The 534,830-nt window shown below is 37.6% G+C and overlaps 5 protein-coding genes across 8 annotated transcripts; 4 read left to right on the plus strand and 1 right to left on the minus strand.

Annotated features, from left to right (window-relative positions):
* Positions 1–19,929: 19,929 nt before the first annotated feature.
* Positions 19,930–439,447, plus strand: LOC5579909. Its single transcript, XM_021849664.1, has 6 exons — positions 19,930–20,642; positions 67,323–68,523; positions 386,732–386,812; positions 388,397–388,458; positions 428,505–428,734; positions 437,301–439,447. Exons 2-6 carry the CDS (start codon positions 67,633–67,635, stop codon positions 437,528–437,530), a joined length of 1,494 nt encoding a protein of 497 aa, XP_021705356.1. The 5' UTR covers positions 19,930–20,642; positions 67,323–67,632; the 3' UTR covers positions 437,531–439,447.
* Positions 439,448–455,697: 16,250 nt separating this feature from the next.
* Positions 455,698–471,623, plus strand: LOC5579907 (elongation factor-like GTPase 1). The gene is made up of 2 exons (XM_021854113.1): positions 455,698–458,591; positions 471,343–471,623. The coding sequence occupies exons 1-2, from the start codon at positions 455,844–455,846 to the stop codon at positions 471,529–471,531; spliced, it is 2,937 nt and encodes a 978-aa protein (XP_021709805.1). The 5' UTR covers positions 455,698–455,843; the 3' UTR covers positions 471,532–471,623.
* Positions 471,624–475,222: 3,599 nt separating this feature from the next.
* Positions 475,223–478,186, minus strand: LOC5579906 (pre-rRNA processing protein FTSJ3). Its single transcript, XM_001657837.2, has 3 exons — positions 477,972–478,186; positions 475,654–477,901; positions 475,223–475,592 (listed from the first exon to the last, which is right to left on the minus strand). The coding sequence occupies exons 1-3, from the start codon at positions 478,036–478,038 to the stop codon at positions 475,349–475,351; spliced, it is 2,559 nt and encodes an 852-aa protein (XP_001657887.1). The 5' UTR covers positions 478,039–478,186; the 3' UTR covers positions 475,223–475,348.
* Positions 478,187–490,763: 12,577 nt separating this feature from the next.
* Positions 490,764–514,091, plus strand: LOC5579904 (regucalcin). 3 transcript variants are annotated; one of them, XM_021855904.1, is made up of 5 exons: positions 490,764–491,231; positions 512,786–512,951; positions 513,011–513,578; positions 513,636–513,851; positions 513,920–514,091. In XM_021855904.1, the coding sequence occupies exons 1-4, from the start codon at positions 491,037–491,039 to the stop codon at positions 513,832–513,834; spliced, it is 1,128 nt and encodes a 375-aa protein (XP_021711596.1). In that variant the 5' UTR covers positions 490,764–491,036; the 3' UTR covers positions 513,835–513,851; positions 513,920–514,091. The 3 variants fall into 3 exon arrangements, with proteins under 3 accessions (XP_021711596.1, XP_021711597.1, XP_021711598.1); XM_021855905.1 differs by having other exon boundaries at positions 490,765–491,141; XM_021855906.1 differs by having other exon boundaries at positions 490,765–491,120.
* Positions 514,092–515,730: 1,639 nt separating this feature from the next.
* Positions 515,731–527,031, plus strand: LOC5579903 (regucalcin). Of its 2 annotated transcripts, none has more exons than XM_001657833.2 (4): positions 515,731–515,979; positions 525,867–526,032; positions 526,094–526,661; positions 526,722–527,031. In XM_001657833.2, exons 1-4 carry the CDS (start codon positions 515,905–515,907, stop codon positions 526,918–526,920), a joined length of 1,008 nt encoding a protein of 335 aa, XP_001657883.2. In that variant the 5' UTR covers positions 515,731–515,904; the 3' UTR covers positions 526,921–527,031. The 2 variants fall into 2 exon arrangements, with proteins under 2 accessions (XP_001657883.2, XP_001657884.2); XM_001657834.2 differs by lacking the exon at positions 515,731–515,979 and adding an exon at positions 516,136–516,287.
* Positions 527,032–534,830: the final 7,799 nt, after the last annotated feature.

Raw genomic sequence — 534,830 nt, forward strand, 5'->3', positions numbered from 1 at the left:
AGTTTGTTTGAACATTACATAAAATTAACGTTGTCATGAAAAACTATGTCATTATAAGCATGAAACGAGCTCACCAGTTGGTAATCCATCCTCGACTTAACACGGATATATTTTCGCACTCAAACAACGCAAACCATAAAATTTCTCGGCGTCCCGAAAACAAACTTTCTTGCTTGGGCTTTTTGAAGCACTAATCAAAAATCTTGTAACAAGAAATTCATCTTCCTAAATTGGTATGTAGGGTAAAAGCACCGGTTTTGGCCAGCCTAAGAGAAAATGTCAATAAAAACTGAACGGGAAGCCGTATTTATACAACAAATATGTCAAATGCAAGCTTTCAATCCATATTATATGTATAAAATATCAAAACTGAGCCAAAACCATTTTTTCGCTTTGAAAATCCCGTTGGTCAATATAGGCCAACGGAACCAGTTTTGGCCAGAGATTTAACTTCGGTTCCTAAATTGGCCAATTGAATTGATTTCACATGAGAGTGGCCAAATTAGGAGTGCCCTGGCCAAATAAGGTGTATGGGAGTTAAAATTATAAGGAAAATTAATTGTTTTTCTTATGTTTTGAATCAATTTATACAAGTAAATGAATGTAGCTCTATCATATTAATGTGATCTACTGCACACAAAAGGTTTCATGCTGATTGATTATGTAAAACGGTGTATAATCCACTATGGCTACAACTGGCGTATGGCCAAAACCGGTGCTTCTACCCTAACAAATATTTTCAGTTTCGTGAATAATGAAAAAATGTCAAAGTTGAAATAACTTTAAATCGGCCATTATACACCATTATTTTACAATTTCTGAGAAATTGTTGTGTTATGATTCATTACGCAACTCAAAACAGTTGCGTAATGAGAAAGCGTTGCGTAATGAATCATTACAGCACTGGTTTCAGTTGCACAATGACTATTCCCGCACATCATACTTCAGTGCAGGAAAGAAGGCCGTTTCATGTAATTTTGCAATTTCTCATCGTAATAGGCTGTTTTCCATCACGCCAACCTGTCATGAAACGGCCTACTTTCCTGCACTGGAGTACACAGTGCGGAAATAGTCATTACGCATCCCAAACCAGTGCTGTAATGACTCATTACGCAATGCTGTTTCATTACGCAACTGTTTTGAGTAACAGAGCAATTTTTCAGAAACTGTAAAAAAATTGTGAATGCATTCCGATATAATTTCTAATACCCTCAAGTGGTTTTCTATGAAATTGAAAAAAATGTTGTACGTAGCTCGTTGCAGAACTCGATTTTTACAGTACCGTAATCCGGGGGCAAATTGATCACTGGGGTGAATTTGATCAGGTCGGTACCGAATAGCATTTCCGCTCAAGGATGCTTAATGCTTCATTGCCATCACAGACATTCCATGTTTTCTAGTTTATAGAAGTCTTATGATGATTTTAAGCTTTTTTTCATTTTATTAAGGTCAGTTTTGCATAGAAATATTCACAGTTTTTGAAGGTGTTAGCAATACTGTTGGAAATGTCGATACTAAACAATCCGTTGGTGCTAAGCCAGCATGTAAACTTAAAGTGTTAAAAATGTTGTATAACCTTCAGTGTGTACTGCTGAACTCATTTTTGAAATCGTACAGCATTACAAAAATAGTTTTTTTTACTTATAAAACCGTTTATTGTTGACTAACATGCTTATCTCAAGGGAAATTGCATACATTTAGGCGTTTTATGCATTTTTTACAAAGTTTGATTTTGCAATAAAATCTATGATATACACGAGTTGTAATTTTGACATCATTTTCAGATTCAGGAGACCCAAATTTAGTAGATAGGAAAATTTTTGCATTCTAAAATATGCTTTATTATATAGTGATCAATTTCGCCCCAATGTGGCTTTTTTTAATTTTTGATATTAAAACTAATTTTATGAAATGTTAAATTTTATTTCATAAAAAGTTGAGTACATAATCTGATAGAGATCAATGAAGTACTGATTTTACCGAAATAAATTTGACAATTTTTGAATTCCAAAGGAAAACATGACAAAAAGTTGTGAAATAGTGATCAATTTGCCCCCGGATTACGGTACTCATCGTAATTATCCTACTCGGCAAGCCTCATAGGATAAACTTACGACTCGTGCTGTAAAAATCATCATTCTGCAACTTGTCCGTAAACTACTATTTTGTTACGCTGTGTTATTTGTTATGTTTATCGGTATATGAACCATGACCTCTTCTCTGTCTGTCTCTGAGTGGTCTTTTCATTGATAATTGACAGACAACTACAATTTAGAACGGCATGAAAGAGATCATCGATCTCTTGGTATGGGATATCGAAGCACAATACTGTACTGTACCTTAGATAGGTTCAACAGTATTTTCTCAACCGAACAATTCAGTCGATTAATTCCAGTGATCAATGCAAATTACCTTTATCGCAAGACGATACCAGACAATCTAAACATCATAAATCACCAAGTCACCAAACAACAACAGCATATCCCGTACCAATTGAACGAACAACGGATTCCAGAAATTCTCCAACATGTAAACTAGCATGAAGCATAAGCATAAATCTATCGAAAAACAAGAGAGAGAGCGCGCGCACATAGAGCATATCTAAGCGATCATCATCGTGCCTCTCTCTAATCGATCGAGATAGTCATCATCACCATCATCAGTGCCGTAATCGCTCTAACTAACTCCGCTCAACCGTCATTAAACACCTCTCACTAAATCTCCGACCCGACAAATCAAGCGACGAACCCCCTTTCGGTGTGCTGCTCTCGCGGAAAATTTTTCCCCGTCTCTTTCGGGCATTTCTCTTCGTTGCGCAGTCCGAGGCGAAGCGATGAAGCAGCTCTTTCTCCTCGACCATGGTCGAGGCTTTCTTCCGATCAAGTTCATTTTCCCACTCGACGGCGCGCGGTGTGTTCTGTATGTAACCATATCAAAAAAAAAATCAAGTCTCAAATTGAAATACATGATAGTCAAGACTTTTCCTTTTATTTTACATACATTTACTGGTGTTACATTGTTATTAGGGGAACATGGTCCAATACGCATTGATGGGGTAAAATGGCCCGACTCATTGGATCATTGCTAGAACGTTACAATTTGTTTTCTGTGCCAAGCTGCTATAACCCTTGAACATAAACTCATAGGTTTTCCTCTACTTTCCCGGTGAAGTTCAGCAATTTTTCACTCTTTTTTCTAAGTCGTAAGCTTTTCCGGTGGTTTTGATAACGAATAAGCGTTTCCATGTCACAAAGCAAACTCATGGAGAAGCCATACTAAAAGACCTTCTACCCCATCCATTCGGGCATTTTGAACCACCCCAACCAAGCATAAAAAAGCTCAAATTTGGGAAATGTCTTCATGGTGGTTGCTAGCAAATATTGTATAGTTGCTGTTAAGACTGGCCTTGTAATGTGGATCTTACTACAAGAAAACGACACAAATCCTTAATGTGACATTTTGGACCATTTTACCCTACAATAAAACCGCGTCAACAATGCTACATCCTCGGCTGCGGCCCACACTCGCTAGATCTTGTAGTACCTGGTCACAGTGCCCACTGTGCTCCTCACCTTCTTGTACCCACCGGATCGGAGGCAAACACCATTTATTCATTTACTGTTAATCCATTTTTGTAATTTACTGTTAAAATTAGAATAATTCATAGATAAACTTTGGTTTTCGGCTTTAAATTGTTGTTGTTTGAAATACTATTTTATATATCCCGTGAATCAAATGTGAGGTGAACTGATGAATCTGGTGATTTATACTAAAATTGAGCGAAACATTATTTTCAAAATTTCATAGATAATGCTGAAGACTTAAAAACTTAAAGACACACGATTGCCATCTTCTCGTCAACTTTCATCTTGTGTTTAAATTTGTATTACTTTCTCAACAAGGGCAACGGTCGTATTTTAGACCCTTTCACGAAGTGATTTTGGTTTTTTGTTCCAATTTATTAAGTGCACATCTTAAAGAAGTCAATGAATTTGCCAACATGTGGAGAAAAAACATCCTCTATGAGATAAAAATGCTAACATGGTCATATTAAGGTACCGTATTGATTCGATTTGCCCGGACGCATCGAATGCCGGACACCGGCCTAAATAAGCCGGATCCTATTCTTGTCACATTAGATTCACTTCGGGGAGATTCACAGTGAAAGCTATATATTTTGCCATAATTTGCGTTGTATTGAAGTGCTTCTTATTGCAAAATTTCAGACAATTCAGCTGAAATAAAAACTCATGCCAAAGTGAATCATGGAAGTGCTCAAGTAGCTCTTCACCCACACTCAACAATTATATTTTCGTCGATTTTGTAAAGAATGGTACACAAAATACGTCACGCTAAATTTCCTGATAATCATTTCTAGGTGACGATTTGAAGGTTGCCCAAAGACCATGTAAGCCATGTGCCTCTCGTGCAAAAGTTTGGGGTCACCCCCTATAAAACATATAAAAGTCCAGTTGATACTCTCTATGGCACATTCGAAAGGCAATAAGTCATTCTTACTTCGTATGTATTATTTCAAAAGTATGTTTAGATTATTGTATACTAAATTTTTACTTAAGATTGTAACTTTTTCAAAAAAAAAAACACCGAATTTCCTCATTATTGGATCGATTAAAATTTCACATCAATGTATCATTAGAAATGTAATCTTATATTCTTTGAAGAGCACTCATGAAGTTTTGGTGTAAGAACCTGAAAACTATTACAAATCAATGAAACAGTCATTCAAGTCGTCGTACAAACGTTTTAAGTCACCTAAGCCGCACGCAAATAATTGTTCAATATATCTGACCATTTTAACCGATTTCAATAGTTAATAGATTTTTCAAACGCAGTTAATGACACGTACATGATTGTTTTGAGATTTCACATATTTTTTTGTGTTTTAAGTAAGTTTAGGTGAGCTCAAACTTTTGCACGATGACCTAAATGACTGTTTCATTTATTTTGAATAGATTTCCGATTTTTCCGACTAAATTTCGTTAGTGCTCTTTAAAGAATATAATATTACAATTCTAATGATACATTTATTTGAAATTTTGGTCGATTCAGTGCTGAGGGAATTTGACATGTTTTTTCGATGTGTTTTTTTTTTTGTAGAACGTCTCAACTTTGAGTTAATACTTAGAATACAAAAACCAAAACATAGTTTTGGAAATATACATACGAAGTAAGAACGCCTCATTGCCTTTCGAATGTGCCATTGAGAATTTCAATTGGGCGTGTAATCACCGTTTGTGGTCATCCAAAAAAGACGTCCACCATTTGGGGGAGGAAGAGGTCTATGAAAGTGTGACAGTGCATGTAGAAGGTATTGTTAAAAGCGTGACTGAGCGGGGAGGAGGGGTCTAGAAATCCCGAAAAACGATGGACGTCATACCGTGGTAAATCAAAATCCAGACGGTACCAAAATCCGGACATTCTGATTGTAATTATTTAATTTAATATGAAATCAAATATTGAATATAGTTTTAAATTTTTATTCGTAGCTTTAAATATGTCTGGTCACGTTAATTCATTATTTCATCTAGTAATCCTTTGTAACGAATTATTAAAAATAAAAACAAATAGGCGACACAAGTTGAGCGTCATTCCTCCAGATAACCAAATCTCTTAGTGAATTTTTTGGCCAGAACGTCTGCTACTTTCAAGTTAAAATGAAGTTACAAAATAATACAATTTTAGTGCTTTGCGTATCTGTGAAGTGTGTGGAATAATAGTTTTCAAGTGTGTGCAGCAAAGAGAGAGTACAATTTGTTCAAATAATCATTTGTAGTGAGAAAACAGGATGCCTCAAACGCTGTCTGGATTTGCAGGCAAGTGATCGTTAACCCGAACATATCGTAAAAAACCTAATATTTAGTATATTTGGAAATGTTTTGATGTGAATTGATGTGAAACTGTATAATTATAAAACTAAGAATGTAATTTGTCGGCGGAGAACGGGTTTACGCAAGAAAAATGTTAATATTGAGGATCTTTTCTGTGAACATCAAATGCAGGTTGTCGACAAGGAGTGCAGGTGAAACAATTGTAATTTTATTCAAAGTTTTGACCTTTCCTATATTAATTAGTATATTTATGCTCGTTATTTTATTATATTGGAGATAGAGTATAGTGCCTTTTATTGTTTTTCATGTATATTTTCAACGCAAAACGCATCTGTCCGGATTTCGATTCAAAAGCGTCCGGCATTTTGATGCATGTGTCCGGATTTAAGAACACGACATGCTTCATTAAATTGACGTTTTACATGTTATAAATATATATTTTACTACAATTGTTATTCATGATACAAAGTTTTGAAGTATACCTGTGCGGAAAACAATAAAACTTATACTAGATGTGATAGAAACATGTTCAAAACAGCGTTTGAACTTTCGGCGTTACTTAAGTGTCCGGGTAATGATGCATCACGGTATATGAATCGTCCCTATCATCACCGATAGTACCGGTAAAATAACGGTACCGTGATGAATCAAAATCCGGACGGGACTAATATCCGGACACTCTGATGAAATTCAATTATTTGAATGTTAAATATCCTTTCAAAATGTAAGAATTTTATTCCTACGATTAATGTTAACTACTAATGACCATTGTAACGTGCATTGACATCAAGTTAGCCTTGTAAAAGAACGGTAAAGACAAAAACAAAAGTCAGTTCCACTCGGACGCGTTTATTTACACAATTAACGAAAAGCGAAAGAATTCTACTCAATGCGCCATCGCAATTCGACAATTAATTACGCGTTTTTTACGTGCTGCTCCCAACCAAGTCGATGTCCCATCATTTTCAAATCATGACATGATATTCGTTTCGCTCGATTTCGACACAACTCATACACCTAAAAAAATTGAATATCGCGATTACAAGTCCATTGATATCGATAGTCTCATTGATGATTTTGATTCTCTAGATTGGTTTAATTACTATCGTTCAAATGATGCAAATTTTCTTCTTAGTTTTTTCAACTCAAGTATTTTAGCATTACATGAGAAGTACGTTCCTATCCGTTCATTTGTTTCAAGGAACAACAAAAACGAATGGTTCAACAGTACAATCAGTAAAGCAATTGTGGATCGGGATCTTGCTTACAAAAGATGGAAAAACTCGAAAAGCCCCGATGACCTAAATCTATTCAAAATACTCCGCAATCAGGTAACCATGAAAGTTCGGCAATCTAAAAAGTCACATTATGAAAGAAAACTGGATACTAGTTTGCCTTCCAAAGAACTATGGAAAAGATTAAAAAATATTGGTGTAACTAAAACAGCAAAATCACCCACAACTCTGTTCAACTCAGACGAAATCAATGCCAACTTTGCTAATAACTTCACAGATAGTAGTGATGAATCTGAGGTTAACAGTATCTTCAACGAATCTTTCAGGAGAAATCGTTTTTACTTTGACCAAATCAATGAAATTGATGTTGTAAATGCTTTATATCACACAAAATCTAGATGAACTTCCAATTAAATTTCTGAAATCAATCAATCCATTGATAATTAGACCTATTGCGCATTTGTTTAATTGTATTATCGCCACGAGTATATTTCCGGATGAATGGAAAAAATCCAAAATAATACCATTCAAGAAAAAGGCTAATCTAAATTTTATACAAAATCTTCGTCCAATAAGTATATTGTCAGCGTTATCCAAAGTTTTTGAACGAATCATCAAGGAGCAAGTCTGTCTTTTTATCAATCTGGAGAATTTGTTGATTTCACACCAATCTGGCTATCGTGCCAAACATAGCACAAAAACTGCAATGCTGAAAGTCTTCGATGACATAGGTCTTGTCATAGATAATGGACGACCAGTCGTTTTATTGCTTCTTGACTTTTCGAAAGCTTTTGACACCATCTCACACCGAATTCTTTATCGCAAGTTAACAGAAAATTTTGGTTTTTCCAGCCACGCAATGAATCTTATAAAATCGTATTTAGTTGGACGAACCCAAACTGTTTTGAATGACGGGGTTTTCTCTAGTTATCTCCCTATTTCTTCCGGTGTACCCCAAGGTTCAATTCTGGGACCTATTCTCTTTTCTATATACATTAATGACCTTCTAAATGTTTTAAAATATTGCCAAATCCATATATTTGCAGACGACGTTCAATTGTATTTTGGATGTTGCGATGATTCTTCGTCAATAATATCAAGAAAAATCAACGAAGATCTTACAAGTATTGCTGAGTGGTCGATAAGGAATAAATTATTATTGAATGCGAATAAGACTTGTGCTATATTTCTAAGCAATTCTCGATCTAATAGTATCCTTAAACCAATTTTGAAAATAAACAACGCTGAAATTGAATTTGTAGATCAGGCAATCTGTTTGTGAATTACGATTCATTCCTGTTTTAAATTTGATAATTTCATGTTTGGTCAATGTGGTAAAATTTATGCTAGTCTACGAGTTGTCCGTGCGGTTTCTTCTTTTTTAAATGTCGATATAAAGCTCAAACTCTTCAAAAGTTTAATTCTTCCACATTTCATAGCCTGTGATTTTATTCTTTCGAAATCTTCAATGTACGCTGAATCTAGATTACGAATAGCTCTTAATGCTTGCATTAGGGTAGTATTCGCCCTTGATAAATATTCTAGTGTCTCCCATCTTCAGCATTACTTGTTAGGATGCCCATTCGACAAATTTGTTCCATTAAGATGCTGTTTATTTTTGTTTAAACTTGCGACACATAAAACTCCAGGTTATTTATACGAAAACTAAAGCCTTTGAGAAATTCCCGTGCAAAAAAATATGCTATTCCGCGACACAACACATCCTCTTATGGCAATTCCTTTTTCGTGAGAGGCATCTCCTATTGGAATTCATTACCCAATGATATAACCCTTGAGAGTTCTTTATTTGCGTTTAAGAGGAAATGTACGGAGTACTTTAATAGTTAGCTTGAAGTTATTTTTAAGATTGTATAAATTATTGAAATGTTTGAATTTTTATTTTGAATTAGTAATGGTAAACGACACACTTTTCTACGCATTCCTAACATTATGTAACAATTCAAAAAGACGCTTGTCTTATGTTACGAATTATTAATGAAATAAATAAATAAATAATCGTTTGTGATCGACGGATCGACATTATGTAATGATATGTTTGTAATTTTTTCTTGATAAATTCGATAGTTTTGAAGAATTTACTGAAAATACACATAATTTCGTGCTAGGAGAAGACTGTCCGGATACTTATACGTATGGTTTCTAATCCAGACACAGTGATTTTACATCAAGTTTTTCAAGGTTTAACAAAATATATTACATTATAATTGTTTGAAAACCTGGGAAACGTGTTCAAAAGTTATACCATTGTGATTTTGGACAATATAAACTGAAAATTAGTGTAAATTATGTTTGAATACTATTAGGAATAAAACACACATCACAGTAAATTTTGAAGACTTCAAAAACAACGTTTTATGATGTTTCAGGATCATTCAACAGTTCTCTGTTATGATTGTAAATATTATGTTTACAATTCTATCAACCTGTGTATCGTGATGTGAAGGTATGTTTAATATTTTTTAAGTTTTATGTGATAACAGCTGTTATTATTTGAATGTCCGGAATTTGATTCATCGATGTCCGGATTTCGATTCATGTGTCCGGATTTGTGGACACGCCATGGTGCAGAATTACCTTAATTTTTACGGTATTTCCATTAAATTCATTGTAAATATTGAAAAAATTATCAAGTTCTAACCTAATAGTTATCGTCTCAAAGTAATACATAATAAAATAAAGATTACCCATTTTTATTGATTATTTATTTCTATGAATTATAACACTTACAGAATATGATCTTGAAATGATAATGATTAAACCATTCTCACCTAATAACTCATGAAATACTTAAAAATATATGTTGAAATTCAAGTTTTATCTGACGTTCATTCAAATCTATCCCTTGACGGTCCATGCTCACCAAATTTTCGATCAGTCTTTCAGCAATGTCTTATGCTGAAACCAATTCAGGAATACACCATTTTACTGATATACAGCACTTCTGAAATTGTTTACTGGAATTCAGCAATTTAACTTGCTGGATAATTGTCAACACCATCAGGGTTACTGATTGTCAGTAATTTATATGACAGGTGATTGATAACCAGCAATCGATTAGAAATTTTGCCGTCAACCAGAAAACATAATTACTGAACTCCACAGTTATACTTGTGTACCGAAAAATTTAAAAAGGATAACAAAAATCCTCTACTTTCATTTGCAAATCAGCATGGAGGTTTGTGGGCATAAAAATACCTATTAGTCGCACTTTTTTTGTACATCTCGTAATATCTGAATAAGGGCCAATTTCTTCACCTTCGCTTAAGCCGTAAACCACGTTTACCCATACGATTAAACCAGGTTCAAGGCCTAAGCGGTGGTGAAGAAACCGCTTATAAGTGCAATATTGAATGAAATACAATTATTGATAAACATTTCAAGTGTTTATTTCTAGGATAACAATACCGTTACGGCCAACGGGGCTTTCTTCACTTCTCCCAAATGCGCAGAAAATTTTTGATTTTTTTTATTGTGAAAATAAATGTTTATAGCATGTAACGGAATAGCATTTTTTTATATATTTTTGGACGAACTTTTCATAAATTTTGCATCAATCGGAAACCTGCGGCCCAAAATTGCTTTGAAACAGCAAGAATTCTTAAAAAGAGTATCAAATTACCAAGTGCTGATTAATCAGGAAATAAAAATGTACTTTGTTGGATAGTCAGAATTTGATTTACTGAATGATCCTACTGGCACGTCGACGAATAAGAAGCTTTTCTCAGATTTTTTTTTTAGAAATTTTCACCCGAAGTCATGAAAAATGTAAGTAATGTGATATTACTTTGCCATTTCGATTTGTAAGACATCAATCGAAATTTCCAACCTGTACTAACGCTCTAATTTTACCTTATTTCATATAGAGCCGCCCTGTAGAAAATCATTCGAAAATTAACGAGATGTATCTACGCCCAGGAGCAATTTGACCTTATCTTATTTAGACAGGTGTATGTTGACGTCCTTTTGAACATCAGTTGAAAATTTCAGACTTTACCAACGTCCTGGAGTAATTCGACCTCATCTTACGTAGACCTTGTAAGACAGCAATTTAATATTAAGACATAAATTACCCCAGTTAACACAAACTCGTATAAGATAGCGCATAAGGGTATGAATGTGGAGGTGATATACGTACATGGGCCCAGTGATGAGAAAAGTACTGGAGCAAACATTTACCGCCTCTACATTTACATCTTTTTACACGACCATCAAAATCCAAAGCAAACCATGACCGTTCAAAACCAAAAAATGTCACGGCTCTTCAAAACTGTAATCTTCTTCTTCCTAACGTTTTTCAACCCCGAATGCGAAATGACTCGAGCACAGTGGTGACACGATTTTTGCGGTTTTCGGGGTTTTGCATTTTTGCTCGATAAAGGTAGCATGAAATTGAACTTGTTTATATGTATCGCAACGGAATGATTGTGCTCTTTCTGTTAGAGCTAATAGATTTCAATTAGTTGAAAATACTAGCGAAATATTAGCGATTGAATGATTTAACACTTTTTTCAATCATTCACCTTGGAATGGCTGCCCGAAAACGGTCATAGTGGAGAGACAAAAACAGTCAAGCAGTGTGTGAACCGTTGGCAGCGCAACGCCTGATGGTATTGATGCTGCTGCTGCTTTGTGTTTTGGTTGAATGGCAAAATCGATGAACTGTGGTGAATTGTGGTCACAGTTCCCAAGACTGCATGCGCCATAAGGCTGAATGCAAGATGTACGTATATCGCCTCCACATTTGTACTCTTATATCTCATCATATACGCTGGTGTGTTTACTGGGACCCTTGCGGTTAAAACGTCTATAATAGAAAAAAAAATGAATATTTCAAGATTTATCAACGCCATGGAGTGATTTGATCTACAACTTACCGCCCTATGGGACATCAGAAGAGATTGGCATGATGTATAAACGCCCTAGACTAATTTGACCTGGTTTACGTAGATTAGGTGCACCTTAATGCCCTGAATCGAAAAAAAAATTCAAGTTTATCGACGCCCTGTGATAATTTTAACTTGTTTCATATAGTTCAACTGCATCGTAATGCCCTGTTGTACATCATACATTTTAAAGTCAAGGTATATAAACGACCTGCATCAATTTGACCTCATTCTATGAGAATAACGTGCATCTTAACGCCCTGTATTGCACCAATAGAAACTCTAAGCTCTATCAACGCCCTGGAGTAATTTTACGTTTTCCTATGTAAATCCGTTACATCTTAACGCTCCGTAGGACAACAATTGGAAATTCAAGCTTTTCAACGTCCTGGAGTAGTTTGACCTCATCTGATGTAGAGCATTTGCGTCTTTAGACCCTGTAGGACATCAATTGCAAATTCTATGCTGTAATAACGCCTTGAAATGATTTGGCCTTGTCCCATGTAAATAAGGTGCTCTGTGGGACATCAACAAAGATTGGCAAGATTTATAAACACCCTAGACTAATTTGACAGTATCTTACCTGGATCAGGTGTCTCTAAGTGCCCCGATTAAAAATTCCAAGGTGTATCGACGCCCTGAAGCAACATGACCTAGTATCATATAGATCAGCTGCACGCCCTGTAAGCAATTGAAAGTTCTAAGCTGTATCAACGCCCTGAAATAATTTTACTTTTCCTTTACGTCTTAACGTTCTGTAGGACAACAATTGGGAATAAAATGCTTTATGAACGCCCTGGAGTAATTTGACTTTATCTCATGTAGATCAGGTGCATCTTAACGCCCTGTAAGGCATCCAAAAAAATCCAAGCTGGAGTAATATGACCTAATCCTATGTCGATCAGGTGCATATTAATGCCATGTAGGACATCAGTTGTAAATTCCAAGCTGTTTCAACGTTTCAACACCCTGAAGGAGTTTTACCTCATTCTATTTAGATCATGTACATCTCAACGCCCTGTAGAACATCAATTAAAATGTCCAAGCTTTAGCAACGGTCTGCAGTAATTTGGCTTTATTTCGCGTAGTTCAGAGATATCTTAACGATTTGTATGACATTAATCGATCAAATTTATCAACTTCCTGGAGTAATTTAATTTTTTTTCACATTGATCTTTGCGAAATCTCGAGCGTATTTACGCTCTGTTGAGAATTAATCGAAATTTCCAAGCTGTATCAAAGCTCTGCAATAATTTGACTTTATCCTATGCAAATCAGGTTATCTTAACGCTCTGCATGACATCAATAGCAAAAATCAATATGTATCAATATCCCTTGAGTAATTTGACATCGTCTCTCGTAGATCAGCTGCATCTTAACGCCCTGCTCGACATCAATGGAATATTCCCAGCTGTATCGATGACCTTGAGCAATTTCACTTTGTCTACGTAGAGCAGGTGTATCTTAGCGCCATGAAGGGTATCAATTGGCAATTCAAAGCTTTAACAACGCCTTGGATTAATTTGACCTCACCCTACGTCGATCAGGTGCAACTCAACGCTCTGTAGGGTATGCATCAGAAATTCCAAGCTGTATCAATGGAGACGTTTGACGTCATTTTACATTGAGCAGGTGCATCTTAACGTCCTGTATGCCATCAATCGTAAATGTCTAGCTGTTTTAATGCCCTGAAGTAATTGATCTTGTCTCATGTAGATCATCTTAACGCCTCGAAGAACATCAATTGCACATTCTGAGTCATATCAACGCCCTGTAGTAATTTGTCCTTATCCTATGTATATTTGGTACCTCTCAACGCCCTGTAAGATATTGAATGAAAATTCCAAGCTTCATCAACACTCTGCAGTGATTTAACCTTAGGCTATAGAGATGAAGTAGGTTAAGATCTACCCTGTAAAAAATCATAAAAACTAATTAAATAATGCAGTAATTTTCCCATGTTTCACGTAGATCATCGTTTTTGAGCATATCAAACTGAAAGTCATAACCTAGAATATTCAGAGTAAAATTTATATTATTTTCGACCATTTTTATAGCCAAGTCTCTCCTGGATCGGCACTTATCGGTAACTATACTCAGTATACTTTGTTTTTTAAAGACAGCGACAATTAGGGTGTGTAATACGCCCCAACGGGACAATACGCCCCTCTTCGTTTCCATGAGATTGAGGCTTCTTCTACAAGTAGATATGAACACATATCTTGAATATTCGTGAAAAAATGATGTTGTGCATATATGTTCTTTGAGAAGCATAAACAATCAATAGAAATACAAAAAAATATCGAAAAACAGGTTTTTGGTTGAAAAATTTGCTTTTGATAAGCAAGCCTCAGGGTGAATGAAGCCCATTCTTTACTATTGTACTTATTACAAAAACTTTTACCGGAAGTCGAATGCCAATGGACCCTTTCAAGCTTAGCAGGTGGTGGAATTCTCCTTGGAAATATTTCTACAATGCTGTGGACCTTTATTCTATGGGAGGGGCATATTGCCCGGGTTGTGTTGAAACGTAAACATTGGGACCGTTTACAAAAAACATCTTGTATACTTTTTGAAGCAACCTGGATAGAAAAAGTTGCAAGCATAGCATGGCCAACTAAATAAGGAACACCTTGGCATAAAAACTTTAGAAGTGATGCATTTGCTACTGCGATAGAGCAGTTTTCCTCATGGGGGGGGCGTATTACACTTTTTTCCTTCACACTTCCAGTTGACGATTTGTCCTTTGAAAGAAGCACCACAGTAGACAACGGACTAGCATGCCCAGTGAAACAATCGAAATGCCTTCCTGACGAAAATGTTTCATGACTAAAGCAAGAATCGAACCCACACTTCTTGACTCGATGCATCTAAATGCTCAGTAACAGCTACGATTCCCATTACTTCATTATATCAGCTAAAGTTTCATGGCAATAAAATAATCAGGTCTCACAGAGCACACCAATACACCTATTTTATGACAAGCTTGGTATTTTGACCTTAACTAGTTTGTTGACATTTTGTATGTTTACAGTACAATCAATAAACTTGGGATATTATACTAGAGTAATGTCCCGATTTTGTCAGCCCCATGCTGCATTTCGGGTTGACAAAATCGAGAAAGAGCTAAAATCTGGAAAAAAAATTTCGGCTACTTTTAAGTTTTATTTTTACTTAAGGACTTAATTTTATGATTTTGTTAATATGAACATTTGTTTTTACTTTCATTTTCTATGCCCCGTAACATTGATCAATTTCTTGGATAATTATTAAATATTTCAAATTTCAAAATGTTGGTCTTTAGATGATTGTATAGACGTGGCCAAAGTCACAATTAACTTGATGCACACAATATTTCCAGAAGAGACGTGCTTACTCTGATTAAAATAGATATTAATTGTAGGTTGACAAAATCGGGATAAAAGGATGCTAAAATCGGGGGTAGACAAAATCGGGTCAAAAAGAGTGCTAAAATCGGGGTAGACAAAATAGGGGGTTAACAAAATCGGGTCATTACTGTATTTATAATTTTCCGAAACTAAATAACTATGACAAATTATGCCATATTGCATCGAATAACATGTTGTTTTTTTTAAGTAAAAACCACTTTTGAGAATTTTCTAGGTAGGTTTCTCATCTATAAGCCATTTCGGACATAGGTTCACTTTTGCAGGCAAAACAACTTAATATTTGAAACATGGATTGTGATTAACAAGCAAAATATATTACTCTCTATTATTATTATTAGCTTTTTATCATAAAATACGCATTATGACTTGTACACGGATGCATGTTCACGTAAATAATATGGAACGGCAAAACGTCAACGAAAGAATTGTTCCATTGTGACCGAAGCCAAACTATCCTCGGCTACTACGATTTGATGCAAATATTTACCATTTTCAGTTTAACAAAGGTGTTGTTGATTTTAATGTTTAGTTATATCAAACTATGCAGAATATTCTAAGTTTTTAAAATGCATGTTGCAATGATTATGTTTTTGACTTTTTAGGAGCTTTATACGCGCAGAATTATACCAAAAACATAATTGGTCATTACCCGAAAACTGTTGCATCAATTTGCCTAAGTTTTTTACAATAAGCACAATCATTTTAAAAGCGAAATGCCGAATATGAGATAAAATTTGTAATTTGAGCTATTTAAGAGGATTATGACTATGCGTCAATGAAATGAATTTTGAAATATATTCGGAACAAGAAGATCAATTTTTAACTTTGGCACATATTCTAAAACCAGAAGATATTTCTGAGAACTTTTAAAAAATGGAACAAAAATATAGAAAAACAAAAGAAGTTACTTTTTGTGGTGGAAAATTATGTTAAAAGTAAATTGGAGTACCAAGAACCATTTAATTTAACCTGTATTCAATGCTTATCTTTAACATGTATTTTAAATTCGTTTAATTTCAAGATACAAATACTCATCATATGTTAATTATGCTTGTAAATGGTGAAGTCATGAAAACTTAAATGGCAAAATATCGTAATGATACTTGAATTAAAAAAAAATAGAAACGTGAATTCACGCGCTGTTTTGAGAACCATATTTTGTTTGTCATTTTGTGAAACGTCAAGTGTTAGGAGATTTATTCATAAAAATCGATTCCTGCATTTAAGAGACGGTCTAAAAATACATTATGATGATCAGTTCAAGTTATATTTAACAAAGCAAAGCAGCGACAATAATCTGAGTTAACACCGATCAGGTAGCAGCTTTTTAAAATGTATAAAAATTTAATACCATTAATTCAATTAAATTTGTGGTCAACAAATAGCGTTTCACAATTATTCCTTTGAAATTAAAAGATTGAAACTTGGCTCTGCTGTTACGTCACATGAAAGAGATCTTGTAGGCTTTTTAATTTTGTCTGTGGGATGATTCTAAACTATTTTAAAGATATTAAATCTAAGTACAGTATACAGTGAACTCCTGAGACGGTGCGTGTCCAGTGTAGTTCAGTTCTCAATGCGTTGCAGTTCAATATTATTTATTGAACCTCTTACATGAGGAATAATTCGTTAATTTATACTACATTCAATTGATTATTAAACTGAAATACTTCTTCTGAATGTCAGCATTGTCTATATAACATTGACACATTTAAAGAAGTCATACAAGTTGTGGGAAATTTACAGACCAAATTCAAATTGGTATTGGTTGTTTGGAATGTACATTAAAGTACTTGTGACATTTGTGGTTTTTATATATTAAAATATTTGTTATTAAAAATTTGTTGTTTTTTGGTTTTCTTTTCGCATTCATTTTTATTTTATTCACGCATACAGTGCTTTGCTACGGCGACCCAAGTCATCAGGATCATTCAAACTACCTCGAGCGTATAAAATTGTATTTGGACGGTTGATTGACTTGCAGAAAGGTTTCAAACGCAGAATTCGGTGAGTTTGTTTCAATATGAACCACTGCCAAAATATTATTCATAGGTGCCAGAACGTCTGCCAAACGTATTTTATGGCCTTTCCCATCCCATTAACATTCCACAATATCCCATAACACCTATGAGAGGTCGTAGAGTTCTCTGTATCTTTCTTAAGTAGTGTTCGATTAATCATTCCTTTCCATTCCTTAGCATTCGCAAGGACGTGGCCAGGATAGCTCTCAACTGTTGGAGGATGTGTCAATCTTGTCTAAGAGTCAAGAATTAGTCCCAAATCTTTGACTTCGGTAACGGACGGGGAGGAGGCAACCCTCATACAACGGTTTAGGACTGTACCACCTACGAATTTGTGCGAATTGCTTAACGCTAATGCTAATTAAAATATGTTTGATATTTCTTATGGGACAACATCATTTACGCCTGGGAGTAAAAGCGCCCTCTGGGCTATTGTATCGCCCTCATCTCAAGAAGGAACGACTAAGAAGTTCAAATTTTACGACGACAGGGCTGGATGTAAATCGAGATTTCATTCGCGTTATGTCTAGATTTATGTCCCACCATTACCATTACTTGTATTGTTTCCTTTGTGCTGGATTGAGGATCCTGGCCATCCAGCAGACGAATACCGACCCGAAATTGGTACCAACGCCATGAAACAAAAATCGAGCGATAACGATATACCTCTCGGATGAGCTGCAGAGAACCATATACCCGATTTCTACCATGTCCTTCTTTTAAAATTGTGGCCTCAAATAAACAAACTACTGTCGCCTCTCCACGTCTCGATATCGAAGAGACTATAGAGATAGGGAGAGATCGAGACAAAGAACATAAATAAAGAAGAAGAACACTAGATTGAAAATCACTCCGTTACTAGGAAAATAATAAACAAACAAACTTCATTTCCAAATTGTTTCCAGATTTTCCAATTTCCAATCCAAATCCAAGATTTGGAAGAGTTTCCAAATTGTTCTGAATCGCTTAAATCTAGTCTAGTAACCTTTGGTAATGTTCATATCGACATATAGAGAGAAAATTCGGAACAAAAAATCAATAGGAATACATCGAGATATGGAGATATCGAGATAAGGAGGATATCGAGATATAGAGAGGGAAATAGTATGCAGAATAAACGGACCGAAGCAATCATCGGCATAGTAAGAGATATCGAGATTCAGAACATCGAGATGTGGAGAGTTGACTGTAGTTGAAAAAAAAAGCATTGGAAATATGTGAAAATTCTTAATGATTTAGCCATCAATTAAGTTAGTGTCCCTTTAATACGTAACGCTAAAATCGATTATTTGCAACCCAGTACCCCCCCCCTACGGTCCCTTTTTCGCATAAAAAAAACTTTGTATGATCCGTTATGCTTGCGCCTATCCCTCAACCCCATTGAGCGTTACGTAATTTGTGGACGGCACCTTACGCTCATGGGCAGATATGTAAAGATAGGTCAAAACATAATTTTAAACATCATAGCATATGTTTGGGGCCTTCCTTAGCCGTGTGGTTAGAGTCCGCGGCTACAAAGCAAAGCCATGCTAAAGGTGTCTGGGTTCGATTCCCGGTCGATCCAGGATCTTTTCGTATGGAAATGTCCTTGACTTCCCTGGCCATAGAGCAGTGCTGTTAAATGTCAAAATTAAAAAAAATTTAAATGCTCATACAACTCTCCCAAGCGAAATATCGCATCGGCAAATATCGCCAACCGATAGTAATTTGGAAAAGGTCACCGGGAAATACATTTTCCGATGACTTTTTCCACGGGGAAGGATGATATTAGCAATATTCAATTGTCAAAGTCACATGATATTCATGACATTTAACAGCTCTGGCATAGAGTATCATCGTATCTGCCACACGATATTCGAAAATGGCAACTTAGGCAAAGAAAGCTCTCAGTTAATAACTGTGGAAGTGCTCTTATAGCACTACGCTGAGTAGCCGGCTCTGTCCCAGTGGGGACGTTAATGACAAGAAGAAGAAGAAGAATAAAAAGTATATGTTTGGGATAAGTGCATGTGCATCAGTATTTTAGTGGTATATTCCTTTAGATGTCAAAAGCCATAAACAAGAACTCTAGGAAAAGTAGTTTATTTGCAATAAATCATTAGAATACTTGAAAATAGCTTTTCAAATCGCTCGTTTTATGGTGTCCATGGACCCATATTATCATATACATTGTTATTTATGAGTAGTATCATACATTGGTAAATGGGGTGAGAATAGCTAAATTTAATTTATTTAAAGATCAATAACTACGCAACACACCGTGACAGACGACACGGACGACTATGAAGACTGCGAGCCCTACGCTTAGGAGCCCTGTTCATTCATAGTTTGCGCGCGCGCACTCAAAGCAACCCCCCTCGAAGAGAAAGAGACTCCCGAGCTTAGTGCCATCCATCAGCGTGCTGCGGGCGGCGGGATCATCATCGCGATCATCGTCATCGTCATCATCATCATCGTGGAATAGACCCCACCGGGGAGGAAGAGCGCTAGCGTGCGGAGAAAGATCCGCTAGATCACACGGGAGGATCGTAGCAGAAGCAGAAGCAGCAGTTGGCCTTGCATCCATCGTGCGATTCAGTTTTCCGCCTGTCGTTGAGCTGTTAGCATGCGCGTTTAGCTTTCCTCCCTCTCGAAGAAAAGTCCCTTGCGAGGTTTTGTGTTTTTTCTCTGTGGTTGGTCGTTTGGTGTCATTCGCGAGTTTGGCGACGATTTTTTTCTGGGGGTCTTTGCGTTTCCGGATTTTTTGGTGACAATTAGATGGTGTGCTGAAGTTGTCTAAGGATCTGTTAACTGAATTGTGAATTTTCCTGTGAAGACGGATTAAGAAGTTGGTTCTGTGTGAATTCGGTGTGGATTGTGAAATAAATTGTTGGAATTCCCTAGAAACAGGAAGTGCGTTCGAATCTTCGTCAAAAGTGCTTCGGAAAATCCAGCAGACCCAGAGTACTCAACAGAAGTGAATTAAAGAGCCTATCCAGAGTGCATTGCTGCCAAGTGTTCTATGCTAATTGGAATTCCTGTTCAAACATAGGAAAACGTTGTTCGATACAAGCCATTGAGCGTGGAGCTAGGGAAAAACGGAAAACAATAAAGTGTGAAGAATTTCCTAACAATCACCATCAACCACCGCAAAGTCAGCAGAAGTCTTCGGGAAAATCCAGCAGTTGTTCCGGCAGCGCAGAGCCCAGCCAGTGCAGCAGCCGTTGAGGAATCAGAATAAAAAGTGAGTGAAAAGAACCGAACCGGTACAGGAATCTTGTTGCTCAAACATCCGAGATGCGCGCAATTGGTTGGAATGAACATACGGGATTAATTAGTGCTTAATGGGGTATGGTCAGATGGCCATTAGAGCTGCAGGGATGGGTAACTAACAGAACGTGAAGATTCGGAGGGAAAATTCTCTTCCAAATTACGAGAATGGCAGAATATTGCGCTATGGCGAATATTTGTCATCGATCGTTGATCACCCATATTTAACAAAATTTCTATTAAGCATTCTTTCAATAACTTACTTAACGGAACCTAAACATATAACGCATTAATCGTGGCAATAGAAGATTGTAACGATTTTTGCCTGAAATTATTAATTATTTTATTTGACATTTGTTCCAATGTTTCAACATTGGATATTCTATGTAATACATTGGTACTATACCAGGGAGGAAGCTTAAGAATCATTTTCAAAATTTTATTTTGAATTCTCTGCAGAGTTTTCTTCCTGGTATTACAACAGCTAGTCCATATTGGTACAGCATGCACATGGCTGGCCTGAAAATTTGTTTGAATATCAAAAGCTTGTTCTTAAGATAAAATTTTAATTTTCTGTTAATAGATGGATACATACATTATATATATTTGTAACATTTGGCTTGAATGCCTTCAATGTGATTTTTGAAAGTTAAAAATTTTCCAGCATAAGCCCTAGATACTTACTTTTATTTGACCAATTTATTGGAATCCCTCTCTTTGTGACTACATTTCTACTCAAATAAAGAACTTTTGGTTTATCTGGGAATATTATTAGTTGAGTTTTAGAGAAAAGCATTAGGAGAAATCTTCCATTTTTGCAGGTTAAAAGTAAAAATATCCAAACCTTTTTGCAATCTACTACAGATGACACGCAGGCTTCGTCCTTTGGCGCAGATTTTTGACATCCCTGAGGTAACTCAGGTGAGTCAGATGTGATAATATTGGCCCCAAAATGCTGCCTTGAGAAACACTATCTTTTACAGGAAGTCTTTCGGACCTGGAGTTCTGATAATTAACCTGAAGTGTACTATTTGACAGACAACTTTGAATTATTCTAACAATGTATATTTAATAAATTTTTTTTAATTTAACAATCAAACCTTCATGCCAAACACTGTCGAATGCTTTTCCTATGTCTAGAAGAGCAAGACCAGTAGAATAGCCTGCAGATTTAGCAAAAAATGAATTTTCGTTGATGTGGACCATCATTCTGTTCAAAATTACCTTTTCAAAAGTTTACTGATGGAGGAAAGCAAACTGATTGGACGATAGCTCGTAGCAAGAAGCTTCTGCAGGATTTTTGTCTGGTTTTAAAATTGGTACAACCTTAGCATTTTTACAATTATCAGGAAAATATGCTAATTGAAAACATTTGGTAAATATATCAACTAAAAATGATAACCTACTTTCTGGAAGATTCTTGATTGGGATGTAGAAAATTCCATCATTACCAGGAGCTTTCATATTTTTGATTTTTTTAATAATAGTTCTCACTTCTTCCAAATCAATCTCCCAGGAATTTTCGAAAACGTTCTCTTGATTGGGAATGCTTTCGAAGTCTTGAGTAACTTGATTTTCAATTGGGCTAGTAAGTCCTAAATTAAAATTGTGTGCACTTTCAAACTGCATAGCAAGTTTTTGAGCTTTTTCGCAATTAGTAAGTAATAATTTGTTTTCCGCTTTCAATGCCGGTATTGGCTCCTGAGATTTTTTCGAAATTTAAGCTAATTAACAAAAGAGCTTAGAGTCAGGGTCCAATCGAGAAATTTTATTTTCCAAATTTTTGTTTCTTATTTGAGAAAAATCTTTTTTAATTTCATTCTGCAGTTCCTGTCATATATTTTTTACAACAGGATCGCCAGTGCGTTGAAATTACCTTTTCCTCACGTGTTTGGGAGTAAGGCAGGCAAAAACATACAAAAATTATAAAAATTCATCCGATCCCATATCACCCCAAGATCTCCCAAAAGGGGTAGTAAATTTCTCTTTTTCGAAGATAGCCGAGATTGTAGATTGCAGTATACTGTAGAGCGCGAACACTTCTCAGTGCGTAGAAAGGCCCGACGGAGTCCAGATGGACTAGCACGACTATGTGTTTTACGTGTTGTAACTGTTTGTAATTATTATTTAATATTGTAAATAAATGTGTAGTTATATTGTATAATAAAGTGGATTGACTCTTATTGTAAAACTGTGGATAATATATGGATTAATTAAACTGTGTGTGGATTATAATATGAAAGATAATCGAAATAACCGACCAAGGCAATGATGGATGGATATCTACCAGTCCGTTTGGCATTCCATTAACAATCGTGTTGGGCCCTGGAAAACGTTCACTACCGAAGGAATCATCAGGCCTAGGGTCCAACAGACGGATCTATAATCACGGATTCATTCCTTCACATTTTAGGTTTGGAATGCCCCTTGCTTCAACAATGGAATTTTTTAAAGTTTCAAGAGCATTGTCAACATCGAGTTTTGTTTGTAAAGAAATGTTAACATCAAGATTAGAGTGAATATATGTTTCATATATATTCTAGTCGGCTCGAAAATAATTGAAAGTGGAGCTGATAGGATTGAGAATCGCTTCATGGGATATTTGAAATGTAACAGGGACATGATCAGAATCAAAATCAGCATGAGTAACTAATTGGCTACAAAGGTGACTAGAGTCGGTTAAGCCCAAATCAATCGTAGATGGATTTCTAGAAGAGGAAAAACATGTAGGGCTATCAGGGTATTGAATTGAGAAATATCCTGAAGAGCACTCATCAAATAAAATTCTGCCGTTGGAATTACTTTGAGAATAATTCCATGACCGATGTTTGGCATTAAAGTCACCAATGACAAAAAAAAAGACTTATTGCGAGTCAATTTTTGCAAGTCAGTTTGGAGCAAATTAACTTGCTATCCAGAGCATTGAAAAGCTTTTAAAAGGCAAATAGGCAGCAATGAGAGCATATTAAGGGGACACGGGAGACCGTGTTATTTTCCCTATCTTTTGTCTCACTCTAACAATTATCATCAAAACTTTGCCGAAGCAAATCTCGAGTTTTAGTGAACCAATGAAGCTGAAAATTTGATCGATTGTGCACCACATATATAGAATATAGTGATAAATTTTTCACATCCATATATGGAGTGGTACTTGAGATCTGCTTCTTCAAATGGATAGGATGATTATAATGACGTCCCGTGCGGCCTTAACCGAGCTGTGTAAACTGAAACACCTAAAGTTTCAAAAACTTTAGCTTCAAATGACGAAAACAGTTGATGTTTTATACGCCTATGAATGATGATTGCAACTCCCCCACATGCCCCATCAAGTCGATCATTACCATAAACAAAAAAGTTTGGATCCATGTTTTAAATATGTTTCAGTAATAACTGCTATATGCACGTTATTAGCTGTAAGAAAATTAAACAGCTCGTCCTCTTAACCATTCAAGGAACGAGCATTCCAATACAAAATATTTAAATTATTATTTGGATTCATTAGAAAAGCGCAATCCAATAACAATTTGATTAGTAAGTGATGTAAAACTTGGACTTTTTCAGTCATAACTTTGAACATTGCATCAATCATTAGATTCAATTGTTCAGTTAGAAAAATAAAAACAGAGGCAGACATATCACTTGAAGTGGGTACATTTGATAATTTTCTGTTAGAATTTTCGGTAGACGAAGACGTGGAGTAGATGTTACCTGTGTTTTTTTCCATTTGATTTGAAACAAGTAGAATGGGTACTCATAGCACGAATAGGGGAAGATTTCAAATTACCTGAAAGGATTTTCCTTGGGTAGATACATTCGAAATTAAAAGATTTAAACGGCTACCCGACGGATTAAAATTAGTTTGTGAATGAGCATGATTATGATCTTCCTGATGGGTATGATTCCTAATCAAGCGATCGTTAACTGAAAAATGAGCATTGTCCGATACTCTACCAGCAAATTCCGGAAACGACTGTTATCGTAACGGATATTATCTCTCATATGCCTGGCACGAGCTTCGACGACTCACCCACGCGAAGGTCAAGCCCAAAAATTGGACTAATGATTGCCCTTGCAATTGGCGCATATGAATTCGAATTATCGATATCTTCCTTCACTAGACAGACGTCCTCGGCATGAGAAGAACCTCCGCAAATCATGCATTTAGCATCCATGCGGCAATTTTTTGCACCATAACCCCACTTTTGGCACCGATGGCGCTGAGTGGGATTCCGGAAATTTCCTCCAGGTTTCTGGAAATGTTCCCATGTCACACGGACATCGAATAAAAAAAAAAGCTTTATTATAATTTAGATCACTTTTGTTAAAGTGAACCAAATAATATTCTTGAGAACGCCCGACTCAATGCCAGATTGGGTTCTCTTTTCCATAATGATTACTTGGACTGGAGAAAATCCAAATAAATCATGTATTCCATTTTTGATCTCTCCAGGTGACTTATAGTCACTTGAGAGACCTTTCAATACGATCTTGAACAAATGCTCCGTTTTGTCGTCATAAATAAAAAAATGTGCTTTTTCTCTTGAAGATGTTTGAGAAAAATTGCGCGATCTTTAAAAGTTTCCGGCAAAACGCGACAGTCTCCTTTCTTTGCGATTTGGAAGGAAACCTTGATTCCCCTAATGGAGTTCAAGATCTCCTGCCTAAATCCACCAAATTCGTAACAACTGACCACGATAGGCGGCACTCTTTGCTTCCTCACTTGAATCAAAGAGCCAGCGCTAGAGGCTGCTTCGATTTGATGTTCGGAAATTTTGTCTAAAACATCGAACTGATTGCTCATTTCGATGCAATTATCAACATTATCCATTTCACCCTAGAAAGAAAGTTCGCATTCCGGAGAAACGTCATTTCTTCCATTCTTGCCACGTTTAGTGATAGTTTTACAACACTCTTTATGGAAGTAAGTTGTGAATTCAGAGATTCACCCTTCCTTTTGTTCATGATTGCAACCATTTTTAGTGAATAAACGAAAGAAGACCTGACCTTCGAGAGATTTTTCCCAAGATGGTGTCCAAGAAGGATTACCACCGCTAGCTTTCGCTAACCGGTCTACCAAAAAATCAAAGGAACGGGTCCAAACAAGGGTCTTATGAGAATCAAAAGCTTTTACCGAAACGTACTGTTTTTGCACTGGGGTCCATCATCCCAAGATCCATCAGCTTTTCATTATAACACAAATCACGGAAACTGATATAACCGCCCTACCAAGCCTCTACCAGTTCAATCAAGATCATTTTCGGAGAGCGAGAACACTCTTGGGGTGCTTGTCCCGATTAGACCAAACAAAGGTCTCGATCACTGCTTTCCTTCTTGCAGTCACCCAAAACCGCATTCAGTCAAGCTGACTCACGATTCACAAACTACAGTCAACTCTCCACAACTCGATATGGGAGGGACTATCTATTTAGGGAGGTATCGAGTTACAGAACACAAAAAAAAGGAAAATGTGATCAAAGGGACCATCGAGGCAGCCATGAAAACCAACGATATCGGAATACAAAATTTGACTGTTGACCTGTACCTCCAAAGTGGTCCTAAGCTGAAGGCACAAGACCCATTGAGGGGCAATTTTTCCTTCCCTCAACCATCGAAGAAGGTGGACTTTTTGGCCTTACACTGTTCCATTCTCTACACCAGCTCAGCGACAGATCGATGATCGTGAAATTTGCACGACTATCTACATACCTACTCTCGTTTGCCCCGTTTGGCACAGTAGCAGTAGCCACCATGACTGACTTAATTCGGTGGAAAATTTCAATGGATTTGACTCGCGTGTTGCAGGAGCGCTTTGTGCGACCGTATTTGGGCAGTTAATTTCTTCATTTGGGTGCAAAAAGGAAGTGAGATCGTCGGGGGTGACATTGAATGGGCTTTAATGGATTAGCATGTGGGATGGATGCGAGGGTTCGATTGTTTGGATTCAATCTAGAAAAAGTTTGCTTTGTGAATCGTTAGATGCTTGAGGATCTGTATTAACTACATATGAAAACACTCAAAACACCCCGTCATTTTTCTTGTTTGACACGAAAGCTCAAAACATCTTAGGAATTCCTAATAAGTTAGCACAGTTCAAGAAACTGTTTCAGAAGAATAGTTTTAACAAAAATCCAAACACGTCAAAATTCGAAGTGTTGTTAAGTGATCTTCCAGAGGGAGAATGGTTGTATATGATGAAATGGAATGAAAGTATGATTGTGAACTATAGGGATATTCAATCTCGTTCTTGTAAGTAAACGCTAAGATGCAAATGATACAGACCAACATATTGATAGTGACTTCTTTAGGTGAAGATGAATTGCAACAACACCCGAAATGTTCTAAGATACAAATCAATTTTGACAACCAGCAACTAATAGTCCAAATTTTGAATGAGGATAAATGCTTTTCAATATTCAAGGTGAACTTTGATTTTTCTTAACCTTATCTGTCGTGAATCGCAAATCAGTCCCATCTGCATTTTCGTCAAAATTGAGTTGAGTTCAGTTTTCAACATATAGGGAGTCGGATCCTATTCTTGGAACTTTTGATTCACTTCGGCAGTGGGGTTTTTTGAAACTTTCTTCTTCTTCTTTCTGGCGTTACGTCCCAACTGGGACAAAGCCTGCTCATCAGCTTAGTGTTCTTATGGGCACTTCCACAGCTTTCTTTGCCAATTGACCATTTTTGCATTTGTATATCGTGTGGCAGGTACGATGATACTCTATGCCCTGGGAGTTGAGAAAATTTCCAAGCCGAAAAGATCCTCGACCGGTGGGATTCGAACCCACGACCCTTTTGGTCTTGCTGAATAGTCCCTCTACAGATTTCCGTTTAACACAAAGAAGAACCTTGTTCTGATCATCTTTATATTTTTCTCGGATTTATATCATATGATATGGATATGTTCAAATCTCCGGGAATTTTTAAATATGAGCATGGAAAACTAGTTTGTAAACTTCTTAGTCGATTTTTTCAATGCCTACTTTTACAGATTGGACTGACTTGCAATTCACGGCAGTTATCTGCATGTCAATTTTCCGTTTTTGAAGAGAACAACACAAATGTTTGACCTTTCAAACAATGTTTTTAAAATATAAAAAAAAAATTCCTGGATCTCAAATATTACTTCCTCTTGCATTTGTATAATTTTCCAAACAATTCAAAAAACTACAGTGATTTATCAGACACCTTAAATGTTTATTCTGAAAGAGCCGTAGCGTGGTCTAATGCCCTTGGCAAACCTAAAATTTAGCGCCCCTTAGTCAAAGCTAATTAGAACAAATAAAATCTTTTAGTAATTCAAGGGCGACTTTTACAAGATTTTTTATGAAAATCTTCAAAAGGACATGAATGGCTAGAATATTCGCTCAAGCTTGAATCTTTGATTATTGGCATAATTCCGGTAACAATGTATGAGAATTCTTTTATTCCTTTTTTCTTTCAAATTAGAACTGCCTGAATTTTTTTTAATTTTATACGAAAGACGCTTTGGAAAATTTTCAAAAAATAACAGTTAATAAATAGACAGAATCTACTGGACGTTGTCCACCAAGCTTTCCATTGCTAATTAGGGTGGAATACACCATAAATTTTCTCAAACAACTATGAACCACTTGGTTTAAGGTTGAGGTTTCCGAAAAAAAAAACTCGAACGAAAGAATATTTGGGTTTACACCTAAATTTAAATTCGAAATCAATTGTAACTTCTTTGAAAATAAGGATGTCATATTAAAACTTTCACCATTACAGGCATTGTAAAGGAAAGATTGTTAATTCTTCAAGAAAAGATAGAGTGGTTTATATATTTCGTACATTAAGATATGTTACATTTTTCAGAAAATTCTCGGAGATAACAAACCAACATTATTTTTTTAGGAACATCCCATAAATTTAGTCAAGAGATTCTCTAGAATTTAAATTGCAAAATAGCAATTGCAATATGGACTAAATTACATATTTTGGCATCAAACAATAAAAAAATGCTTTGAAGTGTAACAAAAAATGTTCAATTAATTTCCAAGGATTTGTTCATACCGTTGCAATAAAAAGCAAAATATGGTAGTGTTTCCAAAAAAACATAAGTTTTTTATTTTTTATGAATATTATAAGAGAATAGAAGGTTCATGATAAATCTATTAAAAGTAATTTTGCCATACTTACACGACAATAACTAAAAAACATTCAATAGAGAATGCAAACTTCCAACCAGGCAAAACTTTTGTAGTCAATCATGAAATTAATGTTGAAGAGTTCGAAAACAGTTACATTCAACCCTTTTACTTTAAAAATTTTCGTAAAACCTAACGTGATTAACGTAGTATGGAACATTTAAAGAGTTCAAGAAAGTGTTATACAAATGTGACAATGTGCTAAAGTTTGATTTTTTTTTGGAAATTTTGAAACAGTAAAAAAACTGTAGAATATTTATCTATCTTTATAAATAAAAATGGAATGGTGTTTGTATGTCACTTAATGGACAATCTATTTAAAAAAATCTTCCATAGTTATGTTACTAAAGTGTTTGTGTATAAAAATTTACAGGGTATTAATCGGGAAAGTCGAAAAAGCGGAAGTGATCGGAATTGTCATTTTGTACTATTTATGGCGTTCTTCAACAGCCTACTAGATGGCTAGACCAAGTTTGCCGGGGCCAATAGTTTAGACCACTAGTAGGTCGGAGTTATCACAAAACCACAAAACGTTCTGTTATTATCACTCCTAATATTTCGGTTTCAAATGACTTATTTGTTTGATGAAAAGATTCTTATAGGCAAACATTTTTGTTACTTGCCGAAAGAAAAAAAAACAGTGGGCCATAGAAAATCGATCATTGAAAAATTAAGGTTCTAATACTGTTCTTGAAAAAAAAAAATAGATTTCCGTCAAAATTGAAGAAAATAACGACAACATTCCAAAATGGCCATTCAAATTTTAAAATTCCTGCAATATATGGCAACACTGCTTGATTGTTGTCAGAAGATCCAATTATGTAGGGGTGTTCTATGCTGAACCATTAAATTGTGAAGATAACTATATTCAATGCTCACCAAAGTTGAAGGAAATGTTGCAAGCAATACAAACTGGAGACGCACAAATGTTCGTGTAGCAGCGTGGAAAAAAAAAAAACAAATCAAATCAAAATACGTGACCAAATCAATAGGTTCATGGTTCGAGTCTCATTCTTGCACTTTTTATTTATTTTTTTACTTTGTCAATCTAGACAGATGCGCGACTCATGATTTTCAGCATATGACTCATGATTCCAATCGACATCAAAAAACATAACGCTTGTATTGCATTACGGAAATCTGACTCAAGATTGGAATAAACTTCAACAGTAATCCAATTTTTCATGTAGGGCTCAACATTATTTGATAGCTGCCTACAGTGCTGTAAAATCATTAAAATTCAAAGTTTTCAAACTTTCTGCTGTTTTTTTTAATCGAATCTTAAGCAATCTTTAAGTATGCATTAAGCGTTACTCTTTGCGTTCGGGAATGCCAAACGCAATCATTTATGACGCTGGTAACACTGCACTATTGGCCAGGCACGCAATCCGATGGGACAAAATTAATAATTCGGTAACGAAGCATTTCCGGTAGTTGGTGTCTTCGACAAAGTTTTTTGTAACAACGAGGACCATCTACTACATAACTGTATGTCGTCAACATAGGTAGCACCACAATTTAACTTTTTACTGTGACTTTCTGGAGACTTGGCATGTTCGACAAAGTCATACATTTTGAGATAATAAACAACTCTCTCGAAAACGTCAAAATTCCGCAGCTTACTGTTTTCTAATTAATGACAAAATTAAACCAAATAAGTGAAAAAATGTTTTTTTCGCCGAGTTTGACATTTTTCTTAAGAACCATGTTATATAATATTTTTTGTTGATAAAAAAATAAAAAAACACAAACTCTGGTGGAAAAATTTGAATATTACGACACATAAAAGTTGAGAAATAATGAAAAAACTTGAAAAATAGAGATATTTTTTAACCTGAAACCCTCTACCGGCAGCTTCATTTTTTACCGCCAAAAAATATTGAAATCGCGATAACTTTTTTGTTTATCGATATTTTTGCACCATTTTTTCACAAGATCTCAAAAAACTCTTCTTATTCAAGACGCCGTGTCAATATTAATCATTGCTGATTTGGATTTGACGATATTCCGATATTCCTTGGGGGACTGACATTTTCAATATAAAATGTCTTTGGCGGCCGTTTCCTTTTTGGTCAATTTATTGAAAAAAAAATGTGTACTATACAAAACCAGGTAATAAGGAGATACTCTGAAAAAATCATACAAATCTGTTCAGTTTTCTCAGAGAAATCTGAAAACTACGATATGAGGTTTTTCAGGGTTTTCAAGATCTTTACTTGTCCAGGGTGGTACCAGAAACATAAATGCTCATTACTCAAAGACGGCTGCATTAAATTGCTTCATTTTTTCACAACATACTCACATTAATGTATCATTTTGAGGAATGAATATCCGAATACGATAAAAATTCTGTAGCCTGAGATATTTACGTGGGTTATGGCTACGCGTCGGTCCCCCAAGGAATTTTGGAATATATCCGGATACATATGATCAATTATCAATATTGACTCAAATTCGATAACTAGAAGAGTTTTTCGAGAACTTGTGGAAGAATGGTGCAAAACTAACGAGAAACAAAAAAGTTATCGCGATTTGAATATTTTTTGAGCGGTAGAAAATGAAGCTGCCGGTAGAGAGGTTAATATCTCCAAAAGCGCAAAAAAGTGCGAGCTCAAATTTCCAGGCGACATAAAACAATACTGAAAGCTTGCCGACAGAACGTTTCTAATGTTTTTCTAGCTAATCAGAATTTCCAACCACAGGTACTTTACAACAGCAAATCAGCCGTAGGTATGTGTTGTACTCTAAAATAATCGTAGTTGCCCCTATTATCAACTAGATTGAGATCCACTGCCTTACTCAATATTCTAGCGGACTTTGGGGCAAGTGTGCCATAGGGGCAAGTGTGCCACCCCTGGTTTTTGTAAAACCTATAATATTTATTTTCTCTTTGAGCTTAACAATATGTTCCCTTATAGTTCACAATACAATGATCAAAATATGACGAAAATTGCTCTATTTTTCACGTATTTACATCGACTTGTGCAAAGACAACCAAATTTGAGTGATTTTTTATAAGATTTCGTTGTTTTAAAATAGCATGGTGGAGAGTAAATTATTACCAGACTTTTCTAACGTTCTGTACATCGTGAAACTATTCAAATGTGTAAGTTATTGTGGCATTTGAACGAAAAAAATTATTTAGTTTTACATACGAAATCCAGTTTGGTTGAAATGTATACTTATTGGGGCAAGTGTGCCACCTATTTGGTAAGCAAAAACTGTTGGAGTGAAATTTATAAAAATGTAAACGTCATCAACATAATCATAATAATAAACCAAAATGAGGCACCAATAGTAGTTTCTGAAGTATAGTAGGGGAATAACTGACATTTTTGCCCCTAAAGTGATTTTTTCTCAAAATATTTAATAATAACATGTTCTTCAGCTTATTAAGTACCGTTTTACATAACTTCATCAATATTTTACCGTTATTCAGTGCTGATCTAGTTTAATATTATACATATTCGCCGAAATATTAAGGTAATACATACATTGTATTAAATGGATACAAAAATAACCATTTTAGTTATTCGAATTGAGTAATAGGGAGTTGCGCATGTTTTGAACCTTGTTATAAAGCATCCCCTTATTACGGTAAACTTAAAATTATTTTTTAAACTATCGATTAGCGTCTGCTTTGTAAGTAATATTAATATGAAATAAAGAAAATTTCATTACAAGTAGAATTACATGCGATGTTCATTCGGTGGCCGTCTTGCCCCATATGGGTGGCACACTTGCCCCATAGTGTCGAAAAATAGGTTATTTCGGATAATGTTTGAGAAGCTCCAAAACTAATACTTTTTGAAATAATTTTCTTTTTAAATGGCATAGTGGTTATGAAAAGATGTGAAACTAACATCATGAGGCTAAATTGGTGGATTTTATAAGCTTTAGACAAAGTTAGAAATCAATTTGCTTAAGGTGGCACACTTGCCCCAAATTCCGCTATATCTCGATACTTTCTCGAACTCGATGCACAGAAAAAAAAACTTAATAAAAGGAAAGAAAACTTAATAACGCCCGAAGTATGTTTTGGCGGAGTATGTATTAATAAATGAACATAAGTGTATTCACATATTACATCCATTTTACAACAACATTCCGCTAAAATTGTCAAGAAACTCATGTTGAGTAGCAACAACTGAGAGCAGTTTCCTCAGCGTAGTGAGATACCCGGAGGGGTATCGGACACAGCATTCACTAGCTAGACCAGAATTCAAATCCAAGTCAAACTTTTTATTTTGCTAACTTTGGGTGTTGGGTCATTAGAGCTTAAGAACACTTGATCGAAAGACATTTGGTCGAATGATATTTGATCGAAAGTACAGATAATCGATGGAACATTTGTTCGAATGGAAATTTGGTCGAAAATCTTTAAATCTTTTCGTAGAATGCATTTGATCGAACGTAAATTTAGTCGATTTTAGCCTTATAATTGAAGAATCTTTTGATTCAAATACATATGGTGGTGCATAGTTTGAACTTTATAACATTTTATTTTCCAATTGGCGGAAAACATGCCTCTGAAGTTATGCCAAAATCTAGGATTTCGATGATTATTTAAATGAATTTTTAAAAAGTAGTTCTTTTTGCACATTGACTGAAATATTTATCTTTAGTAAATTCCTTTTTCTTACAAATTATCATCATTCTTTGAAGTTATTCATTTTCTCAACGATGTGGATATAATGATTTGTAGAATTTATTTTTCTTCAAATATGTTACGGTCATTCGTAATGAGCTGCTGAACTATATGGAAACATTCGGAGAGAGTGATATCTTTTTGAATTTCGAGTCTTGGAGCTTACGGACGTTGGAACGGTTTTGGAATACGGAAATCATACTTATTGAAAACGACAGGAAAAAAATGCCAAAATGATTCTTACGTTTAGGTAATAGGATACGTTTCTCTACTTATGATCAACTTGATTATTGGGACTTCCAGCTAAAAATCATTCCAGGATCAAGTATATGGCTTTGCTGGAGGTGATAATGATATCAGGTAAATAACAGACTTTGCGGTCGAACCATTCAATCACGATAAAGGCATCGAGAAATAGTTTGATATATAATGACAAAACAAGAAAATTGTGCTTATTCTGTATATCGTCAGGTAAGAAAGATTGACTGAGGTGATAAAAGCTCGGGTTGCTTCCATTTGAGCTACTGCTACTCTCGACGATAATAAGGCCAATCGTTAAACATTGTTTCCATACTATTTAGATTCGAGGAAATATCGACTCGGTCAAAAGTCTTAAGCTTTCTAATGAAATGAAACGTTTTTGACCAACTGTTCGTTCGACGATATGTCCATTCGACCAAACGTATTTTTGACTAAACATCATTTGACTAAATATCGTTGAATCAAATGTCTTTCAACCAAATATCATAAATTCGGATTGCCGAGGTAAGTTAGGCCGAATGGATTGTCAGGCCAAATTGCATGTTCCTGCTAATAGGGTCCTAAAGCCTTGTCCCAATTTTAGTGCCAAACGCATAAGTTTAGGCCAAAAATACATGTTTACTCAATTTTTTGATGTTTTTCGTTTGTTTGAGTCCAAAACAATTTTTTAATGTTTTTTATAGATTTTGTCAAACCCCTTTGCTTAAACTCAAATGTTTGGGTGTATTTTGTTTTCCGTGTCCCTTCTGAAATGTCAGATAGGAACAACCCCAGAGCTAAAACTAAAACCCCTGTGGTGTTTTTGTCGACTAAGCGAACGTCAAACATGATCTTAAGTGTCAAGGTTCATTTATGGACCCAATTTTTAAATTAAAGTTCAAATATGATAGAGCCCTTATTTGAGCGGGAAAATTAGCTAAAGTAGTTGCAGTAACACGCTTTTTTGTGTTATCAAATAAAAACAAGATTTCAATAAACATTTTAGGACCCTATTGGGTCATTAGGCCGAATAAAATAAAACCTAAAATCGAGGGTGGAAATATTCCTTCGAAAATCGATTTTTTAAAATGACTATCAGATCAAAATACCAGGGATGGTTAGTAGAAGCTTTACTGAACTATGAAACTATCGCAAGTTTTAAGATGTAAGAAGTAAATTTCTATGCCAATGTTTACTGAAAACAAGACAAATCGAAAGAACAGCATAGAATTAAATGCCGAAGCTCGTCTTTCTGAAATCGAGATCCGCACAGCCGACCGCTCGGCATTGATCTCGGTTTACTAGTTAAAACTGATAAACTCGGTTTGCGTTTCAATATTCAATTACGGATATAAGCTGATCCTCTCGGTATTTTCAAAACTGAAATGTCAGCAAAAAATCAAAACAATCTTTTCTGAGATACTGTAAGTATTCTAACGTATTATTCGTCTTCGGTTATTCAGAAGAAAGTAATCAATTATGTAGTTTCATAGACTTGAAATGATTCATTTACATTTTCGTATGCAATTGAATTGGCTATTCCGGATGCGACAGAAAAACAAGTTATTGTCATATTTGAGTACTGAAATAAAAGCAAAAAATGTACTTACGATTAAATTCGTGCGAGCCGCTTTGATTCAGGTTTAAGAATTTTTCTTGACCTTGCAACCAAATCACAATATTTTCACAAGATTGTATGATAAACATAAGACCGACAAATGTTAACGTTTGCAAGCAAAACAATATGGCGGTTGAACAAAATACTGAGAATCTCAGTAATCTTATTGATAAACCGATATTTCGGCATTTTCGATAACTGAATTCGGTGAAAACGTAGTGAACGTTGGTGCTCTACATGCGGAGATGCCGAGTTACGGTTTTAGAAATCACATTAACCGAGATATCAGTTTTTTAGATTCCCACGCCGAGATAAAAAAAAAGGAAAAAAAGGAACATTTCTTAGAAAATATGAGCAACGGAAAACTTCAATGGAAATGTAGATAACTTTATTTGCAAGCCATGCAGTTCACATTTAGCTTCTACGAGGAACAATCTTGGGAAGATTTGAGGCTTACCCCTTAGCCAAGGTTAGTCTACTAGTGCACCTGAGCATCCTTACCCAAAAGAACGTCCACTCCTCTCCATTTTCTATTTCTTCTGCACGGATCTGTCGAGGAGAATGAAATCTGTAGTGTGCTGGAGCCATTAAGAATCACCTGTTTTGAAAATTAAATAAAATGGAAATAACGAAAATTCTCTTTGAACACAAACCTAAAGTCCTAAAATACTGGAAAGAATCGTTGAAATTATGGTTCCTGTTTACAATTAAAGCTTTCGGTCTAAAAACCCATTCGGCCTAACAAAGATCGGCTCAACGTACTTAGGTCTAATGACTTGACACCATATTTTTGATGTTCCTCCAGAAACTGTCACCTAGAATTCTTTTTATACTTCAAGATTTTCAAATAAAAAAATAATAATAAGTTATAATAGGAACATTTTTTACTCAATATAATGAATAATATTAAACCTTTAAAAATATGTGATCAGTATAATATACAGCTGTATGCTCATTCTTTGATCTTATGCTTTATCTAATTAGATGGTCTCTTCAATATCGAGTAAGAGAAAACTTACTGCTGTATTCTAAGTTATATACAACTAAATGTTATGGCAGTTGGAAAAAATCCAAGAAACTACGAAACATATATTTGGCCTTGATTGGTTGAATGAGGTAAATGTAACACTTTTCTCGTTCAACACGAAGTGAAACCCGCGTAATTTGTTAAATTTCATTGAGGAAACGATTAATTTCATGTTTTAATCACATTGGCGTTATCTCATCGGTGGGAGTTTGAGTTCAGTGGTTCACAGGGATTCGGAACAAACGTTTACCCCAATTCGCTGTAATCAATAAAATTGATTCGCTTAGAGTTCTATACCGAAAATTGCCCACAATTTCAACTTTCCATCTCAAAATGCCTCAACCCAATTCGGCGCAGATTATTCCACTCGTTACATCCTCACGTCATGTTGCGGGCTGGACGTCAATGCCCTGAACGTGAAAAAATCCACCCGGAATTTTTAACGACATTGTCCGCGAATTCCTAACTGTACCCGGCGCGGATGAAACCAACCAAATTGTAACACTTGGACCGCGGAACAATGAAGACGTGCGTTCCAAATTTCGTTCTCGATTCTTCACTTTCCTTGCTCTGTACAGAGAACACTTGTCTGGCAGGGGTTTTACGTCATTCCCAACAAAAAAAAAAGCTCCTTGGGAGGTAAGAGGGGCCTAGAATCTTGGCACAGGTGGATCGTGACTTTTCGGGATAGGCAAATGGAACGGATTGACGGATCCGTTTGCTGGGTGATGATAATACAAGCTTGAGCCATAAAAAATCGATCATCTTGTAGAGTTGATTGGCGGAAAACAAATCATTGTTCGAACTTTCACGGTTACGTTAAAGTAGATATAATTTTTCTTCCTTTTCTATCATTTCAAACATTGTATTAATTTCTTGTATCTAGATAAGCAACACTATTATCCAAATTTGGTAAAACTATTTTAAGCTTTATTGACATTGTATTACATTTCATTTGCAGTAGCAGTTCAGAATTCATACTTAAGTATATGCTTATAAAAAAAAAAAGAAAACACGAATTCATTTAATAAACTTAACCTAACTTAACGCATTAATCGTGGCAATAGAACGCCAACCAGTAAAGATCATCGACTACTGAGATTCGTATCTACGACCCTGTGCTTGGTCTTGCAGAATAGCTACGCGTCTTTCGCTATGGAGATCTGGGCCCCAAGTCTCTTCAATTTTTACATTAAACCAATTGCAAAGTATATGTAATGTCTAGATTTCTGTCAGTTGCATAATTTTCCATTCGGTATTTTAGTAGCAAAAGCGATAAATCTATATAAAAAGTCAACGGAAACTGTTATGACGCCAATCTCATCAATTATTTTCTGTTTTTAGCATATTTAGCCATCAGGAACCCAAACGAGGAGTTCACCTACATAAACGATGTTTTTGTCCGCTCTTCATAGAGCTAACTCTGAAACCACGAACGTGAGGTCATGAGGTCATCTCCACCTTGCGAAAAAGTGAACGCATTACTGAGCCAGATAAAAACACTGACTTATCGATGAATCAAACAGTAGCAGCCTGCCGGGTGCTCAGCCAATCCATCAAGAAGTACGAAAAAAGAAATCAGGCTCCTCTCATTGGCCAATAATGTGTTCATCGGACGGGGGCTCGCATCTTTTGCCAGGGGGGTCGTCCCACACCTGCTGATTCGAAGCTTAATGATGGTAGCGCCTTAGATTGATTTTCTTGCGCGCTTATTTACGGATCGATAAAAAAAGCTTCCTTTTTCTTGCATCCGCATTTTGGCCGTTTACAAAAACGTGGAGGAAATCATTATGCTGCCGGCCGGGCAACTTTCCTCTCGAAATTTCTCCCGCATCGCAGGCAGTTTTCTTAATGAATGTTATAAGTGTTTTTTTGTGGATTCATAATTAACGCCTTCGCCGGTCGCAATGTTGGGAAGTTGCATAAAATCGGTGATCAAAAATTGAGTCAATTTTTTTTTTTATATCAGTCCTCCTAGTTCGATCGATGATATCATAAGGCACACGATCGTGTCTGTCCCAGTGTCAAAATTAATTTGCAACCATTAGCTTTCGATTTGCATAATCATAATGTTGAATGGTCGCCGATTGATTTTTTATTCACTTTTCCTTTCGTCTGGATGGCGGATTGTGTCTAATTTGAATCCGGCTGCTTTGGTTGCGGAGCTCAAACCGCGCAAGTTCGAAGGTTGATCGTGGAGATGATGGGGTGCTACCGCAATAAATCTGGCCGAAACGACAGATGGTCCAGCCAACTTTCGCCCGGACCTAGGCAAGAGAAATTATCTTAATCATACGGTGATTTGCACTCCGAGGTGATCGAAAAACACCTCGCTGTTTCCGGTGATTAGGCAGGTGCAGGCGGTTGTGGGGAACTCTGGCAATGTTTTCGATTTCTGGAAACAATGAATCGAATTTCGTACAGGCAGATAAACGGAACGTTTATCTTGCCCATAATTTTGTGAGTAGAATTAAAAACAATTCTCGTGGGTACCCGTTAGAGTTTTCCCAATTTAAATGAAGCTATCTATCCCTGCAGTTTTGATTTCATATCTTATCTATTGCACCAAATGATGGATGCTATGTTCAAAACCATAACTACGACTGAAGGAGTACAAGTAAGCGTGAAATTCACAAATTAAATAGACATTGGATATCATTTTTCTAATGGATTTAAAAAAAATATTTAGAAATTTCAATACGAATGTTCGTTCTTTGAATGATAGAGACGACAAACTGTTTAATTTTGGAAGTTACTAATGAAACTGATATAAAACCAGAGATCCAAACTTTTTTGTTTATTGTAATGATCGGTTAGATGAGCATGGGGTTGAGTTGCTATCATTATTCATTATACACTACAACATCAACTTTTTTCGTCATTTGAAACTAAAGTTTTTGAAACTTTAGGTGTTTCTGTTAAAACACAGTTTGGTAAACATACTGTTTTGATTCATATTACGGACACTTAAGGCCTTGATGAAGTATAACCAGGCTTCCGAATTCTCACCCACTCTCACGATAATGGATTTATCCCTCACAGCAATTTTCAGCGATTAGCTGCCTTGCGATTTTATCCGTCCACAAAACAAAGCGAAAATAGATAATTGCACATTTCCGCAGCTGTGAGAAGTTTGTTTTCTCTTTCTCCGATCCAAGGAGAACTTTTCCTGTATGCATCGCCACAAGCAGCAGTTGCTTTTATGCACCAAATTAACCACTCCTTTCGTCAAGTTGGTGTGGTAGCATGGATAGCGTGCACGCATCGCGGTTGTTTTTAGCAATGTTCTAGGTTCGAATCCCGTCGCCGGCACTAGTTTTTGTTTATCCACATAGGGTAGGTGTACCAGTTATGGCCATAGTGGTTCCCTATTTCGCCATACGTGATATCTTGAATGCCTTCACATTTTGAAAAATATTTTGTGTTCTAGCAGTAAAAAAAAGGATAAATCTTGATGTTAAAACATTCAAAAAGATTAAAAATGTAAAAGTTATCCAAATTTTGCATATGGCCAAATAGGGAACCACTATGGCGATAACTGGTACACTTTCCCTAGTGATAATTCTCGGGAGCAGTTGGTGAGCGAAAATATGATGGAGTGAAAAATATATTATCCCCGGAGTGGAGTGATTTTCGGTTATCCACCATCGTAGCTCCAGGGAAAATTAGTGTGAGCGATAAAAGATGTTCACGTGAGGAAGCGAAAAAAGCATTCTCCTTACGTGCGAAAAATCGTAGATTTCGCATCATTGATACGAAAATTCAGAACCCTGAGTATAACTCAGCATAGAGCGTACAAAGTAAATCATTCTGTATGATTTCTTAGCGTTATCGAGCGTCGGAAGAACTTAACTTTCGAAAGGTAGGTAAAGAATACGCTTCCGCAACTTGAATAATTTTAAATAAATCAAAATGTGTGGCCATTTCATGATTCTTATTCCGTATGAATCCTCACTTTTGACTCATATTCCGACAGTTTGATTCGAATTCCGGACAGCTCATGGAAATCATTGATAGAAAAGTCGGTTCCGAGTCATTTAGCCGAATGCCATTTGGCCGAATGCCGTTTGGCCGAATGCCATTTGGCCGAAAGGGTCATTTGGCCGAATGCCGTTTGGCCGAAATTGAAAACAAAAGTGAACCACAGTAAGTATGGATTTATGATGAATTCCAAAGAGCTCATTCACCTTTTTAATAAAAAAAAGATAAATCATCATTGATATACATAAGCTTTTTAGTGTTAGTTGAAGAAACAGTCAGTGCTGAAAGAAGAACATCCTAAATGTAAGCAGTTGTTCACTTCGAAGCTAGCGGTAATAGCCACCAGCAGTTGTTTTGGCATCGCGTTTGTAGTTAGCTTTTAACAGTAACTAAAACGGTTTAAAACTTTTTCGTTCTTCTGCTGGATCGGCTTGCTTCGATCCCTCGAACCGTACTAATTAATATATGTCATAGTTATGATCTGACATCAACAAGTCTTGGCTTCTGCTTTTCACAACGGAAGGAAAAATCTCTTATGAAATTTAAGCAGTATAATACATATAATCATTTCATCAGTACAACTACAAAGAACTTCCGATGATTTAAGAAGGAAAAATTTCCAATTAAAATATTAGCTAAACAATTGCCGATAGTAATGGAACCATAATAACTAAGCCTATGTTTAAAAGAAGAAAAAAAAATCTGATCTGATGAAATTATTACACCGTTCACAGCTTCATCCTGAATTAAAGGGTCGATGTTATCATTCTCTTGGAGCTAATATAGTGGCAAACATGACGTCTCATCACATCATAAATATCAACAAATTAATTAGCTTATCCGTTATTGGGTCACACTTATGAATCCTACACATCAGCGTTGTAGCCATTTGATTTTTTTGTTCATGATTCGGCCAAACGGCATTCGGCCAAATGACCCTTTCGGCCAAATGGCATTCGGCCAAATGACATTCGGTCAAATGGCGTTCGGCCAAACGGCATTCGGCCAAACGGCATTCGGCCAAACGGCGTTCGGCAAAATGGCCGGACACCGAAAAGTCAAACCATCAGTTGAAGTTATCAAGCCGCTAAAGAGACGTTTTAGGCAGTTGGACTTTATAAGTTTGCATAGATTTTTACGGAAAAAGTTTATTAAAACGAGCCTCGAAAGTGAGAACTTTTGAACAGCAAAAATTGAAAAATTTCGTGTGAAATGTTTCCCATACAGAGTAGAGTGTCCGGAATTTGAAGCTTTCCGTAATATGATTCAAAACGGTACTTTCCTGGCTGCCCATTTGACATTTCAAAGTACTGGGCACCAGGGTAATTTGTTTCAAACTGACTTGCGGAAATTGACTCGCAATAAGTCATTTTTTGTCATAAACATGCATCAAAATGCGACTGATTTGGAGCTGCCGAAGAGATTCACAAGCAGTTCTTATGGGAAAGTTGCCGAACAGAATGAGGCTGCCGACAATAGTCACACTGGCAAGAGATGTTCGCAGCGTTGTCAAAACGTTTCCAAAAGCATTTTGACAAGTCTGTCGGTGTGAATTGATAGAGGATTGAGCAAGACATAAATCTAAATAGACAAACACGGAATTTATCTGCTGATGTCCGAGAATATTACAAATGAGGCGCGGCATCGGCTTAGACTGCCGAGAATACGTAAGTTCCCCTTTTAGGATCGTCAGTATTCAAATTTGATTAAAATTGGCCCGTATGTAAACACTACTAAATTTTGTTGGAGAACGATTTGAAAGCTTTTGATAATCTGCTTGGTCCAGTTATTCCAGTTACTGGATCAGTTGTCGAAATTACTTTGGTAATACATTCAATGAGGTACTGGCTGAGACCCATTGGAAGCCCACACAATAAAAATCTCAGCCACCACAGTCGTTGGCGAGTGTAGTGTGCTATTTCAATACCTAAAAAATAATGCGCTCTCGGGCTAGGCATTGGATATTAATAGAAAGCGTTGTGTTTGGATGGGCATCTTATTCTTCCGAAAGAGGTGCACTTTGTAAAAAAGGGACCACGTGATTATTGAGCTGAAATCTAATTCAGATTAACTTCTGCGTCCATGAGTGGCGTAGGGGTAACGCGCCATAACTAGAGATCAGGGAGTCGTGAGTTCGATTCTCACTGAGAAGACGTGCAACTTTTTCGCAAATGTGTAATGTTTAGTTTTTCGGTAGTTGTCTTAGAAGTTAATTTTATTAAGAAAAATTAATCCGGAATACGATGGCTGGTCACTAGGGTGCGGCTTATTTTCCAAAAGTTCTCAAAACCAAAAATTCGTGCGCTCTACTGAATTAAAATCACATAAAAAGAGAAACCTCAAAATCTGGGCCAAAAACATTAACATTTAGAGGTGGCGTAAGCGTCTTGAAGGTGAATTTTTAGGTTATAAAAAGTGACCTTCAGTGAAGTACACATAATTTTGTTATTTTCCAACCGATTTTAAAATTGTTAGCATCAAGTGTCAAATTAAATGTATGAAAACTTTGTAGAACACCAAATTTGTCCAAAATCAAAACAACTTTTAATTAAAAGAAATTTATTCCAACTTTTTCATCATTTTACTAAAAATTTCAACTTTGTATGCTGTAACTTCATGATTACTCAAAAAATTCAATAATCCAACGAAATTTGATTTTTTCAATAAAAAAAATCATGTTTTTGGGTAGTTTTTGTTGAATAACTAAGTCAAAACCATTTTTTTAAAGAAATATGTTTTGTACGAACAGTTTGAAAACAACTAAATTTGAAGCAAACATGTAAAAATATTCGGAACCGATTGAGTATGTATGAAGTCAAAGGGGCCGTCCACAAATGACGTAGCATTTTTTCACTGATTTTTTACACCCCCCTCCCCTCTCGTAGCATTTCGTCACAAATGCTGATACTCCCTTTGAAAATACGTAGCATATCAAGCACCCCCTTCCCCCTTATATTTTTGAATTTGTTTTCCTAAGCGATTGGGCTAAAACGGAACACTAATTCCAGAAATTCAAATTTTGATATTAATTACTGACTGAAGCGTCAGGATTATCTCACGAATAGTACTGACTGAAACGTCAGGATTATCTGACGATAGTTTGATGTATCATTGCGCTCGAAAATCATTTGGAAAACAGATTAAACTAACTTATTTCCTGTTTAAGTTACATAATTTGGGTTAGCAGTTCTAATTTAATTTGGTTGAATTTAGATTAAATTTGATATTGTTGAAACCTAAAACAAGTTCGGATTGACAAATATAACAGCAATGAGTAAGGGTTCGAAACATTTTTAAATATATTAAACAAAAATTTTGTTACATTAGAGTTTTTTTTTTATTTTTCGTGCCTAAGATACAGATTTTAGTGAATATGATCAACAAAATACTTTAATTTGTTAAGGATCTCCGTAGTTATTCGCTCAATTCAGATTCATTCAGCAAAGTAGATAGAGAAAAAATAACAATTGTAATATTTGAAATTAGCGATTTTTATACAATCAACTTTACTGTACTTTTTCAATGAGTGCTTTGCGAAGACCCAAGCAGTCCAATTCATTTTCGCGCGCTCGGAGTGTTTTTCGGTGGCTTCGTTCGTTTGCCCAGTGCTTTGCGAAGACTCAAGCAGTCCGATTCATTTTTTGCGCGCTCGAAGTATTTTTGTTTTTCAGTTAACACTTCATTCGCACGCCATAGGAGTTATTTTACATTCCTGCTTATACGTGTTGACGCTGCGATTGTAACTGTTCAGTCGAGGATGGATTACCAATTGGTGAGCTCGTTTTATGCTTGTAATAACACATTTGTATCATAACATGTATTTTTTTATGAATTTGTTGAACAAACTATGAATAGTTCGTCACTTTAAGTGTTGACATAAGCGCCTAGTTCGATTTTTAAAATGTCGACGCATTGATAGATAATTTTTTAAACAGAGGTTACATGAATCGCATCACTTACCAAGGTGAATCCTGATCATGTAGCTTTGAAGCCCTCACACTAACACAACTCCTTCCCGTGGCAACCATGAAGATGCAGAGGTATACTCGGTCTTTAGTAGCAATGGATGTCACACTAACATTCCTTCCCTTCCCCGATGATCGTAAGGACGTGGCCGGCGCCGTTATTGACATTACTAATTTCAGAGTCCTCGAAAATGTACATTGAAGATGGTATGTTACTCCCAAGCTACATTTGTTGGTTCCCTGTACAATTTCGATGATTCTGGTCAATCACGGAGTAGCAACTACGAATTGTACGGTCATCAATACTCATGCTCATACTTATGCTCAATCAACTTTACTGTACTGTTTCAAATACACCATCCTTATTGGAAGAAATTGTTAAGAAACACTGGAATAAATTTGTGATGAACCACCAAAAAAAATATATAATGCTCAAATATACTGAAAAAATGGTGAAAGAGGACTCTGGTAGTCCTAGAAAGATTATCCAGATTATTATTGTCCAGGCTGTTCCATCAAGATGATTGATATATCAAAACGAAATGTTGAATTGACTGAACGGAGATCTCCTGTAACACTTTAATATCTTGATAATAACTTTAATATTTACCTAAATGAGCATATTATATTCTTTTGAGGAAATAAAACTCCAACAAAAAATGTGAGTTAAAAAAAACAGTTGATTTTATGTCTTGTTGATAAATTAAAAACAATATTTTCCAAGTCGATAAAGCATTGATTTTTACTCAACTTATTATACTTTTGATTTGTTAATTTATAAATGAAATAGTTTGGACACAAATTCAATATAAAAATTACATAACTATTTCAAGCTTCATAAAATCTGTTTAATTGACAGCAAAAATAAAACATTCTTAGAAATTTTTGAATTTTATAATACATATTGATGTTTTGAATGTTTGAATTTTTAACTTAAGTTTGAAAATTCAGACAAAGAAGTTTGATAGAATACTGTTTGTCAAATTTTTCTTCTCTTTTTAACGAAATTATTCAAAATGCTACGTCCACAAGTTGCGACCCCTCCCTCCCCCTCGTCACACATCGTCACAAATTCGAGAAGCTCCCCCTCCCCCCTGAAATGCTACGTCATGTATGGACGAACCCAAACAAAAATGATTTTTTTTTAGTAAAATGAGGAAAAGTTTGGATAAAATATTTTTAACTCAGACAAGTTTTGATTTTAAACAAATTCAATGTTCTCAAAAGTTTTCATAAATTAAATTTGAAAGATAAAAGTGCTAAAAGTTACAAAATCGGTTGAAAAACAACAATGTTATGTTTACTTCACTGAAGGTCATTTTTTAGAACTTTTATAATTCACCTTCTATTAGGTTTCTATTTTAATGTGGTTTTAATGCAGTAGAGCACACGAATTTTCGGTTTTGAGAACTTTTGAAAAACAAGCCGCACCCTACTGGTCACTTAGTGTGAAAGTCGAAAAAAAAGCTGTAAATAAATAATATTCAGCATTGATTGTTTCACGTTTATGGAACATAACATCAACATAATGTTGAATTTTATTTTTTAAATTCTATTCTTATTGAGTTTACTGGTATAATGAGCGGTTTCTTCACCACCGCTTAGGCCCTAAACCTGGTTTAATCGTATGGATAAACGTGGTTTACGGCTTAAGAGAAGGTGAAGAAATCGGCCCTAAGCCATGTAAAAACATACTTCAGCCACTCTGGTAAGTTAAGCCAGTTGTAAATATTTCAAATTATAACAATCATATACTAGTTGAGAACAGTTTGGCTATCTTTTTGTGCGTTTATGTAGGCTTTTTCTGTGCTATCGCGTAAAAAACTTTAAATCAATATTTTTCGAGTTCCTTCCAGAGATTGAAATGCCCAGAGATGGTTGTCCGACATTTCACGGTAAATCATTCCGTGGTCAATCAATTCGTGGTGTACCATTTCGAGGTGTGTGTGTTTTTTTTTTTTTTTTTTCCATGCAACTAGGAGTTTAAAAATCTTCATAGACTGGCCTGTATATGTTCATGCTCATGCCAGTGTAATTTTTGGCGCGGTGTGGGATCCACAAAGTGCTTTCCCCACTAAAAACACTCTCCTAGGTTTAGTACCATAACCCTCCGGAACCACCTTCCGGTATTACTTCGGAGGGGAGGCTAACGTGCTGAGCGCACCTCTTCAATTTGTTATTCTACATGCTGAGCCCTTCGGCTCCTGAGCCCTTCGGCTCCTGAGCCCTTCGGCTCCTGAGCCCTTCGGCTCCTGAGCCCTTTGGCTCCTGAGCCCTTCGGCTCCTGTTAGCAGTTTTAAAACCGTTCAACGTTGTGCCTCATGCTGAGCCCTTCGGCTCCTCCCGTTAGTAATTTGTTAGTACCTATTTTCGCCCATTGGCGACCCGTCAATTTGTTAGTACCTACATGCAACATTCTGAGCCCTTCGGCTCCAGTTTGTACACTACTCTGCACTCATTCAGAGCGCGTACTCACACAATTACGACGACCTTCTCCTTTTCTTTGTTCAGCTGGTAGGATGCCGGGGTCGGTCCAACGATTCCGGTTGAGCATAACTTCCGGTTCGTAGGCGCCTCGACTACCCATTACCAACGTCCCGACGCACTCTACTCGACTAGTCCCCGACGGTGGACCTAGTCTACACCGACGAAGAATTCCCCGGCGGTGAAAATTCTCCCGAGACCGATTCTTCTTTTTCTACGTTTCGAGCCGACCGGAAGGGTGCCGAAGTCAGTCCAGCGATTCCGGTGGAGCCTAGCTTCCGGTTCACTGGTGCCCCGACGACCCTAAAACCGGCGCTATGACACGTCTACTCAACTAGTCCCCGGCGGTGGACCTAGCCTACACCGACGAAGAATTCCCCGGCGATGGAAGTTCTTCCGAGACCGATTCTTCTTCTGCTGCTGCTACTGCTGCTCTTCAATTTTTTTTACGGGCCGACCGGTAGGGTGCCGGAGTCAGTCCAGCGATTCCGGTGGAGGCTAACTTCCGGTTCACTGGTGCTCCTACGACCCGGGACCGGTGCTACGTCGCGTCTACTCAGCTAGTCCCCGACGGTGGATCTAGCCTACTCCGGCGGAGAGTTCCCCGGCAAAGGAATATCTCCCGGAACCGAGCAGCCATTCTTCCCTTTCGTGCGTTCACTCTAGCTAGCAGATCGTTGGTCGCTACGCCACTTCCTCTGAAGCTCGGACATTATTCTCGATACCGTGCTATCGACAGCGTTCCAAATGCTTTCTTCTCGGCACATCTCTTCGACAACGTTATCGACAGTGACTCCTCGCATGTCCCTCCTCACTTCTTCGAACCTAGGACATTCGAAGACTACGTGCTCCGGTGTTTCCTCCACATTCTCGCAATCCGGGCAACAAGGTGAAGAAGCATGTCCGAACCGATGCAGATACTTCCGGAAACAGCCGTGTCCGGACAGAAACTGCGTCAGATGGAAGTTCACTTCTCCATGCTTCCTATTAACCCACAGTGACACATTTGGAATTAGACGGTAAGTCCACCTTCCCTTCTCCGCGTTGTTCCACTCTTGCTGCCACTTAGCCAACGAGTCCGTTCTAACGATCCTTCTCACATTTCTGGTGCCTCTTCGCTCATAACACTCCACGTCCTCGGCCAGGGTGATGCAGATGGGCATCATGCCAGCGATAACGCATACTGCCTCCGATGAAATCGTCCTATAGGCGCTCGCTACTCGTATGGCCATGAGACGGAATGTGCTGTTCAACATCCTCCGATTACGCTTGGTCTTTACCGCTGCGGCCCAGACTGGGACTCCATACCTGAGAATAGAGACCGCTACACTCGCTAGGAGACGCCTCTTACTACTTCTCGGTCCTCCGACGTTCGGCATGATCCTCGCTATCGTGTTGACCGCCTTCGACGCCTTTTCGCAGGCGTAGTCCACGTGAGCGTTGAAGTTTAGACGGTCATCTACCATCACCCCCAGATGCTTCAAAGCACGTTTTGATGAAATATCTTGCCTACCGATGTTGATTTCAACCCTCTGAACAGCTTTGAGGTTGCTAACCAGCACTAGCTCCGTCTTATGATGAGCCAGCTGCAGTTTTGCTCCAGTCATCCACGCTTCAATCGTGTCAATCGCTTCCGTCGTCAGCATTTTGACCTCTTCCAACGTCTCGCCAGTCACCGTTAGAACGACATCATCTGCGAATCCAACAATTTCCACTCCGTTAGGTAGCACCAGCATTAATACTCCATCGTACATCGCGTTCCAAAGCGTTGGACCAAGGATTGAGCCTTGTGGCACTCCTGCCGTGATCCTGATCGACTTTTGACCCAACTCCGTTTCATATACCAGGACTCTGTTTTGGAAATAGCTTTTTAGCATACTGCACAAGTAGCCAGGAACTCGCATTCTATGCAGTGCTAAGGCTATAGCCTCCCAGCTGGCGCTGTTGAAAGCATTTTTGACGTCAATCGTCACTACGGCGCAGAACCGATTGCCTCTCCTCCTCTGTTTGGATGCCTTCTCCGCATTCTGTACAACTGTCCGGATTGCATCCACCGTCGAGACCCCTTTCCGGAATCCGAATTGTCTCTTCGATAAGCCACTCTCGCTCTCTGTGCATTGTGTCAGCCTGTTAAGGATGATCCTTTCCAGGAGCTTACCAAGTGTGTCCAGCAAACATATAGGTCTATACGATGCTGGGTCCCCTGGTGGCTTCCCTGGTTTTGGCACCAACACCAGCTTCTGAACCTTCCAACTGTCTGGGAAACAGCCTTCATCCAAGAGTTTCTGCAGCGTCGTCCTGAACAAATCCGGGAACGCCAATATCGCGGTTTTTAGTGCTACATTGGGGATCCCATCAGGACCAGGAGCTTTCTTCACCTTCAGACCCTTCGCCACTGCTAGTAGCTCTTCATTAGAGATTCGCACACCTCCGGGTTCTTCTTCCTCGTCTTCGTATGGCGTAGGCGGCCACACTGTTGGGTCATGATGCGGAAACAGACCTTCCACGATAATCCTCAACTTGTCTGGACATGTTTCGACTGGTGTCACCGGACCCTTAAACTTCGCCATCACAATACGGTAGGCGTTGCCCCAAGGGTTTTCTTCGGCTTCTCGACATAGCTCCTTGTAACAGCTGGACTTGCTCCGCTTAATCTCTTGTTTGAAAGCAGCTCTAGCTTCACGGAAAGCGATTCTCCGTTCCTCTCTCTCTACTTCGGTTCTTGCTCTCTGGACGCGTCTTCTGGCTCGGAAGCATGCAGCACGGAGGGTACTAAGCGTCTCATTCCACCAGTACGCTGGGCGCCTTCGGTTCCTAGGCTCCAACTTTCTCGGCATCGATGCATCACAAGCCGTTGCTACCACTTCTGTCAACTCTTCTGCGTCAAGGTTCGCCCTGCTGTATGTTCGAAGCGCCTCAATAAACACCTCCTTGTCGAAGTCCTTTGTCTTCCACTTCCGCTCGTATGTCCTCATTCTCATCGGCGCTGGGGAGATTCGCCGGCCGATGCTGTAGAGAATCGCCTGATGATCACTGTGGGAATATTCCTCACTCACCCTCCAATTCATGTCATCCAACAACAATGGGCTACAGAACGTAACATCGATGATGGACTCCCGACCGTCTTTACGGAATGTACTGACAGCCCCTTCGTTGCACAGCCTCACATCTAGCTTCGCCAGAGCTTCGAGTAAGCTGTACCCCCTGGCGTTGGTCAATCTGCTGCCCCACTCTACGGCCCAGGCGTTGAAATCTCCTCCTATGACTACCGGCGTTCTTCCCACCAGCGTATCTGTGAGCAAATCCAACATACTATTGTACTCTTCGTCTGTCCATCTCGGAGGCACATAACAGCTGCATACGAAGACTCCGTTGACTTTGGCAATAACAAATCCGTCGTGTGAGCTATCGACTACTTCTTGAATGGGGAACCTGCCCATCACCTGTATTGCCACCATACCTGCTCTATCAGCCACCCAATTACCGTTTTCGAGGGGAACCCGATATGGCTCCGCAATTATTGCTACATCGCACTTGGTTTCTGTCGTGAACTGCCACAACAGTTGCTGTGCAGTGTCGCAATGATTGAGATTCACTTGCGTGATCTCCATCCTTATTGGCACGCCTTCGCTTTTTTATACGCCGGGCATTTGAAGCCTCCCGTCGGATGATCGTTTCCGTCCTCCGGCATGCATAGCAGGCACCTAGTCCGCTTTGTACAGTCCCGAGCAACGTGACCATTTCCGCCGCAATTCCAGCATAGGTCGGACCTGTCCGGGCCCTTACAGTTTCTTGACTGATGGCCGAATCCTCTGCATTTGAAGCATCTCTCCATTTGCTTGGCGACTCTAGGTACCAATCTCAGCGGGCACACCGACCAACCAACTTTGATCGTGCCTAGCGCCACCAGTTTGTTGGCAGCATCCACTGGCAACCGGATTGCCGCCGTCTGTGTGCCTCCATACGACTTCCTTAACCGCATAGACATCTGTCCTTCTAGGTTACACTGCTCGGCCAGTGCCCACTTCAGGTCTTCTTCCGTCGTGATCTCATCAAGATCTCTGCACTCGACCACTGCCTCCTGCGAAAGAGCTCTTACGTTGGCCTCGTCGCCCAAGGATTTGGCGATGAGCTCCTTGTACGCCGTGCTCTTGACAGAGGGGTCTTTCTTCAGAACGAAGATCATGTCGCCCTTCTGCGTGCGCCGCGTTTTGACAACGTTTTCGCCCAGTTCCTTTAGCTCCGGATCTTCCTTCACTCTTTTGAGGAGCGCAGCGTACGTTGTTTTGTCGTTCGCTTCCACGACCAGAGCATCACCCTTGTACCTCAGCCTAGGAGGTTGACGTGTTTCTTTCTTCTTCTGTTCCGGCTTCTTTCCTTCCTTCACTTTCCGGTTTTTCTTCTTCTTCTGCTGACTTCCGACGATACGCCATTCACCTTCACTTCCAGCATCTCTCTGGTTGTTGACGCCTTTCTTCTCGTTTTTGTGCTTCTTTGCATCCTCTTGTTCTCCAGGTGATTCCCTGAACCTTTTCTCCGAGCGGGTATTTTGGTGACTTCTCCTGAACATCCGTCGTAGGTCGTTCCGCTGCTTCCTTAAGAGCTTTCTCAGCCGTTTCCGCTCGCATTCTGAGCGCATTCTGCTCACGCTCAGCTGCTGATACGGCGGACCTAATGCTCGTCACCATGTGCTTAATTTTCAAGTGCACATTATTTCTCTCCTTCACGAACTCGTAGAGCTCGTTAACCTTCCTCCTAATGTCTGCCAAACTCGACTTCTCCAGTCGCGACTCGTTGTGGGTAGTGCTGCTACTCGAATTGGGTGTGAACACGCGGTTTAGCAACGTCCTCTCCTGCTGTGTTGCTTGTGGCTCACTATGTACTTGGCTAGTACTCGCTACGGTGTCCAGTGGTGTAACTGGTGATCTCGCAACCCTACCACTTCTTGCGAACGCGTTCGCGTCTTCTCCAACTGCCTTGGTGTCATCAATACTCTCCATTTTAGTGGGTCCCCCCTCCGAGCCGCTATCTTCATCCGTCGTACATAGTCGCCTTTGCGATCCCATGGTTATCTCATACCTATGAGCGTTGTAGGCAGTGAGGCCATGCGTGGGTTGACACGGACCCTTATGGGGGCCGGGTACAGTGCCAGATCGGCGTAGATCGGGGATGCTACATCCGAACCTATGTACTCATCACGCTTGATGAACAGACGTCGAACGTACTTGAAGGCCTGCCACGGTTTTAACGGGACGGGGGCAACCGCACTATTGGCCCACCCGCCGTTTCAGGGAAGTGTCACCCATCCTTACTAAGGGAGTAGAATAGTGCGGCTGTCAGCTCTGTAGCGTAGATATGTCGTGTTCCTTGTTCCAGTTCCTCAGTCCATGCCGCCAGTATGCCGTAATTAAGATCTTACTGGCGTCGATCCTAATGTGCCGGTTGGCACTCCAGATGATGGGCTAAGGCACTTTGAAAGCGGTACCAGGTCGCTTGTTCAGGGCTACTTGCAGATCTGTGGTTTTTTGTAGAGATTCACCAGAGCCCACTGATGAACCCCCGCCACATCCTAGGTAGACCATGCTTGAGCCCCTAGTCAGAAGGACCAGACGCTCGGCCACTTCCCAAGGGAAGTACTAAAGGTGGTATTCCATACGGCTTTATGTACTAGTTTCGCTTGGAAAAGGTAAGAATCCCAAGCTCCCACCTGGCACCCCCTCACTCTAGCTGATGTCAGAAGGACAACAGTGCCCAGGTTGCACTACCAGCTAAGTACGCAACCCTTAGCTGGCGGTCTTTGTCATCGTTAGACCCGTGGAAGCGTGAGGTAGGGGCTTGTGAGGACCAGAGCTATGTTGGTCGCTCCTTCCTAGTTGTCGACTCACCATTTTGCAACCCTCGAGGTGTGTGTGTGTGTGTGTGTGTGTGTGTGTGTGTGTGTGTGTGTGTGTGTGTGTGTGTGTGTGTGTGTGTGTGTGTGTATGTGTGTGTGTGTGTGTGTGTTTTTTTTTTTTTTTTTTTTTTTTTTTTTCCATGCAACTAGGAGTTTAAAAATCTTCATAGACTGGCCTGTATATGTTCATGCTCATGCCAGTGTAATTTTTGGCGCGGTGTGGGATCCACTTAGTGCCTTCCCCACTAAAAACACTCTCCTAGGTTTAGTACCATCACCATCACCCTCCGGAACTACCTTCCGGTATTACTTCGAAGGGGAGGACAACGTGCTGAGCGCACCACTTCAATTTGTTATTCTACATGCTGAGCCCTTCGGCTCCTGAGCCCTTTGGCTCTTGAGCCCTTTGGCTCCTGAGCCCTTCGACTCCTGTTAGCAGTTTTAAAACCGTTCAACGACGTGCCTCATGCTGAGCCCTTCGGCTCCACTCGTTAGTAATTTGTTAATACCTATTTTCGCCCTTTGGCGACCCGTCAATTTGTTAGTACCTACATGCAACATTCTGAGCCCTTCGGCTCCAGTTTGTGCACCACTCTGAGCTCATACAAAGCCCGCACTCGTACGGTTACGACGACCATCTCCTTTCCATAGTTCAGCTGGTAAAATGCCGAGGTCGGTCCAACGATTCCGGTTGAGCATAACTTCCGGTTCGTAGGCGCCCCGACTATTCAATACCAGCGTTCCGACGTATTCTACTCGACCAGTCCCCGACGGTGGACCTAATCTACACCGACGGAGAGTTCCCCGGCGGTGGAATTTCTCCCGACACCGATTCTTCTACTTCTACGATACGAGCCGACCGGAGGGGTGCCGAAGTCAGTCCAGCGATTCCGGTGGAGCCTAGCTTCCGGTTCACTGGTGCCCCGACGACCCTCAACCGTCGCTATGACACGTCTACTCAACTAGTCCCCGGCGGTGAACCTAGCCTACACCGACGAAGAATTCCCCGGCGATGGAAGTTCTTCCGATACCGATTCTTCTTCTGCTGCTGCTACTGCTGCTCTTCAATTTTTTACGGGCCGACCGGTAGGGTGCCGGAGTCAGTCCAGCGATTCCGGTGGAGGCTAACTTCCGGTTCACTGGTGCTCCTACGACCCGGGACCGGTGCTACGTCGCGTCTACTCAGCTAGTCCCCGGCGGTGGATCTAGCCTACTCCGGCGGAGAGTTCCCCGGCAAAGGAATATCTCCCGGAACCGAGCAGTATCACTTTCCCTTCGTCCGCTCTTTTAGAGTGTCGAAAACAGTCCGGCGCCCTTCTTCGTTCGGCAGGGCTGCCTACGTCATCTGACGCTGCTCCTCTCGCCATGTCCGCTGTAGTGTTGACATAATCTGAACAACAGATCGGTTCACCGCGTTCCACTTATCTTCATTACTACACATCTTTAGGACGATATTTTCCACGTTCACGTCGTCTCCGACGATGGCAGTCATTTCGCTTCGCTGCTGTGCAAACCGTGGGCAAGTAAAGACTACGTGCTCTGGTGTTTCTTCTATGTCTCGGCATTCAGGGCACAACGGTGACCTTGCGTGGCCGAACCTGTGCAAGTACTGCTTAAAGCAGCCATGACCAGACAGGAATTGCGTCAGCTGAAAATTAATCTCGCCGTGCGCTCTAGTGGTCCATATCGACACGTTTGGAATCAGTCGGTAAGTCCACCTGCCCTTCTCTGCGTTGTTCCATTGCTGCTGCCATTTACTAAGCGTGTTGGCTCTCGCTCTGTTCCGGCCTCTCCCTGTGGCTCGATCCCTGTAGCACTCGCTATCCTCCTCCAGTAGAAGGCAGATAGGAATCATTCCGGCTATTACGTGCACGGCGTGCGATGATATCGTTCGATACGCACTCGCTACACGCATTGCCATCAGCCTAAACGTACGGTTCAACTGGGCACGATTTCGTCCTGTCTTCAGTGCCGCCGACCACGCTGGAGCTGCATACCGGATGATCGACGTTGACACGCTCGCCAGTAGCCTCCTCTTACTACTGGTAATCGCAGAATTGTTAGGCATAATTCGGGATAAGGCCGATATCACCTTTGTCGCCTTATTGCAGACGTAGTCGACGTGACTGTTGAAATTCAAACGGTCGTCCAACATCACGCCCAGGTGTTTCACTTCTCGCTTCGAGTTTATGATGCACTCACCGACCATGATGCTCACATTTTGTACTGCCTTCCGGTTACTGATCATAACCAATTCAGTCTTTTGATGGGCCAACGCTAGCTTCTTCTCTCGCATCCAATTTTCCACGGCATCTATCGCCTCCGTTGCCAGTACCTCCACCTCTTCCCGTGATTCGCCGATCACTACAAGCACTACATCGTCCGCAAAACCGACAATCTTGACTCCTCTGGGCAGGTTCAGCTTCAGCACTTCATCGTACATGACATTCCAAAGGGTGGGACCCAAGATGGATCCCTGTGGAACGCCCGCCGTAACCAACAGATTTCTGATCCCGGCATCTGTTTCATATATCAGTGTCCGGTTCTGAAAATAGCTTTTCAGAATCTGACATAGATACTTAGGCACCCTCAACCTGTGCAACGAGTCGGCAATTGCTACCCAGCTGGCGCTGTTGAAAGCGTTTTTAACGTCAAGAGTGACAACCGCACAATATCGGTTCCCTCTCCTCTGCTGCTTCTGTGCCGTCTCCATGGTTTCCACTACCATTCGGATGGCATCTATCGTAGATCTACCTTTCCGGAATCCATACTGCATGTTCGATAGACCGTTCTCGTTCTCCGTATACTTCGTAAGCCTGTTAAGAATCACTCTCTCCAACAGTTTTCCGACAGTATCCAACAAGCATATCGGCCTATATGCAGAAGGATCGCCGGGCGGCTTACCTGGCTTTGGTAGCAGCACCAGCTTTTGTCGCTTCCAAATGTCGGGAAAGTTTCCGTCCTCCATACATTTTTGCAGTGTAGTCCTGAACATGTCTGGATTCTCCTGGATTGCCGTTTTAAGGGCCAAGTTTGGAATCCCGTCCGGACCCGGTGCCTTCTTCACTGGTAAGGCTTTCGATACCACGACCAGTTCCTCGTTCGTTACACGGGTCTCTTCGTCGTGTACATCCTGTTCATCGTACGGTGTAGGTGGCCAGACCGTAGGCTCGTGCGTCGGAAAAAGAGTTTCGATAATAACCTTCATTTTCTCCGGACATCTGTCGGGTGGTATTGCTGGACCTTTCATCTTTGCCATGGCCACTTTGTAGGCATTCCCCCACGGGTTTTCGTTGGCATTGCGGTAGAGCTCTTCCAGGCACGCTTTCTTGCTGAGCTTGATTGCCTTGTTGAGTGCGGCCCTTGCCGCCCTATAGGGCAATCTTCTTTCTTCTCTTTCGACGTTGTTGCTAGCCCTCTGCATCCTCCTCCTAGCTTGGAAGCAATGTGCGCGTAGGTCACCGATCGTCGAATTCCACCAGTAGGCTGGTCGTCGACAGTTTCTAGGTTTCCCCATCCTCGGCATAGTTGCATCGCACGCCCGCGATAGGGCTGCAGTCAACTCCTCTGCGCTTAGGTTTACTAAGTTATTCTCAAGCCTCATCGCTTCCACGAACACGTCCTTGTTAAAAATCTCTGTTTTCCACCTCCGCTCGTATATCTGGGCTCCACTCGATTCCATCTGCAAACAGCGCCCAAAGCGGTACCGAATCGCTTGGTGGTCGCTGTGGGTGTAATCCTCGCATACTCTCCAGTTCATATCACGTATCATTCCTGGGCTGCAGAAAGTGACATCGATGATAGACTCTCGACCATCCTTACGGTAGGTGGTGGTGGTACCGTCATTGGCGAGATCGACGTTCAACTTAGCTAGGGCCTCCAGAAGGCTGCTCCCCCTTGGGTTCGTGAGGCGGCTGCCCCATTCGACCGCCCAAGCATTGAAGTCTCCAGCTACTACCACTGGTCTTCGGTCGGTTAGCTCTTCCGTCAGTTTGTCCAACATCCGGTTGAACTGTTCGATCGTCCATCGTGGAGGTGCATAACAACTACAGATGAAGACACCGTTGATTTTGGCTATAACGAATCCTTCATCTGCGCAGTGCACCACTTCTTGAATGGGGTATTTTCCCACTGTCCATATCGCTGCAGTTTTGGTTCCGTCTGATATCCAGTTTCCATCTCCGGGTGGAATTTGGTATGGCTCCGAAATTATCGCAACATCGCATCTATGTTCCGCAACAGATTGCCGCAGAAGATGTTGTGCCGTATCACAGTGGTTGAGGTTGATTTGCACTACCTCCACTGGGACTTCGTTGCTCTCGCTCGTTTGGAGGCTGGGCATCTGCTACCATTGTGTGTGTGTGTGTGTGTGTGTGTGTGTGTTTTTTATACGAGTTGCACTGAAACTTGTTGGCATTATCACCAATAACATTTTCATCGGAGATTTACCCTTTTTTGAACACAGGAAAGACTGCCAATCAAAGAAAATTGCATTGTTAAGATAGATGAAAAATCTCAGTTCAAACCGCGAAATAAAAATCATTCTATGCTATCATTAGTGTCATTGAAGGCTTTAAAAGCGGGAAGTAGAACATTTTTCTACAATAATTTTGGGTTGCCCTTAGCAAACGGTATTTTGCTTTTTTCAAGGCTTTTTGCCTACAGCGATGGGCGTGAGTTTCACTGGGTTCGCTGACTGTGATTTGCTTTGCTTGACTACTGTAGAATGAATTGGAAGATTTTTCCTACCCTGACGATGACGAATTCTTGAACGTTGAACCAAAAATTTAAAATTTTCATTACTAATATACCTACAAAAGACTTTCTAAAACCATCATAGAGTCACAGCTAGCCATATTGGTGCTCTAAATCAACTAAAACATATCCGACAGTTAACTGCCCATAAAAGCATAACTGTCCCATATTGATTTTCGAGCCAATACCTTTTTTCATCGCAACATCCATGTTTTAGCATATATTTTACTAGACATATAAAAATTTACACACTTTGTTCGAAAAAGTTGTGGAAAAATATGAAGTTTATGCAGTCCCATATTGAAAAATAAAGGCATAACAGTCTCTATATGAACTTTGAATCCAAATAGTAACTGCTAAACGTCAATTCTGTTCAAGTTTATATTTTTTGCTGATCAACAGAATCAAAACGAGTTATCTGTGAGGTGGTGTTATATGAATGTGGCATGTATAAATGTACTAAAAAATTATGAACATTTGTATGAGAAGACAAACTTCAAACTTTGAGGGCTATTTTCTCAATGCCTACTTATTCCATATGGGACAGTTATGCCTTTATGGGCAGTTAAGTGCCTTTGTAATATCAGCTTTCTGCATTTACTTCCTCTGACAATCCCTCAGAAACAAACTACTGCCAAAAACCTTCCCAACAGCTTTACAAACTGTACATACTGAAGAATACAAGAAAACGTTCATGACTCTAACGCTCGCGACCTGCGCTTCTGACGTAAATCTCAATGAAAATGATCACCTGCTGCTTACACTAGGCATCCACTGGTGCTTCTTTGATATCTGCTAACCCCGCACCGAGATAAACTGCGGCGGGTCGTCAACGCAATTGTTAAGATGGATTTCTCTCTGTCATCAAGCAGCGAAGAATCGCGTTCACGGCATAGCATCATTAAAATTTTTACACACCGCACCGCAAATCGTCCCCCTCTTGGATCATTATGGGATAATTTTTCTCCCAGGCACTGTTGCTCCGCAATGCTTGTGGATAAACCGCCGGAAAAATGCTGAAAATTTACGATATGGCAATGCGACACTCCGACAAGGGCTCCAAGATGTCGCACAATGGGACCATTTTTGGAAGAAGACGATCAAAACCTCTGAGGGGTCTTAAACGAAATGTAAAGAATAGTTATTCTTCTTCATGTTTCCCAAGAAAGTTGTCATTAAGATATCAAAAAACTGTTGCTCAAAAAGTAACTTGATTATTTTGGGAGACTTCTCATTCATGATGCTTTTGAAGAAAAAAAACCCTTTTTTTTAAATGAACTATATGGATTGTCGTATTTTTCAATAAATTTATAATAATAAATTTAATCATTTATGTGGCTTTTTAATTATTACAACATCGTAAAATAGTAAGAAAAAAGCACTAGATTTCAACTTAAAAGAATTCTGTGTTGATTTACGGATTTTCATATAAAGTAGGCCAAAATCGTATGAATGAGTCAAAAATTAGTGCTTTGTCAACTTTACAAAATGAACAGTCCTTATAAAATTTGATCGCCTTTTCCTGGAATGATCCCATTGTGCATAAGTGTCTGCGAACCCCGAGCCATAGAGCCCCCACAGCTTGACGACTTTTCAACGAACTTCTGAGCGATGAGACATACTCACTGACCCAGATTAAGCTTAAGAGCAAACGATGACGATGCATTTCTCCAACGCCATCTCACCACTCGTAAGAAACTGGACTTTCTCGGAACATCTCCGAGAATTACGGTTCATAATTCATTTTGGGCTGCGCGAGATGCTAATACTGTACGAGGCCACACACACACACGAGCGGAATGACGCGGAGAGGGGGATCAGGCAGACCATTAACACCTGTCGAAATTGTTTCTTCCCGAAAATGCTGTACCGAGCATATGATGATTTATGAATAAGTAGCTGCTCTGTCTAATGGGGTGGGGGGATGGGTTCGCAAAGAGCAGCAGAAAAATACCCCGTTGCAATCCAATCAAATCTGGACGGTGGGGTATCCGTTTCCTCAAGTCCACTGAAGAAGCCTCAATAGATTCTGGACTTATGGAAGCTATTGTGATGAGCAATGGGCGATTGGTACTTACTGCGCTCTAGCATTTATGGATATGAACTGTGTTTTACCCATGCGTTCCATCCATTCAAATGGATGGCATTTCGTTTCCAATAGTTTGGCCCACTTTCGGTTTCGGATAATTTTTCATTTGAATCGGAGAGATTGATGGAAACCAATTTTGATCTTTGAGTGGTGTGAACGATTGCAGCGCTTTTGTTGATTTGTTTTTATCTGCAGCAAAATTTAGTTCATAGTTGCAGATTGCATGGCTGACGTAAATTGGATTTTTTTTTTTGTTTTCAGCAAAAAAAAGTTCCCATGGCTTTAATATTTCAATGATAAGAGGGCAGTAAATTTTCTATGCTATTCCTAAAAAAATGAATAGGATTGGTAAGATTTCTATCTTATAATGCGGTGAACTGGTTTTTCAAAGTGTTCCACATATGTCTGATCTGAAATCGGGTAAAGCGGTTTGATTTATGAGAAAAATTAATTAAAAAATTAAAAAAAACTTGTAGAAGATTTTTTAAGTGGCCCAAATAGCCGTAACGGTGAACGCGCAGCTTTTGAGCTGAGGGTCGTGGGTTCGAATCCCACTGGTTTAAGGATTTATTCGGGTGGGAAATTCTCTCAATTTCCCAGGAAAGAGAAAAAGGGTAATTTTATAATTATTGATGACAATGTTTTTTTCTATTTGTGGTGAAAATGGAGAAATTATCGGCCATTCTATGCAATCAGTTTATTCCAAAACAGTTAACTTCTTTCGAACAAGTATTGTTATTTGAACATCCAATACAGCGTAATAAAAATGACAATTTGGCGTATCTTGAAGATCAAATAGTGTGTATCTAGCAGATTTGAGGTTTGTGTTTCTGATGCCGTTCCAAGAAATGATCGAGCACGTTACAATTTTAAGCTACAGGTCGCCAAATTTGTATAAAACACTGTTTTCAATAATGTTTACATGAAATTAAAATATAGTATTGCGACTTTTGCACCCATTTAGACTTACCCCAAATTTCTTATTATCACAGTCGAATCTCGCATACAATTTCGCAGTGCAAATGTATACAAGCAAGGTCTGTCATAAGATAGGTTGTTTCAGTTTCGGTTCGAGATTTCTTACGCGCCATACACATTATTTTTGATTGTCTTACGCCCCTTTGGGTTCTTTCCCAAATTTCATAACACTGAAAATAACCATTTTTGACCTCCATCCACCCCCTAGTAAAGCATTTTGTATGTATATTTTTCAATTTTTGTATGAGCTGTCACATTTTTAGAACACCCACCAACTCGTTACAGCGTTATGAAATTTGTGAATGAACCCTTAGTATACAAGCTTATGCGGAAAAAAAGTGCTTTTGTAATGTTCCACTTTGCGCATAACTTCAACGTGGCATTTAGGGGAACTGGGTGTAAAATGCGCCGTTGGGGTAAAACGCGCCACCCTTGTTTTGAACGAACGACGTGCTTTGGGACGCTGTATTTCACCCGAGATAATGGAAAATGTATTAAAATGGTTCTTTAGATATATTTTTAAGTGTTTTCCTGGCATAAATCGTGAAAAACTGTTTCGCTGTTTTCGTTGTTATTTTGTGTTATTTTCTAGGCCATATTTCAGGCTGATAAACAACAAAACTTTTGAAACTATCACCGAGAATCGACTTGTGCACTCCCATAGTTTGTATTGCATGCGAAAAAAAAGTTGAATTCAACCTTAAAAAGCGTATTGAAGGACTTAAACTTTAATCAACTCGTGGGGCAAAACGGCCACACCTATTTCATAACACCGAAACAGCCGTTTGAATTCAAATTCCAAACGTAATGGCACGATGTAGTTACGTGCCAATTCGAACCTTACAAATGCACATTTTTCGAATCAGCAGGTATACTAAAATCGAACAATAACATCTGATCAAATGCCCTAATATATGCAACGTATTTGCAAGCATGATTGCGCATTAGTGTGGGACAAAATTTAGATTCTCGCTCCAGTCGACTTTCTGGATTGCATTTAGGTCCCATAACAACTGTGCAAAATTTCAGCTCGATCGGAGAAACTATATTTTAGCGCCAGCCGTTCAAAGTTTGTATGGGATTTACTATAGGAAAACTTACTTTTGCAAAGAAAAATCGCCAGAGGTCGCCCATTGACCTCTATAAAAATTCTGAACACAGACCTCGATAGGTATTTTTAAGATGAAGAATATTGCCGAAGACCGCGAAACAACCCAACACTTGTGAAAAAAGTTATTCAATGAAAACCAATTGGCAAGGCGACGTTGATTAACACGTAAAGGAATAACAATAATAACAAAATCGGGCAAAATTTCCGAATAGTCTATGCTTAATAACTTTTTTCACAAGCATCGGATTACTTTGCGGTCTTCGGCAATGTTGTTCATCGTAAAAATACCTATCGAGGTCTGTGTTCAGAATTTTTATAGAGGTCACTGGGCCACCTCTGTCGATTTTTCTTTGCAAAAGTAAGTTTTCCTATAGTAAATCCCATACAAACTTTGAACGGCTGGCGCTAAAATATAGTTTCTCCGATCGCGCTGAAATTTTGCACAGTTGTTATGGGACCTAAATGCAATCCAAAAAGTGGACTGGAGCGAGAATCTAAATTTTTCGTATAACCGTGTCCCAGGCTATTGCGCATGCGTGCGCTCGAACGACTAACGCCGAGATCAGGTGGTGCGTTTTACCCCGCAAAAAATAAAAATGCAGATAAGCAAGCATTTTGTAAAAATTGATTTATTAACTCCAGAAAAAAAAAATGGATGGCTGTTTCTACTATTTGATAGAAAACATGTTTGTTTATGAGATAATGAATAAAAATGGCTTATAATAATGTTTTTCATAGCTAAAAACGCTTCCTTCCTTAGAGGGCGCGTTTTACCCCCAGTTACCCTACGTTTGGTAGAATTTTAATTCAAACAGCTGTTCTGGTGTTAAGAAATAGGGTGGGCGTTTTGCCTCCACGAGTGGATTAAAGTTTAGTTCCTTCTATAAGCTTTTTAAGGACAATTTTAACACATTTTTTGCATGTAATACAAACGATGACAGTGCACAAATTGGTTCTTGGTGATAGTTTCAGAAATTTGGTTATTTATCGAGCAAAAAAATGACTTTGAAAATCGCACAAGATTACAACAAAAACAGCGAAAACGGTTTAAATACGTTTCCTACTATTTCTTCAGAAGGACCATGCATCGAACAAAGTATGGGCAGAATTACCCTCTAAATATGTGTTGTCAACGTTTTAATGAAGTGTACCACTTGTTTGACTTTAAATTGTCCAAAAATGTGTTAAGATTAAGAATTAGCGCATAAGCTCTAGTCTGTAGCATAGCTAGTTTTGTTGAAGACTTTTACAATAAATAAAACACATAAAAACATATTGAGAAAAGTTTTTTATCCATTTTCTATAATCAAGGGTAAAAAAAAAGAATTCTAAAACACATCGCTCGTTTATATCAAGGGTGGTGCGTTTTGCCCTCTATGGGCAAATTACCCTCGTTCCCCTAACAGATAACACTGAATCAACTTTTTTTTTTTTCATAGGCACTTTGTGCTCGTGGCCACTACTGTGCCGGACTCAGTTGATCTGTACCTTCTTTATCGATACAGATCTATTTTCAACTTATCTATATTTACATCTAGTTTCACTCTCTCCTACTCTTTTATTCTCACACCGAGCAGGTAGGAGAGAGCTCTGCTATTAGTGAGGCTAGCTGCCTGCGAAGAGGGTCAGTTTGTCTCAGTCACCATCTGATACTGACGGAGGATGGATGTGCTCCCCAAAGCACGGTCCTCCGTGAGGCGTCTTCTGGTGGCTGGACGGTTTTTTTGTGGAGGGGCTGGGAATCGAACCCATGACCTTCCGCTTATGAAGCGAAAGCGTAATCTCAAGGCTACAGACCCCCCAAATGACATTCATATCCGATTACAATCTAAGATCAGATTCTTTGGTTTTAGCCTTAAGCTTCCAGTACGTTTTTTGTTTCAATCTTGAAATATAATACGAGTTCTCAACATTCTTGCCTTGTTCTTATGATATCTCATCCGAACATTTGGTAAACTTTGATTAACGTTGCTGTCGAGCCCTTTTTAGCCCGCCCACGCAAACTAACACCATTATCAGTATGATTAATGTTAGCTCTTCCTGATAGTAGTATTGGTGGGCGTGATCGATTTGAATTGGGCTCAACAGTGTCGTACAAAGCCATTGTTTACCAATATCGATGTACCCTTTTCAAATGTGAGCACGTGCTATGGTCTAATCCACCTTTGTACTAAATTTACTCGGTCTGAGAATTGTGACACTTGAGCGGGACACGCTCTCGTTTGATCTCCAGGTGATCTAGACCCACTCTAGTGTCAAAATTCTTCAAACGAGTTGGTTCAGTACACCAGTGAATAAGACCATTGACTTATCTATCGGTATACTAAAATCTCGTGTACTAAGAACACGTGAGGAGCATGCGTGTCACAATTCTCGGAACGAGTGATTTTAGTACACCGATGGTAAGTCAATGGAGAGACTCGGAAAAAAGAAAAATATTAACGTCATATGCGGCCCAGATTCCGCTGTCACGAAACGTCAAATGCAGCCAACCGTTTTTATGACTGAAAATGTGAAAAATATTGTATTCAGAATAAACTGTTATTAAAAACCTCAGTCAGCGGAGCAGTTTTTCCAAAGATGTTGATAAATATGAATACAAGACTAGTTATTTCTAATGTGTGCTATGTTTGCTGGCACGAAATTTCACTTAAAAGGCTTCGGTGTGATGCAAACGCAATATTTTTTGCTGAGATATTCATGTTAGGGTTTGAACAACTTGCGCATGATTGATATTACCACAGCGTGGAATAAGGAAAAAATCAATATTCACAGAAAAAGGTCGGTCCCTTGCGAGTCTCGTCTTAGGCGAGACACATATTTTTAGACCTCATGTAGCAATGTACGATAACATCTGCACTGGTTCATGCGCCGTCTCATGAGAAAATCTCAATGTGACAACGCATTTGAGACTCGCATGCGAAAATTTCAGAAGCAAGTTTAAAAGAAACGACGCGGTTCTGATTCTTGGAGTTGAATTGAATAACTTGTGCTGGCCACCGAAGAAGCATAGGCATTGACCAGTGATCCTCAGCCCTGTTTTTTCAACAATTTTTATTTCTAATAATGGCTAGTTTTTGAGTTTGATGTTCTTAATATTTTATGGAGTAGAACAGTATTTCGAAGAAAAAAAAAATGCGGAACATACCAGATTTAAGAGATACAGCAATCAGGTTCGGCCCGCGACCCGCACTTTGGTGACAACTGGCATAAACCGAAGCCGTATGTTTCCTGTGGAGTTACTGTACTAGGCAAACATAACTGCATAAATGTACTCCTAGTAAGCGCATATGACGAGCCTCACGACAAGACTCATGAGACTCGCTCACTGAGATATATTTTGTACGTATCTGTATCTCGTGTCGTAATCTGTAAGTTGCGATATGAAATAACACTTTTCAAAAGAGTCACAATTCATGGAGTACCGAATTTTCTGAAAATGAGCCTTAAGATTAACCAGGAGTTATAATTTTGAGTAAGGCTTTCATAGCAAAGAAATACATCAAAGTAAAGGAAAACTCGATGTAACAAATTAAATGAAGTAATGTTGATGGTATGTGAACTCAAAAACAAGTTTAGTCATTTGTCACTAACATTTAGGTAATTTTACTTGCTTAAATATACCAGGCACATGTGAGGTAAGTTTAGTAAATAATAAATGTTTTTTTTTTTTAAGTGCGCAGACATAAATAAGTGATTGATGTAGCTATATGAAGTATCTCTCATTCAAAAACTGTTACATCTTTTGCTTCTTATGTGATGTACACTATTTTGTTATATTTTTTTTTTTTTTCAAATGAGTAACTGGATCGATCAAAAGATTTGATTCACTTTTGTGATTAAGTCATTTACGATAGGCTTTCGTAATTGGACCTTTTTACCCAACTATATCCTAAAAACACAAATCACTCTATCTTTTGATTCCACATATGAAATGTCATGAAATTCACAGAAAAGAATCATGTTTTTGCATGTTGAATGAAAATCTGATGGTTACTTGATTCACTTTTGAAGGCTCCACCCCATTACCCTGAATGCCACTACCCCGAATGGGTCACTATCCCGAATAGTATGAAATACGGTGCAGTAGCTTGTTATGCGTGCAAAAAATGTTGACGATACTATAATAAAAGATTAATCAATCATGCATGCGTTCCTAATGAAAACTGGTAAGGCGGCATCCACAAATTACGTAACGCTCTAGGGGGAGGTGGGAGTAGGTTTGAGCGTTACGGCTCATACAAAAATTTGAAATTTTTCATACAAAAAACAAAACGGAGGGGGGGGGGGAGGGGATCAAAAAATATCAATTTTAGCGTTACGTAATAAATGGACGCTGCCTAATTATCGGTAGGTAAAATTTGTCGGTAAAATTTCCATCGTATACTTTCCCCTCTCCCATAAGCCAGCTTTTCTTTCAAAAAAATCTTTTTCTTCTTTTTGGAACAGGGCCTGTTTTTCAGCTCAATGAGCACTTTCACAGTTATTTACCTATCTTTTTTGTCAATTTACCATTTTTGTACTTCTATATACATTCTGAAGCATTACTGAGCAACGTCTCAGAAATTTACACGTTTCGCTCGAACTGTGCAATAAAAGCTTAACTGTAAATTGTAAACCTTCAACCTATTGACAATAATTAAGCAGAACAAACTGGTGTCAGCGTGACTACCCATTTTTTGTTATTACAGTTTTAAAACTGATTGTCTTAAACAAACTTTTGCCCCACCAGTGGGGCAAGAATTCAAAACTTGTGTGAGGCAAAAGTTCGCTGACTTCAAACACAAAAAATAGATACTTTTATGACTGCCAAAACTGATGTTCATTTTGCTACAAATCCATTGACACATTGCATTTTTGCTAAAAAAAAAAAACCATTAAACACCGTTACAATAGGCCTAGCTACGTCTCAACATAAAAAATAGAATGAATAATTTCATTATTTTGTTCCATGTAAATAAAGTTTGACCGAAATATATAATTTATACGTACCAACAAATGGCAATAACTATTCCAAATCTCAATCGATTTCTATTATATTTGGAGTGAAAGTTTATTACTTGAACAGCATTGGAATTATCTTGACATTTATATTATTTGTTTTGAATTCAGCTACAAATCTAAAAAATAAACTTTTTCCCCACTTTACTCTACTTATGGTGTTCAGTTAAAAAAAGATTTTTCTTATTTGCAGTGTCCCAACCTCGTTGTGACGTGGAACGTTAAATAAACCTTTAATTACCGTTGAACAAAATCATACATTAGTAAGAAAACAGTCTTCAAAATAAAGGTAAAAAATATTATTTTGCCAACTTGTGGTACTGATGATTTGCGACAATCCCAGACTTTCAACATGACCTAGCAAAAAATTGCGATCAAAATCTAGACAAAATACAAATTTCTCCCGCTTTAATCCGTTTAACGACAATTCACACCCTTATCGTCGCCTCCAACATGAGTCCCCCGTCAGAGAAACACTGATTCATTATCCATCAAGCCTTTTAAACGCGACGAAAACAACAATCTTCGCACTTGACCGTGATTATTTCACATCGTATAACTCTCGGAGGGAACCGTCGTAAAGTCTCACGCGCCCATAAACGCGTTAATTAAATTCCCACCCGGGAGGAAAATACCTCCCCTCAACGAAGATTCCCCGCAAACCATTCATTTCTTTCGCCTTCTTCTCACTTTCAGACGCACTTCGCAACCCCCCTCGCAACGGATGGAGAAATGACCCGTAGTGTGATGAGCTAGTACATGATCACCTCTCCTACCCGTTTAGTGTCTTTCATTTTAAAAGCTACATTTTTAAAATAAAAGAGCCCTCTTGCATTCCACGTTTAATCTCGCCCTTAACGAGCACCACTCTCATCCCGGAATAAGTACTCCGAAAATCGTTAAAAACTTTCGTTACAACACAAAGGGCAATTGTTTTCTGCCTTCCATTCCGGAGAGTCGTCCAACCGAGGGGCTCAAAATTTGCAATTACAATTGCGCAACGGAGATGAATTGCAGCAGAATGCGGTTTCTAGTGGCGTCGATAGCTGTAGTGTGGCTGGCCGTCGTGGTCCATGCCGAAGATCAAACGGAACCTGCACCGGCGGCCTCGGAAGAGCAGAAGCCCATGGCTGCAGCCCTATATGGAGCCGATGCCGAACAGAAGGCTAATGACGATGGATACGACTTCTTTTCGATCGATCAACTCTTTCTGAACAATCCGCAGTACGCAAAGCTGCTTAGCGATCTTCAGGCGCATACCTTCGGGAGCAATTGGAGGCGGAAGAGGGACGTTGGAGACGAGGAACCTCCGGCGGAAACTCCCGTGGAAACCCCGGAAGAGACTAGCCCAACCTCGCCGATTGCCGAAATCACCGAGGTCACCAAGGACATGAGGGAGACTGCTAAGGAAACGAGCGAAGCGGTTGAAAACATTGAAGGTAGAACAACCCCACTTAAAGCATCCAGCTCGATCTCTACGACTACCACCAGCTCGTTCGGATTCTCCGGATCTACCGAGCGAGCGCACGAGGAACCCACCAGTGCGGCCCCCGTTCGCAGCAGTACTCCCCGACGGCTCGTCCACAAGGGCAACAAGAACAAGAACAAAAACGGCAACAACAAGAACGGCCCGAACAAGCAACAGCAGGACTTCGGTAGCACCCTGACCGCAACGAACGTCAACAAGTTCACGGTGACAAACTCTCCGTCGGCAACGTCTCCGCTGTCCTCTTCGCCACTGTCCTCGTCCTCCTCGTCGGCATCCACGTCCTCGTCGTCGGCAGCCATCACATCGACCTTGACCACCAATCCGGCCAGCAGTAGCAGCAATATGGCAGCCGCCGCAGCAGCAGTGGCCAACGCGACCAACGTGCCCGGAAGCAACAATAAAGATAAGGTAAGGGACCTTGGGAAGGTTATTTGTATATAGATTTGGGAAACTATATCAACTTCTGGATATTCTGGAGTAATGATCATCTGAATTCAAAGCTAACTTGGCTGACTTCTAGATCTAATGAAGTTCCTGGTATATTAAATTCTCCAAAATACACAGATGTGATTTTTCAGATAGAACTGGGATTTGATTTTCTGGCTAGAACTTATAATTGTTTGCTATGGGTTCTGAAAGAATTCCCAATAGATATTCAAAGATTTCCAATCTCAAATATCCACTCAAGTAGCCAAGTTTTGTACTTTGCACAACACCTTTGGTTTTTCATGTTCTACATGAAATACCGTTTTGTCTCAAATTCCGAACAGACTCATATTCCGAACACTCGGTTTTTGTATGGCGGTTTGGTTGAAATGTTTAATTGAAATATGTCATCAAATTACAAGAAAACAGCAGTCGATTGCAATTCAATTTTAACGGCTTCCAGTCGATTTTATACATCGGGAGTAGCTATGATTCTCTACTTGGAGACCAGCAGAACCAACTCAGATAAATTAACTTGCGAAATTTTTCTTTTGAAAACGATTTATTCGTGCTGTTCGGAATTGAGTCAAGGTGTTCGGAATATGAGACAGATTGAACACAGTTTTCGGCATTTGAATCACTCCCCGCATTTTTCCGACCTTGTAATACAAATTTTTATTTCATTTATTTTTTCTAAAAAAGCTTTTTGAATAAGCTTTCGGACAGTGTAAAAAGATCTGTACAAAATATTTCGGTTATGCAGAATATTGTATTGAATGTGTAACTTGTGTTTGCTCTGAGTTCGCCATTTTTCTTAAAAACTCTAACTTTGACATACTGTATCAAACAAAATATAAAATATCTTAATAGAAGTGTTTACTATGAAATGATGTACAAGAAAAACCTATCAGAACAAGTCATTTTTTATTATTGGTCATTTGATCGCCCATAGTGACCAGGGGGCGCTAGTGTGCATGTGAGTTTTGTTCTGCAAATATCTCAGGAGCCTGTCCACTTAGAAAGATGGTGTCTTCGCCAAAGTTGTTTAACCCTTTGGGGCCTGATTTTTTCCAAGAACTATTATACAGTTTTTTGAACGCCTTTCAATAGTTTTGGTGCTCAAAATGCTAAACATAACAAGAAATGATGACACATATTTTTTTGGGAGGTGCTAGGTCTTCCAAACTGCTCTTGAGTTCATAACTTGAAGTCTATGCTTGTAATAACAACCTTGTTCATCATACAAGGTGATGAACTGTAATCTACTGTAATTCTGAACCTTCTGAGTGATCAGCAAATATTATCAGATCATTTCGAATGTTCTAGATTATCTAACTTGTCGGGATGTTCAGTACATAAGATCTACAACGCGATGAGAGTCAGGATTTAGTGGTAATAAATTAATAACCACGAAACGAAGCACTTCCGAAACATGGTGTATTCGACAAAGTTTCCAGTCATAATTAGCGACATCTATTGGGAAGCATCCATATATTATGTCACGTAAAAATATACTATTTTCAACCCCCCTGCTTTTCACCTTTTTGTTTGAGAACAATTTGTGAAAACGTCAGTAGAGTCTAAATGCGTAAACGAGTAGAAACACGTTTTGAATATATGTGTTTGTCGACGAATCTTTTTTTTTTCTTGGCATATCGTTTCCACTAGGAGGAAGCTGGCTTCTCAGCTTAGTGTTAGTTTAGCACTTCCACATTTATTACCTGAGATCTTTCTCAGCTAATGACCTTTTTGCATGGATATATCGTATGGCAGGCATGCGCCCATACTCTGTGCCCAAGGAAGTCAAGACTCTTTCCTTTACGAAAAGATCCGGTAATCGTCATACAAATCTCTACTTCTTTTTTGCAATCGTGCAACATGACTATCCGTGTAGAGGCGTCACTACTGTACTGTCACAGACAAACAGACATAACACTCTTGAGAAGCTCATGTTACATCCGACCGGGAATCGAACCCGGAACCATCAGCATGGTCATGATGAATACCCGCGTCTTTACAGCTTCGGCTATGGGGGCCCTATATAACGTGGTAGATTATATAACGGAACTCTATTTAGCGAAAAAAAAAAAAACACTGCCACAAGGGCAGATTTGAAGTTCTGAGCTCCAGGATAGTTTGGAAAAGCTTTTGAGATTCTCAGAGGTCAATAGATTCCGTTTGAGTTGAAAATATTATTATTTGCGGCGTTGCCAGATCTACGGAAATTTCCGTAGATCTACGGAATTGAGCACTTTCTACGGATCCGTAAGATAATTCTACGGAAAATGTATATTTTCTACAGAAAGCTACGGAAATTCTCATTATTCTACGGAATAGCACTGCCGGGGATCTCTCACCCCGCATATCACTTTTCGTCTACGGAATGATTTCCAAAGAAATCTGGCATCGCTAATTATTTCTAGCGCAAGCAACTACTGCTGTAAATTTCGAGAATTGAGCTTCGGGATAGTCTGAACGTCGTAGAATATCCCAAGACATGAAAAGGCATGTGAAGCACCGTTTATCTTGACATAATAGGTATGTATTACCAAGTAGGAACATCAATTGTATTTACAAAAGGCATTTTAAGCTACTTTTATACAGATTATTCTATTTGTCAGACTTCTGCATGTTCAGGATGTTCTAGGTTGCCAAGTAGGACATTGAGGCATACACCTAAAATTTTTCCCTGACAGGGAAGTACATTTGCAAGGACTTTTCCGAAGACAGTAAATTTTATTCATTGGCTCTTTTTATACAGCCATTTTCCGACTGCGGTCATAAATGACCGTGCCGGACCCAAAGGGAAAACTTTGGTCACTTTAGCGAGAAAAGTTACTGGAACAAGGGTAGACCTGAAGTTCTGAAATCCAGGGTAAATTGGAGGGCCTGAAATATCACCAACGTTCCTTGAAATAGCCAATTGGTCTGTGAGAAGGTTCAGTGAACATGGTAGATTATATAACTTCACTCAGTTTAGAAGGAAATATTACTGGAAAAATAGTAGACCTGAAGTTCTGAAGGTCAGGGTAATTTGGAGCACCTATAATATCCCAAACGTTCCTAGAAACAGCCTATTGATGCATGAGAAGGTTTAGTGAACAGGAAAGATTTTATAAATTCACTCAGTTTAGCGAGATAAATTTCTGGAATAAGTGTAGCCCTAAAGATCTGAACTTCAGGGTAATTTGGAGGGCTCGGAATACTCCAAACGTTCTTTAAAACATCCTATTGATTCGTGCGAAAGTTCAGTGAACATGGTAGATTATATAACTTCACCCAGTTTAGCAAGAAATACTACTGGAACAAATGTAGACATGAAATTCAAATTTCCAGGGTAATTTGGAGGGCCTGGAATACCTCAAACGTTTCTTGAAGTAGCCTTTTGATCCGTGACAAGGTTAAGTAAACATTGTAGATTACATAACTTCATTCAGTTTAGCGAGAATAACTACTGGAACAAGTGTAGACCTGAAGTTCTGAACTCCTGGGTAATTTGGATGGCCTGGAATATCCCAAACGTTTCTTAAAATAGCTCTTGAGATTCTCAGAGGTTGGTAGATTCTATTTGAATTTGTAATGTTATTGTTTTTAACCCAAACAATTACTGTTACGGTTGTAGATTTCAAAGAGTGTGCTTCAGGACAGTTTGGACGTCCTAGAACATCCCAGGACATAGCAAAGCAAGTGAACTGGTGTTTTCGTTAAAAGAGTAATTCTGTATTATCTAGCCTGAACATCATTTATGTTCACAAACAGCATTTCATGCTTCGTATGTACTTATAGTTCAATTTTCCAAACTTCAGGATGTTCAGGATGTTCTAGGTTATCAATTAGGTCATAAAGGCATATACTTCATATTTTTCTCTGATAAAAGAGTATATTTGGGACAACTTTGCCCAAGACAGTATATACATTTGTTCATTGGTTCTTTTTTTACAGCCTTTTTTGTACTGCGGTCATATATGACCGCGCCGGCCTCCAAGGGGTAATAAGTCTAGGGTCATCTGTATTCAAGTCATGAGAATCAAGATGTTGCATCAGGTGGTGCTATTAAGCGTAAAATTTTTATTTTGCCGATATTTAAGAACCCTGACCACTTAGGAAGATGGCGCTTGTGAGCATTTTCAAGTAAAGTTTCTTACTCACTAGTGCCACCTATGGGGAAATTTTGGACCAACTTTGCCAAATACGCTATGTTTCTAAGTTGACAGGTTCTTAAGATATCTACAAAACATGGCCACTAGTGCCACCTAGCGGTCTAATTCCGAATTGAATAAAGTACCATCAGATAGCGCTCCAACTCTAGAACAACTTTACTGAAGATCCCAAGTTTCGAAGTCATCTGAATTTTGAGTTTTATCTGTTTCAAACTGTAATCTAATTGAACCGTACATAGTGCGTTAATTATTATACGACTTCTATATCAATTGAAGTTTTAACCGCATTATTCAGAGCCAAACTGTTAATAAAAACTGTCGAGTGTTGTTCTCAGGAAGATTCTTGAGGAATACATTTTGGTTTAGTTTCGATAGACATCTCTGTAGCAAATGATAGCAAATAAATCACATCTGTTGTACAAAGTACAACAGTGTGACAGCCCGAAGGTTAATAAGAATTTCGAGATTTTCAAGTCATAAAAAAGGTTATCAGAGACTTCCAAAAGACTACTAGGAATTCCCTGCCCTGTTCAGAATTCAGATGTTATCAAAAGATACCTGCATGTTCTCAGGAACTCCCAAAAACTTTAAAGAAATTTGCAAAGAGTTTTTGAGGATTCTTCACGGATTTTTAAGCTATTCTTCAAGGCTCTTAGTAGTTTGAGATGTGTCAGGAGCTTCAGTCAGCAGTTTCATATGGCTTTTCACGGAATTCTCAAAGATTTGAACCGGCATCCACATAATTCCCAAAGTGCCTTCAAGGATTCTCAAAAGCAGTGTTTGGAATTTGATCCGAATAAGCCGATCGAACCATATTCAGAAAATGTAACAGCTCGTGAACCATAACAGCTTGTGGCACGTTGCGATCAGAGAGCCCTATGAATGTTCATATTCACTCTCTCGTTTGGCAGCAACTCTCACAAACTATAACGGTATCGTGCCGTTCGGATGATTTATGTTATGCATAAAACTGGTAATAACATTCATATTTTCTGGTATTGCAGCCTTGATCAACTTAATAACTATCCATTTGTTCTTCAAACACCCTTTTGGTTGCAAACATAGTAAAGAAAATGGAAAACAATGCAATCTGTATTTTTACCAGAATAAGATTATGTTGTCGAATGTTATAAGTGGTGACACACAGTGATCAGCGCCATACAGTGACTGTTTTTTTCTTTCTTGGATCGTTATCTTCCTTGAACAATAAATGTCATAGGTGTTGCGAGAATGCAGGCGGATAAATGAAATAAAATTATGGCTCAAGGAAAAAATGATCGTTAAATTTTCTAAAAATCTAAAAAGATTATGAGAGGTTTCTCTTCGCTTCCCAAACTTGAGTTTTGCGACCACCAGCGTGTCGTCAGCTCGCTTACCATAGAACAGACGGAGCGAGGTGCTGACAGTCTGGAGAGATCTCAAGTTTGGGAAACGCTGCCTAGAGGTTAACAAGTAACTTTAAATGTTTCAAAACCATAAGAATACCTTTGAAAAGCGACTATGATCCTGAAAATCTGAAATCGAACAAATTTTGATCCAATATCTGGATCTGCTATTGGAAAGTTGTTTAAAAATTTGATGAAGAGGAAAGCTCAGTATCTGAAAATATCTACACGAGATTATAATTAGATTTTTCAATTGCAACAAAACACATTCATCTACAATATGGCGCGACCGAACAATGTGACTCTGAGACAACCTCTAAGAGCAACAAGTAATCCCAGAAGGTGAAGAACTTTGAGCTCTTATTTCCATTATCTTCCCGCAGTAAGACAAAGCGTGATGATAAGCTTCTTTTTTTAAGAATCTGATGCTCAATTCTTGTCACTAATTGACTTTAAAACAAAAAAATATGATCTAGTACAGCTTTTTGCACCTGCTTTGTTATGGGAACCTCTGATTGCTCGCTTTGATGTTCGGAGTGACCACAACTTGGAAATCTCTGACAATCTCAAGAAAACCATTGGGCACATCGAAAAACCCAGAAGAAATTCCTGTACACATTTTGAAAATAACAGTGTTCGTTTTGGGAACCTTGGAGAACTTAGGAGTTTTGATCTTCTGGCCTCCTGGGATTCTCTTACTAACCTCTAAAAAACGAGAAAACGAGGAACTTCTGGGATCTTTGTTTTTTTTTTTTTTTGTTCTTACCATTAGCCCTGAGAACTTCTTTTAAATATCTTTAAAACTCCAGAGAGCTTATATAAATGCTAAGGATCTGCTGGGAGATTTTTTAAGATATCCCGGAATATTGTCGAAACCTCTAGTGCACTGGAAATCTCTAGGAATCATTAGGAAACCCTTTACAAACCTTGGAGAATTTAAAAGACATCTTTGTGGTTCTTTGAAACCTCTTAAGAGGACCCTGGGAATGCATGGAACCTTTGTAGATTATCGTTCCTCAGCGTTATCAAGCTTTGAAAACACCTTACATTTAAATAGTGGATAAAGATGTTGCTTCCACCACTTGAATAATCTATATATAAAAGAAAATGGAATGGTGGTTGTATGTCACGAAATGGTTTGAAAACGAGCTATTGGATATTGAAAATTCTTCTATAGTTATATCCCTTAAGAGTTCCAACGTGTGTGTCTATATAAAAAGCACAGGATATTGAACGGGAAAGTGGTAAAAAAGGGGAGTGCATGGAACTGTCTTTTGTACGGGACGTTTCATGGCGTTTCTCAACAGACAACTTGATGACAAGACAGTTTTCCGGGACCACTAGTTTTAAATAAAAAAAATGGGTCTTCAAAAAAACGAATTCCGGACAGTTAATGAAAATCATAACTAGAATAGTCAAATCCTTAATTGAACTCACCAAACTAAGTCTAAGGAAATCAGGCATTCTAAAATTTCTTTGATATCTAGGAATATTTTTATTCAAATTTGCCTCCAAAAAGGGAGCTTTTGTCGGATAAATATTGAAACATTTCGTGTGAAATGTTTCCCATACAAAGCGGAGCGTCTGGAATTTGAATCAGAATGGATTTTGGGAATCTGGGAATCTATAGTGAATTTGTCTCATGGGCATCATGGGATGAATTTGTGAAAAAATTTTGACATACATCCGGACGAAAGGACAAACAAAAAAAGAAACAAAAGGTCGGAAATCTCTTTTTGAACCAAGTTAATCATTCTCGACGTTATGCCTTTCGAGTTTTTGTCCATAAACCTCCTGGGCAAAAGTTTTCTTTACACTGTTCATCCAACTAAACTCCATAAGTGATGGGATCAGTGACCTAAAGACTACCGTTTCTGCTTACTATGCAGAAGATCATGAGTTCAATCCCAGTACCTAGTCACGATTATTAGCCTTTGCCGATTATCGGTAATACTTTCACCGAGATCTCGGTAAATGTCTACTCATCAGTTTGACTTTATTTCCATATCTAATAGTTTTGAAATAACTTATACATAAATATTGCTGATTTGCAGATTGTTTAATATAAGATTATTTCTGAGCATTTTAAGCAAGTGGAGAGTGTGGTCTTCTAGAAGTATTTTATTAAAATTGGGTTTGGTTTTTTAATACGAAACTTGTACTACTTTCCACTATAGCATAAAATTACTATTTTGGCATTTAACTTTGCACAAGCGTTGAAGCAGAAGCATCTGATTTTGACTTTTCAGGAGAGCCGTATCTCAGAAAATCTTCTCACACAAATCAAAATTATCTTATAATGGATAGGATTAATGGCACTTGATTCACTTTCTTGATTCACATCATCACAGATCTTATGGTGAAATCCCTATTTTTACATAACCAAGTTGCAATCCGAACAATCATCTGAACTATGCTCCTAACAGTAATGCCAATTACCCCCAGCCAACTGATGATTGCATGTCCATAACGCAACGGAATTCTTATCTCACTGGCTCTCCCTGACTGGGTAGAACTGCTGACTGTATCATTCGGATCGTACGCTGCTGCTACCAGATAATTTTCATCGCCTTGACCAACAACCACCAAGCAAACCCTGCAAACAAACGAACCCCACGATGAATGGGTCAGTCAGCTAGTCCATCATCAAACAGAATCTGACTTAACGCAGGACATCACAGTCTTTATTTCCACTGTCAGCTATCCTCAGTTCTCATGGGCGTAGTCAGAGGGGGATAGTGATCCCCATTCCTGTAGAGCAAAAAATAAATCGTTTTGCTACTATTACAATTCTTCACAACTCTATCAACAGCATTTAATAAAAAAAGAACTGTTTTGTAAACTTCATCCTTCTAGTTAGTCCATAAAAAAATCAGATTTTTAAACAATAAATTATTCCGAAGTTTAATTATCAGGTTCTGATATGATTGTGCTGGTGCTTTTCCCCGAATGCCATTTCTCTGAAGTCTCCTTTCCCAAACAAAAATTTACATGAAAAAATATAAAAAAAATCTAGAAAACTAGAGAGGTTTATATTTTTTCTGAAAAGTTGTAATCTTACGCTTTCATTCCATAAAAAAGATTGGAAATCGGTTGAGCTGTTCAAAAGTTACGCTTTTTTTTTTAAATAAAAAATCTAACACGCTGAGACCTACGGTGTGTGTCGATAAAAAATTACTGATTTTTATTTTCAAAAAAAAAAAACAAACATCGCTTAAAATTTGACAGTAAACGTAAAATTTTCTGAATTATCAAGAAAAAATGAAAACAACAATAGCCCCTTTTTTCTCAAGGCCTTCAAAGTACGAAAAAACGGATTTGTTTAATTTTTTTTATGTAAAAAACCAATTTTAGGAAATTTTATATCTCTATTGAAAAGTCAAATGGTCACCATCACGTTATATCCAAGAAATCTTACAGAAATTATTTCAGAAATCATTCAAGTAAATACTTTCAATCTTTCCAGTGGGTTTTCTAGGATATTTTATTTTTAATCACTATTAAAATTTATCCAACATGTCTACGTTCAGGATTAAAGCAATTCTTGCAATGAACATTCTGCATTTTGTCTGAAGATTCTCTTAAATAGACCTACAGCAATTGTTCTCCATACTCCTAAATACATTTTCAGATATTTCCTTTCAAACTCTCATTAACGAATTTACATCCATGTTCAGGTGACATCAAAAATGCTTTTCAGAACTCATTTCAAGCAAATTTATATTTGCTTTTTCTTACTCTAATTTATTTATTTTTTCTAAGCTATCTTTAGTATTTCTTTAAAATGTTTCTGTCATTTTTGAACTGAATAGTCCTTCTAGGATCTAGCATAGATTTTATGAACATTCTCTCTGAAGATATCTTCTTCTCTGGAAATTAATGACGAAATGTAACCTGGGACCCAACAAAACATTAATCGTCAGGAACCTTTGAGAAATTTCTCTTACATTCGTTTCGGCAATTGTTTGGTGTTAAATAAGACTGAATTAAGTGTTTTTGTATGATTTAATGGAAACATACTTCCAGCATTCGGAATCACAACATATTAGCATTATTTGCCGTAATTGTATAGGAAAGACCTGAATTGTAGAAGCCCTTGACTAAGTTTTATAAGAACAAAAAATCATCTAGTTCAGTCATTCTGGACACTGATCAACTGTTCCATAAATAACTCTTACTTTTAGAGTTTTCTCAGCAATTTCATCGAAACGCTTACAATCATACTGGAAAATACAAGAAGTTTTAACTGGTTTATTTTTCTAGAATTAAGAAAAAATACCAGAATAGATATAACCAGCAATGCCTCAAAACAAATTATAGAAGGATTTCTTCAGGAATCATCAAGAAAAATCAAGGATTAGGATTTCAACTAAGGACGCCTTCAAGTAATGCGGCAGGATAACCAATTTTTTTCACGACCCCTTGAATTCCTCCAAAAATTATAACTAGTTTTTTCAGGTGTTACTTAGAATTTTAACAGAAAGTTGGCAAAAGAAACCAGATAATTGGAAATTTCCATCCATCCCTTCTAGAATTCTTCGATTTGGTTTCACCAGATATTCTTCCAAAAATTTTGTTCAAAAATTCTTAGTGGAGTTTCTAAAAATTCTTCCGAAAATTTTTAGCATTTTCAATAGTTGCTCCGGAACATTATCCATTTCACTATAAGTCTCTCTTCTTGAATTTACGAGTGTATTATATTATGATTTTCTATAGAGTGTTTTTTGATCCTTTGACCTTGACGCTTGCTGCTGGGCAGTGCGTCAAGAAAGCCAAGTTTTTTTTTCCTTTTCGGGTCACGCGCCTATTTTTTTCTGAGTGCTTTTATATAGCCGAGCAAACGAGTGAGGCTGAGAGTGGATTGTGGCTGCGCAGTGAAGGATAAAGGATCAATTGGTGAGCTCGTTTCAGAACAGAACACCCCTTTTTACCTTTATTTTTGCAATTAAAAAAAACTTTGAATGGTTCGTCACATCAAGTGTCGGCAAAATTTTCCACTACATAGAAATTGTTCATATCAAATGAAAATATTATATTTACATATAAGCATGTATATATCTCACAAATCATTATTTATCATGGTCTAATCGCTTATCAAAGTGAATCCTGTGACCCAACGATCCTTCCCATTAACAAACATCCCTCCCAGTAACCTTTGTGGAGATGCAGAGGCAAACACGGTCTCCAAATAGCAAAGGTTACACACTAACATTCCTTCCAGTAATCCCACCTGACTGCAAGGACGTGGCCAGCGCCGTTATTGACCCTGTATAATTAGAGGCACTGAATTATGCACATTGAAGAAGATTATGGCCAATCCCAGCCGAACTTCTAGTTGATTTTTTGTGCATTTTCACTGACTTCGGTCAATCACGGAATACCAACCATTGATATGTGTAGTCAGTCTAAGCTAAGCTAAGTATTATATTATGATTTTCGTGGGCTCAAGGCTCGAAAGTTAGAGATAGTAATAAAAATATTCGTCAAAAATCTCTTAGCAACTTCTTCAATAAACAGTCCATCAACTGGTCCATTAGTTACATTTGCTTTCAGAACTTTCTCATGAATTCCACCAAGATGCCTGGAAAGATACTTAAAAAAATCAAAGAATCAGAGTTGGTTTATTTGTCTGGAGAGAGACAATATAATTGAGTAAAAAGAAAATGCAATGTATATTCAAAAGACAACTCTTGGTTCGAAGAGTTTGGAAATTGTAGCAAAAATATCGTTTAGAGATAAACCATGCTTACAAAGATTCCAGATTCTTCCAAAAATATGGTTTGAAAATTCTTATTCGATTTTTTTATAGGCGATATCCCTTGGAAGAATAGGGTTCTAAAGCCCTGTCCAAATTTTAGTGCTAAACACTTAAATGTAGGCCAGAAAACATGTTTATTAAGTTTTTCAATGTTTTTTGTTTGTTTAAATCCAAAAAAACTTGTGTGATTTCGTCATACCTCTTGGTTTAAACTCAGATTTTGAGCGTATTCTGCTCACCGGGTTCTCTTCGAAATTTCAGATAGGTACAACCCCAAGTTGAAAAGTCTGAAATGAACAACCCCTGTGGCATTTTAGTGGACAAAGCAAACGTCAAACATGTTCAAAAATGTCAAGGTTCAAATTTGCACCAATTTTTAAAATTCTAGTTTAAATTTGGAATAGCCGTTTAAAGAGCGGAAAATTTGGCCAAAGTAGTAGCAAGAATACACTTTATCGTGTTATTAAATAAAAACAAGATTTTATCGAAAGTTTTAGGGCCCTAAGAAATTTCTCGCCGATTCCTTGCAGAAATTTCCTAGAGCGACTCCTGTTTGAACTGACGTTTCTTTTCAACTGTGTACTGTAATCATAAACAAACGCTTTCTTGATCGATTCCTTGCAGGAATTTACCATGTAACAAGCTAGGGCAAGAAATTACTTTTCAGCAGTGAATCAACATATTGGCTACAATTTTGCGTAAAAAACTTGTGTGAAAATATTAATTCATTTTAAATTAATAAATATTCCAAAATTGATTGTCCTCGGCGAACTTTTGGTCCACCGATTTGACAAAAGTTCAAAACTAATGTGATTTAAATGGTCGGTCACTTATCGAAACAGTGAGCATCGATACTTTTGTGACAGCAATATTGTCTACCTGAGAGAGTGCTTTGTGAAGCCCAAGCAGGACAGTTCGGTTTTGCGTCGTCCGATTGATTTAGCTGACGGATTCGCGCGTTTTCGTTGCCGGAGAATTTTTTTCCCCCTGTTTTGGAGCGTCTTGCTGGGTAGTGCTTTGTGAAGCCCAAGCAGGACAGTTCGGTTTTGCGTCGTCCGATTGATTTAGCTGACGGATTCGCGCGTTTTCGTTGCCGGAGAATTTTTTTCCCCCTGTTTTGGAGCGTCTTGCTGGGTAGTGCTTTGTGAAGCCCAAGCAGGACAGTTCGGTTTTGCGTCGTCCGATTGATTTAGCTGACGGATTCGCGCGTTTTCGTTGCCGGAGAATTTTTTTCCCCCTGTTTTGGAGCGTCTTGCTGGGTAGTGCTTTGTGAAGCCCAAGCAGGACAGTTCGGTTTTGCGTCGTCCGATTGATTTAGCTGACGGATTCGCGCGTTTTCGTTGCCGGAGAATTTTTTTCCCCCTGTTTTGGAGCGTCTTGCTGGGTAGTGCTTTGTGAAGCCCAAGCAGGACAGTTCGGTTTTGCGTCGTCCGATTGATTTAGCTGACGGATTCGCGCGTTTTCGTTGCCGGAGAATTTTTTTCCCCCTGTTTTGGAGCGTCTTGCTGGGTAGTGCTTTGTGAAGCCCAAGCAGGACAGTTCGGTTTTGCGTCGTCCGATTGATTTAGCTGACGGATTCGCGCGTTTTCGTTGCCGGAGAATTTTTTCCCCCTGTTTTGGAGCGTCTTGCTGGGTAGTGCTTTGTGAAGCCCAAGCAGGACAGTTCGGTTTTGCGTCGTCCGATTGATTTAGCTGACGGATTCGCGCGTTTTCGTTGCCGGAGAATTTTTTTCCCCCTGTTTTGGAGCGTCTTGCTGGGTAGTGCTTCGAGAAGCCCAAGCAGGACGGTTCGGTTTTGCGTCGTCCGATAGAGTTTGTTGACGGTTTCGCGCGTGTTTTCGTCGCCGGAGATTTTTTTTTATTTTTTTTTTTTTCCCTTTGTTTTGGAGCGTCTTGCTGGGTACGTATTTGGGAAGGCCCAAGCAAGACGGTTTATTTTCGGGACGCCAAGAAGTTTTGCTGTCAGTGTCAGTTTTGTGTTCAGTCGAGAATGGATGGCCAACTGGTGAGTTCGTTTCATGCTTATGATAACACATATTTTCTTGAAAGCGTAACTTTTATGTAATATTAAAACAAACTTTGTATGGTTTGTCACTATAGGTGTCGGCATTATGCTTTTTTCTTATACAATTTGAATATACATATATTTTTCTCTTTTTGACATTATTAAAAATTATCCTTTGAATTGTTCGACATTGTGAATGTTGACGTATTTTCTAAAACTTCTACCATATCGAGACAAAATGCACAGTAATACTCATATGTAATTTTCAAACAAACTATGTATGGTTCGTCACTACAAGTGTCGGCATTATTCCTGTTTCATATAAGTTAAAATATATACATGTAATTTTCAGTTTTCGTCATTAATAAAAACGTCTTTTGAATTGTTCGACATTATAGATGTTGACGTAATTTTTCCAAAAACTTCTCGAGACAAAAATACAAAACTAGCTTTAAATACAAGTCGTATATTTCCCCCTTGTCCATGGATCGCATCACCGACCAGAGGTGACTCCCAGATCTTTTCCTTCCTCACTAATAAACACCCTTCCCGTGGTGATTGTGGAGATGCAGAGGTATTCTCGGTCTCTAGAAGCAACAATCATTACACCCTAACATTCCTTCCCCATCCCAACTGACTGTAAGGACTTGGCCGGCGCCGTTATTGATCAATAATATTAGATCTGCTAAAATTGCACTTCGAGAGTAAGCGGAAACTCCCATCCCTTATTCATTTGGATCGTAGTGCAATTCTTACCAGTTCCGATCAATCACGGAGTAGCAACCATTGACATGTACAGTCAGTTTATGCTATGCTATGCTATGCTATGCAAAACACCCCTTTCTTTTTACCTTTATTTTTGTAATAAAAAAAACTTTGAATGGTTGGACACTACAAGTGTAGACTTCCGAAAGGTTCACTTTATTCAACAAACTTTGGATGGTTCGTCACTGTAAGTGTCGGCATAAGAATAGGAGTGTTAGGAATGTTTCATTTAGGTATTTGTTCAACAAACTTTGAATGGTTCGTCACCCCAAGTGTCGGCATAATCATGTTTATATCTCACAAATAATTATTTATCATGGTCTAATTGCTTATCAAAGTGAATCCTGTGACCCAACGATCCTCCCCATTAACAAACATCCCTCCCAGTAACCTTTGTGGAGATGCAGAGGCAAACACGGTCTCCAAATAGCAAAGGTTACACACTAACATTCCTTCCCTCAATCCCACCTGACTGCAAGGACGTGGCCGGCGCCGTTATTGACCCTGTATAAATAGAGGCACTGAATTATGCACACTGAAGAAGATTATGGCCAATCCCAGTCAAACTTCTAGTTGATTCTTTGTGCATTTTCACTGACTTCGGTCAATCACGGAATAGCAACCATTGATATGTGTAGTCAGTCTAAGCTAAGCTAAGCTAAGCAATATTGTCTACCTGAGAGGGAGAAACCGATACAAAATTTATGTACGTCACAGTGAGCCGAGATTCTGCTGTCACGAACTGTCACTGTGAGCCCAGATCTTCAAGAATGGACAAACATGAAAAAAGTGCGTAATTGATCAAAACATATTTTTGCATTTCAACAAAGTTGACAACAATCGGTTGAAAATTAATGCCTGCACACCCAAAAGCAATGCCACGATAGCACCTTCTAATTTGATCGAATATAAGGTATAAAAACACGCATTTTTTTACTTTTTTTTTCAATCAAAATTGAAATTATATGCACATCAAACTATGGCCCTTTTTCCAAATTCGTCCAGAAAGATCGAAGGTACACAATAATCAAAAATTAGCGATTTTTCCCAAGCCTGCCTTGATTGTCTTTGCTGAGCGGGAGTTATCTTGCAATTTGGAAAAGTGTTATTCAATATTTCGTGTGTAGTATCTGTGCCTCCCTCCCAGCTGTCAACCAGCCATAAAACTATGTTTTTTATAAAAATACACACTTAATTTTGATCAGAAATTCGCCCAAAACAGTGTTGATTGCAATACGTATACTAAATATTAGCAGTTTATCGCAAATTCAACAAACATCTTAAAATTTTGATTATTATTTTTGCATAATCATACATATTTCACTAAATAGAAGGTATGTAGGTTTAAGGCACTAGTTTTCAGTGATGTATGGCTCGTATTGTTGTCCCACTATGGGCTGCTTTCCAAAATTTATGTCCTTCAATTACGAAGGGGCTTTGAGAGGGCCGGGGGATTTGAGATTTCATACGCACCATACAAATTATTTTAGATTGTCATACAAAAAATCTTACCGTGGGAGGATGGGGGGTCTGAAAGCCATACAAATTGTTATTAATTAATGGACAGCCCCTTAAAGCTCATGCACCTGACAGCATTCTAACGTTAAGCCTGCCTACACCGTCACATAAGAAATCGAAAAAGATCTCATTTATATTACTCTTCATTCCACAGAAGTTCGAAAAAAATAACAATTTTCACGTCTAGAAAAAAACAAATAGCCTTAGTTTTGCCCCACCATACTCTACACGGAATAATGTTTTGTTAAAATCCTAGTTTTTGGAACAATGCTGGCTGCGAAGTCTTTAGAGAAATGAGAACTCTAGTTTTTTTAATTTTTCTCGACGTTTCGGCTCGTTTGGGACCTTTTTCAAGGGTCCAATCACTACAGTTTTCTAGTCAAGATGGCTTTGCTAGAAAACGATACAGATTGAACCCTTGGAAATGGACCGAAACGTCGGGGGAAAACCAAAAACTAGAGTTTTCAATTGCCTAAGGACTGCTCAGCCAACTTTGTTTCAATAACATAACCTCAGTCGAAGCTCACCTAAAAGGTAAATCCTAGAAAAGTAACCAGAACAATTTTCAAATTTAGGGAGTGTCTCAAGAAAATGAATGAATAAATTTTTGAAAAATAAAAACTTTAATTTGATTATTTTGAAAAGCTTTGAAAAAGAAAATCCTTCGACAGAATCCCCAAAATACGAGTTCAAATTTTGAAAAGAAAAAAAAGTTGTTAGGTTATACCTAAAGGAAATGAAACTGTGATCAAAAGAGAAATATATAAATATATAAATATATAAATACAGTACTGGACAGAATAAAGTACGCATTGGCCGTTTTTCCATACAAAATGGTCAAGTTTGGAGATCTGAATCTCAGCTTTTAGTGGTCCGATTGATCTGAAATTTTTTGATATTTTTCAAAGAATTATACTTGCATTCAGATCGTTATCTATCTGAAGTTATACAATATAAAAGAGGTAATATAATGTTCAACAGATGTTCTAAGAAAAATAATTCAATTTCTAAAGCGACAAGCAAAAAAGATCGTTAAGCGACATCAGCAATAGAGCCGACTCTCCACATCTCGATGTTCTACATCTCGATATCTCTCCCTATGTCGATAATTTTTTCGGTCCCTGCATTCTGCATACATATTCACTCTCCTTTTCTCGATATCCTTCTAATCTCGATATCTCCATATCTCGATGTGATTTTCGTTCCCAATTTTCCCTCCGTATGTCGATATGCCCATTATCAAAGGTTACTAGACTTGATTTCACAGATTCAAAACAATTTGTGAAGACGAAATGACGTCTGTTTGTTTTTAGTTTTCCTGGTAACAAAGTGATTTTCAATCTAGTAGGGGAACTGGGGGTAAAATGAACACCCTAAGCAATTTTCATGTTTTCTTGCTTATGAAGCTGTCAGATTCTTTTTCAATTGCTCAGAATTGAAGAAGGATGTTTATGCAATGCAACAAGTTGAAATATTGTGATGGAAATAGAATTTTATTAACATTATTATAATTCTGAAAATTTCTTTCCACAGAGTCAATGTTCCAAACATGTTGGTAAAATGAACATGCAACGGGGGTAAAATGAACACCATTCAAATTGAACGGGTTGTGACATGATTCTCGGCATCTGGTAAATGATCAATGCATATTTCTCAGACATTCCGGAATCGGTGGAACGTTTAGCCGCGACCATTTGGATGGTTGACAATGTCTGTCTTTGTATATACTCCGGAAAACTTTCGGCATCTGAAATAAACTCGCCCTGCCATGGTGTTCATATTACCCCCATTTCGGGTGGTTCATTTTACCTCCAAAGATTCAACATATTCAAATCATTTGTTCTAAGAATTTAGGAGATAAAAATACTTTAAATTTCCTTCTACTTATCATAAATACCTTAAAGATTTTAGTCATAAAAACCTTAAATTCCACGAGTAAAAACTTACATCATATGAAAAAACGGAGAGATGTACTTTGTTTTTGTTTACTTTTCCAGCTTTTGACAGTTCTGTGTTTTGTATAGATTTATAGGATAATTACCGTAAAACACAAACCTGTTCCCCAGTAAACACACCATCGTATAGGATGGGATATAAGAGTACAGATGTGAAGGCGATATACGTACATCTTGCACGCAGCCTTATGGCGCATGTACGTATATCGCCTCCACATTTGTACTCTTATGCGCTATCGTATACGAGTTTGTGTTTACTGGGTCATTTTACCCCCCCCCCCCTGTTCATTTTACCCACAATTCCCCTATTCGTTAAAAATTTGTTCTATGTCTCGATCTCTCCCTATCTTGATGGTCCCTTCGATATCGAGATGTGGAGAGGCGACTGTACCTTCAAAGATTATTTAAAAAATCCCACAGGAATCATAAAAAAAAAGCAAGGATTACTACCCCGTTTCTTTCAGTTATTTATTTTAAGTAGTTTGCAGGTATTACTCAGATTTTCTCCAGGAAGTTGACAGAATAAATCAGATAATTCTAATCTCCACTCATACATTCTTGAATTCTTTCACAAATTACTCCAGCGGTTTGACCACATATTGTTCAAAATATTTAGTTCAAAAACTATTACTGAAGTTCTTTAAAGAATTCGTTCATGAACTTATATTTATATTCTTCCGAAGATTTCCGGTAATTACAATATTTCTTTCGGAACATAATACATTTCATATAAAGTTTCTCTTCAGAAATTTTCCAAAGTTCAATATATTCATTTTTCCTGATCTCCAATGAAGTTTGTTTACGAGGTTAAAGATTTCTCCAATGTTTAGAAGGATTCCTCCTAAGATTTGAACCAGAAGTTCCGCTAATAATACACTAGAAATCATTTAAATGAATTTTCATCGAATTCATACGTTGCTTTAGGGGCCCATATAGCCGTAGCGGTAAACGCGCAGCTATTCAGCATGACCATACTGAGGGTCGTGGGTTCGAATCCCGCTGATCGAGGATCTTTTCGTACAGGAAATTTTCTCGATTCCCAGGGCATAGAGTAAGAAGATGTCTGTTAAAAATACATATTTTTAAAAGAATATCAAATTCGCTAAAACTAAAAATTTTATTTAAATGAAATGCTAAATATTTGCATAACTTCAAATCGCAAACAATTAGACGTATTAAATTTAATAATATGACTACGTAAGACGACCCGGTTTTTCATCCAATAAGAGTTGATAATTGAGATAGTTCAAAACAAATCATCATTGCAAAAACGTCACTAAACGTAGCAATAATTAATGCATAAGGCTACTCATTAATGTGATAAAATGTCAGTTAACGTAAAATAAACTTTTGATCAAATGTTGTATAGCCACAAAGAACGGCCACATGTTATTCAAAGGAAACCAGTTCAAAATAGGCTTTCTGTTCGACCAAACATTGATCAAATGTCATTGAAAATGTTTTAGAGACTTTCGACTAAAAGTCCCTTCAACTGAATGTACTTTCATTCGACCAAGTGTCCTTTAGCCTTTTGAGTCGTTTTTTTTTTAAGCTAGAGTTGATGGTTTTATGATTCAATTTTTACTGTAGCTTCTGGAGATTCAAATGAATAAATATGAGGAGTGTAATTTAAGATTTTCACGCCTAGATTTTTTTTTCAAATAAAATTGGGCCACCACACACTCTACATGAGTTCTTAGATTAATTCCTGGGGGAATTTCTATCGGATTTCTGGGAAAACCTTTTCGAGGAGTAATTATGGATTTAACCTGAAAGACACGCTGAAGAAATTTTGCTTAAAAAATACTTAGAGAAGCTGTATCCTGAAGTAAATTCTTAAAAATAAAGAGTCATAAACCATAAGAAACATATATTGATCCCGTGTCCCTAACAGGCCGGGTCATAAGAATCTTTGGATTTTTTGTCAACGGACCAAGCAGTTACCTGAAATTCAGCTTAGGAATACTTCAAAATTACGATCTAAGTCCACTTTGTACAAAAATGTATGCATGTTTAAATGACAAATGCAACAAATAATGAAAAAATCTCCGCAGTCAAGTTTTAAATTTCCATCTTTAGCAAATGCAACTACAGTCGACTCTCTACATCTCGATATCTCTCCCTACGTCGATGATTTTTTCGGTCCCTTCATGCTGCATACATTCTCACTTTCCATGTCTCGATATCTCCCTATATCGAGGTCATTTTCGTTCTCAATTTTCTAACCGTATGTCGATATGCTCATTATCAAAGGTTACTAGACTAGATTTTGGAGATTCAAACCAATTTGCGAAGACGAAATGACATCTGTTTGTTTCTAATTTCCCTGATAACGGAGGGATTTTTAATCTAGTATTCTTTAAAAAGTTGTTCTATGTATCGATATGTGGAGAGGCGACTGTATTATTTAACTGAAATCATCAACAGATTCAAGAATACAGACGAAAGCGCATTTTTTTAGCATCGATTGTGCTGGAGGTTAGGAGACCATGCAAACATGCGCAGTAGAGTGACGCAAATTTTGAAATTTTGGCTCCCCTATGCTTAGACGATTTTAAATATGGTAAATTGCATCCTCCAGAAATTTGAAATCATTCGGAAGAAACTTTACTGTACACACGCTATTTAAAGGAAACGCCAATCTTTTGTGTTCAGCTCTCTATTCTTTGTCATCATGATGTATTTTAATAAAGTGAACAAACTCTTTTGATGTGAAATCTTCTCAGCTACAACATTGCCGAAGACCACATTTTGACTGGACGTCAGGGAAAATTGTTATTCATCATCATAAAGTGGATTTGCATGTATCATGCTTCACCAACTGTTCAGTAGGCTACAGTGGTGCTCCTGGAGGGAAGAATGGATCAAAGTAATCCAGGCTACTATGTTCTACAGCAAAAAAAACAGTGTTGTTCTGAAAGTTATTAAATGATTTAATGATTTAATGATTTAATGATTCAATGTTTTAATCATCTCAGCATGATTTGATTTTGTTATCAATAATAACGAATTACCCTTACGTCTCCGAATTGTGTCAAAACGTGGTCTTCGGCAAAGTTGTAGCTGGGAAGATATCACATAAAAAGAGTTTATTCACTTTTTTAAAATACATTATAATGAAGAGTTTATTGATTTTTCTACCGATTATTATGACGAGCAGTTAGAGGACTGTGCAGTTCTGGAGTCACTCGATCCCCCAGACGGAACTCCTGGCTACGCCCACGAATCCCATATTATTAGTGGTTCCACGAATGACCACCTTCGCCAGTGACGACTCTCGTTGCTGGGTGGGTGATGATGACGGCATCGAGAACCGTTATCACATCTCGGTGGCCAACCGGCGTTACCGAGATGATCAAATTATCACTTGCCCAGATCTGCGCACTGTTTCGCAAATCACCTCGAACGGTTCGAGATCCGGTGAAAAAATGAAACGAATCTAATAACAGTGCCTCTTGCAACTTGAGTCCAGCCGGAGGAGGATCACAGATGTCTACTTACGTTTTGTTCTGGAGTGCGGACGGATACCACCTTACGAAAGGTGTCAGTTTGCCTAACCACGGAATTTGCTGCTCTGGCTGGCGATGATTAAGGGTTTCGCTTCTCGGCTACCTACTTGGGCCGAATTCCATAAGTTTCTTTCGCCTCCTAAGGAAAAGAAGTGCCATTGAAAATTGGTTTTGAGCAGGTATCCACCAAATTGTTGGACCCCGCATTCAAGCGTCCGTTAAAAGAATGGGCCAATAAATTGAGGCAGGGCTCCATTGATTCTCTAAAAGGAGGCTATTAGTGTGACCCAGTTCCATTGGACCCACGATACACGAGGGCGACTGTGTTTGGAATGTGTCTAAGAATTGGGATCTGTGAAGCTTCGGAATTTTCAATAGCCAGGAAAAGGGCGGCAGGTTCGAGTTTCGGTCAGTAGTTGACTGACTTTTCAATCGGGAAACGGAACTCATTAGTGGAATAAGTTTTTTTAGGAAAGGCTCGGGATGGCGTTGATCAATATTGACATGTTTCAGCTGTAGAACGGGCAACGTTTAGCGTAAAGAGACCAGATTTAAAATACTCCAAATCGGGACAAAATTCCATATTTATCGCGACTACAAAGCAAAACCATGCTGGAGGTGTCTGGGTTCGATTCCCGGTCGGTCCAGAATCTTTACGTAATGGAAATTTTCTTGACTTCCCTGGGTATAGAGTATCATCGTACCTGCCACACGATATACAAATGCAAAAATGGCAACTTTGGAAAAGAAAGCTCTCAGTTAATAACTGTGGAAGTGCTCATAAGAACACTAAGCTGAGAAGCAGGCTCTGTCCTAGTGAGGACGTAAAATGCCAAGAAGAAGACTCATCTCTGGAATTGAGTTGCAACCCCTCAGATTTGACTAAAACTGCAGTACCACTAGGTTAGGACAAGTTACACCGGCTGTATGCCCTGTAGGCAATTTCACAATTTGCAACCGGATAGAAGATAGTGATATCATTATGAAAACTAACATCCAGAATGGTGCTGACATAAATGACACAGATGTGCCAGATTTCACCACATGCAATCTTAATCATCTTTCATATCATATTTCCTCTTTTGAAGAGACTCTCTCGCCCGTAGGCATTCATTTCTAGACATTTTCCTATTAATCTACCATAATCACCAGTATCATCGGACTGACAGCCGACAACCAGCCGGCCCCACAGAACCCGTAATCACCGCAATCAGCACCATCATCAAACGCCAAAATTACAGTTTATGAATGTTTTTCCTCCATTTACACTTTCGCACCGCTAGCAGTTGTTTGTTGAAACAGAATAATTCTATTCACGCACAAACACACAGTAAATGACTGTTGGCCCACTACCCGACCAGTGGATTACAACAAAACTGAATCACAATTATATCGAAGTTTGTTACTAATAACAAATTTTACTAGGATCAGCTCAGAAATCAGTTACTTTTGCAAAATTTGTTCGAAAAGTATTTCACATTATAACATAAACTCTCGATTACTTTTTCAAATCGACGTAAGTAACTTCCATACGGTTTTGAGAAAATTAATTCAAAACAATAGCAACCTGTCTTTTAAAACTGTTTTGAATGAATCACCATTTTAACATTTTTTTCGAGGTGTACACTGCTTAAATTTTGCATACAATGAGCTCGCGTTCAAAAACTATGGAGTTCTTATTATTTCACACAAGAATTTTATGACAAAATTATAAGCCGTTTTATTCAGTTACTTGCGACGTTTTTCTACCAGTGTAAAATCGACTCAAGTAGTGTTTTGTTTTGATTCGTGGTTAAGTCACTTTGTCTCTCCATACAGAGCGGGGCGGCGAAAGTAGTGGTTAGGTTGCGAAAGTTTAAAATCTTACTTTCGTCGTTTTGTAAATCCGGAAATTGAACATTCTAAAAGTGAAAAATCGAGTTGGTTCGGAGCGAAACGTGTGGAATTTCGTCTGCGAAACACGTAGGATCGATAAAGTAAGTTTGTATACTTTTTTGACTTGAGTCTGTATGAATAAGTTTTCGAGAATTGTTATAAAGGATCTGAGAGCAATTCCTTGTGGAAATTTTCTTCATGTAAAGATATTTATTAATTTTGTTATAATTCAGTCGTGGGGAATATTACAGTGAGCTCTATTTTAATTCGATTTGAAAAAGAGAGATGTATTTTCATTACAACTATAACATATTTTGTTTCAATTATGTTTAATGAGGAGAAAGTTTTGTTAGCGGCCTTGTTATTGAAAAAGCTCAAAATTGTATCATATTTTGTTGGAGAAACAAAAGCTGCGGCAGTTCTTTTGTAATCCACTGATCGTGTAATTACCGTAGGTATTCCGGTGGCGCTGCCGACCGACTAATTATTTCTTCTAAAGCCATTTTTAAATTCCGACTTCCCAAACAAAGCAAGCGATTTGTGTGGCCACTAATGCTGCTGCGATTCGCTCTAGTTCGCTACCAACTTGATTTTGTTTAGGCGCGCGATGTTTAGAAATTCGGGTGGTTGGGGGCGGATCCCCAGAAACAAATTAGTCCATAGTGATAGGCGTTTTCGCCAATGGGAAGCATTTAATAAAAATGGAAATCGTCCGCTAATTGTTTTGGCATTTTGTTCCAGAATTGTATGGACGATAATTACCTGCGCGTTGAATACGAGTGAAAGTTTTGTTTGCTACTGGGTGAACGAAAAAATTGCTATTTATTATCATAGTAACGATCGGATGTCTTCTTTTTCTCCTTCTTCTTGACATTACGTTCTAATGGAGACATAGTTTGCTCCCCAGTGGGCCGCAAGTAACAATTCTGTACAAACATTAGAGAAGGGCTTAAGATCCTACAAACCCAAACTAATACCACTATCATGAAGATAAGTGGTAGCTCTTCCTGATAGTGGTATTGGTGAGTTGAATTGGGCTCAACAGCGTCTTGCAAAGCCATTTTTTACCAAAGTCGATATGCCCTTTTCAATTTTTTGCCCAGAATTGAAATGCAATTCCGTTTAATTTGATAATGGTTTTATTGCAGTCAAAGGAATCATTTAGTTTTATTACGGTTGTATATGAAATTACCAAAAGTAGGTTTTGAAGCACATTTAGAATAATCTACAAAACCGATTTTTTTTTAAATTAACAAATTTGTAAACCTATTTGTTTAATGAAAGGTTGTTGCATTCAAGTGCATCCTACAATCAATATTTGTAATCATTTAAAAACCTGTAAGAGAACTGGGGGTAAAATGAAACAATGTTCATGTTTTCTTGCTTATGAAGCTAAAAAATTCTTTCTAATTTGTTTTTAATCTAAGACTTGGGGAAGGATGTTTATGTCATGTTACAAGTTTAAATATTGTGATTGAAATATAATGTTATCATTGAAAATATCCTTCCACTTAGTCAATGTTTCCAACATTTGGGTAAAGTAAACATGTAAAGAACGTAAAATTAACACGCAGGGGGGGGGGGTTAAATTGACACCATTCAAATTGAACGAGTTTTGGTATGATTCTTGGAAGCTAGTATATGATCAATGCAGATCTCATAGACATTCCGCAATCGATGGAACGTTCAGCCGCGGTCATTTGTATCCCACATAAAGCAATAATAGCAAACTCATTTATGAATGTCTATAGTTGTCGAGATAGTTCCTTAGTATAAGAATTAAGGATGATGCTATGTTTTGCATCGATTTTTAACATAATTACCGTGAAACACAAACCATTTAATTTTATTAACAAAAATTGATATATTTTGAAATCATTACGAAGACGTTCGTTTCCGTTAAATTCAAATATTTTGCACATCTTATGCAGAGTTGTAGCGTGGTATCATGGCGCCCTTGGCGAACCTCCATTTTAGCGCCCCTAAATCAAAGCTCATCAAAAATTATTTTTGAAACACTTTGAGCGATTTCTACAAGAATTTTTATGAAAATCATCAAAAGTTTCATAATTAGTTAACATATTTTTTTAAGTTCAAAACGCATTACACTATTGACTAAAATCCGCCAAGAAAATATGTTTATTCTTTTATTTGTCCAATGAAAATTTTCTGAAAACTTTTGAATGTTATCTGAAAGATGCTCTGAAAAATTCCGAAAAAAATTATAGTTCATATGGTTAGATGTTTCAGGCAAAATTTTCAAATTATGGTGAAATACAATTTTTTGAAGAAATCCTCCCAAACATCCATCTGTTTTTAGGCAGAGTTTTGAAATTTTTTGCCCTGAAGAACTAGAAAGAATTTAGGAGCTTATGCCCGAAATAGAATTCGAATAGAAAAAAAATCAAATATATTTCATTTTTTCAAGATATTCCTACAGAAACCGAAGAAAATCGTTTTAGATTTGAAAAGAACTTTTTTTATAAATTTTGCGTAGATTTAGTCAAGTTTTCCTCTAGAAGTGTTATTGCAAAACAGCAATGTGGAAATCACAAATTTTGTAATTAATCAATAGTAAATTACTTGAAATACATCAAAGAGTAGCCCCTCAATTATGTATTCAAATGATAATCGATAAACCCATTGTCTTTGAAAGCTGTTTTCACTGTAAGATACCAAATAAAAAGGAAGTATTTACAAAAATTTTTAAGAACTTTTTAGTTGAAATCCACGATGGATGAGAAGGTTAATCGAGGATCTATTAGAAGAAAGTTAACTATATATACCTTCGATGAAAAAAACATTAAATGAACAAGAAAAATCTCAATCACTGCCAGGTCAAATCTTAATAAAAAATATCAAAGAGATGTAAAAAGTAACATTCAACCATTCTACTACAATCTTTTATGGAACAACAAACGAGTTTCAGCTTGTATAGAACATTCTTTAGGTTATTAAAAATGTATTATACATTCTAAAATTATGTCTGCTGTGGGAATTTTCAAGCAGTAAAAAATCAAATGAAGATTTAAAAATTACTCAACATTTTTTCAGAATGACACTTGAAATTATGTGTAAGACCGATCAAGACGAAGCGAGAGCTTTGCTTAGAATCCTGTCCTTGATTTTGAGAGAATCTTGACCAATTTTCTGTTGAAATTCTGCCCTGAGTTTCGTGGATCCCGCTCAGGATTATATTAGATTCATGCACATTAGGGTGCGGCTTTTTTTTTAAGTTTTCAAAACCAAAAATTCATGTGCTCTTCTGGATTTGAATTTCGTGAAAAGGGAAACCTCAAATATGATCCAAAATTATTAAGATTTAGAGGTAGTGCAAGTGACTTTCATATTTTTTTATATTATGTCCAATAATTCTTTTGAAATCATTACTGATAAGATTTTTTCAATATTCAATATTCTTTAATTTAATATCTTCAAAATAAATACCAAGTGCTTCACGCATTTTGGCGCCCCCTGTAGGCTGGCGCCCTTGGCGGGTGCCAACCTGGCCAACCGCACGCTACGGCACTGATCTTATGACAGATAGGCCTATTTTATCTGTGACTTCTAGGCCTACTTTGTCCAAGACTTCTTCAGCGCCGAGTGTTCAATGCAGGTGATTGTCTTTATCGCCGGAGTTTATTTTTTTTTAGATTTTTCTTTTAGATATTTTTTTTTCTTTAGAAAAAAACAAACTAAATCTCTTCAGAGCAACTTTTTGTAGGTTGAAATCGAAAATATGCCAGGATTGTTTCATCCTCTCCATTTCTTACGAAGAAAAAGACACAATCTTGTGATTGATCACTAGCGAATTCAAAAATTTGTTTTACTGTTTCTTCTTAGATACTTGAAATTTTTCTAATAATTTAACTTCGAAGATTAAATAATAGCAATTTTAAATTTCCTATGTTCTTTCAACGATTGTTTTAGTATTTCATAAATTGTATGGTCCTAAAAGCGACTGTTTGAATATTTTTTAAATACTTCTGTTACACTTGTAACAGCAGAATTTGAAAAATATTCAAACAAAATACGTTTTTAGCGTTATGAAATATGTGTATTAGCCCCAAGATGATACGTGTTCACATATGGGCAGGACCGAATTTCAACAAACTCACATCGTTCTTTTTCCAGAAATAGACCAGGATTATTTTCTCCTTCACATTTGTTATGGGCAGTCATTGCCGAATTCATTATCAGCTCAAGCAAAGAAAAAAATGGCATCTGTATAGGTCCTTGATCGTCCATGCCCTTAAGGTGTCAAATGACTAAAGGTCTTGTTCAATCTAAAGATGATATTACTTCAATATAATTCAAGTTAGAAGTCCTGAGAACGCTAACCGTTCTATTTTAACTGCTAAATCTCTCATACCAATTGATTCTATTTTCAAGCAAGCTATCAGTGCATCGCACAATTGTCTTGAAAAGATTTTTATACTTATATGCAGTATTCGTATCCTAGAACAGTGCAGAGCAATCTTGTCATGACTTGTCAAAAGAAGGATAATTTCAACAAGCTTTAAGTGTGAATAGGGTTAGTGTCCAATTTGCCTTTTAAATAAAGCACCACATTAAATTCAGAGTTTCTTAATATCAAAAGTATCAGCTGATGGCTAATGCTCTAAAACTATCAATATCACTTGCGAGCTATCAATATCACTTTGATTTGACAACCAACAGCATTGATGCGACATAGCAATTAAGATCATAATCACTGCAGAATGAGTAGGGGGAGATCCCCCAGTACCGGACACCTAAGCTTCTAAAATCATAACTAAAAAACTATTGATTTTTTGTGGTCTTGGTGCCCAATTATGATAAATATTATCATTATTGTAGCGTACAAAAATAAATATGGAAATATAAATATGAATTTTCACATTGTATTTTGATGATGTATTTTAGTACCAAATTGACGTATCATAAAAGGTGGCTCCCAATACCGGACACGATCTGGAAATGTCCCGAATTCTAAAAAATTGTATATCATCGAATGTTTTTACTTCAGGAATAGTATTTTATCAATAATTCAATGCATTTGCAACTTTCACAAGAATAATTTGAGCTTTACTAAGTCTGCAAGTTGGTCATCAAAAAACCTCTTTCATATATGACGAAAAACAACATTTTTTATATGTTGTTCTGAATTTTCATTCTTCTTATTTTTATTGCATGTTCGATACCAGGATCGATGAAATCCATGAAAAACGAATGTATTTTGAGTCACTGGTGCGAAAATTACAAATATATCATGTAACAAATCAAACTGTCCGAAACTGGGGGACAGGAGGTGCTAGACCAAAATTGTAGTTTGATCATATTTAGTTTAAATATGGTACAAAATACATTCACACTTTCAAATTATGATTATATGCGATCATGCTTGCGTGTTTTAAATTATTTTGCCATGTTAAAAATAATTACTAATTAGGCTTAAATTTAGGGCGATACGTCAAATTTTTAAAAATTTTCATTCATCTCTACTTTTTTAAAAAGTCAAGCATATTTCAAGGATGTGTTATTCTACGCAATCATTACTCTCCATTATAGCTTCCTTTTCTTCTAATACACTATCTTGATTAGATCATGATTTCTCAATTTTCGAACTTTGTCCGGTATTGGGTGCTGTCCGGTACTGGGGGATCTCCCCCTAATCACGTGGTAATTATACATGCTGTTAATGTTTTTCAGTGACCAACACATAGTTTCAATCTATCTGCAATACTGTCGAAAATATCGTACAGATAAATTGCCATTTTATCTGCTTGATTTAAAGCTAAACTTAACCCATCAGTGATATCAATAGTCCATCGCCATCAATGCACTGGTGATGGAGTAGACAGCATGATGTTGATGTGATATGGAATGATCCGAATTGTATCGCATTCGACCTGTACAAATCAGCAAATTTTAATCGTTGACAGTGACAGGGAGTAACTCTGCACCAAATAACGGATTTGCATGTAACACCCAGTGGCATGATCGAGAAAAATCCCAACGAAAATTTTCCAATATAGAGCGGGAATCGCTCACACTATACCGCACACTAGATATATTCCAAAAAGAGCTCGGAAATAACCTCATATTATAATTGTTTATCTAGGTCCTAGGTTATTCTTAAAAGAATTAATAGCTCCAAAACCATCTCAAATAAAATAATCATTCTTATATGCAAACTTTTCACCAGTGTGAACAGCTTTTGAAAATATTATCATGAAAAAGCCATATTCACATTAATCAGTTTTTATCTACATTTCCCTACCAATTTTACCAAATTTTGAAATAAGTCATTTTTGGTAATATTTAGTGGCTTACTAAATAGATCCCTTAACTTTACGTTGCAGTTCAACTTCACGGAACAACTCAAAACTATATTGAAATACATTACGGCATAAATTTAATGAGTTAAGTTACTTACACGGAGAAAGTTCTCGAAAATTGCAATGCGGAGCCCAAAAAATCGCTATGCAGGTGATGATCGATCATTGTCATATTCTGTTCAAGTGGTGATAAACTGATGTTGCGGAATGAAATTGTTGCAACAAGAACAGGAGATTACAATGTCTTTGTTGTTGCGTGTTGGGTGACAATTGATTCACTGGCTTCAAATATTAATACTGACAATAAAATAGCGGAAGATGTTCCGTTATTTCAAGGATGCTTTTCGTTATTGGCTGTGGAAGCACTTAGAATATAATGGAATAGAATAGAAGAAACGGGCTAGGTGTAACCTCTTCGTTCCCTATGGTGAAGCAGACTGGAATTCTATAAGTACTTCCTTTATTCTTCACTGATTATAAAAGAATTGGAACAAAAGAATTCGCAATGTTCCTTCATTAACTCTAAAAGTTATCTCCATACATTTATTTTTATTGATTCTTTGTTGGATTGACTTTTATGGATTAGATGCAGGCATTACAATCTCATCTGATCTAAGAGATCATCTCAGTATGGTTTTGAGATATTGTCTGTTTCATTCACAACAAAACGTGTAGCCAACTTTCAAATAGACTGAAAAAAATTGCCAGAAAATGAATCAAAGGAGTTGATTTGCCATTGTGTTGATAAAACTGATGAATAGAGTAACATATTTCTCAGGAGCACATAAATGTACTGACGAGCCTCCAACCAAACCGTCTCTCAGCTCATCGGAATCCTGGTGATGAAACGTCAAATTTACAGCAGTTGCTTGGCTAGCGACGATTTGGGCGATGATTTCAAATCGTCACGTTCGAGAAGGTGCAAAATCTACAATATTATCCCTAATCGAAGAGCGCATTGAAATGATGTTATTTTTCCATCTTGGTTATCTTGACAGCTTTCTGTTGATATGATCAAATTTCTGTTTCATAAACTGGTGTTCAGCTGAGACGAGACTCGCGAAGACGGTCTTCTTTTTCTGTGATTGCTGAGTTTTTTCTTATTTCACTTTGTGTTTATAGCAATCACGCGCAAGCCGTTCAAACCTTCACATGAACCTCTCAGCAAAAAATTATTGCGTTTGCATCACACCGATTCATAAATAACACAGCGTAACAAAAATGACATTTTTGCGTGTCTCAAGGATCAAATTATGTGTCTCTAGTAGATTTGGGGTTGCTGAATCTGGTGCCATTCTCAGAAATGTTCCAGCACGTCACAATTTTAAGCTACAGGTCCCCAAAGTTGTATAAAACACTGGTTTTATTAACGTTTACATGAAATTAAAAAGTACAATTTATCAAACATTTTTGTAATCTAATCCACCAAACATGAAAAATAGAACTTGAACTTTCATTTCAGACATAATTTGATTGAAATTGCGCGATTAAATTTCGATTAAATCGATTTTTTTAACATGCTTGCAGTCTCCATACAAAATTCATCGTTTCTTCTATATGGCAAAATACAACAATTCTCTAAACCATCAAAAAATAACTTTTCCGTATCGAAAGTATCAAAAACTTTAATGATAAGTATTGTTATACACATAAAGTTTGAATTCTGTGGCAAATTGAGCCAATATTTTACCTTACAAGCTTGCAAACTTGCATGCAAGTTGGCTGAAATAGTAAATTTTTGCATTTTTAACAGTCGATATCTCAAAAACTAGACGTGCTATGATATTTCTGAAAACGGCAATGGATTCAGCAACCCTTAATTAAGTGAATAGCGGTATTTTGGTGCTGGAGACAAAAACGTGTTCCGCAGTGTAACCTTTTGAGTGAAATTTCATGCCAGCAAACGTAGCAGACATTAAACATAACTATTCTTGTGTTTAGATTTACCTGCAACTTTGGAAAAAACTACTCCGCTGACTGAGGTTTATAACAACAGTTTATTGTGAATACAATACTTTTCACTTTTGCAGCCATAAAAACGGCGGGCTGCATTTGACGTTTCGTAACAGTGGAATCTGGGCTGCATATGATGTTGATATTTTTCCTCTTCGCGAGTCTCTCTCAGGTGTTCAGTATCGTAATTTGAGGCTAGTAATTCTGAACTTATTATCCTTTTCCTGAAAATAATGACATTTTGTGACTCTGGAAAGAGTTATTTTTCTAAACGTTTTGTTTACTGATTGATGAGCTATTCTCTGATAGTTTAGTGTTCTGACGAATTTGAAGACCATAAAACAGTAAAGAGAATTGTTGTAGGGGTTTATTGCAGCCGACTATTGAACTTTTTAGTGGTGATAAAAATGTAACAAGTAAAAGTTTGTTTCATTAACGTATCAAATATATTGAACCGGACATTTGAAACACTCAGTGAACCAGTAGAGCTTTTTTCTCCAAATCCATGTGTAAACCTATGGTGAAGTTGTACAGTAGATCCTGTATGGTTCATAGCGCACCATACCTGACAAATGCCATGCCTGACACATGGATTAGGAGAAAAATATATTCTCCTTCTCATTTCAAGGTGACACATCTCGGAATCTAAACATGGCAGGCACAATGGCCGGCTTGTGCCCCTACTCACGATTTCAAAGGCACTAATCTGCTGAAATAATCAACGTACAAAGTCAATCTTCTTATTTTTAGCTTTTTGCTAGTGCACAATGCTAAAATAGAAATTGCACTGTAGTTTGATGCTTCTTTCGCGAGATTTGTGCCTTCAAAGTTTTGGTACATTATTGAATTTTGATTCCAAGCTGTTTCACCTTAAGGGTGTTAGACATACAAATTATGAAAATTGCTCTTATTTTTTGCCATTCCAATAGCTCTTTATTATTTCATTTTTTCATAAAACTAATTCATAATCAGAAGTACTGTGCGTAGCGGGATTTGGGGCAAGTGTGCCACCTTAAGCAAATTGTTCTCTAACTTGGTCTAAAGCTTAAAAAACCCACCAATTCAGCCTCACGATGTTAGTTTAGCATCTTTTCATAAACACTATGCCATTTAAAATGAAAACAATTGTAAAAAGTATAAGTTTTGGAGCATTTCAAAAATCATCCAAAATTACCTAATTTTCAACACTATGGGGCAAGTGTGCCACCCATATGGGGCAAGACGGCCACCGAATGAACATCGCATGTAATTCTACTTGTAATAAAAATTTCTTTATTTTATATTGATATTACTTACAAAGCAGAGACTTTTTGATAATTTAAAAATATTTTTAAGTTTACCGTCATAAGGGGATGCTTTATGACCCTTGTCATTACATGCGGAACTCTCTTCGAATAACTCAAATGGTTATTTTTGTCTTCATTCAATACGATATATGAATTACCCTTTTATTATGGAGGATCTGTATAATATAACCCTAGATCAGCACTAAATAACGGTAAAATATTGATGAATATTAGTAAAACAGTTCTTAAAACGCCTAAAACCATGATATTATCGAATATTTGGAGAAAAAAATCACTTTGGGAGCAAAAATATTCGCTAGTCTCCTTCTACACTTCAGAAACTACTACTGGTGCCTCATTTTGGTTCATTATTATGATTTTGTGGAAGATGTTTACATTTTTATGAATTTCACTCCAACCGTTTGTGTTTACCAAATAGATGGCACACTTGCCCCAAAAAGTATAGATTTCAACCAAAATGGATTTCGTATGTGAAACTAAATATTGTTTTCGTCCAAATGCCACAATAACTTACACTTTTATATAGCTTCACGATGTACAGTACGTTTGAAAAATCTGTTATTATTTTACCTCACACCATGCTATTTAGAAACAACGAAATCTTATAAAAATTAACTGAAATCTTATTGTTCATACAAAAATTGATGTAAATACTTGAAAAACAGAGCAATTTTCGTAAAATTTCGATCATCGTTTTATGAACTATTAGGGAACATATAGGTAAGCTCAAAGAAAAAATATATTTTGTAGTTTTTATAAAAATAGGAGGTGGCCCACTTGCCCCTATGGCACACTTGCCCCAAATTCCGCTATCTTCCTTTTTATGATTATTTTGATTGAAAGCAGATTCCAGCTAATATAAGCTTGTCAGCCATTAAAATCATATTGTCGTTTAAAATATTCCGGCGACTATCGTCCTTGATCTCCGAGCGCTTGATTTCTGTTTGAGGAAAAAATTGTATTTGAGACCCACAAAATGTAAACATGTAATATGCGGCTAGACTCACTGATGCGTTTTGCGAAAAATTAATATGCTCAATGCAGTGAACGTTCATCCAAACCATATCAGTCAAATTCTTCAAAACCTCAAAGTTGATAATATTAAAAAATGATTTTCTTTCAAAGGTGTTGCAAGTGCACTTACTTTCATTGAGTATGTGGATTGTTTTCTACTTCTTGCAAACGCTGTCATTGTATAAACCACGCGGATTACGCGGAGAGTCATAGATTTTCACAATAAAAATGATCAAAAAGCTCTAGATAATATCAGATTATTCGATCCATATCTTGCTCAGATGATCGAAAGATAAGCTGTCATGTACGTTTTCAATATGGCGGAATGAGCAGGGGGGGTATACGCAACGAGTTTCACCGACCGTTCATGTTTTGTGGGTGTATTCGTTTGGCTCACAACGCTGCTAGGCATCCCGCTGTTTGAGTGTTGAAATGCATCAGCATTTGCTGTCTGGCATGGCCCGCGTTTCGACCTGTGCTGTTTGTGTCGGCCCGCGTGAGAGATGATGCTGTTTGGGACGGCCCGCCCGAGAGATGATTGTTAGGCGAGCTTTGTTTGTAGTTGACAGCCGTATACCCACCCTGGGAATGAGTGATTTCACACATTGAACTACCTCCCTTTTAGATACTTTGACCAATACCTAGTTATCGGTTGGCCAAATACAGTGTATTTAGCACAGGGCGTTAATGTTCGCGAGACTATGTTTTAAATTGATAATTGTATCAGCTGTTACGTCTGTTTTTCTGTGATTGTGATTTCAATCTTCCGAATGCACAGCTGCTGGGTGTGTTTTAGATAAATAGGCTACTAGAAATCAGTAGCATCCTTAATTGGTAAGTACTGGTGCTCTTATCATTATAACAAACAATAATAGCGACGGCTGCGTCCGAATTTGAAGATTGGAGGGAAATGTTGACGTGTTGCTTACTTCAAGAAAGCCGAGAAGTCCTCTGCATTTCTACAAGAAAACACTGGAAGTTTGGAAATGGGAAAAGGTTGTTCGATTTCAGAGTCCGTTTTGATAAAGGATATCGATATAATTTCAAATGAATTCAGGATCATAAATGATCGATTTTTTCCATCATCGTATTACGCGAAACCATACACTACTATTAATATTCTGTCTCTTGACTACACAAAAGCAAGCAACACAATCTACTGATCAAACACTACTCATAATGAACACTTCCAATAGACATGAAAAAAGCAAGTTTGTTCTAGACAACATGAAGCAGCATCCGAGACTGAGTATTAAAGATTGTAAACCTATGAAATGATGAATTATCATGAATTAAAGACAATTCACACTGGTTTTAGCCTAATATTTCTTCTTCATCTCGACAGTACAACCTCACTGGAACAGAGTTGTGTGGCACTGAATAAACATTGTTATGGATCTTGGCTTCTAAACCTGTTATGATGGGCGACCTAAAGCCTATTAGAATAATGTAGCATTGAATCGCACATCGACGACTCACTCCTATAGAAACATCAGAGTGAAATGTCAAGTTCTTCGTGGGGCTCCCGTTTGCTCACTTCGATTCCGAACTCCACAAGAGTTTTCATCTTTGAACACTTCTACAGTCATTAACTGAGAGCTGTCAAAGTTGTCATTTTTGCATTCGTCTCAGATTACTCATATTCCGAACACTCGACATTTTATACAACGATTTTCCAAGAAAACAACTCAAATTTCTTAACAGGATGATTAATTATTTAATAATTCAAGTCTTCTACATTTAAATGTAGTGAAAATATCAATTCTTATCTTTGAAATTGTCACTGTTCGGAATATGATTCATGTTCGGAAATTGAAACAGAACTATGCTCAAAGAAGTCAAGGAAACTTCTATCAAGAAAAGATCCTAGACTGACCGAGAAACGAACCCAGACACTGCCAGCATGGCTTTGCTTTGTAGCCGCGGACTACACTAGGCCAAGGGAGGCCCATATCGGATATCTGGATATCGAATCGAACGTTATGCAAAACATGTAAAAGTTCAATATTCAATATCTGAATGGATATCCAGCATGGATCAGAACGGTACTTTCAATTAGATATGGATTAATATTCACTGTCTCTGAGGTGAAAGCAATCGATAAAACTTTTCTTATTCTAATTGCATATCTGCAATTCAAACAGCGATCCTCTCCATTAAATGCCCCACATCGCATAGCCCCCATCAGTCCGCATCAATTTACGATCTTGACAACGCCTCACGTTACATCACAAGCTGCAACCGTTCGGCCTTATCATGCGAAGGCCAAACTCCGGAGGTCCATCCCATATACCGCTCGCTCGCACAACTGGGCGTCCAGAATCAATTCTCTCGCCCCGTACACCTTTTTTAATCAAATTATCTACCGTTATCGCAACCGGAGGGAGAACCCCGTTCAGATCTTGTACACAGACCTAGACGGTCAGCCATGCCTCTCGAAATGATTTTAATAATCGCACCGAAGCAGCAGGAAGCTGTGCGCGCGCCCGCTTTGAGGACGTGTGAGGTGGTGCTTCGAAAATCTTACAGGGTACCGCAATTCATGCGCAGCTGGCCATGGTTCTAGTCTTACGGTTTCTTTTTTTGTCTATTTGCGTATCCCGCACACTTCGATCGGCGTCGTCGTCGGCTTGGTGTCGCGGGAGCAGCTGTCATAAATCCATTAGGCGTGGCTCCAATGCAAATTACCATTATTGGTTCTGAGTCGCGAGACATTGCGATCTAGAGTCGCGAATCATGCGGTTTTGCAGAATGTGTGGATTTATTGGTTTACCGCAAGTGCTCGGAAGAAGTGCACATTCTTCCTGAGGTGAAAAGTTCTTGCTCAGTCATGCCTGCCAGTCTCTGTGGTAAAAGGGGCCGAGTCTTTGTCTCCAATTCTATACAATGGATAATATGGAGCACATATGGCTCATCTCGCAAATGAAATGTCATTTTCAGCCCTAACCATTCACTCACCGTTACTCCATTTACTCACAGAGACTCAGAAAAATATTGCCACGTTTATGTTCAACAACCGTTTTATGTTCAACAACCGTTTGAGGATGTACAAGAACATCTTTGAGTACAGACTTTCACATCTACAAACGTAACCAGTGAACTTCAGGGTCACACTACATGGAGTTCAGAACTCGGGATCATCAAGCATAACAAGTAATCTCTCGGATATTAATAAACAATATCCCATAGGAATCATCTATGCCCAGGGAAGTCCTGAAAATTTTGAGCCCGAAAAGATCCTCGACCGGTGGAATTCAAACCCACAATATTGATCAGCTACGCATTTTTCGCTAAGGCTATGGGGGCCCCGTTATAATTTGTCTGTTTGATGATTTGATAAGTTCAGAAAAATCGTTCATTTTTCATTTTAGGCTACAAATGACACCATTTTTATATGGAATTCTTGACAACTTTCATTGAATTCTGAGATAATTGTAACTCTAACTTGTTAAGTTTTGTTTAAAACTAACATAGATAAAAATATTTAAAAAAAAATCCAAAAAGTTTTTGTTAGAAAAAGTTTTTTTCCTTAAAAGTGCCCATCTTGCAATGTATGGATGGTTGGTAGTCATCACAGTTACCTATCTTGAGTCAAAATTGGCCTTTTTTTTAAATCGACTTTATGTTTTGGAAATCTTTCCTTTTTTCAATGTAGGGCACAAATCAGCATTGTTTTTTTTTTCTTTCATAAAGGCTTATCCGAATTCATCGATTTCTCTTCACCGTTGCTCTTTTTGAGTTGTTGCAGAAATTTGATTCTCTTTTTGTAAAATATGTTCGTGCTGTATGTTGAAGAATCACTAAATCTTGCTCCAATAACAAGAATTATTACTTATTTCTCTAATTTAGCAAAGCTATTAGCGAAAGAGAGGATCGATGAAGAGAAATCGCTCATGTAATTCAATATTGATAATATTGCCAAACAGATCTTAACACTGACATCAGAAGCGTTCAAATTGACAACCTTCCTAATGAAACAGAATTGAAGCTTCGTAATAGAAAATAGTTAATAATGTTACAACATTACAAACATACTTACGCTTACTGCCAGTTGAACAAGCTAGAACATGTTACAAACCCGTACCATCAATGTATTAATCTCGAATGAAAATAAGCAATTTCCATCCAGATGCACAAGAATCTAACCAAGAATGTTGTAAACAACATTCGTTCCAATCTACATACCAAGACTTACCACCACTCGAAGACCGCGTTTCGCTACTGTGCTCCAGCCGTTCGCTGATTTGTCATCCACATTGGACGATTAAATTACTAAATATAACCGATAATTTATCAACCACACAGCCTCACGCACCGCCCGTTTCCTTTCTCTAACGTTCTGCTTATAAAGGCATAACTGGCGTATATGGATGTTCAATTTGATGGATAATGGAATTAGAGAGGTAACGAGAATACAAAACCAGTGCAAAATGCAAGGGACCATCGAAGTAGCCATGAACACCAACTTTTACTATGGGTTCTAATCGATATCGAGATACGGAATATCGAGTAGGGAAAGTTGACTGTACTACGCATGTGAATTTATACACATTTTGTTCAGAATTGTGGTGGAAAAACATGAAGTAAGTTTGTCCCCATATTGAAATAAGGATTTTCAACCCCAAAAGCAACTACAAAATGTGATACATGCTCAAGTTTATTAGTTTTGCTGATCATAAGTTACAAAATAAGTAATCTTTGCGGTAGTGCTAAATTAATATGGATGCAGAATTGTACTAGAAAATTATGAACAATTGTATGAGAAGACAAACTTACAATTTTGAGCGTTATTTCTCAATGTGTACTTTTCCATATAAAACAGTTATTTCTTTATGGGTAGAACGCAGATCGCCGCCTTGCTACGAAACCGTCACACAGTAGGCGCTGCTTTGATGAAGAGAGTTCGCAATCCGGTTCTTGAGCTGAGAAACAGCAAACAAACATGCGTGCGAGTCGTTCTTACCAGTAGGAAGATTGAAGCTTGCTGTACATTCCGGGAAAAGTAGGCTCGTTGCTGGTCTGCTGTCCAGAACGATCAACTGTGCATGTTTACTCGTCCGTTAAACACTTCGTTCGGTTGGTCTCCGTATACTCGAATCGTCGTTATTTGATGAATGGTCTTGCACGGTGCTTTCCAGACCTCAAACATCTAAAAAATATCTTTCAATTTTTTTTTTCCAAACAACTTCCAGTATTAAGGTGAAACAGATTGAAATCAACTTGCACTAAAACTTAAAATGCACAAATCTCGCAAAATAAGCATCCAACAACACTGTACTTTTTATTTTGGTTTTGTGCACTAGCAGAAAGCTTAAAATAAGAATATAAGAAAACGTGAGTAGGAGCACTAGCCGGCCATTGCACTACAATGGGACAAAATTGAAAACTCGATAACGAAGCGTTTCCGGTATTTGGTGTCTTCGGCAAAGTTTTTTGTAACAACGAGGACCATCTACTGACATAAACGGATAGTTCGTAAATCGTCCGCATAGGTGGCGCCACAATCAAACTTTTTACTGTGACGTTTTAGAGACTTGACATGTTCTGCAAAGTTGCATTTTGATAAAATGAACAACTTTCTCGAAGACGTCAAAATTCCACAGCCTACTGTTTTCGAGTTATTGGTGAAATCAGAGAAAATTAGTGAAAAAACGATTTTTTTTACCGAATTTTACATTTTTTTTTTAAGAACCTTGTCATATAATATTTTTTTGCTGATAAATATACAACGTTCGCAAGCTCTGGTGGAAAAAAAATAATAATACGACGCATAAAACCTAAGAAATTATAAAAAAAACTTGAAAAATAGAGCAATTTTTAAACCTTAATATCTCCAAAAGCGCAAAAAATCGAAAGCTCAAATTTTCAGGCAACATAGAGCAATACTTGATGAAATGGATTTCAAAATCCAGAGAGCTATATTTTGGTGTTTTTGAGATTTTTAAATTTTTTTACGGTTTCCTTTCCATTACGCGATCAATATTGTCATGGCAAATATTTAAGTGTACTTTTAAATTATCGGAAAATTATATTTTATTAATTCATGAAATTATTATATCTGCTCACAGTACAAGCTGGCTTTGGATTTCATCTCGAATTCGTTGTTTTCTGGAAGCTCAAAATTTAAGCAAATCCGGTGATTAAAGGTTAAACAACCTAACAGTTTTCAAAATCGAAGGAATCTCCAAATTGATACCTTTAATCTGTATCCTCTGTTTCGAAACATCCAAGAATCAACGCTCTTTCCGCTTTAAAACAAATCTACAAGCTCCGGACAAGAGATCGTGCGCTCTAAAATTTTAGTATTTAGAGATATCGACATAAATGTGCTTTAAAATTTGATTTTCCGTGTTAAAACTAACACATTCACAAAATAAATTGCTCACCTCGAACCACGATGACAACAATTAACTGACACATGATCAAGTCTTTCATGACATACTATATCATTTGAATTATTGAAGAAAAACAATTATGTACCCAGTTTTAATCTACACTTTCATCTACATTACTCGATATCAACTCAAGGAACTGCTCTTAAACTGAATTTCATGGCTACTATGATGGCTTTTTTAAACAGTTTTCTGAAAGTGTTTGTTCCACGACTCGTTATTTCTTGAAGTCGATCGTCCCTTCAGATTCCTCATGAAAATTAACTGTATTTTAGAAATATAATCATTGTCAGGCATTGCAGAATCCGCTCTCATTTGAGTATGAAGCACGATCAAAGCAAGCAAAGAAAAACATCCCATCTGTTGCGGTCCACGATCGTCATTGTATCGCAAGGTGTAACAAGTCTGATAAATGGACGCAGCGAGAGAGAGCCCAAAAGAGAGCGCTATGATAAAATCCATTTTTCTTGCTTGTTTATCTTTGGGGATAGGGGTTTTTCTTTACTGGCACAATACAAAATCCACGAACTTCCAATAGCAATAGTGCCCCCCAGGCTTGGAGCATATTTAGAGGGGTTTTATCATGCACTACATCCCCCCAATCTGATCAAACTTGTAGCAGTATACGATAAACAGTCTCTCATAATGTGCAGCATGTTATGATAGTTACAAAGAGCGATACTTGAGAGATTCTCTCAATTTTCTCAGGATTCAATCCCTGATCATTGTAAAAAAAAATGATAGATTTAAAAAACACCAAAATGTACCTCTCTGGAATTTTGACACCCGTTTCATCAAGTACTGCTCTATGTTTCCAGAAAATTTGAGCTTGCGATTTTTTCGCTTTTGGAGATATTAAGGTTAAACAAATGCTCTATTTTTCAGGTTTTTTCATAATTTCTTAATTTTTATGCGTCGTATTATTAAAAATTTTCCACCAGAGCTTGCGTTTATTATATATTTATCAGCAAAAAATATTATATGACATGGTTCTTAGATAAAATGTAAAATTCGATGGAAAAAATCGTTTTTCCACTAATTTTCTCTAATTTCGCCAATAACTCGAAAACAGTAGGCTGTGGAATTTTGACGTCTTCGAGAAAGTTGTTTATTTTATCAAAATGAACAACTTTGTAGAACATGCCAAGTCTCTAACACGTCACAGTAAAAAGTTAGATTGTGGCGCCACCTATGCGGACGATTTACGAACTATCCGTTTATGTCAGTAGATGGTCCTTGTTGTAACAAACAACTTTGCCGAAGACACCAGATACCGGAAACGCTTCGTTACCGAGTTTTTAATTTTGTCCCGCCAGATTGCGTCCCTGTCCCATAGTGCATTGTGGCAGCCATCTCTGGACTGCGAGATGATTCACCTTAATTATACCATCGTTGCCTCGGTATGACCTTGAATTACCATTTCATGGTCCTCCGGAAGATGGGGAACATCCATAAAAATGAACATATGCTGATAATTGATCCACAGAGCTGCGTTTTGGTCCAAACAATTTGCATCAGTTGCGCGGAAAGTGGGTAGGTCAGCTAGGACATGTACTACCCACAAAAACATCTAGGTAGGACAGTCAATGGACTGTCAATGGATTCTTGAGAAGTTTCTGGAACATCCATAGGGAATTATCAGAAGATTTTGAAGAATATTTGCAAGAAGTAATGGATTAAACTAAGACCAGTCACATTGTTTTATACACAGTACAAGGGTGATGGTGCTAGCGATTTCTAAACGTGCTATCACTCTCGACATAATCCATCAAAGCATTGCTACACAAATTAACAGAATGATGATTTTGTTTGTTCATTATTATGCTTGCATTGAATTCTGATGCAAAATTGTACAGGCTCCTGAGACTATAACGGGTTCAACAGCCTCTTCAAGAATTTCATCTCAGATTCCCCGAGTAAAAGCTTCAGGAATTATCATAGTGATTTTATTTAGAATACTTTCAGGGTCTTCAGGAGGGATCCCTTCAGAAATTCTTCTAGAGATTTCACTACCAATCCTTTCAGAAAAACTTACAGCAATTTTCCAAACGATGTTTAGAAGAATTTCTCCAGGAAATCCATGAGAAATCTGAAGCTACTACCTCCAGTAATTTCATCAGGTATCATTTTGATGTTTTTCCAGAACTGTCAAAGAATTTCCTCCAGATATCATTGGGAAATAAGTACTAAATGTAAGCTTTTAGAAATTTCCGGAGTAATATCTGAATATACCTGAAATAATTTCTGATGGAATTCCAAGAGAAGATTATGAAAAAACACAAACACAATACGAGTAGTAATATTTGTCGTAATGTCACGGAAAAAGGGAGTCTTAGAACTTAGATAAATATGTGCTCTGATCCGTACTCGGAGTCCGTTCCAACCGTAGACTACTACTGACTGATATCGCTACCATGTCAGCACCTCCCATTTATTTAATGTCTGGGTATACATATTTTCTCCTCGTGGTTCTCACTCAAAGCACTACCTCTACAATTTTTACCCAAAGACATCTCCTCTGCTCTCCAACAATCTTTCCTGTACGGCAAATCCTGCAAAAGCCAGCACTCTTTCTCATCATTCAACCTTCGAATCGCACATCTGCCTCCGATCTCTTTCTGAAGTCCTTCTGGCACCAAGCTCCTCCTAGCTGCCGGAATCCTCCTATCTTCAAGCTTCTCCTGGTCAGCTGCTCCATCCTCTTCATGGTCAACTGCGTCGTCCTCCAAGCTCCTCCTGACTTTCAAGTTCCTCCAGCTCTTCCAAGCTCATCCTCCGATCAGAAAGTCGTCCGCACATGTCCAGCCTCGTTCTCAGCATCTTGGCCTTCGATTATTGGTTCCGCTTCAGTAACCTCCCGTACAGGCTCTACCACCTCGTTGAGGTTCTGCCTCCTCGCCCAGGTACTGCTTTCTCATGCAAGCACTTTCTTGAGGTACCTCATCGAAGTCGCCTCGGCGTCCTCCAGGCGTTCCTGGGCCCATAACCTCCAAAAATCTTTACTGTAGTGTACGGTGAATCCTCCATAAATGTACTGAATACTAAGAACCAAAGCATCGCCTTTTCATCGATTTCAAGGCGGCATACGGTAGTATCGACCACGTGGAGCTATAAAAAATCATAGACGAGAACACTGAAATTGGCTTTAAATGAGCTTTTGCTCAGCTATTAGCTTTACATTGATGTTCGAGGAACTTCGAATGGACTTTAGATTCGGTTCAGCTTATTGTTGAATCGACTGTTTGTTTTTGATGGATTCTATTTTACTTTAGAACATCTGTGGATTTCGATCATTTCTCGATTGTGTTTTAGTTGATCTCAAATTGACTTGGGTTAACATTCAACTGACTTATGGTTTGGTATAATTGGTTTTATTTAGATATATGGTGTGATGTTTGAATTGGATTATGGTTTGCTGGATTTGAATTGCATTAGCTGTTGATTGACTTTAGAACGAAATTGAACTGATTTTGATTGGATTCCAAGTGGCTTTCAATTGGATTCCGATTAGTTTCTGATGAGGTATACTGCCCATAAACGCATAATTGTCCCATGTGAATAGGAAATCCAGCAAACATGGGACTGACATGCGTTTATGGGCAGTATTGATAAGCTTTGTAGTGGTTTTTGAGGGCCTACGAATTATCTTCGGGTTGTCATTCAGTTAAGTGCGGGATGGATTGTGATTGCTTCGTTTAACTTTATATTGCCTTTGGAATAGCATCACATTGATTTTAGAGAGGCATCAAAATGGCTTTAGATTGGCTTATTTGAATTTACTTAGGGTTTTAATTGGAATTCATTCGAATAGGATTTTAGCTAGCTTTGAATTTTCTTTGGATTAGATTAAGGTTGGTTTTAAATTTGCCTAGAATTGGAATTATATTGGCTTAAGAAAAACTTTTAATATTTTTGGATTCGCATGGATTTGTTTGAGAATTGGTTTTACATTTGCTTTGATTTTGTTTTACATAGGCTTTCAATTGGCTTTGGATTGGCTTCATACTAGTTGATTCAGTTGTTCTCGATTAACTTCGTTTTGACTTAAGCTAAGTATCTAACTGAGTTTGAATTTGTATTTTATTAACTTTAAATTCACTTCAAATTGACTGTCCATAAAGTTTTGATTGGCTACAGACTACTTTACAGTGGTTTATGGATGACTTCAAATTAGTACTGGATTGACTTGGGATCGTCTTTGCTTAGATTTGTTTTCGGTTTGGAATTATTTGGCTTGACTTTTGAACATTTTTTAAATATCTTTGAACTGTCTTTGTATCAGCATTGAATTGGCAATTGAATTCTCTTGAAACTTGTTTAACACTAGCTTTAGATTTATTTTTTATTTTTGCAGATTGGATTTCAATTAGCTTTCAATTAGCTTAAGATAGGTTTCCAACTGGATTTGAATTGACTTTAGTTTAGCTTTGAACTGGCTGTGGATTGGATTTTGATTGGCTTGATATTAACTTTGGACTGGCTTCCGAATTATTATCAATTGTGTGTGCGAGGGACTTTGAGTTTTCTTTGTGGATTTGCTCACCTTGCTGTTGAATTGACTTCCTAGTTAACCACGTATCGTATAAGAATGAGCATTAGACTGATGCAAATTTTGAAGTTTTTGCTCCCCTATGCTTAAACGTTGTCAATTATGATGAAAATCAATCTCCCAAAATTTGAAGTGATTTGGAAGAAATTTGGTTGTGCACACGCTATTTGAAATTTATATGGAAATTACTATGGAAAAGTCTAATCTTTTGTGCTCAATCCTCTAACTGCTCGTCATAATAATGTATGGAAAAGTGAACAAACTCATCTCATATGAAAAATTCGCAGCTACAACTTTGCAGAAGAACACATTTCGATGGGACGTAAGGATAATTTGTTCTTTTTGATAACAAAGTCTAAATCATGCTGAGATGATCATTCAATTACTTTCAGAGCAACACTGCTTTTTTGCTGTAGAACATAGTAGCCTGGATTACTTTGATCTATTCTACCCGCCAGGAGCACCACTGTTGCCTGCCGAATAGTTGATGAAGCTTGCTACATACCCACTTTATGATGATGAATAACAATTTATCCTGAGGTCCAATCAAAAAGTGGTCTTCGGCAAAGTTGTAGCTGAAAGGATTTCACATAAGCAGAGGTTGTTCACTTTTCCATAAAATAGTATGTCGAAGAGATAGAGGTCTGAACACAAAATGTTGGCATTTTCCATAGTAATCTCCATATAAACTTAAAATGTGCACAGTCAAATTTCTTCCGAATCACTTCAAGCTTTCAAGGATCCTATTTACCATAATATATATCGTTTAAGCATAGGGGAGCCAACATTTCAAAATTTGCATCACTCTAATGAGCATCAAAAATCACATATTCATACGTCAAAAATCAGAACCGCACAATATGCCAGATTAAGCGTTATCAATGTCCACAGAAGAGTTGTATATAAATCCCCAATACGATTCATAAACGACAATCTATGTATACAGCAAACTATGTCTTAAATAGTGCAACAAAAAATCGCGGTCAATTGTATAAACTGACAGATTATACATCAATCCAGAAAGAGTCATATGAAATTGCAATAACTTGGAAAAAATAGTCACTCATACTTGGTATTTGCTGACGATGGGTCTCAAAGAACAACAAAGCAAGTGTCGCTGTACATAAAACATGCATTAAGGTGAAGATGAATGGAAGCCAAACCTCATACTTTCAAGAGCACCAATTCGGATAACCAAACATTTTTTAAGCTGAAAACTTAATCGATTGGTCACTAGCTGGTGGTGACCAATCGATTAAGTTTTCAGCTCAAACGCGTGTACGGTTCTCCAGATTTGTGCTCTTGAAAATTTAAAATTTGTCTTCGATTCATCTCCACCTTAATATTGACAAATAATCACGTGGCTGCTATGTAACCCTTGATGGTACAGTGGTTAGGTGTCAGATTCCTGTTCCAGAGGTCCCGTGTTCGAGGCTTGCTGGAAACTTCCAAATTTTGTGGCATCGTACCGTTTTTTCTCAAATTCCGAACACTCGGTTTTTGTATGGCGGCTAGGTTGAAATATTTCGCTGAAATATGTCATCAAATTACTAGGAAATGGCAGTCCAATTGCAATTCAATTTTAACGTCTTCCAATCTATTTTGTACCTTTGGAGTAGTGATGATGCTCTAGTTCGAGACCAGTAAAAGTAGCTCAAATAAATTTACTTGCGAAATTATTCATTTGAATACGATTAATTCATGCTGTTCGGAATATGAGACAGAATCAACACAGTGTTCGGTATTTGAATCAAAATGTTGTTTCATACTTTTATTTAAAAACAATACTAAACAAGCTAAAATAAACAATTTTACAAATTCACCTAACAGCTAACAGTTAGACTTTGCGAATAAATTGAAATTTTCACAAATATCAGCTAATTTATGCCAATCAGATGCATTTGAAGTCACTGTTGGCCTCAAGTGTTCGGAATATGAGTCAAAACGGTATTTCTGGTCTGAAAAAGTCGTGCCAAGTGTGCATATAGCCTCCACTTTTGTAAGTATATAGCCTTTTTATGCATTCTATACGATTGAATTGATTCATATAGAATGATGTATAACAAAAGTTATACCATCCAACAGTTGGAATTGTCATTGTATTTCTTGAGAATTTGCTTCCAATTGGCTATAGATTTGCTATCATCTGGATTTGGATTGCTTTTGATTGCCTCTCTATCTGTTTTCGATTGACTCTATATGACATAAGAGCATCTATGGATTTGCTTTCGATTGTTTCTCGATTGGCTTTTAATTGACCTCAAATTGGTTTTAGTTGGTTTTCGTTTTTGACAGGCCCGCGATTGGCTTCGAGTTATCTTTGGAATGCCTACGGATTAGCTTCGGATTTGCTTTGAATTGGCTTAGGGGTTGTTAGATTTCATTTGAATTCGATTGGTCTTGAATTGACCTTAAATTGGATTTAAATCGACTTTAAATGGACTTAAATTTGGTTTGAAATGGATTTCGATTGGCTTTCATTTAAATTCCATTTAGCCTTAGATTGCCTTCAGATAAGATTTATAGTGGTTTTGAAGGGGCTACAAATTGTTTTTGACCTGTCATTCAGTTCTATGAGAGTTTATTTTGTTTCGATTTGGATTTGACTAGGGGTTCATGACAGCTGTGAATTTGCTGTTGATTTTCAATTCCAATAAATAACAATTTGCTTTATAGTGGTTTAAAAGAAGCTTTTACTTATCTTTGAGTTGCCTTTGAATTGCCATTGGGTTTGATTCGAATTCGCTTTGAATTGGCATAGGAGTTGCTTAGAATTATATTTAGATTGGCTTTATAATAGGTCTTGATCTAATTTTGATAGACTTTGGATTGCTTTATTAAGTGAATTGTCTTATTGAGTTTTCAGTCGTCTTTTGGCTTTGGATTGGATTTTGACTGACTGGCTGACTTTTTTCATGTATCTGAGAGTTTAAGACTCTTCTAAAGACTGGACTGTTGTGGGTATTGTTCATGTACATGCCAGTATACAGATTTGGTTGGCGCTGAGTAAGAACTCACTTGTGTGCCTACCCAGGTGAAAGGGATCTTAGGAGCGTGTTTTAATCTCCTAAGATCCCTTTCACCTTACTTTCCCTCCGGTACTAGCTTACAGTATTACTTCGAAGGAAAAGGTTTCCCGGGAAGCCTACAAGACTAATTAGAGCAACTATGAAAGGTGTGCAATATTATGTGAAGATTTCAGGCGAGCATTTCAGTTCGTTTGAACCCCGCCTAGGACTACGATAAGGTGTTAGATTTTATTTCCTATTGTTCAGGAAAGGTGTTATGCGGAGAACCCGACTTAACAACCAGATAAAGATTTTCACGAGATCCAGTTAATGTGTTTGCTTCGCTGATGATATGGACATTGTCTGCCGTACATTTGAAAAGGTGACAGACCTGTACATCCGCCTGAAACGCGAGGCAGCAAAAGTAAGACTGGCGGTAAATGCGTCCAAGACAAATTACAAGCGCGACAGGGCTCGCCTAAATAGCAGTGTTACGACAGACGGGGATACGAATACGGAGGCGCATCATCAGAGAAATTTGGGCTTGCTATGGCCGCCACAAGAAGCTGCGGTCAAAATGGATTCATTCCCGCACCAAATGCACAATGTACTAAACGCTCATAAGACAGTTAATCCTCTTCGAGAATGAAACCTGAACGATGCTCGAGGAGGACCTGGATCTTAGGACGATCTTTGGCGGTGTGCGGGAGAACAGTATGTCACGGCGGAGAATGAACCACGAACTTACCCAACTCTACGGCGAACCTAGTAGCCAGAAGGAGACCAAAGCTGGAAGGATACGATGGGCAGGGCATGTTGCAAGAATGCCGAACAACAACCCTACAAAGATGATGTTCTTTACAAATCCGGTTGGTACAAGAAGGCGTGGATCGCAGCGAGCTAGGTGCACAGCGATTTGGCGAGCGTGAGGCAGAACCAAGGATACAGAAATGCGAAAACCAGCCGAGCATTGTAGCGTGAAATTGTTGGTTCAGTATGATATGTTGAGTTGTTAACTAAATAAGTGAATAAATAAATGAACATCTGGGGAACACCGTGTCTTCTGATGGTGGAAAAAAACCCTTGGAAATTGAAGAAGGAAGGCCGTTCTAGGTTGTCGGACGCCATATGACTGATGATATTCTAATCAGTGGACGACGTAAATTAATTTATGTTAATTATCCGTACAGGGGGCTCCGGACTCCGCACAAGGGGTTTCTGTGTTACGAGAGTGGTGTCTTCAGCAGTAGCTTACTTGCTAGTCCACTTCCATAATTTTCCGTTTGTCTTGGGGCTCTGGAGAACGGTGCCTTCCAGAACGGAAACGATCGATAACCTGGTGTTCATTTGAATAACTTGTTGCCGAGAGTGGAGTTGAAAGGATGCTAATTGCTCTTCGGGGGGAGATGGTATGTACTCATCCATGCTCGTTTGCCTCTTCCACATTGACAGGCACTGATTCGTACACCTGTTTTTTAGTTATGCTCCGATCGAGTTATGCAAGCTCATCAGCCACACATCATGCATAAGTACCAACCTAAACCGTTGGTTTTTCGCATCCATCCCCCTACTGACTTACTGTAAGGCCGAAAGTGGGTCAGCTGAGCTTAAGCGCCCTCTCCACACTCTCCGCACCTCTTATTCACACATCAAAGCAAACTTAAACTATTTATCTTGCTCCGTTCTCCTCCGTAAAGAAGATTCGATCTATAACTCGATCCGGCAAACCACAATGAGATCCGTTATCGATAGCCACTTGCGCCGATGCCGATGCCGGTTCGAATGAAGCTCACTAGGTGATTGGGGCTTTTAGCGGGAACCATAATAACAATAACACACTAACCAGACGGAAACCAACCGACTTCTGAGGAGATCTGTGGGGCAGTAAGCTACACGAGCTCTAGACGAGATGCCGCAAATTTCAGTGGTTTGTGTCGGACGGAAGTTTTAGCTGCCAGCATCCCACATCGGTTTGGGTGGTTCAGGTTCAGTTTTGGGAACGTTTTGAGTGGATTACGTCACCGGAATCGGATGATTAATGACGCCGCCAATATTATGTAATTTTGTTTTGGTTGATTCGAAATGTGGGATATGTCAGATTTTTTATGTATTTAACGCGATAGAGGGGCTTCGAAATTCGCTCCGGCATAACAAGCAGGAAGCTATTCTAATGAAATCAAAAATGAGGAACATCATAAAGTGCAGTTAGAGGTTTTTCTACCTCTGATCGTTGTTATGTTTGAAAATTATGTTATAAAATGATGATTGATTATACCTACAAACGATATACAATGCGTAGAAGACAGGTGTGTTCATATTAAGTAACTATTTACCCATAAAATCCATAGAACTACTTCCCAAGAAGGCGGAAAAAGCTTGGTATATTTTAATACGGATATCTAATATAAACTACAAAGATGTAGGATCTGAAAATGGTATCTAAAATTAACTCTTGGAATACTATAAGCATATCATATCAAGCTTTTGTGAAGTCTATCCAAAAGCAACTATTCATTAGAGCTGCAAACATCAATTTAAGCTATGACTCCGACGCCCAAGCAATCAAATTTTAGTAGTATCTTTAGATATTTTATCTCTTATGTCAATCAAATCAATATCACCTACTTTTTTTAATTTCTTTATTAGTATCATTCCAAACATTACCGTTTTGATTCATATTACGGACAGCCTCAAATTCCGGACACTCTCCTTTGTATGGGAAACATTTCACACGAAATGTTTCAATTTTCGCCGTCCAAAAGTTCTCATTTTCGAGGCTTGTTTTATTAAGCTTTTTCCATAAATATCTTTGCAAATTTATAATGCCCAACTACCTTAGACGTTTCTTTAGTGGTTTGACGATTTCAATTAATGATTTGACTGTTCCATTAATGATTATCATGAGCTGTCCGGAATTCGAATCAAAGTGTCCGGAATATGAGGCAAAAGTGAGGAAGCGTCCGGAATAAGAATCATGAGAAGGCCACACATTTTGATTTATTTAAAATTATTCAAGTTGCGAAAGCGTATTCTTTACCCACCATCCGAAAGCTAAGGGCTTCCGACGCTCGATAATGCTAAGGAATCATACAGAATGATTTATTTTGTATGCTCTATGCTGGTTTATACTTCACTGAAGCCTTAAGTGTCCGTAATATGAATCAAAACGGTACATTCATTTCTTATATCTAGGTGTTCTGTGTTATTTGACAACACTATCATCCTAATTTGTTAAAACAAATTTAAGATTTAATTAACATTTTGTTAACAAGATATTACATTTCATTTGCCGTAGCAGTTCAGGTTTTTACAGGTGAGTTGATTTCACCTGCTTATAAGAGAAAAAAAAAACGTTTTTAATATACTTAACCTAACTTAACCTAAACATATAACGCATTAATCGTGGCAATAGAAGATTTTAACGATTTTTGCCTGAAATTATTGATTATTTTATTTGACATTTGTTCCAATGTTTCAACATTGGATATTCTATGTAACTCATTGGTACTATACCAGGGAGGAAGCTTCAGGATCATTTTCAAAATTTTATTTTGAATTCTCTGCAGAGCTTTCTTCGTGGTTTTACAACAGCTAGTCCATATTGGTACAGCATACAACATGGCTGGCCTGAAAATTTGTTTGAATATCAAAAGCTTGATCTTAAGACAAAGCTTTGATTTTCTATTAATAAGGGGATAGAGACATTTTACATATTTATTACATTTGGCTTGAATGCCCTCAATGTGAATTTTGAAAGTTAAATTCTTATCTAGCATGAGCCCTAGATACTTAACTTCATCTGACCAATTTATTGGAACCCCTCTCATCGTGACAATATGTCTACTTGAAGGTTTCAAATAAAGAGCTTTTGGTTTATGTGAGAATATTATTAGTTGAGTTTTGGAAGCATTAGGAGAAATCTTCCATTTTTGCAAGTATGAAGAAAAAATATCCAAACTTTTTTGCAATCGACTACAGATGACACGCAAGCTTCGTCCTTTGGCAGAGAGGCCAGTGTCATCCGCAAACAAAGATTTTTGACATCCCTGAGGTAACTCAGGTAAGTCAGATGTGAAAATATTGTATAATATTGGTCCCAAAATGCTGCCTTGGGGAACACCGGCTCTTACAAGAAGTCTTTCAGATCTGGAGTTCTGATAATTAACCTGAAGTGTACGATTTGACAGATAACTTTGAATTATTCTAACAATGTGTGTTGAAAAATTAAAGTTTTCTAATTTTACAATCAAATCTTCATGCCAAACACTGTCGAATGCTTTTTCTATGTCTAGAAGAGCAAGACCAGTTGAACAGCCTTCAGATTTGTTGGAACGGATCAAATTTGTTACACGTAAAAGTTGATGAGTGGTCGAATGTCCATGGCGGAATCCGAACTGTTCATTGGCAAAAATTGAATTTTCGTTGATGTGGGCCATCATTCTGTTCAAAATATTTTTTTCAAAAAGTTTACCGATGGAGGATAGCAAACTGATTGGACGATAGCTAGAAGCTTCTGCAGGATTTTTGTCTGGTTTTAAAATTGAAACAACCTTAGCATTTTTCCATTTGTCAGGAAAATATGCTAATTGAAAACATTTGTTAAATATATCAACTAAAAATGATAAGCTACTTTCTGGAAGTTTCTTGATGAGGATGTAGAAAATTCCATCATTGCCAGGAGCTTTCATATTTTTAAATTTTTTAATAATAGTTCTCACTTCTTCCACACCAGTCTCCCAGGCATTTTCGAAAACGTTCTCTTGATTGAGAATATTTTCGAAGTCCTGAGTAACTTGATTTTCAATTGGACTAGTAAGTCCTAAATTAAAATTGTGCGCACTTTCAAACTGCAAAGCAAGTTTTTGAGCTTTTTAATAATAAGTACAAAGTAATAATTTATTTTCCTCTTTCAATGCCGGTATTGGTTTCTGAGGTTTTTTCAAAATTTTAGATAATTTCCAAAAATATCACCTACTGATGATCAGCACTTCGCTTCTTCTCGGGTTACCTTACTTTACGATATTTTATTTTGTTAAAAAGCTAACCTCACAGTTAAGCTTAATACGATCTGTTCTAGTGGTAAATATCCACCACACAGGGACCCCACCATAGTGTTAGGGGAACTGTGGGTAAAATGAACAGGGGGGGTAAAATGAACAGGGGGGGTAAAATGAACAGGTTTGTGTTTTACGGTAATTATGCTATAAATCTATGCAAAACATAGCACCATCCTTAGTCCTCAGACAAATTAGCTATTTCGACAACTCTAGCGCGATCTGGAACTGTCAAAAGCTGGAGAAGTAAACAAAAACAAAGTACGCCTCTCTGTTTTTTCATGCGTAATTTTTTACTCGTGGAATTTAAGGTTTCTATGGCTAAAATCATCAAAAATCTATTGAACTGCGTAGCACGTCATATCTTCAAAGTATTTATGATAAGTAGATGGAATTTGAAAGTATTTTTATCTTCTATATTCTTAAAACAAATGATTTGAATGTATTGATTCTTTGGGAGTAAAATGAACCACTCGAGATGGGGGTAATATGAACACCATGGCATGACGAATACCAATAGTGAAGGTACTAAGCACGATTGATCTTCATTTAACCGCTTAAATTCAAGAAGCGCAATTAATGAACATATTAATGTTGTAACGGTAAGAAACGACCATTGACTTAATGAGAAAAATGATTTCATCGCTGTAGATAACGGCATGTCAGTAAAAAATAGTACCTACACTGTTCCTTTAGTTGCTGTATATTGTTAATTTGCGTTCTTATAGTTGCGGTATCCGTTGTTTTCTTATGGGATTCTCCACTATAGGAACACTTTACCGCAACTATTGGTACAAGTAAGAAAAGTTTCAGCAATTTTAGTGATATTTTATCAACTTTCAAGTAATTTACATGCTGTTTTCAACTATTTCGTGTATCAACAAGCAAATACGTCGATTGACAGTGTCAATTCTGTGGTTAATGCAATAAAATCAGTTAAAATGGCGTTACCACAACTATAGGAACACCCACAACTAATGGATTACTTCGATAATTTCGACGACTTCGGTATGGGGCTCTGCATTGTTTTCATTTTGCATCGGATATTGACGTTTACTGACCTCGTTGTTTATAATTTTATGAAAGAGTGAACGAGAAGGAATGATTTTTGTGCATAGCCTCATACTTTTTGTGTTGACCAGGAGTTTTGACAATTTCCTGAACAAACGATTGCTTTGATTAGATTCAATATATCTGACAATATTTTCGTGTGATCGTTGTCGTTTTTGTGTTTAGGAACTGGATCGGTGATCAACACATAAACAAACCAACTTCAAGCAAATTGTAGTTCGGTCGAACCTGAATCGGTTTGGGGTTGAAACTGTAATTCAGAACGGGTTGCGTCAGTTTCAACCTACACACCAAAATTTTATTGCTGTAAACTAGCAAATTTTTGCTGATTTTTTTTTGTGCTGTAAATTCAGCAATCGATCCAGCAAAACGAAATTTGCTGGATCATTCAGCAAATCAAATTCTCATAAAAATGACAGCTTGTTTACTGATCATCCAGTAAAGTACATTTTAATTTGCTGAATAATCAGCACTTGGTTATTTGTTACTCTTTTAGGATTTCTTGCTCTTTTAAAACAATTTCAGGCCGCCAGGTTCTGATTGATGCTAAATGTATGTAAAGTTCGTCAAAAGTACATAAAAAATGCTATTTAGTTACATGCAATAAACATTTATTTTCACAATAAAAAATAATCCAAAATTGTCTGCGCTTTGGGAGGTAAGAATGAAGCCCCGTTAGCCGTTCCGGTATTGTTATCTAGAAAGAAACCCTTAAGATATTGTTTGTACAAGGCATATATATGTGCAATTACCCTACTTGTATTTTACCCACACCACTCTGTAGATATGATTCAATAAACAGTTGCTATTAAGTCTCCGCCATGGCTGGACGTCCAGAAAATCGGTTGTTTTTATTTTCACCTAAAATCACACAACGTAGGAAATAGAGTCTTGCCCAATGTCCGATCAGATATTTATCAATAATTAATATTTCATCAAATATTGTACTTACTCAGATATTCTGAAAGATACATAAAAAAAAGTGCGACCAAAAGATTCTTCTCACAAACTGCTGATTTGCAACCATGCTGATTTGCAAATGAAAGTGGGAGAAATTTCTTTCTCTTTTTTAAGTTTCTCGGTTGACAAGTACAATTGTTGCTGGAGTTCAGTAACTATTTGTACTGGTTAACGGCAAAATTTCTAGTCGATTGTTGGTTATCAATCACCTGTCAAATAAATTACTGAAAATCAGTAAACCTGATGGTGTTGACAATTATTCAGCAAGTTAAATTGCTGAATTCCAGTAAACAATTTCAGAAGTGCTATACATCAGTAAAATGGTGTATTGCTGAATTGGTTTCAGCAAACAAAATTGCTGGAAGACTGGTCGAAAATTTGGTGTGTAGGTTCAAACACGAATTCGACATATGTTATTGCTGTGTGCGTTTGAAACGCAAATATCAAATGCGGAAAGACCAAAGGCGGTAAGATTTTTTACAAGGAAAGCGAAGTCGAGAATCGCTTTTCCTCGGAAGTGTCAAGAGTTTTGTCGATTGTTTTGACACCCCCTCTCCCGAGGGAAGATCACAAATAATTTGTCTAGCACGTAACAAACAACTTCTTGCCCCCTCCACATGAGTATACCCCATTAGGCATAAAGACGTTAGGCATAAGGACGTTAGGCATAAGTATGTTAGGCATAATGGACGTTAGGCATAAAGACATTAGGCATAATGGATGTTAGGCATAAAATACGTTAGGCATAATGTACGATTGGCATAAAATAAATTGCGTGAATGCCGTTCAGAACTCGTCTCATGTCGAAAATTGTTCGGGTCCATTTCCAAATTCCATTATGTTGATGGGGGTGTATGAGTGTCCTTAACATGTAACATCTCAAAAATCTGGTGAGAAATTCATACAAGAAGCGATACGAAGGGGTGAGTTAATTGGTTGGTTATAAATAACAAAATTTGTTTTATGACATATGACAATGTATCCATTATCGCAAGATATGGAATGAGATTGTTACCATGGTCATTGTTTTCATTCTAAATTTCAGCTCAATCCATTATTGTAAGTATCCATTTATATTTGCGATGTGCTAGTGTTACTTATTTCTAGAGATGTGTAGGTTGGTGAGTATATGACATTTTTTGTTATATATCTCTTACATAATTACGAGAATTTTAAAGAAGGGATATCTTCCATATAATTATTAGTACTAATACTGCAAATGATTTACTTGAAGACAATAATCTAGAGTCATGTCAAAAATTCATGTAATGATAGGTGGCCTTATCTTCAACAATATAGCACAGTATTCAGCATATAGCATGGCGTACAATTTTTGATGAAAATATTTACATCTACAATTCCAATAACTATCAGAACAGCAAGAATGCACAAAACAGCATATTATTGTAAAAAGCTCTTTTTATTCCAGTCATTGAATTGACCATATAAGTATAAAGAATAGCCTATGATTCAAAGAAGGGAAAATGTATTATGAAAGTATTAAGAGCAATAATGACATTAATAACTGAATACGTATGTCTCGAAAGAACAGTTTAATTATAAAAGAAGAAAAATGTGCTGAATAAAATATTAGCAGCAGAAACTCTAATAATTATATCATCAGGACCTGGTGTAGTGGTTAGTGTATTGGTGTACTATTCTAATAAAACCAAATTTGTGTTGGTGTCCATATTCCATGTTAGTTACGCCAATGGCATAAAAATACATCATAAACATACATCCCTTGTTAGATTAGTGTTCTAGAAGCACTTCCATAGTTATTAACCAAAAGTATGCTTTGCGAAAGCGGCCATCTTGCATTCTTATTTGTGCACGATACATGAGCACGATTATACTTCACGGCCAAGGATCCTCGATCGACTTGGAATCGAACTAAAACACCTTCAGAATGGCTTTACTCTATGATCACAGAACTTACCACAAAGCTAATAAAGGCAATTTACAGCATTTTCATGCCAATCATTTAATCAAGTCTTGTCCTAAAAATTGACCTCAAAGGATTCACAACTATGGGACGACTGCAAGGCAATCGCATTTCAAAGGACACAGTTTTGATCTCTGAAGCCCTTCACAATTATCAAAAAAGTCAGCTAACTTTTCACACAAACAATCTCAATTTTCATTTTGGAAATTATGCCTATTGTCCATTATGCCTAATGTCCATTATGCCAAACATCTATTATGCCAAACGTCCATTATGCCTATCGTATTTATGCCTATCGTACTTATGCCTAACGTCCTTATGCTTAACGTCGTGCACCCCCTCCACATGACTCACCCTACACATAACTCCTTACCTAATTAATGAATGGCCTCTAATTATAAAATAATTTCCGAACATTGTCTTACGTCCTAGTTTTAAATTCACGTGCTTTCTACGTAAGAGCCCATTCACAAATTTCATAACGCTGAGGGGGGGGGGTGTCCTTAAGATGTTACAGCTCATACAAACTTTGAAAAATATTCATACAAAAAGAGGGTGGGTGGGTGTCGAAAATGGCCATTTTGTGAATAAACACTAAAATGATTTTGAAGTGTAGAGAAAGCAAAAAATGATTCGACACCGCCGTCAGTCACATTCGTTCTTGATTATGTTCCCAATGAAAAGCACCAAACGAAGCAAATTGTGGTTTACTCCAAGAGTTTTAAAGAGTAGAGCTGGAGCTATCTTTTGTCTCTCACATAGTTGCGGCAATACTCGCACCTTCTTTTGTGTCACTCAACAAAAACAGGAGACGCACGCAAAAGTCGGGTGCAGCACATGCATATTTTGCACCGCTCTGAGTTTTCTGCCATTCTCTGATTGATAATGTACCAGATGCCAAAAATCATGCCACAACCCGTTCAATTCATTTTACCCCCAGCATGTGTTCATATTACCCCCATTGTATGTTAATTTTACCCCCAGTATATGTTCATATTACCCCCGTTACATGTTCATTTTACCCACATGTTTGAAACATTGACTCTGTGGAAAGAAATTTTCTAAATTATAATAATGTTGATAAAATTCAATTTCCATCATAATATTTCAACTTGTTACATTGCATAAACATCCTGCTTCAATTCTGAGCAATTGAAAAAGTATCTGGCAAAAGTATCAATTGGCCTACGTATCAACCCGAATACTCTAATTTATACTCTTAAGGTGAAACATTTTGGAATCCAAATATGGCCTGAATGAGCCATTAATTCTTAAACATTTTTGAGTGTCCATCGTCCCAGGTATAAATCAATTCTGTTCTGGTGACTGTTCGAAACAAGGCCTGTGAAGAATCTCATCCCATCGTTGACGTTTTAATAGCCTTCATCACAAAGATATTGAACTCGATGCATGATAAAATGTTACAAATATGCAGTTCTGTAACTCGATAACGCCTTGAACGTCTCACATATAACTAATCATAACAAAAAATCCCTCCATTTTTCATCTCTCTTACTGCTGCTGTCTCTACTAGTATCGCATCACTCTTTTCTCAACATGTTTTGTTGATATTGAATGGTTCACACCTTTTTGCCAATCCACTGAGATTCGATCCTACAACCCTACAGCCGCATACAGTTTGGCTGAATATCGTTAGGCAGAAGGCCGACTGCCGTTAGGCCGAAAAGGTTGTTAGGTCGAATAACGTTAGGTCAAAATAACATTTGAATATCAAGGATGAAAAATTCAAACAACTGTGTCAAATAGCAAACTAGTATGCACAGTCAAATTGGTTCCAAAATATTCCAAACTTTAGAAGAACAATATTTAGCATAGTTGACATCGTTTAGACATTGAGAAGCTTCAAAATTTGCTCCAGCATAGTCTTCAACAGTACATTTATTGATGCTACATAGCTCTGAATGCACGTTATGATACGTTAATGGATTCATGTAAGTGGAATTTATTAGGTGTAATAAGCTCAAAACTGCCATTTAAAGTCAGATTTGTAAAGTTATTTATGAAATGCTATATTGTTTCATCTATATATTCTTAGTAACCCAATTTAAACCCGTTATATTTTTTGTAAAATTTATTTCAATTATCTAGCCAACTGTTAGTGATTAAAGCATTTTCTATAGATTGTAAGCAAAAGTAAATAATGCAATAATTTCTGGGACAGCAACCACCAATCAGCTAATACTTATGCCTTCTATCACCATTAACTTTTCCGTGTTCATGACTATCACATAGCATTGATGCTGATTGTAATCGACCACAGCCACACAGATCTTCTCATTTTACGACATAAGCCATTTGAATCTTGTTCATCGTTGATGTCATCTTACCATCTCATCATCGTCGCCCTCCGGCCATGCCGTAACCACAACGGTGGTAATAATCATCAGATGGAACTTTCTTCTTCCGAAGACGATGGTCTGTCACCCAGCATCATCTTTGGCTTGCTCGTTCGATATGAGGGAACTGTAAAGGCAGGACTTTTGCACCAATTTATGGGTGATGTTATTCCGTTTGCATTTGACGAGCTGCGAAATAAAGCAATCTGGGTTATTTGCGGTTAGGTGAAGTGTGAAATTTCGCATAGGCAATTGAAATGACACGAGGAGAAATTTCCGATGAATATACCATTATTGACCATTCAAACGATCACTAACGTATAATTTCGTTCTCTTTACTTTCAGGTACGTGTAACACTCCGACGAGTTCAGTTCTTGAATATCAGGTATTCAATTTCTCTATGACAAAATTGCTCATCAATCCAAGCAACCTTGCCGACGGATGCTCTCAACGTAACGTTTAGCGGAAACTAATTTAGCTACACTCAAATCTTTAAGATTGGAATCGGCTCCTCAACGCAATAATAGGCAATAAAGAAAAACGCAGCAATCCAAGAAGCAATCTGTTGCGTCACGCCTTCATTGTCACCAAGACTACACATGCCGGAGATAGCTACTTTGATTCGCATCAGAAGAAAAAATATCTCATTCACCATTATTACGCCGTTCTGCTCAAGCGATAAAAATTCCCATTATGCAACTAACCCCATTGAACTTTTCTCTCGCAATGGAGATGGAGAAGTTCCAGAAAAGCAATCCAATCACCTCCCAACTAAAGGGCGGAGGTTCAGAATCCGAGCGCGGTGTTCCGCTATTATTCGTCAGCTCTAAATGTTCCTCGTGTCACTTTCCAACAGGGCGGGTTGTGCAAGGCAGTGGTTTCCAAACCTCACCTGGAGAAGGGCTACGACACACAGTTTGGGAAACACTGCCGCAAGGGATCAAACCTATTGCCCGTTGGGCATGGCAGTGCGGTAATTGATTTGTCACCGGTTGTATTCAACTGAGGCTCACATACCGAGTTAAGCACGGTTCTTGCAGTGGCACCCGGCAGCAGTTAAGCGAGAACAAACAGACACTCACTGCGAGGCGGTTCTTTTTGCTGCGGTTTTGCGCGATGATGGGAATTTTTTTTGGCGAGGGCAGGAGTGGAAGAAATATGTAACCCTTTTTTCGGCCAAGGGTCTTGACAAAGGCGTTCCTCTAGATGGTGCGCTGACAGATGTGTGTATGTGCACTTAGCGGAATCCACTTCCAGTTCCAGCCGTAATGGAGCGGACGATTGGGAGTTTGTCGACGACGACGACGGCAATCAGTTGTGGTTTTTGCTGTGCGGAAATGAGTTACGATGATACCCGGGAGCAATTGAGTGGGTTTTTTTAAGGTGTACTGGAATGGAAATTGAGCTGAAGAAAGTGGGATGGGGAAGTTGTGTGCACACGTAGAACAAATTCGCACCATGTCGCGATACACTAAATTGATGAAGAATGTCTACAATTGATGAATTATGTGCATCATGTTAGGCTTCGAGCATTACAACCTGAGAGAGAGGAGACAGCTCACTGACAACTGGCTTGTTTTCTTGACTTCTTTGATTTCTTCTTCTCATGTTTTGGTTGTGAACAATGGTTCGGAGAGCACAAACTGGGTCAAAACAATTTTCACATCCCATTTGTTACCGAAAAGATCATAAAATTAAAAAAAATTAATAGCAATTGGAGTCCAATCGACAATATTTAAATATTCAACTATTTTATATACGATAGCACAGGAAATCAACCTAAATTTTCAATTACATCCAGTTTTTGTTTGGTTAAATTTAGCCGGTTTTTCACGTTCTGCCCTTCGGATGTGCGGTTTTCCAGTGACAGTCGATGACAGGTTCCCATGACTTTTGGGAGCTCGCAATCTAAGCCAGCTGTCTTCTCTCTCTCAGATTACAACCAGAACAAAACAGTTCTATTTGAACATTTAAACTGGTATTCCATCTATACCCTTCTCGATTGGAAAGAGCCTGCTAAATTGAACTATAGTAGCCCTCGAGATCAATTTGATTTTTTGAAACAAGAACACCAGGAAGTTTTGTGAAGCATCCTCTGAGAACTTCTGAAAGACGCTCTGAGAAAAAAAATCATGAACGAATCCTCGAAGGAGTTCGAACAAACATTTCTGGAATAACCCTGGAAGTAATTTTGATCAGGATCCACAAAGAAATACATTTTTGCCCAGCATACGGAAAAATCTAATTTACAAGTCATTCATAAATTTGTTAGATCATGATATCAGGACCACATATCATGATTCCTGGTTTCATAATCATGATTCTTCATAAGCGTAACCTTCAGAGTGACAACACTGAGCGTTGCGTATTGCTTCAACTCATTCGTATCGTTCAACCATTATTTAGCACGACGAACTAGTTGTGTGGTATAGAACGTGGATATCAATCGGAAGGTTCTTGGTTCAAATCTCGCATTGGCATTTTTAATTTTTTGTTTTATTTTGTCGGATACACGAATACGCGAGTCAAGTTAGATGTTAGATATTTGATTAATGAATGATTTTGAACTTTTGATTCAATGTAGAAGAATCATAATATCTATATATTGTTCGAGGTAGAACTTTTGAAATCATTCCTGGAATTCCAACAGAGATTCATTTAGCGTTTTGTTTTCTTCAGTAATTACCACAGGGATTACAGACTGATTTCTGTGGAGAGACCCATAGTTGTTCAAAATTGTGAATTTCATCAAGTATCCTGGGTACATGAGTTTTCTAAATCAGTAGTGTCATTGAAGGCTGTAAATGCGGGAAATAGACCGTTTTTCTACAGTAGTTTTGAGTTGCCCTTAGCAACGGCTGTTTTGATATTTTCAAAGCTTTTTGCCTACGGCAGCAATGGACGTGAGCTGGGAGGGAGGCACCGATACTACACACGAAATATAAGACAACGTTATTTTGAACTGCAAGATAACTCCAGCTTGCCAACAACAATCAAGGCAGGCTTCGAGAAAATCGGTAGTTTCGATTTGTTGTGCACCTTCTATCTTTCCTGACAAACATGAAAAAAGGGCCACAGTTTTCTATGCACTAAATATTCATTTTCATTGGATAAAGTAGAACGATGCGTTTTTCAATGCTGTATGTTCAATCAGATTAAATGGTGCTCACGTGACATTACTTGCGTTATGTGCATGAATTGATTTTCATTCGAGTATAAATCACTTTTGAAGAAATACGAAAATGTGTTTTAATCAGTTACGCGCTTTTTTCATGTTAGTCCAATGTTTGAGATCTGGGCTCACAGTGACAGTTCGTGACAGCGGAATCTCGGCTCACTATGACGTACAGAAATTTTGTATTGGTTTCTCCCTCCCAGGACGTGAGTATCACTGGCTCCGCTGACTGTGATTTGCTTTGCTTGGCTACTGTAGAGTGCATTTCAAGATTTCTCTCAACCCTGATTAAATGAATTATAGTTTAAACATTTCTAAGATCAAAAATCAAATAACCAATTCGAAATTTTCAGAAAACACGCTTTTGTTTCACTGTGTATTGATTGTACCCTCAAGTAGCAAACATGTTATAAATTAGGCAGTCGATGTAACAATGATAGCTGAATAATGAAGCGTATTCAGCTGATTTATGCTCTTACCAGCTGAAAAATGACTTGTTCAACTCTTATTCAGCAAAAAAAAATGGTTAAGCATAAGCATTGATGACCGTACAATTCGTAGTTGCTACACCGTGATTGACCGGAATAGTCAAAATTGTACAGGATACCAACAGAAGTAACTTGGGAGTAGCATACCATCTTCAATGTACAATTTTGAGAACTCCAAACTTAGTAATGTCAATTACGGCGTCGGCCACGTCCTTTCGATCATCAGGGAAGGGAAGGAATGTTAGTGTGACGTCCATTACTACTAGAGACCGAGATCACCTCTGCATCTCCGAAGTCGTCACAAGAAGTAATTTATTAGTGGGGTGGGTTTAAAAGTTGCATAATCAGTAAGTTGATGCGATTTATGCAACCTCAGTTCAAAAAGTTACACAAAGGACATTCAAGACAACGTGGACCTGTTTTTAGTCGACACTTTTAATGTCGAACCATTCCAAGGTGTTTCTGTAATTACAAGAAATAGGTAAAGGGAAGGTATGGTGTGTAATTTTTTTAAAGATAAAAGCATGTAACGGGTTCACCAAATTAATCATCCATCCGTGACAGAGCAGCCATACACGATACACGCGCACAAAAATTCATCTGGCAACGTGAAACCCGCACTTGGTTGCTTGGGCCTTCAAACGGCATTGCTTTCCGGACGTAAATCTTCAAAAATCGTGATACAAGCATACTTCAAATCACAATCAGCCTTAACTTACTAAAACAATGAACAACATCAACAGAAAAAAAACGCAAGCGAAAAATTTTGACGTCCGTATCTAGGAAGCCGGATCCTATTCTTGGCACTTTTGATTCACTTCGGCAGAAGGGTTTTTCGAAAGCTACTGAGCTCGTATTTGGCCACAATATGCGTCGCATGGAAATTCGGCCTAGAAAAACCCCCTATGCCAAAGTGAATTTTGGAAGTGCCCAAGTAGCTCTGCACCCTACGCGTGGGTTACTACGATGCATCCATTCAGCAAAAAACATTTGTTAGGGGATCAACTATTATTTGACCAGATTTGATCGCATATAAGTTGATATGTCTTGATTGTAACTTGTGCACTACTCGGGTCAGCTATTCTTCTAAAGGTATCTCTAGCATCTCTTCAAAGTTTACCCAATATTAGCTCCAGTAGTTCCTTCCACGGATTCATCGAGCAGTTCTACTAGCAGTTTCGCAAAACTTTCTGGAGGATGTTTTTCAGGGATTGCTTTCCTTATTCTTCCAATAATTGATTCTTCCAGGAATTTGGGAATTTGGGAAACTATCCAAAAATTATTCAAGTGAAAGCTCCAGGAATTGTTCCGTTGTGTATTGTAGAAGTTTTCCGAAGAAATTCCAGTAGGAAATATTTTCTAGAAGTTCCTTCCAGAATTTAAGTCAGGAAATCTAAAACCAATTTTTTCTCTACTGTAAAGATTCCTCCTTTGTAGAGCTCTTTCAGATTTCAGATTTCTACAAGAATCCCTACACTGATTTTCAAAGAAGATAGGCATTTTTCTAGAGTTTTCTCCAAGAAAAGCTGTAGGAGCCTCTAGATAGCTTCCTTCAGGATTTTTTTAAAGAATTTCTTCAGTAATTAACAATTAATTTCATGAATATGTCAAGTATTTCCTCCAGTATGTTTCCGACGCTCTCAGTTAGTAGCTGTGGAAGAGCTCATAGAACAATAAGCTGATAAGAAGGCTTTGCTCCAGTGAAGCGAACGCATAATTTGACCAGAACATTTAGTTCGCCATTTCAACTTTTTGATTTGACGATTTTCAAGTAACAAAGTTGTAAATTAGTGAAATTGGAACAAGTTTCGGAACACATCAATTCTCCGTCTGGTCGCCCTACCGAAATACAAGAGAATTATACATAGGGATCACAAAACATCGTTTTATTTGAATATTTTCAAAATTTGAAGTTTTTAATGGTAACAATGTTCTACAAAATGATGTAAATAGTCAAAATACATATTTTTGTGGAAATGAAATTGAACCCTTTTCCAAACGCACACATTTAAAATTGTCAAATTTTATAAAAAAAAAATGCAATTCATAGTATTGTTGTTATTAGGCAAGTAAATGAATTCAAATAAAATATCTCTGGGTTCAAACTGTATTATAACCAGTTGCATGTTCTAATGGTTTCACCTGTATCCATCAATATTCAAACGAGGAAACTTAAATATCATAGGCCACTATTTTAAGCCGAAACGTAACCTTATCTACCTTCCTAGACGCTGTAGAATCTTATAAAGTACAATAAAGTGATATTTTTTGTATTATTCACAATATTTTATGCAATGTACAGTATCGGACATAAAAAATGCACCAAAGTCGTTTTCCCATACAAAATGGTCAACTTCAGAGAGTCATATCTCCACCGTTTCTCAACGGATTTTTCTCATTTTTTCTGTGAGGAACTACAAATTACCTCAATTTTTGATAACTGTTGAAAAAAATGTGTGAAAGTTTTTGGTTTAAAAGTTACAGATAGGTTGAATTTTGACATAAAAAATGCACCAAGACGAAAAGTGATATATCAGACAAACTATGCGTCCTATCCTTTCGGTGTCTACAGCGCATTTGATCCTTATCACTCAATGAACAAATGCGATGTAGACACCAAGATGCTACGACGTGTAGTTTTTCTGCTCCATCACCTTGTGTCTTGGTGCATTTTTTATGTCAAAATTCAACCTATCTGTAACTTTTGAATCAATAGTTTTCACACAACTTTTACAATAGTTTAGGAAAATTGAGGTAATTTGTAGTTCGTCACAGAAAAAATGGAAAGGATCGGTTGAGAAACGACGGAGATATAGCTATCTGAAGTTGGCCATTTTGTATGGAAAAACGGCTTTGGTGCATTTTATATGTCCGATACTGTACATACAAAATCTAAAATTCAATAAATATATAGAAATAATGTTTTTATGAGTCTGAAGATTTAATTATGTGTAAACATGTTTCACCCGTAGAAAATGTTTTTAGCATCAACAGAACCGCAATCCTGCTATTGTCTTTGTGATGGCTGATAAAAAAGACCACTCATTTTGAAATATCGACCCATGGATTTTAAAATAGTTGATGAAAGATTAAAAAAATGGATAAGATCTTCATAAATTAGTGTCTTACAAGAGAAAAAGTTTGCATTTTTAAAATTGCAACATAGCTACAATAACCAGTGAAGCATATAATACATTTTTCATTGGTATTGTCGCATCGCTGTTACATTCCACTATGGTCCAGGAATCAGTTTTACGCGGAAAGATGCATTTTGAGCTTTAGAATGAAGCATTAGACAAAAACGGTCTTCTACAAAGTTGTTTGTATTAGTAAGGTCCTTTGTTTGGTGTTATTGAAAATTAGGGTGGACCACATCTTCATAGAAATTGTGTAACTAACTTTCTTATTTGTAGAAATTATACTATACATGCTTCAGCAAAGTTGTAGACCATTCAATTTCAAGCAACTTTGCCAAGAAAAGTTTTTTTATATCTCTTAAATTGACCGATTTAGAGCTATTTTACTACGGTGACATAGGGTGGTCCGAACAAAATTGGTTTTCTGGCTCTAGAGTTTTCAATTCAAATTTCTCATCAAAGTACTCTATGAAACACTTTTAGAGCTTTGAAAAATGCGTAGTTTGGTGAGTGAAGAAACTCGCTATCTCTTTCCGTTTGGGAGTTATTATTGTTTTTCTCTCAAAAACATGCCTACTTCGATTGTGAATATTTCTGATTGGGGCAAACATAAAAAATATCTTTTGACGGCATTCAAAAGACAAAAAAAAATTGTAAATTATATCAAAAAATTACAGATGTGTTATTTTTGTCATAGACTACTTTGATGAGAAATTTGAATTGAAAACTCTAGAGCCAGAAAACCAATTTTGTTCGGACCACCCTATGTCACCGTAGTAAAATAGCTCTAAATCGGTCAATTTAAGAGATATAAAAAAACTTTTCTTGGCAAAGTTGCTTGAAATTGAATGGTCTACAACTTTGCTGAAGCATGTATAGTATAATTTCTACAAATAAGAAAGTTAGTTACACAATTTCTATGAAAATGTGGTCCACCCTAATTTTCAATAACACCAAACAAAGGACCTTACTAATACAAACAACTTTGTAGAAGACCGTTTTTGTCTAATGTTTCATTCTAAAGCTCAAAATTCATCTTTCCGCGTAAAACTGATTCCTGGACCACTGTGCATTCACATGAAGAAGGTTTCAAAACATTCATTTTCGACCCGCAACCCGCAAATACATTCTTATGGCAGCCATGAGTGTATTACCTGACGTGCATAAGAATAGCGCGACATTCTTTTCAGCCTACCATGAACTTTATGCTGTCGTGGATGACGGGAGTGCAAAATGAATGTAAAAATAATCACGAATTATTAGGTTTCTGTTTCGCGCCGATCTCGCACAAGGTGCTTTTTATAAACCACGTGGTCATCCTAGGGACGTTCCGATACTGCGAAGTATCGATATTTGATTCGATACGATTATCGAAACAAAGTATCGATACCACCGATATATTGATTCAAAATATCGATATATCGGAATATCGTATGATATATTTCAATGGAAAAAAATTCCTATATCACTTAGTGACATGCCGTTTAGTTTCCTTAAATTCGACAAAAAAAGCTATGAATACTCAAGATCATTGCTGTTCTCATCGACATTTAAATTAATATATTCTGCTAACATACATTCTAGAACAATTCGAACGGAAACTGCTTTGGAGTTTCTCCAAATTCAATTTATTTACTGTATTTAAACAAAAATAAATTTATATATTTGGAGAAAATCCTACAGTTGTTTTAACTTAGAGCATGTAGAGCAAGGAAGCAAGAGCAGGAAGTCCCTTATTTTTCGAAGCGACTAGTGGCTTTCCGTACTCGTGTTGCGTGCACTAGAGCAGCAAGCGGTTTCATCTATACCTGAAATTTTCCGGGCCGTTGAGGGACCACTTAGCGTGCACGTACGTTGAAGTCCGTATTTTTACTTGATTTTTTTACCAAAACGATCACTTTACAATAACGAACTTATAATATTTCACATTTTTGAAAAATAAGGGACGGCCTTATTAGAGGTCTCTGCAGCTTCGTCCACGCTTTCAGAGAATTTCAGGTCGTTAAATAATCCGGCGAGTTTTCTGCTGGGTGTTAATAGGTATCCGGTTATTTATCATTTCCTATCCCTCATCTTTTGCAAATACATGGCCAAGACAATTTCTAACTGCTGAAGGATGCATTATTTTTTTCTAAGATACAAATTTGTCTCATATATTTATCTATGGTAACTGACGAAAAGGAAGCAACCCTCATACAGCGGTCTAGGGCTGTACCAGAGAATATGATTATACTAGAGAAACGCGAAGAGGATTTTGACTTTGTTTATAAACAATATTTTCAATGACTATCAATAATTGAGCTCATTAAAACATTTTTTTAGTGTGCGTGTCATCATATCAGTCGCCGTAAGAAACCAAGCTTACCAATGACGTCACTTTCGTATCGCTTTTCACTAACACACATCCATCGTCTCCTTTGCGTAACATCTCTTTGCGTTTCATTGAATTTGCTCGATTAGAACCACGTTTGGAACCTTTGGTTTCAGAATCCGCGCTTCTCTATACAAAAACAAATTCTCTGGGCTGTACCACCTACAAATGCTTATGCTAGTGCTAATGCTAAAACCCTACAATTATCTCCTTTATATAAGTTTACGATATATCGGAAGGAAATATCGATATCACCGATATATTGAATAGAAAATATCGATACCAAAATATCGAATATCGAAAGCAAAATATCGATATTCCGATATATCGGAAGTATCGAATCGTCCCAAGGTCATCCATGAAGAGGAAAAACGGGGGGGGGGAGGGTGGTTATTTATTTGTTAGGACCTTCAGACCATGAGGAGGAGGGGTCTGAAAATAAAAAATGACCCGTTGTTATGGACAGCTTTCAGGCAGTATCTATTTATTACGTAACGCTAAAATTGACAATTTTCGACCCCCTTCTCCATCCTCCGTAACACTTTTTGCATGACAAATACAACATTTTTGTAAGATCTGTTACGCTTTAGCCGACTTTCCCTCCCCCCCCATAATGTTACGTAATTTGCGGACGGCGCCTGAAGGTGGTGCGAATGGTTGACACAAGATTAAAAAGAAAAATATATTCCACTTACTGCACATTGTGATAATTCGGCTGAACATCTACTACAGTAATTCATTACTACCATGATACATTTATAGCTGAGTAAAAAAGTCACAGTCGATGATTATTTTCAGTATCGCATGAGTGTTTTCGATGCATGAAAGTAGTGGTAGGCAATGCGTGATTGTCACGCTCACTACAGTTATTGACGGTACATTTTCGATCACTGACAGGAACGCTTTTCTGTTTAATAACTTGAGGAGTGAGAGTAGTCAATTTTTTCATTAACAAATTCTCTTCACCTAAAGTACAAGTTTATTTTTCCAAATTTGGTCAATTTCAGATTGTTTATTGATACAGATTTTCTTTTTATGCATAACTGTTTTAGATACAAAAAATTATATAAAAAATCAGATTCAGCCATATCATGTAAAAACAGTGGCCCATTATATTCTAGTTTCCTCAATTGATATTCATGAATACAGGTGCAACCGTCCAAATATGCAATTAATTGTAATGTATTCTAAACCTATGGTGATTTCATCTGCATCATTAAAATCTCGGTAATATAGCGATAAATACAGTATACATGCATATGAAAAAATGGCGGCCATTTTGAACTTTAATCGTTAGGCGTTTTGAGATTTTAGACTATCTTTACGCGTGTTCTTCTTTTTATTTTTCCTGACGTTACGTTCTTACTGGAACAGAGCCTGCTTCTCAGCTAGCTAACTGGCTATAAAACAGGTTATGCAATAGGAATTTTCTTTTATAATGCATATTTGGTACCAGAATGATTCTTCGGCATATCATCGAGTTTAGGAACAACATTCGTTGTTGCATTTATTTGGTCTAAGCTCGTTCATTGGAATAAAAATTCAATTGAATAGCTGACATAAGATCCGAACGAAAGAATCTGATAGTTTTTTTTAACGGAGGCCTAATAATTCAACCTAATTAGCGCTGAGATAGTTAAAAAACATGCAACTGCTAAACACCAAAATGGCGTCAAATTCTAAGATGGCCACCAGATTTTTCAACCTCAGAGTAATATTACTGAGTATTTGCATTACGTCCACATTAGGAAAAGCTTGCTTCTCAGCTGTTCAATTTCGCTATTTTTCAGATATTCAGATATATTGGGCGTTTGTTAAAGTCATACTTTATGGCTCATAAAGGAATTTTTAAGCTCAAAAACTTGAGATTCCAGAATCAATGCACTTTTGACAATGACTCACATTAAAACTACAGATATCGCCACAAGACTTACTAATATACCAACCCGTAATCTATAAACTTCATTCAATGAAAAACAATGCGTGTGGTTAAAAATATTGTTTGTTCATTCCAATCAATGGTTTTAGATGGTTTTCATTTATTGAATTCATTTATTCATTACCCCTGAATTCAAAAGTATGTCGAAAAATAATTCTGTTTTCAGAAGCGCATTATAAAAGAAAATTCCTATTTATTAACCTGTTTTTACAATTGAATTGCAGGCTCTTTTCCAGTAGAGGAGAAACGTTAGAAAAAAGAATATTGAGAAGAAGAAAAGTATAGGTAATCTGTTTTCAGAGGTAGCCTTGAAATTCAAATCAGTTTTTTCTGAGTTTTTTTGATAGTGATTTCAGAATTTAAAACGAGCGGTACGGTATTGGTTATAACAACGATTTTTCTATCAAAATTCAAGATGGCGGCCAAATTTAGAATGGTCGCCAAAATTTGTTTAGCTTCAAATGAAAGCTATATCTTTCCTCTATACGATGCCACTAAGCTGATGTTGTGATACCTAATAAGTTTTTCCCATAGGTTCTTTTGGGTTTTGTACGTATGGCTGGCGCAGTTCTCAGATCTCTCTTAGGAAGATCTTCGGTAGATTTCTCAGGATAACCTTAGCCGCTTTCTTGTGAGACGTCTTGGTGAATCATGTTAAGATATGTGGCTGACTCCTGATAATACTGATTGATAGATTCTCGGTGTACCTTAGCGAAGTTTTGTGAGATCATTGAGCAATTTCTGTTGAAATCCTTCATGACTTCGTAACGAAAATTCCTTATGCATATCTGAGAACATCCTTATATGATTCTTGGCTGCTGTTGCGGCGTGCAACTGGGACTTTGGCTCGGGTGAGCGGGAACGGAAAGATCTGTTGATCTTCCGTCCACCTGTTGCCGGGAGCAACAGGGCACAGGACCGATAGCTCGACTGGAGGGGGCTCTTGCAACTCTAGCCTTTAAAAAGGCTGATTGGCTTCCACTGGTGGAGGGAAAGGCGGTTTGGTAACTTTAACTGTACTATATTCTTCACTTGATGATCGCACAAAGGTTGAAAATAAACTGAATGAATATCTTGCGCATGCAAGCTCCTTTTATAATTGACAGGTAGCCAAAAGCGTTGCATGCGCAACGGTGTGGGGACGATGGTGGAAAATTCCACTGCCTGTTATTTACTGCATACTGGATGCTGCAATCAGTCCGCTCGATGGTGTTGGTTGTGGTGGTGGTAGTAGAAACTTGTTTGGGTGCTGCTTCACGCTTTACATAGCTGGATGGTACATGCTTGATCATGTCACTCGGAAAGATGAAAAAGGGAAGCAAACAAAACTAACGACTGTGGCATGTGTGTGTGGGTCAATTGGGATGTTTGTTAGTTGTCGGGATGAGAGGCCGAAATACTCGCGGCGGCTCGAGGTTATATGGAACAGGGGTGGGAAGGACTCATAGACAAACTCATCATAAACTTCGCGTTGGCGCGAACATACTCCCCGGCCAAAAGAGGTAAAGGGATGGAAGGAACTGCTTGTTTCACAGGAGATCACAAAACGGAATCATCAACTGGCGACACACTTGAAGCAGAAGAAACTCTTTCCACACTTCTGGAATAGGTCAACTTTGGTGGCTGTATGTCACAAAGGGAAATAATCGAGATAAAAGGGAATTGTACTTAAGGCACTGCAAGGAACCTTTAATTACACAAAGGGCACAGGTGTTGAAGAAAACATTGGTGGGCAGTTTATGGTAGACTGCCATACTAACTCAAATGTTGGGATTTACACGGATGTATCAATACTTGTAGACTGTATTTGGATAACTGGATACTATTAGGCATTGTAGGTACATAAGCTTCAATAAGGATTGGCGAACTATCTTGACTCGGTGAAAGGGCTAAACAAACACTGGATAAGGAATCGAGGCAAAATAAGGAGGACACAACTTTCAGATGTAAAATTCATGGTTGGATAAAAGGTTGGTTACGACGCTATCTAACTGTCACGAAATGGAACACTAGTAACTTGAGGGAATCGGCTACACTCTCTTAGTGGGCACGGTATCATACATCATACAACTTGGTAGGGAAGGATTCAACGATAAAAAACTCAATGGGAGGAAAATTCACTTGGACTTAATGGGCAAACACTTCACAGGGATTCGTATGTTACTTGTTGCAATACTAGATACTCATATTAGGATAAGGAATCAACATAAGGGAAACAAACTCGGTAAGGCACAAAACTTGAAAGATCGTTTGATGGAATTATCATTTCTTGTAGGACTCGTCAAGTGGACTGTATTGTGGGTGGAAATCTTACATGGATACACATCTTACTCAATGGAACAAAACTTCAAGTTGGCAATGGAAACTCAACAACACTAATGTTTCTATGGGATTCTTCAAAGGTGGACTGGGGAAACCACTTTGAGCCAGGATAGGGAATAGGCACACACCACAAACCGAAAGCTTGCTTACCACTTGATGAACATCTTTGGGTGGATGCGCTCGGGACACGCACTCCGGGATGGCTTCGCTGGCTCGACGTCGCATGGGGGCTTCATCTGGTGGTTTCTCCGGCCTGGACTTGGTAAGGGGTTGATTGTAATCACCAGTCGGGTTGACCGGCGGCATCATCTTCTTGGTCAATCTCTGGTTTCGGGCTTTGCTTAATACCGGACGTTTTCCGGTGGGCATCGGGGTTGACTCCTTTACCGGATGGATTCCGGCTGTTGTTAGGAATGGCATCGCTATCGGTGGAATCGTGGTTGAACACCGCAACCACTTGGATACCGCATGGCTTCCGGTTGACACTGGACACGGGTGCTTTGCTGGACATATCTCGCTCATCTTCAGGATTGGCTTGCTGATCGGAGGGATGCCGGCTGACATCCGAATCGGCTTGAATCTCGCAGGCATTTCTGTAGACGGCATGGCTAGCTTGGATACCGGAGGGATACCGGTCACACCTGGAGGCTTGGGAACCGGAGGAGGGATACCGGTCACATCTGGAGGCTTCTTTGGTGCCGGATGGGATCCGACACTAGGCGGGAATTGTTTCAGAACCGAACGAGGTCCGGTCGCACAAGATGGCTGCTCACGAATCAGATGGATGCTGGCCAAACATTGGAACTTCTTGGCCACCAAATGGAACACGCTTGCAGCTGGAAATCTCTGGGACACCGGCTGGTATCCGATTACACTGGACGGCTGCTTCATAACCAGAGGGAATCCGGCCACATCCGGGAACACACGCTGGAAAGGCTTCACTACCGAATTGGATTCGGTCAAGTTGGAGGAATGCTTCAATGCCGGAATGGATCCGGCCACACACGGGAATCGCTGCGGCGTTGGATGGAATCCGGCCAACCGGGATGGAATCGCTGGACGGAATCTGGTTCTACATGGGAATCGCTTTGCAACCGGACACAATCCGATCACACTCGGGAACTTGACGGGAATTGTGCGGAATCCACTCACACAAGGGAACCGCTGGAGCACCGGACGGGAACCGGTTGCGCACTGGAACGACTGGGAACTTGCTGCTGGATTCTGGAGTATCTTGGGCACGTCAGTTGGCATCGATGCCAACCTGGGCGGTGGATGGAAACCGGGTGGCATAAGAAACGACTTCGGTAAAGCACCACATTCGGTAGTTCTCTGGAACGACGTCAGCTTCGGATGGATTCCAACCAGGTTGATTGGAATCGGGTTCGTCACTTCACAGGATGGAATGTTGTTCACGTTGTCGACAAATTGGGTTGACTCATTATCGACGTAACAATCCTCTGGGATCGTCTTTGCTGAATTAGCAGAATACTCACTCTGCTTGCACGGAGGATTGGGCTCGTCTTCGTAGGCAACGGTTGTCACCTCTTCACACGTCGTTGGCATTTTTCCACTGTGGGTGGAATCTTCTTCACGATGGCACTTCTGAGCTATTGGAGCAACAGAAGGCGGGACAATCGGCATTGGTGCCGACTTGCTCTCGATGACCTCGGCGAGATCACCCTCGGAACGGACCAGGGCTGCTCCACACACAGGATTTAACTTCATGGCTGAAGTTTCAGCGCTTGGTGGCTGCAAGGAGTGGATTGGGTTGATGGCAAACTGGCTCACCTTCAACTCGTTCGCTTGGGCTGGGAACAGCTGCTCTGGGGACAACTCTTTCGGTGGCGACGTGTTTGGCTTCTCCATCACGTCTGGAATCGGAACGGACTGTTCCGTCGGTGGATTCGGTGATCGGCTTCGTATGATCGGGGTGCGCCAGCGTGGCGCAGTGGTCGCAGCGAAATAGTTGTATGATAACGCTCGACTGTGCTGGTACTTGTTACCGGTGGTCGGAAAGGATAGCAACAACGTTTCCACCAGTAAGCAGGCATCGAAATGGAGGTCCTCGAAGTGCTCATAATTCTCGTCAAGATCTGCATACCGCTCGGCTGGGAATGCAGACAGCAACTCGCCATACACTCTCTGGTATTCTTGGTACAGAAACTGGAGCTCACTTACATAAAGCTTCACTCGTGCAAAGCTTGGTCGGTTGGTACCATCCCTGTCAACCAACTGTTCCTGGAGCCGCTTCACTTTTGCCTCGATGAGGCTACGTTGGGCGAACAGCCTTTTCACTTCGGCCATTCTGGAACCACTTCACACGCGCGCGACTTACTTTCGGGGTGGAAATGATTTGGACTTCGGGACTTTTTCACTGTCTCTGTTCACTTCACTTGGGAAATTTCGTCTCCTCTCCGCCAATGGAAACCAAGAATATTCTTTTCGCTCTTGTGTCGAGCTACCGGGCAGGAACAACAGCAATCCTTTGGTAGGAAAGCTGATTGCTATCGGCGATAGCAATTGGAATGGATTTGTCTCAATCTGTTGATTGACGACTGACTCTGCTGCTGTTGCAGCCTTCAAGGAACTGGCTCCTCTATCCGGCTCGATTGGACCATATGTTGCGGCGTGCAACTGGGACTTTGGCTCGGGTGAGCGGGAACGGAAAGATCTGTTGATCTTCCGTCCACCTGTTGCCGGGAGCAACAGGGCACAGGACCGATAGCTCGACTGGAGGGGGCTCTTGCAACTCTAGCCTTTAAAAAGGCTGATTGGCTTCCACTGGTGGAGGGAAAGGCGGTTTGGTAACTTTAACTGTACTATATTCTTCACTTGATGATCGCACAAAGGTTGAAAATAAACTGAATGAATATCTTGCGCATGCAAGCTCCTTTTATAATTGACAGGTAGCCAAAAGCGTTGCATGCGCAACGGTGTGGGGACGATGGTGGAAAATTCCACTGCCTGTTATTTACTGCATACTGGATGCTGCAATCAGTCCGCTCGATGGTGTTGGTTGTGGTGGTGGTAGTAGAAACTTGTTTGGGTGCTGCTTCACGCTTTACATAGCTGGATGGTACATGCTTGATCATGTCAGGGCGATGACATACAGCAGGAGTAGAGAAGGGATAAAAGGAGAGAAGAGAAAAGAGTCAAAGCTCTCTCAATGCAAACTATATGGAAAACGCGCTTACCTGGTATACTGAAGGCGAAGCAAAGAGGTTCAAAGAGATCTGTGGAAATCATTTGCTGCTTCGACGCGCAAGAACGCTAGTGAACGCTAGAGAAATATGATATGACTGCGCTCGTTTTTGGCGTAAATGGAGCACGGATCAGAACGTTTGCTAGTAAATTAAATCCACAAATAGGGAATTTTATAATTAAATGAATTAAGTTTAGTAACTTATCATAATTACAACTGATTTATTGATAAACTGTTACCGTGATAAATCAAAATCCGGACAGGACCAATATCCGGACACTCTGGTGAAATTCAATCATTTCAATGTTAAATATCCTTCCTAGTGTGAGAATATTATTCCTACTATTAATGTTAACTATTGTAGACCATTGTAACATGAATTGACATCAAGTTAGCCTTGTAAAACATAATTAAAGACAAAAACAAAAGTCGGTTCCGCTAGGACGCGTTTGCTTTAAAATTAACGATAACCAAAGAAATTCTACTCAATGCGCCATCGCGTTTCGGCGATTCATCACGCGTTTGTTACGTGCTTATCATATGTATTCATTGTCTGTAGTGATTTGTTTGTATTTTGTTCTCGGTAAAGTCAATAGTTTCGAAGAAATTTATGAAATGCATGTAATTCTTTGCCAGAAGAAGACTGTCCGGATACTTATATGTGTGGTTTCGAATCCTGACACAGTGTGTTAGCATACAATTTTTCAAAGTTCAAAAAGAAATACAACATCATAATTGTTCGAAAACCTGGAAAACTCGTTGAATGTTGAACCGTTGTGATTTTAAATAGTATTAACTGAAAATGTTTGTAAATTATGTGTAATTATTGGGGGAACGATGCACATATCACAAGTATTTTTTGAAGACTTCAAAACCTACGTTTTATGATGTTTCTGTATAATCCAACAGAGGAACAACATTAATTTTACAAATCCATGAATCTTTGTATCGTGATATCAAGGTATGTTTAATGGTTTTTATTTTTTTAAAGAACTACTGCGATTTTTTGAATGTCCGGAATTTGATGCACCGATGTCCGGATTTTGATTCATGTGTCCGGATTTATGGACACGACATGATGCAGAATTAACTCAATTTTCATTCAATTCATTGTAAATTTGTTTAAAATTATCAAGTTCTAACCTAAAAGCTATCATCTCAAAATAATACATAATAAAATAACGATTAACCAATCGTATGCAAGCATTTGAATATGTGTATCATCTTAGGTGTTCGGGTTTTGATGCATCACAGTAATCAGTATTTTTGTTTTCTATATTATTTTATTGCTTTCTCCAGTTGATAACTACTTCAAAACATATTTTATCATTAAATGTGGTGGAAGAATCCCTACTTGGTATTGTTGGCGAAAATGAAAAATTGTTTTCGATCGAAATGGCATTTGAATATAAACAAGAACAGGGGTGACTAATATTTTGCTTGTTCAGCACTAATCTCTCTTTTAAATATCTAGATTTTTCAACAATCTTATTACAATCATGAATAATTATAATTCGTCAATCATCTATTCCTTATTTCTATTTGTCTTGTTTCCTGTATACATTTTCCTCATAAATCGAGATAAAAAGATGTCGAAGAATATGATCAGTTGATCATGTAAGCTCAGGCTTTGCACATTGGGGAAATCCGAACCCAAAGGTGGAAAAAAATGATAACTTTCACAATAGAAAGATAAAAAATAAGTTTTACAGCTCATTCAAAAGGAAATTTTCTCAGGAATCTATTGGTGATGGTTTTATGAATGTAAGGCCACTCTGGGATAAGCTATGGTGCCCGTTTTGCCCCAATTCCTTGAAAATTTTAGATTGTCATGTTGTTTTGAGTAAAACTGTTTTATTGTGGAGATTATTTCCCATAAAATCCATAATTTCTAGTCCATTCAACAATGTTTCACAGAGAACGTTATAAAAAAATGGAAATTTAGGGGATTATGGGGCCAAATGTGCAATGAAATATTTTTGAGAAGGAATTTTTGTTTTAATTTTTTTCAACGTGTTTTTATATTGAAATAAATTTTATAATAGTCTAATAATCATGAATATAGGTTGCAGAAATAAGTTGTATTAAATTTTTTAGAATATGTATAATCATTATTTATGCTCTATGCAAAATATTGTGAATAATCTACCTTCTTATATCACAAATTCCAAACATTTCCAAACGATGTGCGATAGTTTGGGTAAACGATATTGATCTAAATGATCGATTGCCGTTAGCCGCATTGATAGGAGATAGTGGGAGCATATAGTTTTTTGCTATGTTTGCCCCAATTCCCCTAAGCACGATTTCTTTCGTAATTAATTCAACTTTTTTCCCAAATCAAATTTATTGTGTACTGAATTGTTTATTCTGTATCTGATACAATATTTAAATCATAAAACATAGGTGATTTTGGGGATCTTTTACACATAAACAAAAGAATAACCAAATAATCAAAAATGAATCTATCAAGAAATCATTTGCCGTTTTTTTTCTGATTGCAACAAATTACTCAGGATCAGGTTAGTTACTCAATCATTACTGTAGCAATTTCGTGAGAGTCAAATTGCATTTTACAAGAAATTATTCGGGAAATAATTTTGTCTTTTTATGGATATTTGCAATATTGATATTCCAATTGCCATCATACACTACAGAAAAAGTAATCATAAAAGTAATAATGCAGTTGTTAAAAATGCTCAATTCTAGATTTTTCCAAAATCGATCATTCATTTCATTATTATAATTTATAGTTACTATGTTTGTTATGTTGCCTCTATATTTACTGTTGACAGATTGCTTGTTGGTTGACATCAATGTTGCTCATGGTGAACCACACTTTGTAAATATTGTAAACACTAAATATGGTTACATCTGTTTGACTGAATTTCAAGCATGTTCAAGAGCCTTCTAAAATGTATAACATGAAGAAATTTAAATTATTTAATTCATTACGCGTGGTAAAGATGGACAAATTATGGGTGAAAATATGAAAAAAATCCACGAGCACGGCTGGGATTTGAACCCAGGACTCTTGTATGCTGGACGAGCGCTTTACGGGCTCGGTAGCTTAGTTGTTAAAGCGCTCGTCTAGCATACAAGAGTCCTGGGTTCAAATCCCAGCCGAGCACGTGGATTTTTTTTCATAATTTCACCCATGATTTTTCCATCTTTACCACGCGTATTGAGTTAATTAATTTCATAACCATGCGGATTGGATTACCGAACAGCTCAATATAAGCGTCAATTTATTTTGAATTAAGCATTATTAACTACTACATCTTCAATCAAAATGTGCCATATTGAAATTATATGGAAGACTTTGTTTGTTTATGATCTTTTTTCAGTAGTAGGGTGCAGGCAGAGCTACTTGGGCACTTCCACGCAATTTTATTCTCATGAAATTTCTTCAGGTATGATTGTGTAACTAATATAATTCTGAGTGATTTGTTTCAATCAGAAAAAAAAACTGCTGCTGGTTACTTAATGGATCCATTTTTGAGTGTTTTTATTTGTTTGTTTTTATTTATGTGTAAAAGATCCCCATAATCTTCTATGTTTTAGGATTTGAATACTGTATCAACTACTGAATAAACAATTTAGTACATAATAAATTTAATTCGGATATATCTGTCCAATAATTATGAAAGAAATCGTTTTTAGGGGAATTGGGGCAAACATAGCCAAAAAACTATATGCTCCCACTATCTCCTATCAATGAGGCTAACGGCAATCGATCATTTAGATCAATATCGTTTACCCAAACTATCGCACATCGTTTGGAAATGATTGGAATTTGTGATATAAGAAAGTAAATTATTCACAATATTTTGCATAGAGCATAAATAATGATCATACATATTCTAAAAATTTTAATACAACTTATTTCTGCAACCTATATTCATGATTATTAGACTATTATAAAATTTATTTCAATATAAAAACACGTTGAAAAAATTTAAAACGAAAATTCCTCTTCAAAAATATTTCATTGCACATTTGGCCCCATAATCCCCTAAATTTCCATCTTTTTATAACGTTCTCCGTGAAACATTGTTGAATGGACTAGAAATGATGAATTTCATGGGAAATAATCTCCACAATAAAACAGTTTTACTCAAAACAACATCAAAATCTAAAATTTTCAAGGAATTGGGGCAAAACGGGCACCATAGCTTATCCCAGAGTGGCCCCACATTCATAAAACCATCACCAATCGATTCCTGAGAAAATTTCCTTTCGAATGAGCTATAAAACTTATTTTGTATCTTTCTATTGTGAAAGTTATCAATTTTTTCCACCTTTGGGTTCGGATTTCCCCAATGTGCTTTGATTTAAACTTTCATCAGTTTGAACATTCACTCTTGTATAATTTTCAGAGTACTCTTGGTTTTGTGTGACTTCATTTTGCTGATTTGAAGAGCAGATTGTTCACTGTTAGATGATTTGACAGCAAATAAACAGAAATACAGAATGATAATACTGACATCTAAATTTGAAAAAAAAATATTCAGATGGATTTTCCATCGAAAATTGAAATTCAAGGTAAAAGCAATATTCGCCGTCCCAACCTCACCTCCCAAATAATCTATCCAGCCCAATGTGAAACAAAACAACGCCATTATGGGTTCCGGGCAATTCGATCGAATAAGTAACTGTTTGTAAAACGCCTCAAAAAACAGGAAATCTTCCTAGAGTTCTTGATTACGATTCAATATCAAGCACCAGTTCAATAAAATCTTGTGAAATATCTAGATATTTTGTGCAACACTATGGCTTACGTAAAACAAACTTGCTCCTTGTGGATCACTTGTCAATGCGGTATATAAAAAATCGACAAGGCATGTTTGATAAAATCTCAAACTATATTACTTAGTACAGACAGAAAGCGAGGATGTGAAAGAGGAGCGTACGCGTTGAAGGTCTCTCCATGCATGTTGTATGAAAATCGCGCTTACCTGGCATACTGAAGCGATGCGAAGAGGGATGGAAAGTGTGGTCAAGCGTGAAAGCAGTTCGTGTGGTGCTTTGACGCGCGAAAACGCTTGAAGATAATTTGAACTATTATTGGCAGCACTAATATTGCGCGTGAATTTCGAACTGATGAAAACAGTTAGGAGTAAACTAAATTAACAAACACAAAAAAAAAGTTCTTTTTTATATTTGAAAAAAAAAAAATGTGTGCTTTGTACCACTGAACTGATCTTATACAATAAAATTCCCCAACTCAAAATTATCACTCGGCCATTCCGTAGGAAAAAAAAAGAAAACCACAATGTTCCTTGACTTATTAATAAGAGGGTCGATTTGTTATCAATCATTAAAACCATAGCTTTTACTTTAATAAAGCGGGAAATTGCTCTCAAATTTGATCGATTATTACCCGTTCAGAAAATCAATATTTACTTAAAAATTAACTGCAATTGGAACCATTCGTGATCTTGTTTATAATATCGATGATTCAAGCTTAGAAAAGATTCCCATAAAACATTTACAGTATTCGTAGAAAAGGTATGCAATTAACATACTATTTCATTCCATAGATACAAACATGATATTATATCTATAACTAGTGTATTGTTTAAACTTCCAGTCGTTGCGCGGTTCACCACCGTCAAAACCACCACACTGCTGTTGAGGACGAAAAGCGAGTTTTTTTTTTTTTCAAAAGTGTTGTACAAAATACAACATCGCGACGACTGAAGTGTTAAGTGAATTTAAAGAAATTATTCGTTCATAACAGCAGAAGTTTAATAATTTAATTTTGTGTGGAAAAAGGCATTCAATTTCAAAATTCTCGAAAATTATAACCTTTTTTGAAAAAATATTCGGTAGGCTTGATAGATATAATTTTTATAATTTCTTTATAAGTATCATTTCAAACATTACATTCATTTCTTCTGTGTGTTCTGTGTTATTAGACAACACTATCATCCTTACTTGGTAAAACAAATTTAAGATTTTAATAACATTTTATTAACAACATATTACATTTCATTTGCCGTAGCAGTTCAGATTTTTACAGGTGAGTTGATTTCACCTGCTTATAGAAGAAAAAAAAACACGTTTTCAATTTACTTAACTTAACTTAACCTTAATATATAACGCATTAATCGTGGCAATAGAAGATTGTAACTTTTTTGCCTGAAATTATTAATTATTTTATTTGACATTTGTTCCAATATTTCAACACTGGATATTTTATGTAACTCATTAGTACTATATGTACAAGGGAGGAAGCTTCAGAATCATTTTCAAAATTTTATTTTGAATTCTCTGAAGAGCTTTTTTCCTGGTTACAATTACAACAGCTAGTCCATATTGGTACAGCATACAACATGGTTGGCCTGAAAATTTGTTTGCATATCAAAAGCTTGTTCTTAAGACAAAGTTTTGATTTTCTATTAATAATGGGGTAGAGACATTTTACATATTTGTTACATTTGACTTGAATGCCCTCAATGTGATTTTTGAAAGTTAAATTCTTATCTAGCATGAGCCCTAGATACTTACCTTCATCTGACCAATTTATTGGAACCCCTCTCATCGTGACAACATGTCTACTTGAAGGTTTCAAATTAAGAGCTTTTGGTTTATGTGGGAATATTATTAGTTGAGTTTTGGAAGCATTAGGAGAAATTTTCCATTTTTGCAAGTATGAGAAAAAAAAATATCCAAACTTTTTTGCAATCGACTACAGATGACACGCAGGCTTCGTCTTTTGGCGGAGAGGCCTGTGTCATTCGCAAACAAAGATTTTTGACATCCCTGAGTTAACTCAGGTAAGTCAGATGTGAAAATATTGTATAATATTGGTCCCTAAATGCTGCCTTGGGGAACACCAGCTCTTACAGGAAGTCTTTCAGACCTGGAGTTCTGATAATTAACCTTAAGTGTACGGTTTGACAGATAACTTTGAATTATTCTAACAATGTATGTTGGAAAATTATTTTTTTTTAATTTTACAATCAAGCCTTCAGTACCAAACACTGTCGAATGCTTTTTCTATATCTAGATAAGCAAGACCAGTAGAATAGCCTTCAGATTTGTTGGAATGAATCAAATTTGTTACACGTAAAAGTTGATGAGTAGTCGAATGTCCATGGTGGAATCCAAACTGTTCATTGGCAAAAAATGAATGTTCGTTGATGTGGGCCATCATTCTGTTCATGACTTTTTCAAAATGTTAACTGATGAAGGAAAGCAAACTGATTGGACGATAGCTAGAAGCTTCTGCAGGATTTGTGTTTTGTTTTTAAATTGGTACAACCCTCGCATTTTTTCATTTGTCAGGAAAATATGCTAATTGAAAACATTTGTTAAAAATATCAACTAAGAATGATAAGCTACTTTCGGGAATTTTCTTGATGAGGATGTAGAAAATTCCATCATCGCCAGGAGCTTTCATATTTTTGAATTTTTAAATAATAGTACTCATTTCTTCCAAATCAGTATCCCAGGAATGTTCCAAAACATTCTCTTGATTGAGAATAATTTCGAAGTCTATTTTGAATAACTTGATTTTCTATTGGACTAGTAAGTCCTTAATTAAAACTGCATAGCAAGTTTTTGAGCTTTTTCGCAATTAGTTAGTAGTAATTTGTTTTCTTATTCCAATGCCGGTATTGGCTTCTGAGGTTTTTTTTTCAAAATTTTAGATAATTTCCAAAAGGGCTTGGAGCCAAGGTACAATTGAGAAATTTTATTTTCAAAAGTTTTTGTTTCTTAATTGAGAAAAACGTTTCTTGATTTCTTCCTGCAAATCCGGCAATATAATTTTCATAGCAGTATCGCGAGTGCGTTGAAATTGCCTTCTCCTCACGTTTTTTTAAGACGGTTTATCATCATAGCAGGTCCGTCCCACTCGGGCTCAGATTGGGTACCACTTCTAGTACTGCATTTGGTCCCTCGCTAGTGCAAAAGGTACCCAAGTTTGACAAATCGCAGTACACTTTTCACGGCATTCTAGATTACCTTATGAGCCATAAAATTTTGGGCGACTGCAAGGGACATGGAGGTCTTTAATTTGTCTTTGATCATAGTCTATAATCACGTATTCAAATTTTACTTCACATTTTGAAACTGCAATGCTCCTGGCTTCAACAATGGAATTCGTTAAAGTTTCAAGAGTATTGTTTATATCAAGTTTTGTTCGAAAGAAATGTAAACAGATTAGAGTCAATTTATGTTCCATATATATACCAGTCGGCTTGATAGCTATCATCATTATACACAACCAGTACCATATATGTTTTGATTTATTTTTGTTCTCTTGAATTAATTAATTTAACTTTTTAGTAGTTGTTTTCATAATATGTGATAGTCACTTTGTCACGAAAATCTATTCATTGGTTTTTTAATTAATGTAGTCAATCGTGTATTCAATCAGATTAACAACAACTTATTTATTCTGTTATATTTTTTCTAATTTTTATATTGTACAATGTCCACACAGTTACGAATCACCCACAGTGACGGATCACTTTGGCGTTCAACATCGAATAACTTGCCTAAAACATAAACGTTGACGTAAAACATATTTTTCCCATGTTATACTATTTGCTTCTACCATTTTTAATGTTAAGCACAACATTCAACCGCTAAATAACGGTGTATTTGACAAATGTTTAGTTGGTACCACACAGCTATCATTATATGGTCGTTTTCTGTAAGAAGTGCCGTCAGCATTCATAAGCTCCCACAGGTGGTAAAATTCAAATGTTATAGCATAAAACATGCTTGTTCGCTTCGATTCAGTATGAATTCATTATTGGAAAACATTTTTCTTGATTGTTGATTCTAAATACCAAATATTAGCACTTCTAACTAGTGATCCATAATATGGACCAGGAAATGATTGTTTACCACGGTTATGGATCACATCCAAAGAATGTAGATTTCTGCCATTTTAAGCATTGGATTCGACATTTTTAGACAAAAGCACTAAAGATAAAACTAATTAAACATCAAGGTTTGTCAATTTCGTTTTTTAGCAGACAAAAATGGGTGGAAAACTTGGTATGGAGCGAAAACAGTTCATGTCTCAGTTACTACAATGCAGTATCACAAAAAAGGGCATTTTTCCCTTGTTTCCAGCACTAATACTGCTATTTTTTTGCAGTAATATGTGACACATTGTTAACTTTCGCCAAATCAAGCAAAACAGATGCATTGAGTGGAAAATCACTTGATTTTGCGCACTGATCCGTAATATGTCACAATTTGATCCATAATATGAAAATTGATCCATAATATGGTTTTCAGAAACCGATACAATTTTTAATTTTTATGCAATCCTATGTAAATATTACATTCAAAACAGTTTACTATATGAAGATCCAGTTTGAACCGATTCAATACGTGCTTTTAAATTACGTTTACCATGTAGTTTTAATTTTATAGGTTGGACTCCACACTATTTGATCCATAACTGTGGGGTCATGGTATATACTCTGAATGATAGCCTATGATTGCTATTTCTGCTTGTTTCATCCAAGTTGTATCGGCCCTACATTGTAATTTCTAGCGGACTTGAGTGCGGATGATGACGAAAAATAAACATGCTTAGTGATTTAAATGGTTTTCTTCGCACGCCATCGCCATCCTGCTTGATGAGAAATGATTTTAACAAACTTGCTACATTCTACAGAGTCGCATTTACAGGCCTCTGTTGATGCGAATGGGACATGGGAAAGGAGAAGAAACAGAATAAAGCAGCCGTGCGCTCTCTCTCTCTGGTCGCAGGCAGCATGCTGTTGCCGAAGCACAAAATCAATGAAAACACGGAGCGCATTGAAACTCTTTCGAAACCTCTCCCAGTATGCCATACCATTTTTACCTCTTCTCTTCTCTTTTCGCCAACACTTCACTTCACTTCTCTTCTCTTTCAATATGTCATCGCCCTCACTCGGAAAGATGAAAAAGGGAAGCAAACAAAACTAACGACTGTGGCATGTGTGTGTGGGTCAATTGGGATGTTTGTTAGTTGTCGGGATGAGAGGCCGAAATACTCGCGGCGGCTCGAGGTTATATGGAACAGGGGTGGGAAGGACTCATAGACAAACTCATCATAAACTTCGCGTTGGCGCGAACAGCTGCTTTACAGTGATTTTATGCCTACCGTCATATAGGCAAATAATCAACACAGAGATTTGCTCGTTTGTTCACTTCCATATCTGGTGGCAACTGTAAAGATGCAAACTGATGCAAAGGAATTTGCAGTCTGCAATAAAAACGTTTGTGTTCTTTCCCGATGGCTTGACGGATTCTATAAAAAAAACGTATCCATTGAGTGGAGTTATTCCCAACCTTCATATATCCAGTTCCCTGAACAATTTCGCAGGTTCTGATCATTCGCAGAACATCAACTACGAATTTCACGGTCATCCATGTTCATGCTCATAAATTCTCATAAAAATCAGACATGGTCAGTCTATAATTCCTTGATAGGCAAAAAACGGAAATCACGCAGCGAATTTGCAGGCTTATCCAATCCACAGCCTTTGCAGCTATCGTATTTCAACACCAGCCAAGCTCAGCAGGAAATGTCGATTAGAACGCTCGCTAATTGAATCGTGTGAATCGATACGAGTTAAATCCTCACGACATGACCACTTTCAGCAAGCAGGGCAGTTCCATAGCCGACTAGGGTAGAGGTACCAGTTTTGTTCAGCCGAAACTACATACATATATCCAACTGGGAATCAAACTTCAACAAGATGCTGCCGAGAGCATCGTCATAACAATTGGATGAGCAGGTCATCCTATAGTATGTTCCAAGTGTCTTGGGGTATGAAACTTTAAGATTTTTAAAGGGTATTCTTCCGGGAACATTTCCAGAGCCACCAGCTGCTATAACCGCTCTATCGTAGGTTCGAGGTACCTACGGCTAACAATATGTCCATAACCGGCGCCTCTACCCTACGAGAACATGGACCGAAGCAAAATGGGACTTCTCTCCAGATAGTAGGTATCAATGCCTCCCATTCCTTCCCCGGCTGATTGATTAGATTAGCCACGGAACGTTTTTGCCGCAGTTCCACAGTTCGTCTCTAAAGAAAAACAGCCAATTGTTCTAGCTACGCCTCTTCATTTGTGGCAAATTGACTGCTATTTTCCAAGAGGGGGTTTTGTTTCTGGGAGGGATTGCAAACCGTTCGTTTTTTTTTTTTGTTCGCGAAGAAAAACAGAACTCAAACGAAGATTATATCAATTGTTACAAATCGATTGACTGCCGCTTGGCGCGCGTACTTTGTGCTTGAAGTTGCCGCCAATGTTTAGAGCTCTTCAAGTGATCTCGCGGAAAAGTAGTTGAGTATTGACTCTTTGTTTGGAAAGATTAACAAGAGACGAACGCCACGCCCTGGAATTGTTTGTTTTCCAACTTGTTTTGTTCAACTTATTGAACTTGTTGATTAACGGTAAATCCGCATAATACATTCAAATTCAGTTTGTATAAAAATGGATATGTTTCGTGTATCGTAATACGGGGTCAAATTGAACACTGGGGTGAATTTAAGCAGGTGGGTACCAATTCGCAATTCCTTTTAAGGGTACTGAATACTTCTTTGATATGACAGACATTTCATGTTAATAAGTGTCTAATGATGATTCTAAACTATTTAATTCTTAATGAGGTTCGTTTCGCATAGAAATATGTTATTGTGTATGCAATTCTGTTAAAAAATCAGTACAAAACAGTCAGTTGGAGCTGAGCCTACACGCAAACTTTAAGTGTTTGAAATGTTGCTGCTTTCAGATATTCTCCAGCACGTTGTATGAATTATTGCTTTTGTTAAACTTCTATCTGTGCGAAAAAAAAAGTTACGTTGTCGCAATCGCATTTTCGATTGTTCTGCAAATTGGAAAGAAAAATAAATTTAGTTCCACTAAAAAAAAATTTAAGAAATTCAAAAATAGATGATTCGTTGGAGCGGTTATTGTTAAAAACAGTCTAAAAATAGCCAATTTTGTATGCTTATATCTCAGAAACAGTTCTATATAAAATTATACTTTGTTCGGCGAAGATTTGCAACAAGAAAAGTACTACAATATTTCACATTGGTAAGTTGGAAATTTCCCCGCATAATGGTTCTGGCTCAAAAACATTGTTGTACAATGTTTCCTTAAGCGACTCTGACGTTTTGTAACTAGATCTTAGGATGGTTCTTAATTCTTATGATTTGAAATATTGATTACTTCGGCTAAGTTGCACATTGCTCTAAAAACACACTAAATGTTTACGGGGGACGGACCTGGTGTAGTGGTAAGAACACACGCGTCGCACGCCGAGGACCTGGGATCGAATCCCATCCCCGAGATAGTCACTGACAAAAAAAGTTGTAGTGACGACTTCCTTCGGAAGGGAAGTAAAGCCGTTGGTCCCGAGATGAACTAGCCCAGGGCTAAAAATCTCGTTAATAAAGATACACATACACACACACACACACTAAATGTTTACTTAATTCAACATTCTAAAACTCACATATCTCACGATACAGAACAGCCATAAAGTCGGTGTTTACGGCAAAGTTGTTCGTTTGGTTTAAGACTCACCGCGGTATGCTTGGTTAGTTCGATATTCTACCACTAGGAGGTGCTAGTGATCATCAAAGTCTTAGAGCTTTCATATCTGCCGATGCCGATCTGTGAGAAGGTTGGTGTTTAGGTGAAGTCATTTAATAGGTGTGTCGATCTGAAAAGTCTAATAATTTTCTAGTGAGCTGAATAGTTCAAAATGTTGTCAATCGAAATACTGATAACTTATTTGTAGATTTTTCCAAGAAAAATGTTCGTAGCATATGAGACTACCCGGTTCATGTTTAAATAGCTTTGCATTTTGTCGCATAAAGGAGAACATTAAAAATGTGCATTCATTTTGTCAAAATTGTACAAATTAGTGATAATTAAGCTCCAAATTTAACCAATTTTGGAGGAAGAATGTTGGAAACAAACAGAAACCTGTGGAATTCGTTTACTTGACCACCAAGCATTGCAGAATTCGTTCTCAACAGATTTAAGCACGATCAAAGCAAGCGAAGAAAAATATCCAGGGTTCTGAATTTTCGTATCAATGATGCGAAATCAACGCATCATTCCGCTTCCTCACGTGAATATCTTTTATCGCTCACACTTATTTTCCCTAGAGTTTCGATGGAGGATAACCGAAAATCATTCCACTCTGGGGATAAATATTGTTTTACTCCATCTTATATTAGCTCACCAAGTTCATTCGAGAATTATCACTATGTGGATAAACAAGAAATGGTACCGGCGACGGGATTCGAACCTAGAACATTGCTAAAAACAACCGCGATGCGTGCACGCTACCACATCAACTTGATGAAAGCACCGGTTAATTTGGTGCATAAAGGCAACTGCTGCTCGTGGCGATGGGAAAAGTTCTCCATGGATAAGAGAAAGAGGAAACAAACTGCTCACAGCTATGGAATTGTGAGATTATCTATTTTCGACTTGTTTCGTTGACGGATAAAAGAGAGTGATTCCAAGCAACAGCACCAAAATTTGGTAAATTTTTTAATTCATTTTTTTTCTATTGAGCTGAGTTTTCCAGTTCCATCTAAATCGTCATTTTCCGATATCAAATCTTCAAGTTGAGTCACGACTAACTTTTCAAAAGGGTGTATGTGAAAATGGTTCAAAAATATTCAAAAAGCTGCACAGCAAAAACGGTTCGTTCGATTGTTAGACAACTAAAGAAAAAAAGTTAGACAACTAAATAAAGATTCCAAAAAAAAATACACACAGTAAAAAAAAATTTTTGTTGCATTAAAAAACATAATTTTTGACACAAAAACTCAAATATCTCAAAACCCTATCGGAATACCAACGTAATTTTTTGAGGGAAACCGGTCCATTATATTAACTATCAACCATACATATAATATACATAATACTAATGAATACATGAAAACGACTTGTTTAATTCACGCAAGGCCCTTAACAATAAAATCAGCAACAAACTGCGGTCCTAAAATAAATTAACAATGAAAAAAAAATTTTTTTTTTTCACAAAGTGTCAAATTTGTGAAATATTTGAAATGTCATAACTTTTTTGTTTATTGGCTTACCATCACCAAATTTTTATGGTAGATAGCTAATATAATATAATATAATTACGTTGGTATTCCGATAGGGTTTTGAGATATTTGAGTTTTTGTGACAAAAATGATGTTTTTTAATGCAAAAAAAAAATTTACTGTGTGTATTTTTTTGGAATCTTTATTTAGTTGTCTAACTTTGTTTCTTTAGTTGTCTAACAATCGAACGAACCGTTTTTGCTGTGCAGCTTTTTGAATATTTTTGAACCATTTTCACATACACCCTTTTGAAAAGTTAGTCGTGACTCAACTTGAAGATTTGATATCGGAAAATGACGATTTAGATAGAACTGAAAAACTGTGCAAAGTTTCAGAATCGACTTGCATGCCTCAAGAGCAAGGTAGCTTATCGCTGAAAATTGCTGTGAGGGAGAGATCCATTATCGTGAGTGTGAGAGTAAGAATTCAGAACCTTGAAAATATCGAATCTGTATCGGTCCATAATCGGCAATGTTTCGCATGTTGTAACAAGTTTGATAAAGCAGCTGCGAAGGAAGGCCCCAAAAAGAGAGCGATGAAAGATAAAAAATTTACTTTACTGGCATGATAAACAATCCCCGAACATCCTATACCAATTCCCCAGTGAGGCGAATAGAGTTGTTATAGATTTATATATATATATATATATATATATATATAAAAGTAAATTGATTTCGATTCTACTTGTATTATGCTTAGCGTGTACAGCAAATGTCAAACAACGAGTAAAAAAGAACGAAGAGCGGATTAGGCGAAACGGACGAAACGAGAACTATGGAAAAGACGCCAGATCAGTTTGGTGACATCTTTGGTAGCGATCGGACGGTGTTTGCAATAGTTTGATGATTTGTCGGTTCGGCTCAAGTTTTGCCTATCTGTTGGGTTTCGGTTACTACACCCAGGTTTGGAGATTGTTAACATGGGTTTTATTATGCACTGCTCTCCCGGCGATATAATCAGAACTGTAGCAGTAGCTTAAGCTTGAGCTTGAGCTTGATTGGCGCCAGATCAGCTGCACTCACACAAGGAACCAACCGAATGACTGCTTGGGACTAACAGGCATCCTCAGTGTATAAGTGCTGGTGATCTTCTATTTTTAGGCAACAATGGCACCTGCCACGTCAGAATGCAGACCAATGAGGGGAAGGGGGAGGAATTGATGATGCATTAAGGAGATTATAAAACGAAGCCAAAGTTTGAATTTTCAAGTGCACAAGACGAGAGTATCTGACAACAGTTCGCGTTGAAAACCAATCAAATTGCTTGCTTGCTGGTGGTGACCAATGGGATAGATTTTCTACGCGGAGCGCTGTTTGGTTCTCAAGTCTTGTGCTCTTGAAAATTTGAGATGTGGCTTCGTTCTATAATCACCTTAAATTGGCTACCACGTAGACCGTATATTCCACTGCATCTACGCCAGTTCATGCGGGAGTGTATGGATTGGGAGAAAGGCATGGCAGAGAGGTTTGCTTTTGTGGTTAGCAGACTGCCTATGTATCAGGCGTAAGAAAGGCGTGCGCGTGGAAGTAGGAAGCGTTAGGGAAACGGTTTCTTGTCCGTCTCTGGTTCTAGCGTTTGCTATGAACGAATAGTTTGAGGGTGATATATTTATAATGGAAGATAGAAGCAAGTGAAATATATACAACTGCTAAGTACGAGGAAAGGGACGGGCCTGGGATTGAACCCATGACCTTCTACATATGAAGCAGAAGCGGTAGCCATCAGACCACCAATCCCGTCCCAATATAACCAGAACTGTAGCAGTAGACAATAAACAGATTCTCATGAGGTGTTTCGAATCATGATTGTTACAGAGAGCGAAAAGTGAGAAATACTCTCAATTTCTTAAGAACTCAAGCCCTGTTCACTACATTTTTGTAATGTCAGATTCTGAAGAAATCGCAAATTAATTCGATAGTGACGAACGAAAGTACAACTTTCCCGAAAGCACCAGTTTACAAGAATGAGTTGATAATGTTCCCGAGTAACACACATGTTATAATTGATGCACATTAACTCTTTTATGACCAAATCTAGTCATATAAGAGTTAATATGCATCAATTATAACATGTGTGTTCCTTGGGTTGAGATATATGAGTTTCTGTTTTTGATGCTCACTAGCGCTTCCTACTGTCAAAATATAGAACCAACCTAAAAAGCAGTTTGTAACTAATAGGGCTGCCCCCTATCCGCAGACATCATCTATACGCGCTTCATATCAAGAGCTTGAGATCAGCTTGCCATGAGCGCACAAAAAATAATCGCGCGCTTGAGCACGTGCTATGGTGAGACACATTTTGTTAGATCTCATGTAGCAATGTACTAGCTCTAACGATCACATCTGCACTGGCTCATGCGCCGTCTCATGAGAAAATCACAATGTGACAGTGCATTTGAGCCTCGCAGCTGGTGGTTTCAGAAGCAAGGAAAAGGGATTGAACTATGGATCAAACTGTTCGTGGTTCAATGCGGTTGAGATTCTAGCTTTTGAATTGAAAAACTTGGGCTGGCCACCGAAGAAGCATAGGCATAAACCAAAGCCGTATGATTTCGTGGGGTTATTATACTAGGCAAACATAATTGCATAAAAGTACTCCTAGTAAGCGCAAGTGACGAGCCTCACGAGATGTCTCATGAGACTCGCTCACATAGATAAATTTTGTACCTTTCCGCATCTGGTGCCTCACATAATCTGTGAGCTGCGATATGAAATATCGCATGGCACACTAGCTCATTCAGGTATACATGAGCAACACGACACTCTGCCAATTCGTCATCAACGAGACCCCCTTCTATACTACCTCAGGATTGGTACATGCATTTTAATGTTTTAATGTTTAAATGATGGATGCGAACTAAATCTGGTTTAAAGTCTATTTCCTGGATGATCAGGAATATCTTACTTTTATAGCTGTTTAACTCCTTATGCTTCTTTCTCTAGCTTGGATTCGAATTCTCTTAGTCAAAGACGTCTATCTCGCTTAACTCATGGATCGATAATGATCCACAGCAATGGTGGAAGTCCTTTTCTAGCAAATGTTCGACCGACAATATCCATATCATCGGCAAAGCAAACAAGTTGGCTGGATCTGGTGAAAATCGTACCTCGGTTTTTTGAACCCGGCTCTACGCATGACACCTTCAAGCGCGATGTTGAACAGCAGGCACGAAATTCCATCATCCTGTCGAAGTCCCCGACGGGATTCGAACGAACTGAAATGTTCTCCCGAAATCTTCACGTTATTCTGCATAGCTCTTTGCGGTAGATGCTATGATAAGCCGCTTTAAAATCGATGAACAGGTAATGCGTTGGGACTTGGTATTCATCTCCAACAGGCATTTCTGGAGGATTTTCTGTACAGTGAAGATGTGGTCCGTCGTCGAACTCCCGTTGATAGCTTGATAACTTCCCACAAACTCATTTGCTATTGGTACGGATGATAATCTGCGATAGCACTTTGTAGGCGGCATTCAAGATAGTTATCGCACGATAATTTTCACATTCCAGTTTGTCGCCCTTCTTATAGATGGGGCATATGCCCCTTGCTTCCACCCCTCCGGCAGCTGTTCCGTTTCCCATATTCTGACAATAAGCCGGTGCAGACAGGCGGCCAACCACTCCTGGCCCATTTTGATGAGTTCAGCTCCAATACCATCCTTACCAGCTGCCTTGTTGTTCTTGAGCTGGTTGATGGCATCCTTAACGTCCCTCAATGTGGGAACAGCTTGCTGTTTTCCTTCATCCACCATGCTGACGTAGTCACTTCCTCCAATGTCGTCTGTGTTATCCGTGCCATTCAGGTTTTCATCGTAGTGATGCTTCCACCTTTTAATCACCTCACGTCCGTCCGCCAAGATGCTTCCATCCTTATCCCTAAACATTTCGGCCCGCGGCACGAAGCCATTTCGGGATGCGTTAAGCTTCTCGTAGAACTTTCGCTTTTCTTGTGAACGATGCAGCTGCTCCATTTCTTTACATTCCGCTTCTTCCAGGCGGCGCTTTTTGTCCCGGAATAGGCGGGTTTGCTGCTTTGGTTTCCTTTTATATCGCTCAACGTTTGGACGCGTTCCTTGCTGCAGCACTGCAACCTGCCTGCATTCTTCGTCGAACCAATCGTTACATGACCTCCTTTTTACGTACCCGACGATGTCCTCAGCTGCGTTGTTGATGGCTACTTTCATGGTGCTCCAGTAGTCCTCAAGAGGGGCTTCGTCAAGCTCGCCCTCTACCGGCAACGCTATATCGAGATACAGCGCGTATGCGGAGGCGACGTTCGGTTGGGCCCGATTATACCGAGGCGGGCGTCGATACCGTACATTGTAGATGACGGAATGTTTTGGACGCTGTTTCACCATCACCAGTTAGTGATGAGAGTTAATATTAGCGCAACGATAGGTTCTGACGTCGGTTATATCGGGGAAGTGCCGTCAATCGATCAAAACGTGGTTGATTTGTGATTCCGTCTGCTTTGGTGATCTTCAGGTGTACTGATATATGCGGCTGTGCTGAAAGTAGGACGAATGGCTATGACGCGCCTCCTAGTGGCGATCTGTTGAGTTAAGCAGACATGCAGCTTATGTGTGTGTGTAATCCAACTAACAACCACTGTCCGGCAGTGATATTATGGAAGAAATCTTTCTGCAATGCTTTTATATGCTCTTGCAGAAAGCTTTAGTCCAGGAGTTAGAAGGTGATAGCTCTATTGCAGATCCAGAGACCCATTTCAGAATGGCTGGAGAGACACGTCCATTCAGAAGTCACCTTCACTAACAATAAGCCCCGCATGCATGCATTACCGTTATCAAATGGATAAAGGTAATGAAAACAAACTTCCTGTTTAAAAGATGTTTTCTTTTAAACTGGCTCGTATTTAGTTTTTTTAGTAAAAATCATAATCAGAACAATCGCACCGAAAACCATCTAAGGTGGCATTGCCGTCGCTATGGAAACCTTCGACTCAACCAGCCTTGGGATATATGTCTTCCTCTTTCGCCTTTGCCGTGCATTCGTTCGTCATTTCACCACACAAAAACAAATTTCTTCAATGTCTCTAATTACACGACGTTTCTTTCACATTAAAGCACTTTTCTCCAACAAACCGAATTACAGAATGCGATATTTATTGCTTCTAATTGTTCCTTTTATCAGAAAGAGGCTCTCTGCGATCAATAAGCGACTTTTTCTTATCACGTATTAACATTCTGGGTGGCGGTAGAACCCAAATCGAAATTTCGGAGACAAATTTTGATTCACTCTCAAGCTAAAATTTTGCTGGTGTAGCGCTAACCAATACCTGCGGAATCACGAAAAACGGGAGCACGAAAAAAAGCACGTGGGTCAAAATAAAACACGACCGTTCGCGGCAAAGCCTACTGCGATCTTCAGAGTTAAGCAGACATGCAGCTTATAGCCCTTTATTCAGTGAGCAACTTGATTCAATAAGTAACTTGAGATGTAGAATGTCATAACTAATATATGGGCTAGCGCCATCATGCGGGAAAACTCCCAACTAACCAATGTGTACTATAGAGGCCCTTTCCTTGTCGCAAATCTTCATCGAAGAAAGTATAATTTCAAACAGAACTGTTTCTGAAGTATAAGCGTCCAGAGCGTCAAACACGCGACAAACTATCCCCCTTTTGAATTTTCTTGCAATTTTTAGTAAAACTCAATTGAGTTTTCTTTTCAAAACTGCAGAAGTATCGGAAATCCGTTTGAATTTCGAGAATGTTTTGCGATTTGAATTTGGAATCAACATGGCTTTGGGATGCTCAACAAAATTGAGCATATTGTTCTCTGTAAAACTTTCTTCTTATCTATTATAGTAGCAATTTTATAAAAACCAGACTACCTTTATTTTAAACATAATTGAAGTATAATGTCATTTTCGAAAAATTTCGCCATTCCATGTTGTTATACAGTCGACTCTCCACATCTCGATAACTCTCCCTATGTCGATGATTTCTTCGGTCCCTTCAATCTGCATACATTTTCTCTCTCCATATCTCGATATCCTCCTTATCTCGATATCTCCATATCTCGATGTGCTCCTGTTGATTTTTGTTCCAATTTTCTCTCCGTATGTCGATATGACCATAATCAAAGGTGACTACTCGAGATTTTAGGAATAAAAACAATTTCAGAACGCAAGATGACGTCTGCTTGTTTATTATTTTCCTGGTAACGGAGTGATTTTCAATCTAGTGTTCTTTGTCTCGATCTCTCCGTATCTCGATGGTCCCTTTGATATCGAGATGTGGAGAAGTGACTGTATGATTAATTGTACAACTTACAAAATGAAACTATCTAACATCAAGCTTTGGACTACACCTAAATTTTCCATCACGCCTTCTGCGATATTTGTTTCAGTCAACCCACCAAATGACATGGCAATAAACAATTATTGCTCACAAATCACTTACAACTCGACAAAGCAACCCGTTTCCATCAACTGTATAGAAGAAATAGACCTTTCTCCTTGCTTGGCGTTGGTGCTCCAAACAAATGCTTCAAACAACCGCCAAACCATAATAATGTAGAGCACATGTTCTTTCCGCGGAACATTGTGTTCGTTCGATTGGATCGCGCAGCGCCCGCCAATAGGTAATGCAAGAAGGGGCTGTAAAACAGTTGTAAGGCAATAAACTTCTCCGATGTTCGGGGGAATATAGACGGCGTTGTCGTCGCGACGTCAGACAGCAATGCGCCGGCCTGCTGCTGCTCCGTTGAATTATGGCTCAGTCAATTGTTGCCCATTTTTCTCCCAATAAATTATCCAATCCAATACCGAGAAGGTGTACTTTATGCCGTGGGCGTAGCTAGAAGGGGGCAGGGGATAACCAACGAAAGAACAATAACTGCTGTACAAAAAACATATTTTCATAATTAAATACAGTCAACTCTCCATAACCCGATCGAGTTATTAAGCACAAAAATAGTGTATGTGCGATCCAAGGGACCATCGAGTTAGCCATGAAAACCAACTTTTACTATGCTTCTCTAACTCGATATCGAGATACGGAACCAACCAAAATGTTGACTGGGGACTAAATACATATTTTCTAAGGTGCCAACGACGGTAAAACTAAAAAACGCCAATCAAACTGCAAAAGGTGCATATTAGATGACCGGTAATTCCCAACCCATGAGTATCGAAATATTTTCGGGGAAACGACATTCGAAGAAAAATAGTCATTTTTGTGAGAAGTATCTTCAAATGTCGTTCCTAGCTACGGCCCATTGAAGGAGTTATGGAACATTGTGAGGCGCCGTCACCGCCTCCACCTTCGGAAGATGCCAGCCAACAATAATTGTCGATAAGCAGCACAGGGCGGAAGCAAATGGGTATATCTGCCCAATGTGAGTGTTGGTCGGTTTGTACCCGCAATTGAGAGATTCAAATCGACGAGATGGCTGTTGTTTGTTGGTATATTGCTGTGGAATAATGTTTCCATTTTTTTCTCACGTGCCCCGTTCGACATGGAAATGCCATTTGCTGGCGAAGAAATTGGCCCCGGACGCCCCCTCGCCTCGTCGTTTGGCGTTTGGATAGGCAGATAAGTGGTTCAACAAACGACCGACCGGGCAGACTTAACGCGAACAATTGCAGCATACATTTTTCGAACGTTTGCTGGATATTGATCCGGATCGATAACGGCACTCTCGGCACGGCTGGCGTCCAATAACCTATGGCAGGAAATTGTTACTTCGAAAGCTTGGAATTGGATGGAAATGTGGGTGAATGTTGGTGAGTGGGTGGTCGAGCATTGGTGAACTTGGCATTAGAGTTCCTATGCAAGTATTCCTCGATGATGGATGCGGTTATGATGAGATCTTCTTAGGGTTCATGTTTTCAAAACGATGTATTTTATTCAGGTAGAATGCTCTTTGAACTTCGAATTTGAGTAACTTTATCATGTCATGACTAATGATTTACCTTCTACCACACGAATCGTAAATTCATCGTACAAACTCTCCCTTACTTGATATTGCGTATCTCGATATCGAGTTAAGGCGAAGTAGGCCGTCATTGAAATTTGTACGCGTCGTTGATGATTGTTGTTAATTCATCTCACGATTTCGAATCAAAGAAAATCTGTTGGTTTTGCACTGATACAACTGAAAAAGTATCAGCATACTTTATGCATGTTGGCGCGTACAGTGATACTTTTTCAAGTCAATATAAACTATCAAGACTGAGTTTTATCACTTTGAAATGCAAGCTGAAAACTAATCATTGTTGCCAAAACGAATGACGGGCTTCTTAGCCTTAATGAACCATAGTAAAAGTTGGTTTTCATGGCTACCTCGATGGTCCTTTGGACCAGGGACGAAAATTCTCAATCTACCCTCGCCTACATTGATACTTGCTGGATAGAATCTTCGTTGATTTGCATTTGTTTTTATCCTCACCTTGACAACACAACAAAGATTAGCAAAGTGCTTGCGCAAGATTGTCAGTTTCCTTTTAATCTGCTGCTACACGCAAAATAAAAATCTCTTACAAAAATTGCAAGGTCCCGCCTAATACAATCTCTGCATAAGAACAATACAATAATTGTAATGTGCCTACCGGCAGCTCATTGTATTATAATGTTTTACTTCATTTTATCCAACACATGCAAACATCCCCCTTTAAACTTAAAAGCACACAGCCATGTCTAAAAATAACTTCGATTCTCTTCAGGACGAAGTGGGATAGCATTATGTGATACATCAGCTCCACAGTTTGCTTTCCTTCTTTCGTGTCTCGTTGACATTCGAAAACAGTCGGGTCTCCAATTAAGCGCACTACTACTACGCGAACATTAGAACTTATGAGAATTAATTTTATCTCGTACGTGCTAAGAGATAGCTCAATGCTGTCTTCGATGGAGTTTCAGTACATTTTGGATCTACCTTAAAGAGTTAATGATCATCCTGTTAGTTGAGAACTTGGCCTTTAGGGGTACCGTTTCCAACTTAATTTATATAACTATAATATATATGTATGGGGCCTCCACAGTTAATAACAGTGAAAGGGCTCATACGAACGCTAAGCTGAGAAGCCGGCTTTGTCCCAGCAGGGACGTAATGTCAGCAAGGAAATAATGAAAGGAACATGTAGACGCAAAATAAAAAGCTAATAAGGTACCATGGGGCAAGTGATGTAATCTAAAGTGTATAGTTGAGATTCTTCCAATTCTAAAGACTTTAAGTTCAAATAAATAAGGTCGTGTTTATTTTTTAACTTGACTATCACCAAATATAAGCGGTATGCTGAAATTGATTTTTATGTAAAATTGAAAAAAATACAGACAAAGCTTTTGAAAAATGTATCCCTTCTTTTCATTTGTCTCATAAATGGAGCAATTTCAAAGTTTATCATTTTGAACAATAAATTTGAATACCAACAGTTATATTTACGATTTCTATCAACTTTAACATTTGTTAAGGAATCCCAAATGAACAATCACATTAATAACTTGTAAACAAAGATGTTATGTAATGTTATTCTTGTCAGTTAAGTTTTCTTCTGTTTAATTATGTATGTTTAAGTGATTCGACAACAACATTACTACAGCATTTTCAATGTTGATTCTTACATAATGAGACAGCATTTGCATTCCTGCTCTGTATATTTTTATTTATCTGTTAATTGTTTTGACGAAAGTTGGATTTGACGTCGGATAACTCTTTGAAAGAAATCGTTTCTTCGAACGGAATCATTAAATAAGGTCTTAGAACCTTTTTTGTGTTGATAGATCTATACCCCACTTTTATGTTTTGAAATAGCTTTACGTTATTTCCATGTGTTCTCTTATATTGGATTTTTTCTATCAACGTCTTCTTTTCAATTGGCTGTCCGAAGTAGACACATTAATATCGTAATGTTTGGCAACCTCTTTTGAAGAAGTTCTATGATTTCTAAAAGCTTTTAAGGCTTGAGTAAAGTGCTTCTTGGATTATCAGCACGTTTTTTTTCTATGATATTTGCAAACCTTGTTAACTTATAGCTGCATAAAGAGCAAACACAAATTCAATTTCTAATACTACACTTTTCACTTACCCTAAGTGATTAGAAAATTGACGGTGTTTTAATCTAGTTATTTTTAGTTCAAAGTCAAATTACTTCTAAATTTTTTTTTATTTCTGTTTAAAACTGTCAGAGAGGCAACTTAAAAGTGGTACAGAAAATTATTTTCCGCATCTTTTTTCCACTGAAAACATGAAAATAAGATTGCACGATGCCAACTTGTTACGGAGTGATAGGTAGACAATTCTTTCTTATTATGCAATAATGGTTGAAAAATCTCAAGAATCACTTACCTATCGTAATTATATAAATGGTGTTAATGGTCTACTCAAGATTTTAAAACGTTAATTCACATATTCAGTAAAATATTAATTTCACTTCCCCCATTTACCCACTTGCCTCGCGGTAGCTTACAAAAGATGCAAGGTCCTATCTACTACAATTCCTGCATAAGAATTATACAAGAATTGTATTGTGTCCCCCGGTAGCTCTTCATATTTGAAGTTTTATTCCATTTTATCCAATACATGCAATAGCGTTGGGCAAATTTGACCAGAACATCGATGTTACTGAATCGTTTCAAATTCGATATGACGAATCGATTCTCCGATTTATTCGAATCATTTTAATCGATGTTTTCAAATCGATTTGATTTTAAAGCTCGTATGAAAATCTACAAAAAAGCTCCTAAAATAAGACCAAATGCTATTGTATTTGAGTATTTAATTCCTTCAATTAAATAACGTTTGAAATTAAAGATTATACATTCAATGCTTCAAAACTAGGTTTAATATTTATCAACTCATTGTAAAATTATAAGCAATTTCATATTTGTTGAATCGAAACGAAAAATCGTATGAGGAAAATCGATTCATTCGATTTTGAGTGATCCTTACATCGATTCAAAAAATCGATTAATCGAAACGAAAAAATCGATGTTCGGAACATCGATTCAAAATCGTCCATCGCTAACATGCAAACATTCCCTTACAGCGTGGAACGCACGAATCCATATCTAAAAATAACTCCCCTCCGCTTTTCAAATCAGTCGTGCCACCTATTGAACGCATTCTCCTAACGCGAACTTTAAAACCAGTGAATTTGGGATTTCATCGTTTCGGAGGTTTTCAGAGGTTTCATTATCGAATAACTCGTATGTGATAAAAGATAGCACAGTACTATCTCTGATATGTTTCAATAATCAGTACGTTTTAATTTTAAAAGTGAAAATCATCCTTTATGTTGAGAACTTGGCCTTATTTGATTTTATAATATTCTTATGCTGTCCATAACTGCATAGTTGTCACATTCAACATTTTTGACAATTTTGGATTCATACCGTGGAGAGTCATCAAATGATAAATACTTTCGATCAACCTACTGAAATCTGTGAGATTGATCTTAAAAATACCAAGGTGTTTTGTAATTGTAACCGCATAACAGTCACATTGAGTTTATATTGAGCCTCATAATGTAGTAGCAATGAAAGTTCAATCAGAATTATTTTTTGACTATTCACCTAGTATACGATATGAGTTGTACAACATTTCAGCCTCGAATAAGCACTTTTGAGTTCTAGGTAATTTTTATAAATTTAAGTTTCCTCGCATACTGCCATATAATGCACACTTGGTATTCCATTTACTCCATGCCTACTTTTATCGAATGTTGCAAATATGCACACAGAAAGAAAAATCCATGTAAGTTTCAGCGTAAAATCATTCACATGAAGGGAATGCCAGATATGTCGCAAATTTACACGTAACATCGTATAAAATTACAATAACATCATGTAAGTTTCCGCTACACATCGTGTAATCTAGCATGAACTCTAACCGATAACGCGACAAATCGCATAAATTTACATGATGTTGATGTAATTTTACACTATGTGTCATGTAAATTTGCGACATATCTGGCATTCCCTTTATGTGCATGATTCAACGCTGAAATTTACATGGATTTTGCTTTCTGTGCAGTTATGGGCAGTATGGGACATGTATGTAACATATAATATCTATACTCATTAAGTTGGGCTATGGAACTCCGTGTGCTCGGCAATTTTTCAAACTGAATAAAGAAGAAAATACTTTGCCTGTAAGGTTTATATTAATTTATTTAGAAGCAGCACTCTTACTGGCCAAGTTCTCAGCTAAAAGGATAATCATCAAGTCTTCAAGGTAGGTCGCATCATGTACTAAAACATCGCCAAAGACAGTACTGAACTATCTTCTAATATATATCAGTTATTCTGGGAATATTGTCGAAGATGAAATCCCATATATAACGCTGATATTTATTACGCTCCTCAACCGTGTGTTTAATTGGAGACCTGACTGTAGTTACTTTCACTCTCAGATTTCGCCAACAGCAGCCGGGTGTTGTTTATAATAGTCTTCAAACTTGTTCTCGTTAAGAGACTGATATAGCCGTGATGGATGGGGCGCCACATGATGGATGATAAAGCTAAGACTCCCGGTTCGATTCCCGACCGCGACGTCTAAATCTTTTTGAAATAATTTAAACGCCTCATGGCTGCGTCATTACGCAGCCAACCTGTTTCTCATGCATCTCGAACTCGGCGCGGACACAAGTGTATTTTTCTGATTTCTTTTGCTTCTTTCCATGTTCTTTGTTATACAATGCCTTGTATTGTCGACCATTACAATTTCTGTATATGCAACGATCTAATACAATTTCTGTATTAGAATCATGCAGAATTGTAATGAAATCTTACAGGCTCGGGTTGCGTGTACTCAACCACTTTTTGATAATCGGAAACAAAAAATGATATTCATTCTAACCAGCTTGAGTTTTTTACATTCCGCTTCGAGAAGTTGTAATTTTTGCACGAGACATACTAAAGACGCGTCAATGGATTATTCCGTGCATCGGATGCTTTATTACCCGTATGGAAGCATATTTTTTAGTTAATTTGAACCTCATTGATAATCAATTTGCTAAAACTGACACTCTTCTGCTTCTGATAATCAAAAACACCAACGACATACGGGCATCGTTGTTTGTTTTGCCCATCTACTTTTGTGCCATCTTCATTGGTACAATCATATTGGTGGTGGTGCGGCTACTTTGATGGTGGCATAAATTCAGTGAATTGAGTATAGTGAGCATGATTTTTTTCGTCCCTGCTTTGGACCGTATTTACACTGGTTTTATGTTCTAAAACTCGATATCTCCCTAACTCGATGGTCTTTTCAATATTGAGTGAGGGAAAGTTGACTGTAAGGTATATAAAAATTGTAGCAATAGTGAAATAGAATGATGGGCTAATTTCCTACGTATTAAGCTTTGATCATACCCGTAATGCGGGTAGATCACCTTTTCAAGGTGCGTTACGGGGTAAGATCTACTCTTGTGTTATCTGTTCTTATTAATACTTCTAAGTTACGGTCGGAAGAGTATAATTACTAAAAGCCACTAAGATTCACCTATATGACCTCGATGATCGAAGTGTAATAATGACTTAATCAGCATCTGAGGCTGGTTTCAATTCATGAGACATTTTTTTTTCGATTTCAAATGCTTATCTTTCGATATCTTGGAGGTAAAAGATTCCGAATCAGTAGAGTAGCGGATCTCCTACCTTCTAAAATAAGCTTCTTTTATCAAGGAATCCAAATGTCTTATGCGATGAAACTTGTTCACAGTTATAAAATACGACTTTGAATCTTATAAGTAGAATCAATAATTTGGAACACGGAAAAAATCCCGATTCCCAAATCATGATTTACAAGCCATGAAATTCATAATTTGATTAGGTCATGATATCAGGAACACAAATCATGGTTCCTAGAGTCATAATCATGATTCCTCATAAACGTAACATCCAGAGTGACAACACTAAACGGAATGCATTGCATCATTTCATTCGTTTCGATCAACTTCATTTCAACATGATTAGGTGGTAGTGTAGTATGGTACGGGATTCTCAACCAAAAGGTTCTTTGTTTGAATCTCGCTCTAGCTTTTTTTATTTATGTTTTCATGCCTATCATAAGCGGATACACGACTCATGATTTTAGGCAAGTGATTCGTGATTTCCGGCAATCCGCAACAAAAACATAACACGTGTGTTGCGTTACGGCAATCTGATTCATGATGTCATGAGTCCAAATCACGGTGTATTTTCATACGCTGAAAACACTCTGAAATCATGATATCATAAGTCATAATTTTGCTTTTGGATTCTGATTTCTACCCGTGTACGCTAGAGTACCAATGCATGTTCAAAATCAGTATCATGCATCAGCATAGTGGCCAAACCTGAATGAGGGACGCGCTTTTGAGAGTTTAATGGTGACAAACTGTTTTCTCCAAAAGGTATAAATAGCGATATCTTTTTTCTTAAGAGGCTCTATGCAACATGCTAAAGTACGATATTTGTTTAAAAACGACTACTTCATTACAGTCGAAGCGCGTTATAACGGCATCGCAAGGCACAGTCGCAATAGAGAAAAGTCGTTATAGAGAATAGTTATGACATCTAAATGATTTTCATGGGACCGAAAAATGTCGCTATAGAAGGCTTTTGTCGTTATAAAAGTTTTCGTTATAACGAGCTTCGACTGTAGTTGTCAATGGTAATGCTTGGCCAACACAACGTCATACATGTCTTTTCCACTACATGCATAGCTGTACCAATCATCAATAAAAAAAAATCAGTAAAACAAATGCCTCCGCCATGGCAGAACGGCGAAGAGTCAATCTGCATTTTCTTCTTCTTCTTCTTGGCATTAACTTCCCCACTGGGACAGAGCTGGCTACTCAGCGTAGTGTTCTAAAAGCACTTCCACAGTTATTAGCTGATAGCTATAATAAATAAAATAAACAACACTGGGTCCATTACGTTGCAAGAACAAGAAATGAAGTACAACGACATGCACTAAACAAAGGACACGGGTATCCCACAAAAAATGTAATAATAATGGTCACAGTGGTTCATTCCGAACAGAAACAAAAGAAAAAAAACTTTGATCAGTAAGAATATGCAATTTTCAGTGCAGTACCGATGTCAAATAATTCTTTCTCAAAAGGGCTTTCACATTGTGCAATAAGATTTTGATAAATCTCGATCGTTTATTTGAAATAATGTAATGAGATTATTACTTACCGTTGCTTATGTTCGTCGTACCCAGTTTCATTTCGGTAGCAATCAGTTTTCAGATTCGTCTCACTACTAATGGTTCACTGTGATATATTGAGTGGTCAAAATACAACACTTCAACGTTATAATAAAATGTTTTACTAGAATAACTAGATATAAGGTCATCTCCCGCCATTTCTTCAACATGATGAAATATATGGATTCCCTTTAAGATTTATAAGCGCCACCAAAATACAGACCATACATATAAGCACAATACCTTTTGACCGAATAATCATGAATCAAAGGAACCGTTTTCTACGCCGAACATCGCGCACGAACATGCTCACATGTTTTTTTCTCAGTACGGATTGAACTTTGTTTGCGTTCTCAATAGGGCGATAATCAATACTGAAAAGGCAATAGATGGTTTTTTTTTAGTGGGAGAAAAAACGAAATCCTGAAGCAAAGAAAGCACCACGGAAGATAAACTAAACACAAAAAGTTATGTATTCACTTTATTTCTAATTACTACTTTTTTGATCCAGTTTCCTAATTGCTAGTAATTTACGTTTTTCATTATTTTCCATACGTTTTGACAGTTCTCCGACTACCATTCTTCCATGCGTTTGTGTTGAACGCTTGAGAAATTTGAGAATCTAGCGTAGCGCGTTCAGTGGGTGGAATACAAACAACAGTGTCGTCACTCGGCGGCCAGTGAAAGAAACTGAATGTTCGACAGGTTGTTGCCTGTACTTTTTGCCGCTGGCGCCAACTGATAGTGTTTAAGAACGAAATAAACAGCCGTTACCCTTTTATATGCGGTCGTTGAGGGAATTTCTCGAAATATATTCGTGAATTATAGAAGTTTCATGGCGTGTTATTGGAATAGAATCCTTCAGTGAAGAAATACGAAGGTTTTCCATAGTGTAAATAAGTGTGAAACAAGTCACACGGGAAGAAATGTGAAACGTAATGTGGCATTAGTGGCTTAGTCGATCGCTACCCAAGCAACCAAATAGCACTTTAATTCGCCCTCCGTGCTAATATAGGGCTTTTATAGAGCTGTCATGCCCCATATTAGCCGTATAGCAGCCCTATAAGCCCAAAAAGGCGAATTAGCGGGCTACATACTATAAAATGCACACTTGGTATTCCACTTGGCCTACTTTTGTCGAATGTTACAAATATGCAGTTATGGGCAGTGGTGATCTTCTACATTCCCCAGAATGACGTTCCCCAGAATGACATTCCCCAGAATAGGACATTCCCAGAATCATTTATATTCATTTTCAAGATACGAAAAAATAAAATCAATTTGGTTTTGTTCGGGTTTTCTGTTAAATTTTTGTTAAAAATTATTTTCCAGATGCTTCGAATCCGTGCCATAATTCACTCAACAAATATTAGTTCATCAATGCATTTCATTATTATGGATCTCAAGCAAAAAAAAAATCGGAGTTGAGTCCAAAATCACCGTTTAAAAGTTTAGTGTTTGCGTCCTTTATCTCATTTTTGGTCTAGATTTATGCGTTTCCTTGAATGCTGTCTTGTAATTTTTTTGTCAGCTTTGCGTTATATAGTTCGTTTCAGTTTTTAGTTTGTTCAATAATTCTTTATTCAATCGTTTTATACCTATGACACACTGGTGGTATACGTACTATAGTACAATTATCTTGAGTTCCATACAAATAATTGTCTTCAATCAAGTCAACCTTGGAATATTTTTTTTTGACGACTGGTACCATGGAATATATACAAGATATGTGTCCAAGGTATTACACAATATTCAGCCTGCAAATATCTTATAAATACTGTTCTTTTCTTGAAATGCGTTGAGAATCGCATTTGTATTCTATATCTGTCTTTTATGACCAAGTAAAATTTGTTTTGGAAGCCTTCTATGGCATTTATGGAACGAGACAAATCATCTAAGGGGCAGTTAATAAATCATTTGGTCATCTATGGAGGAAGGCTCGGAGGTCTAGCCAAGGTTACGGCCCATACAAATTTAAGATGTTTGTTATGACAAAAAATACTTGGGGGAAGAGTATGGTGCATTGAAAATCCAGAAAAAAATACCACATCGATAGTCCCTAATGTACTCTGACGCCAGAATCTTAGGTAGAAAATGCTATTCAATCATACATACGTCATACCACTTCAGCCTTCTTTTAAAAAATTGCTGTTCTTTTTCATTATATATTAAAAAAAGTGATTTGTACTAGTGTTATATGTTTTACATTCTCAAAACAAATTGATGTTATTTGCTTTGATGCTTTCATAGCATATTCTCCCTTCTTTTGAATATTGATTGTTCTTCTTAGGTTTATTGTCTTCGTCTTATTAAGAATAATGAAACCGAACTACATAAGAGAAGTCCGCTCCTCTTTTATAAAGTTATCAAGAAGCGACAGAAAAAAAATAGCTTAATCCATCAACTCTGAGGAGGGGTTAAACGAGTTTAAGTTGACGGATTCCACTCTAATTTTCAGCTTCTGGGGATCCGAATAACCCAATTTGGGGTGTACCAAACTTGAAATTTCTATATATGAATAGACCATCCTAATAGGAACATTGTTATCGTCTTATATTAATTCCAGTTAAATGATGTTGTAGGGACAAAGCTCTAATATTCGACCTGCAAGAATTGTACAAATTTTCGGATTTTTATACAAAGTCAAAGGCCAAAATCGTCTGGATGGGTCGAACACTAGGGTAACAGTCGTATTTTGGACCCCTAAGGAAGTGATGTTAGTTTTTTGTCCCAATTAATTAATTGCACAGCGTAACCAAGTCAAAGAACATACCGAAATGTAGAGAAAAACTTCCTCTACGAGATAAAGATGCCCATACGGTCATGTAGGATCCAAACAACGTCGAAAATAATTGAATTTTGGTGCACTGTTTTTCATTATTTTGGCACACCAACAAATTTTGGACCCTCAAAGTATACATTTTGGACCCCCGGCATTTCTTATCGTTTGGCGACAAAGTCCTCGACACTGGTTGTATAATATGCTTGCCCATAGTCTAATCAATCGATTGACAATGGAAAACCGAAGAAATTCTACGCTTTTAGTCCAGAAATATGACAAAAGTTTTTGGCTACATTTGAAAAATTTCTGACGGCTTCAATTTCTGTGTGTAACGTGTTGTAACGGTTGAATGGATAAACCGATTAAATTAAATTAATTTCAGAAAAAAAATACATTGTCTATGGTTGATGCAAGTGCGGAATAGTCCTATCTTTCCAAATGACATGCGAATTGAGTGGGTTTTCGGTTTAAACTGGGAAATTTTCAGGTAAATGGCCCAGGGGGTCCAAAATATATTGGTTACCCTAATGCTAGGTCGAAAATTGGTGCCTTTCCCCTATACTATCGTTGTCCATTTACCTGGATTATAGCATTCCTACAATCTTTTATTTTTTTCTGGGGAACTTCCTGTTCTGGGGAATGGATTTCTGTGGAATGTCCCATTCTGCACAGAAAGAAAAATCCATGTAAATTTCAGCGTAAAATCATGCATATAAAGGGAATGCCAGATATGTCGCAAATTTACACGTCACATCGTGTAAAATTATAATAACATCATGTAAGTTTCCGCTATACATCGTGTAATCTAGCATGGGCTCTAACCAGTTATCGATAGTTCGCGTAAACTTACAAGATGTTCATGTAATTGTACACGATGTGTTATGTAAATTTGTGACAAATCTGGCATTCCCTTTATGTGCATGATTTTACATTGAAATTTACATAGATTTTTCTTTCTGTGTGGCGAATGGCATTCTGGGGAATGGGTTGCTGGGATATATCGTACAATCTCTGCATCTACTCCAGTTCATGCGGGAAAGTATAGGGGTAAGGTGATTCTTTTATGGCAGAGAGGCTTGCTTGTGGTCAGCGGACTGCCTATGTATCAGGTGTAAGGATAGGCGAGCTATATATGGAAAAATAAAAGCGTAGGAAAACGTTTTCTTGACTGTCTCTGGTTCTCTGGTGTGAGATGAAATCAGGCCTGTCCTACTCGGCTTTAGATTGGGTACCACTTCTAGTTCTGCATTTGATCGCATGGCAATGCAAAAGGTACCCAAGACAGATTGACAGATCGCAGTACACTTTCTATTGCATTCTAGATTTTGCTCTATTACCTTATGTGTCATGAAATTTCGAGCAACTACAAGGGACATAATAGTAGTTTACGGTACAAGTTGCAGAATGATGATTTTTACAGCACGAGGCGTAAATTTATCCTGCGAGGCTTGCCAAGTAGGATAATAACGGCGAGTACTGTAAAATCGAGTTCTGCAAAACGAGTTATGTACAATATGTTTTTGCAATTTTGTAGAAGACCACTTGAGGGTATCAGAAATTATATCGGAATCCATTCACCATTATTTTACAATTTCTGAAAACTAATTGTGTTATGATTCATTCCGCAACTGGAAAGTAGGCCGTTTCATGGCTGATTGGCATGATGAAAAAACAGCCTATTACGATGAGAAATAGCAAAAAGGTATTTATTTTGTCTTCGATAAAACTACAAAGTACGAGGAAAGGGATAGATTTGAACCCATAACCTTCTATTTATAGAACAGAAGCGGTAGCTAACCAACCTACCAAAGTGAATCATGTAGGTGCCCAAGTGGATTGATTTTTTTTTTGTAGTGAATATGCAAGAGAAAATTTAAACAAAAGTTAATATTTTTCTTTTTTTTCTATTTACAGGTAAAATCAACAAATTGGAAAAAACCGGAATTTGAGGTAAATGTTAAAAACGGATCGTCCGATGTAAATGGTTTACATGACAAAATGAGTAAAAATCGCAAAAGTTGCTTCAGAAAACCGTTCTACAACATGTATCTAGATTGAACTATGAAATAAGTTGATGATAATCACGAATATGGAAGAACTTTATTTGGAAATTTGGTTGATGTCGTATTTTTGAATTTAACAAATTGTCGAATCGTTCCAACCGCTGACAGTATCAAATGAATATTTTATCTTCTTTCTTTTCCTGGCGTCAGATACACATTTGACAAACAAAACAAAAATAATTGGCTAAGCTATTAGCCAATTTATTGTTTACGTTTCCAACTGTTATGGGCAAACAAATCTATACTTTCTGATAAATGTTTAACGGTAATTAAATGTCTGCTTCATAAATTCAAAATCTGCATAAATCGAATGCCAGAATCTTATGGCATTCAAATTAATCATGGAAATGAAAAGAAAATCAGAATCAACTAAAAACGTAAAAGTCAAAATGGTAAAACTTTCAAAAGTTGCAAAAAACGTGTCGAAAACTTTGAAACGTCCAACAGACCCACTGACAGAGAAAATCTTCAATCATCATTACAAAATAGGCCATCTCCAGAAGCTCCTCTAACATATATCGCCCTAGCCATTTCCTCTCTTGCCGCTTGCATAATTCTCTGCCCTTCGGCAGGAAATAGCTTCCTAATTAGAAATTCCTGTTATCATCTCTAATTAATACGACCACCATTAAACGGTTCCCGTTGGCTTCCCTTCGAACGTTATTTGCTATATCGTTCGCCATCCGGAGAGCAACATTTTCTCACACGACGACGACACATCGTTGAGACAACGACAATCAATTGTCTTTTCTCCATCCAAATCACACGATCACAGCCATAAACGATTCCGGTGGCGATAATCGAAGCAGTCGTAAAATCTCCGACGAGGTAATCATCCCATTCGGATGGTCTCGTCGTTGCACCCTTCTCCTAAACCCGAAAATGTTCACGGCCTACTAGGTACCATAATCGGGATGACCTTGAAACCAGTTTTCTGAGTTTTTGTTTTCCTTCGCCCGTAAAACGTTTATTTTTGATCACGCTTGACACACTCACCGAATGTTTCCCGGAGCGCGAGCGAACCCGTTAGTGAATGTAGTTCATTGGGTTCCCCGATGATAAGATCGCGCCCGCTCGCTCGAGCAGAGTGCGATAAAAATTAGGTAGGGTAGGGTGGTGCAAAATGTCAAGTTAAGCTCAAACGCGTTTTACGGAGAAATAATAAATTTTGCTTTATGAATCATGATTGCACTTCAAACCAATTTGCCCTATATTTAGGACCCCACTCGAATGAAAGTTACTGACAGCTTTCTGGGCCCGATTTACGGCGCTGGTAATCCGTCTTAAATCTGACGTTCATTGTTGTGGCGCAATCCACGTCTTTTTAATGTTATGCAAATCGGACGCATTACAGCTCCCCTCTTCCTACATCCCATCATCCAGTATAATGCGTTGGCCAAGATTGAGCTCATCGTGGCCATTTATTTTGGTCCGCTCTTCTTTGTCGCGAGTACCCCGTTTTAAACTGTCCAATTAATTTTGATAACATTTCGCCCCGTTCGGGACCGTTGAGCTGCAATGAGAGGTAACGGAGAAGGTTGGAATTGGACAAAATCGTCATGAAATTTTAATTTCTCACCAGATGATTATACGGAAGGTGCGAGGCGAAATGCATTCAAGCGAAGGAAATGAGTGGAAAAGATGGTAAACTGAAGCTCTTAATTTATGAGGCCTCGTTGAGAAAGGGTTTACTGTTAGGCTAAATTGAGCCTGTCAAATTATTTCTTCATTAGTAATTTGGGCTGCTACAATTAAGCTCTTTAATTCGGTTCCGATAAGGCAATGCTGTTCGGTTGGTTATATCGTTTTCAACTTCAAATTTTATCAAATTATTCATATAGAGGATAAAATAATTAGCTCCAAAATTTGATGTACTCAATAAGTAACGAAGACGGAAATCCTACATGACATTTCTCTGCTACATAAGGCTACAACGTGTTTTTTTATTTATAGAAACAGTAGTTGGACATTGTTTTTGAGTAGATGCTACAAATAGCAAAATTAACCGCTTTTTATTCAAACCACTCAATGTGTATCATCTCATCATCTCAAGTTCGCAAGAAATATGTCATCACGAAAAAAAATCTCAAAACCACTCACTCGGATTCCGATTACAGTTAGGTTCAATTTTTGGGTCTCCTCGTTTCCATGTCAACCGCAAGACAACAAAAAATTGTACACCACAGAAAACAGCAAACTCCGCAAGGTGTCAGTGGGACGAATCTTCATTGCTCTCTCAACCGCGCCAGTAGGTATCGCAGCATGCCATGACCCGGGTCTTTTCGTCGTCGGCCCAATTTCCCCGCAAACATTTTGTGTGATTTTGTGACGACACAAAAGTCGACACCACAAGAGACTATATTTATGGATCAACTCCAAGACGTCCCGTCGTATGGTTTTCTTCGGGTTGAAGTTTTTTTGCATATAAAATTTTAATAAGCGGAAGCTTGTTCGCCCTTTCACGTTCGGTTGAGAGGCGGCAGACAGATTATTATTGCTGACAAGAGATGGCATGGGGATGGATGACACACTTCACACGGTGATGCTTCGCCGAGCATAAAATTTGTCTGTAATTAGTGCTAGGAGCTGCAGTTAGGAGATACTAAATTGCTGTTGTTAGTGTTTGAAATATTTGTTTTTGTCAAATATAACGTTTTCCGTAAATTCATAATTGAATGAAAGTCGAACGCTAGCCAAAACGTATGTTTGTTCCCATTAATTGGTGTATGTATTCAAGTCAACCCGTTTTCCCCTTATAATAGGTATCGAGTTAAAGAGCACAAAACTAGTGCAAATGCTATCCAAAGGACCATCGAGGTGGCCTTGAAAACCAACGTATTCGATGGTTTTCTAACTCGATATCGAGATACAAAATATCTAGTTAAATATTTTTTTGCTATTTCTCATCGTAATAGGCTGATTTTCATCATGCCAATCTGTCATGAAACGGCCTACTTTCCTGCACTGAAGTATGCAGTGCAGGAATAGTCATTACGTAACTGAAACCAGTGCTGTAATGATTCATTACGCAACGATTTCTCATTACGCAACTGTTTTGAGTTGCGTAATGAATCATTACACAACAATTTTTCAGGAATTGTAAAATAATGGTGAATGCATTCCGATGATACCCTCAAGTGGTTTTCAACGTAATTGCAAAAAATGTTGTACATAACTCGTTGCAGAACTCGATTTTTACAGCACTCGTCGTAATTATCCTACTCGACAAGCCTCGTAGGATAAATTTACGACTCGTGCTGTAAAAATCATCATTCTGCAACTTGTTCCGTAAACTACTATTGAACTATCATAGACAAATGATGAAAATTAAACAAGGTTCAATTATGTCATATCAAAGTAAAAGTTTCATGAACTGTCTGTTCCATTTAGTCTTCCGTCGAGCGAACAAAACCTTTAAGTGTCAAAATCCCGCACGACGTAGCACTTTGGCGATTCTCCAACGTCACGATCATGGCTCTCACTTCTTATTAACGGAAGCATTACTGCCATTTAATTTTAAAGACACAATAAAGCCCCATTCAGCCCTCTCGTATTCAAATCAGCCCCCTTCAGAAATTGCAAACCCGCCTTGGTGAAACGCGATCAAGATGCGGATCTCATCCCAAACAAACGTTATCCATTTGTTGTTTGACCATATCGCATCCAAAAAGGCGTCTTTTGACGATCCACGCTCAATGAACGCCACCAACGATGCTCGCGGTGCTTATTATTCAGACAAAAGCCCCGTCAAACTTTGAGGATCGGGAGATAGCGCGAGCGATAATAGCGGAATTTGGGGCAAGTGTGCCACCTTAAGCAAATTGTTCTCGAACTTTGCCTAAAGCTTATAAAATCCACCAATTTAGCCTCATGATGTTAGTTTCACATCTTTTCATAACCACTGTATCATTTAAAAAGAAAATAATTTCAAAAAGTATTAGTTTTGGAGCTTCTCAAATATCATCCAAAATAACATATTTTTCGACACTATGGGGCAAGTGTGCCACCCATATGGGGCAAGACGGCCACTGAATGAACATTGCATGTAATTCTACTTGTAATGAAATTTTCTTTATTTCCTATTAATATTACTTACAAAGCAGACGCTAATCGATAATTTAAAAAATAATTTTAAGGTTACCGTAATAAGGGGATGCTTTATAACAAGGTTCAAAACATGCGTAACTCTCTATTACTCAATTCGTATAACTAAAAAAGTTATTTTTGTCTCCATCCAATACAATATATGTATCACCCTTATATTACGGCGAATATGTATAATATTACACTAGATCAGTACTAAATAAAGGTAAAATATCAATGTAGAGATGGAAAATGGTGCTTATTAAGCTAAAAAACATGATATTATTGAATACTTTGAGAAAGAAATCACTTTGGGGGGCGAAAATGTCAGTTATTCCCCTACTATACTTCAGAAACCACTCCTGGTGCTTGATTTTGGTTTATTTTTATGATTTTGTTGATGATGTTTAAATTTTTATGAATTTCACTCCAACAATTTTTGTTTACCAAATAGGTGGCACACTTGCCCCAATAAGTATACATTTCAATCAAACTGGATTTCGTGTGTAAAACTAAATATTTTTTTCGTTCAAATGCCACAATAACTTATACATTTGAATAGTTTCACGATGTACAGTACGTTAGAAAAATCTGTTAATAATTTATTATTTACCATGCTATTTAGACACAACGAAATATTATAAAAATCCACTCAAATTTGGTTGTCTTTGCAAAAGTCGATGTAAATACGTGAAAAATAGAGCAATTCTCATCATACTTTGATTATTGTATTGTGAACTATTAGGGAACATATTGTTAAGCTCAAAGGGAAAATATATATAGTAGTTTTTATAAAAAGCAAGGGTGGCACACTTGCCCCTATGGCACACTTGCCCCAAAGTCCGCTAATCGATGGCTCTCGATCATGAGTAGTTAGGTAGACACGGTGTGTCTGAAACCATTGTAACAAGAAAAAAAATCCATCAATTTTGCACCAATCCCTCGCAAGATATGGTATCCTAGCATCCTTCGTCATCTTCTTGACATTATATCCCCACTAAGACAGAGCCTGTTTCTCGGCTTCGTGTTTAACGAGCACTTCCACAGTTATTAACTGAGAGCTTTCTTAGCCACATTTGGCATTTTCGCATTCGTTTATCGTGTGGCAAGTACGATAATACTATATACCCAGGGAAGCCAAAGAAATTTCCATTACAAAAAGATCCTGGACCGACCAGACACCTTCAGCATGGCTTTGCTTTGCAGTGGCGGACTCTAACTAAGCTTATGAAAATATGTTCTGTCAAGTCTTGAGTTCCCCGGCCATTTAAAGTTATACAAAAACAGTTCAACGTTATCCGAGTACTACCTGAAATATATGTCATCAGATCTACAAACATAACGATTGACTCTCCACTACATTTCGAATAAAAATAAGCTCTACTCTACCAAGTGTTGAGTTCAACGGCTATTAAAGTTTATCCAATAATTCCATGGAGTACAGGCCTTCGGATCTATAAGCATAACCTGTGATCTGTCGAAGATATCATGAATTCCCATTTAGATCCTGCATGAGTAGGTTTACGAAAATATAGTTTTGGGTTCAACGACTATTTAAGTTAATTAACTCATTACGCGTGGTAAAGATGGACAAATTATGGGTGAAATTATGGAAAAAATCCACGTGCTCGGCTGGGATTTGAACCCAGGACTCTTGTATGCTAGACGAGCGCTTTACCAACTAAACTACCGAGCCACTTGGTGACCCAATAACTGAGTTGGTAGGAATATGAATTCTAAACTTGTAACCAACTCAGTTATTGGGTCACCAAGTGGCTCGGTAGCTTAGTTGGTAAAGCGCTCGTCTAGCATACAAGAGTCCTGGGTTCAAATCCCAACCGAGCACGGCGATTTTTTTCATAATTTCACCCATAATTTGTCCATCTTTACCACACGTAATGAGTTAATTAATTTAATAACCATGTGGATTGGATTACCGAACAGCTCAATTTAAGTATCAATTTATATTATACTATTTAAGGTTAAACAAAAGCTCTCTCAAGCATAACAAGCGACCTATCAGAACATTTCAAACAATGGTTACACTCATATTAGAAATACCGTAAGGTGGTTCCGGGGAGGCAAGCGTCTGAAGCCAAGGGTAAGGACCAGGGTTGGGAAAAATCTTGAAATTCACTCTACAGTAGCCAAGCAAAGCCAATCACAGTCAGCGAAGCCAGTGAAACTCACGCCCATCGCTGCTGTAGGCAAAAAGCCTTGAAAATAGCAAAACACCCGTTGCTAAGGGCAACCCTGAATTACTGTAGAAAAATGTTCTATTTTCCGCTGCATTTCCTGCATTTAGAGCCTTCAATGACACTCATGGTTTAGAAAATTCGTGCACCCAACATAGACTACTTGATGAGATTCACGTTTTTGAACTACTGTACTGGGAGAGCCACTTGATTTTCGCGAAAATTCAAGCCTACTACTATTACCATTCCCAGCACTGGTAAGGACTGTGTACTCTGTACACTACTTGAGCAATTCAGCTAGAATTGCTCATATATAGTGCCTGTAGATTAGAAGGTCTACACCTATATCTAGCCTGGTGAAGTTGTAACAAACCATACCTCTCACACCCAGGACCGGGGATCGAATCCAATCCTCAAGATAGTTACTTATGACCTTAAGGTCCCGAGATGAACTCTCGTTAGTAAAAATAAACAAATGAAGGAGGTTTTGGAAAATCGTAAGCAATCTCTGAACTCAAGACAAGATATGACATATATTATGAAGCCTGTTTGCATTAAGGTGAAACATCGCGGAATCCAAAGATGGCCGCCACAATGGCCGACTTGTGCCTCTACTCACGTTTTCAAAGACACTAAACTGAAGAAATATTTGGCGCATATACCGTTTTGATTCATATTACGGACACTTAAGGCCTCAGTGAAGTATAACTCAGCATAGAGCATACAAAATAAATCATTCTGTATGATTCCTTAGCGTTATGAGGCGTCGGAAGCCCTTAACTTTCGAATGATGGGTAAAGAATACGCTTCCGCAACTTGAATAATTTTAAATAAATCAAAATGTGAAGCCTTTTAATGATTCTTATTCCGGACGCTTCCTTACTTTTGCCTCATATTCCGGACACTTTGATTCGAATTCCAGACAGCTCATGATAATCATAAATGGAACAGTCAAATCATCAATTGAAATCGTCGAATAACTAAAGAGACATCTAAGGTAGTTGGGCACTATAAATTTTCAAAGATATTTATGGAAAAAGTTTACTAAAACGAGCCTCAAAATTGAGAACTTTTGAGCGGCAAAAACTGAAACATTTCGTGTGAAATGTTTCCCATACAAAGTAGATTGTCCGGAATTTGAAGCTGTCCGTAATATGAATCAAAACGGTATCTGATCTTCTTATTTTAAGCTTTCTGCTCGTGCACAAATCCAAAATAAAAAGGGCACTGTTGTTGGTCTTCTCCTATTCCAGATCCCGGATTTATTTTATAAATAACAATTAGTAATTTACCCACTTTCAATATTTAGTTCAAAAACTATTCCATAAATACCTGAATTCCTGGAAAATTTAACGAAATTCCTGACGATATGCACAGGAAAGCTGAAGTGCTTTTTTTCGGATTTACCACAAAAATTCTTGTTCCTTTTTCTTCGTCTTATAATGGACCATGATTGGCGCTGAAACGGATTTTCAACGAAGGTATTTGTATCTAATATCATAGAAACTATTTTTCATGAACTTCGAAGTTTCAAAGTGGCTAGTAACTTTTTACAAATTGCATAAATTCCGACCAAACAAACTTTTTTGAAAAAAATGTTTTTAATTTTTGTGGTAGAACCATAGAAGTTTGAAGTGAAAATATTGCCAGTATTTTTCAATAATATTGCATAAATGTCTTATGGTACAATTTGTAATGTAAGGTTTTACTCAATTTAAATCTTGGAGAAAACTTGTGCATTACTTTGAAAATTTGTTGAAGAATTCTTGACGTATAAGAATTATGGAAAATCCTAGAACGTACCATTTTTTTAAAGGTTCAAACGTTCTTAGGTTATTCTTTGCGTTAGTATGAGAAGATGTTTCTACGTTAGTTGCTCAAAAAAGCGCCATGTGAAGGGAGGAGTCACAACCAAATGTTGAAGCAGGTAAAAACTGCAGATGGACAATGCATGAAAAGTAATATTTTTTTTCTCTAGAAGTGAACGATTACAGGATAACTAAAATCTCTCTAATGAAATAAAAAAAACATATTTAAAAAAAAAAAAACTTCATCAGAATCTTCTTTATAAATTATTTATTCCTCAACTTCTGGATTCCATAGAATTCTGCCAGAACCTCTAGGAATTCTGACCTGAAATTGCACAACAATACAATCTGGGAATATGAATTCTGCCGCTAATTGATAAAGCCAAAGAAATGTTTTGAAGAACATCCCTAAAAATTTCTTTATGATTATTTTGGTTGTGCTACTTTTCCCCGAATGTCGGTTCCCCGAATGTCGTTTCCCCGAACGCCAGTTCCCCGAATGCCTGTTCCCCGAATATCCCGTTTCCCCGAATAACCCACTTCCCCGAACAGTTTTGGCAATCATAATTGTCATAACTTTTACATTTCAGGTAAGTGAACGTACTTGTCATCCGATATGCACCCTTCTTTATTTGATTGGCGGTTCTTAGGAGTTTTACCGTCCTCAGCATTTTTGGCAACATGTGTAAAGTCGAGAAAGACCAAATACCTCCTTCTTTCGATTGCCTATCGTTCTTTCTAGTTCACCATCTTGCTACTAAAAACTGTTAGAGCTTCTATTCGAACAGTACCACTTTTCGGGGAACTGGGTCATTCGGGGAAAAGGGTCATTCGGAGAACTGGCGTTCGGGGAACCGACATTCGGGGAAACGACATTCGTTGAAAAGTAGCACAATCGATTATTTTAACAAATCCCTTCTTCCTTCCCAGTTATTTTGCCAAATGTTGCTCCACACTAGGGCGTTTGAAAATTTAAAAATGTTTGAAAGTCCCATCTCCCATATCTTTTTTACCATTCTTACCAGAAAAATAGTGTTCTGTGAAATTTTTAGCTTTTTCGGTGGTGCTTCAAAGGTGGCCCAAGCACAAAGTTGGTTTATATGGAAATTACTATGGAGAAATTTTGAAAAATGTTCCATACACCTTAGTACTACAATGAAAGAAGAAACTTTTTATCCCATAGGGAAAACTCATTTTTCATACCTTAATGAAGAACGTTGCTCAAGAAACAAATTTTTTTTGAGCTTTTTTTGTATGGGATTCTTGTGTATATTTACAGGGCGATAATCCCATATGAAGCTAAATAATAGCAATAGTTTGAAAAAATTGAAGTTCTAACGAGTTTGGAACATTTTTTTAAAATGTCTCCATAATAATTTCCATAGAAATCTACTTTGCACTTGGGCCAATTTTAAACCACCACCTAGAAAGGTGAAAATTTCACGGAACACTACTTTTATGGTAAGAATGGATGGAATGAAATTGGATTTTCAAATATTTATAAATTTTAAACAGCCCTACTTCACACATTCCTTAACACAATGCTAATTTCAGATGCGAAAGTATTCCTGGAAGTTTTCAATAAATTTCTTCTAAAGATTCGAAGTCAGGATTATAAGATTTCAAAAACGCTTTTCGTAGTTAATTCTTGTATAATCCGGGGATTTAGGCAGATTTTGAAAAAATAAATTAGAATAATTTCTGACACAAAGAAATTTTTAGTAGATATTTCAGCTTAAAATCTCAGTCAGGGATGCGAAAAGTACTGTAGCATACATCTACCACCTCTACATTTACATGTTTCTACACGACCATCAAAATCAAAAGCAAACCATGATCGTTCGAAATAAAAAAAAATCGCGATTCTTTAATCTGTAATCTTTTTCTTCCCAACGTTTATTCAAAGTCGAATGCTTTTTAGGTTTTCAGGGTTTTGCATTTTTACTCGATAAAGGCAGCATAAAATTTAACTTGTTTAAATGTATCGCAACGGAATCATTGTGCACTTGCTGTTAATGCTAATAGATTTCAATTAATTAAAAAACAAGCGAAATATAAGCGATTAAATTATTTCACATTTTTTCCTATCATTCACTTCGGGATAGCTGTCAAGGTCATGGAGGAGAAGAAAAAAACATTCAATCAGTGTATGAACCATTGGCGGCGTAGCATCAGATGGTATTGGTGCTGCTGCTGCTTTGTGTTGTAGTTGACTGGCTGAATCGATGAACGGCGGTAGAAAGTGTTAACAGTTCGCATGCCTGATCTCAGTACAGGATTTGACAGAATCAATGAATTTTTAGAGAAACTGCGAGAGAAAACTTTGATATTTGGAAAGGTAATGTAAATTTGTATTAGATGAATCCGGGACCAAATGCCGGAATCAATTTGTGGATACAAAGTAGATATAGAAGGAATGGTTGTCCTCCAGGACGAATTCACGATGAAAGTATGAATAATTCTCACAATATTATTTGACGTAAGCTGGTCGAAAAATTGTCAAAATCAAAAGTTTTGAAACCAACCTCTGATACGCCCTACTCACTTAATCCAGAATGCCGATTCTCGGCTAATTTTAACCGAGATCCGCACAGCAGAGTAGTCGGCAAACAAATTTCCTGGGATCTCTGCAAATGAAGGCCGAGTATCAGTAAATCGTGCTACGTTGCAATGCAACCGGACAATTCGTTAGCTGAGCCTCGGTTAAAATCGGGAAACCGAGATTCGCACAGCCGAGCTCGTGAAAAAAATCTAAGGAATTTGATAATACTGAAATTCTTCTGGGAATATCGAAGGGTGGTTTCAAAAAAAATACTTCAAATCTGTTCGACACCACTAAAATATTTTTTTTAACTGCTCCAAAATTTAAAACATAAGTTTTTTTGAAAAAAAAAGAATGCAGTAGGATAGATGTATCAATAGTGGAGGTACTAAGCACTATTGAACTTCATTTGACCGCCTAAATTCAAGAAGCGCAATTATTGTACATGTTAATGTTGTAACGGGAAGTAACGACCATTGACTTAATGAGAAAAAATATTTCACCGCAGTAATCCACGGCATGTCAGTGAAAAATAATACCTCCACTATTGATACACTGTTCCTTTAGTTGCGGTATATTTTTAATTTGTGTTCCTATAGTTAAGGTTTCCGTGGTTTTCTTATGGGATACTCCACTATAGGAACACTTTACCGCAACTATTGGTACAAGCGAGAACAGTTTTAGCCATTTTAGTGATATTTCATCAGTTTTAAAGCAATCTGAACGATGTTTTCAACTATTCCGTGTATCAACAAGCCAATACGTCGATTGGCAGTGTCAGTTCTGTGGCTAATTTAATGAAATCAGTGAAAACGGCACTACCGCAACTAAAGGAACACCCACAACTAAGGGAACGTTTACCCTAAAGAGTTAAAGCAGTGAGTTTATTCATGTGAAGTTACATTAAAAAATGCAAAATCAAAAAAAGATACGCTAATGTTACACTTTAAACAAAGACCTTTACATGTGACAGCTCCATGTATGCATATGTTTAGGTCTGCCTAAGAGCGGTGCATACACAGGCCTGTCATTTCTTAAGAAGAACTGTCAAACAGCTTCCGAATCAGATGGTATGAAACGTCTTGTGAAAAGGTCTATTCGAGGTCATCAAAGTGATGCTTCATATCATATCCATGAAAAGTGCTCAGGAGCATGGTTAAACTTGACAATTTAAAAGCTATGTTCTGCTCCCGTGAATTTGAGTATAACTAACTATCTGTCAACTTTGTTTTGAAATACTTCTCGATTGTCAAAACTCAAATGGGTTGACCGCGAAGGTCAATTCAACTATTTGAGGGGAAATAACTATCGAAATATCAAATTTCAACTAAAAGTTAAACTAATGTGTGAAACGGTTCACAGCTTTAGCCTTAAATCAAGTGATGTACGTTACCTTTGAAATTTGAGCGCATCTTCAATGATTGTTGCATAGAAGAGCAGTAAAAGAGCTTCCGGATCAGCTCATTTGAAACGTCATGTGAAAAGGCCTATAATAAAATCAAAACAATGAGAAATGTCACCGAGGTGTCGTCAAAGCAGTGTACACAACCCGCTGAAGTAAGCGCTAGTTCTTGAAGCCAGCCACTATCTGCATGGCGCTAGTGCTGAGTAAACAAGTTTGGGTTTTGGCCCCATCAAACCCCGCGCGGTAGCGACAAATGTCGCATGAGAAAAACAAAATACTTTTGATAATCGTTTATTATTGTGCCAAATAAAATGTGACTAAATTAACTTGCGACTACAGAAAACTGGATAAAATTATGTACACTACCCGTCATAAATACGGACTCACTAAAATAAGTATTGCAACACTCAGCTGAATATTGAATCACCCTGAAAAGTTTAGCATCACCTCAAAACAGGTAATTTCACATTGCTATATCTCCAGCTCCATACGACTTGCAAAGAAGCGATCTTCAGCAAAGTTGTTCAGGGGATCAAGGACCCCTGAGCAACTTTGCCGAATACCCGAACTTTCTATCTCTTATGGATCACAAGCTAGAACTAGTTCAAAATGCTCAATTTTACATGATCACTAGCGCCGCCTAGCGGCAAAATCGTGAACTAAACTGTTCTCTTTCCGGATGTCCTTGAACCCCTGAACAACTTTGCTGAAGAACGCTTCTTTGCAAGTCGTAAGGATCTCGAGATATAGCAACTTTTAACCTGTTTTGAGGTGATGCTAAACTTTTTGGGGGTGATTCATTATTCAGCTGAGTGCTGCAATACTTATTTTAGTGAGACCGTATTTATGACGGGTAGTGTACATTTAACACACAGAATGATAATATAAATGTCGTATTCGAAAACGAGTGTGTCTTGAGCTTAAATCGATAATGTTGGGCGAGCTGTCAAATCAGCTGAAGAAGTTTTTGGCTTCACTCCAGTTGTTCGTGGATGACAGCCATTTCAGTCCTATGAGTGTACACGATCGAAAGGAATTAACCAAAGCATAGTTTAATCACCTTTTTCGTCAACAGATGGTGCTGTTGGCATTGCTAAATGGGTCGCCAAATTTGTGTATGGGATAATTGGAAGTGAACCATATTGTTAATATACCATAATATATTTGGTTCAATCCTCCTTAACTCGATGGTACTTTGAATATCGATCTATGAAGCGTTGAGTGTATACAGTCATACCTCGATATAACGTAACCTCGATACAACGTAACCTCTTTATAACAATCCTCGAAAAAACGTAACTTTTTTTTGGTTTCCATTCATTTTTCCAATTTATATTGAAACATGGTTTATGAACTGCAATACACATTTTTCAAGATACAAACACCAACCAATACTAAGTCAAAGCAATGCACACGTTTACTATCACTGAATACAGCCATAAATCGATATCGAGAGAGCTATAAGCTAATGTTTTATACTTGTTGTATATTTGTACACATCATTATTCTTGATTTCTGTTGCATTTACGCAACTACTGGGACCAATCTTGTTACTCACTTCAGTTTTATATGAAAACTTTAATAATCATTGATTTAGACTTCGCATTAAATCAAACTAGATCAAACTCAGATTAGACTTGTGTGTCGCTGGGCCACGCTGCCATCACAAATCCATTGAACGTATATTTGAAAAACTTGATTTTGAGCTATTGCTTTTGGGATTCTTACAGATATCCTTCAAATTATTTCTCCAAAAATTTGATGTTTCTCCTGAAATTATTCCATGGATTTCAACTAGAATTATTTTGAGGATGCCTCCAGAAATCCCGCCAATAATTTCTCCTTGGACTCATTTCAAACTCTCCTGGTATTCATGTATGAAACTATTTTGAATTTCTCCAATAGTTTTTCTTAATGTATATGTATGAATTCTACTGTGCCTTTGTACAAAAAACTCACCAAGTAGTTTCTCCCGGATATAAAGTGGATTCAACTATGAATTCTTTAAACCATTCAGCATATGATACCTTATATTTTTCTGGAGTCTAGTGATTCATAATTTATTTCAGAAATTTTCAATGAATTCTTCTAGCGGTCATTTCAGAGAACAATCCGGTTATAATTCTAAGTATGCTCTACAAATTATTCAAAAAATCGTACTGGTATTCGTCCAAAAACCTGAAAACAATTTTCTTGGCATTTCTCCAGCAATTTCATTATGTTTTTCTGCAGAACTTTCTTCCAATATTTATTATTTTTAAGGGAGTCCTCGATGATTCTTTTTCATTGGGTCCTTCAAGTAATTCTAAAAGACGATAAGTCTAGACATTTTTCTATGGTTATTTTTATTACAGAAATATATTCAGGGATTCGTCCAAAAACTGAACAAGTTCTCCAGAACCCCTAGAAAATTCTCCTAGAATACTGCCGATAATTCAACCACGTATTCCTTCAGAAACTTTTGCATGGATACCCAGGTAACCAAAAAGCATTTAAATAAGCCGCAGAACGGACTGTATACAACATTTGATATGCTTCATGTCTTATAGAAGCAGTTTGACTGCTTAACTGTCTTGAAGCAGAATCTTCACTGCTGTTCAATATCTGTTGGCTACAAACCAGCACTTCTGCTGCACGAGCAGTCTCCGATTAGAAGCAATTCAAATGCTTTTCTACTGCTTCTAAGCAGCAGGAGAGAAGAGCGCAGGTGATACGTTATAAATTTGACAACATTTTCTTTCTCTATCGAACACATCGTCCGCGTCCTCGTGCCTCGTGGTATCACTCGTACTTGCTACACCCTTCTCTCTTCCCTCTGCCATTCTCTTTCCACCACCCTCAAGAATGTCGCGGAGAAATGCTGGGATGCAGGCAAACAATGTTTTTTTTCGTTCCGACTTCTAGATAAGCCCCGTTTAATTGTCTGCTTCAAAAATAACCCTTGTTTCAGGGTCAATCTAGAGAAATCTAGAAGGGAACTAGAAATGGCTGGCAAGCTATGTTCATGTTGAATTTACATCTGTACATGAACAATATTATGATGTTTATATCGGGACCTACCCCGTTGACTGTGTATGAACAGTGGTTTAAATACGGCAAATAATCAGTGCTGCTTACCAAATCACCTTTAGCACATTCTGGAGCGCGACAGAGCAAAGTCATGACATCGTCAAGACTGCAGGTACGAGTCGCAATTATGGAGTATGAGGCAAAAAATTCACAACCAGACGAGAAAAAAGGAGATGGACGAGAAGCGGTAGTGAAGGGAAAAGAGAGTGTGAAGACAATATTTTTGTTTTGGTTTGTTCAGTACTGAGGCGTTACGCTTTTTAGCTGTCATAGGAAACGTTCCTGAAGGTATAGCACTAAGATAGCCCGTTATTTCGCCAAAACCTGCATTGCGACAGCATTATAGGCAGATATATCGTTAATGAGCATTTATTGCCTTGCCGTTGAAGCAAATATAATGCTGAAAAAATGCAGTTTTAAATGCTTGATGGTTACTTGGGTAATGCCTCAATGAAAGTTTTTGTTTTTAATGGAGTTTTCTAGTGATTTCTTTATGACTTCTGAAAGAAAAACATTGTTCAAAGAATTCTTGGACATTTATTCTGAAATTCTGTCAAGAAATTACAAAAAAGATTTGCTTCAGGAGTTTCAGCACGAGTTCCTCATGACAAAATATTTGAAGTTCCATAATTGCCTGCTAGACATGTTCATGGACTGCTCAACATTAACATTTTTAAAGATTTCTGAAAGATCTCATTTATGAATTTCTTTTATAGTTTCTCCGAGTTTTCAAGGATTCCTCCAGAGATTTTTCATGAACACATTTCTTCAAGGACAAAAATAAAAAATAACATAAAAATATAAAAAAAATATGTAGGATAAACTGTAAATGCGTGCTAGTTCAATAATAACAATGTGATACCCACTTTCTCATAAAACAATACATTTTGAACAAAATTCAAAAGAAAAAATATTTTGTTTCGATATAACGGAACTTCGATATAACGAAACTGTCGTAACCACGGAAGCCACCAGCCAAAACTCAGTCAGACGACGCGCAACACGCATCCATCCGATCCTAGAATAGCTAACAGAATGATTCTACATTTCAATACTTCGCTAAGTTAAGCCTCGTGTCACTCTTCAAATGCACCAACACATACAGGATACCATCATGCGAATCGCATCACGCATCACTCACACGCATTGTGTACCATTTTGCATGATCCCCTCCATCAGAGTAGAAGTGAATAGTGCATTCACCGATACGCACACATTCATAGCTTTTCCCACTGATGATCATTGCCATCATCATCGTCCATTAAGGCCGCACGGGACGTCATTATAATCATCCTATCCATTTGAAGAAGCAGATCTCAAGTACCACTCAATATAGGGATGTGAAAAATTTATCACTATATTCTATATATGTGGTGCACAATCGATTAAAATTTCAGCTTCATTGGTTCACTAAAACTCGAGATTTGCTTCGGCAAAGTTTTGATGATAATTGTTAGAGTGAGACAAAAGATAGGGAAAATAACACGGTCTCCCGTGTCCCCTTAAAATTTGGTTCGAAAGCGAAGCACTCTAAGAACAAACACTCCAGAAAGACATACACTGAAAATCATTCATTTTTATCTACACTTACTCATATCTACTACATTATCCTTTTCCTGTACTCCAGTATCTTTAAAAATCTAGCTGTTATGCTCTTATTAGTAATGCAATCTCATATGATAAAAGCATTCATTTTTACATCTTTATAAGTATATATTTAATCAACAATTAATCCAACATAAAATATACGTCCAACCCAAATCATTCAAACGCCAACCAGTTTTCAATTTAAAGCATATTTAATGCCAATAGAATTCAATTCCGAAGACAAACTCAAGTCTTATTAAATCCAATTAAAATCAATGTGAAACACATCCAAATCCAAACTTAAAAATCCAAGTGACCACCAATCCAAATTTAATCAGACTCTTTTGGAAATCAACCCAAAAAAATCCAAATCTATTACAAAAAAGCCAATCCAGTACATCGGAATTTAAACCAAATCGAGCCGAAAGTTTCAAATCCAAAGCTAGTCCAGAGACAATCTGAAACCATTTCTGATCTAATCCACAACCAATTTGAATCCCATTTAGATCCAATTTTGAGCCTTTCCGCACTCAATTTCATATTATTCCAAATCTAAACCACAATCAGCTACAACAAAAACTTATTGAGAACCAAATCCAAACAATCTTAGAGGGAATCTTATTTCAATACAGACCCGATTCAAGTCATACATAAATAATGCCTATTCTAAACCAATCAAAATTCAATCCAATGCCACTTCAAATTCAATTCATGCATTTTTTTTTCATCACAAATCCATTATTATTTGTAATCCCAAGCGATTCAAAAACCAGTGTAATTCAGTAAAGTGAATTCAAGACCAATATAGTACCAATAAGCTCTTCTTCTTCTTCTTCTTCTTTTTGTGGCAAAACGTCATGCTACTTGTGCAGGCCAGCTCTCTTCGGCATCATCACTACTCTTTGAACGCAATGAACCAACACATGCCTAGTTCTACCGTCAAAAAAACTTTCAACTATCTTCACTTCCCGCTTATAATATCAGGCAATCCAACAGACTAGAATTACAAAATCCAAGCAAAATCCAGTTTCATTTATTTTTCATATTAAAAAAAATCGATTACTGATGAGCTATTTAACGTACTGAAGAAATTCATATTTTTTTTGCTACGATTTCGGATCATTCTCAGACTACTCAAAACCAAGTGAGCCTACTGGAATTCCGTTTTCTTTTTTTTTTATTATTACATTACGGATCATTCACAGCCTACTTACTTCCTGGTAAGCCTACTAGAATTCCGGTTTCACGCTAATTTTTATTTTTAATCCCGGATCATTCACAGCCTACTTTTTTTGTTGGTAAGCCTACTGGAACTCCGTTTTCTTGGATTTTCTCATTTGCTTTGAATTTGGACCATTCTCAGCCTACTCACCACCGCTAGGTCATGGTGAGCCTACTGGAACTCCATTAAGAAGCACAACATCTTCGGTTCTCAAAAATAATCGTATTTGTATCCGTATTTCACAATTTTCACACTCAATCGTTGTTTTGTTGAAAAATACTTACTGTCCAAAATCACGATCCTACCGACTGCGCCAATTGTCGTAACCACGGGAGCCACCAGCCAAAACTCAGTCAGACGACGCGCAACACGCATCCATCCGATCCTAGAATAGCTAACAGAATGATTCTACATTTCAATACTTCGCTAAGTTAAGCCTCGTGTCACTCTTCAAATGCACCAACACATACAGGATACCATCATGCGAATCGCATCACGCATCACTCACACGCATTGTGTACCATTTTGCATGATCCACTCCATCAGAGTAGAAGTGAATAGTGCATTCACCGATACGCACACATTCATAGCTTTTCCCACTGATGATCATTGCCATCATCATCGCCCATTAAAATTTGGTTCGAAAGCGAAGCACTCTAAGAACAAACACTCCAGAAAGATATACACTGAAAATCATTCATTTTTATCTACACTTACTCATATCTACTACAGAAACGAAAATAAAAATCGAGGTATTACTGTATTTATTTTCAATAGATCATTGGTTGCGTATGTTGATACGCAGTCCTGTACTCAATGGAGTTTTTTTTAATAACCCTAGTCAGTCGTTCGACTTAAAACTTGAGTGATATCTAATGTTTGTTTGAGTATGAGTGTGAACCTTGTTTATAAACCTTTGAGAGATCTCTAATCACTCCTGTAAATTTGAAGATCCTTAATGATAATAGTTTTTGAACAACAAACAAGACTTACAACAACACATAGTACGAAAAAAGGGTGTGACCACGTTAAGGGTCAAACACAATGCAACGGCATTACGACAAGAACGGCAAACCGGCAACACCGATTAGAATGACGTGTCAATGTTATGAGCAATGTCGATCAAATCAGATTCAACATAGGCGTTTTGCCGTTGTCCCGTACTGCCGTTTACATTGTGTTTGGGGCTTTAGAAGTGTGTGGTCTTACGACAATGTTGCATGCTCCTGTGGGTATCGGTCATCTATGTGCATACTACTGCATTTATTTTAAATTGTATCTTCATCGTTTACCAAAACAATCCTTCCTTATATCCAAACTCCCAGTTTGTTGTATGTGAACCTGATGGCATTTGATTTGTTTATGAATAGTGAATGATGCAGTGGCATTTTTTTATACATAAAAATATCCCTTGGAATGCGTCCGAATCTTTAAATTACAATTACTTTCATTTTCTTCCAAAAAACTTTTTCAAATTTATAGAGATATCATATCCTTCATGTGGTGGATGCAGAATTGATGGTTAACAACGCTTCCCGACACACCGTGCAGATAGATGGATATAGGACGGCATGCTTTCGCTGCGGCAAAAGGCCCATTTCCCTCGCAATCAGCGCGTCTTAAGAACCAATAAAGCTACAAAAGGCTCTCGAGTTGCGATTGAATGGCGCTCGTATTTAGGAGCTGATCATCAGATAAGCGGGCTGTGTTGGTTGTTTTATGGCTAGGCTTTGGCGCTCAATGGACAGACCATCAAGCGGCGAACGGACCGCGAAAGCGTACTTTAATGAAATTTTGGCAATTAACGGCTAGTAATTCTGTAACGAGATCTTCATTAAACTGACCGCTTTCCATCCTCTCGGTCCGGTAAAATCATGGAATTGGGCGTCCGGCATATTGTAATTATGGAGCACGTGAGCATAAAGCGCCCCTGCACTAATGCGTACTCCGCCGTTCGACCATTCGGCGTGCCAGCTTTATTTTAGCTCATCAAACTAGATTTTCTCCTCCGCTGTTTGAACGCAAGTGAGGAGTTTCTCCTCGTTTTTGAGAAGGAGGAATTTGGAGCATCCGCGAAAGGTGAATCCGAGTGAAATTCTCAGCATTGCAGCGGCCATCCGAAGACCACAAGAGGGGTCAAACCGACACTTACATGCTTCTTTACAACTCGTTTGCCGGTATCTGTTTTTACCTTTTTATGGGCCGTACCCAAATGTTTGAATGCTTCTTGTTTCTTGCGAGTTGTTGGGATGTAAATTCGAAGAATGGGCTGCAATTATTCAAATTCCAAACCGTTACGACGACGACGAGTGTGAGTACGTGCTTCATCGAGGAGGATTGAATGAATGCGGATGGCTGCATTCGTGGGACTACCGTAACTTAACTTTGACTTTCGAACGGAGGCCCTTGAAAATGTCGATTTTGAACGGACATGTTTGCGGCAATCTTGAAGGGCGCTTTTTTGTTGACTGCATGAATGGGAGATTGGGACTGGTAGGCAAGCGCTTTCAAATGATTGGGTGCTTCTTGGTACTTCTCAATCAGGTGCAATTTGGAAGCGAAGTACTTGCATTGAATTTGAAAGTTTTGATTTTGAGATCCGTATAAAAAGTTGAACAGTAATTAATTATGCCGCTCGTTGTGGTTATTGCATAGCATTTTCTGATTTCCTAAACATGCTTTATGGTTCCTAGCCATACTGTTGACATAAACTTGCTGTAAGTCAGAATGTCAGCATTTGATATCTCGCGTTTTATTATCATATAGGCATAACTGTAATAATCGTTTCCTCTCCATTCTTTCGTCAGATTTTACTCAAAATTCAGTCGATTCCCTTTCTTTTTGATTATATATCAAAGTTAAAGTTAAGAAGATAAGTGGGTTTGATTTCCGACCCTCTGTGACAACAGCGAAGATTCTATAGTATTCCTGCTATCTTCTTATTCTTCTTGGCATTAAGTTCACACTGGGCAGGCCTGATTCTAGGCTTAGTGTTCAATGAGCACTTCCACAGTTATTAACTGAAAGTTTTTTTGCAAAAGTTGCCATTTTCGCATTCGAATATCGTGTGGCAAGCACGATGATACTCTATGCCTATTTCTATTACGAAAAGATCTTGGACCGACCGGGAATCGAACCCAGATACCTTCAGCATAGCTTTGCTTTGTAGTAGTGGACTCTAACCGCTCGGGTAAGGTAGGCCCCCTTTTTCAGTGTAATGCCCTTAAATTAACAATAGTAATATCCAGCAGCTGGATCAGAAAGTGGAAATAAATTTATCGAAAAAGTCAGCAAAAATACGATTGACAGAGTCTGTCTTTTGTAACAGCCTTCGAAGTTCGAGTCTCGAACATTTTGCATTACCATAAATTTCGGTTAACGACAAAATTACAAGAATAGAACAAATTGCCTATAATAATTCAGCAGTTGTCAGTAGACTGGAAGCTTATCTGGTATATCGACCATGATCAACGAAGACGAAGCTGTCCTATTCACACGACGTTGCAACTTCAATCATCCCATGGGATAGCTGGACTCGATTCCAGGATAGCAGGAAACATTTATCAACCTCAACCTATTCATTATGAATGTACCGTAACCAATCGTACGACCTCTATCATACACATCCAGAACACGTCACTAACATCCACTTAAATGTGCGTGATCTAGATCAGGGTGGCAAGTGAGTGCTCTGTAACCATCGACCGGCACGCCGATGAAAATGAGAGTCAGCGGATGATAGGCTGGGAACATTAAGATGCAAAGCAATGTCGTTAACCCTTCCGTAATGACTCAAGTATGATGTGAATGGCGTGTAATCATCGATCCCCACCTCGAGAACACAAAGCAACCGAGCGCGACTGATGCGATCGTGGTCGCAAACACACACGCATTCAACTGGCTGCACAGCAAAAAGTAATTAAAATATCACGTCGGTGTACAAACACATATTTTGAACGTATGAATTCAGCCGATGACATATGAAAATTGAATTTTGCCATCGATGGAACCGGTTTTCGATTTTCACAAAACAGATGTAAAAGTTTGACCAGGATTTGAAACCTGGTTTAGCAAGTGTTTTGTGTTGCTACTCAAAATAGGTTTCTTGTCAATTTCGTTGAACGAACCCGAATACGTTTTGGTCGAATTATTGTTGTGAAATGGATGCGATCAAACACACTTGCGCCTCATTCTTGATACTTAGCAAAAAATAACGTCGATCGATATTCATTTACTTTTTGCTGTGTGCCTGAATGTCTTCGACTGGCGCTTCAATTCCCATAAATCGTGTAGGCAGATAGGTTCGTTGCTTGCCAATGCATTGAAGTCACTCCCCAGTTCGACGACGACTCGGGCGACGAAATCTACTTTCCCTTGGAAAAGCTGTTGTACCGTTTTGATTCATATTACGGACAGCTTCAAATTCCGGACACTCTCGTTTGTATGGGAAACATTTCACATGAAATGTTTCAATTTTCGCCGTCCAAAAGTTCTCATTTTCGAGGCTCGTTTTATTAGGTTTTTTCCATAAATATCATTGCAAATTTATAATGCCCAACTACCTTAGACGTATCTTAAGTGGTTGAACGATTTCAATTGATGATTTGACTGTTCCATTAATGATTATCATGAGCTGTCCGTAATTCGAATCAAAGCGTCCGGAATATGAGACAAAAGTGAGGGAGCGTCCGGAATAAGAATCATGAAAAGGCCACACGTTTTGATTTATTTAAAATTATTCAAGTTGCGCACGCGTATTCTTTACCCACCATCCGAAAGTTAAGGGCTTACGACGCTCGATAAAGCTAAAAAATCATGCAGAATGATTTATTTTGTACGGTCCAAGCTGCGTCATACTTCACTGAGGCCTTAAGTGTCCGTAATATGAATCAAAACGGTAAGCACGCGCCACGAAACCGGGAGCAGCGGAAAAAGTGTGCTTTTTATCACACTGTGAACATCTTGTGCAAACATTGCATTGCATTGCTGCAAGTGTCGTGTAGTTTTCCCATATAGCATCTCCATGGGCGTAGCCAGATGGGGAGGGGCAAGAGGGTTTTTTGTACCTCTTAACCGTTTGCTTCATGATTCTTGGAGTCCACCAAACAGGCTTTTGCCAAATATCTTACCAGAAAAAAAGCAGCAGCATCAATACCATCAGGCGTTGCCAAGGATGGAAAAAAAAATCGTCTCTAGCGACTAACAACAAATGGTTCAAACGTCATTTAGCTCATGGAACGGAGTAAAGTGAAATGGAACGCTGTGGAACGGAGCGCAGAATCAAAACAAAACAGTGAAAGAGGTAACCAGAAACACGTTTCTAGGGTGACTAGCTGTTCAAATTAAAAATGAACCCCGATGGTTTGCATGAGGTAATGTTCAAATTAGCGGGGGTGCACGGTAATGTAACATGTTGTGATTAACGTTAATCGGAACACATCCACGGCATTAATTTTTGCCCAAACCATGCCAGATCTACTTTAGGATCAAGAATTGCATACCAGGAGTCTAATCTCGGAGTAAAAGCATAAAAATCCTACAACAATAATGATTTCGGTTTGCGAACATTTGTTCGTTAGCACACATGTAGAATGATGCATTATTCACGGAGCGTAGTTTGTTATGATAACTTGACGACAAAAGTTTAATCGTTGTTGCTATGATCGAAGGATAAAGAACAACCGCGATGCATCATTTATATTGTCATGATCACAAGATTTCCATCCTTGGGCGTTGAACTGCCAACAGTTCACACACTGCTTGACTGTTTTTGTCTCCCCACTATGATCGTTTTCGGGCAGCCATCTCTAGGTGAATGATTGAAAAAATGTTAAATAATTCAATCGCTAATATTTCTCTTGTGTTTTCAACTAATTTAAATCTATTAGCGCTAATAGCAAGAGCATTTCGTTGCGATACATATAAACAAATTCAATTCCATGCTGCCCTTATCGAGCAAAAATGCAAAATCCCGAAAACCGGAAAAATCGTGTCACCACTGTGCTCGAGTCATTTCGCATTCGGGTTTGAAAAAACGTTGCGAAGAAGGAGATTACAGTTTTGAAGAGCCGTGACATTTTTTGTTTAGAACGGTCATGGTTTGCATTGGATTTTGATGGTCGTGTAGAAAATTGTGAATGTCGAGGTGATAAATGTTTACTACAGTACATTTCCCACCCCTGGTTATACAAACTTTTCAAAAAATTAATTTCGAAGAAAATTATGCTAAGAGCTTTAAAATTGGTAAGAAAATAACTAAGTTATGAAGACTTTATTGAAGGTCATGTTCCATAACATGAAAATTCACCTTCAAGTTGCTTGCGCCACCTTCAAATTTTAATATTTTCGGCGCAAAATTTTTGGTTTTTCTTTTAATGTGATTTGAATTCAAAAGAGCACATGAATTTTTGGGACCTTACCCCTTTTACCCCTTAGTATGATGTATGTATCGTGCAAAAGTTTGAGATCACCTGAGGATTCATGGGAGAATCATAGGAAAATTATCAGAGGGAGGGTTAAAGCTATAAAAAACGAACGAACGCCGAACGAATTTCTTGGGTAATTTCAACCGGCTTTCTTCAAAAAATACTTCAAAACATTCCTCAACGGAAAACCAACAGAAACTCGGTACTTATTTCTACATTAAGTGCTGATGAAATTTAACTGAAAAGTTACAAAAATACTACATTAAATCCTTATCCCTTACGGGACGGACGTTTTTAAGTTATATTATATATTTCAGTATCATATTCACTTCACTATATTCACTACCCAGTAAACACAAACTCGTATAAGATAGCGCATATTAGTACAAATGTGGAGGTGATATACGCACAAGCGTCATTAGGCTGCATGCAAAATGTACGTATATCGCCTCCACATTTATACACTTATATACTATTATTTACGATCACGTGTTTACTGGGTATAGTCTGAAGCTTTTCTACAAGAAGCACATCAATATGATGTATAGTGTGGCCACACATGAACTCGATAGCTTTTACAAAACCATCCTGCCCAAGTGAATCAAAAATGCCAAGAATAGGATCTGGCTCCCTACGATGTGTTAATATAATTAATTGGCTATGGAGAATTGCATGATGGAAGAAAATATATGTAAATCCGGGCCGGATTGAGCTGTTTCAAAAAATATGTTCTGCGTAATTATGCTGCTTTGGGTTATAAGATCTATCGGTCATGAACAAAGAAAAAAGCTCAGGGTCATACTGGGTATCCAACAGGCCAGGGTAAAATTACTGATCCAAAGAACGCAACTAATCAAATTTTCCGACCTTTCACTATCTGCACCCGTTTTTCAGTCTGAAAACTGACCCTAGATGTGTCTTGGACATCACTAAAGGGTTGGTATTAGGGTACTGTATGTTTTTCAAGAGCTCTCAGAACTTAAAGTTTGTGTTTTATACTGAACTTGAATAACATGAAAAGAGGAATCTCAAAGCTTGGTCCACACACTTTTAGATGTAAAAATATCACAAGCGTTGTAAAGGTGAAATTTTCAAGTTGTAAAATATGACCTTCAGGGAAGTTTCTGTAATTTTGCTATTTTTCTTTCAATTCTAAATCCATTTTCTCAGCAAATTTAATATTTTGAACTCAACACAACATCTGAAATAAAATATAAATTCATCAAAAAAATATAACTGGTAGGTATTTGTTAAAAACAAGTTTTCTCTCAATGCATCTCCACGAAAAAAATAAAATTCGTTTGAAGAATCCAAATATTTTCACATGCTTTTGAAGAAAAATTGATTGTATTAAAAATGGTGTGAATGAAAGCAATGACTAAACATGGTTTTGACTGCGTTTACCAAAAACTACCTAAGAACACAATATTTTTGATCAAACTCATAGGAGTTTCTTTGTATATGATTTGAATTCAGAAGAGCACTCTAAGGCTGTCAGACCCTTACCTTATCCCACTAACCCAATGTCCTTTTTATGTCAACTGTGAATATGCAGAAGATTTTTCGATCTCTAATAACAATGTTTGTCTAACTAACATTCCTTCCCTTTCACTGATGACCATCAGGAAGGACGTAACCAGCACAAAGTGGCGTAAGACAAAACCTCAAAAACTCGTGATCTTGAAATCACTTGCTGGTATTTTTTATAGCTTTCCATTCAGTGCCGATTTCCTAAAATTTGAGATTTATCAGTTCTGATTTCGATTTTTGACAGAATCTTAGGTGTGGAAAGGTCAGCGAAATTTGACTGATTTGAATTCATCAACTATAGTTCACCTATCAAACTTCAAACAGCTGTATTTCAAAAAAATCATTAGTTGTTTGAGCTCAATAGGCTTAATTTGAAACCGTAGTCCTAAGCCTTTGATTTGACAACAGTTTAACATTATGTTTAACATGTTTGCTCTATATTTGCAACAAAAAATGTTTTTACATTCTTTCTAACAAATTTTGGGTATTTTTTTAAACTCACTCTGATTTGTGTGACGTGTTTCGGTAAAACGAATCGCTTCCCGAACAGAAGAAAATAACTCCTGAATACCAAACTAAGGTATGCCATGCCAGATAATTTCCAATATTTACAATCTGAATGAGGTATGAACGAGCCCTGCATAAGAGGTGAAATACCTTAAATAATATCTCAAGCAAGCATGGGAAAATTCACTCACTCACCCGAACGCCACCGATAAAAAATAGCAAATTGCTGCTACCGAACATTCAGTGATAAATGAATCGTACTGGGTGGAGTGTAGCCAGTGTTGCCACATTTTTTCCGACTCTAATCTGTGTTTTCGGCTAAAAAAATCTTTTTTATCTTAAGTCAACCTCCAAAAATCTTGGTAAAAATCTGTGTCGCATAAATATCCAAAAAAAATATTTTTAAGGTCAAAAAGAATTTTTTGCAACCATATTATGCTTGTTTTTGGCATGTCAACAATTTATAATTTGTGATTATTCTTCTAAAAGTACGTTAAGGCTAAGTAGCCCGTCATTCGTTTTGGCAACAATGATGACTTTGCAGCATGCATTTCAAAGTGATAAAACTCAGTCTTGATAGTTTATATTGACTTGAAAAAGTATCACTGTACGTGCTAACTTGCATAAAGTATGCTGATATTTTTCCAACTGTGTCAGTGCAAAACCAACTGATTTTCTTTGATTCGAAATCGTGAGATAAATTATCAACAATCATCAACGATGCGTACAAATTTCAATGACGGCCTACTTCGCCTTAAAGGTACGTAATAGTTTCTAAAATATTAAAATATTTAAGTTTATGAAAAAAACTAAACAGAGAAATGACAAAACCAAAACCGTGTCCTTAACTCGTGAAATATCCTAAAATCTTAAAAATCTTTTTTAGCTCAAAAATCTGTGATCTGTGATCACAGATATCTGTAGGCAAGATCAGGAAAAAATCTGTGTAATTACAGATAAATCTGTGTATGTGGCATCACTGAGTGTAGCATGAAAGCGTCAAAACCGATTGTGTAAAAGCAAGAATCGGAAGGAACACGAAGAGAAGTGAATACCAATACACTTGTATCTGCGAGGCTCGAGTGAAAGCATTAGGTGTCGGCCAGGGTAGACGCGTCACGCGAAGCGACGCGAAAATTGCCTGGGAAAGAATAACAATTATTAATAATGAAATGTCAAACTCCAAAGGATTTTCGCGTCGCTTCGCGTGACGCGTCTACCCTGGCCGACACCTTAAGCATCCATTCACCGAATGCATTGAACTGAGTGAGCGAATTCCCACTCACTGAATCATTCCGTGGTGTGGATTGCCAGTCAGTGAACACTCATCAGCACTCAAATCCGAATGCCACTCCAACGGAATCAGAATGTAAACAATCATTGGGTATGCATTCGGTTGCCTTCGGCTTTTAGAATCGGTAGAGACTCAATCAGTTGCCGTTTTTTGTTTCGCTTGGCGCTCGCCGAAGAAGCAGAATGGGCACTGAAAATTGAAACGTTCGGCTTGGTTAGAGAAACGGCTTTCTCGCTCCCGACTGTGCGTGGAAGCGAGTGAGAGAAACACAAAACCATACAAAAAGCGTCACGAGAAGGTGGGTGGGTGTCGAAAATGGCCATTTTTGGCGTTATGAAATTTGTGAATAAACCCAAACTGATAATTAGATCAGGTATTATAATACCTCAATAATACTTTATGGATTTTCATATTAAAGTGAAATTTTTCAATAATAGTTCAATACCGCCAGCAGATCTCAATAGCTGTCTAATACCTCAATGAAGTATTTTTAATTGTTTTAAAGATTTTTCTCAATACCAGTATCATACCAAATTGAGGTATTGACAACTGAACCATACTTAATTTTGGTATGATACCAATATATGGTATGCAAAAGTTATTAGTTAGTTATTTGTTCCTAAACGGGTTACCATTAAGCAATAAAAGATCTATACTATCAGATGTACAATAGTTTTCAAGCCCTTTTTTTACCTTAGAGGTGAATCTTACTTTTTCGCATTTATTTATTACTAGTGAACTGGGAAACTTCGTCTTGCCATTAACTAGGCAATTTAAAAATGTCGTGCACTCTCCAATACAAAATGACAGATAAGTGTTCTCCCGTTTTTCATACTTTTCCAGAGACTTTTCTAAACTTTTTCTTAACGCGAAATTTTCGGAACCCTAGATGAATACAACAGTGAGGGAATTGTGCGTTGACCCGGTCAAATGCCATTTCGTGACATACAAACACCATTTCATTTCTATTTATATACACACCAAATTTTCATTACTGACAACCATCAAAATTATACTGATTTTTTTGTGCTGTAATTTCAGCAATCCATACAGCAAAATATAATGTGCTAATCGTTCAGCAAACTGAATTGCTTGAAAAATGACAGCTCTTTTGCTGAACGCTCAGCAATGCGTAAACCCGTTTGCTGGTTAATGTGTAGTATGCACCTGAAACGTAAAGCGCTCAAGTAAAATTTCCCCTTTTTACCAAAGTAATTTTAACAGCTGATCCAGTAGGAGCGGAATGTCACTTTTACTTGCGGAAAAGCTGAGCGGCATATTTTTCCGCACGGAAAAGTGACAGCTCCATTTGATTTGTACAACAGGCGTTACCGACGTTATGAAATCAGCTCTACTTTTCAGCAGCGTACAGCTCAAGTAATTTCGGTAGGGAAATCATTCCTTGACCGTTTCTTCTCCTATCCTTTTGCACAGTACTTATCAGCAGCGTACTGCCCATTACCAGTAATGATATTATGCTTGTGAATTCGATTAGTAAATGAAATGTTAAATGATGCACGGAGAATTCGAAACTTTATTGTGCCCACATGTTAGCGAATAACACAAATACATTACCATTATTTTATTATTTATGTAAATTGCCCTATCGGACGCGACGTTTTGTAATCGTGCGGTGGAAACCGTCGCCAAAAATCGTCGCCAGCCAAAGCAACCGCTTGAATTGACGTTACCCAGTCCTTACAACACAATGGCAAGCACCTCGCTTTGGAGTTATTTCTGGCAGCTTGGACGTTCCCAGTCTTGCCAACACAAAAGCTAAAGCACCTGCTTTGATGGTTTGTTGGCGATGATTTTTTTCAGTCTGTTCGAAGTGGCGGCGGTTGTGTGAATGAAAACAGACATATTATATTCATTCATGAACGCAAGATTAACAATCTTTTTTAAAATATTACAATTTGGTTTGATGTGGATGTGCTATTATTCATGTAATAGTTCTTTGATCTATTAATTATTGCTGTGTGCTTGTTTAGTGCGCTCAATTCAACTCCAAGAGTAGGTCCCGTTTGAAGCTCGAAAAATTAACGGATAATTTTAGCCCTCTAATACCCAACCCCGCCTTTAGACGGGGTACACTTTGGAATTTTGTGTATTTTTTCGTAGCTCGGAAATCAGAATGGTTTTATTTTTTGCTTATACCTTGACTTGTAACAGGTATATTAGAAAAGTTTTTTATGACTTTTGAAACTTTTTTGTATTTTTAGAAATTGTTTGAAAAATAGCATTTATATATAACCTACAAATGCCTGGAGTTCATTTAACGTGTAATATAAAAAATCGTACCTTTCATATTTTTCTACGATCAACCTATCACAAAAGAAGAGCCTGGTGGTATTAATATAATTTCAAACCTGTTTTTCCGTTAATTACACGGAAAATAAAATACACTCCGAAAAAAAATTAAAAAATTAATGTTTTTAAAAGTACCGTAAAAATTTAAATTTTTATTATTGCCAAAAATTAACAACTAAAAAAGGCTTCATGAAAAAATAGAAAAAGCTAGGGATGTTCAAAAATAAAAATTATAAAAATCAAAAACCAAAATTTAAAAATTTGCGAATATAAATAAATAATTGCCTAAAACGTGTTTAGAACGATTTAAGATAACGAAAAATAATACTTGAATTGAAAATAAAAATTTGGGTATTAGAGGGTTAGATTCAATGGTAAGTAATTCCAAAACTTTTTTTCATAACAATGTCTGAAAATATAAACAAATTTATCCGGTTTCTTTATTTTGAAAACTCTTTGATACTTACATACGACCGTTGATAAATAAAAGACCGAGCGAGAAGAAAAAAAAACTACAAGTGTTTGACAGATGTCTTGCTGGAAGGCCAACATAAAATTTGGTGTGTAGAGTTAGCTGTTTCATAACACGTTTAAAATAAATTTGAAATTCCCATAAAGAAGTTAAATTTGTATCTCTAGTTGAAGTTTTGTACAAAAAGAGTGCAGAGGCTGCGTTTGATCGTTAATAATTGATAATGATCGTTTTCGCAAGAAATTCGTAAATTAGCTTTTCGTCGCTCCCACACCAACCCCGAAAAAAAAACTGGCAACGTCCATGAGCATCTCATCCATTACAAGACGATACGACGCAGGCGCGTGGGTTGATTTACATATTTCTACGGGTTTTGTCGCCCGAATGCCACAACTTCTAGTATGGTTTCACTTCCTTAGCTGCTTTCCTGCTGAAGTGCAACGTAAAGAGACTTGAACTTGAAGTGGAACTAATCGGAGGGGGGAATGTGCCATGCGATAAGTATCGCTGGCACGCAAAGGTGTAAATAGATTTGGATACTCCTCCGGGCTTGGCGCGCGAAACAAACAATCTTTACAAGCACGTGTGGGAAGATACACTTTCCATTATAAGCAGCCGTAACCTTGAGATGGATAGAGGCTCCGGAGCTGTTCGCATTTTTGGGCTGAAGAAAATTCCACGCGAGCATTTCAGGGTTGAACAGCCGCCCAGAAATCGAAAGTGTTTCGGAAACTTTCGCATACGGCACCGCACCAACAATGTACACCATGTAACAATCACCAACAAGCTCCGGTGTGGTGGACCGGAAAACGATCTTAAAAGCCTTTTAAATCCGGACGCGATGATGGCGCAGAAAATGGTAACTTCCCAGCTTCCGTGCATCAAGCGATCACCGAAAAAAAAGGCGTATGTTTCTAAGTAAAAGCAAAGTGAAAAGTTTCCATCGATCGCGCAGCGCCACCATCTCTCAAGAGCTTGTAAAAGTTTCACTTTCGGGGTCATCCCCAAGTTTGTAACCGATAATGATAAAAAGTTAACGCCATACAGGCCGAACAGCGTCGCGACGGAACGTCAAGTATCTACAGTACTGGACAAAAAACAGTACGTGCCGACAATTTTGCATACAAAAAGATCTAGTTTGGGAGCTGGGATCTCAGGTTCTGGACCTGAAAGTTACACGCAACTTGGAAACAAAAATTCATAGCATTTCATAAACAAACTTTTTAAATTATCGCAATTCTCCAATTTTGACAAAAAAAATGCAATTTTGAGTAAGAAATAATTCTTGAATGGTCATTTTTAAAGCCAGTTTCTGGAAGAATATTTTCCAGAAAAATCAATTGTTTTAAGGCAAAGTAGGCCGTCATTGAAATTTGTACGCGTCGTTGATGATTGTTGCTAATTAATCTCACGATTTTGAATTAAAGAAAATCAGTTGGTTTTTCACTGACACAACTGAAAAAGTATCAGCATACTTTATGCATGTTAGCGCGTACAGTGATACTTTTTCAAGTCAATATAAACTATCAAGACTGAGTTTTATCACTTAGAAATGCAAGCTGAAAAGTCATCATTGTTGCCAAAACGAATGACGGACTACTAGCCTTAAGGTGAAGATGAATCGAAGCCAAACCTCAAATTTTCAAGAGCACAAATCTGGAGAACCGAACACCCGTTTGAGCTGAAATCTTAATCGATTGGTCCCTCGCTGGTGGTGACCAATTGATTAAGTTTTCAGCTCAAACGAATGCTTGGTTCTCCAGATCCGTGCTCTTGAAAATTTGAGGTTTGGCTTCGATTTATCTTCACCTTAAGTAAATTTCGAATCAAAAATGTAGCAGTGTTGGTGGTAGATTGAGAAATTTCGTTAACTGACTCATTTTTTTTTTGTAGTTTTGTGAAGTAACATTCAATTTAAATTTGAGCTGCGAAGCAAATTCCATGTCAATTGAAGCACTAGAAGTCGAGGTACAGGCTTACAAAATGGACCATATTGTACGAAAAATGGCCGATGGGCACATTATTTGTCCAGTACTGTACCAGTGGCGACCGCGATAGTTTGGTACAAAAAGAATGCCCCCGGTCATCCCACATCCCGGCACGATCACTATCGTTGATGCTGATGATCGTCATTTGCGAGTACGTGATCCCAATAATGGTTGGCCTTCACTCTCGATTTCCATCTAGCACTAGCGATGGTCGCAGGTGATGAAGGCTTCGGCCATTGGACTACTTGCTGCGTCCGATCATCTGGTAATGGTTGCGATGGGAGCTAGGGTAAGTACTCTCACTTTCCATGAGAGCAACGCTCGGCTCAAAGCGTTTTGAACGGAGGGCGTCAGGTCGTGAGTGAGTGATCGAGACCCGGGCTAAAGGTTGAATGATGATCACTGGACGCCCGATCGGTCGATCGGCGTTTGATTAGGGTCGGTCGTGAGACTATTTGTAACGAGCTGCAAACGGTTTGAACTCGGTGTGAAATTTATAAATTGATGGTGGGATAAACTGGGGGAGTGAACAATATGGTGAGCATGGTAATTTTCTTCCAGTTCGATGAGTACAGAGAACATTTGCAGTATCAGAGTTCAAAAATGATGACGAATATCAAATGTTTAGTGATTGAGGTGAGGGGGTCTGGCGCCAAGCCCCAACTAGGCTCAAGCCTTCTACTCAGCTAAATGTCCTATGAGCACTTCCACAATTATTATATGAGAACTTCCTTTGCCAACTGCCATTTTCACACTCGTATATCGTATGGCATGTATGAAAATGATCTAGTCGGAAAGTCGAGAAAGCTTCCTTTACGAAAAGATCCTCGACCGGTGTAGTGTAATTATTTAACCTTAACATCCCCACAACATTATTAAATCAAATCGCTTACGCTTAGCAACGCTCAACCATTTTTCATTAAATCAGCACTTTATCATTTCCATAGAATTCTACGTTTTGAAGCTTTCTCACGACCATAAGTCTTCAACGGAAAATGTCTCCAGTTTCACAGTCTACACGCGCCATTCTAGTTGCGCTAAGAATGCTTACGTAGTAGAAAACCATACGTGGGAATATAGTATTTTTCGAGTCTCACCTAATCCACATTCCATCAATATGTAACGACAGAACTAATGGATAAAATAAACGACACTTGTGTTTTAACTTCAAACCGAGGCAGATGTGTATCATCCGAAATCCACGGAACAATTATTCGCGACGGTTCACCACATGGCGACCTGTGAGCAGTGATTTTTGTAGTACGAACTTTGAACCAACCGATTACTGAAAATGGGAAAGTCAAACTCCAAGATAGTAAACAACAGCGGTGATCCACAAAATGTGATAATTAACCAATTAGAAGAACATTCGGAACACCACACTGCGCACGACCTAAAACTGACAGTGATTCTGGTAGCGGTGGTACTTCAATTTCTGCTCGTTTGCTACCTATTATTAAAAAACATTCCAGCAAGCAAGCGCTCAAAGCAGCGCGAAGTGTGGCTCAGTTGCATCATGTGTGAAAAATACTAAAATGGGCCGACGGAATGCGTTGTGTTTGGTTTCAGTCGAAATGAATAATGAGTGACAATAACAGTGAAAATATCCAGAACAGTGAAAGCATCCATAATATTTTGAACTGGATCTGCGAAAGTTTTGAATGGCAAAACTAGTGACTTCTAACAGTGGCAATCATTTGCGAAAAAAAAGCAGTGCCTAACTGAAAAAAACAACAGTGTGCATTCAACATGTTCAGAACTGAAGGTACAAATGTTGTGAATCAACAACAGAAAATCCCTTCAATAGAGAATAGTTCAAGTTCAATTCAATGCTAATAAATTCAAACAGTGTTGTTGATATTGACGCAGACTGTTGCTCCATCGGAAAATGAGTGAACCTTATTATGAAACATTGAACAGCTGAAAACAGTGACATGTGAAAAAAATGCTTACTAAAAGATTCATGAGAGAAGCCGTACACCAGGAAGATGAACCCAGAAGAAGGATCCCAACCAGCATGTCGAGACGAATCATAATGTAAGTTACTTTAAGTTTACTTATCTTTGTAAAAAGTACAATCGTATAATCATGATCTTTCAATGGGTGTGACACAAAATTAGTTTGTTTTCGATAACATATGCAATTCTTTTTATAAACAAATTAAAACGAAAATCCAAACTTGTGAAGCCTGTAATACAACAAAAAAAATGGCAAAAAACGGGTACCTCACTCATTGAAATATATGAAGGTAACCCGGGAAAGTTGGACAATTTTCTTGATTCAGTCGCGCTTTTCGTTGACTTAGTCGACAGCGCAAACGCAGAATCTACACCAGCGGCACAAGCAGCAGCTAAAGCTGTCGCGATTCGTTTTATCAAAACACGTCTCGCTGGTGCTGCAAGACAGGCAGTACCAGAAAACGCTACATTAAACGAACTAGTAGATGCCTTAAAACAAAATTGCTCTTCAAGAAAAACCGCCGATAACATTTTAGCTAAGCTAAAAACTGTTAAGCAATCTTCAAATACAGAAGCATTCTGCAATGAGATTGAATAACTTACTCAAGAACTAAAATCAGTTTACATAAACAACAAGATCCCGATTGATGTAGCGACAAATATGGCCACCAAAAGTGGCGTTGATGCCCTAATTTCTGGGACTAAAAACCCAGACACTAGGATTATTTTGAAGGCTGGCACGTTTACCAAATTAAATGATGCCATCCAAAAACTGCAAGAGAATGACGGGTCAACTTCTGCCGGCCCACAAGTATTCTATCAACAAAAGAACTGGGGTCGTCCATCTAACAGAGGCCGTTCATCTTACAGGGGAAATGATCGACGCAATTTCCGATCTTCACCACCTCATCAGCATTCCCAACACTATGCATACCCACAACAGAACTACAGCCGACCACAAAGAGGTTTTAACAGACCTTTTAATAGAAATACGGTTTACTATGCACAAAACAATCAGGCTCAACCAGGGCAGCAGAATAATAGTGCGAATCCGCATGCGCCTGAACAAAATAGAAATAATCATCATGCTCATCCCCAACAGCAACAAGTACCAATTGGACAAACACAACATTTTTTATAAATCCATCGAGGACAGTTTTTACTGTTAACTTGTCCTCGCCTAGTTATGTACATATAAATGCAGAGTTTTCAGATTCGCAATGTCAACTCATTGTTGATTCTGGCTCTGAAATTTCTCTAATTAAGTCTAATAAAATTAGAACAAATCAAATATACAATCCTTTTGATAAATGTAAAATATCTGGAATAGGAAGTGGTGTTACCGAAACTCTTGGAAACACTTCAACATATATTAATTATGATAACATTAGATTTAATCAATCATTCCACATTGTAAATGATAATTTCCCAATACCAGCAGACGGCATCCTAGGAAGAGATTTTCTAACCAGGTACCGGTGCTGTATAGATTATGACAGTTGGCTACTGTCGATTAATGTCAATGATGATATAATTACTATTCCAATCAATGACAGGAATAACAGAAACATTATTCCGCCACGGTGCGAAATAATAAAATTAATGCACTTACCACAAATCGTTGAAGACAGTGTAATAATAGCAGGTGAAATTCACCCTGGTGTATTTTACGCAAATTCAATTATCAGTAAAACTAGTTCGTTTGTCAAATTTTTAAATACAACGGACGATTCTGTCGCGGTTCCAAGTAATTTCAACCCGCAAATATTCCCACTAACCATATATGATGTAAACGGCAATCTAAAGGCCAATAAGTCGACGAAAAATAGAAAACGAAAATTATTGAATGAATTAAAGCTTGATCATTTAGAACCCAGCTTAAAAGCCAATGTAGAACAGCTTTGTACGCAGTATAATGACATTTTTTCACTCGATGACGACAAATTGTCTACGAACAATTTTTACAAGCAAGAGATCAAACTAAATGAGCCAACTTCGGTATACATTAAAAATTACAGAATACCGGAGTGCCACAAGGCTGAAATTGAACGACAAGTAAAGAAAATGCTAGATGATGGTATAATCCGCAATTCATATTCTTCATTTAACTCTTCGGTTTTGCTAGTCCCTAAAAAACATCGGAAGGAGATAAGAAATGGCGATTAGTAGTGGACTTCCGCCAATTGAATAAGAAAATCCTTCCGGACAAATTTCCATTACCACGAGTTGATGAAATCCTTGATAATTTAGGCCGAGCGAAATATTTTTCGACGCTTGACTTAATGTCAGGATTTCACCAAATCCCACTGGAAGACGAAAGCAAAAAGTTCACTGCCTTCTCAACTGGCACTGGACATTTTGAATTTAATAGACTGCCATTCGGTCTTAATATAAGTCCTAATAGCTTCCAACGCATGATGTCGATTGCGTTGAGTGGCCTTCCATCTGAATGTGCTTTCCTTTACATTGATGATATCATCGTAGTAGGATGCTCGATAAAACACCATATATTGAATCTACAAAAAGTTTTTGACCAACTAAGAAAATTTAATCTGAAACTCAATCCTCAGAAATGTCATTTTTTCAAGAGTGATGTAACGTATTTGGGTCATCACATATCAGAACAGGGTATATTACCCGATAAATCTAAATTTTCAGTTATATTCAATTACCCGGTGCCCAAAACTGCAGACGAAACAAGAAGATTTGTTGCTTTTTGCAATTATTATCGACGTTTCATTCCTAAATTCGCAGAAATAGCTTGTCCACTTAACAAACTGCTTCGAAAAAATGTAATTTTAAAATGGGACGAAGACTGTCAAAATTCATTCAACATTCTAAAGAACGAATTACTTTCACCGCGTATTTTGAAATTTCCAGATTTTAAACGTGACTTCATACTGACAACAGATGCCTCCAAAATGGCTTGTGGAGCTGTCCTTGCTCAACGGTATGGTGATACGGAATTTCCTATCGCATTTGCCAGTAAGGCATTTACAAAAGGAGAATCTAATAAGTCCACACCTGAGCAAGAGCTTCTAGCCATTCATTGGGCTATTACACATTTTAGGCCGTATCTTTATGGTCGAAAGTTCTATGTTAAAACAGATCACAGACCGCTGATCCATTTATTTTCTATGAAAAATCCATCCTCGAGACTAACTCGCATCAGATTAGACTTAGAGGAATACGATTTCGAAGTTATTTATATAAAAGGAAAGACGAATGTAGTTTCCGATGCATTATCTCGAATACAAATTAATGCAGAGGGTCTTAAACAATTGTACGTTATAACACGTGCAATGAAAAAAGGCAAAATTGTGCAACCCCTATCAGTACTCAAGCACAGGAACCTGATCAATTCCGAGTGTATGAGCCACTTGGTAGCCAGGAAGCATTCATGCTGCCAAAATTATCATTTGTGAGAAACAGTGATAATACTTTAGATGTTGTAATATACAAGAAAAATTACACCAAAGGAACAGCATTAGGCTTCAAGATTCCGATAAACGGAAATAAAGAAACAATATTAATGCACATGAACAATATATTAAAAGAAATTGAAAATGGGGCGCCCACGATAAATGCTAGTTTATACCAGAGAAAATACTGGACGGAACATACCCAATAAGATAGCCATGACAAAAAGTGACATAATATTCAAATATCTAAGCATAGATCTATTTAAGAAAATCGGTAATTGTATTCTAAGGAATACTACCGTATTATTATTTGAAAAACCTAAAGTTTTGACAAGTCGAGACCAGGTAAATAATATACTACAACAATTTCATAACTTGCCAACAGGAGGACACTTAGGTATTAACCGGTTATTCCGAAAGGTGAAATCTATGTATACATGGCCTAATATGAAAAAATGCATTGTTGAATTTGTCAATGCATGCACATTATGTAAACACAATAAACACTTCCCTAGTGTGAAAACAAAACAAATAGTAACAACAACCCCAATGAAACCGTTTGACGTAGTGTCTATAGACACCGTTGGACCGTTTACAATGACCGAAAACAGAAACCGATATGCGGTTACCATGCAATGCGATTTCACAAAATATGTGATAATTGCCCCAATACCAGATAAATCAGCGAACACCGTAGCTAGAACTGTCGTAAATAATTGTATCCTTCAATTCGGTCCCATGAAAAGTATCAAAACGGATCAAGGTACCGAATATAAAGGAGTATTCGATGAAATTTGCGATCTTCTTAAAATTGACCACACATGCTCTACGGCATACCACCCACAGACTATTGGTGCATTGGAAAGAAACCATAGGTGTTTGAATGAATACCTTCGGATTTTTTCCAATGAAGCGAGAAATGACTGGGATACATGGATGCCTTATTATGCGTTCTCTTACAATACCACTCCTAACGTAGATCATGATTATACTCCCTTCGAATTAGTTTTTGGAAGGAAATGTAATACTTTACAATCAACTGATACTAAAATTCAACCTTTATACAACTTTGACTCATACGAAAAGGAACTAAAATACAGAATGCAAGTAGCACATACAAGAGTCTTAGAGGAAATCCAGAAAACAAAGAGCAATAGAACAAAATGTTTAAACGAAAATTTACATACAACACCACTTCAAGTCAACGATACCGTTTACCTAAAATTGGAAAATAGACAAAAATTAGATTCACTAAATGCAGGTCCTTTCAAAATTTTAGATTTAACCGAGTCTAATGCAGTAATAAAAATTGGTAATAAAATATCTACAGTCCACAGATCAAGATTAATTAAACGTTAATTATTTCAAATATTCGACTCCAACGTTCCCGAGAGGGGGAAGGATAAGGTATGAATGAGAAATTTATACGAACAAACTAAAAAAAAATAAAAGAAAAAAAAATAAAAAAAAAATAGGAAAAGACAAAAATGTTAAATCACAACGTCAGAAGCGAAAGATCATGTAAAGAATAAAAGTGTATTTTTTAAATTGTTTGTAAAGGCTCGAACAATGCTAGTTCCCAAAATCAATACAAAAGAACAACTCATTGTATTCCCCGCTAACGGGGAAGGTGTAGTGTAATTATTTAACCTTAACATCCCCACAACATTATTAAATCAAATCGCTTACGCTTAGCAACGCTCAACCATTTTTCATTAAATCAGCACTTTATCATTTCCATAGAATTCTACGTTTTGAAGCTTTCTCACGACCATAAGTCTTCAACGGAAAATATCTCCAGTTTCACAGTCTACACGCGCCATTCTAGTTACGCTAAGAATGCTTACGTAGTAGAAAACCATACGTGGGAATATAGTATTTTTCGAGTCTCACCTAATCCACATTCCATCAATATGTAACGACAGAACTAATGGATAAAATAAACGACACTTGTGTTTTAACTTCAAACCGAGGCAGATGTGTATCATCCGAAATCCACGGAACAATTATTCGCGACGGTTCACCACACCGGGGAGTGTAAACCCCACGACCACACATCCTATTTGGTCTTGCTGAACATATGCGCGTTTAACGCTATTTGGGGCTTCATAAGACCGGAACAAATCTCAAAATCTTCTTTTGTCACCTTCTAACAAAATGTGTCGAAGGGGGTCTAATAAATAATTAAATGGAAAATCAGGTGATTTTATCATTATGTTATACTCACATGCTGCAAAACCATGTTTTTGCCAAATATAATTGTCAAACCAAAATATCAATTTGTTTATTTTGCATAACATTAATCCACAACATTTTTATACATCAATTTTTCATAACACAGGTTTTTTGCCGTCTTTTTTCTCGAGTTTTGGTGAGAGAAAATATTAAACTTTCAAACTATGTTTTGAGCTAATCACAGTTTTACAAACACAGCGGAAGTGTTGCACGTGGATGCAACTTTAAATTAAATTGACGTGCTCGGCTGGGATTTAAAACCAGGACTCTTGTATGCTAGACGAGCGTTTTACCAACTAAGCTACCGAACCACTTGGTGACCCAATAACTGAGTTGATTACAAGTTTAGAATTCAAATCCCCACAGACCACGCAGACCGTTTTCATAACCCACATCCATCCATCTCATGTTACTACACACGCAGGCAGACTTTTTTTTCATAATTTCACCCATAATATGTCCATCTTTACCACGCGTAATGAGTTAATTAAGTTAAATGATTTTACCAGAAATTGATACAGGAATTTCTTAAAGAACTACACAGTTCTTCATGTCCATGATTGGCTATCGACTTCTGGCCATTTCTACATAAATGACGCTTTCAAGGCTGTTTCAAGCTTTTCCTAGATTCTATTCTATTCTAAATGCTTGCACAGCCAATATTGAAAATCATCCTGTAAATACTGAAATTGCTTCCAAACTTTCTCGTCAGCATTTATATATGCAGCAATCGGTGATATGACACTAATATTAAAATGCCCAGGCCCATTGTGCAGACTTGGGTTTGAAGGTAATTCAAAATATTACGGTGATCAGATTATCCACGTATCCAGCTTTTTACGCTAGCTTGCTATAATCTTTGAATCACCCCTTTTTGACTTCTCTTGCGTACACTATAATATTTTAATGGTTTAATCAAAGCAAACCTCGTGATGTTGAAAATTTTCCAATGTTGTTTGTTTGAAACGCCAAACAATATCTTTGTTGCATGAAATGGAAATTTAAAACTATTTTACTGATTTAAGCTAAGTATGCTGTTCAGCTCAAGAAAAGTAAAAATTTCTGCTCAAGAAATGGTCAAGAAATTTTCTACAGTGGGCTCCATTTGAATTGACATTTCTTTTCAACTGCGTTCTGCGATCAAAGAAAAATGCTTTTCTTGAGCATTTCTTGCAAGAAATTTCCCACGCATCGAGATAGGCGATTACTTTTCTGTCGAAGTGCATACCGTTTTGATTCATATTACGGACACTTAAGGCCTCAGTGAAGTATAACCCAGCCTGGACCGTACAAAATAAATCATTCTGTATGATTTTTTAACGTTATCGAGCGTCGGAAGCCCTTAACTTTCGGATGGTGGGTAAAGAATACGCGTCCGCAACTTGAAAAATTTTAAATAAATCAAAACGTGTGGCCTTTCCATGATTCTTATTCCGGACGCTCCCTCAATTTTGCCTCATATTCCGGACGCTTTGATTCGAATTACGGACAGCTCATGATAATCATTAATGGAACAGTCAAATCATCAATTGAAATCGTTCAACCACTTAAGAGACGTCTAAGGTAGTTGGGCATTATAAATTTGCAATGATCTTTATGGAAAAAACCTAATAAAACGAGCCTCGAAAATGAGAACTTTTGGACGGCGAAAATTGAAACATTTCGTGTGAAATGTTTCCCATACAAACGAGAGTGTCCGGAATTTGAAGCTGTCCGTAATATGAATCAAAACGGTACTTCGCTTTGCTGTTTAATACTAATGTTTTTCATTATTTTAGGTTTGTGATTAGCAGTCACCAGAGGGATTGGATCTTGTTATTTCTCGAGATGAGTCTCTACTAGAGAACTAAACTCCGTGAATAAGTGTTACAAACAAAACGACGAAACCGAAGTATTGTTTTTCATTTCTCTATAACACAGGCATTTGAAAGAATTTGTGCATTTGAAGAGTTTAGGGGACAATTTCGATCGATGAAAGAGCTCAATGATGGCTGCAGCGGTTCTAGACCCTTTTATTACACAATTACTGGTGTTAACTGTGAAGGAAATAAAGCAATTTTACCCTTTACCATAATGTGTTCTGTTTTCTACATACAATACATGGACTATCCTCTACAAATTCTGGACCTGTGATTAAAAAAAGCTTATTCCTTAGCCAGCCCGTCAATCAGGAATGTTTTTAGGATGTATTTTATTGTTTTTGAACGACACAGACCATCATGAAGATCAATATTTGGTTTTAGAGTTCTCTTTTCTGCACGAAAGTTTTACGGAAGATTTCAAAAATGTAACGAGCGAACCCGCCAGGGTTGCGCTATGTTTGCTGGCTGTGTTTGTCAGACTATTCTACCCGCAAAGTGCTAATCTTTAAAAAAAATCTTCATCTCCCTTTGAATTGCTTTGAAACGCTTTCCATTGTGTTTAATTGTGGTTTACTGATACCTAAAATAAAAAAGAATGAAGTTATGTGAAAATTGAGACAGATAAGCAGTATGAAGAAACCACAGCTGCAAAACAAATCCTGTGAAAATTATTGACATTTCAATCAACAATCTTAAATCATTGCCTACTAAGACTAAACTATAAAATTGGCAGTCAAAAAATGTCAAAGTTAAATAAATCACCCCCTTTGTTTTATAGCTAGCGTAAAAAGCTGGATAAATAACATGATAAACGCACTTCCACGAGCCGAATGGATATTTTTCTGTGCCATTTGCCATTTGATTATGTTTTTTTTTTGTTTTCACAAAGCACTGTTGGAACTTAAGCGTTTGCTATAATTGTAAAACATATTGGTAATTTCCGTTGAAATTTTTTTCTTGCACCAATTTACAATAACGCAAGCAGAATTGAATTATCGAAGATCAGAAAAATCATGACCGGTGGTAGAAACACGTCTGCCCGTGCGCGTGGATTGCTGCGATCCGTTTCAAGCTTTCCCTAGATTCATCGAATAAATTTAAGAAGCCCGTCATTCGTGTTGGCAGCAATGATGAGTTTTCAAAAATGTATCACTGTACGCACTAACATGCCAAAAGTATGCTGATACTTTTTCAGCTGTGTCAGTGCAAAACCAACTGATTTTCTTTGATTCGAAATCGTGAGATGAATTAGCAACAATCATCAACGACGCGTACAAAATTCAATGACGGCCTACTTCGCCTTAAATGATTATCAGATTTACTGCGGAAATTGATTGCAATGATTATTATTCTTTGAGACATTTCATCTTTGATTGCTGTATCGATTTTGAATAACTCTTAGTTTTCTCAACAATTCAAATAAACTCAATTTCACATGTCTGTACAAATTAAGCATAAGCATAAGCATAAGCATAGATGACCGTACAATTCGTAGTTGCTACTCCGTGATTGACCAGAACAATCGAAGTTGCACAGGGAATTAATGAATGGGACTTGGGATTAGCTTACCATTCTTCAATGTGCACAAATCGAGAGCTCAAATTTTAAAAGTCAATAACGGCGCCGGCCACGTCCTTACGGTCATCGGGGAAGGGAAGGAATGTTAGTGCGACTACCGTTGTTACTAGAGACCGAGATCACCTCTGCATCTCCACGGTTGTCATGGACAGGATATTGGGTTAGAGGTATAGATCTGGGAGTCACCAATGGTAGGTGATGCGATCCATGATATAATTACGCCTAACCGAATTCGCGAAATAATTCGATAATCGCATTGTATGCCGGACAAGTGTTCATCGCTCGCCCTCGCAAGAGCAAGCGATGCGATCAATAGATCAAACACAACTAACGGATCACGCCACTTTTCACTTCACCCGACCGACGCGCGACATGTTTGATCCTCCCCTCATCGCCCGCCCCCGCAGGAGCAAGCGTCAAGGTCGAAGGATCAAAATCAAACTAACGGATCACGCCTCTTTTCACTTTCACTCGACCGACGCGCGACATGTTTGATCCTGCCCTCATCGCCCGCCCCCGCAGGAGCAAGCGTCAAGGTCGAAGGATCAAACACAACTAACGGATCACGCCACTTTTCACTTTCACTTGACCGACGCGCGACATGTTTGATCCTGCCCCCATCGCCCGCCCCCGCAGGAGCAAGCGTCAAGGTCGAAGGATCAAACACAACTCAATTTCACATGTCTGTACAAATTGTTCAAGAAACCACTAAGAAAATCAATAAATGGACATCAACGGATTTACAAAACTATCTCTGGATAAATTCCTAAGGATATCACTAAATAATTTCCTAACATATTGTCTTATACTCTTGAGAAATAGTGCTCAAATTTTTACAGGAGTTACCAAACAAATAACTGAAACCTATTTGTATGCTTCTGAAAATAAGTTGAATGAAAATCCTGTGAACAGATTCTGGAAGACCAATTCTTGAATGAATATAAGCGGTACAATTTGAATAGGTTCAAGCAAAATCACTGATCTGCTTAATTGTGCGAATAGTATATTAGCATCTCAACGAATTTTTTTTTGTTCTCGCGTTTTTGCGACTATTTTCCAATGTCACGTATATTCTACTACTAAGCCACTGTGGATCAAGTTGAACTGCGGATCACACTAGTCATGTGAACCTTGATGTAAAATATCATAACAGAGTACCTACATTAATCAATTTTCTTCTTCGATTTCCCTAAGGGGTTGTCCATAAATCACGTAGTCATTTATGGTGGGAAAGGGTGTCTGGCCAAAATTTTGTATGGGCAAAAGACCATGAGGGGGAAAAAGGGGTCTGAAAATACGAAGAAGTGCTTTATGAACTTGGTCGGGTGCCAGCTTTCGATTATTTTTCTTATTTCAGTAAAAATTCTCATCTTCCTCGTTCATAATTGCATTTGAAAATTTATGAATTTTAGCATGATAATCCAATGAAAAAAACAATGAAGGGAAGTCTATTACTACAGTTACGTCGTTACGTTGAGTATGTGACATGTTTTATATTGAATAAAACAAAAACTTGAACGGTTTCATAGCTGAGCAATTCTCGCTGAAATCAACAAAGCGAAAAAGCCCATTTTTTGATAAATCTTGTGTATTTTTTCACGAGATATGTCTCATAATACCCTTGGAACACACGTTAAGTGCAAACAAGGTGAAAAACTCATTCTACTACTTAAAATCAAGATGGCGTCAAAATCCTAGATGGCCGTCAGATTTTTTCACTGAAATCAATAATCTTATTCTTCACTCAACTCGAAGAAAACACAAACGATTGAAAACTTGTTTCCTTGTTGTACAAAAAAAAGTGTTTTTATTAACTGAACTCGCAATATACGCCAAAATCGTAAAACATGATTTGGAGAATCGTTTATTTCATAAGACAAATACCATCGCTCACCTAGTTTTTGTAGCCTATCTTACTCAGTTTTTTCTCAACTTTCTGATGGTGACTTCAGAATTCTAAATGAGCGCTAATGGTGAAAACACGGTTTTTCTAGCAAAAACCAAATTCAAAATGGCCGCTATTTTTTTTTTTAGTTTCAGATGAAAATTGTATCCTTGCTCTATACGATGCCACTAAATTTGCTATGTGTTCCAAGGGAAAGCTTAGACATATCACGTGAAGAAATACCCAAGATTTATAAAAAAATAGCTTTTTCGCAAACTGTTTAGCTAGCTGACGCACGAGGGGTCCATCAATTTGAGGAAACCAGTTTTAGTGTATACTAGCGATCAGTGACATAAAATTGGAATTCTAACGATGGGTGCCGAAGGCGGCTTGGTTTCAGCGAGAATTGCTCAACTACCACTATTCCCTATTTGGCCATAGGGGAAATCAGGGTAAAACCGACACTGTGGGTAAGCTCGACACCCTTTGAATTTTCATGTTTTGATCAGATTTTCATGCAGTTTCCACCACGCTCTATCTTAACAAGTGAAATGTTGTGTTTCGAATGACATTACAAATGACGCTACCAATAAACTGCCAAAATAAACAACAAAATCATATTGGATAACATAGAAGCAACAGCAGTTGCTATATTTCGCTGTCATTCTTTAACTATTTCGCACATGTGAAACATTTAAAATGTCATTATTTGTTCTGCATCTACATCATCATTCACTTTTATTACGTTGATACAACATGAAGGAGAAATTAATTTTTGGTTTTTTTGACAGCTGAAAACGCTATTGAAAAATAAATGTCCACTCGGGGTAAGATCGACACTTTCATTTGGGGTAAACTCGACACCTTTCTTTGCTTCATAATCTTACTTCAGGGAATCTTTGTAATCGGAAGACTATCTCTGTAGCTTATGTGAGTAATTCTAGTGAAATTCACGGATGGCGACCTTGTTAACATGTAAAATATGACACTATATGACTTGCCACAAGCTATCATTAAGTATTAAAAAAAATATTTCTATGTTATTACGTTTCCACTTATTTGATGAAGCTTGAACAAACTTTTCTCATTTAAAATTGCAGAATTAATAGAATTTGAAATGTTTTCACATAAATTAATCTTTTTGTGTATTTACAAACAATGAGGTTCGACAGTTTTTATTATCTAAAAATAATTACACTTTTCTGTTTTGTTAAAATAAAACAGTATTTATTTTCATAACCAATCATTCGCTACAACTTCATCTTCGTAAGCATTCCATGAACACAAATTAATAATATCCATGTGTCTTCACCCCAACTTTATAATTTTAGCATGGGACATTTGAAATTTTCACATATATTTAGTGGATCTTTGCTCTCTTCTTAATAATTTACGTAATATGTGAATAATCCTTTGGAGGAAGGGGTCATAAATGTTGCAAGTCAGGTTTAAAGCATTCTTTTAAATATGCAATGTGATGGTGATGTTCACAACGTATAAATTCTACTCAAAGTGGATGTGTCGGTTTTACCCCAACAGGGTGTCGATCTTACCCGCACTCTCAATTATCTCACCTAAAAATGATGAAATATCAATTTGATTTAAATCACTATTATTTATTTATTTATTTAGTTGGTGTTACATCAATTAATTTGATAAAACCTCGTTAACGATGTTACGCCAATTTACTCGGTCCATGGCTGTGTTCTCCAACTTCGATTTTGGCCCACGTTCTCCAGATCTTGTTGCACCTGATCAAGCCACCTCGCTCGCTGTGCTCCTCGCCTTCTTGTGCCAACCGGATTCGACGCGAACACCATCTCTGCAGGATTGTTGTCTGGTAGTCTTGCAACATGTCCTGCCCAGCGCACCCTTCCGGCTTTCGCAACCTTCTGGATACTGGGTTCGCCGTAGAGCCTAGCGAGCTCGTGGTTCATTCTCCGCCGCCACACACCGTTTTCCTGTACTCCGCCAAAGATCGTCCTAAGCACCCTTCGTTCGAACACTCCAAGTGCTTGCAGGTCCTCTTCCAGCATGGTCCATGCTTCATGTCCATAGAGGACTACCGGTCTTATAAGCGTTTTGTACATGGTACATTTGGTGCGAGGGTGAATCTTTCTCGACCGCAGCTTCTTCTGGAGCCCATAGTAGGCGCGACTTCCACTGATGATGCGTCTCCGTATTTCACGACTAACGTTGTTGTCAGCCGTTAACAAGGATCCGAGGTAGACGAACTCATCAACCACCTCAAAAGTATCCCCGTCTATCGTAACACTGCTTCCCAGGCGGGCTCTGTCGCGCTCGGTTCCGCCTATCAGCATGTACTTTGTTTTTGACGCATTCACCACCAGGCCGACTTTTGTCGCTTCACGTTTCAGGCGGGTGTACAGGTCTGCCACCGTTCCAAATGTTCTGCCGACAATATCCGTATCATCCGCGAAGCAAACAAATTGGCTGGATCTTGTGATAATCGTACCTCGGTTATTGAACCCGGCTCTCCGCATGACACCTTCTAGCGCAATGTTGAACAGCAGGCACGAAAGTCCATCACCCTGTCGAAGTCCCCGGCGGGATTCGAACGAACTGGAATGTTCGCCCGAAATCTTCACGCTATTCTGCACACCGTCCATCGTTGCTCTTATTAGTCTTGTGAGCTTCCCGGGAAAGCTGTACTCGTCCATGATTTTCCATAGCTCTTCGCGGTCGATGCTATCATAAGCCGCTTTGAAATCGATGAAAAAGTGATGCGTTGGGACTTGGTATTCACGGCATTTCTGGAGGATTTGCCGTACAGTGAAGATTTGGTCCGTTGTCGAGCGGCCGTTGATGAAACCAGCTTGATAACTTCCCACAAACTCATTTGTTATTGGTGATAGACGACGGAAGATAATCTGGGATAGCACTTTGTAGGCGGCATTCAGGATAGTGATCGCACGATAGTTTTCACCTGGGAGGGAGAAACCAATACGAAATTTATGTACGTCAAGGTGAGCCGAGATTCTGCTGTCACGAACTGTCACTGTGAGCCCATATCTAAAACAAAGGACAAACAAGATGAAAGCGCGTAATTGATTAAAACATATTTTTGCATATTATCAAATGTGACAAAAAAATCGATTGAAAAGCTATTCATGCTTATTCAAAAGTAATACCACAACAGCACCTTTTATTTTGATTGAATATGAAGTTTTGAAATATGCATAGTTTTACTTTTTCCAATAAAAACAAAAATAAAATGCATAGAAAATTTTGGCCCTTTTCCATGTTTGTCCAGAACGATCGAACGAACACAACAAAAGAAAACTAGCGATTTTCAGCAAGTCTGCCTTTTTTTTTTTTTTTTTTTTTAATTTCTTTATTAGTATCATTCCAAACATTACATTCATTTCTTATATCTAGGTGTTCTGTGTTATTAGACAACACTATCATCCTAATTTGGTAAAACAAATTTAAGTAAAACAAATTTAACATCAAGTCTGCCTTGATTGTCGTTGGCAAGCTGGAGTTTTCTTGCAGTTTGATATAACTTTGTGTCATATTTCGTGTGTAGTATCGGTGCCTCCCTCCCAGGTTTTCACATTCCAGTTTGTCGCCCTTCTTGTAGATGGGGCATATGACCCCTTGCTTCCACTCCTCCGGCAGCTGTTCCGTTTCCCAGATTCTGACGATCAGCCGGTGCAGACAGGCTGCCAACCTTTCCGGGCCCATTTTGATGAGTTCAGCTCCAATACCATCCTTACCAGCGGCCTTGTTATTCTTGAGCTTTTTTGATGGCATCCTTAACTTCCCTCAATGTGGGGGCAGGTTGGTTTCCTTCATCCGCCGTGCTGACGTAGACACTTCCTCCGCTGTCGTGACCCTCGGCGCCTGTGTTCTCCGTGCCATTCAGGTGTTCATCAAATCACTATATAACCCTAATAATTCATCCAGCGATCGTTAGGATTGATAGATTTATAACCAATATGTTATTCTACAACAATTTGAGGTTCGTTTAACAAGCTAAAGTACACAAATTTTAGCAATAAGCTTAGGGTGTCGGTTTTACCCCGAATTCCCCTATGTGAATTCTCGAAAACTTTCACATTCTGAATACTTTTAAAAGTTTACAAGTTTAGGGTAGCTGAACCGGTATTCGCCACCTTCATTTAAGGCTAAATAGCCCGTCATTCGTTTTGGCAACAATGATGACTTTTCAGCTTGCTTTTCAAAGTGATAAAACTCCTTCTTGATTGTTTATATTGACTTGAAAAAGTATCACTGTATGCGCTAACATGCATAAAGTATACTGATACTTTTTCAGCTGTGTCAGTGCAAAACCAACTGATTTTCTTTGATTCGAAATCGTTAGATGAATTAGCAGCAATCATCAATGACGGGTACAAATTTCAATGACGGCCTACTTCGCCTTAAGTACTGTTTCAAAACACAAATGGACATAAATCGTTTAGTACTCATGTAATCACTTTTAAATTATATGGCAATATTCTTGGAAACCTCAAAACTTTCTGAGAATATATAAGAAAAAAATCCATTTGCTTAAAATTTTAGCTCCCTTGCCCCTCGTTTTACCAAGGTTTTATTGAATTCGTCACCTCCCATAAGAAATCAAACATGGCGAATACTGGTGCAGGTGATCCAGTATTCGTCCCACCATTTTTCAATACATAAACAAAGTTTGTGATCAGTTCTTATATTTTTCCTACTGAACTTGGATCAAAAGCTTCCAAGGGGGCAAATGCCCTGGGTCCCCCGAGAAATGAAAAAAAATGTAATATAAAGTCATGACATGAGAATATATTATTTAATAGTTGATAGTAAATTGCATACGATTTTCATCTGAATTTTTCAGTTTCAATGGAAATCCTAATTTCACTAATAAAACCCATCAAGGTTATATCAAACACTTTTAAACTATTTTCGTGCTAATAAACAAAAAACTGTCACAGCTGCTGGACAAATACTGTCAAAATTATAATGCTTTATGCCCTGGAATGATCTTGAGAAGATGAAGATACTCGGTAATTCTAACATTGCCTAGATTTTACTATAAGATTGCTGAAACTACTATTCCTTTTAACACATCTGAAATTCTACCGCAAATTGAATACTTCCATATTTAAGTGTACTTTTTTTTCATTTGTGCCAGATTATAATATTATTTTACTAACATTTTCATCGTTTTATTTTATTTTTAAATTTTTACTAAGAGCTTGGAATTTATTAATAACTAGTGGTCCCGGCAAACTTCGTCTTGCCATCAAGTAGGCTGTTGAAAAACGCCATGGAACGCTCCGTGCAAAATGAAAGTTCCGTTCACTCCTGTTTTTTCAACTTTCCCGTTAAATATACCTTACTTTTTATATACACAAACACGTCGGAACACTTCAGGAACATAACTATAGAAGAATAATTCTAATCCGTCGAGCCGTTCTCAAGCCATTTCGTGACATACAAACACCACTCCAGATCTACAGAATTTCGAAAAGAAAAGAAAAGAAACGGACACCGTTTTCAGCCACTTAGCTGCACAGACTGTAACTTAACACTAGACAACGGACAAGCATGGGTCCAGTGGCGCAGCCGGGAAACATTCCTGACGAGAAGTTCCACCGGCTGAAGCGGGAATCAAACCTACACCTCATGACACGATACGCTCAATTGCCTGTTGACACTTAACCGCACGGCCATGAAGCCCACAATGTTAATACAATTATATCTTCCCCGATCCCCAAATTGCTAGCCCAGTTACAGTTATAAAGCAAGAGACTAAGCAAAGACTTAGCCTTTAGGAGGGCTCATAAAGCTGTACCTGGAAGTTGTTAGTTGAGCGAGAGAGAAACTCATACTTTTCTGAAAGTTATTGCTCCTTGTCCAGAAAGACTAGTTAAATACTGTGGGAATTCGCTCGTTGGAGATCCGCTACGTGGAATGACTCATTGCCTTATTATTATTTTTTTATAAATTAAAAATTATTCATCTATGCTTTTATTAATGAACCAGTAATTATTCAAGTAACAGGAACAACCGATAGTCACAGCTTTTCGTCCAAATTCGCTTGCAGCTACTGATAATTTTTTAAACGTGCCTAATAAGGCTGATACAAATATTTATTTTCTTTTATGTCCGAGACCACTTGGAAAGTACGAAGGGGGGGGGATAAAAATAAATAAGGAACAAAAAAATAAAAATGAAAAAAAGTTATTTTTTTCAAATTTTTATTTTTAACGATAGTTGTAAAACTTTTTTCAATTGTCATCTGGATCATTATTATACCTGTTTTTGGTTTTAAAAATTAAAAAACCTAACTGATGTCAAAAAAAAATGATGAATCTTTTTTTCTCCCCCCTCAAAATTTTAGGATTTTTGAAGGGGGGGAGGTGACATAAAAGAGAATTAATATTTGTATCAGCCTAAAAATTACTCACAAATACCAAAGTGGGCTACTGTTTACCAAACTGTTGCTTTGCGCTTTATATTGTTCAATACAATTTGTGTATACAATACAATACAACAGTTTGTGAAACATTGACCTTAATAGATAAAGTATGCTTACTGTTCGAAATATGTGGCAAATTGTATTTTTCTATGCGGCGGGTTGGATTCGCTACCTGGAAGGCAGTAGTGTTCCAAACAGCGAATCCCGCTGTATCTGATTGAAGCAACGCTGAACAATCGTTTTTCCTTTGCCGTTACGAAAATAGAGCTGTGTATTTGAAAGCATATTGTTTGACTCAGTCGCGATATGATCACTTTTTCTAACGATAAAGATAGATTGGATAGACATCAGAAAATTTATACAAAATAAAATGAAATCGTTAATCGATTTGCCCATTGCTTCAATAAAGACTGTCATTCAAGTTCATATTTAGTAATTAAATATCTGCAGCAATTGAAAAAAATCAAATGTAATCTTTGCTATAGTTATCCAAGTCTCAACGAATCATATAGTCTTGATTTCAACTGGAGCCTTTTTAATTTTGGGCTTGATTGAGAATGATTTATTCAAAATTCAATCTCATCATCAATTATGTACAACTTTTCAAATATTTTATACAGATTATTTTACCATGTTGCGTAAAACTCGAAGTGATGTAGGTATACTTAGTCCAATTTGAATAATATTACTTTTTTTTTAATTTTACGGATATATTATTTTTAAAATACTTGACTTTTCTACACAGAAAGAAAAAAATCTTGTAAATTTCAGTGTAAAATCATGCACATGAGGGGAATACCAGATTTGTCGCAAATTTACACGTCACGTCCTGTAAACTTACAATAACATCATGTAAGTTTCCGCTATACATCGTGTAATCCAGCATAGACTCTAACCGATTACGCGACAATTCGCATAAATTTACATGACATTGATGTAATTTTACACCATGTATCATGTAAATTTACGACAAATCTGGCATTCCTCTCATGTGCATGATTTTACGCTGAAATTTACGTGGATTTTTCTTTTTATGTATGCTGAGCGTGTTCCGCTCATTTTGTACCAAGGATCCCGTCAAGAGATCTGCCCCGGGCCCCACGAAGCCCAAATACAGCACTGGAATCAAAAACGTTGAAAATCGCTGTATCAACCGTGTATGATGTGCTGTAACGTTTAAGGGAGCGCAAGACCGTGGATCGAGTGCCTCAAGGTAAGCGTCGTAGTGGAACATATGACCGCAAGCTGCATCAGAAGGTGTTTTGAGAACCCTCAGAGCAAACCCTGGACTATCAAATAATGAAATCGCACAAAAATACGCTGCTGCTCGCAGTACCATTCGAAGAATCGATATCGCAGGATATCGTTCTAATCGAGCCAGCAAGTAACCAAACAGGACGGTAAAGCAATGTTTCGTCACCACAACTCCAGCTCGGAAATTGTATCAGTAGGTTTTTACGAAGTACCAAGCTTACTTTGCTTATAAACGATGAAACCTTCATGAAAATGGATTTCCGACAGTTTCCTGGCCAAAAATTCTTCATGGTGACGGCACGAGGAGATGTTCCTGGGCAGTTTAAGTTTGCTTCTATGGACAAACTTACCAAAAAAACTGATGATTATGCAAGGGATATGCAGCAGCGGAGCAAAGACCAAAGTGTTCGTGACGAATAAGACGATGGACTCGAAGCTGAACATTGAAAGCCCATAAATGTCCAGTAATGTTTCATCCAAACATGGCGAGTTGCCACTACAGCAGGAGAGTCATCCAGTAGTACCGCAATAATAACGTAGATTTCATTTTATTCTATTCAATTCTAAGTGCTTCAGGGAGATAGATAAAATCGTTGGGAGTGACGTTGCTGAGAATGTTAACTCCCCATGCTTCTCCTATTCTTTGGATGGGACTCACTTGTGCTATGGCTCAAGAGTCTTGGCTTAAGCGCCTATTCTCGCAATAGTTTTTAATAAATGAAAACAATTAATCGACTCCAGCTCGATTCAAAAAAGACCTTTGAAGAGTATATCGGAACGAACTCACCAAATTATCCAAGACGATTTCGCTATCCAAAGTAGAGGCTTCCAGTTTCCTTTACCAGTGGCACTATTTGATAAGCAATAAGGAATAGAAATAGAAACATAACGGTTCTATGCTTCTTCTAGAATTATTATTTGACTCATGTTCACTTTTAACACAATTATGATTTGAATTCTTTCCGGACAGCACTACAGAGTTTTTCCACAAATGAAAATAAGTACTTATTGGGATTGTGATATTTCGCTGTGCAATTTTCACGAAGCACCAATTGATCAGTTATAATATTGGCGCAGAGCTAGTTATAATTGTAAAAATATTAGTCAAATACATAGAAAACTTGTTCTTGCACCAGCCGATTTGCAAACTTATCAGCCGAATCTAAATTTTACGCGGAGAGGAGAAAAATCGTGACAGTTGGTTTGAAACACGTCTGCTCGCGCGCGCGGCTTGCTGCGATCTGATAAAAACGTACATTTCAAGTGGAAAAATACAATACTTTTCTAAATCATAAAACAAATTTTTTTGCGCGTCTAAAACATCATGAATTTTGTTTATTAGTATTGTTTTACACATGGAATTTTAGTTCTGTGACATATCAAGCAAATGAATTGGCATACTAGCTGGTAAACTTGCATGCATGTTGGCTGAAACAATCAAATTCTGCATTTTCAAAAGCTAATATCTCATTACTTAGACGTGCTATCGTATTTTTGAAAACGGCAATGGATTAAGCAAAACTTCACAACGTAAATATCGTTTTTTTGTGCTTGAGACAGTTCCGCAGTGTAATCAAATAGGACAAAGGAGCTCCATCACGTGCTACATCATTTCCATGAACGAAAAAGTTTGCTCAGTCGACTCACCACAAATTGATATTCTATAGCTCGATATACTCTGTAACTCGATAGATTTTTTGGTCTCTTCAAATTTCCATACATCGTGCTCTCCATAAGTCGATATTTCTATAACTCAATCTCTGCTACGAGAGATAAATTTCTCTCCATAACTCGATTTCTATTTTAAAATAATTTTTATTTTTCAAAACTAAGTCTAACTATTGTTTGAAGGGAGATAAATACTTGCAAGTTATAATAAAAGTTGAAAAACACGAAAATAAAAATAAATATTGTCAGTAAGAATAACGTGATTTAACGTGATTTTTCGAGCATTTCGAATAATGTTTTCAAATCATAGTATGTGTACTACTATTAACAAATTAACTTGCTTTCTTACAGAAGTTATCATATCTTCTTCTTCCTCTTCTTGGCATTAACGTCCTCACTGGGACAGAGCCTGCTTCTCAGCTTAGTGTTCTTATGAGCACTTCCACAGTTATTAACTAAGAGCTTTCCTTGCCAAAGTTGCCATTTTCGCATTTGTATGCCGTGTGGCAGGTACGAGAAACTCTATGCCCAGGAAAGTCAAGAAAATTTCCATGACGAAAAGATCCTGGACCGATCGGGAATCGAACCCAGACACCTACAGCATGGCTATGCTTTGTAGCCGCGGACTCTAACCTCTCGGTTAAGGAAGGGCCCTAGAAGTGATCATATATGTATTGGAAATACAGAAATTAATTCCATCGATTTTCTGATTTTTTGTGTCGGTTTTTTCTATAACTCGATAATTCTCTAACTCGATAATTCTATAAGTCGATAGTCACTTGAATATCGATTTATGAATAGTCAATTGTATCTATTTTGGTTGCACTAGATTTGTGTTCTATAGCTTAACACGTTGATCTCTTCTACATCAAGTTATAGAAAGTATTGTTAGGAAGACTAATAACCTCATTATTATTCTGGGTCATCCTAGATAGAATATTAAGCCTATACATAGACGTTATACGAAACAAAACCTTCAATTTGCCAATTAGATTCCCCTCGGTGCTATGCTTATTCCCAAACTAAGTGGACCTAATTGACACCTTTCAAAGTAAAATATAACCATTAATAAATCAATGAAAAAACCTCCGAAATTATCGTGCTCGGGCACAAACCGACCGTCGTGCTCCAAAATTAAGCCATTAGGCCAAACACCGGGTTGCGGGAAAGCAATTCCCGACGGAGCACCCACCACTCAATCACCAGTCAGCGTGAAATATAGACCTTTTCTACGCCGTTGAAGCGATTATGGCCATTATTTAGACGATATTATGACTCTTTCATCGCCACCACAACTGAACACAAAAGCGCGCTTGACCCAAACAAATCGAAACGGCTTGGTAAACGCAAGAATACGGCCCCAAAAGCGAAACAACAAGAATAATAATAAACATTGGCGGTTGAAGAAATATGAACAGCTGTCAGAAGCCGTACCACAGTTTTAAAAGGGGCTTTCTCCCGCACTGTTTTCGGAACTCATCCGAGCAGGCGTCGAAAAATGGGTTAAGAGCCGCGCTGACCGACCATAAATCAATACCCCCTGAAACCGAAAGGGAATCCGTTTTGCTTGATGTGCGGTTCGGGAAGTTAAGGTTATGTACTGCTCCGACAGATGGTGCCCTCGGTGGAAAAAGGTCACCGCTACTGCCGAGTGCGCGCAGTATTTGCGGTAATCGTTAAATCCTAATGACTACGTGCTACCACCTCCATTTTTCTCGACTTTCTGTTGTTCAACTGAATAAAGATTGACACAATTTCTATTTTTAACTACTCGCTGGGTACTACCGAGATTTTAACCATTTTTTCCCTTTCTCTTTCACTTCAGGTAATGATCCTCGGCCGGAATAAAGGTCTCTGCCACCGTCGTCGTCATGTCATCTAAGCGAGATCTGCAAAGGCAAGTCAGTCGAACATCGCCAGCCACCGCCAGGTGAAACCTTCGGAATTAAACTACTATTAAAATCGTATTAACTAAAACACCCGTAATTACACCGCGTTACAACGGGACACGAAAAAGAAGAAGAAGAAAAAAAAGATGATTGAGAGCGCACTCTTGGCATTAAGCCATCAAACCCTAACAAAAGCCACTGAAAGCGGCGTAGGAAAATCGCATAATGAAATTTAGCTTACATAGTAGGCCTACAGACATTGGTTGTGTCGTCGTCGTCGTAGATCGTGGTCAGGTTAGCAACCTTGCACGCAGCGATGTCAGATTTCACAGCATTGATTCCGTAGATTTGACTTTTTTTTGTCTTTATTTATGTGAATTTTAACACATCCAGCTAGTTCTGTATTTGACTTATGTACATGATTGAAAATTTTCTTAAATGAAAAATATGCTGAATTATAGCATTTTTATACCTAGGACAAAAATAACGTTTCAAAAATCGTTTGGAAATTTATCTGTAACGATTATTGAAGAATATTCATTTTTGATGACAACGGTCATAATTTGACGTAATTTTTACCTTATGCATTATTTGTCAATTTCTATGAGTATTTATATAATATTTAATTTTCTTGTAAAAACCTAAACAATCGATAATTAGTTTTGAAACTCAATATGGGACAGTTATGCTTTCATGGAAAGTATAGCTGTTCTCAAATAAAATTGTCTCTGCAGACATATCTGGATGAATCTATACATTTCGATTCCGTGGATCTGGCATCGCTGCTTGCCACAGCGGTCAACGCCTACTACTGTGCGCTGCGGCGGATTTCAACAATCCAACACACAATCAAAGTAGCTCATCCTCATCATTACTTGGCTCATATGGCCACTTCGCATTCAACCCCCAATCAAAAGATGGACGGCAATTGTCATAAACGAAGCTAAATGTGAGCTTCCGCATTGTTAGTCCGCGTTTTAGCCTTCATTCGAACTCGAAAACAAAAGACTCTTCTGTGGCCAAAGGAAAGTATTGTTCACAACAAACCCTTCGGCAGCGACGCGGGGGAGCAGACCCCAAGAGAAAGAGAATAATAATGCACGTTACTTTCCATCTCTATCTCGTCGGCACTTGAGGCGGTCTCGGCTTCGCAGTAATTATACACAATAAAAAATAATTAAGCACAAAGTCACATCATTGCGTAGGTACCCACTTGAGCAGGGTTCACCCGCCGATGGAAATTGTTTCTTTACGAGTGTGATGGAATGCAAAGCATGTGCTCCACGAGAGGGGTCTTCTGCCCAGCGCCCAGGTGATCAGCTTAGAGATAATTTCTAGCGAGGGTCGGTTTAGGCGAAGTGATTTTTCTGCCGAAAACTTTCCATTCTCGTAAATCATGCGCAGCCCTTCACCACCTCGACCGAGGCGTGCAGTGCACAGTGGTTCAACTATTAGAACCTCAAAAATCGAAGTAACTTTCTTTTCGGTTTCCTTATCAGGGTTGGGAAAAAATCTGAAATTCATTCTACAGTAGCCAAACAAAGCCAATCGCAGTCAGCGAAGCCAGTGAAACTCACGCCTATCGCTGCTGTAGGCAAAGAGCCTTGAAAATCGCAAAATACCTGTTGCTAAGGGCAACCCAAAATTACTGTAGAAAAATGTTCTATTTCCCGCTGCATTTCCCGCATTTAGAGCCTTCAATGACACTAACGATTTAAAAAATTCATGCACCCAACATAGGCTACTTGATGAGATTCACGTTTTTTGAACTACTGTACTGGGAAAGCCACGTGATTTTCGCGAAATTCAAGCCTACTACTATTACCATTCCTCATTACTGGAATTAGTGAATCTACACACAAATTTTATATGTTCTGTAAAAATTTTATTTAGACAATTCCATCGGGGATTCGTACTATCGAGTTATGGAGAGTTGACTGTATTATTATAGCGTTTTTTTCTGTTTTTGTCCGAGATGAATAACTGCGACCAGTTTTCTTTGATCTTTTGTGGTATACACGTGTCCAGGGATTGAATCCTGAGAAAATTGAGAGAATCTCTCACGTATCGCTCTCTGTAACTATCATAACAAGCTAGACATTATGAGAAACTGTTTATCGTATACTGCTACAACTTTGATCAGATTGGGGGGATAGTAGTGCATGATAAAACCCCTCTAAACATTGAAGCCTGGCGGCACTATTGCTATTGGAAGTTCGTGGATTGTTTATCGTGCCAGTAAAGAAAACCACCTACCCCCAAACAAGCGAGAAAAATGGATTTTATCATCGCTCTCTCTTTGGGGCTCTCGTTCGCTGCTTCCATTTATCAGACTTGTTACACCTTGCGATACAATGACAATCGTGGACCGCAACAGATGGGATGTTTTTCTTTGCTTGCTTTGATCGTGCTTCATACTCAAATGAGAGCGAATTCTGCAATGCCTGCACGTGTCCTTTGTTTAGTGCATGTTGTTCTACTCCATTACTATTGAGAAATAATTAAGAAGTCGTTTTTTGTACAATTATCATTCTTTACCAATTTGCATAGAGCCTCTTTACCTCTATTTATATCTTTTGGAGAAAACAGTTAGACACCATTAAGCTCTCAAAAGCGCGCCCCTAATCAGGTTTATAAATTGATCAGAAGAACGTCTTGCTTTCCGAAAATTCGTAATTCTTTCAATTCAAATTGGTTTGATAATTCATTTACACACTTAGATCAAATCACCGAATTCGGTAACTGGTTTAACGAAATCTCAACAGCTGACAGTTCGGTAAACCATTACCTTTTTATGTGAAAAATGAAAAAAGCGACGAAATTAGTGAATCACACTTCTTTACTGAATAAAATGAACTACTTATCGTAATACAATTAAGAGTAAGGCGATCCAGGGAGCACGTTCAATTTTGCTGGGAACGGCATGGAATTCTGCCGGAGAGACTTGGGTTGCTATTCAAGGTACATAAAGATTTGAAAAAATATGTTGTCGACAACGGACGAGCTGCAAATGATTCTGTCGATTAAAACGTGGAACATTCGAAAATCATTTTTACTTACCCTCTTCGTAATAATACACTTGCAACACTTTAAATTCGAAAGGAAAAAGAAATGTGTATGCGCCAACAGCTTCACAGCAATGTCGGAAAAAAGCAAAGCACTGACATCTAGCCAAATTACCGAACTCGATGATCTGACACATCGATTACCGAAATTTCTGTAGAATATTTTACAAACATCGGTGAGATTGAAAATTTACAGAAGTTTCGGCAATTTATTGACAGATCCACGCCAGTTCACCGAAATTCAGTAATTTCAATGGTTACGTTCTGTCAAAAGCTTGCTGATTACCGAAACAACCGTAATTCTGTAAATTACCGATTGAGTACGGTAATTTTATTTACCGAACACTCACAGTCTGTTTGAGTGTGTTTATTAAACCCGTGAAAATATATAAGATCTTTCAATATGTATTCTAATTATTATAATTACTATTATTAATGCATTATTATGAGAAAAAAGGATTTCGCCCACTAAAGTCTCCAGAGAGTACGTGAATTTCCGGAGAAACTATTCTTTAGTTTTACGAGAGATCGTGGTTCCGTTGCTAAGCTGTAAAATCACAAATTTTCGTCTACAATCTAATGCTCCGTATATGCAATGCTGATTTACCTTCGACATACTGCTAATGATAATCGGAATGCTTATTACTGCGACTTGCGCTGAAGGGTTGAAAATATATGTAAGGGACAGTACCGGCGAATAGCACACTTACAATAAATCGCAGTATCCTGTGAAATAAATCACCGAACAGTTTACAGTTCAAAAACAACAAAAATACGGATTTTCCTGTGAAATCTACTATTTTACCGACAAAATCCGTTAAATCAACTATTTTACCGTAGAAAATCCGTGAAATCTACTATTTTACCGGAAAAAATCCGTGAAACAAACCATTTCACTGTAATTTTTTTAAAGTGTGTATACAACAGATTTCCTTTAAGTAGTTGTAAATTAATATAAAATTGTCATTTTCAGAAAACCGATTTCCTGATCTTCAGTTCAGAACGCTGAGTAATCGGCAAGTTTCTACTGAAACTCAGCATTTTGATTTGCTGAACATATCAGCTTGACAAATTTCAGCAAAATATTGCTGATTTCAGCGAAAAATATTTGATGTGCAGGGTGGATAAGAAAAGCTCAATTTTGCATATGTTGTTACGTTTTTTCTTAGATGTTAATCTAGCAATATTTTTAATTTTTCTGTTCGAATTTTTTTACATCCGTTTTGTTTTTCCAAAACACATTATCTTCAAATTCACAAACCCCCCCCTAGAGCCAAATCTTGGTTGCGCTACTGCTCCCGATAAGCGAATCACTAAAAATAAAACTAAAACCTGTGATAAAAAAAACTTAATCATAATCTTTCTTTGATGCAGTAGCGTAGCCAAAAATTATTTCTAGGAACATTAGGGGTCTTGAGAAGAAAAAAAAAATGACCAGCATACACAAAAAAAAACCTTTTTGCGAAATCATTCATATTGTATATTGCAATATCAAACTATCTCAAATTTATGCATAAAACTGAAAAACAAGAAAATCAAAAAACAAACTCCGGATAGTCTGAAATTCCGGATAATCGAGTCTCCGAATAATCGAGCCCGACCTGTAATACTAAATGAGATTCTCACGAAGTTCTAAGGAAATTCCTGGCCCACCTCGCCCCACAATATTTAATTTGAGATTTATCCCGCAATTCAAAAAACTTTGAGCAGGCCTAGTCTACCAGTATAGTATCGCCAGAAACTCCTCCCATAAATACCACCAGGAAAGAACAAAATAACATGCAAATAAATTCCTAAAACTATACTGTCATAGACTTTGTTAATATTTACACGAAAAACATTTAAAAGGGATCCACTAGACATTCCATCTTCCAAGTGTGATGCTCTAAGAAAATCTATGGAATATTTTTGAGCAGTTCTACAAAACATCCTTGAATAGTTGATGAAATCTCATTGATATTACAACACGACTTTTTTAGAAGTTTTAAACAATTTTTGGAGTTGTATTTAAGTTATGAGAAAAAAAAAATCCTTCCTAATAAACTCCGGCAAAAATACGAAAAAATGTTTGGAGGACATGCTTGAAAAATTTCTACCTGAGAAAATATAAATAACGTTTCTAAAATCTGTAGAAAATCCTACAGAATTTTCCGAAAAAAAATGTCAATAAATTTTGTTGTAATATTTTAAAAACAAAATCCTACAATATTCCCTAGAAGAACATTTTGGGGAGAAAGAGCCATTATATACTTAATTTAGAATGACTCTTCTCGGATAATTTTATACTAGATTTGCACAGCCGAGCAGTCGGCTTATAAATTTTAAAAATCAAAATTGAGAAATTATAGATATTATGAATTTATTGCAATTCCTGAAAAAAATATATTGAATGATTTATGTATAAATCAAGTGAATTACTGGGAGAAACGTTTAGAAAATTTGTGGAAGATATGTTGAAGAAATTTCCGAGAAAGCGTTCTGGTCAAACTTCACCATGTTGATCCGAATAAGCCGATCGAACCATATTCAGAGAGTGTAACAATTCGTGAATCATAACAGTCCGTGACACATCGCAATCAGAGAGCCCTATGAATGTTGAAATTGACTCTTCCACATATAACGTGACGAGAGAGACGAGATACCGACCCATTCGAAAGATTTATGTTTTGCTTAAAATTGGAAATAATCTCGTTGTTTTCTGGTAATGCAACCATTAGCTATTTTCATATATTTCACATAATTACATAAGGACATAGTACAGAAAATTGAACATATTCGCTTATGTTTCTCGATCTGAAAGAGAGAGTGTCAGTGAATGTAACAAGTGCTGACACATAGTGATCGGGACCAAAAAGAGAATGGTGTGTAATTTTTTTTCTTATCTGTAACTCATTCCCATCCACGAACGATAAAAGTCATGCGTGTTGTACGAATGTGGGTCGATAAGAGTTTTTGGCACGAGTATCAATGATCATCACATTGTCCAATGCCTGTTCTGGAGAAACTTGTTATTTTTTAAAATAATCCTCAAAAGTTTTCGGCAAACATAAAGTGTGAGTAAATGAAAGAAAAGAATTTAAAACTTTACCATTTGATTCCAACTAACATGAGTTTTCTCCAAATGGTAAAATTGTTTTCGGCTTGCTTGACATTTTTGTTGTTTAATTCCAAACCTTGAAGCAGATGTGATAATTGTGACTTCTATACATTGCTTGAGCAGGCCGTGAATTTTCTTTTCAATTCAAACTTATATAAGCAGCGCATAATTCACTTGAACTCAAAAATTTTAGGAAGAACATAAACAGTAATAATATCTTCAAAGCATATCTAAATCAATGATTCAAAATTCTCATGCTTGAGTTTTTCGTGCAAAACAACTCAATCACACTCAAGCAATCAAAGATGATTCAATCATAGAGCCTGTTGAAAACTCGTGAAAACCTAATGATGTTGTTACTTAAAATGGATTACCGGGTACCCCCGTTGGTTTGACCACATTTAATCTGAACACTTTTTAATTTGTACCCCGCTAATTTGCACATCGTTCAGACACATGGTTCAAACGTCATTTAGCTCATGGAACGGAATAAAATGAAATGGAACGCTGTGGAACGGAACGCAGAATCAAAACAAAACAGAGAAATAGGTTACCAGAAACACGATTCTAGGGTGACTAGATGTTCAAATTAAAAATGAACCCCGATGGTTTGCGTGAGGTACCGTTCAAATCAGCGGGGGTGCACGGTACTATCATTGCTTTGATTGAGTAAACTGTGAAAATATGAAACAATGACTAAAACAGATGAACCAACTCATCCATGGTTTTTTTTGACTGCTGAGTTGCGTTATTGATAACTCACGCATGAAAAACTTAAATTTGAGTTTCTCACAACACATAAGTTGTTCATAAATGCGTGAAGTACACGTGTGTTGTTTTCTTTTTTAAATTTATTCATGCAAAATCATTCTCAAAAGTCATGCAACTTAGGGCTTAAAAAGGACCCTTTCAACTATTGTATCCCGTGGATGATCCCGATAAGCTTGAATATGCTCGAATGCTTAAACGACCAAGAACTTTCAACTGATGTTTTGTTTATTATTCGAAAATTCTCGAAAGACCCCGTTCATCAAGTATGAAGGTGTACGGAGCGGATCAAATAATAGCAATCGGTTATACGTTCATTTCAATGTAGTCGCAAAGCATATGGTAATCGTAAAGGTGTTTTGAATTTTAAAAAAGGAACGTTCTCAAAGGAGATTGGGCAAATCTGGGTCCGGAATGTACACAGATGACTCACATGTCATTTAAAAGATCTAAGTGAGACAAGAAAAAGTTGGTAAGGGGTCAAAAATATCCGTCGCGGGAGAAAAAAGTTATTCCGCATAGTTTGAGATGGATTTTCTATGTATTTTATTATTATTTTGCTATATTTTTTATCGTTTAAAAATGAAAACACAGATTTTTTCTGCACTTATACGATGATTAGCAGCTCTATGTTTTAAAAAAGTGAATTAGTACTTTGATTCAGAGATGAAAACATTACATTACATTACTTTAGACTGTAATAACATTAAAAATCGTTATAAAGTAAATATGTATATTCAGTAAAGTATTCTACCAGACCCTGCTGCCCACATTATACTAATCACAATTCCTAACGGTTTTTTAACAGACTTATATGATATGTTTTGTTCACAATAAGGTAATATTACGACTTACATTCAAATAAAAAAAGTCAGACTTATTCGACAAAAAAATAATTGGGAAACAGTGGTGAAAGAAAGGTGTGTGGTGTCTTATAAGAGAACTGTCTGTAATTGTTTTGGCAAAAGTACATATTTATCCAGAACGGATATTGCAAAAATATTAATAAAACCATCAGCTCTACCTCAATGAACAACATCATCAGCATAAAAAACGTGAAATGTGGGTTGAAAGGCTCATTTAAACTTATCAGTAACAAATGCGTAGTTTTAGGATTTCATGTGTTTAAATCAATGACGATCTAGCTCGCTAGTATAAACCATCTCGCACTATATTTTTCATACCTGGATGTAGTATCACATGTACTCCTACATTATCCAACCAGTCTTAAGTTAGAATGTCAATCATTATCGTTTTACGAGTTGGTATACGAAAGCCAAGGAGCCTAATGGCATTATTTTTTTTCTAATGAGTACACTATATCATATATCAGCTCCAATCTCTCTCTCTCCGTCTATTACTCTCCAGTAACTCGTGTGCAAGCTCTTGATAACCTCTATACAAGTATTACAGATAGAGGAAAAGGACAGACAGATGGACTCTTATGTTTTCCGTAGATAGGGCATTAATCCCTTGGCTATACTCTTCTTGCAGCTGTTATATCTCCCAGATTCTTACTGTCAGCCGATTCAGACAAGCGACCAACTTTTCCGGGCTCATCTTAAGGAGTTCCACTCATATACCATCCTACACCCTTCGTCAAAACAATCGTACCATAGACTACGTTTGACGCACAATGATTCACCTGTGAGCTGGTGGCTACTTTTACTGTAGTACAACAGCCAAGAAGGGTTTTAACAAGCAAAACCTATTCCGGTTACACTTGCTCGAGATGCGGAGCGATGCTGTGGCGACATCCGTCTACTTCAGTCTCTGAAGTTCATGCTGCGGCGGGCGTCGGTACTGTTCGTCGTTAACGACAGGAAGTTTTAAGCGCAATTTCTTAATTATCGGATAGTGGGCAGAGTAAATGTTAGCAGACGATAGATTCTGCCGTTGATTATGTCGGAGATGTGCAATCCATCAACCAATACCTGACCGGTTCGAGATTCCGTTTGCTGAGGTAAACGCCAGTTATAATGCTAAGAGTGGTTATCTTGGAAGAAGGTTCTACGAATTAACAAATTCTTGGAGGCGGCAAAACAATCAGGCGTAGGATATTCATGTTCGCCAGTCGGAGAGCACTGATCTTCCCAATCGTCCATCTCAATTCCTCATCTTGGCGTTCTAAACCCTAAAATGATCTTGACGCGGGAGCTTGGATGGCGGTCCTATTTGCGTTCCAGCTGCGTCTTTGCCATCATCAGTGCCGTTGATTGACCGTTGATCCTCAACCTGTACATTCTTTTGTTGATCGACCACCTTTTGATCTCATGTTTTTGCATGTTGTTCATCACGATGAAAACTGTTCCCAGTTCAAGTGTGACATGCAACTCTGGAATGATTATTATTACTTCTGAACATTCACATTATTGATATCTTCATGAGTATTTAGCGTTCTTAACGAAGCATTTGTGGAGGCACATGTGCTTAGGCGTCGTCAATGTCTATTGATAGCAAACAAATACCTATGGTTCTGTTCGGATTTTTAGCAGTTTGTTGGCAGCAAACGGTCAAACACTATAGTTACTTCCAGTTCAAATGATCTCCTCCTCTGAGTAGCAATAGCACGATAGTATGATGTATTGATATCAAAGATAGAAGTGTGGTAACTGTCACGCGTATTTCTTCTGCTAGAATAAGCACGGTACAGCTGTGCACGACAAGCGAGGTATTTCTACAAGTGTTGTACAGAATACAACAACGAAACCACTGGAATGTTAAATCGGATATAGTCTGGAAATTCCTTCCTGATTAAACTGCCGGTTTATACAAACATATTGCTAGAACACTGAAAAAGGATAACACAATTTGATACTTGTGTTCTGTTACCCAAAGTGACGTGTTTCTCAAACGCACATTCCTAAATCTTTATTTTTTATCTTCGTTTGTTTTAAGTATTTACATTACAGCAACTCAAAACCTCCTAGAGTCTGAGTCAAATCACTACATTTTTGATATATTGTCAATTAAAATAAAAACATACATAGTATTCACTGTAATCTATTCTCCATCTGAAACACAGTGAACACATTTTAATGTTCAGTTTTGAACAAAAAAAATTCGATGGTTACGATGACGGATTATTGAACGTTAAGGGTGTGAACCATTTCACCGATTTGTTCAACTTTTAATTACAATTTTACAGTTTTATAATTATTTCTTCTCCAGTTCTTTTTAACTCCTGTAGTCCATGGTTATACTTGACAGTTCAAGAGTTATTTTCTGTTCCCGTGAATTATTTGAGAGTAAAATAACTATGGAAATGTTAAATTTTAAATAAAAGGTCAACGAATCAGTTTGGTTAGGTTCTACGGTTCACAATTTTAGTATGAGATTTTGAAAATACCTTTTTGGATTTCACTTTTCTTAGGATTTCCTCACTTCCTCCAGTCTGCCATAGTTTATGAACTATTCCTTCGCGAGTTATGTAGAAGTGTAGTTACATAGTATTGACAACTAAGGTTAAAATTCAATGATGTTATAAACACCGTCAAAAAGAATTGTAATCCATTTTGTTTTGTTTCTGAAAAATAAAACTGCTTGAAGAAATATTGTTGAGAAACATATTTTATTTATATGTGAAAAGAACTAAAAGATGTACAAGGCCTTTTCACAAGTTGTAACAAGATACATATTTTTTTTATATGTGAAAAGAACTAAAAGATGTACAAGGCCTTTTCACAAGTTGTAACAAGATACAGAATTTGTGGTATATTGCAAAAATGTCTTATCATATCTTCTGAGCATAATTTCTTATCATCATCTTTGTTTCCATAAGAGTAATCGTAAGAATAAACTAGAATTTACGAAATGAATGATGTTTCGATTCAAAATAAAAATAATAAGTACGTACAGCCAACTCTCCACATCTCGATGTTTTATATCTCGATATCTCGTCCTATATCGATGATTTTTATGGTCCCTTCATTCTGTATACATTTTCACTATCCATATCGTTTTTATCTCGATTCTCTCTATCTCGTTGAGATTTTCTTTCACGATTTTTTTCTTCGTATGTCGATATGCCCATTATCAAGTGGTACAAGGCTAGATTTCAGGGTTTAAAAACAATTTTCGAAGACGAAATGACGTATGTTTGTTTGCAATATTTCTGATAACGAAGTAATTTTCATTACATGTCTTAATCTCTCCCTATCTTGATGGTCCCTTCGATAACGAGATGTGGAGAGTTCACTGTAATTGCATGTTTCGAATTTACGTTTAAACATGTAAAGCTTATTAATATCCATCTTATAATGAACAATTTTTGTTAAGTTTCAGGATTGAGAATTCATATTTGAATTAACAATCAGTGAGTATGAAGAATCATACTTATTATATAATAATTATCGGTACAAAAAAATCGGAAACGATACTGCATAATTGAATATGGCAAAAACTATGAAAATTAAGCAAAACGACAATATAACATACAATTTTAACGGAAATTTGAGCTTTTGGCTAACGTTTCTTCCAGACTAAACCACTGCGATCAGTGGTGAAAGAAGTCGTCCATGATTTCGTTTTGGGTGTAAACAAATACCCTTCGCGGGCTCGCTCTCAAGTAGGTAGGCGACACTAAGCGCGAGAGAAATTGAATTAATTTGACAGCTGTCGTGTACCGAGAGCGATTGTTTTTCGACCCCGGAGCGATGTATGGTGTGAAATGCAACGCTTGCTGCCTGCGCGACCGGGCCGCGGCACAATCTGTCTTTTTAAGGGCATACAAGAGACAAGAGGCGGTCCCGAATGGGGTAATAAATTTTGAAATCCGGGGGCAGTTGGAATTGGTGGCGAGACGTGGCTGGAGGTTAGGTTTTGAGTGTTTGGACGTATTTATGCGACCGAATGCGATGCTGTTTGTCTACAATTATTGCAATTTATGAATGTGAAGGAAGATAGCAAAGTTCATTGGAATATAAATCAATTTAGAGGGCCCAATTATTAAGCTGATAAAGATTGATATCATCTGATGAACAATGAGCTATCAACAGGGCAAAAGTCCGCGGCTACAAAGCAAAACCATACTGAAGGTGTCTGGGTTCGATTCCCGATCGGTCCAGGATCTTTTCGTCATGGAAATTTTCTTTACTTCCCTGGGCATAGAGTATCATCGTACCTGTCACATGAGATACGAATGCGAAAATGGCAACTTTGGCAAAGAAAGCTCTCAGTTAATAATTGTGGAAAAGCTCATAAGAACACTAAGCTGAGAAGCACGCTCTGTCCCAGTGAGGACGTAATGTCAATAAAAAGAAGTTATCAACATATTTGAAACCTGGATCCAAACTCTGTTGAAACACAGATTGGTTATTATACTTTCATAGCTGCACATTTGCCTTTTCAATGCACTTGGTAGCAAGTTAATTTACTTCATACTGATTTCAGGAAATTGTCCCGCAATAAGTCAAAATTTGTTGTTATTGGTGACTTTAATGCAAAACATTAATTTTAATGCAAATGACTTTAATGCAAAACATTAATTCGCAAAGTAATTCAAACGGCACAATTTTATTTGATGAATGCTCTTCAGAATATTTCTCGATTTAATACCTTGATAGCCCTACTTGTTTTTCCTATTCTAGAAACCCTTCTACGATTGATTCGGTCTTAACTGACTCTACTCACCTATGTAGCCAACTGGTTACTCGGGTGATTTTGATGCTAATCCTGTCTCTGTTACATTTCAAATATCCCATGAAGCGATTCTCAATCCTACCAGCTCCACATTCAATTATTTACGAGTCAACTGGAATACGTACGATGATGGAATGTTGTTCATTCTCATCGAGAAACTTCCAGAGAGTAAATTATCATTGATGGTTGATATATTTAACAAATATTTTCAGTTGTTATATTTTCCTGACGAATGGAATAAAGTTAAAGTTGTACCAAATCCAGCATAAGCTTCTTGCAATCGTCCACTCAGCCTGCCTTCCTCCATCAGTAAACTTGATCTAGGCTACCTCAGGAATGTCAAAAAATTTTGTTTGCGGGTGACACAGGTCTCTCCGCCAAAAGACGAAGTCTGCATGTCATCAGTAGTGGATTGCAAAAAAGTTTAAATATATTTTCTTCATACTTGCAAAAATGCACACAAACCAAAAGCTTTTTATTTGAAACTTTTTAATAGACATATTGTTACGATGGGACGAGTTCAAATAAATTTAATACCAGAGAATATAAACTTTGTCTTGAGAACAAGCTTTTGAATTTCATATTTTCAGGCCGACCAAGTTGCATGATGTACCAATATGGACAAGCAGTTGTAATACCAGGAAGGAAGAAAACTCTGCAGAGGATTCAAAATAATATGTTTATGATTATTTTGAATCTGCCTCCTGAATATAGTACTAAACATTTACCTAGAACATCCTATGTTAAAACATTGAAGCAAATTTCGAACATAATTATCAACAATCCTAGGCAAAACCCATTGATCACTGATGGTTGATTTGTTTCAGTATAGGCCGTAATGATAATAATGCGGAAAATTCATCTTAATTGACGATTATTTTCAATGAAATGATAGAGAATAGTTCCTCGACTATTAGCCGACATATCCCACGTAACTACTTGGATTAATACGACCCAAATACCTCCCAGCTTAGATCGAAGTTGGCCACGACCTGTAGGCCGCCTCCTCAATGACCAGTTTGGTTGGTGCGTACAGAGTGGAACTAGGTGCTCTAGATCGCCTGCGCATCAAATCGAGATTTGAGAAGAAATTGCGAGCTGAAACATTGTACTACCAGCCAACCCAAACCGGAAAGAAAACTCCTGATTTCTTGATTGCCACTGCAATCTTTTAGACAGAGAAAGCAACAGACATAACTACATTGGCAACGGCAACACGTCCACCTCCGCACGTGTGATTTGTGATGCCATTGGACCCCAAGCCAAATGTGCTACGAGAGCTGTGCACACTCGACAGCCGAACACGAGAAGAAACTGGGAAATTATTTGATTTGAGGCACGTGATGGTGCAATTCAGAATCCGCGGCTACCCAATGCAGCATATTGTGGCGGAAAACAAGATTGCCTAATGCCTCCCCGAAAGACTTTCACTATCGTCGTTGGTTGGTCGTGCAAGATGTGACTGACCGCCTACTGGGTTTTCGAGCAGGTCACCGACCGCGATATCATTTTCTTTATGAGCTCTATGACTACTTTGATCGATCCCGGTGGGAAAGAATCGAATAAACCACCACCCACTGGCGATTTTCCTCATATTTCCTTCAAAAATCAAAAGCTTGTTCTCGGGACAACGGTTTTTGTTATTAAATGAACACTTTTGGCTTGAATGCCCTCGATGTGATTTTTGAAGGTTGAATTTTTATCGAGCATTGGTCCTAGATACTTAATTTTATTTGACCAATTTATTGGAACCTCTGTCATCGTAACAACATATCTACTTGAAGGCTTCCAATACAGAGTTTTTGGTTTATGTGGGAATTTCATAAATTGAGTTTTGAAAGCATTTGGAGTGATATTCGTTACCGACAAATATGAAAAATATATTCAAACTTTTTTGCAATCTACTACAGATAATACGCAGGCTTTGTCCTTTTGGCGGAGAGGCCTGCGTCATCCGCAAAGATTTTTGACATCCCTGAGGTAACATAGGTAAATCAGTTGTGAAAATATTAGTCCCAGTATGCATGCCTCTTTCCGGATGTCTGTCTTGGAGTTCTGATTAATTACCTGAATTGTACGTTTTGAAGATAACTTTGAATTATTCTTACAATGTATGCTGGAAAATTTATATATTTTTTTTTAATTTATTATCAAACCATCATGCCAAACACTGTTCAATGATAATAAATCTTCGAGCTGTTTAAAGTTTCAACAAAACATCCCTCTTATACCTAAAAGCTCATAAATTTTAAGTTTATAAAAAAATGGGTAGGGAATTACGTGTAGAGTAAAGTGGGGCAAAAGTTCGAGTGGGGTAAGAGTTTCTTTTTAAGATTTCTAGCTCAATTCAAACCAAAACTCATAAATGTCATGGTGGTTAGAATGCTATTCAGAGACTGTCACTCTAAATATCACAAAAATCCATTGAGATTTGGAAAAGTTATGGCTAATTGTTGTTTTTTGAAGTGAGTATTGTAATTTTTGGTCAAACTTTCGTTACATAGAGCCAATTAAAGATAAAATCTTTTTCAATAGTTTATGTACGAGCGTTTCTAGGCCTATCATAAGGATGCTTTGAGGTGTATTAGTTTTTGCATAAATGCTTGGAAACAATTTTTGGCCCATAGTGGGGCAAAAGTTCGAATCAGCGGGGCAAAAGTTCGACCCATGTATAAACTCACGGAATGATTGGTAAATTGCCTAAAATCCACATGTCATCTTTAAATTTATCTAAATTTGTCTGATCGTGCGAAAAATGTCACCAAAATTTTACATTTCCACTTGGTTTTGCGAAAAACTGCTATTTTTGAGTAAATTACAATTAATCCTGTTTTGGGCTTTTTGTTTTGATGAAAATTTAGTGTGTATTTTTCGTCTAACTTAAGTTTACGGCTGGTGTCAAGTATGCCTATCATAAAATTATCAATATTTTGTGTTTTAACCAGCGAACTTTTGCCCCCACTTGATTCGAACTCTTGCCCCACCGGTGGAGCAAAAGTTCGTTTAAGACAATCAATTTTGATACTGTTATAACTAAAAATGTGTTGATATTTTGACACAAGTTTGTTCAACAAAATTATAGCCAATATGTTGAAGGTTCACTGTATGGTATTTGTTTTGTTTCAACTGGTATTGTTTTTCTGGAAACTTTGATTATACCACTAAGGTCGAACTTTTGCCCCACCTTACTCTATACCTAGTTTTAATAAATAATGTGTGCATACAATGGTTTTCTTCAAGTCGAGTCTAGTACACGACACTGAAGACGGCCTTACTGTTGAGGTCGAAATACGCGTATCTATCAAAGGATGCAAACTCTAGTGGAATGAAATGGTATAGTACTAAATTCGGTTTTTTCATCTACTGTTGAATGTTTTTTCTATGTTTATAAGAACAAGACAAGACAGTTGAACAGCCATCAGGTTTGTTGAATGTCAATGTCGGAATCCAAAATGTTCATCAGCAAAAATTGGCATTTTCAATTAGACTAGTGAGTCCTAAATTAGAAATGTGCGCACTTTCGTACTGCATAGCATGTTTGTTAGCTTTTACGCAATTAGTTTGTGATAATTTGTTATCCTCTTTAGATCATTCCAAAAAAGATTAGAAGCAGGACCCAATTGAGACATCGTATTTCCAATTTTTTTGTTCAGAAAAACGTTACTTATTTTTTTTTTGCCGATCCTGTCATATAATTCTCATATTTCCATCAATTTTCTATCCCTATCCCGCGCATGAACAATTTGCAAACAGCGATTACATTGATTAGAGTAACATAACATAAAGGCATGAGCATGATTACGGTCGAGCGGCTCCTCGGCCGGTAAATTGAAACATGCGTGTTTCAATTAGAGGGACTAAGTTTGCTATTTTCATCGTAGCGCATCCACACTCATCATCATCACCATCATCCATCAAGTTCCAGATTTATCGCGTCAATTACTGCGGCCACTGCTTACCTACTTGGTCTAGGCTTGGTCCACCTTCCGTCGGTCGTTCGTTTCCCGATTCCGGTTGAAGACGAGCTCTGCTGATAAGTAGTATGCTACATTGAGGCAAGCTTTTCGTCCGTTGCGTGAGTTTACTCTTGATTGCAGTGATTTATAATCATTTCTGACCTAATTATCTGCTTTATGGATCTATCGTGAAGTTGCGGAGGCTTTATTTCATTCAAAGTAACCCGATTTGCTAGGATGGTTTGGGTAGTGTGGGGAGTTTTGTTTTACATCGTGATTCAATGATAAAACCAGGGCATTTAGTGTTAGTACATAGATTAACATAGTTATCATTTTTAAGCAGAAAATATAAATCATTCTGTGAGTTTTTACTGGGATATGATAGTTAATTCTGACATTTTAAAGTTGCTTCAATGTTTTGTACAAGATTCTGAAATGTCATCAAAAATTTCGTAATTTTCGTTTTCACGTTCGATTGCTGACATAATGTTAGATTCTGTGCAGTATCTGACTAAATGTTTGACCGACTCACCATCAAGCATTGATACTCTGCAGAAAAAAAACCTGTAATATATTTGGAATTTCAACCAGAATGTGCATTTGATTTTTGTAATTCGCTGATTCAGACACAGCGTGAAATGCAACCTCTTCTATAATTCTAGGATAAATCCCTAATAAATCATGCAAATTCGATGAATGATTCCTGATGGAATCTTCTTCACATATCGTAGCGGAATTCTTGCAATGTAACTATTATTGGAATCGGCTGAGAAATATTTTGAGGAACTTCCTCAAGGCATAAAGAAGGCGCTCTAAGAGATATTCATGGATAAATCAGTGTAGGAATACCTGGAACAATCACTAGATGAAATCTTAGATAAATTTCAGATTTTTCTTCTTTTTGGCGTAACGTCCTAACTACGACAGAGAATGCCTCGCAACTTAGTGTTCTTATGAGAGTTTTATTTGCCAATTGACCAGGTCCGTCGCACTCGGGCTCAGATTGGGTACCACTTCTAGTACTGCATTCGGTCCCTCGGTAGTGCAAAAGGTACCCAAGTTTGACACATCGCAGTACACTTTTCACGGCATTCTAGATTACCTTATGAGCCATAAAATTTTGGGCATTTGCAAGGGACATGAAGGTCTTTAATTTGTCTTTGAATTGACTGTTTTCGCATTCATATATCGTGTGAAAGTTCGAAGAAATTCTATACCCAAGGAAGTCGAGAAAATTTCCTACCCGAAAAGATCCTTGATGCTCGGTGGGATAAAATGATCCCTTTTTCAAGAAATTTCTGAACCAACTGTACAAGCTCCGATTTACATCCGTGGAGAATCTTTTGGTCCAATTCTAAACAATTTCCGGAGAGAACAGAAACCTTGGAGAAATGAAAAGACAAGTTTCTGTAATATCATGTTGAAATCAAAGCAACTCAGTAATATTTAAATTCCATATTATATACAGTTAGTTTCCCTGTTGCTATGATCATTATATATAACAACTGCATAGCAACCATAGTAGTATAAATATCACCCTGTCGCCAGTACCAGAAATCAGTTTCAAATAAACCACCAGTTTGTTAGTGTTACCACGTGTTTCTCTTTAGGTTATCGGCCCAGTCACGCCATACCTAAGAGCCAGTGAAAAGTGGAAACTTCTCGAAGCCGTTCCAGCCCCAAGATGTCCAGTGCGAAGAAAGCAGGAATCGTGCAGTTTGCCGGTGAAGGCTACGACACGTGAAAGTTCCGGGTGGAGACCCAACTTTCGGCGCATGGAGTGAAGGAAACCATCACGGAGGACCCCCCGGTGGAGGAAGCAGCGAGGACCGCTTTCCTGGAGAAGGACGAAAAAGCGAAAGCGCTTCTGATGGCATACATTGCGGACAGCCATCTGGAATATATTCGTGACAAGCAAACCGCAAGGGAGATGTGGACGTCGTTGGCAAATACCTATGCCAAAAAAAGGTTTTGCAGCCCAGACGTACATCCGGCGGTCGATGGCGTTGTTGCGGATGGAGGAAGGAACCCCCCTGGCGGACCATTTCCGTCGGTTCGATGAGCTGGGAAGACAGCTGAAAAACGCCGGTGCCACGGTTACGGAGCTCGACCTGGTGAGCCAACTGTTTATTTCGTTGCCACCTAGTTACGATGTAGTTACCACGGCGATGGAAAATTTGGACGACCAACTGAAGCTTGAGACCGTCAAAGCACGCCTTCTAGCGGAGGAGCAAAAGCGATCTGGAAGAGAATCCGGTTCGAATGCTGCGAGCGGGTCTGATGGAGTGGTGTTGGCGGCCAGATCCGGAAATCGACGGCCACAATCAAAGGTAAGGAAACGCCTGCTGAACGGTGGAATGGAGAAAAGCCTGATGTAATCAAGCTGCGAGTTTTCGGGTGCCATGCGTTTTCCTGGGTACCGAAACAGAAGAGAGGTAAGCTGGATCCAACCGGACGAAAGTGTGTGATGCTCGGTTACGCACCAACTGGATATCGTCTTTGGGATCAAGAAAAGCGGAAAATGTTTGCGGCCCGCGATGTCCGCTGCAACGAAGCAGCATTTCCATTCAAGGCACCGAGTGAGAGCGACGGACGATTAATGATTCCGGAGGACGTATCACCGGCTCCCGAGCAAGAGGGGGAAATAGAAGAGCAGCAGATGATTAAAGCAGTTGGAGAAGCTCGAAGTGATGCTCGTGTCTCCGACGATGAGGACGTTGGTGATCAAGACCCCGACGAAGATTCTGCTACGGAAGTGGAAGACAACGACGAGGAAGGTGCAACCGCACTCCCACCACAATCAGAAAGGAACGAAACTACTGGTGAAGTTCCGAGGTCTAGTGGTCGGGAGTGCAGGAGACCAGGTTGGTTTCCAGATTTTCTTACGTACAAGGCCCTTTCTGCTGGTGCGAATTCCCTACAGGTTCCCGAATGTTACAATGATGTAAAAGGTCATCCGAACGAGCCTGACTGGAGGGAAGCAATCCAAGACGAGTTGGTGGCTTTGCAGAAGAACCAAACGTGGACCGTGGTCAAACGCCCTGCCAAGGTACAACCCGTACCGTGCAAGTGGGTGTTCAACCTGAAGACGGATGCTCACGGGCGTCCTGCGCGCTACAAGGCGAGGCTGGTAGCTAAGGGCTATGCGCAAAAGAGACATATGGACTACGAGGAGACTTTCGCACCGGTGGCCCGGTTGACTACCATTCGGACACTATTGGCACTAGCAACGACGAATGGGATGCATATTCACCAGCTAGATTTCAAGACCGCTTTCCTGAACGGGAAGCTCAAGGAGAAGGTGTACATGCAGTGTCCAGAGGGGGTGAAGATGCGCCCTGATAAAGTGTGCTTGCTGCATCGTACACTTTATGGTCTGAAGCAGTCGCCCAGGTGCTGGAACAACCATTTCAACGAGTTTCTGACGACCTTGGGTTTCGTGCGATCGAAGCACGATTATTGCTTGTACGTTCGAGCATGCGGAGATGCCACTGTGTACCTGGTGGTAAACGTTGACGACCTCCTGATCGCCGCTGTGGATGAGGCCTACATCGAACGTGTGAAGACCACATCGATGCAGAAATTCGAAATGACGGACATGAAGGAGCTGCACCATTTCCTTGGAATCAAGATCCACAGGGATTTGGACCGTGGCCTGATGAAACTGTCCCAGACAAGCCAGATCGAGACGATAATTGGTCGTTTTGGAATGCAAAACTGCAATCCTGTGAAGACGCCAGCCGAACCAGGACTGCAGTTGAAGCGAGAAGTCGGAAAATGCGAGTATCCCTACCGCGAGCTCATCGGTAGTCTCATGTACGTCATGATGGGTTCTCGACCAGACCTGTGTTTCATCGTTGGATACCTGGCGAGGTTCCAGGATGCTGCTGGTGAAGAACATTGGAAGCATGCCAAACGCGTCCTACGATACCTGCAAGCAACGAAGAAGTTAGGATTAGTTTACAGAAGCAAGCCGACGGAACCAACGATAGCTGCTTACGTGGACTCCGACTTCGCAAGCGACGAATGTGACCGGAAATGCGTTTGGTGCACGGAAACACTGTCGCCTGGTCATCGAAGAAGCAGTCGACTGTGGCGATGTCATCTACCGAAGCCGAGTACGTAGCCATGAGTTCCTGCGTGAGCGAGACGATTTGGCTAACCGGATTAATGGCCGATCTTCGACAAGATGCCCTACTGTTTCCAGTATCGGTCTATGAAGACAACCAAGGAGCGATTGCGAAGGCAGAACGAGAGGAAACGAGGAGAGTCAAACACATCGACGTGAAGTTTCATTTCATCCGAAATGCAGTTGCCGAAGGGAAGGTCAAGTTGATTTACATTCCGACCCAGAAGCAGCAAGCAGACATCCTCACGAAGTCCTTGCCCGCTCCAACGTTTATAGCTTTAAGAAGTAAGTTAGGGTTAGAAGGAAACAACTGAGAGGGGGTGTTGAAATCAAAGCAACTCAGTAATATTTGAATTTCATATTATATACAGTTAGTTTCCCTGTTGCTATGATCATTATATATAACAACTGCATAGCAACCATAGTAGTATAAATATCACCCTGTCGCCAGTACCAGAAATCTGTTTCAAATAAACCACCAGTTTGTTAGTGTTACCACGTGTTTCTCTTTATATCAGTTAGAACAGGGTTTCCCAATCGGTGGTCCGCGGACCACCAACGGAATTGGCGCGAATTACTCAGGTCTCAAGCTATCCATCACAGAATTACAGAATGTTTTGGTTGTATCTATCAAGTATATTTAACACAAAGATAAACTTGGGAAACTTACAGTTTTAGGGGTCCGCATGATGTTTGAGGAGACCGTAGTCTGAGGAAGAATTGGGAACCACTGAGTTGGAGTTTCTTGAAAAGTCGTTAACTTCGAAATGAATTCTTGGATGTACTTTTGATATTATTTCTGATGAAATCTCTAAGAATTTCCTGGAAAAAATCCTTTAACAATCGCTGTAGTTTCCATTATAGTTCTTTGGTGTTATGCTCATAGTTATTGGTGAAGAAATTCAAAAGTATATGCCTTAATTAATATAAATTGAAATATTTCTCTCTGAGGTATCCTGACAACTTTTTTAGTGAGTTCAAAAAAAAAGAAAACTTAAAAATTAATCATATTACTTCTACAGAGCACTACTATAAACATATTCTATGCAAAGATCGCGAAAAATTTCTGGAGTATCGTTGTAGGTTTAAAGGTCTCAATAAATGCCAAAGGTGTTTAAATTCGGAATCCTTAACAAGCAGAATACTTGGTATCCTTCATAGTTCCTGGCAGAATCCTGTGGTTCTTTGCAATGGAAAGCTAAAGACTTAAAACTCCTGGAAGAATTTCTCTCAAGAATCTTTGTGAAAATTTCAAGAGGAATTTCTCATAAAACTTTGAAACCAAACCAGCTAGTGAAGATTCTGTAAAAAAATAGAATGTTTGGAAGAAACTTTCTATGAACTATTCAAGCAGTTTTCGGAGACAATTCTACAGTAATGATTTGATTAGTCACAGGTTGCTCTTCATTAAGAAATCAGGAAGGAAATCTTCGGAAAAAACCTTGTTGGCAGTGCAATGAATTTTGGGTGAGATTCTCAGAAAATTTCAGGATATGTTTTACAAAACTTCTTGTGGAAAAGCTTCGGGAAAATTAGAAAAAAAAAAAACCTACAACAATCACAGAGAAATTATAGGAAAAGATCATGGTAGAGTTTGTTAAGTAATACCTAGAAGAGTTTCAGGGGACATTCTTGGAGGTATCTCAGTGATTCAAAATGCTATCTGATATTTGCTAATAGGGAATAATCTTTGAAAGTATCTGCGAAGGTATCCTCCTAAGAGTTCATTGAGATGAAGATAAAGCTAAGCATCGAATTTTAAAAACCACAAATCTGGAGAATTGGACATTCATTTCAACTGACAACTTAATCGATTACCAGCGAGTGACCAAACAATCAAGTTTACAGATTAAACGGATATCTGGTTTCCGGGATTTGTGCTCTTGAAAATTTGAGATCTGTATTCGCTGCATCTTCACCTTAAAATATTATTTTTGAATCTTTGAAAATAAGACTTAGAATGAAATAAACCCTAAAAGAGATCTTGGTGATGAAATCTCTATAGGAATTTATGTAGGATTTTTGTATGTAAGGAACTCATGGAAATATTTAGAACAATAATCGGAAAGAACACTGCAAAAAATTTGTTGGAAGAATTCCTAAACCATCTTATTATGGATTTCTGTAGAATTCTTGTTATCAACCTGGATTTTTTTTGTGAATTGTCATCAATATTTTCTGTAAAAAGCATTAGAAAATAAGAAGAACCTAGAGTAATCCCAACAAGAATATGGACTCTCCCAGGCATCTGTAAAGGATTCACCAGAGAAATTCTTTGCAGAACAGCTGGAGTAAACTTTGAAAATAGGTTTGTATTACTCACTAGAAGTTTCTAGAAAAAAAAGAATAAAATAAGAAATGTTATACGCAACCTCTTAAGAAATTCAAGACAATACTGGAAAAAGTACTTACAGAAATATAGGTATGTACAAATTTGCGGAGAAAATACAAATGATCCAAGAGAGACCGTTACAGTACTTTCTTTGAACCCTTCTTGAATGACGGCCTGGTGGAGTTTTAGGAGAAATCCCAGGCAAACTCTTAGAGAAATCACTGAATAAACACTTCAGCAATTTTTACATCAATTCCTGAACAGTTTTTTGTAAATATTTTTGAAAAAAATCCCGAACGAATTCATTAAGAATTTTGAAGGTTTTTTTTTCCACAAAAATTCAAAAAAATTGTTGCTTGGAGCCACTGCATGGTACAAAGATTATTCCGGGAATTTTTGCGGGGATATTTCTACAGGAACATTTCTAGCTAGTTCGCTAGCAGTTTCGGATGAAGTTCCTGCAGAAATGTTGCCAAATCACTGGAAAATCTTTACTAAGATTTCTCCAGGAATTTCTACAAAAATTTTCCAGTAATTTTTCAAAAAAAAAAACTCCAGAGAATACTCCAAGGAATGCTTAAGAGATTCCTTCAAATTTTGTTCAAGTGATAGCTTCTGATATTCCTCCAAAAATGCTTCCAGAGGCTCGTTAGCATTCCAACAGGAAAATCTCTACAGCAATTCATACAGAGATGTCTGCATGGCTGTTTCCAGGTGAAACTAGGAAAGTCTCTTCAAAGATTACTTCAAATATTTCGCCTTGACTACTTGCAAGGATTTCCTCAGATAGTGCTCTTTAGATTTCTCTAGGAATTATTCCTAAGAATTCCTCAAAGGATTCCACCAGTAATTCCTCAAGGGATCCTACAAAAAATAACTTCACGAATTCCCATAGGAATTCCTCAAGAGTTTCCTTCAGGGATTCCCACAAGGATGCCTTCAGGAAATTGGCCACATGGGTTGTTCAATCGAACATTTCCAGGTAATCCTATAGGGATTCTCTTTGAAGATTCTTCAGAGATTCGTTGCGGGCATCAAAATATTCTCCGGGAATTACTCCAAGAAATTCTCTACAATTCTTCCAAGGATTTCATCTGAAACCCTCCCATCCGAAAGTCCTCAGGCAAATATCTTTGAAAAAAATCCCGAACGAATTCATTAAGAATTTTGAAGGTTTTTTTTCCACAAAAAAATCAAAAAAAAATGTTGCTTGGAGCCTCTGCATGGTACAAAGATTATTCCAGGAATTTTTGCAAGGATATTTCTACAGGAACATTTCTAGTTAGTTCGCTAGCAGTTTCGGTTGAAATTCTTGCAGAAATGTTGCCAAATCACTGGAAAACCTTCACTAAGATTTCTCCAGGAATTTATACAAGATTGTTTCCAGTAATTTAAAAAAAAAAAAACTTCCAGAGAATACTTCAAGGAATGCTCAAGAGATTTCTTCAAATTTTCTTCTAGTGATAGCTTCTGATATTCCTCCAAAAATGCTCAAGAATTTCTCAAGAGTTTCCTTCAGGGATTCCCGCAAGGATGCCTTCAGAAAATTGGCCACATGAGTTGTTCAATTGAACATTTCCGGGTAATCCTATAGGGATTTTCTTTGAAGATTCTTCAGAGATTCGTTGCGGGCATCAAAACATTCTCCAGCAATTACTCCAAGAATTTCTCTACAATTCTCCCATCCGAAAGTCCTCAGGCATTCCCCTTGAAATATCTCCATAGATTCGTTTCGGTCCTCCTAAAAGTCCCTCAGGGATTCTTCTGATGATTTCTCTAGAAATCCCCCAGGAATTTTACCAGAATCTACTCCAAGAAATTGCTATAGGAATTCCAAACCTGAAGATTTTCTTTTTTTGAGACTTCCCTGGATGATTTCCTGAGGGGATTCCTGGAGCAATCCCTGGAAGAACCTCTAGACAAATCTCTAGAGTAATCCCTAGAGGAATCTCTGGAATAATCTCCGGTTAAATTCGCAGGAGGAAATATCTGGAAAAATCCCTGGAACAGGTAAACTATATAGAATTTTTTTCTGCATTAATCTTGGAGAAAGTTTTAGAAAAAATTATGAGCACGCAAATCTCGAAGGGAATCTCTATTGGCGAAACTTCTGTAAGAATCTCTGGATAGTTATCAGGGCTAAAGGAAACCGCTAAAAAATATCAGTCCAATGACTGAAGGATTCGCTAGAGGCAACTCTAAAGGAAGTCTAGAAGAATCCATGGAAGTATCCGAAGAACAATCACTGTAGAGGTTTCGCTGGAGGAATACCAAGAGAAATCCCTTTGGAGATTTTTCTGAAGAAACCCATGGAGAAATTTCTGGAGAAAACCTATGAGAAATCTCTGGAGGAATCCATGAAAAGATTTTCCAAATGGAATTAATGTAGAAATATTACTGGAGGAATCCATGCAGAGATTGCCCTTCTGTAATCCCTGATTTTTCTTATCTAATTCCTAGGATAATTTCTGATGACATCCCTAAAATAATTTCTGGAGGAGGATTTTTTGGTGGCCTGGAATTATCTGGAGCAATCATTGAAGTGATGGATTCATGTAGCGATTTTTCTGGTGATAATTTCTTCTAGAACGCCATGAAGAACTCCTCATGGAATACCTGGAGGAATTCATAAAAAATATCCGGAATAATTCCTGACAGAGCCTCGATAGGACTACTCGGTAAAGGCCCTGCATGTATCCGTTGAGAAATTTACGGAGGAATTTCTGGAGAAACTAGTAGGGATAGTAATGCTTGAAAAAATTGTCCTTGTGTAACTTCTAGAGAAATTGGAAAACATCTCTGGAACAATCCTTGTAAAGATGTTTTGGGAGAAATTCTTGAAGGAGTTTCTGGAAGATTCACGAGATGCATCTCTGAAGGAATACCAGAAGAAATCACTTGAAAAATTCCTGGAGAAATATTGCCTTGCGTGATAACGGAGATCTTCGTACATTGCATACTGAAAACTGTCATGTTAGTTACTTTACCACTCTTATTTCAATTGCTCATGAAAAACTATTTTGGAAGAAAAAGTTATCCAATTGGAAGTCAGGAAAGGAAAGGATAATGATGACAAACTCATCAAATCCGTTTGTTGGTCTTAAGATCGAGTAAAGAAGCTTTCCACAAAAAAAAAATCAACCATTTTCTTGACAAATTTAATTCATAACTTCTGGATCGATTCGTATCCCAATAGAACCACAGCAAATAATGCTTTGTGCCGTCAAAACACATGCATAATTTGTGGACCAAAACTTCACAATTCATTTTGGTTCAAAATATTCAACTATGCGCAGCTCTATGATCATTGTTGAATGCGATTTTCACTCTTTCAATAGTACTTTTCAATAATTTTTATCAGAAAACACTAAACAGCATCATCATATCAAACAAAACTTATATGCTGTTAATCTATTTATTACAATCACATTCATCACAAACGAGAAAAACACCAATCCGAGTGACGTTGCACCGGCCAAACTACTAAAAATTTATAACGCAGAACGCCACAAGCCTTCTTTGAACATAATTCTTCTTCTTTCTGGCGTTACGTCCAACTGGGACAGAGCCTGCTTCTCAGCTCCACAGTTATTAACTGAGAGCTTAGGGGCGGTCCATTAATTACGTAAGACAATTTTGACGGTTTTTCAACCCCCCCTCCCCCCTTGGTAAGATTTTTAAAATACAAATAATTTGTATGACACGTAATAAATCTCAAAACCCCCCTCCCCCCCTTTACGTAATTAATGGATAACCCCTTACTATGCCAATGACCATTTTTGCATGCGTATATCGTCTGACAGGTACGATGATACTTTGTGCCCTGGGAAGTCGAGAGCCAACCCGAAAAGATCCTCTACCGGTGGGATTTGAACCCACGACCCTCTGCTTGGTCTCAGCTGAATAGCTGCGCGTTCACCGCTACAGCTATCTGGGTCCCTAATCTATGAACATAATATCCACACAAAAAAATACACTGTTATCACTTTACAAAAACAAGTTTCCATAGAATATCGCATCCGCCGAATCTATTTTTCATCAGCCGAGTTGCAAAGACGCGGAACCGAAGTAACGTGACAGAAAGTTAAAAACGCAGCCACCTGCACGCACAGCTTGCTACGGTCCCTCCATTACTTTATCTTAAAAAATTCCTGAAAAAATATGCGGAAAAAAATCCGGAGTATTCCTAGCAGAGTTCCTGAAGCAGATACTGGAAGAATGCTTGGAGAAATTCCTAGAAGAACACCTGTAAAGACTTTATTGGAGGAATTAATAAAGGAGTCACTAGATGCATTCCTGCAGGAACTCCTTACGAAATCTCTAAAGGAATGCCTGTACAGATCACTGGGGTAATCTTTGGAGCAATCCTTTGTCCAATCCCTGGAATAATTGCTAAAAGTATTTCTGGAGCCCGTCTCAAATATATGGTAAAGAACAAAAATTCTTCCTGAAGGAATCTCTGGGAGAGTATTTGCAAATATTTCAAGAGGAATTCTTGACGGAATTTTTGGAGGTTTTCCTGAAGGATTCACCGAAGCTCTATGGTTCCAAAAATTGCAGTTGCTGTCAAAATTATAACACAACCCCGTCTTCCGGAATCGGTTCCGGGATGAAGATTTAAAAAAAGACACAGACCCCGTCTTCAGCCACTTAGCCGCTGCACATACTGTAATATGACACTAGACAATGCACAAGAATGCTTCACTGGCCCAGCTGAGGTCCATTCTTTACGAAAAATTCCAAAGGCTGACACGGAAATCGACCCACATCTCTTGCTCGATACACTTAACTGCCTGATGAAACCGTGCGGCCACGAAGCCACCAATCTTACTAAATAGACACCATGCCAAATATCAAACAAAAAATTATTTTTCTAATTTCTGGTGTTGCGTGCCCGGAGGTCCACTAGCAACCGCTTTTGCTTTATAAGCAAAAGATCATGGGATCAATCCCAGGCCCATCCCTTTCATCGAACTTTGTAGTTGTATACTTCACTTGCTTCTATCTTCCACTCTTAATATATCACAGTTGATCTATCACAGTTCATTTGCTAGAACCCGAGACAGACAAGAACAAACCGTTTCCCTACGCTTCCATTCTTCCATCATTATAGCACGCCCTTTATTACGTCTGATACATAGGCAGTCTGCTAACCAAACAGCAAGCCTCTCTGCCATAGAAATTACCGCTCTTCAACTCCCTTCCCGCATGAACTGGCGTAGACGTAGAGGTATATACGGTCTACCAAGGGAGCGAGTTTAATGCATCAGTAATTCCACCCCCTTCCTCTCATTGGTCTGCCTTCTGACGTAGCAGGCACCATTATCGCCTAAAATAGAATATTACTAGCACCTGTACACTGAGGGTGTCTGTTAGTCCCAAGCAGTCATCTGGTTGGTTCCTTGTGTAAGTGTAGCTGATCTGGCGATACTGGAATAGCAACCACGGGCGGCCAATCAAGCTCAAGCTTCACATCCCGGAACCAAATCCGGCCAAATCTAGGTGTAGGTTCTCTTGATACTCTTGTAAATCAGAATGAGCCGTTCAAATAACCGGTGGGTGTGATCTTCCGAATATTATATGTACTAGTTTCTTTGAAACAAATTCCAGGTACCCTTGTGTTCAGAATGGTCATAATGGTCCTGGGTTCCGTTCTAGGGTTTCACATCTTTCATTAAAAGCTGAAAGAACGAAAATCGGTTCAAAAATAAATTTTTGAGAGCATTTCAAAGACATGCTTCATTTTTGTCCCTCAATGCAAAATGTGTTACCTTTTCTCAGCGCATTAGGAAGGTTAAATGCAGTGAGTTTGAAGGACATTTTTTCCGCGTTAAAGCTCGAAAAACAGTGTTCGGAAGGACCGCTCAACATATATGCTTTAATTGAACAAATATTTGAAATTATAATTGTGTCAAACTCACTGCTTAAGAACGTAATAGGTCAAGATAATTAATAATGTAGGGAAGGGACGGACCTGGTTTAGTAATTAGAACACACGCTCACGTCGAGGACCTGGGATCGAATCCCATCCTCGAGATAGTTGCTTTTGACAAAAAGGTTATAGTGACGACTTCCGTCGGAAGGTAAGTAAAGCCGTAGGTCATGCGATGAGCTAGCCCAGGGCTAGGAATCTCGTTAATAAATATGGACAAAAAAATGTGATGCTACCATATTTCGCGCACGCGCCTAATTTCGCTCACTGTCATTTTATTCATATTTGTTGACATATATTGGACTACATAATCGCATGCTATGTAACCATGGCTGAAGTAGAATCATTCAAAGTACTAACCAACAAATTATTATTTCGCAAAACATGTTTAAAATGTCAGTGAGCGAAATTAGGAGCGCGCGCAAAATATGGGTACTTTACGGTAGGATTGATCAGCATGGTTAAAGAGAAGCATGACTTCGAAGTTTGTACCTTTGTAATAATATGAATAATTATCAATAATTTTATCACTTGTTATCATTATCGGTTCAATCCAAAGTTTTACCAAAGGTTATATTTCTACTTTGATAAATCTCACAATCCGCTGAATTATCAGAAATAACCAGCCATGATTCCATTTAGTTACTCAAGGCTACCATGTGAAAAGCTCGGTACAACCTTTCAAAACCAAAGCGTCTTTTTTCACCGCACATAGATTCCCATGAATTTTGCATACCCACTCCACTTCAAATTAGAAAGCAATCATGTCGTCCTGTTTATGGTCAAAGCTTGAATAAGTGCAAATACATCCGAGTTTCACATGCTGCTCCGTCCTTTTCATATGTTAATTTAGTACTTGTAATTAGTGCCCATCAAAATATCATTATCATGAGAAAATTCGCATGTTGATCTGGTTCATGCAAATTTACGGTTCCTCAACAATACCATTTTACCCAATTCTTTCTCTCAGACACATTCAACGAACCGTTAGAACTGCAACGCTCCCAAATTAACCGTTCGACCTCTTTGTTGCCCGTCACGAATCGCATTTTTGCTTAATTATCTCCAAATTGTCATCGTTCAATTTGTTTCTCTTTCATGCCAAAAACCAAAAAAAGGAAACAAATAAACGCAGCCGAGCCCGCTAATAACCGCCCAAACAATCTCAACGAACCGGCGCGCGTCTAACTGTTGTTCTGGTTTGTTCCCTTGTTCGGGGGGCTCGGTTTCCGAACCGTAATCGTATCGTATCGTGCATTTTGCTGATGTTTTTTGCACTAATTTCCCCCAATTCCCTCCACAATGGAATCCGATTTTGACACTGCCACAGATATGCCAATCATCGCTACAATGTGTAGGCAAATAATCACGATGGTAAAACAACGATATCAAAAAAGGGTAAACACAAAAGGCGAAAGCGATGGGGACGAGAGGGCGGAGTTGCAAGTTGTCTCAATCCAAGCAAGCAAAGCCAACCGGAACAACTAAAAGCTAAACTTGCCGAAAAAAGCGCGAGAGATGGCAAAACAAAGCAAGCGCGCAGCCGACTGTGACCGTGACTTTTGGAGAGATTGTTGTCATAATGATGGTTTTGTTTTCGTTTGTATCCGATGATTTACCATAGAAACCGGACGTAATTGTGCAAATCATGTGAGAAATTTCGGATTTTTGGCCACACACAGGCAGTAATGGATGCATATTTGTGTTTGTTCTAAATTGTTTTTTCTTTTTAATTATTTTTTTTTTCACTTCAAACTTGACGTTCATTTGTTATATCTAGGTGTTCTGTGTAAGACATCACTATCATCCTAATTTGTTAAAACTGAATAAAGCTTAAATTAACATTTTGTTAACAACATATTACATTTCATTTGCAGTAGCAGTTTAGATTTTTCACAGGTGAGTTGCTTTCACCTGCTTATAAGAAAAAAAACGCATTCAATTAACTTAACCTAACTTAACCTAAATATATACAGCATCAATCGTGGCAATAGAAGATTGCAATGTTTCAACATTCGATATTCTATATAACTCTGGTACTAATGAAATTAGTTTGAAGATGGAAAGCTTGTTCTTGAAAAAAAGTTTTGATTTTCTGTTAATAAGGGGATATTTATATATTTGTTTAATTTAGCTTAAATGCCCTCAATGTGATTTATTAAAGATAAATTAAGCCCTGAATAATTAACTTCATCTGACAATATTGGTCCAAAATAATGCCTTGAGGAACACCAGCTCTTACAGGAAGTCTTTCAGACCTGGAGTTCTGATAATTAACCTGAATTGTACGATTTGACAGATAACTTTGAATTATTCTAATAATGTGTGTTGAGAAATTAAAGTTCTTAAATTTTACAATCAAATCTTCATGCCTAACACTGTCAAATGCTTTTTCTACGTCTAGAAGAGCAAGACCAGTAGAATAGCCTTCAGATTTGTTGGAACGGATCAAATTTGTTACACGTAAAAGTTGATGAGTGGTCGAATGTCCATGGCGGATTCCGAACTGTTCATTCGCAAAAATTGAATGTTCGTTGATGTGGGCCATCATTCTGTTAAAAAAAAAACTTTCCAAAAAGTTCACTGATAGAGGAAAACAATCTGATTGGACGATAGCAAGAAGCTTCTGCTGGATTTTTGTCTAGTTTCAAAATTGGAACAAACTTAGCATTTTTCCATTTGTCAGGAAAATATGCTAATTGAAAAAAATGTGTTGAACATATCAACCAAAAATGATAAGCTACTTTCTGGAAGTTTCTTGATGAGGATGTAGAAAATTCCATCATCGCCAGGAGCTTTCATATTTTTTAATTTTTTAATAATAGTTCTCACTTCTTCCAAATCAGTCTCCCAGGAATTTTCGAAAACGTTCTCTTGATTGAGAATATGTTTGAAGTCCTTAACTTGATTTTCAATTGGACTTGTAAGTCCTAAATAAAAACTGTGCGCACTTTCAAACTGTTTTTGAGCTTTTTCGCAATGTTTGAAATAATTAGTTGGCCTCTTTCATGGCCGGAATTGGCTCCTGAGTTTTTATTGTCAAGATTTTAGATAATTTCCAAAAGGGCTTAGAGCCAGAATCCAATTGAGAAATCTTATTTTCAAAATTTTTGTTTCTTAATTGTGAAAAACGTTTCTTGATTTCTTTCTGCAAATCCTGCCATATAATTTTCACAGCAGGACCGCAAGTGCGTTGAAATTGCCTTCTCCTCACGTTATTAAGAAGGATCAAGAGTTTAAGATCATCGTCTATAATCACGGATTTTGGAGTTGCAATTCTCCTGGCTTCAACAATGGAATTTGTTAAAGTTACAAGAGCATTGTCAATATCAAGTTTTGTTTGTAAAGAACTATTAACATCAAGATTAGAGTCAATAAATGTTTCATATATATTCCAGTCGGCTCGAAAATAATTAAAAGCTGAGCTGATTGGATTGAGAATCGCTTCATGGGATATTTGAAATGTAACAGGGAAATAATCAGAATCAAAATCAGCTTGAGTAATCAGTTGGCTACAAAGATGTCTACAGTCGGTTAAGACCAAATCAATCGTAGATGGATTTCTAGAAGAGGAAAACATGTAGGGCTATCAGGGTATTGAATTGAGAAATATCCCGAAGAGCAGTCATCAAATAAAATTCTGCCGTTGGAATTACTTTGTAAATTGTTCCATGAGAGATGCTTGGCATTAAAGTCACCAAGGACAAAAAAATTGAACCAGTTTGGAACAAATTAACTTGTTGCCCAGAGCATTGAAAAGGCAAATAGGAAGCTATGAAAGTATATTTACCAAGCTGTGTTTCAACAGAAACACCTAAAGTTTCAAATACTTTAGTTTCAAATGACGAAAACAGTTGATGTTTTATACGCCTGCTTCTTCTTCTTCTTCTTCTTCTTCTTCTTCTTCTTCTTCTTCTTCTTCTTCTTCTTCTTCTTCTTCTTCTTCTTCTTCTTCTTCTTCTTCTTCTTCTTCTTCTTCTTGGCATTACGTCCTCACTGGGACAGAGCCTGCTACTCAGCGTAGTGTTCTTATGAGCATTTCCACAGTTATTAACTAAGAGCTTTCTTTGCCAATTTTGCCATTTTCGCATTCGTATATCGTGTGGCAGGTACGATGATACTCTATGCCCAGGGAAGTCAAGGAAATTTTCTTTACGAAAAGATCCTGGACCGACCCGGATTCGAACCCAGACATGTTCAACATGGCTTTGCTTTGTGGCAGCGGACTCTAACCACTAGGCTAAGGAAGGGCCATTATACGCCTATGAATGATAATTGCAAGTCCCCTACATGCTCCATCAAGTCGATCATTACGATAAACAAAAAAGTTTTGATCTCTTTCAATTGGATTCAGATTTCAAATAAGATTCAGTAATAACTACTATGAATGCGGTGTTTTCGGTCGTTGCAGTCTTTGAGAGCAGCAAGAACAGTTTTGCTTCAATATCCGACGGTTTCGGTAATATATTTTACCTTTTTCGTGGATTAGAAACTACGTTCTCTTGTACATATATGGTACCCAGACAACCAAAATGTACGTATAACAATATCACCTTTTGCGTTATGCGATGCTTATATGTGCAAAGTTTCACGTAGGCCTTCTACGTACAAAAGTGGAGGCGATATGCGTGCATATTTTATATGATGATAAATAACATGCAATGTGAGTGTGAACATTTAATTGCGAACTAATCTGTACTCTTATGCGACTTAATTTATGATAACAAAATTTATTTGACAGCTGCTTCGAATTGATCCGATTTTCTTTGTACGAGTATACGGGATGAAACGAAATGAGCAATTCTCGCTGAAACCAGGCCGCCATCGGCACCCATCGTTAGAATTCCAATTTTATGTCACTGATCGCTAGTTTTCGATAAAACTTAAGGGTGGTCCTATCTGTTTTCTCAAATTGGTGGACCCCTCGTACGCCAGCTAGCTGAACAGTTTGCGAAAAAGCCCATTTTTAGATAAATCTTGGGTATTTCTTCACGGGATATGTCTCATATTTCGCTTGGAACACATAGCAAACTTAGTGGCATCGTATAGAGAAAGGATATACAGTGATACGTCCATGAGTCGATGTTCCATGACTCGATATCGACTCATGGAACCATACTAAAAACAAATTTTCATGGTTACTATGATGGTCCCTAGAAGCAGCTTTCCAAAGGATTGCTGTTCCATTGCTCGATATTTTCATGAGTCGATGGTCTCTTTAATATCGACTCATGGAGGTTTAACTGTAGCTTTCATTTAAACTTGAAAAAAATTTGGCGGCCATTTTGAATTTAGCCGCCATTTTGAATTTTGTTAGAAAAATCGATTTTTCACCATTAGCGCACCGCTACTTTTCAATTCTGAGATCACCATCAGAAAGCTGAGGAAAAATTGCGTAAGATAGGCTACAGAAACTAGGTGAGCAATGGTATTTACCCTATCAAATGAAGGATTTTCTAAAACATCTTATACGGTTTTGACGTATATGGCGAGTGCAATCAATACAAACATCTTTTTTTGTACAACAAAGAAACAAGTTTTCAACCTTTGGTGTTTTATTCGAGTCGAGTAAAGAATAAGAATATAATTTTTAGTGAAAAAATCTGGCGGCCATCTAGGATTTTGACGCCATTTTGATTTTAGGTAGTAGAATTAATTTTTCACCTTGATAGCACTCAGCATGTCGAATTTAGAGGCTACCAATAAAAAAAGGTTACGTATACTCTTCTTCTTATTATTCTTCATTTTACTGACGTTACGTCCCTACTGGAACCGAGCCTGATACTCAGCTTTATAAGTTATGAATCCAGGTTATTGAACAGGAATTTTCTTTTTTAATGCGATTTCTGACAACAGAATAATTCTTCGACATATCTTTGAATTCAGTAATAATGAATAAATAAATTCAATAAATGAAAACCGTCAAAAAACATTGATTGTATTAAACAAACATTTTTTTACCCTATGCATTGTTGTTCATTGTATGAAGTTTATAGATTGCGTGTCGCAATGTCCCGACAAGCCTTGTGGAAATATCTGTAGTTCTAACGTAACATATTGACAAAAGTGCATTAATTTTTAATGAAAGTCTTAAATTCTGAAGCAAAAAACATCCTTGATTTTCTAAGCCATAAAGTATCGCCCAACATCATGTGAAAAACAGTGAAATTGAATTATGAGAAGCGGGTTTTGTTCTTATGTGGACGTAATGCCGAAACGCAGGTGTATAATTTCGATGTTAGAAAAACTGGCGGCCATCTTTGCTTTCGACGCCATCTTGGTTTTTAGCAGTTGCATGATTTTTTACCATCTCAGTGCTCATCATGTTGAATTATAAGGCCTCCGTTAAAAAAAACAATCAGATTCTATCTTTCTTATCTTATCTCAGCTGTTCAACTGATTGTTCATTTCTATCAATGGTTTCAGACCAAATATATGAAAGAAATAATGCTATTTTACAACTCGAAGATATGCAGAAGAATCATTTAGGTAGCAAATAAGCGTTAAAAAATCCTTTTTGATAATTTGTTTTTAAAACTAGTTAAGCTGAAGGGCTGGCTCTGTTCCAGTAGGGACGTAACGTGAGGAAAAAGAAGAACAAGAAGAAGAATAAGTGTAACGATAGCATTGAAATTCAACATGTTGAGTGCTAACAAGGTGAAAACTCATTCTACTACTTAAAACCAAGATGGCGTCAAAATCTAAGATGGCCGCCAGATTTTTTCACTCAAATTAATACTCCTATTCTTCATCTGTCTCAAATAATACACCAACGATTGAAAACTTGTTTCTTTGTTGTGCAAAAAATGATGTTTGCATCGATTGCACTCGCCATATACGTTAAAATCGTAAAACATGATTTAGAAAATCATTCATATCATAGGGTAAATAGTATTTTACTAAATACCTTTGCTCACCTAGTTTTTGTAGCCTATCTTACGCAATTTTTCCTCAGCTTTCTGATGGTGATCTCAGAATTCAAAACTAGCGGTGCGCTAATGGTGATAAATCGATTTTTCCAATAAATTTAATGATGGCGGCCAAATTCAAAATGGCCGCCAAAATTTTTTCAAGTTTAAATGAAAGCTATATCCTTTCTCTATACGATGCCACTAAGTTTGCTATGTGTTTCAAGCGAAATATGAGACATATCCCGTGAAGAAATACCCAAGATTTATCGGCCTGGTTTCAGCGAAAATTGCTCATTCCATTTTTTGATATCTTTAGGTGACTTATAGTTACTTGAGAGACCTTTCATGACGAATTTGAACAAAGGTTCAGTTTTGTCGTCATAAGTAAAAAACTTGTGCTTCTTCTCTTCAAGAATTTCCGATAAAACGCGACAATCTAATTTCTTTGCGATTTGGAAGGGAACCTTTATTCCCCTAATGGAGTTCAAGATCTCCTGCCTAAAGCCACCAAATTCGGAAACGCTGATCATGAATGGTGGCACTATTTGTTCCCTCACATGAATCAAGAGGACGATGCGCACCGTATTCTAATCATTCTTGGCATTCATCACTATGATCCCATATTCATGTATTGAAGCTCAATTAGCTTTGTTTCATATTTTTGATAGAATTCAACACGCATGATATAAAAAAGATCAAAATCAAACGGTGCGCTAAGCGTTTGTTTTCAAACACGTTCGTGAGATTGTACAGCATCCGAATCGCGTTAACAAAAAACAAACGTGACCTGATTCGTTATAAAAAGCTCTTCCCAAAAATAAATACAACGAAAAATTTCCATTCATCATTGCATTAATTAAAACAATCTGTTTGACGTAATCAACAGAGCAACAACATATGCTCCGAATAAGCGCTTAACAAACTTTATCGAATGCGTTCATCTGTTTATTAACCCTGTCCGAGCGGTTGAGGAAGCAAAAAATACATTGGGCTTCACGTACCTACCTCTCGCCACATCATTTGCGAAAAAAAACGAGCTGCTCTGTTTACACGCATTTCCCCTCTGGCCATTCTTTCCGCCACTAATTGAACCGACCCGAATTAGTGCAGCGGCAAGCTCCCCGATCGAAAAGAAAAATAAAAGTGATAACAATCAGAGATATTATTTCGAACAGATTTTATAACAGAAATTTATATAAATTACAATCGGTTAGATGTCAAAATAACACATTATAAAATTGTATGAGGTTTAACAGGTTTCTACATCAAAGCACAAAGCTTGCGTGTCACCTAAAAGAGATTCCAAAAAAGTTTGGATATTTTTTCTTCATACTAGCAAAAATGGAAGATTTCTCCTAATGCTTCCAAAACTCAACTCATAATATTCCCACATTAACCAAAAGCTCTTTATTTGAAACCTTCAAGTAGACACGTTGTCACGATGAGATGGGTTCCAATAAATTGGTCAGATAAAGTATCTACGACTCATGCTAGATAAAAAAAAATAACTTTCAAAAATCACATTAAGGACAATTAAGCCAAAATTTAATGTAACAAATATATAAAATGTCTTTACCAACTTATTAACAAAAAATCGAAAGTTTGGCTTGAGAACAAGCTTCTGATCTAGTTATAATAATAGCAAAGTTTGTTGCAATATAACAAAATTGATTATTAATAACAAATTGTAATAAAATTTAGTTATTTTTTGTTATGCCTTTCTGATCGGGTCTAACCCATCCGCTCACTCTTAAACACTGTTCGGTCGGTACTCACCATTCCGTTAAAATTTAATGAATAATAAACATCGACTTATTGTCTCGCCCCGCCCGAGTCGAGCCCCCTGTTCAGCGATAGGCAAAGCATCCTTTGCCAAACCTCCGCCAATCCACGAGTTAAGGTTAAGACTCACGTTAAGTCCCACGCGCTTTAAATCCCAAGAAATGCGGCTATTAATTTCGCGTCAGGGCCAACTCCCAACTCGCGGGTAATGAGATCATGGATTTACCGTTTCAAATTGGCGGCGGCATAAGCGGTTGGTGCCATATCAGTGCACTGCGATCTTCCGCAGCTTCTTTTGAGATGAACAAACAAGAGCTAAACTATCATGATGGAGCAGTTGATGAGGTCAGCCACAGGGGAAGGTGTTAAATGAAAATTTGATTGACCTCATTGAAAGTGGGATCAAAGGCGGCCGAGGTTCCGTTAGGGCGGTCAGTATCCGGGGTGTTTTCCTTCCCACACTTGGTATTGCTGAAAATACACTTTAGCTCGTAGTTTGAATTAGCTAGTAAAAGGAATCCGTTTGTAAAACGAGGTAGTTAGGAATTGGAGGTTTAGCCTTTTGGAGTCTACTTATAAGAAATAATGTCGAGAAATTATGATCTCTCAGCGTACTAAGTCTTTTTCGCATTCGTATATCGTGTGGCAGGTACGACGATACTCTATGCCCATAGAAGTCAAGGAAATTTCTATCATGAAAAGATCCTGTACCAAACGGGAATGGAACCCAGACACCTTCAGCATGGCTTTGCTTTGTAGCTGCGGACTCTAATCACCCGGCTAAGGAAGGTCAAGTGTACCAAGTATGTAATTTGTTTATTTGGTTTTTTTATTAGGCTGTGCAATTTCAGATCTTCCAAGAACGGCTTGGAATTTGTTCATATGATTCTAACTGATTTAGTTGGGTTAAGCTGTTCATTTCTAAGTTAATGTATTCTAACTATGGACCTCAGAAGATTGTTATATTTTGAACAATCGTTTGTTTCATAAAGACCATCAGTTTTTAAACTAAGTGAGTACAACAAGCAAGCTGTTGAGCTGTTGATGGTTTTTAATATAGCACAGACTATAAAGTCATACAAGTAAACAGAGCATTGTATGGAGAAGAACGAAGGTTCTTGGTCCTCTAAGAATAAAATGGAATAAAGCCTAAGGATCTACAAAGCTATGCAGTTGTATATTGCTCATTTTTAATAATGGTTTTAGACTCTTGACCCTTCATATACACCCCAACCTCTTTTTACGACCGTTATCGGGGGGTCGTAAAAAAATCAGGGTTATAATTATGTTTTTGAAAAATGCAACGTCTAGTTGCGGAAATACTCGAGATATTCGGCAAAGTTGAAGCATGGGTTGAGAACTTTCCCAAATGGCCGTTCAAGTTTTCATATTTTGGTAATAGATGGCAACACTGCTCGATTGTTAACAAAAGAGCCAATTTTATGGGGGTGTTATGCAAATACCAAAAAAAAATTAAAGATAACGATACCGAATGTTCACCAAAGTTGAAGGAAGTGTTGCGTGCCATACAGTCGGCCAAATCACAAATGTTCATGTGGCTGGCAACACTGTTTAAGAAGTGGGAAAGTAAAGATCAAAACCATCAAACTTGAGCGGAACAGAAAAATATAATGCTTAACAACATAGCAATACTTTTAAACTGTAATCCAGTTTTTCATGAGGGGTCCAAATTTTTTTCGTAGCTGGCAACACTGTTTAAGTGAAATTGCGCCGCCAGGCAGTACAAGTGTGCATGCAACTATTGTTTTGCGGATATCGCAGGATCCTGAACACTGAGAAATATGGCGTCTTCGGCAAAGTTGTTCGGTAGCTCAAGGACTATCATTATAATAGCTATAAGATTCAAAATTCCGCCACCAGGTAGCGCTAGTGAGCATAGAACTTTTGTTTTGCGGATAGCTCAGGATCCTGACCACTTAGAAAGATGGTATCTTCGGCAAAGCTGTTTAGTAGCTCAAGGACTATCATTATTATTCTAGCCAAGAGATTCGAGATTTTTCCACTAGGCGGCGCAAGTGAGCATATAATTTTTGTTTTCCGGATAGCTCAGGATTCTGACCACTTAGAAAGATGGCGTCTTCGGCAAAGTTGTTCGGTTGCTCAAGGACTATCATTATAATAGCTATAAGATTCAAAATTCCGCCACCAGGTAGCGCTAGTGAGCATAGAACTTTTGTTTTGCGGATAGCTCAGGATCCTGACCACTTAGAAAGATGGCGTCTTCGACAAAGTTGTTCAGTAGCTCAAGGACTATCATTATAATAGCTATGAGATTCAAAGTTTTGCCACCAGGCAGCGCTAGTGAGCATGAAACATTTGTTTTGCGGTTATCTTAGGATCCTGACCACTTAGAAAGATGGCGCCTTCGGCAAAGTTGTTCAGTAGCTCAAGCGCTGTTATTATAATAGCTATGAGATTCAAAATTTCGCCACCAGGCGGCGCTAGTGAGCATAGAACTTTTGTTTTGCGGATAGCTCAGGATCCTGACCACTTAGAAAGATGGCGTCTTCGCCAAAGTTGTTCAGTAGCTCAAGGACTATCATAATTGGCGTAGGAACAGGGGGGGCCAGGGGGGCCAGGCCCCCTCCAGAACCATCCAGCCCCCCCCCCCCCCAGAAATTTTGGATAACATACACTTGAAAAATAAAAAAAATATTTACGTGATTCTAACGTGAAGAAAAATCTCCAGAATGATTTGATTTTTTTTTTTTTCAGTAGTAACGTTTTTTTATTTTATACAACAATAGTGGGAAAACCTCGCTAGTCATTCACAGTACCAGTGTGGCGGTTCTGACTTAGATGGATCGCACAACAGAAATATTAACCGTCTGGCTGTCGCTCAATTGATTACCAGTAGGACCAACTTGTTGTTGTGTGCGATAAACGCAATTTTTGACTTCTCCGTTGCAAAAAATACCTTGATACAAAAATGCGGCTGTATCCTGAAAATTTGGTTCCTTAAATTCGTATTTTTTTAATTATGCAAATAATACTGCTTCGAATATTTTAACATAACGCAGCATATACACTGCATGATGATTTCACATGTTCGGTGATCATGATTGCCCCTATAAGAATTATCTAAATTAATCCATATATTAACCACAACACGTATAACGTCCGATAAAATAAATTGAAAAACAAGCAAAATTACTAAAGACACTTCTTAGACAAAAGGTAGCTTGAATTTTTGGCGAAATCATAATAGATCAAGGAATTTCAGCCTGGCTAAGGCTTCTAAGAAAAGTCAAACTTTTTTTATCCAGCACTTAATTCTTTCTTCAATTTCGTTTCGTTTTTTTGAAATAATTTCTCTTGAATAAACTTATAGCTTAAACCTTCAACTAGATTTTTCAAATAAAAGGTTTTTTATTCTAAATACTTTAGTAAAGTCAAATTCCTCAGGGAATATCGAAGAGTGGCTTCATAGCTTTTACTACAAATCTCTTGGATATAAGTAAAATAATATTGTGAAATATTGTGAGATTTGTTCATACTTTCAACGTAAATTCCTCCTGGAGGACAACCATTCTTCCTATGTCTACTTTTTATCCACAAATTGATTCCAGAAGATGTTCTCGGATATAAATAAAAAAATACTTCCTACGCAATTCTTCCAAAAATTCAAATTCCTCCAAACATTCCAATTCTTTCATATAGTTTCTCAAAAGAACATATTACAAATTCTTTCGCTAAGTTTATCAAGAGAACTTAAGAGATATTTTCAAAATACATCATAAATTGCGTCACAAGTTCTGCTATGTTTTTTTCTGTAAATTCTTCTTCAAATCCCCGGATTATACAGGAATTATATACTAAAAGTATTTTCAGAATGTCTCTTGAATTCGAATCTCCAGAGGAAATTTGTTGGAAAACCCCAGGCATATTTTTGCTTCCAAAATTTGCAAAGGAATCTGCTGAGCAACATTTATCAAAATAACTCGAAGGGATTTATTAATGTGAAGATGCATTGAAACCACACCTCAAATCTTGAAGAGCACAAATCTGGAGAACCAGGCAGCCGTTCGAGCTAAACACTTGATCGCTTGGTCATTCGTTGGTGGTGACCAATCGATCAAGTTTTCATCTCAAAGCGTCGTTTGGTTCTTTAAATTTTTGCATTTGAAGATTTGAGGTATGGCTTCGTCTTATCTACACTTTAAGATATTCATAAAGAAATTTGTAAGAATCTTCCCTTAAACATTTGTTTAGAAATAGTCTTACAAATTCTGCCAATAATAAATTTTGTAGATTTGAATTCATGTGCAATTTTAAATACGGATTTCTTAGAAGTTTTTTGGCAGAATTCTGGGGAATCCAGACATCGAAGAAGAAATTATGCTAAATTACAAGAATTCTGATGCAGCTTCTTAAGGATTTTTTTTATTTATTTTTGAATTCTTTCGAGAGGTTCAATAATGCTGTATGCATCAATTTCTAGAGAAAAGATTATACATTATAAAATAGTCCCTTCCGAAAAAAGTTTGTTAGGAATTTTTGCAAGTAGGAAGAAATTGGTATTTACATGAATTCGATCGCCATAGTATCATGAAACTTCGGAGTTCATGCAAAACATTTTTTAATAAGTATATTTTGATACAAATACTTTCAGTCAAAATTTAATCCGTTTAACGTGAATAATTGTCCATTATAAAAGACGAATAAATACAAACAAGAATTTATATAGTAAATCTCACAAAGAGCACCTAAGCTTTTCTGTGAGGTACACCGTCAGGAATTTTGTCAGAAAGTTTTAGAAACTCTACGGTGCGCTCATGAATTTTCCAACATAATTTTTTCGAATTTAATTAAGCTTAAATTATCCAACATAAAGTTTTTCCAAAACATCATAAATCAAGTATCAATATGGAGTGATTTGTAGATTAATTTGAAAAGAAATCCCTAAAAAATATTAAAGTATTCCTGGAGTAGCTTCCGAACCAAATGTGGAGAATGGATAGATTTCTAGATATTATATATGGAAGAATCCCTAAATTAACATTTGGAAAAAATATTGAGCAATTTGTAAAAACTGAAAAAATATTTGATGGATTTTGTGAAGATTTTTTTCGAGACTAAATTTGCAAATTGCACTAGTAAATGTGTTGAAAATGTCTTCTTAAATTCTCCAGAAGATTCAGTAGTGCTGTTAAAAGAAGTCTAGAATATACTTGGATGAATCACTGGTTAATTTTTCGGTAGAATCCTAGGACGACATTCTTTTGAGTTTTTTTTTTAAGAAGAGCGTATGAAATAACGGTTGAACGTATTTCGCTAGAAGCTTTATACGAATGACTAATTAAAAAACGAAAGAGAGTTCTGAAGGAATGCGGGGAGTTTGAATTGGTTTTTAGACTAATCTAAAGAAACACTTAGAATATTTTCTGTGAAAAAATGCGAATAGATCGTTGGAGAAAAATATTTTTCCGATTGAATCTTGTTTAATTGTTTAAGAACATTTTGTGAAATTTTGGGAGAAATCCTTAGAGGAATCAGCCAGAATTATTTCTGGATAGCTCTTGCTGTGAATCTTTCAAGATAATCTTGAAGAATTCCTGAGAGAATATCTGAAATATTTGTTCAAGGAATCTTTAGCAAGAGTTTCAAAGGCATGATTGGAAAAAACTGTTGGTGAAGAATTCGTGCAAATAATCCTTGCTTGATGATCTTGAAGACGATTTTTATGATTATTAAATAATAACTGAACAACTGAATGATGATTCAAACTAACAATTAGAATTCATGTGTAATAAGTACGTAGAAGACCGTCATGTAAAGGTTATTAAAGTTCTGAATTATTCTGAATTTTACAACAGATTCCTTCAAACAATTAGATACAGATTCATCAAGATATTTTCTGGTAAGATCAGAAGCCTAATGAAACTTCAGGAAAACATCTGTCGAATAATAAATTTAATATCGGGAACGTTTTCTCGTGGGAATTCCAGGAGTAACTCAAGGCAAACTGGTAAAGGAATGCTTGGAAAATGTACTGAAAAAGTACGGTAATTATTTATGTCTTTATGAATCGCCGATACTTGAAAAAATTGTGGAAAAATTACAACGGGATATTCCTCGTGAGTTCTTTGGAATTCTTGAAGGATTTTTTTAATGAGCTTTGCTACAAACACAGACAGAATACAGGAGGATTCAATGTGCTCTTATAATGATGGCAATCAATCGGACGGTTCTATCGATCGATGACTGATATTGGGAATCAACATACAATCACAAACAAATAATATCAATACAAATCTATGCAAACCATGAAATTTATAAAAATCGTGATTTTTGCGACCGACATTACTTCTGTAAACCAAGAATTTGCTAGCCCCCCCCTAGGCCCCCTCCAGAAAAAAATCCTAGCTACGCCAATGACTATCATTATTTTAGCCAAGAGATTCAAGATTTTGTCACCAGGCGGCGCTAGTCTGCATGGAATTTTTGTTTTGCGGATAGCTCAGAATCCTGACTACTTAGAAAGATAGCGTCTTCGGCAAAGTTGTATATAAGCTCAAGGACTATCATTATAAAAGCTATGAGATTCAAAATTTTCCACCAGGCGGCGCTAGTGAGCATGAAACATTTGTTTTGCGGATATCTCAGGATCCTGACTACATAGACATGGCGTCTTGAGCAAATTTGAGCTACTCAACAAGTTTACCGAAGGAACGGTTTGTGACAGAAATATTATAACAATTATGTTATTTTATAGTTGGTAGTAATTTCCATAGTTTTTTAATCCGAATTCGTCAGTTCATATGAAAATTCTTTATTCACTAATTAAAACTGTCAAAATCTTCAAATCTTTCTCTTATTGATATGAGAAAAAAAAATCTTCAAAAGACAAAGGTACTCAATAATTCATACATTTCAAGTACAACAAGTATCAAATACTATCTACTAAAACTACTATTCTATCAAAAACATCTTAAAATTTTACCGCAGATTCGATATTTCCATATTCTACTATACTCTTTTCCATTTGTGCCAGATTTTTATAATTTTGTACTAAGATTTTTATGGATTTGTTTAAATATTGCAATAAGAATTTGAGAATTCAACTTAATTTTATCCAAGTTTGCAAACTAATAATATTCGACTGGGTTTTTGCTTTTAAATAATTCGTTTCTGGCTTGCAGTCTTATAAAAGGCTCACGAATTTATTTTCTTGGCTTCAACGTTTCGATCCTAATTTGGATCTTCTTCAGGGATCTATTTTATTTGGACGAAAGACAATACATTGAACATTTACATCATTTGAAAAAAAATTAACATCTAACAAAAACTTACAAAGAATTATTCGCGACTATCCAAAAACATTTAGCCTGTGCTGTTGTCGTAACATAAAATATGAGTACAAGCCGTAACATAAATGAGAGTACAAGCCAGAAACGAATTCTTTACAAGTTTGCAAACTTAATTTTCAATTATATTTACCCCGGTGTTCAAATTGCCAAGTATGCACAGTCCTTCCAAATTGTTATCCGAATCTGAAAGATTAGAATTACAAAGCAAGGTACTCAGACATGAGCCTTGGGAAATGCTCATATAGCTAATCCTGGATGTTGTCAAATGACCGCAATGAAGCTTTTGTGCTTTTCTGAAAGCAATTGCTCCTTGTCTACAAAAACAAGTTGAATATCTTGATTGATTGTTCCTTAATCGTAATGAATATCCAATTGAAGATCTTTTTTTTTTTTTTTCTTACAATAAAGGTAGGAAACCATAATATTTCTACACAATTAAATGAATCTATGACATGTCCATAAATCCAATGAAATATAATAGATAATGGATTTGAATCAAAGGCCCCCGTCAAAAGAACTAAAACATAAGTTATAATGACTGACTTCGGCCGTTGATCTCGAGCTGAACTAGCCCAAGCCAAAAAATCTTGTTAAAAAGATAGAAAAAAATAGAGGAAAAAGTAGCTCAAAGAAGTAAATCAGTCTTACGGACAGTAGAATAGATATCCATAAATGTGTGTGCTATTTGTGTTACCAAATGGAGCTATAGTCCGATAAACATCTACAAAGCGCCGAACAAAACAAGTTCAAAATGTATTTGTTTAGAATTAAAAGTTTAAAAAAAATCGAGCCAAAATTACTGAATCTTGCCCAAAGACTTCAACATAGTATGGTCGTTGACTTGCCCAAAGGATTTCTCCATAATTTCGTCAAGGCACTACTGCTTTCAGGGGGATTTCTTCAGATGATCTAGCCAGAGTTTTTAAGGTTCTATTTGAAGTTCATTAAGGATTTTATGTGGAAGAACATCTTCCAGGAATAGATTTCTCCAAATATTCATTCAGAGATTTCTCACAAGATTTTCCCACCAGATCATCCAGAAAAAAAAATTGATAAGCTAATCCTTTCATGATTTTTTTAAGATTCTTATTAACAACTTATTTGAAATTCCTATAGGAAATGTGTACCAGTTATGGCCATAGTGGTTCCCTATTTGGTCATATGTATAATTTCGATAACTTTCTCATTTTTAATCTTTTCTAATGTTTTAACATTAAGCTATACCGTATATCTAACTACTGAAATACATAAAACCTTTTGAAATGTGGAATTAATAATTATTCAAATTAACACGTATGGCGAAAAAGGGAACCACTATGGCCGGGAATTTCTCCAAAAGTTTTCTCTGATGTTTCCCGATGTTTTTTTAAAGAATTTGTCCATAAATTCTTGTAGCAAGACTACTAAGACTCTTTCAAAATATTTCGTTTCGAGTAATACTGTTTTATACGGAATGCCTTTTTCAACAGCTAATGCGATTTTCTCGCCGTTCCCTTACGGTACCTATCCATCTAGTTTTCATTGCTTTCTTCTCCTTGCTCCCAATTACTTTGGGTAAAACAGACCGATATGCCGGTAAACAAATGAAAAAACAACTTTCACCATTTAAATTGAAATGTTCTGCTAAATTTAACAAAACGTTCATGGGCAATGTATTAACAATTGCTAAGGAAATAAAAAGGCTAAACAAAAACTCCTCGGCGATGCAAAAATGAGGCGATTTAGTGGGTTTGCTGAGAAGTTAAAGTTGAACTCAAAATTGCAACACTAATCCTCCAACGATTCGAGCGAAAGTGTATCAAAATGCGAGGATTCTATTCTGGTAGCCTTTCTCTCTTGCTTCTTTGCTCACCCTTCATCACACGTTAAATGAACTCCGTCCAAAATTTTTCTCCGTTGAGTTTTGTTTCGTATCTTCCTCGCTCAATTTGTTGCTGCCTCTCTGCTCAGTATTTTTTTCGCTCCCTCACAAGGTGGCAAAGAAACATGCTAGATGACCAAGTGATTATTGAATCAAAGAGTTACATGAGAATTGTAGCCTATATTGAACTATTTTTTTCTGACAAGTTTATTTATACTCCCGTGCATAAGTTTGGGTTCACCCCCTAAAAAACATGCAAAAGTGTTCTGTCCATATCTCTGTGATTACACGTCCAATTGAAACTCTTTAAGCCGCATTCGAAAGGCAAAGAGTTATTCTTACTTCGTATGTATTTTTCCAAAAACATTTTTAAAATTTTGTATACTAAACTTTTACTTAAAGTTGTTACATTAAAAAAAAACACCGAAAAAACATTATGAATTTCCTCAGCATTGGATCGACCAAAATTTTTAATGAAAGTGTCATTGAACACAGATTTAAGTAAGATTTAAGTAAGTTCAGGTGAACCCAAACTTTTGCACGATACACCATACTAAGGAATGAACCCAAACTTTTGCACGATGACTTGACTGACTGTTTCATTGATTTTGAATACTTTCCAGATTTTTCCGCCGAAATTTCGTGGGGCCTCTTCAAAGAATATAAGATTACGATTCTAATGACACCTTGTTTTAACATTTTGGTCGATCCAATGCTGAGGAAATTAGATATGATTTTTCAGTGTGTTTTTTGAAAAATGTAATAACTTTAAGTAAAAATTTAGTATACAAAGTTTTAACAATGTTTTTGGAAAAATACATACGAAATAAGAATAACTTTTTGCCTTTCGAATGCGGCTTAAAGAGTTTCAATTGGACGTGTAATCACAGAGATATGGACTGAACACTTTTGCATGTTTTTTAGGGGGTGAACCCAAACTTATGCACGGGAGTATAAATAAACTTGTCAGAAAAAAATAGTTCAATATAGGCTACAATTCTCATGTAACTCTTTGATTCAATAATCACTTGGTCATCTCATGATGGCAAGCTAATTTGTGATATAAATAATAACTCAAATTAGCTTTCGCATAAAATACAAATCCTGTTTTTTTTTTCAGAAATGTATATAAAAGTGAAACAGATGTCTAATTGATGATTGCAGTCCAAAGGAGAGCATGTGGATCTGCATGAGCAAAATAATATTAATTAATATCTTCGAACGATCAATAATCTTTTGAAAGAATCTTAGCAGCAACTTTTTTTTATTAATTTTAACGAAACAATCAACAATCGAATTTATATAAGTGTATACCATTACTCATTAATTTTTTGTTCCTTTCCATTTTTTGCAGGTATGTTCTATTTGAGAGATGAATTATTACTAAGAAACCGAAATCATCAATTAGGTAATGTACTAAACTTGAAAATGAACATATAATATTATTTTTTCACATCACAAAAATTTAGTCTTGATAAAAAGAGTAAATGACTAATCTTGACACATTCGTTAAAAGGTTAAAACTGTAGGAGTTTCTCTAATATGAATCCCTAATATATCTCAACATTACAACACCAATCGCATTTATCAATAGTCAAGATTTTGAAAGACGCTTCCACGCTTGACCATGTTCAGTTCAACAACCATCCCAGTTTTCCTACATTAAAACCAATGAGCTTTCAACTCATCTCCCCTCCTCAACTTATGATTGCTTTAAATTCTCGACATGAACGTTAAAAACCCATCTGTCGAAATGAACATTACGTCTGTGGAGATAAGCTCCCACTTATCCTCCGCCATCACTCTAACCTACCATGTGTCAGATCGCATCAGCTGTTCATAAATTGCTTCTTTCGTCAAATTGAGCAATTATTCACTTCAAACTCGCTCACCGATCGACCGACCGACCTATCCGCATGGAAAACGTACTTGGAATCGGAACCTCGGTACGCGAGGTCGTAGTCGGTCCGTCGGTACACATATCTTACCATCCTCTACCATCAAACCGTAGAGATGTAGATGCAGAGATCTAGATCCATCACTCTTTCACTCGTTTCTGCTCGGCCGGAGCCGACTTGGATTCAGCGTTGCCGGATCTGCGGAAACTTTACATTACACACTAGTTCGCTATAAAATCTACATAAATTGTATACAAATTTACATCATACAGTCAACCCTTGTAGTCAATTAATTACTCATGCTGATTTTAATTCTGATCATGTGCCGACTGGAATACGTATGAAACATATATTGACTCTAATCTTGATGTTAACATTTCTTTACAAACAAAACTTGATATTGACAACCCAAGCAACCAAAAGTTCGGAGAAAAGGGCATGTTTTGGCTTAATCAGCTCACTTTTTAAGTAGTTATTCGAACTTAACAGTTTACATAAAGTACGTTTAAGCTGCTTATTTACTTTCAAGTAGTAAAGAAGTTCAATTCAAACTTGTTCTGAACTTTCTAGTTGATGATGGGTTCATGAGTTACTTTTCCGAGAATCAAGTTCTGTTAACATTCGTAGTGTACTCTTAACCAGCGAAAAAGTTACACTTGAACTAGATTGTACCAACAGTGAACTCTGGAGTTCACTGCTTAAGTACAATCCGAACTATTGGTTGCTTGGGAATGCTCTTGAAAGTTTAACAAATTCCATTGTTGAAGCCAGGAGCATTGCAATTCCAATGTGTGAAGTAAAATTTGAATCCGTGATTATAGACGATGATCTTAAACTCTTGATCCGTCTTAAAAACGTGAGGAGAAGGCAATTTCAACGCACTCGCGATCCTGCTATGAAAATTATATGGCAAGACTTTCAGAAAGAAATCAAAAAACGTTTTTGCCAATTAAGAAACAAAAATTTTGAAATTTCTCAATTGGACCCTAGCTCTAAGCCCTTTTGGAAATTATCTAAAATTTTGAAAAAGCCTCAGAAGCCAATACCGGCATTGAAAGAGGAAAACAAATTATTACTATCTAATAGCGAAAAAGCTCAAAAACTTACTATGTAGTTTGAAAGCGCGCACAATTTTAATTTAGGACTTACTAGTCCAATAGAAAAATCAAGTTACTCAGGACTTCGAAAATATTCTCAATCAAGAGAACGTTTTCGAAAATTTTTGGGAGATTGATTTGTAAGAAGTGTTAAATTGTACACTTCAGGTTAATTATCAAAACTGATTGTACCCCGTTTGGCATAAGGTCATTTGGCATAAATCCGTTTGGCATAAAGTCGTTTGGCATAACGGTCGTTTGGCATAATGTCCGTTTGGCATAATGGCCGTTTGGCATAATGATTGACTTTGAATAAATATCGACATTTTTGAAGCTTTTACCGAGGTCAACATAACCGAGTCCTTAGTATTTTTTTTTGTGGACTCTCAAGAAATGAGGTGTTCGTTCAGAGATTTTCCAAGCTATTAATGTAAAAAATTGTTGTGACATTAGGGAGCAATACTAAATAAAACTCGTGATGGGTCTGGTGGAAGATCTTTTCGGAATAATAATTTTCTCTACATCGCAGAACATAAAGCTTCTTTGAGCATGTTGCGATATACATATTTGAAAATAGTAAATTGGCATAGAAAGTTCGCATTTAATAATAAAGGGAACGCTCATAGAATATTTCGCTGCAGATCTAGTTCTGTCCCAGTTTGGACGTTACACTTGACGAAAATTACTTGATAAAAGAAGGGAAAATTTATTTGAAAATATAAAAAGCTCCAATCCAAAGATCTATTACTGCAGCAGAATGCAAAAATATTTTTCGTTTAAAACGCTTAAGGCTCCAACGCAAAAAAAATCTTCTCACAGCATAACTCAAATGAACAACACATTTTAAAAAGAAAATATTTTTGACAAACCTTTTCAACGATTTAATATAAATTTTAATTTTGGAAGTGTACATCAAAAACACCATCTTTTAACGAAAGAAGAGAAAAATTGTGATTGGGATAATATTTTTAACAGCATATCTCGAAAGGAGATCAAAAAAATATGTTGAATATTGGCAGGTTCTAAAGTAATTATCATTATCATCATAATCATCATTATCAGCAAAATATAATAATGGTCGTCATTTAGCTTTACTAAATAATAAAATTTTAAACAGTATAAATATAAAGAACAGTCTACTTTTAAAAGAAGGCAAAATTTATGATTAAACCAATAGAAGATTGGACGCAAAAAATTATTGCGGCATAATAAAACGAAAAGACATCAACAATTCTCGAAAACTTATTCAAATAGTCTCAAGTCAAAAAAGTGAATAAACTTACTTTATTGATCCTACGTGTTTCGCAGACGAAATTCTACATGTTCCGCTCCTACCCAACTAGATATTTCACTTTTAGAACGTTTAATTTTCGGATTTACAAAACGACGAAAGTAAGATTTTCAATTTTCGCAACCTAGCCACTACTTTCGCCGCCCCGGTGTATAGAGAGACAAAGTGACTTAACCACGAATCAAAACAAAACACTACTTGAGCAGAATTTACACTGGTAGAAAAACGTCGAAAGTAACTGTATGAAACGGCTTATCATTTTATTATAATTATTTTTGTTGAAAATAATAGAAACTACCTAGTTTTTGAACGCGATATGATTGTATGCCAAATTTGAGCGATGTACACGGCGAAAAAATGTTAAAACGGTGATTCATTTTAAAACAGTTTTAGAAGACAGGTTGTGATTCTTCTCAATTAGTTTTCTCAAAACCGTATGAAAGTTACTTACGTCGATTTGAAAAAGTAATCGAGAATTGCTTTAAGAATCATCGAAGTGATTGTGTCACTGTTCCCCGAATGTCGGTTCCCTGAATGCCAGTTCCTCGAATGACCTTTTTCCCCGAATAACCGGTTTCCCCAAAAACTGATGCAGTTTAAATAGGTGCTATAATAGTTTCCAGTGGCTGGATAGTGAACGAGAAAGAACGATAAGCAATCAAAAGAAGGAGGTTTTCTGTCATTTTCGGTCATTCTCCGCCAATTAAATAAAGAAGGGTGCATATTAGATGGGCAGTTCGTTCATCACCCTGAAATGTATAAAGTTACAGCAATTATGAGTGCTAAAAACTTTTCGGTTGAATGGGCTAACCGGGGAGACGGGATATTCGGGAAACTGGCATTCGGGGAACTGGCGTTCAGTAAAATGACATTCGGAGAACTGACATTTAGGGAAAAGTACCCATCGAAGTAACTGCAGTAATCGATGTCTCTTCTCGCTGATAACTGATAACAGATCGATGTTATCGAATGCCACCCTTATTTTAGTTGGAAACAATAAAATATTTAAAAATATAGCTCCACAGAACAGCCTATGCACAAAAGAAGGTGAAATTCATTTAAGTTTTAAATCAACAGTTTTTATACCTATAATTTTGTAATGTTTTATGGCTATATCGGTCATGCGACTCAAAGGTAAAGGGAGTCTATAGAAGCAAATGATGGAAACGAATATGTGCATAGGCGTCGCAAGGGAGCGAAAAGATTGAAATTTAATTAGGTGGTGAAAATTGAGCAAGCCATTTTAAAGTCATTAAGCATTGAAGCGGCCTGTTTTTTTCCTAGCTTCTCTACTGGAAAAGGGTTGGCTCAAAGCTTTGAGCTTTGCTACCAACACAGGCTGCCAAACGACCATTATGCCAAACGAATATTATGCCAAACGACTTTATGCCAAACGACTTTATGCCAAATGACCTACCACCATCAGAACTCCAGATCTGAAAGACTTCCTGTAAGAGCTGGTGTTCCCCAAGGCAGCATTTTGGGACCAATATTATACGATATTTTCACATCTGAATCTGCGGATGACACAGGCCTCTCCGCCAAAGGACGAAGTCTGCGTGTCATCTGTAGTCAATTGCAAAAAAGTTTGGATATTTTTTCTTCATACTTGCAAAAATGGAAGATTTCTCCTAATGCTTCTATAACTCAATTAATAATATTCCCATATATACCAAAAGCTCTTTATTTGAAACCTTCAAGTAGACATGTTGTCACGATGAGAGGGGTTCCAATAAATTGGTCAGATGAAGTTAAGTATCTAGGGCTCATGCTAGATAAGAATTTAACCTTCAAAAATCACATTGAGGGCATTCAAGCCAAATGTAACAAATATGTAAAATGTCTCTATACCCTAGCATGAGCATGATTGAGCGCCCGAAGAAGCCATTCCGTTATTGCAAGAACAGCTGTTCTTACACAGGGAACCAACAGACACTACTCGGGATCAGTAGCATCTTCAATTCTGACCAAGACATGACAGGTCCTGTCGAATTTTTTCCTAGGTAGTTTGATTGTGTAGGTACTTATCTGGTGTTAGTATTTAAGGTAGAGAGATGCGACGATAGAGAGATGGGCCCAGATAGCCGTAGCGGTAAACGCGCAGCTATTCAGCAAGACCAAGCTGAGGGTCGTGGGTTCGAATCCCACGGGTCGAGGATCTTTTCGGGTTGGAAAGTTTCTCGACTTCCCAGGGCATAAAGTATCTTCGTACCTGCCACACGATATACGCATGCAAAAATGGTCATTGGCATAGTAAGCTCTCAGTTAATAACTGTGGAAGTGCTCATAAGAACACTAAGCTGAGAAGCAGGCTCTGTCCCAGTGGGGACGTAACGCCAGAAAGGAAGGAAGGAAGATGCGACGATTTCTTCAGTGGATACGAGTAACTGACACTGAAGAAGACTGCAAGTGGTAGTCGAAATACGCGTATCTGTCAAAGATAAGCATTTAGGAGCGGAATTAAAAGGTACACGGTACTCCATCTACTTTAAAGTTTCTCTATTTGAGATTCTGCTCAGAGGATTCGAACATTCTTTAAAGAGTTGTAATGGCTTCCACGCTTTCCGAATCAAATACTTTTATCAAGCTGAAGAAGTCGATCGCAGGGTTAAAAAAGGACATAGCATTTTTAAGTGAGTGTCGTAAGCTTAATCTCACACCAAAGAGTCATAAAATTAAGGTTAGATGTCAGGTCCCCCAGGACATTATTAAGAAAATGGAATCAGAATATTTACGATCCAGTATCAAGAAGTTGCACTCAAAACTGAACTCACAAACATTGTAGTGCTATAGTTTACATTTGAAATTGGCCAAACAATACCCTTGGGAATTTCCACTTTTCCTTACCAAGGTGATACAAGCAGAGGAGTGCGAAGCAAGTAGAAAGAAAGATATTCACTCAAAAAAAATTAGCAATTTTAAAGAATCAGCAGCACAACAAAGTGGTAACAGCATTGCCGAAAGTCCATTCTATTGAAGGTTTTGTGGTCAATCGCTCGACGCATCAGTTCTCAGAAGAACAATTGACACTTCTCAATAAGGGATTAGCATATGCGGTTGCCACAAAACCAGATATTGAACAGACAATAATCGATGTTGAAACCGCCATTACACACACAATACCAATAGAGTTTCAAGAATCTGCTAGAAATGACACTGAAGAGTCATTAAAAGGTGCACCTATGGGTAATCCATTGTCTCCGTTTTTGAGCGAGTTGTTTATGGCCAATTTTGAAAGCATTTTGAAAAAGAAAGATTTGTTACCACAGCGGTGGTGGAGATATGTAGATGATGTGTTTAGCATTATCAAAAAGGATTATTTGCCAAAAATTTTAGAAGCAATTAACAGTATCCACAAAGATATTAAATTTACTCATGAAGAGAAAAAGCATAATAAACTACCTTTTTTGGATTTGCTAATTATTAGGGAATCGTCTCACTTTGAATTTGAAATTTACCGGAAACCAAATAATACTATGCGAGTTATTCCGAGTATTTCCAACCACACTTATCAGCATAAAATGGCGGCTTTTCATCATATGATACATAGAATGCAAACCCTTCCTTTAAGTGAAACTGGAAAATCAAAAGAACTGGATTATATTTTTGAGACGGCTAGGCTTAACGGATATAGGAATAGTACAATACAAGCAGTAGTAGATAAGAGGGCAAGGGTTAAATATAGGAAAAGTATGACAACACTTACTGCCGAAAAAGAGGATTTAAAAAGAGTAGCGGTGAATTTTGATACCAATATTACACAGCCTTTGGCTAAGAAATTTCGAAAATATGGAGTAGATTTGGTTTTCAGCAGGTTGAAAAGGTTTGGGTAAAGGATTCGTTTTGGTAAACGATAAACATATAATTTGAAAGGAATGCGCCTGACCGGATTCGCGATATTACTCGATAAAACCATTGAACACCGAACAAGTGTTCATCGCTCGCCCCACAGGAGTAAGCGACAAGATTAAACGATCAAAGAATACTAACACTCGCGGCACTCACTTCTTCCCGAAAGACGCGCGACATGTTTGATCCATAATATGTCTCTATCCCCTTATTAATAGAAAATCAAAACTTTGTCTTAAGAACAAGCTTTTGATATTCAAACAAATTTTCAGGCCAGCCATGTTGTATGCTGTACCAATATGGACTAGCTGTTGTAATACCAGGAAGAAAGCTCTGCAGAGAATTCAAAATAAAATTTTGAAAATGATTCTGAAGCTTCCTCCCTGACATAGTACCAATGAGTTACATAGAATATCCAATGTTGAAACATTGGAACAAATGTCAAATAAAATAATTAATAATTTCAGGTAAAAATCGTTACAACCTTCTATTGTCACGATTAATTCGTTATATATTTAGGTTAAGTTAGGTTAAGTAAATTGAAAACGTGTTTTTTTTTCTCCTATAAGCAGGTGAAATCAAGTCACCTATAAAAAATCTGAACTGCTACGGCAAATGAAATGTAATATGTTTTTAACAAAATGTTAATAAAATCATAAATTTGTTTTACCAAATTTGGGTGATAGTGTTGTTTAATAACACAGAACACCTAGATATAAGAAATGAATGTAATGTTTGGAATGATACTAATAAAAAATTAAAAAAATGCGTCTTGTTGACATTTGCGACAAATGTTGGTCAAGAAATCAAATCCCCGAAGATTTGCGGAGCAATAAATCTGGCAACACTGCTGGGATTGGCGCTGATCTTCTAATTCTGCAGTTTAGCCGTTCGGTACAGTGGAAACATCCACGGCAGCGGTAGCGAAGGGAAGTTTAGTGGCCGTCGTAAAAACCGGCAGCGAATTGGAACCGTCCTCGTCGTCCTTATCGCGGCGTCGTCATCTACCCTTGATCGTGGTCATAAAAACTCTCAACTGAAGAGTCTGCGTGATGGAGCGAGGGGTACGGCGGCTAACCGTTTATGCTAATTTGCCCAACAGGAGCGCAAGATCGCATCGCATCTTGCCGAACGCGATGCAGCTAGAGAAAAAAAAAGAAGATCGCTCTGGTGCAACAAAACTATTTCCTTCGCTGCAATTCCAGGCTGAGCCGTGGAGTGCAATGACTTGGTTGCATAAAATTTTCATGCTGATAAGATTGCTCTAGCAAATTTGCATTCGATCGATGACCGAGAGCTAGGGAGAAATGGTTGAGTCACAACGTACGAATTTGCGGTGGGTCCAATCGATCGGTTGCGAAGATTAAATGTTGAAACACGTGTTGCACGTGTTCCTATTTAAATTCAACATAGTTTGATGCAAATCGATCTCATTGCAACAAATGTCATCATTTGACATTTTTCGTCGCACTACACGTTCATATATTCGATGTTCTCTGAACAACTCAAACAGGAGAAATGTCTACTGCGATGATCGACGATCGATCATTCGCCCACTTACACTACACGCTATATCCAGAGGGGATTACTATGAATTTCACATGTGCATCAGGAGAAGCGAACATCCGTTTGAGCTGAAAACTTAATAGATTGTTCACCACCACCTAGTGTTTTCAGCTTGAACGAATGTTTGGTTCTCCAGATTTGTGCTCTTGAAAATTTGAAATTTGGCTTCGATTCACATTCATTTTAATGTAAACGTTAACAATAATTATGACACTCATGACACCCATAATCAGGCATTGTAGAAATTGTTCTCAATTGATTTCGAAGCACGATGAAAGCAAGCAAAGATAAACATCGCACCTGTATTGGTCCACGATCGGCAATGTCTCGCAAATTGTAACAAACTTGATAAATAGCAGCAGTGAATTAGAGCCCCAAAGAGAGAGCGATGATAAAATCTATTTTGTCGCTAATTTTGGAGCTGGCTTTGATTGTTTTTTTTATCCCCCAGATATAATCAGAGCTGTAGCAGTAGACGATATACAGACTCTTATGATGTGTTGCGGATCATGATTGTCACAGAGAGTGATAATTGAGAGATATTCACAACTTTTTCATAATTCAACTCCTGACCATAATGATGATTACTTTAAAGCGATCACAGTAGGCTAGCTTTGAAAAAAGTGTTAGAAAATTGAGGAACTGAAACAATCGGTTCAATATTGAAAATGAAGTCCAAGCTGTGCCACAATGCTTCCCTTTGGACGAAGCGTGCACCAGTCGTCCCTTCCGCTGCTGTCAGCTTGATGGAAGTGGGCGGAACAAATTGGAAACAATAGACCCAGTCTACGGTTGGCCGCCTACTCGATGAAACGCGAAGCGACGACGTTTTTCCTCCTATTGATGTTTATTTGATTTATTGAATATCAATGGCTAAAACGAAAGAAAGAAAAAGTTTTGTTTTTATCTATTCTATCCTCGTCTTGAATAAGTCGCTACGGTATTGTTTACCGTTGTTGCCATTTGCCATTGTTTGCCTTCATTGATGCCACCGATCGATCAAGAGACGATGGCGAGTGAAAAACCTCGGTGCATCGAATTTCAATCGTTTTGTCCACTGTCCGCACTCTCCTTTCTCCGTCGGATAGAGCAGTGAAGACGATGGAAGCGACTTGGTTGAGTGATACCCCTATTTGTTTTCCATCGATGGGTTTGCGTTTTTCACTATTGAATAATGCCATTCTATTCGAATCTGACCGCTTCGACAATATTGGAATTTTATTCGAGTCAATCAGTTGCTGGTTGACTCACAAACGGATCGATCGAAGCAAACGGTGACGGTGGTAACGGTGAGCGTGATAATGATGAGAGATTGATGCATTTGTATGAGACATACACGGTAAAAAAACAGCACGTCCGACTTGACTCAATTCAAAACACAAATCACTATAATTTGAAGAGTTCTAACTTTGGATGTGCTCTACTGTCTTTAGCACTAGACTCTGAAATGAAAAGTCGTTGATTTTGAACGTCATGTCTTTTGTATGAAAGCAATCCCTGTGACAGCTCGTTGTAGAAGATGATTAAGATCAATGGATCATTGAAGGTCGTTTTTGTCAGTGCTCACCGCATCAAAACAAAGGCGCCACTGTATATGGGATTTAACATTGTGACAGCATTGCTGTTCTGTCAAACACACAAGGCTACGGTGGCGCTATCTATGCTTTCCATAGCGGCCGTTTTGGTTATTTTAATGATCCATTCACCCCATTTCAACAGATGTGAGTAGGTGCTATGGTAAGATACAAAGCTTGCACTTCGAAGATTGATTATTCAAATCTGGATCAGGCGGAAATGTTTAACAACTACCGAAAAACTAAACATTGCATATACTTTGCAATAGGATTAAATGAACAAATTGATGTGAAGTTTTGCGAAAAAGTTACACGTCTTCTCAGTGAGAGTCGAACTTACGACTCCCTAATCTCTAGTTAGGGCGCGTTAACCCTACGCCATGAGAGGACTCATGGACGCAGAAGTTAACCTACAGGTTATTTTAACTTGTTTTTTATTTCAAATCAAAACATGCAACGTTTAATTCAAGTGCTGTAACCTTGATATTGTCAAGATTTCACAGTAGTGCAAATCCAAGTGCAGAACTAGTGATAGCTTATTTTCTACCGTATACCTAATATAAATAAACAGTTAGGCGAACTACACGGAAACGCGGATATATTCAAATTTAAGCAAAACGCAAAACTGTTGTTGGGCCCAGTAACCCGAAATTGGATAAATTTCCAAGGCTCCCATTACGAAGTTTACCTTTGATTTCATTGAGAAAATTCAATTCAATTTTGGATTGATTCTACACATTTAGTTTTATCTCCCGAGCTCGGCTGTACAAATCTCGTTTTTTTTTTGAGTTACAACTAAGAATCAGCTTATATTTGGTTGCTGGATGCTTAGTAGCGAATCGCGGTTATTTCCGAATTTAAAAATCTATATTTGTACCCGTATGTTTTTGACACCCACTCACCCCCTCGTAACACTTTTTGTATGAATATTCTACAAACTTTGTATGAACCGTAACATCATGGAAATACCCACCCATCCCCTTCAGCGTTATGAAATTTGTGAATGAGCCCTAATCGAAAACCATGTATCGAACATCTCTCGTATCACGATGAATAATTCATATTGTACGAATTTCATTATGTCAGTTCAAAAATACGGGCTTTCAAAATTGCGGTTAAGTATTATTACATTAAAAAAACGCTTTTCAACTAACAAAAAATCATGCTGGATAATTCCTTTTATAATCGCGATATCGTTTTTTCTAAGTGATCAACAAAACCAAACTACATCAGCTTAACTTTATCGATCGTTTAAAAGTTCGTCAAAAAGTTTCTCACTGAGTAGCAAAAAATATCAGATATTGTTTTCCCATAACGTTTCTAAGAACATCCGAATATCTTTCAGATTTTTCAACTTCTAAATCGCGAGAAATCAATAGAAATCGTAAAAATAAAATTTCGCTTTTTGAAAGACGGATAACATAATGAAAGCACACTTTTTCCCATAAATTTGAGTGCTTTCAATTTAAATATCGTACATAGTTTTTTTTACGGATATCAAAGGGGCCATGGTGCATAGATGACCCAGCATCAAGCCTACATGGAGAACAAAATATATTATTTGTAATATTCCGCATTTCTTTCACCACTGGACTATCGCAGAAGTTTTTACAAGTGCGGAAACGCCAATAAAAGTGCGCAATGGCATTCAAAATGTGGTCTTCGGCAAAGTTGCAGTTGAAAGGATTCCACACGAGAAGAGTTTGTTCACTTTTCTATAAAATATCATGACGAAGAGATAGACGGCTGAACACAAAAGGTTGACGGTTTTCTTAATAATCTCCATATAAACTTCAAATGCCGTGTGCACAGTCAGATTTCTTCCGAATCATTTCAAACTTGCATCACTGTTTAAATTTGCATCACACACGGATTTGAGGTGAAAACCATTTTTGAGGGATTGTTGTCCGGCAATCTCACAACGTGTCCCACCCATCGTACCCTTCCAGCTTTGGCGACCTTCTGGATACTGGGTTCACCGTAGAGTTGCGCAAGCTCGTGGTTCATCCTTCTCCTCCATACGCCGTTCTCACAAACTCCGCCGAAGATCGTCCTAAGCACATGTTGTTCAAAAACTGCTAGCACTTACAGGTCCTCTTCGAGCATTGTCCACGTCTCATGCCCGTAGAGGACTACCGGTCTTATCAGCGTCTTGTAAATGGTACAATTAGTACGGAAGTGAAGTTTACCAGACCGCAAGGTCTTGTGGAGTCCGTAGTAAGCACGACTTCCGGAAATGATACGTCTTAGAATTTCTCTGCTGCAGTTGTAATCCGACGTTATCAATGATCCGAGGTAGACAAATTCGTCCACCACCTCGAACTCATCCCCGTCGATCATCACGATCTATCGCGCTCGGTTCCTCCAGCCAGCAGATATTTCGTCTTCGACGTATTTACCTTCAATCCAACTCGATCTGCTTCACGTTTCAGCTTGGTATACTGTTCAGAAACCACCTGGAACGTTCTTCCGACAATGTCCACGTCGTCAGCAAAGCAGATGAACTGGCTGGATTTATTGAAGATCGTGCCCTGCATGTTGAAGCCCGCCCGTTCCATAACACCTTCTAGCGCAATATTGAACAGGAGGCAGGAGAGACCATCGCCTTGTCGAAGTCCTTTGCGTGTTTCAAACGGATCCGATAAAGCACCCGATATCTTCACACAGCACTGTACACTATCCATCGTTGCTTTGACCAGTCTAGTCAGTTTCCCGGGAAAACCGTTCTCGTCCATAATCTTCCATAGCTCTTCGCGGTCGATGGTATCATAGGCCGCTTTGAAATCGATGAATAGGTGGTGCGTAGGGACTTGATATTCGCGACACTTTTGGAGGATCTGCGGCAACATAAACATTTGGTCAGTCGTCCTGCTTGCCAGTGGCGATAGACGGAGGAAGATGATCTGGAAAAGCACTTTATAGGCTGCGTTAAGAATAGTGATCGCAGGATAGTTCTCACATTCTAACTTGTCACCCTTTATGTATATTGGGTATATTATTCTCTCCTTCCACTTCTCCGGTAGCTGTTCTGTATCCCAGATTCTGGCTATCAATCGGTGCAGACAAGTGGCCAACCTGTCCGGGCCCATTTTAATAAGTTCCGCTCCAATACCATCCTTTCCAGCTGCTTTGTTGTTCTTGAGCTGTTTGATAGCATCCTTAACTTCACCATCCGCCGTACTGATGAAGCCATTCCTCCTGCTATCTTGATCTCCCTCCTCTGCGCCGTTTAGGTGTTCATCGTAGAGCTGCTTCCACCTTTCAATCACCTCACGTTCGTCATGTCAGTATCATGTAGATTATATTCTAGACAGCCTAAAAATTTACGGGCCGAGGCCGACATTTAAATTTTCGAGTTGCCTCTCTTTTGTTGAAATTTGCGTTGCTTTTAAAACAAATTATGTTAAACAACCTCTTTTCAATTTTTATTTGTAACTCAAAAGCAATATTCATCTTTCTGACTTGGTTTAGGAACAACCGATCGAAAGACAAAAGGAAGACAAGACAAATGGTCGAAAATGCAAAAAGTCAGAAGGACCAAAGGTTGAAAGTTATTTGCATTATGGGAAATTAAATCATTTTTGAAAGAAGATGTTTGACCTTTTATCCCCTCTTTAATCCTCTTCAATCGTTTGCCCTTTCGACCTTATGTCAAAGATTCTAGAAAATTGACAAGTTCACATTTGTGCTAATGACAGACGCAATATAACACTTCATAAACCAATATTTCAACCCAATTGCAATAGCAATGCAATGTTGATACTATTGTCCATGTGTTTGTTGTGAGAGTTGACAGAACATTGCTTTTGTTTGCGATGGTAAAACAAACAGAATTGCTGACAAATTTTCTCAGATTAGCAGCCAGTCTAGGGCTGAAAATCTCGTAAATAAAGATAATAATATTAATAATAATGCTGACGAATATACACTTCCTTTTAAATTGATGGTAGAAAAAGTGCAAATGAATTCATACAAACATCGAAAGCAGATTCACAACAAATCTACCTGTGAAAGATTGATCGTGTGATCGTAATATTTTGCTTAGAGATCTCAATAAGTGCTGTAATGTTCAGTTTTAGCATAGTTTTATTAGAGTTGTACGGAATTCTATACTAATTCATAAAACAAATACATTAAATCAGCTTTGAAAATGTTACTCAGTAAGTTTACGATTTTACACGCTTAACAACAAAATCATACGAAGATTTAACAAAAATATCAGGAGAATCATATAAGTCTCCGATTACACCAAAAAAGGAGCCAAAATGGTGAATGCACAGACTTGTTTGCTATTTATATCCAGCAGATCTCAAGTACTATGTTTTGTATAGCTTTGTGTTGTGTTCAAAACTTTTAAAAGCGCCAGCTCGAACGACTTTTAATGCTAATTTTCCTTCAAAAGACGTTCAAGTTGGCGCTATAATTGAATAATAAGAGTCACAGGGATTCCAAATCATGAAGTTTGAGCCGTCGCATGCCTAGTTTTGGTGCTAAATCTTAGGGGTCCCATATTACGGGTTCCGCAATTCCGGATCTCCGGAAGGATTTCTGAAAATCGACATGTGTGCCCAACAGAACTAAATTCGATCAACACACTGATTTTTTCGAGCTGTTTGAATTTTCGGGTCGAAAACGACCCTAAGTCAGAATTTGTAATTTTTATTTTATGGAAGCTCCTTAGAGGCCATTCAAAACTTTTGTTTCCGCAAAAATAAATGTTCCCACAAAAAATACCTAATTGTCAGAAAACGTCAAATTGCTAGGTTATTTTAATCAAAAGTTACAATGATTTGAATTTTGAAATGGATCGAGAACGACCGAAGGTTCTTACTAAAGTAAAGTTATATCCCAAACTCTGTAGAAAAATTGAAAAAAAAAAAATGTTCTAGACCCCCCGACCGATTATTTTCGTTTTGGTTGCAAACGAAAGGGGAAAATCATGGCTTTCTTGTGTCAAAATTTCAGACATGCCGAATTTTTTGTTTTGAAATTGCTCTACGAAACACACCGTGCCAGGTGTACCGATATGGGAGGCTGTGCTGGAAGTAGGTACTACGTATGGCCATGTTTTTGGAGGCGGCGAAATCAATCAGTCTAAGTCCGTTTTCGTTCGTAAGCTGGTGCGCGCTGAACTTCCCTATAATCCTGGCCAACATCATGGCTTGGGCAGCCGTCGTATTCACATTCCAGCTGCGCGTAGAAAGCGTCCTTATCGTCATCGTCATTTGCTAGGTGAGGGCTGTGCACGTTGATTATGCTGATATTGAAAAAACGGCCTTTGATCCTCAACTTGTACATTCTGTTGTCGATTGGTCACCACACAATAACGCGCCTCTGCATTTCGCCCATCACAATAAAAGCTGTGCCCAGCTCAAGTCTGTTGCCGCAGCTCTGGTAGATGGTATAACCATCCCTATACGTATGTACCGTCGACCCTTTCCAGCAAACCTCCTGCAGCGCTACGATGTCGAACTTGCGGACCCTCAATAATTCGGAAAGAATGCGGGTACTTCCCAAGAAATTGATAGACTTACAGTTCCATGATCCGAGTTTCCAATCGTTAGTCCGTTTTCGATGCCTGGGTCTATGGCCTTCCTTAGCCGAGTGGTTAGAGTCCGCGGCTACAAAGCAAAGCCATGCTGAAGGTGTCTGAGTTCGATTCCCGGTCGGTCCAGGATCTTTTCGTAATGGAAACTTCCTTGACTTCCCTGGGCATAGAGTATCATCGTACCTGCCACACGATATATGAATGCGAAAATGGCAACATTGGCAAAGAAAGCTCTCAAATTAATAACTGTGGAAGTGCTCATGAGAACACTAAGCTGAGAAGCAGGCTATGTCCCAGTGAGGACGTTAATGCCAAGAAGAAGAAGAAGTCTATGCCGATTGTTCCGGTACAAATTTACATTGTATGCTTCCTGTACTGATGGTTTTTACGGCTGGCTTGTAAGGCCTGCACCAACCCCCTGTCTCGCCGGAGGATCATCGTGCACAGCACTGTTTAGAGCCCCACGCTGGCACTAGGACGATGATTAGCGGCTCCTAACGTGGAGAACAGACGCTCTGATAAGCTACACCCTCAGAAGAAAGGAGCCCCCCTTCCCTTTCAGCATACGACCAAGGTCCCACCAGGGTTGGTTACCCGATCTTCCCTACGGTTATTCGTACTCCAGGCGGCACTACGGGGAGGTAGAAATAGGAGTTACTGGACAAGAGGCTAAGGACCACAAATGGGGTCTATTTTATACCTGCAGGTACGCGAAGTACCAATGGTACGCATTGTCCAGTCATATACCACCCACGTTTTTTAATACACGCTTTAAAAATTGTACTTAGGTTAACGCTAGGTTAAAAGTGATCAAAACTTTGGTTCCAACTTTTATACTATTTTTATCTATACTTTTATCAAAAATTGTAAAAACGGTTCTCAACTAATCCATGTAAAGTATATTATTTTATTTTGTTCATTTTTCTTCGTTTGAGATATTTTAAAAAAGAAATTAGGATCGTCTTTTTTTTGGTGTGTTTGACTTCGCGCGTACACTTTGATGAAAAAATCGTTTAGTTAAATCCAAAAGAAAACAAGTTCGTATTGTGATCCAAAGTTTAAATTGAAGGTGAAGATGAATCGAAGCCAAAGTTCAAATTTTCAAGAGCACGGATCTGGAGAACTGAACATCCGTTCAAACTGAAAACTTAATCGATTGGTCACTATCTGGTGGTAACCAATCGATTAGGTTTTCAGCTCAAACAGATGTTTGGTTCTCCAGATCCGTGCACTTGAAAATTTGAACTTTGGCTTCGATTCATCTTCACCTGAAAGTGTCCGCGGATAGTTAGCAGGGCCTCGAATTGTGAATACTTCTAGCCTTGAAAAAAAAAAAACGCAATCTAAACCTGCTACTGCTGGCCATTTCATTTACCCTCTTTCATTCGATTCCAACTTTATAGTTCAACAGTTATTAAACTGTTTTCATTACAGTGGAATCGGTAAAAAATGGATAGTATAGCAACAATTTGGTAAACTATACACAGAAAAAATTCTTCTTCTTCTTTCTGGCGTTACGTCCCAACTGGAACAGAGCCTGCTTCTCAGATAAGTGTTCTTATGAGCACTTCCACAGTTATTAACTGAGAGCTTTCTTTGCCGATTGACCATTTTTTGCATGTGTATATCGTGTGGCAGGTACGATGATACTCTATGCCCTGGGAATCGAGAAAATTTCCTTTACGAAAAGATCCTCGACCAGTGGGATTCGAACCCACGACCCTCAGCATGGTCATGCTGAATAGCTGTTATAGCGTTTACCGCTATGGCTATCTGGGCCCCTATACACACAAAAAAAATATGTTCGGGAAAATCGGCGTTTTTTGAATTGTTACATTACTTAACCGCCTATTTCCCACACTGTAATATGTAAGATAACAATTTGCCAAACTGTCAAAACTGTTCATGATAAGGTAAACTTTCCTAAATAACAATAGGATGCTAAACAAAATTATTCAGATATTGTCGCTAATTTTTGTGGATGGTCTGCGAAACAGTACAAGTATGGTTTCTATTTATGCGGGCACGCTTTAATGATTTCTTAAATCACCAGGCGAGATGCTTGATAACAGTAATTTACGCAACAAGTTGCATAATGATGATTTTTACAGCACGAGTCGTACATTTATCCAACAAGGCTTTCCAAGTTGGATAATTACAACGAGTGCTGTAGAAATCGAGTTCTTCAACGAGTTGCGGACAACATTTTCTGCAATTCGGTAGAAGGTCACTTGAGAGTAATAAAAATTCTATCAGGATACATTCACTACATTTTGCAATTTAATCAAAATTGTTGTGAAATGATCTATTACGCAACTCAAAATAGAATAATTTCTTTACCATATGATTTTCATTAAAATATTTCTAAAACAAAGCAAAATCGAGTGAATCAAATGCACAGCTTCTAAGAAACTGACCAAGCAGTAAAATATTGATTATTTGACAGTTATCTTTCAATGCAAAACGTATGAAAATCATGCAATTATCGTAGCGTGATATAATCGAAATGAAAATCGTGTTAAAGTCGAGCGTGATATAATAAGGCGAGATAAAAATGAGCAGTGATAAAATCGAGATACTATTGTACAAGTATGAGAAATATTAAACACAATCTTGCAAGTTTATGGTTCGACTAGCAAATCAATACCAAAATAAGATTAAGAGATAACAAAGAATGAACAAAACAAACAATAGATTGAGAGACCAGCTACGAACCCTCGACTTTCAGAGTCATAAACTGAGTTGCTAACCATGCGGCTATGCCTCACAGCTGGAAAAAGAAGAAAATGAAGGCATCAAGTTCTTTGCTATCTAAGTCTGCTTGTTGTTCTAAAAGGTTGTACCAACGGCGGTGCAGTAGCACTAATTTGCGGCTGAATATGTTTTGTTTCATTTAACACAATTAATGATGATGTTCTGAGATTTACCAAATTTTTGAACGATTTGAGATATGATTTTGATATTCACATGTACCCAATACAATTGCAAAGTTTATGCCAATATTCCACTAAAGGCTTCTAATAAAACTTAACAATATTTTGCTTAGTTTATTTCTATGACGTTTTTTAACGGCAACCAACGACTCCGAGCTTTTGTTTGGTTTTTATCATATATCCAACCACAATCCTGAAATAGTTTCCCAGGAGACTTGCGCAAAAGTAGTCAATTCTCAAGCATTCATCTGCAGTTCGCCAAGTTTGGAAGGTTTCCGCCCTGAAGTATTTGGAAAAGCATACACAGATCTTTAAAGGAACACAACAAATATTATAGAAGGCAACTTGTCGAAAAATTCTCCTGGATTCTTTCATGATACCATTTCAGATAATGAAGCACATCAGCAAAATGATTGTGCTACTTTTCAACGAATGTCGTTTCCCCGAATGTCATTTACCCGAATGCCAGTTCCTGAAATCACCCGTTTCCCCAAAAGCCATTTAACCGAATGAGCCGATTACCCGAAAAGTTTTGCAGTATAAAAAAAATGCAAGAATAGACATAAGTGTGACGGTTCTAGAAAGCACGATAAGCAATCAATAGAAAAATATATTTGATCATTCTCCATGAAACACATATTGCCAAAACTGCTCAAGACAGTAAAACTCCACTCCACAAACCACTTTGAAATACAAAAAGCTATGACAATTATGAGTGCTAAACACTTTTCTGGGAACTGACATTCGGAGAACTGGCTTTTGGCGAAACGACATTTGGAGAACTAACATTCGAGGAACAGCAGCACAACCCAACAAAATATGTTACGTGAATTCCATCAGTCTTTCAAGCATCAAGAATTACAATAATTTTTCAAAGGTTTATTCAAAAATCAGTCAATTGCTTCAACAATCTCATTATTTTTTCAGTAATTTTCCTAGTAGGTTGGCAGTACTCCAAAGAGTATCTCAACAGAAAACACCTTCAAACACGATAATAATTAAGCTCTAACATATTTTGAGTTCAAGAACTATTATAGATGTTAAACAGCTCTCTGTGCTATGAGCCTTCATCTCTGGCGTAGCCGATTACAGTCACACAACTAACCTTATTTAAAAGTGCAACTTCCGCGGCCGAACTAGATTGACGAATCACCTCAATAATCGGCACAAAATTTCACTTTCAGTCATCTATAATCTACCGCACTTGAAACCCTCGCTCCAGCGCTTATCCCGCATATGATCCACTTCGGAAAGCATGAAAAAGCGTTCGTATGCAAATGCAGGAAACGCTAAATAAGCCATCGCGCCGCTCGCTCGGCGGAAAAGAAACCAGACTTGTCACTGCTTCTGTCTCTGTGGCAGAGTGCAAGACACGGAGTCAACTTGTTGCATGCTCTCCCCTTTGCCGAAGATCTTTTCCCTTCTGTCATCGTCGTCATCGCGAAGCAAAAGTGAAGCTTAATAGAGCATGTTAATTTCACTTTACGTTCCCCCCAAGATCGCCGTCTCTCCGTCCACACATGGAGTAAAGTCCGAGGTATGTTTGAATGACCGTTGTCTTGTATGTCTTTCGAGTTCGTAAGAACACTTGTTTATGCAGCTCTTCGAGTGGAATGTTATGTTTTCATGTAGATCGACCAGCTCGCCACTTGAAGCTCTAGGTACTTCAAAAGAGTTCAAGGGCCTTCGAGTGACCATCGCCCGAACTTTCTCAGGGCTGCGTGGAGGGCCAGCCGGTGCAATACCCGTTGCGCAGCAACCGTTCCTTACAAATTGAGGTTAACCTTTCGATCTTGAGAGCGAAGCCCGCCGTAAACCTGATTGCGGTGGAATGATAGCAGTAGGCCAGAGAACAAACGGTTCACGTGGAAACCAGATCAAAGCAGAACGACGACGATAGCCCGGACCCTTTCTGCGGTTTGCTGCGATTCAGTCCAGATTAGGGTTTTTCGCTAAGCGTCCTACCGGGCCAGAGGCGTCTCCTCCCTCCCGTTGTTGAAGATCCCAATAAGCTACCAGTTTAATAATGCGTTAACAGCAAATCGAAGCTGCTTTTAACCAAGGCACTTTGATTCCAGTCAGGAAGCAAAGTGTGTCGCCAATCGTGGTCATTATTTCCGATTTTGAAGGTTTTAGGCAGGAGAACTTAAACTCCTTTAAGGGATTCAAGGTTCCTTATAAATCGCAAAGAAAAGAGACTGCTGCGTTTTGCAGGAAACCTTTAAAGATCATAAACTACTACACAAACATCACGCCAATTTCCTCGAGTCATTTTGAATATTTTTGACCGTTTTAGAAACAGTTTGTATCTTGAATCTTTTGATTTGATTGAAAAAAAAAAAGAAGTATTGGAAAACAGAGTAACTCTGATAATCCCCTCAGAGTGATTTTCTGGGTACGCCACTGTTGGCAAACAAAATACAAAAGAAAACTCACAAAATCACAGGATCTGCGCTCAGTTGCGATCAGTTGCGGGGCGCGGATGTGATTTATGTCCCCGAAGCATTACCACTAGGGCCCAATCAGGTCACAGCACGGAACAATCGACATGCAGATATCGGGGCGGATACCATTAACATTTTTCCGCTTCATTTTTTGTGGGCACCTTCCGCCATAGCTTCTGGGTGCATTTCGGTAAAAGTGAGACGCCCTAAACTGTCACACGCAAACATTTTGTTGGGTGGCGCCCCGAGGTTCGACCATGGGCACATTAAGTGAAAGAGTTTCGCCACCCTTCGTGATAAATCGATACTAATAAGAGACGCCCATGAGCTGAACGCTCTCCGAAGATTACTTCGGTCCAAAGCACTCTTCGATGGGTTTGCAGGTGCCGGGCAGTGTCCGGAAGCGGTGATTGAAAATTTGAAAAGTGGTTGCTATGGTTTGAGCGTCTTTGGCTGGGCGCTGATTGGCATGCTTTGGTAAAAGCTGGCAAAAGGTTAATTGGCGATGAGCCGCAGCCAGAAGCGATCTATTGATGTGGATTGGATTCCATCGCGAGAGAGTATGGCTCCCGTGTGCCGTGCCGAATAGGAAATAGATTTTCCGCTTAAATTGGCGTGATAGAGGGCATTTGTCGATTCCGAGATGGAAGGAGGAGAGTGATAATGTTCGCAATTTTCATTACATAAGATTGAATAGTGGATAAATAAGGGGAAGAACAACATGGGCACTAATTAGTTTTCTCGAAAATCTTGCTAACTACCAGTTTTGCTATACCAGTGAGCCATAATCATCGTTCAAGAACGATGAACTGATTAAACATATATTTCGTAGGCGCTACACATAGATCAATCAGTTTGATCACCTTACAAAAAGAACCATCTGTAAGCTACTGAAATTTTAGCGTCCTTTGGTCATCGGGAAGGGAAGGAATGTTAGCTAGACAACTATTGTTACTAGAGACCGAGTATACCTCTGCATCTCCACAGCTGTTATGGAAAGGATACTGGGCTAATGGGATTAGGTTCGTTAAACCGGAATCGCGATATTACTTGATATATCCATTGCATGTCAGAATCAAAAGACCAAACTCGATTTGTTTATGTGTTAAAGGATCGTACACCAACTTCAAACGTGAATTGGAGCGATAATGTATTGTGTTCATGGGATTGTAACCTATCCTGCCCAACAACGTAAACTCAAGCCAAGCAATCATTACTCCGGAATGCTCCACGATGTCCACAGTAAACGGAAGAACTGATAATTTGTAATGACACTTTGCAAAAATCTACCAATCTGACATAAAATCTTTACTACCATGCATCGCATTAAGGTCATTCATTCGCGCTTGAAACAACATATATTTTACGACATCCATCTTTCCTCCGCATGTAGGTACCTTCCTATGCATGTGTCGCTCTTCTCAATTGCACAACTTTATGACTTCCTCGATAGCACCGTGTCATAAAGCAGTTAAGCTTCCAACCAGAGCAAACACCCCAACGGTCATCACGGCGTATATAGGAAAGAAACGCATCGTATGAGGTCCTCACGCACCAAACAAAAGGAGGAGTGAGAGGGGATGTCTCCCATTTTTCCAATCTATTTCTCGGATTCGTTCATCCGTTGGAGCACGGTGTTTCATTTTCCATTATTTAAATAAAATAACTATAAAAACTTTAAACTCCAGCATATTTGTAGAGTTATTCTATACCATTACAACGATATAAAAATACATGAAATTTCGAGTTAAATTCATTTAAGGCGTAACGATCAATATCATCCCAGTAAACACAAACTCGTATACGATAGCGCATGAGAGTTCAAATGTGGAGGTGATATACGTACATGCACTATTAGGCTGCATGCAATATATACGTATATCGCCTCTACATTTGTACTCTTATATCCCATCATAAACGATGGTGTGTTAACTGGGAATGTTCACTTCAAAGAACGCATATAGGCGTCACGTATGTTATCCTTTTTCCTGGTCTGATCGTTTTGGGGAGTTATTCTGATAAAACAATTCATGATCACATTTCACGATAGGAATCGCAGCTCAAATTGTATTGTTGTTTGTATTTGACGTGCAAATCTTGTCCCACAGCCCGAGTAGGCGGAAAAAGCTTGGTAATATCAAATTTTGATATGGACATCGAAAAGTAATATAAACTTGATATATGTAAGAGATAAAAGGTCTTGAAATGATATCTAAAATTTACTCCTGGAATAAGCATATCATATTGAGCTTTTGTCTCATCATATCATCCAATAAGGAGTGTATCGAAAAGTAGTCGCAAACATTCAAAACGGTATATCTCAGAGCATAGTTCATCTTTTTGAAAGCTTTTTTCACGCAAATCTTCATCATGTCATCAAAAATTGAAGCAGCTAAAAAAATATTGAATAATATGCAGTCTTAATATAAAAACAACAAGGTTTATAAAGCATGGAAAATAAAATCTTGCACAAAATTACATTTTTGAAGTGTCTTCTGGAGATTTGATGATTTGTATTGAACAAAATGTATATCAAACAAAATACGATAAAAAGCTTATTCTATCGGAAAATATGTTTACTTCACACAGCACGTAAAAAGAAATTCAAAAAAATAAATTATTGCTCTAAAAAAGCTCAATTATTGGAACAAGGTCGGTTTTAGAAAGTCACTTTTGTTTAATCAACTTTTGAAGCTCTGTCATATACAGCGGTAATTATATAGAGTAACATTTTTTGCTAACGTTACTTCATAAATATGCAAAGAAACTTTTCCAATCAAAAAACAATTTTTTATTCATTACAATCGTTCGATATTAGCATTAACGTGTAGAAAGAAAAAATAAAAAAACGAGGTCCTTAAAAATCGACTTTTTTCGATTTTTGTATTTGCTCTTAAATGCTTCTTAATGAATTTTTCAAAATATGTTTTACGCTATGTCATAAAAGTTGTGGCACAGAATATATTAGCATAAACAAAAATCATTTTTTTCTTAAAATTTAACACATTTATTAACATATCAATTTTTTCAGAGGTGTGCAAGATTTTCATCGACATCTGTTAGTAATTTGCAAAATTATCATGCAAAATGCCACTTTATTGAAACAATATCACCGCATCATCATTTTTAAATACATTGTAAAGCATTTCTGATCAAAACATTGTTTGTATGTTCAACCCATTATTTTTGAGACTGTTTTGAATGTTTGCGACTACTTTTCGATACACTCCTTATCGAACTATTCATTAGTTCTGCAAACATTAAATTTTGCTATGTCTCAGATTTTCCAGGAATAAAACATTGATATTATTTTCAGATCTTCTATCTCTTATGTCAATCAAAACAAGATCTCGATTTAATGGTCAGAACTTCGTTTCCGCTCGGGAGGGCTTCAAGTACGGAAACAGAAAGTAATCAAAGGATATTGAGCAATTATGATCCATATCAACGCCAACCTAGTAAAGAAAATCAATCATTGACATCGGCTTCTATATAATCTTGCCTGATTACCATGTAAAGTGAGATATAACTGAATATTCAACTGCTTCATTGCATACAAAATTGCTTGCAAATTTGTGTGAAATCGAAACATTTCATGATTTTGCATCCAACGTTTGCTAATATTGCACGGTTTCATGCATCTTGAAAGTAAAATCGCAAACAAGAATGCTCTGTTCACTCATTTATACGGTAAGGATTCAGTCACAAACAGTGAATCAATTGTCACCCAGCACGCAGCAACAAAGACATTGTCACCTCCTATTCTTGTTGCAACAATTTTATTCCGCAACATCAGTTTGTCATCACTTGAACAGAATGTGACAAAGATCAATCACCACGTGCGCAGCGATTTTCTGGGCTTCGCATTGCAGTTTTCGAGAACTTTCTCCGTGTTGGGAAACATTGACACATTATCAAACAGCATCTATAAGCAAATTTGGTTTTATGTTTAAAATAACTGATTAATTGCGAGTTGAATAGGTTGCAACAATGTTGCGCTCTGAGATTGTCATGACAATTTTGCTTTTGATTGTGTCATTATCCGCAACAGTTGTGACAAACGGTTGTGAGCGAGCGACAACAAAAGTTTGTTTTTCGTCTATCCTGATGACAATTTGATTCACTGGTCACAAATGATGCATATCAATAATTCGGCCGTTCGGACATTTTTAGCGTTGAATCGTGTAAACTGAGTCGTTTTGCTTTCAACATTGTTTAAAAGAAGACAGGTTTCATTCAATATTTATAATTTTGTTAGAAATGTGGGGTATAACAGCCGTGTTTGTAGGACTAGTTAATCATTGAATATTCCAAAAGATATGGATTTAATCGACGCTAATATTTCGAGTTGTGTTTTTTTTTCTGGTGTGCACAAATTCCACAATTTTTAGCTAAGAAGAAATTTTGTTACTCTTACTGCATGACATCCTTTATTGCCATTTGTACAGTGGTGGACCGAAATTCGTACAGGCTCGACATTCGTACATTTCATACAAATAGTAGACCTTTTCAGTAAGATTTATTGCCTTTTCTGAGAAATTCTTTCTAGGATTAGAAACCATAATTTGAGATAAAGAAATTAATGATCTTGGTGAAATTTAAACTCAAGATTCTGAGTATGCTAGATCGATGCTAGTTTCAAAGACTGAAGCGGGAATCGAACCCACACCCCATGACACGTGCGATCAGAAACCTCAACAATAAGAAAAGAATCTTAATCTGCCTGCTTCATACAACACGCCTACTATAGTTGTGTTCGGAATAATAGTCGTGAAAGCCGGTTTTCATACAAAATGCCTAACTTTGGCAAGCTGTAACTTTGTTTCCCTATGAGCAATGGGCATGAAATTTTGGCAGAGAACTACAAATATCCTCAATTTCATTATCACAAATGACAGTGCTAGTAAAAATGCTAAGCACCAAGTGAAATCGCTCAAAATAATAGTAGTTTAATAATTTAGAAATCTGCTGTGTTTTGAGTTTTTAAATTTTTCGTCTCTCATCATTTCAACAATTTCCACCCAAGCTATACTGCCGTGAATCGCAAGTCAGTCCCATCTGTAAAAAGTAGGCTTTGAGAAAATGGGCTGTGAAGTTTTCAAATTCGTTTTCCATACGAATATTCAAAAAATTCCAGAGGATTGAAATATGTTCCAATCTAAATGAAACTTTCACAACTTGCTTTTCATTACAATGTCTTTCCGAGAAAAATATAAAAATGATCAAAACATGTTACATTTTTGTGTTCCACAGTGCGAAAGTCTGTAGTGGGACTGACATGCGGTTACTTTTCATTGTGGGATAATTCGACTTGCTGTTTTTTCCTATTTTTTCCGAACAAATCATATTATTTCATAAGTGCAGCTGAAAGAGCATTGGAAGAAATGTTGAAAACTGAACTCAACTCAATTTTGACGGAAATGCAGATGGAACTGATTTGCTTCACGGCAGTATAAATTTATCAATAAGCAACTTTTTTTTTTTTTCAAAACTTTAGTTGAGCATGAGCATGAGCATAGATGACCGTACAATTCGTAGTTGCTACTCCGTGATGAATCTATGACAAAAGGTCGAAAGACAAAAGGTCGAAAGGACAAAAGGTCGAAAGACAAAAGGTTGAAAGGACAAAAGGTCGAAGAACAAAAAATATGGGACAAAAGGTCGAAAATCTTTTTTCAAATAAGGAAAAATTCCCACCATGCAAATCGTTTTCGACCTTTTGTCCTTTCAACCTTTTGTCTTTCGACCTTTTGTCCTTTCGACCTTTTGTCTTTCGACGTTTTGTCCATAAACCCTCCGTGATTAACCAGAATAATCAAAGTTGCACATGGAATTAATGAATGGGGCTTGGATCAGCTCACCATTCTTCAATGTGCACAAATCGTGAGCTCAAATATTAAAAGTCAATAATGGCGCCGGCCACGTCCTTACGGTCATCGGGGAAAGGAAGGATATTAGTTAGACAACCGTTGTTACTAGAGACCGAGTATACCTCTGCATCTCCACAGTTGTCATGGAAAGGATATTGGGTTAGTGAGATAAGGTAAAGATCTCGGAGTCATCAATAGTTGGTAATGCGATCCATGATATAATCAGGCCTAATCGGAATCGCGAAATAATTCGATTATCGCATTGTACGCCGAACATATGTTCATCACTAGCCCACGCAGGAGCAAGCGACGCGATCAATAGATCAAACACTACTAACTACTAAGATCCGTGGTGCTTTTTCATTTCAGTACGCGAACAACGCGCGACATGTTTGACCCTGCCCTAATCTTACGTACCGTAATTTCGGGTGAAATTGATCAGTTTTCACTGTTTTCCTTGTCTGTTTTCTATGATGTTGCCAATTCGAAACAACTTAATGCAGGAAAATAAGTACGACGGTGAGCCTCATTGGTTTAAATATTAAAATTTTCATACAGTTGTGATTTTAGTGCTGAAAATCGTCTCTAAAATAAAAAATCAAGGAATTTTATTTCGGGATGAAATTGATCACCTGTCAAAACAATTATTGTTAGTTTTGAAAACAACTTTACTTATATAATTTGGGCCTTCTGAATCCAAATATGCTTGCCAAATTCTAACCAATGCAACATTTATGGAAATAATAAACAATTAATTTACAACAATACCGCAGAAAACGCCTAAATGTAGGCAATTTCCTAAGGAACATTCTGATATCTATAAAAAAAATCAATAATTACAACAAAATGAACAAAATGGTACGAATTTTGATGATAAAATAGTTTTGGGAATATATTTCAAGCATCCTTACATATTTTCAGGTTGACACCATCTCCAAATCCTTGTTTAAAGCTGTAAGTTTATTGATGTCTGCCAATACCATACAGAGCACGATTATGGAATTTTCTATTATTTTCATAGAAATAAACATTTTTTAACACAAAAAGCTTCACAACATGCAATTCGACAATAGTTTAGACAAACAACGTTCATTTACATAGGTTGTATTGATTTCTGTGCTTTATTAGAGGGAAATTAAATCGTGTGACACAGTGATCAATTTCACCCTACTGATCAATTTCACCCGAATTTACGGTACCTGGACTAAAAATAAATCATGCGAAATAGATCATGGAGATTTCCAAATAGTTGTTCATCCTACGCGAGTAAGTGCATATGGGATATATGTTTCAAACACCAAAATGTATTATCTTCAAACTATTAAGACTGTTATTTCGATAAATGGAGTTTGTAAGTAATTAAGAAATAAAATCGGCTCCGTAATGCCTTATAACGCTTGAGCCAGTATAAAACAGTTAATTATGTTGTTTTTTTTATAATATTGAGTGATTGTATGTATTTGGAAACATTCTGAAACAGCTTCCGGTTCTGAAAGATTGTACCCCGTTTGGCATAAAGCCGTTTGGCATAAGGTCGTTTGTCATAAAGCCGTTTGGCATAAAGTCGTTTGGCTTAAAGGTCGTTTGGCATAATGGCCGTTTGGCATAATGGTCGTTTGGCATAATGGCCGTTTGGCATAATGATTGATTTAGAATGAATATCGGCATTTTCGAAGCTTTTACGGAGATCAACACCACTGAGCCCATAGCAAAAATTTTTCGTAGTTTCTCAATAAGCGTGGTGGTTGATCAGAAATAATCCAAGCTATGAATGTCAAAAATTGTAGTAACATTAGAGAGCATAACAAAATAAAACTCGTGACGGGTCTGGTGGAAGATCTTTTCGGAATAATAATTTTCTCCACATCCCAGAACATAAAGTATCGTTGAGTAGTTGCAATAAACATATTTTAAAATAGTAAATTGGCAAAGAAAGTTCGCAGTTATTAATAAAGAGAACGCACATATTTTGCTGCAGATCAAGCTCTGTCCCAGTTTGTACGTAACACTTGATGAATTTTCACTTGGTAGAAGAAGGAAAAAAATATTTGCAAAATATTAAAATCTCTAATCCAAAGATCTATTATTGCAGCATAATGCAAAAATAGCCTATATACGAGAGCAGATTATTTTTCGTTTAGAATGTTTAAGGCTCTAACACTAAATATCTTCTCACAACATAACTCAAAAATAAAATATATATATGGTAAAACTATTGAACGATTCAATATAAATTTTAATTTTGAAAGTGTACATCAAAAACACTGTCTATTATCGAAAGGAGGGAAAATTTGTGATTGAAATAATATTTTTCCAGCATATCTTGAAAGGAGATCTTGTGTTTGCAAAAAAAATATGTTGAATATTTACAGGTTATAAAGTAATTATTATTCTAACAGCATATCTTGCAAGAATTGCGAAACATATAAATGGTGAACATTAAGCTTGACTACACACTCAATCTGTTCGGTAAAAATAACTGGGTTTTTTGAACTACCGAAAAACTCAGTAAACTAAAAAAAAATGTCAGAAATCGAGAAACAGAGATTTTCCACTGAAATTTTGCAGAGAGCTTTCTTTTTATATCATATATCGATAAAAAATAAAACATGATGAAACTTGCTTTTCAATTACGCGTGGCGACAGTTTTCATTTTACTGACTTTTTCGGTAGTTCCAAAACCCAGTAAAATTTTACCGACCCCAGAAATTTAATCTAAGTGTGTTAATAATAAAATTTAAAACAGTATAAATATAAAGAACAGCCTATTTTTGGAAGAAGGCAAAGTTTATGATTAAGTCAATAGAAGATTGGACGCCAAAAACGATTGCGGCATAATAAAACGAAAAGACATCAAAAATTGCGTTCAGAATCATAGCTCTTGTCCTACTTTTCCCCGAATGTCGTTTCTTTGAATGTCGGTTCCCCGAATGCCAGTTCTTAGAATGACTCGTTTCCCCGAAAAGTGATGCAGTTTAAATAGGTGCTATAATAGTCTTTAGTGGCTGAAAGGTGAACGAGCAAGAACAATAAGCAATCAAAAGAAGCAGGTATTCTGTCATTCTTAGCTTATACACATGTTGGCAAAAATATTGAGGGCGGTAAAACTCGAAAGAACCGCCAATTAAATAAAGAAGGGTGCATATCAGATGGCCAGTTCGATCACCACCCTGAAATATTAAAAGTTACAACAAGTATGAGTGCCACAAACTTTTTGGGGAAGTTGACTTATTCGGGGTTGAAGCGGGATATTCGGGGAACTGGTATTTGGGATACAAGGCGTTCGGGGGTAACGACATTCGGGGAACCGATATTACGGGAAAAGTAGCACAAACCGATCAAAGTAACTGCAGTAATCGATTTCTCTTTTCGCTGATAACTTGAGCAGATCAATGTTATCAATTAACGCCATTTTGTCAGTTGGGAACAATAAAATATTTGAAAATTAAAGAAATCTTAAAAGAATAGCCTATGTATAAAAGAAGGTGAAATTTGTTTCAATTTCAATTCAACAGTTTTTATGCCTATAATTTGATTACATCATATTTAAAAAAAATCCAATGTTTGAAAGAAGGGTAAATTAGTGCTAAATATCAAAATCTTCAGTTTTAAATTATTCCAATAGCGGAACTCAAAAGAAGAATTAATGTTTGAAAGAAAGGTAATTTCTGCATAAATTATAAAATATTATTGACAATAACTTTCCTAATATGCTTTAGTTTATTCAAAAGCATATGGTTGTAGAATAAAGTACACAAATACGTGACATTTTGTATCAATTATTGTCAATTATTGACTCCACAACAAGCCTGACGTCATCAGAAAGATTCAATAGAAACGTAAAAACGAATCTCATCTTAAGAAATTCTTGGTTTCAGACTCAATATGCCAAACGACCATTATGCCAAACGACCATTATGCCAAACGACTTTATGCCAAATGACCATGATGCCAAACGGCTTTATGCCAAACGACTTTATGCCAAATGACCTACCACCGTTCTGAAATACATCGTTGAAGTATTAAAAATCAACGATTTTGACAGTTATGCCTTCAAAACGGCCTTAACTTCCCGGGTAGAGGTGAATAACAAAATAATGGTAAAATAAGAACAAATTATGCAATCATATCTACTTTAACCATTATTATGTTATTAATGTATGACATTAAATATCTCATCAATAGCAAAACATACAATCATAGCAAAATTTATCATTGATATGTTATTCTTGAATGTCATGTAATAGCTAATCAATAACAAAATATACTATCATGGTAAAATTTGTTATTTGTGCAAAAAATACTAAAAAACATTAAATATCTAAAGAATAACAAACATCGCCATCACAGTAAAATATGTCATTATTTTGATATTTGAAAACTTTATTAAAACAATTCATGAGAACAAACCAATATCGAATTTTACCATAATAGCTCATTTTACTATTCGTATGATATTCATTGAAGATTCAAAAAGAAAAGTTTTTTAGCAGGAAAGCAAAAAAGTTTATTTTTCAATCATGCTAAATTAAGATATTAAAGTCAAAGAACTAAAATTACCATTATTTTGATCTACTTGTGAATAGCTTATTTAGTTATTATTTTGTTATCAATATCTAAATAATAACATATTTTGTTATTTACGGTTGCCTATATTTTTGCTATTATTTTGTTATTACAATGGCAAAATATGTTATTTTTAGTTTTTATGCCATACAAACTTAGTTATTATTTTTGTTATTTTATCTCTTATTTCAAACAAACAAAGAACAAATTTTGCTGTTCAAACATTCTATTTTAATAGTAAATTTTGTTATTCTTTTGCTATTCTCCTCTACCCGGGTTAAAATTTCGACTAAGATTTTTTTTTTCAATCTGCCTGGAGGTGTAAAATAAGTATGTAAACCATCTAGTGTTTTAAAGTTTTTATGGCTATTTTTATTTAATAATAACTTTGAATGAAGCCTTCAAACGAACGTAGCTTGAAATTTCGTTTAATGATATAAAAACAATATCGTTCAAAGGTCTAGAAAAACTATGAAAACAAACTGGTTGTTTAAAATTGTACTTATTTTTGATAAACCGATAAGTGCAGCACCGCGTAAATGAAAACGAGTTCCACAGATCTATTTTTATCCCCCAGCAATCGGGTGGCCTGCTGCGTGATCCCCAACGCAACCCGTCAAACGCGTGCGCGTCAACAAGCGGAGATCAATGCGAAGAAATGCGATCGACAACAAGACAACAAAAGCGACGACAGGAAGATCTCGTGTCCAAGATAAGATGTTGGGGTTATGTTAAGGGCTATTGTTAACTCGATGTTTGACAGGTTTTATAAGAGTCCGCAAGTGGGTAGCCGTGCAGATGAAAATTTTGATAATGAAACGAAAGGTGTGAATGGTGAGCTCAAATACCCATAATTCGCTTGCTTCAGATGATTGGTTGTTGGCAAACGAACCTCGGAGATCGACAGAACGATACTGCTATCGAGGGTTCTCGTCGAGGAGGCTTTCAATTAGGTAACCGAACTTAACCTCGCACAACAAGCGGTGGTTCCGTCGTGGGAACGATCGTTCGCCTTCGGGAACTGCCGTGTCCCAGTTTTCGCTGCACATCTGTTCTGGGGAAGGTGGGAATCACAGTCCATGTACCACCGGTAACGACTTGGCCCAACAACGACGGATGGGATGGGATGACACTGATCTTGCATGCGCGATTATAATCCTGCTTCGCTTTCGAGACGACTTTTCACGTTGCGACTAGGGGAAGCCGGGGTAAGATATGACGAAAGCCATGATGTTGCTTACATTCTCCAATATGTAACGTCGAATCTATTAGACATATAGAAAAGTGAACTTCGGCACTTTTGAAGGAAATAGTCTAGAGAAAATTATGCTTGTTGGGTACAGATTTGCCAAATAAGTTGCTGTTTGCATTTTACGTGCAAATCTTACCTAAATGGGCTTCAAATGCGGGTAACACAAAGTAATCAAAGGATACTTAGAAACCATGGATCTGTCATCGCCAACCTAGCAAAGAAAATTAATCTTCGCATTCCTTGTGAAAAATCTAACCGCGATTGGTATTCCCATATATGGTATGTGCATTTCAAACACACGCAGCAATACTCATTTTCATTTTTAAAACTTTTTCGTGGGATGAGTATTTATTGCTTTCAATCATGTTGATTCCGTCACCTGTACGAAAAATGTCTGTTTTAGTTGAAACACTAAACTCTCAGAGCTGACATTTGTAGCCAATAACTGATAAATTCGATGAAATCAAAACATTTAGAATAAAAAAATAAATTCGACGAAATATCGTTTAAAGTTCTAAAATTTGGCAACACTATATCCAACAATATTTTTTCTAGACTACTTGAACTTCTAACTACTTACTTCCTTAAAAAGTGCCGAAGGTCATTTTCTCTATTTCTACGAGTTTTCGAAAATATAAATTGAAGAATGTAATCAAATTTGCAATCACGAGGGGCATGAAATTTTTCGTGTTTCGAGTTGATGAACATTTGGTCAACAATTTTGGTTTAAATCGGTGACTCTTGTTGCCAAGATCTTACCGTGCCAATATCGAACGGACGCTGTATAAATTAAATTGCGTAGGTAGGACTGTCCTTACCCGGTTTTCCCCTATAGGCAGGGTAAGTAACGACAAGGCAACAAAGAAGTCGGACAAAACGGAACGACTGGTAAACCACTTAAATGGCGCAAGGGTACCCCCAAGACTGGATTCTTACTTATTGCCTTTGGCAGCAGTTCCAAAAGCATCGTTATTATCATTACTATTATAGAGGCGCTTTCAGTATTTACCTACTTGCTTGGCGCACCATATTGCATAATGAAGCGAACTGGGCGCAACGGAAGGCTTAAAATGATGTTGAATCAAGCACACTGCAAAAGTGCATTTGTGTATCGTGAACATGTGATGTGCAATGTGCCAGTGAAAAAGTAATCCAATGACCTAAAAAACTAGTTTCGAGATGGGGGTCTTTTAACACAGGTTTTGCTTTTTGTACTGATACCCCCCTACATTTGCAGCGGTGGTAGCTTGAACTGAATCAACTTGGATTTTTGACTCTACAAAATAACCAGAATTCAATTTACAGAAAAAAAAAATCTCCCTTCTGCGATAACGTGTCTTGACCATTTTGATGTCTTGTCCAAATTAAACCAAATTTTGAGCATGAGTATAGATGACAATTCGTAGTTGCTACTCCTCAACTGACTAGAACATTATTATTATTGCCTTTATTAACCCGTATAGGCCTGAGTGAGAGCAAAAAATTGTAAAACCCTCACCGCTCAGCGAATTCTCAATGGATTCAAATGATTTTTGTCAGTATACTAGCACACATATCTAGGTTCTAGAAGTGGACAGAGGAACTCGGAAATATTCTTGTGGCCGGAGTTATTCCGGTGGATCACTGGGTCAGGTCTGTGCGTTGTGCCCCTGAAGGTAGGCAAATTTCAAGTAACAGATGATTTCCGGACTCAGCTATAATGTGGCCACTACATGACGGAATTTCAAGAAAATTGCATCAGTGTACACCTTTTGAGAAGCGATTGGATTGGATAACTATGAGTTTTGCATTTGATTAATCCTACAAATAACCATTTTCGGCTCCTGGGACGCCTCAAACTTATGATAAAGTGGCCAATTTGCATCTGAACATCTGTACCAAGCTTATGGGAACGAATTTTAGTGCACAATTATGTTTGATTTCTTTTTTTCGAGAGTTGAAACGATTTAGTATCCAACAAATCTACAGCCGGTTTTTGTTGGCATTACGCCCGAATGGCCACATCCGGTATATTTTAAACGGTGCAAAACTCTTCATTTATACTGTTGAATATCAGATCTTAATGATTTATGCAAATTAAAATGATTGTCATTGCAAATAAATTAAAGGTAACTTGGCATGTCCCAAAAAATAGCCTTTTTTTACCCGACTTGACTCAGTGACCCACCGGAATAACTCCGGCCACAGGAATGTTTCCGAGTTCCTCAGGCCACTTCCAGAAACTAGATATGTGGGCCAATGAACTGACAAAAAATCATTTGAATCCGTTAAGAATTCGCTGAACGGTGAGGGTTTCAGTATTTTTGCTTTCACTCAGGCCTATACGGGTTAACGAGGCTTTCAGCCCGTGGCTGACCAGAACAATCGAAGTTGCACAAAGTTTTAATGGCTTGCACAGAGCTTACCATTCTCAATGTGCTTTCAGCTCAAACTGAAAAGTCAATAACGGCGCCAGCCACGTCCTTACGGTCATCGACAAAGGGAAGTAATGTTAGTTAGACAACCATTGTTCCTAGAGACCGAAAATAATAATAGTATAGTGAAAGCGGGTGGAAACGATTTTCAAACAAAATGCTCAATTTTGGCATGCTCTAATTGTGAGCAATCGGCATGAAATTTTACCAGAGAACTACAAATACCTTTAATTTAGTTATCACAAAATACAGTAAACTCTCCCTAACTCGATATTGAAGGGACCATCGAGTTAGGGAGATATCGAGATAGGGGTTGGTGGGTGTCCTTAAGATGTTAGAGCTCATACAAAATTTACAAAATATTCATACAAAATGCGTAACAAGAGGGTGGGTGGGAGTAGAAAATGGCCATTTTTTGCATTATGAAATTTATGAATAAGCTCATACAGAACACATATCTTTGTAATTTTGATTTTTTTGTAAATTTTACATAATACATAAAACATTTAAAAAACACACACACACACACACACACACACATTTTTTATACATTCACCTTCTTTACACCTTTTCAACAGTCAAAAAAAAAGTTTTATAACCCTGAAACAAGTGAAAGCCCTCAACTTTACAATAACCATAATCATAACATTTGAATTTATGAAATTTATTAACATTTGGAGGATATTTTAAACTTTTTATGAATATATCAAGTTAGAGAGGAAAATTGCTTGGGAAACTCAAACAGATTTCATCGAGTTATATGTATCGACTTATTTTTGTAGAGATTACCTTTAAATAAAAATCCTAGCGATTATCCCAAGATTTCCCCCAGATGTTTTTGCAATGATTCTTTTAATCATTTTCAGTTGATACTTTAGGAGATTTACCACAGATTCTAAGGAAGCTCTTCCACACAGGTTTTTCCAAGAAATCCTAAAATAATTCCTACGCCGATTTTTTTCATTTATTGTAGGCATTTTCATAAGGATCCTTTTTTTTAATTCTTTCCGCGATTACTCTCAGGAGCAGGGATTGAATCCTGAGAAAATTGAGAGAATCTCTCACGTATCGCTCTCTGTAACTATCATAACATGCTGCACATTATGAGAGACTGTTTATCGTATACTGCTACAAGTTTGATCAGATTGGGGGGATAGTAGTGCATGATAAAACCCCTCTAAACATGCTCCAAGCCTGGGGGACACTGTTGTTATTGGAAGTTCGTGGATTGTTTATCGTGCCAGTAAAGAAAAACACCTATCCCCAACGGTAAACAAGCGAGAAAAATGGATTTTATCATCGCTCCCTCGTTGGGGCTCTCGCTCGCTGCTTCCATTTATCAGACTTGTTACACCTTGCGATACAATGACGATCGTGGACCGCAACAGATGGGATGTTTTTCTTTGCTTGCTTTGATCGTGCTTCATTCTCAAATGAGAGCGAATTCTGCAACGCCTGCTCAGGAGATGTTCCAAAAATCTTCCAAGCATTGTTCGATGAAATCTATTATATTTTTTCCAAGAGATCCTCGATAAATTTGACCTGGGATTCCTCATTAAGTTCCTTTAGGCTTTTTTACGGCATTTCCCTAGCATTTCATCAAAATATCATCGTTGCGGTTCACATTTCCTTAAAAAAAATCAAAGAAAATTTCCAAATCTCCATGTATTCTTCAAAACTTTAATCGAGGTTCCGCATCAGTTATTACAGTTATTAAACCAATCATTCATAAATATTTAATTTTAGGAATTCTGTCCGAATTTCATCAAAGAATTTCTCCAAAACGTCTTGCAGGACATAATTCAGAAATTGTAATTTTGTTTCAGTTATCTAAGAAACTTATTAAGAGAATTCTATGAAGAATTTCAACAAGACGTTATTTCAGCGATCCTCGTAGTAATTCATCAAGGCATACTCTTAACTTATACAAGCTTCATCTGCTATTTTCTCCTGAACAATTTGAAAAATTTTCCTTGACCTTTTCCCTAGAGGCATCCCTGTATGAATGACTTAGAAAATTCTTTTATGAATTTCTTGAGTAATCTTTCAAAAAAAAAAGTAGGAATTCCTGAAAGAGTATTGAATTTTTAAAGGTGTTCCAAACGAGAATGTTGGAGGTAATCTTAATGAAACGAATGGAATATCTTTTTGAAGAATTTTAAACATCCTTGAAAATTTTCTGAAACAATCGTTGGTGGGATTCGTGATGGAATCTCCGAAGTAATTTCTGTGAAAATATCCAGTTTGAACTCAAGGTATTCAAAACGAATTTTTAAAAGTATTACTTAGAAAGTTCGTGAAAAATCTCAAAACGAACTTCTAAAGAGATATTCGGATTATATGTGAATGAAATCCACACTTAAACGAGCAGTATTTCTTGTAATGTCACGAGAAAATAAAAATAAAAATGAAATTATCTTATAAAAATATCTGGTCAATCTAGGAATCGAACTATGTCGTGGTTCCTGTTAGGTTTTTTTTTTTTGAATTCGTAATTCATGTAAGGACTCGTATTAGTTCAAAATTGTAATTTTTTCAAGCAAGAGGTCTTTAAAGTTCTTATTTTCAAGAGTTTCTTCAAAGGGAAAAATACTTTGAAATTTATCGTTAGATATTTATTTTTTCAAATATACCTATCTCTAAAAATAACATTTTTAGTCATATAAAATTAACTATTTTTCAATCATTTATGTATTTTGGAGAATTTCTTAAACCTGGAATAGTTTTTTAAAACCTGGGATAATCTGGAATTATTAGGGAATTTCATTTCTGTAAATGAGCGGACACCCTATCAAGTTTTTGAATTTTTCTCTACTCATCGTTTCAACAATTTCCACTCAAGCTTTTTCTTTCTGGCGTTACGTCCCCACTGGGACAGAGCCTGCTTCTCAGCTTAAAGTTCTTATGAGCACTTCCACAGTTATTAACTGAGAGCTTATTATGCCAATGACCATTTTTGCATGCGTATATCGTGTGGCAGGTACGAAGATACTCTATGCCCTGGGAAGTCGAGAAAATTTACAACCCGAAAAGATCCTCGACCGGTGGGATTCGAACCCACGACCCTCAGCATGGTCTTGCTGAATAGCTGCGCGTTTACCGCTACGGCTATCTGGGCCCCTCCACTCAAGCTATAAATGTATAAACAAGCCAATATTTTACAAAATGGTTTCTGAACAAAACTTTACAAAAGAAAAACTACTTTCATTTTGAGCGATTTTACCTTGTGCTTGGATTTTTAACCAGTACTGTGAAAAATTTAATATTTTGTGATAATAAAGATCAGTATATTTGTAGTTCTCTGCCAAAATGTCATGCCGAATTCTTATAGGGAAACAAAGCACAGCATGCCAAAGAATGTTAAATGTAAGATCATGAAATGTTTCAGTTTCACTCAAGATTGCAAGCATTTTCGAATGCAATGAGACAGTTTAAATTAATTATCGTTGAATGTTCAGTTGCAACTCCTTTTACATGATTATCATAAAAAAAATACGTGCTATGTCAATTTGAGATTTTTTTGTTGCTGTGTAGTGGGATAATGTACGGATCTGGGAGTCATCAATGTTTGGTGATGCGATCCACGTTATAACGCATTGTACGGTGAGCTAGTGTTCGTCGCAAACCCCGCAGGTGCAAATGACGCAATCAAAGGATCGAACACTACTCTCTTAGCCAAATTGAACCAAACTTTGCGTTTAAACTTCAAAACTTTTCTAATTATTGGTAATTTGATGGAAGTTTGTATCTATTCGATGGAAGAAATCTAGAAGACCTGGACAAAATATGGCCAATGAGCAACTGAATCTTAAAATGAGACTGAAGTATTAAGTTCAATCACTCTTCTGGATTTTTATGAACTCTCTTGAGCATAGATTATCAATCTACAAGCACAACCAGTAATTTTTCGAATGTTTTTGACAAGGTTCATAGTCAAACAGGCTCAGACGAGTATTTTGTACAAAGTTTTATAACATCTTTTAATATATAGGCAAAACTACAGTCAAACCTCTATTAGTCGATATTTAAAGAGACCATCATTGACTAATGCAAATATCAAGTCATGGAACAGTACTGCTTTGGAATGCTATTTGATTGGATCAACATACAGTCAAACCTCTATGAGTGGATATTGAAGAGACCATCGACATATCTAGTCATGGAACTACAAGTTTACTAGCTTGTATGGTGATTTATATGCTTGATTTGCCACAGAATTGAAAATTCATTGTTAAAAAATACTTCTAAAAAAAATGCATTACACTTTCGATGCTCAATAAAAAATGTTTGATGATTTAGGAAAGTATTGAATATTTTTATACAGGAGAAAAAAAAAGTATATGGAGACATCGCATCATGTTTCAAAAAACAATTTTATCAAAATTAAATCTTGCAACTTAAACCAAATAATATCTTAAATAAAAATTAAAGCCGTATTCTACAAACTTGATGGGTTAAATTAGATCATCAAAAAGTTTGATAAATTATAGTTTAAAGTTCATGTAAACATCAACAAAACCAATGTTTTATTCAACTTAGACGACCTACAGCCTGGGGACCTTCCTTAGACGAGTGGTTAGAGTCCGCGGCTACAAAGCAAAGCCATGCTGGAGGTGTCTGGGTTCGATACCTGGTCGGTCCAGGACCTTTTCGGGTTGGAAATTTCCTTGACTTCCCTGGGCATAGAGTATCATCGTACCTGCCACACGATATACGAATGCGAAAATGGCAACTTTGGCAAAGAAAGCTCTCAGTTAATAACTGTGGAAGTGCTCATAAGAACACCAAACTGAGAAGCAGGCTCAGTCCCAGTGAGGACGTTAATGCCAAGAAGAAGAAGAACGACCTTTAGCTTAAAATTGTGAGTAACCTCAAATTTACTAGATACACGTAAATTTCACGCATATCTAGAGTCACGATACTATCAAAATCAAGATTCTTTAGAGAAGTTTGAAGTTTGTTTTTCGGGACGATCGTAATTTTTCTAGATTCCTCATGTTATGGTTTCAGGAACTCATTAAGGAATAGTTCCAGGAATTTTCCGGAGAGTTATTTCAGAAATTCCTTTACAGAAATTCAGAAATTCCTTTACAAAAACTCCTAGAATTGCTCCGAAAACTTCTTCAATGATACCTTCATAAATTTTTCCACATGTTTATCTAGAAATTTCATCCGTAAATTCCTCTAGAAATTTGTCCAGAGGTTACCCTAGAAATTTCTCCAGGATTTCATCCAGCAATAAAAGCAGTGATTCTCATAGTAAGTCTTCCAGAAATTCAACTGATATTCAATCCGAAAATTACTCTAGGGATTGCTATAAGAAATCCTCCGAAAAATTCTCAAAATATTATTCCAGGAATTCCTCCGGGATGTTTTCCAACAATTAAAAAAAATCCTCCATATTTTTCTCCGGAAATTTTTTCCATCACACTTTCGGGAACCTGTGCGGCATTTCCTCCGGAAGTTTCTCCTAGAATTTCTATATATTTCCATGATCTTAACTGGTTATTTTTCCAAAAACTATTCTGGGCTTTCTGCAACTAGACAATTTGAATATCGAAATACATGGGAACCCCTTATGGAAATTTCGAAGGAAACTGCAAAGGAAATTCCGAAAAATATTTCTCAGGAATATCCGTACAAAATTCCAAAGCTCTAAAAAAATCCTAATTAAATTGCAAAGGAAGCTTCGAAGGAACTTACCGAGAAAACTGAAGGAAAATTCCGGAAAAAATTTCAAAGGAAGTTCTTAAGAAGAACTGCAAAAAATTTCGAAGAATACTGCTAAGGCAATTCCGAAGCAAAATCCACAGGAAATCTCAAAGGAGATTCCGAAGAAAATTTCGAAAAAAATGCCAATTTTGAAGAAAATTCCAACGGCAAATTCCGAAAAAAAAATCCAACGGAAATTCCGAAAAAATGCGGAAGCAAATTCCTAAGGAAATTCCGACAAAATTTAAGTAGAAAATTCAAACGGAAATTTTGAAGGAAATTCCGTAAAAATTTCCAATGAAAAATTCCAAAGGAAGTTCTGAAAAAAGTTCTCGAAGGTATTATCCGAAGGAACTTCCTGAAGCAGCATTCCCAATTCCAAAGAAAATTTCGAAGTAAATTCCAAAGGAAACTTCGAAGCAAATTGCAAAGGAAATTTCAAACGAAATTCTGCAAAAAATTCAAAAAAAAATAAAGGAAGTCTCGAAAAAAATTTAAAGATAATTCTGAAGAAAATTCTAAAGAAAATTTTGAAGCAAATTTCATAGGAAATTCCGATGAGAATTCCGAAAAATATCCAGATCAATTTCCGAAGGAAATTCAAAAAGGAATTACTAAGGAATTCCAAAGGAAATTCCGAAAGAAATTCCAATGAAAAAATCCAAAGAAAATTCTGACGACAGTACTCGCAGCAATTTCCCGAAGAAACTTCCTAAAGCAACATTCCAAAGGTGATTCCAAAAGAAAATTTCGCAGCTCCAAAAGAAATTCTAAAGAAAATTCCAAAAAAAGTACCACAGAAAATCCCGGAAAAAAATTCAAAGAAAATTCTGAATAATAATCCAAAGGAAATTCTGAAGTAAATTTCGAAAGAAGCTCTTAAAGAAATTCCGATAATAAATCCTCAGAAAATTTCAAAAGAAATTCCGAAGGAAGCTCCAAAAGATACTTACTTACTTATTTGGCTTTGACCCACACTCTCCAGGTCCTGTGGCACCTGGTCAATCCACCTAGCTCGCTGCGCCCCACGCCTTCTTGTTTCGACCGTAGCGAACACCATCTTAACAGGGTTGTTGTCCGGCATTCTTGCAACATGCCCTGCCCAGCGTATCCTTCCAGCTTTAGCTACCTTCACGATACTGGGTTCGCCGTAGAGTTGAGCGAGCTCGTGGTTCATCTTTCGCCGCCACACGCCGTTCTCCTGTACGCCGCCAATCTTCGGAGTTCGAAAACCCCAAGAGCTTGCAAGTCCTCCTCGAGCATAGTCCACGCCTCATGCCTGTAGAGGACTACCGGTCTTATGAGCGTTTTGTACATCGTACATTTGGTGCGGGGGTGAATCTTTCTTGACCGCAGTTTCTTCTGGAGCCCATAGTAGGCACGACTTCCGCTGATGATGCGCCTTCGTATTTCCCGACTAACATTGTTGTCAGCCGTCAACAAGGATCCGAGGTAGACGAACTCGTCCACCACCTCGAAGGTATCTCCGTCTATCGTAACACTGCTTCCTAGGCAGGTCCTGTCGCGCTCAGTTCCGCCAACCAGCATGTACTTTGTTTTCGACGCATTCACCATTAGCCCGACTCTTGTTGCTTCGCGTTTTAGGCGGGTGAACAAATATGCCACCGTTTCAAATTTTCTCCCAATAATATCCATGTCGTCCGCGAAGCAAACAAATTGTCCGGATCTCGTGAAAATCGTGCCTCGACTGTTAAGTCCGGCTCACCGCATGACACCTTCAAGCGCAATATTGAACAACAGGCACGAAAGTCCGTCGCCCTGTCGTAGTCCCCGCCGAGACTCGAACGAACTGGAGTGTTCGCCCGAGATCTTCACGCAGTTTTGCACACCGTCCATCGTTGCTCTGATCAATCTTGTGAGCTTCCCGGGAAAGCTGTTCTCGTCCATGATTTTCCATATATCTACACGTTCGATACTATCGTATGCCGCCTTGAAATCGATGAACAAATGGTGCGTAGGGACCTGGTACTCACGGCATTTCTAGAGGATTTGCCGCACGGAAAAGATCTGGTCCGTTGTCGAGCGGCCGTCGATGAAACCTGCTTGATAGCTTCCCACGAACTCGTTTGCTATAGGTGATAGACGACGGAAGAGAATCTGGAAGAGCACTTTGTAGGTGGCGTTTAGGATGGTGATTGCACGATAATTTTCACACTCCAGTTTGTCGCCCTTTTTGTAGATAGGGCATATAACGCCTTGCTTCCACTCCTCCGGTAGTCGTTCCGTTTCTTAGATTCTGACTATCAGCCGATGCAGACAAGCGGCCAACCTGTCCGGGCCCATCTTGATGAGTTCGGCTCCCATACCATCCTTGCCAGCGGCTTTGTTGTTCTTGAGCTGTTGAATGTCATCCTTAACTTCCCCCATCATGGGAGCTGGTTGGTTTCCGCTGTCCGCTGTGCTGACGTAGCCATCGCCTTCGTTGTTCTGACCTTCTGTGCCTGTGTTCTCTGCGCCATTCAGGTGTTCATCGTAGTGCTGCTTCCATCTTTCGATCACCTCGCGTCCGTCCGTCAAGATGCTCCCATCCTTATCCCGGCACATCTCAGCTCGCGGCACGAAGTCTATGCGGGATGTGTTGAGCTTCTGATAGAACTTCCGCGTTTCTTGAGAACGGTACAGCAACTCCATCTCTTGGCATTCCACCTCTTCTAGGCGGCGCTTTTTGTCCCGGAATAGGCGGGTTTGCTGTTTCCGCTTCAGTCTGTATCGTTCCACGTTTTGCCGCGTACCATGCTGCAGCATTGCAGCCCGCGCTGCATTCTTCTCCTCTAAAACCTCCTGGCACTCCTCGTCGAACCAATCGTTTCTTGAGCTCCGTTCCACATATCCGACAACGCTTTCGGCAGCGTCGTTAATGGCTGCTTTGACTGTCCTCCAGCAGTCCTCAAGAGGGGCCCTATCGAGCTCGCTCTCATCCGGCAACGCTGCCTCAAGATGCTGCGCGTACGCATTGGCGACATCCGGTTGTTTCAGCCGCTCGAGATTGTACCGGGGCGGGCGTCCGTACCGTACATTGTTGATGACGGATAGTTTTGGGCGCAGTTTCACCATCACCAGGTAGTGGTCGAAGTCAATGTTGGCGCCACGATAGGTTCTGACGTCGGTTATGTCGGAGAAGTGCCGTCCATCGATCAAAACGTGGTCGATTTGCGATTCTGTCTGCTGAGGTGATCTCCAGGTGTACCGATACGGGAGGCTGTGCTGGAAATAGGTGCTACGAACGGTAATGTTCTTGGAGGCGGCAAAATCTATCAGTCGTAGGCCGTTCTCGTTCGTCAGTCGGTGGGCGCTGAACTTTCCAATCGTCGGTCTGAACTTCTACTCCTGGCCAACCTGAGCGTTCAAATCTCCTATGATGATCTTGACATCGTGGCTTGGGCAGCGGTCGTACTCGCGTTCGAGCTGCGTGTAAAATGCGTCCTTGTCATCATCAGTGCTTCCGGAGTGAGGGCTATGCACGTTGATTATGCTGAAGTTAAAGAATCGGCCTTTGATTCTTATCTTGCACATTCGTTCATTGATCGGCCACCACCCGATCACGCGCCTTTGCATATCACCCATCACTATGAAAGCTGTTCCCAGCTCGCGTGTGTTGCCGCTGCTCTGGTAGATGGTATGATTACCTCTAAACCAGTGCTTCCCAAACTTTTTCAACTTTCAACTTTCCCCTTGAGGCTAATATTTATCTGAAATCGCCCCCCTGATTTGCGATTCAATTATTCCAATTAAGCGCAGTACGCCATAATATGTCCTCGACTCGCATATCCATAGAATCATATACTATTATTTACATTTAAAAATATTTTCTTAAATATCGAGACAATTATTAGGAAAGATTTACTAGCCTGGAATTTATAATAGCAATTCTAACAATATCTTGCGTGCATTACAGACAGTTTTCGATACAAGTTCGGCCCAGCTTCAACTATTTAAATGTAATGTATATATGGGCGCCAACTTAGTTGACGTGATTGGGGGTGAAGCTCTCCAAAATTGAACCAAATAAAATGTTTTACGAGCAAACACCTTTCTTTTCTCATATATATATATATATATATATATATATATATATATATATATATATATATATGTCTTATTTGAGTAAACTGCATTGATTCTGTTTGCAATTGTGCGTTTTTGGAAGGACCAGTTGGCACGTATATGTAATATGGTTTGTCAATTGTTATTTCATTCTGATTTATGTGCTATTTCTAAAATTACCGCAATAATTTTCAGAAATTGTGAATAATAAATGTTTGACGTTTCTGGGAACACTTTTATTTATTCAATCCAAAAACACTGAAAAAATATATGAAAATCCTGAATGTTTTTCAACTCATTTCCAATGCAATATATCAAAAATATATTTTGTCTGACACTAAGAAAAACTCCGATTTTTTTCGGACTTTTTGAAGGTTCAAATCCGACGTTTATCTTATATTTATTCAAATCTATTTTTACATAGAATGTTTGTCGTCTTCGACATCAAGCGTTTTTGTCGTTGGAATCTGATTTTTGTCTGCTTAACTTATCATAATTTGTTTTTAAAATGAAAATTGATTCTAAGAATGAGTGCAACCAACTTCAAAATGTTTTTTTTTTTCGTTGAGATTTGGATGCCAATAATAGATAAATCTCTGTGCAACTTCGATTGCTCTGGTAAATCACGGAATAGCAACAACGAATTGTACGGTCATATATGATCATGCTCATGCTCATTAAAGCTGGATACCAATAATAGAAATATGAGCCTTCTAATCTCAAAGTTCCCATACTAATAAAAATCCTTTTATAAAATATTGGCCTTCTAAATAAATTCTTAAAAACTTGTTTTGTACATCCAAAATATGTTGTGTGTTAAATGTTATCTGTGACTAATTATTCCGACCTAATACTCACTCCATAACACAATCATTTTCTGTTTGACAATCGTCAAGTGTTTTTTATCATAATTTTACAATGACCATGATTTGAAATAAACGATCTAAGGATAGATGGTCCTGGAATTAGTAAAGTTTGGAATTGATTAACTTTCAAATGTATGTCTGCCAAAAGCTAGGTGCAATTTGTTTTTTCAAACTCTCCCGTGTTAGCGTTTTCGCCCCCTTTCAAATTTTTCACCCCCCAAATTCTGTTTTATAAATTTTCGCCCCCTTGAGCCTGAAAATCGCCCCTCCGGGGGGCGAATTCACCCACTATGGGAATCACTGCTATAAACGTTCGCACCAATGCTCCTGTCCAGCACACCTCCTGCAGCGCTACGATGTCGAAACCGCGGGTCTTCAGTACATCGGAGAGTATGCGAGTACTTCCAATGAAGTTGAGAGATTTGCAGTTCCACGTACCGAGTTTCCAATCGCTAGTCGATTTTCGTCGCAGTGGTCTTTGCCGATTGTTCCGGTCCGTATTCTCTCGTTGACGTTCCTGTGCTGATGTGTTTTTACGGTTGGCTTGCAGGGCCTGACACCAACCCCCTAGATTTCCGGAGGATCATTCCCCCTAAATGTTCGACGACGATGATCAGCCGCCCCTGACATGGGGAACAGACGCTGTTGTGAGCCGCTCCTAACGTGGAGTACAGACGCTCCAGGTTTGCAAAAGCAAACCCCCCCTTCCCTGTCAGCATACGACCAAAGTTCCCACAGGGGGTTGGTTACCCGATCTTCCCCAAGGTTACTCGTACCCCGGCCAGTACCACGAGGAGGTAGGGATAGGAGTTGCTGGGCAAGAGGCTAAGGACCGCACAAAGGGGTCTATTTTATTCCTGCAGGTACGCGAGGTACCAATGGTACGCCATGCCCAGCCATTTACCGCGCCCACTGAGATTGCACTGACACTTTAAAAATTTGCATGAGAATTATTATGAACAAACAAAGTATTTCATTCAATCAGTTTTAGTATGTTCCTATGTTACTGAACAATCAAAGGTTACACTAGTATTTAGATATGATGTTCTATACCCCATGAAGTGTTGAAAGATCTTATACACACGTTGAACTCTAAACTTGATAGATATTGTTAGTACGTGATCTGTCCTGACTGAGACAGACGAAAAACCTCCAGAAAACCACTGGTAACTCCGAAAATTTCTTAAGATGATCCTGTACAGCCGTTAAACTTAAAACAAGCTAGATCATATTTGTACAAACTTCACGAAGGTTTGGCTCATTGGTTTCGGTTGTAGATCTAATGAGCTACAATCAATTCCTAGAAGAATTGAAATCGTCTCGATAAACCCTATTTGTTTAATCTCGCACAAGAACATTACTGTGTGCAATCAGACGTGTGAGATACTCAAACTTATATTTGAGAGGTGTGATATTCTGTATTAAATAGAGCAGACTGCTGAATATTTCTAGGTGCTACGCTAATTGGAATAACTTTAATAAGCATTGATCTACAGATCAAATAACTTAAGGCCTATCTTCGATCAACTCAACCAATTTGCTCAGAAACAGTGTTGTTCAGGCTCATTTCCCCGAAAATAACATTTTCCGAACTACCAAGCCACGAACTACTACAACCATGCTCTATCCTCCTAAGATAGAAAAACAGATGGTTAAGCTTGAGTACTGCACACAAAATCGATCAATTTTGATCCCAGAGAGCCACAATTCAAGTTTCGGTGAAATGAAATGAGTGAGTGAGTGAGTGCGAATCATTTCACCGAAACTTGAATTGCGGCCCACCGAGATCGAAACTGTCGGATCCCATGTGCAACACTCAAGCCCAACCACCTCCCCCTCCATCTCAGGAATACAACGCACAGTTATAACAATTCATGGCTTCACAATTCGAATTTCGGGGAAATGAGTCTGGTCAACACTGCTCAGAAAACTTAAAAATAAAATATGGGTTTATGTAGCTTGCACTTATTCCACGTATGCAAAACACGATATTAAAAAAAACGTCTACCCAGCTCTTATAACTTAATGCATTTTCATGTATGACTTCATTCAAGTACACCAAAATGTCCAAATGAGGGATTTTCTGTAGTAGACAGGTTCATCGGCTATTATCATACCTGTCATGGAACAGTAGCATTTGTGAGCCACTTCGTATGTTTACCGCAGCTAAGCTGCAATATCAAACTAAAACTATCGAATTCTGAACCCGTCCGATCGAGGATCTCTTCGGGTTGGAATTTTTCTCAACTATTCTAGGCATAGAGTACGTTCTTGCTTTTCACATGACATACAAATGGTCAATTATCAGAGAAAGCTCTCTGAAAACTGTGGAAGTGATCATAGAACTCTTGGCTGAGAAGCATACACTGTCCCAGTTATTGATACTTTAAATCAAATTGGCAATCAATAATTAAGTTCCATACGGTGAACCCCAATTATAAATTACAGTTCCACGCAAAATTACACCCTTTCGGTGTAGTCTGTTGAACGAGAACAAGAATAGCACACGTTTTGAAAACAGTTTTAATGGATGTGAAATAGAGTACGAAACACCCCTCGAATCGATTAGCATTAACCCGACCGAGAGCCTTATAATTATCATAACCCAATAAACAAACAGAACACATCTAAAAACTTCCTTCCATTTTCTCTCGCTCTTTTACAGGTTCGTACCCAAGGAACGCAAAAAAAACTTCCCTTCATCTGAGCCGTAAACCCATACACGATAATTGACGAGGTAAATTTATTCCTTTCTACCCCTGAAGAATTCAATCGCTTCGGGGCACCTTCCCCTTAATCACCACACCGGCAGCAGCAAATGATAACTTACACCCATCAGCCGGCATGGATGTAAACTTTTCCTGTAAAGCGCCACAGATGTCCGTCCATTCCGAATGCAACGTTGTCGTATAAAAACAAACAATCATTGGTAGCGGCGCGAGGTACCAAGAGAAAAACTCCAACATTTTCCCAATCGTAATCGTTACGAGCAATTCCAACCATCCGGCAATCAGCGCGCATTTCTTGTTGTACCAACTTGGCAATCGCACAATGGTCCAAAACGATAATTTTTGCCGGAAAAATGTTTTATTTTTTTCGTTGATTTCAAACATATGATGTCCTTAAGGAAGTTTTTTCTTTATGTACGTATGTCTAAAATTAACGAGATCATAGAAAAAACACTGTTTTCCTGCTAAAATGTCAATTCGGACCAGTGTGCCACTGGCCGATGATGGCCTTCTGGTCGTCGAATGCCAATCCAACGCCAATTAAATCATTCATTAAATACCACCTTATTTCTTACACTCGATCTTTCACTCGATCAAGCGAGCACTCGACTCGATTCAGCTGAACTTGAAACGGAACGGTTTGACGAAGACGATATTATGACGAAGACTTGCGAGAGAGGGCAATAAACTTTAGGCGCTTTGCGAAACCTGCCAGAACTCGTTTAATGGCCCCAACATCAATAATGCACGATTAATTAGAAACCAGTGGCTTCACTTTTTTCTTTTTCTCAGCTCACCGGATCTGATCATCGGGGGCAAGAAAGGAAGGGGCTGGCTACAGAGATGTGATCAGTGTTCAATTGAATTTCCTACAAATGAGCTGAGCCGGCCCCCTCGGTCATAAACTGGTTGGTTATTTCTCGACACCGTGGTTAATCCTAACAATTTTCGATTTATGTGTATCACACGATTTAATAATACCTTTGCGCACAAGACGCAGTAGGCTGATGCTGCTAATGGTTCATTCGGACACGTGATTGTAAATGATCATTAAAGAAATGCAAAGATCACACGTCATATCCACGGATATCGGATTGCGTCGGTTAAACGACATCGTGGAAAAATAAGCGATGGAAACGAGACTCTGTTGGGGAAGTAGGAATCGACTGTTCAGGAAGAGGCTCTAGGATTTATTTCAACGCATATTATGGATATCAGGTTCTATATAAATTTGTTTTGAAGATTAGAACACTTTCTATCGCCCTTGGATTGTGTAAGCAAATTTCCTTCGTGGCCAATGCACTTGGCGGGACGCGTCGCTGTTCTTCTCCGCACACCATTGAAAGATTCGTAGAACCACCGCGTGTCATTATGTTCCAAAGCTTTTTGCGTTTGAGCAATTACTGCCTTTTCATGATCCTTTTTCTTTCTATGATGGATCCGTTTTTCGGCTGCCCTTGCTTCCTTGTACCGCTCTCTGCTCTGACGGGTACCAGACACCAGCATTCGGCTTCTAGCCAAGTTCTCCTCATTCGTCATTCTCTGGCACTCCTCGTCGAACCAACCTGTTGAAAACATTAGCGAGGAGCATCGATTTTTTAACAAGGCAATGAAACGCGAAATCAATTCGGTTAGCCTATGGTGTAAAGCTGTAATTTATTTTCTTATTACTTATAGTTTACAATAAATATTCGCTAAAATAGTAACAACTTCGGGAACGAAAAGGTGATCCTTTGTGCCCGTGCTGCATCTTGTTTTCATTTCTTTTACTTTGATCTATTTTGACAGCATGGGTGCAAAACAGAATCCAAAGAATGACATACACAACATACAAAGTCCGACAATGTACAGGGGTTCACAAAACATTTCTCACGTAACACAACCGTTCCTTGGTTTCGTTGAGCAGTAACAACCACTTCTCGCGCTACTGTGCTCACCGCTCCGTGGTCTGATTCCCACATATCGCAGAGGTTGATGCTCTCGTTGATTTTGGTATTCCGCTCGTCAAGCTTTTGATGGTAGTCTGCTGCTACACCATCTGCTGACAGGCTTTGGATATTGAAACGCAAAAATTTGTTCTAGAATTCGAAACGGTTGTTTACCACGCTCGAATTTTGCTTTCAACGAGCTAGTAGTGTGAGTCGATATTAGGACCCCTGAAAGTTCTAACATCGATGACATCGGAAAAAATGTCGGACGTCTACCAGAAAATGGTCGATTTGGTTGCAAAGTTTGCCATTTGGGTGTCGCCAGGTGTGCTTACGGATATCCTTGCGTGTAAATTAGATGCTACTGATGACCATCTCCCTGGTGGCTGCTATGTTCACTAAACGTAGGCCGTTGTCGATCATTGGCTCTCCGTACCAATGATAGGGCGGCAGAAGTCCTCTCTCCCGACTTGCGCGTTAGCGCCGCCGATGAAAATTTTCACGTCGTGTTTTGAGCACTCTCCATAGGTCTTGTCGAGACATTCGTAAAACGCATCCTTCACGTCGTCGGATTTGTCGTTTGTCGGTGCATAGACGTTGATCAGGCTGCAGTAGAAGAACTTGCCTTGAATCCTCAATACGCAGATCCGCTCGTTGACCAGCTTCCACCTAATAACGCACTTCATCTGCTATGAAGCCGACTCCGTGTTCAGCTTTATCGCCACCGCTGTGGTACATGTCTACCGCTCTGAATTCACGATCGCCTATTTTTCGTGACTCACAAGCCAAAAGGCTCACTCGTCCAGGTTCATTTGAGGTTCTGACCTTCCAAGTGTCATGGTCCTTATTTCGTTGCCAGGTCGGTTGCCGAAAAAACGTTCGATCCTTCTACTTTCTCAATTTTTCATGATAGATAATGAATTCGGTAAGGTAGCATACCGGGGTCGCGCTACCTACATCACGTTGATGGGGCTGCTATCTTAGGTGTACCTGACGTGATACAGCATTTCATACTCAGCCGCTGGATGCCAGAACAGACGCTGTTTGAGCCGAAATTTCTGGTGAATAGACGCTCGGAACGTACCTCCTTATTATATTTGATGTCAAAAGGACAACAGTGCCCAGGCTGCACTACCAGCTAAGTACGCAACCCTCAGCTGGCGGTATTTGTCATCATTTGACCCGTGGAAGCATGAGGTAGGAACTTGTAAGGACCAGAGCTGTGTTGGTCGCTTCTTCCTGATTGATCCACCGTTTTTCACGCCCTGCATAACTTCTACTGGACGCTCATGTGCTTCTCTACGACGACTCGTTGTCCGCTTACTTACCAGTCAGACTAAGGCCTGGGTGACATCTGCTTTAGGAAACGTTTCCATTCGACTCGGTCTCGCGATCTTGTTCTTCTTGCTGACGCTTATTTCTCCGGAAGATCGAGTTTTGTCTGTTCCGTGCCTGTTTATACCGTGCCTCGTTCGCTCTCGTGCGGTGTTGCAGCATTCTCGTCCATGCTACATTATTTTCATTTTTCAACTGCTCGCATTCGCCGTCTTACCAGTCGTTTCTCTGATTCGGAGCCGCTAAACCTAGTGCTGCTGTTGCGCTGCTACCAATAGAAATAATAAACCATAGAAGAAGAATGTCGCTGGCGTCGCAGTATGAACATCTTTTGCTGGAGGAGATAGGCGGGGCTATAAATGTCAACGCGAAAATGTATGCAGTTTGACACTTATGTACCCAACATCTTTCTGAGCGAGAACAAAGGGAACACCAGCGACATTATTCTTCTATGGTTTATTATTTCTATTCTGCTACCTTTGCCAGAACTTATGTGCTTCCAGCTATTTTCCAGAGAGGCCGCGCTAAGCTGCTCTTCCGTTGGTAGGCCAACTTCCAACTGCTGCGCGCACTGTACCGTTTTGTCTCAAATTCCGAACAGACTCATATTCCGAACACTCGGTTTTTATGGCGATTTGGTTGAAACGTTTCGCTGAAATATGTCACCAAATAACCAAGAAATGACAGTCAATTACTGTTCAATTTTAACATCCACCAATCTATTTGATACCTCCGGAGTAGTGATGATTTTCTAGTTCGAGACCAGTAGAACTAGCTCAGATGAATTTACTTGCAAAATTATTAATTTGAATACGATTTATTCGTGCTGTACGGAATTTGAATCAAGGTGTTCGGAATATGAGACAGAATGAGCACAGTGTTCGGCATTTGAATCAAAATGTTGTTCCATACTTTAACGTAAAAACAATACTAAACAAGTTTAAATAAACTATTTCATCAGCAAACACAAAAGCTAACAGTTAGACTTTGTGTAGAAATCAAAAAAAATATTCACTTCATTGCCGCGAAAACTATTTCTGATGAAATCAATGTTCTTTTTCTTGTGATAGTACCGTTTTGTCTCAAATTCCGAACAGACTCATATTCCGAACACTCCGTTTTTGTATGGCGATTCGGTTGAAATGTTTCGCTGAAATATTTCATCAAATAACCAGGAAATGGCAGTCGATTGCAATTCAGTTTTAACATCTTTAAATGTATATTATACCTCGGGAGTAGTGATGATTTTTTAGTTCATGACCAGTTAAACTAGTTTGAATAAATTTATTTGCGAAATTATTTATTTGAATACGCTTTATCCGTGCTGTTCGGAGTTTGAATCAAGGTGTTCGGAATATGAGACAGAATGAACGCAGTGTTCGGCATTTGGATCAAAATGTTGTTCCATACTTTTACGTTAAAACAATACTAAACAAGTTCAAATAAACATTTTTACCAGCACACTACACAGCTAACAGATAGGCTTTCCGAAGAAATTAAAACTTTTACAAATATCAGCTAATTTGTGCCTGCCAGATGCATTTGAAGTCACTGCTGGCTTTAAGTGTTAGAGTAAATAGAGGTCCTACTCAAAAAAAAATAAATCAAAATTGCTATCAGACCCTGGAATCAATTTGGAAGGTTCTCTTGGAGGATAGAATCATAGAAAAAATGTTCAAAAACTCCATAAGACATTTCTGGAAAGAATTTTTGAACATTTTCTTGAAAGAATCCATGAAAACTTTATTGTAAGAATCTCTCTACTACTTACTTTATCCTCCTTAATTCCTACAAATTTTTCTAGGAATTAGGAAATACCCAATCTTTTGAAATCCTTTGAGAAATTGCAAAGTAAATCATAAAAAAAAATTCTTGGAAAAAATACTGGATAGATTTCTATTATCCTGAGTAGTTCTGCAAGTTTTCTAAGTAAGAAGGATTCCGGTTAATTTTTGGTGAGATTACTTGAGGTATATAAGTGAAGACCTCTAGAGAAATCGTTGGAGTGGTTCTTGAATAAAAGCATTTCTGTAGAAATTTCTAAAAAAAATATGACGAAACAGAAAGAGGTTCTGAGATTTTTTTAAGAATTCTCACAGTGCTGATGGCGATGGCCGTTGATGCTCTTTATATTTCAAAGCATTTCTGGAAGAATCTGTTGAGCAATTCCTACAAAACTTCCGAAGCATACTCTCAATAAAATCTTGACTGAATTATCGTTTCAGTTCAGCAAGATATTCCCTGATTATTTCCTACAAAACTATTGGATCATATTTCTCATTATTCATAAAGATAATATATACGTTGAAGAATTTCTAAAAGAATTCTTGTTTTTTATATCTCTATTAACGATATTTTCAGCCCTGGTTAAGTTCATCTCGGGACGAACGGCTTTATTTCCTCTCCAAAGGCAGTCGTCACTATAAATCTTACGTCATAAGTGACTATCTAGGGGATAAGATTCAATTTCAGGTCCTCGGCGTAAGAGGCTTTTGTTCTAACCCCTACACCAGGTCCGTCACCTGAAAGAATTCTTGTTGGAAACATTAAGAATGATTGCAGAATTGTTTGAAAAATTCCAGCGAAATATTTTGAGGAGTTTCTTTATGTTGCACCATTTACCAAGAATCTGCAGCTTCTTGAGTATTTTTTATATTAGCACGGAAGTTTCTAGCTTCGGTGATATCCAGTTTGCGCCACTACTATGAATCGCAAGTCAAATTGAGTTGATATCAGTTTCAAACTAATAATCTATCAGTTGTGCAGATGACAGTACGACTTTTTCTGTTAGTAATTCTTCGAGGCATGCACAGTGGAATCCGTTTGAAACCCTGGAAAATTTCATGCAGGAATTTTTGAACAAACGCTGATTAACTCCACTTAGTAAAATTCTCCGCCGAATCCGTTAAACTCATGTAGAAATTCCCAATGTTATTTATCTATTAATCATTTGAGTATTGCTGACAAAATTCCTGAAAGAATCTTTGGATAAATTCATACAATAACTTATTGCGCATTTTGAGAGATGATTTGGGAAGAATCTCTGAAGGTTCCATGGAGGAATTATTGTAGAAATTCCTGAAAGAATCCTTGTAGCAAATCCTAGTGATGTTCATGAAGGAATCCTTGTATGTTTTTTATGCGTTTTACACAGTGTATTCTGTGCTCTTTCGCCTTTGGCGACTTTAAATAGATACCGATCTGGTTTTTTCGTTGCTGGTCTTTTTCGTGCTGAGATTGCAAAAAGCTTAATCCTGCCTAGTTTGGGTAGTGGCTACGGTTAGGTTAGCTCAGATCAATCTTCAGCATAAAAGAACAGCAACGATCAATCTTTGCAGACTCATGCAAAATGGTGCAGCCCAAGTGGCGCTAGTTCAAGAACCCTATTTTCGTAGAGGGAACTTCTATCTAGGTAACCTTGTGGACCCAGTTTTTGCTACTTTCAGCAAACTTGAAATGGCAAACTCGCGCTCCATGCCCCACGCATGCGTGCTCGTTAATAAAGCAATCGTTGCTACACTCATTTCTGAGTTAACTACCAGAGATGTATGTGCTGTCACAATCGATGTTTCTGTTGGTGACCTCAACAGGAAATACGTCTATTGTTCGGTATATTTACCACATGATGAACCATCCCCAACGGATGAGTTCAAACGGGTTGTCGTACACTGCGTAACAAAAGGCCTTCCGCTGATTGTGGGCAGTGATGCCAATGCTTATCACATCATCTAGGGCAGCTCAGATATCAATTTGAGAGGCACCAGTCTGATGGAATACTTAAGTAGTACAGACCTTGGATTACTTAACATAGGCAATCGCCCAACCTTCATGGTTTCTAATAGAGAAGAAGTGTTAGACATAACGCTCTGCTTGAATAGAATCAGTCACGAGTTGACGAATTGGCTTGTATCCGATGAGGAATCATTATCTGATCATCGCTACATCTTCTTTGAACATTCAAATGTAACTGCGCAGACTTTGCGTTTTAGGAATCCCCGGTCAACAAACTGGGAACTCTATATTGAATTGGTTGCGACCAAATTTCATGGATATTCTCCGTCCATTGAAAATCCAAGTGATCTGGATGATGCCGTTGATACTACAACATCCTACATTATGGAAGCTTTTGAAGAAGCATGTCCTCTGCGGTCTGTAAAGACTACAAGAGGGACCCCATGGTGGAATTCCGATCTGACTAGACTCAGGAAACAATGTAGAAGGAGTTGGAACAGACGCCGTTCAGCTGGATCAGAGTCGTTCAAGTCGGCTCGCAAGGCTTACAAGAAGGCTCTTCGTTCTGCTGAACGATCCGGCTGGAAAAACCTTTGTACAAATGTTTCCAGTTTGAGTGAAGTCAGTCGGCTGAACAAAATCCTTGCAAAGTCTAAGGATTTCCTAGTGAACGAAATTTGCTTACCTAATGGTGACTTTACTTCTTCCGATGAAGAAGTTTTAGAATGTTTGTTCAATACACACTTCCCCGGATGTGTGCACATAGCATCTACGGATGAACCAAATGTCTTTTCATGTAGTTACGAGTCTCTGGCCTCGGCTTGCAGTATCGTAACTACTGAATCGATTCAATGGGCACTTAATAGTTTTGCTCCTTTCAAATCTCCAGGAGCGGATGGGATTTATCCTGTTCTGCTCCAAAAGGGATTTGAGTTTATCAAACATGTTTTGAAAAAGCTACTTGTAAGCAGTTTTGCTACCAGGTACATTCCCAAATCCTGGCGTGATATTACTGTAAAGTTTATCCCAGAAGGAGGACGTGCGTCGTATGAGGAAGCGAAGAGTTTTAGACCAATCAGTCTGACCTCTTTTCTTCTGAAATGTCTGAAACGCATTATCGATCATCACATCCGTGATGTTTATTTGGCAAACATGCCTCTTCATGTGAATCAACATGCTTACCAATCTGGGAAGTCCACTGTGACTCTTTTACACAAAGTTGTATACGATATCGAGAAAGCATTCGCTCAGAAGCAATCCTGCTTGGGTGTTTTCTTGGATATTGAGGGTGCCTTTGATAACGTGTCTTTCGATGCCATATTGGAAGCCGCACAAAACCATGGGCTACCTACAATGATTACCAATTGGATTCATCAAATGCTCAAAAACCGACATCTCTTCTCGACATTGCGTCAAGCAGCGATTCGAAATTGAGTGTTTGCGGATGCCCCCAAGGGGGAGTCTTGTCACCACTTTTGTGGAATCTCGTAGCAGATACGCTATTGAGGCAACTCAATAATTACGGTTTTCCAACTTATGGATTTGCCGATGACTATCTAGCTCTGATAGTTGGTATGTACATAAGCACCCTATTCGACCTGATGCAAAGTGCTCTTCAGGTAGTCGAGAGTTGATGTCGCCAATATGGCCTTTCGGTTAACCCGAATAAAACATCTATTGTTCTTTTTACGGAAAGACGAAACCGCGATGGAATTCGACCTTGACGTCTTTTTGGCACTGAGATTAATGTGACTGATCAAGTAAAGTATGTCGGAGTCATTCTAGATTCCAAACTTTTATGGACAGCTCACATTGATTTCAGAGTCAAAAAAGCTTGCATGCCCTTCGGTCAATGCCGGCGAACCTTTGGTAACACTTGGGGCCTCAAACCCAAATATATCAAATGGATTTACACAACAGTTGTTCGACCAATATTGGCATATGGATGTCTTGTGTGGTGGCAAAAGGGCGAAGTGAGAACAATCCATTAAAAATTGGGCCATCTCCAAAGGATGTGCTTGATGGCGATGTCCGGTGCGTTCTCTACAACTCCCACAGCAGCGCTTGAGGCCATTTTCGACGTTGCGCCACTACACATCCGAGCAGAAGCGAAGTTCTGACCATCAAATCGAGATATTGATTTGATTGACATAAGAGATAAAAGATCTGAATATAATATCTAAATTTTATTCCTGGAACTTCTAAGCCATATTAAAATTTGATGTTTGCAGATCAAATGAATAGCTCGCTGATATTGGTTAGATCTTACAAAAGCTAAATATGATATGCTAATGATATTCTAGGAGTAAATTTTAGATATCATTTTCAGATCTTTTATCTCTTATATCTATCAAGTTAATATCACTTTTAGATGTCCATATCAAAATTAGCTATTGCTGAGCTTTTTTCACCTGCTCGGGATATATCTTAAACAAGAAGCACTTTCTTGCTCTTACCGTTTATGGGTACTGGATCTACTGGAGAAAAATCCAGTGAATCGTAGATCTACACACACTTCGTTGTTTCCACTTTTGGTGAATTGTGACAAAATTGTCCTTGCTTCAAGTGATCTCACAATTGCTTGTCACTTTCCTAACAGGACATTTACCACACAATTCCCTTCGCGGGAGGAGTGGACGTCTGGCTATTTGGAAAGAAGTATATCAAACAATATAGTATGTTACACTGATGGCTCCCTTCTTGAAGGTAGAGCTGGTGCAGGAGTATATTCTCGTGAGCTAAGGCTGAATCAGTTTTACTCACTTGGTAGAAACTGCACCGTTTTTCAGGCGGAAATATTGCTCTTATGTGTGGAGTGCAATCAGCGCGTAATGGGTAAAGTCATATACTTCTGTTCAGATAGTCAGGCTGCTATAAAAGCTCTCGCTTCGGCCAACTCAAGGTCGAAGCTTGTTATCGCATGTCGAACTCAAATTGAGGAACTGAATTCAGTCAACTCTGTAAACCTTGTATGGGTACCAGGCCATTCTTCCATCGCTGGAAATGAATTGGCTGATGAGCTAGCTCGCGATGGAGCATCGCATGACTTCATTGGCCCTGAGCCGGCTATTCCAATTTCGAAGTGCTGGGTGAAGCTTCAGATAAACTCTTGGGCAGCAACTCAGCACAAGCAATATTGGAATAGTTTGGAGTCATGTCGTCAAACAAAATTGTACATTACTGAGCCATCTCCAAGGGTGGCAAAGTATTTAACAAATCTGTCAAAGCAGAATTGCAGTCTGTTGGTCAGAGCGTTGACAGGCCACTGCCGACTCAACTATCACATGGCAAATATTCAGCGTGCTGATTCATTTGTGTGTGATAGTTGTGACTCCGATTATGGAACTTCGTATCACCTGATATGTAACTGTCCAGTTTTTTCGCAAATGCGATTCCAATTACTTGGTAAACACTTATTGAGTGAAACTGAATTCAGAAGCCTGAATCTTCAGGACATTCTGTTATTCTTAACCCGCTGTGGTAATGAGCTATAAGCTATCTACGCTCATGCGTTTTGCAGTGCCCTTTTTAGGGCGCTGTTCGAACCCATTGTGGTATGGAGCTACATGCTCTCATTTCGCTTATGCGATTTTCCCTCTTCAAGGGACCCCACTCCTATTTCTTCCCATCTTTCCCTTACCTTTCCTCTCCCATCGGGTAGATGATGAAATAGGCTCAAATATGGCGATGGCACAAATCTCCCAACTGGTGGGGAACGTGCCTTTGGAGCCGGCCTTCTGATACCTGATAGTAAAATTCTCCGCCGAATCCGTTAAACTCATGTAGAAATTCCCAATGTTATTTATCTATTAATCATTTGAGTATTGCTGACAAAATTCCTGAAAGAATCTTTGGATAAATTCATACAATAACTTATTGCGCATTTTGAGAGATGATTTGGGAAGAATCCCTGAAGGTTCCATGGAGGAATTATTGTAGAAATTCCTGAAAGAATCCTTGTAGCAAATCCTAGTGATGTTCATGAAGGAATCCTTGTATGTTTTTCTAAAAGAAAACAAAATTTAATTTTAATGATCTTTTACTACAGAAGGAGTGCTTTGCGGAGGCCAAAGCAGTCCGATTCATTTTCGCGCGCTCGGAGTGTTCTTTCGCTGCGATTGTAACTGTTCAGTCGAGGATGGATTACCAATTGGTGAGCTCGTTTCATGCTTGTAATAACACATTTGTATCGCAATATGTATTTTTTATGAATTTGTTGAACAAACTATGAATAGTTCGTCACTTTAAGTGTTGACATAAGCGCTTATTCATATTTTAAAAAATTTCGAGATTCAAGCCTTTGAATAGTTCGATGTTTAAGATGTCGACGCATTGATAGATAACTTTTTAAACAGAGGTTACATGAATCGCATCACTTACCAAGGTGAACCCTGATCATGTAGCCTTGAAGCCCTCCCACTAACAAAACTCCTTCCCGTGGCAACCATGAAGATGCAGAGGTATACTCGGTCTTTAGTAACAATAGATGTCACACTAACATTCCTTCCCTTCCCCGATGACCGTAAAGACGTGGCCGGCGCCGTTATTGTAATTACTAATTTCAGAGTCCTCGAAAATGTACATTGAAGATGATATGCTACTCCCAAGCTACATCTGTTGATTCCCTGTACAATTTCGATGATTCTTGTCAATCACGGAGTAGCAACTACGAATTGTACGGTCATCAATGCTCATGCTCATGCTCATGTAGTACCAGTTTTGCAATAGTATTAGTGTGGGCGTAAGAATATAACTTTAAACAAAGCAATGGTATGAAAACATTCAACATATACAAGTATTTATGCTTTATGCCACTGAAACACTTCCCCCACTGTACCTTAACTTAAATATGTTACAAGCAAACTGCAATTGTAAGTCATATTTTCAACAATTGACAACTCTGATTAGTTTCAAGAGATAATTTTATACTTGAGTTGCAAACAAACTGTGCTGCTTGGGTTGCGGTTCCTGGCATCATCTGGCTTTGTATATCCCTGAATCGAGGGCAATTGAATGCAACATGCTTCGGTGTCTCCTCGACATTTGGACAGGCCGAACAATGTGGAGAATCAGCGTGTCTGAATCTGTGCAGATATTGTAGGAAGCATCCATGACCTGACAACAACTGAGTCAGACAAAATTTGAGTTCCACCACGCGGCGATATCGAACACTGCTTCCGACGACATAGTGCGGTATGCGCTCGCCACCCGTATAATCATGAGCCGGAACGTACCTGCAAGCTTCTCTATGGAGGATGAGACGGTCATCAGATGACGCCTCATTCTGCTTCCTGGTCCTCCAATATTGGGCAAGATCCTAGCTATAGTGTTAGCTGCTTTCGCTGCCTTTTCGCAAGCATAGTCTACATGGCTGTTAAAGTACAGCTTGTCGTCGAACATTAACCCCAAAGTGCTTCAGAGAGCGCTTCGATGAGATTGATGGAGGCCAGACGTTGTAGCACCACCTTCGTTTTACGATGAGCCAACTATAGCTTGACTTCATAGTTGAACGAGCTTGTGGTTCATCCTTCGCCGCCACACACCGCTAGCGAAATCACCACCAAAGATCGTCCTAAGCACCCAACGTTCGAAGACTCCAAGTTCTTGCAGGTCCTCCTCGAGCATCGTCCACGTTTCATGCCCGGCCTTATGAGCGTTTTGTACATGGTGCGGGTGTGAATCTTTTTTGACCGCAGCTTCTTGTGGAGGCCATAGTAGGCCCGACTTCCACTGATGATGCGCTTTCGTATTTCACGGCTGTCGCGCTCGTCTCCACCTACCAACATGTACTTTGTCTTGGACGCATTTCAACTTTTGCTGCCTCGCGTTTCAGGCGGGTGTACAGGTCTGCCACCTTTTCAAATGTTAGGCCGACAATATTAATATCATCCGCGAAGCAAACAAATTGTCTCGATCCCTTGAAAATCGTACCCGGCTCTTCGCATTATACCTTCTAGCGCAATATTGAACAACAGGGATGAAAGTCCATCACCTTGTCGTAGTCCCCGGTGGGATTCAAATGAACTGGAATGTTCGCCTGAAATCTTCACACAATGTTTGTACATCTTCCATCGTTGCTCGTATCAGTCTCGTGAGCTTTTCGGGAAAGCTATTCTCGTCCATGATTTTCCATAGCTCTACGCGGTCGATACTATTGTATTTCATTTCACCTTGATATCGATGAAATGGTGATGTTTTGGGACCTGGTATTCACGTTATTTTTGGAAGATTTACCGTACAGTATAGATCTGGTCCGTTGTCGATCGGCCGTCATCGAAACCGGCTTGATAACTTCCCACGAACTTGTTTACTACAGTTGACAGACTACGGCAGATGATCTGAGATAATACTTTATAGGCCGCAATCAGAATGGTAATCGCTCGAAAGTTCTCACAATCTAATTTGTCACCCTTCTTGTACAGGGGGCATATTACCCATTTCTTCCACTCCTCCGGTAGCGTACGTTGTTAACGACGGAGAGTTTAACCATCAACAGAGTCGATATTAGCGCTCGCTGTTATTTTGGTCGACATCCGTCCCTGGTTTGTGTTGTGAACCAGTACCTGGTTCTGAAAGCAGCTTTGCAGAACTTTACACAGATACTCGGAGATCCGCATTCCGTGAATGGCTGCGGCTTAAGCCTCCCAACTGACACTGTTAAAAGCTTTCTTAACATTTATCGCTACCTCTGCCTCTCCTCTTCTGCTTGGACGCTTTCTTCGCGCACGCAATGTCCGTCTGAACAGCATCCACCGTCGAAGTCTTTTACCGGAATTCGAACTGTCTTTTCGACAATCCGTTCTCACCGTTCGTGTAGATCGTCAGCCTGCCGATGATGATCTGCTCCAGAAGTTTACCAAGAGTATAGATCAAGCATATTGGATCTCTTGGTGGTTTTCCTGGTCACAACCGTTATCAGCTCGGCGTTTGGAACTTGGATATCGGCAGCGTACAATGGGCCACGCGGTGGGAGCATACCGTGCACTATCACCTTCAGTTTGTCGGAGCACATTTCAGCTGGTTGCGTTTTCGTTGCCGGAGAATTTTTTCCCCCTGTTTTGGAGCGTCTTGCTGGGTAGTGCTTCGAGAAGCCCAAGCAGGACAGTTCGGTTTTGCGTCGTCCGATTGATTTAGCTGACGGATTCGCGCGTTTTCGTTGCCGGAGAATTTTTTTTCCCCCTGTTTTGGAGCGTCTTGCTGGGTAGTGCTTTGTGAAGCCCAAGCAGGACAGTTCGGTTTTGCGTCGTCCGATTGATTTAGCTGACGGATTCGCGCGTTTTCGTTGCCGGAGAATTTTTTCCCCCTGTTTTGGAGCGTCTTGCTGGGTAGTGCTTCGAGAAGCCCAAGCAGGACAGTTCGGTTTTGCGTCGTCCGATTGATTTAGCTGACGGATTCGCGCGTTTTCGTTGCCGGAGAATTTTTTCCCCCTGTTTTGGAGCGTCTTGCTGGGTAGTGCTTCGAGAAGCCCAAGCAGGACAGTTCGGTTTTGCGTCGTCCGATTGATTTAGCTGACGGATTCGCGCGTTTTCGTTGCCGGAGAATTTTTTTCCCCCTGTTTTGGAGCGTCTTGCTGGGTAGTGCTTTGTGAAGCCCAAGCAGGACAGTTCGGTTTTGCGTCGTCCGATTGATTTAGCTGACGGATTCGCGCGTTTTCGTTGCCGGAGAATTTTTTTCCCCCTGTTTTGGAGCGTCTTGCTGGGTAGTGCTTTGTGAAGCCCAAGCAGGACAGTTCGGTTTTGCGTCGTCCGATTGATTTAGCTGACGGATTCGCGCGTTTTCGTTGCCGGAGAATTTTTTCCCCCTGTTTTGGAGCGTCTTGCTGGGTAGTGCTTCGAGAAGCCCAAGCAGGACGGTTCGGTTTTGCGTCGTCCGATAGAGTTTGTTGACGGTTTCGCGCGTGTTTTCGTCGCCGGAGATTTTTTTTTTTTTTTTTCCCTTTGTTTTGGAGCGTCTTGCTGGGTACGTATTTGGGAAGGCCCAAGCAAGACGGTTTATTTTCGGGACGCCAAGAAGTTTTGCTGTCAGTGTCAGTTTTGTGTTCAGTCGAGAATGGATGGCCAACTGGTGAGTTCGTTTCATGCTTATGATAACACATATTTTCTTGACAGCGTAACTTTTATGTAATATTAAAACAAACTTTGTATGGTTTGTCACTATAGGTGTCGGCATTATGCTTTTTTCTTATACAATTTGAATATACATATATTTTTCTCTTTTTGACATTATTAAAAATTATCCTTTGAATTGTTCGACATTGTGAATGTTGACGTATTTTCTAAAACTTCTACCATATCGAGACAAAATGCACAGTAATACTCATATGTAATTTTCAAACAAACTATGTATGGTTCGTCACTACAAGTGTCGGCATTATTCCTGTTTCATATAAGTTAAAATATATACATGTAATTTTCAGTTTTCGTCATTAATAAAAACGTCTTTTGAATTGTTCGACATTATAGATGTTGACGTAATTTTTCCAAAAACTTCTCGAGACAAAAATACAAAACTAGCTTTAAATACAAGTCGTATATTTCCCCCTTGTCCATGGATCGCATCACCGACCAGAGGTGACTCCCAGATCTTTTCCTTCCTCACTAATAAACACCCTTCCCGTGGTGATTGTGGAGATGCAGAGGTATTCTCGGTCTCTAGAAGCAACAATCATTACACCCTAACATTCCTTCCCCATCCCAACTGACTGTAAGGACTTGGCCGGCGCCGTTATTGATCAATAATATTAGATCTGCTAAAATTGCACTTCGAGAGTAAGCGGAAACTCCCATCCCTTATTCATTTGGATCGTAGTGCAATTCTTACCAGTTCCGATCAATCACGGAGTAGCAACCATTGACATGTACAGTCAGTTTATGCTATGCTATGCTATGCTATGCAAAACACCCCTTTCTTTTTACCTTTATTTTTGTAATAAAAAAAACTTTGAATGGTTGGACACTACAAGTGTGGACTTCCGAAAGGTTCACTTTATTCAACAAACTTTGGATGGTTCGTCACTGTAAGTGTCGGCATAAGAATAGGAGTGTTAGGAATGTTTCATTTAGGTATTTGTTCAACAAACTTTGAATGGTTCGTCACCCCAAGTGTCGGCATAATCATGTTTATATCTCACAAATAATTATTTATCATGGTCTAATTGCTTATCAAAGTGAATCCTGTGACCCAACGATCCTCCCCATTAACAAACATCCCTCCCAGTAACCTTTGTGGAGATGCAGAGGCAAACACGGTCTCCAAATAGCAAAGGTTACACACTAACATTCCTTCCCTCAATCCCACCTGACTGCAAGGACGTGGCCGGCGCCGTTATTGACCCTGTATAAATAGAGGCACTGAATTATGCACACTGAAGAAGATTATGGCCAATCCCAGTCAAACTTCTAGTTGATTCTTTGTGCATTTTCACTGACTTCGGTCAATCACGGAATAGCAACCATTGATATGTGTAGTCAGTCTAAGCTAAGCTAAGCTAAGCACATTTCAGCTGGTGTTACTGGGCTCTTGATCTTCGCCATCACTACTCGATAGGCGTTGTCCCAGGGATTTGCGTCACATTCCCGGCACAACTCCTTTTAGGAGTTCGATTTACTCGAACGCGCCTCTTACGCCCTTCCATGCTGGTATCAAATCTAGCTCTCTGCACAAGTCTTCTGGCTCGTAAGTAGGTTGCTCGGAGGGTACTGACCATGTCGTTCCACCAGTATGCAAGAAGCTGCTAATTCCTTGGCTCCAATTTTCTCGGCTTAGTTGTATTACACGCTCTCCTAGATCCATGTTTGAAGCGTCGCTTACTGCTCGGAATGCTTTGACGAAAAGATGCGACAATGTTCCACTTTTGCAACTGACGCCACTCTTATTCAAATCCACTCTGGCCTCTGCCATAGTAATATCCATGCAAACCTTGAAAGACTTGGAGAACACTCAAAACTAATATTGGAACATGTATTAAAAGATCACCTCCATATCTCAAATCCTCTCAAACTATATATGGGTCCTTTAATATCAGATACCAAGGAGTCCAATTTATTTAGATATACATGATACGCAAGATGAATCGAAGCCAGAGTACAAATATGCAGAGCCAAACAGATGTTCTCGCAGAAAGTTTGATCCATCTGCAAAGTTTCTAGAGTTGTGCTTTTAGAAGTCCAGCACGCAATACATTTTTCTCGTCCAATTTCTTTTTCGCACCACAATAATCAAGAGAAACACTTTATGACCCTGAATGTTTTTCTTTTCTGAAATACACATTTCTCCTCGGCCGCAAGCACTCATCACACCATTGCTCATCTTCCTTCAGTGAAAAACGAGGTCAAAAGATTAGAAATAAATCTCCCATCGACAAATGGCTACAATGAATGACGACAGCTGAGCATACACACCCAACCTCACACCCATCGCGATGCATCGCCATAAAAATCGCATCACTTGTTCGAAGAGTGTTTTCACTGCGATTCGTTATTCATGCCGCACCGCTAAATGACGCACACGCGGGCACTGCTTGCGCCGTTTCTGATGATCGACGCAAAATAACCGCAAAACAATAAACATGCCAACTGGAATGAGCGAATTGCCGCCAGCCAGCCAGCCCGCCTGCTTGGATCGATATATGAAGAGTGCAAGTTCAGTTTGGTGAGCGAACAGCTCAAGAAGATAATGGGAATGTCTAATCTTCAGGGAGTGTGGAGTTCCCAGGGGTCACAGCAAGCCGCGGCGCACTCTCGAATCGAAGCGCGTTTGCGGGAACAACTCTCGGAAGAAATGCTATGATTATCGACATTTCACACGCCGCCACTGTGGATTGTGTGGAAATTGCTATGTGTGATTCGTTTGCACGTCTCTGTTTGGGCTCATCCCCGTTGGCAAGAGTTTCTGAAGCTTTAAAGGTCTGTGGCGCGTTTTGCAACCTCATGTAATTTCTCCGTTTGCGACTGCATTGCAAATATCGCCAAAAGATATGACTAGTTAGTTACCAAGATGTGCAATACATTGCGCGAGTGACGTGTGAATGCTGCAGGAAAGGGAAATGGGTTTTGATTTTACTTTCCATCACCATCATCGATGGGTGGGATGGCGACGAGCGCAGCAATTTGCTTATGCACATTTCGCCTTCGGTGTGGATCACGAGGGCAAAGGGCACACACGGTGCATAATTGAAATTGGAAAATTTATGCTCTTACTTGCGGTGAACGATGCTTATGGGAAAGAGTTAGAGCAGGGGTTTCCCTGCTGGTAATTTGCGGATCCGTAGGGAGCTGTGAAATATGCATTTAAAAAATATAACTCAAAAACGAAACTTGAGATAAAGTTCTGTCCAAAAAACTTTTTCAATGAACCATTGAAGGTAATTCTTTTGGCACTCACTGTATCAAAACAGCGTCACCACCATACATGGGATTTAACATTGTGACAGCATAGCTGTTCTGCCAAACACACAAGACTACGGTGGCACTGCAATGCACAGTGATTCCTCTCCATACAAAAGATGGAAAAAAGTCTTGAAAAAGTCTTCTTATGAAGTTCCGTACTCTGATAGACCCGATTGTGTATATTTTGGAACTATTTATCACCATCGCATAGTTGACCCATTTCAGGTGATTTTTTCATAAATCAGATTTCTATGTCATCAACATGTGATATTGGCTTCGTCAAGCTATACTGCACTTGAGTGAATAGTTCGAAAGTAGATTCCTTTAGTTTAGTTATATTTGTATCTTATTATTTGGTTTAAATCAAATATGCCATTTTATAGGCACCCAAACAGAAATATTTATTACACTAATTAATATAAGACCGTACTCAGTATTGTCGCATTCACTCCGGTTAGTCAAACGACAAAAAATCAATGTTACGCAAGTTTGCGCAAGATAAGGTTAAGATTTATCGAAACTTGATAGTAAAATCTTAAAATTAAGACTACTGCGATATGTGTGCGAGAGTGTGCTCCCATTTAAAAGCTAAGTTGATTTTCACCTAATTTGAATTACAAATAACTTGAAATTTGATTTATGAGATATTAATCAAATTCTATTCAAGAGTTTGGAAGACATTAAAAAATACTATTTCAAAAAAATGCCAATAATTTTAACATCGTATAAACCTCTGCCATGAGAGTCGCAACATAATTTTGTGACATCACGTTACTGAACAAATTCAATTTGCAACAACAATAACAGAAAATCTCCTAAACTTTCACCATCCTTCCGATGATTTCCCGTTACATAATCTTTGTCAATGTGCCAAATATGTGAAATAATAGAGACAGTAATATCATGAGCACGAACTGTATTTGTAAAGTTTTCAAAACACGGTTCTTTTTTGTGTTACACGGTGTGGAAATCTGTAGTGAGTAGGCCCGGATTTGGGGGGAGATGCCAAGGGGGTAAATGCCCCGGGCCCTCCGATTAAATGGGTCTCCCGAGGAACGAAAATTAGGCACAAAAAATGTTTTGAAATACCTTTGCAATATTTTTTCTTTAGACATTTGAACATATAATTCAATCGTTTAAGGCTAAGTAGTCCATCATGCATTCTGGCAGGCATATTGACATTGCAACTCGCCATTTCAAAGTAATAAATTTCAATTCTCGTAGTTCATATTGATCCGGATAAGTATCACTATATGCGGTGACATGCAGAAAGTATGCTGATAAGAAAATGGAAAAGCGAGTTTAGTACTATACCATTTAATTCCACTAGAGTTTAGTACACGACACTGAAGACGGCTTTACAGTTGAGGTCGAAATACGCGTATCTTTCAAAGAATACAGACTCTAGTGGAATTAAATGGTAAAGTACTAAATTCGGGTTTTCATATACTTATAGGTATTTCACAAAATATCTCAAAGATTTATTATGAGTATGCTGATACTTTTTTCAGATGCGTCAGTGCAATACCAACTAATTTTCATTATTTCGAAATTGTGACATGATTTAGCACCAATTATCAACGACATGTACAAATTTCAATGACGGCCCACTTCGCCTTAATTTAGCTTTCCAATATTGAGTAATTTTTCTTCCCTCCTGGCGCAGTTGGTCGTAGAGTGTGGGACCGCACTGAGAGCTCAATGCATACTGAATTTCGTGCCGGCAAGTATTCGGCTTATAGGTATGCGGCTGTAGAGCGTAAGAACTCAGTATCCATAAACAATTCGCTCTCACTTGCGATCGGGAGATACAAACGTGAGCGTGTTGGGGGTTTGGCATCTAAGTCCGAAAGAGACATGGATTTGCGAAAAAAGATGCGTTTATAGTTAGTACTCGTATTCAATTTGGCTTTCTATTCCGCAGAATCATAAGGTGTTCTGTAGCTTAGTTGATTTAAGCGCCGGTCTAGCGTACACGGAGTCGTGAGTTCGAGTCTCACTAGAACACGTATTTTTTCGCAAATTCATGTCTCAATTTGTCAAACAAACACACTGTGTCTTCTGATGACAAGTTCTCAAAAAACTATGTTTCAGACATACCAGCAAAATCTGGTTTATGCCAGTAAAGGGCAAACATTCATTAATGTTTGTCTTCATCTTACATCTGAATCTCAGATTGGTTTGGTCAATGATTATCCTTCGATATATTACAAGAAAACGTGAAGGTTAAGCCAAAAACTTCAAAATTCTTCTCTAATTAGTTTTAAAAAAAAATATTGGAATTAAAAATGCACCTCACGCTTTTGCAGGGTCTTTCAAAATACGGCTAAAAGTTTAAAGCACTGCTCAATTCAAATAGTTTATTGGGTTCCTTCCAGAACTTTAAAATTTTAACATATTAACAATTTTATCAGAAACTTGAAGTGTAAGGGAAATTCTGTCGTGACGCGGTAGTCAGTTTTTTTCTAAATACTTTTCTGTTGTGTATGCCATAGTTGATGAAGTTTTCTTTGAATTCAGTGTAGGCTAGCTTTACTTCAATAGGCTAAGCTTTGAATATAATCCATCGAATATACAGTACTGGCAAGAGAAAAAGTACATAAAGGCCGATGTTCATATAAAATGTCCAAGTTTAGGGAACTGTATAACAGCTTCTAACGAACCGATTGACCGGAAATTTGAATTACAAATAACTTGAAATTTGATTTATGAGATATTAATCAAATTCTATTCAAGAGTTTGGCGGACATTAAAAAATACAACTTCAAAAAATAATTGGAATATTTTTTTTGAAATGTGGATATTTAGTAGCATGCATTAGACTGATGCAAATTTTGAAGTTTCTGCTCCCCTATGCTTAAACGATGTCAATTATGATAAAAATCATTGTCCCAAAATGTGAAGTGATTTGGAAGAAATTTGGTTGTGCACACGCCATTTGAAGTTTACCTAGAAATTACTATGGAAAAGGCAAACCTTTTGTGTTAAGTCCTCTAATTGCTCGTAATAATAATCTATGGAAAAGTGAACATACTCATCTCATGTGAATTCTTCCCAGCTACAACTTATTAGACCATATTTTGATTGGACGTACGGATAATTTGTTATTATTGATAACAAAGTCTAAATCATGCTGAGATGATCATTCAATTACTTTCAGAGGAACACTGCTTTTTTGCTGTAGAACATAGTAGCCTGGATTACTTCGATCTATTCTGCCCGCCAGGAGTACCACTGTTGCCTGCCGAGCAGTTGGTGTAGCATGATACATTAGGGCAATTCAAAATTTAAAAATGATTGAAAATCCAATCTCCCATATGCTCCTTACCATCTTTACCATAAAAATAGTGTTCTGTGAAATTTTCAGCTTTCTAGGTGGTGATTTAAAGGTGGCCCAAAGACAATATAGGTTTATATGGAAATTACTATGGAGAAATTTAGAGAAATGTTCCAAACACTCTAGTACTGTAATGTAAGTAGAAACTTATCATCCCATATTGAAAACTCATTCTTCAAACCTTAATGAAGGATGTTGCTGTAGAAACAAATCCCTTTTGAGCTAATCTTGTTTGGGATTTTTGTACATGTTTGTAGGGCTGAAATCCCATATTGAGCTAAACAATAGCAAACAAACTCATGGATATCTCTTCTGCAATCATTCGGATTGAATTTCTCTCTTCAGCAAATTTCTTCATTATGGTTTGAAGAACGAGTTTTCAATAAGGGATAATAAGTTTGTATTAATATTACAGAATTACCGCGTTTGGAACATATCTCAAAATTTCTCCATAGTAATTTCCATACAAACCTATATTGTCTTTGGGCCACCATTAAATCACCACCTAGAAAGCTGAAAATTTCACAGAACACTATTTTTATGGTAAAGATGGTAAGGAGCATATGGGAGATTGGATTTTCAAACATTTTTAAATTTTGAACCGCCCTAATGATACATGCAAACCCACTTTATGATTATGAAGAGCAATTTATCCTGACGTCCAATCGAAATGTGGTCTTCGTCAAAGTTGTAGCTAAAAGGATTTCACATGAGAAGAATTTATTCACTTTTCCATAAAACATTATGACGACGAGATAGAGGGCTGAACACAAAAGGTTGGCGTTTTCCAAAGTAATCTCCATATAAACTTCAAATGGCGTGTGCACAGTCAAATTTCATCAGAATCACTTCAAACTTTGGGAGGATGCTACCCAGACAACCAAAAATCGCATGAAAGTTCACGTTTCAACTCGTTTATTCCTACTAATTAAATCAAACCCGCAAAACACCGTGGATAAACTCGTCAGATTGATGAGCTTCCTCGCATAAAACACTTCTGTTCTGAGTTCATTTGTAGGGGAAGGGATGGTAAAATGAACACCTTAAGGAAATCATCTTGTTTCTGATAGAAAAATGAGGAATTTGTATAGTTCTATCTCACAACATCAAAAACAGGGATGTTATCTATAGCAACAACACGAATTCAGACTAAAATTGCTGAATTTTCACATATTTTTGTCGCTAGCAAAAAACGATGGAAATGTTCATTTTACCTGGTTGGTAAAATGAACAGCTGTTGGTGGTAAAATGAACATCATTCGAAAAACGCGAGCAAAACAAATATTTCTGAAAATTTTTATTGCTTCACCAAAAATATATCCATTAATGATTGTAACCCATTCAAAGAGGATTCTAAAAGTATCAGATTTGACCTCATATCATAACGATACTCACCTCACTGAAAAACCTCATGTCTTCCGAGCTAAAAGTTACGTCAGTTCTAATTTTCAAACGTGGTTTTCTTAAATCTTAGTTTTCGTTGATATTTTCACTTCAATTGACCTACGTATCAACTCGAACACTCTAATTTATGCTATAAATCGCCCGTACATGATAAAAATTTATCGAAATTTGTTTTTTCTCGATCAAAGGCAAGGTGTTAATTTTACCACCCCTGTTCATTTTACCACCACTTCCCCTACATTTTGTTTCGTCCCGTACACTCGTACAAAGTAAGTCGAATCATTCCGTAGCAGCTGTCAAATCAACATTTGTTATCGTAAGTTAAGTCGCATAAGATCGCAGGGTAGTTCGGTAAAATATTTTTTGCAATTTCTCATCGTAATAGGCTATTTTTCTTCACGCCAATCTTTCATGAAACGGTCTACTTTCCTGCACTGAAGTATGCAGTGCGGGAATAGTCATTACCAAACTGAAACCAGTGCGGTAATGATTCATTACGCAAGCCTCGTAGGATAAATTTACGACTCGTGCTGTAAAAATCGTAATTCTGCAACTTGTTGTCAAACGTCAGAATAGAGCAAGGACAAACGAGGGGTGTCCGCGGCAGTGCTGCTAGTTCCCTCAACAAAGTATCGGACCTGCAGAACTTTTGTGGAAATTTGGCAACATCCTTCTCGGAAGTTCCTCAACCTTCAAGTTGTTGCGTGAATTTTTGTAACACCCTTGGTTTTGCATGTTCAACATGAAATACCTTGCGTTCTAAACCATTGCCGACAAAGTTTTTTAGGAGATCAAGGACTGACAAGCGGTGGTCATTCAAATATGGCCACCAGGCGGCGCTAATATGCATGAAAGCTTTGTTTTGCGAATATCTTATGAGCCTGACAACCTAGAGCTATGGCATGGTCCTGAAATACCCACAAAAGAAATGTTTCATGGTCAGCGCGTGGAGGCAAAATCTCGAATTTCTTGACTCAAATAATGACAGCTCTTTAGCTACTGAACAACTTTGCTGAACACGCAATACTTCTGAGTGGTCAGGCTCCTGAGATATTCGCAAAACAAAAATGTCCTGTTCACTAGCGACGCCTGGTGGCAAAATCTCGATTCTATTTGCTAAAATAATGATAGCCCTTCAGTTACTGAACAATTTCGTCATGTCTTTTCAGCTTCTTCTTCTTGGCATTACGTTCGCACTGGGACAGAACCTGCTTCTCAACTTAGTGTTCTTATGATCACTTCCACAGTTATTTTTCTTAGCCAAAGTTGCCATTCTCGCATTCGTATATCGTGTGGCAAGTAAAATTATATTCCATGCCCAGGGAAGTCAAAGAAATTTCCATTACGAAAAGATTCTGTACCGACCAAGAATTGAACCCAGACACCTTCAGCATGCATATGCTTTGCAGCCGTGGACTCTAATCACTCGGCTATGGAAGGTCCCAACTCTTACTTCCGTTTTAACAACCATCACTTCCAATAAAGCTTTGTTTATGTAATTTGAATAAGAATGGGAAAACACCAAACATAACAGTTTTTGATATGCAATCTAAAGGTTGGGAACCACTGAGTTAGACTAAGGCGCCAAGGCGATGCCCACCCCTCGAGAGGTTCCTCGCTAAATGGTCGTTGAAATCACTTGACAGATTTCATGATGAGTTTAATCTTCAAACATGGTACAATCGCTAAATCTGATGCATTATTTGAAGATAATCTGTTTGCAAATACTCCGCCTGGTGACGCGGGAATCTCAACTATTGAACCAACTATGGGAAACGATTGCCTTTTCATCCTGTCAGCTTTGATTTCTCACGGCAAACCTAAACGTCATCGTGGTGGTAAACCATAGCTCAGTCCCATCCATCTAGTAGTCATTGAATGGTTTGTCGGCATCGAACGAACCAAGGAAACCTCCCAGCTTCAGTAAATCTTTCGTATCAGGGGGCGTGGTTCTGCACTCTTACATATCTGACTTTTCGCAATGCCGCTGCGGAGAATTCTTTTCACTTTTCATACACTTTGTGTAATAACAATAATCATCCATAAGCAATCGGATTCAATAGTCAACAGTTAGACAGCAGGGCCTACTTCGGTTGATTGGTTTCTTGACGAGGCGCCCAACGGCCAAGCAACCGAGAGGGGGAAACCATCCAACGGGAAATTTAATTGAAGGTCCGCTTGATGGCTTTGACACGCGTTCTTCGGAGCTTCGTTGGATCTAACCGATGCCAATCCAGGTTACTAGGTAACCAATACCGATGGCCGCATTCTTCGATTGGCTTGGCAATCGGTGCGAATTTTGTCAAAATCATTCTCCATAAGAAGTTTCCATCGTTAGGTTCCCAAGGTCTCCGGTTACCCTTTTTCAATTAACACTTCTCCACCGTGGGCGGCCCATACTCATTTCCCATGACTAATTCGCATCTTACGTGTGAAAATTGACGTTGTCGTGCATGCATCAGACACTTTCTTCAGTCCATGATGACGATGACAACTGCCGCTATACAGTATTGGTCAATACATTTGCAACTTGTTCCTACAAAAATAGTCAACTTCACAGATTTTTTGGGAATTATACACGGATAAAAATCTGATCCCCACACCATGATTTGCAAATCATGAAATTCATAAATTGGTTAGGTCATAATATCAGGATCACAAATCATGGTTCCTGGAGTCATAATCATGATTCCTCATAAGCGTAACATCCAGTGTGAAAACAATAAGCGGCGCATTTTGCTTCATCTCATTCGTATTGATCACTCCTAATTCAAGATGACGCAGCGGTTGAGTGGTAGAGTGCGTGGCTTACAATCGGAAGGTTCCTGACTCGAATCTCAATGCATGCTATTTTTAACTTTTTTTTGCGCGACTCAGCATTTTTGGCAATTGAATCATGATTCCGAGCAACCAGCAACAAAAACCTAACGCGTGTGTTGCGTTACGGCAATCTGACTCATGATATCATGAGTCCAAATCATGGTGTACTTTCATAAGATGAAAACACACTAGAATCATGATATCATGAGCCATAATCTTGTTTTTGGATTCTGATTTCTACCCGTGTACTACTGAAAATAAAAATGACTTTAACGCAATGCTTTTTTACGCATCTGCTTTAAGTTTTTTTTTTTTTTTGTTCATTAACAAGTCAAAACAAATTTCAAAAATTGCAAATTGGATGAATGCATCCCGAAAACATGTCTGATTCTGATCTGAAAAAGTTGCAAATATATTACCAAATACTGTAGGTACAACCATAGTCAGCAGTCAGTATAGGGCTTTAACAAGGCACGTCCTCACAGCTTGCACATCATCCAACGAACCATAAGCCCGTAGTAGTTCGTTCGATGTTGTTATGGTGATTCGTTTCACTTTCCATTTCACCACAATAACCAACCTCGAACCAAGTGGCAACCCGCGATGCCACCGATGTGCTTTTGATTTTATTGGAGCAATGGAGATGAACAAATCAGGCGGTGGCTGAGAGTGGCATAAGCAAACATAAAATTGACCATTTTTTTTTCATGCTGCCCTGAGAAAATGTACAACAGGGTTCACAGTAAGGTTTATGATTTTTAATAATCCAAATAAAAAATCGTCATTCTGCTCCTTAAACTACCGTTTTGATTCATATTACGGACACTTGAAGCCCCAGTGAAGTATAACCGATCGAAAAGCATATAAATGTAAACATTTTGTGTGAAACCTGTGCGTTATCCAACTACCGTCGTTGGGGGTGGCAATGGGTCAAAAAGGGATATGTACGATTTATTTATTGAATAACTATCGCAATTTAACTCCAATAAACTTCAAATTTGGCGTGTATGCACTTTGGTGGTACAATAACAATTGTTTAAAAAATTAAAGAAAAATGTTTATTCACAGCGGCACCACAAGTGAATGAAAAATGACCCAATCTCACCCCATAGAGGGGGTGACATTGGGTCACTGTAATTGAAATAACTTGTTTTTGAGAATATTATTGCAAAACCGTTCACAGCTGAAAAATATTGATGAAATACGATGCAAACAAGACGAGAAGATGTCTAAGATGTTTCAAAGATATGATAAACCCACTTAAAAGAACGATTATACCAAAAAATTGAAGAGCTTTGAGAAAAAATATGTAAATCCAAGTCAAGTTTACATACATTTTCTTGTTTTTTCCCTCAAATTTTCTTCAAAGTCCCATTACCATAAAGCCTATTCAGTTTCCCCAAAAGTGTACTGAAACAGTGATTATTTTAAACCTTCACAAATAGTTAAATTTCGGTGCGACATTCCATGATCAATACATTTCAGGCAGATGTTGACGTCATTATCCCAGTATTTCAGCGATCCAACTCATTTGTACTTCCGTGAGATGTTTCTATAATATAAAAACATTGATAAATAATTAAATTTCGAAAAAAAAAATCCACTTGATGAAATTTTACGATGTTGCTGCGCACGAAACACAGTTGCTGGTTTGAGAAGTTGTCAAAATGCATTGCATTGTTATTCAACGCACGGAATACTCAAGTAGACTTGTTTGATGTTTCAGAGATGCTGTATTTAGAAAGAATAAACACTTCTTAATGAAAAAAAAGAACCCCCGGCACCGTAAAATGTTAAAAAATTGGCTTGCAATTTCATTTACTATCGTTCTTGCTTGACCCAATGTCACCCCCATTTTTGATGTTTAAGACACCGTACCGAAAAAAATTAAATTTTTGTGGAAAAATCAAATAGATTCCGGAAAATACGTGTGAAGTGCAATGAAAAGACTTTCAACCTTCTACTAAAATAACGATAGAGGTTAAAGTACATGTGTGATACTTTGCACAGGAGAAATTTAATGTGGTAAATTTTATCTAGTTTCAACATACAAGTTTATTGGTAAAGTAAACGAAAACTACTATTTCTAAAAATGTATATTGTGATGAATTACGTGTAATACTATGTTCCCTTACATATGAATTATGAATTTTAGTAATATCAGCGTTATTAGCTGAAATATTTCATAAATCATAATTTTCCGTTTTGACCCAATCTCACCCCCTAGACCCATTGTCACCCCCATCGACGGTACTAAAACATTTTACTTTCGAATGTTGAAAATTACCTAAACTAAATAGAAATTGATGATTTTTTTCATCTTCCGGACGCAATCTCACTTTTGCTTCATATAACGGACACTTTGTTTCGATCTCTGGACAGCTCACGAAAAGCAAAACTAAACTATTAATTAGGCTTCCCAGCCGTAAGAGCAACGTCAAAACTAATCGCACATTATAAATTTTCATGGATTGCCATGGAAAATGATTAGTAAAAGGCGTCTGGAAGTTGGGAATTTTTAAACGGAAAATTTTGAAACAATTCAAGTGAAACCTTTCCCATACAAAGTTGAGTGTCCGGAATTTGAATCAAAACGGTACTGTTTCTACACTGATTTTAATCTGAGACATTTTCTGCCCATAACTGCATAACAGTCACATTCGACATTTTTGACAAATTGAAGTTAATACCATGAAGAGTCATCAAATGATAAATACTTACGATCAACTTACTGAAATCTGAGAGATTGTTCTAGAAAATTCGAAAAAAAAAAATACCAAGTTGTTTTGTCACATTGGCAATTATAACCGCATAACAGTCACATTAAGATTATAAATGAGCCTCTTAATGTAATAGCTATGAAATTTCTATCAGAGTTATTTTCTGACTATTCATCTAGTATGCGATATGAGTTGCACAAAATATCAGCCTAAAATAAGCACTTTTCAGTTCCAGGTAATTTTTAGATATTTTAGTTTTCTCCCATACTACTATGAAATGCGCACTTGGCATTCCATTTACTCAATGCCTACTTTTGTCGAATGTTACAAATATGCAGTTATGGGCAGTTTTAATCATCGACATTCATTGGCAGCAAATTCAATTCCGCTCGTGAAAAAAAAAATGTGAAACTATGATTGTTGTTTTCCTATTATTTCTCAGTGTCAGTGACTCTAGGTGAAATTGAATATTGAAAAGACGTAAACAGTGAGTGATACTGATATTTTTTTTTTTTGTTTTTATTAGATTTCGCTATAACGATATCATTTACCAGAAGAATTGTCACCATGAAGTAAAATTTCGGAAAAAGCCGAGAAAACTACACTCTACACGAATCCGACTGATACTAGACAAAATAAATTCATTGCAACTATTGTGCTACAATCGAGCCATTAATAATTTTAATCACCATATTTCAAGTATTTCCTCAGAAGCCTCTATGTTTTATAAGCCTTTCTCACAAAGCATCTGACTTTCATGAAGCGTTAAATGAACCATTAATATTTATCACATTCCATAAAACCAAATCAATGTAGTACAACCGATCCCGTTGGTTCCATCACGATGGGAATCACCAACCAGTGCAGCGCCATCTTAATGACGTGTAAACAGTGTGACCGTTTGAATCGTGTTCCCCATCTGGTGGTCATCGTCCAACAATGTAGCTCGAGTTGGAAAACACATATCAAACATGACCATTCTCGGCTTGTTCCAAAGCTTGCAACATTACCTGCACTACAAGTTGATCGCTGTTGATCTTCAACCTTCGCACCATCCCGAGAGACCCCTGCCCTGGTCCGGGATGTTACTTTGTGTACCATTTCCCTAGGCGCATCCACGTAACGAATCACTGTTAGGGGGGGCCTAACGTTACATGCCTCGGAACAAGAGCTGACATCGACGCCCTTTGGATCAACCACAGCCCAAAGCGGAGGAAATCATGGGAAAAAGTGCAATTTGTAATTCTAATTTTACACCCATCGCGCGGGTTCTTTCCACGTACCTACCTATGCAATATATGGCGCCCGATTCTGCTGTCCGCTGCCATTAACCTTGTCCCAGCAAACGCTCTGCATCAGCGATCGGGCGAAAGGTCTCTGGAGCATGCAACATTAGGGTGTAACAGGAAAAAAATCAATGTTCGAAAAGTCATGATGCTCAAGCCTAGAATGAACAATATGATTACTTATAGCATTTTTGTATAACATATTATGGTCAGCGTTAAATCAGAGGGGCCCAAATAGCCGTAGCGGTAAACGCGCAGCTATTCAGCAAGACCAAGCTGAGGGTCGTGGGTTCGAATCCCGCTGGTCGAGGATCTTTTCGGGTTGGAAATTTTCTCGACTTCCCAGGGCATAGAGTATCTTCGTACCTGCCACACGATATACGCATGCAAAAATGATCATTGGCATAGTAAGCTCTCAGTTAATAACTGTGGAAGTGCTCATAAGAACACTAAGCTGAGAAGCAGGCTCTGTGTATGGGCCCAAGGGTCTCAGATTTTCATGAAACTTATTCCACAGGCAGAGCTTATAAATATATGAATAAAAAAAATTGGTCGTTTTGGCAAAGGCCTACTTCCATGTCGTTGAGTTGGATTGCAACAGGGCATTTTGTTGCTAGCTCGGCCGTGTTTCTAGTTCATTAATTAGTGTTTTTATCAAGAGTTTGGAAATTTTTCATGAAATCTTTTTGTTTCAAATATATTGCTATTCGATGTTAAATTAACCGATTTTGCTCCTTCAATGCAAAAATAACTAAAAAATACTTTATTGAGAGTAATATAATGGAGATTGTGTCAATTTTCTCTAAAAATGTAGTCGGTTTTCAATAGAATCCAGATTTTTAAGAAGGTAACCATTCTCTTTTGCACTCAATGAACATAGCGCTCAAGAAACAACCAACTGATGAGCCTTGATATGTGAATTTATCCACAAGATTTGTTTAAAAAGGATACTGGCAGCACTGGCTTTTGTATCGTCAAGGTTATCGACTGAAAAACAACGGGGCAGTCTTAGTTGAGCTGTCACGTCCTATCCTAGGTTGAGCCCAATTCAACTCGATCACGCTCACCAATACCACTATCAGGAAGAGCTAACACCAATCTTTCTGATAGTGGTGTTAGTTTGCGTGGGCAGGCTAAAAAGGGCTCACCAACAACGTTTCTGAAAAAACGACTCAAGACCTCTTGGGCCCTTTTTAAATGTTTGTCCAGATTTCATTTGCTATTTAACGGCTAAGTGGCTCAGCGGCTCGCAAAGGAAGAGCGAAGTGAACCTAGCAAACGGAAAAAAGAGCGGTTCATTCCTTGTTGCGCGAAATGAGTCGTACCTTTCGTATTTTCCGCTATCTCATTCTCTGTAGAGTAAGGTGGGGCAAAAGTTCGACCTTAGTTATATAATCAAAGTTTCCAGGAAAACAATAGCAGTTAAAACAAAACAAATACCATACAGTGAACCTTCAACATATTGGCTATCATTTCGCCGAACAAACTTTTGTCAAAATATTTACCCATTTTTAGTTATAACAGTTTCAAAATTGATTGTCTTATTCGAACTTTTGCCCCACCGGTGGGGCAAGAGTTCGAATCTAGTGTGGGGCAAAAGTTCGCTGGCTAAAACACAAAATTTCGATCCTTTTATGACAGGCATACTTTACACTAGCCGTAAACTTAAGTTTGCCGAAAAATACACACTAAATTTTCATCAAAAAATTGCCCAAAACTGGGTTAATTGTAATATACCCAAAAATAGCAGTTTTTCGCAAAACTAAGTGGAAATGTAATATTTTAGTGACAATTTTCACACGATCAGACAAATTTAACTTAATTTTAAGGTAATATGTGGATTTTAGGCAATTTGCAAATTTTTCCGTGATTTTATACATGGGTCGAACTTTTGCCCCGCTGATTCGAACTTTTGCCCCACTATGGGCCAAAAATTGTTTTCAATCATTCATGCAAAAACTAATACACCTCAAAGCAACCTTATGATTGGCCTAGAAACGCCCTTACATAAAATATTGAAAAAGATTTTATCTTCAATTGGTTCCATGCAACGAAAGTTTGACCAAAAATTACAATATTCACGTCGAAAAACAACAAATAGCCATAACTTTTCCAAATCTCAATCGATTTTCATGGTATTAGGATTGACAGTCTCTTACTTGAATAGCATTTGAACCACCATGACATTTATAAGATTTGTTTTGAATTGAGCTAGAAATCTTGAAAAGAAACTCTTACCCCACCCGAACTTTTGCCCCACTTTACTCTACATTCTTTCGCCAGAAACTCACGATACACTCTGCCGATTTTCCATACCCGAACCAAAGGGAAGCAGCAAATTGTGCTTTGCCATTGCCCATTATACGGTAACGTCATCAGAAAATCTCTCTTTATCTCCTTTGAAAAATCTGAAAACAACGGTGCCAGTCAAATTTGACAAATACTGGCACCATGGACCTATGCACGGGTTCACTATTTGACGTTTTAGCGGTGCCGTGTTATATATGTCACCATGGAAACTAGTGAATTCGGCACCGCTCAAACGTCAAATTAGTGAACTCGTGCACTGGTCCATTGTTTTCAAGTTTTGTTAAAGAGCGAAAGAGAGAGAATTTCACCGTGAAATGAACTATTCAAGTGGGCACTTTTTTTCTCTCTTTTTTCCATGCAAGTGGGTGAAGTGAAATTAGTTGTTGTATGCTGAGAATAAGGAACGACAGCAAACTGTGTTTGCATAGGCCAGGAAAAGTGGATGAACTTGTCAATCATTTTCCTGTCAAAATTCATACAAAATCTAATTTTTCTCTGCTATAAATTCACTCTAGGTGAACCACTTCCCTTGGCTTATGTGTGCCGTGGCGCGCATAGAAAGCCACGTGTCAAGCGTTATGATCGTTATAATAAAGCCGAGAAACGAACGAAACAAACGGTCTTCTTTTGTTGTCGACGTGTTTACATAAAATGACATCCGGACAGGTTCGTCCGACTCGGGCTCAGATTGTGTACCACTTCTAGTACTGCATTTGGTCCCTCGGTAATGCAAAAGGTACCCAAGTTTGACAGATCGCAGTACACTTTTCACGGCATTCTAGATTACCTTATGAGCCATAAAATTTTGGGGAAATGCAAGGGACATGGAGGTCTTTAATGTGTCTTTGATCTGGACCAACATCCAGTGAAGGAATCTTCACCGGATGAACATTGAGTGGATGAATGCGCAGCAAAATCGTTCATTTTTTGTAACCTCGCTGGAAGTTGCAGCGTGATGTTATCTTAAATTAGTTTATAGGGGAAAAATCGGCTCGTTCTTTTTTTCTGGTCACTTTTTGTCTGATCTGTGCACATCAAATGAACCGACCCTCACCGAAAAAGGACTATGAACCACTCGTTCTTTTGAGTGATTTGGATTTTTTGAATAAATTAATCAGCATTGCCCATCTTCATTTGAAAGTAACAAAAAACAGTAAGGAAATACAATTCAAAAAATACAAAACAAAAAATATACTGCTTTTCATAATGATATAACCATTCAGAATTTTTCGTATACAGGGAAAAATATATGAAGTAAGAAGAATCTAATACAAAACTGTTCAGGGCGTTGAACGTCAATTATTAAGGTGAAGATGAATCGAACCCAAACCTCAAATTTTCAAGAGCACGGATCTGGAGAACCAAACATCCGTTTAAGCTGAGAACTTAATCGATTGGTCACTCGCTGGTGGTTACCAATCGATTAGGTTTTCAGCTCAAACGGATGTTCGGTTCTCCAGATCCGTGCTCTTGAAAATTTGAGGTTTGGCTTCGATTTATCTTCACCTTAAGTGAAATATAATTTCTTCAAAATCAGTATTATGAATATAATGGATACAAGTAAGCCTTATTTTTAAAATGAAATGATCACTTACCCATAAATGTGAGTAAAATAAAACAGCTCTAATCTTTTCGTACGAGCAGCCTTGGCAGTTCCTTTTCGTAATTGATTGATATTGTCTTCCTAATAGGAATAAAACAGTGTTGCCAGATTGTCAAATCCAAAATCTTCATATTTGATGACGAACGTTTACAAAAAAACGTGGAAACGTGGTGGAAAACATGTTTGGACTAGTCAATTTAGAATTTAGAATTATGTTCTAATACCCCCGCTAATTTGAATGGTACCTCATGCAAACCATCGGGATTCATTTTTAATTTGAACATCTAGTCACCCTAAAAACGTGTTTCTGGTTATCTTTTTCACTGTTTTCTTTTGATTCTGCGTTCCGTTCCATAGCGTTCCATCTCACTTCACTCCGTTCCATGAGCTGAATGACGTTTGAACCATTTTTAATCTGAACGATGTGCAAATTAGCGGGGTACAGATTAAAAAGTGTTCAGATTAAATATGGTCAAACCAACGGGGGTACCCGGTATGTGTAAAATAGAAACATATATACAGCCATTCCATGAAAAACCGATCTAGTGGGTCTCCGAATTCCGTGCAAATTTGCTATTTTGTTCCTTATCCAAAATAAGGATACACGTGTTTTTGGATTTTTTGATTAGGGTGACCATTTCCGAAATAGGGTGACCAGAAAAATCGCAATATTGCAAAATTTTTATTTTAAAAAATAATTATAACTTTTGAACCGTTTGACCGATTTTCAATCTTTTTGGACGAAATGAAGGCTAAAGATTTTGACTTTTCAGGAAAAATATAAAATTTCACAAAAATTGTGTTTTTTACATGAAAAAACTCAATAGTTTCCGTTTTTTCGTGTTTTGAAGGCCTCGGGACCAAAGGGGCTATCGCTGTTCTCATTTTTTCTTGAAAGTTCAAAAAAAAAATGTACGTATACTGTCAAATTTTCAGCGATGTATGCTTTTTAGTTTTTGAGATATATTTTGAAAATAAAAAATCAGTCATTTTTTTATCGGCACACACTGTATGGAATGAAAGCTTAAGGTCTCAACTTTTCAAAAAATAAAATAGAAAAAAATAGAAAACTTTAAAAAAAAAATTAACATTAAAATATATGAAAATTAAAAAAAAAAACTAGAAATTTTTATATTTTTTCACGTTCAAACATATTTTTATCAAATTTTTCAATTTTGTGTGAATAGTTGAAAGTTTAAGCTTTCATTCCATACAAATAGATTGGAAATCGGTTAAGCTGTCGAGTCTAGTACACGAAACTGAAGACGGCCTTACAGTTGAGGTCGAAATACGCGTATCTGTCAAAGGATACAAACTCTAGTGGAATTAAATGGTATAGTACTAAATTCGGTTTTTTTCATCTACTTATAGGTATTCTACTAAACAGCTCGAAGATTTATTATCATCATGGAAACTATTGAGTTTTTTCATGTAAAAAACACAATTTTTGTGAAATTTTATATTTTTCCTGAAAAGTAAAAATCTTAGCCTTCATTTCGTCCAAAAAGATTGAAAATCGGTCGAACGGTTCAAAAGTTATATTTTTTTTTTAAATAAAAGTTTTGCAATATCGCGATTTTGGTCATCCTAATCAAAAAATCCAAAAATACGTGTATCCTTATTTCGGATAAGGAACAAAATAGCAAATTTTCACGGAATTCGGAGACCCACTAGATCGGTTTTTCATGGAATGGCTGTATATTGAAATAGATGAAATAGAAAAGTTCTCGATGGTTTTACCTATTGAATTGCCATTCATCTGTTGTTTTAGCAAAATAATCTTAGCTCATAAAACAAACGATAAAACACGTTTTTTTCAAAATTGATAGTATAAATGTGGGACGTGGTATACGTAAGGTATTTATAATAGGTACAAAGATCTATTTATACCGATATTTTACCTAGGCAAAATTTTCAGCGATAAATTAATTTCCACATTTATTTATCTGCTTGTGCAGACTGGAAAATAATAGACAGCATTGAATACCTTTTTTTTTCAAATTTTTTTTAGTTTTTACACACAATAATATCGCCTAATATTATGAACTGAAATTAGTTATTTTGATGACGACAAGGAAATTCATTAAGTGTATAAATGGTGTATTTGATAATATGGTGCTTTTGATACTAACGTTGGTAGGGAACGTAATTGGAATTTGAATAATTTTTTCATTGGTTTATTATGGAAACTTACAAAATTTGCTGTTGCATGTATTCTTCAAATATTCCAAACAAAATTTTTTGCTTTATCATTTTCTCAACAATCATCTTTTATTCTAATATATTTGCTGTAGAACATTTTTAAACATATTTTTTTTACAAATGTTGTGATTTTATTAATATTTATCGGTTTTAATTATTTTTGTTTTACTGGCAATACTGCTATCAAGAATGCACTGTTAAAATGTTTATGCAATGCGAAGCTGAATTAAATTGAAGCAGTAGCATTTTATTGGTTGACATGGCCAAATAATATCTCTTTCTGAAAATGGTCATATATTAATGAAAAGCCTTTTTGGATACAAATGTCCATTATTTCCACAAAATAGATTTTTCCTGTCTACAGAAAATTATGAATGGACATATCATTATAATAAACAGTAGACGAAGTGTTGAACTCTTTTCTCATTTTCCTCAAAATACCGTTTTAAATAGAATTTCCGGACGCTTCGAAAGCCGGACACCTTGAATGTTTTTTTTTATTATATGTAACGTTGGAGTAAGTTAAACTGTATTGTTAATCCACTGATCGATTCCTTGGTTTAAATGATTCATTTTAAATGTATATGCATCCCAGTAGGCTTCAAATCAATGCAAAAGTAAAAATTGAAATGCATTGCGTGTCAAATCGTCTGCTGGTTAACAGTTTCCTAGGATTAGTTCTTGGGTTTGTATCCGAGGTTTTGAAGGCCAACGTTCGCTCCTGTTTCATGGAACGTGATGAACAGAACAAAATATGTGCATTTTTCTTGACAACTAGTGACATACACTAGAAAATAAGTTAAAATATAATTAGTTATGGTGAAATATCAGTGTCCGGATTACGATGCATGATTTTCAACTGCTTCAAAAGCCGAACATCTCTGAATTTGAAATGAAATGTGCCCTAATCTGATTCAAAAGAAGCTAAAACAACTATTTTGTGGTCGCATAAGTGTTGTCGAAAATCCCAGACTGAAAAAAATACAATGTTGCCTTGTGATTTGATAAAATAATTCGAAAATATTGCGATTTATGAAGTTCAAGATGTTGCATGCTGTTGAATCTGGTGCGGCGATAGAATAGAGTTGTGTAACTTCTCCTCATCATCTTCATAACATTTCGTCCCCTTAATGCTACAACTAGATAACTCGAAAATCAAAATTTTGGGATGTGCAACTTTGAAAATAAGACCGTTTTACAAGGTGACGGTTAATCGCTGAGGATATGGTTCGAAAATAAACTTTAATTTGTGTATTTTGAATCACACGCTTATTTTACAGATCTAATAAAGAAAAATGTTTTGGCATATTGAAGTCAAAAATTTCAAATTTCGAGTTATCTAGTTGTAGCATCAATGGGACGATTTGACCATTTAACAATTAATCTAACTGCAAATTGAACCAAGAATTGGTCGAATTATCTTCAATAAAGCGTGTTAAACTCCATTTAATTGAGATATTTACGAACTCTCGCAATATTATAATCAAATAAAAGTGTCCGGAATTCGAAGCAGATGTGACCGGAATTTGAATCAACTCTGAAGTAAGACTTAGGGTAGGCGTACCAGTTATGGACATAGTGGTTCCCTATTTCGCCATACGTAACAACTTTAATGCCTTCATATTTTGAAAATTTGTGTGTGTTGCAGAAGTTAGATTTAAGATACATCTTGATGTTAAAACATACAAAAAGATTTAAAATTAAAAAGTTGTCAAAATTTTACATATGGCCAAATAGGGAACCACTATGGCCATAACTGGTACACTTTCCCTATAATAAAAATTTCAATGTTTTAGTGTTTTTTTGGTATATTCATTATAATTTACTTTGCATTATAGCAAAAAAGAAACAATTTGTTGTTGAACTACTTCTAAGGTCCGGATTTTAAGGCAAAACGGTATGAACAATTTCACAAGGTCCGCTCTGACGAAATGCCGTCACAATTTGGTGCCACAGGTCGTCAAAGTTAAAAAAAGACTTAATCTTTTGTATGAGACACAGTTTGGTTTAAATTGCATGATCAAATAATCATTAACTCCAACTTTCGAACATGCTTGCATCCAGCATACAAAATTTGTCACTTCCTTTTTATGGCCTGGTACAATGCTTATAAAACCCATCAAAATAACTTTTCCAACACTTAAGTATTACAAAATTTGTTCATTCGTATTCTTTAGCACCTAAAAACCAATATCTGTAGCGGTGTCCGGCCATTTGGCCGAATGCCGTTTGGCCGAACGCCATTTGGCCGAACGGGTCGTTTCGCCGAATTACGAACAACAAAAATCAAATTGGGGCCCAGATAGCCGTAGCGGTAAACGCGCAGCTATTCAGCAAGACCAAGCTGAGGGTCGTGGGTTCGAATCCCACCGGTCGAGGATCTTTTCGGGTTGGAAATTTTCTCGACTTCCCAGGGCATAGAGTATCATCGTACCTGCCACACGATATTACGCATGCAAAAATGGTCATTGGCATGGTAAGCTCTCAGTTAATAACTGTGGAAGTGCTCATAAGAACACTAAGCTGAGAAGCAGGCTCTGTCCCAGTAGGGACGTAACGCCAGAAAGAAGAAGAAGAAGAAAAATCAAATTGCTACAACGCTGATGTGTAGGATTGATAAGTGTGACCCAAGAACTGATCAGCTATTCAATTGAATGATAGTTTTATTGATTGAATAATAAATTTTTTTTATTGATGAATAATTTGAGAGCTGCCAAAATGTGCACTTCGAGAATAAGTGAAAAGTCCCACCCCTTATTCATTTGGATCAAAATGTGACTGTTACCAGTTCCTATCAATCACTTTCATAGAATTGAACTCACACGCACCTTATGATTTAGATTATATTGAATTACTACAAACTTGTTAATGTAAAAGGACGAAATCATGCGTCAGAAGCCAACCCGTACTATGAATAACTGAAATTATCAGGAAGGATCCTAACATTTGTGACTAATTGTAAAACCATACTCTACTGTATAAATGTATTAAGAGGTAAGATAAATGATAATGGGTGCCTAAAATCTGTAGATATTTAATCCGAGATACAAAGATTTTTATTTGAACATAAGGTAAAAAAATCTTTTATTTAATAAGGTAGCAAAAATCCTGATGAAAAGAAAAATAAAATAAAATATATTTATCTCATTAACTCAAACGGCAACACCTCAACCAATGGCAATATTTTTTTTCAAAAGGATTATTTTTAATAGTGCTGTTTGAAAAACGTTTCAAGTTTAAAACATTTACATTTATGTTAGATTAAATATATTCATAAAAAAACTAAACCGAAAAATCTTTTTTTTTTCTATAAAGTAGTCAAATACTTGCGTTGCAAGAATTTGGATTACATTAACTGATTCAGGAGACCTATATTTGGTATGTAAGGATTTTTTTATTCTCAAATCTGTTTTGTTATATACAGTCGACTCTCCATAACTCGATATTCAAGGGACCATCGACTTATAGAATTATCGAGTTATAGAATATACCGACACAAAAAATCACAAAAATGGAGGAACAAATTTCTATATTTCCAATACATGTATGATCACTTTTGTAAGAAAGAAATATTATTTTGTTGATAGTATTTAACAAACTATTATTTGAAGACTTTTTTCGAAATGCTTGAAAAATCACCTTATTTTTACTAGCATTATTTTCATGCTTTTCTTCTTTAATAACAACTTGCAATTATTTATTCACCTACAGACATGAAAAAGACCAAGCTTCCTCAAATAAGAATTCTTATAAAATAAATATCGAGTTATGGAGAGGAATTTACCTCTCACGTGACATCGACTAGTGGAGATATCGAGTTATAGAAATATCGACTTATGGAGAGCACGATGTATGGAAATTTGAAGGGATCGAAAAATCCATCGAGTTATAGAGTATATCGAGTTATAGAATATCGAGTTGTGGAGAGTCGACTGTAGTAATCAATTTCAACGCAATGTGTAGTTTTCAATTTTTCGTGTTTTTTTGTGAAATGATAAATGTTTTTTTATTAAATACGTAAACTGAAAGATATGACCAAAGTACTAATTTTGAAATCATTAGTTTGGAAATATTTGAATTCCTAGAGATAATATAACGAGAAGTTGTTAAACACTGATCAATTTTCCCCCGTATTACGGTACCACCCAAATACTCAAAGAGACTCATGAAAACAATTAAAAAAAATACTACAATAATTGCAGGGTTCGGAAACATCTACACAAAATGTTTCAATGTGACAATTTTCATGAAAATAGATCATTTTTGATAAATCGATCTGGCGGAATCTCTGAACGTTTTTTTTGCTTTTATATGTTTATATGTTCCACAAAAACACTAAAAATAAGCATTCCTTTCATTCTAAGGTTGAGCACCATAACTTTTCTAACATTTGATTTATTCTAGGACACCCTAACGCAACATATTTCTATCTATGTGTTACATACATGTCCAACTTGTCTTCCGCAATCGCCCAACAGTCAACCGGGGTGGCCTCGGCCCGAGTGCGCAAATGACGACGATGAAGTGTGCAACTTGAATCGAGTTAAATCCTACAAAAGAGTCAGGAATTCCCTTCGTTCTCCGCCCTTTGATCGGAACTAAAAGAGCTGTTAATGTGAGCCCCTTTTTTATTCAACTGCATTTGCAACGGGAAAAATACTGAAATGCGGGCGATCATTCGGCTGGGTTCTGCAATCCGGCATCATTAATCTTCATTTGTGCCACCCATTTTGCATTCCACTCGCTGGGGCTCTGGTGAAGTGGCGATAATGGCATGCGAAGGTGGACTTGGACCGGAGCAGTCTAATTGATAACTGGACGTGATTATGGATATATTTAAGTGGACAGCAGCCACTTGCGCTAACGGGGCAGGTCCTGACAAGAAATGGTAGCATTCAAGTGGGAAGTTAGTTAAGATTAATCGTTCCAGGAAACTCTGATGGGTGGAAGCTGGAGATATCGCGAATTATCACTTTCCCTTCGACTATCAGTGGATTTGTATAAAGATCCGGGTTCAAAAGAAAGGTGTACCTAGTTTTTCACAAATTAGAGATTAAGGCAAAGGGGTCTTCCTTATTCGAGTGGTTAGAGTCCACCCCAAGTAACATTAGTGGCTGAACAACAGTTTATTCAGCTGAAATAAGCTTTAAAGTGGTTTGTTCAACTCTTATTCCACTGAAATGTTTGTTGGGGCGGTTACAAAGCAAAGTCATGCTAAAGGTGTCAGAGTTCGATTCCCGGTCGGTCCAGGATCTTTCCGTAATGGAAATTTCCTTGACTTCCCTAGGCAAAACGTATCATCGTACCTGTCACACGATATACGAATGGAAAATGGTAGTGTTTGCAAAGAATGCTTTTGATTAATAACTGTGGTGGTGCTCATAAGAACACTTAGCTGAGAAGCAGTCCCAGTTAGAATGTAATGCTAAGAAAAAGGAAAAGGTTTGAGCAAATTGATTACCTTTTAAATCATGTGCACAATTGACTAAGTATTGAAAGTTACTGATAAATATTAAATTGGTATCAGTTTTTGTATTTTGCTATTGAATTCAAATGAATTCTTGTTCTTGGTAACTCTTATTTAGCATAAATTCTGACAATTTGGCTTTGTATTGCTTCTTAACTGTTTGTTTTAATTGGCCCGTGATCTTCGTGGTATTCAAACGTTACATCTTGGCGCTACTTCCACATTTAAATATGTCCTTTCCTCGAAATACGACATTGCAAAGGGTTTTAATGTTCTTTGAGCTTCAGGTTGTGATAGCCTGAGATTGTAGATTGAAGATTGTTTAAGGTTATCGAAATAAAATGAAATTGACTATATTCTCCATGTAGCTATATTTCAATACGGTCCCCATTGAATGACCCTAATTCTAAAACATATCACAACTGTCTCCAATATTTGCCGACAAGTTAATTACTCTTATCGCAGCCCCAATTGGTCAGAGCCGCCACACGAGGGAGAAAGCACCAAATTAATTGCTCATTTCCCAGTGATCGACCTAACTTCCATACACATGCGGCGAGGTGATCATGAATGGCGTGACGCGTGTCCATCACCTGCCTGGACTCCCGCTCGGCCCCTCTTCACCCCATCTCTAATATCTATGTTTAACAACGCTCATTAATTAATTATCCCAGTCATCGGCACTCTATACCGAGATGAAAAAAAAACACTAAGGTATACAATCTAAGCGCCTCGTGACTGCCACGAGTTGGAGCAAATCAAATTATACCGACCGACCACAGGCCGGTAGTAGCCATAGCCACTGACCGCGCAGCGCACCCTCAGCAGGCAGAGAGACACTTCTGCACCCAAAGAGCAATCAATCCATCAATCAAGTCCATTCGTCCATTAATGGAAGCGCACAGAACTGTGGACGGCACGCGCGAGCTCTCGCGACGAAAAGCAGGCCATGAATCGGGGATCCGCGATTCGAAACCCATGGGTTGATCGCATTTCTAGAGTAACATTTGAAAACACTCTAAATAACGGAAGACGTAAAACGGAGAAATTCTATGTAAAAATTCGAATTTCCATGGTAACTTAGATGCAAAGAGCATTTGAGAAAAATAAAATTTCGTTATAGTTTACCCTCAATCGATTCCATTTATGATTGCAATGACATACGGTGTTTTCCAATGGTGGTCAAGATTTGACGTTTGACGATTGATCTCGCATTTGTCGTGCTTACCAGTCGTCAGGTCGGTCGATCGTTGGTTTGTTTTATTAGTGTTACCCGCCTCTCTTGTGAGGAAGCGACACGTTGGACAGTTTTGGAGCGCTGCTCAGAGGACATTTATTGTCACCCTGGAGGCGATCAATGCTAAGGACTTGTTCGGGAGTAGACGATCCCAGCCTGTCATCGCAGGTGTTAGTTTTTGGAATATTTTCTGGAGAAAGTGATTTGATGAGGATTGACACCCTTGTTTAGGATTTGACTTTGTGATATGTTATACATGGAGTGTATTCTGAAAGCATAGGTCGAGACAATGAAAGAAATGCTTACATATTAATTTCATTTATTTAGTTAACATCTTAGCATATAAGTAGATGAAAAAACCGAATTTAGTACTATACCATTTAATTCCACTAGAGTTTGTATCCTTTGACAGATACGCGTATTTCGACCTCAACTGTAAGGCCGTCTTCAGTGTCGTGTACTAGACTCGACTTAGTCGACTTAGTCGAGTCTAGTACACGACACTGAAGACGGCCTTACAGTTGAGGTCGAAATACGCGTATCTGTCAAAGGATACAAACTCTAGTGGAATTAAATGGTATAGTACTAAATTCGGTTTTTTCATCTACTTATAGGTATTCTACTAAACAGCTCGAAGATTTATTATCTTAGCATATACCCGACGTTCGAACACTCCAAGGGCTTGCCTCCTCGAGCATCGTTCATGTTCCATGCACGTAGATGACTACCGGTCTTATGAGCGTTTTGTTACGAGGTACATTTGGTGCGGGTGTGAATCTTTTTGACCGCAACTACTTTGCCATAGTAGGCCCGACTTCCACTGATGACGCGCCTCCGTATTTTACGGCTAACGTTATTATCCGCCTTCAGCAAAAATCCAAGGTAGACGAGCTTGCCGACCACCTCGAACGTATCCCCATCTAGCGTAACACTGCTTCCTAGACGTGCCTTGTCGCGCTCGGCCCCGCCAACTACCATGTCCTACTTTGTCTTAGTCGCATTCACCACCAGTCCAACTTTGGCCACCTCACATTTCAGGCGGGTGTACAGGTCTGCCAGCTTTTCAAATGTTCTGCCGACTATGTCTATACCATCTGCGAAACAAACAAATTGATTGGATTTTGTGAAAATCGTACCCCGGCTCTCCGTGTAACACCTTCAAACGCACGAAAATCTATCACATTGTCGTAGTTCCCGGCGGTATTCAAACGAACTGGAATACTCGCCTGAAATCTTCCCACAATTTTGAACGCCTTCAATCGTTGCTCTTATGAGTTATGTGAGTTTCCCGTGAAAGCTGTTTTCTTCCATGATACTATTGTATGCTAGTCCGTTCTCGATCAGCCGTCAACGAAGCCCGCTCGATAACTTCTCACGAACTCGTTAACTACAGGTGACAAATGACGGAAGATTATTTTGGATAACACTTTGTAGGCCACATTTAGGATGGCGATCGCTCGGTAGTTGTTACAATCTTACTTGTGTCTTTTCTTGTAGAAGGGGCATATTACCCCAGACAACCAGCAATTGCAAAAAAGTTCACGTTATAATTCGTTTAATTACACTAATTACATCGAACCCGCAAAACACCGTGGATAAAATCGTCAGATTTATGAGTTTCCTCGCATAAAACACTTTTTTCTGAGTTCATTCGTACATTTTGTTTCGTCCTGTATACTCGTACAAAGTAAATCGAATCAATACGTAGCAGCTTTCAAATCAACGTTTGTTATCATAAGTTAAGTCGCATAAAATCACAGGTTGGGTCGGTTGAATATTTATACACTCGCATTGTATGTTATTATTCATCACATAATATATGCACGTATATCGCCTCCACTTTTGTACGTAGAAGGCCTTTTCGCGACATATCATAAGTGAAATTTTGCAACTTCCAAGGTCTCCAGATGATTTCGTTATACGTACATTTTGGTTGTCTGGGACACTGCTTCCCATCCTTCCACTCCTCCGGTAGCTGTTCTGTGTCCCAGGCTGTGCGTATCAACCGGTGCAGACAAATGTCCAGCTTCTTCGGGTTCATGAGCTCAGCTACGACACCGTCCTTACCAGTAGCTCTATTTTTCTTAAACTGGTGAATGGCATCCTTAACCTCCCTCAAAGTGCCCCACAAGTGGTTGGTTGGTTCCCATCGTTCGCAGTACTGACGAAGGCATTTCCTTCGATGTTTCGACCTTAACCATTCAGGTAATCGTCGAAAATCTGCTTCCATCTTTTGATCACCTCATGTTCGTCCGTTAAGATGCTCCTATCCAAGGATGCAAGGATAACTGCACACCTCAGCTAGCGGCACGAAGCTTTTTCGGGATGCGTTAAGCGGTGGTATGTCATTTGGCATAAAGTCGTTTGGCATAAAGCCATTTGGCATAAAGTCGTTTGGCATAATGGTCATTTGGCATAAAGTCGTTTGGCATAACGGTCGTTTGGTATAATGAGTCTGAAACCAATAATTTCTTAAGATGAGATTCGTTTTTACGTTTCTATTGAATCTTTCTGATGACATCAGGCTTGTTGTGGAGTCAATAATTGACAATAATTGACAATAATTGATACAAAATGTCACTTTATTTCACAATCATATGCTCTTGAATAATCTAAAGCATATTAGGAAAGTTATTGTTAAAAATATTTTATAATTTATGCAGAAATTACCCTTTTTTCAAATAATAATTCTTCTTTTGAGTTCCTATTGGAATATTTTTTTGCACTGAAGATTTCGATATATTTAGCAAAAAATTTACCCTTCTTTCAAACATTGGATTTTTTTTTAAATATGATGTAACCAAATTATAGGCTTTATGCCTGTTGATTTGAAATTGAAACAAATTTCACCTTCTTTTATACATAGGCTGTTCTTTTAAGATTTCTTTATTTTTTAGATATTTTGTTGTTCCCAACTGACAAAATGGCGGCAATTGATACACTGAGAACAGCGTTGCGGTTGAAAATACTATATCAGAGGGTTAAATTAAATACACAACGCCACTTGATTTGTGCAGACTAAATTCGCATTTATTTAGAATATTTTGTGCATTCAATTTTACCATGGCACCATTTGTATAGTAAAAATTACTATATCATGGTTAAAAACTTGCAGCAGACCAGTATCGAACCGAGGATCTGGCGATTGTCAAGCGCTAACGCTAGCCGCTCGGCTATAGACGCGGTTGGATTGAGAGGGAACAAAACGCACATAAAAAGCGATCATGATAGCTCAATCGTAGTTGGAATAGTAAATTTAAAAACACGTTCATGGTTCTCATTACTGCAACGCTTGTTTCAGTGTAACATTGATCTGCTCAAGTTATCAGCGAAACGAGAAATCGAATACTGCAGTTACTTTGATGGGTTGTGCTACTTTTCCCGTAATGTCGGTTCCCCGAATGTCGTTACCCCGAACGCCAGTATCCCGAATACAAGTTTCCCGAGAATCCAGCTTCAACAAAAAGTCCACTTCCCCGAAAAATTTGTGGCACTCATACTTGTCGTAACTTTAAACATTTTAGGGTGGTGAACGAACTGGCTACCGTAAAACGGGGTAACTTTGATAGTTTTTTCGAAGAAAACTTGAATATTTTTGCATGCTGTTTCAAAGATTTACAATTTATATTTTTAAAACAAGTACTGGCATCGATTACAGTCGATAAATTTGCAAAAGATTCATTTTGAATGGATATATAATTTTTCATATAATCGAAAGTTGGTTTTCTGTTTTGGGGTAACTTTGATAATGGAGTATGATTCGAACAAAATTTAATGAATAACGAACATTTATAGGGCATTGCATACCTCTAGGCGTATAACGTTATATGGAAATTTCTGACTTAGATTACAAAAATGGTCCCAGTTTGTGAATATGCTTTTCGCTAAGAGATTTGAGACCGTATTCAAGTTCTATGATAACTAGGCTATCAAAGATAAGTGGCCAACTATTCAAAACTACATCAAATAGTGATCGTAGAACAGATTGTTTGAAGGCGTTTTGAAAATGCTAAAATTGTGTAATTTTTTTAAATTCGTATAAAAAGCCTAAAATGTTCTTGATTCAAATGAAAACCGCTCTTACATGAAGTGTCATACTAATATTCTTTAGTTTTGCATTCGTTTTGCTTAACTGATTAACAGAAATTATGATATTTCATTTAGTATGCAGTGGGTTACGCACTATCAAAGTTACCCGCATTATCAAAGTTACCCCGTTTTACGGTACCTGATATGCACCCTTGGCGGTTCTTTCAAGTTTTACCGTCCTCAATATTTTTGCCAACATGCCAACAAGAATGACAGAATACCTGCTTCATTTGATTGCTTATCGTTCTTGCTCGTTCACCTTCCAGCCACTAAAGATTATTATAGCACCTATTTAAACTGCATCACTTTTTGGGGAAACGATTCATTCTAGGAACTGGCATTCCGGGAACCGATATTCAGAGAAACGACATTCGGGGAAAAGTAGGACAAGAGCTATGATCCTGAACGAAATTTTTGATGTCTTTTCGTTTTATTTTGCCACAATAGTTTTTGGCGTCTAATCTTCTATTGATTTAATCATAAATTTTGCCTTCTTCTAAAAATAGGCTGTAGGTTTATATTTGTACTGTTTTAAATTTTATTATTTAGTCAAGCTAAATGTTCACCATTTAAATATTTCGCGATTCTTGCAAGATTTGCTGTTAGAATAATAATTACTTTAGAACCAGTAAATATTCAACATATTTTTTTGCAAACACAAGATCTCCTTTCAAGATATGCTGAAAAAATATTATTTCAATCACAAATTTTCCCTCCTTTCGATAATAGACAGTGTTTTTGATGTACGCTTTCAAAATTAAAATTTATATTGAATCTTTCAAAAGTTTAACCACATATATTTTCTTTCAAAAATGTGTTGTTCATTTGAGTTATGTTGTGAGAAGATATTTAGTGTAAGAGCCTTAAACATTTTAAACGAAAAATAATCTGCTCTCGTATATAGGCTATTTTTGCATTATGCTGCAATAATAGATCTTTGTATAAGAGCTTTTAATATTTTGCAAATAAATTTTTCCTTCATCTAAGTAATTTTCATCAAGTGTTACGTACAAACTGGGACAGAGCTTGATCTGCCGCAAAATATGTACGTTCCCTTTATTAATAACTGCGAATATTATTTGCCAATTTACTATTTTCAAATATGTATTTCGCAACAACTCAACGATACTTTATGTTCTGGGATGTGGAGAAAATTATTATTTCGAAAAGATCTTCCACGAGTCACAAGTTTTATTTAGTTATGCTCTCTAATGTCACTACAATTTTTGAAATTCATAGCTTGGATTATCTCTGAACGACCATCACGCTTATTGAGAATCTGCGACAAAAAATTGCTATGGGCTCAGTGGTGTTGATCTCGGTAAAAGCTTCGAAAATGCCGATATTCATTCTAACTCAATCATTATGCCAAACAGCCATTATGCCAAACGACCATTATGCCAAACGGCCATTATGCCAAACGGTCATTATGCCATACGACTTTATGCCAAACGGCTTTATGCCAAACGACTTCATGCCAAACGGGGTACAATCCGTTGTTTTTCAGTCGATAACCTTGACGATGCAAAAGCCAGTGCTATCAAAATCCTTTTTAGGCAAATGTTGTGAATGAATTCAAAATCTAGGCTCATAATTTAGTTTCTTGCACGCTTCGTTCATTTAATGCAATAAAAAATGCTCGCCTTTAAAAAATCAGGTTTATTTTCAAAACCGACGATGTTTTGGATAAAATTGACACAATTTCCATTATTTTGCTCTCAATTAAGTATTTTGTATTTATGTTGGCATTGTAGGAGCACATGCCGTAAACTTAACATCGAATATTTTTAGATTTGATACAAAAAGATTTCATGAAAAATGTTGAAACTTTTGGTAAAAACTCTAATTTATGAACTAGCAAAACTGTGACTAGCCACAAAGTGCCCTGTTGCAATTCAACTCAACGATGTGAAAGTACACGGAAAAAACAGTTTACCTAATTTTTGAGTTGACCTTACCCAAAAATAAGTATATCGATTATTCTCTAAACCCAAAATCTCTCGGTATTCTCTCTCTTCCCCACCAATGTTGTCATAAACAGATAGAGCTGCACCTACCTAATGGAGGTAGTTGGTGTCGGCGGAGTACCCTACGACGCAGCGGAAAAACCGGCAAGGATTTCGGATCGTTGAGGAAACAATTCACACGCGAGAATTGACTTTAACTACGAGACGTTTATTAACTATTGAAAGAACACGTTACACGCGATAGCTTGTCTGGTACTAACTGACTTGAGTTTGTTTCTCTCTCTCTCTCAAAGCACACACCGAATCAAGGTGCGTGCGCACAGAAGGTGCTCTGAATAGGGTTGCGCAAGAAGGCACAAGATGTATAAAGGAAGAGAAGAACATTGTACCTTCCCAACAGTTGGGCTCTAAGAGGGAGGCACAGATACTACATACGAAATATTGAACAACACTTTTCCATATAGCAAGATAACTGCCGCTCACCAACGACAATCAAAGCAGGCTTGGGAAAACTCGCTAGTTTTCTTTTGTTGTGTACCTTCGACCTTTCTGGACAAACTTGGAAAAAGGGCCATAGTTTTATGTGCATATAATTTTTATTTTGATTGGAAAAGAGTAAAGAGATGCGAAGATTGGAAAAGAGTAAAGAGATGCGTTTTACTTTATATTCGATCATATTAAAACATATTTTTGCATTTCAACAACGTTGGCAACAATCAGTTTATCGTGGCATTGCTTTTGGGTGTGCAGGAATTGATTTCAAACTGATTGTTGCCAACGTTGTTGAAATGCAAAAATATGTTTTGATCAATTACACGCTTTTTTCATGTTTGTTCATTCTTTAAGATCTGGGCTCACAGTGGCAGTTCGTGACAGCAGAATCTCAGCTATTGGCTTAGCTTAGCTAAGCTTAGCTTAGACTGACTACACATATCAATGGTTGCTATTCCGTGATTGACCGAAGTCAGTGAAAATACACAAAGAATCAACTAGAAGTTTGGCTGGGATTGGCCATAATCTTCTTCAATGTGCATAATTCAGTGCCTCTATTTATACAGGGTCAATAACGGCGCCGGCCACGTCCTTGCAGTCAGGTGGGATTGGGGGAAGGAATGTTAGTGTGTAACCTTTGCTATTTGGAGACCGTGTTTGCCTCTGCATCTCCACAAAGGTTACTGGGAGGGATGTTTGTTAATGGGAAGGATCGTTGGGTCACAGGATTCACTTTGATAAGCGATTAGACCATGATAAATAATGATTTGTGAGATATATACATGCTTATTTGTAAATATAATATTTTCATTTGATATGAACAAATTCTATGTAGTGGAAAATTATGCCGACACTTGAGGTGACGAACCATTCAAAGTTTGTTGAACAAATACCTAAATGTAACATTCCTACAGCTGTCAGGACGAAAGTATGTGTTATTATATTTTACTTATTTGAAAAGAAACAAAAAACTTGATTGGTGGGAACATCATAGAACACTCTTATTCTTATGCCGACACTTACAGTGGTGAACCATCCAAAGTTTGTTGAATAAAGTGAACTTTTCGCAAGTCTACACTTGTAGTGTCGAACCATTCAATTTTTTTTTTAATTACAAAAATAAAGGTAAAAAGGGGTGTTCTGAAAATAAAAAAATAATGTGAAACATAAATAATTCATGAATCAGAGTTTGTGTCGACACTCACAGTGACGAACAATTCATAGTTTGTTGAAAATTCATATTTACGTCCCACAATTGTAACGATTAAATGTGCAGTCATACATATTTTATAGATTAGAAATATTAGCATGAAATGAGCTCACCAATTGATCCTTTATCCTTCACTGTGCAGCTACAATCCACTCTCAGCCTCACTCGTTTGCTCGGCTATATAAAAGTACTCAGAAAAAAAAGGCGCGCGACCCAAAAAGGAAAAAAAAAAAAAAAACTTGGCTTTCTTGACGCACTCACACACAAGCGTCAAGGTCAAAGGATCAAAAAGAACTAACCGATCACGCCACTTTTTCACTTACTAGACCGACGCGCGACATGTTTGATCCTGCCCTCGTCGCTGGCCCCCGTAGGAGCAAGCGTCAAGGTCGATATATCAAACAGAACTCAGCAAGACGCTCCAAAACAGGGGGAACAATTTTTTCCGGCTCGAAAACACGCGCGAATCCGTCAGCAAAATCAATCGAACGACGCAAAACCGAACTGTCCTGCTTGGGCTTCATGAAGCACTCAACGGTTTCTCCCTGCCAGCTTGGGCCCAATAAGTCAAATTTGGGTAAATGCATTATTCTTAAGCTTGGGTTGAATGAACTCAATTTTGCGTTGAATCAAACCAAATTTTAGAAAATTTTTCTTATGGCTTCAAAGGCAGGCTTTGGAAATTTAGCCAAATTTGAGTTATTGGGCTCAACTACGGTTTTGCGTTGAAACAACTCAGATTTGAGTAGATTGGCGTTGCCGTGTGGGCCTTTGCCAAAACGGCCATTGAAAAGTGGTAGTTTCGCATAAGGACGTTTAGCATAATGAACATTTGGCATAATGAGAATTATATGCCTTCTTAAAAATGCTACTTGTTCTTAAGATGATTATAGAACGAGGCCACACCTCAAATTTTCAAGAGCATAAGTCTTGAGATCCAAACAGCGCTCCACGTTGAAAATTTATTCCAATAATGGTCACCACCGGCTAGCAAGCAATATGATCGATTTTCAACGCGAACGATTGTGAGATTCTCCAGACCTGGGAGGGAGAAACCAATACAAAATTTCTGTACGTCATAGTGAGCCGAGATTCCGCTGTCACAAACTGTCACTGTGAGCCCAGATCTCAAACATTGGACTAACATGGAAAAAGCGCGTAACTGATTAAAACACATTTTTGCATTTCTTCAAAAGTGACAAAAATCGAATGAAAATCAATTCATGCACACAATGCAAGTAATGTCACGTGAGCACCTTTCATTGAAAAACGCATCGTTTTACTTTTTTCAATAAAAATGAATATTTAGTGAATAGAAAACTGTGGCCATTTTTCCATGTTTGTCAGGAAAAATCGAAAGTGCACAACAAAAGAAAACTAGCGATTTTTCCCAAGCCTGCCTTGATTGTTGTTGGCAAGCTGGAGTTATCTTGCAGTTCAAACAAACATTGTTCTATATTTCGTGTGTAGTATCGGTGCCTCCCTCCCAGCTCCAGACTAGTGCACTTGAAAATTCGACGTTTGACTTCATTTCATAATCACCTTAAATAAAACTGTTTTATGCGAAGTGCCCATTAAACCAAATGTCCTTATGCTGAACCTCCTGTTTGTATGCATTGGAACTTCTGTTGTGTTCTCAACATTATGCGATTTTCTGAACCCAGTAATGGCTGCCTGGTGTTAATTTGACACAGTTGATTTGAAGCCACGAATATGGCAATCCCAATCCCACCTAATGGATTTGACAGTAGGCAAGATCAATTATTATTATAAACCAGATCTTCAAAAAAGTGATGAAATATCCGGTTGTTTTTACATGAAAATTATTAGAATATTGATGCTTACCCTGTCTTTAAATCCGGACACTGGATGCAATAGATGTTTTCATGAAAATTGTGTCAAGCTCTATCACTCTTTGATCGAATTTATGACCAGTTTCCCTTACAATTTTGCACTACATAAAAAAGTTTCACACACTTTTTCTTTATCAGAACGAACAACTTTAGATTTTGCGTCCATAGATTTTCGAACTTGAATTTACATGGACCGCGATGAAATGACGTCCAATAGGAACTACTGATCTGTTAATTTTTATCAATTATTTGGCAATGGTAACTAGATAAAAGTAAAGAGTTTGAACAAAATCCAATCATATAATCAATCAAATCTAGCTCAAATTATTGAATATGATCAGAGTTTCCGGATTTTGACACCGTCAAAGTTTGCCAAAAAAAATATATGATTTGGCATGCAATTTGCTCGTGAGGAAAGCGGAGCACCCCGTTCGTGACAACTGGAACGGTAGTTGTGCAAGTTTACCTAAAGAAATGCCTCCAAAAGCTTCTACTTCCTCTTATGAGGTCACACGATGGTCCTTCAATTTTCTGGCTGGATTTGGCCTCGTGCAATTAGGGTAACGGTCGTATTTTGGACCTCCTAAGAAAGTGATTTTATTTTTTTGTCCCAATTAAAAAATTGCAGAGTGTAACCAAGTCAAACAACATGCCAAAATGTAGAGAAAAACTTCCTCTACGAGATAAAAATGCCCATACGGTCATGTAGGATCCAAAAAACGACGAAAATAATTGAATTGTGAAGCACTGTTTTTTATTATTTTGGATACATTTTGGACCCTCAAAGTATATATTTTGGACCCCCGGTGTTTTTTATCGTTTGGTGAGAAAGTCCACGACACTGGTTGTGTAATATGCTTGCACATAGTCTAATCAACCGATTGACAATGGAAAACAGAAAAAAATCTACACTTTTAGTTCAGAAATTTGAAAAAAAGTTTTTGTTTACATTTGAAAACTTTCTGACGGCTTCAATTTCTGTGTGTAACGTGTTGTAACGGTTGCATGGATGGACCGATTAAATAAAATTAATTTCAGATAAAATAAACACATTGTCTATGTACAAACGGTTGATACAAGTGCGGAATAATCCTACCTTTCTAAATAGCATGCGAATTGAGTTGGTCTTTCGATTTAAACTTGGAAATTTTAAGGAAAATGGCCCAGGTGGTCCAAAATATATAGGGTTCCAAAATATATTGGTTACCCTACTCAGAAAAGGTTTTGGAGTGGTACAAGGCTAAGTAAGTCAATTTCGTGCCGAAGCATCTCTACCCCCTGAACGCACCGGAACTGTGGCCATTTTAAAAGTACTTGCACTTCGGAAGCACTTATGGAAGTGGAATCGGAGGAAGATTTGAAGAAAAAATGGACTGCCACGCAAAAAAAGTTGGTCTAATTGTTGTACAGGACCTTATGAGTAGTCTGAAGGGAAATATTCGTACTTTTGGATATGGAATTGAAATAAATAAAACAAACATGAGAAAATATTCATAACATTTTCTATTTTACTCCCTGAAAGTTTGAAGATGATTGGTTGAACGTGCGAATTTTGTCAAATATTTTTGTGTGTCGCAATTGGATTCCGTACACCCTTTAGTCTTAATTAAAAGTAGTTTTATCCAAATCATTCCTCCTTTTACTAAAAAAAATCCCCTTTGATGACCATTACTGCATCAATACTTAACCTCCAAATCCTTGTACATGCTTTTGAATGTAGTTTAGTTGTTTTTTAACTGTGAATTCAACTTTACCCTCCATCCTTCCAGTATGAATGGGGAACGTTGCATTTAAAAATTATTATAACGAAGATTGTCAAATTTAATATTTATGTTCTACACCGGAGGAGGAACTTACCCGTTCCAAGATTCCACTTCCTTCCACGCAATGCTGTCAAGCCCGGAAATTTGATCGTTCGCAAAATTGGCTTCAAAGATTACTTTTCTGCATGTTTAGCTGCATAAGTTTGTAATATTTGATACACGTTAGTGCCTACCAGTAGATAAAAATAAACATATAAGATAATCATGCTATAGCTATTGAGCTAAGGAACGGTTTTACTGAAAACACTAGCAAAAACTAGCGTCAAAGCTAATCCAAAAATTCGAAATCATGAGATAGTCTTGTGTTCATCTAATACTCCAGATACTAGTGAGTCACACGACCACTAGCACCGTTTCCTAGACAATACCTATACGATTTTGGTATCATCACCTAGACTTCAAGTTTAGCTTCGTCGAAGATACAACTAATAAAACAAACAATATGTTTTTTTAGATTTTGAAGTATTTAATTGAAGATATCTTGGATATTGAATACCTGCTAGGTCTTTACTGAAACTCAATTTCTACTTTGATTCTGTATCTCTCCTACATATTGGACCAATACATAAGTTCACTTAACAAGGCAGGCTCTTTACTGATGTAAATATCAAGTTTGATTGTAGGCATGTGACGTCACTCCTATCGTACCATATATCTTCCGGACAACTAGATCATTTTTTTTTCGCAATTTTTTTCGAGGTGGATAGGAATGACGCCGTCAAGCTGCTGTCAGTTTTCGGAATATATCACCTTCTTATATAGTACACCGTGGGCACCACTCAAACGTCAATCTAGTGAACTCGTGCATTGGTCCATTAACGATACTACGAGCCGCTGAAAGAGAAAAAAAACTCACAAAAAGGCATTTTGTTCGTCCATCGAATTGAAAACGGCTCGACAAATTCATCATCAGTTTAAAAGTTTTCAAGAATAAATCGCAAACATTATTCAAGTTCAGTTAATTAGACCCCTAGTTCTGATACATATTCATACTTCCATTGAAAGCTTGGTATAGGAACATTACTCAGTAAAACAGTAGCCAAATTTCAGATTCGTACCCTACAATTACTTACCTAGCCCAGGTGTAAACAGCCATCCCACAAAAGTACAATGACCACAAAATATAGCCATACCCACAACTTCATCTTCTGCTTCCCTACATAAAGCTGCCTCAAACTACCAAATGCCCATCATCACCTCATCCAAATCCAATGCCCCTAAATGCAACAAATTACAATTTCCCAACTTTTGTTGATTGTTTCCTTGTTTTCTTCGCTATTTTACAGGTTGGCCTGGCCCCGACCAAGTACCACTACTATCCGCACAATCAGCACATCTACTTCCTGCCGGAGTGTGCGATCCAACAGGTGAGTTCAAAGTACCTTTTCTTCCCCAGCATTCGCCATAATAAATAATAACACGGGTTCGCGAATTTTCACCCCGGATCCCACCGAAAAGGTTTCCACAAATTGTGGCCCGCAAATCAAGGGGCGGGCACGCGCGTCCAGCCCTGGAATTATGAAAGAGCGAAAAAGGTAAGCCTCCGCGCTCGGGTAATTAAAGGTTCATTGCCATCTTAGATCGGACTTAAAGTTGAGGCCTCTACGCGGTGTGGCCATTCGGTAGCAACGAACTCAGCAAGCGCGGCGGATGAGATTTGGTGCAAATTAAAATGCGATCTTCCAGCCAGACGACGCGACATGGGCGTAGGCAGACGGGGCAGGGGTCGCGTTTTACCAAAAATAAATAAATAAAAAATCGAATTCCAAAAATAAGGCTTCTCTCAAAGGTTTTTCAAAGACGACATCACGTATCCGCAAAATTAATTATGAAATTCACTCCAGATTTCTGTCAATGATCCTATCTTCAGAATGGTTGCTTAATACAAAATAATTCAATTCAGGATGGATGGGACGATAAACTCGTTCAGGCAAACAAAATGTTTCTGAAGAAGTCCCTCCATTTTTCCTTGAATTTTGTCGGAAAATGTTACGATTTTATTTTGAGAGCTATCAGCGGTTCTGCTCGGAATTTTTACAGAAATTTTTCAAAAACAAAAACTTGCATGAATTTCCCCGAGAAATTTAGGTATTTTTTTTTCAAACATTTCAGGAGAAAGTTATATACTGACGACCTTCCAGTCGTCGCGCGGTTTGCCACCGTCAGAACAACCGCACTGCTGTTGTGAACAAAAAGCGAGGTTTTTTCAGCAGTTTTGTACAAAATACAACAGTGCAACGACTGAAAAGTTAAAGTTAAAAATAACCACACAAAAAGGGTGCCGTTTAGTATATTATTGAATAACGCGTTTGAAATCGTTCGCCCTCCCGTTATTGAAATCCTAGATACGCCCATGTGACGTGACAATGGAGTATCGGACAGGCTAGACTAGGAATTGGTGCAAATCAACGCTAGAAACTAGGGCGCGTCATGACCTACGCCAAGAGAACGCCGGTGGAAGATTCAGATTTGTATGTTTTTTTTTTTTCATTCGTGCGAAAATTGCCGGTTTCAGATCGTCAAAATTGGGTTAGAAGAGCCACGGATCGCGGAATCGGGGTGCGCACTTACCCACGAATCAAAACCGAAACCCCTATGGACCCCGTACATTTGGATTTAATTCTTTGCTGTTTGAGGGGCGTGATTTCGGGGATATGCATTTTGATATGGCAGCTAATGTGTGAATGAAAGCCGAAAGTACCGAAATCGGTCGAGGAGCAAATCGTTCATCGTTTGCCCGTGCGGGATTTGTTAATTTGACGCGATAATTTCTCGGGTGATTCGGACAGATAATTGTCGGCCGACGAAATCATCGGGTAACCGTTAGATCGGGGCAGGCCTCCATTACCGTCGTCGCTCGATCAGCTTGATTTTCATAGCCTACTCGGAAAATAATTAATCCTCTCTGTACCGGCCTGCTCTAATCACCTCAATCTTTTCATCCCGCTCAGGTCTGCAACGCTGTCTACGTCCGACTGAACTACACGCAACCCCTATGTGCCTGTCCTCCACGGTAAGTCCCATTCTACATTTACCTAGTTGAAGACACAGAACGGTTCTCGACTAATTTGACGCGCCTCTACCGCCACATTTAGATCATCGATTTAGATGCAATCATCCGCAATGACTTGGCGATCATAGCAGGCGCAAAACAACGAAGAAATCGATCAGGGGTGGCCCACGCAAACAAAAGCGCCGTTCGTTCGGCACGCAGTCTGTGATGTTCTAGATGATTAACCTTCTAATTTCAATCGTGAAATCGGTGTGAAAATGACTCTATTAGATGACGAAGACCTGGGAGTTATGAACTCTGTGGCCTCTGTGTCTATTCATTTCATTAAACTATGAATATAGAACAAGGATTTTGTAATTTGAAAAAGTGAGCCAAAAGATTATTAAAAACTCTAAATCCAGCAACATTTTGAATTAAAGATCCATCAGTGAAATAAAATTGATCACGACTCATACCTTCGAATTCACGTTTAAAAAAAAAATGCAAAACGCGAATGTTCAGTTTTTGGAATTTGTTTCAATTCTTCATATAAAGATAAATCAATTAGGGGTCGAAAAGTATGAATATTAATATTGTAATTTTGAAATCCAGGGGAAGAAATTGGCGTTAAATTCTCATTTGAACAATAATTAAAGGAGCTTATTATTTTACTTGACGGGTTGATTTCATCCAACAATTTTAAATTATCAATAATCGTTTGCTTGTATGAAACACATTGCAACATAAATTTACAATTTAATTTTTGAAATCGAATTTTGAGAGGTTCAATTCCAGCCAACACTTAAATAGATTGAGTATGAGTTGAATTCAAAAGCTTCAAACAAATTCTTAAACAACGAAATTGCAAGTTTTCAAGTTTTGAAAAATGAGTTTGAACAACATTACCAAATGTAAAACATCCATATTCCATAACAGAGCGAATAGTTGTTTTGTAAAGCGTTATTAATTCAGACGGATGAGAAGCTCACCAAGTACCGGGTACCCCCGTTGGTTTGACCACATTCAATCTGAACACTTTTTAATTTGTACCCCGCTAATTTACACATCGTTCAGATTAAAAATGGTTCAAACGTCATTCAGCTCATGGAACGGAGTGAAGTGAAATGGAACGCTGTGGAACGGAACGCAGAATCAAAACAAACCAGCAAAAAGGGTAACCAGAAGTACGATTTTCTGTTGTTCGTAGGGTGACTAGAAGTTCAAATTAAAAATAAACCCCGATGGTTTGCATGAGGTACCGTTCAAATTAGCGGGGGTGCACGGTACCAGTGATTGATCCAAGGAAGTTTATGCTTTTCGAACAAACTTTTTGAATATAGGAAATATGACTTGCCCAATTTAATTTAGAATCAAACCATATACCAAGGTATTTATAATCAAAAACTTGTTCAATTTCATATCTATTTAGATATAAACTAATACTAATTGTTGAATGCTTTCTTGAAAAAATAATAAATTTAGTTTGTTGAACTGAAAATTTAAAATCATTATCAAATGCACAGGTATCAATATTGTCTAACGCAGATTGCATGAAATGTCTGATAATTTCTCTATTTTTACCACTAATAGATAAAACATTATCATCAGCAAACTGTATCAAAAACATCCATTAGGAAATATATTCATCATATCTGATGTGAATAAATTATACAAAAATGGACTCAAACTGGATCCTTGAGGTAGCCCAAAACAATTATGACGAATAATTTTAGATGACCCATTATGGAAAAAATGCATTACCTTCAAAGAAAACAAGTTATTCAAAACAATTGAAATTAAATTAGGATTTTTTTAATTATTCATTTTCTTGAAAGCAAATCAATCAAAACAGAAACGTATGCACCAGAAACATCAAGAAAAGTAGAAACTACAACTTGTTTTTTATTAAAAGAAAGTTGTATTTGAGAAGCTAAAAGTGCGGTACAATCACGAGAACCCCGACCTTTTCTGAATCCATATTGGGAAGATGAAAAAATATTATTTTTCTCTGCCCATAATTCTAACCGATTTGAAAGCATACGTTCCATAAGTTTACGTAAACATGATAATAGACTGACAAGTCTTCGACTATCAGCTAATGAAGGATCATTACCAGGTTTAAGAATACTTACTACTTTCACAAAACGCCATTCAAAAGGAATAATATTTTGAGAAAGGAATGAATTATATATTGAAAGTAAAAATTTCTTACAATCCTCTGATATTTTTTTAAGAACTATGAATTAAAAATTATCAATATCTGGGGCAGTATTTTTAGTGAGTGAATTTAACAAAAAAGTAACAGTTTGATTTTTTAAATTAACAAGTGTAGGAACAAAATCAGGGCATATTTTATTTGCAAATTGTTCAATCCAAGCTTCAGAGTATTCCAATACATTTGGATCTGAAGAATCATAATTTCTCAAATTTCTTGCCACATAGTTTAGCTAAAGAAGTTTCTTTATCAAGACTTTCAACAAAATTTCTCCAAAAATTTCTTTTCCTAAATTTGGTAGTTCTTGTAAATAAAGCTTCAGCTTTACAATTGTTTAAATGAAACTCTTCTCTACGACCTTATCTACGAAATATTTTAAATGCTTAAGATTTTTTTTTCAAAGCATTTGAACATTTATCATCCCACCAGAAGGAAGGCCGATTTTTTTTTAAGTTTTTAAACCTTCTTTTTCTGAGATTTATGTAAGCATTAAAATAACAATTTTGAAAAAAGATTATATTTTTCAATTGCAGAAAGAGAAATATCACTCCTTATAATTCAAATTGACATCAAATCCGCAAATTTAGTCCAGTCTACATTTTTACATAGATCAAATACAAACGTCTCTTGTGTAAATTTGTCACATCTAGTATTTTGGAATTCACTCAAAATAGATATTGCAATTTCAGAGTTAACTTTCCGTTCTACGGTTGAACAGAAAGCTACCGCAGCTGTCACATTGCTGATTTTCACAAAGCATCATCGACCGGCTGCGATGATACCTTGGAAACCACGCTAATGACTGTTGTTTTCTGCTGTTCTTCACTAAGGCGTTCTTCAAAGTTTTGGACTTTACTAGCATACTTTGATTAGATGGTTGCGTTCAATGATACAATGATTTTCAAGCCTGCGGTAGAACTCTGACAGCTGCGGTAGAACTTGGCGGCTACCGCAGATCGCAAATTTTTCAAAACAACCGCAATAAATGATCACTATTATTTGGATCATTAATAGTTTTCCAAGAAGGGATAAGTCAATATATGAAGGATCTAGTGAGAGATCCATCATTCAAAATATTCAAGTTTAATTCATCAATCAAATCCATTACTAATGAACCTCTACCATCAGATATGTGACTACCCCATGCTATATTATGAGCATTAAAATCTCCCAAAATATAGAAAGGGGAAGGAATCAAATCTAAAATGTTTTTAATTTGGGATACTGGAAAAGAAGCATTGAAAGGAATATAGAAACAAATTATACAAAATGTAAAACCATTTTTTGTAATTAAAACTGCTACATATTCAATTTGGGATTCCACCGATAGATCCAAATATTTAAATTCAATATTGTCTCGAATACCAATAAAAACACCTCCATATAAAACTGTTCTATCTTTACGTATAATTTTGAATTGAGGAATTCGGAAAAATTTGGTTCTTTCCAACCAAGTTTCATTTAAACAAAATATATCTATATTGAAGTTTGTTATTAATACTTTAAGTCTGTCAATTTTATTAATTATGCTGCGACAAATCTATTGTGATATTTTCAAAATATTTGAATCATTTGTATCCATTACAATGAAAAAAGAGATGAAATGATGGGTCCAACTGCATTCAATATAAGCCAAAAATGGTAGAATTATTTAAATTATTTTTTCCAGAATTTATTTAGTTCCAAAAAATCAATTAATTCTTCTAATATTTTCAAAATTGAACTGTCAGAATTTTCATTATCATTGATCTTATCGATTTGTTCAAATTGTTCACCAAAAGAAGAATTATTTTTTTAAAAACCAGGAATACTTTTTTGCTGACTACAATTTTTAAGTATAGGAAAATTTGTGTTATAATAAGATTGTTATAAGATTGTTGAGGCTCAAAACTAAATGAATTAGTTTTTGATGAATTATTATGTGTTCTTTTTCTTTTAATGGGAGGATTGTAAGCGGAATTCTATTGTTTCCCAAAATCATTATCATCACTATCTGGTAAAATTTCATAAGTATTTGGAGAATTAATATTGTCTGATGATTTCATAATATCTGCATATGGTAAGAGATTTTTGTTTTTTTTTTTTATTTTTATATTTAATTTGGATTGGTTTTCAATATAAACTGGGCATTGTTCAAAAGAAATATGTTTTTTTTTTTCCACAATGAATGCAAAAACCCCAATTTTCCTTACAATCTGAGGTTGGGTGCCCATCTCCGCATTTAGAACATTTTAATTTGTTTGAACAAAAACTAGCAGTATGACCAAATAAAAGACAACGCTCACAGTGCATTATCTTTGGAAAGTAAAGCCTGACATGAAAAATCGCATTATCAATCATTACATAATCTGGTAACAAAGAATCAGAAAATGTAATTTTTAAGCAATTTGAATAAACATATTTAGATTCACTACCATTAAAAAATAATTTGGATAATCGATTGCATTCCAAAATCTGAACTGGTGCAATGGATTTGTTTCTAAAAATTCCTAAACCATGATTTTTAATGTCATCACAGTTTAAATCTTCATCGTAAATAACTCCATTTATTTCACAAGAATCACATGGAGCATATATACGATATGAATTTACAAACAATTTAGATTCTAAGAGGGCATTGGCATCCTCTCGAGATCCAAAAACAACTCTTAATGTATCTAGAATTTTTTTTTTTTTTTATTTCTTTTTTACCAAAGTAAACAACAAATGGTCCCGAAAAAGTAGAAAGATACATTTTTATCCGAAAAGGTTTTGAAGGGGGAGATTGTTTAGAATGAGAATTATCATTCGAATCTCCTTCCTCTCCGTCAGTTTCCATAATACAAACTAAATGTAAACAGTAATGAACAGAAAAGAATAAGAAATAACGTAAGAATTCCACAAATCAACAAATTCTTGAAATTTTTGAATCCCGGTATCTGAACACCAACTCTTGAAAGTAAGTTGAAAACAGGAAACAACGTATCCAACATCAACGTCCCAAATTGAAATCCACGCAAAATCTCGAATGATACTTAGAATTTTGAAGACCGTCCTCCGATGAATAATTCCACAAATCGACAAATTCTTGAAATTTTTGAATCCCAGTATCTGAACACAAACTCTTGAAAGTAAGTTGAAAACAGAAAACAACGTAACCAACATCAACGTCCCAAATTGAAATCCTCGGAAAATCTCGAACCTGAAATTGAAAAAAAAAATGACAAGAGAAGAAAAAACCTTGTTGCCTGGTCAAGACCTACTTACCGAGTATGAACACATATATTGTTGACGTCGTAAAAAGATAGAAATGGATTCCCACCGAAGCTAATTTTTTCTAATGTGTATTAACTTTCGCCAACATGTATGCTACCCATTTTCAACATGTATGCAATCTAGCTCGCGAAACATTATAGACAGTTAGATAAACAGACATGAGGACAGATCACGGCAAGCATTTGAAAGAATTCTCTTGATATTTGTTCATGGTATTCGGTAATTTCTCTCAGAAGTTCAGGAATTCAACGAGGGACACTACAAAAAAAAACTCTTGCAGAGATTCATATTTGAATTTTACAAAGATTTACTAAGGCTTCCTGCAAGAGATTGGCAAACAATTGCTTTGAAGACACGTCTAAGAATTCATTCCAAAATTTGTTGCTCCAGAAACTCTAGCGCAGATTTTTTTAGCAATCACGTCGAAGATTTTATTGAGAATAATTTCTGTGTTTTTCAAAAATAAACTATAGGTAGTGATTTCATCCACTAAATTTCTTCGAAAAACCATCTAAGAATTCCTTCAGGAACAGGGATTTTTATTAGCATAGAACAGACTGACTTTACATGCCAATGATTGCCACTCCTTGATTGATCGGAACTGGTAAGAATTGCACTTAGATCCAAATGAATAAGCGAGAGGACTTCCCGCTTACTCTCGAAGTGCACATTTTAGTAGCTCTCATATTATTGATCACTAACAGCACTGGCCATTTGGGATGGGGCAGGAATGTTAGTGTGTACTAATAGTTGCTTCTAAAAACCGAGAATACCTCCGCATCTCCGCAATCACAACGGGAAGGGTGTTTATTAGTGAGGAAAGAAAAAGATATGGGGGTCATCTATGGTCGGTGGAGCCCATGGAGTCACCTTAGGTCGGCGGAACACCATGGAGGAAAAATACGACTCTTACTTAAAACTAGTTTTGCATTTTGTTTCGCAGTGGATATATATATATTGATAGAAGATTAGAGAGAAAAGCTAAATCACTATGCAGTTTAATGCTTATTAGTGAAATAGTCATGAAAATTTTATTTAAAAAAAACCGTATTGAGCATCTTTATGAATATATAACTCTGTAGTACGTCGACAATCATAATGACGAACTATTCAAATATTATTTTTAGTAATGATAAACCAGCTATGTGTATAATAAAATCATAAAAAACAGGAAAAGGGGTTTATTCCAACACTTGTAGTGGCGAACCATCCATAAAATACAAAAACGTTATTTCCTTTTGGTAAAAATGTATTATCATAAGCATGAAACGAGCTCACCAGTTGGTATTCCATCCTCGACTGGAAACGAATATCTTTTCACGAAAAAAACAACACGATGCTCTCCATAAATACTTTGGAGGAATTCCTGAAAAAAAAACTACATGAAGATATTTCTGCTAGAATCCCATCAAATTGTTTTCAAAGTTCGAAAGATGACGGTGGCAGATGAGTGTAGAGAAATCATTTGATTGCTGACCATCAAAGCCCAGTTTTTTCAAAAGCTTGCAAATCTCTGTTCCTAAACATATTTTTAATTTGAAAAATAAAGTCAAACATTCATGTACAATATCAGTTACTTACGAGATATTAAAAAGAAACATATTTTCCGACATGTTCAGACGTTATATAGCTGCACACGTGCAAAAACCTTGCTTCAAAACTTCATTAATACGATTTCATCGAAGCCCGTGCAAATTTGAGTGTCAGCATATTTTTTCTGGTCATATATAGATTCAGCATCCGCGGATGTAAATTTATATTCAAGTGCCGTTAACCATATTAAATAAACACATATTTTTGTAGGAACGTCAAATAATTAAAGAAGAGCTTCTTTATACCGTACAAATCGCTCCCCACCACTCCCCGCAGAGATGTTTTGCTCAAACGCGCTTTCAAGATTAAGGAATCGATTGAAGACGTTTCTCTTGCCTAAATTTGCCTAAACGATAGTTTTCTGAACAATTTTTGTTAGAATTTTGTTCTGTAAGAACTTAAAAACGGAGACTATGCCCAAAATACAGTCTTCAACCCTCAACTATGTCCCAAAACACTTTTAATGGTTGAAGTAATAAAATATTGAAAATGCAGAATTTCTGGCACGATTTTTAAAATCTGGATGCATGAGATATTTGATTCCAGCTACTAGAACAGTATTTTTTCAATCAAATTCCTAACATTCTTCATTAGGTGCTCTATTACGAACTCATTCCAGATTCCTCCATTCGTCAATTCATTTTATTCCTTGACAATCCATCACAACTCGAATAATCATAAACAGACACATGGCTTTTATCGCCAACACTGCACACACCACTAGAAGAAACTCCTTCGCAGCAACTCTATAACTGGTCCTTGGGAAACTCATCTCGACCGCAAAGTTACACATGGATCTTGTCATCATCTCCGTCAGATTGAACGCTTGTTTTGGGACTCTCATCGTACGAGTTGTTCCAGTCATGGTGGCTGTATTGAAGGTCCCATTGGAGTGTTCCCTGCAGCTCGACACTGTGACTCCATCGTTCCCTTCCGGAGTCCTCCAAATGCCCACCTGTATTTGCGATAGGTCCCAAAAAAGCTCAGCAGCTGAATTCCGCTCGTTTTTCGCTCTGATGGCAACCAAATCCTTTCGCTCATGGCAAAAACATTTCACGCTGATGGCGATTGAGCTTTCGGTGCAGTTCAGCCAAAGTTTCCAGCAGTTTAGTCGAAGAAGTTCCTCGTTGAATTGCACATTTGCAATGGGAAACGGTCCGAAGGATGATTCACTGTCCCAGGACATCTCGTGGATGTAGACCTGGGAACTGAAGCCTGTTGGGCATTGGGACAACAGTGGTAGTTTCTTGGAACATTTTCCGGGTAGGGGAATGGCTTTGGTGTTGGTTTTTAGCAGCAGGAATAGGACCAATAAATGGGGCAACATATTGGAGAATGAGCTGAATTCCCTAGAGGCTTATGGCATACATAATGAGTTGACAATAAATGAGCTCCAACTACAATTCATCTAACTGGATAATAACTCGCTCGAATAAAATTATGATGCACATTAGCTATTCATCGTTTTTTCGCTTCTTTCTGCCGTAGAATAGAATAGCAGAGTAAGAAGTGAGGTATATTGCTAATGATTGCCTAATCTAGTAGGATTCCTAGTAGGTTTCCTAATGATCTTCATTCGAATGTAGCAAAGAAAACGTTTAAGTTCTTCAATTTCATAATAGTCCAACTTCCTTGATGTGTTTGATTGAAAAGACATAAAAGCATAACCTCCCACATAGATTTTCTATTCTAAGAAAGACCCCTTCTGCTAACAAGACACGTAATATTGTTATCCTGTTTACAAGTTAATCGTTTGGTTTGACATCTTTATTCCGAAAATAGAAAACTTAATACAGAAATTGTTTTTAACAAGTTCTTTTTATAGATCTCATTTTTTATAAGTCCAAGGACTCTAATAATATTCTACTCAGAATTCTATTGAAACCCTTCATAATATTCTATTAGAACCTTTCCTAGGATTCTATTCGAATCATTTTCAAAATTATTTTGAAATTCTCCGCAGGATTTTACTAGAATCCTTCTATAAAGAAGGACTCTAATAAAATCCTGAGAAGGATTCTAGCAAAATCCTGAGAAAGATTCTAGCAGAATCCTGAGAAAAATTCTCGGAGAATCCTGGGAAGGATTCTCATAAAACCCTGAAAAGGATTCTCACGGAATCCTGACAAGGATTCTCACGGAATACTGAGAAGAATTCTCACGGAATTCTGAGAAGGATTCTCACAGAATTCTGAGAAGGATTCTCACGGAATCTTGAGAAGGATTCTAACGGAATCCTGAGAAGGATTCTCACGGAACCCTGAGAAAGATTCTCACATAAATCTGGGAAAGATTTTCACAGAATGCTGAGAAAGGTTCTCATAGAATCCTAAAATGGATTCTAACAGAATCCTCGGAAGGATTCTGACAAAATCCTCAAAAGTATTCTCACAGAATCTTGAGAAGGTTTCTCTTAGAATTACGAGGATTCAAAAAAAACCCTGAGAATGATTCTCACAGATTCCTGAAAAGGATTCTCACAGAATCCTGAGAAGGATTCTCACACGATCCTAAGGAATTGTCACAGATTCCCGAAAAGGATTCTTACAGAATCCTGAGAAATGTTCTCACAGAATCCTGAGAAAGGTTCTAACAGAATCCTGTGAAGGGTTTTCATTGAATACTGGGAAAGATTCGAACAGAGAAGTATTATCACAGAATCCATCTAAGGATTCCAACAGAAACTTGAGAAGTATTCTCACAGATTCCTGAGAAGAACTCCCACAAAATCCTGAAAAGGATTCCCACAGAATCCTGAGAAGGATTCTCACAGAATCCTGAGAAGGATTCCCTCAGAATCCTGAGAAGGATTCCCTCAGAATCCTGAGAAGGATTCTCACATAATCCTGAGAAAGATCCTCATAGAATCCAGACAAGGATTCTCATAGAATCCTGAGGAAAATTCTTACAGAATCCTGATAAGGATTCTAACACAATCTTGAAAAGGATTCTCACATAATCCTGAGAAAAATTGTCAAAGAATCCCGAAAAGGATTCTCACAGAATCCTGAGAAAAGTTCTCACAGAGTCCTGAGAAAGAGTCTCACAGAATCCTGAGAAGTATTCTCACAGAATCTTGAGAAGGATTCTCTTAGAATTATGAGGATTCAAAAAGAATCCTGATAATGATTCTCACAGAATCCTGAGAAGGATTCCCACAGAATCCTGAGAAGGATTCCCACAGAATCCTGAGAAGGATTCCCACAGAATCCTGAGAAGGTTTCCCACAGAATCCTAAGAAGGATTCCCACAGAATCCTGAGAGGGATTCTCATATAATCCCGAGTAGGTTCCTCACAGAATCCAGACAAGGGCTCTCACAGAATCCTGAGAAGGATTCTCACAGAGTCCTGAGAAGGATTCTCACAGAGTCCTGAGATGGATTCTCACGGAATTCTGACAAGGATTCTCACGGAATCCTGACACGGATTCTCACGGAATCCTGACAAGGATTCTCACGGAATCCTGACAAGGATTCTCACGTAATCCTGACAAGGATTCTCACGGAATCCTGGCAAGGATTCTCACGGAATCCTGACAAGGATTCTCACGGAATCCTGACAAGGATTCTCACAGAATCCTGACAGGGATTCCCACAGAATCCTGACAAGGATTCCCACAGAATCCTGACAAGGATTCCCACAGAATCCGGACAAGGATTTTCACATAATCCTGAGAAGGATTGTCACAGAATCCTGAGAAAAATTGTCACAGAATGCCGAAAAGGATTCTCACAGAATCCTGAGAAAAGTTCTCACAGAATCCTGAGGAAGGTTCTCACAGAATCCTGAGAAGAATGCTCACAGAATCCTGAGAAAGATTCTAACAGAATCTTGAGACGGAGTCTCACAGAATCCTGAGAAGGATTTCCACAGAACCCTGAGAAGGATCCTAACAGAATCCAGACAAGGGTTCTCACAGAATCCTTCTAAAGATTCTCACAGAGTCCTGACAAGGATTCTCACGGAATCCTGACAAGGATTCTAACAGAATCCTGAGAAGGATTCTTACATAACCATGAAAAGGATTATCACAGAATCCTGAAAAGAATTCTCACAGTATCCCAAAAAGGATTCTCACAGAATCCTGAGAAAGGTTCTCACAGAATCCTGAAAAAAGGTTCTCACAGAATTCAGAGAAAGGTTCTCATATAATCCTGAAATGGATTCTGACAGAATCCTTCGAAGAATTCTCACATAATCCTGAGAAGTACTATCACAGAATTCTGAGAAGGATTCTTTTAGAATTATGAAGATTCAAAAAGAATCCTGAGAAGGATTCTTACATAATCCTGAGAAGAATTCTCACAGAATCCTGAGAATGATTCTAACAGAATACTGAGAAGGATTTTCATTGAATCCTGGAAAAGATTCGAACAGCATCCTGAGAAGTATTATCACAGAATCCTTCTAAGGATTCTCACAGAAACTTGAGAAGGATTCTCACACATTCCTGAGAAGAATTCTCACAGAATCCTGAGAAGGATTCCCACAGAATCCTGAGCAGGATTCCCACAGAATCCTGATAAGGATTCCCACAGAATCCTGAGAAGGATTTCCACAGAATCCTAAGAAGGATTCAAACAGAATGCTGAGAAGGATTCCCACAGAATCCTGAGAAGGATTCGCACATAACCCTTTGAAAGATCCTCACAGAATCCTGACAAGGTTCTCACAGAATCCTGAGAAAGATTCTCACAGATTCCTGACAAGGATTCTCTCAGAATCCTGACAAGGATTCTCACAGAATCCTGACAAGGATTCTCACAGAATCCTAACAAGGATTATCACAGAATCTTGAAAAGGATTCTCACATAATCCTGAGCAAAATTGTCACAGAATCCCGAAAAGGATTCTCACAGAATCCTGAGAAAAGTTCTCACAGAGTCCTGAGAAAGATTCTCACAGAATCCTGAGAAGTATTCTCACAGAATCTTGAGAAGGATTCTCTTAGAATTATGAGGATTCAAAAAGAATGCTGATAATGATTCCCACAGAATCCTGAGAAGGATTCTCACATAATCCTGTGAAGGATTCTCACATAATCCTGAGAAGGATCCTCACAGAATCCAGACAAGGGTACTCACAGAATCCTGAGAAAGATTCTTACCGAATCCTGACAAGGATTCTCACAAAATCCTGACAAGGATTCTCACATAATCCTGAGAAAAAATCTCACATAATCCCGAAAAGGATTCGCACAGAATTCTGAGAAAAGTTCTCACAGAATCCTGAGAAAGGTTCTTACAAAATTCTGAGAAGTATTCTAACAGAATCCTGAATAGGATTCTAACAGAATCCTGACAACTAATAGATATTATGTGAATCTGTGTAGTCCCTGTAGCCCTTCAATTACTGATATTGCAGACAGTTTGGATGGCGTGCGATATCCATGAAATAGATGAAACATCTGCTATATGGAGAGGATATCTCATCAAATATCTTGTGGGGAATACTTTACGAAAAAATTGTCAAATGAAAATTCTGTTGAAAATCTAGTCAGGAATGTACAAATCCTGGACGAATGATAGATTTAACAGGAATTGTGAAATTAGTAAAATTGTTTATGCATAGAAAAAAGGCCCGCTCAACAATATAATGACTGTAAGGCTCAAAAAGGAAACCAGTGTGAGCAGTGTAAGATTTCCTTACCAACTCTTCTACAGGTCTGAAATCATGCTGGCCTCTCTTATAAAATCTAAAAGTAATCGAATGAATGGATTTCTGCTGAATTTTATTCTGCTCGGCACAGTCATCCCATATTACTACATATTCACATGTGAAGACCTACTGAAGGAAAGCCTGTAACTAGATACGATTCGTTATTTATTGATTTTGACATGCTATCCACTCTGTGTCAACTGCTGAGTTTAGGGTCATGACATGCAGCAAGGGCCCCTTAAGGTGGGCGCAAAACACGCCTCGAAAAAGGGAAAGAATTCCTCTTCGCTAGTGTAATCGAATGAACCGACTAACTAACGACCATTATTGGCAAAGATCGACGAACAGATAGAGGAACTGTAGTCGTGGATGCAGCCTTTGGAAACCGCAACGACGGATGATTGCGGATATTTTCACACACAAATGTCACGAGGTCCTCTGTCAGCCACGATCCGCGTGCGTTGAATTTCCGTCGATGATGTGTGGGAAAGATGCATTAATGGCGCTTTACGAAACCTTCACCGTCGAGCCAAGATGCAAAAGAAGCTGATTGGATTTCGACGTGCGGATCAAATGGTGATCATAATCGCCTCGTTTATCACTTGTCAGATGTGTTCGCCAAGCCGTAGAGGAGGATAAAGGAGAAAGTGACGCATGTCTGCAATGTCAATTTGCCCATTTGGCCTATGAAGTCTCTAATTGATTTCTAAAGTAATTTCTGGACAACAAATTGAGGAGCCCTTCTAGGGGCTTCTTTTGAGCAAAACCCATTTGTTTGTGCTGGGATAAAGTTAAATGCAAAACGGTTTTCGATCACACCAGTAGATTGAAGGTATTTATTCCCGGAAGTATTTGGATGGACTAGAACTTCTGTTATACTCACTAAGTTATATAAAAGAAGATCTGGAGAAAACGATTTTTTTTTAAATATAACGGTATATTCTCGAGATAATAATATAAAATTTCTTACAAGTAAACTCCAAAGGCAAAACCGCGTTTTACGAACTGATTCATTTTACGAATTTTACAAACAAGATCGGGGATTGAAGTTACAGTGTCCTACAAAACCGTATGCGACATCGAGCTCATACTACGGCTCTCCCAAAAGCCGAACAAAACCATCATCCGAAAGTGCCCATCCTCGTCACGCACCCGACCCAGCGACCTGATGATCCACTTTTGGCTTCATCCTTCCCATTCGTGGGCGGAATCACGTGTGCACGAGTCGGCGGTCGGTCGATCGGTAGGAATATCGCATTGCATTGTGTGCCCGACCCGAAACATATCGCGGAAGAAAGCACGACAACGCTTTTCAATTAAAAATCTAATTACAATATTTTAGCCGTCCGACTCGGTACTGTGTGTCGGGCTGGCAGCAGTCGATCTGCCCACGGACACGACGCTTCGGTGGCCATTCCAGGCAATTGTATCTCGCCACCAAGGGTGGCCTTCTCTCCTTCGTGTCTGAGTTGGGCCCTTTTGTGTGCCTCCTGGTGGAGTAGATTTCTGCTCACAAAGTACACGTATATCTATTTATGCCAGACATAAACAGACAAGCGGAGGCTACAGGGAAATTATGGTACCTACACACTGCGGCAGCAATGACCATAGTTTTATTGGGCCCTGACTCACGGAACGATCACCATTCGTGCCGACCGCGTAGGTCTAGAAGTCGAGAATTCGCTTTTGTTCGCGCGCTATTGATGCCATTCGATGGCGGGGATCGTGTTTGTGTCGCGTTGTTGCATACGCTCGGCAGGGTTTGTCCGGGTAATGTTCTTGGTAGGTGGTCATTTCTGTACGTGCAGGATTGAGTTTCAATACGGTGTTTTGAGTTCGACATTGATGTTATGCTGTCGAGAGAGGAGACTCACGGTAGTCCATTTGGATTGATCTGTAGAATGAGATAATCATCCTAATGCCCCCAATCTGAAAGAAGATCGCAGTAGGCAGCGCGCGCAAACGGATGTGTTGAAAATTGATCTGTCACGTTTTTATCGTCTCCGCAAATTATTAGATTCGACTGGTGAAATAGCTGGTGCAGTTTTTGGAAAAAGTGTCTATAGCGGAAATGAGTCGGTTTATTCAGCACGCGTTCTGCAGGGCAGAGCTTCGTTAAAGCCCAAGCAGATGGTGAAGATGCCGAGGCCAAACCTTAAATTTTCAGGAGCACGGGTCTGGAGAGCCGGTCAGCAGATCGGGCTGAGGGCTCAGAGGCGCGTCCACGTTCGAATCCATGGGTAGGACAAACGTTGGCAAATATTTTGTGCACAGTGAAGCTAAGAATAATATTAACTCTGGACTGTAAATTCAAAGTTTCTATATTTAAGGATTTCAAACGTAGAAGGGTGTAAGTGACATTTTGGTCAGGTTTGAATTGAGTTGAGCGTTTAAAAGCGTTCCAAAGATATTTTCAGGTGATTTTTTTTCCGCTCAATACAAAAACATGACATTGCGACAAGTATTACTGTATTTGTCTTTTCATTATTTTCTCTAGGAATCTCATAAGAAATTTATTCATTATTATTATTATTTATTATTTATTTAAATATTACTCCGAAACTTTCTAAAGGAGTTCAATTAGTGATTATTACCCAGGGAATTTCTTCACGAATATTAATAGGAAATTTCTACAAAACTTTTGTTCCAGATCCCTGAAGAATTCAATCTGGATTTTTCCAAGGAGAACCACAGGAATGGAAATTCTCCAAAGCATATTTCAGAAATTATCTGAAGAGTGTGGTTAAAAGCCTTCAAAAATCATTCCTCCGAAAATTATTTGAGATTTTTTTTTAAGAAAGTCCCAACTCCTTCAAAATTTTACCCAACGGTTTATCAATCGATTTCTCTGGGGCACCCATTCTAGTCAAAACCTGGCTTAGATTATGAGCTCCCAAATGTCAAGGGAACCTGCCACCAACTGTCACTGGAAAACCGCACATTCGAAGGGCAAAGCAGTAAAAATTCAAGTAAACGTAATTAAAATTTTTAACTGTTTTTCGATGATTTTACATTTTAAAAAGTTGAATACCTAAATATAGTTGTGTGTTTATTTTTCTTTATTCATATCCTTTTTCATAGTGAACAACAAGAAGAATTGACCAAAATAAGTGCATCTGACTGTTGTGTACAACCCAAAAATTAAAGTCAAAGGCAAGAAAAAAATCCAACTGTCAGTGAGCTGTCTCCTCTCTCTCAGGTTAGAACGTCTTCTAAACTTCAATCAATAACTTCTTCAGAAATTTCTACGAATTTCCTTTAAAGTTGTCTTTAACGATTTATATAAGATTGTAGGTAGGGATTTCTTTAAAGATACCTTCAGCAATTGCTCCAGAGACTCTTTTTTAGATTTCTACAGAAATTCCTTCAGCAATTCTTTGAGTTTTTCTCAAGTAAGTCTTGAAAGATTTGTGTCACAAATTCTTCTAAGAAGGGAAACACCAAGGAAATTTTCCAGAATTATAAATTCGTGAGGTACTTCCAAAGAAAATCCTAGAGTCCTTGAGTAAGTCTCAAAGTCACTCTTAATGAGCAAGGATCTCTTAAATAACAGCTGAACCAGGTCCGTCCCACTCGAGCTCAGATTGGGTACCACTTCTAGTACTGCATTTGGTCCCTCCGTAGTGCAAAAGGTACCCAAGTTTGACAGATCGCAGTACACTTTTCACGGCATTTTAGATTACCTTATGAGCCTTAAAATTTTGGACAACTGCAAGGGACATGGAGGTCTTTTATTTGTCTTTGGCTGAACTATTGAGGAAATTTAAGAAGATTGCTAATATATTCGAAAAAAAAATCAATCGAATCACGGGATAGTATTACGCAGGATTTTTTAAAGAAATTTCTTGAAAAACAATGGACAGAATCTCTTAGAAATTTGTGTAGGAATGATCAAAGGAATTATTGGAAAAATTGCTGTAGTATGAACTGGTGTGAACACTTAAATAAACTTTTGAAGGTTACATAAGAAATTTTGGTATTATTAGAAATGTTTGGTAAAACGGCAGGAGTACTGTTTAAATTAAATGCTGGAAAATTCCTAGAAAACAATAGATTTGTTCAAAGAACCCCTCAAGGAATTATAAATTTCTGGGAGGAAAGGTAGATGAATTTTTGAAGGAATTCACATGAATAGAACGCTTTTCATCGGAAAAAATTCTGTAGAAATCTTTGGAAAACCTCCTAGAGTAACAACTGGAGAATTTGGTAGAAGGATTGGTGAAAAAGTATCTGGTGAAAGTTCTAGGATAGTTTTGTAAAAATAATCAAAGTAATACCTAAGGAAATTGCTGGAGGTAGTAGCTTTGGAATTCTCAAGGGTTTCAAGCAAATTCTGGAGAAATTCTTCTAAGCATCCTTTGAAAAATCGCTGGAAGAATTTCTGGCAGAACTGGCAGAGAAAACCTTAAAGGCCATTTTAGTTAAAATATATACTTTTCCTTTATAGATTTTCCATTAAAAATAGGAACTTGCATTAAAATAGAGACCAAGTCTCTACCAGTTCTGTCTTTAGGATCATTCATTGAATCAACTTTCGTATCATTCATTTTAAAAAATATTTACATCCTTCTTGAATCAATTTTATTAAACAAATTTGACCAAAACAGTCCAAACTGTTTTGTTTTACAACCAGTGAGGTTGTTCTAATTTCCTCATCTATTTCTAACATGGATAAACAGCAAATATTCTGTGAATTTGTATTGTTTTTTTTTTTTTGCACAGTAATGACTCGACTAATCGCAAAAGTTTTCAGGAGAAACTGAAGGTGTTTGAAAAATGTTTCATCGAGTAGAAACTCCATCATACATTTCGCAGGAATAGCATCAACAATTTTCAAAAATCGTCATAATCTGCTCTAAATATGTTTATGAATGATGCCACAAAACGAGAAATTTAATCAAACCATTTTTCAGGAATTTATAGAGAAAAACTTCCAGAAATATCTACGAAATTAGCCAAGAACTTCTAGAGAGTTAGAGACGCTTATATTGGGACTACACTAACTTCATATTTTTCCAGAACATTTTTAAACAAAGTGTATTAATTTTTATGTGCATAGTAAAATGTATATTAAAACATGAATGTTTCAATGAAAAAAGGTGGCACGAAAATCAATATGAGATAGTTATGGTCTTATGGGCAGTGCTGATCTTAATTTTTTTGTGGAATCGTGGGTAGGACAATCCTTTGACTATTCTACCCAGGTGTGTTTGTGCGCAGTACATGTCCTACCTGTACTACCCACTTTCCGCACTACTGAGTGAGCTCGTTTCATGCTTTGATTTCAAATGTACAACATATTATGAAACGTATTTTTATCATGACAACGGTGGGAATGATACAGAAATGAATTAAATTTAACAAAATATGAAAAGTTGTTCACTGAAAGTGTCGATATGACTCTTGTACATCAACATTTAAAACCCTATACCTTTCTTTAGAGTACAGTCAACTTTCGTTCGTTGCACTAAACCCGTGGCCCACCTAGTGAAAGACTTTCACTAATCGGGCTAAGTTTTAAGTTGTCAAATGATCGATGACAATAGAAATTCAGGGCTACCAACATTGACATACTGCGGTTTATGTCAAAAAGTGACGTTTGCCTTCGTTTTAGGTGAGCTATAGCCCAATTAACGGGAGCCCAATTAAAACGAAGTGCAATTAAACGTAGTGCAACGAACAAAATTCGACTGTACTGATAAGTGATTACATGAACCAAGGTGAATCCTGATCATGCAGCTATAATCCTTCCCCACTAATCAAACTCCTTCCCATGAAAACCATAGAGATGCAGAGGTGATCTCGGTCTCTAGTAACAATTGACCAGAGGGATGGCGTCCTATTTTTTCACTATGGAATTTGACAGCTTGAGTTGTGCCTCCTTATCGGGAGCATAATTTATACTCCAGAGTCAAATTCCACTCACACACGTATATTTTTCGCATGTTTACCTTTTCCTACGAGGGAAAACAGTACAAAACGCATGGAGCGCAACGAAATCTGCCAAAGCTATTTGATGGTAATAACTAATAAGCTAGAAAAGCAAATATTTCCTCGGATAATCAAACCATAGGTAGGTAATAGATAAAAAAGGAAGTGTGAATCAATTTCTTAAGAATGAAACGCAAGTAATGCGTTAAATTTGTGTGCCGTGGTTCATTTCCCCACATTCGCACCAGCTACTTTGTTGATGTACACATTCGTATTGGTGAGCTCCGCTATCGTTTTATAAGAGGCAACAGAAAAAGATGCTCGTAGCAATCCCTTGCAATTGACTCTTCATTTGATTTGCACGGCAAGTGACTTCACTCGAGTCGAGAATTGTCACCTCGCTATACGACACCGACAATTGTCACCTCACGCCACTTGTAGAATAAACCCAAATGGTTGTCATGCCAACATTCCCTCCCTTCCCCGATGACCATAAGGACGTGGCCGGCGCCGTTATTGATTTTTTAATGTATGGAATTCTCGAAAGTGTACATTGCAAATGAAAATCTACTCCCAAATTACATCTCTGGGTTTCTTGAGCAACTTCGATTATTCTGGTCAATCACGGAGTAGCAACTACGAATTTTACGATCATCAATGCTTATGCTTATGCTTTATGCTAATGACCCCAATCTGGAAGAAATTTCCACTTTGTGGTTCGGTTTTCCGGTCAAGACTTCATCCATACTGACAAGTGGACATTTATAAAAATATCGACCATCGCCGATTTCGATCATGTTTTAGCAACTGTTAATTCACTTGAAACATGCAAAAAGTCCAATTGTTATGCCTATCGAAGCATGTGCAACCGTGTTTAGTGAATTATTGAAAACCAACTTGGTATTCGCCGACGAAAAACTTCTCAGTCTGTTAAACAGGATGCGCGTAGATTGGGCGTATGATGCCATCCAACTAGCCAGTGGGCATTTTTTCTTCCTCCCATACCTTCGAAAGTGCTTGAGAAGCTCGACCGGGATCTCGTTCTTCTCAGCAGTCCCCAGCTCTTCTGCTCGCTAACAGCCTTTTTACGCTCTCCTATGTTCGGTGGGTCCACAACTCGACCGTCATCACCCTCTTTCTCGTTACATTTCCATTTTCACACATGGCGGGCACTGGTACGATATTGTTCCGCGCGCCATTGACCGTTGCACAAAATCTCCGCATATCGTTCCGATTCATGCTATCTTGAGCTTCATCTACCACCCTTTCTTCTTGGTGGATTCGCTTTTCTTCAGCTACCGCTCTCTGTTCTGTCGGGTACCGGTCACAAGCATACGGTTTCTGATCTCATTCTTCACGTCTGTCTCTCTCTGGCACTCTTCATCGAACCAATCGTTTCACCTTCGTCGGTGACCAGTACTAATCACATCTCGTACCGTTGTGTTCCCAACTTCGTGGATAGGATCTCACAGGCTGTTGACATTTCTTATTTCTTCACTCCGTTTATTGTCTCCGGATACCAAAATCAACTATTTTTCAAAAAAGTCGACGTACAGAGCCTCACAATAGATGTATATTAGGGCGGTTAAACATTCAAAAAATTTTGAAAATCCAATCTCGCATGTCTTCCTTACCATCCCTATCATAAAAATAATGTTCTGTGAAATTTTCATGAGAATTTAAAGATAGCCCAAATACAATGTAGGATTATATGAAAATTACTATGATGAAATTTTGAAAAATGTTCCAAACACGTTAGTACTTCAAACCACAATAAAGGAATTTGCTGAAGAGACAAGAAGAGATATTCATGAGTTTATTTGCTATTATTGAGCTTCATATCGGTTTGGGGCATGAGTTTTCACTAAGAGATGAAAAGTTTTTACTGACATTACAGTACTAACATGTTTGGAATATTTTTTTCAAGATATCTCCATTGCAATTTCCACATGAACCTACATTGTCTTTGGGCCACCTTTAAATCACCACCTAAAAAGCTGAAAAATTCACAGAACAATATTTATATGTTAAAAAAACATATGGAAGACTGGATTTTTAAACATTTTACCATTTTTAACCGTCCTGATGTATATCTATCACTACTGGCATATATCTTTTTGTGTGGTATCTAGCTGCTAGTATTGATGTGAAATGCTCATTTAACCCGTCTCCGTCCAGCACATACATGAATAACATTTTAAAAATTCTACCATTTTGAAAATTTTGGACGGGTTCCTTTCATTTCAGCCCCAATGAAATCATATGGATGTCTAGGATTTTTTGTAAATATCCATAAATTCATCTTACACTAAGTCAGATCGAGCAAAACTGACCCCAACTTCCTGTATTGTCAATATCGTTCTGATTCAAATTCCGGACAGCTTCAAACTCCGGACACTCAACTTTGAACGGGAAAGATTTCAATTGAAATGCTTCAAAATTTGCCGTTCAAAAGCTCATAATTTGACGAGTCGTTTTATTAAGCTTTTTACATAGCAATCCATGAAAATTTACAATGTTCGACTAGTTTTGACGTTTTTCTAATGATTGGTAGTGTTTATTTAACGATTTAACTTTTCTAACTTTGCTTTTCACGAGCATTCCGGAGTTCTAATCAAAGCGTCCGGAATAAGAAGCAAAAGTGAGGTGGTGCCCGGAATAAAAATCAATGAACAGGACACACATTTCTATTTATTTAATTTTATTGGAGTTGGAGAATTCAAATCTCACCTACCATTCGAGAGGTAAGTGTCCTAATAGCATAATAACGCTGAGATATCATACAGATTAGTTTAACTATATGCTTTTAGATGGTTCACACCTCGAAGAGGGCTTCCCGAGCAACACACATGTTATAATTGTGTATTATCAACTAATATATGACTAATTTTGGTCATATATCAGTTGATAATACACAATTATAACATGTGTGTGTTGCTGGGGTTAAGTGTCCGTAATATGAATTAAAACGGTATTTACCTAAACAATTAGTATAAATCTAACTCTAATTGAACTTGTTTTTAAAGTTCCGACTACGGATGCTCACACATCATTTGTTTTTTGACCGGAACTCCGTGGAACCGGTTTCAGATAGGTCAATTCTATTTTTCGTACAATCTGGCAAATTTTCATGTTTAACTCCAAAAGAGATCAAAAGATAACAAAAGACACATGGCCATACGGAATTATTCTACTAATATCGGCCACCTATATGAAACAAAGTGTTTTCACGGTAAGGATTTTTACAAAATGGGAAGACTCCAATCACAATTATTTTCAATTATTTTTCGTACTTCAATTATTCGGTATAGCAAGTCTGAGTTGATTTTTGAAAACGTTTTGGAAGCATGACACCCATATTTTCCAGTTTAGAAGAAAAATAACTACTCGAAACCAAAGCTGGTCAAATTGTCCAATTTCCACATGACATCCATAGCCGAAGTTTTCAAAAAGTATTGATTTGGAGTGAGATTTATACCAATTAGTTGGTAAATGTTGACGAAGAAGGCAGTTGTGGTTATTTTTACCCGACCTGTCCCAGTAACCTATATTGAAATGATTTCAAACCATAATGAAGAATCTTGAAATGATTCGGAGTTGGGATTTTTCAAATAAGTTGCATGCAAAAAATGATAGGCCATTTTCAAAAGTAGTTCTTCAGTCGAATTGATCGATTTTTCTACGGAAAACGCTTATTCTACCATACCAAAACCATGTGCAAAATTCAATCCAAATCGAAGATTATCGAGCGCGATTTTTATTTTTTCGACTCTTTCTGGATGGAATTTGTCATAAGATATTTGGACGTTAAACCCTCTACCGGCAGCTTCATTTTTACCGCTAAAAATATATTCAAATCACGATAACTTTTTTGTTCCTCGATATTTTTGTACAATTTTTTCACAAGACCACAAACACTCTTCTAGTTTCAGTGTCGATATTGATCATTGGTGATCAAGTTTTGAAGATATTCCGATGTTCCTTGAGGGACCGAAATTCTCCATATAAAATGTCTTTGGCGGCCATTTTGTTTAAGGTCAAATTATAAAATAAAATAAAATGTGCACTATACAATGCCAAGTGATAAGGAGCTACTCTGAAAAAAATCATACCAATCGGTTTAGTATTCTGGGAGGAATCGGAAAATTACGATATGAGGTTATTTAGAGTTTTCAAGATCTTTATTTGTCCAGTGTGGTACCAGAAACATAAATGCACATTACTCAAAGACGGCTGCACCAAATTGCTTCATTTTCTCACAACATACTCGCAATAATGTGTCATTCCGAGGAGTGAACATCCGAATACGATAAGAATTCTGTAGCCTGAGATATTTACGTGGGTTTTGGCTATGCGTCGGTCTCTTAAGGAATTTTGGAATATCTGCGGATCCATATGACTAATTGTCAATATCAACACAGTAGAAGCATTAACCTAAGAATGCTAATGTCGCTGCTATTCGTGTTACCAACATCTAGTTTGCCACGAACTGACAGCTTGAGTACCGGGCCTCAAAGTGTCAGATTACTTTTAAAAACCAAAACAACGACATGGTATTGAACAAACAATGAAAAATCATAATTTAAGGTAATAATAATTAAAATCAGTTTTGTGACAACAACGCCATTAGCGTTCTATTACTTATATTTCTATTATCAACACATATTCTACAACCAGAAGAGTTTTTTGAGAGCTCGTGAAAAAAAAATGAGCAAAAATATCGAGAAACAAAAAAGTTATCGCAATTTGAATAAGGTACCCCGGGGCAAGTGAGAATCTGGGGTAAGTGGGGCGTTTCGTCATAGCTCACTTAGGAAAAGTTTTTCATGGAGGTATTCTTCTAGGAAGTTGAAGATACAATGACAAGGAATGTACTAGGTGCAAAACATATTGTAATTTTTATTACCATGTGGTTCATATAACAGTTGTCAATTCAGCTCCATTTTCAACTTGCATTATACATTTTGACACGTTTCACGTCTTGCATTAACCCGCAAAAAAAAAAGTTTTATAAATCGAATTTTCATCAGTAAGTAACAACTTTTAGTATTATTACAAGCTGCTAACGATAAACCGGTATTATGTTTTCATTTCATATGTAATTTTCGATGATCTAACTTACCCCAAAATTTCTTTGTACCCGGGGGTAAGTGGGACCTATCAAAACAAAAACCAGATTAAAAACTTTTCGTAGACGTTTTATACATTTTCCTAAAGAGTAGCACTAAAACATTAAAATAAATTATTTTTATCAAAAAAGATCAATCTCAAATCACTTAATTGCATAAGAAGAAGAAGAAATGTGTAATTCTACTATATATTTTTATTTGGTTTTTATTTTTGAAATACGACTTCAACATTGAACAAACACAGAGATGAAATTTGAAATGCATCATGAGAACGATTACTTTTCTATTTTATTTAAACTTTATTTGTTATTTCTGCCAAATTTAGTAGTGACAGAAAACAATTCCACCCGACTAAACGGTTTTCTACTATGCACATAAATAATAACAAAACATATTGATAATTTCGTCAATTATTGATTGTTTATGTTCTTACTTTTAATTAACAACTTATAAATGATATATTTTGAACAGGTTTAATTCCTCTTTACGCTTTTATTGAGAAATTTTCAGATAATATTAAATGGGAGGTAACATACTATAATATAAACGTTTTCTTCATAAAGCGTTACGTATTTTATGGTTGATCCCTTATGTACATCAAAAATGTACTCGAAATTAAAAATCTATGATTTATCAATCCTATTATTGTAAAGGTTGACTTACTGATGTGGATTGACGTACGAAACTGGATGTGTCCCACTTGCCCCGTTTAGCAAGGTAACTGCGTCAAATGGCTCATTCTAAAACTTCCTTCCAAGGATTTCACAATTTCGAAATTATTCCATCAGTTTCATTCACACACCAGCAAATATGTTGCCAAAATGTAATTATGCTGTTGGATTTGAAAAATATTTACATTTGAAAATTTTATTGAAAGATTCGTTTGAACTATCGTTTTTTTTAGTTCCCACTTGCCCCGCGGTACCTTATTGTTTAAGCGGTAAAAAATGAAGCTGCCGGTAGAGGAGTTAATAACGAATGGCCTCGAAAATTCTAGTACAAAAGTTTACATTTTTTTCACTGGTGGGCAAGGAATATGCCCAATCGTAAGGCGGGTCGTGCACCCGAAAAGTTTGGGAATGCATGCCATAAGGGGATGAGTAATCCATAGAGGAACCCCTGGAGAATCGATGGAAGAATCTTGTAAGTTCTGTAGGGATACCCGGGAAAACTGGAACGATTTTTAGAGGAACATGAGGTCCTGGGATAATTTGTGGACAATTTTTTGAAGAAATTGCTGGACAAATCTCTAAAGGAATCCTTTAGAGATGTTTCTGGAGGAGATTCTGGAAAAAATATCTGAAAGAATCTCTTAAGGATTGCCTGCGTAAATTTCTGATGGAATCTCTGAAGAGTCACCTGGCGACAACTCTGAAAGAATCCCTGGACAAACTTCTAGAGTAGTCCTTGGAGGAATTTCCGGAAATCATTCCTTAAAAAATCCACGTTGAGATTTTTGAGGAGAAACCCCCTGAATCCTTGGAGGGATCCCTGGAGGAATTTGTGGAGAAATCTCTGAAAGAATCTATAAGGATATTTTACTGGAGGAATTCATGTAGAGGCTTCCCTGAAGGAATCCATACCGAGGTTTTCCTAATAATTATTTAAAGAAATTCCTGGAGGGATATCTGGGAGTTTTGTTTTACTTGTAACCTTGAAAATAATTCTGGAATTAGTCCTGTAGAAGTTTTGCGATAAGGAGGAGTTCCGGGAGAATTCCTGAAGGAATTGCTTAACAAACCCCTGGAGGAATCTCTGGGAAATTCTTTGCAGGATTAAAGTTGATCCCTCGGAAATAATTTAAAATAAATTGTTGTGATCGACAGTCCTTCCTAGAGGAATTCATAGAGAAATTCTTGGAAAAATTCTTGAAGGAATCACTAGAGAAATCACTCTTACTGGAGAAAGCCTTGAGGAATTTTAGAAGGAATTTCTATAGGTTTTCCAGAAGTGATCTCTGGAGGTTTTTCTTTAGCTTTATTTGAACCGGCCCTAAAACTATAATTGTGGTCAAATGTTTGTTCTCGAATTGATTTTTCTAGGTTTACATAAGGAAAATATCTACATTACATTAGGAAAAACTTTACATGGATTCCTCTAGAAAAATACACAGGGATTTCTCTAGAGATTTCTCCTGAATAATTTCCACATGTGTTCCTCTAAAAATTGTTTGAGGGTTTTCATCAAGAACTCCTCTCTTTATTTTCCCCGGATATTCCTCTAGATAATCCGGCAAGAATTTTCCCGGGGATTCTCTCAGAGATTCCTCTTGGAATCCTTGATGTGAGTTATGGGCGAATCTCTGCAGCAATTTCTATGGAAATCCTTGAAGGAATCTCCGGAGGAATTTTTGGACGCCCATAATGTATCTTATGAGAATTTTCTGGTAGGCATCCGTTTTAGATTACCTGGAAATATCCTTAGATCTAAATATCGTCTGTACAATCATTTTATCAAAAGATTACTATGTGAAACAATCTATTGCTGATATAAACAGCTAAGCAAATATATTTCAATAAAAAAAATTTTTTCAGTCCACTCTCTATTTTCCAACCCACTGAACAAAACGCAAATACCGTTCTTTCAACCTGTTCTTGTGCATCATTAGAATTATAAATACGTGACCAATGCTTATGTAAGCAGCAAATTCTTTCTACTCGTTCGAATTCCAATGGTAATGTTGCAAAGTGGCTGACCAAGCTAAAGCGCGGTAGCGCCTACTGCGTTCGATTCTTAGCTTCTGTATTTTCCTGCCAATAATATGATGCGGCGACGATGCCCTCAAGGCATGCTGCGCTGAACTGTTCTGTTGTGGAAAGTTTGTTCTTATTATTGTTACTACTAGCCGTGTGTCCAATTTCAATGGGTTCTACCGGTGGCGCTCTGACAGCTCGTGACTTGCCGTTGTCGTTCCTCCACGATGTTCATGTTGCTCCGGAGGAGGTGGATGCTGCAATCACCGTTCCTGCGGCGTGCATTATATTGTTTGTGTAAATATATGCTCAAGCTCATTAGCATATCATCTGCAACTCTGCCGACGTTGAAAGGCGAAGAATATGGTGAGTTTGACGATTGGGTGGTCAGGCGAGGTCGAAAAAGGGTAACGATTGTTTGTAGTTTTACATGCCCTTGATGGTGATTAGCCTTCGTTGTTTGTAAAGTTGTAATACCTCTGACACGCGTGTTAGCTTAAGACCCTGAGGCGACTTTTGCGTCAGATCATGTTATTCCGTCGATGCCGCTCCATCATCTGACGTTTCCCTTTCACAGACTTCATTACATTCTTCTTCGTGCTTAAGAACTCGGTGATGGATGATCGTCGTCTATTGGTAATGAGTCCGGGGATGATATATTCCACAGAGATCTAGTAGTCCCGTTAATTAACTGCCCTAGAGAAAGGGTAATTAAGGAATCGTTAGTCTAAGATATAGACTTCCTCTTCTAAATAGTTCAAGTTTGTGTAGATTTCCCCACTAAAATACGCTACGAATGCCGATGACTGCTAGTGAACCAGTCGAATCAAATCGGCCGATCACGACTTTTATACACGCGTAAAATTGCTACATTTTGCTCCCCATTTCGTTCGACAAGACAAGGGCAGACAAGTTTACCTACAGAGAAAAGCAACACGACTTCGGTACAAGACCCTAGCGATTACACGTCAACTGCGGCGGCTTCCGACAGGGAGAGCAGGAGGTTGCGTGCTGGTGCTGCCCTCTATCAGGTGTGCAAATCAGCTGTGAAAGTGTGAAAAACGAACAATCCCATGCACGTTCACGATCGTTTTTCCTTTCGTCGACCGTAAGGTGATAACCATTGAGAAAAATAACACCAATCAACAAACAAAAACAAACCGATGGCGTGCTGTAGTTTTTTTTTCTCACGCTTCATTGTTTACGTTTATGGCGATTGTCTTCGGCTGTCTCTGCAGCAAAGTCTGCCACTGCTTCGCTACCGAGGTCCAATTTCAACCGATCACACGCAGTAGGCCGTCTGTCTCGTCCGTCTAATAGCCTAGCAACATCTACCGAGACAAGGTTCAATCCACGAAAAAATGACGATCGATGGCGTGTGTTGAAGTCTACGCCGACAGAGTTACAGACAGGCGGTTGTGTACGGCTTCTACACGATCACGATCAACAAACGGAACGGAACATGTCCGGCAGGGCGCCAACCATCGGACCAAAGCTCCACGAAACATGCTCGTAAAATTTAAACGTTATAATTAAGTCGATTAATGAGCCGTTTCCTAGTGGCAGACGTTAATCGTCTGGTGTTCGCCTAGGAGGACGGGTAACGCCTCATTTATCACTCGTCGCCCTGTTTCGTTTCGAACGGTTTCGTTAGTTAGTGTTTTGAGGTGGTTGGCATTTGGGCGACGGTGATAATTATGATAGATGGCGGCTCAGTCGTTAATGTCATCCTGAATGCTTTCAATTAACGGATCGGAACTTCGACAGATGATGAAAGGGAATTACCTTTGATGTTGAATGGTGATTACAGCGATCAACAACAATGTAAACACAAATTGACTTCAATACAATGATTTGGCTCGACTTTTTTTTTTGCTTTACGCTTCATGTGGGTTTACATATTCGTTCCCATTCGGATGATCAGTCGACGCCGTATTAGTAAAGCAAACAAACTTTGTATTTAAAAATCCTAGATTTCACACAAAACTCATTGAATATTAAAGTATCTTAGAAATGGTTTTATCTTTGACCTCGGGCGCAAATCGTATGCGTATTTCATTATCGTTAATAAAGAGATGTTTAACCCTAGGCTAGGGTGTGGACAACATTTATTATAATAACTAAAATTAGCAACAGCGTTGATGTCAAAAAAAAGAATTACGTGTTTGTAAGCAAATTGAATATTTAAAACTAAATTTTATCGGTAACATTATCTGGCAATTATCATTCAGATATAAAAACCTTGAATTACCTCTAATGTATTCAAAATACCAATTCAGATAAAATATGAAGAAGTATATAGAACTCAAAAGTCTAACAAAGTCAGCTCACAAGGAAAAACTGATAAACTAAATAAGTAAATGTGTAATGGACAATTTCAAGCACATTACCGAAAATCAAGAGGCATGTAAAATAAATTCAAAATAATTTTTTCGAGGGTGGAATTTCCCACAATGCTCCAGAGGGTCGCGACTCAGAGTTTGGGAAACTATGATCTAAAATAAATACAAATTAGTACTTTTCCCCTGATTCTTATTCAGGACGAAATCTCACTTTTGCTTCATATTATGGACATTTCGATTCGTATTCGACACAGCCCTCGAAAAGCAAAATAATATATAAGATAATATTTTACCACCAGACTGATTCTTGGAATAGGAATAAATAAAAACAATGGGTGAAATTATCGCGATTTGAATCACGGAATAAATGATAATTTCAATAGCGAAGTTCAAATTTGTAGCTTTGTGTACTGAAGATTACCAAAATTTAAACTCTTTTAAGAATTGAACAAGTTATGTTTTTTTGCCAGTTATATACAACACTTTGCTTAACTTTTTGACCTGAACATTCAGCAAAATGAATGTTGACAATTCATGAAAGATTTTCACTGAAATTTCAACAATTTGGTCAAATACATCAAACAAATTTGCATTCCATCAGAATTTTTCGAAGTGTTTCTCTTTCAGTACTCCATACCGTTGACTTTTCGTTTTTCTCAGTCATTTTTGTAAATCGTCATTAGAATGTTTTAGATTTAGATCATCCTCATAAGCAAAGGAATCTTTATCACAGTTTGAGAAACTTCAAGCATAGAAGGTTGGAAGCTATTAGACGGGAAATTTTTAAAAATTTCAGCTGAGGGTCGTGAGTTAGAATCCCGCCGGTCAAGGATATTTTCGTAATGAAAATTTTCTCGACTTTCCAGGCCATAACGTTTCTTCGTACTTGCCACACTAGATACAAATGCAAAAATGGTCAATTGACGAAGAAATAACTGTGGAATAAGAATACTAAGCTGAGAAGCAGATAAAGTGTCCGGAATTTGAAGCTGTTTGGAGTATAGAACACAACGTTTGGGTGACAATACGTCGAATGCCAAAACGTCGAATGCTAAAACGTCAAAAGGACATAACGTCGAAGGGACAAAACGTCGAATGGACAAAATGTCGAAAGACAAAATGTGGAATTCCAAAACATCGAAGGGACAAAACGTCGAAAGTGCAGTATATCGAAAAGAAAAAATGTCTTTTCAGTCTGACAAAATTAAAAAACTATTTATTTTATTTTGTCCAACGTTTCGGTCCATTTGGGCCCTTCCTCGGAGACTCAAGAGTAGTTCCACCGAACATGACGATTTTTTTTTTAATTTAATTTTTGTATTTTTTGAATCGCCTGAAAATTTGCATACAGATTCTTTATGACCAAAAATGCCATTATGCACCTTCAGACCGCCATTTTGAACCTCGCCTTATTTTTGAGAATGGCGTATCGTAAAATGCATAGCAAATCTTTAAAAAACTGTAACTCGAAAACAGTTTGTCCGATCGATTTGAGACATTCTACAAAGTTGTAGGTATTGCTTAGGACTATATGGGGAAAAATATGCACGGTAAAAAAAGTTACAGATTATTTTTTATTCCAAAAACAAAATTTTAAAATCGATTTTCCCCAGAAACGCAGTTTCGATTTTTTTTTTTTTTTTTTGGTTATGTTTTAGGGGACAACTTATGTGATTTATTGCACAATTTTTCAAAATGGAAGAATTATGGACAAAAAAGTTATAATTTTTTAAAAAATTACAGATTTTGAAAGAAAATCGAAATAGAGGAAAACAATAATATTTTATGTGATTATTTGAAATTACAGAAAAATTGCAATCGAAAAGTACTTAAGTAAATTTTTTCTTGGTTGCATGAATTTCGAGATATATTCATATTTATATAAAACTAGTGGTCCCGGAAAACTTCGTTTAGCCATCAGGCTGTTGAAAAACGATATTGATCGTCCCATACGAAATGACAGTTCCGTTCATGCACGTTTTTCCAAATTTCCTAATGGATATCCTGGGATTTTAATACACACAAACACGTCGGAACCTTTGACGAACACGACGGAGGTAGAATCATTCAAATCCGTTGACCCGTTCGTAAGCCATTTCGTGACATACAAACACCATTCCATTTTTATTTATACCGTGTACCCCCGCTAATTTGAACGATACCTCATGCAAACCATCGGGGTTCATTTTTAATTTGATCATCTAGTCACCCTAGAACCGTGTTTCTGGTAACCTCTTTCACTGTTTTGTTTTGATTTTGCGTTCCGTTTCACAGCGTTCCATTCTACTTTACTCCGTTCCATGAGGTAAATGACGTTTGAACCATTTTTAATCTGAACGATGTGCAAATTAGCGGGGTACAGATTAAAAAGTGTTCAGATTAAAAGTGGTCAAACCAACGGGGGTACCCGGTATAGATTTTCAAATAAAAAAAAGTAAAATAGGCCCTTTTCAAACATATTTCGTGTTTATCCATTCCAGAAATATTTTATTATTGAGTGAATCTTAGCTGAATTGTTTATTGTTTGATCAAAACCTATATACTAAAGTATTTAAAAAAGCATCCACGGTAAATAAATATAATCGAAATTTTCAAATGAAAATTTGAAGTTCATTGTTCTTAAAAACCGCAAAATTGATGTTTTTTTAATTTTTGGATGTGTCTTGCAGCATATTGTTTGTAATTTCTTGCACAATGCCTCAAAACGGAAAATTTGTGGATAAAAAATAAATTATTCAAAAAAATAAATAAAACGATATTTTTGGTGCGTTTTTTTTTTTTTAATACAGAAAAATAACTATATATTTTTAAATATAAAAAATTTCTATCGAAAAAAACTCAAGTAAAATTTAGCTGAGATGCATCACTTTTGAGATATACACGGTATATTTAAACGTGGCATTAAAAATGTAATTATATATCACAATGGTGTACCTTTGCTCGATGAGTCATCGCTACTAGATAGTTGAGTACAATTAGACAGTTTTAAACGACAAGAATAACAAATTTTAAGCTTACTATTCAATTTATTCTGTTCAGCAAATCCCAACAAAACCAATTTCTGAATATTATCTTCCGTAAGATTTCGACAATGTTTAGAACAACTTTGTTTGAATACTTTAATACATCTTGAACTGATATAACTCATTGCGAAAAAATGATATTTGTACAGCTTCACGCACAACAAAAATAAATACCTAAGGGGATGGACCTGGTGTAGTGGTTAGAACACACGCTTCTCACGCCGAGGACCTGGGATCGAATCCCATCCCCGAGATAGTCACTTATGACATAGAAGTTATAGTGACGACTTCCTTCGGAAGGGAAGTAAAGCCGTTGGTCCCGAGATGAACTAGCCCAGGGCTAAAAATCTCGTGAATAAAGACAAAAAAAAAATAAATACCTCTGTAAAACGCCTCCTTAATGCTATATCTTCTTTCATAGCACGTCAATTTCACAGGCAAATAAACGTCACCTACAATCACTGAACAATCACTGTTGATACAACACTAATGCTCTCACGGTTTCAGACTTATCTTATATACTACATAGGTACTTCACACCACGAAGTTTTTGTACCGCATTTTTTTTAATGATGATTGCTACAGTGATAAAACTTGACAACATAGCGCATTACTTTTGTACCCATGAAGTACGTTTAAAAAAAGCATCGTTTTTCCTTCATTCATTTACCATGTCCAAATGTATGAGTACGGGAAAAACGTGTTTGTTCATCATACCTACTAACACAGGCAAAAGTGATGAAAACCCTTGTGGAGCCTGTTTAGTAGAATGCCTGTAAATATACAAAAAGATGAGTAGTACTGTTCCTTTTAATTCTACTATTGTATTCTTCGACAGATACGCGTATTTCAACCTCAACTGTAAAGCCGTCTTCAGTGTTGTGTACTTGACTTGACTTGGTTTGTGTTGTTGAAATCAAAATAAAATTTTTCGGAATGGAGAAACACGAAATATGTTTGAAAAGGGCCTATTTTTCTTTTTTATTTGAAAATGTTTAGGTATGAGTAGGGTAAATCGCCAAATGTTGAACGGTTAAGATAGACGTTTTTATGCTATTTGATTTTAATGGAAATTCTGATAGAAAGGTTGCTAAAAAAAGCATTCAATACTGTAGGCGATTGTTTAACATTATTCCTGTTACATTTTTTGGCACTTTAATGTCCATTTTGAAATAAAAAAATATATATTTAGAAAGATAATTCTATACCCAATTGTTGAACGCATACATAACCCATCTTATCCTAATGTTGAACGATTGTCGCCAAATGTTGACCGCTTTACTCCCGCATTCATTCAACTTGTAAGTTCGCGCTTCTCGTCGGTTGTGAGGACAGGGTAAGGTCCGCGAAGCACTTTCCCTGACTACTCTGTGCTGAGACGGAAGTGAATCGTCCCCTTCGGCACTCCATAGACTTTAGCGGCTTCTCCTAATGTACATTACCTTCGACATTACAGCATCAATCGCAAGATTGAGGTTATACTCCGGATAAATCGGCAGCCGATGCGTAATTTCAATCATGATGTAAACAAACAAACGGTGATGGCATTGATGCCATAGTGAAGATAGTGAAATTCGAAAAAGATTCAGGATATAGCCAGGGATGCAATTAATTGTACTTTACTGAATTGCGTTTTTCATCATTGAAACAGACACCATTATAGGATTTTTTATAATAATTATTCAACAGATTTTTAAAGCAATAAACAATACTATATTGTGTAATGCAACATTCCATTTGAATATAGGTGTTTGCTACGAAAATTAAAAATCTGGCAATACTGTTGATGAAACCAAGACGGTCATGTTATGCTAATGTTCAACAAATGGAAAATGTACAGTTGTGTTCAAAATAATAGTAGTGAAAGCCGATTTTCATACAAAATGCTCAACTTTGGCATGCTGTAACTTTGTTTCCATATAAGCAATCGGCATGAAATTTTGGCAGTGAACTACAAATATGCTCAATTTCATTATCACAAAATTTGAAAATTTTCACACTACCGGCTAAAAAGTTAAGCACCAGGTGAAATCGCTCAAAATAATAGTAGTTTTAATAATTTAAATATCTGCTGTATTTTGAGTTTTAGAATTTTTCCTTACACATCGTTTCAACCATTTCCACCCAAGCTTTAATTGTATAGACAATACAATTTTTTACTAAATTGTTACTGAACAAAAATTTACAAAAGAAAAACTACTATTATTTTGAGTGATTTCACCTGGTGCTTAACTTTTAAGCCGGTAGTGTGAAAATTTTCAAATTTTGTGATAATGAATTTGACCATATTTGTAGTTCACTGCCAAAATTTCATGCCAATTGCTTATATGAAAACAAAGTTACAGCATGCCAAAGTTGAGCATTTTGTATGAAAATCGGCTTTCACTACTATTATTCTGAACACAACTGTACGTGAAACGAAAGTGAAATTGAAAATGTTTTTATGTAATTAATAGGTACGAGTAAATTGTACGGATGTTTAGAAAATAACTAAAGTAGACTTTTACTGATATCGTGAATAGGTGCTTAACTCAATAAACGTAGTATGTTTTACTACACAGCTTATTTCATAGCAGCCCCAGCTTAAGTTTTTTTCTAAGAGAATTGCAATTTTTGTTTCACCTACCGATAAAAAATTTCAATCAATATTTTGTTTAATAAATTAATGTGCTAATTAAATTTATTGTGTCCAATAGTACAGATAACTTTCAAAATAATATGTATAATTTATTGAAACTGTTTGAAAATGGTTAAATTTCCTGTTTTAACATGGTTTTTACAGATCGTTCAACATTTGGGTACCGTTCAACAATTAGCGAATTACCCTATATCTCGGAATTGATGCAACCTAGAAAAAATTTACTTAAGTACTCTTCCAATGCATTTTCTGTACTATCAAATAAACACATAAAAATGTATTGTTTTCCTTTATTTCGATTTTTATCAAAATTGGTAATAAGTATATTATAAAATTATAACTTTTTTTTCCATAAATCTTCCATTATGAAACATTGTGCAATAAATCAGATAAGTTGTCCCCTAAAACATGTCCAAAAATAATAAAAATCACAGATGCATTTTCATAGAAAATCGATTTAAATTTTTTTTTATTAAAAAATCTGTCATTATTTTTTACCGAGCATATTTTTTTCCAAATAGTCCTAAACAATACCTACAACAACCGCAAAATATATCCAAAAATTAAAACCATCAATGTTGCGGTTTTTAAGAACTATTAGCTTCAAATTTTCATTTGAAAATATCGTTTATATTTTTTACCGTGCACTTTTTTTCAATACTTAAGCATGAATGTTTTGATCAAACGATAAACGATTTAGCTATTTACGACAAGGGTGGAGGGCGGCTGTCAACTGGGAGTAAAATTAAAAGCCGCCAACCTGAGTCCAGAACCAGTTTTAAGGCTTAACGCGGAGAAGTAAAAATCATTCTTCGCAAAATTACATGTAATCAATGCGCTTGAAAGACATTGTTTGCAAGCAGTTATTTGCTACGTGCTACTGCAGTGCGCTGTTGGCCATTTAATCAGAAAATTCTGCTAAATTCCAAAAATAGATGTTTGCGAGAAAATTGATTACGCCTTCACCAATGTTTGGTCGTTATTTTGTATGGTTGTTTACATTTTAGAACCAGCGACACGTTGGGGTAGCAATAAAGAGCCGCCAGTACCACCCTTGATTTACGATTCGCTCAATCAAAATATTTTTTTTCTGGAATGGAGAAACACGAAATATGCTTGAAAAGGGCCTATTTTTTTTTTTATTTGAAAATTTTATATAAATATGAGTATATCTCGAAATTGATGCAACCTAGAAAAAATTTACTTAAGTACTTTCCGATTGCAATTTTTCTGTACTTTCAAATAATCACATAACAATTATTGTTTTCCTCTATTTCGATTTTTATTCAAAATCTGTAATTTTTTAAAAAATCATAACTTTTTTGTCCATAATTCTTCCATTTTGAAACATTGTGCAATAAATCACATAAGTTGTCCCCTAAAACATATCCAAAAGTAAAAAAAAATCGAAACTGCGTTTCTGGAGAAAATCGATTTTAAAATTTTGTTTTTGAAATAAAAAATAATCTGTAACTTTTTTTACAGTGCATATTTTTCTCCATATAGTCCTAAGCAATAAGGCTATCCATGAGGACTTTCCGCGATAGGACTGACAGCTAAAAGTGTACATGTAACCGAAACGGCAGGGTAAACAAAGCATGAGAGTGTTGTCGGAGCTTTACATTTTCCTTTGTAATCGAACGGTCACTCCGATCGCGAAACGTCAAAACCTCATGATAAACAAAAAACCAGCTGATTGCAGCTGTCTCGTGGATTGCCTTATACCTACAACTTTGTAGAAGATCTCAAATCGATCGGACAAACCGTTTTCGAGTTACAGTTTTTTAAAGATTTGCCATGCATTTTCCGATACGCTCTTCTCAAAAATAAGGCGAGGTTCAAAATGGCGGTCTGAAAGTGCATAATAGCATTTTTGGTCATAAAGAATCTGTATGCAAATTTTCAGGCGATTCAAAAATACAAAAATAATCGGGTTTGCGAAACCGCTCAATGACAAGATATCATAGTGAAATTTAGTGAAGATGAGAATTTTAGATACAGGAACATCAATTCAACAAATGAAACACACTTTTAGGGAAGAAAGTTACTCAAATCTCTAGAAATCATTTTGCATTTCATCTTACCCCACCAGTTTTTACCTGAAAGAGACTCGCGAAGAGGAAAAATATCAACGTCATATGCAACCCAGATCTCGCTGTCACGAAACGTCAAATGCAGCCCGTCGTTTTTATGGCTGAAAAAGTGAAAGGATTGTATTCAAAATAAACTGTTATTTAAAACCTCAGTCAGCGGAGCTGATAAATCTACAAGAAAAAAAGGAAAAAACACAATCCATGGATATGGCTTTTTTATACAGATAGCTCATCTTAGTGTAAATAAGGAGTTGCTTTTTCAATCCTTCTTCTTCTTCATCTTGGCATTAACGTCCTCATTGGAACAGAGCCTGCTTCTCAGCTTAGTGTTCTTATGAGTACTTCCACAGTTATCAACTGAGAGCTTTCTTTGCCAAAGTTTCCATTTTCGCATTCGTATATCGTGTGGCAGGTACGATGATACTGATTTTGCTGACGGATTCGCGCGTGTTTTCGTCGCCGGAGAATTTTTTCCCCCTGTTTTGGAGCGTCTTGCTGGGTAGGTATTTGGGAAGGCCCAAGCAAGACGGTTTATTTTCGGGACGCCAAGAAGTTTTGCTGTCAGTGTCAGTTTTGTGTTCAGTCGAGAATGGATTACCAACTGGTGAGTTCGTTTCATGCTTATGATAACACATTTTTTCTTGAAAGCGTAATATTAAAACAAACATTGTATGGTTCGTCACTATAAGTGTCGGCATTATGCTTTTTTCTTATACAATTTCAATATACATATATTTTTCTCTTTTTGACATTATTAAAAATTATCTTTTGAATTGTTCGACATTGTGAATGTTGACGTATTTTCTAAAACTTCTACCATATCGAGACAAAATGCATAGTAATACTCATATGTAATTTTCGAACAAACTATGTGTGGTTCGTCACTACAAGTGTCGGCATTATTCCTGTTTCATATAATTTAAAATATATACATGTAATTTTCATTTTTCGTCATTAATAAAAACGTCTATTGAATTGTTCGACATTATAGATGTTGACGTATTTTTTCCAAAAACTTCTCGAGACAAAAATACAAAACTAGCTTTAAATATAAGTCGTATATTTCCCCCTTGTCCATGGATCGCATCACCGACCAGAGGTGACTCCCAGATCTTTTCCTCCCTCACTAATAAACCCCCTTCCCGTGGTGATTGTGGAGATGCAGAGGTATTCTCGGTCTCTAGAAGCAACAATCATTACACCCTAACATTCCTTCCCCATCCCAACTGACTGTAAGGACTTGGCCGGCGCCGTTATTGATCAATAATATTAGATCTGCTAAAATTGCACTTCGAGAGTAAGCGGAAACTCCCATCCCTTATTCATTTGGATCGAAGTGCAATTCTTACCAGTTCCGATCAATCACGGAGTAGCAACCATTGACATGTACAGTCAGTCTATGCTATGCTATGCTATGCTATGCATAAGTCAATATCTAAAGGGACCATTGGCTCATGGAAATATCGAGTCATGGAACAGAAATGCTATGCAAAGCTGTTTAAAAAGACTATCATAGCAACCATGAAGTGTTGATTTTAGTATGGTTCCATGAGTTGATATCGACTCATGGAGGTTGCACTGTATTTCAGCTATTTCTCAAGAATGTTTTAAAATATTTGCTAATGAAATTTCAGGATGTAATGACGAGCCAATTCTGATGAATTTTAATGATTTTGCATCTGTTATGACAGTTAAAAAAAATTATTATAATTAAACGGAATATGCTCGTGAATTAATTGTTATTTTTTGAAAGTATTTCATTTTCGATACGTGTAAGTATTCGAAAAAATTTTAAAATTCGACTCGTGTTTTCAAAAAAGAATTTATCAAAAAACCTACAAATGAAATTCACCAAGACCTTCGAACTCCTGTTGAGATCTTCTGAAGATTGCCAAACGATCTTATCAGGAATCCACTACAGTCTCGGGATATATTCATCAATGGCCTTTTTGGGTTATATACCAACCTAGCTTTGAATTTTTAGAGTCCAAATAAACGTTCTTCATAATTCTACGCGAAAATCGTTCATGGAATCTCAAATCAGCATTTTCGTCAGAGTCTTGTTATAAAGACTTTCGGCCCAAGACCGGTTCGTCTCTGATCGGAAAGTTCACATAAAATCTCTGAGAGATCAGATTCGACAATGCTCTATTTGAGATCTCTGAAATATTCAACAAATAATCAACCAAGAATACCATATTAAATTCAGTTATAATCAGTTCTCGTGGCGGAAAAAGATAGTAAGTAAATCCTACTCATGGAATTGGTGTTGTTTTAGATGATCGATAACTTTGGTTTGATCGTGCTTATCACATTCACAGTGTCGATCAATCCTACTGATCCAATTACTGTAAAAGAACAGCCGCTCTGATGGTAACCATAAAATAACGACGATAACGCTTGTGCCGAGTATAACAACCATGATTGTCAGATGGTGGTATACGCACGTATCTCTTTGGTTTAAGGTGCTAATCTCATCCTTTAACATTTTTTCCCTTCTGCGTGAACCAACTAATCCACATTTAACCATTACGACAATAATCACTACTTCTCGGTGTACTGATCGGCGAATGCATCCGAGATGGTTTTAGATCCCGTGCGTTTGCCAATTAAGATTGATGCGGATCAATTCGATCGCTTGCAATCCCAATTACGGGCTTTCAACAGCACACTAAATTTGCTACTGATCTGCCAATTGCTTCCTAGAAGAATATAGCACATGCAAATAGTGATGCGGCGTGGTTTTCCACGCCATTATCGAGAGAAAGTTGATTTAACCTATCAGTCAGTAACATGGTAGTTAGCAAGAGCAAACATATGGTTGAGATCGCACAGATTAGTCACTTGATCCTTGTCGACTGGTCCCGTGATAGTCATATCGTTTTGAGAACTGATCGTTAAGTTGTTGATTTCATCGCAGTTTTCCCAGCATGATTGTGGGTAGCCGAAAGCTACCAATTGTAGCACTACATAGCATTGAAGGGGAAAGTGTGGTTGATGGTGTGCCATCAATTTGCAATGGCATAAATCACCACTGTCGGAGGCGTGAATTACAGTTTGTATTTATTGATACACGATCGACAATCGACAGTAAAAACGACTGCTGGTATTGACGACTTTCTCGTAGTTCGCAAGCACGCAAAGCGTTGCGGTTTGAATTGTGGCTATAGGCATTTTGTGAGTTCTGAAACTCAGTTTTATGTTCAAAACACAAAATACGCCTGTTGATGTTCATGCTACCTACTGTTTTTCATTTTATTTCTTTCTTTTGTTTTCCTTCTTTCTTTTCTTCTTCATTTTTTTTTTTTGCTTTTTCAACGTTCTCCGCTTCTCTACAATCTCCAATGAACACGAAAAGCAATTTTTGATTATGAATTTTATTTTTTCATTATTTGTGCAATAAACAAGTCATCCGAGAACTGTTCTTCAATCAAATTTCTTCGTTAATCTTCAAACCTTCTAAACTTCAACCTCTGTATTCCTTTCAATCCAACAGTTACCGCGACCCGTGCTCGGCCAGTCTGAACGAAGACGACAACCACACGATCAAGCTGGTCGGCAATGCCCAGCGGAAGGCCGTCACCCTGGCCAAGACGTGCGAGAACACCAACGAGCTGCGCGAATGTCGGGCCCCTAAGGATTGGTCCATCCTGGCGCTGCAAAACTCCCGGACCGGCAAGTCCCACTATCTGGTTATCTGCAAGTGCCCGCCGCACTACCGACTCGGTAAGTTATTTAATGTCTTTTTCTTCGTAGCTTTACGTCCTCACTGGGACAAAGCCTGCTTCTCAGCTTAGTGTTCAATTTGCACTTCCACAGTTATTAACTGAGATCTTTCTTTGTCAATGTTGCCATTTTCGCATTCGTATATTGTGTGGCAGGTACGATGATACTCTATGCCCAGGGAAGTCAAGGAAATTTCCATTACGAAAACATCCTGGACCGACCGGAAATCGAATCCAGACACCTTCAGCATGGCTTTGCTTTGTAGCCGCGGACTCTAATCACTCGGCTAAGTAAGACCCCCAAGAATTCTTTAATATAATGTAAAAATAATAAACTCATTCATGAAGAAATTACTAGAAAACTTCATTCAAAATTAGAAATATCCTTGAGAGAATTCCCAAGGAAAAGTTTCTAAACTAATACCTGTTAGGATTACTGAGATTCTAGGAGAAATCTCGAGGGATCTTAGGAATTTGATCAGTTTTTGGAGGAATCTTTGAATAAATTTTAGTAATAATAAAATCCGCAGAAAAATCTCTACACAAATACGTTAAGAATTACTTGGGGATCTCACTGAAAAAAATAATAAATTCTTAAGAAATCCCTGATGTTATCAAAGAAGGATTTCTTTTCACATAGAATCTTTGAAGAAATTTAAGAAGTACATAGAATGCTTCTTGAATAAATACTCGGAGACTTCTGCAATAATTCATAATGGAATTACTGGAGATATTCCGATAATATTTTATTTCAGGTTTTTTAGAATAATGTCTAAAACATCCCAAGAATTATTACTGGATTGTTCTTCAAAAGGACCGCTTGAAGATTTTATTAAAAAATGCTGGAATAATTTCTGGATCTCAGGACAGAAACACCTGCAGAAACTCCGGGAAATATCATGGGCTAAATGGTTTGAAGAATTGATCAAAGGCACATTAGAATTCATAGATGTAATTTAAAAAAAGAACTGTTGGAGGAATTAAAAATTCTTGAATTCTAAATTCCTAGAATCCAGAATTCATTGGAAACAGTTTTTGGACATATTCAGGAGAAATTCATGGAGGAATGTTTGAACCATTTCATGATGGAGCTCATTTAGAGTTTTCTGATAAAATTCCTCAAGGAATCCTCAAGACGTGAACCCGTTAATTCAATACAGATCAAATGTTCCTAGGAACTCTTGGAGGAATCTCTGAAATCGCTTTGAAAAAAAAAAATCTGGTGGAATTCCGTGAGACCATTTCTGAAGAAACTCTCAGAAGTTTCCATACATCAATATCAGGAAAGTTAACTAGTGGAATTTGTGGTTTATTTGGAATTTTAAGTTTTATACATGAATTTCATGAGGGTTCAAGATGAGTCCATGGAGTAATTATTGGAGGAATATCTGGAGGTACTTTCGAAATTATTCTAGTTGAAATCCGTGGAGAAATTCCAGGAGAAACAATAATTTCTCCGAGAAATCATTTGAAGAATATATGTATAAATTCTTAATGTTAAACCTTAATATTTGCTTAAGCATTTTTGGAAAAAAAATATTATCAAATAAACGTTAAATAGATCGATGTCAGGATGGCCCGGCGTCACCCAAGTCTAATCTGAGATTGATCTAGTGTTTCTAAATGCAAAGTCTTAATCAATAATTCGATCAATTATTAATCCATTCAAAGAAAACTGAAGTAAATAGCAGGCTTGGTTTCAGTGGGAGCGTGAATGCCACGAAAATGAAGAAGTTTGGTGTATACAAATGTACAGCAATGACAAACGTTAGTTTTTACTTAGCGTATATCTCACTCGATATAGATTTATGACTGTATTCAGTGATAGTAAACGTTTGCATTGCTCTGATTTGGCATTGGTTCGAATACTTTCCTTTATTTTATTCCAAAACCAAATAGGCCAAATAGGTCATGTGACATGATGGCTATCGGACATAATCGTCATTCGGCATATCCTTTATAATCCTTTCTCTCGAAAGATGTCTGTTCTTGATCAAAACATTATGACGTATGTCCTTTACGCCATTATGACGCATTCCATTTCAAATCGGTCAGTCACAATACCCAACCGTCTTCGATTTGCAAATTTTGCACATGTTTTCGGTATGGTAGAATGTGTGTTTTGCATAGAAAAATTTGATTCAAAAATAACTTAAAAAAATTGTCCATAACCCAGACAAGCAGAAGTCACATAAATTTTCACGCAATAACTCGTTTATTCATACAAACTATATCAAACCTGCAAATCACGGTGGATAAAATCGTTAGACTGATGAGTTTCCTCGCATAAAACGCTTTTTTCTGAGTTCATTTGTACATTTTGTTTCATCCCGTACACTCGTACAAAGTAAGTCGAATCAATCCGTAGCACCTGTCAAATCAACATTTGTTATCATAAGTTAAGTCGCATAAGATCACAGGTTAGTTCGGTAGAAAATTTATACACCCGCATTGTATGCTATTATTCATCATGCTATTTGCATGCAATTTATTTGAAACTGTTGCTTTTAGAGAAAAATGTTGTATAAAGAAGTTGTAGTGAACCGTTTGGACTACAAAAAAAATATACACTGAAAAAATATTTTATTGTTTTTCTTGAAATATTCGAAAATGAAACTTAAATTTTACATTACACAAAAACCCATTTTTACCATAGAATCTTGATAGGAAGCAGATGTTTGGGACAAACCGAACAAACAATTTTAGTGCTATAAACCATTATTTGCTTTCTGTTGTATAACGGCTGAATTGAAGCAACGAACGCTGTAAAAACGAAACCTGTCGAAAATAGAACGATAAGCATTGATACAGCTATAACGCAAATATTTTGCAGCTACAAATCTTAGCTGACTATATTTTGTCTTTTATTGCTTTCACTGCTTTTACAGAACTGTAACTCAACACCTTAAACAGTAGCAACCTAATGTTGTGGAATAAAAGTCTCCATAATTCATCCGACTGCTTCTATGCAATATGTTTTATTGCGTTTGACGTTTCTCACACTTTTACAGCCTGATGAAGTGGAATAAGCACGGTTATAACATCATTATAAAATATTACGTAGGGAAATTGTACCAGTTATGGATATAGTGGTTCCCTATAGCCATTACTGGTATCCCTATTGGCCATAAGTGTTTTCTTGAAAACTTTCACATTTTGAACATGTTTTATTGTTTTAACATCAAGATATTGTCCTATAACAGTCGAGACGAAGCAATGATCGGTATGCATAACAGCTTACAACACAGCTTAAAATTAACTGAGTAGATACTACAGATTTGTTTATAAAAGGATCGCATAAGAACTTTCGTTCTTATGTACAGCGCATTTACTCAGCATAAAGCCGAATAAAACAAGCTTCGAAAATGTTTACATCTCTACTAAATGTTAGTTGGAAAGTTTCATGATTACAATGAGAATCTTTAAATTATTCTAAACCATGATTCATGATCACTTTCTAAAAGTAGATTTTTTTAATTATATCAAATTCAATGCAAAAAATTGTTACTCAAATAATAAAATAGGCCATTTTTATTAGTTATTCGCGATTCTCAATCAAGAATAATATGTTTTTGAAAGTTCAGATTATATTTCTATCCACTTACCTATTTTTATTGAATTTATTGAATGATCGCGAATAACTAATAAAAATAGCCTATTTTATTATTAAATTAATATTTTTTGCATTGAACTTAATATAATAAAAAAAATTGCTACTGCTAGATCTAGAAGTAGTCTTGATAATCATTATCGTTTAGAATAATTTAAAGAATCTTATTGAAACATCAGAACGTATTTATTTTGACAAAAACCCAAAAACTTTTTTATTCAAAATTTATCTATCAATTTCTCCATAGCTTTTTTACTCAAAATTTCTTCATCATGATAAATACTTTGTCTCTAACATCTGCTTCCTATCAAGAATCTATGAAAACAACGGGTTTTTGCGTAATTTAAAAATAATTTTTTTTTTTTTTTGAATTTTTCATAAAAAAATAATTAAATCTTTTTTCAGTTTATTTTTTTTTTTAGTTCAAACGGTTCACTACAACTTCTTTATACAACAATTTTATCAAAAATCAACAGTTTCGGAGTTAGAATTTTTCAAATAAATTGCATGCAAAAACTTATAGTTTATTTTCAAAAGTTATTATTAAGTCAAAATGATCGTTTTTTCTATGGAAAACACATTCTACCATACCAACAACATGTGCCAAGTTTAATCCAAATCAAAGATTATCGAGCACGATTTTTATTTAAGGTACACCGGGGCAAGTTGAAACGGCTGGGGTGAGATGAAATTGAGAGGTATCATATTGAAATTGCATAATGTTGCGAAATTTGACTGCAGCAACAACAAGTTAAAAGATAGTACAAACTTTTAGAGAAGAAAAATCTAATAAAATTTGATTTCATCATTGTCATGTCTACCTATCTCAAGTGATATTAATTATTCCTTATAATTCTGGCACCTTTTACTTGTTCGTACCAACGGGATTTCTGAGCTATAAATACTGGCTGTCGTAGGCACAGAAGATAGACTTCCCGAACTGTGGACTGATTAGCATATTATTTTATTCTTTTATTCTTTATTTTCAGGATATAAAAATCATATTCAAAACTTCGCATTTCATATTGCCCACCCGTTTCAACTTGCCCCGGTATACCTTTTTTTTCGACTCATTTTGAATGGAATTCCTCATAGGGCTCATTCATTTATTTCATAACGCTAAAATTGACCATTTTCGAGACCAACCCACCCCCATGTAACGCTTTTTGTAAGAACATTATTCAATTTTTGTATGGGCCGTAACATCCTTAGGTCACCCACCCACCCCCTCTAGCGTTATGAAATTTGTGAATGGGTCCATATGAGCCTCTGTACGTGCCATAAATTCTTTTGTTCTCATGGCTTTTACTGTGCGCCGTGTGTTGGTGCTGTCTCGCTCTCTCTCACGGGCATTTTGAAAACAGGGCGCACAGTAAAAGTCAAACGTTTTGTAGCATGCATAGGCTCATGGCTTTATGCCATAAATAATTCAAACCAAGATAAATATAGGGTAGGTGTACCAGTTATGGCCATAGTAGTTCCATATTTCGCCATATATGATAACTTGAATTACTCATCATTTTGAAAAGTTTTGTTTGTTTTAGCAGTAAGATATACGATAAATCTTGACGTTAAAACATTCAAAAAGAATAAAAATGTTACAGTTATCAAAATTCCACTTATTGCCAAATAGGGAACCACTATGGCCATAACTGGTACATTTTCCCTAAATAGAAAAGATAAATATACATCTAAGGAAAATCGTTCGGAATGTAATCTATAAAAATATATATTTTTATTCTTTGCACTTTGGTTTCTCGATGGATTTTTTGGAGAATGTTTCTGCCAACTTAATTAAATTCACTGTTTGATACTTGTTGGAAATTTTTCGTGTATTGTTTTGAATCTACAAGATTTCTTGAAAAATAATCAAATCAACTAAAATTTCACAGACGTGTTGTAAATTCAACGATAGTGTTCGTATACGTATACTTAGAATTTTTTGAAAAATTGTTCAGTCAAACACTTCTACTTGTTGGAAATATTCCGAATATAATTCGATTCATTGATTAATTCTGAGGGTTTGTTTTGGAGAACATTTCAGCCAACTAAAATGCCTAAAACTCGTTGGAAACTCTGCAAATATTGTTGGCCCTATTGATTAAATATTTGTTTTGTGAGGGTTTATCAGCCTAAATGTTTGAAACTTGTTAATTTTCCTGCAGTCAACTCTTCGTTACTCGATATTGAAAGGACCATCGAGTAAAGGAGATATCGAGCTATATAACATAAAACCAGTGCAACTACGATCCAAGACACAATCCAAGTCGCCATCAAAACCAATGTTTACTATGGTTCTCTAACTCAATATATACGAGATACGAAATATCGATGTGGGGTCATGCACAAATTATGTCATATAATAAAATTATAGGTCTCATACAAAAAGCGTGACAAAGAGGGGGGGGGGATAAAAAAGTCGAAATTTCGCGTGACATAATCTGTGTCCAGTCCTATATGTAATACAGGTCGGACTCGATTCTCGATTTTTTTTTCACTCCGGATAATCGAATCACTAAGAGAAAAAATAAAATCTGCTATAAAAGAACTTGAATATTATATTAATAATTAACTCATTACGCGTGGGGGGTCCCGTAGCCTCGAGGTTACGCTTTTGCTTCGCCAAGCGGAAGGTCATGGGTTCGATTCCCAATCCCCCCACACAAAAACTCCGTCCAGCCACCAGAAGACGCCGCACGAAGAACCGTGTATTGGGGAACATAACCATCCTTCGTCAGTATCGGATGGTGACTGAGACACACTGACCCTCTTTGTAGTAGGCTGTTGCCTCACACGACACGGAAACATGGCAAAATGAACCACCGCACACCAATAGACTTCGATATGGATATGGATTGGACGAACGACAGCACTCTCCTCTACCTGCTCGGTATGAGAGAAATAGCAATATGAACTATAAACAGATTGATACTCGGCATAGTAGTGGCCAACAGCACGGAGTGCCTATCAAATAAAAAAAAAAAATACTCATTACGCGTGGTAAAGACGGACAAATTATGGGCGAAATTATAAAAAAAAATCCACGTGCTCGGCTGGGATTTGAACCCAGGACTCTTGTATGTTAGCTGAGTGCTACCGCTAAGCTACCGAGCCACTTGGTGACCCAATAACTGAGTTGGTTACAAGTTTAGATTCAAATCCCCACAGACCACGCAGACTCCTAAATATTATCTTTTTTTGTTGTTTTATTTATATAAAACAACATAAAGGAACATGGGGGGTCTTGAGAAGAAAGCAAACTTTTGACCGGCATACACAAAAAACCTTTTTCAAACCCCCCTATTCTTACCTTAGTCCAAAACTGCTAAACTATTAATGTTGCATATTGCAATACTAAATTATCTCAAAATTATGCATAAAAACTGAAAAACAAGGATATAAAAAAATATATTCCGGACAATCGAGTCCAAAATTCCGGATAATCGAGTCGGACCTGTATTATTATAAATGAATACTTGAGATCTCTCGCATAATATTTCAGCCAACTGAAAGATTTCGTGGCTTGATGAAAACCTTTGAATGTTTCATTATCATTAATTAATTAATCTGTAAACACGAAAACTTAACCAATCTTGGTTATTGGCTCGTTTGCAGAGAGTCTTCCATATCAAGATTGAAATAATTAAATTTGTTACAAAGACTCAAATTTAAAACCTTTAAATTACTTCCTTTAAATTTAACTAACGTCTGATAACCTAGCGAAAAAATTTAAAATTGGTTTTTCACGACCACCTTGATATTGGCTAGGGCCGCGACCCACAGTTTGGGAAACTATGCTGTAGAGTAAGTTAGTAAACCGTTAGAAAGCTTGAAAACAGTAAAAAAAATTCAGTATACTTGACACAAAACCGACTAAAATGTCACTCACACCCCACTGCATTTGGGCCTGTCAAATGGAGTTTATCTAATTTTTAATTATTTGTATTCACATTTTTTAATAAATTCTAGGATCGAAAAAAAACAGGTCAAATTTGTAATTTATTTCATTTCATTTTATACAACAATTCCGAGGAAATATTCGTACGAATTCATGAAATAATCTGTGCGTAAAACCCTAGAGTCAAACTTGCAAGCTAATTTGAATGAATTCCTGGAATGATGTAACTCTTCGAAGCAATCGAGAATGAGTATTTGGAGAAATAACTGAGGCCATTTCATAAGAGCCATGTAAAAATGCCTGATGAAATTTCTTAAGAATCCCCAAACAGATTCCTCAGAAACAGTGTTGCCATTATGACAGATTAATTTTGTACTGTCACACTTCTAATCGAAAATGTGTTGGCAACCGCTCCCAAGTAACGTTTTCTGTTCACTAGGGGAAAAGCACTAATTTTCGACCTACAAGAATTCGAATTTCCATACAAAGTACGCCGAAATCGTATGGATGGGTCAAACATTAGTGCTAGGTCGAGAATGGGTACTATTCCCCTACGGTTCTGACAACCAATGTTCAGATTTATCATGTTTATAAACTCGTAAATAAACCTGAAATGATACTTGACCTCCAAGAAATAGTTGCTGATGAAAAGAAGAAGAATTATATAGACTCACTTTGAGAAATCCTAAATATCAATTATCTCAAGATATTCCAGAGGAATTGATAGAGCGACACTTAGTGAAATTTCTGAATGTATGTTCATAAAAATGGTAGCATCCTAGAAGAGTTACCCAAAGTAATCCCTAAAGAAAAACAAAATAGGATACTTAGAATTTACTTAGAATACCAGTGGAATCTCGAGCTCTAATGTTTTGTACCTCACCATAGCTTCAATTTTTAGAGCAACGCCTTACAAATAGAAAAAACTTAAAAGTAGATTGGAGTCCTTGTACCTTTTAATTCCGCCCCTAAATGCTTATCTTTGATAGATACGCGTATTTCTACTACCACTTGCACATTAAATCCACATTAAAAGTTTTACGTTTCTTCAACTTCCAGAGGGACCGCTCGCTCACGATCAGCCCACGTACGCCGGCCTGCCCGGTATCAACGTGTACGGTATGCTGTGCGTCCCGCCAGAGTCATACGCCCCGAAACCCCTGAAGACCCCCAGCTCCCAGTCGATCTACAACAAGTGGAAGGTCCGACCGGCGCCAGTTTCCTCCTACCGCGACACCGAATACCGATCATTCCAGAATGCCACCATGACGTCCGACGATGTGGAGTGAACCCCTTCCCTCCTTCCCGCATGGCGCATGGTTTCCACCATTGACCACTGATAACTGAGAGAAAGAGACGGAGAGTTAGCTTCATTCTCGACAGCCAAACCGATTAGTCTTCGTGATTAGTATTTATTACATATATTTTTGTATTTATTACATGAAGAGTATTTATTTTATTCGGAGTAAGTTCCACTCGTGTGGAAATTATTGTTTATCGATCGGTACGGAGAGTTAAGCGTTTCAGGGTCTGTAATTTGCCACAAAAGAAAAGAGTGTCCAGACGACGTAAAGTCAATCGCGAAATGCGAAAGAAAACGCTACAAATGTTCCAAACATTTGTATTGTGCTTTTCAGGCCCAATGAAATGACAACAATTATTATTTTAATAAACACCTTAATTAGTCGTCCTCTTGGACGGATACCTACTCGCATAGTTCACCACGTAGGACTGGAACGCAAGACGATGATTAATTAACGGAAACCAATTTTTAATGAAACAAAGCCTGCACTGTTGTTAGTTTTAGAAGGAAAAGTTATCTCACACGCAAATGTGAAAGGAAAAACAAACGAATGTTCAACAAAAAATGAGCAAAAATGCACCTTAATAATCATGCTCACAACTTCTTTTTTTCTTTCCACTTCCACCACTAGAAGCCGAACCTTAACTAACAGTAGGCCTTGCGCGCCCATCAATCCACCGTCACATGCTAGTCTTTGTTCTGCGACTCGAGTGACGCAAGTTGATACCTTCCCCTATACACAACACAGATGGCGTCTCATCACTTTCTTGCATCAATTGACTCGCAGAATAAAGCAGACCTTTTTTTAATTTTCGCGCTCCTTTGTTGTCGCACACGCTTCATGAGAGCCGCAAACTCTATCGCAACATTATAACAAATGTTCAACGCCTGTCTATGATGAACCTCACCGTCATCTTCGTTGGGATGTAACTCATATGTCAATGAAAGTAAATCTGGCTAAAAAAAAACTCCCAACGCATATCACTTTCAAGTAAATTGGCTTGATTTCCCGCGCAAATAGTGAGTAGGTGGAGGTGGAAAGAAAACTCCGCAGTATAACAGCAGGCAACAAAAAAGCTAATACTAAACAATGCAGAAAATGAGAGTCACCGTTTTAACTCACTCGAAGCTGCGCTCACGCACAAACATTATAATAATAGGTATACCTAGGAGCAGACTTATAACTTTATTACTAGAAGGGCAAAAGAGTTTAGTTTCATTTTAAATCACGCGCACATCAAGACAAGACGATAATTGCAGTGCAGAAGGAAAATAAAAAGTCAAAAGATGGAATTTTTAGATGCCTATCTTAGTAGGCGGCACTAGGGTCACCGCGTGTCAGTCAGAGAGAGATTCAATATTTAAATAGAACCGAACAATAGGAATATTCAACAGCATGTGGTCTATAGTCGATAAACTTTCCTAATTATCGTCAGATTGATTTCGTCAGCAATATATTTCGCATCCTGACTGACTCATCACAAAACCGAGCCACAAAATTACACACACTGATTAGCGCTAAAAAAAATACCGCCACTGCTTAGGAAAGAAACCCAAATTGCGGAATTATTATAGTAGTTAGGCCCTATCAACAGAAAAGGAAATGACGAGAGAGGAAACTCTATTGTAAATATGTTTCATGGCTATCTCCCAAACTCTCGCACACTTGATTTTCCTTTCGATATTTATTCGCTAAACCTGCAACATAAAAACACCTGGTAATTTATATATTTTTAAAGATATTAGTTTTAACCCAAACACTGGCATGAGTTTGCCCAGTGCTACTAATAAAGTTATAAAATTATACCTTCTCTAGCCGGACCGCGCACAATTACTATCCTATTATATAATTATTACAATCGAAAACACACAAATCCAGATGAACAGATAGGTAATGGAGAAATTTCACAAAGTAAAACAGGCGAACTATTGTGCAGTAGTGAAGAATAATAAAGCATATACACACGGATGATGTGTATAATTTGAAAAATGAAAACCATCGAACCCGAGTTTCACTTTCAATCACAAATCCCCATAACTGCAAGTCCAAGCAAGTAGGGGAAGTGGTGGTAAAATGAACACCGTGCCTTTTACAGAGAAAAAACAAATTTTGATGTATTTTTATCACGCACGGACGATTTAGTGCATAAATCTGAGTGTTCGGGTTGATACGTAGGTCAATTGAAGTGAAAATACAAAAAAAAACTAATATTTTAGAAAACCACGTTGGAAAATTAGAAATGACGTAACTTTTAGCTCGAAAGACTTGAGGTTTTTCAGTGAGGTGAATATCGTTATGATATGATGTCAAATTTGATACCTATTGAATTCTTTTTGAATGGGTTACAATAATTAATGGATGTATTTTCGGTGGGACAATAAAAAATTTTAGAAATATGTGTTTTGCTCACGTTTTTTGCGTGGTGTTCATTTTACCACCAACCGCTGTTCATTTTACCCACATAGTGCAGGTAAAATGAACATTTGCATCGCTTTTTGATAGCGATGAAAATATGTGAAAATTTAGCTATTTTAGTCTGAATCCACGTCACTGCTTTTGATTACATCCCTATTTTTTATGTTGTGCGATAGAGCTATACAAATTCCTCGTTTTTCTATCAGAAACAAGATGATTTCCTTAAGGTGTTCATTTTACCACCCCTTCCCCTAATCATCAAAGTGGGCTTCGAACTCTGATGCTACCGTAAATAGTCGAACACCAATTATTATAAGTCACATATAAATCTTCTTCGGGTTTGAATTAGTAGGGTAATTGGCCAATTGTGGAATGGTTGAAATGCTAAAATACTCGCTAATTGTTGAACACGCCATAAGGAATAGGGCCCATTCACAAATTTCATAACGCTGGAGGGGGTGGGTGGGTTTCCAAACGATGTTACGACCAATATAAAAACTGAATAATATTCATACAAAAAGCGTTACAAGAGGGTGGATGGGTGTCCAAAACAGACAATTTTAGCGTTATGAAATAAATGAAAGAGCCCATACACGGACTGTTCAACCATAGGCGACGTTTTTAGCTGTTCAACATTAGGCGAATTGCCTAGCTGTTTCTATTTCAAAAATATATGTTTTTTGCAATTTCTCATCGCAATAGACTGTTTTTTATCACGTAAATCTGTCAAGAAACGGCCTACTTTCCTGCACTGACTTATGCATTTATTATTATTATCTTTATTGACAAGATTTGCAGCCCGAGGCTGGCTCATCTCGGTAACTTATGCATTGCGGTAATAGTCATCACGCAACTGAAATCAGTTGCGTAATAAATATTACGCATTGCCTTTTCGTTACACAACTGTTTTGAGTTGCGTAATGAATCATTACATAACAATCTACAGAAATTGCAAAATAATGGTGAATGCATTCCAGGGTGGGTGTACGGCTGTCAACTACAAACTACAAACAAATCTCTCGGGCGGTGATATGGTTTCTTACCCTCAGTGGTCTTCTACGAAATTTCAAAAAATGTTGTACGCAATTCGTTGCAGAACTCGAATTTTACAGCACTCGTGCTATAAAAATCATCATTCCGCAACTTGTTGCGTAAACTACTATTTTGCAATATCTCATCGTAAGGGCAACTTCACCGGTGGTCTATTTTTGGTCGTAATTTATACCAAAAATGGACCAGTAAAAATAGACCAAACCGCACGCGCATGCACCAGTTGTTGTATTTTTTTCGATCCATTTCGGATGTGATGAACAAAAACATACAAATAGTGAATCGAACAGCAGAATTCTAAAGCAGAATTGATTAAACCTGAAGAATCCCGAAGGAACTCCGAAGGAGTACACGGATGAACTCCAAAGGAATTCCCGGAAGAATTCCTATAGAATTCACGGCGGAGCTTCGAAAGAATTCCCGTCAGAGCTTCGAAGGTATTCTCGGTCTAGCTCCAGAGATTTTTCCGGAAGAACAGCCAATAAATTTCTGGTGGAGCTACAGATGAGCTGTGGAGGAACTCCGAAGGAATGTACACAGGGCCGTCCCTTATTTTTAGAAAATGCGAAATGTTATGAGTTCGTCATTGTAAAGAGCTCGTTTTGGTAAGAGAAAAATCAGGTAAAAATTTGAAGTCCGTACGTGGACGCTAAATGGTTCCCCAACGGCCCTGAGCATATTAGGCGTAGATGACCCCGTGCGCAAAATCGAGCTCGCTGTTCTAGTGCACGCAACATGAGTACAAAAAGCCACTAGTAACAAATGGATGGAATTTTTAAATGGTTTTCGTTGCACTACACTTTTTTATATAAAACTTTGGGAGGGATTATTAGAGTATGTTTAAAACTACAAATGAACTTTAACACTTCACTATTTGCAAAAAAATAAAATACTTTTCGTTGGTTTTACTTCAAAAAATATTTTTTGCGATTTTTGAGATTTTGTCACACCCCTTGGTTTAAACTCAAATTTTGAGTATATGATGTTACAGCTCATACAAAATTTATGTAGCATCCATACAAAATGCGTTAGGAAGGTGTGGGTGGGTGTCAAAAATGGTCATTGTCGGCGTTATGAAATTTGTGAATAAACCCAAAGTTGTTGCAAGAACATGCTCTTTCGTATTATTAAATAAAAAAAGAATTCATTAAAAATTTTAGGACCCGATTGGACTCAACAGCGTCTTACAAAGCCAATGTTTACCAATGTCGATGTGCCTTTTCGAAATGTTTGTCCAGAACTTTCGTTCGTTGCACTAAACCTGTAGTCCACCTAGTGAAAGAGTTTTTAGCTGTTAAAATATTGATTACAATAGAAATTCAGAGCTACCAGCATTGATAAATCGAGCTTTTTTTAAAAGTGAAGTTTGTCTTCGTTTTAAGTGGGCTATAGTGTAACGTCTGGCTGTGATAAACTTTCACGGAGAGGCATCCGCACAGGTTCACGCGGTGAATTCTAATGATTTTTATTCATTAAGTATTAACCTACGAAGATTAACTCTACATAGCTTATTCTAGGAGTAGGTACTTAAGTCGGTTTACAAAAGATGGTTCAAAACACGGTCAACCAATCGCGTACGTTTGCCGTAAATGTTGGTGACGAAGGTTACCAAAAGAAGTTGGCAAGAAATGTGAGTAATATTATTTGATGTTATGAGTTTACAGTTTACATGTCAACTTGGAGGGTCTGCGAAAAGCAGCTCTCCATGGAATTTAAGATAGTTGCGCATGTTAAATTTTAGTTAGGCGGCATCCAAAAATTACGTAACGCTCTAGGGGGAGGGGGGGAGTAAGCTCAAGCGTTACGGCTCATACAAAAATTTAAAAATTTTCATACAAAAAGCGTTACGGACGGGGGGGGAGGGGGTTGAAAATTTTCAATTTTAGCGTTACGTAATAAATGGACGCTGCCTTATTGGGAAAAGGTTGGAAGATAATATGCTACAATAGCCTACCTAACGGGAGCCCAATTAAAACGAAGCCCACCTATAGATATCGCAACGAACGAAATTCGACTGGATCTAGCTTTCAATTTAGGCGGGAAGTTTTTCCATTCATTTCACCCTGCGGGTGTCAGTTCGCTGAAACGGCTGCGGGCGTACATAGTGGTTTCTGCGCTCGTGTACATACACGGTACATGTCACCAACACTACTTAAAAATTGCTGGTGGAAAATATAAACAAAGATCAGCTGTTCCCAGCAAAATCAAATGGCAGTATTTTCAACCAGCAAATTTGCGCATGTGTTCGTGACAACGCTCGGCGAGAGCTCAATGATCAATATCTACACGGAGAAATCAGAATACCCAAAAAAAAAGTTCTTTTTACTCAAATTTGGGTAAACTGCATTTAGTTTTTACTCACGGTTGGGTTGTTTCGCCTCTCTCGCAACAGCAATGTTGTCAAAAACAGAGAGAGACGCACCGACCCAGCGTCGAAGTTCAATGGAATAAGCCAAATTTGAGTTCTTTCGAGTGTACCTAACGTTAAGTTGTTTTAACCCATCACGAAGACTTCGAAAGCTAACGCTGGGTAGATTTTTTTTTTTGCACTGTGTTGTTTGTTTTGCCGCTGTCAAATGGAAATAACCTAATGCTACACGGAGAAATATTTTTACCTAATTTTTGAGTTTACTTTACCCAAAATTATGTTGAATTATTCACTTTACCGTGGATCTCCAGCCAACCGAGATTTGCGTATAAAAGAAGAACACACTTGACGTCACACTAACAGTAAGGTTTTATTAACTTAAAGTTTAAACTAACAATCCATGGGATAATAACTCGAACACCTCACTTAGGCACGACCGAACAACAACCATCTCGTTGGAGCGCGCGAAAGACTGAATGACATTTCTGGCCATCAGGGGCTGAACACTTATTGCGAACATGATTGATTTCAGTAAAGGGCGAGACACAACAAATCCTTCAACACTCCTCCTTTGTATCGATGCCATTTACTCCTCCTGAAACAAAACTACTCCTCCTGAACAAAAGTCCTCCTCCTATTCCAAAGCTAATTGATATCTTTTTTCTGTTTTCGTCATTTACTATCCACTATTTTGACTTATACCTCTTTAACATAAAATAAGGCATCACGTCGTTCACCAGTCAACAAAACAATTCCATCTTTACAGATACTACAGTTTCTGGGACTGAAGGTAACCGTATACCCTGCATCTAACATTCGACTTACCGAAATTACATTAGCCTTTAATCCAGGTACATAGTAAACGTCTTTCAACTTTACGTCAATTCTTCCACCTTTGTCATTCAACCCCGAAAATCCACTGGTTCCAGTTGTTCTTACATGCACGATCTTTCCATCAGCAAGCACAACTTCGTCTTGACATGGCATCATATTCTGTAGTCGTCCACTCGATCCAGTCATATGGTTTGTACTCCCACTGTCAATCAGCCATCCATTCGAACTCTCCGAAGCTTTGATTCTTGTCGTGAAGCAAACGTTACGCCTGAAACTTCCACGTCCTGTATTTGATGATTCTCCGCCTTCCAGCCGTTGCATACTATCTCTATGTCTTCTCACTGCATACAACTTCGGGCAATTTTGACGGAAATGCCCCTCCTCGTGACAATAAAAACATTCACGTTTCAAAATCCTGCCATCACCTCTGACACCTTCTTGACGCTGCATTGCCACCCGAAGTGCTTTGTCATTTTGATTCTCATATTCCGTACTACGCTCACATCTCCGTCGCCATTCGTCCAACAGCTTACCTTTAACGTACTCGAGTTTCAAATCTTCCTCCGATCGACTCTCCAATGCGGTTATCAGTGAATTGTACGATTCCGGCAAACTCGAAAGCATTATTGCCACAACCCAGTGCTCTGCCAGTTTCTCTCCCATGCCATTCAACTTATGCACAAGCTCTACTGCCTCCTTCAAATGTTCCGACATGTCACCACCTTCGTCCAAACGCATAGAGCACAGCTTCCGCAACACGTGAATCTTGTTGCATAGGGATCCACGTTCATGGTAACCCTTTAGTCTTGACCACATCTCATTCGCTGTTACAGCATCAATCACATGCGCTAACTGACTATTGTCGATTGACTGTTAAACGAGAAACTTGCGACGATCGATGCGCCACCGTAATTCATATAACGGAGGGTATTATAACTAACTTGGAGGTGATGATTTCGCAATTTTGAGGTTACCATCACCTCCAAACACTAGCGATTTTGCGGTGGGATGTTGACGTTTGATCACGAATAGCCAATCCAATAGTTGCTCGAGCGGATGCGTCCATTGTGATCCAGGAAACGGGAACATTTTCCGGCTTAGCTTCGCTCACCACTGACCATAAACCTTCCTTCACTAACAACAGTTCCATTCGGAACTTCCAACTGGCCCAATTTGTATTGTTGAGACGCTCCATAACAATTTTTGTATCACTCATCTTCACACTTTTGTTCTTCTTTATACTGGGCCCATAACCTGTTGAATTATTCACTTTACCGTGGATCTCCAGCCAACCGAGATTTGCGTATAAAAGAAGAACACACTTGACGTCACACTAACAGTAAGGTTTTATTAACTTAAAGTTTAAACTAACAATCCATGGGATAATAACTCGAACACCTCACTTAGGCACGACCGAACAACAACCATCTCGTTGGAGCGCGCGAAAGACTGAATGACATTTCTGGCCATCAGGGGCTGAACACTTATTGCGAACATGATTGATTTCAGTAAAGGGCGAGACACAACAAATCCTTCAACAAATTAAGTATATCGATTATAGTTTCAACCCAAAATCTCTCGGATTTCTCTTTCTCCCACACAAATGTTGTCAAAAATAGAGAGAGCTGCATCTACCCAATGGGGGTACTTTGGCCCAATAAGCCAAATTTGGGTAAATGCAACTTTTCTTATGTTTGGGTCAAAAGAACTCAATTTTGCGTTAAATCAACCCAAAATTGAGTATATTTTTCTAATGGAATTAAAGCCAAACTACCTAGTGGGGACCTTGGAAATTTAGCCAAAATTGAATTATTGGGCTCAACTACGGAATTGCGTTGAAACAACCCAAAATTTAGTTGAATTCCGTCTCCGTGTAGGTACAGTATTGGACAAAACGGACAAAACATTTGCAACTTTTTCGATTTTCCATACAAAATGAACAACTTTGGTAAGCTATATCTCAGTTATGTATAGACCAATTTGAATGAAATTTTGACAGAACATCAGACATAACTTGAATTTTAACATATATTTTTGAGTGATTTTTCCAATCACAAGTTCAAAAGCAGTAACGGTTTGACTAAAGTCAATTTTTTGACCATTTTTTATAAATGACATAACTAAACATATTGAAGAAATAGCTTCATGGTATCTTCAGCAAAGTTGTAGATTTTAACGAGTTGAACAAGTTTGCTGAAGACAGTTTTTGTGTAGGGCTATCAGATTTTCAGATAAATAGTTTTGAATTTTTCGTCAAAAATTACACTTTATATAAACCGTTATAATTTGTAAACCCGCGATTGGAAAAATCAATTAAAAAATATATGTTAATATTCAAGTTATATCTGATGTTCTGTGAAAATTTCATTCAAATCGGACGATAAATAACTGAGATCTAGCTTACCAAAGTTGGTCATTTTGTATGGAAAATCGAAAAAGTTGCAAATGTTTTGTCCAATACTGTATATACGGGCCCATTCACAAATTTCATAACGCTGAAGGGGGTGGGTGGGTGTCGTTAAAATGTTACAGCTCATACAAAATTCGAAAAAAATATTCATACAAAATGCGTTGCCCCCTCGCATCAAAAATGGATATCAAATGGACGGTGGATATCAAAAATGGCCATTTTTGGCGTTATGAAATTTGTGAACAAACCCAGACAACCAGAAATCGCATGAAATTTCACGTTACAACTCGTTTATTCATACAAATTACATCAAACTCGCTAAGCACCGTGGATAAACTCGTCAGATTTATGAGTTTCCTCGCATAAAACACTTCTTTTCTGAGTTCATTTGTACATTTTGTTTTGTCTCGTACACACGTACAAAGAAAGTCGAATCAATCCGTAGCAGCTGTCAAATCATCATTTGTTATCATAAGTTAAGTCGCATAATATTACAGGTTAGTTCGGTAGAATATTTATACACTCGCATTGTATGTTATTATTCATCACATAATATATGTACGCATATCGCCTCCACTTTTGTACGTAAAAGGCCTTTTCGCAACATCTTATAAGTGAAATTTTGCACATATAGAGCCTCCAGGTGATTTCGTTATACGTATATTTTGGTTGCCTGGGAACCCATACCAGTTAACCCAAATTTGGGTTATCCCACGGAAGAGCTGAATTGTGTCAAAAGAAGTCAAAGTTGGGTTGATTGTTGGCTCAGTGTAGCGAGCCAATCAAGGGCTCATTCACAAATTTCATAACGCCAAAAATGGCAATTTTTGATACTCACCAACCCTCTCTTTTATTTATTTATTTATTTATTTATTTATTTACCCAAGCAACATTGGTAGCTGAACAATAGTTCATTGAACTGAAACAAACTTAAGAGTGGTTTGTTCAACTCTTGTTTAGCAAAAATGTTTGTTGGGTAGCCTCTTGTTTCCATTGTTTGGCCATGCTTTATCAACAAATAATTCACATATCAATATAACAATTAATAAAGAAATTTGCTATTGTTTTAAGTACATTCATATCTCTGCTACGTAGTATTAACTGTAGATCTGGAAATTGTTGGAGAGCAGGTACATCACACACCCTGTAGTGGAGATGTCGATGGGTAAGAATTGTAGAGGTAGTATTTTAAGTGAATGAATTGTAGATATCTTTACCCAGACATGAAATAAAAGAGAGGTGCTGACGTGGTAGCAATATCAGTCAGTAGCCTGCGGTGTGGAGCGAATAGCCTTGTTGTGTTTTTGTCGTAGTTTATTTCAACAGGTTATGGGCCCAGGAACGCCTGGAGGACGCTGAGGCGGCTTCAATGAGGGACCACGAGGAAGCACCTAGACGAGGAGGCAGAATCTCAGTGAGGAGGTAGAGCCTGGACGGAAGGTGGAGTCTGGACGGGAGGTGGCTTGGACGGGGTGCCCAAGAGTTGGAGGCCAAGATGCTGATAACGAGGCTGAAGGTGCGGATGCTGGCTGATCGGACGACGAGCTTGGAAGAGCTAGAGGAACTCGGGAGTCAGCAGGAGCTCGTAGGATGCGGTTGACCAAGAGGACGATGGTGCAGCTGGCCAGGAGAAGCTCGACTGGGAGGAGTTCGGTAGCTGGAGCTCGGTGCCAGGAGGAGCTTAGTGGACAAGAGAGCTCGGTGGCAGATGGCGGTTTGAAGGTTGTGTGATGAGGAGGAGTGTTGGAGAGCAGGTACATCACACACCCTGTAGTGGAGATGTCGATGGGTAAGAATTGTAGAGGTAGTATTTTAAGTGAATGAATTGTAGATATCTTTACCCAGACATGAAATAAAAGAGAGGTGCTGACGTGGTAGCAATATCAGTCAGTAGCCTGCGGTGTGGAGCGAATAGCCTTGTTGTGTTTTTGTCGTAGTTTATTTCAACAGAAATGCCCTTTCACCGACGATTTCGACCCAAACATTCCGTCTCCAATCATCGTAGATGTTGCAGTCGAATAGGAGATGATCTGGCGAAGCTACGCCTTCACCACACTGGCAAGTGTCGTCTTCAACGATTTTATTCCGCTTGAGGTGTGACGGCAGTCTGGAGTGGTTGCTTATCAGTTTGGATAGAAGAACGATTTCTCTCCGTGAAAACCCAAAATCATTGAACCATGCTTGCGTTGAAACGATTGGAAGAATACTGTAAAATCTGACTTTAATGCCCGCATTCCAAGCTGATTGCCACAAGTTGATAGATCATGTCCGAGTTGGATAAGCTATGTCCAAACGTGTAAACCGATAGTAATCTGTTTCACCCGATTGGCATGCTTCTTTTGCTGCTCCATCAACTGCTTCGTTTAACGGAATATTTTGATGAGATGGTACCCATAGGAATGCAATGCTTGATCCCTTTTCTTCGATGGATTTAACCAATGTCTAAATTTCATACCACGCTGACGGGTGATAAGAGGTGATTTTTATGTTGGAAAGAGATTCAAGGCTACTTAAGCTATCCGTCAGTACTACATAGTCGACCCTCGGCATAGCTGCAATAATTTGTGTGACTTTCCGTAGTGCAAGCAACTTCGCATGAAAGACAGAAACTTGATGCGGAAGATTGATTTGGCTAATTGGCTGTCCAAACTCATTTACTACCGCATAGACAGTTCCATCAATTGTTTTGGAACCGTCTGTAGTCAGATTTGATGCATTCGGATATCGATGTTCGAGAAGATTTTGGACGACTTCGTTAGCTTTCAAGGATGAGTTTCTTGATAATTCGAACGATAGGGTCGTATTTTGGACCCCCTAAGGAAGTGATTTCAGTTTTTTTTGTCCCAATTAATTAATTGCACAGCGTAACCAAGTCAAAAAACATGGCAAAATGTAGAGATAAACTTCCTCTACGAGATAAAATGTCCATACGGTCATAAGGGATCCAAAAAACGTTGAAAAACATTGAATTGCGGAAGCACTGTTTTTCATTATTTTGGACACACCAATACATTTTGGACCCTCAAAGTACATATTTTGGACCCCCGGCATTTTTTATCGTTTGGCGACAAAGTCCACGACAACTGGTTGTATGATATGCTTGCCCATAGTCTAATCAATCGATTGACAATGGAAAACCGAAGAAATTCTACGCTTTTAGTTTAGAAATTTGAAAAAAGATTTTGTTTACAACTGGAAAATTTCTGACGGCTTCAATTTCTGTGTGTAACGTGTTGTAACGGTTGTGTGGATGAACCGATTAAATTAAATTAATTTCAGATTTTCTTTGTACAAACGGTTGCTGCAAGTGCGGAATAGTCCTATCTTTCCAAATGACATGCGAATTGAGTTGGTCTTTCGATTTAAACTGGGAAAATTGCAGGAAAATGGCCCAGGGGGTCCAAAATATATTGGTTACCCTACCGTTTTGTCAACATTTACTACTTTTTGTCTCATGCCTAATTCGAACTCAAAACATGACAGTACTTCGAATGTTTCCACTTGACGTCCTGAATAAGCCGTGTACTGTAAAATACTACGACGGATCCAGGTTGAAGCAGAAGCCTATTTTGTAAATCGAGCAGATTCATGTGACTCATCTGTATTCATTGTCGATCAAAGCAAGCATGCATATTTCAGATGTCACCCGTCGACTCCCATAGTAATCCAGTCACATAGAAGAGTGCATGGTGACGTCACGAAAAATTCTCCTTCTCTGTCCCTCTTTCATCACGCTCAATTGACTGTCCTGCTCTTTGACACTCACTGCTGGAATTGTTTAGATTTTTTTTATATGGAGTTGACATTCACTGCTGGAATTGTTGACATTTTTTTTATATGGAGTTTCGAGGTTAGGTCAAGCGTGCAACGATCTATAGAGTGACAACTGTCGAAAAACTCGAGTGACAGAGCTGAGTCGAGCAAATTTTTTGGTCGACAGTGACTCCAGACGAGTCATTTTGATCGACTCGACTTATAAAATAGACCCCTGAATTCGGCACCGCTCAAACGTCAAATTAGTGAACTCGTGCATCGGTCCATTGTCGTCTTCACAAATTTATCATTCCAAGATTTGATTGAATATCTTCGTTCAATGAATTTCATAGTTGCAGCTTCTCTTCTGATATCTTACTGCAAAAATTGTAATAATTTTCTACATGTGTATCGACACATCAATATTAGAACCTATCTCACACATTGAATTCATTAAAATGAGATTGAATGAACCTTGGTGTTGTGAATTAAAAAACATGTGTGAATCCACATAGCAAAAATCTATATAGTTTCACACATAACGCGAATATGAAAAATGAACTCGTGAACATCAACAACAAAACTGACAAAACAGATCAACCATTTTGTAAAACCAAGTCTTCAACTATGGACCGATGCACGCGTTCATTATTTGACGTTTAAGCGGTGCCGTGTTATTTACGTGACCATGGCAACTAGTAAATTCGGCACCGCTCAAACGTCAAATTAATGAACTCGTGCATCGGTCCATAAATTGATGCACGAGTTCACTAATTTGACGTTTGAGCGATGCCAAATTCACTCGTTACCATAGCTACATAAATAAACGGCACCGCTCAAATGTCAAATAGTGAACACGTGCATTGGTCCATAGTTTACAACGTAGATTGGTGAGTTTGCTAAATATTAATTAGAAGCTTGAGCTGATTTAATTATTCCTTATTACAATTTTATCACAGACAAAGTTTTACTGTGCGAAGGTGGAACCAAAGGAAGCATGTGTACTGCGATTTTCAAGTTTTTTCTCCTTGGAGGAATCATCGGAAACCAAGCCGAAACCATAAACTCCTCATCTATCATGGCTGCATATCTGGTGATAAAATTGCAGTGCATTGCGATTGAAGGTTTTCCCGCTACGAAATTCCAAGGAAGGCAGCCAGCTAAACCACCCCTGAACATTACAGCGGCCACCATTCCATTATTCACCCAGTCCCCCAGCATCAGAAATTTTCCCGGTTTCTTGGTGGACCATAGTAAAAATGTATTTTTTTTTTTTGAAGAATTTTAAAAATTTTGATTGAAAATGCAATAATCAACTACCAAATTTTATTGTTACATGTGATTAAATGGTTTTGAATTCAATTGAATCCTGAGCTAATCCGAGTTAAAATCAATAATTTTATTCATTTATTATATTCATCAAACTCATGGCTCTCAATAATAATTACCATGTGGACTGACACATAATTTCAATATATTCTAAATGAACTCCAATTATTTGTCTCACACATAATCAACATGTTTCGACACAAATTGCAAAATACTACACTCAAAAAAATCCAAACGTCATTGCTACGTGAAAAATCACGTAGATCATTCCAAATTCATTTTACCTCCACTTCACCTGACTAAGATAAAGATCACTAAGGTGTCGGCCAGGGTAGACGCGTCACGCGACGCGACGCGAAAATTGCCTGGGAAGGAATAACAATTATTAATAATGAAATGTCAAACTCCAAAGGATTTTCGCGTCGCTTCGCGTGACGCGTCTACCCTGGCCGACACCTTAAACCATTCATAATCACCAAATAGTGACTCGGTAATGTTTACTGAGGTTACCTATCGCGCTTTTGTGGAATTCACGTAGGTGCCTGAGTTTATTTTGACATCTGCATAGTGTACGTACATTCGGTGTTGAGCTCAAATCCTGAGATGGCGCCCGCTTGATTTTTGAAGAACTTCAGAAGCTGCTGCTGCTTTAAACACTGTGTAAGATTGATTTCAAGGTAAATATGCTTTGAATACCGAAGAATCCCTGCATTACTTCATATTTTATACGTGATTTATAACCTCTATCAATTATAGCACGCGAAGGCTACAACAAGACAGACCAAACTCACAAAATTGGGGAAACAGGATTCAAAATGCTCAGATTGACAATAAAAATATCACAATCTTTTAAGTTTGTTTACATTTTCTAATTGGGAATTAGTTTTCTTCCAAAGCCTATTAGAAATAAGATTGGTCTTTATTACAGTTAAAAATGCAAAACCATCTAGGTCCTATTGAAACGCTTCGTAAAGGCTACCGGAAAATCCACGTACCTCTTACGTTGAGCGACGATGGAATGGACGAACTTCCAAAGTTCATGCGTTCATTCTGGGCTACCTACACTCAAGATAAACTTCCCATTTGATTCATGTGCCAACCCATATGGATTTTTGCAATGGGGGTTTGCACATACATAGTATGTGCGAAAGCAATAAATCATCTCCAATCTTTACCTTCATTGAAATCATGATCACTTCATATGTAATCTATAATAGAAACACATACTTTTTTTCTTTTTTTTTTTTTCTATCTTTATTAACGAGATTTTTAGCCCTGGGCTAGTTCATCTCGGGACCAACGGCTTTACTTCCCTTCCGAAGGAAGTCGTCACTACTGAAATTTTTAGTGACTATCTCGGGGATGGGATTCGATCCCAGGTCCTCGGCGTGAGAGGCGTGTGTTCTAACCCATACGCCAGGTCCGTCCCCTATAAACACATACTTTTCATAGCTGGCTTCAATGGAATATATTGGTCACCTATATCGATTTTTTTCTTACCATTAAAAGTAAGAATTGGGTCCTAAAATGTTTGATAAAATCTTGTTTTTATTCAACAACACGAAAGAGCATGTTACTTCAACTACTTTAGCAATTTTTCCCGCTCAAATAACGGCTATATCATGTTTAAACATTTATTTGAAAATTGTGTCCATAAATGAACCTTAACACTTGAGATCATGTTTGACGTTCGCTTAGTCGACAAAAATGCCACAGGGGTTCAACTTTTTAACACCGGGGTTGTTCCTTTCTGACATTTCGGAAGGGACACGGAAAACAAAATACACCCAAAATTTGAGTTTAAGCCAAGGGGTGTGACAAAATCTAAAATAACATAAAAAAATGTTTTTCGGACTTAAACCAACGGAAAACATTGGAAATTTGAGTAAGCATGTGTTTTTGGTCTAAACTTAAGCGTTTGGCACTAAAATCGGGACAGGGCTTTAGGAGCCTATTTCAACTTTCCATTCCTTGGATCAGAAATATTTTATCGGAATCATATACATACATAATTCCAATGAAATAAGATCCAAGAAACAATAAATGATGAACAGTTATGATGAGTAAACGAAATGGAAGTTTATTTAAACAAACTTATAGGTATATTACTAAAACACTTGTTGTCACGCGAAAATTACATCTGCATATTAACATTCTTGGTGGAATTTGTCTTCGATTTGGTTATGGCTTGCAACATTTGGTCTCACTGCTATTCAGGAGTTCTCTGCATCATGATTCCCGCATCTGCATAAATGTTAATAAGTGTTGTAAATAAAACCACTATAATAGTTTTTGTTCTTTTCTAAATACCTGTAGATACAATCAAGTCATCACCAAAATACTGCTGTTTGAGTACACTGAGGAGATCACAATCGCGGGATTATTTTTTGGAGGCCATATTTGTTTACACAATGTGTTCCAGATTGGTATGAACTTTGCACATACTTTGAATGTTCTTCAAATGACATAGATGTGTTAAACAAATACATGGTATTAATTACGAGCATAATGAATATGAGGCACACATACAATTAATGAGAATGAAAATTCCACCAATGTATGTGCAAAAGCACCTTTATTTAAGGGGGCTGTTTTCTTGAGTGTATGATTTGCGTAGGAGCTACGTGAAAAGTGCGATGGAAAAAAATCACGTATGTTTTCACGTAACAATGACGTTTGGATTATTTTGAGTGTATGTGTGAAACAAATACCAACGATATGAGGAATTTTTCTAGTGTACAGGTGTTAGACCTGCCATCACCTCTAGAGAACCCGTAGGGTAACGGTCGTATTTTGGACCCCCTAAGGAAGTGATTTTAGTTTTTTGTCCCAAATAATTAATTGCACAGCGTAACCAAGTCAAAAAACATGCCAAATGTAAAGAAAAACTTCATCTACGAGATAAAAATGACCATACGGTCGTGTAGGATCCAAAAAACGTCGAAAATAACCAAATTGTGAAGCACTATTTTTTCATCATTTTGGACACACCAATACATTTTGGACCCTCAAAGTATATATTTTGGACCTCTGGCATTTTTATTCGTTTGGCGACGAAGTCCACGACACTGGTTGAATAATATGATTGCCCATAGTCTAATCAATCGATTGACAATGGAAAACCTAAGAAATTCTACGCGTTTAGTTCAGAAATTTGAAAAAAGTTTTTGTTTACATTTGAAAAATTTCTGACGGCTTCAATTTCTGTGTGTAACGTGTTGTAACGGTTGCATGGATGAACCGATTAAATTAAATTAAATTCAGATTAAATAAACACATTTTCTATATACAAACGGTTGATGCAAGTGCGGATTGGTCCTATCTTTCCAAATGGCATGCGAATTGAATTGGTCTTTCGATTTAAACTGGGAAATTTGCAGGAAAATGGCCCAGGGGGTCCAAAATATATTGGTTACCCTATGAGTTGTTTTCGTAGATCCAAGTGAAATACGTATGCAATTCCATTGGATCCGGTCTAAAGTAATCGAGTCTTTCTCGGAGGCGCCACGGGAAAATATAGACCCGTACTCCAAGATAGGTCTACACCCACCCTCTCGTAACGGGTTTTTGTAAGAATATTCTTCAATTTTTGTATGAGCTGTCACATCTTCTGAACATTCACCCACCCCCTTCAGCAATTTGTGTTAATTTGTGAATAGGCTTGTTCACATGACGTTTCAAATCAGCTGATTCGGAAGTTCTTTGACAGTTCTTCTATGAAAATGACAAATCCGTGTTAGCACCAGTCCTCCACCGATGTAAACAAATGCATAGACGGACCTGTCACATGAAAAGACCTATGGGCCCCAATAAAATCACAATATTGCCTTTATTTCAGTACATTGCAATCGCTGAGTAGAACTATTTCAGGGTGTAGAAAACGAACGAAAAACCCCTCGCTCGTAAAGCCTTTTTTAGAAGAAAAAAAAAGAAGAATGGTCCGGCATGGTCCATTTTCCCACCGTTCCTTCAATTTCACAACGCGACGTAAACAACAACAAACCGCACGTGCGTCGAAAGTGTGTGTTGAGTTTCGCGTAAAAACGGGTCTGCGCGCGCGATATTCGATACGTGTCAGTGATATTCGATTTTTAATTCCGTGGACCCGTTTCCGTTCCGCTGCACAGATATAAAGAATCATGGTCCGGGTAGACTTTTCCCAACTGGTTGAGTTGCAGTCCCAGCCGGAGCGCATCCGTAACATTTGCATATTGGCACACGTCGATCATGGCAAAACGACCCTTGCGGATTCGTTGATTGCCAGCAATGGAATTATCTCGCAACGATTGGCCGGCAAGTTGCGCTACATGGACAGCCGCCCGGACGAACAGGAACGCCAGATTACGATGAAGAGCAGCAGCATAGCGCTGTACTACGAGGGACATTTGGTGAATTTGATAGATTCGCCGGGGCATGTGGACTTCAGCAGCGAGGTTTCCACTGCGGTTCGGCTTTGCGACGGAGCGATTGTTGTGGTGGATGTCGTGGAGGGTGTTTGTCCTCAGACGAGGATTTGTCTGAAGCAGGCCTACAGTGAGAACTTGCGAACGGTGCTGCTGCTGAACAAGGTCGACCGGTTGGTGCTGGAGAAGAAGATGGACCCGGTGGAAGCTTACAAGCATCTGAGGCAAGTTCTGGAGCAGGTCAATGCGGTGGTAGGGAATATTTTTGCGTCGGATGTGCTGGCCAAGGAGGAACTGAGCTCGGATCATCAGCTATCGGCTCTGGAAGATACGGACGATTCGAGGATTTATTACACACCGGCAAATGGAAATGTCCTGTTCGGATCGGCGTTGGATGGCTGGGGCTTTACGCTGAAGGCTTTTGCGAAACTGTATCAGGAAAAGTTGGGAGTTCCGCTGGCGGAACTTGAGGAAGCGATGTGGGGTGATTTTTTCTACAGTCCCAAGAAGAAGAGCATCGAAAAGGGAGCGCTGGAGAAGGGGAGGAAGCCCTTGTTTGTTCAACTGGTTTTGGACAATCTGTGGAATGTGTACGATTTGGTAGAGAATCGAGACGTGGACAAGTTGAAAGCGATATCTGAGAAGCTGGGAATTGCACAGACGGTTCGAGACTTGAAGCATGCGGATATTCGAATACCGATTAGGAATTTGCTGTCCCAATGGTTACCGATGGAGAAATTTTTGCTGGAGTTGGTTGTGAACAACGTCCCAAATCCTCGGATGATTCCAGAGACAAAAGCAGAGAAGTTGCTCTGTTCTAGAATGGAAGACTTCCATTCATTCCCGGAACAAACGCAGAAACTTAGTAAAGACATTCTGAAGTGCGACGCGAGTAGCGAAACATTGATCGTTTTTATTTCGAAAATGTTTCCCGTGGATAAGAAATCGTTACCACAAAACGTGGTAGAAAGCTTCTCGAGGATGACCCTGATGGAGGATTCGGAAGAAGCGGAATCCTGTGATGAAGCTTTCCTCGCGTTTGCACGAGTTTACAGTGGGACGCTTAAGCGAGGTGACAAAGTGTATGTGATAGGCCCAAAACACGATCCTAGGAATTTACTGTCGGATGGTTTCGATTTGTCGGCTTCACCGCACATAACGCAGGTTCAAGTAGATCATCTATTCATGCTGATGGGGCGACAACTGGAAGTGATTGAATCTGTCCCAGCAGGGAGCATAGCAGGAATAGCTGGTCTTCAGAATCACGTTCTCAAAACTGCAACCCTGAGCAACACTCCCTTCTGTCCACCATTTGTGGACCTTCCAGCGATAGCAACTCCAATCCTCCGGGTCGCCGTCGAGCCCAAGGACATCCAGAACATGCCGAAGCTGGTACGGGGATTGAAGCTTCTAAATCAAGCGGATGCCTGCGTTGAGGTTCGCATCCAGGAAAGTGGAGAACATGTCCTCTTGACTCTGGGCGAGGTCCACTTGGAACGTTGCATCAAAGACCTGGAAGAAACCTACGCCAAAATAAAACTGAATGTGTCCAAGCCGATCGTACCATTCAAGGAGACGATCGTCAAATTTGTGCCCACATCGGAGGAAAACCCGGAGGAAGAACTCGCAAAGGAAAGAGAACGGGACAAAACTGTGACCATCTTTACACCTAACAAGCAGAGCTTTATCAAACTGCTCGCAATTCCCCTACCGGAAGAAGCTGTTGAACTCCTAGAACGAAGCAATCCCATATTGAAGGCACTGGCGAAGTCCCAGGAAGCGAAGGAGATTTCCCACTACCTCAAGGACTCACTGGAAGATCTTAAAGCCAAGCTCAGTAAAATATTCGTCGAAAGCGAGACCGAAGAACTCAACGCATCCACCGTGGACAAAATCTGGAGCTTCGGTCCGAAGAAATGCGGTACGAACGTTTTGCTGAACTGCTCCTCCTTCAATCATCCATTAGTATGGGACTTGCGGCAAGTTCCCAATGACTCCGTAGACATCAGACACAGCTTGGAGTCGTCCTTCGTAAACGGATTCCAGCTGGCAAGTTTAGCAGGCCCTCTAGCAGACGAACCCATGCAGGGCGTTTGCTTCATCCTATTGGAATGGGATGTGACCGCCCCAAATGCAGAAGCCGACGAATCAAGCTCAGCCGTAGTGTCCCACGGTCCCCTCTCCGGTCAGATCATGTCCATCGTCAAAGACGGATGCAAGAAGGCGTTCCAGAATCAACCGCAGCGATTGGTCCACCCGATGTACAGCTGTAACATCACCGTGAATTCGGATGTTCTGGGAAAACTGTACGCCGTCATCGGAAGACGGCAGGGACGGATCCTGTCCGCTGACCTTATCGAAGGAAGCGGCCAGTTCGATGTGAGTGCTGTAATTCCGGTGATAGAGTCGTTCAACTTTGCCACCGAGATTCGCAAGCAGACTTCGGGATTGGCGATGCCGCAGCTAGTGTTCAGCCATTGGGAGGTAAGTTGCATATCTGGTGAAAGTGGCCGATGCCAATTCTAGGGCTGGTAGTAGACACTAGACTAAGTGTCTCAAAAAGGGACTTTTAGAGTGTACTTGACTTGCTTCATACAAGAAACCAATCAAGAACAAGAGTAGAAAACTAGGCCATTCAGAAACCAGGGAATTTCAGTTGATCTGTAATAGTAATTTACGGAACAAGTTGCAGAATGATGATTTTTACAGCGCGTGTCGTAGGAAAATTACGACGAGTGCTGTAAAAATCGAGTTCTGCGACGAATAAGTACAACATTTTTTGCAATTTCGTAGAAAACCACTTGAGGGTATCAGAAATTATATCGGAATGCATTCACCTTTATTTTGCAATTTCTGAAAAAATGTGTAATGACTCATTACGCCACTCAAAACAGTTGCGAAAAAGCGTTGCGTAATGAATCATTGCAGCACTGGTTTCAGTTGCGTAATGACTATTCCCGCACTGCATACTTCAGTGCAGGAAAGTAGGCCGTTTCATTAAAGACTGGCGTGATGAAAAACAACCAGATTTTTTTTTTTGACTCTTCGAGACCCAGATATTTCTTAAATAACACTTCTGAATATTTCCCTTAGTATTCCTCGTGACATTACGCCAGGAATCATTCTTGGCTTTTTCTCATAATTATTTTCCAGAAATTTCAAAAGAAATTCATTGAGATATTTGTCCTAATTTTCCTTCAAACATTACACCGAGACTTCTTCGTCCAGCAAAGAGACTTTCATCCAGTCAACCATTCACGGATTAACTTGTCAATTCCTATTTGATTTCAATTCGAATATTTACAAAAACCAACCAAGATTTTGAAGCATATCTTAAGAAATTACTTAAGATTTCCTCTAATGTTTAATTCTGAGTCCTCAGTTCTCTAAAAATGTATCCGATGATACTTCCATGTTATTTCCAATTATACAACTGGAAATTCCTCTAAGAATAACTTCTAAAACATACTCCAGAGATTTCATGAACTGTTTTTCCTTCAGGATTTTCATTCAAGACTTTTGCTAAAATTAAATCAGAAACCTCTCTTTATATATCTTCAGTAGTTCTTTCAAGAATTTATAGTACAACTTACAGTACAATGCACATTTTTCCAGGCTTTTTCAAGAAATTTCTCGATTTATGATGGATTCTCAGCAATAAATCCTTGAACAAATCATCGCGATTTTTTTTAGATTTCCTCCAAAATAATGTGTTTATTTTTTTTTAGATTCTAATCGGAAAAAAATATTTTCAAGGCTTTATCCGGAGACTTCATTCCTAGATTCTTCCAGAAAATTTTAAAGGAAGTCCTCGAAAGATTTTTTCTGGGGTTCATCAAGATTGTTTTTAAATTGAAAGCCCTTGGGAACAACCTGACGAACCCCTGCAGAAGCGAACTCATGCAAACATCTCTGAAGAAATGTTCGACCCCTGAGGTAGTCTTAGAAGTTTGAATAGAAAAATTGCTAAAATAACTATTGGAAAAAGTACCAAACGAAACTCTGGAAAGAGCTTCAAGATTTGCTAAGAACACGGGGTATGATCTTATAGGACGTCATTTATGGCGAACTCATGAGAGGAAAAACGTCATCAACGAAGAATATTGATTCATTCGAAATGTCGCATTACCGGTAAACAAACGTGTGTTCGGTAGAGAAAATTAAGTTATTATATTTCACTGTAAATCGCGTTCTTTCGGTCTTGTTTCATCACGTTCCCCACATTGGCGACCCCGACTGATCCGGGAACACGTACGCGTACGGCGGTAGTGAAAATCCGGTAGTTTTATCATCACCGAAGCGCAGTTCATCCTTTCAAACGTTACGAAGGATGACACTAAGTTCTACCACATTTTGGCAAAGGTGGACCAGTCGGTGATATGTGACATTGCCGACTTGGTATCCGCTCCTCCAGCGGAAAATAAGTACCAGTCGTTAAAAGCTCGGCTCATATCACGATTCGCTCTCTCACCGGAGACCCGACTGAAACGACTTCTTGATGCCACTGACCTCGGCGACATGCGTCCAACGCACCTGCTTGCTAAAATGCAAGAGCTGGCCACCAGACTCAATGTGACCTGCTTAAAATGCTTTTTCTCCAGCGCATGTGCGCCCTATGGCACTGTAAATGGCTGGGCATGACGTACCATTGGTAACTCGCGTACCTGCAGGAATAAAATAGACCCCTTTGTGCGGTCCTTAACCTCTTGCCCAGCAACTCCTATCCCTACCTCCTCGCGGTACTGTCCGGGGTACGAGTAACCTTGGGGAAGATCGGGTAACCAACCCCCGGTGGGAACTTTGGTCGTGTGCTGACAGGGAAGGGGGGGGGGGTTTGCTTTTGCCTTTGCAAACCTGGAGTGTCTGTACTCCATGTTAGGAGTGGCTCACAACAGCGTCTGTTCCCCATGTCAGGGGCGGCTGATCAACGTCCGAGTGCCAGAGAAGGACTTTAAGCTAAACTGCGCACTATGGCCCTCCGAACATTTAGGGGGAATGGTCCTCCGGAAATCTAGGGGGTTGTTGTCAGGCCCTGCAAGCCAACCGTAAAAACACATCAGCACAGGAACGACAACGAGATAATACGGACCGGAACAATCAATCGCTACCCAAGCCACGACGTCAAGATCATCATAGGAGATTTGAACACTCAGGTTGGCCTGGAGGAGGAGTTCAGACCGACGATTGGAAATTTTAGCGCCCACTGGCTGACGAACGAGAACGGCCTACGACTGATAGATTTTGCCGCCTCCAAGAACATGGCCATTCGTAGCACCTATTTCCAGCACAGCCTCCCGTATCGGTACACCTGGAGATCACCTCAGCAAACAGAATCGCAAATCGACCACGTTTTGATCGATGGACGGCACTTCTCCGACATAACCGACGTCAGAACCTATCGTGGCGCTAACATTGACTCCGACCACTACCTGGTGATGGTGAAACTGCGCCCAAAACTATCCGTCATCAATGATGTACGGTACCGACGCGCGCCCCGGTACAATCTCGAGCGGCTGAAACAACCGGATGTCGCCAATGCGTACGCGCAGCATCTTGAGGCAGCGTTGCCAGATGAGGGCGAGCTCGATAGGGCCTTTCTTGAGGACTGCTGGAGGACAGTCAAAGCAGCCATTAACGACGCTGCCGAAGGCATTGTCGGATATGTGGAACGGAGCTCAAGAAACGATTGGTTCGACGAGGAGTGCTAGGAGGTTTTAGAAGAGAAGAATGCAGCGCGGGCTGCAATGCTGCAGCATGGTACGCGGCAAAACGTGGAACGATACAGACTGAAGCGGAAACAGCAAACCCGCCTATTCCGGGACAAAAAGCGCCGCCTGGAAGAGGTGGAATGCCAAGAGATGGAGTTGCTGTACCGTTCTCAAGAAACGCGGAAGTTCTATCAAAAGCTTAACATATCCCGCAAAGGCTTCGTGCCGCGAGCTGAGATGTGCCGGGATAAGGATGGGAGCATCTTGACGGACGGACGCGAGGTGATCGAAAGGTGGAAGCAGCACTACGATGAACACCTGAATGGCGCAGAGAATACAGGCACAGAAGGTCAGGACAACGAAGGCGATGGCTACGTCAGCACAGTGAACAACGGAAACCAACCAGCTCTCACGATGGGGGAAGTTAAGGATGCCATTCAACAGCTCAAGAACAACAAGGCCGCTGGCAAGGATGGTATCGGAGCCGAACTCATCAAGATGGGCCCGGACAGGTTGGCCGCTTGTCTGCATCGGCTGATAGTCAGAATTTGGGAAACGGAACAACTACCGGAGGAGTGGAAGCAAGGCGTTATAAGCCCTATCTACAAAAAGGGCGACAAACTGGAGTGTGAAAATTATTGTGCAATCACCATCCTAAACGCCGCCTACAAAGTGCTATCCCAGATTGGGAAGTTATCAAGCAGGTTTCATCGACGGCCGCTCGACAACGGACCAGATCTTTTCCGTGCGGCAAATCCTCCAGAAATGCCGTGAGTATTAGGTCCCTACGCACCATTTGTTGATCAATTTCAAGGCGGCATACGATAGTAGTATAGTATAGTATAGTATAGTATAGTATAGTATAGTATAGTATATAGATAGTAGTATAGTATAGTATCGACCGCGTAGAGCTATGGAAAATCATGGACGAGAACAACTTTCCCGGGAAGCTCATAAGATTGATCAGAGCAACGATGAACGGTGTGCAAAACTGCGTGAAGATATCGGGCGAACACTCCAGTTCGTTCGAGTCTCGGCGGGGACTACGACGGGGCGATGGACTTTCGTGCCTGTTGTTCAATATTGCGCTTGAAGGTGTTATGCGGAGAGCCGGATTTAACAGTCGAGGCACGATTTTCACGAGATCCGGACTATTTGTTTGCTTCGCGGACGACATGGATATTATTGGGAGAAAATTTGAAACGGTGGCAGATTTGTTTACCCGCCTAAAACGCGAAGCAACAAGAGTCGGGCTAATGGTGAATGCGTCGAAAACAAAGTACTTGCTGGTTGGCGGAACTGAGCGCGACAGGACCCGCCTAGGAAGCAGTGTTACGATAGATGGAGATACCTTCGAGGTGGTGGATGAGTTCGTCTACCTCGGATCCTTGTTGACGACTGACAACAATGTTAGTTGGGAAATACGAAGGCGCATCATCAGCGGAAGTCGTGCCTACTATGGGCTCCAGAAGAAACTGCGGTCAAGAAAGATGCACCCCCGCACCAAATGTACGATGTACAAAACGCTCATAAGACCGGTTGTCCTCTACGGGCATGAGGCGTGGACTATGCTCGAGGAGGACTTGGAGAACGGCGTGTGGCGGCGAAGGATGAACCACGGCTCGCCCAACTCTACGGCGAACCCAGTATCGTGAAGGTAGCTAAAGCTGGAAGGATATGCTGGGCAGGGCATGTTGCAATAATGCCGGACAACAACCCTGTAAAGATGGTGTTCGCTACGAATCCGGTCGGAACAAGAAGGCGTGGGGCGCAGCGAGCTAGGTGGATTGACCAGGTGCACCAGGACCTGGAGAGCGTGGGTCGCAGTCGAAGATGGAGAGAAGCGGCTATGAACCGAGTGAATTGACGAATTGTTGTTGGCGAGGTTTTATTTTATGTCGCAGCCGTTTCTACTGCTACTAATGGAACCTCCTCCAGAACGAACGAACCGATGGAACACATAAAAGAGCAGTTGGAAACGCTCAGCGCAGAATTTCGTCGTTGCAGCCGATCTGCATCTTCATCTAGGATGACGAGCGAAATGTGCTGGTACCACAGAACGTACGGTCTGCAGGCACAGCGTAGCAAGAAGCCTTGTCAGTACAAGAAACCAAAATACTAAAGTTCTGCTCACCTGAATCGGCAAAGGTGAGTGGTACTTTTTCAAGCCGGTGCCTTAAAATCTACGATAAAACAAGCAATCGGTGTTTCTTAATCGATACGGGATCCGATATCTCGATAATACCGGCATGCAGGAAGAAGAAGATGTCTGGAGCCTTTCGTGCTCCACGCGGCCAACGGTTCAGAAATAAAAACGTATTCCACGAAGTTTATCACTACCGATTGGGTCTGAGACGGCGTTTCAAATGGAACTTTTTGGTGGCGAACGTCAGTCAAGCAATAATCGGTGCGGATTTCTTAGCCCACTTCGGATTGTTGATCGACCTTTAAAACAGCAGCCTTGCCGATGCTAAAACGAAGTTATAAACCGTTTTTAAAGTGATGACCACCGAAATTCACAGCATAACAACCATCAACATAAATCACCCATTTCATGAACTGTTGATGGAGTATCGCGAAATTACCCAACCCAATTACATCAACCTTACGAGCCGATGTTCAGCATGATGTAACGCACCACATCGTCACAAAGCTACTGAGCTCATATTTAGCCACAATATGCGTCTTATTAAAGTGCTTCTTATTGCAAAGTTTCAGAGGATTCGTCCGAGTCAAAAAACCCCATGCCAAAGTGGTTCATGGAAGTGCCCAAGTGGTATGTTGTGCAAATTTACGTTACTTCTGAATGTTAACAACTTCGTTGAAATCAGCCACCCAAAACATACCGTTTTTGAATTAGGTAATGAATCTCTCGGTTGATTTTATCATTGATCTACCCTCTGGAACTTTTTTTGCATTGCAATATAAGGAATTCGCTATAGATAAAACTTCAGGTCATTTGTAGTTCGACAATCAAATTTCAGGTCAATTCGAACTACAGCTAAACCTCCATGAGTCGATGTTCCTTTACTCGATATCGACTCATGGAACCATATTGAAAACCAAATTTCATGGTTACTACGATGGTCCCCTCGAACGGCTTTCCATAGCATTGCTGTTCCATGACTCGATATTTCCATGAGTCGATGGTCCCTTCAATATCGACTCATGGAGGGTTGACTGTACCAGAAGTTAAGATACAGGTCCCAAAACATAGGCATTTTGTCTGGAAAATAGCAATGGTTTACTTATTTTTGCCACTGACCAGATGAACTAATTTTGCAGGAAATAGCTTCGTGACCACTAGATGTGTATGTTCAGGAGATCAAGTCTACACTGAGCCTACTTCCCAGGTCGATGTTATATGGTAGGCATATAATTTCGCACTATTGGAAATTAATATAAGATTTATCGAAGGCCGAAATCATCGACTATATGTTATATGCAATGCATATAGTGCGCTCTTTTAGTTGGCATGTTATCATTATATGAGTTCCTATCAACGTAGAGCGGTTGAGGAACTTATATGCTTTTCCTACGGAAATCAATGTGTATTTTTATTTTGTCGTAAGTGGAATCCTTATTCTTTATATTTTATTCTTCATATGATTTATGTTGGTGAGCTTACCTGGAATGTAATAAAATTATAATCAAAACAGATTTAAAAGTTAAAAGTTTACCAAACTTCTATTTACTTATTCCATTATAAATATATAAACTAAATTAGTATAGGTCCTCTTTGTGATTGAATTAAATCTTCAAATTATTATGGTTATTATGGTTGGCTTGATTCACAATGTACATTTTGCAAGATGGAATTTTATCCAATGGCTTTTGACGTCCTGTCTGTTATTATTGTTGACGAATGGATGTTCTATGAAAGGAGTATTTTTTCAATAATTAAGTATTAGTTTAGTTAGTTGGTGGGGATTGCTCATCAAACCTTCCGGTCCGCCTCATAGTTACGTACTATTTGGTGCTGGGTGTAGTTCTTGTTTTTCCAGCTGTATTGAAAAGCATGAGCCATAGTCTTTGGCATACAATCGGATCTATCTTTAGCAGAAAAGAACCGAAATGTCTATCGACGACCGGTGATTGCTAGCAGATATAGTGGAGAGCTTGTCTTGAAACGTTCATCGCTTCAAGCTAGTTGAAAAACTGAATACACTGATTGCCTGTCGATCAGAGCCGAACTAGGCATAGATCGTATACATACATCTGAATCTACATGTCTCCGATGTATTACATCGTTCCAGGTGGGAGTTATCTGATATGTGAATATGGTACCATAACAGAATTTTCCATCTGAACGAAGTGATAAATCATAATATTCCGCAAACTGTATCACACATCTACAGAATGTATTGCGTGAAGTTAAGACACAGCAGAGTATTGGGTACATAGGACCAAGTCCCTGCCGGGTGGCGCGAAACTGATGAGCGATAGACAATAGAATCAACAACACTGCCATAAGGGATAGTAAGCATGTGACTATTGTCGAAACTATGATTAGGAGGCAAATCAACATCCCAAGATCAAATTTTTGTTACAACCCAATGTAGGTATTATTAAATTAGGCTGTAGAAAATGATAAATATCTGATCACTTAGGAACCTTGCAACAGGTAATAAATGCTCGTAGTCTGTTTTCTTCGAATACACATGTATAAATTGTTAAAATTGCCGAATCATACGCGGAATTTATTAAACGGATCATGAAATTAGGACTGAAATCATAATGATGATAGATTATCAACTTTCCTTTCGTCTTGCTATTTGTTACCGTTAGAATCACCAAACTGATTGGTTTCCCACTACTTACACCAATACAACAGCACGAAAACTGAAGTATTATAATCGCGCGTTGGAACTTTCAATATCCATATATTACATCAATAGTGAATTCTTGTATGTAGCCAGTATAAATAACAGAATCATCAACTTCTTGAACATTCTTTAACTGAAAACAGGATGCTTGTTTTATCAAACATGCTCAATCTGCACCTAAAATCTCGGATCCAAATAGTTTTCTAAATAAAAATTGTGTCTAAATAAAACGTGTAGGCCAACAAAACATAATTGAGTAGGAGTTTACAAGTTACTTAGCACATGAAAAGCAGTTTAAATTAATCTATTACTAGATCAACACTAATGCTCAAATTTTTATATTCTCATTTCATCATGGTCCTCATTGCTCGAGCGGAGACGAACACCCTGGAGATGGAAAAAATCGACAGCGCTACGATAAGGAAACGTAACAGATGAGAAACTATCGATTCATTTATCAATTATAAAACCCCGTTTTAATGTTAACACTTTGTTTCTGTTTTTTCGTTTCAGCAATCAAATAACCGAACCAACTCTACTATCTTTTCATTTCTTCTTCGTTATACTTATAGTCCTTCTGGCACTGAACCGAGTGGTGCGCCTTCCGCTTTCTTACTGGTGCTGTTTTTCCTGTACATTTGGCATAGTGTCGGAGGTGGTGTACTGTATTTGCTATACAACGTGCTACTTTCGATATTGTGCTTGGCGTGTGGGGAAGCAGTACTAGTGGTGAAGCGGAGGGCGCCATTCGGTTTAGTGCCAGAGGGACTATATCTATTTAATGTATCTGAAGCTTGTGGGACCGCTTTAATTCCGGCGCCTGCCTGTGGAAGATCCCGGTGTGCTAAACGGTATAGGACATGTTAACGGGGGAGGCTTGGTAGGTCCTCACCCAGCCCGTGTCTAGATGGGCGGATAATTGGCTGCCAGGGTGTGGATTGAGCAATTACAATTACAATTACAAAATTAAGTATTAGTTTAGTTAGTTATTTTTAGATAACTTACCAAGAGTAAAAAACGGTTGCCAAGATATATTCGCGGATTTATGCTTCACTGCGTTCCTTTCGGTGGGTGGTTGACTCCAGATTGATGGATCTAAACTAAGGAATAAGATTTCATCATTTCAGATTATAATAATCTTAGTTAAAGTGGTTTACTTACCAATAAATCCAATTTAAAACATGACCTGAGCGTTGATGTGACTGTTCTTTTTCGCAACATTGCCTGAAATGCAAACACGATACTACCTACATGACAATCATCCATATAGGATGTACAATTTTAAGGAACCAGCGTAAGTTATATGCTATGCTCATAATTCGACATGTAAGTACTGCATATCAGACGTCAACCAGTACGTAGGTTTGTAACGATTATAAGACGATAGTTGCACTGTTTTGCATATGAAATGCATTGGATGAAATTTAAAACGAATATGTCGAGCGAACAATTGACCTTATTAGATTTTTCTGATAGAATAGCTTTATGGATTTATTGTATGCAACACAATTTTAAATTGCTTAGGTGAGGTGCTTAGGATGTGAGCGGCAAGAATTTTCATTTGTCCTTATCCATGCAGTCATTCAGCCTTAAAATTTGTGATTTCGAAACGCCTTTACTTCCCGGAAACCAGTGTACAGTATTTGAAAACTTCCTCGGCAAAAGGGCTACTTGGCGACATGGATCGGTAGATCTTCATTTTTCCCCCTTTCATCGTCATTGACAGATTTTGCAACGTTTCCGAATTTCTCTTCCACTGGTATAAAATTGATCTTGGCCCTTGCTGCTTGCATCCTTTTATATGTTTATCAACGTAGCGAAAATGTTCATTGCATCTACACAGGTCACCCAGTGATCAACGATAAGATGAACGATGTTCGTTGACGTTAATTCAACGCAACCCGTTGACGCTAACGTTAACAAACATGAAAATCAACGAAACGCCGTAAACGATGATCTTTTATCCTATCACGGTAATCCGCGTATTTTTTAACACGGTTTTTGGAATGTACAGTTGTGTTCAGAATAATAGTAGTGAAAGCCGATGTTCATACAAAATGCTCAACTTTGGCATGCTGTAACTTTGTTTCCATATGAGCAATCGGCATGAAATTTTGGCAGTGAACTACAAATATGCTCAAATTCATTACCGTTAAACGGGGCTTCTTTTGACATTATTTCCACATTCTTTAACTTTGAGGATTTGTAACTCTTAGAATTATGAATAGATGTTGATAATTTTTGCCTATATTTAAGTTGTATATGTACGTAACAAATGTGCAAAATATGAGGCAAATCCATCAAGAAATAACAAAAATGCTTGAATAGGGAAAAAAGTGTGTCCTTCAAGACAAAAAAGGGGCTACTTTGGACATTTTCACAATTTGCTAATGAAATGATTTTTCCTTATAACTTTCAAACTGATTCAATAGATTGTCGTCCACTGTGATGTTATGGAACGTTTTTCATTGATAAACTTAATGTAGAAAATTGCAAAGCTAGAATCAATTACACATATATAACAAATTTCAGCGAAACATGGCATTCACTTTTCTCAGTTTGCAGTATGAAACTTAAATTTTCAACTTCCTCTTAAATGGAACTACCAGTTACGAATGCTCGATTTTCAAGTTGACATAAATGAACGACGTAACTACTAGGTAGTACGATGATAAATGAGTTATGTACAAAAACTCTTCTTTTTTTCTATTCCTACTGTTATATGAACGATATGTTGAAGGATCACATTAATACCGGTAACTAATTTAATACCAGTAAGTAATTTTCATTAAAAAACGCAATCTATGAAGTAATGTTTAGCAAGATCGTAAAGAAGTAAGTTTGCTTTTGTAATATGCTTTTAGTTTCTTAGCAGTTTAGAGCTGGCTTAAGAGTATTTTAATTTAGGCATTTGAAGGATGCAACTGTTCTGTACTACAAATTCATGTAAAATATGACGAAAAATAGTTTTTTAGATATTATGTTGTGAATTTGGCATTGGTACGTATTGAAATATATGTGTTTTATGTCTAGTCACTTTTACAAACATTTATTTTATTTTTTTAATGTTGTAAAATACACAAACCAAAACATTATACAGTGAAACCTCCATGAGTCGATATTGAAGGGATCATCGACTCATGGAAATATCGAGTCATGGAACAGCAATCATTTGGAAAGCTGTTTGAAGGGACCATCATAGTAACCATGAAATTTTGTTTCCAGTATGGTTCCATGAGTCGATATCGAGTCATGGAACATCGACTCATGGAGGGATCACTGTAATAAAATAAAAGTCGCAAAAATAAGACCTTTGATCAATTATTTTAATAAAACAACAATTTTAAGCAAAACAAATCACAAGATTTTCATGAAACATGACGATTCCATAGTTTTGTGATACTCCTAATAAGTTTCCAAGACATGGGTGAAATTCAAACAATGTTTGTACAGTGATACCTCCATGAGTCGATGTTCCATGACTCGATATCGACTCATGGAACCATACTAAGAACAAAATTTCATGGTTACTATGATGGTCCCTAGAAGCAGCTTTCCAAAGGATTGCTGTTCCATGACTCGATATTTCCATGAGTCGATGGTCCCTTCAATATCGACTCATGGAGGTTTCACTGTATAACCAATGTTTTATACCTTGTGAATATTTATTCGGGCTTTTTTGAAATGTTTTCTTATTTATCCTGTTATTGTTGATGTTGTTCCAAGAAAAAATCATGCCTAGTGGTAGAGCATATATTGGTTAATAAAAGTGCTGAAGACACAAAATTACTCAGATTAATATTTACGCTGCAAATAAATACAAAAGGTGAGTGTCCAAAGTAGCCCCTGGAATCAAAAGTAGCCCCGTCCGACGGTATCACAAAATTTGAAAATTTTCACACTATCGGCTAAAAAGTTAAGCACCAGGTGAAATCGCTCAAAATAATAGTAGTTTTTCTTTTGTAAATTTTTGTTCAGCAACAATTTAGTAAAAAATTGTATTGTCTATACATTTAGAGCTTGGGTGGAAATGGTTGAAACAATGTTTAAAGAAAAATTCTAAAACTCAAAATACAGCAGATATTTAAATTATTAAAACTACTATTATTTTGAGCGATTTCACCTGGTGCTTAACTTTTTAGCCGGTAGTGTGAAAATTTCAAATTTTGTAATAATGAATTTGAGCATATTTGTAGTTCACTGCCAAAATTTCATGCCGATTGCTCATATGGAAACAAAGTTATAGCATGCCAAAGTTGAGCATTTTGTATGAAAATCGGCTTTCACTACTATTATTCTGAACACAACTGTATAACTACAAAACGATTGAATTCCCTTATTTCAACCGAGTGATCCACACCAATGACTTGTCCCGCCGAAATGTTGTACGGCTTGGATTTGTTCGTTCATTGTGCAAAAGTAAATAGGGAGACACCTTTTAAGGTGTTACGAGAATAAAGCATAATTACTCTAGTATGGGAAAATACCTTTAAGGTAATTTTGTCTACCAAAGATAAAAAGAAAACTCTATCAAGCAAATAAAAAAGTGACTTTAGAGACGATTTTGTTAAAAAAAGCTTAAGATCATCGATTGAAAATGGAGACTTGCATTAAAAAAGTGACCTGCTACCAGCCCTGAAATTCCAACCCGATTTACTTCTTTCAGATCCTTAATGAAGATAATAATAATAATTCTTCCAGATCGTTGACATCGACCCGTACTGGGTGCCGACCACCGAGGAGGAATACGAACAGTACGGCGAGAAGGCCGACTTCACCAACATTGCCAAGGTGTACATGGACTCGATACGGGAACGGAAGGGCCTACCGGTGGAGAAGAAAACGGTGGAACACGCGGAAAAGCAACGGACGCTTTCGAAAAATAAGTGATTCTATAATGGAAGTGGAGGAGCATCGTAGCTAGCGAATATATGTTGAAAATTTAATCGATTTGTTATTAAACCCTTGACCGCTGAGCATTGGCTGTACCGATATTGAAATATTTTTTGAAGAAGTCCATGAGAAACTGGGTGCGTGGAGACGGCTTTCACGAATAACATTGACAGGATTCTCACAGTCATCATTAGGATTGCATAGACTTCAATACAGGACTTTAATCGAATTCGATGCGTAGTTTTCAAAAATCCTGATAAACGTTGCAATATAGTCCTGGATACAATTATGATAGAATCTAAGATGAATTCATTTTAGAATTATGAGATGGTTTCTTTTGAAATCCTGGACAGCATTCTCGAAAATTTCAAGGTCGGGTTTTGCAATGAATATTGGGAGAGATTTTAAAGAATTCTAGCAACAATTCTTGTAAACTGCCGTGAATCGCAAGTCAATCCCATCTGTAAAAAGTAGGCATTGAGAAAATGGGCTCTGAAGTTTCCAAACTCGTTTTCCATACAAATATACAAAAAATTCCTGAGAATTGGAGCATGTTCAAATCTTAATGAAACTTTCACAATTTGCTTTTGATTACGATATCTTTCCGAGAATAATATAAAGATGATCAAAATACGATTCATTTTTGTGTTACACAACGCGGAAATCTGTAGTGGGACTGACATGTGGTTACTTTTCATTATGGGACAATTTGACATGTTTTTTCCTAATTTTTCCGAACAAATCATATTATTTCATTAGTGCAGCTGAAAGAGTATTGGAAAATATGGTGAAAACTGGACTCAACTCAATTTTGACGAAAATGCAGATGGGACTGACTTGCGATTCACGGCAGTAAAATCCTGTACAGAATTCTCACTTAATTCTGACTAACATTTTTGCATATGCTTTGATAAGCATTTTCACACATTCCGAGTCATGCTTCTTGAAATACCCTATGAAGAATTTCGAACAATGTTGAGTGAGATTCTAGCCGAATTCTGAGTTTGTTGAAAAATGTCCTGGGCTATGGACTATGGAACTAAAACAGGTTGGATAAATTCGATACTAGAGATGTACCGAATATCACTATTCGGCTTTCGGCCGAATACCGAATAGTTGAGAAATTATTATTCGGCCGAATAATGACTCAATATTCGGCCGAATAAAACCGTTAATTTCGGTCAAATAACACCTAGTTTTTAAATAGGGATAGCTTCCACGGTGAAGAATTGATCGGAATGATCGTTTTAAGCTTTTGAAACCGTGTGAAGAAAAAACAAAAGTCAAAAGCACTGAGGATTTATATTTCTAAAGTAAGGGATTTGTATATTTTGATTGCAGTTTTGATCCATTTAACTTTTTAAGGAACTAGGTTAATATGTCGCTTTATTTCTCATCCGACTTCTGGAATAGCTTCATATTAATAGACCATTTCCGTGAACAAATTTTATTGGCTTATATGCTTTCTGTCAATTTACTGAACAAACTTTCCTAAGGAACCGATATGTTTTGGAGGATTCTACCCCATTACCCCGAATGCCATTTCCCAGAATGCCACCACCCCGAATTCCATTACCCCCAATGTACCATTACCCCGAATTCCATCACCCCGAATGCTTTTTCCCCGAATTTACAATTATCTTCACATAATGATATTGATAACATTTCCCCATGATATTGGAATTCGGGGTAATGTCATTCGGGGTTTTGGAATTCGGGGTAATGGCGTTCGGGTTAATGGCATTCGGGGTAATGGGATTCGGGGTAATGGGGTAGAATCGTTTTGGAGCCTTTAACTGTAAGAAAACAATGAAAAACTTGCGGCACGTTAGTGCACCCCTCGGTCCCCTACAATTTGTTTCACCTCGAAAAAATGCAGACCCCTTTTTCCCCTATGATTTTGCCACCACGTTGTGGTGAATTTACGATCAGCTGGCATGACCAGATGATTTTTGTTTATGTTTTCATTCATCATAATGGGCTCCGTTGCGGTTTCGCTCCCTCTGTCCTTCACGGCTCCCGAAGTCTCCGTAATCACCGCGGAAACCACTTTCGCCGCTTCGGCCGGTTATGACCGCACCCGGCGAACACTACACGGTTCTGTAACGCAAGGATTGTAGTCGACAGATGCCTGATCTCTCTGCTTTGTGCCGACGAGGATTGAAGGGATTGAATATGCCGGAAGATTCCCGCCTAGAGGCAGCAACAGCCGCTCAAAATTTACTTGCGCGGCTTTTACTGCCTCAAGGCGGAAATCTTCCGGATCAACAGCCAACAGATAGATTAAGGTGTTTGTCGGCATGAATAGTAAAAAATAGCCTCTAATAGAACTAGCGGTACCGTAACTGCTGGGTGGATGAGAGATTTGTTGTTAGGGGGTGGTTTTGAATTTTGAATCTGTGGAGGAAAATATATTTTCCTAAAGGAAGACTTGAATCGGGTTGGAGTTGGAACTGTGATTCAGAACGGGTTGCGCCAGTTCCAACCTGGTTTAAAAACGTTTGTTTGAGTAGTTTCGGTGGCGCTCCTGTTTGGGGCGCCCTGACCGGGATCACGGTCAGTTTGAGCGCGCACCTGATTTGACGTTTGCAAATGTAAACAAGCATCCCAATGCAGGGGTGGAATCGAAAAACTGTTGCGAAATCACCACGCTGATACCCATCGGGTTGAACAAACTGTGCCGCATCTCGAATTATTTTTCAAAATGTGGTGAATATCCATGTTTTCAAAAATTTGTAAGAAAACCAGGAGTGCATATGCACAAAATCTGAAAGCGTTAATATTCATTAAAAATGATTGTCTTTCGAAGAAAAATATAAAAACTGGGGGTTAGATCTGACGGAAATGGTCTATTAGAGCAAATACATCGCATAGAGTCGGTGTTCCTTTAGTAGACAGTCCCCTATATTCGCACTAGTAGCCTTTTACGACCGTTTTTCTATAAATCGTTGCAAAATATTTTTTGACATGAATGCCAGGAGTTATTTAACTAAGTACCATTGATTCACAGCTCAATTTGTTCAAGAAATGCTTTTTTGCTTAAAATTCTAGCTCCCTTGCACCTATAGTACACCTACTGTTCCTATAGTAGAGAAACTTAGTTTTTTTTTGAATAAACATACGATTTTGATTTTTTTTTTTTTGCCTACGCCGTAAAGCTATTGGAACAGGAATTAGAAATAGTGCTACTATAGTCACATGTGTTCCTATAGGCACAAGCGATAATAAATGCAAGTTTGAATTTTCGTTGTTTCCATATTTTTTACAAAACCAAGGTGAAAAGCACTTTCAGTTTACGTAAAAATAATGCCACAACACAATCCATGCAAGATGAGTGAAATATTGAATGGCTTGTATATTGAGCAGCATCGCAATACCGTAGAACGGAAAAATTCTCACATTTTTAAACATTTAGTATCAAACTCCATCCATGGAATCCACCAAAGGGAAAATTTGATGTATTATCACTTGAATAAATTAATCGTTTTTTTTTTAATTTTCCTTCGTATGAAACATAATGTTTTGTTACAATTTATTTTATTTTGTTATTATTCGGTCAGATTTCATTATTCGGCAGACCGTATATTCGGCAAAATCAAAATAATCGAGATATTCGGCCCGAATATTCGATACATTAGATAATTCTCTCTCAGGTATAATGGATACGTTTCAGACAAGACATGAATCCTTCTGTTTTCATCAGAAATATATTCTAAACTTTTGCTTAAATCCTATCATTCCTCTGCGCAGGACACACAAGGGCATACATAAACATAACGATAAAACTCACCGTTGCTCCGTAGTAGATGTTAGTTTACTTCTTCTTGCCTTTACCCCCTTTTCCTGGCTTGGCTTTACCACCTTTCTTACCTCCCTTCTTGGCTGACCGTCGCTCCTTGGCGTCCATCGCCCGCCTATCCTTCTTCATACGCGGATCGACCACCTTGAATCGACCTTCCACACCCTTCGGCCTGCGAACCTTCTTCCCGCTGGTGCCCGACTTCTTGGCCACCACGTACGTGATGTCCTTCTTCTTGGCGTCCGTCTTTTTGTACAGTCTGAAAAGATGAAATTGGTGTTAAAATCATTCTATATTTGCGAAAAAATCGATGAACTTACTTCTTCAGCAGTCGGATCTTCTCCTGGTTCGTGTTATCCACGTTCTCCATGATCGTTTCGGCCTTCTTCTTGATCTTCTCCAGCCGCTTGGTAGCGTGCTTCTTCTTGCGGGCCTTAGCCTCCATCACCTTCTTGATCGACCGGACGTTCATTTCCTCCAGGTTCTTCTTGTACGTTTCGGCGACTTCGTGCGGAACCGGGGCCTGCTTCTTCATGGTTTTCTCTTCGTCCTTGACGAACCACTCGGGCAGGTTACTATCGTTGAACATGTACCGATTCCACGCGGCGTCTATTAGGTCTCGCTTGGTTTTCTTTCCGCTGACGAGCAACTGTCCCAGGGCTAGTTCCTGTTCGTTCAGTTTGACCTTCTTCTCTCGCTTCTCAGTTGAAACGACTTCAAAGCCGTCTTTGCCACCGATTTTTTCGACGGTTTTATGCTCATAGCTTTGATCCTCGACCTCAGCTTCGGAATCCGAATCGTCTGAAGATGAATCTTCCTTGGCAACGTCGTGCTTTGCCCTTTGACGGGCCTTCTTACCCAAAGGCCGATCTTTATCGTCGTCTCCAACGATTTTGGCACCGGATTTCCTGTACATTTCCGTTAGGCGATCCAGATCGTAATCAACAGCTTGGTCTTCACCTGCCAGTACATTCTTGAATGTATCCTTCTCGAACCACAGTTGAGCCTTCTGGCGACGCTTCTCTTCCTTATCCCGGTAATCCAAGTCTGTTATTAGAGGGTTTTGCGCATCTGGATTATCGCTGTCAACATCTTCCTCGGCTTCGTCGTCATTCTCGAACTGTAGCTCCTCCGTATCATCTAAACCAAGCCCTTCGCGGTCCAAATCTGCATCGCTGTCTTCGTCGTCGGATTTCTGAGCTAGAACCTTTTCGTCCTCGTACAGATCTCCTTTCGTTTCCTTATCGTATTTGACGAATTTCTGCTTCTTTTTAGGCAAACCATCATCGTCGTCGTCGTGGAAGTCTTGCTCCATTAAGACATCCGGGTCGGCGTCCAGCAAATCGTCCATCTGTTTCTTGCTTCGCACGGCATTTAAACTGAACATCATTGCATCTGCTTGCTCGGTAGGACCCTCGTCGCCTTTGATGACCATTTTTAGGCTTAGCTTTTCGTTCAACTTTGCTCGCTCTTTGTTGGCCTTCTTTCGCTTCCGCTTGGCATCCTGTTCCTCCTCTTTCCTCAGTTCGGCGATTTCCTTTTCCATGGACTTCAACTCGACGGTTTCCTCGTCATCTCCTTCCGCTTCCTCCTGTTCGATTTGTTCATTCAGTTTGGTGACTCTTTTACCCTTGCCTTTAGTTTCCTCTTCTGCCTTTTCTTCCTGAGGGAAAAGTTCACTGCTCATCATCTTGTGCCATTTGAGCAAATCTCGCAAATCTTTCCGCCCCAAGACCTTGATATCTTTGCAGCATTCCTTAATCTCAGACGTTGTCCGTGGATGGTTTGAAATGGCCTTATCGTCAAACCTAATCTCCGTTACCCTACCCAACAAACCCAGCGGTTTTTCCTCTTTAAGAAATTCCGTAACGGTGATAATCTTCCGCACATCCGTTCCATCGTATCCTTCAACCTTGGGCTTCTTGGCCTTCTCCACTTCCTTGAGCAGGTTCACCTTAACCTGTGGCTCAACGTCCAGCTCTTCAAACACATACTTCGCATCCAAGAACCGGGGATCGATTTTATCCGGAGCACGGTAATGCTGACATACGACGAAGATTTCCGCAGACTCGTTTCTCGAAGCCGATGGCTTCGTCGCGTGAACCTTCTTAAACAGCTGCTTCAGCACCCAAATAAGGGCATTGTAATCCTTCGATCGGAAAACCTTGGTCACGAACCATCCTCCTGGCCGCAGAAACTGTGTCGCCAATTTGACCGCACTCAGCGTCAAACAAACCTGCTGGTAGGCATCAAACAACCAGTTTCTTCCCACATTCGGAGCACCGTCATTCAACACCACATCGGCCTTCCATGTCTTCAGCTCCTTGGCCAAATCCGATTTGGTTTTATCGCTGGTAATGTCCCCTACCAAACTGATGCACCCGGGAACGTTCTTAATCGGGAACAAATCGATTCCGATCACGACGCTGGACACGGGCATATTCTGCTTCGCCACTTGCATCCATCCTCCCGGAGCTGCACAAAGATCGATGCAAACCTGCGACTGCTGTAGAAATCCGAAACGACGATTCAGCTGGATAAGCTTGAAAGCAGCACGGGAACGGTATCCTGAAAGACATCACCAGATAAAATGTTACTCCACCGATCTTCACCCAGAAACCCATCACTATTTACTCACCGGTTTCCTTGGCTAACTTGTAGAACTTATCCTTCCGATCCTTTCCTACTTTTCCTTTCTTGCCCATTGTGAATGGTGACTATGTTTACCCTGTCCAGAAGTCGATTCAACGGGATTTCAACGCAATTATCCGTTCCGACGATCCGAACTGAACCGAACCGACACCGCGAAAAAACATGTGCTCGCTCGACGGCGAAGCGAACGTGAAATGAAAACAAAAACGTGCAACGCGAAAGAACTGTCAGAGAAAAAAACGAAAAAAATAAAACAAAAAAGAACGGAACGACCAGAAAATGAAATGAGAAAGGCCTTTTCTAGAACACAGTAAAAAATTGCACACAAAAATAAAAATTGGATTAGGTTTTATTCACAAATTTCATAACCACAGACAATCATAACGCTGAAAATACTGTGCATTGCACGATTAGGGTAAATTATGTATTTTGGACAGGCTAAGGATATGCCTGGAAACGGCGATCGATTAACTGCATTAGATTCAAATATTTTATTATACGTAATGTTACTTACAGAAGTCCAATTTCATATTCGTACAGGAATATGAACTGTTTCCACATCAAGTTTGTAAAAAACTATTAAATGAAGTATTGAGCTACAAATACTTTATCCACATTGAAGGTAACAGGTGTTATCTATTGTTTGCCAATCACAAAATGTTTCCATTTACATTCATCTTTGGATTAATAGAAAAGTATTGAATTGATGTCTAAAATTCACCCAATTCCATATTCGTACACCTACCAAAATTCAAACGCACAACGTTCAAAACTAAATTTAGAAGCTCTATTTGATTACTGAAATGCTTTATTATGATGTTCAGATGTAGTGAAATACATTTGGGCAATTTATTAGTGGACATATATGAAATTTAGGTAAAGTTATGAGAAATGCCAGTTTTCCAATGATTTTTGCTATTAAATCCTATAATTCGAACAATAACGTTTATTTTTGTCATTGGATCCAATCTATAGATTATACTCGTAAGCTATGATAGAAATTTAGTTGAAATATATATAGTTTACAGAAATCAAAAACAGTTTTTATCCCTTTTGAGTTCAGAAAATTTTTGTGCCATAAGTTCAAAACTCTTCTAAAATGATATTTTTAATCAATGTAAACCAAATTTTCATTCTAAACAACAGGTAAATGTTAATTTTGAATTTGTCTGTAAAAATAATTTGAACTACGAACTTCGTTTTACAATAAAGTACCCTAAACTACGCTGTACATACCTCCACATAATTGATGTCATCGTTATATTCAATTATCTTTGAAATAATATTCAAATTATATTCAAAATAGCACCCTATTTTGCAATTTATTGATTTTATAAGAAAAATCCAAATTAACTTGAATGAGCAGAGAACATTGATATACTATTTAATAGAATATATCCTGTTGTTTTCATAATTTAAAAAAAAACGTTTGTGTTACGGTTATGGCAATAATATTTATTCTTTAAATCTCTATAATCATGTTTGGTAGTAAAATGTAAATTAAAAATAATTATTACGCAATGTTTTGATAGGAACATTAACTATGGATTATGTATATACATTTAGGAGCCAAACATAAAGAAATTCACAAAAATTTTTGGTTTTGGATTTGTTATAAATGTTATAATACCTAAGATTCAAAAGTATAAGTTGTCGATATCCACTCCTAGCTACTCTAAAACTGATTATAATTTTTTGAAACTTGTGCAATATTCGCAGTTATCATTCTTAAGGAAGTGATGTTGAAAAAAATACAATTTATTGTTCGACTTACCGAATATTTTAGCAAAAAACATGGGAAAACTGGTATTTTTCTTAAATTTACTTAAGTTTCAAATATGTCCGATTTTAAATTTTCCAAATGTATTCTACTGCATCTGAACAACACAACGAAGAGCTTAAGTAATCATCTAGTCCATTAAAAATTAGTTTTGAATGCTGTATATTTCTTTTTTGTTAGGTGTACGAATATGGAATTGGATCAATTTTAGACACAATCTCAATACTTTTCTATTATTCCAAAGATTTAAGCAAATGAATACAGTTTGTCATTGCCAAACAATAGATGACACCTATAACCTTCATTATTGATAAAGTATATCGAAGTCCATGCACCATTTAATAGATTTATACCAACTTGATATGAAAACAGTGCCCCGTACGAAAATGAGATTGAGTCACTGTATATGCTAAATGTCTCATTGTACCTTGAGTTTCCAAGGAGGAAAATCTTACAAACTGTGCACGCAAACAAATTTTGTTGTATAATCTACCGAATCCATGGTAGAATTAAGAACTGCACCAACGATTTTCAACCGACTACAAAAATCTGTTAAGTTTACTATAATCTGGTGCAAATCACTGAGCAGTGCAGTAAATTTGACTATGTCCATAGTAGCATCCACTACACAGCATTGTATTTGAATCCGTGACACCCACCGTACAACACAGTGTGGTCAAAAGTATGATGCTAAACTTCTCAAATCAAGAATGTTTCTAGTCAAAAATACTACAACTCTGGTTAAATCAACAGAAGAAATTTTCTTGTGTAGTGATGTTGACTATGTTTTGGTAGAGTTAACAGATTAATGTAGTCGGTTGAAAATCGTTGGTGCAGTTCCTAATTTTACCATGGATTCAGTAGTTTCTACAATAAAATTCATTCCAGTGTGGTATTAGCTTCCAAAATAGCATTTGTGGCGGCCTGTTTGTCATACATTTCGGCCACCTAATATACATTTTGGACACCCTCGTGTGAATATAATTTGGACAGAGGCATTATCTCAATATCCATGCAATGGTTTCTTGAACAGACGATCATATAAAAAAAAACTTCAAGCACAGACAAACAGACGTCACACTCTCACCATTGTCCATCGACCACCTTTTTAAGGTGAAAGAGTTTGGAATCAACTTCTAAGATTGCACTAAAACTTCAAAGGCACAAATCTCGCGAAGAAAGCATCCCACAACAGTGCACTTTTTATTTTGGCTTTGTGCACTAGCAGAAAGCTTAAAATAAGAAGATCAGGAACGTTTGCCAACTATTTCTCCAGTTTTGTGCCTTTGAAAACGTGAGTAGGGAGAGAAGTCGGCCATTGTGCCGGCCATCTTTGGATTCTGAGATGTTTCACCTTAACGATCGATTCGAAAATATGGTAGGTGGCCAATCCACCGCCCGCAGCGCTCGCATCGTTTTTGTTCGTGTTTGACGTTTAAACCATCTGTTGGCCCGTCAGCAATTTTAGCATTGCCCAACTAACAATTTTAGCGCTATAAGCCAAGATTATTTGCTTTGTGCTGTATAACAGTTGAATTAAAGCAGCGAACGCAGCAAAAAAATGAAAGCCGTCAAATAGTTAATATAGCTGTATTGCAAACGATTTGCAGCTACCGGGTAACCCCGTTGGTTTGACTCCATTTAATCTGAACACTTTTTAATCTATACCCCGCTAATTTGCTCAATGTTTAGATTAAAAATGGTTCAAACGTCATTTAGCTCCGTTTGGTTTCCGTTTGCTGCAGTTGATGGCATAGAAAAACACCATTCCACCGACGATGACCTGGAAGAACGGAGCAATTCCCAGCCGCTTGGGTTTCCAGTATTTCTGTTGTCGTCTCCAAAAGGCACGGTTCACGGCTCCAGCGGCAGCCTTGGGTTCTTGTCACGGTGGCCAAACCAAGCACCTAATTCGATCAACTTCACCTGGCGTATCCGGCTTGCCGTAGTAACTCAACTTACAATCACTCATTTAACAAGCACCATTATGGCAGTTTTATCTAGCATCATGTTTTATAACATTTTAATAATTTCCATGGCCAACCTTTGTTCAAGCATTGTTCACACAAATATGGAGAAACTTTATAGCATGTCGTTGAATACCAACTTTATTTTTTCGCTCTAAAAACCTTTTACAAGCATTTAGTTCAGCTTTCATACGGCTGGTCCAAAATAATTAAAAACAAATATAAACAAGAATTCATTTTTCTAGGCACTTTATAAATGTAGTGTACACAATTATCATGATATTACAAACTTATTTGAAAATCGCCTGGATACTAGATTTGAACTCGAGACCTTCTAATCGTCAGCGGTATGCCTTGCCATCTGCGCCATCCTAGAATTGATGGTCATTCCGTCCAGTGCAAAATATAAACCTCTCATAGCTGAATATCGATCATGTTTGGGCTTCTATTCGACAATGTCTAATCAACACATGGTAAGCTAATCAACAACTGAACAAGCATATTATTCAGCTGCTGTTTAGTGCTGATACAAGCTGAGTTCAGTCGGCTATTTTTAGCGCACAGTGAGAAAATTTATGTCGATGATGGTCAAAATGATGTTTATTTACACAAAGTAAAATCAGTCTGAAATGATTGATCTAATTTCATAATAAGTTTAAGTTTGTTCAAAATTTCAATTTGAATGATTCATTAATTTGAATAATTTAATAAATTATATTTTATTATTTTTTATTTGTAGTTTTTTATAAACCTATTATGCATTAAAGAAATAGTTCTCTGTATGAATGTATTTAAATCATTTGAAGGGTTCTGAGAACTATGCATCTAAATAGAAATATATTCGAATATCTTGATGCGCGGGATTTTTATTTTCAGAAATCGAGTAGTAAATCATTTTTCTTAGATAGCAGTATTTATTCAATTGTGAAAAAATGTCATTTCAAATGTAGCTCTCTATATAAGTTTATTTAATCAATTCTGTCAAAGAAATTTCCACTTTTCTTGTGCGGAACAACATCTAGAGCAGGCGAAAAAAAACTCAGCAATAGTAAATTATAATATCGATAGCTAAAAGTGATATTAACTTGATAAATATATGATATAAAAGATCTGGAAATGATATCTAAAATAATCTGCGTACCGTCGTTGGGGGTGACAATGGGTCAAAAAGGGATGTGTACGAATTATTTATTGAATAACTATCGCAATTTAACTCCAATAAACTTCAAATTTGGTGTGTATGTACTTTGATGGTACATTAACGACTGTTCAACACATTTAAGAAAAATATTTATTCACAGCGGCACCACAAGTGAATGAAAAATGACCCAATCTCACCCCATAGAGGGGGTGACATTGGGTCTCTGTAATTGAAATAACTTGTTTTTGATAATATGGTTGCAAAACCATTCACAGCTGAAGAATATTGATGAAATACGATGCAAACAAGATGAAAAGATATCTAAGTTGTTTCACAAGTATGATAAACCAACTTAAAAGAACGATTATACCAAAAAAATGAAGATCTATGAGAAAAAATATGTAAACACAACATTCATCGTTAAGTTTACATACATTTTCTATTTTTTCCCTCGAAATGTCTTCAAAGTCTCATCCCCATTGCCATGAAGCCTATTCAGTTTCCCCAAAGGTGTACTGAAACAGTGATTATTTTAATTCTTCGCAAATAGTTAAATTTCGGAGCGACATTCCACGATCAATACGTTTCAGGCAGATGTTGACGTCATAATCACGATATTTCAGTGTTCCAACTCATTTGTACTTCCGTGAGATGTTTCTATAATATGAAAACACTGATAAACAATCAAATTTAGAAAAAAAAACACCCTTTTGATAAAAATTTACGATGCTGCTGCGCACGAAACACAGTTGCTGGTTTGAGAAGTTGTCAAAATGCGTTGTATTGTTATTCAATGCACGGAATACTCAAGTAGACTTGTTTTTATGTTTCAGAGATGCTGTATTTAGAAAAAATAAACACATCTTAATGAAAAAAGAGAACACCCGGCACCGTAAAATGTCAAAAAGTGGACTTGGAATTCCATTAACTATCGTTCTTGCTTGACCCAATCTCACCCCCATTTTCAATGTTTTAGACATCGTACAGAAAAAAATGATTTTTTTATAGGAAAATCAAACAGATTCCGGAAAATACCTGTGATGTATAATGAAAAGACTTTCAACATTCTACTAATACAACGATAGAGGCTAGAGTACATGCGTGATACTTTGTACAGGAGAAATTTAATATTGTAAATTTTATCTAGTTTGTATATTGTATATTGTTATGAATTATGTTTAATAATATGTTCCCTAACATATGAATTATTAATTTTAGTAATATCAGCGTTATTAGCTGAAATATTTCACAAAACATATTTTTCCGTTTTGACCCAATCTCACTCCCTAGACCCATTGTCACCCGCATCGACGGTAATTTATATACAAATTACACAATAGCGCCGGGAAACCTAAAAAATATCGCTCAAAAAGACGGCCAAACTGTTCTTAACTAGTATATAATTTTTAAAGTGGTTATACTCATAAACATGTTTAACTAACTTAACTAACCAGAGTGGTTTGAGTGTGTTTTTATATGGCTTAAACCAGTAAGTTTAGTTCAATTGAATGAAATCTAAAAAACTAAATTTCAATATAATGTTGTTGTCATGTTCGATAAAACTAAAACTTTCAATGGTTAATATTATTTATTCACAGCCCATTTTTCGACTTTCACATTAAGTGACCAGCCCAATGAAGTCTGCCGTATTTATTTTTCTTAATATTATTTGCTTCTTTGTACGTCTTGTACTACTCTTGATGTATACGTCTAGTTTTCCACCGAGTATTGTCCTCAGTACTTTACGTTACAATTAACGTATTCTGTATACTTAGCCACAACAGGGTTTTGTCTACACGTAGAGCATCATTCCCACATGTCAAAAGTGTTCCAAGATTAACAAAGTTTTCAACAACTTCATAAAAAAAACCCAATAAGTACTACTAAAGTTTCAACATCATTGGGAGTCCTAGTTCTTGTCTTACTTAGCTTGTTACCATGTAATTTGTTTTTATACACTTCGTTGTCATCTGTTTATTGATTTTAAGGTCGCGTTCGACTCAGTGACGCAAATCTATCTGTGGCAGGAAATACTTTAACATTAACTGGGAAAGCTGATTAAGCTGATATATACAATCAAGTGTATAGATTGCATACGAGGTGTTAACTTCGTTTGTGATATTACATGAACTATAAAAAAATGCATTTCGAAATTTACTACTCACAATTACATTCTGAAGTATATACTTTTGCAGGCTTTATAGGAGATGACTTTATTGAAATAATTCGCAGCGCAGTTGAGCGGGCTTTCATTATCTTGAAGACACACAACTAAGATAAGCTTGTGATGCCATTTAACCTACCCAAATGTACATGGTTGCATGAAGAGAAAGAAGCAGGTTCAGTTGTGTTGTGGCTGAGGCAGTGCTTGAAGGGTATGTAGTTGAAATTGTCGAAGAGCCTTGGACGTGTGACAATTATGTCTCCCGTGCAGTAAAAACACTTGTTCTGGCGATTATCAACTTTTACGGATTACGTAATTAGCTTGAGAACCCGTTACTTGCAATGGCAAATTACATTTCTACACTGTTGCCTAATAAGAGCTTATCTAACTTCATCCATTCTCTCTTTCGTAAATAATTTCGCAATAATAAACACCACTGCAATGTTTCTATCTTACGATATCACGATGCTTTATCGTAGAAAGTGAACTGAAAAGTGTTCTGAAAAAAAAAATCATGATGTTGAAACTCGGATAGAACTAGGCATTGAAATTGTTGAAGACTTAGTAAATCTTAGAATTCTTCCGACATGTGACAATGATGTTCCCCGAGTAGTCAAAATCATGTTGTGGATAAGAAAACAGAATACGTTAATTGTGACGTAAAGTTCAAGAACAATACTCGCTGGAAAACTTGACGTATACATCAAGAGTAGTACAAGACGTACAAAGAAGCAAATAATATTAAGAAAAATAAATACGGCAGACTTCAGTGGGCTGGTCACTTAGTGTGAAAGTCGAAAAACAAGCTGTGAATAAATAATATTAACAATTGAAAGCTTTACTTTTTTCGAACGAAGCATCACCAGTAAATTGAAATTTAGTTTTTTAGATTTAATTCCATTGAACTAAGCTTACTGTTTTAAGCCATATAAAAACATACTCAAACCACGCTGGTTGGTTAAGTTAGTTAAAAATATTTATAAATATAACATCCATAACAATTATATACTAGTTAAGACGGCCAAACGTCTTTTTGGACGATTTTTTTTAGGTTTTCCCGGCGTTATTGTGTAATTTGTATATAAATTATATTGAAATTTTAAGTAAAAAACTTCAAATCAGGATTTCTCGAGATTCCGCCTAGGGATTTTTTTAAAAATTAGCCCAGAGGTGCAGAATGACCTTAGGAGTCGAGCCCTGTACTCAGATTTGATGGACAATTTTGCACATAATAACGGTCTGTCGGGGCACCGTGTGTCAACTTTGTTGAAATGCAAATATATATTTTGATCAATTGGGTTGTTTAGTAAAGAAAAATTCACAGTTTATTTCAGCTTGATCGAAAGAGCACATCATTCTAAGTATAACACGGTTTTATTGCACTCCAATATCTCAATGTTGATATTATAAATGATTAACAAAAATTTCAATCCGTTGACTCAATGACGTTTCAATTTACACAATGACAGTTCGTCCCGAAGTAAAATTTGCCGAGGGGTGATTCAAAAGTGATTTCCATACTAATTTCAAACGTGTTTTAAAAATAGTTCCAGGTAACGGAAAATTGTGAAACTTTGGATTCTAGTTCAATTTTTAGTGTAGATTCGGAATATGTAAGAAAATTGATACCCCTAAACAAGCCAATTACGCGCTTTTCTCATGTTTGTCCATTCTTTAAGATCTGGGCTCACAGTGACAGTTCGTGACAGCAGAATCTCGGCTCACTATGACGTACATAAATTTTGTATCGGTTTCTCCCTCCCAGGACATAGCTAAAGCGGGCCAATAATGATTGGAAATAAAAAAATATATCCACTGCTATGCCAACATTCTTTAGAGAATAATATTATTATTTCCCCTAGGATGACTTCCTAAGATCTTCTAAGAAAACTCACCAGAGATTCATAGCAATATTTCCTGATATTTTTTTTCCTTTCAACAGCACTAGCGATTCTTCTAAAGAATTGTTAAATAAATTTTTCAACAGATTTACTAGATCACTTGTAATTCATATTTGAAATTCTCAAAAAAAATTCTCCACAAATTCCATCACACGCAAAAAAAATATGCGATAAAAACTACCATTTTAAGGGGTTAACTTAAACGCTCGTACCGGCAATTTTCAGCAGACCACAAGTATGAAATTCTATGGTATTTTTAATAATGGTCGTAGTCAGTTAAAATAGTAGCAGGTCCGTCCCACTCGGGCTCAGATCGGGTACCACTTCTAGTACTGCATTTGGTCCCTCGGTAGTGCAAAAGGTATACACAAGTTTGACAGATCGCAGTACACTTTTCACGGCATTCTAGATTACCTTATGTGCCATAAAATTTTGGGCAACTGCAAGGGACATGGAGGTCTTTAATTTGTCTTTGATAGTAGTTTTAATTTCCCATGCAGTTGTCTTTCAGATTCTAGAGCTTACTAAAAATGAATTTCTTCCGAATGTTAATCCTGGCATTCCTGCAAAAATAACATCTAGAAATCCATCCACTCTCTATTTTTGATTCAAAAGCTACTCCAGGAAAACCTCAATATTTTGTCATGGATATCTACGAATCTCTCCATATCCAATTGATATCAGATTTTTAGAGTAACACACAAAAATAAGTTTAAGAAGAAATTTGTTGGATACTTTCAGCTTAAATTGAATTAGAATAATGTACTATAGTATACGATTCTTGTCGAAAATTTCAAGAATTCACCTTGGAATTTCTGAAGCTTTTTGACGAAATTTCTGACGACATATTTCACAGAAAAGCTTAAGTGACTTAATAGGACTTACTACAAAAATTCTTGTTCTTTTTTCGTCCTCTTTTAGAATGGACAATTGATAGGTATTGAAGCGGATGATTTTTTTCACCGAAGGTATATGTATCGAACATAAAAAAAAAAGTTTTGAATGAGCCACGAAGTTTCATGATACTATGGTATGGTGAATATATTGACGTAGAAACCATTTTTTGCTACTCGCAAAAATTCCAAACATTTTTTAGGGGATTCCATTCCTTTTTTCTTCAAACTCTTAAGTGTTTCTCTTTGGAGTATGAAAACATTTTTGTACGAAGTTTACCTTTATTCGTTAAACTCTCAAGTGTTGTTCCTTGGAGAATTAAAAGGGTTTTTGTACGAAGTTCAAGCAAGTACCATGCACAAGAAGGAGAATCAACTAAATTTTCAAGCAGGTGAAAGCTACAGATTGACAACGGAATGACAAAAGGTAAGTGATTATTCATAGACGGCAGATGAGTTAAAAAAAGAAAATTTCTCAACAAGTTTCAACTTTAGAATTTAACCTTGAAATCTAGCAGAATTCCTTCCTTGACTTTTTGATTCTCAAAAATTCTGCCAGAAATCCTCTAAGAATTCCGCCTTGGAAATGCACAATAATTCAATCCCAGGATATGTATTTTGCCAACAATGGATAAAACTACTTCTAAAGAAATAATTAAGGAAGATCCTTAAGAAAATCTTGATAAGTATCTTATTGAACCATTTCAACCTTTCCAGTTATTTTGCTAAATGTTTCTCCATTTCTCTACCGCTATGCTAATTTAACAAACAAAAGTATTCATGGATTGATTCATCATTTTTTTTTTCTGCAGAACCGTAGCAAAAGATATTTTAATACACTTCCGTAGATAATTCTCGTATAATCCGGGGACTTTAAGCAGTATTTACAGAAAAACAACATTCTGACGCAATTTGTGACGTTTTTTAAAGTACTTCTGAAGAAATTTTGATAAACTTTGCGAGAGAATTTGTAATATTTTTGGGGAACTATTTGAAAGAATTCACAGAGGAATTCCCAGTAGATTTTTCAGCGAAATGTCTTAGTATATGATTTGACAGAATCAATTTTTTTTTTTTTTTGAGGAATCGCGAGGAAAAATTTTTGAATCCAAAGGTGTTACTTTCAGATAAGAGTCATGTTTCTCCTCGTTTTATTCTCCTGCAAATTGTTTTTTTTTTAATATATATCATCAAAAAATCTGGGAGGAGCCAGGATGATCCAATGGGGGTGGGCTGGCCCCTTTGCCCCCTGTTCCTATGGTAATGCCCCTAGCCCCACCGCATTTACGCCAATGGATAAAACATGTGCGAAATACCATAGAAAATATCACAATTGATGTTGAGTTTTAACGTTACAAGGCCAGAAATTCATCTAGTCCGGACTGTCTGAACACTAACCAGACGATAGCTGTTTGTCAAAGTTCCATTTTTTGCGTTCGAGCACAGGCTTAAAAATATCAACATTATGCAAGCGAAACCAACGAGATTTACAATTCTGACGGGATTGAATATGATACGGAAAATCCCGAATTTCTTCAAATCCCAGGATTTTTTGTTCCGGAATGCTTCTGGATGGACACTCTAAGTGGTGTGGAGCAGAAACTGGTTTGTGAGCCACCCTCAAATATATTAATATGTCGCGTAAAGTCACAAGGAATCATCACAGACATTTTTAGAATATTCGTTACATTTTTAAGAGGTCTTCAAAGTTCATATTTTAAGAGAGCCAATTACTTAACTTATCGCACACTTCTGTTGTAAAGAGTCCCCGAATTTGACCCCTCACCAGGAACGGGAACTCCTAGCTACGCCACCGCGTTAAATACTTATGAACTACGCATGTAACATTGATAGCTGAATAATAGCATATTCAGCTAAATGCTGTCTATACAGCTAATTTTAGCAGAACAAACTTTTACTCAGCTATCAATGTTACTTGGGTACCTACTATAGCTTACCTACTATTTACATAAATTCAGAGAAACTTTGTTAAACTTTCTTCCATTCATTCTATCAAATCATTTACCCCGAACCTCTGCGGTCTATCCTACCCATGATGCTACCGCAGATTCTACAATCAAAAAATAAAAGCCTACTTGCTTTGTAAGAACCTGAGAGAGACTCGCGAAGAGGAAAAATATCAACGTCATATGCAGCCCAGATTCCCCTCTCACGAAACGTCAAATGCAGCCCACCGTTTTTATGGCTGAAAAAGTGAAAAGTATTGTGTTCCAAGTAAACTGTTAAGCTAAGTATGCTGTTCCGCTCAAGAAAAGTAAAGAAATTCCTTGACTGAATGGGTCAAGAAATTTCCTACAGAGAGCTCCATTTGAAATGACATTTCTTCTCAACTGCGTACTGCGATCAGAAAAATGTGATTTTCTGGACCATTTCTGGGAAGAAATTTTCCACGCATCGAGATAGGCGATTCCTTTTCTTGTCAGTAGCAAACCTGCCTTTATTAAAAACCTCAGTCGACGGAGCAGTTTTTCCAAAGTTGCTGATAAATCTAAGCAGAAGATTAATTATTTATAATGTCTGCTACGTTTGCTGACATGAAATTTCACTCAAACGGCTATTTATGATTCGATGTGATGCAAACTCAATCATTTTTTGCTGAGAGGTTCATGTGAGGATTTGAACAGCATGCGCATAATTGGTATAAACACAAAGTGGAATAAGAAAAAAAACTCAGCAATCACAGAAAAAGAAGACCGTCTTCGCGAGTCTCTTCTCAGGTAAGAACCAAGTTTTCTACCGCAATAAACAGCCGCCTTCTATGATCACTATCGACACCACAGACGCGATCCCCCAATAGAACTTCTCTTGTGCAAAAAGTGTCGGGTCAAGGTCGTCTAGAATCAATAACAACCGACAGACTCCTTTCCAACGTCCAACCAAGATGCTATACAAACGATCGAACGCTGATCGAGTGGGTCAGTTCCTTCTCGATCGGCGTGCTGTGACTACACGTTGATCGTCGATCGATCGCGCAGTGTTTGCCTCCTCCACACTAAACCCCCAACCGATCACGTGCGTCTGTTTGCAAACAAAACGATAACACCACTACGCAAGAGTGCGCTTGGCATCCGAGAGAGAGAACCGACAACGCGGTGTTAGTTTGCGGAAAGTTGTGATATCTAGGCCGGTAGCCGGGTTGTGTACGATTCCACTCAGACGTTATTCTCACATACAAAACGACGCGATGTCTCGCCAAAGTGACCGGCCGATTGCCACGGTCGCATTATCGCCATCAGTTGCATTGTGGCTGTTGTTCCTGATAGGCAGTGTGAGTTCAAGTACACATGCGGTGAATATAGCGTTTCAGACAGATTGTCGGGGGAGATATCAACGATTATGGTGTAATTTTAAGATTAATCTCTTTATACCGGTATCAAAGGTTATTGTCATCAAGATAAAGGAGTGCAGTGGGTGAAAAGTGTAGTTTTAGCGATACCAGTTTGTTCAGGCCGAAGTATGCTGAAACTACAGTCAACCCTCCATGAGTCGATATTGAAGGGACCATCGACTCATGGAAATATCGAGTCATGGAAGAGCAATGCTATGAAAAGGCGTTTGAGGGGGCCATCATAGTAACCATGGAATTTGATTTTTAGTATGGTTCCATGAGTCGATATCGAGTAAAGGAACATCGACTCATGAAGGTTTAACTGTATAATGCAAATGAAGGTCATTGTTGCCGTGATGGTTTTAGCCTGTTGTAGAGTAATGTGATTGAGTACGTCTTACCCTTTCCACTGATCGTAGTCAGATAGCAAGTGAAAGCTGAATTACACTTTCTAAATTTTGCCTAAATTGTAAACATATGTGAAAAGCATGATGAAACACGACATTTTTGATAATTTGGATAACTTTAGATAACGATGATAGTTGCAAGTTATCATTTGATAATTTCAATCCTTGCACTCAGTCCATGAATAATCAAGTGAGATTCATTGATCACAACTCAGTGTATCCAGCTTTTTACGCTAGCCATAAAAGTACAGGGGGTGAATTGAATTTGATATTTCTTGCCTATAAGTTTTAGATCTCGATCTTAGTAGGCTGTGGCTTGAAATTGTTGATTGAACTGTCAAGTATTTTCACTATTTACATTTGTTTCGTGTAGCTAGGGAGCTAAATATCGGATTTTAAACATTTTCTTTAATAACTGCATTTCTTTTTAGGAATCCGAGGAGAGCAATGTGGAGCAATGTTAAAAGTTTGGAACGAGTAAATACAGCATTAGAGATAACAATAATCTTCACAGTTGTAGGCATTTTCGGAATAATTCTAATTAACATTGTTCATTTAAGTTGAAGCGTCTACATAGAGGTCTACACTAAATGGTGTGCAGCGATGCCAATACGGTTCCGTCTACAATTCTGCTCGTCTTTTGTTTGAGATAGCCATTTGTAAACTTCTTATAGACTCTGCGAATAATAGGAGCCAGCAAAATTCTATTCAAAAACAAATTACCCATTATTCAACAAATACTAGGAAAATGCGTTTTGAAATGTACAAAAACGTATAAGCGTCGTGATGGACGTACTTTATAAGCCAGTACATGATTGGTTATACTATGACAAAGCTTAAATTTATACCCAATCAGACATTTTTGGAATCATCATTTAGAAGCGAGAAGTCTATGAAAATTATAAGGTTGATTATAGGTCATTGTGGGAAAGAGAGGGAGGGAATTGTGTAGGTGTCCCCATAAAGGCTTAGTTAAAGCCTGTCCACGATAAATTTCGGACACGGATGGCGGGTGTACCACAGAAAGTTCGAGAATTTTACAGAAAGAAGGATTAACATCCTTGTCAACTGTTTATTTTGTAGATATAACTCTTTTATTCTGAAATAAACAATTGTTTTTGTTGAATTATGAGTAACTTTTTTTTGCTGCCATGATTTGGGTGTCCGAAATTTAACGTGGACAGGCTTTAAAAAAAACAGCAGAGCACTATCGTCGAAAAAAGTACCAGCAATCGACATGACTGCAACATAAGCGTCTCTTTAATATCCATGTTCAGGCGAAAAACCAATAACTTTCTAAACCTTTGTCCTCTAAACTATCCACTAAAGAAACAGACCGTTAAAAATCCGTGGAAAGTCCCTCCAAATAAATCATTACAGCAACTTTTTTTGATCCTATTCGCATATCCATGTAAATTCTTCATAGTAAACAGAAATTTATTCTCCAAGTGGCTGATCCAGTTGTAGTGTGTGTCCAATAATAGCGGTAGTGCGGCTCATAACGTGTTAGACAATTTTTATCGTTGTATGTATTTTTCTTGTCAAAATAAAATCTTAGGGGTCATGCACAAATTACGTCACGCTCCGAGGGGGGGGAGGGTCAAGCCAAGCGTGACAAGCCTTACAAAAATTTCGGAGGACTCATACAAAAAACGTGACAAAGGGGGAGAGGGAGTCAAAAAAGTTGAAATTTAGCGTGACATAATTTGTGTACCATCCCTCAGTATTTAAAGCGAAGTATGCACTTTAACAGAAAAGTAATCGCTTATCTCGATGCGTGGAAAATTTCTTGCAAGAAATGGTCAAGAAAAGCATTTTTCTTTGATCGCAGTACGCAGTTGAAAAGAAATGTCATTTCAAATGGAGCTTACTGTAGAAAATTTCTTGACCATTTCTTCCGCAGAAATTTTTACTTTTCTTGAGCGGAACAGCATACTTAGCTTAATAAGAAAATATTAGGAAACAATAAACAACCTTGACTTTTTGCCCCAGTAATAGTCATTGGCGTATGAAATTCATCAGTGGAAATTCATAAGCATAGCAATAAAGAAATTTGTGGAGAAATATTTGACCAAAATAACTCAGAAGGTAAATTTTCTGCCAGAATTCTAACATGATTTTTTAAGATATTCATAAACAAATTTGTTATGATCTACCTCAAAACATTTATGTAGAAATCGTTTTAGCAATTTTCGGCGGAATTCTTATTCGGGTGATGTACTCATGTGCAATTCCTAGAGGCATTCTGTCAGAATTCTGGAGAGTCCATTTCTGGAGTTCTGCTAGATTTATAGGAGAATTTCTTAAGAAAATAATGACATACAATAAACTTTCACTGGTACTCCTACAACTTCACCTTTGAAAATCCATAAAATACCTACCACAATAATTAAGAACAGTTCCACCATAAAAAGTTCGTTTGGAACTTCCGCAAGAAGGAACAATCTGTTTCTGTTTCAACGTATTCGCCATAGCATCAGGATACTTCGGAGTACCTGCAGAAAATTTACTAAGATGTTTGATTCAAATACCTTTAGTAATAGTTCCGTCCGTATGAATGCCACTGTTCAAATAATTGAGCATGAGCATGATTGACCGCCCGCAGCTGCTACTCCGTTATTGCAAGAACCGCTGTACTTACACAGAGAACCAACAGACACTACTCGGGATCAGTAGCATCCTCAATGTGTAAGTACTGGTGCTCTCATTATTATGACAAACATTGACGGCACCGGTTGCTTCCGATTGCAGATCAATTTGGGGATGGGAGGGAAATGTTGACGTGTTTCTTGCTTTATGGAATCCGCACTTCCACAAGAAGACACTGGGAGTTTGAATATGGGAAAGGTTTGAGTAAAGGATTCGTTTGGTAAACGATAAATATATAATTTCAAATGAATGCACCTAACCAGATTCGCGATATTACTCGATAAAAGTATTGAACGCTGAACAAGTGTTCGTCGCTCGCCCTACAGGAGCAAGCGACAAGATCAAAGGATCAAACACTACTAACGTAATCCGCCTATTATTCCACGGTGCTACACGAACGACGCGCGACATGTTTGATCCGGCCCTCATCGCCCGCCTCCACAGCAGCAAGCGTCAAGATCGAAGGATTAAACAGAATTCATTTGTGTTGTTGTTGTTGTTGTCCATAAAGTGCAAAATTAACTCTCAACTACCAAAATAGTGTATCTGCTACGAGATACAACCAAGATGGTGATAAGACTCCCTCTTGAGAGCATCCGCAAACACTGAATTTCCGTTTCGCATCTTGACGCAATTTCGAGAAGAGATGTCGGATTGTTGGGCATTTGATGAATCGAATTGTTATACATTGTAGGAAACGTATGATTTCTTGCAGGCCCTGATTAGTTTGAAACACACTACAATGAAACGATGGGCCTTCCTTAGCCGAGTGGTTAGAGTCCGCGGCTACAAAGCAAAGCCATGCTGAAGGTGTCTGGGTTCGATTCCCGGTCGGTCCAGGATCTTTTCGTAATGGTAATTTCCTTGACTTCCCTGGGCATAAAGTATCATGCAAAAATGGCAATTTAGGCAAAGAAAGCTCTCAGTTAATAACTGTGAAAGTGCTCATAAGAACACTACGCTGAGTAGCCGGCTTAGTCCCAGTGGGGACGTTAATGCCAAGAAGAAGAAGAAGACATACGGTGAGAAAGAAAATCAAGAACGAAAATCACATCAGATAGGGAGATATCGAGATATGAAGAGTGAAAATGTATTGCTGTTTGCATTTGAGATGCAAATCTTGACCAAACATTCTCCAAATGCGGTAATACAAAACAATCAAAGGATACCTAGCAACGATTATATAAATCACCGCCACCCTAGCAAGAAAAATCTATCTTTGACATCGCATTTCTTGTGAAAAATCTTACCGCGTTTGATGTTCCCGCATTTGATATTGGCATTTCAAACGCACACAGCAATATGCAAAATGCAGGGACCGAGAAAAAACATCGACATAGGGAGAGATATCGAGATGTAGAACATCAAGATGTGGAGAGTCGACTGTACCTTCTTCTTTTAATTGCTTATCGTTCTTCATAGTTCACCACCTTAAGCTAAGTATGCTGTTTCGCTCAAGAAAATTAAACAAATTCCTTGACTGAATCGCTCAAGAAATTTCCTACAGAGGGCCCCCTTTGAAATGACATTTCTTCTCAAATGTGTACTGCGATCAGAAAATATGATTCCTTTTTTTGTCAGTAGCAAACCAGTCTTTATCAGTGAACATTGTCCTTGCAGCTTTTTAAACTACATTTTATTTCGAGGAAACAGGTCATTCGGAGCAGAGTTGGAAAAACTACTCGAACATTCTCTCATAGTTCTATCGACGATCCAACAAAAATGTCTGCACTCGGGGATGATTCAAATGTTTTTATGGAGCTTACTGATAAAGGAAAGCATGTTGATTGGGCGATTGATAGAAGCTTTAGCCGAATTATCAATTTTCCTACAATATGTCAACTGAAAACATTTGTTGAAAATAATAACCAAGAACGATAAGCAGAGCCGTAGCGTGGCTTCATGGCGCCCTTGGCGAACCTCCATTTCAGCGCCCCTTAATCAAAGCTCAGCAAAAAATAAAAATAAATTCTGAGCGATTTCTACGAGAATTTTTATGAAAATCGTCAAAAGAGTCATAAAAGGTTATATAATTTCCTTGAGATCAGAACATATTAAATTATTGACTAAATCTCCTGCAAGAAAAAAATAGTATTCTTTTATTTTTTAATGAAAATTTTCTGAGTACTTTTGAATAAATCTGAAAGATGCATTGACAAATTCCGAAGAAATATAGAGTTTCTATAGCTAAGAACAAATTTACAGTTTCTACTAGATGTTTCAAACAAAAATTGTAAATTTTGGTGAAATGCAAATTTTTAAAGACCATTTGCTTTCAAGCAGAGTTTTAAAACTTTTCGCTCTGAATAACTCGAAAGAATTTTAGAGCTTATGCCAGAAATACAACTCGAAAGCCATAGCAATCCTTTACAAAATTTTGATTCTTAAACAAAGACCGACCTCATAATAGTAATTGTAAAGGAAAAATTGTTATATTTTCTGAGATGTGATAGGATGGTTTAGATTCTTTGGACATTTATAGATATATCATTTTTCAGGAAATTCATAGGGGAAGCAAAGAGAATTCACTAGGATTTAAAAGGAAATATTTTTATTTGAAATTTTGCGTAGATTTAGTCAAGACATTATTTAAAAGCTTTATTGCAAAACTGCTGTTAGTAAATCAATTAAAAAATATTTGAAATATATCGAAGAGTTTTCAATTTATTTTCAAGGAATTGCTATTACCATTCAAATTGAAAGCATTCTTCACAGTGAGATATCGAAAAATGGAAATATTCACAAAAAATCTAAAGTTTTTTTCAAGAACCTTTATGGTGGAAGAGAAGGTCGAACATGGAAAATGTCAATCATGCAAACTTCTTGAAAGGTGATCAAATATTAACAATAATGTAAATGAAGAAGTCTAAATAGTTACATTCAACTTTTCCACCGCATTTTTTTTTTAAACCAAACGAGTTTCATCTAGTGTAGAACATGTTTACGGTTATCTATATCTATATAAATAAAAATAGAATTGTGTTTGTATGTCACGAAATAACTTACGAACGGGTGTACGGATTTGGATGATTCTTTCTTCGCTTCGTTCGACAAGGGTTCCGACGTGTTTGTGTGTATAAAATCCAAGGATATTCACCAGGAAAGTCGAAAAAACTAGAATGAACGGTGATTCAAATCGTTTTCCAACAGCCTACTTGATGGCAAGACGAAGTTTGCCGGGACCACTAGTATATAAATAAAAATTAAATGGTGTTTGTATGTCACGAAATGGTTTACGAACGGGTCAACGGATTTTAATGATTTTTTCTCCGGTTTGTTCGTCAAGGGTTCCAACGAGTTTGTGTGTATAAAAATCCCAGGGAAAAAACGAGAGTGCACGGAACTGTCATTTTGTATGGGACGATCCATAGCGTTTTTCAACAGACTACTTGATGGCAAGACGAAATTTGCTGGGAACACTAGTTAAAAATATATTACAAATTCTAGAATTATGTCTGGTGTGAGAATTTTCGTCTAGGTAGAGAGCAGTTTACAAAATAATTAGAGTTATGAAAAAATTACGCAACGTTATATCAGAATGACGCCTAGAATTATGTGAAAGACCGATCAAGATAAAGCAAGAGCCTGCTACTTAGAATCTTGTAATTGATTCTGTGAGAATCTTGCCAGATTTTCTGTTGAAAATCTGCTCATAATTTCGTGGATCCCACTCAGGATAATCTTAGATTCATGTTCAGTATTCTGTGAAAATATTTCTTGTAATTTTACTAAAAAAACGAGTGATCGAAACATACAGTCTAACTTTTAGCATACATGCAAATCTGAATGATACAAATCTTTGTTTCTTCTCATTAACAAACTTAATTTATGTGTATTTATTTGAACTTCAAACTTTAAAAATATATATAGGAATAAACAATATCTTTTGAAATACTTATTGCATATTTTGTTAAGGCCTTTCAAAAACTGTTTTGTATGTTTCTTTATTATGTCCTATTTTTTTTTGGAATTGTTACTAATAATAAGCCCTAATCTAATATGCACCTTTGAGAATTTTACCGAGTGATTCAAGCATTTTGGCGCCCCCTTTAGGCTGGCGCCCTTGGCGGGTGCAAACCTGGCCAACCGCACGCTACGGCACTGACGATAAGCTACTGTGTGGAGGATGCATGATGAAAAAACTGCATAACGTAAGCTTTTGCACTAGTGATTAATAATATTATATTTTTTATTCTGTCTACTCCTAACGCCGGGCTATTAAAACTGTCTTTTATGATTATTTAACAAAAAGGCATAGAGGCTAAATATAATTGTGAGATATTATTCTCAAATTTGTAGTTCTCTATTCACAAAATAGTCAACTTAATTTCGCAGATCCTTGAAAATAATAACAGAGGCGAATTACGCTTCTCAATTAGTATTGCAAAGCCTCTTTGTTCAACAATGGAATTTGTCAAAGTGTTGAGTGAATAGTTTGCAAAGAAATGTATGTTTTATATGTATTCCAGTCAATTTTTAAATAATTGGAAGTAAATCTTATAAAATTGAGAATCGATTCATGAAAAATTTGAAATGTAACAGGGGCATGATCAGAATCGAGTCTTCAGTAAAAAATAGAATTATTGCGAGTCAATGTCTGCAATTAAGTTTGGAACAGACAGTGCGCATCGTACCTTCGTGCTGTGCGTACACGAATTCTCTCTGCTCTTGGAAGTTTTCTTAAAAACTACCTAAAGCAATAAAACAGTACTTTTCAGTGCTACAAAAACAGTACTTTTCAGTGCTAAAATTAAAAACGGTACTTTTCAGTGCTACTAAAACAGTACTTTTCAGTACTATTTTTTCTACTATTGATCCCTTTACGATCCTTGTTTGGACCCGTGCCTTCGATTTTTCGTTGGACCCGTTGGCGAAAGCTAGCGGTGGTAATCCTTCTTGGACACCGTCTTGGGAAAAAACCTTTCGAAGGTCACGTCTTCTTTCGTTTTTTAATTAAACATGGTATCAACAACAAACAAAACGAAGGGTGAATCTCTGAATTCACTACTTCCTTCCAAAAAAGTGGGTTTTAAAACTGTCACTACACGTGGCAAGAATGGAAGAAAGGACGTTTCTCCGGAATGCGAACTTTCTTCCAAGGGTGAAATGAATAATTGTATCGAAATGAGCAATCAGTTCGATGCTCTAGACAAATTTTCCGAACACCAAATCGAAGCAGCCTCTAGCCCAGGCTCTTTGATTCAAGTGAGGAAGCAAAGAGTGCCGCCTATCGTGGTCAGTTGTTCCGAATTTGGGGGATTTAGGCAGGAGATCTTGAACTCCATTAGGGGAATCAAGGTTTCCTTCCAAATCGCAAAGAAAGGAGACTGTCGCGTTTTGCCGGAAACTCTTAAAGATCGTGAGCTTCTTCTCAAACATCTTGAAGAGAAGAAGCACAATTTTTTTACTTATGACGACAAAACTGAACGTTTGTTCAAAGTTGTCTTGAAAGGTCTCTCAAGTGACTATAAATCACCTGAAGAAATCAAAAATGGAATAAATGATTTACTTGGATTTTCCCCAGTCCAAGTAATCATTATGAAAAGAGAACCCAATCTGGCATTGTTCGGAAAGGGCTTTCTCAAGAATTTTATTTAGTTCACTTTAACAAAAAAGAACTAAATAATATTAAAGCTTTAGAAAAAGCAAAACTTTTGTTTGATGTCCGTGTGACATGGGAACATTTCCAGAAACCTGGAGGAAATTACCAGAACCCCACTCAGTGCCGTCGGTGCCAAAAGTGGGGTCATGGTACAAAAAATTGTCGCATGGATGCTAAATGCATGATTTGCGGAGGTTCTTCTCACGCCAAAGACGTCTGTCCAGTGAAGGAAGATACCACCAAATTCATATGTTGTAATTGCGGGGCTAACCATAAGTCCAATTTTTGGAATTGTCCTTCACGCAAAAAGGTCATTGAGGCTCGTGCCAGGCAGATGAAAGATAATATCCGTTACGATAACGGTCGTTTCCGAAATTTGCCTGGTAGAGTATCGAACAATGCTCATTTTTCAGTTAACGATCGCTTGATCATGAATCATACCCATCAGGAAGATCATAATCATGCTCATTCACAAACTAATTTTAATCCGTCGGGTAGCCGTTCGAATCTTTCTATTTCGAATGTATCTACCCACGGTAAATCCTTTGCCGATATCGTAGCAGGAAATTCGAACTCCTCCCCTGTTCGATCCATGGGTACCCATTCTACTTGTTTCAAATCAAATGGAAAAAACCCTACCGCCACAGGTAACTCCGCTTCTTCGTCTACAGGAAATTCCAATGGGAAATCACATGACATGTCTGCCTCTGATTTTAATTTTCTAACTGAACAATTGAATCTAATGATTGATGCAATGTTCAAAGCCACCACTATGACTGAAGCAGTCCAAGTAGGTGTAAAATTTACAAATCAAATTGTTATTGGATTACGTTTTTCTAATGGATCCAAATAATAATTTAAATATTTTAAATTGGAATGCTCGTTCTCTGAATGGTAAAGAGAACGAGCTGTTTAATTTTCTTACGGTTAATAACGTGCATATAGCAGTTATTACCGAAACGTATTTAAAACCTGGATCTAAACTCAAAAGAGATCCTAACTTTTTTGTTTATCGTAATGATCGACTTGATGGGGCATGTGGGGGAGTTGCAATCATCATTCATAGGCGTATAAAACATCAACTGTTTTCGTCATTTGAAACTAAAGTTTTTGAAACATTAGGTGTTTCTGTTGAAACACAGTTTGGTAAATATACTTTCATAGCTGCCTATTTGCCTTTTCAATGCTCTGGGCAGCAAGTTAATTTGCTCCAAACTGACTTGCGTAAATTGACTCGCAATAAGTCAAAATTTTTTGTCATTGGTGACTTTAATGCCAAACATCGGTCATGGAATAATTCTCAAAGTAATTCCAACGGCAGAATTTTATTTGATGAGTGCTCTTCAGGATATTTCTCAATTCAATACCTTGATAGCCCCACATGTTTTTCCTCTTCTAGAAATCCATCTACGATTGATTTGGTCTTAACCGACTCTAGTCATCTTTGTAGCCAACTGATTACTCATGCTGATTTTGATTCTGATCATGTCCCTGTTACATTTCAAATATCCCAAGAAGCGATTCTCAAACCTATCAGCTCCACTTTCAATTATTTACGAGCCGACTGGAATATATATAAAACGTATGTTGACTCCAATCTTGATGTTAACATTTCTTTAGAAACTAAACTTGATATTGACAATGCTCTTGAAACTTTAACAAATTCCATTGTTGAAGCCCGGAGCATTGTAAAATTTGAATCCGTGATTATAGACGATGATCTTAAACTCTTGATCCGTCTTAAAAACGTGAGAAGAAGGCAATTTCAACGCACTCGCGATCCTGCTATGAAAATTATATGGCAGGATTTGCAGAAAGAAATCAAGAAACGTTTTGCTCAATTAAGAAACAAAAATTTTGAAAATAAAATTTCTCAATTCGACCCTGGCTCTAAGCCCTTTTGGAAACTATCGAAAATCTTGAAAAAACCTCAGAAGCCAATACCGGCATTGAAAGAGGAAAACAAATTATTACTAACTAATTGCGAAAAAGCTCAAAAACTTGCTATGCAGTTTGAAAGTGCGCACAATTTTAATTTAGGACTTACTAGTCCAATTGAAAATGAAGTTACTCAGGAGTTCGAAAATGTTCTCAATCAAGAGAACGTTTTCGAAAATGCCTGGGAGACTGATTTGGTAGAAGTGAGAACTATTATTAAAAAATTCAAAAACATGAAAGCTCCTGGCGATGATGGAATTTTCTACATCCTCATCAAGAAACTTCCAGAAAGTAGCTTATCATTTTTAGTTGATATATTTAACAAATGTTTTCAATTAGCATATTTTCCTGACAAATGGAAAAATGCTAAGGTTGTTCCAATTTTAAAACCAGACAAAAATCCTGCAGAAGCTTCTAGCTATCGTCCAATCAGTTTGCTTTCCTCCATCAGTAAACTTTTTGAAAAGGTTATTTTGAACAGAATGATGGCCCACATCAACGAAAATTCAATTTTTGCCCATGAACAGTTCGGATTCCGCCATGGACATTCGACCACTCATCAACTTTTACGTGTAACAAATTTGATCCGTTCCAACAAATCTGAAGGCTATTCTACTGGTCTTGCTCTTCTAGACATAGAAAAAGCATTCGACAGTGTTTGGCATGAAGGTTTGATTGTAAAATTAAAAAACTTTAATTTTCCAACATACATTGTTAGAATAATTCAAAGTTATCTGTCAAATCGTACACTTCAGGTTAATTATCAGAACTCCAGATCTGAAAGACTTCCTGTAAGAGCTGGTGTTCCTCAAGGCAGCATTTTGGGACCAATATTATACAATATTTTCACATCTGACTTACCTGAGCTACCTCAGGGATGTCAAAAATCTTTGTTTGCGGATGACACAGGCCTCTCCGCCAAAGGACGAAGCCTGCGTGTCATCTGTAGTCGATTGCAAAAAAGTTTGGATATTTTTTCTTCATACTTGCAAAAATGGAAGATTTCTCCTAATGCTTCCAAAACTCAACTAATAATATTCCCACATAAACCAAAAGCTCTTTATTTGAAACCTTCAAGTAGACATGTTGTCACGATGAGAGGGGTTCCAATAAATTGGTCAGATGAAGTTAAGTATCTAGGGCTCATGCTAGATAAGAATTTAACTTTCAAAAATCACATTGAGGACATTCAAGCCAAATGTAATAAATATGTAAAATGTCTCTATCCCCTTATTAATAGAAAATCAAAACTTTGTCTTAAGAACAAGCTGTTGATATTCAAACAAATTTTCAGGCCAGCCATGTTGTATGCTGTACCAATATGGACTAGCTGTTGTAATACCAGGAAGAAAGCTCTGCAGAGAATTCAAAATAAAATTTTGAAAATGATTCTGAGGCTTCCTCCCTGGTATAGTACCAATGAGTTACATAGAATATCCAATGTTGAAACATTGGAACAAATGTCAAATACAATCATTAATAATTTCAGGCAAAAATCGTTACAATCTTCTATTGCCACGATTAATGCGTTATATGTTTAGGTTAAGTTAGGTTAAGTATATTAAAAACTTTTTTTTTTCTCTTATAAGCAGGTGAAATCAACTCACCTGTAAAAAAAAACTGAACTGCTACGGCAAATGAAATGTAATATGTTGTTAACAAAATGTTAATTAAATCTTAAATTTGTTTTACCAAATTAGGATGATAGTGTTGTCAAATAACACAGAACACCTAGATATAAGAAATGAATGTAATATTTGGAATGATACTAATAAAGAAATTAAAAAAAAAAAAAAAAAAAGTTTGGAACAGATGAACGTGCTATCCAGTGCATCGAAACGGCGAATAGGCACGTACGAAAGTATATTCATCATGCTAGGATTCAAGGTTTAATTACGAAAAAAAGTTGATGTTTTATGCACCTATGAATGATGATAGCAACTTCACCATATACTCAATTCGACCAGACTATATACGATAAATGAAAAATATTGGATATCTTTTAAGTTTGAATCCAGGTTTCAAATAGGATTCAATAATAACTACTTGAAACAGCTCGACGTTTAAAGATGTATTTAAAAAAATATTTGGATTCATTTATTTATCAACTGTATTCTATAACACGATAATTCCTTCATTATCGGGTCAAGCAACGTTAACTATAAAAGTTTTATGTTTTTATTGTAATGAATAGAAAATTTCATTTAAACGAAAGCTTATCAAACTATCTAGTTTATTACCAAATCACTTCAGAAGTGTTTAACCCTTCGTCAGCCCCAGAGAACTTTGAAGGGCTGTAACTTTTTTGTTACTAAATCGATTTGTGTTTTTTTTTTCCACATATTGGTGCGTTTCCACGAGTTGTTTGTTCCCCACAAAAAAATTTTTTTTTTCAAATACCTATCTTGTACATTTTTTTTTAATATAGAAACTGGGGGATCAGAAAACAATGTTTTCTGTGACAGCTTCGGTAGAATTCCCAAATTAACTATGTGCAACATAGTAGTGATTTTTTACCAAGGGAAGTAAGGACTGTTCATTTTATAAAGTGCACACCTTGTGCATGCTATATCTTTTTAGTTTATTAATGAAATCGCAATCGGTTTTCTGTACATCGTTTGAATAATAGTTATTTCACATGATTAAGGAACAATGTTTAGAACTGTTGATTTTTGGAGGTTACCAAAATCAATGATTGTTAGAAATTGGCTAGAAAATTTGACAATCAATATTTTTTATTTTCAAAAAAGCTTGTACGTCCTGACGGAAGTACTAATATAAAATGACTTTCGCCTTCATAGAGTTGCTTATATGTCCCCACGTCACATTGAAAGCTCAAAAGAAAAACAAATGCATTATTTTCAGATGACATTCCAAAGCAACAATTTTGTCGATGTGATTAGATAGAGGATTAGCTAGCACTAGGCTGCCAAGAATACGTAAATACCCCTGATTATAAGCAAACCAGAAAGCAATATTTTTTTGACAAACAAATTTCGATGAAAACATCTTCTATTGATGACACTATTGAGTAAGCAAAATCCATGATGAACTTTTGCCAAACAAAAAAATGACGTACACACGTTTTCTTTCTAAATAGCAATCTGATATTTTATATTCAGTTATGTACGACAGAAACTTTTTATATAATTTTCTACGTGATGCTGTTAAAACAACTTCATTTTTAATATCGGCATAGTAATTCGAAGTCTTGTTGAAGAGAGATTTTCAGATATTGTTGAGATTGTAAAACAGACAAATCACAATCGGATTCCAAGAACATATTTGGCAATGTTCTGCTTGAGCTTGAGCTTGATTTGCCGCCCGTGGTTTCTACTCCAGTATCGTCAGATCAGTTGCACTTACACAAGAAACCAATCAGATGACTGTGCTTGGAGATAGTTCAAATATTACGTAACGCTATATGGGAGGGGGGGTCTTCCATAAATTTACGGCCCATACAAAAAAATATGGGGCCCCAATAGCCGTAGCGGTAAACGCGCAGCTATTCAGCATGATCATGCTGAGGGTCGTGGGTTCGAATCCCGCTGGTCGAGGATCTTTTCGTAAAGGAAATTTTCTCGATTCCCAGGGCATAGAGCATCTTCGTACCTGCCACACGATATACACATGCTAAAATGGTCAATCGGCAAAGAAAGCTCTCAGTTAATAACTGTGGAAGTGCTCATAAGAACACTAATCTGAGAAGCAGGCTTTGTCCCTGTTGGAACGTAACGCCAAAAAGAAGAAGACAAAAAAAAATAAAATTGTTCATACAAAATCTGTTACGTGGGGGAGGGAGGAGTCTAAAATTGACAAATTTTGCGTTACGTAATATTTGAATCTTCCTTTGGGACACTCAGCTTGGGACTAATAAATCCTCAATGTAGTATAAGTGCTGGTGATCTTCTTTTGTAAGGCAACAATATGACGGAGGAGGAATTGATTTTGCATTTGAAACTGATTCGCAGTAGATCAGATATACACCTCTATCTACGCTAGTTCATGCGGGAAGATATATGGATGAGGTAAGAGCCCAAGTAACAATTTCAATGTTTTCAAGTCTTAGATGTTATTTATTGAGGTTTTATTATAGATGCATTCAATCCTAACAGATTTAATGAAGCATTGAAAAGAGCTAAACGGTCTTTTCAGTAAAAACCTCTTAAGAATGCTTTGTAGATATCTACAAGTGTTTATGTTAAAACTTATTTGCCGGTCAGAATTGTTGGTAACAAATTGCATTTTGAAGGAGCTGTGTAGTGTCTATTAAAACCTACAGTGGCCCAATTTCATATTCGTACACGATACTGATTCCACATCAAGTTAGTAAAAAACTATTAAATGAAGTATTGAGCTACAAATACTTTATCCACATTGAAGGTAATAGGTGTCATCTATTGTTTGCCAATCACATAATGTTTCCATTTACATTCATCTTTGGATTAATAGAAAAGTATTGAATTGATGTCTAAAATTCACCCAATTCCATATTCGTACACCTACCAAAATTCAAACGCACTAAGTTCAAAACTAAATTTAGAAGCTCTATTTGATTACTGAAGTGCTTTATTATGATGTTCAGATGTAGTGAAATACATTTGGACAATTTATTAGTGGACATATATGAAATTTAGGTAAAATTATGAGAAATGCCAGTTTTTCAATGATTTTTGCTATAAAATCCAATAATTCGAACAATTACGTTTATTTTTGTCATTGAATCCAATCTATAGATTATACTCGTAAGCTCTGATAGAAATTTAGTTGAAATATATACACTTTACAGAAATCATAAACGGTTTTTATTCCTTTTGAGTTCCGAAAATTGTTGTGCCATAAGTTCAAAACTCTTCTAAAATGATATTTTTAATCAATGTAAATCAAATTTTCATTCTAAACAACAGGTAAATGTTAATTTCGAATTTGTCTGTAAAAATAATTTGAACTACGAACTTCGTTTTACAATAAAGTACCCTAAACTACGCTGTACATACCTCCACATAATTGATGTCATCGTAATATTCAATTATCTTTGAAATAATATTTAAATTATATTCAAAATAGCACCCTATTTTGCAATTTATTGATTTTATAAGAAAAATACAAAATAACTTGAATGAGCAGAAAGCATTGATACACTATTTAATAGAATATATCCTGTTGTTTTCATCATTTTAAAAACACGTTTGTGTTGCGGTTATGGCAATAATATTTATTCTATAAATCTCTATAATCATGTTTGGTAGTAAAATGTAAATTAAAAATGATAATTATGCAATGTTTTGATAGGAACATTAACTATGGATTATGCATATACATTTAGGAGCCAAACATAAATAAATTGACTAAAATTTTTGGTTTTGGATTTGTTATAAATATCATATTACCTAAGATTCAAAAGTATAAGTTGTCGATATCCACTCTTAGCTACTCTAAAACTGATTATATTTTTTTGAAACTTGTGCAATATTCGCAGCAATCATTCTTAAGGAAGTGATGATGGAAAAAATGCAATTTATTGTTCGACTTACCGAATATTTTAGCAAAAAACATGGGAAAACTGGTATTTTTCTTAAATTTACTTAAGTTTCAAATATATATTCAAATATATATATATATATATATTATAAATTTTCCAAATGTATTCTACTGCATCTGAACAACACAACGAAGAGCTTAAGTAGTCATCTAATCCATTAAAAATTAGTTTTGAATGCTGTATATTTTTGTTAGGTGTACGAATATGGAATTGGGTCAATTATAGACACAATCTCAATACTTTTCCATTATTCCAAAGATTTAAGCAAACGAATACAGTTCGTCATTGCCAAGCAATAGATGACACCTATAACCTTCATTATTGATAAAGTATATCGAAGTCCATGCACCATTTAATAGTTTTATACCAACTTGATATGAAAACAGTGCCCCGTACGAAAATGAAATTGAGCCACTGTAGCATAGCATAGCATAGCATAGCATAGACTGACTGTACATGTCAATGGTTGCTACTCCGTGATTGATCGGAACTGGTAAGAATTGCACTACGATCCAAATGAATAAGGGATGGGAGTTTCCGCTTACTCTCGAAGTGCAATTTTAGCAGATCTAATATTATTGATCAATAACGGCGCCGGCCAAGTCCTTACAGTCAGTTGGGATGGGGAAGGAATGTTAGGGTGTAATGATTGTTGCTTCTAGAGACCGAGAATACCTCTGCATCTCCACAATCACCACGGGAAGGGTGTTTATTAGTGAGGGAGGAAAAGATCTGGGAGTCACCTCTGGTCGGTGATGCGATCCATGGACAAGGGGGAAATATACGACTTGTATTTAAAGCTAGTTTTGTATTTTTGTCTCGAAAAGTTTTTGGAAAAATACGTCAACATCTATAATGTCGAACAATTCAAAAGACGTTTTTATTAATGACGAAAACTGAAATTTACATGTATATATTTTAACTTATATGAAACAGGAATAATGCCGACACTTGTAGTGACAAACCATACATAGTTTGTTTGAAAATTACATATGAGTATTACTGTGCATTTTGTCTCGATATGGTAGAAGTTTTAGAAAATACGTCAACATTCACAATGTCGAACAATTCAAAAGATTTTTTTTAATAAATAATTTTTAATAATGTCAAAAAGAGAAAAATATATGTATATTCAAATTGTATAAGAAAATAGCATAATGCCGACACATATAGTGACGAACCATACAAAGTTTGTTTTGATATTACATAAAAGTTACGCTTTCAAGAAAATATGTGTTATCATAAGCATGAAACGAACTCACCAGTTGGTAATCCATTCTCGACTGAACACAAAACTGACACTGACAGCAAAACTTCTTGGCGTCCCGAAATTAACCGTCTTGCTTGGGCCTTCCCAAATACGTACCCAGCAAGACGCTCCAAAACAAGGGGAAAAAAAATCTCCGGCGACGAAAACACGCGCGAATCCGTCACCAAAATCAATCGGACGACGCAAAACCGAACTGTCCTGCTTGGGCTTCACAAAGCACTACCCAGCAAGACGCTCCAAAACAGGGGATAAAAAAAATTCTCCGGCAAAAAAAACGCGCGAATCCGTCACCAAAATCAATCGGACCCGAAAATGAAATTGAGCCACTGTATGCTTAAAACTTCATCCGGTTTGTCTTACACAAGCCAACGATAAAACCCGTAGGACTGCACTAAGTCATGTTAATGACTTCTTAAAACTCAACTTTCCGATGCTGTGGAATGCGGTCTGCTTGTGATTATCAATTTCATTATGTCGATAATGATGATAAAGTAGACAATTATGAGTGAATCAGGACACGAAAATATAAATTACATATATCCTTCTCGTAGAATTATATGACTACCGTGTGTAGCATTTTTTCCGTGATTGCTCAAACTTCCTGTTCTAGTGGGATAAGTATGCTGCATACAACAGCTGAGTTACATGGAAAAAACTTCCATTTTTCCGGAACTTCAACCACTTACCATTTTCTGCATTTGTTCAACCGATTAACCACAGGCTCCAGCCTAACAATAAAATATTCTAGTAGAAACATAATTGGACACACAACGGAACGCATTGTGTTAATTAGATTGCATCACCGGCTTGCACTTCCGATCTGTTTACCTTTTTGACAGTACTGGCTTTCCTGAGTCTATTAAGTTTAAGCCCATGCTCCCAAAAAACCAATAAGTTTTAGTTCAGAACAAATAATCTGATTTAAGAATATTTTAGCCAGTGAAGTACTTTGCGTAAGGTTTTTTAAGATCATAAGCACTTGTTGATGATTATATTGAACGGAATCAACACCAATTGATCTTAAACCGTCGCAAACAAGACCAGTAAGATTTAAATAGATGGAATCCATTTTTATTGCCGCCGTTTCGGGTTCATAATTACATTATGTTTGGGAAATTTACATTTTTCGATTGATACGAGCACGAAATCATTCTGAAAATGGAATGGAATGGAATATTACATAGGCAATTATGATGTCAAAATTGTGGCGCGTTGTTGTAAATCGAAAAATTTTATGTCATTTCACCAGTTTATTTTCTTTGGCATGAATTTCACGTGATTGTAAGGAAATTAACTGCCAAGCAAAAATTGATTTCAATATTATAAAATAAGGTTAAGATTTATAAACAACTTATTGTCTGATATTTGATGGATCATAAGCTCTTAGCAATGGTTTTATTCCGTGTTTTAGGATATCGCAAGAGACTCATTATCGCTATTTGAGCTTAATAAAACTTTATAATAGCTCTTATGGATGTTTTATGGTATACTACAAGGGCAGATGTATTCATACGATACAAAACTAAGAAGTTCAGAAACGGTTTTAAGATATAGTCTTAACAACCTCCTGTAGTGTGGGCCTATTCGGGTTTAACGGAGTTTTATCAAAGGTTTATTAAAGCTGTTAAGATTAATAAGTTCTAAAATGAGTTTTAACGATATGGTGGTAACAACAGCTTGTAGTAAGTGAAAAAACTAAAAATGTTACTTGGGAGGCTTGCTTTTTGCATATCAGACTGCCTATGTATCAGGCGTAAGGAAAGGCGTGCTATAATGATGAAAGAAAGGAATCCTAGGAATCAGACTATGGATGGAGACACCATCTTCTATGACAGGCCTGCCCAACCTTTTTGAACCGCGGGCCAAATCGCAGAAAATATTTTGTTCGGCGGGCCACATTTTAAGTGCAAAAATATTCGCATGAAATCTGACAACAGTCAATAATAATGAAGTACATAAAATCTGACCATGAAGCAAATTTCATTTGGGGAAATCAAAAGACAGATAAATGCTAAAAATAAGCATCCTGTTAGATACTTTGAGAAACCCTTCCAAAATAATATAATAACATATTCCAGAATATTTTGTATCCTGTCTAAATAATGCCCACTCTCAGGCGGATGGACTATGGAAACCCTTATGAAAATTGATCATAAGAAATCGGGTTGAATTTTATAAATTTGCCTTATGAAACCAAAATTTGAAAACACAAAAAGTTTTCGCGGCAACCTGGAATCGAACTTCGAACCTTACGATAGAAACGCCCGTGTGTCCACCACGCGCCTATTGACGCTTTGTTGAGGAGTGATGCTGAAACGATAAATAAAGCGTTCGTATTGCAATAATTTTTTATACAATACAAAATTAAACAAAAATCGTGTCTAGGATTTCTTTAAAATCTGACACAAGAATCTTTTCAAAATCCTACATTGAAAACTTTGAGAGTGCTTAACAACCATTTTTGCTGAATGAGAGTTGTTATTGAGCTTATTTCTGTTTGATAAGCTATTGTTCTGCTACTAATATAACTTGGGCAGTATCTCGAAAAAAATACATGCGCAAAATCCTATTATTATTTCGTTTAGAATTCTTTGCAAATCTTACAAAAGGTAATACTGTAACCTTGCCCAGTATTTAAGAATATTGTACTTTAAATTCGATGAAAATCCTAGCTAGAAGTCTAGGATTCCCAGTTGATCATTCTGTGAGAATCGTCTCCATGTTTTCAGTGAATGTCGCGTCCTGAATTCTTTTAAACATCCAGTTCAAGATTTTGTGAAAACCTTTTTTTTCATAGTCCTGTCAAGGATTTTGTGTGTACTACGATCTAGCGTTGGTATTTTTTTACGGATTCAAGAGTATATGCCTATAATTAAGTGAAATTATATTTAAAAATTTAGCCTTTTGGCAATGAGTTTTATTCAGGCTTCATGTATTGAATGTAGAATTCATGCTAGAAACGTCGTTTTTGTAATCACAATTTTATTATTCTTGTATTTATAACTCAATCTCCTCAAGTCAGATATAAGCGTAGAACTATTTTAACCGTTATTTGAAACTGCAATCGACAGTGCTTAAAATTTGCTGCAAACATCCAGAATTTTATATAAAGAATTTGAACCATCTATATAAATAAAAATGGAGCGGTTTTTGTATGTCACGAAATGGCTGGAGAACGGGTCAACAGATTGACGCAAGATTTTCTCTGTTGCATTCCACAAGTGATGTGACGTGTTCGTGCGAAGAAAAAGTTCGGGAAAGTCTCCGTAATAATCGGGGAACGGTAGATGACTAGGGGGATTCCTTGACATTTTCCAACAACCTACTTGATGGCAAAACGAAGTTTGCCGGGACCACTAGTACTACATAAAATCAAGTATGTTAAAAGATTAAAAAAAAAAACATTCAAAGAATTACCAAGCTAAAATATTAGCTTGGAACACAATTGAAAACTAAAATAGTCAGGTTTTGTATGTTCAAACTTCGAGTTGGTAGAAAAGTCAGCGGGCCAAATATGATAAAAACCTGCGAACCCTTCGCGGGCCGCATAAAATGAGGTCGCGGGCCGTACATCGGGCAGCCCTGTTCTATGGTGACAGAGGACTCGATTGGCTTTTCAGATAAATCGGTCCTGGGACACCCTGTCTACTGTTAATCGCTGCAGTTAATATAGGGCATGTCCAAGGTGTGGTAGGAACCTGTTCATAGCTATTGATGTTCCAATAGTCTCAAGTGTGATAGATTAAGAGTTGCAAACAGAAGCAAAGCAAGTGAAAGATACAACTAGAAAGTACGTGGAGCAAAAGTGGTAGCCATTAGACCACCAATCCCGTCATGATATATTTGTCTATGATCTGCTAATGAAAAAGCTTGAAAACAAGAGATTTTAGAGGGCAAGATCCGTCATTGATTTGAGAATTTTCAAAAGCAGTTTTTTTTTCAAAGCCAAGAATAGAATAGTTAACAAACAACTCAAGCATGCGATTATGAGACCAGGCCGACGGGAAGATCGAAGTTGGTACTGCATGATCAACCTGGATCGTGAATGCAAATCATCCAGATAGAGCTTGGGATTTTCTGCCCACCTTCAGTGTGATTTTAAGATTGATTACGACGCCAGCCTCGTTATGATTACCATCGTATATTAGAATGTCGTCCAATGATTTTACTTTGTCCCACCTTGATATCTGATTCCAGATGGCAGCAGAATACAGTGTTGAACAACTCCCGAGTCCACTGTCTCAACTTGGCGAAGGACCAGTGTGGGATGTAGACACCCAGAGTCTCTACTACGTGGACATCAACGGTGCTGCGATCCTTCGCTACGACTATGCCGAGAACAAAACCTACAGCGCTAAAATTGGTACGTACATGAGTGCTTCTACTTCAGTGCGCATCTTACTGATTGTTTCACTTTTCCAGATGGCGTTGACCCAATATCTCCAATCATTCTTGTTCAAGGAAAGCCCGGTCAGTACGTTCTGGGAACGGGCAACAAAATTGTCCTCGTCAATTGGGATGGACGATCGGAGAGAGGAACTCTAGTAAAAACCCTGTACGATTTGGGTGAATCGGAGAAACACGTGCGCTTCAATGACGGCAAGGTCGACCCGCAGGGGCGTCTATACGCCGGAACCATGCAGCTGGAGACTCTGGGCGATATCATGCAGCAGAAAGAAGGCAAGCTGTTCCGATTCGACGGTAAGGCCGGAGGAGAGTTCCATCTGTTGAAGGCTGGTGTCAGCATTTCCAACGGGTTGACATGGCCCGAGAACAGCAACAAGTTCTACTACATCGATTCGGTTGCCTTGGACATTAAGGAGTACGATGTGCTGGAAAATGGGGATTTGCAGAACGAAACAGTTTTTTACGACCTGCGAGTGGATGGGAAAAGTCCTGGGTATGTGGCCGATGGTATGACCCACGATAATGACGGAAATTTGTACGTCGCCACATGGGGAGGATCCAAGCTGCTGAAGATCAACCCGAAGTATGTAATGAGCGGATATTTATGCATTAAATAGAATAATGAGCGTCGTATTTTCAGGTCGAAGAAAATTGAACAGGAGATTGCCATACCGGCCAAACAGGTCACTTCGGCTGCTTTCGGAGGGCCACAAATGGACGAACTTTTTGTCACCACAGCCCACACTGGCAATCAGGATCCTCCGGCCGGTGCGCTGTTTAGGGTCACAGGATTGGGTGCCCGAGGAAAACCAATGGATAAAATGATTTTGAGAGATTGAAAGATTTCGCGAATTTGGTATGTTTTTAAAGTTTCAAATAAAACTGAATGATTTATGTTCTATTTAAAAAATATATATTTTTTAGTTTTATTTCACACAATATTCGAAAAAAAACCGCAATAATTTGATGAATATTTTCGACTGCAACACACAATTTACGCAGCCTCTAAACCCTTGAAGAAGGCTAAATATAAGCCGCGACGTCGGAAAAGTAGAACCAAAGGTCGTTTTAGCTGCCTCAAGACTGATGGAGCCGATAAAATTTCAGAAACAAAAACGAGAGAGGATTAAAATTACAGGAGTTTTTGATGGAATATCAAAAAAAGGTTTTGAAGAAGTTACTGTGAAAAGTTCATGAAGTAGAGTTTTGTCCGTTTGTTCTGTTACTTGCTTCTATAAGGGAAGCAACGGATTCTGGATTGAGTTGTGCTGGTGAATAAACAAGTATCGGTTATCTATGGTCATCCTCATAGATTCATTTTAATTTTAATTTATATCGTTTAATAAGACGAATCCTGCAAACAAACAACCCTTTCCTAGTGTTTTCTCGTGCAGAGGACTCAACGGCTTCCTTCAACCATCCCCAAATTGACCTGCATTCGGACGCGGTCGGCGCCGTTATTGTTTATTTTAATGGGAGCACCAGTACGTACATGTAGAGGATGCTATTGATCCTGAGTAGCATCTGTTGATTCCCTGTAATATTTCTCTAATAGGTAATATGTATTTAACGTTAATTTTGAACTCTTATACAACAAGCTGTGTTACATAGGATAGATTCGACAAGGAGTGCAACCAGATTCTGAAGCAGAAGAATGTAGCACGCGTGGTCATGCTATCAGAAGCTCATTGCATCCCGCAAAGTCTTCGTGTCGCAAGCGGAGTTGTGCGATCCATAAGCATGAATGACGAGCGTGAGATGATCGAAAGCTGGATGCAGCACTTCGACGAACACTGAAAGTGCAAGCGGTGAGGGTGGAGACTACGGTGAAAATCTACGTGGTCTACGTCAGTTCAGCAGATGATGGAAACCAACCAGCTCTAACTTTGAAAGAAGTGAAGGATGTCATTCAACAGCTCAAGAACAATAGATCACCTGGTTAGAGTAGTATCGAAGACGTATCTGTTGAGCTCATCAAGATAGGCTCAAAGAAGCTGACCATTTGTCTGCACCTATTGATAGGTACAATTTTGGTAATGGAACAGCTAGCGAAGAGTTGAAGAAAGGCACCATCTACTCTACAAGAAAGGTGACAAATTGAAGTGTGAGAATTTTCGAGCGATCACAATTCTAAAGGCGATCTAGAAAGTGTTCGGCCGATCGTCAACGGACCATATCTTTTCTGTGCGGCAAATTCTTCAATTATCGATTCAAAGGCGCCATGGGTGACCGCGTAGAGCTATGAAACAGTATGGACAAGCTTTTCAGGAAAGCTTACGAAGAACATTTGTTCTTAGCACTTGTATTCTCAACTATTTTCTATCATATCTACTTATCTTTCTTGCAATATTGACTCTTTCATGTGAACATTACGATGTTGTGAACAGTTGTTTGATTTTTCAACTATGTGAGATATAAAGAAATATTTCTTTGTATGTCTAAATTTGAACGATATCGTGTTGCAAAAAGTACCCAATTAATTTCTTATAGCCGTCTACAAGTTGTGAGCACAAGCTATTTTACAGAAATATCTCTGAGTGAATATTATGTTAGCCGTATTCCAAATAAGACTCGAACGTCAATTTATATAATGAATAAACGTGAAATTTAATGACAAAACGTGCCATTTTATTATTGAATAGATTCGAATACAATCATTGTTTTACGGACAAAAGGTTACGTCTAGGACGACTGCATTTCAAAATACACGTCCGATCGCTAGCTGATCGTTGCCAATCGATCAGTTGCAATTTAGTCAGCAACGAGCAATCGTCCTACGGGATATTTAAATCGTTTTCCTAGTAAAATTTCAAGTGCCATAGCGCGACGTATTAAAGTTACCTATCTATTGAGTTTGCTCTTCATCCACGTATCAGTTTGTTGATAGATATAAGCAAAGGGCATGCAAGATGCCATTGTGTCGCAGAAATAGAACAACGGCTACTGCAGGTGCATTAGTTGCACTGTTGGCGTTGCTAGATACGGTAAGTAGTAGCATAACGTTATTTGTTAGAGAGAGCTTCCCAGCTCGAGCAAAGCACATAGAAGTTATCAACGAGAAACGCTAGTCAAAGATTACGCAATTCAGTACCAAAACTGAGTGATAATGGCTCATTAGAAGTTTAAAATGCGGAACTCAAGTTCATCTTTAGGTTCAATGATAATGATTTGGTTACACAGGACACAGGCTTGGTTGAGATTTATGAGCTATTACTTTTGGATCGTTAGTTGGAACGAGGTGTCTAAGTAGTGAGTTGCTTAGTGATTTATTCAGTGGAGATTTGAACATAAGGTATACGACCGAATTTTTATTAGAGATGTACGAAAACCGTTGCGTTTTCATTTGCATATTGAAGATTATCGATTCAGTTATAAATCATTCGGACGGTTCTTATCAACACATTAATCGAAGGTTGTGTAATTAAACAAATGGGGGAGATAGTGGGTGTGGAAAATTACAGTGCATATATTCATAGCGCCAATGCAAAATCGGAAGCAGACTGCAGAGCAACGGTGAAACGTTGATCAGAATTATACTGCCCATAAAAGCATAACCCACCCATGTAGATTTTCGAACGAACACCTTTTTTCATTTTAATTTTATTAATATGTATTTTACTATACATATAAACAAAAATGGACACACTTCGTTTGAAAATGTTGTGGAAATATATAAATTTGGTACAGTCCCGTATAGAAAAATAAAGGCATAACAGTATCTATATAAGCTTTTAACCCCCATAGCAACTGTAAAATGTGAATTATGTTTAAGTTTATATTGTTGCATAATATCAACAACGATATTGAACGAATTTTAAGTTCACGTGATTGGAATTCAGATATAAAATAAATTATTGTGACGTCCCGCATAAACTGGAACTATACAACCACTATTTCCCGAACTGTGTTCAACCATTTACGACAATATCTAAACAGTTTCGTATAACACCTAAATTAACAATAAATCAACACTACCGCGAACTGTTTTGACAATCTGTGAAACGGTAATTGAAAAAATAACAATATGGGAAATAGGCGGTTAAGTTATGTAACCATTTGAAAACATCGATTTTCCCGAACATTTTTTTCGCGTTACATTAAGGGTTAAGGTTGACATACCATCCATGATTTCTGTGGAAAACAATATTGCGAACGGTTCAATAACTGTTGGAAATTAAAAATAAAATACCGGCCTGGGGTATCTTGTCTCGTTTGCAACTGTAATTTATTGCTTTCATAAAAATACACAACATATGTTTTATTAAAATAAATAAGTTTCATTTATTACCACCACAATTAATACTTAACACAGAAATACAAAATACTTAATTACAATTCATACTTAACACAGGTATTAATACTTAAATTAGACAATCAAAAGCACCTATTTATATGAAATCTATGTTTATGTGTCCCAACCCGGCGCCTTCCACATGTCTCTCGATTTCTCTGGTACTAATCCTACAGCTCCAAGTTTGGCAGATGCGTTCCGTATTGAGCACCAAGCAGGATGCGGAACATGACAGTGTACGGGAAACTCAGGAGTATTGCATCACAAATATGGGATCCGTCGCTTACCTCACTTCGGCAATGGCAAGTAGCAGCTAGGGAAGCAGCAGCGACAATCGATTTGGCTTCGGTTTCGATAATCCCAGCCAAATCCGGTAATGATTGGTTCCGTTGGCTTCTTGGAGTTCCTCATTAGAAGCTCCCGATCGGTATGCGTGGCCTTATATAGGCCTGAAATTTAGCGAAAAAAAGAATATGAGTCATGTATCCCAGGTTGATCGATAGAATTACTTACCAATTTAGCAGTTAAAGTAAATGATCCGGAAAAGTTTCAGGTTTTACTATTGAAAAGACAATATTTATACTGGTTGCAAACGTTTCAGTGCAACAGCCCGATATTTTTTGTATTTTTTTTTCTGTTTGATGGACAACGCAAAAACAAACACGCTAAAACCAAAATAGACTGCGTGGGTTTCAAAAATGAAAATAAACAAATTTTTTTTTAAATTATCTTTGCAACATATGTTTTTTTAATATATAATAGTAACACATCGCAGAATCAATGTTCTCTTCGTTTAAGGTTTTGTAAAAAGACACAAGGTTTCATAAAAGGGTGGGTCGCTTGCGAAACCTGCGTGAAAATTTTCAAACGTGTGAGTAACAGTTTGCCAAACTGTTGTTTATAGGTTATATATAGTAAAATGCACAAATATATAAGTGTGTTACGCGAACAGAAGCACGCACCATTCGGCAGATGGTGGGCTTATATTGCCACAGTTTCCTAAAAGTGGTTATCCCCATACAATTTAACAACATCTGGACAATTTAATATATTGTCACTATTTGGTATCGCTTACACAAATTGTTTTTAATAGTATAAGGCTTTGCCATTCAAATTGTTCAACATATTAACAATTATTTGTGGTATATTAACAATAACGGTTATAAGATTCTTAGTGTTCGGAAAATAAGACAAAGTGTACTTTTCTATGCGGGGTTTGAGCGGTGCCAAATTCACCGGTTACCATGGTCACGTAAATAACACGGCACCGCTCAAACGTCGAATAGTAAATTCGTGCATCGGTCCATAGAACAATTTTACTACGGGAATTAATCTTGTGTTTGAATTCTTTAAAGATTGTCTCGCGCACCTGTATTTATACAATAGTTACGTCATGATAGATTAAAAAATATTATAGTCTACCAAACAATCAGGCTTTTTAAAAACATCTTGCCATAAATTGTTTGAAGGTTTTATCAACAACCCGCAATGGAAATATGCAAACGAATTTCATTAGATCTCGAGTATCAGTAAATCTTGCTACTTTACTCAGCAACCTGACAATTATTACAATTAAACAACAAGAAACTGTGTGTGTAGGTTCATTCATAAATTCCTCCAAGAATTTCTTTTAATACTATACTCCAAAAGTTATTCCTTGGAATCCTGATGAAACTTTTTTTCAAACTTTGCTACTGCGGCAGTAATTGGGGACAATCGTGCCGTACGGAACAATATTCATGTAATAATTTTATAAATTGTTCCGGAAACATACTGGATACATTGATGAGATTTTTCAAAGTATTCGTTCAAGATTAAATTTCTTCATGCATTCCCTCTTGAACTCGTCCAGAAACTACACTCAGCTTTCCTATTAAGTAATTTTGTCAGGTTCCCCATTTTGTCAGCCTAAAATTCGTCAATGGGCTGACAAAATCGGGTCCCTACTGTACTGCGGTATTGCTAAATAACGTCGCATTTAATAATGTGCGATTGTTCATGTATAAGACAAAGTATAGCTATTCACAATAGAACATTTTTAAATATATTAGATATTTTTGTCCACTGAGCTATGAAATTATAATAAAAACATTATTTCTGTTTTTTAGAACGTCTTGAGAGATAGAAATGTAGGATAAAACGTTTTTGTGATATAACTAGATACATTTTAAATTATGAAAAAATTGTCCCGGTTTGAAGAAAAATATATCTGGTCACTTTATGCTAAAACAATACATAAAGCTTTCATATTGCAATAACCGTTCCACCTTTCATAAGGCAAAATGTATGCATTTCGATAGTCTAGTTTACAACGTGTACTTTTCGCTCAGAATCTAAAACAGTTCACTTAGAGTATTTTTGTGTAACACTTCGTCGTCGTTGTCAAACAAGGATGATGAAGACGATGACTTTTATCTTTTGACATAAAGCACGCCTTATCAATGTTGATAACCCTGAATTTCTATTGTATATATTGAGTATACTGCTTCGCGACTAAAAACGGATGAACCAACGTGCAAAGTTCGAATTTTGACCAACTTCGCCGCGTCGCGAGTCACTTCGCTATAGTGCGCATCTATGCCCTCCACCGTGTGCATTATGCGCACTATTGGGAATCTAGTTGCGATGCGGCGAAGTTGGTCAAATATCAAACTTCGCACGTAGATTAACCCATTTTTCAACGCGAAGTACATAGTATATTTTGACAGTTAAAAACTCTGCCTTATTAGTGAAAGTCTTTTACAAGGCGAGCTACAGGTTTAGTGCAACGAATGAAAGCTGTGCTGTATGTATTACTCGAATTTAATTATATTCACATTACTACTTGAACATCTATATAAAATACTTCAAAAGTCGTACATATATAATAGATGATGAGATTGAATTTTGACTGAACCTTTCTCAATCATGTCCAAAATTAAAAACTTTCCAGTTAAAATCAAGCCTATATGATTCATCGAGGCTTGAATATCAATAGCAAAGATGATATTTAAGGCGAAGTAGGCCGTCATTGAAATTTGTACGCGGCGTTGATGATTGTTGCTAATTCATCTCACGATTTCGAATCAAAGAAAATCAGTTGGTTTTGCACTGACACAGCTGAAAAAGTATCAGCATACTTTATGCATGTAAGCGCGTTCAGTGATACATTTTCAAGTCAATATAAACTATTAAGACTGAGTTTTATCACCTTGAAATGCAAGCTGAAAAGTCATCATTGTTGCCGAAACGAATGACGGGCTAATTAATTTATTATCTAAATGACCCTAGAGCGTAAATCTTGCACATACCACAGCAAAACTACCTGGATAGTATATCCATTTAGGCTAGTAAATTAGGGATCGAGGAATACCCAACAAACATTTTTGCTGAACTATTATTTTTTCCCAGAAATGGTCAAGAAAATCACATTTTTTCCTGATCGCAGTACGCAGTTGAGAAGAAATGTCATTTCAAAGGTGACTCTCTGTAGGATGTTTCTTGAACCATTCAGTTAAGGATTTTCTTTACTTTTCTTGAGCGAAACAGCATGCTTAAGTTTAGGTTAAAAAATACAATATATAAACAAATTCTGAGCTCTTGGTAAAAAATTCAAAATTTAAACGAAAATATGAAAATACAAAAATAAAAACATCTGGCAGAGTACAGTAGAATATGGGAATATAAGATTTCCGCTAGAATTTCAGATGTGCGTAATAGAATATTAGTTTCACCGATGGTTTTCTTTGAAACTATAAAATCCGATATAAATCATATGGAATAAACTATTAACTATAACATACTATTATCTTATGTCATAATATTTCTGTTAGAAATTTGTATTTCAAAACACGTGCAATCAACGAAAGGAAAGTTAAAAAGTAATTTCAAACGCCAGATTCTTCATGCAAGTTGTGTAAACAATTTGTTATTCCTTGTTTTCGTTTTTTAATAATGATCAATTTAAGCTGCAAAAAAATCCATTTATTCTTTTCTTTTCAGACAGCTATGTTCGGAGTATATAAGGGAAACTTAGTTGCAAAAATAACATGAGACTAAACGTTTCGGTGACGTTTGAAAGATAACTGCTAGATTTTTTTCTATTATATGAGTCTTAGCTGCGTCGCTTGCACAGAATGTTCTTTTTTTCGTAAAAAATAACTCAAATAAAACTCTGCTTTTATTTAAAATTTATGATTCATGTTTTATTCTTCTGATTTTTTATTACTCAGTGAAATAAAAAAATATCGTTTACTGAATTTCGTTTAGGGGTCATGCACAAATTACGTCACGCTCCGAGGGGGGGAGGGGGTCAAGCTAAGCGTGACAAACCTTACAAAAAATTCGGAGGACTCATACAAAAAACGTGACGAAGGGGGGGAGAGGGTCAAAAAAGGTAAAATTTAGCGTGACATAATTTGTGTACCATCCCTTAAACATGCCGAGATTTTCGGCAAAGTGATGCCGATCTGCTCTGCTGGTGATTTTTGTATTCCGCAGTCGTGTTCAGCGTTTTGAAATTTTACCGAAATTTTCGCCGAGATCTCAGCTGTTGGATCTTCGGTGAAATAAAATAAGTGTATAGTCTTTGGGCAAACATATTTAAATCATTTACAGTCAACTTTCCGTAACTTGGTATTCCGAATCTTGATGTCCTTAAGTTGGTTTTCACGACTACCTTAAATTCGGAAATGGATCTCGGTAAACGGTAATCATCTGAGAACCTAACAGTCGATAACTCGGTAATACCGAATATCGGTATTTTTTTTTTCGAGATCTCAATTAGTGTTTACGATTTCTTTATGGTCGGTGAACTAATTTAAGTGTATCGATAGTCTTTTGAATCGCAATTGCACTCATTGTATGTTCCATAAATTGATATTTCCCCAACTTTTTTTGCATTTGGAACTTAATACAATTTTCAGATATTCTGACCATTTCACTATCAATTTGTGTGATTTGTGCTAGTAAGAACAACATTGTATATAACAATTTGTGCTAAGTAAGAACAACACGAACAATTACTTATAGGTAGTCAACTAAACAGCTCGAAGATTTATTATCAGATACATTTGTTGAGTGGAACGTTAGCTTTTTAATATAAGGAAGAATGTCTTGTTCAGCACATTAGGAAAACATTTTTGACAAGTCGAATAAAAATCTTTCGAAACATTTGATAAGTATTTATTTAATTGTTTATCATTCCAATTCATGATGCTGTTCATTGACTTCTATTAAAATCCAAAGAGCATCTTCTCAGCATCCAGTAAGGCAAAATTTTTATTCAGCTGTCATAAAAGAGTTTAGTGAAAAAACTCTAAAATTTAACACTATTTCAAATTTTTGATAATTATTCGATTTGTTTTTAAACTCCCGTTTAGAACATCTTCAAAAATTCAACCGATGGCTTCTTCAGAGATACCGTTTTGTCTCAAATTCAGAACAGACTCATTCCGGCGAATACTCGGATTTGTATGGCCATATTTCGCTGAAATATGTCAGCATACTGACAGGAAATGGCAGTCAATAGTATTGCAATTTAAACATATTCCAATCTAGTTTAAACCTCGGGAGTTATCACGACTCGCTAGTTTGAGGTCCGTAAAACTAGCTCAGATATTTTTTTGCGAAATTGTTCATTTGAAATCGATTTATTCGTGCTGTTCGGAATATGAGACAGAATGAACATAGTGTTCGGCATTTGAATCAAAATGTTGTTCCATACTTTTTCGTAAAAACATTACAAAACAAGTTTAAATAAACAGTTTTATCGGCACACCCAACAGCTAACAGTTGGGCTTTGTGAAGAAATTGAAATTTTTACAAATATCATCTAATTTATGCCTGTGAGATGCATTTGAATTCACTATCGGCCTTAAGTGTTCGGAATATGAGTCAAAACGGTACCTTCAGAAAATTCTTAGAATTTTTTGAACATTATCTTTCAAGAATTTTCAAGATTTGAACTAGGGATTTCTCTAAGGGTACATTCAGGAATTACTCCAGAGATTAATCCCATTTTTTTCATGAATTTCTCCAGAATTTTTTTGAGATATTTTTTAAGGAAGTTATTCAAAAACTAATAGAACTTTTTGAGAACAAGAATCCGTGTGGTTTGCAAAAAAAATCCAAATTAATGTTAGCTGAAAGTTGTGTAAATTCTAAAGTCACCCTTAACGGACAAGGATCTCTGAAAAAAATTCTGGAGTCTTGAGGAATTAAATTTGAATCTTTGAATAATATCCCACAAGATTTTCTATACGAAATTCTCGGAAAACATCGGATGGAATTCCTAAAGAAATTTATGATCACTGCTGTGAAACCTTAAATAAACCATGAGCATTTTTTAGAAATGCCGTAAAAATGTTTGGAAGAGCTGCAGGAGTAATCGTTGGATGAAATGTTGGAGAAATCCTAGAAAAAAAATCCGGAGAAGCTTCATGAGGGAATATATTAAAGAACCCTGGAAGAGTTAAATTTCATTTCATTTCAACCCTGAAAGAGTTCTTAACAGATTTCCACGAATAACCTGAAAGAATTTTTGGAGCAATTGCTGGGAGTAGCCGTGCCTGAATTCTAGAAGGAATCCATACAAATAGGCGCAAGAATACTTGCTGGGATAAGGACTGCTCATTTTATAAAGTGGACACCTTGTGCATGCTGTATCTTTTTAATTTATCAATGAAATTTCAATCGGTTTTCTGCACATCGTTTGACTAGTATTGTACAATGTTGTGATAATAAAAATTCTCCAAAATTAATTCAATTTCACACGAATATGGAACAACGATTAGAACGGTCGGTTTTTGGAGGTTATCGAAATCAATGATTATTAGAAATTGGCTGGAAAATTCGATAATTTATATTTTTTATTTTCAAAAAGGGCTTGTTCATCGAAAGTATCATCAACTAGAAGCTTGATGGAAAAAATCAAGTTATTTTTGGAACAACAATTTTACAGATATAATAACATCATTTTCCCCCTATATTTTTAGAGAAAACCATTTTAAAATTGAAGGGGATCGGTATGAGTAGAATTTTTTTGGTTAAAAGTACGTCCTGACGGAAGTCCTAATATAGTATTAATATGAAAAATGACTTACGCCTTCATAGAGTTACTTATTAAGTCCCCAGGTGACATTTAAAGCACAATAGATACACAATTGCTTTATTCTTAGAAGACCTTTCAAAGTACATTGACAATCATCAAAATTGGCAACACTGCTGTAATAAAATCGACTTCATTTTGCACCTATTATTTTTGTAATATGTTTTTCTGAGATTACCAATTTAAATTTTCGGAGAAAACCATTTACAATTTGCTGCAGATCGATAAATATGCGTACACGATTTTAAAAGTATGAGACTTTTTAGTAAAACTACCATAAACAGTAAAACTTGTGCTTAGGACTGTGGTTTAAACGCACGATTTGGCTCTCGTTTGCACAAATATAGTTTATTTAGTAAACCAGACCAGTTTTGAACACGCTTTTTACTTTCCTCTTTTGCTGGGAGTGAAAGGATGGTGTATCAGCAAATTTGTCCATAAATGGGTGCATCACTAAAGTTACCTAATGTCAGAGAATGGTGGAATATAGTTGATTTTTTTTAAAGCTATACCTTTTGTGGAATAGTAAAGGATACAAACATACAATATGTTCATAAAAATTAGGATTTTTGTTTTGCGAAAAATAATGTTAAACTTTGACGAACAGCTTTTCTTAGGAGTTTTTGGAAAAATTATTTGGCTCTTCAACCAAAAGCATTTTCTAAGATCTTATATTTTAATAGTATTGTAGAATAATAGTTGAACGATGCACAGAAAACCGATTACGATTTTATCAATAAATAGCAAAAGCAAAAGCAAAAACAAAGTGTCCACTTTATAAAATGAACAGTCCTTACTTGCAAAAATCCTCAATCGAAATCCTTCAAAAACGCCAGAATAACAACTGGAGTATGCGGTTGGAGGCTTAGTGGAACAATAAATAGGTATTTGGAGGTATCTGGGGAGCCAAATTTAAAGTAATTCCTGAGGAAATTACTGAAGGTAGATCATGTCCGAGGTAAGTTCCTTTAAGCATACTTTGAATAATCGCTGGAACATTTTCTGAGGATGAATCTCTAGAAAAATTCCCTGTTGCAGTAGGAATTTTCAAAAGTATTCCGAAATCGCTAGGATAATTACTAAAGGTTATAGTTATAGAAGTTATAGTACCGTTATAGTATATAAAGGATTCTCTGGAACCTGTAGAATTTTGCATCAGGATTCATTGCAGGAAGAATACGGAAAAAAGAGACTTTAGAGACCATTTTGGTTTGAATAGAAACCTTTCATTGCAAATAGAGACTTGCATTGAAATAGAGACCAAGTCTCAGAGTAAACCAAGTAAACAGAGACCTGCCACCAGTTCTACATTTCTGTGAAGCCATTACCTACATTTTAAATCATGTTAAAACATTTATATTTCAATAGCTATCGAACGTTTCTGAAAGTTTTTGATGCATACAACATAAAGTTCTAGTGTCATTATCAAAATATCCTAAATATTCAAATGTCAACGTTTTCAGATTAATTCTAAATAATTTCCACGATTTCAGATGGCAGCGGAGCACACCGTACATCAGCTTCCGAGCCCACTGTCCATAATTGGCGCGAAAACCGTCTGGGATGTGGACAGCCAGAGTCTCTTCTACGTGGACATCAACGTGGCAGCCATTCGTCGCTACGACTATGCAGAGAACAAAACTTACAGCTGCACCATAGGTAAAATCTACCCAAAACATGGTAAATTCAATCAATAAAATATTTATTCTACCTCGATAAGACGGCGTCAATCCGATTGCTCCGGTTATCCTGGTGCAAGGAAAGCCTGATCACTTCGTGGTGGGATCTGGCAACAAGTTACTCCTCGTCAGCTGGGATGGTCGTTCTGAAAAAGGCACGCTCGTCAAAACGGTGTACGATTTGGGGGAATCGGAGAAACACGTGCGCTTCAACGAAGGTAAAGTAGATCCGAAGGGACGACTTTACGCCGGAACCATGCAACTGGAATCGCTGGGCGATATCTTCCAGCAAAAGGAAGGCAAACTGTACCGATTCGATGGCAAAGTGGGAGGAGAGTTCCACATGGTGAAAGACGGAATCAGTATTTCGAACGGTCTGGCATGGATTGAAAGTACGAACAAGCTGTACTACATCGATACTGCAGCCCTGGACATTAAGGAGTTTGATGTCTTGGAGAATGGAGATCTACAGAATGAAACCGTTATGTACGACTGGCGCGTTAATGGAGAGGGCCCAGGTTATTTCGGCGATGGAATGACTAATGATGCGGATGGCAACCTGTACGTTGCCACGTGGGGTGGATCAAAGGTTCAGAAGATCAACCCAAGGTTCGTAAGCTTGATGCGTGAGATAATATACGTGTGATACATAATATGTTTTGATTGCAGAACGAAGAAAGTCGAACTGGAAATCCAAATTCCGGCGAAATTCGTCACAACACTAGCTTTTGGTGGGCCTCAATTGGATGAATTGTTTGTAGCTACCGCTCATACGGACACTCAGGATCCACCGGCTGGAGCACTATTTAAAGTGACCGGATTGGGCGTTCGGGGTTTACCAATGACGAAAATGGTGCTGAAAGATTGAAACCTCAATAATGATGATTGATGATCATAATCATGAAAGCTAAAAATCTGATAATAAATGGAACAACTAACTTAAAACCAAAAAAAAAAATCTGTTCAGGGATTCAACCAATATTTTTATTTTCAAAACTGTTCCTAGAGTGAAAGAGAAGCAGATATTTATAAAATAGGTATGCGCTAAAAATAGGTAATCACTAAAATTTAGTAATTCTCATTGGCGTAATTAGGGAGGGGTCAGGGGGGCTGACCCCCCAACCCCCACCATGTTATGTTGACACCTGAGAGAGACTCGCGAAGAGGAAAAATATCAACGTCATATGCAGCCCAGATTTCGCTGTCACGAAACGTCAAATTATTATTAAAAACCTCAATCAGTGGAGCAGTTTTTCCAAAGATGCTGATAAATCTAAACACAACACAAGTTATTTATAATGTCTGCTATGCTTTCCGGCATGAAATTTCACTCAAAACGCCGTTTATGCTTCGGTGTGATTCAAACGCAATAGTTTTTTTGCTGCGATGGTCATGTGAGAGCTTGAACGGCTTGCTCAAGATTGATGTAAATAATGAGGGGAACAAGAAAAAACTCAGCAATCGCAGAAAAAGAAGACCGTCTCCGCGAGTCTCGTCTCAGGTTGACACCAATTTTCTGAAGTTTTTAGATTGAAAAGATAATAAGACCATGTTACTATTTGTTTTTGTAGAATAAACGTAAAACCTTATTCATACTGAAGATTGTGTTTGCACAGCGAGTAGGACCCTTGTAATACGTTGTGTGATAGTACGGATATTATTGAAAGACAGTGGCGTTTCTGACCATCCTGCCATAGCGGAGGTTTACGATATACTATTTATTTCTCTTCAATCAATCTTACAGTTATTTGTGAGGTGTATGTGGTAGTATAACTGAGTTGAGCGGTGGTACATGTTTATGATGTTTTGCACAAACATACCGCTCGCCAAAACCAACGGTTTTATATTATTAAAACGCGTATTGACGAGACCAATATGAACTCAAATTAAGATACATTAAAGCGGCAGTATGTGTGGTGTCGACATTTACAACAATGAAGCGATTTTAGCGTAATGTGGAACAAAGTAAAGCTGTTGTGTTTCATCCCGATGCGTTGCTTCTCTTCACAATATGCAGATAACAACTCTGCAAATGAGATGACAAATCAAGAATCCGTCAAACGCACTCGCCTTTCGATGAGAGTATGTTTCCCGACCAGAACTGTCTGGAGTCCAAAGGCAGGGATGCCAGGTTGGAAGACATGTCTTCCATTGGAAGACATTTGAGTAGTGTGAAAGACATTTGGAAGACGGAAGATTTTTGGAAGACTTTTCAGAATTTGTGAAGACATTTGGAAGACAATTTTAATTTCTATATTTGAAAAAAAAAAAATACGTTGGAAATTACAGAAACCCTTCTAAAAGATTTTTGCACGTCCAAATCAAACTATAGCAATCCCTCTCCGAATTCCGTTGAAAATTCTCCAAGGATTCAATATCTCAATCTGAGAATTCTGACAAGGATTCTTCCAGAGCTTCTTCTAGGAACTCTTGCAGAGATTTATCTGGACATTCTAGCAATATGTTTAAGTATTATTCCATAGAATCATCAAAGTTATTCTTGAAATCTGTTTCAGTGATTCTCGTGTATTTTTTTTTACGAATTCATAAAAAAGTAAACAGATTCTTATATGATTTTTTCCTGAGATTGCTACAATTGTTGCTTCTGAAATTAACCCAGAGATCTTTGGAATATCTGTCAAGATTTTTTCACTGGTTTCTCCTAAACCTCCTCCAGAATTCCTTCAACAATGGGTAACCCTAGGGCAGCTTCAGGAAGTGCTTTTGGAATTCATCCAAGGATTCCACCATGAATTTCTACGGGAATAGATTTAAATATTCAACAACGAAGTCCGCCCAGATCCGTCCCACTCGGGTTCAGATAGGGTACCACGTCTAGTACTGCATTTAGTCCCTCGGTACTGCAAAATGTACCCAAGTTTGATCGCAGTACACTTTTCACGGCCTTCTAGATTACCTTATGAGCCATACAATTTTGGGCAACTGCAAGGGACATGGAGGACTTTATTTTGTCTTTGGTCCGCCTACAGATGTTTCCAAGAGCACTTCCAGGAATCCTATTGAAGTTCCTCAAATTTTTCCACAACAGGAATCCTCTGGGGATTCCTTTCAGGCATTCATCCGGGAGTTTTTTGCAGGAATACTTCCGGGGATGTGCTCCACAAATTCCTCCCGGGATTTCTCCCGCAATCCCTTTTAGGATTTACTTCAAAATTTCTCTGGAGATTTGCATCATGACTTTTTACAGAGTTTTAGTCCAGGAATTCCCTTGAGGATTTTTCCGGAAATTTGTTCCTATAATTCCTCTGGATATATTTTCCATAAATTTTTCCGATGATTTTTCCAAGAACTGCTCCGGGGATTTCCTCAGTGGATTACGTCCAGGAAGTCCTCTGGGGATTTCGTCTAGAAATTTATTAAGATGTTCCTGTGAGGATTTTTTATTCCTTCGGACACTTTTTCAGTGACTTTATCCGAAGATTTCCTCCAGGAATATTTCTGAGGATTTGCACCAGGAATTTCTCCAGAGATTTCGTCCAGGGTTTCCTATGGGTATGAATTACTAGATGATTTATTCCGTGGATTTTCTCCAGATATTGTTTCGGCGATTTTTCAAGAGAATTTTACAAAAGATTTCCTTTCAGAAGTTCTTTGGAGATTTGCTCCAGGGATTCCATCGGGGTTACAAGCAATTTCCCTGGAGTTGCTCTAGGAACGCCTACGAAATTCCTCCAGAAACACATCTGCTGCAGGAATTTCTTTAGAGTTCCTCCGGGAATTCCTTCGGAGCTTCACCGGTAGTTCCTCTGGAGTTCTTTCAGCAATTTTGTTTAGATTTGATCCAGCATATCCTCCGAACTTCCTCCAAAGCTCCAGAAGGAACTCCGGAGGAATTACTGAAGGAACTCCGAATGAATTGCTGGAGGACTCAAAAAGGAATTCATGGGGAAATACAAAAAAATCCTGTAGCAATTCCTGAAAGAAATGCACAACATTTCCAAAGGAGCTATGAAGGAAATACAAAGTACTTCCCGGTGGAGCTTTGAAGGAACTTCGGAGGATATGCTGGATATATTTATGGAGAAAATCCCCTTGAGGTCGCCTGGAGAAATATTCCTGGAGTAAATCTCCGGAGGAATTGCTATTGGAGATCCTATGGGGGATTTCTGGAGAAAATCTCCGGAGAAGGTCTTGATTTTTTTTTTTCAAAAAATCTCCGAAGAATTTTCAAAGCAAACCGCCAAGGAAATCCCCGGAAGAATTTTTGGATAAAATCCCTAGAGTAATAGAGCTATTGAAAATCCCCTGGATAAAATTTCCGGAGGAGTTCCTAGGGATATCGCCGGAGGAATCCTTGAAATTCCCGAAGGAAACCCCGGAGGAATTCCTGGAGAAAATAATCGGAGAAATTTCTGTTTCAAATCCTTAGAGAAATTCCTGGAGGAAATCTCCTGAAAAAATCTCTGGGAAAATCCACGGTAGAAAATCCTCGGATAAATTCCTTAACAAATTTCTGGACAAAATCCCCAGAGAAAATCCTGGACCAAATCCCCGCAGAAATTGCTTTCCGAAATCCTCTGAGGAATTCCTGATGCAAATCCTGGATGAAATCCACGGAGGAATTACTATTGGCAATCACATGAGAAATTCCTGTAGAAAATCCCGGAGGAGTTCTTGGAGGAAATCTCCAGGGGAATTCTTGGAAAAAAAAACTTCCGAGGAATTTCTGGACGACTCAATCGGGAATTCCTTACAAGCTCCACTGGAAGCTCCACCGGGGATACCTTCGGATTTTCGCCATAGTTCTGCCATGAATTTAATCGGAGTTTCTCAAGGAATCCACCAGTAATTCCTCGAAAATCCTCCGGAGTTCCACTAGGAATCCTTCAGAAGTTACTCTAAGTATTCTCCTAGATATCCTCGGAAAATCCTCCAGACTTTCTTCAAAAAAATATCAAAAATTCGACCAGAATTTTCATACGAGTTTCTCTTAGAACTCCATTTGGAAATCAGAGTTCCAGAGTTCCAGGGATTCGCAGAGTTCCATCTGGAATCCCTACGGCTACTTTACTCTCAAAAATTCCTTCAGTAATTTCTTTGTAGTTTCTCCAGAAGTTCATCCGGGGTACCTCTAGGAATTCCTCTGGAGTTTCTCTGAATATTCCTTCAGTCTTCCTCCGGGACTTACTCCAAAGTTCCTCCGGATATCCTCCGCAGTTTCTTAGGGAAATCCTCCACAATTGATCTAGGAAGTTCTCTAGAGTTTCTCCAGCAATTCTTTCAAAGTTCATCTGGAGTTCCACCGGAAATTCATTGGCAGTTTTTTCGGAAAAAGCGAGGTTTTTTTAACAGTGTGGTATAAAATACTACAGCGCGACGATTGAAGTGTAAAATAAAATAAAGGAATTTTCATATATTGTCTGTGGACAAATCCTTCAATGCTTTTCATCAGGAATCTTCAGAGAAATCTTTAGCGATTACAATCCTTGGTAGAATCTATGGCAGGAAAATCAGGGAATAATCCCTGAACTTAATAGTGCAAAATGTTTCTAAAGAATGCTAAAAGGAGTTCTAGGGTAACTTGCATGAAAACTGTTTACGAAATTTTTAAGATCGCGATTAGAATTCATAGAGGAGTACATGGACTACTTATTGCAAAACTGATTGAGAAATATGCTAAAGAGTCTTAATAAACCCATTCTGGAGGAATTCTTTAAGAAAATCTTTGTGAAATTTTGGGATAAATTCTGGCAGAAATTCCTGATTAAACATTTGAAGAAATTCTTGGACGGAGAACAAAAGTTTCTTAATGATTGGCTTGAAGCATCATAGAAATTTTTTAAAGGAACTCGTAAAGAAGTATTCTGGTAGAAATTTTGTTAATTGAATTGTTCATTCAATTTATCGTCTTTGCAATGCTTAGAGGAATACATTCATAAGGACTGTTCATTTTATAAAGTGGACACTTTGTTTATGCTATATCTTTTTTATTTATTGATAAAATCGTAATCGGTTCTCTGTGTATCGTTGACCTATTATTCTAAAATGCTATAAAAATATAAAATCTTTGAAAATGCTTTTGATTGAAGAGCTAAATAGTTTTTCCAAAAACTCTTAAAAAAAGTTGTCCGTCAAAGTTTAACATTATTTTTCGCAAAACAAAAATCCTTATTTTCATGAACAAATTGTATGTTTGTATCCTTTACTATTCTACTAAAGGTAAAGCTTTAAAAATATCAATTATATTCCACCATTCTATGACATTAGGTAACTTTAGTGATTTACCCATTTATGACCAATTTTGCTGATACACCATCCTTTCATTCCCAGCAAAAGAGAACAGTAAAAAGCGTGTTCAAAACTAGTTTGGATTACTAAAGAAACTATATTAGTATAAACGAAAGCTAAATCGTGAGATTAAACCACAGTCTTAAGTATAAATTTTACTGTTTATGGTAGTTTTACTAAAAAGTCTCATACTTTTAAAATCATGTACGCATATATATTAGACTGGCCAAGCTCAGTATGGGAGAAAAATAAAGTTGTACGATTCCACGGGGCACCCCCCAGGATTATTTCTTGGGGTTAGAGGAAGCCTTTCTGAAAAATTCAGCTCATTTGGTCGTTCCATGAGCTGGCGCATTTGAATTGAAGTTAATATGGGATTTTCAACTCAAACATATGAGCAAAAGCACATCATCTACTGTTTGGTTCAGGAAAATTGGTGATCGCGTTCAATTGGACCCAGAATGTCAAAAACACTACTTGATGTAATAGCGAAGAATATTGTAGAAGATTGTACCATGATCAAAATTAATAAAGTTGGTGTTTTAACCATCTGAAGTATATCATGCAATACTGCTTGTATTTCTTCAACATAGCTTGGAGGTAGCCACTAAGCGCATCATAGCCACCTATGACGCTGGGCGAGCTGAGGCACATGTCGCATGCATATAAGTGACTGTACGGGAGTGCTGATCTAAGCCTATCTTTCAACAACTGAAAGAGTAATGAAAACGAGATTAAATCCAGATACAACCTTCTGCAATTATGTTCATTAGGGTATCAACTAGTGTGTTTGTCATTCTGGGCTTAATTGAACGCGATCAATCAGTATACGGAACGAAACAGTGACATATGGTCAATTTTCAATATATATGAGACGAATATCCCATACAAACTTCAAATTGAATGCGCCAGCTGGTGGAGTAATCAATTGAGTTGAAATTTTGAGAGTGCGTTTTTCTTACCCTAAAGCTTATATCTAGGGGGTGCCCCGTTAAGTTTTACAACTTTTTTGTTTAAGGGCCAGTCTAATATATATCGATCTACAGCAAATTGTAAACAGTTTTCTCCGAATTTTTCAATTGGTAATCTCAGAATAACATATTATGAAAATAATATGTGGAAAATAAAATCGATTTCATTACAGCAGTGTTGCCAATTTTGATGATTGTCAATGTACTTTGATAGGTCTTCTAAGAATAAAGCAATTGTGTTTCTGTTGTGCTTTGAATGTGACGTGGGGACTTACTAAGTAACTCTATGAAGGCGTAAGTTATTTTTCATATTAATACTATACTAGGACTTCCGTCAGGACGTACTTTTACACACAAAATTCTACTCATATTAATTCCCATCAAATTTAAAAAAAAATTCTTTAAAAATATACGGGAAAATTGATTTTATTATATCTGTAAAATTGTTGCTCCAAAAGTGACTTGATTTTTTCCACCAGGCTTCTGATTGATGATGCTTTCGAAGAACAAGCTTTTTTGAAAATAGAAAATATAAATTATCGAATTTTCCAGCCAATTTGTTACAATCATTGATTTTGATAACCTCAAAAAATCGACCGATCTAATCGTTGTTCCATATTCGTGTGAAATTTAATTATTTTGGAGAATTTTTATTATCACAACATTGTACAATACTAGTCGAACAATGTGCAAAAAACCGATTGAAATTTCATTGATTAATAAGAAAGATACAGCATGCACAAGGTGTCCACTTTATAAAATGAACAGTCCTTGAAAGAATCCTTCGATATTCTTTAAGATACATTTCACAAAACATCACCGGAAAAATCCGTGAATAAATAGATGAAGATATATTTTTAGGGGTTCATGTAGAAATCTGTGAAGGTATTGGTTGAACATCTGATGAATTATCAAGAACAATTATTCATAAAATTAAAATCTGGTTGAAAATGAACCATGCACAGGGCAGCTATTGCCTGACAAGCATGGTTTTAAAACAAGCTGTGCAGGATTTCTTTGAAGAAATTCCCCAACAATAATGTTAAACATGATAAAGGAGAGCCTAATTTTCTGATTTACCAGGCTTAACTAAAAATTGAGCAAATGTCACAACTGAAAAAACTGCGTAAAAATTGATAAATAAGAAAAACACAGCAGTTTTTGTTTGAAAGTAAAACAGCTGTGTGTATTTATTTTTTTCAGAATTAGGGATTTTGAAGCATAAAACTGTTTATTTTTAGTTTTGACATTTGCTCCATTTTTACTTGGACCTTAACCCGAAAATTCGGACTTTATAAAGATACCATGATAATTGAAAAATTTTAAGTGGAAGACATTGGAAGACATTTTTCCATGCAATTGGAAGACATTGTAAAAAATCACCTGGCATCCCTGTCCAAAGGTGAGTCGAGAACGTACATACGTACTCTGCTAGATGGCTACCTATCCATGGGCCACACCAACGTAGCTGGGAGTGATGAGAATTGCTTGCAGAAGACGAAATCATTCACCATTGGTTATCGGCACTTGTTTTGAGAGCGTTGCACGATTATTTTCA

This window comes from Aedes aegypti, chromosome 3 (genome assembly GCF_002204515.2).
Source record: "Aedes aegypti strain LVP_AGWG chromosome 3, AaegL5.0 Primary Assembly, whole genome shotgun sequence".
Lineage (NCBI taxonomy): Eukaryota > Metazoa > Arthropoda > Insecta > Diptera > Culicidae > Aedes > Aedes aegypti.

Coding starts and splice junctions, on each gene's coding strand:
- LOC5579909 (XM_021849664.1), top strand. CDS start 67,633: ATGAATTGCAGCAGAATGCGGTTTCTAGTGGCGTCGATAGCTGTAGTG. Junction 386,813..388,396: donor CGGAGTGTGCGATCCAACAG/GTGAGTTCAAAG, acceptor CATCCCGCTCAG/GTCTGCAACGCTGTCTACGT. Junction 428,735..437,300: donor CCCGCCGCACTACCGACTCG/GTAAGTTATTTA, acceptor TTCAACTTCCAG/AGGGACCGCTCGCTCACGAT.
- LOC5579907 (XM_021854113.1), top strand. CDS start 455,844: ATGGTCCGGGTAGACTTTTCCCAACTGGTTGAGTTGCAGTCCCAGCCG. Junction 458,592..471,342: donor TAGTGTTCAGCCATTGGGAG/GTAAGTTGCATA, acceptor TAATTCTTCCAG/ATCGTTGACATCGACCCGTA.
- LOC5579906 (XM_001657837.2), bottom strand. CDS start 478,038: ATGGGCAAGAAAGGAAAAGTAGGAAAGGATCGGAAGGATAAGTTCTAC. Junction 477,902..477,971: donor CAAGTTAGCCAAGGAAACCG/GTGAGTAAATAG, acceptor GATGTCTTTCAG/GATACCGTTCCCGTGCTGCT. Junction 475,593..475,653: donor AAGATCCGACTGCTGAAGAA/GTAAGTTCATCG, acceptor TCATCTTTTCAG/ACTGTACAAAAAGACGGACG.
- LOC5579904 (XM_021855904.1), top strand. CDS start 491,037: ATGTCTCGCCAAAGTGACCGGCCGATTGCCACGGTCGCATTATCGCCA. Junction 491,232..512,785: donor TCTTTATACCGGTATCAAAG/GTTATTGTCATC, acceptor ATCTGATTCCAG/ATGGCAGCAGAATACAGTGT. Junction 512,952..513,010: donor AACCTACAGCGCTAAAATTG/GTACGTACATGA, acceptor TCACTTTTCCAG/ATGGCGTTGACCCAATATCT.
- LOC5579903 (XM_001657833.2), top strand. CDS start 515,905: ATGCCATTGTGTCGCAGAAATAGAACAACGGCTACTGCAGGTGCATTA. Junction 515,980..525,866: donor TGTTGGCGTTGCTAGATACG/GTAAGTAGTAGC, acceptor CCACGATTTCAG/ATGGCAGCGGAGCACACCGT. Junction 526,662..526,721: donor GTTCAGAAGATCAACCCAAG/GTTCGTAAGCTT, acceptor TTTTGATTGCAG/AACGAAGAAAGTCGAACTGG.